The following is a 576,716-nucleotide window of genomic DNA, read 5'->3' as shown; positions in this document are numbered from 1 at the left end:
AAGATGCAAAAGTGCGTGAAACTGACCCGTAAACACCACTATAATGTACAGGAAATGATCCAAAATGTACAAGAAGTGACCCCAGAATGGCCCAAAATGTACAGGAAGTGACCCAAAATAAACAGGAAGTGACTAACGAACAGGACGGGACCCAAAATCAACAGGGAATGATCCAAAATGTACAGGAAGTAACCTCAGAATGACCCAAAATCAACAGGAAGAGACAAATGAACAGGAAGTAACCCAAAATCAATAGGAAATGACACAAAATATAGGGAATGTGACCCCGGAATGCCCCAATATGTACCAGAAGTGACCCAAAATCAACACAAAGTGACCAAAGAACAGGAAGTGATCCAAAATATATAAGAAGTGACCCCGGAATACCGCCAAAATGTACTGGAAGTGACCTATGTACAGGAAGCAGGGTACCCCCAGGATTGATAAATCTAAATTCAAGACTTTTAAGACCTTTTTTTAATACCATTTCAACTGAAAATTAATACTTTTCTCGCACCCATTATTTAGATCATATTGAATCATATTAAATAAATAAAGCACTGAACATCAAATTTAACCTCAATTACTAAGTGTGTTTGACAAAAGAATGCACATATATTGAAGATACAATTAAAACACATTTAAAGTAACATTACAAAGTCTGTCAGAATTTTTTTAAACACACACACGCACACAATAATTATGGACAAAAAGAGGAGGAGGACAGGACTCAGACCAGCCATCTTCTGTAACAGGCTAGCCGCTAGTGCACCTGCCAAGACCCCAGAGAACATGGCTAACTCTCGAGTTAAAACGGCGAAATTCACATTCATTCGAAAGGCAAACCGAAATGTTTAAGCAGGTCCACTGCCTTCGCATGACCCATAAACTGCAACCTAAAGTATCTGGATGTAACTTGAGCCCCTATCACATACTCCAAAACAACGGGAATATCGCGGGACTTAACCTCGCAGCAGTTGTGTGTGAAAACAATTTCCCGTGTCGACTGACATGGGAAGCAGTGTTTTTTAAAAATTTTTAAAATTAAATTTAAAGCAGGCGTCAAATTCCCGGGTCACAGCAGATGGCTGATGACTTAAATATCATAGCGGCGGCCGATGTAACTTCCTCCCTCTTCGCAGTAAGAGGAAAAGCGGTAAACAAACATCGCAATTATAAACATAGCAAGCTGGAAAGTGGAAACAGCTAAATTTAACTGAAAACATGACCAAAATAAAATGTCAATTATTACATCGGGCCGGGCCAGGGTTCTTTCTCGCTAACTTTTTAAAATAACTATATATTAACGATGTATGAATGATAAACCAAAGAATACTTGCTATAAAACAAATAATTTGGATAAAAAAAAGAGAAGGCACTGTATGGTCATTGCAGAGCCAGAGTGTGCCTTTACGCCCTTTTTAATCTTCCCCTCTGCGAGTTCGCAAAACCGCATCTCTTTATTGATATTTAACAAACTTTTCCAGCGTTATTTCGTTGTGTAAATAAATTTATAATTATCATAAAAATATGTAGTCTATTTAAACATTAAGAAAATGTGTGGGTTTTTTTTCTGCCAACTGAGAATTTATAAAAGACAGGCTTTTATGCAGACATCGTCACAAATGTTATTACACAAAACGCGGGTCGGGCTTTAATACCCGCGGACCAGTTCGGGTCGGGCTGGACTTTTTAGGCCCGATTTTACCTCTATTTTAAAGTCTTGATGAGCTTAAATTGGCTGCAGTTACGAAGTCGGGAATGCTCCCTCCGGGAAAAAAAACACGATTTCAGCAACATTATGTTTAACAAACTTTTCCAGCGTTATTTCATTGTGTAAATGCAGTTATAATGGTCATAAAAATATGTAGACTATTTAAACATTAAGAAAATGTGTGGGTTTTTTTTTCTGCCAACTGAAAATTCGTTACAAAAGACAGTTAAGACATCGGGAACGCTCCCTCTGGAACAAAACAACGCAATATGACCAACATTGTGACAGCCGATGCCGACCAAAAATGACGTAATATCCGAAACAGATCACCAATGGACTCATTTGAAGTATATGAATGGTGGTCTGTTTTGGTGTTCAGAATCCACAATACTTCTGCCTGCAGGGTTTTCGTTCCCCCGACAAACGGACGCATTCCCGATGCAGAGGTGGCTGGATTCTCCGTTTTGCCGGTTGTGGTGGTTTGGCACGCACGAGTTGCATTTCGATTTGTAGTGCAGTGCATCGTAAAAATTCTATGCATCATCTTCGTTACGGATTTACAAAAAAAAAAAAAAAAAAAAAACGTCACGGATATAATTTAGGTTGCATTGAGATGTTCTTGAAAATTAAGACCACGGTGAAAAAATTCCAGACTTACAACAGCTAATTTAATACTTTTAATACCTTTAATAATGGAAAACTAAATTCAATGCTTTTTTAAATACTTTTAATAACCTGCGGGTACCCTGAGGAAGTGACCTTGGAATGCGCCAAAAGTGTACAGGACGTGATCCAAAATAGACAGGAAGTGACCCAAAATGTACAGAAAGTGACCGCAGAATGCCCCAATATGTACCAGAAGTGATCCAAAATCAACACGAAGTGACCAAAGAACAGGAAGTGATTCAAAATGTACAGTAAGTGACCCTGGAATGCCCCAAACGTGTACAGGAAGTGACCTGTAAACACCCAATAATCTACAGGAAGTGACTATGGAATGCCCCAAAAGTTTACAGGAAGTGACCAATGAACAGGAAGTGACCCACAATTAACAGGAGCTGACCAAAATGTACAGAAAGTGACCCCGGAATGCCCCAAAATATACAGGAAATGACCCAAAATCAACAAACAGTGACCGAGAAATGCCACAAAAACAACAGGAATTGACCAATGAACAGGAAGTGACCCAAAATCAGCAAGAAATTACACCAAATGTATAGGAAGTGACCCCGGAATCCCCCCCAAAATATACCGGAAGTGACCAATGAACAGGAAGGGACCTGTAAACGCCCTATAATCGACAGGAAATAATCCAAAATGTACAGGAAGTGACCCAAAATGTGCAGGAAGTGGCCCTAGAATGCCCAAAAAATGGATAGGAAATGACCCAAAATCAACAGGAAGTGACCCAAAATGTACAGGAAGTGACCCCGGAATGTCCCAAAAATGTACAGGAAATGACCAAAAATCAACAGGAATTGACCAATGAACAGGAAGTGACCCAAAGTCAACAAAAAATGTAGAGGAAGTGATCCCGGAGTGCCCCTAAAATGTACTGGAAATGATCAATGAACAGGAATTGACCTGTAAAAGCCCTATAATCTACATGAAATGATCCAAAATGTATGGGAAGTGACCCCAGAATGCCCCAAAATGTACAGGAAGTGACCCAAAATCAACAGGAAGTGACCAATGACCATGGAGTTACCAGTAAATGGAAATGGTCCCAAAATGTACAGAAGGCCACCACAAAAAGTCCCAATATGTACCGTAAGTGACCCAAAATTAACAGGAAGCGACCCTAAAAATAATCACAGCATGACCACCACCTACTGTTCCGGAGTACGCGCAACAGAAACAAAGATAATTAGCGTTTTTTTTTTTTTTTTTTTTTTTAACCGCTGTCGTGTAAACGTGGCCTGAGTGGTGGAATGTAGAGAGCCAGAAAATGGGAGAACTAACAGGAACCATTACCAACCGCGTATTCTCTGTCCGTCCAATCACATAGAAGCAAGGCTCGCCTAATTTGGAGTTGGTCATGCAAAGAGACAAACTGGAGAGTTCCACTGACAGGAAAAAAAGACAAGAAGAAGAAGAAAGAAGAAAGGACAGCAAAGCACGTCAAGGCCAGAAACGAGAAGGAAAGCATCAAGGGAGGCAATCGGGCAGGCGTTCTTCTCACCGTAGTCGGGCACGTATCCGTTTCCCCTCTTGAGGACCAGGTGGACGCGCCGTCCCCCTCGGCGGATCTGCTCCACCGCTTGGGCGTGGCTCATCCCCGCTGTGCTGTCGCCGTTGATCTCCACCAGTTGGTCGCTCACCTGCACCGGATTAGCGGTCCGCCCATACGACATTTTCAAAGGCTAGCACCGATTCTTTTTATTGATTCATGTCTAAAGCCCCTTTTTTCAGATGATATTCGAGGACAGAGAACGTTAATTTTTAAAAGTAAATTAAAGTGCTTTTGTTTGATACCAAAATATTGGGCGGTATTCAAATATGACACACCTCTACAACACAGCGTGGATATCGGGACAGTGCCTCTGTATTGGCAAACCAGGGTGGTGGTCCCCCTAAGATTTGTTGATATTTCAGACTATTTATCTCTCAGGGTGCAGACAATTAAAAAACCGTGTGGCATTTGCCAAGGCCCACAGCCTGTCAAACGGATGGACGCTGGAAAAGTGGCAAAAGGTGGATTTTTCAAAAGAATCTTCCATTGAATTACACCACAGTCGCCACAAATATTGCAGGAGACCTAGTGGAGCCCACATGGATCCGAGATTCATTCAGAGAACAGTGAAGTTTGGTGGTTACATCATTACCAAAATCATGGTCTGGGCTTATATCCAGTATGGGGGTATGCGAGAGATCTGCAGGGTGGAACGCAACATAAATAGTCTGAAATATCAACAAATATTAGCTGCCTCTTACATTCCTAACCATAAAAAGGGACAAATTCTGCAGCAGGATGGGGCCTCCATTGCATACTTCAATCTCTACCTCAAAGTTCCTCAAGGCAAAGAAGCTCAAGATCCTCCAGGACTGGCCAGCCCAGTCACCAGACGTGAACAGAATGAAAGAGGAAGCATGGAAGACGAAACCCAAGAATGTTGATGAACTCTGGGAGGCATGCAAGACTGTTTTCTTTGATGTTCCTGATGACTTCATCAATAAATTGTATGAATCCTTGCCGAAGCCAATGGAAGTCATACAAAATATTCAAATTGGATCTCACAGCACCACTACTAAATTTGCTTATGTTATGTAACATATTTTTGTATTTGAAGTACATTTTTTGTTCAATTTTCACACTACTTTCTGTAGGCGTCATAATTTTTGTCTTGCCAAAATTTGACCTTTATGTCTTCATTAAATGATAAATCTTTTTTCAGATATTTTTGTACATTCAACATAATTTGGGAGGGTCTTAGCTTTCGTATGAGCCATTTCTGAAACCAATTGAATAATTAAAAGTCAGGTTATTAGCAATTGTTTCTACAAAATGGATAAGCGACAAGACTTTTGTCAGGGACTGTATTCAGGGGTGCTGGAGAGGAGGGTCCATCGGGAAGTCGAGTCTCGGATTCAGGAGGAGCAGTGTGGTTTTCGTCCTGGCCGAGGAACAGCGGACCAGCTCTACACCCTTGGGAGGGTCCACGACGGTGCATGGGAGTTCGGCCAACCAGTCTACATGTGTTTTGTTGATCTGGAGAAGGCGTTCGACCGTGTGCCTCAGGGAGTCTTGTGGGGGTGCTCCGGAAGTACTGGATAAGGGCTGTTTGGTCCCGATCGGTGTCATATTTTGTTTCGCACAGTAAGTCGAATTTGTTCCCAGTGACTGTTGGACTCCGCCAAGGCTGCCCTTTGTCACCGATTCCGTTCATATTATTATGGACAGAATTTCTAGGCGCAGCCGAAGCGTTGAGGGGGTCCGGTTTGGTGACCTCAGCATTGCATCTCTGCTTTTTGCAGATGATGTGGTGCTGTTGCCTTCATCAAGCCGTGACCTCCAACTCTCACTAGAGCGGTTCGCAGCCAAGTTCGGCATCTCCAAATCCGAGACCATGGTCCTCAGTCGGAAAAGGGTGGAGTGCTCTCTCCAGTTAGGGGATGAGATCCTGCCCCAAGTGGAGGAGTTCAAGTATCTTGGGGTCTTGCTCACCAGTGAGGGTAAGAAGGAGATTCACAGGCGAATCTTTGCAACGTCTGCAGTGATGCGAACTCGGTCCGTAGTGGTGAAGACGGAGCTGAGCTGAAAGGCGAAGCTGTCAATTTACCAGTCGGTTGACGTTCATAGTCTCACCTAAGGTCACGAGCTGTTGGTCGTGACCGAAAGAACAAGATCCTGCATGCAAGTGGGGGAAATGAGTTACTACCTCCGCAGGGCGTCCGGGCTCTCCCTTAGAGATAGGGTGAGAAGCTCAGTCATCCGGGGGGAACTCGGTGTTGAGCCGCTACTCCTCCGCGTTGAGAGGAGCCAGTTGAGGTGGCTCGGGCATCCAGTTCGAATGCTTCCAGGACGCCTCCCTACAGAAGTGTTCCGGGCATGTCACACCGGAGTGAGGCCCCGGGTACGACTCAGGACACGCTGGAGAGACCATGTCTCTTGGCTGGCCTGGGAATGCCTTGGGATGTCGCCAGAGGACCTGGTTGAAGTGCCTGGGGAGAAGGAAGTCTAGGCTTCCCTGCTAAAGCTGCTGCGCCCGTGACCCGACCTCGGATGATGAATGGATGGATATTCAAATAGTGTGACCGATATGGAATTTATCCAGCAAATATTCAAGGACGAAGAACGATATTGATTATAATAAAAAGTTTAAGTGCTTAATTTTTTTACACCAATATATTGGCCGATATTCAAATGGAGATCAACAGACATGGGATTTTCAAAAGCTATTACAGATTTTTTGTTGTTGTTGTCAAATTCAGCAAATTGCCGATTTCTCAAGTTGATTTTGTAATCCGATACACCAAAATATTGGGCGAAATTCAAATAGTAGAGCTCAACCAATATTAGCTAACCAATATTTTCAAAAGCCGTTACTGATTTTTTGGGTCAAATTCAGCAAATTGCCAATTTCTCAAGTTGATTTTGTAAGCCGATATTTGAGGCCGATACTTTTTTTTTTTTTTTTTTTTAAAGGATGTTGATTATGAAAAGCAAATTAAAGCTTTTGTTTGACAATATTGGGTGATATTCTAATAGTAGAGGTCAAACGACACGGGGTTTCAAAGGCTGTTGCCGATATGCATTGAGTCGATATTTGAGGCAAACATACTTTTTATAAAAGCAATTTATTATGAAAGGAAAGTGAAACACTCATTATAGTACCAAGGGCGTAGGTTTGCATAGGGACGGTAGGGACAAAACACTACCAACTTTACAGAATGCTCAAATTGTCCCCACCAACTTTTAAGCAACCTTATTTGCATTATATAATTTGTTCAGTTATGTTGGTCATTTATATTGTCTTCCCATATCTTGTAACAAATTGACCCTAGCATTATCAATGAATTATTTTCATTATGTTCAGACTTATATTTACCTCTTTTTCACTTGCTGAATGTGCCAGACCATCCCCCTCTCAAACGCACGCTCGATTGGCTGATGACTTCACCCACCCCCGACACACACATACGTTTACACTCACACAGCCCCGACAGAAATACATGTCAACAACATGCTGCCTCCTTCGAAGAGGAGGGATATTAGAAGTTTTTTTTCCGACCAGCAGCAGCCACTGTAAGTAATTTAAAAAGATGCCAATGTTGTGTTGGTGGGAAACACACCACAAATTTTTCTACTGAAAGTCCGACCTGCATTAGAGTTAACATAACATTAAACTGTGTGGACTTGCTAAAGTGCAAAACTTGGGTAGGAAGCCGCTATTTTTCCTCAAAGGCACGTTTGATTGGCTGACGACTTGACCACCATTTTTTTCTTGATTTAGGTGAAAAACGACCGACTTTTAGATGTATGGGCCTAATAAGAACAAATAGTAATATATACTAAAAGTAAGTGGAAGAATCTGATGCAATTATCTGTTAACTAGTGTTTAAAACTCAAAACAAAATGAAAAAAATATTCGACTAGATTTAAGACAAATGATCAGATTAAGACATTATACAGTAAAATTTGCAGTTTGAAAGTCAATACAGATTTATTTTGCATTAATCATTTAGCCTATCAATTAATTAGGTTCTTATTGGGGAGAAATGTAGCCCTGACCGCCGTTCATCCAATCTGTTTGGTCTTATTAATGTCCTGTCCCCAGCAAAAAGGGTACATTAAGCTTATGCTGTTGTATCGTCCATATCATTATTGAGACCAAACCTACGCCCTTGGAATGTACAGCAATATTTTTGATGTTTTTTCCCTTCTTCTTTGACTTCCTGGCCACTAGCTGGTGCGAAATCATAGTAGAAAAATTCCGCACCAAAACAGTGAACATAACAGTGATCCTATTTTATCGGCTATATATCGGACGATTTTGAACACCTCCGTATATCAGCCCGATATATCGGTCGACCTTTAACTGAGCCATAGACTTCATAATGTATTGACGGGACACGGGGCGCGGGGCTGTTTCATAGGGGGGCCTATCTCCATCAAAGCTGACCGAGTGGAAACACAGACAAAGAGCTTTTTCTGTTGAAAATTCTTGTGTATAAATGCTTTAATCCCTGAATTCTTTATAGATATAGACGTAAAACAGTCTCGATTATTGGTTAAAAGCAAAAAAACGAGCAGGTAGCATTTATTTTACGTAAATATTGCGAACTATGAGGCTAGTCAGTAAGGAAATTAGCAGCCGCCATATGTAAACAAAGAGCTTTTTCCGTTGAAAGTTCTTGTGAATAATGCTTAAATCCCTGAATTCTTTAGAGATATGGACGTAAAAGAGTCCCGATTCTTGGTTAAAAGCACAAAAAAAACGTGCAGGTAGCATTTATTTTACATAAATATTGCAAAATATAATGTCAATGCTGCGGCTACTATCTCCCATTGATTTTTTTCACGTTTCAAAATGCACGCATGGTACGAAAAATATAATAATAACCTTGAATCCTCGAACAAATCACTCCTGAGACAATCCTTCCTGTTTGTATGCGGTACAGCTTTCTTATTTTTTTAACCTAAATCCGGCGTTGGATCCCTGCATGTGTTGACTAACTGCTACCGACTGTGAATAACTGAAGCGGACTGTAGGACAGCCCCCTACTTGAAGGTGTTGCGCAGTGGCTGACGGATGTGACCCGTCAATACAATTATGAAGTCTATGACTGAGCCATATATTTTTCCCCCGACTCACCTGTATCTTTTGGCTTCGTGAAGCGGGTCCCCCCTCCATCAGGCCCAAGACGTAGAGTCCCATGTTGTACTCGCTGCCCCCTCGGAGGCTGAAGCCGAAGCCCGAGGGTCCGCGATCCAAGTTGATGCTGTAGTACCTGGAATCGCGCTTGGGACGCCAGCGCTGAGCCTTCCCGCTCCTCCGCCCGAGTTCGTTCTCGGCCGATTCCGTAAGGCCGCTTGAGTCTGGTGGCCCAAAATGACATGAATTTTTCAAGTGTGTATTGTCAGGAAAAAAATTTGCTTCCATCGCTCTTGGTTTTATTGGTTGGTAATTATTGGTATCGTATATACATACAGTGGGGCAAATAAGTATTTAGTCAATCACTAATTGTGCAAGGTCTCCCACTTGAAAATATCAGAGAGGCCTGTAATTGTCAACATAAGTAAACCTCAACCATGAGAGACAGAATGTGGAAAAAAAACAGAAAATCACATTGTTTGATTTGTAAAGAATTTATTTGCAAATCATGGTGGAAAATAGGTATTTGGTCAGTACCAAAAGTTCATCTCAATACTTTGTTATGTACTCTTCATTTTCTGTAATTCTTCACAAGCTTTTCACACACTGTTGCTGGTATTTTGGCCCATCCCTCCATGCAGATATCCTGTAGAGCAGTGATGTTTTGGGGCTGCCGTTGGGCAACACGGACTTTCAACTCCCTCCACAGATTTTCTATGGGGTTGAGATCCGGAGACTGGCTAGGCCACTCCAGGACCTTGAAATGCTTCTTACGAAGCCACTCCTCTGTTGCCCTGGCTGTGTGTTTGGGATCATTGTCGTGCTGAAAGACCCAGGCACGTCTCATCTTCAATGCCCTTGCTGATGGAAGGAAATTTTCATTCAAAATCTCTCGATCCATGGCCCCATTCATTCTTTCCTTTACACCAGGGGTACCCAAGTCCGATCCCAGAGAGCCCCTATCCAGTTTGTTTTCCATGTCTCCCTCCGCCAACACACCTGAATCAAATAATCAGGATCACTATCAGGCTCCTGCAGCACTTGCTGATGAGCTGATCATTTGATTCAGGTGTGTTAAAGGAGGGAGACATGGAAAACAAACTGGATAGGGGCTCTCGAGGACCGGACTTTGGCACCCCTGCTTTACACAGATCAGTCGTCCTGGTCCCTTTGCAGAAAAACAGCCCCAAAGCATGATGTTTCCACCACCATTCTTCACAGTGGGTATGGTGTTCTTCGGATGCAATTCAGTATTCTTTCTCCTCCAAACACGAGAACCTGTGTACCTGTGACCATAACACATTCTCCCAGTCCTCTTCTGGATCATCCAAATGCTCTCTGGCGAACCGCAGACGGGCCTGGACATGTACTTTCTTCAGCAGGGGGACACGTCTGGCAGTGCAGGATTTGAGTCCCTGGCGGCGTATTTTGTTACTGATAGTAGCCTTTCTTACTGTGGTCCCAGCTCTCTGTAGGTCATTCAGTAGATCCCCCCGTGTGGTTCTGGGATTTTTGCTCACCGTTCTTGTTATCATTTTGACGCCACGGGGTGAGATCTTGCATGGAGCCCCAGATTGAGGGAGATTATCAGAGTCTTGTATGTCTTCCATTTTCCAATAATTGCTCTCACAGTTGATTTCTTTACACTAAGCGTTTTACCTATTGCAGATTCAGTCTTCCCAGCCTGGTGCAGGTCTACAATTTTGTCTCTGGTGTCGTTCGACAGCTCTTTGGTCTTGGCCGTAGTGGAGTTCAGAGTGTGACTGACTGAGCTTGTGGACAGGTGTCTTTTATACCGATAATGAGTTTAAACAGGTGCCATTAATACAGGTAACGAGTGGAGCCTCGTTAGACCTCGTTAGACCTCGTTAGACCTCGTTAGAAGACGTTAGAACGCTTTGACAGCCAGAAATCTTGCTTGTTTGTAGGTGACCAAATGGTTATTTTCCACTCTTGTTTGGAAATAAATTCTTTAAATATGAAACAATTTGATTTTGTTTTTTTTTCCACATTCTGTCACTCATGGTTGAGGTTTACCCATGTTGACAATTACAGGCCTCTCTAATCTTTTCAAGTAGGAGAACTTGCTCAATTGGTGGTTGACTAAATACTTATTTGCCCCACTGCATATGTATATACACTGTATGTATATAGTGTATGTTAAGCTTACATGTGCTAGGCCGCGGGACGATGGTGAGGCGGAGAGTGTTCCCCGCACGGCGAAGGATCTGCGCCAGCTCGCGGTGAGGCAGGGTGACCACGGAGCGTCCTTCCACCGCCTCCAGTCGATCACCGGGCCGGATCTGACCGCTCTTTGCGGCCGGGCTGCCTCGCCGAACTGTCACGAAGCGATGCGGCAGGAGCGAGGCGGCTACATGGGGAACAAAGATCCTGGTTGGAATCCATCAAAGACCTCAGTCCAAGCCACATGCATGCATTTGATAACATAATTGAAGATTGGGCAAGCAGGTGAGGACTGAGAACCCATTACCTGGCACAGCCAGACTATTCTCCCTGTATTTTTCAAACACTGTGAGAAATAGTCTGGGACCCAGCCCATTAACGGCCTCTCGAGCAAGATACAAAATCAACTGTCCAATCAGATTCGTTTATTTGTGTGACGTATTCTTAACGAGTAACGTCACTCTTGCGCGCCGAAAATCGTCTCTACAACAACACAGATGGCGAACGGGAGAGCCAAGAATATGTTCCAATCCGTGGTAAAAACAGTTTTAAATTACCAAAAACACATCGAAACAAGTCATTGACAACAGTCAACATGGCTCGCGCTAGCCATGTTGAATAAACGTCTCCATTCTCTGCTCACGCTAATTACTTGTCGCTTTAACAACATCACGTCTGCCCGTCCCTGATTGGTTCAATCCGCTGTCTGTTTGCTGTGGCTTGCTCCGCCCTCGGAATTTGATCGCCAGACTCAATCGCTGGAACAGGGGTGAGTCTGGTATACCAGGCAAGAGAACCCACACATGCCAACTCAAAAAGGCTTATTGAATGCCTGGAGAAGTCGACACTCCAAAGGCTTTTTCACACACACCTGAACACCGTTTAAATCCTGGGATTTAAATTGGCAACCCTTATGTGTGAAAACAATTTCCCAGATCGACTGACATGGAGATGACGCAGACATTTACTGAGTTGCGTCTTAATATCCGGGACTTCCCCTGTAAGCGGTACATGTGAAAGCCGGCGTTACATTCCCGGGTCACAGCACGAAGGCTGATGACGTAAATATCATGGAGGGCCGATCGTCATTTTCCTCTTTCTTCGCAGTAAGACGAAAAGTGGTAAACAAACATCAGAATTATCAACATGGCAAACTGGAAATCGCAAAACTAAACAGAACACATTACGAAATTAAATTGCTACTGGATCGTAAAGCTGAGAAGAGAGTCCATCGTCCATCTTTGGAAATGCGTGGTTTATGTTGTTGCCGATGCTGACCAAAAATGACATAATGTCCGCGTTATAAAATCGCGCCAGCCACCCTCCCACACAGAGAGCGCCGTGTTGGCAACACGGGACAAGTCTGTGAACGTGTCCAACCTGGGTTATTCTCGGCATATCTCACCATGTCTGAAAGCCATGGCACGATCAAATCTCGTGTCACCCTACATCGTGAAGGAAATTGTATATTTTCTCGTATTTACTGTTTGACTGTTTGTATTACTCTAACACCCTCAATATAAAATAAATAGCATTTAAGTCATAGTTCAAGAAAAACAAGCAGAATATATTCGATATTATGAACAGTTGGACTTTAAATGATTGAATTTGCAGCGCCAAGACAATGGGCAGAACAGATACAGGACACGTACTGACCACGGAATCCCAACGCGCGCGTCATTCAGCTGACTGAGCAAGATTAACTGTGACAAGCAGGTGATAGGCAAAACATCTACAAGCCCACATCTGTACCACCAAATCCCGCGATCAGCTCTTCCGGACAGTCCAGAACAAATGGCCTGGACATCTTGTCTTGTCACAAGGAACATCTGAGAACGAGGAACCCGTGACACTCAGCAGTCACGTGGCGCTGAGGATTGGAAAATCCTTAAATCTCCTTGCCCTGACAACAGTAATGCCTGAATTCTCCTGTCCAACAGACAATAATCCTAAATAACACACAAACACACCCTTCTTCCGGACCACAGCCTGCCTCACCAGAGCCTTTAAAAGACTGAATGTTTAAATAATTGTTGTTATTTCTCCCAGGAATCTGTTGTTGACTAGTGATATGGTGACCCTGGATCCAGTTTGCCTCCTCGCCTGGGTCTCTCTGTGCTGTATGACTGCTGCTGACTTGGAACACATAGTCAACTTGTGTTTCGAAGCCTTTTTCCAGCTTTTAAAATGGAGTCAGTACAAGGGGTTAAAAAACTAAAGTGAACGCGCGGAGTTTGGCTTTTTGGCCTGGGTGTCGGCATTCCGCCGACCCAGGTTGTTGGTATAACGCTAGCGTGGTTCCTGCGGATCGGCTGGTGTGATTCCAGCAATCTGGCTAAAAAGTCAGATTCCTTCAACTGGAATTTACCGGGATATAGAGTATGTCTTAAAGGGGCTCAAGATGAGCATTCACAGCCAGGAAGTGACCTGGAATTCCAGTTAAACCACTGGAAGTGACGCGTGAAGGAGATAATACCTTTTCTCGAAGGCATCGTCTAACTGTCAATCAGGGAATCGTATCGTTTCTTGTATTTACTGTTTGACTGTTTGTACAACTCTAACACACCCAATATAAAATAAGTAGCACTTATACCATAGTCTAAGGCATGGGTGTCCAAACCTGTCCTCAAGGGCCGCTGTGGGTCCTGGTTTTTGTTCCTACCAATCGAGCACAGACAGTTTAACCAATGAAGTTTGTGCTAAAACAAGCAGCACCTGACTGCAATCAAATGATTACCCTTGTGAGACACCAGATTGGTGAAAGGTTGTCCTTAATGATGGGTTTGAACAAAAACCCGCACCCACTGTAGCCCTATGTGGAATAGTTTGGACACCACTGGTTTAAGGAAAACAAGCAGAATATAGGGCATAAGAAATAAACAACGCCTTCTTATCACGGGAGCCCAACGTGTGCATCATGCTACTGACTCAGCAATACTGACGCTAACCAGCCCACGTCTGCACCACCAACTCTCGCAATCAGTTTTCCCGGACAGTCCAGAACAAATGGCGGGACACCCAAGTAACACCGGAGAACACCCGATATCCAACTGATAACACGGCTGACCAGACTCCAAGAGCCCCTTTGACGCTGAGGTGGCAAAATCCATAAACCTTGTTACCCGGACAACAGTAACTCCTGAATCCTCCGATCCAATCCACAAACAGAATATAATGCTAAACACACCCTTCTTCCTGCCCACAGCCCGCCCCGCGACAGCCTTCAAAAGACTGAATGTTTAACTAATTGTGGTCATTTTTTTCTGGAACCTTTTGTTGATGTGTGATAGGGTGACCTTGCCTTCCCGCCTGAGTCTATTTTTTGCTTCACCTTGCAGTTTGATTGCTGTCAACCTGAATAAATTGTCAACTTGTTTTCGGCGAGCCTTCTTTAAACTTTTCAAAATAGAGTCAGAACAAAGGATTAAGACTTAGGTGAACGTGCGGAGTTTGGCCTTTTGGCCGGGATTTCAGTGTCCCGCCAGCCCGGGTCGTTGGAACTACGCCAGCACGGGTTCGGCGGTTCGGCTGGCGCGATTCTGGCACTCTGGCTGGTAGGTCAAATTCCTTCACGCAGAATGATCAGCAAGTAACCGAGAAATGTACATGAAAATATAAAGCGACAGGAGGTGACCTAAGAATGCCTCAACATCAACCCAAAATCAAGAGGAAATCCCGTAGAAAAGCCGCAAAGTCAATAGGAAGTGACCTAAAATCCATAGGAAGTGACCTGTATATTCTCCATAATTAACAGAGGGTGATCCAAGATCAATAGAAAATGACCCGTAAATGCCCCAAAATCAGCAGGAAGTGACATGCAATTAAAGATTGTGGCCTGGAATTGAAGCTAAATAAACAGGAAGCCACCCAAAATAACCAGAACCTAGGAATGCCGCAGAATCAACAGGAAGTGACCCAAAATACATGGAAAGTCACCTGTAAATGCACAAAATTAATAGGAAGTGACCCCAAATCAACAGGAAGTAATGCTGGAATGCCCCAAAATTAACCGGATGTGACCCACACGGAAAGTAACTAAGTAACTTTTACTCAAAATGTCCCCAGATTGACATGACAGTTTTCTCCAAAAGTAAATGTAACAGAGTAAATGTACAACATGACTACCCACCTCTGTAAACAGGATTATTTTTGCGCTGTTTCAAAATTCTTAGCCTCTAATCTGGACGAACCGTGCACAAATGGCGCTCAATCAGGTCAAAGCAAAAGCCCGGGCAGCTTTGCTTCTTAGCGTCCGTCTGTAATGCGAGAAGGGAACATCCAGCTCTGCCAAATAACGCATTCGTGTGCACGCGCAGATGTGCTGTGCTAACAAGCGCAAATTCCCCCCGTGGCTACATTTGGCGCGCTCGCGTCTAAATTAATCCCGGCACGGCCGGCAGAAGCTGCACCGAGCGCCGTCACGTTAAATGCTAATGTTGCGCACGACGCACGCGGTCTAATGCGCCGCGCTCCACTTAGCGTACGTCCTGCCGCTACGGTAATGGTGCAGCAGCAGCATCTGGCCCATCTATCAACTGTTTATAGGACATCCGTTCAACTTGTTGGCTGTCATTAATAATGTGAAAGATGAGCATTTGCAGTTAGGAAGTGAAACAAATCAACAGGAAGTGACCTGGAATTAAGGCTAAAGCAACAGGAATTGCCTGAAATGATGATGTGAAAGTGACCCAAGATCAACAGAAAGTAGGGTTGCCACCTGTCCCTTGAAATAAGGAACAATCCGAAATTGGAAATTAAATGTTGCATTCCGTATTGAAGTAATACGGAATACATATGAATAGATACATTTCTATGCATTTTAGGAGTTTTGGGGATGTTACTTTTTTTCTCTGCCTGTACAGCTTTGGGTGCAAGGGGGCGTCCCGTATTTCTTATTTCTGAAAGGCGGCAACCCTAACAGGAAGTGACCTGTCAATGCCTCAAAATAAACAGGAAGAGACCCAAAATCATCAGGAAGTGTCCTGTAAATGCCCCCAAATTCCTAGGAAGTGACCCCAAATCAACAGGAAGTGACTAATAAAAGCCCTAAAATAATAAAAAGGACCCAAACTCAAAAGGAAGTGTATTTTAAATGCCCCAAGATCAACAGGAAATGGCCCAAAATCAACAGGAAGTGACCTGAGTATGCCCCAAAATTATCAGGAAGTGGCCAAAAATCAACCAGAAGTCACCAGTAAATGCCCCAAAATTAAGAAGAAGTGACTCCAAATCAACATTGACCTGTAAATGTCCTAAAATCAACAGGAACCTGTGCATGCCCCAAAATGATCAGGAAGTGGCCCAAAACCAACATTGACCTGTAAATGCCCTAAAATTACCTAGAAGCTACCCAAAATCAACAGGAGGAGACCTGTAAAAAATCAGAAAGTAATCTAAAATAAACAGAAAGTTACCAGTAATTTTCCCCAAAATTAACAGGAAGTGACCCCAAATCAACATTGAACTGTAAATGCCCTAATATTAATATGAAGTAACCCAAAATCAACAGGAAGAGACCTGTAAATTCCCCAAATTGGGGAATTGGCATGGCTCAGTGGTAGAGTAGCCGTCCCCCAACCCAGAGGTTGTGGGTTCGATTCTTCGCCCTGATGAGCAAGATACTGAACCCCATGTTGCTCCTGGTGCTGCGTCACCAGTAGGTGAATGGCGAGATAGTGTAAAGCGCCTTGAAAGGTGGAAAAGCGCTATATAAGTGTAACACCATTTACCATAACACCATTTACCAAATTCAACAGGAAGTAACTTGTGTATGCCTAAAAAAAATCAGAAAATAATCTAAAATAAACAGGAAGTTACCAGTAAATGCCCCAGAATTAACAGAAGTGACCCAGAATCAACATTGACCTGAAAATGCCCCAAAATCAACAGGAAGTGACCTTTGTATGCCCCAAAATGGTCGGAAAGTGACCTAAAATCAACAGGAAGTTACCAGTAAAGGCCCCAAAATTAACAGGAAGTGACCCCAAATCAACAACGATTGAGCTGCAAATGCCCCAAAATTAACAAGAAGTGACCCGAAATCAACAGGACATGACCTGTAAATTCCCCAAAATCAACAGGAAGTGGACCAAAATCAAAGGGAAGTCACCAGTAAATGCCCCAAAATGAACAGGAAGTGACCCCTGATTAACACTGACCTGTGTAGGCCCCAGAATTATCAGGAAGTGGCCCAAAATCAACAGGAAGTCACCAGTAAATGCCCCAAAATTAACAAGAACTGACCCAAAATCAACAAGTGGTGACTTGTAAATCCCCCCAAATCAACAGGCAGTGACCTGTAAATGCCCCAAAATCAACAGGGAGTGACCCAAAATTAATAGGAAATGACCTGTAAATGCCCCAAAAATAACAAGAAGTGACTCGAAATAAACAGGAAGTGACCTGTAAAGGCCCCTAAATCAAAAGGAACTGACCCAAAATCGACAGAAAGTAAATTGTGTATGCCCTAAAATTATCAGGAAATTGCCCAAAATCAACAAGAGGTCACCAGTAAATGCCCCAAAAATAACAGGAAGTGACCCCAAATCAACATTGACCTGTAAATGCCCTAAAATTAAGAAGAAGTGACCAAAAATCAACAGGAAGTGACCTGTAAATACCCCAAAATCAACAGGAGGCGACCCAACATCAACAGGAAGTGACCCGTGTATACAATGGGGTATACAGGAAGCGAACCCTAATCAACATTAACAAAATTAACAAGAAGTGACCCAAAATGAACAGGAGGTGACTTGTAAATTCTCCAAAATAGACAGGAAGCGACCTTTGTATGCCTCAAAATGATCAGGAAGTGGCCCAAAATCAACAGGAAGTCACCAGTAAATGCTGCAAAATTAACAGGAAGTGACCTCAAATCAACAGGGAGTGACCTGGAATTGAAGATAAATTAACAGGAAGAGACCCAAAATTAACAGGAAGTGACCTAGAAATGCCCCAAAATCAACAGGCCTGACCTGTTAATGTTCATTCGCTGCCTGCCCTTCCAATTCAAATGGATTGGACGCCTACTATTGATAAACTCTTATCAAATCACAGCAGAATGATGACGATGCATTAAAAGCGCTCAGCAAAAATAATATTTCACTTTCGGCTCATGTTATTTCGGGGAGTTTGGCAGCCTACTTTCCGTAATCAGCTGGGATAGACTCCAGCACCCCCGCGACCCTCGTGAGGATAAGCTAGATAAGGTAGCTAAATGAATGAATGAATGCTGTCAAGTATGCTGACAACAGCAGTCAGACTCAAATAACCACGAGAGCGAGCGGCTCCAACTTTTTCCACGTCAATCCGAACGAACCTCCCACTCAAACCATCCTGCCAACGCGCGCGATCCGATCGGTCGCCACTGCAGCAGAGCAAAACGGCACCCGCGATGAAGGCACAAATGAGCGGCGAATCGTTACGTTTGGACTCCTTGACGCTCCTCAAAGCCGACTGTAGTCTGTCCAACATGGCTCTTGAAGAGGATGGGGTCAAAATTTGAAAAAAATTATAATAATAAGCCTCCTCAGTTTGACGCCATCATCACACGGCTGCTGTGTCCTTCCCCCTCGGCGCCGTTTCTCTTAATCATTCAGGCGGCGAGAACGGAGCGGGAGGGTGGGAGGGATGGAAGGCTGGCAAGGCTGAGTTTTAATCTTTTAAAAATGCAGACCGGACGTTTTTACTGCTCAGTAAAGTAAAGAGGAAAAAAAGCCCGCGTGACAGTCACTGATAACTGCCATGCCATCCAATTCAAATGGATTGGACGTCTAGAGCTGTCAATGGCAGCTAATGAGTTTATAAAAACTGAATTTCTGTTTTTGCTTTGATTCCAGGTCACTTCCTTTAGAGCTTGGGTCACTTCCTATTCATTTTGGGGCATTTACAGGTTACTTCCTGGAAATTTTAGGGCATTTTTGACTCACTTCCTGAGTCACTTTCTGTAGATTTTGAGTCACTTCCTGGTTATTTTGGGGTACTTCCTGGTAATTCTGTGGCATTTACAGGACACGTCCTTTTGATTTTGGGTCACTTCCTTGTAATTATGGGTCATTTATAGCTGACCTGTTGATTTTGTCTCACATCCATTTAATTTTGGTGCATTTACAGGTCACTTCCAGTTGATTTTGAGGCATTTAAGGTTCACTTCCTGTTGATTTTGGGTCACTTCCTGATCATTTTGGGTCACTTTCTATTCATTTTGGGCCACTTTCTGATTATTTTGGGTCACTTCCTAATAATTTTGGGCCACTTCTTGATCATTCTGGGTCACTTCCTATTGATTTTGGATCACTTCCTGATCATTTGGGGTGACCTTCTTTTGATTTTGGGTCACTTCCTGATCATTTTGGGTCACTTTCTATTCATTTTGGGCTACTTCCTGATCATTTTGAGTCACTTCCTATGATTTTGGGTCACTTCCTATTGATTGTGGGTCACTTCTTGGTCATTTTGAGTCACTTCCTGATAATTTTGGGCCACTTCCTGATAATTTAGGGTCACCTCGTCTTGATTTTGGGTCACATCCTGATTAATTTAGGTCACTTCCTATCAGGGGTCACGTTAACCGAATATTTTCCGTCGTTGACCGGTTTTTTGAAACGGTGACGGAAAAAACTGAAGTCCGTCCGTCATTTTGACAGGTTGCAATTCACACCCCAGACCACAGGGTGGCGAGTGAGCATATTAATTAGCTATTGTCTCTCTTAATGCATGACGTCGTAGGCTATTCTGTCAGAATATTGTGGCGTCACCGGGGTCTGGCGGCGGCACCGTGATTGACACATCAACGCGAGGTTCTTATTGGTGCACCCGGTGTGCCAGCGCATCATCCAATTGGTGGACTAGATTGCCGCCTGTCTATAGACCCCAATCACATGAGGTCACAACTCCGCCCCCCTGACTGGAGCCGCCATATTGTGTGTCAGCTCGTCGTGTACACATTACCCCCACGTACATGCCTCCTATTACGGCGTGTTTTTCTGCTCGTTAACATTAATAATCAAAATGGTGAAGGCGTGTGTGGCGGTTGGTTGCAGTAACAGAGAAGATAGACGGAGAGAATTGAAGTTCTACCGTATTCTGAGAGACCCGAAGAGGAGAGCGAGATGGACTGCTGTAATTCGACAAGAAATCTGGGCACCAAACGATCACCACAGACTATGTAGTAGTCATTTTATATCTGGTAAGATGCATATAATATATATTTTGAAGAATTTGGGCTGACAACCACAATTAAGATCATTGTGTGACGTTGGTGATTGGGGTCTATATAGTTGCCTCTTTTTCTTTGGGGGCGGAGTTGTTGTTTTGTTGGTGTTGTTGGCGGTAAGCAGAGTAAAAAGAGGGAGAAAAATACCACGACTTCCGTGTCTAATTTTTCGCCGCCAAGCAAGCGTTACAATATTAATTAAAAATGAATAAAAACTAAATACTATTGAATTTGTCATCATTATCATTTTTAAAATTTAAGTGACGGGTAAAAATAGATTATGACCGGATTTTTATGACCCTGTCAGTCAAAATGACAGACAACGAAAATGTCTAGCGCAACCTCTGCTTCCTATTGATCTTTGGGCATTTAAGGGTCACTTCCTGATCATTTTGGGCTACTTCCTGATAAATTTGGGCCACTTCATGATCATTCTGGGCCACTTATTGATCATTTTGGGTCACTTCCTGATCATTTGGGGTGACCTACTTTTGATTTTGGGTCACTTCATGATCATTTTGGGTCACTGTCTATTATTCATTTTGGGCCACATTCTGATCATTTTGGGTAACTTCATATTGATTTTGGGTCACTTCTTGGTCATTTTGAGTCACTTCCTGATCATTTGCGGTGACCTTCTGTTGATTTTGGCTCACTTCCTGATCCTTTTGGGTCACTTCCTGATTGTTTTTGGCCACTTCCTGATCATTTTGGGTCACTTCCAATTGATTTTGGGTCACTTCTTGATCATTTTGAGTCACTTCCTATTGATTTTGGGTCACTTCTTGGTCATTTTGGGTCACTTTCTGATCAGTTTGGGTCACTTCCTGTTGCTTTTGGGGCATTTACAGGTCACTTCTAGTTGATTTTTGGGCATTTAAGGGTCACCTTCTGTTCATTTTGCGTCACTTCCTGGTCATTTTGGGTCACTTCCTATTCATTTTGGGCCACTTCCTGATCATTGTGAGTCACTTTCGATTGATTTTTGGGTCACTTCCTGGTCATTTTGGGTCACTTCCTGATCATTTTGGGTCACTTCCTATTCCTTTTGGGCCACTTCCTGATCATTTTGGGTCAGTTCTTCCTCATTTTGGTTCCTTTCCTGTTGATTTTGGGTCACGTACTATTCATTTAGGCCACTTCCTGTTGATTTTGGGGCATTTACAGGTCACTTCTTGTTGATTTGGGGGCATTTAAGGGTCACTTCATGTTGGTTTTGGGCCACTTCCTGATAATTTTGGACCTATTGATTATTGGTCACTTCTTGGTCATTTTGAGTCACTTCTTGATCATTTTGGGTCACCCCCTGATATTTTTTGGCCACTTCCTGATCATTTTGGGTCACTTCCTATTCCTTTTGGGCCACTTCCTGATCATTTTGGGTCAGTTCTTCCTCATTTTGGTTCCTTTCCTGTTGATTTTGGGTCACGTACTATTCATTTAGGCCACTTCCTGTTGATTTTGGGGCATTTACAGGTCACTTCTTGTTGATTTGGGGGCATTTAAGGGTCACTTCGTGTTGGTTTTGGGCCACTTCCTGATAATTTTGGACCTATTGATTATTGGTCACTTCTTGGTCATTTTGAGTCACTTCTTGATCATTTTGGGTCACCTCCTGATATGTTTTGGCCACTTCCTGATCATTTTGGGTCACTTTCTATTGATTTTGGGTCACTTTTTGGTCATTTTGGGCCACTTCCTGATCATTTTGGGTCACTTCCAATTTATTTTGGGTCACTTCCTATTACTACAATGAATCGCATGGGGGCCATGGTTAACTCGCAATTTATCACTTTTTTAAAAATGCAAATATGATTATATATTTTAAGGTATATTTTACCAGGAGGCAACGGGGACGACCCGGAACACGCAGCGGAGACTGTCTCTCGGCTGGCCTGGGAACGCCTTGGGATCCCGCCGGAGGAGCTGGTTGAAGTGGCTGGGGAGAGGGAAGTCTGGGCTTCCCTGCTAAAGCTGCTTCTGACCCCGCAACCTGACCCCGGATTAAGCGGTAGATGATGGATGGATGGGGATATACAGTATTTGAAAGGATTATTCATTTTAATATTTCATATATTTTCTATTATGTTTACCTCATAAAAAACAAGAATTGGGAAACTTTACACTGGCAAAGATGACATCAATTTTCCCTGAATAATTACAGCTGCATGTCCGCCCCAAAGTTCTGGGTTCAAGGGTTCAAGCCCATGCTCTGGCCTTCCTGTGTAAAGTTCTCCCTGTGCCTTTGTGGGTTTTCTACAGATACTCAGATTTCTCCCCACATCCCCAAAACAATACCATTACTAACAAGAGTATTGGAAAGTCAAATTTACACTATTATAAGATATTTTGGTTACCAAAAATTTATAAGTATCAAAAGTTTTGCCAAACGTTTTTTTCCCCCCAATCCAATATTGATACAACACTTCAGTATCCATACTTTTCCCACCCTTTTAACATCTCTATAAAATAGCAATGATAAAAAACTGCCAACAGATGGCAGCAATGCACCATTACAAATTCAAGCTTGACCCTGTGTGTGTGTGTATGGGTAGTGGGCGCAATGGGGGCCCGCAAGCTGAAGTTGAGGGAGTAAAAACATACATGCCGATTTTTGCAGTTAAAAACAACATAAACTGACCACAAATCAAGAGGGAGAGTGACCTGTAAATGGCCCAAAGTTTTAGAAGTGACCTGTAAAGGCCCCAAAATTAAGACGAAGTGAGCAAAAATCAAAAGAAAGTGACCTGTAAATGCTCCAAAGTTAACAGCAAGCGGCCCAAAATCTGCAGAAAATGACGCCCATAAGATAACAGGAAGTGATGCAACATCAACAGGAAGTGATATCCTTAAGTTCACAGGAAGTGACCCAAAATTAACAGGATGTGATCTGTAATTGCCCCACAGATAACAGGAAATAACCCAATCTCAACAGAAACTGTGACCTGTAAAAGCACTCTAACAAAAAATGACCCAAAATCAACAGGAAGTGAGAAAATCAACAGGAAGTGATGTCCTAAAGTTAACAGGAAGTGACCCAAAATCAACAGGTCAAGACCTGAAAATGCCCCAAAGTTATTAAGACGTGACCTTTTAAGGCCCTAAAATTAAGAGGAAGTGAGCCAAAATCAACAGTAAGTAACCTGTAAAGGCCCTAAGGTTAACAGGATGTGACCCAAAATCAACAGGAAGTGATCTATAAATCCCCCAAGATTTACAGCAAGTGACCCAAAATCTACAGGATGTGACGCCCATAAGATAACAGGAAGTGACACAACATCAATAAGAAGTGATGTCCTAAAGTTAACAGGAAGTGACTCAAAATCAACAGAATGTGACCTGGAAATGCCCCACAGATAACAGGAAGTAAACCAACCTCAACAGAAATTGTGACCTGTAAAAGCTCTAAAGCTAACAGAAAATGACCCAAAATCAACAGGAAGTGACACACATGTGCCCCATAATCAACAGGAAGTGAAACAAAATCAACCGGAAGTGACCTGTAAATGCCCCAAAAATAACAGCAAGTGACCCAAAATCTACAGGAAGTGACGCCCCAAAGTTAACAGGAAGTGATGCAACATCAATAGGAAGTGATGTCCTAAAGTTAAGAGGAAGTGACTCAAAATCAAAAAGATGTGACCTGTAAATGCCCCACAGATATAAGGAAGTAACCAAAAATCAACAGAAATGATGACCTGTAAAAGCCCTAAAACTAAAATGGCATAAAATCAACAGGAAGTGACCCAAAATAAACAGGAAGCGACCCAAAATCAACAGGAAGTGAGTTGTGAATACCCTTGCAGAAATTGAGCATGAGTTTCTAAAATAAGTTTCAAGGTCAAAAACTGTCTTTAAACTAGTGGTGTCAAAGTGGCAGCCCGGGAACCAGATCTGGCCGCCTCATCATGTTGTGCAACCCGTAAAAGTCACGTGATATACTGTAACACTTCAGTATCAATTACTTTTCCACACTTTTGACAACTCTATAAACTAGAAACTGCAATTTCTGGAGAAATTACTATGGGGCTTTGCTGTGGGGAGATACAGATCTTCACCCCGCCCAGGTTGATTTGGGAACATTTCGGGGACAAAATCAATTCACTTCCTGTTGATTTGGGGACGTTTGGGGGACACGTACTGTTGATATCCAGCCACTTGTTGTTGATTTGGGGACATTTCGGGGGCATGATATCGCATCACTTCCTGTTGATTTGGGGACATTTTGGGGACATGTCCTATTTATATCAGGTCACTTCCTGTTGATTTGGGGACATTTTGGCGGACACGTACTGTTGATATCTGGCCACTTTCTGTTGATTTCGGAACATTTCGGGGGCACATCCAGTTAATATCGTCACTTCCTGTTGATTTGGGGACATTTTGGGGACATCTCCCATTGATATCAGGTCACTTCCTTTTGATTTGGGGACATTTTGGGGACATATCCTATTGATATCAGGTCACTTCCTGTTGATTTGCAGACATTTCTGGGACAAGTCCTGGTATATCAGGTAAATGCAATGAAAATGCAATTGGAAATGAATGGAAAATTTGGACGTTCATGGCCGTCAATGGCATGGATTTACGTATGCGTCAATGGAATCCAAGTACATTGGTTTCAATAGAATTGACATATATGACCGTCAGAGCAGACAAAACCCCCCCTAAATAGCAATGATGCCAAACTGCCAACAGATGGCAGCAATGCACCATTTTAGATTCGAGCTTGACCCTGTGTGTGCGTGTGGGGGTGTGAGTGTATCAGAAGTGGGCGAAATGGGGACCTGAAATGGGGACCCTCAGACATAAAATGAAGTTGAGGGAGTTTTGCTGTTAACAGGAAGTGAGCCTAAATCAACAGGAAGTGACCTATAAATAAACAGGAAGTGACTTTTTATGGAGCAATGAGTTCCTGAAATAGGTTTCAAGGTAAAAAAAAAATGTCTCTAAACTAGTGGTGTCGAAGTGGGGACCCGGGGACCAGATTTGGCCCACCTCATCATTTGACATCGACTTGATGTTCTCGCTCAAATGCAAGCGCAACTTACCTTTTGTGTTCTCCAGATCCTGCGAGGCGATCACAAATCCAAAACCCTCCCCTGGCTTTCGCGTCAGCTCCACGTGGAAGCCTCTCAGGGGCGGGCTCCTCTGCTCTTCCACCAATTCCGGGCGCCGACTGACGGCGTCTTCTGGACCCGTGCCCATCCAGTCTTTGGGCTCCATGGTCAGTGTGACGGGAACCGACTCCAAGAAGCTGGTACTCTGGATCAGCGAGGAACCCGGGGAGGAGGCCGTCCGGCCGTTGTCCAGGACCGCCCCGTCGTGCAGGGGAGGTGGTGGTCTCCGGAAGCCCGATTGATATATGCCTGATGAAAAAAAGACGGGGGGAGATCAGCAAACGGTGGTTCTTCGCTGACGCCGAAGCTAATTTTACCTCCCCTGTAGACCAAGAGGATGACTTCTCCAAGTTTGGTGTGTTCTTGAAGAACTGCTTGGACCTGTGAAAACAATACGTCAAAGTTAACACCAAATATTGCACGAAAAAATGTCCGTCTAGAAATTTTTGTCAACATAGTCGTGCCCTGGATGTGAAGGCAAGCATGAGTGTGCTAAAAGCACACTACAGGCTGTGAGGAAGAGCGCCCTCTACTGGCTAACTTATGACTGCAACAATACAGTAAGTTTGCAATTAAAAGGTGAGGTCACTTCCTGTTGATTTTGGGCATTTACTGCTCATTTCCTGTTGGCTTTTAGGCACTTACAAATGACTTTCTGTACATTTTGGGGTATTCTGGGTTCACTTCCTGTACATTTTGGATAATTTCCTGGTGATTTTAAGGCATTTCCGGGTCACTTCCTGTTTACTTAGAGGCATTTACAGCTCACTTCCTGTTGGCTTTTAGGCTCTTACAAGTTACTTCCTGTACATTTCTTGACCACATCCTGTTGGTTTTGGGTCACTTCCTGTACATTTTGATCAAGTTCCTGTTGATTTCAGGGCATTTCGGGGTTACTTCCTATCCCATGGCCACTTTCTGTTGGTTTTTAGGCACTTACAAGTTACTTTCTGTACATTTTGGGGCATTCTAGGGTCACTACCTATACATTTTGGATCATTTCTTGGTGATTTTAAGGCATTTCCTGGCCACATCCTGTTTAATGGTTACTTCTTGTTAATTGAGGGGTATTTATAGGTCACTTCCTGTTGGCTTTTGGACACTTGCAAGTTACTTCCTGTGCAATATGGGGCATTCTGGGATCTCTTCCTGTACATTTTGGGGCATTCTTTGGGAGCGACAGCGAGAACCAAAAGCGGTATTTGCCATGTGACAAAATGATTTTGCCATGTGGCATTATTTCACCATGTGGCATTTTTTTGTTGTCATTTGGCATTTTTTTTTGCAAAATCCAGTTTACCACATGGCAAAAGCCAGTTTACCACATAGCAAAAAAAAAAAAAATGCCACATGGCAAAATCCATTTTGCCACATGGCAACAACAAAGAAACAAACAAACAAACAAACAAAAAAAGCCACATGGCAAAAAAAAAAAAAAATGCCACATGGCAAAATCCACTTCGCCACATGGCAAAATCCAGTTTGCCACATGGCAAAAAATGCCACATAGCAAAATCCGTTTTGTCACATGGCAAAAAACGGCACATGAAAAAAATAAATCCATTTTGCCACATGGCAAAAAATGCCATATGGCAAAATCCATTTTGCCACATGGCAAAAAAAATGCCACATGGCAAAATCCATTTCGCTACATGGCAAAATCCATTTCGCCACATGGCAAAAAAATGCCACATGGCAAAATCCAGTTTGCCACATGGCAAAAAAAATGCCACATGGCAAAATCCATTTCGCTACATGGCAAAATCCATTTCGCCACATGGCAAAAAAATGCCACATGGCAAAATCCAGTTTGCCACATGGCAAAAAAGGCCACATGGCAAAATCCATTTTGCCACTTGGCAAAATCCATTATGCCACATGGCAAAATCCATTATGCCACGTGAGAAAAAAAGTGCCACAAGGTAAAAAAAAATGCCATATGGCAAAATCCATTTTGTCACATGGCAAAAAAAAGCCACATGGCAAAATCCATTTTGTCTTATGAGAAAAAAATGCCACATGGCAAAATCCATTTTGTCACGTGGCAAAAAATGCCACATGGCAAAATCCATTTCGCCACATGGCAAAAAAAAGCCACATGTCAAAATCCATTTTGTCACATGGCAAAAAAAGCCACATGGCAAAATCCATTTTGTCTTATGAGAAAAAAATGCCACATGGCAAAATCCATTTTGCCACATGGCAAAAAAAAGCCACATGGCAAAATCCATTTTGTCTTATGAGAAAAAAATGCCACATGGCAAAAAAAATTTTCACGTGGCAAATACCATTTTTGGTTATTGGCCCTGCTGTTCTGTGGTCACTTTTACATACATTTCTTGGTGATTTTAGGGCATTTCCGGGTCACTTCCTGTTTAATGGCCACTTCCTGTTCATTTAGGGGCATTTATAGGTCACTTCCTGTTGGCTTTTAGGCATTTACAAGTTACTTCCTGTACATTTTGGGGCATTCTAGGGTCACTAACTATACATTTTAGATCATTTTCTGGTGATTTTAGGGTATTTCCGGGTCACCTCCCGTTAGTTTAGGGGCATTTATAGGTCACCTCTTGTTGGCTTTTAGAAAATTACAGGTTACACTCTTTACATTTTGAATAATTTCCTGGTGATTTTAGGGCTTTTCTTCGATTCGATGACTTTTTTTTAGGTCACTTCCTGATTATTTTGGGTTACTTCCTGTACATTTTGGATCATTTTCTGTTGATTTTAGGGTATTTCTCAAATTTTTTTTTTTTTTACTTTTCCTGTGTCAACTTTCTGTTGATTTTAGGGTACATAAAAGGTCACGTTCTGCCTATTTTGGAGCATTTCCTGTTGATTTTAGTGCATCTCTGGGTCACTTCCTTTTAGTCACTTCCTGATGATTTTTGTCTCTTCCTGCACATGTTGGGGCATGAGCTGTTGATTTCAGGGTTTTTCCGGGACACTTCCTATTCATTGTTTACTTCCTGTTGATTTTGGGTGACTTCCTGCACATTTAGAGGCATTCTGGGATTACTTCCTGTAAATTTTGGGTAATTCCCTGTTGATTTTAGGGTTTTTCTTTTTTTTTTTCTTTTCATGGGTTACTTTCTGTTGATTTTAGAGTACTTAGAGGTCACTTCATGATGATTTTGGGTCACTTCCTGCATATTTTGGAGCATTTCCTGTTGATATCAGGACATCTCTGGGTCACTTCCTTATAATTAGTCACTTCCTGATGATTTTGGGTCACTTCTTGCAATTGTTGGGGGCATCTTGGGATTACTTCCTCTACGTTTTTGATCATTTCCTGTTAATTTAAGAGTTTTGCTGGTTTTTTTCCTTTTAATGGGTCACTTCCTGCATATTTTGGAGCATTTCCTGTTGATATCAGGAAATCGCTGGGTCACTGCTTTTTAATTAGTCAATTCCTCTTGATTTCGGGTCACATCCTGTTCATTTTGGGGGCATTCTGGGTTTACTTCCTGTACGTTTTGGATCATTTCCTCTTGATTTTAAGGTTTTTCTGTTTTGTTTTTCCTTTTCATGGGTTACTTCCTGTTGACTTTAGAGTAATTAGAGGTAATTTCCTGTATATTTTGTCGCAAACCCTGTTGATTCCAGGGTATCTGTGGGTGACTTCCTTTTAATTAGTCACTTTCTGATGATTTTGGGTCACTTCCTGCACATTTTGCAGCATATTGGGATTACTTCCTATACATTTTGGATCATTTCCTGTAGATATCAGGGTATTTCTGTTTTGTTTTCCCTTTTCATGGGTCACTTCCTGTTGATTTTAGTGTACTTAGAGGTCACTTCCTGATGATTTTGGGTTACTTCCTGCATATTTCGGAGCATTTTCTCTTGATTTCAGGGCATCTCTGGGTCACTTCCGTTTAATTAGCCAGTTTCCGATGATTTTGGGTTACTTCCTGCATATTTCGGAGCATTTTCTCTTGATTTCAGGGCATCTCTGGGTCACTTCCGTTTAATTAGCCAGTTTCCGATGATTATGGGTCACTTCCTGCTTATTTTGAATAAATTCCTATTGATTTCAGGGCATTTCCGGGTCACTTCCTATTCAATGGTCACTTCCTGTTAATTTAGGGGCATTTACATGTCATTCCTGTTGGCTTTTAGGCACTTACAAATTACTTCCTGTACATTTTGGGGCATTCTGGGGTCACTTCCGGTACATTTCAGGGTGTTTCTGGGTTACTTCCTTTTTATTGTTCACTTTCTGGACATTATGGGGCATTGTGGGCTCACTTCCAATACATTTTGGATAATTTCCTGTTCAATTTAGGGGCTTTTCTGGGTCACTTCCTTTCAGGATTTTTTCAGCCTTTCTATCGATATGCAGTATTTTTTTTTTTAAATTTTAAGATTGACAACTTCATTATTGTTTTTTTGCTACCGTTTACCTGAGCGAGGCTGAGACTCTTGACGTCAGCTCCGTTGATTTTGACAATCGCGTCCCCTGGCTGCAGAGCATTGCACCGCTTCCTGTCCCAGATCCTCCCCACTACGGCAGCGGCGCCCCCGGGACCGCCGCCCGTCACGCTGAATCCGAGGCCTCCGCCCGCCAGGGCCACCGGGACCAGTTCCCCGGGAGAGCTCGAGAGAGTCGCAAGGGGTCGGAAACGAGAAGGCCGCGGGCCCCAAAGGCGGGGGCGTGCGCCGCCCGGCGAGGATGAAGGCCGCTCGGGCGAGCGCGGCAGGGGAAGGTGGGAGACCGGCAGCGTGCAGGTGGAGAGGTCACTCTCCGACGACTTGAGGGATGCGCCAAAACGGAAGGGGTGCCGGGGCGTTGATATGGAGTTGTTGTTGTGGTTACGGATTAGCGATGCCCTGATTACCCAGATAAAAAATTGGACGTCGGAAGTTGGATGCCGCTGTATTGCATTCTTGGTATTGTGAGGAGTGGAGACATCTTACCTGTGCGAACCGATAGCTGAGACCACTTCGCTGTCACTCTGGCTGGCTGCCGCGTGGTCAAGCGACCGGAGCCGGGCCAATGAACGGAAGGAACGGGGCGGAGAGCAGCCGCTCAAGCTGGAGCGTCCCAATGAGGCGGCGTACCCGTCAGCTGTGACGCCGTCACCTGTCGGACGCCCCAGGGGCTCAGGTTGCGTGGTAGCGGGCGGCCCTCGGAGGCGGCCCTCAGGGTCGTAGAGCATGGGGTGACCTCTCCTAACGTGGATTTCCACAGCGTGGCCCACCGGGACCGACTTGAGCATCTCCACCACCTTTTTGTGGGACGCTCCAAGCACGCAGACGCCATCCACGTACACCAGAATGTCCGCTGCGGACGCGCAAAAACACGTTGTCAACCATTTTTGGATGCCTCATTCATGTGGCGTCCAAACATCCTTTTGCTGTGTCATGAAATGAGTTCGTCACGTGTAGACGTCCATTCCATTTGAAGTGGGAAGATGGCAGCACATGAACGAATGCCCCAAAATTAAGAGGAAGTGACCCAAAATCAACAGGAAGTAATCTGTAAATGCCCCAAAATAAACAGGTAGTGACCAAAAATCAAAAGAAAGTGACCATGGGCAGTTTTTCTAGACGTCCAATCCATTTGAAGTGGGAAATTATTGATCATTTCTGGTCACTTCCCATTGATTTAGCTTTAAAACCAGGTCACTGACTGTTAAATTTGGGTGGCTTCCTCTTAATTGATCAGATATGGCAATAACGAACAAAGAAAATATCGATAGAAATGTTATACTGTTTTGGCGATATACAGTGGTATGAAAAAGGATCTGAACCTTTTGGAATTCCTCACATTTCTGCATAAAATCACCATCGAATGTGATCGGATCTTTGTCAAAATCACACAGATGAAAATACAGTGTCTGCTATAACTAAAGCCACCCAAACATTTATAGGTTTTGAAGGAATCTGGCCTTTCAGCCAGATTGCGGGAATCAAGCCGGCCGAACCGCCGGACCCGCGCTGGTGCAGCTCCAACGAACCGGGCCGGCGAGATCCCAACAACCCAGCCAAAAGGCCAAACCCCGCGCGTTCACCTTAGTCTTAACCCCTAGACTGACTCCATTTTGAAAGCTGGAAAAAAGCTTTGAAACACAAGTTGGCAATTTATCGACAGCAATCATCAGAGTGACCCATGCAAGGATCCAACGTCACCATATCACAAGTCAACAAAAGGTTCCCAAGAAAAATGACAATGATTAGTTAACATTCAGTCTTTGAAGGCTCTCACGGGGCGGGCTGTGGTCAGAAGAAGGGTGTGTTTGGCCGTTGTTTCGGATTATTGTCTGTTTGTGGATTGGACAGGAGGATTCGGGAGTAACTGTTGTCAGGGCAATGAGGGTTGTGGATTTTGCCACCTCAGCGTCAAAGGGGCTGTTAGAGTCTTATCAGTCGAGTTATCAGTTGGATATCGGACGTTCTCCGGTGTTCCTTGTGTTGGGACAGGGTGTCCCGCAATTTGCTCTGGACTGTTTGCTAGAGTTGGTGGTGCAGACGTTGGCTTGTCAGCGTCAATCTTGCTCAGTCAGTTGAATGACGCACACGTTGGGCTTCCGTGATAAGAAGGCGTCATGTATCTCTTATGCCCTATTTTCTGCTTGTTTTCCTTAAACTATGGTATAAGTGCTATTTATTTTATATTGGGTGTGTTAGAGTAACAGAGTCAAACAGTAAATACGAGAAACAATACTATTCCCTGGTTGATTACATTAAGTGTGTTGGAATAATGCAAACAGTCAATCGGCAAATACGAGAAAAGATACCATTCCCTGATTGATTAAATTATTGTTAGTAACTTGCGTGTTAGAATAATGCAAACAGTTAGACGGTGCCTACGAGAAAAGGTACCGTCTCCTTCAGTTTTCATATTTCAATGAGGATAGCATGCAAACAATTACAGAAGGAGGAAAAATAAGTAATTGAACCCTCTCCCTAAGGAGACTTAAAGAGCAATTGAAACCAATGTTTACCAAACATTTTAAGTCAGGTGTGTGCCCAATCACTGATGAGTGGTTTAAAGCTGCCCTGCCCACTATAAAACACACACACCTGCTCAGAAATGTCTTAATGAGAAGCATTGTCTGATGTGCATCATGGCTCGGTCAAAAGGGCTGTCTGAAGACCTGCGATCAAGGATTGTTGATTTGTATAAAGCTGGGAAAGGATACAAAACCATCTCTAAAAGTCTGGATGCTCATCAATCGACAGTCAGAGAAGTTGTCCACAAATGGAGAGAGTTTGACACTGTTGCTTCTCTCCCAAGGAGTGGCCGTCCACCAAAGATGACGCTAAGAGTTCAGCGCAGAATAGTCAGAGAGGTAAAAAAAGAACCCTAGAGTGTCTGCTAAAGACTGGCACAGTCCAATATCTCTGTGCACACATCAACTATATGTGCAACTGTGGCCAAGAATGGTGTTCATGGGAGGACTCCACGGAGGAAGCCATTGCCGTCTAAAAAAACATTGTTGCTCGTTTAATGTTTGCAAAAAGGCACTTGGACACTCCACAGAAGTTTTTGCAAAATATTTTGTGGACTGATGAAACCGAAGTTGAATTGTTTGTGAGTAACACACAACGCCATGTGTGGAAGAAAAATCGAACAGCTCACCAACATCAACACCTCATCTCCACCGTGAAGCATGGTGGAGGGAGCATCATGATTTGGGGCTGTTTAACTGCTTCAAGGCCTGGACAACTTGCAATCATTAATGGAAGAATGAATTCAAAGGTTTATCGGGATGTTTTGCAGGAAAACCTGAGGCCGTCTGTCAGACAGTTAAAGCTAAAAAGAGGATGGATGCTGCAACAAGACAATGATCCAAAGCACAGAAGTAAATAAACTTCAGAATGGTTTAAGAAGAACAAAATACACATTATGGAGTGGCCAAGTCCAGGTCCAGACATGAACCCCATTGAGATGCTGTGGCATGGCCTAATCCCAGGAATCTGACTGAACTACAGAAGTTTTGTAGAGAAGAATGGGCCATTAGTCCTGATCGATGTGCCAGACTGATCTGCAGCTACAGGAAGTGTCTGGTTGAAGTTATTGCTGCCAAAGGGGACGCCCACAAAATATTAATATGAAAAACTAGAAATGTTTGGGTGGTTTTCGTAAAAGCAGAGTTTTTTTCATCTGTGTGATTCTGACTGAGATTAGATCACAATCGATGGTGGTTTTATGCAGAAATGTGAGAAATTCCAAAAGGTTCAGATATTTTTTTATACCACTGTATATCATCATATCGTCCAGCAATACATGGGAGTGTAGATGTTGCATCCACAAACGATTGTGTGATGAATCATTTTTGTCAGTGGCCGGAATGGAAAATTCGATTGAACACTTTGCGATCTTATCAGATTCAGAATTGATGTCACGGTCTCCTTTTTTTTCTAAATGACAATCTTATTCCATTTTCTCGCCCTGGCGCCAGAAGAAAGAAGACTTTTCCCTCCGTTTGATTGTATATCGTCGCAAAGTGGGCCGAAGAGTGTCTGCTAAATAGGGCGCCGCCGCCTTTTTTGTTTTTGCGTGGGTGTGGACAATCCAAGCGACTAATCCTCAAACGAAGCCTATTAACAGATATCAAGTCGATCGGTCCCTGCGGGCAGCCGCCGTCGCTGCCGCTGTACTCTTCCGAGGCCACGGCGTCGCGTCCTGCGTATGTGACTGATACGATGATGATGGTGGAGAGTGTGGAGGATTAACTGCTGATTATGATACAGTGGTATGAAAAAGTATCTGAATCTTTTGGAATTTCTCACATTCCTGCAGAAAATCACCATCAAATGTGATCGGATCTTTGTCAAAATCACACAAATGTAAATACAGTGTCTGCTTTAACTAAAACCACCCAAACATTTATAGGTTTTCATATTTTAATGAGGATAGTATGCAAACAATGAAGAAATGGGGAAAATAAGTAAGTGAACTATCACATTTAATATTTTGTGCCCCCCCCCAAGGCAGCAATAACTTCAACCAGACAATTCCTGTAGCTAAAGATCAGTCTGCCACATCGATCAGGAATAATCTTGGCCCATTCTTCTCTACAAAACTGTTGTAGTTCAGTCAGATTCCTAGGATGTATGGCCTAAATCTCTGTCTTTAGGTCATGCCACCCACAGCATCTCAATGGGTTTCAAGTCTGGACTTTGAATTGGCCAATCCAGAACATGTATTTTGTTCTTCTGAAACCATTTTGAAGTTGATTTACTTCTGTGTTTTAGATCATTGCATTGCAGCATCCATCCTCTTTTTAGCTTCAATTGTCTATTATACTATTGTATACTATTATCAATTGTGCGTTATACAAATCAACAATCCTTGATCGCAGGTCTTCAGACAGCTCCTTCGACCCAGCCATGATGCATATAAGACAATGCTTCTCATCAAGACATCTCTGACCAGGTGTGTGTTTTATAGTGGGCAGGGCAGCTTTAAACCACTCATCAGTGATCGGGCACACACTTGATTCAAAATGTTTGGTAAAAAATTGTTTCAATTGCTCTTTTAGTCACTTATTTTCCCCCCTTCTGTCATTGTTTGCATGCTATCCTCATTAAAATATGAAACCCTATAAATGTTTGGTGGTTTTAGTTAAACCAGACACTGTATTTTCATCTGTGTTGATTTTGACAAAGATCAGACCACATTTGATGTTGATTTTATGCACCGATATGGATTTGGATGGTATGGATTTTGTTAGGCCACTTCCTGTTAAATGCTTACCTGCTATCGAAGGTGATTTGATCAGTGCCAGCCCTCTCAGTCAATTGGTATCAATATTAGGGAATGAGCTAATTTTGGTGCATTTATGAGTCACTTCCCGTACAATTTGGGTCACTTTCTATTAAATTTGGAGGTTTATGAGTCACTTCCTGTTGATTCTGGGTGACTTCATGTTAATTTGGGTCACTTTCTATTCATTTTGGAGTATTCCCAGGTCACTTCCTGTTTATTTATGGGCCAATTCCAGTGAAATCATTTGCTGCCATTGAAGCTGATAAATAATTCGATCACTGCCAGCACTTTCAGTCTATCGGTGTTGATTGTTAATTTGGGGAATTTATGAGTCAATTCCTGTAATTTTGGGTCACTTCCTATTCATTTTGGGACTTTTACTTACTTGATTTTTTTGCAGCAAAGTGGCTCTACCAACCAGTTTCACCAATTAGATGACACAATAATAATCAGATGACTCCCTTATACCCATCAGATGTAAGAGTCACATGAGCACACTCAAGCTTGCAGTAAAGTCCTACAATCGTGCCTGCGTGATCAAATTATTTGACTAACGATTCGACATAGAGCGCTGCCGTCAAAACTAATAAAAGTGCAGATTTCAAACTCTATTTGGCACCGATAAACCTCGGGCAACTAGAAATATGCTCGTTTTAATTTGATGGTAGAAAATATGTATGTGTGTGCATGTGTGCGCAGTACAGGGGGCTCATGCTGTTGTAAAAGGTCACCAATGTTTCATTTCTGTGTATTTTGTTCTTTTTCTTTGGCCTAATATCAAATAGAATTAAATAGGTTATAGTGTAAAAATAATAGTTCATTTCGATTATGTTGTGCTGAGAAAAAAAACATCCCAGTTACTTATTATTACTTAAGTATTTTTGTTACCGAATACTTCTTTTTACTTGTACTTGAATTGTTTTGGGTTGACTATTTTGACTTGAGTAATACAGTTGTACCTGTACTTAAGAACATCTCTACATACAGAATTTTCAGGTTAAGACACGCCTCAACGGGAAAATATTGCCTCTTGTAAAGAAAGAAATTTCAGGATACCAAAGGCAAAAATACAGTATGGCTGGTACTCGCAGCTCCCAGAGTTTACTGAACGTAACATTATAGACCCTACCCACGTGACGTCACAACTCCGCTCTCCTGAATTGTACCGCCCAATTGTCCGTCAAAACATAGTGTTAACCTGTTACGGCTACGTACATTCCTCCTATTTACGGCGTGTTTTTCTGCTCCTTAACATTAATAATCAAAATGGTGAAGGCGTGTGTGGCTGTTGGTTGCACTAACAGAGAAGATGGAAGGAGAGACTTGAAGTTTTACCGTATTCCGAGGGATCCAAAGAGGAGAGCGAAATGGACGGCTGCAATTCGACGTGAAAACTGGGCACCAAAAAATCACCACAGACTATGTAGTAGTCATTTTATATCCGGTAAGATGCATTTAAGATATACTTAGAGGGTTTTGGGCTGACAAATAACCACAATTAAGATCATTGCTAGGCTAATCGCCGACAACATACACGTATGTATGTAGTGAGAGTGCTATCGCTAAACCATATAAACATTAAAAGCCTTAACTCCATTGACAAACGACATGAAATACATTAGACTTGACAGTGGATGTTAGCAATAACAAAAGATTTTGAATTGAAAATTTCGTAACTCACCTTTCCAAGCACAAGATAGATTCCTGCCGAATTTTCGTGGACGAGGACCTGTTTCACCCAACCAGCAACGAAGTATTTATAAGCCTCCAAGCTCTTGAAGTTTTTCAAATTTTCGTGAGAATAGGCTGATTTTGTGTGGACAAGATAATTGTAAATATCAGCGTAGCAGATGTCAGGCAGACAGGGCGAAGACAGTGGGTCGAAAAACATCGATTTGGGCATCAAATATGGATCTGGCGACTGTATAGAACGAAGCTTTTCCACATAACGCCTTTTATGCAACACATCCAGTGAGTTTACGGCATCAGAAAGCACTGGGTCTTCCATGAAATGCATTTTAAATTCCTCGATCAATTGAAACCAATGCTAATACAGAGACAAAATGACGGACAAGTGGGCGGAACCATACAGCGAGCACGTGGTTTTGTGACGTCGTTGGGTAGGGTCTATAGCTGTTCTGCCATTGGCTATTGCTTAGCATCGCTAGCATCCAATTGGCTAAGAGGGACCTCTACTGTATATGTATATGCATAGACTTCAGAATTCTATTGACCTGACACTTCGTCATTCTTTGCGTCACGCTTTACCATAGGGGGCTCAGCTTCATTTAGTAATAGTAATTCGAAGACAGCACATGCTCACGTCCAAGCCGGATTTAAGCTTGGATTTTTTGAAGAAGTACGAAAGCTGTACTGCATACAAACAGGAAGGATTGTCTCAGGAGTGATTTGTTCGAGGATACAAGGTAATTATGATATTTTTCGTACCATCAAGGGCGTAGGTTTGGTCCCAACTTTGGTAGGGGCGATATAACAGCATAACCTACATGTCCACTTTTTGCTAGGGACGGGACATTAATAATACCAAACAGATTGGGTGAACGGGGGTCAGGGCTACATTTCTCAAGAATATGAACCTAATTAATTGATAGGCTAAATTATTAATGCAAAATGGATTTTATTAGCAAATTTAAATTGCAATAGTTGAACATAAATATTAACATACGCGTGTTAATAATCCCTTAACTATCCAGGAATGCAAAAAATAAACATTTGTCTTAAGACCACTCAACATTGTGTGTTTAAATAAAGAAATTAAAATATAACTGAAAAAAATTTGTGGTCAGGGATCAACAAAAAAAAAAAGTTCAGTAAGTCTAATAAACGTTAACAGCTTCCTACTTGTATTTTGCAGGTTAGCAAATTCACACAGTTTAATGTTAACTCTGTGGTCGGACTTTAGTAGTAAAATTAGTAGTGTGTTCCCCAACTCCACAACATTGATTTCTTTTTACATTATTTACAGTGGCTGCTACTGGTAGTGGTAAAAAAAAAAAAATCAAAGGGGACGGAGGAGGTGGCATGTTGTCGACATGTTGCATTTTTGTGAGGGCTGTGAGTGCGTGTGTTGGGGGGTCAAGTCATCAGCCAATCAAACATGCGTTTTAGGGAAAAAAATGGACTGGCACATTCAGCAAGTCAAAAGATGTAAATGTAAGTCTGAACATAATGCAAATCACTTAATAATGGTAGGGTCAATTCTATCCTTACAACATTTGGGAAGACATTCTAAATTACCTATGTAACTAAAGTCGTTATATAATGCAAATAAGGTTGATTAAAAGTTGGTGGGGACAATTTGAGCATCCTGAAATATTGGTAGTGTTATGTCCCTACCGTCCCTATGCAAACCTACGCCCTTGCGTACCATGCATGCATTTTTAAACATTGTAAAAAGAAATAAAAAATAATGGGAAAAATCAGCCGCTGCTACATTGGCATCATAGTTCGCCATATTTACGTAAAATAAATGCGAAATGCATGTTTTTTTTGCTTTCAAACAAGAATCAAGACTGTTTCATGTCTATATCTATGAAGAATTCGGGGATTTAAGCATTTATTCACAAGAAAAGCTTTGTTTACATCAGGCGGCCGCTAGCCTCATTCACTACAACTATATAACTAACTATACAACTGTATAATGACAAAAAAAGGGCTATTCTTTTTCATTACTGTATAACTTGTGATTACATATAGAATTTATTAATAATCTATTTATAAATTATTTATAATTGAATCTGCATGTTTTCCCTCAAGTATTAAGTTTCTGATGTGAAAATTGATTTATTAGCTGTTGAAAAAAAGTTGTATTTTTGGCAAAAACTTATATGATATGTTAAATATTGCTATTGATCCTGAAAACGGAAAATTATCTCTGCATTTGGTGATTTTTGTGTATCTAGTGTAAAATCTTTTATAACTATTTTAAGTTTTGTTATACTTATATTAAAAATAATTACGTAATATGGATTTTATAAGGGAACGACTTTGAATTTTTTTATGCCGCTGCTCATGGAGACTCATATATGGCTAAGGTAGGTGCCTGTTTTGGTTTTAGGTCGGTAGCAGCTTTGGTTTTGAAAATATTTGAAGTTTTTGAAAATAGGCCCCCAATGGATCGGCCCTGTTTCCCATGTCATGTCAATCTTTTAGGAAGTCTATGGTATGTGTGTATCCCAGCATCCTCTTCATCCGACCCTGGTGTTCCGACAGCTTTGCATGAGTGTATTAACTTTTATTCTTCACTTTATTCTTGGTTTTGTACATTATGCACAACTCTGATTTTATGTTTGTTGTGCAATAATCGAATTGTAACATATATTTGTTTCATGTTTTGATGCATTTTTATGCATTCTAAAATATTTATGTCTGAATTTTGGGGGGCTTGGAACGGATGAGGGCATTTACATGGAAAACGCGTCTCTGCTTACAGAAATTTAAAGCTAAGAAATTAATTTCAGAACAAATTAATTTCATAAGTAGAGGTACCACTGTTTTATTAAGATGTAACAATACTCTTAATTGAGTCAAATTTTTGGCTACTCTCGCCACTTTTGGTGGCGCGAGAGTGGACATTCACCTGTCTTGAGGGCCGGGGGTCCGCTGGCAGTCACGCTGTAGACCTGAAGAAACTCGCCGGGCTTACTGCCTCCCACGATGTTGAAGCCGAAGCCCCCAGAGCCCTTGATCAAATGCGCGCGCACCAGAAAACCCCCGAGCTCGTCCGGGTATTGACTTAACCCTGCAGAGACACAAAACACTCAAGTTAAAATGGCGGCCCGAGGGTCAGATACGGCCTGCCGTGTCATTTTGTGTGGCCCGCAATAAGAAATCATGGGTATCTGCCTTAGTTTTTTTCCACTAAAAGGACATTTAAACAAAATTCTGGAGTCCTCAATGACAGATCAAGGACTACAGAATTGATTTTTTTTCTTTCTATTTTTCAAAAAGTTTAAATCAAATATTAGTGCTGCAACATTTAATCGATTAACTCGAGTAATTCGATTAGAAAGAAGCTTCGAATAAAATTTTGCTGCTTCGAGTATTCGTTTAATTAGAGCGGCGTTGTAATGGTTAGTTTTGCAAGTGTTTGCATTTAGTTTTATTGATTTGGGTGGATACACTGCCCTCTAGTGGCAACAGTGAATATTACACAATTCATTTAACATGGCTGAAGCCAGCTGCTTACTGTAAAGACCAACATATGCTAAGTTTTGTTTGAGCTAATGTTTCTTTTCAATACAGTGGGGCAAATAAGTATTTAGTCAACCACCAATTGTGCAAGTTCTCCTACTTGAAAAGATTAGAGAGGCCTGTAATTGTCAACATGGGTAAACCTCAACCATGATAGACAGAATGTGGAAAAAAAAACGAAAATCACATTGTTTGATTTTTATTAAGAATTTATTTCCAAATTAGAGTGGAAAATAAGTATTTGGTCACCTACAAACAAGCAAGATTTCTGGCTGTCAAAGAGGTCTAACTTCTTCTAACAAGGTCTAATGAGGCTCCACTTGTTACCTGTATTAATGGCACCTGTTTTAACTCATCAGTATAAAAGCCACCTGTCCACAAGCTCAGTCAGTCACACTCCAAACTCCACTATGGCCAAGACCAAAGAGCTGTCGAAGGACACCAGAGACAAAATTGTAGACCTGGACTAGGCTGGGAAGACTGAATCTGCATTAGGTAAAATGCTTGGTGTAAAGAAATCGACTGTGGGAGCAAGTATTAGAAAATGGAAGACATACAGGACCACTGACAATGTCCCTCCATCTGGGGCTCCATGCAAGATCTCACCCCATGGCGTCAAAATGATAACAAGAACGGTGAGCAAAAATCCCAGAACCACATTTGGGGATCTAGTAAATGACCTACAGACAGCTGGGACCACAGTAACAAAGGCTACTATCAGTAACACAATGCGCCGCCAGGGACTCAAATCCTGCACTGCCAGACGTGTCCCCCTTGCTAAAGCCACTACACGTCCAGGCCCGTCTGCGGTTCGCGAGAGAGCATTTGGATGATCCAGAAGAGGAATGGGAGAATGTGTTATGGTCAGATGAAACCAAAATAGAACTTTTTGGTAGAAACACAGGTTCTCGTGTTTGAAGGAGAAATATTACTGAATTGCACCATACCCACTGTGATGCATGGGGGTGGAAACATCATGCTTTGGGGCTGTTTTTCTGCAAAGGGACCAGGACGACTGATCTGTGTAAAGGAAAGAATGAATGGGGTCATGTATCGAGAGATTTTTAGTGAAAATCTCCTTCCATCAGCAAGGGCATTGAAGATGAGACGTGGCTGGGTCTTTCAGCATGACAATGATCCCAAACACACAGTCAGGGCAACAAAGGAGTGGCTTCGTAAGAAGCATTTCAAGGTCCTGGAGTGGCCTAACCAGTCTCCAGGTCTCAACCCCATGGAAAATCTGCAGAGGGAGTTGAGAGTCCGTGTTGCCCAATGACAGCCCCAAAACATCACTGCTCTAGAGGAGATATGCATGGAGGAATGGGCCAAAATACCAGCAACAGTGTGTGAAAAGCTTGTGAAGAGTTACAGAAAACGTTTGGCCTCCGTTATTGCCAACAAAGGGTACATAACAAAGTATTGAGATGAACTTTTGGTATTGACCAAATACTTATTTTCCGCCATGATTTGCAAATTAATTCTTTAAAAATCAAACAATGTGATTTTCTGTTTTTTTTTCTACATTCTGTCTCTCATGGTTGAGGTTTACCCATGTTGACAATTACAGGCCTCTCTAATATTTCCAAGTGGGAGACCTTGCACAATTAGAGGTTGACTAAATACTTTTTTGCCCCACTGTACATTTGTAATTTAGTTTATAGGTACATTTAGCTGTTTTTTGTGGGAATATGTGTTTGAACCATTTGTTGAGAGCATTGTTAAAAAAAACTTTAGCCTTTTGTAGCATTTAAGCTAGCGGACTGTTGCTATGCAAGTTAGCCAATTGTTCTTTTTTGTTGTACTTAGATCCTCATTTATTAATTTTTTTTGTACCATTTGAATCTAAGTTCAGGTATTTTAATTCATTTTTGAATGAAGGTGCAATCCTGCATAGTTTGAAGAAACACTCGAGAGTTTTATTTTAAAAGTGCAATCTTAGCAAGCCTTTGTTTTACAGCCCTAAAATTTATTCTGCATTGCATTAAGTGTTCCTAATCTGATGACTCCATTATTCGAACTAACTAGTTAGTGTAATTGACTCCTAAAATAACTGATAGCTGCAGCCCTTATAAATATTAAAAAAAAAAAAAAAAAAAAAAACATGTACAATATATGTTTTTTAAATTGAAAATAAAGGGAATACAGGTCGTCCTTGGGTTTTGACGTACCTGACTTACGTGATTTCGACTTTACGACGCTGTAGTCTTGTCCGCCATTTTGTCTCCAGTCGGTTTAAAAAAATAAATTAATCAAAAAATATAAATATATTTATAGACTTTAGTTTTGTGATGTATGCTTTTATTTTGGCATAAGAAGCGCAGGGCAGGTAGTACTTCCGCACATGAGTAAGAGTGCATGTACACACGAAGAAGAATGTATGCACACACGCGCACTTACGCCCACGAAGAAGTGAGCGAGAGACGAGAAAAAGAGAGGGGATGTTTTACAGCCGTAAGCCTACGCGCACATTTGTTGCTTGTGAAGCATCCACAGAGGCAACGCCTGTATATAACACCTTTTATACTGTTTATTGTGCGTTTTCAATTGTGGTCGAAAACCTGGGGCGAGTTTATGTGAGTGTTTTTGATGATGTGCGGACGCTAGCTGGTACATGCTAATCGTTTGTGTGGATTGTTATTGCTGTATCAGCAGCTGGTTATAAATTCAAATTTGAACTACTGTTATTGAAGATGAAACTAATCTAATTTCATTTTTATTTCGGTTTCATTCTACAAGTGTTGACGTCATGAGCAGCTGAATAAAGTCAGCAAACCACACAGATGTCTGACATCATCATTAGATGCTTAGCTCGCTGTCTAGGTAGGACTTACAGTGTATCACAAAAGTGAGAACACCCCTCGCATTTCTGCAGGTATTTAAGTATATCTTTTCATGGGACAACACTGACAAAATGACACTTTGACACAATGAAAAGTAGTCTGTGTGCAACTTATATAATAGAGTTCATTTATTTTCCCCTCAAAATAACTCAAAATATAGCCATTAATATCTAAACTCCTGGCAACAAAAGTGAGTACATCGCATGGGAACCACGTATATCCCTAAACGCCCAATTTGAGTAATGCTTCTCATTTTTCCTCCAAAATGTCATGTGACTCGTTACAGGAGTGCTGTCAGCATTGCTGCAGAGATTGAAGAGGTGGTGGTCAGCCTGTTAGTGCTCAGAACATACGCCGCACTCTATATCACATTGGTGTGCATGGCTCTCACCCCAGGAGGAAGCTTCTTCTGTAGACGGTAGACAAGAAAGCCCGCCCGTCTCGTCAGACCATAAGACATGGTTCCAGTAATCCATGTGCTTTGTTGATGTGTCTTCAGCAAACTGTTTGCGGGCTTTCTTGTGTACCGTCTTCAGAAGAGGCTTCCTAAATATTTGCAGAAATGCGAGGGGTGTACTCACTTTTGTGATATACTGTAGCTCCAACGTCTTGGCGAAGACAGTACAATGACGTATAATACATGTTTTTGGATGGTTATTTTGGGATTTAGGGGTACTTGAAGGGTAATTTTGATTTGCGTGGAAATTTGGGTTATGTCGCCAGCTTAGGAACAGAACTTGTTCGTAACCCGGGGACTACCTGTAATAACTGTCAGCTTTTTTTTTTTTAAATAGTTTTTAAATATTACTGAAATGCCAATGTTTTTTTTTAAACCAAAAAAAGAAATACAAATTTCAAAAATGAATAAACAAACAGTAGCCATATTTTCTATTCTAAATTAGAAAAAATATACAATAATTGAATACATTGAAAATTGTAAAAATAAAACAAAATACAATTTTTTTATTACAAAATGTAAATCTACTGAATATTTTTTAAAATTGAAAATAAAGCGAATGATAATTGTCATTTTTTCCCTTTTTTTTAAATGATTTTTTATATATACATATATATATATATATATATATATGCATTATATAGTATATGTATATATGTATGTATTATCTATTATATAAATATATTTTATATTTGATTTATATATTATTTATTATCGCTAAAGTGTCCAAAAAATTTCTTTCAATAAAAAAAAATTACAAACAAATAAAACAAATACAATTAAAAAAAATATATATATATAAAAATTACAACTGTTAAAATAAAAAAATAAACATTTTAAAACTCAAGCTAAAAAGGAAATATTTTGTTTTTTCTTTGTTGTTTTTAAGAAGAAAATGAAAATAAAACAATTTTTTTTCTAATTAAAACATGTATATGTAATATATATGTATTTTTCAATGAAAACAAATACAAGAATTTAAAGAATTTGCTTGTAATTACAGCCACGCCCATCTAAGAAAGCGCAATATTTTCTTACACCTAGGGAGGCGCTATATCTCATTTCCACACAGTACCAAAAGGATTTGAAAGAGCTCATATTTACCATAAACTTCAAGCTAATTAAGCAGTGTCCTTACTTTTTTATTTTATTATTATTCTATTTTTTTATTTTTTTATTTTTTTTTTCTCAGTAACGTTTAGCAACCTGTGCTTAACGAGTACGTGCCCCGATAATACCGTGCATGAGCGGAAAAGAAAGGAGAAAAGAAGTCTCACATTGATTTTTGAAGAGCGATTCTCTGCCAGGACTCTGCCAGCTGCTGCTCTTGTGCCTTTTGGGAACAAAACCAATGAAAAGAAGTACCAGCGCACACGGAAACACACGTGCATGGAAGAATAGACAGCAAAGACCATTTAGCTCTGTGCGTCATTCAAATTATGGTGTAATGCATACATTTGTGTGTGTGTGGGGGCGTGGGGGCACACCAGCTCTATAGGGCTTTTTGGAGCATTTTCTGTGCTAAAACATCATATTTTTCAGACAATAAGTCACTCTTGTCTGGAGTATAAATTGCACAACTGTAAAAATGCATAAAAATGAACACAGGTGGGGGTAGCGGACAAGAAATTCAGGCAGTTGCTTGGGGCCCTGGCCAATAAAGGGGCCCCCAAGGGCTGCCAAAATGTGATCTACAGAAACGACTGGAGCTGGCCATTTAAAATTAGTAGTAAACTCCCTTTGACACTTTACACTGTCACTGAACCCCACGTATTTTGTGACATAAACAAAAGCGTAAATTGCACTGGAATACCAGTCATATTTTTGTAGGGGAATTCATTTAATAAAAATGTGGTTCTTATATGATCATTTCCATTTTTTTATGACACCGTGACTGTGCATGACATTTGATTCAATGATGATTTAGCATAGTTTGTGGATGCAAATGTAACGGTGCGTTCAAGGCCACTCAGAGTTTCAAAATGATCCTTTCCATAAAAATTCTTCCTTCACTGACTGATTTGAATTTCGTTGTACGTGTTGCAATGACACATAAAGTGTAATCTATTATATTCTTAGCATTAGCATTATGAACATGCATCTTACCCTATAGACCCCAATCACCAACGTCACACGATCACGTGATCGCTGTATTGTGCCGCCATATTGTCCGTCATTGTGTGTCCGTATCGTCAATGATCGTAGTTTCTAAAGGTGGATTCACTTGCAAATTATAGAAGCCCCGGTGCTTTCAGACCCTGTAAACTCATTGGATGAGTTGCATAAAAGCCGTTATTTGGAAAAGCTACGGTCGATCCAGTCGCCAGATCCATATTTAGTGCCCAAACCGATGTTTCCTCCCGTCCGGTCCTGTCCCGTGCGTCAGAGCTCGTCCTGAGACCACAAAATTTCCAATCATACTCCAGTTTATGTCATGCCAAAAATCGGCAGCGGCCCGAATATAAACCGACATTTGGTCAGCTGAGCGTCACCGTTGTCACGATTGTAAAATGAAACTTGATTGACAACTGGCCGGTGTGTGCCGAAAAATAGCTGCCCCGCGTGAAATGCCACCCCCGACGGGAGCGCTTATTTATAACGCTTTATTGACGTGAAAACATCAAATGTTTTCAGGGACGCAATACAGTAATGGATTTACGACTGTAAGATCAGTTTTAAATAATTAAATTACACAAAATATTAGTATTGTATTTTAGTAACACATCGTAGACTGGGCCACATAACCATCTTTGAACAGAAATGTATTAGTCTACAGGTTTTCACGACCATATCCCAATGACAATCACACAGGTATGACATTTATTAGTTCAAGCAGAGTAAAATTACATATATACATATATAAATACATATTCACGGTACAAGAAAGTCATTTTGGTGTGGGCGCTCCCGTCATGGGGGACATTTCACGCAGGGCGGCTATTTTTCGGCACAACACCTGTTGTTGCGCTCACCTTCTTGCTGCGCGACCGTCGCGACGAGCTTCGTAGTCTCCGTCTGATGATGTTTGCGATCGTGTTGGCATCATATTGATGTTTTCGCCGCTGTCTAACGGTTGTCGACACAAACGCATCATGGACCGAGATAAACAAACCGTGCTGCTTCAGAGATTTGCCCATTTAACAATGGGCACAAAGCATCTACTAAAATGACCGTTTACCTTCTCTGTTACCGCAACCAACCGCCACACATGCCTTCATTATTTTGATTAATCAATGTTAACGATTGTCAGGAAGGTTTTTGGGTTCGTTTACTAGGCGGTGATTCTTTAGACAAGCAGAAAAACACGCAGTAATAGGAGGAATGTACGTAGCAGTAATACGTAAACACGATGAGCTAGCTGACGGACAATATGGCGGCACCAGTCAGGGGGGCGGAGTTCTGACGTCACGTGATTGGGGTCTATAGTGAGTTAAACATTTAATATTGTGTTCAATCTTATTTTAAGTTGTGTGCTGTTGAAATGTCAGTACCAAATAAATATTTGTGTCTTTATATACCTTGGCTTGATTGTGTTTTCTAATGTAATTTTTAAGCTCTTACTCTGGGAAGTATGTGGGCTCCACACCCGGGTCGCTAAAGGCCTGATCCCAGTCTTCAGCCATCAGCGATCCCCCGTTGGCGAGCGAGCCATTTTCTGGGACGCCACTCGATGCCTGCCGCCCCCTCGGTGAGCCTTGTCCCCCTGTAGCCAGTGGGTTAGAAGAGGGTGGAAAAGGTGAGATGGACAAGATGACCTGATAAGCTTTCCGCTATGATTTTTAAAAGACAAAAAAAAAAAAAAAAAAGCAAACAAACAAACAAAAAAAACCCTCTAAGAGTAATAGGAAAAAAATACAAAACTGGAAAAAGTGGAAAACTGCAAAATAGAACACAAAAAACAACCCCCTCCAAAAATTGACAAAACTGCAAATAAAAAAAAAATGAAGAAAAAAACCCCCCTCAAAAACAGAAAGAATGCAAACATGGATAAAACTGGAAAAAAAAAAAAAAAAAAAACTGCGAAACAGGAAAAAGTGGAAAACTGCAAAACAAAAAACAAACCCCTCCCAAAATTGACAAAAAACCCTCAAAAACAGAACATGGAAAAAATGAAAAAAAAAAAAAAAAAAACTGCGAAACCCCCCCTCCCCAAAAAACCCATGAAACTGGAAAAAGTGGAAAATTGAAAAACTGCAACAAAAAAAATACACACAAAAAAAAAAAACACCAAAATTGACCAAACTGCCAAAAATAAAGAAAATAAAAACCCACCAAAAAATCCAAAACAAAAAAGGAAAACCTGCAAAAAAATAGAACAATTCGTGAAACGGCCAAAATAAATCGTTTTGCATTACTGAAAAAAAAAAAAAAAAAACACAAGGCAAAATTGGCAAAACCTCAAAAGGCTGCAAAAAAACAGAACACTAAAAGTAATAGATAAAATGCAAAACTGTGTAAAAAGTGGAAAACTGCAAAATAGAAGACAAAAAACTAACCCCTTCAAAAATTGACAAAACCCCCCTCAAAAACAGAAAAATAAAATGCAAACATGGAAAAAGTGCAAAAAAAAAAAAACAACAACATGAAACTGGAAAAAGTGGAAAATTGAAAAACTGCAACAAAAAAATAAAAAAATAAAATAACTCCACCAAAATGCAAAAAAATGCAAACCTGCAAAAAACCCTGCAAAAATTGGCAAAACGGTTGGTAAAAATGTGGAAAAAAATTGAAAAGAAATAGCAAAACTAAAAAAACATTGCAAATAAATGAATAAATAATTAAATAAATAAACAAACAAACAAATAAATAAATTTATTAATTAATTAAAAAAAACAAAGGAAAACATTACAAACCAAAAAAATGGAAAAAAAATAACACAGAAAAATACTACAAAACACAAAACATGTCAGGCTCAAAAACAATAAAAAAATTCCAAACCTGCACATAACAGTGGAAAAATTGTTAAAACTGCAAAACAATGCTAAAAAACCCACGCAAATTGGAAAAAAAGCAAAAAAAAAAAAAAAAAAAAAAAAAAAAAAAATCATAAATACCCCCCGCTCCCTGGGAAAAAAAAACACAATATAGCTGGGATTTTAGTTTTGGTTGTAACTTTATTTTTAGTTGTTATAGGGGTGCCATTGATGCAGCTGATGAGTTAACCCTGCTCCAAAATGAATAGGAAGTAATCAAAAAATGTACAGGACGCCATTCCGCCATAATAATGTCATTCTGTAGTTGTTATTTGTACTTGCCATGAAGGTGTTCTTTTTCCAGGTTGCTGAGCGACTTGCTACGCGTGCGGAAGTTTCTGAGCAGATCACGGTGTTCCTCGTAGGTGACCGGGGGGCTCTCAGCGCTCACGTGGACGGGCCGAGGCGTGCCGTAGTAATTACCTGAATGGTGAGACTGGGTCAGTCAAACTGAAGCTCCCTTGACCAGTGGCGCCTCCAGAAATTTTTCATTGGGATGGGCAAATGGGGCCACTTAAAACCTTGGGGTAGGCACACCAAAACTAAAAGCCATAATTACAGGTTCTTTTTTTATGTTGTGGCAGTAAACAGGCCAGAGGAAAACTGTCAGAAAAACTTCAGGACATGCCTACTTTGGTTTATTGTGTTATATTTCAAGTTAGTAATTATTTTATGTGCATAGTCCATAGTAGTCCAGTCAACATTTTGAGTTCCACAGCAATCTGACATTATACTGGTGAGTGAGGTGACCAACAAATTTATAAGGGGGGCCGTGGCCACCCCTTGGTGGCACCATTGCCCGCGACACTTCATGTTTTTCACGAAAATAAAAAGACAAACTGTAGACTAAATATCAGAGAATATTTACACTTTTTTTTTTCCATTTAATGAAATGTACTTAAAAGAATATATATACGTATATTATTATTATATATATACGAGTATTTAGTTATTTTTCCTTTTTAAAATGAATCCAAAAATGAGTTTAGTTCTTTAAAAATTTTAACAACAAATAAAAGATAAAAATGAATAAATTGTTACATTGAATGTTTAATTTTTTAAATTTCTCAATTTAATTGTTTTAACACTTTAATTTAATTTAAACACTTTGAAATTGTATAGAAAGAGAACGTTTACTTTTTTCCCATCATTTAAATTCATCAATTATTTTTAACACTTAATTTAATTAATTCTATTTTTTAATTCACTATTTTAATCAATTAGTTTAATTTAAACACTTCAAAAGTACATTAAAAAATTCCACTGTAAATTTAAGTAAACTTATTTTTTAACACTTAATTTAATTCATTAATTTTTCAAATGTATATACATCATCAACTCAAATTAACGTTTTAAGATTACATAAATGTTTACATTTTTCCACTTTAAATTTAAATTTATGAATTTAATTATTCTGACATTTAATTCAATGATTATTTTTTTTAAATAATTTAAACATTTTCAAATTACACAAAAAGAATAATACTTTTCAACTTTAAAATGAATGAAACACTTTATTTAATTCAATAAATTATTTGAAATATTTTAATTAATGACTTTATTTGATTTAAACACTTTAAAATGACACAAACTGAACTTTTTTCCCCACGTTAAATTTAAATGTTAAATTCTTTTAACATTTGATTAATTCTATTTTTTTTTTTTTTTCATTTTAATCAGTTTATTTAATTTAAACACTTAACACTTAATTTAGTTCATTAATTAAAAAAAAAAAAAAATATATATATATATATAATTAATTGAAATAACTTTTTAAAATTACATAAATGGTTTCTTTTTTTCCACTTTAAATTTAAATTTATGAATTTAATTATTCTAACTTTTAATTCAATGATTATTTTTGGAAATAATTTAAACATTTTAAAATTATATAAAAATAATAATTATACTTTTCAACTTTAAAATGAATTATTTTAACACTTTATTTAATTCAATAAATTATTTGAAAATTTTTAATTAATGAATTTATTCAAACACTTTAAAATGACACAAACTAAACTTTTTTCCCACTTTAAATGTAAATTTATTAATTATTTTAACATTTAGTTAATTAAAAAAAAATTGTTTTAAACACTTCAAATGAAATATAAAAAGAATGTTTACTTTTCCTTATTTTTTATTTACTTATTTCTTTTAAGAAATAAGAAAAAAAAAAAAAAAAAAAAACATTTTAACATAATAAAAAATGTGGGATTTAAAACGTGTTACTTAGAGGCACAAAAAATGATTTGGACAATTTTATGGTCAATGATTGCCTCTAAACGGTTGATTGACATGACATTTCATTTGCTCATCCGATTCATCACATCTGGCGCCGTCCATGGCAGCCGATGAGTTGTATTTTTCTACAGATTGGGCCAAATAAGTTGACTACCTTGAAACTTTCCACTCTCCAGCAGCGCTCCCGACTCCTCCAGAGAAAAAAACTCCTCAACGGAGAGAAAGTTGTAATCGGTCCCGGATATCTCCCCTGCTCTCGGCGCCCTGGTCGTACCTGGGAAAGAAATAAGAAAGGAAGAGCACATCCATTACGAAGAACAGTGAGCCAAGAAAGCTCTTAAGTGGATGATGTGAACATTCCTCAGGCTTTTTTTGCCTTCATCGTCAATCAAAGTCAGCAGCTGTAAATAGTCCCAGAGTTGAAAGTATTTACCCCTTACTGTAACTAAGTAGTTTTGCGATGTAACTTGTCTTTTTCGAGTAGTACTGTGGAAAGTAAGCAAGTACATTTACTCTTGTGACTGTAACTAAGCAGTTTTGTTGTGTAACTTGTGTTTTTGTTTCGTATTTTCCCACCCCTTGAGGCCTGAATTTTAAAAAATGGTTTATTATATTTAATTAAAACATTGTATTGTAAAAATTTCATTTGATTTTTTTAAATTTCTAAAATGTAAAATTTATATTTATATTTAACATTTATAATATTTATATTTTTTATTTTCTAAAATTATTTATTTTTGTTAGTGTAATTTTTAAATTGAAAATGTATTGATTTAAAAAAATAAGGATTTTTAAAAAATTGTGATTTTGATAATAAAAATGAAATCAAAAACGGATTCATTTTTTCAAAAATTATTTACCACTTTTAGTGTCATTTTTTTAAAAAAATAATCAGGTTTAGATAATTTATATTCATTTTTTGTTTAGTTAAAAATTGATGAAAATTGAAAATTAATAAAAAATTCAAAAAATGATTTAAAAAAAAAAAAAAAAAAAAAACCTTGGAGAAATGTATTAACTTCCTATTGATATCAGGTCACTTCTTGAGCGATTGATTCTGACAAGCAGGTGATGGGCAAGGCTTTTACAAGTCCACATCTGCACCACCAAATCCTGTAATCAGCTCTTCTGGACCGTCCAGAACAAATGGCGGGACATCCTGTTTTGCCACAAGTAACGCCCTATAACTACAAAACTCCACGGCTGAGAATTTGAACACTCACCGCTTAGGCAGACAAAATCTCCAACTTTAGTTGCCTTGACAACAATGACACACAGACTCATCGGCCCAACCTGCAATGGAAAATTACCCTAAATAACACCCAAACACACATTTCACCCGGATCACAGCCCTGCCTCACAAGAGCCTTCAAAAGACTGAATTTTTTTAGGTAGCACGGCTTTTTTCGGGAATTATGTTGATGGCGACTCTGGATCTAGTCTTCGTCCTCGCCTGGGTCTCTTTGCTGTTTTGCCTTCCTGAATGATTGCTGTCGACTTGGAATAAATCGTCAACTTCGTGCTTTGAAGCCTTTATTCAGCTTTCAGAATGGAGTCAGTACAAGGGGCTAAAACTAAGGTGGACGCACAGAGTCTGGCCTTTTGGCCAGGTTGTCAGGGCCCTGTTGGGGTCCCGTCAGGGTCGAGGATTTTTAATTCATGACCCCTGCTTTACATAGATCAGTCGTCCTGGTCCCTTTGCAGAAAAACAGCCCCAAAGCATGAGGTTTCCATCTCCATGCTTCACAGTGGGTATGGTGTTCTTCGGATGCAATTCAGTATTCTTTCTCCTCCAAACACGAGAACCTGTGTTTCTTCCAAAAAGTTGTATTTTGGTTTCATCTGACCATAACACATTCTCCCAGTCCTCTTCTGGATCATCCAAATGCTCTCTAGCAAACCGCAGACAGGCCTGGACGTGTACCAGCTTCAGCAGGGGGGACATGTCTGGCAGTGCAGGATTTGAGTCCCTAGCGGCGCATTGTGTTACTGATAGTAGCCTTTGTTACTGTGGTCCCAGCTCTCTGTAGGTCATTCACTAGGTCCCCCTGTGTGGTTCTGGGATTTTGTCTCACCGTTCTTGTTATTATTTTGACGCCACAGGGTGAGATTTTGCATGGAGCCCCAGATCCAGGGAGATTATCAGTGGTCTTATATGTCTTCTATTTTCTAATAATTGCTCCCACAGTTGATTTCTTTACACCAAGCATTTTACCTATTGCAGATTCAGTCTTCCCAGCCTGGTGCAGGTCTACAATTTTGTCTCTGGTGTCCTTTGATAGATCTTTGGCCTTGGCCGTAGTGGAGTTAGGAGTGTGACTGACTGAGCTTGTGGACAGGTGTCTTTTATACCGATAGTGAGTTAAAACAGGTGCCATTAATACAGGTAATAAGTGGAGCCTCGTTAGACCTCGTTAGAAGTTAGACCTCTTTGACAGCCAGAAATATTGCTTGTTTGTAGGTGACCAAATGCTTATTTTCCACTCTAATTTCGAAATAAATTCTTTAAAAATCAAACAATGTGATTTTGTTTTTGTTTTTTTTCCACATTCTGTCTCTCATGGTTGAGGTTTACCCATGTTGACAATTACAGGCTTCTCTAATCTTTTCAAGTGGGAAAACTTGCACAATTGGTGGTAGACTAAATACTTATTTGCCCCACTGTACATGGCTGTCAATGGCATGGACGTACATTGGTTTCAATGGCATAGACGTACATGGCTGTCAATGGAATCCAAGTACATTGGCATCAATAGAATCGACATACATAGCTGTCTATGGCATGGACTTGCATGAATGTCAATGGCATGGACTTACTTGGGCGCAGTTGAATGTCAACGCGCTGCAACGGTAAGTTTTTGGTCAAAAATCACAACCACCAATGTTTTTCTGCCATTGAAAATAAAGGTGAAATTTGGCCATCAGAAATGAATAGAACGACAAAGTACATGCCAATGACACCCCATTGGAAAAGAATTGGAACGTTTTTGGTGAATTTTGGATGACCCATAGGTTTTTGGCAAATTCTGTACATGACTTTTATGCCCCATACATTACAGAATTTTTTAATGTTTGATTTATGTGAATAAGATAAAAAAATGTGGGGCTAGATATACAGTGAGGAGCATAAGTACAGGATGTCCATAAAGTCTCTTTGCCATTTGTTCTCTTGTATTCAGCGTTTATTGAAGTTTTTTTTAACCTCTTTTAATACACTTCTACTTGGGCACCATTAGTTGCACGAAGCACATCAAGACGGTACTTGATTTCTTGCCATGTTCACTGTAGCATAGCCTCATCAATTGTGGCAATGGTATCAGTAATCCTTCACTTAAGGTCAGTAATGTCCCTTATCTTTGTTTGATACACAATATCTTTAACATAACCCCATAGAAAGAAGTCCAGGGGAGTGATATCTGGTGAACGTGGCGGCCAAGGAATTTGCCCATCCCTTCCAATCCATCGGTCTGGAAATGTTTGATTGAGGAACCCACGAACATGCAGCCCCCAATGTGGTGGTGCACCATCTTGCTGAAAAATGATGGTTGGTTGAAGGTCATTCAGTTGTGGTGGCACATATTCAGTTAAAAGGTCAACGTAAACATTTGCAAAAATGGATGTCTCGATGAAGAAAAACACACAAATGCAGTGTAATAAAAAACTTTAATAAACACTGAATACAATGGAATAAATCTGGAAAAAAATAAATTTTTGAAATGGTAAAGAGACTTTATGGACACCCTGTATTTGAACCCCTTGTGATTTTGCGAGTTCACCCACTTAGAAAATAGGTAGAGGTCTAAAATTTCAATCATAGATGCCTTTCCACTTATAGAGACATAATCTTAAAAAAAAAAAAAATAAAATGAATAAATATCCGAAACTAAAATTGTATGATTTTTAAATCATTTATTTGTAATTTACTGGGGTTGATAAGTATTTGTACCTCTTAGAATGGGCAATAATTATGACACTAAAGAGTTGTCAGTCTACCTTAAAAAAAGTCCTTTACCCCATGAGTCACCAAACACCCACCCACCCACCACCCGTTTGAGCCCGTTATTGTACCTGTGCACCACACAGTCAGTCCTAATCCAACCGCTACCATGGGCAAGACCAGAGAGCTTTCCAAAGACACCAGAGAAAGGAGCTGGTCATGCACAGTTTGAAAGGCTACTGTCAGTGGAACACTACGGTGCAATGGTTTAAAATCATGCATTGCTCAGAAGGTTCCCCTGTTGAAGCAAGTACATGTGAAGTTTGCCAGGGACCATCTGAATGATGCAGATGGGCCATGGGAGAAAGTCATGTGGTCAAATGAGTAGAAAATTTTGGTGCAAACTTTACTCGTCGTGTGTGGAGGAAAAAGAAGGTTGAGTACGATCCCAAGAACACCATCCCCACTGTGAAGTATGGGGGTGGAAACCTCATGCTTTTTGGCAAAGGGGACAGGATGACTGTACTGTATAAAGCAGGGGATGAATGGTGAAATGTATGGGCAGATTTTGAGCCAGAACTTCCTTCCCTCAGTCAGAGACTTGAAGATGAGTCGTGGCTGGATCTTCCAACCTGACAACGATCCCAAGCCTATAGCCAAGCTGACCAAGGAATGGCTGTGTAAAAGGCATATCAAGGTTCTGGAGTGGCCTAGCCAGTCTCCAGACTTCAATCCAATTGAAAATCTTTGGATGGAGCTGAAACTTGGTGTTTCTCAACAACAGCCCAGAAACCTGACAGATGTATAGAAGATTTGTGTGGAGGAATGGGCCAGAATCCCTGTTTCCATACACTGCTGGCCAAAAGTATTGGCACCCCTACAATTCTGTCAGATAATGCTCAGTTTCTTCCAGAAAATGATTGCAATTACAAATGCTTTGATAGTAATATCTTCATTTATTTTGCTTTTAATGAAAAAACACACAAAAAAAGGGATCATCATTTTACACAAAACTCCAAAAATGGTCCGGATAAATGTCAAATGGGCAATCTCAAGGCTCCGAGTCTATCTCCAAAGACCTGAATGTTCCTGTGTCTACCGTGCACAGTGTCATCAATAAGTGTAAAACCCATGGCACTGTGGCTAACCTCCCGAGATGTGGCCGGAAAAGAAAAATTGACGAGAGATTTCAAGAAAAGATTGTGCGGATGGTGGATAAAGAACTTTGACTAACATCCAACCAAGTTCAAGCTGTCCCGCAGTTCGAGGGTACAACAGCGTCAACCCGTACTATTCGTCGGCGTCTGAATGAAAAGGGACTCTATGGTAGGAAGACCCCACTTCTGACCCAGACACATAAAAAAGCCAGGCTGGAGTTTGCCAAAACTTACCTGAGAAAGCCAAAAACGTTTTGGAAGAATGTTCTCTGGTCAGATGAGACAGAAGTACAGCTTTTTGGGAAAGGGCATCAACATAAAGTTTACAGAAAAAAAATGAGGCCTTCATAGAAAAGAACACGATCCCCACAGTCAAACATGGCGCAGGTTTCCTGATGTTTTGGGGTTGTTTTGCTACCTCTGGCACTGGACTGCCATGCCATGAGAACTAATGCACCCCCATACCATCAGAGTTGCTGGCTTTTGAACTTTGCGTTGATAACAGTCCGGATGGTCCGCTTCCTCTTTGGTCCGCAGGACACGATGTCCAGTGTTTCCAAAAACACTGTGCACATTGTGCATCAGTCCATTTTACATGAGGTCAGGCCCAGAGAACGTTTCTGGATGTTGTTCATAAACGGCTTTTGCTTTGCATGGTAGAGTTTTAACCCGCACTTACTGATGTAGTGATGAACTGTATTTACTGACAGTGGTTTTTTGAAGTTTTCCTGAGCCCATTTGGTGATATCCTTTACACACACGTCGGTTTTTAAGGCAGTGCCGTCTGAGGGATCGAAGGTCACGGTCATTCAGTCTTGGTTTCCGGCCGTGGCACTTACGTGCATTGATTTCATCAGATTCTCTGAACCTTTTGATGATACTATGGACCGTAGATGTTGAAATCCCTAAATTCCTTGCAATTTTGCTTTGAGAATTGTTCTTAAACTGTTCAACTATTTTCTCACGCAGTTGTGGACAAAGTGGTGAACCTCGCCCCATCCTTGCTTGTGAATGACTGAGCATGTTTGGGGAGGCTCCTTTTATGGTACCCACCTGTTCCCAATTAGCCTGATCACATGTGGGATTAGGAGTGGGAACCTCTTGGTACCTTACGATACGATACGATTTGCGATACAAAGCTCACGATAACGATGATCTGACGATATGGCGTTACGGTTTTTGATACATTGGTCAGGAAATCCTTCTAGGATATTTTACAAAAAACTAATAAACAGAAAAACAAGCTTCTGCTGTGATTTGGAATGAGTTTATCACTAGTAGACGTCCAATCCGTTTGAACTTGGAGGGTGGCAGCGAATGAACATTCGTTCATTCGCTGCCATACCTCCCACTTCAAACGGATTGAACGTCTATGGCCGTCAGTGGCAGCCAATGCCAGGCAGTAAGTAATTTTGGGCCATTTAAGGTCATTTACCTGTTGATTTTCAGTTACTTTCTGTTGATTTTGGGTTATTTTATTTTGCTGTTTAATTTTGTGTTACAGAACAGGAAGTGACCTGGGAATCACCCAAATGAATAGAGCCTACCCACGTACCACGTGCTCGCTGTATGGATCCGCCCACTTGTCCGTCATTTTGACTCTGTATTAGCACTGTTTTCAATTGATGGCGGAATTTAAAATGCATTTCATGGAAGACCCGGTGCTTTCTGATGCCGCAAACTCACTGGATCTGCTGCATAAAAGGCGTTATGAGGAAAAGCTTCGTTCTGTACAGTTGCCAGATCCATATTTGATGCCCAAATCGATGTTTTTCGACCCACTGTCTTCGCCCTGTCTGCCTGACATCTGCTACGCAGATATTTACAATTATCTTGTCCACACAAAATCAGCCTATTCTCACGAAAATTTGAAAAACTTCAAGAGCTTGGAGGCTTATAAATACTTCGTTGCTGGTTAAGTGAAACAGGTCCTCGTCCACGAAAATTCGGCAGGAATCTATCTTGTGCTTGGAAAGGTGAGTTACGAAATTTTCAATTCAAAATCTTTTGTTATTGCTAACATCCACTGTCAAGTCTAATGTATTTCATGTCGTTTGTCAATGGAGTTAAGGCTTTTAATGTTTATATGGTTTAGCGATAGCACTCTCACGACATACATACGTGTATGTTGTCGGCGATTAGCCTAGCAATGATCTTAATTGTGGTTATTTGTCAGCCCCGTAGGCGAGACCAGTTTCTTTCACTTGGTACCAGCTAAATATTATTCAAAAAATAACGATGGTGGAAGAAAGGGAAGTCACAAACATCTTGAATTTGAAACTATGTCGTACTACGTCGTATGTTGTCGGCGATTAGCCTCGCAATGATCTTAATTGTGGTTATTTGTCAGCCCCGTAGACGAGGCCAGTTTCTTTCACTTGGTACCAGCTAAATATTATTCAAAAAATAACGATGGTGGAAGAAAGGGAAGTCACAAACATCTTGAATTTGAAACTATGTCGTACTACGTCGTATGTTGTCGGCGACTAGCCTAGCAATGATCTTAATTGTGGTTGTCAGGCCAAAACCCTCTAAATATATATTAAATGCATCTTACCGGATATAAAATGACTACTACATAGTCCGTGGTGATTTTTTGGTGTCCAGTTTTCACGTCGAATTGCAGCCGTCCATTTCGCTCTCCTCTTTGGATCCCTCGGAATACGGTAAAACTTCAAGTCTCTCCTTCCATCTTCTCTGTTAGTGCAACCAACAGCCACACACGCCTTCACCATTTTGATTATTAATGTTAAGGAGCAGAAAAACACGCCGTAAATAGGAGAAATGTACGTAGCCGTAACAGGTTAACACTATGTTTTGACGGACAAGTGGGCGGAACCATACAGCGAGCACGTGGTACGTGGGTAGGCTCTATAGGCAATGACTCAAACTCAACAGGAAATGACCTGTAAATGCCCTAAAATGAAAAGCAAAATCGGACCGAATGACTGTGAATGCGCTGGTTTTGAAGGAACGAACGTTCCTAGTCTAAATGGATTGGGCGTCGAGCACAGTCAATGGCAGCCTTTAAAAAAAAAATAATAATAATTTTTTTTTTTTTGTTAATTGACACCATTTTAAAACGATATCTCGATTTTTGACAGGAGCATATCGATAACCTTTTGGGATACAAAGTATCACGATATATCACCATTTCGATATTTTGTCACACTCCTATGTGGGATGTTCCAAATAGGTGTTTGATGAGCTTTTCTCAGCTTTCTCAGTATTTTTTTTGTCACCTTTCCCAACTTCTACTGGACGTGTTGCAGCCATGAAATTCTAAGTTAATTATTATTTGGCAAAAAACAATTAAGTTTATCAGTTTGAACATGAAATTTGTTGTCTCTGTAGTGTATACTATTGAATATGGGTTGAGAAGGATTTTCAAATCGTTGTATTTCGTTTTTATTTACATTTTACACAATTTCCCAACTTCAACCGAATCCGGTTTGTACTACCAAATCATTTGTAATTGCAATAATTTTCTGGGTGAAATTGAACATTATCTGACAGAATTGCAGGGGTGCCAATACCTTTGGCCAGCACTGTATGTGAAAACCTAGTGAAGAACTACAGAATGCGCCTGACCTCTGTGACTCCAAAGAAAGGTTTTTGCACAAAATATTAGCACTGATTTTCTCAGGGGTACAATACTTCTGCTTCTCACAGTATATGAGAAATATATGAAAATGTTTTTTTTTTAAATTCTTTTTTAAAAACAAACACGCGTTTTGGCTCGAACTGTAATATTTTGGGGGTCATTGGAAAGATTCACTGCATCGCATGAGAATTCCGGTCATTTCGGTATTCGAGCGGTATCAATGGGCCAAAAGGTTTGGGTTGTCCGGCGCACTGAAGAAACCCCATTGAAAATAAAAAAGGAACAACATGAATGGTTGCTTTTGAATTGCATGCGAAACTACCATCAATTAATTAAAAACTGTGTTTAAAATTTTCTTTTTTGTCTAATGTTGATTCATTTATTTATTTTTGTTTCGCTCCAATGATAATCATCGATTGATCAGAAAAGGACAACTTTTGCACTTTTCCGACAGGCAATTCATTTAGCTTTTGATTCCGCCGATCGATGGGAAGTTAATGAAATATTAATGAGGCCCGGCGAAAGTCTCTCAGTTGCGCTCCGATGATCGACGATCCGTCGTCAGAAACGATTGCCATTGACCTCGGCGGGTTAGCGCGTTGACGGCTCTTTTCAAGTCCACAAAAATAAGAGATGCTTTTGAAGGGAATAGTATCCTTTCCTATGTTTGAATGTTTGTATTACTCTAAAACAACCCATATAAAATAAATAGCATTTAAATCATAGTTCAAGAAAACAAGTAGAACATATTTGAAGTATAAGTAGTTGGACTTGGAGTGATTGGAATTTGCAGCGCCAAGACAATGGGCACAAAAGGGCATAACAGATACGGAATGCCTGCTGACTATGGAAGCTCAACATACGCGTCATGCGGCTGACTGAGCGAGACAAGCAGGTGATGGCCAAGACATCTACAAGCCAATGCCTGAACCACCAAAACCCACCATCAGCTCTTCTGGTAACCAACAATGGACAGTCCAGAACAATAAAAGGACATCCTCTCCTCCCACAAGGAACATCCGATAACAGAGGAACCTGCATCTGAGAAGTTGACACTCAGAACTGACGCGGCGCTGAGGCCGGCAAAATCCTCAACTCTCGTTGCCCTGACAACAGTAATGCCCGAACTCTCCTGCCCAATCCACAACGGACAATAACCCTAAACAACGCCCGAACACACCCTTCTTCCGGCCAACAGCCCACCCCACAAAACCTTCAAAAGACAGAATTCTTTAGCTAGCGCTGTTTTTTCTTGGGAATCTTTTGTTGACCTGTGATATGGATCCATGGATCCAGCCTTGCTCTTCGTCTGGGTCTGTTTGCTGTTTTTGCCTTGCTTTTTGATTGCTGTCGACTTGGAATAAATTGTGAACTTTGTATTTCGAAGCCTTTTTTCAGCTTTTAGAATGGATTCAGTAGAAGGGGTTAAAACTAAGGCCTTTTGGCCAGGTTGTTGGATTCCCGCCGGCCCGGGTCGTTGGAATTTCCCTAGGGTCAACTCGTGTTTAGGTCTGTTCTTGTACATTTTGGATCATTTCATGTTGATTTGAACATTTCTGGGTCACTTTCTGTTGCTTTGGGTTACTTCCTGTTGATTTTGGGGCATGTCTAGGTCTCATCCTGGTCAGTTTGGGTCACTTCTATCTTAATTCTGCCTTTGGAAGCGTGAGACGTCCAATGCATTGGAATCGGGGGGGTCTGTAGCGATCGAAAAATGCAAAGCATCCCCACAAGAATTGTCATAAATTGAGAAGCCTGTAATTAGCTCCGGTATCAGCAGGTGGATCAGGGAAGAGTGTTAATTAGATGGAGGGGGAGGGAAAGATTTCATACGGCGCCATCCCTTCCCGTTTCACACTTCTCCTTGACAAGAACCTGCCAACACAATAGTAGAGGGTGCTGTGCTAAAATGTTCAATACTCAATGCCATTTGAAGTGAATGTTCGTTCATTCGCTGCCAACCCACCCACTTTAAATGGATTGGATATCTAGCATCGTGAATGGCAGAGAATGAGTTGATAAAAACAAAATACAGGTTATAAAAACATGACCAGGAAGGAATGCTCCCAAATCAAGAGGGAGTGACCCAAAGTAGACAGAAAGTTATAATCAACATGAAGTGACCTTGAATTAACGCTAAATAAACAGGAAGTACCTCAAAATGATCAGGAAGTGACCTAGAAATTCCTGACAATAAAGCTAATCTGATTCTGATTCAGGAAATAAATATGAAGTGACCCAAAATGAACAGGATATGATTCAGAAATGCCCTAAAATCAACAGAAAGTGACTCAAAATTAATGGGAAGTGACCCAAAATCAACATGAAGTGACACAGAAAAGCCCCCAAATCAACAGGAAGTGACCAAGAAATGCTCTAAAAATCAACAGGAAGTGACCCGAACTCAACAGTGACAAATGAGCAAGAAGTAAGCCGCAAATGCCCTAAAATCAACAAAAAATCCAAATCGAAAATGTATAGTAAGTGACCCCATAATGCCTCAAAATCTCCATGAAGTGACCAAGAAATCCCCCAAAAACCTCAGGAAATGAGCCAATATGTACAGGAAGTGACCCTAAATCAACAGGAAGTAACAAATCAACAAGAAGTGACCTGGAAAGGCCCTGAAATCAACAATGAAATTATCCTGAATGTACAGTTAATAACCCGGAATGTGTCCAAATCAACGGGAAGTGATCCAGAAATGCCCTGAAGTCAAAAGGAAATTGTACAATATGCATGAGAAGTGACCCAGAAATGCCCTAAAATCACCAGAAAATTATCCAACACGTACAGAAACTGACACTGCAATGCTCCAAAACAGGAAGTGACCGATGAACAGCAAGTGACCTGAAATGCCCTAAAATCAACAGGAAATTATCCAAAATCTACAGTCATGACCCCATAATGTCTCAAAATCTCCAGGAAGTGACCCAGAAATGCCATCAAATCAACAGGAAATGATCCAATATTTACAGGAAGTGACCTAAACTCAACAGGAAGTGACAAATGAGCAAGATGTGACCCGGAAATGCCCTGAAATCAACAAGGAAATTATCCCAAATGTATAGTTAATGACCCGGAATGTGTCAATATGTACAAGTGACCCCGACACTGGCACTGCAACGCTGCAAAACTAACAGGAAGTGACCGGCAAATGCCTTTCAATCAACAGGAAGTGATCAAAAATCAACAGGAAGTGACAAATGAACAAGAAGTGACCTGGAAATGCCCCAAAATCAACAGGAAATAATCCAAAATGTACAGTAATTACCCATTATTGCCTCAAAATCTACAGGAAGTGACCTTAAAATGCTCCAAAATCAACAGGAAGTGATGGAATATGTACAGGAAGTGACCCAAACTCAACAGGAAGTGACAAATGAGCAATAAGTGACCAGAAATGCCCTGAAATCAACAAGGAAATGATCCCAAATGTATAGTTAATGACCTGGAATGTGACAAAATGTACAAGTGACCCTGACACTGGCACTGCAACGCTCCAAAACTAATAGGAAGTGACCCATAAATGCCATAAAATCAACAGGAAATGATCCAATATGTACAGGAAGTGACCCAAACTCAACAGGAAGTGACAAATGAACAAGAAGTCACCCGGAAATCCCCTGAAATCAACAAGGAAATATCCCAAATGTATAGTTAATGACCCGGAACGTGACAAAATGTACGAGTGACCCCGACACTGGCACTGCAACGCTCCAAAACTAATAGGAAGTGACCCACAAATGCCCTTAAATCAACAGGAAATGACTCAAAATCTACAGGACATGACTCAAAATCAACAAGAAGTGACCCGGAAATGCCCCAAACGCAAAAGGAAATAACCCAAACTGTACAGTAATTACCCTGTAATGCCTCAAAATCTACAGGAAGTGATCTTGAAGTGCCTATGACCGCAAAAAGCAAGTTTTTTTTTTTTCATATTTCATGCAGTATTTTATGCTCCTGAATGAAATGGACTGCCTGGATGTGTGTGGAAGCGATCGTTTTATTAATTCAATTTTTTTAATCCCACGCCACGAAAATGGGTGACTTCCGGCTCCAGTCTCGGGTTGAAGACGAATGCGAATGTGACATCTGATTTTGCGGATTAATTCGTTTATTTTTCGCATCATGCCAGCCAAATGCGTTGCAGGGTTTTGTTGCTGCACCAGGGAGATGCATGTGAGCCTTTTTGGGTTTCAAAAAGTTCCTGTTCACCCCGAGACTGGCCAAAACAAGTCCGTCAACTGTGGGACCATTGGTCTTATGAGGAAGTGAGTAAAATTCGTGTTTTGTATTATGTCAAATACTGGGATCATGGCACACGTTTTAATAAGGATGTGGCTTGCATTTTGTGGCTGACAATGCTCCTTGTCCACAGAGAATGCTACTCGGCCGACAACCAGCGGCTTGTTGCACACCCCCCTCGGTCCTCGTGTGCCTGCCGGAAGAGCGCTATACTCGGCTTATGCTCGTGTGGTTCTCCATATCGTCCAGACTTCCAGCCCCCTCTGCCCTCTTCGTGTGCCCGGCAATAGACCACTATCCTCAGGTTGGGCTCGGGCAGCTACGCGCTCCTCCGATGTCTGCCGGTTTGTCCGGCGGTCATTCTCCAGCTGCCTCCCCGGCAAACGAGCTCTCCTGCCCGCAGCAGGGGAATGACGAGCTGTAACTTGCTCGCCACCGGCGGGATTGCCGATCCGTGATGACAATCGACTTCGTGTGACAGGATTCGGGGTAGTTTTGTGTGATTTTTCGCTTCGAAAGGCGAGAATAAGTCTTGGAAACGCCGCTCGGTTTGGGTTAGCATGTCGACTAGCTGTCACGCCTACTGGTTTGTTTCTTTCGAATCTCTCGAAGCCGGGGCAGGGAAATGACAAAAAACGGACTAACGCCGGTGGTATAAAATATTGTTCGGGAGGTGCAAGAAGTCGACAGTTTTGGCCATTATGGAGTAATTTGCCATATCGTACTGAATAAATACATCTTTATAATATTTCATATTCCATTTAGCACAAGACTTATTTGTCCTGACCATAACATTTATTTAGCAATTGGGGAAAAATACTTCGATGAAAAGAATATCCTGTAAAAATATTGGAGTAGAGAGATTGAAACAATGACATTTTGCTGCTCTCTTCGTGGCATTTTCCTCTTTCTGAATAATTCCCCCTCAATAGGCTGAATTCTAAATCAGATGAAATTGTCACCATGCCGACGTCATCCTCCAGCTTGGGGACGCTAGAGCGCTATAATGACAGGCAGGGGCTAAACGGCAAATTGAAAGACTAATTTCTCGTCATCTGCGCTTCGCCAAATTGTTGTACAGTGTATCACAAAAGTCAGTACACCCCTCGCATTTCTGCAGATATTTAAGTATATCTTTTCATGGAACAACACTGACAAAATGACACTTTGACACAATGAAAAGTAGTCCGTGTCAGCTTATATAATAGAGTTCATTTATTTTCCCCTCAAAATGTAACCATTAATATCTAAACTCCTGGCAACAAAAGTAAGTACACCCCTTTGAAAAAACGTACATCCCTACATGTCCAAATTGAGTACTGCTTGTCATTTTCCCTCCAAAATGTCATGTGACTCATTACAGAGTGGCAGTCAGCATTGCTGCAGAGATTGAAGAGGTGGGGGGGGGGGTCAGTCTGTTAGTGCTCAGACCATCCGCCACACTCTACATCAAATTGGTGTGCATGGCTGTCACCCCAGGAGGAAGCCTCTTCTGAAGACGGTTAGGGCTGTCAAACGATTAAAAATTTTAATTGAGTTAATTACAGCTTAAAAATTAATTAATCGTAATTAATCGCACTTCAAACCATCTATAAAATATGCCATATTTTTCTGTAAATTATTGTTGGGATGGAAAGATAAGACAATATACGGATATATACACTTAACATACGGTACATAAGTACTGTATTTGTTTGTTATTACAATAAATCAACAAGATGGCATTAACATTATTAACATTCTGTGACAGCGATCCATGGATAGAAAGACTTGTAGATCTTAAAAGATAAATGTTAGGACAAGTTATAGAAATTTTATATTAAAACCCCTCTTAATGTTTTCGTTTTAATAAAATTTGTGAAATTTTCAATCAAATAAACAAGTAGCTCGCCATTGTTGATGTCAATAATTACACAATGCTCATGTGGGGCTGAAACCCATAAAATCAGTCACACCCAAGCACAAGCAGAGGGCGACAAAACGCCAAAAAACAAGTAATGAGTGGACATTACACTGTGCTGTCATTTTAATCTGAGCGGGGCATGTGCGTTAAATGCGTCAAATATTTTAATGTGATTAATTAAAAAAATTAATTACCGCCCTTTAACGCGATAATTTTGACAGCCCTAATAATACATAAGAAAGCCCACAAACAGTTTGCTGAAGACATGTCAACAAAGCACATGGATTGCTGGAACCATGTCCTATGGTCTGATGAGACGAAGATTCATTTGTTTGGTTCCGATTGTCTCAAGCATGTGTGGCGGCGACCAGGTGAGGAATACAAAGATAAGTGTGTCATGCCTACAGTCAAGCATGGTGGTGGGAATGTTTTTTCATAGGGGTGTACTCACTTTTGTTGCCAGGGGTTTAGATATTAATGGCTATATTTTGAGTTATTTTGAGGGGAAAATAAATTAACTCTATCATATAAGCTGCACACAGACTACTTTTCATTGTGTCAAAGTGTCATTTTGTCAGTGTTGTCCTATGAAAAGATATACTTAAATATCTGCAGAAATCCAAGGGGTGTACTAACTTTTGTGATACACTGTATATAGTCGAATCGTCTCAAAATATGATTATAATTCACATAATAATGCTATTTAAGATTTTTTTATGCTGTCACAGGCACTTTAAAATGCTCCAAAACCAACAAGAAGTGACTATTGAACCAGAGGTAACCTAGAAATGCCGTAAAATTAACATGTATTTGAAAGTAGAAGAAGAGAAGTAGAAAAATGAAAGTGGCAATTGTTGCCATTGATGAAGCGAAACATCCAATCCATTTGGGCTGGGATGGTCAAATTAACTTTAGGGACATCAACGGCAGCCAATGAGTTAACAAGGAAGTGACCGGAAAATGCCCCAAAACGAATAGGAAGTGACAAAAAAAACCAAGAAGTGACACATCGAGAGCAATTTTTCCACAAATGGCATTTTCTATTTATACGAATGAATGTCAAGAGAGAGATAAGACGGCCTTTTGCAGCAGGGCGCTAGTCATTAGCGGTTTTTGATGGACAGCTTCTCATCCATCTCCGAGCTCGCAAAACGTGTCGATCATACGTGCGGAAATCCTTCCCCTGGGGCCGACGTGTCGCGCGTCTCTTTCTTAGGAGCTAATGAGTCAGCTGTGGACGCTCCATTTGTCCGCGGGGGAGGAGCGGCGTGTCTGATGTCGTCGTGTCAACTTTGCATCCTCTTGACGTTTGATAGCAATCAAAATACCCGACTTGTCATTTTTCATGCTCAAATACAACATACGGGGAAAGGGGAATAAAACTGGCAGCGCTGGGGCAAGATCAGACGATTTACTTTATTGAAACTTCTTTTCCTGTCGATATTGGAGCATTTTGAGGTCACTTCTAATTGACTTTGGGTGACTTCCTGTTGATATTAGGGCATTAGCGGGTCACTTCATTTTTATTTTGGTTCAGTTCTTATTGATTTAGTCACTTCCGCTTAATTTTGGTTCACTCCCTATGTATTTAGGGTCACTTCCTCTATATTTTAGGGCATTTCTGGGTCACTTCTTGTTAATTTTGGTATTTCCTATTGATTTTAAGTCACTTCCTCTTGATTTTAGGACATTTCTGGGTCACTTTGTGGTGATTTTAGTTCATTTCCTATTGATTTTGAGTCCCTTCCTGTTGATTTTAGGTAATTTCCAGGTCACTTCGTGGTGCTTTTGGTTCATTTCCTATTGATTTTGGGTCACTTCCAGTCTATTTTGGAACATTTCTGGGTCACTTGTTGATTCTAGGGTATTTCTGGGTCACTTTGTGTTAATTTTGGTATTGATTTTGAGTTACTTTCTGTTGGTTTTAGGACATTTCTGGGTCACTTGATGGTAATTTCAGTTCATTTTCCTATTGATTTTATGTCACCTCGGGTTGATTTTAGGGCATTTCTGGAGGACTTTCTATTGACTTTTAGGTCAGTGTTGACTTTAGGGTATTTCCTGGTCACCTCGTGGTGGTTTTTGGTTATTTTTTAAAAATTGATTTTGGGTCACTTTCTATTGATTTTTGGGCAATTCCTGTCGATTTGGTTGCACTTCGTATTGATTTTGAGTCACTTCTTTTTGATATTAGGACATTTAGTAGTCACTTTGTAGTGATTTTGGTTGGTTTCTTTTTTATTTTGGGTCACATGTTGGTGTTACAGATTTCTGATCACTTCATGGTGATTTTGGTTCGTTTCCTATTGATTTTACTTCACTTTCGGTTGAATTAAGGCATTTCTGAATCATTTTCTCTTGATTTTTGGGTCACTGTTGATTTAAGGTGATTTCCGGGTCACTTCGTGGTGATTTTTGGTCATTTCCTATTGTTTTTTTTGGGGCATTTTGAGTCACTTCCTGTTGGTTTTAGGGCATTTCTGGGTCACTTCATGTCAATTTTGGTTCCCTTCCTATTATTTTGAGTCACTTCATGTTGATTTTAGGACATTTCTTTGTGACTTTGCAGTGATTTTGGTTAATTCCTTATTGATCTTGGGTCACTTCTTGTTGATTTTGACATATTCCGGGTCGTTAACTTTACATTTGGGATAACTTGCTTATTAATACCAGGGTAAATTCAGGTCACTTCTTGTTCATTTGTCACCTCCTGTTGATTTAGGGTAACTTCCTGTTGATTTTGTGGCATTACGAAGTCACTTCCTGTTGTTTTGGATTTTTCCCCGTTGATTTCAGTCAGTTCCTGTTAGTTTTGGAGCATTGCAGGGTCACTTCCTTTACATTTTGGATCATTTCCCGGTAATTTTAGGGCATTTCCGTTCACTTCCTTTTGGTTTTGGAGCGTTGCAGGGTTACTTCCTGTACATTTTGTTGAATTTTCTGTTCATTTTAGGGCATTTCCAGGTCATTTCCTGTTCATCGGTTATTTTCTGTTAATTCTGGAGCGTGACATGGTCACTTCCTGTATATTTTAGATACTTTCCGGTTGATTTTAGGACATTTCCAGGTCATTTTCTGTTCAATGGTCACTTCCTGTATATTTTGAATATTTCTTGATGGTTTTAGGCCATTTCCAGGTATCTTCCTGTTCGCTGGCCACTTCCTGATAATTTTGGGGCATTTCCCCATCACTTCCTGTTCATTTGACGGCATTTGCAGCTCACTTCTTATTGATTTTGAGTCACTTCCTATTCATTTTGGGACACTCAGGGTCCCTTTCTGGTAAATTTGAGGCATTCCTAGGTCACTTCCTGTACATTATGAAGAATTTCTGGGACACTTCCCATTGTATCCAATGGGTTGGAAATGGAGCAATGTATTTATTTGAAATTACACATTCGTAGTATGTATGGAAACTAATTACTTTTACTTTGGCTCGATTTTTACACCAGTAGTTTTACTTTTCCCTAATTCTAATTCCCTTAATGTAATAGTACTTTTATTTGAGTGGATTTTGTTTGCTTTATTTCAATCCCTGAAAGTCACGATTGACATATTTATTCCCTCCAGCTATTTGTAGCGCATTTGCTAGATTGTGCCGGCTTTCCATTTTGATGCGCTTTGAAACACCATTTCCTGGATCAAACAAGATCATCTCCTGACAAGCCTTGAAGAAATCAGACGCCGGCTCTTTAAATAGCGCAAGAAGCTCACGTTCAGGAAAACTAACAGGGTGAAAAAAAATCTGTATTTGTCTTTTTTTACGCAGCAACTCGCTGACAGCTACTTTTCTCACCATTCTAACATTTTGTCCAGTCCGTTTGAAGCGGGAGGGACGGCACCGAATAAACTTTCTAGCTAGTCTAGTGTCGACAATGGCAGCCAATTCGGACATTTTGCGGAAGTTCGGGAGTTTTGGTCACTTCCTGTTGATTTTAGGGCATTCACGCGTCACTTCCTATTGATTTGGGGCAATTTCTAGGTCACTTTCTGTTGACTTTGGGTTACTGAACAGGAAGTGACCCTGAAACGTCCCAAAATGAATAAGAGGTGACTCAAAATCGATAGTACAGTGGTATGAAAGAGGGTCTGAACCTTTTGGAATTTCTCACATTTCTGCATAAAATCACCATCAAATGTGATCTGATCTTTGTCAAAATCATGCAGATGAAAAAACAGTGTCTGCTTCAACTAAAACCACCCAAACATTTACAGGTTTTCATATTTCAATGAGGACGGCATGCAATGACAGAAGGGGGAAAAATAAGTAAGTGAACCCTCTGCCCAAGTAGACTTAAAGAGCAATTGAAACCAATTTTTACCAAACATTTTAACACAGGTGTGTGCCCAATCACTGATGTATGGTTTAAAGCTGCCCTGCCCACTATAAAACACACACCTGGTAAGAAATGTCTTGATGAGAAACATTGTTTGATGTTCATCATGGCTCGGTCAAAAGAGCCGTCTGAAGACCTGTGATCAAGGATTGTTGATTTGTACAAAGCTGGGAAAGGATACAAAACCATCTCTAAAAGTCTGGATGTTCATCTATCAACAGTCAGAGAAGTTGTCTACAAATGAAGAGAGTTTGGCACTCCCAAGGAGTGGCCGTCCACCAAAGATGACGCCAATAGTTCAGCGCAGAATACTCAGAGAGGTATAAAGGAGAGTACCTTTTCTCTTAGGCACTGTCTAAATGTTTGTAGTACTCTATCACACCCGATATGAAATAAATAGCATTTATACCATAGTTTAAGGAAAACAATCAGAAGATAGGGCATAAAAGATACACGACGACATCTTATCTCGGAAAGTCCAACGTGTGCGTCATGAGCAAGATTGACGCCCCAAGTCTTGCAATGAGTTCTCCCGGACAGTCCACAACAAATGGCGGGACGGTCCGTCCTAACACAAGGAACACAGGAGAACTACCGATATCCAACTGATAACACGACTGACAAGACTCCAAGAGCCCCTTTGATGCTGAGGTGGCAAAATCCACGACCCTCGTTGCCCGGACAACAGTAACTCTCCAATCCACCCATTCAAAATGGATTTGATGTCATAACAATGGCCGTCAAGGGCATCTCGTGAGTTCATTTTGGGGCATTTCAGGTTATATCCTCTTGATTTTGAGGCATTCAAGGGTCACTTTCTGATAATTTTGAGGTATTTACAGGTCACTTCTAGTCATTTTGGGTTACTGGACAGGAAGTGACCCGGAAATGTCCCAAAATGAAGAGAAAGTGACTCAAACTCAACAGTTAGTTTGTTAATAAAAACAAAAATAAGGTCACTTCCTGTTCATTTGGGTCACTTCCTGTTGATTTTGACACATTCCGGGTCATTAACTGTACATTTGGGATACTTTCCTGATGATTTCAGGGCATTTCCGGTTCACTTTTCATTTGCTGTTGATTAAGCATCACTTCCTGTTGATTTGGGGGCATTACGAGGTCACTTCCTGTTGATATTGGGGCATTCTGAAGTCACACGCTGTACATTTTGTATCATTTCTTATTGATTTTAGGGCATTTCCTGTCATTTCATGTTTGTTTTTGAGCATTGCAAGGTGACTTCCTGTTTATTTTGTTAAATTTCCTGTTGATTTTAGGGAATTTCCATGTCATTTCCTGTCCACTTGTCATTTCCTTTTACTTTTGGAGACTTTCTAGGTCATTTCTAGTTCATTTGTCTCTTCCTGTTGATTTTAGGTTAGTTCTTGTTGATTTTTGGGCATTACTGGGTCACTTCCTGCACATTTTTTTTTTCTTTTAAACCTGTCCTGTTCAGCTGTTTGACACAGAGAATGGAAGTCTCAGTGCCCGGATTCTGAACAGTTTTAATGTTTCACATTGAGAGTCTGACATACTCCCATTGTGATCATTCAAAATACCTTTTTATTATGACAAAGCAGCGAACAGGAAGGGATTATGGGGGGACAGAAGAAAAGAAATACAAGAGAAGAAAGAAAAGAAACACATACACAAACAACAACAAGAAATACATTGAACATCTAAACTAGTTACTAATATGCTGGTGCTATAGTCAGCGAGATGTATTTCCGGTTTACACCATGTGGGGGCCTATTGGCCAGTGAAAGAGGAGAATGGGGGTGGGGGTGTCTATAAGACTATAAGCTAAGTGATTGAAAGGGGTAGAGTGTACACAAATCAGTTCTGTGATCTAGAACCCAGTAATCGTGTGAATCTCTTATGAGTGTAAGCCCGTTGGCGACCAACCCTACGCCGCCGCATCGCCAATCCCGGCATCGGAACCCCCAACCCGAGCATGCCCTACCACATCCAGCAGCACGCAAGCCCCACCGGGCGCGCGACAGCCACGCAGACGGGTGGAGAAACCGCGCGGGCGCCAACCCAGGGCCACGGCCCCACCCAGCCAGCCCGGGGAGGGAGGGCGGGCGGTGGGGCGGGGGGGCCATGCGCAGCCCATCCCTCCTCCCGCCGCCCAGCAAGGGAGCCATCGTCCCCCCCCCGGGACCCAGGGTGGTCCCCCGGGCCACCCGCGCGCCCATCAACCGACCTTCAGGGATGGCAGGAGGGGACGCATCACCAACCTCACGCCTACACCCACCCCCGCCCGCCCACCCGGGCCACGAGCCACAGCCACAGCCCCCCAACCGGCACGGCACGCCACGGGACCCCCAGCGGCCCACCAAGCCCCAGGCAAGGCAGGGTCCCCCGCCGGTGCAGGCGACACCCCGCTGATACACCGGCGCCCAGCCAGCGACCCGCGACGGAGCGCAGGGCGGATGCCCAGCCAGAGAAGAGAGGAAAAGGCGGAGGCAGGAGAACGCCCAGGAACTGCCACGGGGCAATGCAAGATCGGAGACCCGACCCCCCAACCCACTCCCGCGGCCGGCAGCCGAGGCAGAGGGGAGGCCACACCCCGGGAGCCACGCCATATAGAAAAAGTGTGGGACCCACCTACCACCCTATTACTGTGGCTGCCAGGTTCCCGACTGGCAGCCATCACCCAGCACCGTGATGGGGGTGTGAGGGGAGGGTAGTGCAATGTATGCATTAAAATAGGAGAGCTTGGCTTGGGGCAGTGGGACCGCAGCATGGAGTTTCTGCCCAGCCGCCCGTCCCACCGCCCTTTGCCGGAGCTCTCCTGTGGAGTATGTTGTGTGTGGTGCATTTAAAAAAGGTGCAGGGATGGCGGGGCCTGTGTAGAGGAGGCAGCCGTGAAGCCCCCCCCCCCCCCCCCAACAGGTCCCAACCATCCCACAACCTTGGTGTGTGGTGCATTAAAAACAGGGGGGAGTCGGGCTGGGACTGTAAAGCCCCGTCCCAACTCTCCCCGGAGAAATGTATGAGCATGTAAGTGCCAGGGTGAAAAATATTTACAGTGCCGAAGTGAGAAGTGCGTGAGTTAAGAGGCAGGCTCCCGTGGGCGTGGCCCCGTCCACCAGAACCACCGGCCCCAGGGCGGAAGAAGCGTCAAGGCCCCGATCAATCCCCGCCCCATACCACCCACGGCGCCTCCGCGACCGCCCACCCCCCTCCCACCCACCGAGCACCCACCCCGCACCCTGAGCAGGCGCCACACCAAGCGCCGGCGACCAGGGGGCGTCCACCCCACCGGCAAGGGACAGCAAGCCTCACCCTAGGCCCCGCAGGCCCCAAGAGGCCCAGCCAATGACCCCGCCGGCCGGGGGGCAGCGGCGGCCGCTGCGGCCCAGGGAGGCGGACAGGGCCCGAAACAGACCAAGGGGAGGGAAGCGCACCCCCCACAACCCACCCCCGGGCCAAGAGGGCCGCGCGGTATGGCACCAGAGGGCACCTCCCCAGCACCCGGTACAGGGAGACGCGGCTCCGGCCAGGCGGACCTGGGAGGGAACCATGGCTGCCACATACACCCCCCGGCACCCACCCCAACTCCACCCCACCCCGGCCGGCCGGGGAAGGGCTGCGGCCCCGGACCGGCACCCGCGCGGCCCCCCCACCCGCCCACGACACCAGCGCGCGCCCGACGGGACCCCCCGCACAGCCAGACGCAACCAGACAAGCCCCGGCCGAAAATCCCGGGGGCCAAGACCGGCGGCGGGACGGCCCAGGGCAGGACGCCAACAAACTCCACCTGTAAAGCTGACAGAAGAAGAGGTTTATCAAACACCATTAGATGTATGCCAAGGACCAGTGAAGTGTATTATTTACGCATAGTTCCTTAATTGTTCCAAGTCTGATAAGTAGTATATAGGGTGTTCCAAAAAAAGTTGCATATGTTCCCCAGTAGCTGGAAACCAAATTGTCTATGAGTATCCTTGTAAAATAAGCCCATTGACCGACTAAACTATGAAGGAAGAAAAATTATTTATTACATGCTGTTGGGAGTGTATAAAACAGTTCGGATTTAAACATGTCAAGTTTCCAGCTGCAGAAGGATCCATACAACTTCCCTGGACACCCCGCATACATCAATTTATGTATACATTTTTATTATTTTTGTGGCATTCCTTCGCAGGTGAGAGAGAATCCTTATTCTATGTTCATCATTCTTGCGACCGTTTCCCACTGTTGTTCGTATTTGTCCATTTTATTTGTCTGTTTGGCAGATATTTTCTCTAATGTTATATATTCAATGATTAGATTTAGCCATTGGTTAATGCTAATGTTTTGTTTGTTTTTCCAATTCAACAATATTGTTTTTTTGGCTATCGTTAGACTTGCTAGTAGTGGACGGGTTTGATGGATAGAGATATTCACTGTATTCAGATCGCCAAGCAGACAAAGAGTTGGAGACAATGGAATCCTGCAGTTCAATAGGAAAGAGAGTTTCTTCGTTACCTGTGCCCAGAAATCTTGTATTGGTTTACATTGCCAAAGAGCATGAAAGTATGTATCTGAAGTATCTTCATTGCAGCTTGTACATTTATCGGATTGGGAGAACCCCATGTTGTGCATTTTAGATTGAGTAATATGCCATCTGTGCAGTATTTTGAACTGTATAAGCTGAAGGTTCTTATTCTTTGTCATTATAAATGTATTTTTACAGATGTTGGACCAATAGTTATTATCTAATGTTACCGAAAGTTCGTTATTCCATTTTTCGATTGGTAGGCAAGTAGAGTTGTTACATGAGAGGGCTTTATATACTTTTGAAAGTATTTTTTTTTGTTGAGGATGTATATTTATTATTTTATTTACGAAAGGTGGTGGGTCTAACGTACCCGTTAGTGATGGAAATGTTGATTCCAAGATGCTTTATATTCCCTATTGGAATATTGTAATTTTGATTTGCAGGATTCCATGAGTTTGTTGATAAGGGCATTATAATTGATTTTGACCAATTTATAGCATAATCTGATATTTGTGAAAATTTGTGTTATTAGTTCAAAAGTCTCATGTAGGGAGGATTCTGGTTTTTGTAGATATAAATGCACATTATGCACATTTTGTTTAATTTCCTGTTGATTTCAAGGCATTTCTGGGTCACTTCCTGTTGGGTTTGACACATTATGGGTCGTTAACAGTACATTTGGGGTAATTTCCTGTTGATTTCAGGACATTTCTGGTTCACTTCTTGTTCACTTTTCACTTCCTGTTGATTTTGTGGCATTCTGGGTTTACTCGCTGTACATTTTGCATCATTTCTTGTTGAGTTTTGGGCATTTCTAGGATTTAGGTTCAAGTCCAGGCCACTTCCTGTCGATTTTTGGGCATTTATGGGTCACTTTCTGTTGATTTTGGGTAACTGGACAGGAAGTGACCCAGGTATGTCCCAAAATGAAGACAAAGTGACTCAAAATCAGCAGTTCGTTGATAATTTTTTTCTTTTTTTTAAGATGCTGCTGCAGGTTATTTCCTGTTCATTTTCAGGTCAGTTCCTGTTGATTTAGGTTCAAATCCAGGCCACTTCCTGTCGATTTTGGTTTACTGGACAGAAAGTGACCCAGGTATGTCCCAAAATTAAGACAAAAAGACTAAAACGCAACAACAAAAAACAATTACTGCTGCAGGTTCCTTCCTGTTCATTTTTGGGTCAGTTCCTTGTTTATTTAGGTTCAAGTTCAGGCCACTTTCTGTCGATTTTTGGGCATTTATGGGTCATTTCCTGTTGATTTTGGGTTACTGGACAGGAAGTGACCAGGGTATGTTCCAAAATAAAGAGGAAGTGACTCAAAATCAACAGATTGTTAATAAAAAAAAAAAAAATTAAATTAAAAAGAACTACAGGTTACTTCCTGTTCATTTTCGGGTCAGTTCCTGTTGATTTAGGTTCAAGTCCAGGCCACTTCCTGTCGATTTTGGTTTACTGAGCTGGAAGTGACCCGGGAATGTCCCAAAAAGGAAAGGAAGTGACTCAAAATCATCAGTTAGTTAGTTAAACACTCCTGCAGGTCACTTCCTGTTCATTTTGGGTCAGTTCCTGTTATTTAGGTTCAAATCCAGGTCACTTCCTGTTGATTTTGCGTCATTTCTGGGTGACGTTCATTTACCTGTCCCAGTCCAAATGGATTGGATGAGTAGTGTTGGAAGATGTGCATTCACAACCAGAAAGCGACCAAAAAAAAAATCAACAGGAAGTGACCTGTAAAAGCCCCAAAATAAACAGGAAGTGAACCAAATCAACAGGAGGTGACCTGGAATTGAAACTAAATCAAGAGCAAGTGACCCAAAATGACCAGGAAGTGCTCTAAAATAGTGCTGCAACGCTTAATCGATTAACTCGAGTAATTCCATTAGAAAAAAGATTTGAATTCAATTTTGCTGCTTCAAGTATTCGTTTAATAAAAGTGGCGTTGTCATGGTTTGTTTTGAAAGTCTTTGCATTTAGTTTTATCAATTTGGGTGGATACACTGCCGTCTAGTAGCAACAGCGAGTATGGTATAACTCATTTCATAAAGCTGAATCCAGCTGCTCCCTGTTAAGACCTACATAAGCTAAGTTTTTGTTTGAGCTAATGTTTTTAATGCATTTATAATTTAGTTTTGAGGTATATTTAGCTGTTTTTGTGGGAATATGTGTTTGAACCATTTGTGAAGAGCATTGTAATAAAAAAACAAAAAACGTAAGCATTTTATAGCATTTAAGCTAGCAGACTTTTGCTATGCAAGTTAGCCAATTCCTTTGTTGTACTTATATCCTCATTTATTTTTTACACCGTTTGAGGAATGGCTCAAGTATTTTAATTTTTTTATACTCCTTATCCGATTACCCGAGTATTCGAACTAACTAGTTCATCGATTAATCGACTACTAAAATTCATTCGCTGTCAGCCTTCCCACTTGAAATTAATTGGACACCTACTAATAGATACATCCATTTCAATTGACAGCGTAAGCATGAAAAGACCTTTCATTGCCCCTATAACCTAACCTCCGGGCAGCCATGTTGGCAGGGGCAGCATTCCCATTAATGTTAATGCATTTACATTCAAACAAAGTCATAACTATCTTATTTCTCAACCAATTTCAAAAATAGTTCAAGCATCTGCTATTTACTCATTGTCAGCCATTGACAGCGCTAATCCATTTAAAATGGGCGGGTCTGCATCGACGTCCAGCCCCCAAATCCCACTAAAGCGCACTTCGTTCGCGACGTTCCACAACGGCGACGTGACGCTCGCCAAGCTGTCTCGGGATCAAACGTGCACCCTACACGTGACAGCGACGACGCAATCTTCCAGTGTCATCTACACAGATGAGAGGATTAGGCAGCGCTCCAGCTAAAAAGAAAGCGGCAGAAGGCGGGGCCTTTCGTCGACAAAGATCAGAGAGGTCAAAATGGCGGTTCAGGCAGGGGCAGAGATCTGTTTTCAAAGTTGGTGGGGGGACAAAAAAAACTAACATTTTAGAGAATAATTATTGGGGGAGGGGGGACAATGATAAAAGTTAGTGAGGCAGCATCTTTTTCTGTAATTTTCTGCTCGCTTTAATCTTATAAGTGCGCATGACGGGATAAAAAAAAAGTCTTAAATAGCATTACTATATAATTTGGAATCATATTTTGAGACAATTCGGCTATATACAGTGGGGCAAATAAGTATTTAGTCAACCACCAATTGTGCAAGTTCTCCTACTTGAAAAGATTAGAGAGGCCTCTAATTGTCAACATGGGTAAAGCTCAACCATGAGAGACAGAATGTGGGAAAAAAAACAGAAAATCACATTGTTTGATGTCTAAAGAATTTATTTCCAAATTAGAGGGGAAAAGAAGTATTTAGTCACCCACAAACAAGCAAGATTTCTGGCTGTCAAAGAGGTCTAACTTCTTCTAACGAGATCTAACGAGGCTCCACTCGTTACCTGTATTAATGGCACCTGTTTTAACTCATTATCGGTATAAAAGACACCTGTCCAAAATCTCAGTCAGTCACACTCCAAACTCCATTATGGCCAAGACCAAAGAGCTGTCGAAGGACACCAGAGACAAAATTATAGACCTGCACCAGGCTGAGAAGACTGAATCTGCAATAGATAAAACGCTTGGTGTAAAGAAATCAACTGTGGGAGCAATTATTAGAAAATGGAAGACATACAAGACCACTGATAATCTCCTTCGATCTGGGGCTCCATGCAAGATTTCACCCCGTGCCCTCAAAATGATAACAACAACGGTGAGCATAAATTCCAGAACCACACGGGGGGACAGAGTGAATGACCTACAGAGAGCTGGGACCACAGTAACAAAGGCTACTATCAGTAACACAATGAGCCGCCAGGGACTCAAATCCTGCACTGCCAGACGTGTCCCCCTACCAAAGCCAGTACACGTCCAGAACCGTCTGTGGTTCGTTAGAGAGCATTTGGATGATCCAGAAGAGGACTGGGAGAATGTGTTATGGTCAGATTAAACCAAAATACAACTTTTTGGTAGAAACACAGGTTCTCGTGTTTGGAGGAGAAAGAATACTGAATTGCATTCGAAGAAGACAATACCCACTGTGAAGCATGTGGAAACATCATGCTTTGGGGCTTTTTTTCTGCAAAGGGACCAGGACGACTGATCTGTGTAAAGGAAAGAATGAATGGGGCCATGTATCGAGAGATTTTGAGTGAAAATCTCCTTCCATCAGCAAGGGCATTGAAGATGAGACGTGGCTGGGTCTTTCAGCATGACAATTATCCCAAACACACAGCCAGAGCAACAAAGGAGTGGCTTAGTAAGAAGCATTTCAAGGTCCTCGAGTGGCCTAGCCAGTCTCTAGATCTCAACCCCATAGAAAATCTGGGGAGGGAGTTGAAAGTCCATGTTGCCCAATGACAGCTCCAAAACGTCACTGCTCTAGAGGAGATCTGCATGGAGGAATGGGCCAAAATACCAGCAACAGTATGTGAAAAGCTTGTGAAGATTTACAGAAAACATTTGGCCTCCGTTATTGCCAACAAAGGGTACATAACAAAGTATTGAGAACTTTTGGTATTGAGCAAATACTTATTTTCCACCATGATTTGCAAATAAATTCTTTAAAAATCAAACAATGTGATTTTCAGTTTTTTTTTTTTTTTTTTTTCCACATTCTGTCTCTCATGGTTGAGGTTTACCCATGTTGACAATTACAGGCTTCTCTAATATTTGCAAGAGGGGGAACTTGCACAATTAGTGGTTGACTAAATACATATTTGCCCACTGTATAACAATTTGGCAAAGCGCAGATGACGAGAAATTAGTCTTTTAATCCGTCGTTTAGCCACGCCTACCATTATAGGGCTCTAGCAACCCCAACAGGAGGATGACGTCGGCAGGGTCATGGTTTCATCTGATTTAGAATTCAACCCTTTGAGGGGGAATTATTCGGAATGAGGAAAATGCTACAACGAGAGCCGCAAAATGTCAATGTTTCAGTCTCTCTACTCCAATATTTTCACAGGATATTCTTTTTATCAAAGTATTTTCCCCCAATTGCTAAATTATTGGTATGGTCTTGACAAATAACAGTCTTGTGCTAAATGGAATATGAAATAATAAAAATGCATTTATTCAGTACGACATGGCAAAATTACTCCATAATAGTCAAAACTGTCCACTTCACCTTTACTGTTGCAGCTCCCGAACGATATTTTATGCCACTGTAGTTAGTCAGGCTTTTATCATTTCCCTGCCACGGCTTCGGAGAATGTAAACAAACCAAGAGGCGTGAAAGCTAGCTGACATGCTAACCCGAATTGAGTGACGTCTCAAAGTCTTATTTTACGCTTTTTGAAGTGAAAAATCACACAAAACTAACCCGAAAGATGTCACACGGCGGAAGGGTTGTTGACTGTCTTCGCCGATCGGCGACCCGCCCGGCAACGAGCAAGTTACAGCTCGTTCCCCTTCTACGGACAGTAGAGCTCACCGGGGAAGCAGCTGGAGAGTACCGCTGGACAAACCAGCCGACGTCGGAGGAGTGCGTAGCTGCCACATGGCGTAAAATAATGCTTTACTACACGGTGAAGACGTAAACAGAAGAGAGCGGCGTGCAGTTGTTGTGTAGCTAACATGACAGGATGTGCCTGAGGAGAACTTTTCTACATGTCCGTCCATGATTAAATGTAAGTAATTAGTCCTTTATTTAAAGCAGTACTTCTCAAATAGTGGGGCGCGCCCCCCTGGGGGGGCGCAGAGCGATGCCAGGGGGGGGCACATGTGTCCTCGGGGAACATGCTTTTTTCTTTTTTTTTTTGCCGGACTGGAATAAAGTGTAGTTGCACATCCACTCAGTGGGTGGCAGTGGCGCTCTCATTTTCAGAGTGCGTGCAGTATTTTTGAACTAAGGAAGAGCACTCAGCACACAGAAAACAGATATGAAGAGCAGTGCGCCGCCGTCGTTGTCGAAAGCCGTTTTCCGACCGGACTCACTCACGCAGCGACCCACTGTCTTGTCCGGTTCTCACGTCGCCGCCCAAGAAGTGCCATTTTCGGCTTGGGATCGTCACGACGACCGCCCTCACCTACGGTTCTACCTCGGCCGCCGAGAATGCGCTTTTTTCGTGCTTTGACTTTTAATACAGTGTGTGATGAGGAAAGACTACTGTTTACTGTGTCTAAAAATAATTATAGCGGACTGCCAGAAGCCAAATCAATTAAGACGCCACTTAAAGACATTCGACCCCAATCTCATTGATAAGCCGCTTGATTGTTTTTCAGCAAAAACGTGCCGAATATTGCCAACAATAGTCCTGCTTTGTCAGTGTTATATCAGTAAACCAGTGAGCATTGTTAGCATGCTCATTGCAAAATGACTCCTCACCATTGCAAAGGAGGTAATACTGAGTGTGAGCAGCAAAAATAAAAAGTCCTTCTGTCCAAGGACACTCTTTTTTTCCTTTATTCATTTTTGTTTTTTCGGTCAAATTTTTTGGCATATTGTCCTCATGAGTAAATGTTTCTAATCAATTTGAATTTGTTATTATTTACGGATTTTATTACATTTTATTTTTCTGTATCAAATGGTCAAAAATGTACCTTGAGTTTATTTTTACAGTTTGAATGTGACTTTTTTTTTTTTTTTTTTTTTTAAATTCAGGCAAATTGATGCACGTCAAGTCTTGTCTGTTACAAACAAAACAATGTTAATAAAGTTATACTTTATTATAAGTTGATCTATGTTACTTTTTTTCTTTATTAGAAAAAAGGACACAATGTTAGGCAGATGCGTATTTATAATAGTAATTTTATAGGCAAATAATACTATTTACAGTGGCGGCAGAGAGTTTGGGGGGGGCGTGAAACATTTACGTCTTGCTTGGGGGGGCGTAACAGAAAATAATTGAGAAGCACTGATTTAAAGAAAGTTTGTAGTGTTTACTTTGTAATCGCTGTATTCGCGGCCATTTCTAACACAAAGTTGCCATTTCTGATGGGATTGAAAATTTGACAGAACACCAGGCACACGCAGAGGGCAATGAGATGAGTATAGAGGGGGTGTGCAAACAAACCGCCGGTCGTCGCCCACGTGGACAATCAGCCACAAAATGCAAGCCTCCTCCGAAAAATAAACAAATTAATCCGCAAAATCAGATGAATCCGCAGTCCATCTGCATGCTATTAAGCAATGCTGTATTGTCAGATGATGACCCGGGTGACGTCACATTAGCATTCATCTTAAACCCGATACTGAAGCCGGAAGTCACTCATTTTCATGGCGCGGGATTCAAAAATTGAATATATAAAACGATTGCTTGCACACACATCCAAGCGGTCCATTTTTTTCAGGAGCATAAAATACCGCGTGAAATATGAAATAAACATGGTGTCATACACATTTTAAAAATGGATACTGGCATCTTTCTAAGCACTTCTGTAATCCAGAATTACAACCAAATGACTGAAATCAAATGAAGATGTACACGCGTAATGAATAAACTAATTCCCACGGCTGTCAGTTAATCAATTTCTCATAATCAGATAACTCCCCTTTTCTTAAGAAATTGTATCATATTATGCCATTATGTCTCGCTCTCTCCAAACCTCTCTCACAGTGTTATGTTAAGAAGAAATTATACTTAGAGTCATGTGAAAAAATTAGGACACCCCATGAAATATTCAGTTCTTTATTAAGAAATGTTCACATATCAATGTCTGATCTTGTTTTTCTTTATCTTTGGAAAAGAAAGTGATTTAATAGCAGTTAAACAACAAAAATTAACATTGTTTTACTCATTAACCCAAATATATCAATGCATTAACCCAAATATATCAACGCATCAATGCATATTCTAACCAAGGAAAACTTTAGGACACCATACCACCATACCATACCACCTAAAAGCTAGTGTTACCCCCCCCCCCCTTACCCCCTTAACTTCAGTGAGACGCTTTTTGTAGCCATCTACCAGTCTTTGACATCTAAAGAAAGTTTGCCCCACTCCTCAATGCAGACTACTTTCAACAGTGGATGACTGTTGAAGTGAGAGAAAACACTGGCATAAACCCAATACAGCATTCCAGGAAATGAACCTCATACGTACCAACTGTGAAGCATGGAGGTGGAAGTGTCATGGTTTGGGGATGCTTTTCTACAGCAGGACCTGGCCTGCTCACCATCATAGACTCCACCATGAATTTTATCAGAGGGTGCTTGAGGAACATGTGAGATCATATGTGAAAAAAATTAAGGCTGAACCGAAACTGGACCCTGCAACATGACAATGACGCATAACACACCAGTAAATCCACCAAGGAGTGGCTGAAATGGAGAGTCCTTGAATGGCTGAGTCAAAGCCCAGATCTTAATCCCATTGAGATGCTGCGGGGGGGGGGGGGCATTAACCGCGAAAAATGAGGGATCACTGTACTTCATGTTTTTCACAAAAAAATAAATACATTTATGTCTAATTTCTTTCATGAAATATTTTTTCTAATTAAGAGGATATTTAGTTTTTTTCTGTTGTTTTTTAAAAAAAAATTATGTCTAAAAACCAAAAAAAGAGAAGGTAAATATTGTTAAACATCCTTTTTCATTACTTAAAAATTGCAAATAAATAATATTCTGATGGTGAATATTTGAGTCAATAAATGAATGTATTAAAAAAATACAATATTAACGTTTTTCTTTTTTAATTAAGAAAAACATTTTTTTTTCAAATTCAAAAATAGAGACTATTTACTGTTTCCAAACCATTAAAAAAAGAAAGAAAATGAAACTGAAAAAAGGAAAATGTGGTATTTTGAGGCACAAAAAAGTATTTGATTGTTCACTTCCACTTCATGTTTTTTGCAGGAAAAAAAAAGTAATTTATGTCAAAATTATGCAGTCAAAAAAGTTTGAGATTTTTCATAAGTTTTTTTCTTCAACAAAATTAACAAGATTAAAAATTGCAAATAAGTAAGATTAAAAGGGAAATAATTTGAGTAAGTAAATATATAAAGAGAATATTTATTTATTTTTAATGTTTAAAAAATGCATTAAAAAAATTGAAAATGGAGACTGTTTACTGTCTCCAAACCATTAACAAAAAGGAAATAAAAATGAAAAGAAAAATGTGTCATTTTGAGACACAAAAAAACAATTTTGATTTTTCACTTCCACTTCATGTATTTTACAAACACACACACAAATTTCATTCATTCATCAGTCTAAATCAGGGGTCCCTAACCTTTTTTGCACTACGGACCGGTGTTATTTGGGTCTTTTTTTCACGGACCGGTGTTCTGACAAATTTTGCAACCCATCAAAAATTGCAACGATGCGGTTCTGCGCATGCGCGTAACGTTAAACATAGCCGCAAAATGCGCAAATGCAGCGATTCCAAAGTAAACACTACAAACTTTCTTGAAAGAAAGGAATATTAATTTACGTTTGATCATGGAAGTTCTCCTCAGATTCATCCTGCATGTAAGCTTCACACAACAGCTGCACACCGCGCTCACCATTAACGAGTTCGCCTGGTCGTTAAACATTAATTAAGAAGCCCGCTTCACAAAGATACAATGTTGGAAATTGTAGCAAGGTTTTCAACGCTCTTGTCGCGATGTCAGGATATTCCAGAATGACTTTAATCCAGAACCTCGATAGAGTTGTTGTCTCAAATGTATGTTTAATAAGGTCGCCGTCATTTGCGATCTATCTGTTTATTCACAAACGGGTCACGAATGCACTCCTTTGCAGTTCGTGGGTCTTCGAGGTTGTAGGCTCGTCAGGTGCCCTTTTCGCCGTAAAAATATTCTTTTCGCCGTAAAAATATTTCCAAAGACGTCTGTTTTCCTGTTATCTTCGCTCGTGTGGGGGCTAATTATTTCCGGGAACAAATGTGCTGCGCCGCGGCCTAGTAATACGCTATTATCGAGGACAAGCGCACATAGATATATTATATAAACAAACAAGATGTACTGCTAGCAGTCCAATCAATGGACTTCTATGACAACATTGTATTCTATCCCATAGTATTATATCTAGAGTAGACAGGGATATTGGTGTGTTAAGCAGGGGTACAGGGTTAATTCGGCCAGAATGCGGTCGTTATTAAATTATTTTTTCTTTGCGGCCCGGTCGTAAATGCGCCACGGACTGGTACCGGTCCGCGGCCCGGCAGATGGGGACCCCTGGTCTAAATTACTGTATGTAGTGAAAAAAATTGGAGCTTTTATAAGTTTTTTTTTCTCAAAAAAAAAAAAAAGTTAAATTCAGGAATATTTTCAGTTGTTCCTTTCTTTTTAAATTAATTTTTAAAAATGGTTTATAATTTTTGCCTGCTTTTTTGTTGATTAAAAATTGCAAATAAGTAAGATTAAAATGAATAAAATTTGAGTCAGTAAATACATTAAAGGATTTAAAAAATTTACACTTTTCCTTTTGCAATTTAAAAAACCACAACAATTTAAGTAAAATTAAAAAACAAAAAAGAATATTCAGTTTCCCATCCATTTTTAAAAAGGAAATAATAATAATAATACATGATACATAATATTACTAATAAATAAAAAAGAAAGAAGCGTATTATTTATAGGCAAACAAAAAATAATTTTGACAATTTTGAGGCCAACTATGGTAGTCCAGGAGTGCCAAAACTGAAGAAAAAAAATGCACAATTAAATAAAGATGTCATTAAAATATCAATATTTCAATATTTATTTATGATTTTAAATCACTATTTCATTCTATTTCTTAATGATTTTCATATTTATTTATTTAGTTCATTTTATATGAATATTTTTCTGATTAGTTTATTTATTAATTTCAAAATGTATTTTTTTATTTCAGTATTTATTTATTTCAATTTTTGAAGACATTTCTTGGCCCTTTGCGACGTCAATAGCAGCCAAACGACATCAATGTTTTTACAGATTAGCCCTCCCTAACGACGATGCCGTAGCTTGTAAAACGTCAAGCTCACGCGAGTAACTTGTTTGTACGTGACGCCACGGGAGATGATCGTCACATGACCTACTTTCCGTCCTAACAGGGAGGATTACAAGACGCCGGAGCGCCAAGGTTAAGACTACTCTTGCATGAGGTGGCCCACCTAAATGGGAGAAAAATACAGGCTAGATAAAAGTAAAAAACACTGGGAACCATCCTTCCCACTTCAAATCAATTGGACATCTCGCGCTGTCAATGGCAGCCAATTAATAAATAGCAGATGCTTTGACATTGATAAAATGATCTGTTGAGAAATAGGTTAGTGAGGACTTGATTTTAATGTCAATGCATTGACTTTGATGGGAATGTCGCCCCTACCAATGTGGCCGCCGTGAGGGTATATTGGTCTGGCCCTCCCACTTGAAATGGATGGGACGTCTAGCGCTGACGATGGCAGCCAATGTGCTCATTTTGGGTATTTCAGGTAATCTATTGTTTATTTTCAGTCACTTCCTGTGGAATTTGGGAAGATTCTGGGCCATTTTCTGTTGACTTTGGGTAACGGAACAGGAAGTGACCCGGGAAAATGAGTAGGAAGTCACTTAAAATCAACCGATGTACTAAAGTAAACAAAGTTTTTCTTTATTTCTCCTATCTACATTAAATATGCCATGAAAAAGACTATCTGATCTTTTATCTTAGATGTGGCTGAGAACTATTAAAGCATGTCAATGTATTCCAAAGCTCAAATAAAAAGATTTATACAAAAAAAAAAATAATAATAATAAACAGAAAGTGACCCCATGTCCATTCACTCCCACCCAGTCAAATGCACTGGATGTCTATGGCCATTAATGGCAGCCAATGAGTTCATTTTGGGGAATTTCAGTTCATTTCCTGTTTATTATTGATTATGAGTCATTCCTGCTACTTTTGGAGCATTTAGAGGTCACTTCCTATTGATTTTGGGTAACGTCCTGCTAATTTTGGAGCATTTTCAGGTAACTTTGTGTTAAATGTGGTTCACTTCCTTGTTAATGCGAAAGTCCAAATCCTCCACCAGCCACCTGGACCCGATACCCACAGAACTTGTCAAAGACTGCTCCCCCTCCCTTCGTTCCACTCATTTCTGCTATCATCCACTCATCTCTCACCTCTGGAATGGTCCCCACTTCTTTTAAAACTACTGCCATCAGTCCAACTCCAAGAAACCTGGTGCCGACTGCTCAAATTTCAACAACTTCCGTCCCATATCCAACCTACCTTTCATCTCTAAAATCCTTGTAAGAACTGTTGCCTCTCAGCTCCATTCTCATTTATCCCACAATAACCTCTATGAGCAGTTCCAGTCTGGCTTTCGCCCACTCCACAGCACCGAAACAGCACTTGTTTAAAAAAACCAATGACCTCCTCATGGCAGCCGACTCTGGATATCTCACATCCTCATCCTCCTGGACCTATATTCAGTTTTTGACACCATCAGTCACGCCACCCTCCTCCACCGTCTATCCACTAGTGGCATCACCAACACCCCGTTGAACTGGTTCTCATCCTACCTTTCTGGTTGTTCTCATTACATACAACTCAAGTCCCTTAAATCCACTCCCGCACCCATTACCTCCGGAGTCCCTCAGGGCTCTGTCCTCGGGCCCCTACTGTTCATCGTCTACCTGTTTCCAATTGGCAATATTTTCCGTAAATTCAACATCAACTTTCACTGTTACGCCGATGACACCCAGCTCAACCTTACTTCCGAACCCTTGTCCTCTCTCCCGCCCACCTACCTGACTGACTGTATCACCCTTGATAAAAAACTGGCTCACCCAAAATTTCCTCAAACTCAACAGCAGTAAAACCAAGGTACTCCTCATCGGCTCCAAATCCACCATATCCAGATACCATAGCCATCCCCTCAACATCGACAACTCCACTGTTTCACCGTCCCCCAAAGTTAAGAACCTGGCTGTCATCCTGGACAATACACTCTCTTTTCATTCAAACATCAACAATATTACCCGGAATGCCCGCTACCACCTAAGCGCCATCAACCGCTAGAATTCAGCCGCTCGCATTATAATTAGGGCTGTCAAATGATTAAAATTTTTAATCGAGTTAATCACAGCTTAAAAATGAATTAATCGTAATTTATTGCAATTCAAACCATCTCTAAAATATGCCATATTTTTCTGTAAATTATTGTTGGAATGGAAAGATAAGACACAAGACGGACATAAACTTTCAACATACTATACATAAGTACAGTATTTGTTTATTGTAACAATAAATCCACAAGATGGCATTAACATTATTAACATTCTATCTGTTAAAGGGATCCACGGATAGAAAGACTTGTAGTTCTTAAAAGATAAATTTGAGTACAACTTATAGTAATTATATATTAAAACCATATTAAAACCCCTCTTAATATTTAAGTTTTCAGCCTTGTCGCTTTTCTTTTTGTCAACATTTCTTTTTTTTTTTGAGGGATAGGAATATTATTTTTGTTGTACTTTCACTAAATGATACTGTAGCGACTTAACTGTTCTGCCCAAATGCATGATGGAAAGTTGGGCAACCATGACTGTCATTGGTGGCTGCAAATCGTATACAGTATGTTCTGCGTTGTGTTCAAATAAGCGTGTTAAGAAAAAAATTGTTTCCTGCTCAGCCTAAATGCATGATAGGAAGTTGGGCAACGATGACTGTCAGTGGTGGATGCAAATGGTATACAGTGTGTTCTGCAATTTGTTCAGGTAGGCGTTTTAAGAAAAAGATCGTCTCTTGCTCCGACCAAATGCATGATGGGAAGTTGGGCAACCATGACTGTTAGTAGTGGCCAGTGTTGTTAATTTTACTTTTAAAAAAGTAATTAATTACAGTTACAAATTACTTCTCCCAAAAAGTAATTGCGTTAGTAACTCAGTTACCTGAATTTAAGAGTAATTAGTTACTTGGCAAAGTAACTAGTGATATTTTTTTTTTTTTTTTCTCAAAAAAAAAAAAAAGGTCACACAATGTGAAGTTTAAAGGGTTTTTGGGACAATTGGCCCTAGCCCAATTTTTTACCCTCCACTTAACTAGACACAAGGGTATTGCGATAACTAGATAGTAACCTTTGCTATGTGTGGAAGTCATTTAAAGTTGTGAATCAACCATTAAAGTTGTTAAAATTGCTCCCCCTATTGCATTAGTTCCCTTCTGTCTACTTTCAACATGTGTAAATTTTAAAACTGCTTCATCATTTAAAAATAGATTTAAGTCAAGATTTTGCTGATTTAGGACCATTTTAGATTAAAAAAAAAAAAAAAAAGTAGGTTCGCTAGGAAGGATCTCTTCAACAGAGCCTTCTTGAGAGGTCTACTGCTTTAAGATGGCGGCTGTTTACTAACGCATGTAGTCCTTGAAACATGTTGTCAATGCAGCCGTGTCTATCTTTAGCATCTAGTTCTATAATACGTGATATCTACCGTATCATGTGGGCGTAGTTTGTAGGCTACAGTCAGATATTATTTTGGGGCATTTATATGTCTCTCCTGTTAATTCAAAGTCACTTTCTGTTCATTTGGAGCCAATTACAGGTAACTTCCTGTTGATTTTATGTAACTTCCTGTTGATTCTGGTCAGTTCCTGTTGATTTAGGGATATTTACGGGTCACTTCTTGTCCAGTAACTGGAAATCCACAGAAAATGACCCGTAAACGTCCTAGGAACGTCCTAAAATGAATCGGAAGTGACTCAAAATCAACAGCAACTGGCTGGCTAAATACCCTCAAAATTTAGAGGAAGTCACCCATGTTCATTTATCACCTCCCAGTCAAAATGAATTGGACATCTGTGGCCGTCAATGACAGTTAATGAGTTAATTTTGGGCCATTTCAGGTCATTTCATGTTGATTTTTGGTCGCTTCCTGTTGATTTTGGGCCATTTATGGGTCAGTTCTTGTTGATTTTGGGCCATTTATGGGTCAGTTCTTGTTGATTTTGAGGCATTTACGGGTCACTTCCTGTTTATTTTGGGGTACTGGACAGATAATGACCCAGAATTGCTCTAAAATAAATAGCAAGTGAGTTAACAGGAAGTGTACTGTAAATTCTTTCAAAATGAAGAAGTGACCTACGTTCATTCATGCCCTTCAATGTCAGAATGAATTGGATGTCAATGGCCGTCAATGACAGTTAATGAGTTCAATTTGGGGTATTTCAGGTCATTTCCTGTTTATTTTCGGTCACTTTCTGTCAATTTTGGGGCATGTACAGGTCACTTCCTGTTGATTTTTTACATTTCTGGGTAATCTACTATTGATTTTTGGGAAATTATGGGTCACTTCCCGTTCATTTTGGGGCATTTATGGCTCACTTTCTGTGGATTTCTGGTTACTGGACAGGAAGTGACCCGTGAATGTCCCAAAATGAATAGAAAGTGACTCAAAATCAACAGGAAGTGACCTGTGAATGCCCTCAAAATCAACAGGAAGTGACCTGTAAATGCCCTAAAATGAAAAGGACGCAACTTCCGTCAATGGCAGTAAGCCAATTAACAGGAAAAAATATTCTTCATTAGCATGATTATCAAGAGTAGTGCAAAATGAAATGAATAACTGAGTATCGTTCTTTTGCCATCAAATATCTTTATACAACATTTCAGTCTGGATACTTTTGCATCACTTTAACAAGGCTACTCACAAGGTACAGCTCGGAGGTGGAGGTTCTGCCGGATGACTTGCTGAAGTTGACTGTCCACCGAGCCGGGCGTGAAGCACTTACTCAGATACAAGCCGAGGTCCTTGCACAAGGTGGCGCCTGCGGAAACAAACGTGGCGTCAAAGACCGGAGACGAGACAATACGCTTCGCGGATTGGCGCGCGGCGGTCCGACGTTCTTTATCCTCACGAAGTTAATTGCCACAGATTTAACAGCGGGCTCCCCCGGCCAATCGCCCGCTCTCGGATTTAATCTCGCTGATCTCTTGGTACGGTCTCGAGGGCTTTCCTCGCGCCGTCGACGGCTGTTATTGATGGAGCTAGCGCTCCGCCGACCCGTCCGTCACGCCGCCCTGTCCAATTTAAGGAACGGCAGATTGCGGATTCTAAAATAATCCAAAGTTTTGTGTCACGTCCTGTTGATTTTGGAGCATTTACAGGTCACTCCTGTTGATTTTGAGTCACTTCCTATTCATTCATCTTCAATTCCATGCCACATCCTGTTGATTTAGCATCAAATGTTGGACACTCCCTGTTTATTTAGCTAGAATTCCAGGTCACTTTTTGTTAGGGCCCGAGCATCAACTGTTACGAGAGCCCTATTGTAATGCAAAGGATTAATATTATTTTTTTCATGGAAAATGAAAATGGCCAATTTGGAGGCCTTAACATGCTCGAAAACTCAACAAAATTTGCATATACTAGTACATGCGACTTGGCATAAATTTGGATCATTTTGTAACCTTGCGAAAAAAACGTAACAAAATGGCTCAGTTGCGTCCCCTTGAAATTTTCAAAAAGGCCTCTCCTTTTAGGTTTTTTCAATGTAGAGCGATGGAATTTGGGGAGTCGATACCTGAGAGACTGCGAGAACCAAAAGTGGTATTTGCCATGTCGCAAAATGGATTTTGCCATGTGGCGTTTTTTTGCCATGTGGCAAAATTGATTTTGTCATGTGGCATTTTTGCCATATGACATTTTTCTGTCATGCGGCAAAATGCATTTTGCCATATGGCATTTTTTTTGCCAAGTGGCATTTTTTTTGCCATGTAGCAAAATGTATTTTGACATGTGCCAAAATGCAATTTGGTTTGTGGCATATATATACTTGTATATATTTTTTGGGAATATGGCTTTTTTTGGGGGGGGGGGGTATATGGCATTTTTGCAAGCCATGCACATCCATTCCATTGATGGCTATGCATGTCCAAATTTTCCATTCATTTTAAATGGTAGAAAAACTTGCGGCTATGATTTTTGACTATACACTTACTATTACAGCACATTGACATTCAACTGGCACTCAAGTAAAGCTATGCCAATGACAGCTATCAATGCCCAAATTTTCCATTCATTTTAAATGGCAAAAAACACATTGTTGGCACATGGCAAAAAAAATGCACATGGCAAAATCAATTTTGCCACATGGCAAAAAAAAATGCCACATGTCAAAATCCATTTTGCCACATGACAAAAAAATGCCACATGGCAAAATCAATTTTGCCACCTGGCAAAAAAAAATGCCACATGGCAAAATCCATTTTGCCACATGGCAAATACCACTTTTCGTTCTCGGCCCAGCTGTACCTTGTGCAAAACTGTTCCAAAAAGTCTCTTGCCAAATATTCCAAACCCAACAAGTAATCAGGGATTTTGGATTGAATTTGAAATTTATATCGAGTTACAGGTAGTTATCTGATAAATTGGCACTGAGACAGTTAGGTGGATCCTCCTCAAAATTGTGAGACTGTTCATGAGACAAATGTGATCTTAAGTTATCAAAATGGTGACTTTCAATCACAGGCCTGACCTGGGCGGGATGCCAAAGTCGGCCATTTTTTGGCAACGTGGCAAATTCAGTAAAGACTAATAACTCCCTGATACAAGGTTCACTCTTTTTCATATCTGGCATGTATGAGAAGTTTTTTTTTTTTTTTTTTACGAGACATGCTCCTCCTCCAGAGGAAAAAAAAAATCAATTCACCTCAAACTTGCATCAGGGGAGCCTTAAAAGATGTGTTCAGGTGCCTGATGAAAAAAATTGAGGTTTCGTTGAAGCAGAAGGGTTCAGACAGGAAAGTGAACGTGACCGTCACCATTTTGTCTCTCATCAAATTTTGAACAGTCATAACTTGGCAGACATACAACATATGTGCGCCAAACTTCCCGTGCTTGGTGAGATTCGTACACTGAAGGGTCCTATAGGGTTATCTGCATCAACCCTACAACGCCAACTGGTGGCAACAGAAAGTCAATCATTTTACTTATACATGTCCAGTTCTTTTCAGAATGGTTATTGTAGTTATACGACCTTTTTGTATACCCCATTTTAAGGCCCATGTCCACATGTCTCTGTCTGTTGCCGTGACAACTTTTGTTCGCCATTAGAAAGAAGTAGATTTCTTCAGGGACATAAGCAGCTTATAGAACTACAAAATTTGGCACATTTGGTCGAATTGGGCCAATTAGAAGATTCATTTTTGGTCTTGAATAAGGACGTAGCTGCACAGCTCAGTAGCGCCTCCTTTTCGTAGGACCCTGTTCAAATGGGTTTTTTTCTCCTATGTGTGTGAATGTATTTCTAATTCCAAAAAAAAAAGAGTGGAGTTTCAAGTATGTTTGGTTCTCATGAGATGATGAAAGGGGGACGATCCGCCACCACCCTGACCTGCGTGGCGTCCGAATGGCCCGTTTGGTCCTGCTTGCAGGCCTAGCTGATTATGGGTCCCTTCCTATTAATTTTGAGACATTGACAGTTCACTTCTTGGGTCACCTCCTGTTGATTTTGTGTCTTCTCTGGGTAACTTTCTCTTATTCGGGGCTTTTCCTGTTGCTTTAGCGTGTTTACAGATCACTTCCTGTTGATTTTGGGCCACTTCCTATTCATTCATTTTCAATTCCAGGTCATTCCTGTTGATTTAGCTTCAATTACAGGTCACGTCCTGTTGATTTCGGGGTCACTTCCTGTTATTTTTGGGGCGTTTACAGGTCACTTCCTGCTGATTTTGAGTCACTTCATATAAACTTATCTTCAATTCCATGCCAATTCCTGTTCATTTAGCTTCAATTACATGTCACTTCCTGTTCATTTAGCTTCAAATGTGGGACACTTCCTGTCGGGTATTTACTGATCACCTCCTGTTGATTATGGGTCCCTTCCTATTAATTCTTGGGCATTGACGGGTCACTTGTTGTTGATAATGGGTCACTTCCTATAGATTTTGTGTCTTCTCCAGGTAACATTCTCTTATTCGGGGTCTGTTCCTGTTGAATTTGGGGCATTTACAGATCACTTCCTGTTGATTTTGGGTTAATTCTGGTCACTTCTTGATCATTTGTCACTTCCTGTTGACGTTCCTGATCACTTCAGGCCATTTCCTGCTGATTTAGCTTCAATTCTGGGTCACTTCCCGTTGATTTAGTATCTATTCCATGTCACTTCCTGTTGATTTTGTGTCTTCTCTGGGTAACTTTCTCTTAAGTAGGGTCTTTTCCTGTTGATTTAGGGTATTTACAGATCACTTCCTGCTGATTTTGGGTCGATTACTATTCATTCAATTTTAATTCCCGGTCATTCCTGTTGATTTAGCATAAATTACAAATCACTTCCGTTTGATTTTGGGGTCACTTCCTGTTAAGGAAGTTCTTCCTGATCATTTGTAACTTCCTGTTGATGTTCCTGATCCTTCAGGTCACTTCCTACTGATTTAGCTTCAATTCTGGGTTACTTCTAGTTGATTTAGCTTCAATTCCAGGTCACATCCTGTTGATTTTAGGTCACTTCCTGTGGATTTAGGGGCATTTAGAGGTTTCTTCCCATTGATTTTGAGTCGCCTCATGTTCAATTCCGGGCCACTTGTTGTTTGATTTTGCTTCAATTCCAAGTCACTTCCTGTTGATTTTGGGTCACTTCCTGTTGATTTTGGGTCACCTCCTTTTGATTTTGGGTGATTCTTAAGTCTGAGTTATGACCACTATTACCTTTATTGCAAGGATATAATATGCAGTCAAATATTGTGAGCGCTAGTGAGATAATCCAAGGTTTCTTCGGAGTGGTCTGCTGTAAATCACTTCTTATCGCCCCCAAATAACCTTCAGCCTATTCAGCGCCGAATGAAGCGGAACATCATTTGCTCAACGTTCCTGCTACACTATTTTAATCACCGTGCCCCGTTTTATCGGCCTGCTAATACATTAGATTTACTTCAGCAAATAAATGAAGCTGTTTGGCCATTAAACGCTCTCCTTTATTACGTAAGTATTTATGAGGCAAACTGAGGACGTTAGCTCATTCACCCCTCCCAGTCTAAATGGATTGGACATCTAGCGCAGTCAACGGCATTGAAACATAACACTTAGTCCTCCCAGATTAACAAGACATTTTGGCTGTCTTCCTTGATAATTTGAAGGTACACACAGGTGATTTGGGGTTATTTTTTCAAAGGCCCAGATAGTGTTATTCTGTTTTTTTTTTTTTTTTGTACGGGATTTCTTTGGCGCGCCGCACAGCTCGAACCGATCGGCACCGTTCGGATATCAGAACGACCGGAATTTTCACGCGACGCAGGGCACTTTGCCAGAAAATTGCCGGAAATTTGCCAAAAACTTTCCCATTCATTTTAATGGGATGCAACGTACAAATTTCCCATTCACTTTCAATGTAATTTCCAATGGAATTTACATTGCATTGATGCCATTGACGGCTATGTATGTAGAATCTATTGATGCAAATGTACTTGGATTCCATTGATGTCTGTGTAAGTCGATGCCATTGACGGCCATCGACATCCAAATTTACCATTCATTTCCTATAACGTTAACTATGCATTGAGGCCATTTTAGACAGATGCCATTGACGACCATGTATGTCATTTCTATTGATGCCAATGTACTTGGATTCCATTTACGCGTATGGATGTCAATGCCATTGACGGCCAAGGAGGTCCAAATTTTTTCCCATTGATTTTCAAAGGCAAAAAAAAAAACAATGTCCCCAAATCAAAAGGAAATGACCAGATATCAATAGGATGTGTCACCCAAATGTCCCCGATTCCATTGACGCCTATGGAGGGTGCTGCCATTGACGGCCATGGACGTCCAAATTTCCCATTCATTTCTAATGGCATTTACGTTGTTTAATGCCATTGACCGGCATGTTTGTCTATTCTATTGATGCCAATGTACTTGGATGCCATTGACGGCCATGGACGTCCCAATTTTTTCCCATTCATTTTCAATGGCAAAAAAAAAAAAAAAAACAATGTCCCCAAATCAACAGGAAATGACCTGATATCAATAGGACACGCCCCCAAATGACCTGATATGACTAGGACACGCCCCCCAAATATCCCCAAATGGCCTGATATGACTAGGACACGTCCACCAAATGACTTGATACTACCAGGCCACGCCCCCCAAATGTCAACAGGAAGTGACCTGATATTGTCCCCGAAATTTCCCAAACCAACCTGAGCGGGGCTAAGATCTGTATCTCCACACAGCAAAGTCACAGAGTAATTTCTCCAGAAATAGCAGTTTTCTAGTTATTATTATAAAATTATATTATTTCCTGTTGATGTTAGGGTATTTCCTGGTTGCTTCCTAATCACTGGTCACTTCCTGTTGATATGGGTAATTTCTGGGTAACCTCCTGTACAATTTAGGTATAGCATGGGATAGCCTGACTTGGGTGCCAGTTGAATGTCAATGCGCTGTAATGGTAACTGCCATTTAAAATGAACGGAAAAGTTGGACATGCATCGCCGTCAATGGCATTGACGTTCATGGCCTGCAAAACTGCCATATACAAAAAAAAAAAAAAGCCACATACCAAATTCTATTTTACCACATACCCAAAAAAATGCCATATGCCAAAATCCATTTTGCTACATGGCCAAAAAATGCCACATGCCAAAATCCATTTTGCCACATACCAAAAAAATTCCACATGCCTAAATACATTTTGACATATAGCAAAAAAAAAACAAAAAAAACCGCCACATGGCAAAATCAATTTTGCCACATAACAAAAAAATGCCACATGGCAAAATCCATTTTACCACATGGCAAATACCACTTTTCATTCTCGGCCCAGCTGTACCTTGTGCAAAACTGCTCCGAAAAGTCTCTTGCCAAATATTCCAAACCCAACAGGAAATCGGGTATTTTGGATTGAATGTGAAATTTATATTGAGTTACAGGTAGCATATCTGCTAAATTGGCACTTAAGAGAGTTAGTTGGATCCTCCTCAAAATTGGTGAGACTGTTTATGAGACATACGTGATCTTAAGTTATCAAAATGGTGAGTTTTCATTCCCAGCCCTGACCTGGGTGGGATGCCAAAGTCGGCCATCTTTTTGGGCAACGCACCAAATTCAGTAAATGACTAATAACTCCCTGATACAAGGTTCAGCCTTTTTCATATCTGGCATGTATGAGAGGTGTCCCAGCCTGAACACGACTGCATTAAAATATTACCCATTAGGCCTGGCGCCCCCTGCTGGGAGCAGGAAACTGCTTGCTGGCCGAGTTGATTATGGGTCCCTTCCTATTAATTTTGGGGCATTGACGAGTCCTTTCTTGTCACTTCCTGTTGATTTTGTGTCTTCTCTGGGTAACTGTCCTATTCAGGGTCATTTCTTGTTGATTTTAGGGTATTTACAGATCAATTCCTGTTGATTTTGGGTCACCTCCTATTCATTCATTTTCAACTCCATGTATTCCTGTTGATTTAGCTTCAATTACAGGTCACTTCCTGTTGATTTCGGGGTCACTTCCTGTTAATTTTGGTTACTTCTTGTTCATTTGTTACTCCCTGTTAATGTTCCTGATAACATCAGTTCACTTCCTGCTGATTTTGGGACCTTTACTGGTAATCTTCTGTTCATTTTTCAGGTCACTTCTTGATTTTGCTGCATTTTCAGGTTAACTTCCTGGACAATTTTGGGTCAATATAGCTTGATTTTCAGTCACTTCCTGCTGATTTTGCTCTAAGTCCAACTTTTATTTTAGCGACCTGAGCAGGCAACACTGCGGAAAGAGTAGGGTGGAGGGTTGTCGTCCGTCGCGGTGTCAACAACTCGTCCGTCACTGTCAGTGCGGCACGCCGTCACCCTGACAAGCCGACTTGGCCGACGATCAAGGACTCGCCCGTGATCCCCGTCGGCCATCAATCCGGGCAGCGCGGCTGACGCGACATTACCGCCAAGAGTGACCTCGTACTCGCGGTTAGAGCAACATTATTGCGCCTTGACGGATTGGAAGCCAGATTGACGGAGCGTTTGAATGCCATCTGACTGCGGGCGACCTCGTCCCCAAGAAACATGACGATGCCATTCACGCCATTGACGGTGATAGATATCCAATTGCGTAACGTCCAATCCATTGACTTCATAATATATTGACATGACACATTCCCCATTTAATGTGTCACGCCTTCCCGAAAGGGCCATCCCACACTTTGCTTCATTTATTAGCAGTTGGTCACATGCAGCGATCCGCCGCCGGATTTAGGTTAAAAAAGTACGAAAGCTGTACTGCATACAAACAGAAAGGATCGTCTCAGAATTTATTTGCTCAAGGATTCAAGGTAATTATTATATTTTTCATACCATGCATGCATTTTGAAACGTTGTGAAAAAAATCAACGGGAGAAACTAGCAGCTACAGCATTGACATTATACTTCACAATATTTACGAGAAATAACTGCTAATTGCCTGGGTTTTTTGCTTTTAACCAAGATTCGAGACCTGTACGTCCATATCTATAAAGAATTCAGGATTTAAGCATCTATTCACAAGAATTTAATGGAAAAAGCTCTTTGTTTACATATGGCGGTCGCTAATTTGGCTACCGGCTAGCATCATAGTTCGCAATATTTACGTAAAATAAATGCGAACTGCACGTTTTTTTTTTTTTTTTTTGCTTATGACCAAAAATCAAGACTGTTGTACATCCATATCTAAAGAATTCAGGGAATTAAGCATTTATTCACAAGAATTTTCAACGGAAAAAGCTATTTGTCTGTGATATGGCAGCCGCTAATTTGCTTACTGACTAGCATCATAGTTTGCAATATTTACGTAAAATAAATGCTAACAGTCCAGTTCTTTTCTCTTTTAACAAAGAATCGAGACTGTTTTACACCCATATCTATAAAGAATTCAGGGAATTAAGCGTTTATTCACAAGAATTTTCAAAAGAAAAAGCTCTGTCTGTGATATGACGGCTGCTAATTTGCTTACCTACTAGCGTCATAGTTTGCAATATTTATGTAAAATAAATGCTAACAGTCCAGTTCTTTTTTCTTTTTACCAAGAATCGAGAATGTTTACATCCATATCTATAAAGAATTCAGGGAATTAAGCATTTATTCACAAGAATTTTCAGTGGAAAAAGCTATTTGTCTGTGATATAGCAGCCACTAATTTGCTTACTGACTAGCATCATAGTTCGCAATATTTATGTAAAATAAATGCTAACTGCACGTTTTTTTTTTTTTTTGTTTTTTTGGCTTTTAAACATAAATCGAGACTGATGTAAGTCTATATCTATAAAGAATACATGGATTTAAGCATATATTCTCAAGAATTTTCAACGGAAAAAGCTCTTTGTTTACATACGGCGGCCGCTAATTTGCTTACCGACCAGCATCATAGTTCGCAATATTTACGTTAAATAAATGCTAACTGCCTATTTTTTTATCTTATTTTTTTTGCTTTTAACCAAGATTCGAGATTGTTTTACGTCCATATCAATAAAGAATTCAGGGATTTAAGCATCTATTCACGAGAATTTAACGGAAAAAGTTCTTTGTTAACATATGGTGGCTGCTAATTTGCTTACCGATTAGCATCATAGTTCGCAATATTTACATAAAATAAATGCTAACTGCACGTTTTTTTTTTTTTTTGCTTTTAACCAAAAATCGAGACTGTTGTACGTCCATATCTAAATAATACAAGGATTAAGGCATTTATCCACAAGAATTTTCAAAAGAAAAAGCTCTGTCTGTGATATGGCGGCCGCTAATTTGCTTACCGACTAGCATCATAATTCGCAGTATTTAGGTAAAATAAATGCTAACAGACTGGTTCTTTTCTCTTTTAACCAAGAATCCAGACTGTTTTACGTCCATATCTATAAAGAATTCAGGGAATTAAGCATTTATTCACAAGAATTTTTCAACGGAAAAAACTATTTGTCTCTGATATGGCAGCCGCTAATTTGCTTACTGACAGGCATCATAGTTCGCAATATTTATGTAAAATAAATGCTAACTGTACTTTTTTTTTTTTTTTTAATGCTTTTAACCATAAATCGAGACTGATGGACGTCCATATCTATGAAGAATACAGGGATTTAAGCATTTATTCACAAGAATTTTCAACAGAAAAAGCTCTTTGGTTACATATGGCGGCCGCTAATTTGCTGACTAGCATTAGCGTTAACAATATTTACGTAAAATAAATGCTAACTGCCTGGTTGTTTTACTTTTAACCAAGAATCAAGACTGTTTTACATCCTTATCAATAAAGAATTCAGGGATTTAAGCATTTATTCACAGAATTTTCAACGAAAAAAGCTTTGAGTCTGTGTTTTCACTCAGTCAGCTTTGACACAGATAGGCCCCCTATTAATCGGCCCCGTGCCCCGTGTCCCGTCAATGCATTATGAAGTCTATGATCTAATCATTCTTCTGCTGATATTTGAAAGGAATATGTCAATTGTAGACGGCATTCATTCGCCGCCAGCCCTCCCACATCAAATGGATTGGACATTTATTAACATCAATGGCAGCCACTGAGTAAATAACAGATTCTTTGACATTGATAAAATTATCATAAAAATATGGCATTCAATAAAAAAAAAAAAAAAATCTTTTAAAAATTGGTTCCCTACCTGGCGCCACAGTTTTGATGCGGACAGGTCGGGGGCAGGAATTGAGGACACCGCGTACGTCTCCCAGAGTCATGCCCAGCACGGGCGTCCCGCCGATCTCCAGGATGACGTCGCCCACGGCAGGTCCGTCCGGCGGGGCGGCGGTGACGAAAGGGAACTCTCCGTAATCGGCCCCTCCGCCAATGGCCAGGCCCGCCTCCCCGACTGAGGGGAGCCAGGCGTCCTGTGTCCTGGATCGCCAGTGCTGCTTCCTCCCGACCGTCTTTGACATGGGCAATGAGCTGCGAGCGAGAGGAAATGCAACTTGATGCCATCAAATTTGGGAACTTTCTGGTCGCTGCTTACCAGATGGGGGTGAAAATGCCTCAAAATCAACAGGAAGTGACCCACATACGTCCAAAAATCAATTAAAAGTAACCTGGAAATTCTAGCCAAAAATCAAAAAGTCGTGACCAAAATCAACAGGAAGTGATCTAGAAATGGCCAAAGGTCTACAGGTGATCCAAAAATGCCCGCAGAACATCAGGAAGTGTCCAAAATACAACAGAGGTTACAAAAAAATGCCCAGGAATCAACGGGATATGACCCAGAAATGCCCCAAAATCCACTAGACGTAACCCAGATAATGCTCCAAAATAACACGAAATGACCCAATTGTACAATGGCAATAAAGGCATCATTCATTCATTCAAAAAGACAAAAAATCAATATGCCCAAAAACCAACAGCAAGTGACATGGAAATCCCCCATATTCAACATCAAGCAACTTGGAATTGTAACTAAATGAACAGGAAGTGACCCAGAAATGCCTTTATGCACAAAATCTACAGCAAATGACCAGAGAAATGGACCAAAATCAACTGAAAGTGACAGAAAATCAACAGGAAGTGACCCAAAATCAACAGACGTGACCCAGAAATGCCCCAAAATAAACTGGACGTGACCCAGAAATACACAAAAACGAACAGGAAGAGAAATGCCCAAGAATCAAATAGGAAGTGACCCTAAACCTAAAATCAACTGGAAGTGACCAAAATACAGCAGAAGTTACAAAGAAATTGAAAAATAAAATCAACAGGAAGTGCCCAATGAGCAAGTAGTGACCTGGAAATGCCCCAAAATTAACAGGAAGTGAACAGGAAGTGACCAGGAAATGCCCCAAAATCAATAGGAAGTGACCCAGAAATGACCAAAAATTAACAGAAAGTGAACAGTGAGCATGAAGTGACCCAGAAATGACCAAAAATCACTAGAAACCAACATGAAAATGCCCCAAAATCAATAGAAAGCGACACAAAACTCCCCAAATCCACCAGGAAGCAACTTAGAATTGAAACTAAATTAACAGTAAGTGACCCACATATGTCTAAAAATTAAAAGTAATCTGGATACCCCACAAAATCAACAAGTAGTGACCAAAACCAACAGGAAGTGACCCACATATGTCCAAAAATTAAAAGTAATCTGGAACCCCCCAAAATCAACAAGTAGTGACCAAAATCAATAGGAAGCGATCCAGAAATACCCAATAATCAACAGGAAGTGACCTACGAATGACCAAAGGTTTACAGGAAGTGACCTAGAAATGCCCCAAAATAAACAGGAAGTGACCCACATATGTCCAAAAATTAAAAGTAATCTGGAAACCCCAAAAAATCAACAAGTGGTGACCAAAATCAACTTGAAATGATCCAGAAATACACAATACTCAACAGGAAGTGGCCTACAAATGGCCAAAGGTCTAAAGGAAGTGACCCAAAGATGCCTTAAAATCAACAGGAAGTGACCAATGAACAAGTAGTGACCTGGAAATGCCCCAAAATTAACAGGAAGTGAACAGGGAACAGGAAGTGGCCAGGAAATGCCCTAAAATCAATAGGCAGTGACCCTAAACCTGAAATCAACAGGAAGATACCAAAATTAAGCAGACTTTAAAAAGAAATGTCCAGAAATCAACAGGAAGTGAACCAGAAATACCCCCAAACCAACTGGACATGACCCAGAAATGCCCAAAAATGAACAGGAAATGACCCTAAACCTAAAATCAACAGAATGTGACCAAAATACAACAGAAATTACAAAGACATTGAAAAAGAAAATCAACAGGACGTGCCCAGTGAACAAGTAGTGACCTGGAAATGCCCCAAAATTAACAGGAAGTGAACAGTGACAAGGAAGTGACCAGGAAATGCCCCAAAATCAATAGGAAGTGACCCAGAAATGACCAAGAATTAACAGAAAGTGAACAGTGAACATGACGTGACTCAGTTATGATCAAATCAATAGGAACCAAAATAAAAAATGCCCCCAAATCAATACAAAGTGACACAAAAACTCCCCAAATCCAACATGAAGCAACTTAAAATGGAAACTTAATTAACAGGAAGTGATCCACATACGCTTAACATCAAAAGTAATCTAGAAAACCCCCAAAATCAACAAGAAGTGACCCACATAAGTGGTGACCAAAATCAATAGGAAGTGATCCAGAAATACCCAATAATCAACAGGAAGTGACCTATGAATGACCAAAGGTTTACAGGAAGTGACCCAGAAATGCCCCAAAACCAACAGGAAGTGACCTACATATGTCCAAAAAAAAAGTAATCTGGAACCCCCCAAAATCAACAAGTGGTGGTGACCAAAATTAATAGGAAGTGATCCAGAAATACACAATAATTAACAGGAAGTGACCCAAATATGCACCAAAATCATCAGGAAGTGACCAATGAACAGGTAGTGACCTGGAAATGCCCCAAAATTAACAGGAAGTGAAAAGGGAACAGGAAGTGACCCAGAAATGCCCCAAAATCAATTGGAAGTGACCCAGAAATGACCAAAAATTAACAGAAAGTGAACAGTGAACATGAAGTGACCCAGAAATGACCAAAAATCAATAGAAACCAACATGAAAATGCCCCCCCCAAAAATAGAAAGTGACACAAAAACTCCCCAAATCCAAAATGAGGCAACTTAGAATTGAAACTAAATTAACAGGAAGTGACCCACATCCTAGTACAGCGGTCTCAAACCGACTCCACAAAGGGCCGCAGTGGGTCCTGGTTTTTGTTCCAACAGATCCAGCACAAACAGTTCAACCAATGAGGTTTCTACTAACATAAGCAGCACCTGATTGCAATCAACTGATTACACTTGTAAGAAACCAGATTGGTGAAAAGGTATTTGTCTCGTTTGGTTGGAATGAAATCCAGTACCCCCTGCGGCCCTTTGAGGACCGGTTTGAGACCACTGTCCTAGTATGTCTAAAAATTAAAAGTAATCTGGAAACTCCCCCCAAAACAACAAGAAGTGACCCAGAAATGCCCCCAAAATCAACTGGACGTGACCTGAAAATGCCCCAAAATAACAGTGACACACAAATTCCCGATATTCAACATGAAGCAAATTGGAATAGAAACTAAATGAACAGGAACTGACCCAAAATCAACAGGACGTGACCCAGAAATGCCTCCAAATCAAGATGAAGTGACCTGTAAATTCCCCAGAACCAACAGGAAACAACTTACGTTCGTTTGCAAAGATTTCCGTTGGCTTTTGCAAACTTGTGTCGTTTTAGCTCAAAAGATTTTGGAGCAGAGTGTGGGAACTGCGTCAGTTTGTTTGAACATAAACACACCGACAGCCAATGGCCGCCGAGCCACAAAACCATCCGTCACGTTGTTGTCATGTAAACACACGGCAGTTATGCGCACACGGACATGTGGGAAAAAGACACACTGTAAAAAAAATATAAAAGATTAAATTACAAGTCAAGATGAATGAACAAAGTCCATTCCCAATGGATTGGACGGTTAGTGCTGTCAATGGCAGCCAATGAGTTAATTGACTCCTTCTCTGACATTCATGAAACGGCAAGCCAGTTGAACGTTGAGAATTTACAGCAATGTCAAAATTAATGGTAGACACTTCCGATTGATTTTCAAGCATGTGTGGTTGTTGGTTTTGGGTCACTTCCTGTTAATTTTGGGGCATTTACAGGTCACTTCCTATTCATTTTGGGTCACTTCCTGCTAATTTGGGGGCATTTACAGGTCATTTCCTGTTGATTTGGGTGACTTCCTGTTAATTTTGGGGCATTTACCAGTCACTTCCTGTTGATTTTGAGTCACTTCCTGCTACTTTTGGTGCATTTATAGATCACTTCCTGTTGATTTTGAGTCACTTCCTGCTACTTTTGGAGCATTCATAGGTCGCTTCTTGTTGACTTTGATCACTCCCTGCTAATTTGGGGGCGTTTATAAGTTTGTTCCTGCCGATTTGGGTCACTTTCTGTCCATTTTAGGGCATTTACAGGTAACTTCCTGTTGATTTTGAGTCACTTCCTGTTAATTTTGGGGCATTTTCAGCACATGTCCTGCTGATTTTGGTCCCTTCTTATTGATTTTGGGGCATTTATAGGTCACTTCCTGTTGGTTTCGGGTCCCTTTCTGTTAATTCTGGGGCATTTACAGGTCACTTCCTATTAATTTTGGGTCACTTCATGTTCATGTGGATGCAGTTACATGTCATTTCCTGTCGATTTTAAGTCACTTCCTGTTAATTTTGGTGGATTTATAGGTCCCGTCCTGTTGATTTTGGTCTCTTCCTATTGATTTTGGGGTATTTACAGGTCATTTTCTGTTGATTTTGGGTCACTTTCTGTTCATTTTGGGGCATTTATAGGTCGCTTCTTGTTGACTTTGATCACTTCCTGCTAATTTGGGGGCGTTTATAAGTTTGTTCCCGTTAATTTGGGTCACTTTCTGTCCATTTTAGGGCATTTACAGGTAACTTCCTGTTGATTTTGAGTCACTTCCTGTTAATTTTGGTGCATTTATAGCACACGTCCTGCTGGTTTTGGTCACTTCCTATTGATTTTGGGGCATTTATAGGTCACTTCCTGTTGGTTTCGGGTCACTTCCTGTTCATTTTGGGGCATTTACAGGTCACTTCCTACTAATTTTGGGTCACTTCATGTTCATGTGGATGCAGTTACATGTCATTTCCTGTCGATTTTAAGTCACTTCCTGTTAATTTTGGTGGATTTATAGGTCCCGTCCTGTTGATTTTGGTCTCTTCCTATTGATTTTGGGGTATTTACAGGTCATTTCCTGTTGATTTTGGGTCACTTTCTGTTCATTTTGGGGCATTTATAGGTCGCTTCTTGTTGACTTTGATCACTTCCTGCTGATTTGGGGGCGTTTATAAGTTTGTTTCCGTCGATTTGGGTCACTTTCTGTCCATTTTAGGGCATTTACAGGTAACTTCCTGTTGATTTTGAGTCACTTCCTGTTAATTTTGGGGCATTTTCAGCACATGTCCTGCTGGTTTTGGTCACTTCCTATTGATTTTGGGGCATTTATAGGTCACTTCCTGTTGGTTTCGGGTCACTTCCTGTTAATTCTGGGGCATTTACAGGTCACTTCCTATTAATTTTAGGTCACTTCATGTTCATGTGGATGCAGTTACATGTCATTTCCTGTCGATTTTAAGTCACTTCCTGTTAATTTTGGTGCATTTATAGGTCCCGTCCTGTTGATTTTGGTCTCTTCCTATTGATTTTGGGGTATTTACAGGTCATTTCCTGTTGATTTTGGGTCACTTTCTGTTCATTTTGGGGCATTTATAGGTCACGTGCTGTTTATTTTAGTCACTTCCTATTGATTTTGGGGTATTTTAGGTCACTTTCAATTGATTTTGAGTCACTTCCTGCTACTTTTGGGGTATTTATAGGTCACTTCCTGTTAATTTGCCCACTACTGTTAATTTACACGAAACGTCTTGTTACATTTGGTTAATTTCCTGTTAATTTTTGCGCTTTTACTAGTGAGTCCCTCTCGGTTTTGAGTCACTTCCTGTTATTTTGGGGTATTTATAGGTCACTTCCTGTTGATTTTGCGTTACTTCCCATTAATTGTGAGGCATTTATAGGTAATTTCCTGTTGATTTTGGTCACTTCCTATTAGTTGTGAAGCATTTATACGTCACTTCCTGTTAATTTTGGAGAATTTACAGGTCACTTCCTATTGATTTTGGGTCACTTCCTATTAATTGTGAAGCATCTATAGGTTACTTCCTGTTGATTTTGGTCACTTCCTGTTAATTTCTGAGAATTTACAGTTCACTTCCTGTTGATTTGGGTCACTTCCTGATCATTTTTGGGCATGTATTGTGGTCACTTCCTATTGATTCTGGTGTCAATTTTGAGTAACTTCTTGTTAATTTTGGGCCATTTACAGGTCACTTCTTGTTGATTTTGTGTCACTTCCTATTAATCGTGAGGCATTTATAGGTAACTTCCTATTGATTTTGGTCACTTCCTATTATTGTCGGGGTATTTATAAGTAACTTCTTATTGATTTTTAGTCACTTCCTGCTACTTTTGGGGAATTTACAGGTCTATTCCTGTTGATTTTGGGTCACTTCCTGTTAATTTTGATGCATTTTCAGGTGACAATCTTGGTAAATTTGGTTCACTATCTGTTAATTTTGAGTCATTTTCTGTTAATCTTGGGCCATTTACAGGTCACTTCCTGTTGATTTTGGTCACTTCCTATTAATTTGGGGGTATTTATAAGTCACTTCCTGTTAATTTTGGAGTATTTACAGTTCACTTCCTGTTGATTTTGGGTCACTTCCTCTTAATTGTCAGGCATTTATAAGTCACTTCCTGCTAATTTTGGAGAATTTACAGTTCACTTCCTGTTGACTTTCAGTCACTTCCTATTAATTGACAGGCTTTTATGAGTCACTCTCTGTTAATTTGGGAGAATTTACAGTTCACTTCCTATTGATTTTGGTCACTTCCTATTAATTTCGAGGTATTTATAAGTCATTTCCTGTTGATTTTGGGTCACTTCCTATTAATTTTGGCGCATTTTCTGGTAACATCTTGTTAAATTTGGTTCACTTCCTGTTAATTTAGAGCAGGGGTGCCCAATCCTGGTCCTCGAGAGCCCCTATCCAGCTTGTTTTACGTGTCTCCCTCCTTTAACACACCTGAATCAACTATCAGCTCATCAGCAAGCTCTGCAGCAGCCTGATAATGATCCTGATTGGTTGATTCAGGTGTGTTAGAGGAGGGAGACATGGAAAACAAGCTGAATAGGGGCCCTCGAGGACCTTGATTTAGAGGCTTTAACTGGTGACTCCCTCTTGATTTTTGGTTACTTCCAATTAATTTTGGGGTATTTCTCTCCTATTAATTCAGAGTCACTTTCTGTTAATTTTGGGCCTTTTACAGGTCACTTCCTGTTGATTTTACACAACTTCCTACTGATAATTGGGGCACTTCAGGTCACTTCCTGTTGATTTTGGTCACTTCCTGTTAAATTGGGGGTATTTATAAGTCACTTTCTGTTAATTTTGGAGCATTTACAGTTCACTTCCTGTTTGTTTTGGGTCACTTCTTGATAATTTTGAGGCATTTACAGGTGACGTCCTATTAATTTTGGGCCACTTCCTGATAATTTTGGGATATTTACAGGTCACTTTCTGTTGTTTTTACGTTGCTTCCTATTAATTGTGGAGAATTTATACGTCACTTTATTTTGATTTTGAGTAATTTCTTGTAAATTCTGGGACGTTCACAGGTCACTTCCTGTTGGTTTGGGGTACTTTCCTATTAATTTTGGGGCATTTATAAGTACATCTTGTTGATTTTTGTTACATCCTGTTAATTTTGGGACATTTACAGGTCACTTACTGTCTATTTTTGAGTCACTACATCGCAAGCCTTTTGAAAATCTTGCAATCTGTCACTGTTATTTCAAAGTACACGCTGGCTCCATTGACTATAATGTGATTTTTTATATACAGGACTGACACAAAATGGCCGACAATTGATAGCGGTCCTCCCGATTGGCTCACAACGCGCATTATGCATCTAGCTTGATACGCATGTGATATCTACATTGTATCACGCCCAGTCCATCTCCATTGTTTCAAAGCGTGACAAAAATGAAGAAAGCGCATCGTCAGCGTATGCTGGATTTGCAACATTTGTGACCTTCAGGTCAGCAAAGCGCTGAGCGCGGCCGATTGGCGGACTTCCTCCCCGGCCGGCTGCACACGCTCACGTTTCAAGTGACTGTCAGAGGCCAAATGCGTTGAAATCTCGGGTTTATTCAGAGAAAAGAAGAAAAAAAAAGAAGCGCGTTGCTTGAGGCCATCAAAGCACAACAGCTGTGTCACCTTCTTGTCAAGAAGTCACTTGTTTTGCCCTGACTTGTCTCACGACAACATCCATTCCATCCGTTCTGCGTAGAACAAAATAACTCACTTGCCACCATTGATGGCGCTAGATGTCCGATCCATTTGGACTGAGAGGGTCAAGTGAGCAAGAAGGAAAAACGACCTCAATCGGTGACCCACAATTGCCAAAAAATCAATAGGAACTGAACTGATATTGTCCAAAATCAAAAGGAAGGGACCCAGAAATTTCCAAATATCAAGAAAAAGTGACCAATGAGTAAGTAATGGCCTGGAAATGCCTTAAAGAGCATACGACACCAGAAAAAAAGTCTTAAATGGCATTATTATGTGAATTAGAATAATATTTTGAGACGATTCGACTATATACAACAATTTAGCAAAGCGCAGATGACGAGAAATTAGTCTTTTAATCTGCCGGTTAGCCACGCCTACAATTATAGGGCTTTAGCGTCCCCAACAGGTGGATGACGTCAGCGGTAGACTAGGCTCATCGGTTTTACTATTCAGCCCATTGAGGGGGAATTGTTCAGAACGAGGAAAACGAGACGAAGAGAGCTGCAAAATGTCATTGTTTCAGTCTCTCTACTCCCAATATTTTTACAGGATATTCTTTTTATCCAATTATTTTCCCCAATAGCTATATAAATGGCTTGAGAAGGACCAGTCAGCCCGTCGAGGGGGAACTATTCACAGTGAGGAAAACGCGACGAAGAGAGTGGCAAAATGTCATTGTTTCTGTCTCTTTACTTCAATATTTTTACAGGATATTCTTTTTATACAAGTATTTTTCCCCAATAGCTATATAAATGGCTTGAGAAGGACCAGTCAGCCCGTCGAGGGGGAACTATTCACAATGAGGAAAACGCGACGAAGAGAGCGGCAAAATGTCATTGTTTCTGTCTCTTTACTTCAATATTTTTACAGGATATTCTTTTTACCCAAGTACTTTCCCCAATTGCTAAATAAATGGCATGGTCATGACAAATAACTTGTGCTAAATGGAATATAAAATAATAAAAATTCATTTATTCAAGACGACATGGCAAAATTACTCCATAATGGTCAAAACAGTCGACTTTACCTTTACTGTCACACCTGCCGAACGATATTTTATGACACCTAAATCGGACATATGTCATTTCCCTTCCCCGGCTTCGGAGAATGTAAACAGACCAGAAGGAGTGACAGCTAGCCGACATGCTAACCCGAACCGAGGGATGTTTCAAAGTCTTCGAAGTGGAAAATCACACATAACTAGCCTGGATTATTTGACATGACGACCCGGTTGTCGAGTTTCTTTGCGGATCGGCAAACCGCCCGGCGGAGAGCAATTTACAGTTCGTTCCCTGGAGGAGGGTGGCTGGAACTGTTGTGTAGCTAACGTGCTAACAGCTAACTGCTAATGAGCGTGAGGATAGCTTTTTACATGCCTATCAATGATCAAACGTAAGTAGTCCTTTATTTAAAGGAATTTTATAGTGTTTACTTTGTAATCACTGTATTCGTATTTGACATAATACAAAACAAGATGTTTACTCACTTCCTTTTAAGTCCAATGGTCCCACAGTAAATATCCACGGTGAATGGGAACCTTTTGAAACTCCAAAAAGGCGCATACGCCTCTCCCGCATACAGAATGATTTTTCTGCAGCCGTTTGGCTGGCGTGATGCAAAAAATAAAAGTATTAATCCGCAAAATCAGCTGAATCCTTCGTCCTCATACACAACAGTACACTGTGGCGTGAAGAGGACGTCTTCTACCGTACACGTCACAGCGCCCTCCTCCTCAATGCGAGACCGAAGCCGGAAGTCACTCATTTTCCTGGCGCGGGATTCAAAAAACTAAATAAATATAGCGATCGCTTCCACACACATCCAAGCGGTCCATATCATTCAGGAGCATAAAATACCGCGTGTATTACGAAATAAACATGCTTTTTCGTGTCACAAGCACTTTAAAATTAACACGACGTGACCAGGATATAATAGAAATGATAAAAAGAAATGTCCAAGAAGTGAACCTAGAATGGGCCAAAATCTACAGAAAGTGACCCCGAAATGTCCCAAAATCAACAGGAAGGGACCAAAATACACAGGAAGTGACGCAGATATGACCCAAAACAAACAGGAAGTGACCCAGAAATACCCCAAAATCAACACACGTTGCCCACTTTACAGAAGGTGCCCTGGGAATGCCACAAAATTACACCGAAGTAACCAGGAAATGCCCAAAAATAAATAGGAGGTGATCCTACATCTAAAATCAGCAGGAAGTGACCTGCAGTGCCCTAAAACCAACAGGAAGTGACCCAGAAATGACCAAAATCAACAGGAATGACCCTTGAATGCCCCACACTGTACAGGAAGTTACCCAAAACCAACATCAAATGACCTCGAAATCCTCCAAAATTAATAGGAAGTGACACAACCTCAAAATACCCACAATCAACAGGAAGTTACCAGAATACACAGGAGGTTACCCAGAAAAGACTCGAAACAAACCGGAAGTGACCCAAAATCAACATTAAAGGACACAGAAATTCTCCAAAATCAAAAAGAAGTGACCAATAAACAAGTAGTGACCTGGAAATGCCTTAAAATGAACAGGAAGTCACCCAAAATCAGCATGAGATAACCCAGAAATGCTCCAAATTTAACAGGAAGTAACCAGGAAATGCCCGAAAATCAACAGGAAGAAATCTTTAAATACCCAAAATCAAGAGGAAGTTACCAGAATAAACAGGAAGTTGCCCAGAAAAGACTCAAAACAACCAAGAACTGACTAAAAATCAAGAAGTGACAAAGAAACGCCCAGAAACCAACTAGAAGCACCCTCAAAATACCCCAAACCAACAGGAAGTTACCAAAATACACAGGGGGTTAGAGAGATATGACTCAAAAAGAACAGGAAGTGACCCAACTTCAACATGAAATGACCTGGAAATTCTCCAAAATAAACAAAAAGTGAACTGTGAACATGTGGTGACCTGGAAATGTCTTAAAATGAATAGCAGGTGACCTTACACCTAAAATTAACTGGAGGGGACCTGAAGTACCACAAAATCAACAGGAAGTGACCCAGAAAAGACCAAATTTAACAGTAGGTGACCCAAAATCAACAAGAAGTGACACGGAAATTCCCCAAATTCAACATGAAGCAACTTGGAATTGAAACTAAATGAATAGGACAGCGGTCTCAAACCGACTCCACAAAGGGCCGCAGTGGGTCCTGGTTTTTGTTCCAACAGATCCAGCACAAACAGTTCAACCAATGAGGTTTCTACTAAAATAAGCAGCACCTGATTGCAATCAACTGATTACACTTGTAAGAAACCAGATTGGTGAAAAGGTATTTGTCTCGTTTGGTTGGAATGAAATCCAGTACCCCCTGCGGCCCTTTGAGGACCGGTTTGAGACCACTGGAATAGGAAGTCACCCAGAAAAGCTTCAAAATCAACCGGAAGTAAATGCAAACAGGAAGTGACCCAAAATCAACATGAAACGAACAGGAATTGTTTCAAAACTAACAGGAAGTGACCAGGAAATGCCCTAATATCAACAGGAAGTGACCCAAGGATGCCCCAAACTGTACCGGATGTGACCCAAAATCAACATGAGATGAACCGGAAAACCTACAAAAACAACAGGAAGTAAACTCAAATCAACAGGAAGTTTCCAAAATACACAGACCTGGAAGGGCCTTGAAATTAAGATGAAGTGACTAGGAAATGACCTAAAATCAAGAGCAAGTTACGAAAAATACTCAGGAGGTTAGCCGAAACAAACAGGAAGTGACCCAAAATCAATATGAAATGACCCAGAAATGCTCCAAAATCAACAGGAAGTGACCAATGTACAAGTGGTGACCTGGAAATGCCTTAAAATGAATAGCTGGTGATCCTACACCTAAAATCAATAGGACGTAACCTGAAGCGCCCCAAAATCAAAAGGAAGTGACCCAGAAATGACCAAAATCAACAGTAGGTGACCCAAAGTCAACAGGAAGTAACACAGAAATTCCCCAAATTCAACATGGAGCAACTTGGAATTGAAACTTAAATCAACAGGAAGTAACCACAAACAGGAATTGACCCTAAATCAACATGAAATGACAGAGAAATGCTCCAAAATGAACAGGAAGTGACCAGGAAATGCCCTAAAATTAACAGGAAGTCATCTCAAAATACCCCAAATCAACAGGAAGTTACCAGAATACACAGGAGGTTACCCAAAAAAGACTCAAAACAAATCATAAGTCACCCAAAAATCAACATGAAATGACCTGGAAATGCTCCAAAATTAACAGGAAGTCATCAGGAAATGCCCAAAAATCAACAGGAAGTAGCCTCTAAATACCCAAAATCAACAGGAAGTTACCAGAATAAAGAGGAAGTTACCTAAAAAAAAAGACTCGAAACAAACGAAGTGACCCAAAGACAACATGTAATGAGCCAGAAATGCTCCAAAATCAACAAGAATTGACCAGGAAATGCCATAAAATCAAAAGGAAGCTACCAAAAATACTCAGGAGGTTAGCCAGATATGAATGAAAACAAACAGAAGGTGACCCAAAATCAACATGAACGGACCCATAAATGCTCCAAAATCAATATAAGACGTGACAAATGAACAAGCAGTGGCCGGGAAATGCCTCAAAATGAACAGGGAGTGACCCAGAAATCCTATAATGACCCCGAAATGCTCCAAAATAAATGGAGTGACAGAAAAATGCCCCAAAATCAACAGGAAGTAACCACAAAACACCCAAAACAAACAGAAAGTGACCCCAGAATGACCCAAACTGTACAGGAAGTTACCCAAAATCAACATAGAATTAACAAGTGGTGACCTGGAAATACCTTAAAATGAACAGGAAGTGACGCAGATATGACCCAAAACAAACTGGAAGTGACCCAGAAATACTCCAAAATTCCTTCTGATTTAGGTCACTTCCAGTACATTTTGAGGCATTTCTGGGTCACTTCCTATGGATTTCAGGTCAGTTCCAGTACATATTGGGGCATTACAGGGTCACTTCCTGTTCATTTTTGGATCATTTCCTGTTAATTTTAGGGCGTTTCAGGGTCACGTCCTGTTCATTGGTCACTTCCTGTTGATTTTTAGCATTTCTGGGTCACTTCCTGTGGGTTTAAGGTCACGTTCTATTGGTTTGGGGAATTTACGCGTCACTTCCTGTTGAGTTTAGGTCACTTCCAGTACATGTTGGGGCATTCTTGGGTGACTTTCTTTACATTTTCGATCATTTCCTGTTGACTTTAGGGCTCCTGGGTCACACCTGGGTAATTGGTCACTTCCTGTGGATTTTGTGGCATTTCTGGGTGACTACCTGTGGATTTCAGGTCAGTTTCTTTTGGTATGGGGAATTTACACGTCACTTCCTGTTGATTTTAGGTCACTTCCACTACATTTTGGGGCATTCCTAGGTCACTACCTGTTCATTTTTGGGTAATTTCCTTGAAATCACAGGAAGTTTCTGAGTCACGTCCTGTTCATTGGTCACTTCCTGCTGATTTTAGGTCACTTCCGGTACATTTTGGGGCATTCCAGGGTCACTTCCTGTTCATTTTTGGGTCATGTTCTATTTTCCAGTTCATTGGTCACTTCCTGTTAATTTTGAGGCATATCTGGGTCACTTCCTGTTGATTTAAAGTTGGTTTCTTTTGGTTTTGGCAAACTTCCGGGTCACTTACAGTACATTTTGGGGCATTCCACGGTCACTTCCTGTTCATTTTTGGGTCATTTTCTGTTAATTTTAGGGCATTTCAGAGTCCCATCCTGTTCATTGGTCACTTCCTGTTGATTTTGTAGTATTTCCAGGTAACTTCCTCAGGGTTTCAGGTCAATTTCTGTTGGTTTGGGGAATTTACGCGTCACTTCCTGTTGATTTTAGGTAACTTCCAGTACATTTTGGGGCATTCTTAGGTGATTTTCTTTACATTTTGAATCCTTTCCTGTTGACTTTAAGGCTTTTCTGGGTCACATACTGTTCATTTGTCACTTCCTGTTGATTTTGTGGCATTTCTGGGTCACTTCCTAATGAATATAGGTCACTTTGTGACATTCCTGAGTCACTGTCTTTTCGTTTTTATGTCATTCCCTATTAATCAGTCATTGATTTGGGCATTTGATCTGTTCATTAGTCACTTCCCGTTGAAATTGTAGCATTTCCAGGTCACTTCCTACGGGTATCAGGTCAATTTCCTTTGGTTTTGGGAATTTTCCATCCATCCATCCATTATCTTCCGCTTATTCCGGGGTCGGGCCGCGGGGGCAGCAGCTTCAGCAGGGAAGCCCAAACTTCCTTCTCCCCAGCCACTTCAGCCAGCTCCTCCGGTGGGATTCCAAGACGTTCCCAGGCCAGCCGAGTGACATAGTCTCTCCAGCGTGTCCTGGGTCGACCCCGGGGCCTCCCGCCGGTGGGACATGCCCGGAACACCTCTCCAGGGAGGCGTCCAGGAGGCATCCGAACCAGATGCCCGAGCCACCTCAACTGGCTCCTCTCAACGCGGAGGAGTAGCGGCTCGACACCAAGCCCCTCCCAGATGACCGAGCTTCTCACCCGATCTCTAAGGGAGAGCCCGGACACCCTGCAGAGGAAACTCATTTCGGCCGCTTGTATCCGGGATCTTGTTCTTTCGGTCACGACCCACAGCTCGTGACCATAGGTGAGGGTAGGAACGTAGATCGACCGGTAAATCGAGAGCTTCGCCTTTTGGCTCAGCTCCTTCTTCACCACAACGGACCGGTGCAGAGTCCGCATCACTGCAGACGCTGCACCGATCCGCCTGTCAATCTCCCGCTCCCTCCTACCCTCACTCGTGAACAAGACCCCAAGATACTTAAACTCCTCCACTTCGGGCAGGATCTCATCCCCGACCCGGAGAGGGCATGCCACCCTTTTCTGGCTGAGGACCATGGTCTCGGATTTGGAGGTGCTGATCTTCATCCCAACCGCTTCACACTTGGCTGCAAACCGCCCCAGTGAGAGTTGTAGGTCACGGCTTGATGAAGCCAACAGCACCACATCATCTGCAAAAAGCAGAGATGAGATGCTGAGGCCACCAAACCGGACCCCCTCAACGCTTCGGCTGCGCCTAGAAATTCTGTCCATAAAAATTATGAACAAAATCGGTGACAAAGGGCAGCCTTGGCGGAGTCCAACCCTCACTGGGAACGAATTCGACTTATTGCCGGCAATGCGGACCAGACTCTGACACCGGTCGTACAGGGACCGAACAGCCCTTACCAAGGGGCTCGGTACCCCGTACTCCCGGAGCACCCTCCACAGGACTCCCCTAGGCATGCGGTCGAACGCCTTCTCCAAATCCACAAAACACATGTAGACTGGTTGAGCGAACTCCCATGCACCCTCGAGGACCCTGCCGAGGGTGTAGAGCTGGTCCACTGTTCCACGGCCGGGACGAAAACCACACTGCTCCTCCTGAATCCGAGATTCAACTTCCCGACGGACCCTCCTCTCCAGCACCCCTGAATAGACTTTACCGGGGAGGCTGAGGAGTGTGATCCCTCTATAATTGGAACACACCCTCCGGTCCCCCTTTTTAAAAAGGGGGACCACCACCCCGGTCTGCCAATCCAGAGGCACTGTCCCCGATGTCCACGCAATGTTGTAGAGGCGTGTCAGCCATGACAGCCCGACAACATCCAGAGCCTTTAGGAACTCTGGGCGGATCTCATCTACCCCCGGGGCCTTGCCACCGAGGAGCTTACCAACCACCTCAGTGACTTCAACCCCAGAGATTGAAGAGCCCCCCTCAGAGTCCCCAGACTCTGCTTCCTCAAAGGAAGGCGTGTCGGTGGAATTGAGGAGGGCTTCGAAGTATTCTCCCCACCGACTCACGACGTCCCGAGTCGAGGTCAGCAGCACACCATCTTCACTATACACAGTGTTAATGGTGCACTGCTTTCCTCTCCTCAGACGCCGGATGGTGGACCAGAATTTCCTCGAAGCCGTCCGGAAGTCGTTTTCCATGGCCTCACCGAACTCCTCCCATGTCCGAGTTTTTGCCTCGGCGACCGCCGAAGCCGCAGTCCGCTTGGTCAGCCGGTACCTGTCAGCTGCCTCCAGAGTCCCACAGGCCAAAAAGGCCCGATAGGCCTCCTTCTTCAGCTTGACGGCATCCCTTACCCCAGGTGTCCACCAGCGGGTTCGGGGATTGCCGCCACGACAGGCACCAACCACCTTACGGCCACAGCTCCGATCGGCCGCCTCAACAATGGAGGTGCGGAACATGGTCCACTCGGACTCAATGTCCCCCACCTCCCCCGGGACAAGGGAGAAGTTCTGCCGGAGGTGGGTGTTGAAGCCCTTTCTGACAGGGGATTCTGCCAGACGTTCCCAGCAGACCCTCACAATACGTTTGGGCCTGCCAGGTCTGACCAGCATCTTCCCCCACCATCGGAGCCAACACACCACCAGGTGGTGATCAGTTGACAGCTCCGCCCCTCTCTTCACCCGAGTGTCCAAAACATGCGGCCGCAAGTCCGATGACACGATCACAAAGTCGATCATCGAACTGCGGCCTAGGGTGTCCTGGTGCCAAGTGCACATATGGACACCCTTATGTTTGAACATGGTGTTCGTTATGGACAATCCGTGACGAGCACAGAAGTCCAATAACAGAACACCGCTCGGGTTCTGATCGGGGGGGCCGTTCCTCCCAATCACGCCCCTCCAGGTCTCACTGTCATTGCCCACGTGAGCGTTGAAGTCCCCCAGCAGAACGAGGGAGTCCCCAGAGGGGGCACTCTCCAGCACACCCTCCAAGGACTCCAAAAAGGGTGGGTACTCTGAACTGCTGTTTGGTGCATAAGCACAAACAACAGTCAGGACCCGTCCCCCCACCCGAAGGCGGAGGGAGGCTACCCTCTCGTCTACTGGGGAAAACCCCGGCGTACAGGCACCAAGCCGGGGGGCAATAAGTATGCCCACACCTGCTCGGCGCCTCTCACCGTGGGCAACTCCAGAGTGGAAGAGGGTCCAACCCCTCTCGAGAGGACTGGTATCGGAACCCAAACTGTGTGTGGAGGAGAGTCCAACTATATCTAGTTGGAACTTCTCTGCCTCACACACCAGCTCGGGCTCCTTCCCCGCCAGAGAGGTGACATTCCATGTCCCAAGAGTTAGCTTCTGTAGCCGGGGGTCGGACCGCCAAGGCCCCCGCCTTTGGCTGCCGCCCAAATTGCTACGCACCCGACCCCTTTGGCCCTTCCCACAGGTGGTGAGCCCATGGGATGGCGGACCCACGTTGCCTTTTCGGGCTGTGCCCGGCCGGACCCCATGGGAAAAGGCCCGGCCACCAGACGCTCGCCTTCGAGCCCCACCCCCAGGCCTGGCTCCAGAGGAGGGCCCCGGTAACCCGCGTCCGGGCAAGGAAAACTTGGATCCTGTAATTTTCTCCATCATAAGGGGTCTTGTGAGCCATTCTTTGTCTGGCCCCTCACCTAGGACCTGTTTGCCATGGGTGACCCTGCCAGGGGCTTAAAGCCCCCAGACAACATAGCTCCTAGGATCATTGGGACACGCAAACCCCTCCACCACGATAAGGTGATGACTCAAGGAGGGGTTTGGGAATTTCACTTTGTGTTAATTTTTGGTCACTTCCTGTACATTTTGGATAATTTCCTGTTGATTGTACGATGTTTCGTACGTTCGATGGTCGTTTCCTGTTCATTGGTCAGCTCCTGTTGATTTGCTGGTATTTCCAAGCCACTTCCTATTGATTTTAGGTAACTTCCTGTTCATTTCTGGGTCATTTCCTGTTTATTGCAAGGCGTTTCTGGGTCATTTCCCTTGGATTTCAGGTCAATTTCTATTGGTTTGGGGGATTTAGATCACTTCCAGTACATTTTGGTGCATTCTTGGGTGACTTTCTTAACATTTTTGGAAATGTTCCTGTTGATTTTAGAGTATTCCTTCTGATTTAGGTCACTTCCAGTACATTCTGGCTCACTTCCTATGGATTTCAGGTCAGTTTATTTGCTTTTGGAACCTTACAGGACACTTCTAGTATATTTTGGGGCATTCCAGGGTCACTTTCAGTTCGTTTAGGTATGTTTCCTTGCATTCATAGGGCGTTACATTTTGGACTATTTCCTGTTGACTTTAGGGCCTTTTTGGATATCGTCCTGTTCGTTGGTCACTTCCTGTTGATTTTGTGGTATTTTCGAGCCGCTTCCTACTGATTTTAGGTCACTTCTGGTTAATTTTGAGGCATTTCTGGGTCACTTCCTTTGGATTTCAGGTCAGTATCTTTGGTTTTGGGAACTTCCAGGACACTTCCAGTACATATTGGGGCATTTCAGGGTCAGTCACTGTTTATTTTGAATAATTTCTTGTAAATTTTAGGGCTTTTTTGGGTCACGTCCTGTTCATTGGTCACTTCCTGTTGATTTTGTGGTATTTTCGGGCCACTTCCTGCTGAATTTAGGTCACTTCCGGAACATTTTGGAGCATTCGAGGGTCTCTGTTCATTTTTGGGTAGTTTTCTATTAGGGCGTTTTTCCTTTTCATTGGTCACTTCCTGTTAATTTTGAGGCATGTCTGGGTCACTTCCTGTGGATTTCAGATTCGTTTCTTTTGGTTCTGGCGAACTTAGAGGTCACTTCCAGTACATTTTTGGGCATTCCAGGGTCACTTCCTGTTCATTTTTGGGTCATTTGCTGTTATTCTTATGAAGTTTCTGGGTCACGTCCTGTTCATTGGTCACTTCCTGTTGAGTTTGTAGCATTTCTGAGTCACTTCCTGTGGATTTCAGGTCAATTTCTGTTGATTTAGGGAATTTTCGTGTCACTTCCTGTTGATTTTAGGTCACTTCCAGTACATTTCGAATCATTTCCTGCCTAATTAAGGGCTTTTCTGGGTTACATCCAGTTCACTGGTCACTTACTGTTGATTTTGCGGTATTTCCGGGCTACTTCCTGCTGATATTAGGACACTTCCGGTTAATTTTAAGGCCTTTTTGGGTCACTTCCTATGGATTTCAGGTCAGTTTCTTTGGTTTTGGTAACTTACAGGATACTTCCAGTACATTTTTGGGGCATTTCAGAGTCATTTCCTGTTTATTTTATGTTAATTTCTTGTTAATTTTAGGGCTTTTCTGGGTAACGTCCTGTTCATCGGTCACTTCCTGTTCAGTTTGTGGCATTCAGGGTCACTTCCTGTTGATTTTGGAGCATTTTGGGTCACTCTGTAAATGAATTAATATTTTTTGGGTGAAAAAAACCCCTGCTAAAAATCCAGTTAGCTGTGATCTGGTCAAGGTCAAACTGAAGCTTGTCTTTTCCTCTCTGCTCGTATTACTTCTGCCAGACAAGGCGTCCGTCCGTCTGTCTTTTCGTCTGTCCTCCAGGCGAGAAAAAGAGGATCAGTGTCACTCCTGCCAGTCAAGAAGAAAAGACTAGACGTGCGCCGTCCTCTGACTGGTTAGCGACGCCGTCCGTCGGCGCTTATCTGGCCAGAAAGCGCTGTCCGCCTGGCAATCCTTCCTTCGCGCGGTCATCGCCGTCTCACGTTCGCTTAAGAGGATTGCGGTGTGGTGATTAAGTGATGCGTAATTGCTAATCTCCTGCCTGAGACCATGAGGTCTTATCGTGAAGAATGTGCTTGCACTCTTAACTGATTGGCTGTCATCGACAGCGATTGGCGTCCAATTCATTTTAACTGGGACGGGCGAATGAATGAATGAATGTTTAGCTTCAATTAAAGGCCGCTTCCTGTTGATTTTTGGGCTTTTACACATCATTTCCTGTTGATTTTGGGACATTTACGGGTCACTTCCCGTTGTTTTATGGTCACTCTCTGTTGATTTATCTTCAATTCCAAGATACTTCCTCTTGATTTTAGGTCACTTCCTGTTAATTTGGACTGGAGGTACTTACAGTTCACTTTCTGTTGATTTTGGCTCACTTCCTGTTGAGTTTTGTGCATTCATAGGTCACTTCCTGAAGATTTAATTTCAATTTTGAGCCACTTCCTGTTGATTTAGCTTCAATTACAGGTCACTTCCTGTTGTTTGCTTCACTTACTATCGATTTTTGGGCATTCGTAGGTAACTTCCTGATCATTTTGGGTCACTTTCTATTCATTAAGCTTGAATTAAAGGCCACTTCCTGTTGATATAGATTCAATTCCAGGTCACATCTTGTTATTTTCTGGTCACTTCGTGTTGATTTTGCTTCATTTACTATTGATTTTTAGGCATTCTCGGGTAACTTCCTGATCATTTTCGGTCATTTTCTATTGATTTAGCTTGAATTAAAAGGTCACTTCCTGTTGATGTAGCTTGAATTCTTGGGCACTTCCTGTCGATTTTTGTCTCTTTGGTCGTTGATTTAGGTCACTTACCACTGAATTCTAGTGATTCTCAGCTCACTTCCTGGTCATTTTGGTTTACTTCCTATTGATATAGATTGAATTCCAAGTCACGCCTTGTTAATTTCTGGTAACTTCCTCTTGAATTAGCTTAAATTCCAGGTCACTTCCTGTTGATTGTGCATCACTTATTATTGATTTTTAAAACACTTCTTGATCATCTTGGGTCACTTTCTATTGATTTAGCTTGAATTAAAGACCACTTCCTGTGGATATAGATTCAATTCCAGGTCACTTCTTTTTAATGTCTGGCCACTTCCTGTTGATTTTGCAAAACTTACTATCGATTATGAGGCTTTCCTAGGTAACTTCATGATCATTTTGGGTCACTTTCTATTGATTTAGCTTAAATTAAAGGTCACTTCCTATTGATTTAGCTTCAATCTCAGGTCACTTCCTGTCGATTTTGTTCACTTTGGTCATTGATTCGGGTCACTTCCATTCGATGTTTTGGTATTCCCAGGTCACTTCCTGTTGGTTTTGGGTCACTTCTTGTTAATTTAGATTCAATTCCAGGTTACTTCCTGTTAATTTCTGGTCACTTCCTATTGATTTTGGGGCATTTCTTGGTCACCTTTCTGATCGTTCCGGGTCACTTACTGTTGATCTTGGGCATTCCTCTGTCACTTTCTGATCATTTTGGGTCATTTCCTGTTGACTTAGCTTCAATTCCATGTCACTTCCTGTTAAATTTGACCCACTTCCTAGTTTTCAATGCTGATGTTTCAGTTCTTTTGCACCCTCTCAGTCCAAATGTACATCCAGCGCCGTCAATGGCACCCAATGAGTTCAATAAAATAAATATTCTTCGTTAACGTGACAATCGAATCTGAATATTTACATTTACGTTTTAATACTTGGATACTCTTCCATACTTTTACCAACCCCAGCCTTCACATGATGTCGACTCACGTAATATTTCAAGCGTCCAAATGCGCTCCCGCTTTGTTTGTTTGGCAAGCGGTCTGCGATAATTGCGTTACGCAAGCGTGGCTCGCTCACGCTGACTTGTTCCTGCTTATTCAGACATATGAATCGCGCCAGCTCATTTGCCGCTAGTGCTTCTTCCTTCGGCCCGCTGAGACAAATAGCGCCGTTAGGCTCACATTCCGCCTGACAAAACTCATCAATATTCAGCCAAATTCACCCTCAGCCAAGACGACCGGTTAAGAAGACGTCAAATATCAAGTAGACTCACGTCAAGTTGGATTCCTCGTGCCGTCTCGCCCGGCTAATGGAAGCGACTAATTGGCTTAGTGAGAGAAACGCAATCCTCTCTTGTGTAAGAAATACATTTAACCCCTGAAACGCATGTGAAACTCATTGACATGAAACAGCTTTTGGTCACTTTTAATTTTTGCGGCATTTTCAGGTCATTTCCTGTTGATTTTGGGTAACTTGTTTTAATTTTGGGGCATTTACGAGACATTTCCTGTTGATTTGGGGTCACTTCCTGTTTTGGGGGCATTCCTAGGCCACTTCCTGTTGACTATGGGTCAGTTCCGGTCAATTTTGAAGCATTTACAGGTCACTTTCTGTTTATTTTGGGGAATTTACAGGCCATTTCTTGTTGATGTTCAGTCACTTTTGTTAATTTTGGAGAAACTGCGAGAACGAAAAGGGGCATTTGGTATGTGGCAAAATAGATTTTGCCATGTGGCTTTTTTTTTTGCTATGTGGCAATGTGTATTTTGGCATGTGGCATTTTTTTATATGTGGCAAAATGGATTTTGGTATGTGGCATTTTTTGTATGTGGCAAAATGGATTTTGCCATGTGGCTTTTTTTTTGCTATGTGGCAATGTGTATTTTGGCATGTGGCATTTTTTTATATGTGGCAAAATGGATTTTGGTATGTGGCATTTTTTGTATGTGGCAAAATGGATTTTGATATGTGGCATTTTTGGGGGGGAATTTTGCAAAATTGATTTTGATATGTGAAATTTTTTTGTAAATGGCAAAATGGATTTTGGTAAGTGGCATTTTTTTGCCATTTGGCAAAGCGTATTTTGACATGTGGCATTTTTTTAGTATGTGGCAAAATGGATTTTTTGGCATGTGGCATTTTTTTGGTATGTGGCAAAATGGATTTTGGTATGGGGCAAAAATAATTTTGGTATCTGGCATTTTGTTGCCATGTGGCAAAATGTATTTTGGCATGTGGCATTTTTTTTTGTATGTGGCAAAATGGATTTTAGTATGTGGCATTTTTTTTGCCATGTGGCAAAATGTATTTTGGCATGTGGCATTTTTTTTGCCATGTGGCATTTTATTTTTGTATGTGGCAAAATGGATTTTGGTATGTGGCATTTTTTGGGGGGGTTGTGGCAAAATTGATTTTGATATGTGAGATTTTTTTGTATGTGGCAAAATGGATTTTGATAAGTGGCATTTTTTTTGCCATATGGCATTTTTTTTGTATGTGGCAAAATGGATTTTGGTATGTGGCATTTTTTTGTATGTGGAAAAATGGATTTTGATATGTGGCATTTTTTGGGGGGGATGGCAAAATTGATTTTGATATGTGAGATTTTTTGTATGTGGCAAAATGGATTTTGGTAAGTGGCATTTGTTTGTACATGGCAAAATGGATTTTGGTAAGTGGCATTTTTTTGCCATTTGGCAAAATGGATTTTTTTGGCACGTGGCATTTTTTTTGTATGTGGCAAAATGGATTTTAGTATGTGGCATTTTTTTTGCCATGTGGCAAAATGTATTTTGGCATGTGGCATTTTTTTTGCCATGTGGCATTTTATTTTTGTATGTGGCAAAATGGATTTTGGTATGTGGCATTTTTTGGGGGGGTTGTGGCAAAATTGATTTTGATATGTGAGATTTTTTTGTATGTGGCAAAATGGATTTTGATAAGTGACATTTTTTTTGCCATATGGCATTTTTTTTGTATGTGGCAAAATGGATTTTGGTATGTGGCATTTTTTTGTATGTGGAAAAATGGATTTTGATATGTGGCATTTTTTGGGGGGGATGGCAAAATTGATTTTGATATGTGAGATTTTTTGTATGTGGCAAAATGGATTTTGGTAAGTGGCATTTGTTTGTACATGGCAAAATGGATTTTGGTAAGTGGCATTTTTTTGCCATTTGGCAAAATGGATTTTTTTGGCACGTGGCATTTTTTTTGGTATGTGGCAAAATGGATTTTGGAATGTGGCAAAATTGATTTTGGTATCTGGCATTTTGTTGCCATGTGGCAAAATGTATTTTGGCACGTGGCATTTTTTTGGTATGTAGCAAAATGGCTTTTGGTATGTGGCAAATTTTTTGCCATGTGGCAAAATGGATTTTGGCATGTGGCAGATTTGTGTGTGTGTGTGTGTGGGGGGGGGGGGTTACAGCATTTTTACAGGCCACGCACATCCATGCCATTGACGGCTATGCACGTCCAAATTTTCTATTGATTTCAAATGGTAGAAAAAGATGTGTGTCTTTGCTTTTTGACCATACACTCACCATTACAGCACATTGACATTCAACTGGCCCCCATTGACGGCTGTGAACATCCTAATTTTTTATTTATTCTAAGTGGCAGAAAAAATGTCACTTACCAAAACCCTTTTTGCTACATACCCCCAAAAATCCTACATGGCAAAAAAATGCCACATGCCAAAATACATTTTGCCAAATGACAAAAAAATGCCACATGCCAAAATCCATTTTGCCACATACGCAAAAAAATGCCACATGGCCAAAAAATGCCACTTGCCAAAATACATTTTGCCACTTGGCAAAAATAAATGCCACTTGCCAAAATGCAATTTGCCAAATGGGAAAAAAATGCCACATGCCAAAATCCATTTTACCACATACAAAAAGAAATGCAACATGGAAAAAAATACCACATTCCAAAATCCCATTTTAAAGCTGTAATTGAAGTAATTTCATAACATGGCAAATAGGGTCACAATTAAAGTAATTAAACATTGTCCAACAAATAAAGCATGAAAAAAATAATTTATATGTTGTATATTTGACAAAATAATCGCGTTTCCGAAGTTCGAGCCTGAAAGGGGACGAACCCGGAAGTGATACGTCACACCGGGAACGCGATGGCACCTCCATACATACGGCCGCCACACAAAGCCCTTCAAACAATGCTTCAAACAGCGATATAAGTGATAGATCAAGCGCAAGTGAGGAGACCCAAGTTTTTGAAGAGTTGGAGGAAGAGGAGGAGGTTGGAATTTTATGTTGGATCGTACATGTATTAGCCAGACGCTAATCAGGATGCAAACAATGTGCCCAGACTACCTGACATCGAATGGAGACAAGGCCCATCGAGATTACAAGATTGGTAAGATATAGGCTGTTATTATTTTCACGATTTGAAGATGCAGGCATTTGCACATAATTTTATGTTTTTGTCTATCTGATGCTGATGACATTGTTTAAAAAAGTAATAATCAGACTGCATGTTCATTTTGGCAGATCCGGCAGCGCTCATGCATATAAAATAATAATATAAAAACGTTGGGGGGGGGGGGGGGGGATGAGCCGTTGATGGCTTTCTCCACTTTATTGTGGCAACAATAAGAAAACAAAATAATAGCGGACTGCCGCCACATTCGACCGCGAAGTTTTGCTTGTCGCTCATCTCCGCCTCGCCTCGTACGACTACCAGCTACTACTACTTCCAGTCCCAGCGTCTCTTAAACAGATCATGCATAGTGTCTTGTTATGAGCGTTTTGTTGACAAAGGTATCGAACACACGACGTGCTTACAACTTTGTTTCTTTATTAACACATGAAGCTAACAGTAGCTGGGGCTTTCGGCAGTAAGTGGCGTCTAATGGCGTGGGGAAATGTAGTTTTTTTCACACAAGTGAACGGATTACATAGCACCACTTCAGTGTTGTCCCGAGACTACATCTCCCATGATTCACTGCGTGACTTGAGCCGGTCTCTGATTCGCTGCGAGATTGACTCAATGCCAACACGCTCGCTGTCACCTGTCAGCGGCTCTCGCGAAACATAAACTAGAAGCTCTGGGAGGTCGCATTTCACAGCATTCTGCCGTGGTCCTCCTCACCAGTTTTTTGCTCGCCATTCACTCTCGTTTGCATTTGATCGCTAGTCCATACACTCCCGCTTTTTCGGTGAGGTCTTTTGTGTTTATTCGTTATTGGATCGTTTTTGTTCACCACTGTAAATAAGAGCACTGAAGCAATAGGTGTAAGTCGCCAATTCTGTTCAACCCGTTTTCTCCTGTTTTGTTTAGCGTAAGAAGCTAGGTTAGTGGCAGTCTTTTCTTTGTTCTTTTTCATGATCAGGGTTTAGTTAGCGGGTGGGGTTCAAGTGTAGATTCCTTTTGTTTTGTTGTTTTGGCCTGGGCTTACCCTGAAGCCGCGCTTCATTCACATTTTGTACATATTCATTGCGAGTTTGTTGTGTAAATATATTTGTGCCACTTGTGAAAATGTGTGGCTCGTTTTATGTTACGCCCTTTGCGAGCCGTCCTTGGGACGTAACACTAGCGAACACAACAACAACTATGCCACGACTATTGCCACGAGTTGGCTTTCGGCTAACGTCGCTAGCTTCTTCTGTACATTCCACAACAGTTGGCAGCTCTGCTTTGACGAAGTCATCAGTCATCGATCCAAAAATCACACTTACTTTTTGGCAAATACTTGATCATAAGCAGACCAGTTAAGGAAGCAGGCATCTTCGAAGTGTTTGCAGTAGAGAAGGCTACTCGATGATGGCGTGAAATTCATTCGCTTCGTGCGAACGAAAGATGTCCATTTACGTGCCCTGCTATCCTTTGGCCACTCATACAACTTTTCGTTTGAGTGACAACAAAACATCGCCACACACCGCCGTGGCATCTTACTGAGAAGCAATGCAACAAACAATACTGTTCTATGGCGGACTTCCCTCGCACTTCCCGGTGTGACGTAATTTCCGAAGATTTCCGAAGATTGCCGAAGAAAAGCATTTTCGTTGTCAAGGGCGTTACTATGGGTTAAACAAAGAATCTGGAAGGGTTGCATTAAAAAAAATAATGAAAATATGCTTATAATTTTTCAGCCATTGATATTATTCAAAAACATGGTTGGCCAACCTTAGTTCACATTTCCCCTTTAAAGCATTTACAGGTCACTTCTTCTGATTTGGGTTCACTTCCTGTATTTTGGGGCATTTACAGGTCACTTTCTGTTGATTTTGGGCCACTTCTGTTTTTTGGGGGGGGGGCATTTACGGGTCACTTCCTGTTGATTTAAAAGATTTTACAGGTCAATTCTTGTTGATTTTGGGTCACTTTTGTTTATTTTGGGGTATTTACAGGTCATTGCCTGTTATTGTTGAGTCACCTCTGTTAATTTTGGGGCATTTACAGGTCATTTCCTGTTGAGCTTGTGTCACTTCCTGTTAATTTTGGGGCATTCGTAGGTCACTTCCTGTTGAATTTGGGTCACTTCCTGTTGATTTTAAAGCATTTACAGGATGCTTCTTGTTGATTTGTGGTCATTTACTGTTTTGGGGGGCATTTACAGGTCACTTTCTGTTGATTTTTGGCCACTTCTGTTAATTTGGGGGGGCGTTTACTGGTCACTTCCTGTTGATTTTGGGTCACTTTCTGTTGATTTTATAGCATTAACAGGTCAATTCTTGTTGATTTTGACTCATTCCTAGATCACTTCATGTTGAATTTGGGTCACTTCCTGTTGATTTTAAAGCATTTACAACTCACTTCTTGTTGATTTGGGTTCACTTTCTGCATTTTGGAGCATTTACATGTAACTTTTTGTTGATTTTGGGTCACTTCCTGTTGATTTTAAAGTGTTAACAGTTCAATTCTTGTTGATTTAGGGTCACTTCTGTTAAAATTGGTGCATTCCTAGGTCACTTCCTGTTGATTTTGGGTCACTTTCTGTTAATTTTGAAGCATCTACAGGTCACTTCCTGCATTTTGGAGCATTTACAGGTCACTTTCTGTTGATTTTGGGTCACTTTCTGTTGATTTTAAAGCATTTACAACTTACTTCTTGTTGATTTGGGTTCACTTCCTCCATTTTGGAGCATTTACATGTCACTTTTTGTTGATTTTGGGTCACTTCCTGTTGATTTTAAAGCATTACCAGGCAAATTCTTGTTAATTTAAGGTCACTTCTGTTAATTTTGGGGCATTCCTAGCTCACTTCCTGTTGATTTTAAAGCATTTACAGGTCTGTCCTTGATGTCATGTTGATGGTGAGTCAGTTCTGTTAATTTTGGGGCATTTACAGGTCATTTCCAGTTGATTTTGGGTCACTTCATGTTAATTTTGAGGCATTCGTAGCTCATTTCCTGCTGAATTTGGGTCGCTTCCTTTTGACTTTAAGGCATTTACAGGTCACTTCTTGTTGATTTGGGTTCACTTCCTGCATTTTGGAGCATTTACAGGTCACTTTCTGTTGATTTTGGGTCACTTCCTGTTGATTTTAAAGCATTAACAGGTCAATTCTTGTTGATTTTGGGTCACTTCTGTTAATTTTGGGGTATTTACAGGTCTGTCTTTGTTAATTTTGGGCCACTTTAGTTAATTTTGGGGCATTCCGAGGGTCATTTCCTGTGGATTTCGGGTCACTTCCTGTTGATTTTAAAGCATTTACAGGTCGATTCTTATTGGCCTTGGGTCACATTTTGTTAATTTTGGGGCATTCATAGGTTACTTCCTGTTGATTTTGAAGTATTTACACGTCACTTTGTGTTGATTTTGGGGCATTTACTGATCACTTCTTATTATTTAGGGGGCATTTACAGGTGATATCCTGTAGGAGGTGACCCTTAAATCATCAAAAATGGATCTAGGATAGCCCTGTATATGCCCCAAAATTTAGCAAGAGGCAGAGACCCAAACAAAAATCAACAGATGTGACAAAAATAGGGATAAATAGTAAGTGACCCACAAATGCCCCAAAATCAAGATGTTACCTCCAGGAGAATTCCTTTTTATTTACTCATTGTCTGCCATTGACAGCACCAGAAATGGCTGGTAGAGGCTGGCAGTGAATGAACATTGGACATCTCCTCGTGTTAAACCCATTTCAACAGATGACGACAGAAGCATGAAAAGACCTTTCGTCGCCCCTACCAACGTCACAGAAGGGAACCCCGAGATTGATCCACACGGGCCTGATTTTCCCGCCAAAATGTCACACTAAAGCCGCTCGCCTGCTTTAGAACGGAAAGTAGGCCACGTGCAAAGTGGACATCGCTGGCAGATTTAAAAATAAAAGATTAAATGCTCAAACATACACGACACACTCAGCCACGGGAGCGCGCTGACGCTCACTAGCCGGCCGCGGCATGGATAAACTGACGACCAGTAAAATGCAATGAAAAATCCATGTAAAAAAAAATCATAATAACAATTTTCTCGAATTGGCACAAACTTAACAGGAAGGGTCCCAAAATGTACAGAAAATTCTCCCAAAAAATTGCTGAGAAGCATGTTTGCCATGACAACTCCATCCCCATCTAAATAAAACAAAATTTTTCCTCGATTTGGCCCAAAATGAACACGAAGTGACCAAACATCAATAGGAAATTACTTGGAAATGCCCCACAATTAACAGAACTGACCCAAAACCAATGGGAAGTCACGTGTTCCGAAATCAGTAGGAAATTATCACGACTGGACTCAAGGCAGGAGTTTTCTTGGTTCTAGGGCTGCAGCCATCGATTATTTTAGTAGTCGATTAATCGATGAACTGAGTATCTTATTACTCGATTATTCCATCTAAGGAAAATAAAAAACAAAAATACCTGAGATGACCCTCAAATGGTATACATATATATATATATATGTATATGTATATATTTTTTTAATGCGGATCTAAGAACAACTGTCCGCTAGCTTATATGCTATAAAATGCCAACATTTTTCGTTTTGTTTTGTTTTTTTCAGCTAGATATACCTATAAACTAAATTATGAAGAAGAAAATGAACCAAACTGTATAGAAGTGCAACATTAATGGCTCAAATCATCATGAGGTGACACAAAAGCAACAGGAAGTGACCTGGAAATGCCCCAAAATCAACCGGAAGTGACCAAAACTAATAGAAAGTAACACGTAAGTGTTCCTGAATCTATACAAAGTGACCCAAAATGTAGAGGAAGTGAACTAAGAGTGCCCATGAAATAACGTAGAAGTGACCCAAAATCGACAGGAAGTGACGTGGAAATGCCCCCAAATCGACAGGAAGTGACGTGGAAATACCCCCAAATCTACAGGAAGTATCCACGGAAAAAGAAATGCCCTAAAATCAATAGGGAATGTGCCGAAATGTATAGAAGTAATCCAGTAATGCTCTAAATCAGTGACCTAGAAATGCCCTCAAATCAACAGGAAATGACCCAGAAAGTCCTATAATCACCAGGAAGTGACCCAAAATTAAGAGAAATTACATGTGTTCCGAAATCCATAGGAAGTTGTCATGACTGGACTCAAGGCAAGACTCAAACGCAGAGTTTTCTTGGTTCTAAGGCTGCAGGTATTGATTATTGTAGCAGTCAATTAATTAGTTAGTTCGAATAATTGAGTTCTCGGATAAGGAACACAAAAAATGAAAATACCTGAGCTGACACTCAATTGTTATGAAAATAAATAAATAAATAAATAAACAAATAAATAAATGAGGATCTAAGAACAACAAAAGAACAACTGGCTAACTTACATAGCAAAAGTCAGCTAGCTTAAATGCAATAAAATGAAAAGTTTTCTTTTTTTTCTCTTTTTTTTTGTTCTTTTTTTTTTTTTTTTACAATGCTCTTAAATGGTTCAAACACATAGTTCCACCAAAAAACGGCTAAATATACCAATAAACTAAATTACGATTGCATTAAAAAACATAAGCTCACACAAAAATTTAGCTTATCATACACTTCATAATCAGTGTTGGGCACATTACTTTAAAAAAGTAATTAGTTATATTTACTCACTACTTCTTCCAAAAAGTAACTGAGTTAGTAACTGAATTACTCTATAGTAAAAGTAACTAGTTACCAGGGAAAGTAATTATTTCCGTTACTTTAAAAAGAAGCTGTTGTATGTCAAAGAATTTGAAATTTTCTGAGCAGTATTCGAGTCAGTTGAATAGAGAAGAACAGACAGGTAGTTGTGTTATAGAACCTTGTAATATTTATTGCACCTCACCAGCAACAGATTTATCCTACACTGAAGTGCAACAAAAATAAACAGTAAACAATATAATAAAATAACAATCATCAGTAAACAATATAAAGTGAGTTTAATCAATTAAATCTAACTCTCACAACCCGAGACAACTGGTCAAGTAGACATAGCCTACTGTACTTCAAGTACTTTGACTTGAAATAGTGTTTATATCTCCACCTGGTAAAGGACAAATTTTCCTCTGAATGCTCTGCCATCATATCCCTCTGCATTTGTTTTGCTTGTGTGTGTTTGCCGCACGTGCTGTTTCGGTTTCTGTGTGAAAACACCGGCTCTGATTGGCTTACCATGACACATGACTCTAACCCTCAGCCATTCACAATCACTTCCATCGCATCTATCCAGGTCGTGCATTCAGGTAGCCTCGTCCCCCTACTCCTCCCGTCAGCCTCAAAGCGTCTGCCGTCCTCAAGATGGAAGCAGCATTCTTGCTGGCTGACAGTGGGGGATGGGAACAAGGCTAGCATTCAGGTGTAGCAAAAACAGAAACGTTAGCAAGCTTTGGAAAGCATTGTTTAATTGAATGAGCAGGGACAAACAGCCTGGAGTCATAAGAAGTACGTGCTGTAATATTCTGATACAGAATTATCCGAGGCACCCTAAACTGCACACGGCGCCAATATTGTTTTGCTTACATGATGCAGGAGTGAGTTAGAGACACGGCCTGCCAAGAGCCATACGTTTGTGTTAATGTTGAAGTTATATGTGCTACTAAAGAAACAGAGAGCCAGCACTTCCTGTGTGGTATATCTTTGCTAAGAAAAAGCACAAAACAAAACACGTGCACTATTCTCGAACCTGAACGCACCCAAAGTCTTGGATGACAAATTAACAGAGCAGAGTAGACTCGCTACGGCTGGTAGTTTCTTCAATTTCTTCAGAGTAAGTAAAGCACCGCTTTTGACCGTCAGTAACGGTAACGGCGTTGTAACGGCGTAAAAAATGATTACCCCGTTACTGAAAAAATAACGCCGTTATGTAACTGGGTTATTTATAACGGCGTAATTCCCAACACTGTTCATAATTGTATTGACAGGTCACAACCGTCAGCCACTGCGCAACGCCTTCAAGTAAGGGGCCGTCCTACAGTCCGCTTCTGTTATTCGCAGTCCGTCGGTCGCAGTTAGTAAACACATTCAGCGATCCAACGCCGGATTTAGGTTGAAAAAGTACGAAAGCTGTACCGCATACAAACAGGAAGGATTGTCTCAGGAGTGATTTGTTCAAGGATTCAAGGTAATTATTATATTTTTGGTACCATGCATGCATTTTGAAACGTTGTGAAAAAAATTAAAGGGAGAAATTAACCGCTACGGACTAGCATCATTCTTCAACATATTTACGTAAAATAAATGCTAGCTGCAGGTTTTTTTTTTTTGCTTTTAACCAATAATTGAGACTGTTTTACATCCATATCTATAAAGAATTCAGGGATTTAAGCATTTATTCACATTTCAACAAAAAAAGCTCTTTTTTCCGTGATTCCACTCGGTCAGCTTTGAAGGCCACGCCAACAATGCAGGCCCCCTATTAATCGGCCCGCGCCCCGTGTCCTGTCAATATCATTATGAAGTCTATGAGCTTATGTTGGTCTTAATAGGGAGCAGGTATAGTCAGCCATGTAAAATGAGTAATTTCATATTCACTGTTGCCACTAGATGGCAGTGTATCCACCCAAAGCAATAAAACTAAATGCAAATACTTTCAAAGCAAACCATTACAACGCCACTTTATTCAAACGAATACTCAAAGCAGAAAAATTTAAATCAAATATTTTTTTCTAATCAAATTACTTGAGTTAATTGATTAATCGTTGCAGCACTACTTGATTCACAAAAAATATAATTTATAGAAAAAAATTACAATATAATTTCTCAACGTAAAAACAAACTACCGTTATTTTCAGACTATAAGCCGCTATTTTTTACTTCATTTTGAATCCTGCGGCTTATAGACCCTACCCACGTGACGTCACAACTCCGCTCTCCTGAATGGTACCGCCCACTTGTCCGTCAAAACATAGTGTTAACCTGTTACGGCTACGTACATTCCTCCTATTTACGGCGTGTTTTTCTGCTCCTTAACATTAATAATCAAAATGGTGAAGGCGTGTGTGGCTGTTGGTTGCACTAACAGAGAAGATGGAAGGAGAGACTTGAAGTTTTACCGTATTCCGAGGGATCCAAAGAGGAGAGCGAAATGGACGGCTGCAATTCGACGTGAAAACTGGGCACCAAAAAATCACCACAGACTATGTAGTAGTCATTTTATATCCAGTAAGATGCATTTAAGATATACTTAGAGGGTTTTGGGCTGACAAATAACCACAATTAAGATCACTGCGAGGCTAATCGCCGACAACATACGACGTAGTACGACATAGTTTCAAATTCAAGATGTTTGTGACTTCCCTTTCTTCCACCATCGTTATTTTTTGAATAATATTTAGCTGGTACCAAGTGAAAGAAACTGGCCTCGTCTACGGGGCTGACAAATAACCACAATTAAGATCATTGCGAGGCTAATCGCCGACAACATACGACGTAGTACGAGATAGTTTCAAATTCAAGATGTTTGTGACTTCCCTTTCTTCCACCATCGTTATTTTTTGAATAATATTTAGCTGGTACCAAGTGAAAGAAACTGGCCTCGTCTACGGGGCTGACAAATAACCACAATTAAGATCATTGCTATGCTAATCGCCGACAACATACACGTATGTATGTAGTGAGAGTGCTATCGCTAAACCATATAAACATTAAAAGCCTTAACTCCATTGACAAACGACATGAAATACATTAGACTTGACAGTGGATGTTAGCAATAACAAAAGATTTTGAATTGAAAATTTCGTAACTCACCTTTCCAAGCACAAGATAGATTCCTGCCGAATTTTCGTGGACGAGGACCTGTTTCACCCAACCAGCAACGAAGTATTTATAAGCCTCCAAGCTCTTGAAGTTTTTCAAATTTTCGTGAGAATAGGCTGATTTTGTGTGGACAAGATCATTGTAAATATCAGCGTAGCAGATGTCAGGCAGACAGGGCGAAGACAGTGGGTCGAAAAACATCGATTTGGGCATCAAATATGGATCTGGCGACTGTATAGAATGAAGCTTTTCCACATAACGCCTTTTATGCAACACATCCAGTGAGTTTACGGCATCAGAAAGCACCGGGTCTTCCATGAAATGCATTTTAAATTCCTTGATCAATTGAAAACAATGCTAATACAGAGACAAAATGACGGACAAGTGGGCGGAACCACACAGCGAGCACGTGGTTTTGTGACGTCGGTGGGTAGGGTATATAGTCCAGTGTGGCTTATTTGTTGATTTATTTGTTAATAGGCAACACATGCCTCCTAGCATGCAATGCAGCGCTACAGATGTAAATAACAAAGAAAAATCATGTTCTGTGCTAATTATGTCTTCAGTTACTGTTCCAGTTATTTCGTTAATTGCATAACATAAGACTGTCATATGTATGACCTGCCACTTTCATGGGCATTACTGAATGCTTCTGACAGATGTCATTAAGTGTCATCCAGCAAATTATGTCATTAACTCCATTTATGTCGAGGTTGGATCTTTTACATACATTCAAAAGTAAGATCATTTGCCGGATGACACAAAATGGCATCAGTTATAAGCATTCATTAATGCTCATGACAGTGTCATGTCATAGTTATGATTGTCTAATGACAGTCTTATGGTACCACTGTCAAATAAAATGTTACCAAATACTATAAGTAGCAATTAATGAAACAACTGGAACAATAACTGAAGAAATAATTAGCACAGAACATGAATTTTGATTGTTATTTACATCTATAATGCTGCAATGCGTGCTAGGAGGCATGTTGGACGATAACAGTATTGACAGCTGGTGGCAGAAGAGGTTCACTGTCTCCCCCAAGGGAGCAGTGATGGCCCAAATGAAGCTTCTTGAAGCAATAAAGCTTTTCAGCCAATTGGTTCAAAGCTTCATGGTGGTTCATTTGATCTTATGACGGTCCAGTGATGCCGCTGTTAAATAAAGTGTTACAGGTTAAGATCTTTTGATGTAAATATCCAATAATACAGTGAGGACAGCTGCGGCTTATATTCCAGTGTGTCTTATCTATGAACAAATGCTGTTTTCGTGTCACATTTGATGGGTGGCAGCTTATAGTCAGGTGCGCCTTGCAGTCCTAAAATTACAGTAGACAGGTAGGCAGGAAGGCAAAAACGTTATCAAAAACAAAAAGTAGCAAACAACACAAAAAGGCTTACAGTACATACAGTTGTGGTCAAAAGTTTACATACACTTGTGAAGAACATAATGTCATGGCTCTCTTGAGTTTCCAATTATTTCTACAACTCTGATTTTTCTCTGATAGAGTGATTGGAACAGATACTTCTTTGTCACAAAAAACATTCATGAAGTTTGGTTCTTTTATGACTTTATTAAGGGTGAACAGAAAAAAGTGATCAAATCTGCTGGGTCAAAAATATACATACAGCAGCGCTAATATTTGGTAACATGTCCCTTGGCCATTTTCACTTCAATTAGGCGCTTTTGGTAGCCATCCACAAGCTTGTGGCAAGCTTCTGGTTGAATCTTTGACCACTCCTCTTGACAGAATTGGTGCAGTTCAGTTAAATTTGATGGCTTTCTGACATGGACTTGTTTCTTCAGCGTTGTCCACAAGTTCTCAATGGGGTTTAAGTCAGGACTTTGGGAAGGCCATTCGAAACCCTTAATTCTAGCCTGATTTAGCCATTCCATTACCACTTTTGATGTGTGTTTGGGGTCATTGTCCTGTTGGAACACCCAACTGCGCCCAAGACCCAATCTTCGGGCTGATGACGTTAGGTTATCTTGAAGAATTTGAAGGTAATCCTCCTTCTTCATTATCCCATTTACTCTCTGTAAATCACCAGTCCCATTGGCAGCAAAACAGCCCCACAGCATAATACTACCACCACCGTGCTTGACGGTAGGCATGGTGTACTTGGGGTTAAAGGCCTCACCTTTTCTCCTCCAAACATATTGCTGGGCATTGTGGCCAAACAGCTCGATTTTTGTTTCGTCTGACCACAGAACTTTCCTCCAGAAGGTCTTATCTTTGTCCATGTGATCAGCAGCAAACTTCAGTCGAGCCTTAAGGTGCCGCTTTTGGAGCAAGGGCTTCCTTCTTGCACGGCAGCCACTCAGTCCATGGAGATGCAAAACACGCTTGACCGTGAACACTGACACCTGTGTTCCAGCAGCTTCTAATTCTTGGCAGATCTGCTTTTTGGTGATTCTCGGTTGAATCTTCACCCTCCTGACCAATTTTCTCTCAGCAGCAGGTGATAGCTTGCGTTTTCTTCCTGATCGTGGCAGTGACAAAACAGTGCCATGCACTTTATACTTACAAACAATTGTTTGCACTGTTGCTCTTGGGACCTGCAGCTGCTTTGAAATGGCTCCAAGTGACTTTCCTGACTTGTTCAAGTCAATGATTGGTTTTTTAGATCCATGTATGTATATTTTTGACCCAGCAGATTTGATCACTTTTTCTGTTAACCCATAATAAAGTCATAAAAGAACCAAACTTCATGAATGTTTTTGTTACAAAGAAGTATCTGTTCCAATCACTCTATCGGAGAAATATCTGAGTTGTAGAAATAACTGGAAACTCAAGAGAGCCATGTCATTATGTTCTTCACAAGTGTATGTAAACTTTTGACCACAACTGTATGGGGTCAGATTATTTTCTTAGGCTGTGGACAAAAAGCCTGGCTTGGGTGACACATATGCAGACAGTAACATTCTGGCACAACACAAAGGGAACACTGACTATATATACACAGACGGTAATGGGGAACAGTTGGAACCAATTGGTGAATATGAAGGACACGAGGAAGGGCAAGGGCTCTGAAACAAGGAGGGAAAGACCTACAAAATAAAGCAGGAAATAACCATGACACACCAAACCTCACCACGGTGTGACAGAAGTGACCCAAAATGTAGAGGAAGAGAACTAGGAATTCCCCCCAAATAATCAGGGAGTGACCTAAAATCAACAGAAAGTGTACAAACAGGAAGGATTATCTCAGGAGTGATTTGTTCGAGGATTCAAGGTAATTATATTTTTCGTAACATGCATGCATTTTGAAACATTGTGAAAAAATAAAAAATAAATAAATGGGAGAAATTAGCGGCTACAGTATTGGCATTATACACGTAAAATAACTGCTAACTGCCAGTTTTTTTGCTTTTAACCAAGAATCGAGACCGTGTTATATCCATATCTGTAAAGAATTCAGGGATTTAAGCATTTATTCACAAGAATTTTCAGCGCAAAAAGCCCTGTGTTGTACTAAGGGGGCCACTAATTTGCTTACTGACTAGCATCATAGTTCACAATATTTGCGTGAAATAAATGCTAACTGCACTTTTTTTTTTTACTTTTAACCAAGAATCGAGACTGTTTTACACCCATATCAATAAAGAATTCAGGGATTTATGCATTTATTCACAAGAATTTTTAACAGAAAAAGATCCTTGTTTACATATGGCGGCCGCTAATTTGCTTACTGACTAGCATCATAGCTCGCAATACATACAGTGCTGCTCAAAAGTTTGTGAACCCCCTCAACATTTTGGAATTTTCTATTATTTCAACCTGATTTCCTAATCAATCAATTCAGTAGTTTTTTTTTGTTTTTTTAACAGTTGTGTTGTCGAGACTAAATTAAAAAGAGTTTTCATCAACTGATGTAGGTGCAAAATTGAACTGTTTGGTCACAACCAAAACCGCCATGTCTGGCGAAAAGTCAACACTGCATACCACCAAAAGAACCTTCTCCCAACAGTGAAGCATGGAGGTGGGAATGTCAAGATCTGGGCTTGCTTTTCATCCTCAGGACCTGGACAACTCCACATAGTCCAGGGAATCATGAATTCTGAGGAATATTGTCAAATCCTAGAACATAACCTGACGCCATCTGTTTTGAAGTTAAAGCTTGGCAGAAGGTGGATCATGCAACATGATAATGATCCAAAGCATTCCAGCAATACAACCAAGGAATGGCTGAAAAAGAAGAAGATCCGTGTTCTGGACTGGCCCAGTCAAAGTCCTGACCTAAATCCCATTGAAATGCTGTGGCGAGACCTGAAGCGAGCAGTTCATGCCAGACGCCCATCAAACCTCTCTCAACTGACTGCGTTCTGCAAGGAAGAATGGGCAAAAATCCCCCAAAGTAGATGTGAGAGGCTGATTAGTCACTACAGAAACCGTTTGGTTGAGGTAATCTCTGCAAAAGGAGGCGCAATATCCTATTAACTGAAGGGGTTCACATACTTTTGCACACATGATATCTGAGTTTTTCTTAAATCAACCACTTTTGTTAAATAAAGAATGACAATATAACTATTTCTTTTGTTTCAGTCCATTATTTGGAATGTCAGTATTGTGGATTTGGGTATAACTTAACATTTAATAAGGTTATTTTAGTTTTTTTTACAAAAAATCTGACCATCGCTGTGGGGTTCACAAACTTTTGAGCAGCACTGTACGTAAAACAAATGCTAACTGCACGTTTTTTTTGTTGCTTTTAACCACAAAACCAGACTGTTTTACACCCATATCTATAAAGAATACAGGGATGTAAGCATTTATTCACAAGATCTTTCAACGTAAAAAGCCTTTTGTCTGTGATATGGCGGCCACTAATTTGCTTACTGACTAGCATCATAGTTTGCAATATTTACGTAAAACAAATGCTAGCTGCACTTTTTTGCTTTTCCTACAAAACCAGACTTTAACAGAAAAAGCTCTTTGTCTGTGTTACCACTCGGTCAGCTTTGAGGGAGATAGGCCCCCTATGAATCAACCCTGCGTCCCGTGTCCCGTCAATACATTATGAAGTCTATGCAATAAGTTACCTGGCAATGCTCCACAATCACCAGTAATTGCCCCAATACCAATGGAAAGTGACCCATAACTGCCCCCAAATCAACAGGAAGTGACAGAAAAAACAGGAAATGCCCGAAAATCAACAGGAAAACAGCCAAAACGTACAGGAAGTAACTTCAGAATGCACCAAAATGTACAGGACTTTACCTGCGAATACCCACAATTAACTCATTACCTGCCATTGATAGCGATAACCATCCAATTCGTTTCAACTGTAAATGCTCATCTTCCAGTGCCATTGACATTGCTAGACATGCAATCCATTTGGACTGCGAGGGGCCTATGAACGAATGTTCATTCGCTGCCACCCTCCCACTTCAAATGGATGGGACGTCTACCTTCATAAACAAACGTTGGCGTCACCGCGTCGCAAGGTGCTCGCTAACCTTGTAGCGAGGCGGCTCATACGCTAACCAAATTAGCGATCGACGAGGAAGGTCACACCTAAGCAGGCGATCGCGATGGTGCTGATTCAGTATAGCTCCGGCTGAAGGTGACCCCTCCCTCCCGTGCCTCCCGTCTGTCCCTCCCTTCCTGTCTCACCACCTCGTATCGATCCCACTTGTCCAACTCGCATCTGACTCAAGGATACACGGATTCATGGCCTTCTTAACATTTCAGCCAGGCCCCTGTGCAAATTGTAAGAGCGCACGTGACGGAAAAAGGTGAGCGCCGGATTGTTGTGGATGTTTTGGACTAAGAATAGCAAAGAAGACAAGTGCGGAATCTAAATGCATCGCCGGGAGCAAAGGTTTGGACCACAGATGGGAGAATGTGCCCTGTCAAGGGTAAACTGCTAGCGTCATGAATATGCATGAATGAGGGGGGGAGCTACCCACCTAGCTAGCTTGATAGCTAATTAGACAATCAGCAACTCCCTGATGCCTTCCTAATAAAATAGCTAAGACGCGCCTCATCCTGCTCGCCTTTCCCGTACGGTTGCAAATTTGGGACAATTGTCGGCCAATGACACAAGCTCTTTGACGGAATGACCCGGAAATGCTCTGAAATCAAATGAGAGTGACCCAAAACCTACAGGAAGTGATGCATAAATGCCCTAAAGTCAACAGGAAATGACCTGGAAGTGCACAAAATTGACAGGTAGTGACCAGTGAACAGTAAATTATTTTGAAATGCCCTAAAGTCAACAGGAAACCATGCAAAATGAATGAATGAAGACCAGGATATGCCCCAAAATCAATAGGAAATTACCCAGAAATGACCCAAAATCGACAGAAAGTGACCAATTACGAGGAAATGAGCAACAATCATTGTACATTATCCAATATGTATAGGAAGTACACCAGAATTGCCCTAAAATCAACAGAAACTGACCAAAAATGTACAGGGAGTGACTCGAAAATGCCACAAACTCAACAGGAAATGATCCAGAAATGCCTTGAAATTAACAGATTATCCAAAATAAACAGCATGGCACCAAGAAATGACCCAAAATCAACAAGCAGTGACCTAAAATTGAACCTAAATCAACAGGAAGTGACCCAAAATCAACAGGAAGTGATCCAGGAATGCTCCAAACTCAACAGGAAGTGAGCAAAAATAACAGCAAGTCACTCAGAAATGACCCAAAATAAACAGGAAGTGATCCTAATTGAACAGGAAGTGATCCAAGAATGCCCCAAAATCAACAGGAAGTGACAAAAATAAACAGCAAATCACCCATAAATGCACCCAATATAAAAAAGAAAAGACCTGGAATTTAACCTAGCAGGAAATTACCAAAAATTAACAGGAAGTGATCCAGGAATGCATAAAAATCAACAGGAAGTGACCAAAATAAACAGCAAATCACCCGGAAATGGACCCGAAATCAACAAGAAATGACTCAAAACAAACAGGAAGTGACACAGGAATGCTTTGAAATCAACAGGACGTGACCAAAAATAACAGCAAGTCACCCAGAAATGACCCAAAATCAAGAGGAAATGACCCAGGAATGCCCTCAAATCAACAGGACATCAAATAAAATAAACAGCAAAACACCCAGAAATGACACAAAATAACAAAGCAGTGACCTACAATTGAACCTAAATGAACAGGAAGTGACCCAAAATGAACAGGAAGTGATCCTGAAATGCCCTAAAATCAACAGGAGATTAACTAAAACAAACAGCAAATCACCCAGAAATGGACCCAAAATAAACAAAAAATTACATGGATTTGCTAAATCAACAGGAAATGGCCCAAAATACACAGGAAGTGACACAGGAATGCTTCGAAACCAACAGGAAGTGACCAAAAATAACAGCAAATCACCGAGAAATGACCCAAAATTAATACGAAGTGACCTGGATTTGAACCTGCATCAACAGCAAGTCACCCAAAATGAACAGGAACTCACCTAGGAATGCTTCAAAATCAACAGCAAGTTACCCAGAAATGACCCAAAATCATCGGGAATTGACCATAAAATCTACAGAAAGTGACTTGAAATCGAGCCTAAATGAACAGGAAGTAACCCATAATGAACAGGAAGTGCCCCCAAAATCAACAGGAATTGACCAAAATACAGTACTGTATACAGCAAGTTACCCAGAAATGACTTGAAGGAATCTGACCTTCTAGCCAGACCGCCGGAATCGCGCCAGCCGAAACGCCAAATCCGTGCTGGCGCAGCTCCAACCCAGGCCGGCAAGACCCCGACAATCCAGCCAGAAGGGCGCGTTCACCTTAGTCTTAACCCTTTTTACTGACTCAATTTTGAAAGGTTTAAAGAAGGCTCACCGAGAACAAGTTGACAATTTATTCGGGTCGACATCGATCAAACAGAAAGGCGAAACAGACACAGACTCAGGTGAGGAGGCAAACTCGTTCCAACGTCACCATATCAGAAGTCAACGAAAGGTTCCAGAGAAAAAATGACAACGCTTAGTGAAACATTCAGTCTTTTGAAGGCTCTCGAGGGGTGGGCCGTGGGCAGGAAGAAGGGTGTGTTTGGGATTTATTGGCTGTTTGTGGATTGGACAGGAGGATTTGGTTAGTTACTGTTGTCAGGGCAATGAGGGTTGTGGATTTTGCCACCTCAGCGTCAAACGGGCTCTTGGAGTCTTATCAGTCGTGTTATCCATTGGATATCAGGCGTTCTCCAATGTTCCTTGTGTTGGGACACAGCGTCCTGCCATTTGTTCTGGACTATCCGTGAGAACTGATTGCAAGAGTTGGTGCGTCAGTCTTGCTGACGCACACGATGAATTTCCGTGATATGAAGGGTGTCGAGTATCTTTTATGCCATATATTCTGCTTGTTTTCCTTAAACTATGGTGGTATAAGTGCTATTCATTTTATATTGGGTGTGTTAGAGTAATACAAACAGTCAAACAGTAAATACGAGAAACGATACTATTCCCTGATTAATTAATATTAAGTGTGTTAGAATAATGCAAACTGTTAGAGAAAAGGTACTATCTTCTTCAGACTCAAAACAGGAGGTGACCCAAAATAAACAGCAAGTCACCCAGAAATTACCCCAAATCATCAGGAAAGTGAACTGAAATCGATGCCGTCACATAGAAATAGCATCTTGTTCGTCTTCCCCGTCGGTCTGCCGACTCGGGACAATTGTCAACCAATCACAAGCCGGCGACAAATTCATCACAAGATCCTTGACAGCAGAGAGCAAAAGAGCAGCCAATCAAGTCAGGGCCAGGCACGTTCATCCATCAGCCCAGTGACACAAACACGTCGGCGCAGGTTGCCTTGACATGAACAATAACTCTGAAGACGATTGAGACGTGCCATTAAATTACTTGTTTTCATTCTTCTTCTTTAGCCGGATTTGCAGTGTCAGAGTAATTTTGCAGTCATCATCTTGTGGGTGACAGTGGCAGCTGAGAGTGTCAGAAAAGGCCAGATGTGCCCTGCGAGCCCATTTAGATATCATATATATGAAGCTAGATGTCCTCAGGTGTTCATTCGCTGCCAATCCTTCCACGTCAAATGGATTGGACATCTAGCCACGGTGTAAATACCAGATGCTTTGACATTGTTCAAATAATATTTCTAAAAAGGGGTTTAAAAAATAGATACATTTGACTTATTTAAATGTCAAATCATTGACTGTAATGGCAATGTCGCCCCTACCAACATGGCCGCCCTGAGGTCATGCTGGTAGGGGCAATGAAACGTATTAACGTGCTTCTGCCATTAATTAAAAGAGGTTATCACACACAAATAACTTTAAGCTAGTTATGACTTCAGTTTAATGTTAAAGCATTGACTTTGATGAGAATGTCACGTCATGGCGGCCATGTTGGTAGGGGGGATGAAAGGTCTTTTCATGCTTCTGAAATGAACTTATCACAAGTAGACATCCAATCCATTTGAAGGGGGAGGCTGGCCACTTTGTTCATTCGCTGCCAACCTGCCAAGTAAATAGCAGATGCTTCGACATTGATCAAATAAAAACAATTGAAAATGGGTTGAAAAATAAGATAGGTTTGATTTAATTTAAATGTCAATGCATTGACTCTAATGGTAATGTCGCCCCTACCAACATGGCCGCACTGAGGCTATGTTGGTAGGGCCAATGAAAGGTCTTTTCGTCCTTGTGCCATCAATTGAAATGAGGTTATCACACACAAATAAGCTAGTTATGACTTCGTTTTAATGTTAATGCATTGACTTTGATGATAACATTGCCTCATGGTGGCCATGTTGGTAGGGGCGATGAAAGGTCTTTTCATGCTTCTGAAATGAATTTATCACTAGTAGACGTCCAATCCATTTGAAGCGGGAGGCTGGCAACTTGTTCATTCGCTGCCATCCCTCCTGTTTCAAATGGATTGGACGTCTAGTGGTGTCAATGGCAACATAAAATGCCCACAAATCAACAGGCGGTCACACACAAATTTTCAAAAATAAACAGCAAGTCGTCTGAAAATGCCCCAAAATCAACACAAAGTGACCTTGTTACCCAAAACGAACATTTTTTTCATTCGCTGCCACCCCTCCTGCTTCAAATGGTTTGGATGTCTGGCGCCGTCACTGGCATACAATGAGTTAAGCATGACTAAAATCCTGGTCCTCTGGCCAAGATGCACTCTCCCAACAATTAGTTTATTACTAGAAGACGTCCAATCCATTTAAAGCTGGAGTTTGGCAGCGAATGAGCAAACGCGTGTTCATTTGCTGCCAATCCTTCCATTTCAATTAAGTTGGACGTCTAATGCAGTCAATGACAGCTACTGAGTTAAAAAACAACAACATTTTTTTCTCTTGCCGATATGCACTCTATATGTGCGACACTATACTCGAAACTTAAATGAGATTTCCATTCATGTGAATGGAGAAGGATGATTTGAGATACGAATGTTTTGAAATTGAGGGTTAAATTACCCTCGCTAAAACAACCTCGAGACTTTTTTGGGGCAAAATGACGCAGTTGTGTCCAAAGTTGAGCCGCCCACGTGACTCGCCTCACGCCCGTCCGTACGTCCCGCGACGTGACGTGACACGAGGCTCCCTCCCTGCCCTGCCCTCTACGGAACTGACCTGCCGTGCCGCTGACACACGCACATTCTTTTCAAGCAGTTGAGGCGCTCAAAGAGGATCCGTTTGAAGGCGTCTATGTACATCCTGCGCGGCGGAAGGAAGCTTCGGATGTGCCGATGAGTGTCGCGGCCGCCGCGTCCCGCTGGAGGAGAGAAAAGTCGAACGGATGCGCGCGGACGAGAGGGAGAGAGAGAGATGGAGGGAGGGAGGGAGGGCGGGGGGCACGTTGACACGCTCAAGCACGCGCACACAATCTGGCAAGCAGCTTAGAAGCGTGTCGCTCTACGGATCAATGCCTGACATGCTCTCTTGACTTGCGAGCCAGCGACGTCATGTCACGGTCATCAAGCACACTTTCGTGCACGCGCGCGCGCTTTCTCCGCTTATAATGCAAATTCATCCCATTTCCATGCGCTGCACCTGCATGCATTTGGCTGGGGATGCTTTGCTTTAAATTAAATTATATTTCTAAATTTGGAATGTATTATTTATTTATTTATTTATTATTAATAATGTGTCTGTTTATTATTAATTGTTATAATTATTAAGTATATTTTGTATTAATTTTTATAAAATGTAAATAAAATAAATACTTAAAAATATATTTTAATAAGTTTATTAGTATTTATATTGATTTATTGTATACATATATTTTTAATGTATATATATATATATTTTTTTTAATATGCATGAAATAAAATAAAATAAAAGGAAATTTCCAAAAATACTACATGTGCACACAGGGGCGGAACCTAGGGGGGTGAGAATGCGACTGGCCTCTAAGGGCAGGGGCGCTGGAAGTCACTCACATCAGACTGTGCTGAGGATCTTATTTTGTTTTTCCCATCCAAAAACAACCATTTCGGTCCATATTTGTCATGCTCGTGCGTTTTCTCCATACAAGGCATGCACAATGGCAATACACACGCATGCTGGATAGTTTACGTAGAGTGGTATGACAAAGTATCTGAACCTTTTGGAATTTCTCACATTTCTGCATAAAACAACCACCAAATGTGATCTGATCTTTGTCAAAATCACACAGATGAAAAAATAGTGTCTGCTTTAACTAAAACCACCCAAACATGTATTGGTTTTTATATATTAATGAGGATAGTATGCAAACATTGACAGACGAGGGGGAATAAATAAATGAACCATCACATTTAATATTTTGTGCCCCCCCCCCCCCCTTTGGCAGCAAAAACTTCAACCAGACTCTTCCTGTAGCTGCAGATCAGTCTGGCACATTGCAGGACTCATCTTGGCCCATTCTTCTCTACAAAACTGCTGTAGTTCAATCAGATTCCTGGGATGTCTGGCATGAATCGCTGTCTTTAGGTTATGCCACAGCATCTCAGTGGGGTTCAAGTCTGGACTTTGACTTTGCCACTCCAAAATGTGTATTTTGTTTTTGTAAAACCATTCTGAAGTTGATTTTACTTCTGTGTTTTGGATCATTGTCTTGTTGCAGCATCCATCCTATTTTTTTAGTTCAACTGTCAGTCCACAAAACATTTTGCCAAAACGTCTGTGGAGTGTCCAATTGCCTTTTTGCGAACATTACACGAGCAACAATGTTTTTTTAGACAGCAGTGGCTTCCTACGTGGAGTCCTCCCATGAACACCATTCTTGGCCATTGGTTGATGAGTGCACATAGATATTGGACTGTGTCAGTGATTTATGTAAGTCTTTAGCAAACACTTTAGAGTTCTTTTTTTACTTCTCTGAGTATCCTGCGCTGAACTCTTGGCATCATCTTTGGTGGAGTGCCACTCCTTGGGAGAGAAGCAACAGTGCCAAACTCTCTCCATTTGTAGACAACTTCTCTGACTGTCGATTGATGAACATTGATAAACTAGAGATGGTTTTGTATCCTTTCCCAGCTTTATACAAATCAACAATCCTTGATCGCAGGTCCTCAGACTGCTTTTCTGACCGAATCATGATCCACATCAGACAATGCTTCTCATCAAGACAATTCTTACCAGGTGTGTGTTTCATTGTGGGCAGGGCAGCTTTAAACCATTCATCAGTGATTGGGCACACACCTGATTTAAAATATTTGGTAAAAATTGGTTTCAATTGCTATTTAAGTCTCCATTGATAGAGGTTTCACTTACTTATTTTTCCCCCTTCTGTCATTGTTTGCATGATATCCTCATTAAAATATGAAAACCTATAAATGTTTGGGTGGTTTTAGTTCAAGCAAAGACTGTATTTTCATTTGTGTGATTTTGACAACAAAGATCAGATCATATTTGATGGTGATTTTATGCAGAAATGTGAGAAATTCCAAAAGGTTTAGATCAGAGGTTGCGCGAGACTTTTTCGTTGTCTGTCATTTTGACTGACAGTGTCATAAAAATCCGGTCAAAATCTATTTTTACCCGTCACTTACATTTTTAAAATGATAATAATGACATATTCAATAGTATTTAGTTTTCATTCATTTTTAATTAATATTCTGTCGAACAAGCTTAACAAGAGGCAAACAGACAGCGGAGTGCACCAATCAGCGACGGGCAGACGTGCCGTTAGCAAAGCGACGAGGGCAGGACGGGGGACTTGTGCGCGGAAGTAAACATACGAGGAGAACGGAGTTTATTCAGCATGGCTAGCGCGAGACAAACTGTTGTCAATGACTCGATGTGTTTTAGCTCATTTAAAACTGAATTTACCGCGGATTGGAACATATTCTCGGCTCTCCCGTTCGCCATCCGTGTTGTTGCAGAGACGACTTTCGGCGCGCAAGAGTGACGTTGATCGTGAAGAACACGTCACACAAATAAACAAATCTGATTTGTCGATTGATTTTGTACCTACTCGACAGGCTGTGTCCCAGACTTTTCTCTCAGTGTTTGAAAAATACAGGGAGAACAGTCTGGCCGTGCCAAGCATACACTCAGTTGCCTTGACATTTTTCCGAGTAAGGCCAAAGATGTCATGCATCAAGAGAGACAATAGCTAATTAATATGCTCACTCGCCACCCCGTGGTCTGGGGTGTGAATTGCAACCTGTCAAAATGACAGATGGACTTCAGTTTTTTCCGTCACCGTTTTAAAAAACCGGTCAACAACGGAAAATATTCGGTTAACGCGACCCCTGGTTTAGATACTTTTTCATACTACTGTACTACTACTAGGCTACCACAAGGACAGCGTTCTATTTTATGTACAGTGTGTGTTAGGGTTTTGGTATTGGAAATAAAAGCGTCCGTGTATTATAATGCATATCCCGCAGCTAGAAGGCGCAATGACACACAAACACATTGGACAACTGAAAGGTCCAATAAGCCTCATTTTAACACCCGCTTTTCACAACACACAAATAAATTGCACATACGAATATCTAACAGCGCTTTCCACACCGGCAGCTCAACAGCAACAACAAACAATAATAGGGATACAATGCAAACTATTTGAAGTTCTCCACGGTCTAAATCTGTAGCTAATTTTCCTCGCTTAGCACTATTATAAACTATCGTAATCATCTTCATTTTCGACCTCGAATTGAATTCTAGAAAATTTTGTTTTTGTATAGAAAAAAATCGCTTTTTCAACATACATATGTTGATCCCCAAAGTTAAATACGCAATTGTGTCAATATGTTTTATTTATTGATTTTTTTTTTAACAACAAACAAATAGAATCTACCAAAACACTTTTCCCCCCAACACCAGGAGGGTGCTAAAGTACCCTCAGCACCCCACTTCCCGCACCTCCGTCAAAGGGGCCCGGTTTGCGGGCGTAAAGTGGGAGTGGTTGGGCGAGGAGAAGGTCAAAAAGAAAGGTAAGATGATCCGCGGAGCTGTAATATAGTGTTTAAGTGTTAAAATATCTCTGCAAGCCGCTTGGCCGATTGTCTGGAGAGGCCCGCAAAAAATAAAAAACTTCCACTTGCACCTCACACACACTAGTACATCGGGCAATCGTCTTGAGGGGCCTGCGAAAGTGTGGAGGGGCTCGCGAATACGGTAATTGTCCACTGGTGCCCGCACTCCGTTGGACATTCCACTCAGGGGGTCCCATTTATGCTCATCGCACCGGGGCCTTGTTCACATTTGATCTGCCATTGTGTGCATATATAATATTGGTATTTTTTTTTCTTGTCCACTTTTCCAAGTTTGAAATGTTCCAAAAATTACTGCATCGAGTTTGTCCACTTGCAGCGAAAAGGCAGATTTTTCGACAAAAAAGCTCCATGAGTTTCCGATGGTAAAAACAGTTAAAATTTCAAATTTCCAAAAGTATCTCGTCATACCTTTCATATCTGATTCTGTTAATTTACACACACACAAAAAATCAGTAAATCAAGGTATTTTCCAGAAAAATAAGGTTCCACCAAAATTTTACGAAACATCGCTATTTATTTCCAATGGCCTCGTTCATTTGCGATGGGAAAATTAACAGGAAGTGACCTATAAAAACCCCAAGGTCTAAGGGAAGTGACACAGAAATGCCTCAAAATCAACAGTAATTGACCCGAAATCAACAGGAAGTGACCTGTAAGCACCCGCATTTACTGACAGGTCACTTCCCATTAATTTTGGGGCATTTACAAGTTAGTTCCTATTGATTTTGGGTCACTTCTTGTTATTTTGGGGGCATTTACAGGTAATTTTTCATTGAATTTGGGTCACTTCCTTTTTGTCTTGGGTCATTTCCCTTAATTTTGGAGACTGGATATGCTGTCAACCGTCCCAGTTAAAATTGATTGCACGTCTAGCACCGTCAATGGCAGCCAATGAGTCAATGAATGTGCTTGGGGGATTTAGTGGTGTGCTTGTCAGCCCCTAATTCACTTTATGCAAACCGAGCCCAAAAACGACAACTCCCATAATGCCTTGGTTCCCAGTGACGTCACCGGAGCACAATGGCGTCGCGTGGAGACGCTTCGTGCTCCCCGCCGTCTTGCGAGGACTCGACCGAGAAGAAAAACAGCTCGGTTTCGTTCGGCTTCGCTAAAACTCTGAGCAAATTCAAAGTTACGCCCGGCGACGCCGTCACAAACAAAGACGACGTCGATTATTTAACCGGAATTGCCAGGAACCAACTGCAGAGGTGGGTTCGTGCTAACTAGCATTAGCCTCAAAACAAAAGCAATAAATCAGCTATTGCTTTGTTTTATTCTCCGCTTATGCTAGTTTTGAAGAAATCCAATGAACAGAACGTCAGCACGTTCGGTTCCAACTTGCTAAACGTCTCCTACTTATGTGTGTAGTACGAAACCGTCTGAAGGTCCTACGGAACGAGTCATACCTGTGATTCTGAAGAACCGCTGGCGCGTCCCGGAGCGTGAGGAGCCCAACTTGGGAAACGGAGAACAAGTCAATGGCGTCGACCACCAGGACTCCGTGGAAGCTCAGGCTGTCAAAGAGCTCATTGAAGGTGACTCCACTTTCTACTGTTGTCACAATACCAACATCACCTTGATGTATAATACTCAAAACACGAAATTAGAGATGGGTAGACGAGGCAATAGGGTTGTCAACTCCCTGACAGAAAAAATACTCTATTCATCAATAGGGGTGGGAACCTCTTGGTACCTCACGATACGATACAATTTGCGATATAAAGCTCACTATAACGATGATCTGACAATGTGGCGATACAACGATTATCGATACATTGGTCAGGAAATCATTGTAGGATATTTTACAAACGACTAATAAACAGAAAAACAAGCTTCTGCTGTGAATTGGAATGGGTTTATCACTAGTAGACGTCCAATCCATTTGAACTGGGAGGATGGCAGCGAACGAACATTTGCTGTTCATTCACTGCCATCTCTCCAACTTCAAACAGATTGAACGTCTATATCCGTCAGTGGCAGCCAATGCCAGGCAATGAGGTAATTTTGGGCCATTCAAGGTCATTTACCTGTTGATTTTCAGTTACTTCCTGTTGATTTTGGGGATATTTTATGGGTCACTTCCTGTTTTTTTTTTTTGTTACAGAACAGGAAGTGACCTGGGAATCACCCAAATGAATAGGCAGTGACTAACTCAACAGGAAATGACCTGTAAATACCCTACAATGAACGGCAAGTGACCTGTAAATGCCCTGAAAATCGGACAGAATGACTGCGAATGCTCTGGTTTGGAATGAACGAACTTTCCCAGTCTCAATGGATTGGGCGTCGTGCACCGTCAATGCAGCCTCAGAGTTAACTGAGACACTATTATAGTGGAAGATATTGGTAGCAACTTGTTGGTTCCTTTTTATTTATTTTTTTAGACATTGACACCTTTTTAAAACGATATCTCGATTCTTGGCAGGAGCATATCGATAACCTTTTGGGATACAAAGTATCATGATATATCACCATTTCGAGATTTTGTCACACCCTTATTCGTCAAGTAAGTCACCAGTCATTTGGATCATAGTTTGAATTATGTGCCTTACACTATTCAGGGATGTCCCGATGCTGATTTTTGACCTCCAATCCAAAATTTTCTTTACAAGATATGTTTTGCCAATACTGATCTGACACCTATATTTTTAGACCAGTAAATATAATGGGGGGGAAAAAATCATATTTTTATATTAAGCTGAGCTCTGCTGGTACCTCCTTAAGCTGTTTTTTAGTACTTTTTTTTACCTCTATATACCACGCAAATACATTGTTGACATGCCCTTGCTTGATATCGTTTTTTTCAGCACAACTTCATCTATTTGAAAAATCTTTTCACTAACCCTAACTTTTTTCATTCAACCTACTTCATGGGCTTGTTAAGCCCCCAAATTGACAAAAATAATCTAATTCGAAAAAATATGCTATTTATTTCAATAAAACCCCCAAACATTTTCAACGAAGGGTTTTGGAACAGTGTGTCATTGACGTGACATGCAGTAACGTCACGTGAAAAACGTCCAATTGATTTAAATTGGAAGGACTGGCTGCGAGTGCTCATGTTTGAGAGCCATTGACGGTCCGATCCATTTGAACTTGGAGTCCAAATGGATTGGACGTCTAACGCCGTCAACGGCTGCTAGGGAGTCGATAACGAAGTGAACCATATGTTGGCGCTAGAGTCCAGGAAGAAGCTGGAAGACTCGCAGGCCAACGCGGACCTCACTATCCCCCTGCTGGCGCAAAACAAGGTGCCCGACGGCTTCGAGGATGGAGAGCGGCTCAACGTGGAGCTGCGGCCTGAACCCGTGAGTAGACGCTGACCAGACGTCGAAAGACGTGGTGTGGGGAAACCCGAATGACGAGATGGCATTTTGCTGGCAGTCGACGGAAGACGATTACGAGCGAGTTCCCGTGGAAGGTTACGGATTGGCCATGCTGAAGGGGATGGGCTGGAAAAAAGGGGAAGGCATCGGGCGCACTTTTAAACAGTAAGCGCTTTTTTTCAACATTTTTATTCAACTTTATATGTTTCCCAGTCTAGGAAATTCAGGCACTTCTGGAGCTATTATTTTCTATTTGTTTGATTCATGTTTTAGGTATTTCAATGAAGTTCAGTGTTAGCATTATTCATTTTTTCACGCCAATTTTTACACTTTTACTGCAAATGAATATCGGCTCCAAAAATGTGTTATCTGCCCCTCTAACTACTAATAGTCGGTATCGGTCCTTAAAAATTTTTAATTTTCGATCACTTCCTGTTCCTTTTTGGGCTTTTGAATATCATTTCTTATTGATTTGTCATTCCTTGTTGAGTTTGGGAAACTGCTTAATCACTTCCAATTGTGTAAAAACTGTAAAAAAAAAAAACTATATATATTTTTTTTGTTTCGTGTTTTTTTTTTTGTTTTTGTTTTTTTGCTAACGAGCAAAAATGAAATTGCCATCATATGAACATTTATGTGCTTACTTCTTACTGATCTGAGAATATTTTGTATAAAAGTGCTGAGAACATTCTTTACTGTTTGTAAAGTGAGGCAGGGTACACTGTTGATTGCTACAGCTCTCTTAGCAGCTAGGTTTACTACATGAGCAAGACATCCTATTTGTGGTCCGAATCCATCTGTGTCACGTACTGAATTAACAATATTTGCAACATTATCTATAGTCACTGGTATGGATTAATTTGGCCTTCTTAACTTCCATTCAGTCATGACCGTTTAGAATTCATCGATGTAGTATATGGACTACGTGTCCCATAATCACTCTGGGCTCACGTAGCCAATGGCATGGAACGTAGCACATCTAGTTTGCCATTTCATGATATCTAGTAGAGGTGTGCAAAATTTCCGATTCTTAGATTATTCGCGATTCGGCCGTGAAAGATTCGAGAACGATTCACAAACATCCAAATTCCGATTATTGAAATATGCCAAGTAAAGTGGAAGTACAACACTCTCAGCGCGCGGCGCGGTCAATGAGGAACGAAGCGAGAGTAGCTAAACGTCATGCTTCTCATTACCCGGCCCCTCGGGTAATGCCACTGCTCAAATCACGGCTCTAGCTCAACTCATGCCACGAGATAAAAAAACACAACAACATACCTGACTGCTGCCGAAAAGCTGCTACAAAGTACATCCACATAATGTTACGGTAGATATCATTTATATAGGACTAGATGCAATATAGATTCGGTAGCGTTAGCAGCACACCTACAAGAAGCTAGATGCGGGCGTTAGTAAATGGCCGCCATCTTAAAGCAGTACACTTCCCTGCAAGGCTGTTGTAGCGAACCTTCCAATTAAACCTAATTAACTTTTTATCTAAAATACTCCTAAATCGGTAAAATATTACTTGAATCTATCTTTAAAATAGTTTTAAAACTTTCACATGTCGAAAGTAGACAAAAGGAAAATTATGGAATAACGGGAGCAATTTTAACGACTTTAACGGTTGATTCACAACATTAAATTAGTTGAATGTAGTTTAAGGCTGCTGATACAGAATGGGGACTGGAGTTTTTTATTTACTGTTATTTTTGTACATTTTATTTACTGCTATATGTTAAATTCATACTGAAATAGTATTTTTGAACAATTTTGGAACTAATGTACAAAACATTTATTTAAAAAAAAAAAAGGAGGGGGGTGCATCAGTAATCGTTTTATAATCGAATCGGAGCCTCTGAATCATAATCGTAATTGAATCGTTAGGTGCCCAAAGATTCCCAGCTCTAATATCTAGTGTGTGCGCGCATTAAAAAAGTTAGCACGCGCCGCTGAGCAGACGTGACAATGACGTGACAACATGACAATCGACTTTCATAAACAGGACGAATTTGAAGCACAGCGCTCTTAATTTCATTCAGCTGTTCGTTGTCAAAGCGAGGTTGTTTGTAGCAGCCAAATCGGTAACAATGTTTTGGCGGACTTCGTTCTAAATATCCGGCATTGTGCCGAAAAATAGCCGCCCCGCGTGAAATGTCACTCCTGACGGGAGCGCCCACACGTCAACAACACTGGCGCGCCAAAGATGGTCCACAGCCACTCCAGAGCACTGACGCGGCCGGTATACGTTCAACAATATGATATAATGGGAACGATTGGCTCCGGCGCTAGTTTTTGCCGTACCTGGAACGAAGATGCATTTTGCACAGTTGGTAACGAGGAATCCGAACTTTTAACAGCACGTCTGCCGCATGCGCGCACACGTGCACGCGAGGCGATAAATCGCAGCGGAAAAATTACCGCCTTCATTTTTATTTATCGCGCGATAAATGGAATTATTGCATATTGCGACAGGCTTACTTATAGGTTACTTCCTGATGATTTTGGGCGATCTAACAGACATCTTGTTAATTTTGGGGAAGTTATAGGTCACTTCTTGTTGGTATTGGGACATTACTAATATTGTTTTGGGGAACTGCTCGGTCACTTCCTATTGATTTTGGGCAGTTCTCGGTCACTTATTGTTGATTTTTGGTGTACATGTATGTCACTTATTTTTAATTTTGAGGCAGTTATAGGTCACGTCCTGTGTATTTTTAGGTCACTTCCAATTAATTTGAGGATTTTTACCTAGGAGGATGTGTTTGAAATAGAATCTTTGGTGTATATGCGGCAACCATGTCGGTGGGAACGACGTTTTCATCACAGGCTATGTACAGACGCGGTCATGGCATTTCCCTTCTTTGCGACAGAGACGTGAAGCCTTACGAATACAAGCCGCGCGTGATCGGCTTGGGCCTCGGCGCGGATCGCTCGGCCATCGCCGATCTGGAGCCAGGCAAACGTCGACGCCCCCCCAAGCCCGGCGAAGAACGGCGGGAGGAAGAGGAGGAGCAATCGCTAGTCTTGGCCCGCGGCGGCTGCGTCCTGCTAGAGTCGGGGGCGCATAAAGAGCGCTACGGAAAGGTGGCGTCTCTCTCTCTCTCTCTCTCCCTTCATTCTACCGGCAGCCGTTCGACATCTTGTGTCATCTGCAGATTGAAGCGCTGGACGCTGACAACGCTCGCGTTTTGGTCAAGTTGGCCATCGGCGGCGATGTGGTGTCTGTCCACCAGTATGCTGTTAAACTCGTCGGCCGCAAGGAATACGACAGATACGCCAAAGACCTCAGTGAGTACTGCCCTCCTTGTTTCTGAGCAAAATATTGCATTGAGAAAATCACCAAATTTTGGGATGACAACTTTAATTGAGGATCAAACCTGACAAAATAAAAATAATTATTATGATATTATTTTGAAATCACGGTACTCTTCCTTGAGTAAAATTTTTGCCTTTGTCCTCACTTGCAGGTCGTCTGAGCAAAGCGCATAAAAACAAGGCAAAAGAGGAGAAGAAACATGAGCAGCGTCGCCAACAGGACCACAGAGAAGATGACAAGAAAAGGAAACACACGGAAACCCATCACCGGCGGTGCGTTGCATTAGCCACCGCTGCCTCGTTTGCCATCCCTCGCTCACTGGTGCGTTGGCCGGTGTTTTTCCAGAGAGAAGACGCCGGAAAAAGAAGGCAAACGAGCAAAAGCACCGCCCTGCTGGCTCCAGAGGGATTTAAAAGTTCGTTTTGTGGACCAGACTTATAAGGGCGGCCGCTACTACAATGCAAAGGTACGCTGGCTACTAGGGATGCAATGATACAGTTAAGTCACAGTTCGGTACGATTTTCGGTACGAAGGACACGATTTTCGATTCGATTATACATTTAATGCTCTCAAACAAAAAATACAAGTGTTATTTATTTTTTTAATGTTTTTTTTTTTATTTTGCTAACAAGCAAAAATAACAATGCCATCATATAAACCTGCATTTTAGTGCATTATATTTATGTGCTTGCTTCTTACTGATCTGAAGAAATTTTGTATAAAAGTGCTAAGAACAATCTTTACTGTTTGTAAAGTGAGGCGGAGCACACTGTTTATTGCTACAGCTCTCTTAGCGGCTAGGTTTACCACAAGAGCAAAATATTCTATTTGTGGTCCAATTCCATCTGTGTCACGTAGTGAATTAACATTATTGGCAGCATTATCTATAGTCACAGGGTGGATTGATTTGGCCTGCTTAACTTCCATTTATTCACGGCGGTTTTTTAATTCATCAATGTAGTGTGTCGACTACGTGTCCTGACCCGACCCGAATTTTGGGCAGGGTCGGGCCTAAAATGTCAATTATTACGTTCGGTTCGGGCCAGGCTTCTCTCTAGCCAACTTTTTTCTTATAAATATATATTTATATATGTAAAATAAAACGATGTACTGTATGGATGTTAAACTAAGGAACACTATTTGTTATAAAATAAATAATTTGGATGAAAAACAAAGCGCTGGATGGGAATTGCGAACAGGCGCCGCGCGGAGCCTCTCCTTGTCAGAGAGGCGCGTCCATGTGCGCACAATATCGCTCACAGAAATATATTTAATAAACTTTTCCAGCGTTATTTTATCGTGTAAATGCATTTATAATGATTATAAAAATATGTAGACTATTTAAACATTTAAAAAACATTTTCTGCCAACTCGAGAAAATTAAAATACATGTCAAATGGGCTGCTGCATTTAATTGCTACGGAAATGAAACATGAACTATCCAGCTCATAGAACAGACACACAAATATAAAAGATATAAATGTTTATTGAAATTGCTATACAGTCTTATTTAACTGGGAGAATTCTTTACAAAAGACGAGCTTGAATTTGTTTTTCCAAGCAGTGCTCTGTCCAGGTCTGACTGACGCACCGCATCCCTGCATTTCCTCCTCCTCCTGAGTCCTCACAAATAAAACCTAAAATTTCTTGGGGGGAATCTTCGTGCTCCGGCCTACAAATAAAACATAAAATTTCGGGGGGGTTTTTTCGGGCTCGGTCCTGCAAATCAAGTTAATTGATAGGGTCGGGCTTTAATACCCGCGGGCCTGGGTCGAGTCGGGCTGAATTTTTTTAGACCCAATCTTACCTCTAGAGTGCGTGCGTGCGTTAGATTTGTAGGGGCGGGGGGTTGCATCCGCGGGTTATTGTGTGCTTTTTTGTGTGTTGAACTGAATTTAACTGTAGCTAAACTGTACTATTGGCCTTTGTGCATTTTTGGCGTGTTATTTCCCCCCCCTTAAAATACTGTCACAATAATAAACTCTTTGTTGATCGAATCACGTAGTCTCCTCCATCCGGTCAGTCCTCGGGTGTACGGACCGCATGAGAGTCGTATGCTGTCGGCATTGGGCATCGCAGGTGATCTGCATCGTATTTGCTGCGTCATTCGGAACGGAGCTGAGTGTAGCGCGGCGGACTCTTTGTGTTTCGGGGGTTAAGCTTTTTTCTTTCCTCGCGAGCAATGATCCTCGTGTACCATAAACAAATGCAGCCCCCGCCCAGTTTGGGGGAGGAGGGGAGGGGGGCTGTTAGCAGGGAGGAGCTCTTTCTTTCTTTTATTTCAAGGCAAGGATGACAGCTTAGCCTGTGTGCAAAAAAGTTCGGAAATACATTGTGGGAGCTTTTCATTTGGATCGAATGTTATTGAATCGAAGAGGGCGTATCGAACGGTTCAATATAAAACCGAGGATTGTTGCATCCTTAGCTACTACCCATTGTCCTTTTCTCGAGAAACCGAGAGCAGTGGTGTCAAAGTGGTGGCTCCTGGGCAAGATCACAGCCCACTGAGTCATTTTGCGCTAAAGAAAATCGATGTAGAATTTACCTAGTCCAAAAATTTGAGAAAAATAACCGTTTTTTTTCTTTCTTACAAATTACTAGGGCTGCAGCTACAGAATATTTTAGTAATCGAGTAATCGACTGAAAATTCTATCGATTAATCGAGTAATCGGATAAAACTTTGTTTTTTTTGGTGTAAAGAGCAATTATAAATACTGTATACATGAGGAAAAAAAGACATTTAATCCAATATTGAACCATTTTCAGTCAATCAATGTCTTTATTTTAATTTTATTGTTGAAAAAAGCCAACAATTGCATCTCAGATGTGACTAGAAAAAAATTCACTGCTTTCACTCAAAAAACTTGAATTTCCATTTGTGTCAAGCTAATTTAAGTTCTAGTTAAGTTTTAAGTTGGTCTAAACCAGGGTTCACTAAATCCGGACCTTGTGCCACTTTTCTTGTCGTGTTTTCCATGTCTCCCTCCTCCAACACACCTGAATCAAAATTATCTGGATCATTATCAGGCTTCTGGAGGGATTGCTGATGACATAATCGTTTGATTCAGGTGTGTTAGGGGAGAGAGACGTGGAAAACACGACAGGAAAAGTAGCACCATTTAGTGAACCCTGGTCTAAACTGTAAGTACTGATAGGATTTTGAGTTTTTGCAGTGTTCAAAATAAATGTATGATACCTGCTGTATTGGAGCACATTAGGAACCAGTGCCACTTGGTGTTTTATTCAGCAATGGCTACTGAGCTAAAACTGACAGTTAGTTTTATTATGTTTTAATTTTACACCGCCATCACTCTACAGCGCTGTGTTTTTACAGATTAAATAAAGCCTGTATGTAAGACAAGTTAGCCACGCATCGACAGTGGTCATAATCAATAGAAACCTAGCCCTCCGAAGGGCTAACGTTACGTGAGCGAGTGACAGTAACTTTATATTTATTAGCGCTGAGAAGTCAACTGCTGAAAGGTGGTGGCTGTTTACTAACGGTGCCCAGACACTGCGGAGTCTGTCATTTCGCATCTAGTTCTAAATGCATGCGATATCTCTGAGACGCATCGGACACTACCTGCTACCACACTAGCATCATGCAGGCGTAGTTTTTAGCAATGTCGGCGTAGTTTGTAGCGGCTGCAGTAAGGTTTTTTTTTTTTTTTTTTTTTTTTAAATTGCTTCTTTCTCTACGCACATGACGTCAGCGCGTTGTCCCGCGTTAAAAGTAGTCCGGGCAACCTGATGCTTAGAGCTGGCAAAATTAAACGATTCCTCGAGGTGAATAAAATTACTCGGATCAGTTTTTAAAGTCGAGTTGCTCGAGTATTCGTTTCAGCTACGGGTGCACGATATCCATTTTTTGAAACCGATAACGATATCGATAACTTCCTGCTCCTCAAGGCTGATACCGTTATGATAACCAATAATATATATATCTATATATATATATATATATATATATATATATATATACACATATAATTTTTCAATGTATATTCACCTGAGTTTTTGAACACCTGTAGGTCAAAAATACTAGTGGTTGATTCAGCATAGATTTGCCTTTGACTGAACCAGAATTTTCATGATGACATGAACATTATTATAATGAACAAAACAAAGACAAGAAAAGTTTTGACTTCAAATAAAGTGGCCATATTAATTTTTACAAATAAATATAATTTGAGTCAATCACAATCAATCAGTCAATATCATTGACGAGGTGTTCCCCTAAACAATGAGCACTGATCTAAAACAAACATAAACCAAACAGGTTTTGTGCTTTGTCAGCAGACAAAACTTGGAGACGTGAGGAGAGGAGACTTTTGTCGTGTTGGTCTATGAAACAACTTTCTTAATCTGGCAATTATAGAACAGCAAGCCTATCAATAACCAAAACATAACACTGTAAAATGCAAACATTTGCTAATTGCCATAGTAAGGTTTATAACTCCGTGAAGGAAAAATATGTCCTCTGGAACAGTAACAAAACTTTGCATACTGGCAAAAAAGGAGTGGAAACAAACGCACACATCCCAATCCGACACTGTGCCAAAAATATTAATAGGCCCCGATAACATATATTGTTACCGGATTTATTGGGATGACGTCATAATTCCTATTATCGGACCGATAATTATCGTGCACCTCTAGTTTCAGCTCTACAAATTACAAAAACTTAGAGAATGATTACTGATTCTTTCCCCCTTTTTGTTTTGAAAATTGTGAATAAAAAATGGTAGATGTACACTGCTGGCCAAAAGTATTGGCAGCCCTGCAATTCTGTCAGATAATGCTCAATTTCTCCCAGAAAATGATTGCAATTACAAATGATTTGGTAGTAATGTCTTCATTTATTCTACTTGCAATGAAAAAAACACAAAATAGAATGGGAGGGGAAAAAATGAAATCATTTTACACAAAACTCCATTTCTTACAATCCTCTGCTGGAGTTTAAAACCATTCTTCTTTGGCCAACTGCTTTGCCTTCTCCAAACTGTCGTTTTCAGATCTCTCTGGACTCATTACGTGTCACTTTAGACTGGTAAATGGTGTTATACTTTATAGTGCTTTTCCACCTATCAAGGCTCTGAAAGCACTTTACACTATCTCGCCATCCATCCACCTACTGGTGACGCAGCACCAGGACCGTGAACTGAACTAGATACAAGATACTGAACGTGGGGTTCAATATCTTGCCAAAGGACACTAAGACAAGTTCATTAGCACAGAGAATCGAACCCACAACCTCTGGGTTGGGGGACAACTACTCTACCACTGAGCCAAGCCACCCACAGAAGTCTCTAGTGCATTCTCTCAAACCATTTTCTAGTTCTTTTTGAAGAGTGTTTTTTTTTTTTTAGTCATTGTCCTGCTGGAAGACCCATGACCTCTGCGGGAGACCCTGCTTTCTCACACTGGGCCCTACATTATGCTGTTATTTGTTGGTAGTCTTCGGACTTCATAATGCCATGCACACGGTCAAGCAGTCCAGTACCAGAGGCAGCAAAGCAACCCCAAAACATCAGGGAACCTCCATCATGTTTGACTGTGAGGACCGTGTTCTTTTCTTTGAAGGCCTTGTTTTTTCCCCCTGTAAACTCTATGTTGATGCATTTTTCCAAAAAGCTCTACTTTTGTCTCATCTGACCAGAGAACATTCTTCCAAAACATTTTTGGCTTTCTCAGGTACATTTTGGCAAACTCCAGCCTGGCTTTTTTATGTCTCTGTGTCAGAAGTTGGGTCTTCCTGGGTAGCCTACCATAGAGTCCCTTTTCATTCAGACGCCGACGGATAATACGGGTTGACACTGTTGTACCCTCAGACTGCGGGACAGCTTGAACTTGTTTGGATGTTAGTCGAGGTTCTTTATCCACCATCGCCACCACGCACAATCGTTCGTTGAAATCTCTCATCACATCTAGGGAGGTTAGCCACAGTGCCATGGGATTTACATTTATTGATGACACTGCGCACGGTAGACACAGGAACATTCAGGTCTTTGGAGTTGGACTTGTAGCCTTGAGATTGCCCATGCTTACTCACAATTTTACTTCTCAAGTCCTCAGACAGTTCTTTGGTCTTCTTTTATCCATGCTCAATGTGACACACAAGGACAGGGGTTGGGTCCACCTGATATGTGCCACAGGTAAGTAACAGGTGCTGTTAATTACACAAATTAGAGAAGCATCACATGATTTTTCAAAGGGTGCCAATACTTTTGTCTGGCCCATTTTTAGAGTTTTTGTAAAATGCATTTCTCTTAATTTTAACAATAATAATAATAATAATAATAATTTATTTTATTTTTTTTATACTCTTTTGCATTTTTTTCATTGCAGACAAAATGAAGATATTACTGCCAAAGCATTTGTAATTGCAATCATTTTCTAGGAGAAATTGAGTATTATCTGACAGAATTGCAGGGGTGCCAATATTTTTGGCCAGCAGTGTTTGAGTAGAAGATTTTTTTTTTTTTTTTTTTTTTTTTAAGGGGAAACAAACTTTTAACAGAATGTAACATTTGTTATCATTCAAATTTAGAGTACTGCTTCCCAGCCTTTTTTAAATAAATGATTTTTTTTTTTTAATAAACAAAAAAAGATGGCAGTTTAGAGGTTAACTACAGAGGTTCAGGAGTTCTAAAATTAAACTAATAACGTGTTAATATTCCAATGCTTACTAATATACTTTGAGTTTTTTCATGTTTTAATTCTTTCAACATGCACATATTTCAACATTTCAGTGTTTATTTGAATTATTAGATGACAATTGCTAATCGATTTGTGATTTCATCATAGTGGAGTTAACAGTTAAATTAATATTTATTTATTTCAGCATGTTCAATAATTTCAACTTGTTCATTTACTCAATTGCTAATGGGTTGGTGATTTCACCTGCCATGGACAGCGCTTGACGTCCCATTCGTTTGGACTGAGGGGGGCCAATTCGTTCATTGGCTCCTCCCTATCCAAACGGATTGGACATTGAGTGTCCGTCAATGGGAGGTAGTGAGTTTAATATTTCTATGGGTCGGCTAACATAACAGCCCTCCAAAGGTCATCTATAACTGCAGTTTGTGTATTCCAACCATGATGATTAGAACGATGCGTCTTCCAGATGCGCGTGGAGGACGTGGTAACGCCGTCTACTTGCATTTGTCGAACCGAAGAGGGAAGACTGATCGATGGTAAGGATGTACACCCCCATAGATATCATATGTACTGTTTTTTTCAGACTTTAAAGTGCGTACGACAGGATAAAAAAAGTCTTGAATAGCATTATCTGAATAACAATATTTTGAGCCGATTTGACTATATACAACAATTTGGCAAAGCGCAGATGACGAGAAATTAGTCTTTTGATCCGCCGTTTAGCCATGCCTACCATTATAGGGCTCTAGCGTCCCCAACAGGAGGATGACATCGGCAGGGTCATGGTTTCATCTGATTTAGTATTTAGCCCATTGAGGGGGAATTATTCGGAACGAGGAAAATGCGACCAAGAGAGCTGCAAATTGTCTCTCTACGCCTATATTTTTACAGGATATTCTTTTTATCGAAGTATTTTTCCCCAATTGCTAAATAAATAGTATGGTCATGACAAATAAGTCTTGTGCTAAATGGAATATGAAATTTTAAAAATGCATTTATTCAGTACATGGCAAAATTACTCCATAATGGTCAAAACTGTCCACTTCTTGCATCTCTCAAACTATATTTTATGCCCCCAGAGTTGGTCTGGCTTTTGTCATTTCCCTGCCCCGGTTTCGGAGATCGTAAACAAACCAGGAAGCGTGACAGCTAGCCGACATGCTAACCCGAACAGAGTGATGTTTCGAAGTCTGTTCTCGGCTTTCCAAGCGAAAAATCACTCAAAACTACCGGGATCATATCACATGGCGGCGGGGTTGTCGATTGTCTTCACCGATTGGCAACCTGCCCGGCGGCGAGCAAGTTGCAGCTTGTCCCCGGCTCCGGGCAGGAGAGCATGTTTGCCGGGGAAGCAGCTGGAGAATTATCGCCGGACAAACTGGCTGATGTCGGAGGAGCGCGTAGTTGCTCCATGGTCAACATGAATATGGCGTAAACTAATGCTTAACACGGCAAAGGCACGGCGTGCAGTTGTTGTGCAGCTAACATGGCAGAATGTGTCTGAGAACTTTTCTACATGTTCGTCCATGATCAAATTTAAGTAAATAGTCCTTTAATTAAGGAAAGTTTGTTTGACTGGAGCCGTAAGTCACTCATTTTCATGGCGCGGGATTCAAAAATTGAATATATAAAACGATCGCTTCCACACACATCCAAACGATCCATTTCATTCAGGAGCATAAAACACTGCTTGAAATATGAAACATGCTTTTTGGTGTCATACGCACTTTAAGTCACTCTAGAATGTCATTGGACAGAATCGGTTTTGATGTCTAGAACTGTCAGTGGCCGGGAATTAAGCTATAAATAACCAAAAAATCGACAGCTAGAAGGATATTACAAAATACATTTATATATTCTGATATGATCATTCATTCATTCATTCATTTTCCATGCCGCTTTTCCTCGCAAGGGTCGCAGAGATGCTGGAGCCTATCCCAGCTAACTACGGGCACTAGGCAGGGTACACCCTGAACTGGTTGCCAGCTAATCGCAGGGCACAAGGAGACATACAACCATTCACGCACACACTCATACCTACGGAAAAGTGTTCAATCAGCCTACCACACATGTTGGGATGTGGGAGGAAACCAGAGTTCCCAGAGAAAACCCACACAGGCACGGGGAGAACATGCAAACTCCACACATGAAGGCCGAAGCCCAGGATTAAACCCTTGATGTCAGAACTGTGAGGCGGACTTGCTAACCACAGAGCCACCGTGCCGCTACTGATATGATAATCTTAAACCAAAATATCACTGTTTCACGGTATTGCAATTATAGCTCTAAAATGTGTTAAATGTGGGTCACTTCCTGTACATTTTTAATCACATCCAACAGGAAGTGACCTGTGAATGCCCCAAAATTAAGTGATTGGTTTTTGTGAGGGATTTTGCGTCAGTTTCTATTGGTTTTGGGTCATTTACTGTTAACCCAATTTTGAGGCATTTCTATGTCATTTGTCATTTTGGGGCCACTTTCAGGTTACTGTCTGTTGATTTTTGGGGCAGAACAGAAAACAACAGGGGGGAAAAAATCGACTTTAAATAATTATTCACTCGCATATTTCAAACTTTTAAACAATTACGTCACAATGAAATAGTTTTTGTGAATAGGTCACTGATATCTACGTCATTCGCTTAATTGTATTTTTTTGTTACTGTCGCATTTTCGCCAGTATTTTAGATAATCGATTCAAACAAAGTTTTAAAAAGTTTAAAAGGGTAAATATATGAACAAGAAAGTCTCGACCACTCCTTGATGTCTGCAATTTCTGCATCACGACCCTTGTTATATTACCATGTTTCACCCATAAAATCAGCCAAAAATCCGGCTGTGGCCATTCAGAGCTGTGTCTTGACACTCGGTGATACACGCTACACGGAGTTTTTGGATCAAAAAGAGTTAGTACGCGATAATATCTCGTTAAAATCATGGTGTCGTTAATTATGCTCTCATGCGCTCACCTCCAGTTTGGGTTTCAGGGTTTAAATTTTTTTTTTTTAATGCCCCCTTGTTAAACTTTTTTCTTCCCAATGATCACACATGCATATAGGACAGTTTTGAAATTTGACTAAATTGGGGGTCTCAAAGTGGAACTTCAAGTCACCTGAGTGTTTTCCGCCATATATATATATATATATATATATATATATATATATATATATATATATATATATATATATATATATATATATATATATATATTAGGGCTGTCAAACGATTAAAATTTTTAATCGAGTTAATTACAGCTTAAAAATTAATTAATTGTAATTAATCGCAATTCAAACCATCTATAAAATATGCCATATTTTTCTGTAAATTATGTATATATTCTGTAAAATAAATTGTTGGAATGGAAAGATAAGACACAAGATGGATATATACTAGGGCTGCAGCTATCGAATATTTTAGTAATCGAGTAATCGACTGAAAATTCTATCGATTAATCGAGTAATCGGATAAAACAAATATATTTTTAGGTGAAGAGCAATTATACATATACGTGAGAAAACAAGACATTTCATCTAATCTTGAACCATTTTCAGTCAATCAATGTCTTTATTTTCGTTGTATATTGTTGAAAACAGCCAACAATTGCATCTCAGGTGTAACTAGAATTAAAAAAAAAAGACTAATTCACTGCTTTCACTCAAAAAACTTTTAGATCTTATTAATATATATATATATATATATATATATATATATATATCTTACCTAAAAATGCCGTTACGCTTGATAACACACATCACTTAAAAGTTAGGATTTTTTCCCCACGTGTTTCAATTGAATTTCTCTTTGTGTCAAGCCATTTTTAAGTTCTAGTTAAGTTTTAAGTTAGTCTAAACTGTAAGTCCTGATAGGATTTTGAGTTTTTGCAGTGTTCAAAATAAATGTATGATACAGGCTGTATTGGAGCACATTAGGGACCAGTGCTACTTGGTGTTTTATCCAGCAATGACTACTGAGCTAAAATTGATAGTTAGCATGATTAAGTTTTTATTTTACACCCTCATCACTCCACAATGCTATGTTATGTTAAAGCCTGTATGTAAGACACGTTAGCCACGCATCGACAGTGGTCATAATTAATTGAAACCTAGCCCTCCGCAGGGCTAACGTTCCGTGAGCTAGTAGCGACAGTAACGTTAATCTTATTTATTAGCGCTTAGCGCTCTTTATTAGCGCTTAGCGCTGTACTGCTTTAAGATGGCGGCTGTTTACAAACGCTGCTCAGACGCGGCAGAGTCTGTCATTTCGCATCTAGTTCAACATACATGTGATCTCTATGAGACGCGCCAGACGCTGCCTGTTACCAATGTAGCATTGTGCGGGCTAGTATTTAGCAACGTCGGCGTCGTTTGTGGCGGCTGTCGGCTGCGGTAAGTTTTTTTTTTTTTCCCCTTCTTCCTCTCCGCACGTGACAGCGCGTTGTCCCGCATTAAAAGTAGTCCTAGCAAAACGTGATGCTTAGAGCTGTCAAAATAAACGATTACTCGAGGTGAATAAAATTACTCGGATCAGTTTTTAAACTCGAGTTACTCGAGTTGCTCGAGTACTCGTTTCAGCTCTAATATATACATTCAACATACGGTACATAAAGACTGTAGTGGGCATTTCACTCTACTGTCATTTAAATCTGTCTATGCTGTCCTCACTCCGAAGCGTCTACTTTTTCCTAAGCTAGACAGCTAGTGAACGACGCCTTAATAATTAGACTTCTTCCTTTTTCATCTGATTTATTAATAAAATGGCCTCAAACCATTGTCCTCTTTAGACCGTCGTAAAACTACAAAAAGTACACAAGCATTGCATTAGCAACAAGTTAGCTTAGCACGCTATACAGGTTCACTAAACATAAACAAAAAGCATCTCATACAAAAAATATAACATTTCGCTTACTAACATAATATGTACATTCTTTACAACAACCATACTTACGGACAAATCTTGTCCAAGGATCATATAAGCACAACATTATCAGCCCGAGACGTCGTGCAGCCATAATGAACTGGCAAAAAAACAATAAACCATGTCGCAAAGCGACCACAAGAGTTCGCTGTTGGACAGCACAAAAACCCTTGCTGTAAAACTTACCAAAAGGCAGAATACTTTCTGAGCGGGACATGTGCGTTAATTGCGTCAAATATTTTAACGTGATTAATTTAAAAATTTAATTAACGCCCGTTAACGCGATAATTTTGACAGCCCTAATATTAGGATACTAATATTAGGGCTGTCAAAATTAGGATACTAATATTAGGGCTGTCAAAATTATCGCGTTAACGGGCGTTAATTAATTTTTTTAAATTAATCACGTTAAAATATTTGCCGCAATTAACGCACTAGGCCCGCTCAGACAGATTTAAATGTCAGTACAGTGAAAGGCCAACTTGTTAATTGTGTTTTATGGAGTTTTTCCACCCTCTGCTGGCGCTTGGGTGTGACTTGCATATGTTATCTGGCGTAATGTCGCCCTCTGCTGGCGATTCAGTGCAGCTGATTATTTGGGTTTCGGCGCGCTTTTCTGACGTGATTATATGTCGACGCGAACTCACACTAATAGTGCTATTCAGACCAGTTAACGTCCGCATCCAGTATTCAGTGGCAGTTCTCATAGCCCCATGATCACACTGTTTGTGTCTAATACATGCATCGCTTGTGAGTTATATTCCTCCTTTGTTTATATTCATGAGCATTAGATAGTTATTGATGATGTGTATTTGAATTTGTTCACATATATGGTGAAATGCAGTTACATTGTTAGATGCTTGTGAGCTAATTGGCTAGTGTTACTGCTCAAATGGACACGTGTGTGTACATTTTGTTATTTTGTGATTTATGCAAGTTATTGACACATTGCCTTGTTATTTTCAGTTTTACAAAAATACAAGAAACGTGCTCCTGTCAAAAAGAGATGACTTCAGTAAAGCCCATGCAACTTTGCCACACCGTCTGATTTCTTTTTGAAACTTATGTTCGCTATCTGTCAATTTGTGTACTCACACACATTGAGGACAGAATAGGGCTACTAGTTTTTTTGATTGAAAATTTTACAAATTTTATTAAAACGAAAACATTAAGAGGCGTTTTAATATAACATTTCTATAACTTGTGCTAATATTCATCTTTTAAGAACTACAAGTCTTTCTATCCATGGATCACTTTACCAGAATGTTAATAATGTTAATGCCATCTTGTTGATTTATTGTTATAATAAACAAATACAGTCCTTATGTACCGTATGTTGAATGTATATATCCATCTTGTCTTATCTTTCCATTCCAACAATAATTTACAGAAAAATATGGCATATTTTATAGATGGTTTGAATTGCGATTAATTGCGATTAATTATGATTAATTTTTAAGCTGGAATTAACTCGATTAAAAAATTTAATCGTTTGACAGCCCTAATATATATATATATATATATATATATATATATATATATATATATATATATATATATTTATTTTTTTGAGCATCGAGTTGAAAATTTTAGTATCGCGACAACATTAGTCTTAATGTTTTTTTGTTTAAACAGATGTGAAGCAGGACATGCTGGAAACCATTGTGCCGAAAAGTGAAGGCGATGCTATCATGGTGGTGCTGGGCGAGCACCGAGGACAGGTAAGTCATGTACTCCCACCAGGGGTGGCGTCCATCCCGCGTCTCACTGCCAACTCTCCACGCAGGTGGGTCGGATACTACGGCGGGACAAGAACGCGTGCCAAGCCACAGTCCAGCTGGACAGACACGAAAAGAAACTCTTCACCTTGGATTACGACTTTATTTGTCACTATTTGGGAGCCGCTGACCACTTCTGAACTCCCGCAAACATTTCGCAGTCTTATATTTCTGGAATTAAAAAAAAAAAAAAAAAAAAAAAAAGACATTGTCCCAAATGACGAAGAAGGCGATTCGGCATCATCACTCCTTGACGAATTGGTTGGCAGCATTGGCGCGGAGCACGGCTCCCGGGCTCGGGTAGGGACGTTGCTGGAAGAGGGGCCCGGCGGCCGTGGTGTCGGCGCCAGTCTTGGCTTCGTTGCGTTTGGGAAGGCCGCTGGACCACGCGCCCCTGCCGACAAATGCGGAAATAGCGGTTACCGCGCTCGCCTGAAAAATACGGAACTCTGGCATCGTACCTGGGAGCATCCGAATACGAGCTGGGGTCCATGGGGTCCATTTCGTCATCTTTTCTATGAATGGCGACTGAAAAAAGAATAATCTTCACTTTGAGAAATTCTCATGGTAGTTGCGTGCATAGATTTCACATAAAACATGTAGAGCTAGACATGTGGAGTAAGCAGTGTTAGTAACTGGCAGCCATCTTAAAGCAGTGGACTTCTCTAAAGACTTGTGGAGTGAAGCAAAAGTGGGTGATTTTCTCCAATAAAACATTCTTAACTCAGTGAAATCTTGACACTTTCAAACAGTGTATCAACATGGCTAAGACTCAGGCTGGAAGTTTATATTTTAAAATATTTAATTTACTGCATTTGATGAAAAGTGCAATTTCTAGCTATTTTTATGTACTATACGCTGGCTCCATTAACTATTAGGTTTATGGAATTGTACTGTCACAGGATGGCTAACAAGTGATAACCACCATTCCCATTGGCTCACGGTACGCACTACACATCTAACTTACGTGTATGTAAAATACACAGAAATTGAGCCAGAAAAGCTCAAAACCAAAACGGACAGATACACATGAAGTTTCTGAGAAATAACCCCAAAATCAACAGGAAGAGACCCCTAAATGCCCTCAAAATTAAATTTATAGCTATTTTGAAGTACACACTTCATTATTCACCTATCAATTGGCACTGACACAAATTGGCCGACGGGACATGTATGTGTGTGTTGGAGATGCAACAATTAATCGATAACTCAACGTTTCCCCTACATAGGCAATATTGTGGCGCCCCATCACACCAAACTAAAAGCCGTCACGCCTCGCAGATGAGATGTCTAAAAAAAAACCTTTTTTTTTTTTTTAAAATTTAAGGCCGTTTCACACTAGTGGCAGCCTAGTGTTAATGGTTCAGTGGCAACCTATTCCTTGTGTATTGTAATGTCTAACTACGCGCGGCCCCTTAAGAGACAATCAGACTGGGGAGCTGATACGTAGGTGGGAAACGAGTAGGGAGAACGGGCGAGATAGCGAGAGATAGTGGACGTATGTCGCGGCAGCCAATGTTGTTTTGTTATTTTTCTTTTATTGTTGCCACAATATAGTGGGAAACCAATACAGACTCCGTTCCTTGCGGCGGCATTAAAATAAACATTTAATCAAGAAGGCTATTAATGAATTTGTAGCCAACTTAGTCATTTTGATAGTAGGCTAATATAGCTAATTTCGATACATACAGTCAGTGTTGCTTTCATTATAAGGCTTATACAAGACTTTTCATTTTTTTGCCGCTCCAGACATACTTTATCAGTTTGTTTTTTACGATCAAATATGGCTCTTTCAACATTTTGCGTTGCAGACCCCTGGATTAAGAGATGTAAGTCGGACCATTGCTACGAGAAAAAAAGTCGTATTATCAAGTAGGGTAATGTAGCTGAGAGCTACGACATCATTATTATTAGTCATCAGGCGAGAATGTGCGTGCCTTCAAATCGCTACCAAATTTCCACATCCAAAAAACACATCAAGCAAATTAATCCGTATTCTTTTTTTCCCCACAGTGTTTGACACACTGCTTGATTCGCTCTAATCAGACTCTAATTATATTCTGTAATACCTTTCATCTTTCAACTAAAACATTTTTGGAAATGGAAGTGGCAGCCCAAACATGGCTGCGTACTTCATACTTTTCAAATCAATATACTATTGTGTAGGAGGCCCAAGTACTCAAATAACCAAATGTTTTATTATATACAGTGAGGAGCAGAAATATTTGCACCCCTTGTGATTTTGCAAGTAGAAAATAGGTATCGGTCTGAAATTTCAATCATAGATGCATTTCCACTTATAGAGATATGATCTGAAAAAAAAAAAAAACAGAAATCACATTGCATGATTTTTCAATAATTTATTTGTAATTTACTGGGGTTCATAAGTATTTGTGATTGTACCCCTGAGAAAATTGGTGCTAATATTTAGTGCAGAAGCCTCTGTTTGCAATTACAGAGGTCAGACGCTTTCTGTAGTTTTTCAAGTTTTTACATATGGAAACAGGGATTTTGGCCCAGTCCTCCACACAAGTCAGGTTTCAGCTCCATCCAAAGATATTCTATTGGATGGAGGTCTGGACTCTGGCTAGGCCACTCCAAAACCTTGATATGGCTTTTACTCAACCACTCCTTGGTCAGCTTGGCGATAGGCTTGGGATCATTGTCAGGTTGGAAGATCCAGCCACGACTCATCTTCAAGTCTCTGACTGAGGGAAGGAAGTTCTGGCTCAAAATCTGCCCATACATTTCACCATTCATCCACTGCTTTATACAGTATAGTCGTCCTGTCCCCTTTGCCGAAAAGCAAGAGGTTTCCACCCCATACTTTACAGTGGGGATGGTGTTCTTGGGATTGTACTCATCCTTCTTCTTCCTCCACACACGACAAGTAAGGTTTGCACCAAAATGTTCTACTTTGGGCTCATCTGACCACATGACTTACTCCAATGGCCCATCTGCATCATTCAGATGGTCCCTGGCAAACTTCAGACGGGCTTTCACATGTACTGGCTTCAACAGGGGAACCTTCTGAGCGATGCATGATTTTAAACCATTACACCATACTGTAGTGTTGTTGTTGACAGTAGCCTTCGAAACTGTGCATCCAGCTCTCTTCAGGTGTATTTCTAGGCTGAGCCCTCACTTTTCTCATCATGAGTCATGCCCCACGAGGAGAGATTGTACATGGAGCCCCAGTCCGACATAGATTATCAGTATGTTTAGCCTTTTCTATTTTCTAACAATTGATGGAACTGTTGATTTATTCTCACCAAGCTGCTTTCCAATTGCCTTTTCCAGCTTTGTGGAGTTGCACAATTTTTTTTCTCTGGTGTATTTCGAAAGCTCTCCGGTCTTGCGCATGGTAGCAGTTGGATTGTTACTGACTGTAGGGTGCACGGGAGAAAATAATATGCTTAAACGGGTGGTGAGTGTGTGGTTATTCATGGGGTAAAGGTGGACTTTTTTAAGGTAGACTGATAAATCTTTGAGTGTCATAATTACGCTTATTCTCAGCGGTGCAAATACTTATGAACCACTGTAAAGTACAAATAAATTATTTTTAAAAAATCATACAATGTGATATCTGGATTTTTTTTTATGTCTCCATGAGTGGAAGTGCAACTATGATTGAAATTTCAGACCTCTACCTATTTTTTAAGTGGTAAACTTGCAAGGGGTGCAAATACTTCTGCTCCTCACTGTAAATATGTGAGACACGAGAAGTGACCAAAATACATAGAAATTTGCCCTGAAAAGCCCCAAATTCACAGAAATTAACAAGAAGTCATTTGTAGCCATTTCAAAACACAATCTCCATTTCCAACATTGTTCTAAGGAATGGAAGTGAAACAAAACTCATCCCCACTGGCTCACGGAGCTATCTATGATTTTGTGTGCGCACGCACCTCTTTTGCTCTTGTAGGGCGCGACGTCGTCCCTCCTCTGCTTTCTTCGTTCTCTATCGCGGTCTCGCTCTCTTTCGCGATCTCTGTGGCGCTCGCGGTCTCGGTCCCGCTCTCGCTCCGGCTTGTCGGAGTGACGCTCCGCTCGCTCTTCCGCCTCCGCTGAAACGTTAAGGGTGAGAAAGGTCAGGCTTCTCACCAAGTAAAAAAATGAATAAAATAAATAAAGTCAACCTTTTTGTTTCTTTGCAGCTTTTGTTATCTGAGCAGATGGGTCGTTGGGGGACAGCCAGGCCACCAGGTCTGTCTCTACATTCCAGTAGTATGGAAGACCACTAGAAAGAAAAGTAAAGGCTGAATTAAATGGTATTTAACTTCAACATTGTTTCTAAATATTAAACACTTCTTAAAACACAAAATGTGAATTTTTGGCCCAAAAATCAACTGGAAGTTCCCTGTAAATTCCCTAAAATCAACAGGAAGTGACCCAAAATCAACAGTGCCCACTGCACAGGAAGTGACCCCAGGATTCCCCAAAATGTACAGAAAGTGAACCAAAATGAACTCATTGCTTGCCATTGGCAAGGATAGATGTCATATTCATTCAAACTTGGAGGCCAAACTAGGGCTGCAACAATCGATTATTTTAGTAGTCGATTAATCGATGAACTAGTTAGTTCGAATAATCGAGTGATTGGATAAAGAACATAAAAAAATATAATACCTGAGCTGAGCCTAAGACGGTATAAAGATTAATAAATAAGGATTTAAGTACAACAAAAGAACAATTGGCTAACTTACAAAGCAAAAGTCCACTAGCTTAAATGCCATCAAATGCTAACTTTTTTTTAGTGCTCTTAACAAATGATTCAAACACATTCTTGCAAAAAAAAAAAAAAAAAACGGCTAAACATACCCATAAACTAAATTACGAATACATTTAGCTCATTACATTAGCTCAAACAAAACCTTAGTACAACGCCACTTTAATTAAACGAATACTCAAATGTGAATCTTTTTCTGATTGAATTACTCGAGTTAATCGTTGCAGCACTAGACCAAACCAAAATCAAAAGGACGTGACCCAGACGTGGCCCGAAATCAACAAAAAGTGATGAAAAATCAACAGGAAGTGACCTGGAAATGGCCTAAAATCAACAGGAAGTGACCACAGAATTCCCCGAAATTTACTGGAAGTGACTTAAAATTAACTCATTGCTTGCCACTGACAAGGATAGACGTCCAGATCACAACTGAAAGAACAAACCAACAGAAAGTGACCCGGAATGCCTCAAAATCAACAGGAAGTAACCACTGATCAGGAAACGTCTTAAAATCAACAGGAAATAATCCAAAATGTTCAGTAAGTGACTTAAAATCAACAGGAAGTGACCCGTCAACACTCTAAAATTACCAAGGAAGTGACCCCTGAAGGAGATAGTACCTTTTCTCGTAGGCACCGTTTAACTGTTTGCATTACTCTAACACACTTAATATAATTAATCAGGGATTAGTATCGTTTCTCGTATTTTACTGTTTGTATTACTTTAACACACCCAATATAAAATGAATTGCACTTATACCATAGTTTAAGGGAAACAAGCAGAATATAAGGCATAAAAGATACACGACGCCTTCTTATCACGGAAGCCAAACGTGTGCGTCATGAGCAAGATTGACGCACCAACTCTCGCAAGCAGTTCTCCCGAACAGTCCAGAACAAATGGCGGGACGCTATGTCTCAACATAAGGAGCACCGGAGAACGCCCGTTATCCAACTGATAACACAACTGACAAGACTCCAAGAGCCCTTTTGACGCTGAGGTGGCAAAATCTACAACCCTCGTTGCCTAGACAACAGTAACTCCCGAATCTTCCTGACCAATCCACAAACAGTCAATAATCCCAAACACACCCTTCTTCCTGCCCACCCTGTGAAAGCCTTCAAAAGACTGAATGTTTAACTAAGCGGTGTCATTTTTCTCAGGAACCTTTTGTTGACGTATGATGGGGTGACCTTGCCTCCCCACCTGAGTGTTTCTGTTTTGCCTCGCTGTTTTGATCTTTGTCGACTTGACTAAATTGTCAACTTGTTTTCGGTGAGCCTTCTTTAAACCTTTCAAAATTGAGTCAGTATAAAGGGTTAAGACTAGGGTGAACGCGCGGAGTTTGGCCTTCTGGCCGGACTCCCGCCGGCCCGTCTCGTTGGATCTGCGCCAGCGCAGGTCCGGCGGTTCGGCCGGTGTGATTCTGGCGGTCTGGCTGGAAGGTCAGACTCCTTCATCCCACAACACCAATAGATGGATGCGTCCCATTCCACTTAAGCAAGCTGTCAGGTGCCTCTTTTTATTGGCGAAAATGGCTGAAATCGAGTGTGCTTACGTACCAAGTGGGGTCGTACACTTTATACCAGTTTGGCGGCAGCGCCTCCACCCTGGTGGCTTCGTAATCCACGTTGTTGTCGTCGTAATCTTCCGCTATAATCTCTTCATCCGGCCCTGGAGGGTGAAAATGACATCCATCAAGTCAAGCGAGACGACAGGATGGGGTGAGGTGGCACTTTGCCGACCTTGCTCCGTTGGCTTGACGATCCCCCTCTTGGCCAGACGGGCCAGCAGCGCGGCAGGGAGAGGCATTCTGCAAAAGTCACATGGACCAAGTTACACATTAAATAATGAACTCATTTGGCTGCCATTGACGATGCAAGACGTCAATTCCATTTTGACTCAAGGGCGTAGGTTTGCATAGGGACAGTAGGGACAAAACACTACCAAATTTTTAGGAGGCTCAAATTGTCCCCACCAACTTTCAAGCAACCTTATTTGCGTTAGATAATGTGTTCAGTTATATAGGTCATTTAGACTGTCTTCCCATTTGTTGTAAGTGACAGAATTGACCCAATCATTATTAGGTGAATTATTTTAAGTATTTTCAGACTTACATTTACCCCTTTTTCACTTGCTGAATGTGCCATTCCGTGTTTTTTTTCCCACAAACACACATTTGATTGGCTGATTACTTGCCCCCCCCTCCCCCCACACATAAACACACAACTCTCAGTTCAGAATTACATTACATGGGAGGGATATTAGAAGTTTTTTTTTCAGCCAGCAGCCCGCTGTAATTAATTAAAATGTAATTGTTGTGAAACGCACCACTAATTTTGCTACTGAAAGTCCAACCTTCATCACAGTTTAGTATTACCATTACATTAAACTGTGAACTTGCTAACGGAGTGGGAAGCTGCTTAAGAGAAGTGTCCTTCTGTATGTGTTTTCTACTATGTTAATGTTAATTAAAACTGTAAGAAATATAGTAAACTCTGCTCAGCTGTAAGAAATTTAGTGTACCAAGGTTTACCCCCTTCTCCAAAGTTTTCATTTTTTATTTTGGTTATATAGTCTTAAAGCAGCCCAAAGGAGCTTTCATTTTTTGTTGAGTTTGGCTGTGCTTATGGACAAAATCAGTAGTGTAGTGCTCCATTTTCATTTATTTTTGTTATTCCCTGACTAAGTTGTTTTTTGTTGTTGTTGTTGTGTTTAATTTATTCAGACAGACAATTTTGAGTGGCATTAAGACAAATGTTTATTTTTAAAGAGAGGATTTTGGATGGAAAATGACAAGCAGTACTCATTTTGGACATTTAGGGATGTACGTAGTTTCTATTGTTGTCAGGGGTTTAGATATTAATGGCTATATTTTGAGTTATTTTGAGAGGAAAATAAATGAACTCTATTATATAAGCTGCACACAGACTACTTTTCATTGTGTCAAAGTGTCATTTTGTCAGTGTTGTCCCATGAAAAGATATACTTAAATATCTGCAGAAACGTGAGGGGTGTACTCACTTTTGTGATACACTGTATTAAAACTTCGACCAATCGGACACTCAGATCTCCATTTTCTGTGACAAGCAGCTGAACAGGAGAGGTTAAAGAAAAAAAAGATAAATGTTTATAATTCAGGAATAGATGTTGTTCAAAACATTATTTGAAAGCATTTGTTTCTTGATTTACTGGAAAAATGGCCAACTTTTAGATATATAGGCTTAAATGGTAATATTTACTAAAAGTAAGTAGAAGACTCTGACACATTAATATGTTAACTAGCCTTTAAAACTCAAAACAAGATGGAAATTATTCGACTAGATCCAAGAAAAATTAACAGATTAAGACGTTATACTGTAAATTTGCAGTGTGAAAGTTAGTATAGATCAATACAGATTTAGTTTGCATCAATCATCAAACCTATCAATTAATTAGGTTCCTATTGGAGAGAAATGTAGCCCTGATTGCCGTTCACCCTATCTGTTTAGTTTTATTAATGTCCCGTCCCCAGCAAAATGTGTACATTCAGGTTATGTTAAGGTTATATTGTCCCTACCAACAATGAGACCAAACCAACGCCCTTGTTTTGACTGGAATGATTTGGCTGCCATTGACGATGCAAGACGTCGTGACTCGTGAACCCATTATTGTTGGCGTTGAGTGGTCATGTTTCACTGCAATTCCGATTCCGATCATGTTTCACAAATGCGCGAGGAAATTTTCAATTTGGCACTCGCTTCGTTTGATTGCTCTCCTCGGAGAAAAAAAGGACCCTTCTGTTTATAGAAGAACATGATGTCACTTGCCTCGATATTCGACTAATTATGCTATTGCAACTTCCAACTGAAGGCTTTCATCATTCATTCATTCATTCATTCATTGTTGATGTTGAATTTATAAAAATAAGGGAGATAGCGCTTGCTCGCAAACAGGTTAGCTCTAATTTAGCATAGCAGCAATGCAACGTGTCGGTAAAGATGACTTGGGAAAAACCCCGTTCCTCTCGAACTCGCATTTGAAGACGTAATTGACATCATTTAAACATAAACTTAAGCAAAAAAAAAAACAAAAAAAAAAACAAAGGGTTGAATCGTTACCTTCTTTAAGACGATTGAAACAGTCGAGGCTAGCTTCAAAACAAACCCCACTTCCGCTATTGTCGTCGCATCCTTACGTCAGTTCCCTTTTTGGGATATGTATACAGCTTATTGGCGCATTACCGCCACCACTAGTGTGGAGTGTCTGTGCAGGACAGACATTATCACGTGTTGGCCATTTTGTGTCAGTGCCATTCGATAAATGGTAAATAGTAAAATGAATGTTATCTGTGAGCATTACATAGGATGCTGGGAATACTTATGTTCAATTGCTCAGAACTACATATGTGAATAATATATGAACTTATATACTAAAATACTAAAATTTTGCCTTGCTGAGAATTACAGTCAATGTAAACAAACACACAATTTAACCCCTTTTAAAGTAAGAAAGTAACAAATAATAAAAATAAGAAAAGTTCATAAAGTAAAAAATATCATAAAGTGCCCTAAAATCAACAGGAAGTGATCTTTAAATGCCCCAAAATTAACAGGAAATGACCCATAATTAGGGTTCCGCATCATTTGAATTTGACGGTTCCGGTTCCAATTCTGGTTCCATGTTTCGATTCCGGTTACGAACGATTCTCGATTCCGATTCTTTTAATAGGCAGAGTCAAAATAATTGCATAGTTTATATTAATTTCTTAACTTCTCGATTTTTAAAAAAATTTCATGAACTTTCAATTAACTTTGTAATGAATTTCTCACAGGGCTATTTTTATCTTGTATTTAAATATCAGTCTTTAAACTTAAACAAGATGGTTTCTTTCCACAGGAGTGCACTTGTACAAAGATGTTAATTTTTCAAAAGCTCACGGAGAAAACATTTACACATATTCTTTTGCCTATGCTTTAGAGCAGACATGTCCAAAGTCCGGCCCGGGGGCCAAATGCGGCCCGTGGTCAAATTTCATCCGGCCCCCAGCCTCTCTCATAAAATCAATGACGTCTGGCCCACACACAGACTTAATAAATTGGTCAGCGGTACTGCTACCAGCATATGGAATAGCTTACACACTAAATGCTGCTCATCATTTACCCACTAAAATGTAGCAGCACTCTAAGCAACATTACCCCGTGTGACCTTTTACCCCTAATTTTCTAAAATGGCGACAATCAACAAAAAAAGAAAGTTGACTGCGACGGCCGACGCTTCAAGAATAGGTGGAAATTGGACTACTTCTTCACTAAAATACGTAACAACTGTGTCTCCCTCATTAACAAAGAGACAGTCGCTGTTTTTAAAGAGTTCAATGTGAGGCGATATGACCAAACAAGACACACTGACATGTACGACAGGATTACAGGGAAGATACATAGCGAGAAATTGAAGCAACTTGAAGTTAGTTTAATTTTACAGCAGCAGTATTTCGCAAGAGCCCGAGAGTCGAAAGAGAACGCCACAAAGGCTAGCTGCGAGATTGTTGAAATTATTAATTAAAAATAATAATAAAGCAAACGTGACACGCATAATGGCTTGCTAAAATTTGCTTAAATATATTTTTCTATGTAAAGGATGTCAGCCAAGGTCGGCCCCCGACATTTTTACCACACTAAATCTGGCCCCATTTGCAAAAAGTTTGGACACCCCTGCTTTAGAGTGTCTTATTTTCCAGGCATTTCTTGTATAGAGCCTACCCACCAACGTCATAAAACCACGTGCTCGCTGTATGGTTCCGCCCACTTGTCCGTCATTTTGACTCTGTATTAGCATTGTTTTCAATTGATGGCGGAATTTAAAATGCATTTCATGGAAGACCCGGTGCTTTCTGATGCCGCAAACTCACTGGATCTGTTGCATAAAAGGCGTTATGAGGAAAAGCTTCGTTCTATACAGTCGCCAGATCCATATTTGATGCCTAAATCGATGTTTTTCGACCCACTGTCTTCGCCCTGTCAGCCTGACATCTGCTACGCAGATATTTACAATTATCTTGTCCACACAAAATCAGCCTATTCCCACGAAAATTTGAAAAACTTCAAGAGCTTGGAGGCTTATAAATACTTCGTTGCTGGTTGGGTGAAACAGGTCCTCGTTCGGCAGGAATCTATCTTGTGCTTGGAAAGGTGAGTTACGAAATTTTCAATTCAAAATCTTTTGTTATTGCTAACATCCACTGTCAAGTCTAATGTATTTCATGTCGTTTGTCAATGGAGTTAAGGCTTTTAATGTTTATATGGTTTAGCGATAGCACTCTCACGACATACATACGTGTATGTTGTCGGCGATTAGCCTAGCAATGATCTTAATTGTGGTTATTTGTCAGCCCCGTAGACGAGGCCAGTTTCTTTCACTTGGTACCAGCTAAATATTATTCAAAAAAATAACGATGGTGGAAGAAAGGGAAGTCACAAACATCTTGAATTTGAAACTATGTCGTACTACGTCGTATGTTGTCGGCGATTAGCCTCGCAATGATCTTAATTGTGGTTATTTGTCAGCCCCGTAGACGAGGCCAGTTTCTTTCACTTGGTACCAGCTAAATATTATTCAAAAAAATAACGATGGTGGAAGAAAGGGAAGTCACAAACATCTTGAATTTGAAAGTATGTTGTACTACGTCGTATGTTGTCGGCGATTAGCCTCGCAATGATCTTAATTGTGGTTATTTGTCAGCCCCGTAGACGAGGCCAGTTTCTTTCACTTGGTACCAGCTAAATATTATTCAAAAAAATAACGATGGTGGAAGAAAGGGAAGTCACAAACATCTTGAATTTGAAACTATGTCGTACTACGTCGTACTACGTCGTATGTTGTCGGCGATTAGCCTCGCAATGATCTTAATTGTGGTTATTTGTCAGCTCCGTAGACGAGGCCAGTTTCTTTCACTTGGTACCAGCTAAATATTATTCAAAAAATAACGATGGTGGAAGAAAGGGAAGTCACAAACATCTTGAATTTGAAACTATGTCGTACTACGTCGTATGTTGTCAGCGATTAGCCTCGCAATGATCTTAATTGTGGTTATTTGTCAGCCCAAAACCCCCTAAGTATATCTTAAATGCATCTTACCGGATATAAAATGACTACTACATAGTCTGTGGTGATTTTTTGGTGCCCAGTTTTCACGTCGAATTGCAGCCGCCCATTTCGCTCTCCTCTTTGGAGCCCTCAGAATACAGTAAAACTTCAAGTCTCTCCTTCCATCTTCTCTGTTAGTGCAACCAACAGCCACACACGCCTTCACCATTTTGATTATTAATGTTAAGGAACAGAAAAACACGCCGTAAATAGGAGGAATGTACGTAGCCGGAACAGGTTAACACTATGTTTTGACGGACAAGTGGGCGGTACCATTCAGGAGAGCGGAGCTGTGACGTCACTTGGGTAGGGTCTATTGCATCGTTTGTTTTTAGGTGGTATTTCTACAAGTTAGTTAAGGGCTGACATCTTGCAGATCTTGCAGATGTCAGGTGGGGACTGCTGTGTCCCTTGATCTTAAATTGACTAATTTTTAAATTTGATTTCTTTCTTTCTTTGTTCATCATCCACGCGATGTCACTATTGTAACTCCGGACTCTACAGTTTTTCTTTGGTTTTGCTATGTGCTCTTGACTTCTCTTAGTGGTGAATTGCTGGAAGCAGCAGGCAAAAAGAATTTACCGTATCTTTCATAATGCGCGATTTAGATGCCGTGGGTACGACTGAATGCGCCACCTAGAGCAGAACCGTGAATTTTTCCCTTTACACTGTGATTATAATTTGGTACACATTGCTCTCTAGCGGACAACGTGGAAATAGATATACACAACTTTTCAATTTTTGGATATAGTCTGATTTACATTTCTGGAATATCATATTTGAACTCAAACTTAATTCATTTTCCTACACAAAAATACCCAATATACGACCGGTCCGTTTGTGTAGTAAATAAAAACGTCTTTGAGAATAGAGTAAGAGACAGTCCCTGGTGGTCTAGTGGTTAGGATTCGGCGCTCTCACCGCCGCGGCCCGGGTTCGATTCCCGGTCAGGGAACTACGTTTTTGGCCGAATTACAGTTTATCATTGTCAATACAAGAATTACACTAAATAATACGTCAAATCAGTACATTAATTTTGTACTTGACAAACAACGTTTTGTATTGTTTGCTTTCCACAATAAAGAAAGAGGAGTAATGATAATAACAAATAGGTGTTTTCTTGGAAAGAAATATAAACTATAATTCATATTGATGTATTTTTTTAATTATATGAAATCTGGATAGGCAGAAGTGAATTGTACAGAACTGGAGACACAAGAGAAAAGCCATACCTCGAGTAACTACTAGGGGCCAGAAAATACCTAAGTGTTATGGCAATTTTAGCCCTGAAGAAAGAAGAAATTCAAAGCGGGTAAAAACCAACATGGCGAAGGAGCGCAACATATTTTCTTAACATGGATAAGAAAATTACTCTCTTGCTTCTATGCAAACTCATTTGATGGGAGTATTAAAGCCACAAATTAATATTTCACGCACGTGATACATCCACGTGACGTGGCCACAAATTAACATTACGAACCTCCAGAAGCTTTTTGGGTAATGGTGTCATTTATCACTGAATGTTGTCACATGATGGCGCTACAATCAAACGCTTCTGAAGGAGAAGAGTCGCGAAAACGCAGCAGGTGGCGCTATAGCACAAGGGAACATATTAGTTTCCTGTCACCTATTAGATATTTGCAGAAACAACGTAACAAACAAACCAACCAACCAAGCAAAAAGCCTTGTTTTGAATGTCCTTGTCATTTTTTTGTTTTTTCACAGAGAGAGCATGATTAAAAATGCACTTTATGTTTGAAGAAAAAGCGTGCAGCTGCATCTCATAGGATTATAATATCATGAAAAAGTGTAATATTTTTTCGTCAGCCATTTTATTGAATCATCAACATTTCAAGATTTTTCTCAAGAAATTGGAATTAAGGTGAAAAGTTCGAACTCTTTTGCACACCCTGGTGGTACATCGGTTAAGCTAAGAGGCTCAATTGCTGGGAATATGTTTTGGAGCAGTCGAGGCCAAGTAGATCCCAAAACAAATTTTTAGAGTAGTCGGTTGTGAAGTATAACTTATTACCTTAATAAATTTAAAAGCTCAAAACACTTTCAAAGTTTCTCTGAGTTCTCAGTCCGACACAGATTGCTGCACAATCATGGGGCGAATGCTGACTTGACAGATGTCTTGAAGATGGTCATCGACACTCTTCACAGAAGGTCTTTCTTCCAAAGAATCTGGTTCTTCACAGAGTGCCGTACGAAGCACAAGGAAGGAAAAAGTGAGGTACAAAAAGTTCAATCTTGATAGGATTGTCAGGCATTACATGGAGGCTATAGTCACCATGTCACACATTCTGGAGGCTGAATGTGTTTCCTGAGGTGTAAATTCAGTGCAGCCATGAATAGGACAGGGGTCGGCAACCCAAAATGTTGCAAGAGCCATATTGGACAAAAAAAAACAAACAAATATGTCTGGAGCTGCAAAAAAATTGTTAATAGTTAATAGTTTAAAATCCCCGACAAAATACAGGCAAACCGTATGTGTTGACTGGTATGATACCCCGCTATTATGGTGATTCTCATGAAGCTAAACTAAACTACAGTGGTACCTCGACATACGATCGCTTTGACGCACAATCTTTTCGACATCCGACGTAAAAATATGACTCACCATTTGTTTCTACATCCAACGACATGCTGGAAATATGACGATTTATGACAGCGCCACAGTTTCTTTGTTTTCCCGCAAGACGGACGCAGATTTTCTTGTGAGAGAACTCAACATGGGTTCCAACATTGTTAGTGCAGATTGTGAATAAAGGTGAAAGGTGAGGGTTCTAATTGAAATGAAGATAGATGATAGAAAAATACGAGCGTGGGTTGCGCATCCGTGAACTGGCTCAACATTACAGCCGTAGACCATCTATATGATCTCGGCGGTCCTCCTTCATTCGTCAATCTTTATAAGTTAAGGTGACAATTATTATTATTGTAACATCGTCAAAGAAATCGCCAGCTTCTTTAGGTTTTTGATCATTTATTTTAGAACTTGTACAACACAATATGCCTACTGTCCGTCGCAGCTGAACATGTTAAGTGAAAGTAAAACGTCCTCCCTCACGCTGACACGTCAACCACGGGGCGCATTCAGGTACACCAAGCAAAAATACATCTGCCACATTAGAACTCGATTTGTTACATTATTACAGGTATCATTATTATTATTATTACTATTATATTATTTATTATTGCGATTTTGATAATGTATTTGTTTTGCTCAGTGTAATTGCTATTTGCAATAGTACCAGCAGTATTTATTAAGGATTTAGTGCATATTTTTTGGGCTGTGGAACGAATTAATGGAATTATAATATATCCTTATGGGAAAATCCTGCTCAACATATGACCATTTCCACTTACGAACAAGGTCCTGGAACGAATTAACATTGTATGTAGAGGTACCACTGTATATGTCTTGCAAAGATTTCAGGGATATAGTCATGAAAACCTGAAATAGCTCATTTTAGTTGAAATATGGTTATATATTTTATGATTTGTTACCATTATAGAATTTTGTATGTGTTTTTAACTGATTTTAGAGTCATAAATTCATGACGGTAATACGACCGTAAAACCTTTGGTGTTTTCACCTATATACAGCTTCGTAAATATTTAAACAACTTGATGAAAAAATATGCATTTATTTAAAACTATATAATTTAGCATATTATGATAAACGATAATGGTTTCTTGCTTTGTATATATATTTTTAAAGGAAACTAGTGTCTAAGTGTGCAGCTTTCATTACTGTTGCACTGTGTTCATGGTCCCGTAGTGTTTTTTCCCCCTTTTAAATAAAGTTATTCTGACCCAAAATGCACCTTAAAGAAGTCAAGACAAAAGATGGCTACAAGGTAAGATTGTTTGGCTTTTTTGATATTTTTAGTAGTGGAGTTTATGTTTTTATATACAGTATACGCAAGGGCGTAGGTTTGCACAGGGGCGGTAGGGACATAATACTACCAACTTTTCAGGATACTCAAATTGTCCCCACCAACCTTTAAGCAACCTTATATGTATTATATAATGAGTTCAAGTTATACAGGTAATTTAGATTGTCTTCCCATATGTTGTAAAAATAGAATTGACCCTACCATTATTAAGTGAATTATTTAAATTTTGTTCAGACTTACATTTAACCCTTTTCACTTGCTGAATGCACTGGTCCACCCCCCCCCCCCAAAAAAAACGCACGTTTGATTGGCTGATTACTTGACCCATTCCCGACACACACACGTACGCTCACACTCACACAGCCCGACAGAAATACATGTCAACAACATGCCGCACCCTTCGAAGACGTGGGATATTAGTTTTTTTTTCAGCCAGCAGCAGCCACTGTAATTATTTAAAAAGACGCCAATGTGGTGTAGATGGGAAACACACCACTAATTTTGCTACTGAAAGTCCCACCTGCATCAGAGTTAGCATAACATTAAACTGTGTGAACTTAATAACCTGCATAACTAGAGTAGGAAGCTGCTTAGAAGTGTCCTTCTGTTTGTGTTTTCTACTGTTAACGTTAATTAAACTATGAGCAATGTAGTGAACTCTGCTGGAAACTATAGAACCAGAAAAACGTGAGCAAGAAGCTGCTTAAAGAGAGACGGGTGCTGCATGACCTCATATGTTGCTCACACAACACAACATACACACAACCTAATCATTATTAAATATGTATAATTAAAAAAAAGTTTTTGTTTTGATGCCGCGAGCTACCCACACTAGCAATGCGATCTACTGGTCGATCGTAATGAGCACCCCTGATTTATCATATCAATTAATTAGGTTCATATTTGCGAGAAATGTAGCCTTGACCCCCACCCCATCTGTTTGGTCCTATTAATGTCCCATCCTGAGCAAAAAGTGTACTGTACATGCAGGTTATGCTGTTATATCGTCTCTACCAATGTTGAGACCAAACCTACGCCATTAGCTGCTTTGAGAGAAATGTCCTGTATGTGTTTTCTTCTGTTAACGTTAATTAAACTATGAGAAATGTAGTGAACCGAGGTGTATCCCCTTCTCCACAATTTTAATTTTTATTATATCCATGTGGTCTTAAAGCAGCCCAAAGGAGCTTTCATTTTTTGTTGAGTTTGGCTGTGCTTGTGGACAAAGCAGTAGTGTTTCACCTGAAAGAAGGTTCCATTTTTATAATTATTTTTTTTTATACGCTAATAAGTTATAACAGTTACTGTATATGTAATTTATTTATTTAGACAGACAATGCTGAGTTGTCATAAGACACATGTTTATTTTTTGCATTCCTGGATAGTTGAGATTATTAACAAGCTTGTATTTATTGTGTATGTTAATATAAATTTAATGTATGTTAATAAATTGCAATTTCAATTTGCTAGTAAAATCCAGACATTTATTCTGGAAGTTTCCAAAAGGTGTCTTAAGTAGTTTTTCGAAACAAAGGTTTGAATCGAACAGTGTATGACTTGAACCAATACACATGAAAGTTAGTACAAGTCAATACAGATTTATTTTGCATTGATCATTTAGCCTATCAAATAATTAGGTTCATATTCGTGAGAAATGTAGTCCTGGCCCCCGTTCATCCAATCTGTTTGGTCTTATTAATGTCCCGTATTCAGCAAAAAGTGTACATGCAGGTTATGCTGTTATATCGTCCCTACCAATGTTGAGACCAAACCTACGCACTTGATTACTGTAATTCATAGCGTTCATGCAAATCACCCATTTGGGTGTATTAGCTTCTGCTACATGTTTTTTTTAGGCTTGTTTGTTCTTTCAAGAAGACAGTATACCTCCCTCCTTTCAATGTTTTATGCCAATCAGTTGTTGTCTGCTGAAATAGGTTTCATTCAAGTACTTATTTGGCTGCTTCTTGGTCCTCATTAATTGTTATCATATTAGATAGGTCTGTTTAAGGGGTTAAGGATCTTTAATTTGTTACTGACACACATTTATTCATGACACGAAAAAATTGCATGATTGCTGCGATACTAGTTGCAACGAAACGGCTATTGCTACATGTGCTAACAGTAGTGGTAGCCTGAGTGGATATTTTCACAGCAGGGCCGAAAACCAAAATTGTTTTTTGCCATGTGGCATTTTTTTTTGCCATGTGGCCAAATTTTTTTGCCATGTGGCAAATTTTTTTGCCATGTAGGCAAATTTTTTGCCATGTGGCATTTTTTTTGGGGTATGTGGCAAAATGCATTTTGCCATGTGGCAAATTTTTTTTTGCCGTGTGGCATTTTTTTTGCCATGTGGCAATTTTGCCATGAGGCAAAATTTCTTTTGCCATGTGGCTTTTTTTTTTTTTTTTTTTGCATTTTTTTCGCCATGTGGCATTTTTTTGGGGTATGTGGCAAAATGCATTTTGGTTTGTGGGGGGTCATATGGCATTTTTGGGGTATATGGCTCTTTTGCAGGCCATACAAGTCCATGCCATTGACGGCTCTGCCCGTCCAAATTTTACCTTCATTGTAAATGGCAGAAAAACATATGTGGCTGTGATTTTTGACAATACACTTTAAACTAGAGCGCATTGACTTTCAACTGGCATGCAAGTAAGGCTCTGCCACTCGCACAGTTTTGCCACATGGCCCAAAAAATTGCCACATGGCAAAAAAAAAAAAAAAGCCATTTTGCAAAAAAATTTTGCCACATGGCAAAAATTTTTTTGCCACATGGCCCAAAAAAATGCCAGATGGCCAAAAAATGCCATATGGCATAATCCATTTTGCCACATGGCAAATACCACTTTTAGTTCTCGCTGTCTCTCCATTTTCAAGCGTTCTTCATTATATGTTGGGCATAGTACCGTCATTTTTGCCATGAAGCTCTTTGGTTGTAAAAGCCATGAATAAGGCGCACTGGACTATAAATCAAATGGGTGTCAAAAGTAGCGGCTTTTAGTCTGAAATTTACAGTACGGATGAAACAGATTTGTTGTGTTGCCTGATTTTGAGGGCATATACTGTACCATCCACAGTGGCCTAAAGTGCGCTACGGTGCTTTGGTAAGAACACCGCACGACTGACGATGAGTGACTTCTCTTTTCAAGACAAAGGTCAACACAAGTCATGACTGTTTCGCTGCCCTCTTCTGTTGTTCAGCTCCACATATGGTCTAAGTCTACTTCTTATCCTAACGTTCTGTTGACTTTTACAACTCACTAACAGCAGTATCGTGGGAAAACTGCGACTGGCTCTTATCACACCCATTTTCATTGCGATTGATCACGGAAATATGCTCACAGCAGACCTGTGATCAACCTGACATTCACACTAATCATTGTCACATAATCACCCAGACCTTCTTCATCATGTTTAAATTTTCTTCTCCTCTAATCCACATTGTTGTTATTTAAAATAAACCCTGCATAAACTCACACCTAGGCATGTGCCGGTATGAGATTCTGACGGTATGATAACATTAAGCCAAAATATCACAGTTAATTTATATTATCAAGGTCAGTTTTGTTAATCTTACTATTAAAAAGTAATTAATTACAGTTACAAACTACTTCTCCCAAAAAGTAATTGAGTTAGTAACTCAGTTACCTCAATGTGAGAGTAATTAGTTGCTTGGCAAAGTAATTGGCGTTACTTTTCATGTTTTACACGTTATTACATGATCCATTCTATAACGTCTTTCACATCAAATATGTTTATATTAACTGATTGAATTGAACTTAACTAGACACAGGGGTATTGCGGATATTGCGTTAACTAGATTGTACAGTGTAACCTTTGCTATGTTTGGAAGTCATTTATTATTGTGAATCAACCGAGTTGTTAAAGTTGTTACAATTGCTCTCGTTGTTTTATTACTTCCCTTCTGTCTACTTTCAAAATATGAAAGTTTTAAAACTGTTTCATCATTTAAAGATAGATTTAAGTCTAAAGTTTGCCGATTTAGGAGTATTTTTGATAAAAAGGTTACTTAGGTTCGCTAGAAAGGTTCGCTACAACAGAGTCTTCCAGTGAAGTCTACTTCTTTAAGATGGCGGCTGTTTACGAACGACGGCAAGTCTGTCATTTTGCATCTACAGTGGTATGAATAAGTATCTGAACCTTTTGGAATTTTTCACATTTCTGCATAAAATCACCATCAAATATGATCTGATCTTTGTCAAAATCACACAGATGATAAAACAGTGTCTGCTTGAACTTAAACCACCCAAACATTTATAGGTTTTCATATTTTAATGAGGATAGCATGCAAACAATGACAGAAAGGGGAAAAATAAGTAAGTGAACCATCACAGTTAATATTTTGTGGTGGCCCTCTTTGGCAGATATAACTTCAACCAGACACTTTCTGTAGCTGCAGATCAGTACGGCACTAATCTTGTCCCATTCTTTTCTACAAAACTGCTGTAATTCAGTCAGATTCCTGGGATGTGTAGCATGGATCGCTGTCTTTAGGTCATGCCACAGCATCTCAATGGTGTTCAAGTCTGGACTTTGACTTGGCCACTTCAGAACATGTATTTTGTTCTTCTTAAACCATTCTGAAGTTGATTTACTTCTGTGTTTTGGATCATTGTCTTGTTGCAGCATCCATCCTCTTTTTAGCTTCAACTGTCTGACAGATGGCCTGAGGTTTTCCAGCAAAACATTCTGATAAACTTTTAAATTCATTCTTCCATTAATAATTGCAAGTTGTCCAGGCCCTGAGGCAGGAAAACAGCCCCAAATCATGATGGTCCTCTACCATGCTTCACGGTGAGGATGAGGAGTTGATGGTTGTGAGCAGTTCCATTTTTCCTCCACCAATGACGTTGTGTGTTACTCCCAAACAATTCATATTGGTTTCATCAGTCCACAAAATATTTTGCAAAGACTTCTGTGGAGTGTCCAAATGCCTTTTTGCAAACATTAAACAAGCAAGAAGATTTTTTTTTAGACAGGAGTAGCTTCCTCTGTGGAGTCCTCCCATGAACACCATTCTTGGCCATAGTTTCACATATGGTTGATGTGTGCACATAGATATTGGACTGTGCCTGTGATTTCTATAAGTCTTTTTATCAGTCACTCTATGGTTCTTTTTTACCTCACTGAGTATTCTGCGCTGAACTCTTGGCGTCATCTTTGGTGGACGGCCACTCCTTGGGAGAGAAGCAACAGTGCCAAACTCTCTCCATTTCTAGACAACTTCTCTGACTGTCGATTGATGAACATCCAGACTTTTAGAAATTGTTTTGTTTCCTTCCCTGCTTTATACATATCAACAATCCTTGATCGCAGGTGTTCAGACACCTCTTTTGACCGAGCCATGATGCACACAGTAGGGGTGTGCCATCTTAGGCACCCCAGGTTTCGATTTGATTATGATTCAGGGTGCTACGATTCGATTATTGAACGATGATCACGGTATTGACGATGATCACGGTTATCACGATGATCACAATTATCGGTGCATCGTACATTACTGATTAATAAAGTAGCCAAACAAATTTATGTCCATTAGTTATTTAAAATATCCTAATGATTCAACAGGAACGATGGAAACACGCCCATACAACGAAAAGCTGGCCTTAGGCTGCTTTTTAAATTTTTTATTTTTATTTATTTTAAGAAAGTACAAAAACATTAACCATTTTAAAGGCAGTACTTATTTCTCTCAACGATACAATAACATTTACACAGGTGGAATGAATTCCATATTTTCTGGAAACAAAGTGTCTTTAGAGATAAGACTTCTGTTAACCAATATACTTTGTTATCACAGATTTCTGTACTATTTCGCATGTTTGTAGTGTTACCGCTGTACTTAATCATGGTTTTACATGTTCTGCAAATGAGCTGATTAGCTTAGCGCTCGGCATTAACTGTTAACATCTCAAAAACAACAACAATAAAGGCTAAACAGTACAAGAGGGTTCGTGTACTCACCTCTTATAGATGCACACGGGTCTTAGCAGCACACTCACGAAATTTTTCAATTGGCATGACTTGAAACTACTGCTGGACATCTGAAAAACACGGAGCAACGAACTCTCTCTCTTCCCCTCTCGCTCTAAAACATAACTTGCACACAGAAGCGCGACCGTCGGGTTCCTACCTGTCTCATACACAAATTTATTTTCCAGTCTTTTGAAAAGGAGTAAATCTCTCGCTCAGTAACCGGGAGCATCCATCATAACGTTGTGCGTGCGCCCGTTAAAGGTGTCTGGGTGGCAGACGTGTCTTGAATTTCGTTCCGGTATGAGCGGCTGTCATAAATTTATGAGTGAAAATCATAATTTTTTAACCTTTATTTTATTAAATGTAATCAAATCGTCACGTGTTGAATCGCGATGTATCTAATAATCGATTTTTTGTAACTCCCTTCGTGGGCAGGGCAGCTTTAAACCACTCATCAGTGATTGGGCACACACCTGACTTCAATTGTTTGGTAAAATTGGTTTCAATTGCTCTTTAGGTCTCCTTAGGCGGAGGGTTCACTTACTTATTTTTACCTTTCTGTCATTGTTTGCATGCTATCCTCATTAAAATATGAAAACCTATAAATGTTTGGGGGGTTTTAGTTAAAGCACACACTGTATTTTCATCTGTGTGATTTTGATAAAGATCAGATCACATTTGATGGTGATTTTATGCAGAAATGTGAGAAATTCCAAAAGGTTCAGATACTTTTTCATACCACTATAGTTTTCTATTCATGTGCTAATGCTGATGAGTCTGTCATTTCGGATGTAGTTCTTTATACATGTGATATCTACCGTAGCATCAGGTGGGCATAGTTTGTAGGCTGTCGGCTGCAGTCAGGTATTATTGGAGCCACCAACGCCGTTATACTTTAACGCATATTATTAACAACACTGATCATGGTATTGCAATTGCAGCTCTATAATGTCTTACTTTGAGAAATCTTGATTTAAAAAAAAGACAAAAAAAAACTTTTTTCCATTGAACAGGATTTTTATTTTTCAAAGCATATTAGCAAATTGGAACGTAAGTATAATGTCAAGTGTTAATAGATAAAATCACAAAAAATAAGATTAAGATTCTAAATAAAATAAAAAAAATGCAGTCCTTTAGGTAACCCTAAAGCCACAGCTCAACATTATTACCATCAGAACAAAAATAATTGAATTATTTCCATAAAAAGCATGTGTGTTTGACTTTTATAATATAATCTTATAATTAACATTATACACACACTCTCTTTCTCAACACAGACAGTTGCCAGAGAAAAAAAAACACACCACGTTTTACCACCGCTGGACACACTAAACACGCAGGAGTTAACGCTTGTAGTTGGTGGGAAACATTCATGACTGTGTTTACTAACCTTTAATTTTGTATAATTGCGAAATCATATTGGAGGTATTGCCTCCTTGGCAGCCACCCTCCGCAAACATGTTTTATATGTTGGTTGGCCTTCCTCCTCTAGGCCAAGGCCGTCTGTAACTTTTCTGTAGCCGAAGTATTCCCATACCAGCAATTTTGTTTTCTTCGAAGGGGGAAAAAGTTCAAGAGTTTCACCTCCTCTATCCATCGTGTAGCACAGCTGACTCACTGACACTGAGCAACAACCGGTGGGGGAGGATTAAGCCTTGCAGCTGCAAGCGAGGGATTTCTCTATGCATTTTTGGGATATAAAAATAGCTCATACCTTAGGGACAGTATGATGGGAAACGTTTTGCGCTTTTGAAACCTTGAGTTTTTCATACCACGGTATAACTTGAAACCGATAATCGGCACATGTCTAGTTGTGGAGATACATCAAAAGAACAGTAATCACTCAAACCTGGCCATTTTGTTCTTGTTTATTGTCGAGCTGCCCACATATCAGTTAAGATGTTAAAAACTTATATGTATACCACGTTTTAGCGATAGCCTGCTATGCTACGCACTACTTTTTGATATTTATGCTCTTGTCTCACTAGTTGGTGTATGTTTGTGTTCGCGCGTGCATGTGTTGCGGATGACGGCGTCTTCCTGAGGCTGATCAGCACGCTCTTCCCCGCGTCCTGTTTTTGTCTGCGCCTCCGTCTGTGTGGAAGTTGTGTGGGCACCCTCTGGATTGCCTCACCGCTGAAGCATGCCGGACCCTGTTATCCGGCTATCCATCTGTCTTATTGATTTTCTCCCGCGTCCCCCATCAACACCCCTCCCCTCCTCCCGTAGAGTTTCATCTTTCCTCCACTTTTCTGTTGGGCGAAAGACAGCGAGGTGGGGAGAGATCACAGAGGAAGGGGGTGTGCTTTGTTGGCAGTGTGGCTTCTGTAAGACCAGTGGAAGAAGTTTGGGGAGGGGGTGCTTAGCTATAACTATGGATAGAGGGAGAGAAAGACAGAGGAAAAGAGTTGAAGCTTTTCTCTCTCTCTATTTCCCTCGATCTCCAGGGAGCATCATCCCTCCTCCTCTTCTTCCTCCATCCTGCTCTGAGGCGCCTCTGCAACACACGCTCCACTCGCCACCGCCGCCGCCATCCCCCCGTTCCTGCTCCTCCCCCACTTCCTCCCACTCTGCCTCCCGCTCCGTCCGTCAGTCCGCTCGCCCGCCTGCCTGCCGTCTCCACTTCCCGGGGGGCCTGGGCAGTGCTGGCGGCACAGTCGTGATTTGCAGGAGATTTGTCTAAGTGAGAAGCAATTAGTGCGCCTAAGCACTGCTAATGTATGCATGCTGGGGCCACCCCCGCGCACCCCCCATCCCTCTTCCCGTCTGTGCCAGGTCTGGGCTAGTTCTGCGTCCCGCTCTCCCTTTAGCACTATTTGTCTCACCGTCACATTGTCCCTGCTTTCTCCTTCTCGTGACCTTGTGACTTGGATTCTATTAGCATGCGACAATTAGTGCACCACTCTTGCAGAGATTAAATGCGGCATGGCATTTTGGGTTTTTGCCATTTTTGTGCCTTCATGCTCAGTTAAGGTGAAATAGCCAGAGGCGGAATTTGCTTGATTGGCCAGCAAATCTGCCTGACTTGAACCCCGTTGAAATTTTAGGTGGTTTTGTCAAATGCAGACAATCGGCGGGCCAATATCAAAGCACCAATAACATCTGAATTTTGCCAAAGGCTGACCACCTCCATGCCATGCCGCCTTGGTGCTGTAATGGTCGTAACTGGAGGGCCAAAAAGTACTGTTGTCATATTACTTCAATAAATTTATCAGAAAGCCAGCTTTTCTGTTTAACATCCTGTTTTGAAATATTCAAATTTCATGAAATTAAAAGTGTGCCATGATCCCAGTATTTGACATAATTCAAAACACGTAGTTTACTCAATTCCTCGTCGGTCCAATGGTCCCACAGTTGTCGGACTTGTTTTGGCCAATCTCCGCGGTGAACAGGAACTTTTTGAATCCCAAAAAGGCTCCGCGCCTCTCCCTGGTCCAGCAAGAAAAGCCTGCAGCACATTGGGCGAAAAACAAAAAAAAATTCATCAACAAAATCAGCTGAATCCGCAGTCCTTCTGCGTGCTATATAGTAATGGCTGTATTGAGAGATGGTGACCCGGACGTCACATTCGCATTCTTCCTCAATCCAGGATTTCACTCATTTTCATTGCGTGGGATAAAAAAAAAATTGAATAAATAAATCGATCACTTCCACACACTTCCAAGCGGTCCTTTTCATTGAGGAGCATAAAATACGTGAAATATGAAATAAACATGCTCTTTGCTGTCATAGGCACTTTATTAAAGCCTTTTTTTCCCAAGATCCAGACAGTGTTATTCTGTTTTTGTTTTTTTGGATGGGATTTCTTTGCCGAGCCGTTTGACCGATCGGCACTGTTCCAATATCGAAACAAGCGGAATTTTCACGCGACGCAGGGAATTTTTCGAACGACCCCGAAAAATGTTCTGTTCGCCCGTAAATGTCAAATTTTCAGATTTTTGGGGAAAAAAAAAAACAAAATTCAAAATGTATCTAGTCATACAATTTTTGACCAAATCACATAATTTGTGGGGCATAAAAGTGGTATACAGAATTTGGAAAAAAAATTAAAGTTCCCCAGAAATTTGCCAAAAACTTTCCCATTCATTTTTAATGGGGATGTAACGTTGGTTCAAATTTCCCTTTCACTTCCAATGGAATTTACATTGCATTGATGCCATTGACAGCCATGTATGTCGAATCTATTGATGCCAATTGTCAGGCCGAGATGACGAGGCGGACTCAGCTGCGGAGGTTCAGGCAAAAATTTATTTTGAAAACAGGTTCTTCCGCTGACTTGCGGGGATGAGAAAAAGCAAAAACAAAAAGCTCTCCAACGGAGGAATGAGTCAGGATGACTAGAAACAAAATAAGGTTTCAAACACAAAGCGCTCCAAACGGGAGGTAAGGCAAAAACATAAAGCGCTCCAAAAGGAGGAAAAATTCAAGCTGGCTAGGATCAAAAGTTACAAACACAAAGCACTCCAAATGGAGGATAATGTACAGAATAACTATGATGGCTATGGCGAGAGGCTGACGTGACTGACCTTACATGAAAGACTTCTGCACAAGACAAGGGGAACTAGGGCATTATATACACACACAGGGTAATGTGGAACAGGTGGAAACAATTGGTGATTTGCTGACAAGAGGAAGGGCAAGTACGCGACTATGAAGAGGGTGAAGCCTTCCAAATAAAACAGGAAGCGACGTGGCATGACAGAAGCCCCCCCTCTAGGACCGGCTGCCAGACGGTCCAGGCAGATCGGGGTGGTCCCTGTGAAAGTCCCTGATCAAGGAGGGGTCCAAGATGAACCGCAAGGGAACCCATTGTCTCTCCTCCGGGCCGTAGCCCTCCCAGTCCACCAGGTACTGGCGGCCACAACCTCGGGGTCGCACCGACAGCAACTTCTTGACCTGATAGGCAGGGCCGCCAACGATGTCCAGAGGAGGCGGGGGGCGTGGCATAGGCACCATGGAGCTCTCCACCACAGGTTTGACTTGGCTGACGTGGAAGGTGGGACGGACCCTTAGGGAGCGTGGGAGACGTAGACGTACCGCTGCTGGGCCTACGACCTTCGATACGGGGAATGGACCCACAAAGCGGGGGGGCAACTTCTGGCAGGTGGCCCGGAGGGGAAGGTTTCGGGCGCTTAGCAACACTCGCTGTCCCGCCTGGTAGGCGGGTGCTGGGCGTCGATGGCGGTCTGCGGCCTTCTTCACTAGATCCCCTTGGCGGACGAGGACTTGGCGAGCTGCTTCCCAGATGCGTCTGCTACAGCGGACCAAGGCATGGGCAGACGGGACAGAGACCTCCCGCTCCTGTGCGGCAAACAAAGGCGGATTGTAGCCATGGACGCATTTGAAGGGTGACATACCTGTAGCAGAGGTGGGAAGCGTGTTGTGGGCATATTCTACCCAGACCAGGTGGTTGCTCCATGTGGATGGGTTCTGGGATACCAGACACCGGAGGCTGGTCTCCAACTGTTGGTTGAGGCGCTCGGTCTGGCCGTTGGACTCCAGATGGTAACCCGACGTAAGACTGGCCTTGGCCCCGATGAGGCGGCAGAATTCCCTCCAAAAGAGTGACACGAACTGTGGCCCCCGGTCCGAGACAATGTCCTGGGGGAAGCCATGTATGCGGAATACCTCCCGCATCATGATCCCTGCAGTTTCTTTTGCAGAGGGCAAGGCAGGCAGGGGCTATGAAGCGGGCCATCTTGGAGAAGCGGTCGACTACAGTCAGGATTGTGGTTTTCCCCTGGGGTTCAGGAAGCCCCGTGACAAAGTCCAAGGAAATCTCAGCCCATTGTCTGGAGGGAATCGGGAGGGGTTGAAGAAGGCCCATGCGTGGTCTGGTGGACGTCTTGTTTCGGGCGCAGACTGAGCAAGCCTTGACGTACTCCCGGACCTCCGGCTCCATGCCTGGCGACCAGAACCTCCGGGAAATGGCGTGCATGGTGCGCCTGACTCCCGGATGACAGGAAAGCGGTGTGGAGTGGGCCCATTGGATCACCCGGGGGCGTAGGTTAGCCGGGACGAAAAGTAGGTTCTCAGGGCACCCCCGAGGTGTCCGGACCCCCCCTAATGCCTGCTTAACCTCTGTTTCTATTGCCAAGTTACCGCCCCTACCACACAATTCAGTGGCAGGATGGGTTCAGGGTCCTTGGCTACAGGCTCGGGGTCGTAAAGGCGAGAGAGGGCGTCTGCTTTGATGTTCTGGGACCCCGGCCTGTAAGAGAGAGAAGGAGAATCGGTCAAAAAAAGAGCGCCCACCTGGCCTGGCGAGAATTGAGTCTCTTAGCTGTCCTGAGATACTCTAGATTGCGATGATCTGTCCAAACTATGAAGGGTTGCTCCGCCCCCTCGAGCCAATGCCACCACTCCTCCAGAGCGGTCTTGATGGCGAGAAGTTCTCGGTCGCCCACGTTGTAGTTACGCTCTGCTGGAGAAAGGCAGCGGGAGTGGAAGGCGCAGGGATGCAACTTCCCATCATGCTCCGCTCGTTGGGACAGTGTAGCCCCGATGCCCTCACTGGAGGCGTCGACCTCCACAACGAACGGACGACAGGGATCAGGCATGGTCAGGATGGGGGCTGTGGTGAAGCGGATCTTCAAGGCCAGGAAAGCCGCTTCAGCTGCAGGGGTCCATTCGAAACGCACCTTGGTGGAAGTAAGAGCGTGGAGAGGGCCTGTAATCTTACTAAAACCGCAGATAAACTGCCTGTAAAAATTAGTGAACCCGAGGAACTGCTGAAGCTTCTTTCGACAGCCCGGTGTGGGCCAATAAACTATTGTTTCTACTTTAGCAGGGTCCATCTGAACACCCCCAGGAGTTACAATAAAGCCCAAAAAGGAAATCGTGTCAACATGAAATTCACTTTTTTCAGCTTTAACAAAAAGATCGTTGGCGAGAAGACGCTTTAAAAAAGATTCTACATGTTGCTTGTGGATGGTATATCCGGGGAGTAAATAAGGATGTCATCTAGATAAACAAAAACGAAACGGTCAAAAAAGTCACGAAGTACATCATTGATTAACGCCTGGAAGAATGCGGGTGCGTTCGTGAGACCGAAGGGCATGACCAGATATTCATAGTGGCCGTCTGGGGTGTTAAAAGCAGTCATCCACTCATCCACCTCCCTGGTGCGGACCAGATGGTAGGCGTTTCGCAGGTCTAACTTCGTGAAGACCCTGGCCTTCTGCAATTGGTCGAACACTGAAGACATGAGGGGGAGGGGCTAGCGGTTCTTTACGGTGATATTGTTGAGCCGGCGGTAGTCAATACAGGGGCGGAGCGATCCGTCCTTCTTTCCGACAAAAAAGAAACCTGCTCCAGCCGCGGACGAGGAAGGACGGATGAGCCCTGCTTTCAAGGAGGTCTGGATGTATTCGCACATGGCGGCTTTCTCAGGTCCAGAGATGGGATAGAGGCCCCCCCTAGGGATGGTGGAGCCTGGGACGAGATCAATGGCGCAGTCATAAGAGCGGTGGGGTGGCAGAGCCTGGGCCCGAGCATTGTCAAAAACCTGGCGCAAATGTTGATAGCACTCGGGGATGGTGCTCAAATCGATAACTGGTTCTGGAGTGACAGAGAGAGAAAACTTGGAAATTGCAGTCTCACCAATAACAGGACCTTTGACCCCAGGGTTCTTTTCTACAAGAACATCCCTTACAGTCCGCACCCCACCCCAGTACGGACCCAGAGTTCCAATCTATATGTGGTTGGTGCTTGTGGAACCATGAGAGACCTAAAACCAATGTCTGGGATGGGCAGAAAACAAATGGAAAGACATTGTCTCAGTGTGTCCTTGGACAGTGACTTCTGTAGGCTCGCAAGAGTGGGTGATAGAAAACAGTCTCTCACCATTGAGAGATCTGGCCACCAGGGGTCGTTCTAGAGGGATAGCATGAAGGCCCATGAGATGGCAAACCCCCCAAGGCATCAGACAGTCGGAGTCTATCAGGGCAGCGAGTGTACATGACAAAGCTCTGTGATTTACCTGGACGGTGGACGTAGAGCGGTGGGTGGGGTTCGCTGGTTGACTGGCATGGCTCGGTCTGGGCCTGCGGGCGGAGGAACCTGCCACACGGTGTCCCGAACTCCCGCAGTAGAAGCATAGCCCCACTAGTTGTCGGCGCTTGCGTTCCTCAGGGGAGGTGCGTGTGGGACCAGGCTGCATGGGTATGGCATCGTTAGGATCCCTAGGAGGTGAGGCCGGTAGGATGTGGGTGCGGCGAGGTCCTGACTGCTCCAGCGACTGGGGAGGTGGTCTCACAGCTTGGATTGGCCGGCTCCTGCTCAACTCCTCAAGGCGATGGTCGGTGCGTATGGCGAGGGCAATGAGGTCGTCCAACCCCACCGGGAGGTCGAGTGGTACAATGCAATCCCGGATAGTGGGGGAGAGCCCCTTAAAAAAGGTGTCATAGAGTGCGGTGTGGCACCAGCCCCAACCTGCGGCCAGGGTACGGAACTGAATGGCATAGTCATTGACCGAGGCTTTACCCTGACGCAGGCTGCTGAGCTCTCTTGCTCGGTCTCTTTCGGAGCACACTGGGTAGAAAGTGGTCTTTAGGGCATCAATGAATGAGGACAAGTTGTGGCACGAACACGAATCACGCTCCCACTCAGCCATGGCCCAGGCTCGGGCCCGTCCTGACATGTGGGACACCATGAAGGCAATACGAGAACGGTCAGTCGTGAACTCATGGGGGGAGCAGTCAAAGTGCATACTGCATTCCGTGACGAAAGCTTGGCTAGTACCTGGGTCCCCGCAGAATTGCTCTGGCGGCGCCAATCTTGGTCCTCTTCCAGGAACCAGGGCAGAAGAAGCAGGAGGGGGGCAGGCAGGGGTATTGGAAACTGAAGCCGGTTGTGCTGGGAGCAGCCGGGCTGTGAGCTCCATCAGCTGATTGTTCATTTGGACCAGCTGTGCAGCCATTGTGGCTTGAAAGTCCTCCTGGCGGGTGAGACGAGCCGATTGCTCTCGGATAGTGGCAAACAAGTCGGGAGACTCCGCTGGGTCCATTTCTGGCAGAAGTGTTCTGTCAGGCCGAGATGACGAGGCGGACTCAGCTGCGGAGGTTCAGGCAAAAATTTATTTTGAAAACACAGGTTCTTCTGCTGACTTGCGGGGATGAGAAAAAGCACAAACAAAAAGCGCTCCAATGGAGGAATGAGTCAGGATGACTAGAAACAAAATAAGGTTTCAAACACAAAGGGCTCCAAACGGGACGTAACGCAAAAACATAAAGCGCTCCAAAAGGAGGAAAAATTCAAGCTGGCTAGGATCAAAAGTTACAAACACAAAGCACTCCAAATGGAGGATAATGTACAGAATAACTATGGCGAGAGGCTGACGTGACTGACCTTACATGAAAGACACTTCTGCACAAGACAAGGGGAACTAGGGCCTTATATACACACAAGGTAATGTGGAACAGGTGGAAACAATAGGTGATTAGCTGACAAGAGGAAGGGCAAGTACGCGACTATGAAGAGGGTGAAGCCTTCAAAATAAAACAGGAAGCGACGTGGCATGACACCAATGTTTTGGATCCCATTGACGCATATGTAAGTCGATGCCATTGACGGCCATGGATGTCACAATTTCCCATTAATTTCCAATGTCATTCACATTGCATTGACACACAAGTACACAATTGCAAAGGAGGGCTATGCACGTCCTTGCCATTGGCGGCCATGTATGTCGATTCTATTGATGCCAATGTACTTGGACTCCAGTGACGCGTATGTAAGTCGATGCCATTGATGGCCATGGATGTCCTAATTTCCTATTCATTTTCAAAGGCATTCAAAGGCAAGGACCCCCCCCAAATGACATGCCCCCCACATATTTCCAAATAACCTGATATGACCTGGACGTGTCCCCCAAATGTCCCCAAATCAACAGGAAGTGAACCCCAAACCAACCTGGGTGGGGCTAAGATCTGTATCAGCAAAGACTCAGAGTAATTTCTCCAGAAATTGCAGTTTCTAGTTTGCTTGATAAGTTGCTTTTATTTGCCAGTTTACAAGGAGCAGTAGACCTCTGGTTACTCTTCCCAACCAGCAAGTACATACCTGTTAAGTTGTAGAAATTGCAAATAGGGAGATTTCTCTTTGCCAACCCCGATGATGCGCGCGCGCGTGACAATCGCTAAGACAAAATGCAACCATTTTTTTTCAAGTTCATTTTGGTCACAACACTTGTGTAAAAATTAACTACACTGTCAAAGAACCTCTTTTTGGTGGCATCAGAGATAGTCTTCAACTTGCTCCATGTATTGTCTGGCATCATGTGATACTGCTATGTTGCCTGTGTCATGCCAGTTCTCCTTGTTCCTGTAATCAACATCAATATCCTCAGCTTTCCTGATCACATCCATTTGCACAAATTTGGACATCAGCTTCCTCAGCAGCCTCTTCATCTCATCAACCATCACTCCAATTAGGGTTTCGTGAGACTAAATCAGCAAGATTAAAAACATTAATTACATCATTTAGAAAATTAATCATATTTGTTTTTAAAAGTATCTTTGTCATGGCAGTTTTTTAAAGGGGAACTGAAGAGGTTTTCAGATTTCGCTCTTAAGTGTTTTACTCAGTTGAATTGTATTAAATGCGTCATTCGCTCTCTCAAAAAGTCACTTAAAAAAAAAAAAATAATAATTGACCGCGTAGTTTTTGAGTTATGGCCATAGCAACACCATAGCAACGAGGGACGCGCCGTCCTGCCGACCCCTACCTCGTGACGTAACTTCCAGGAAGCCTCGCCACCACTCTGAACACGGAAATATAGCACCACGCTATCCTCGCCATATATTGCAAACATTTTCTGGGTTTTACTCGCGGGATTCGTCATGCCATCTCGATGTGTAGCGATATGAATTACTCACAGGAAGACTCGAGACTCTAGGAGTGGTCCAAAAAAAAAAACTTCTCCTGCAAAGGTTTGGACCGTTTTTGTTAGCATGCATACAGGTCCCCAATCGGCTCATTGTTTTCATCATTTCAGCCACGACAGCTTTGAAAACCTACAACAATGCAACCTTGGTTTTCCAAAGACGTAAGTAGAACATTAATGGCTTTTTTTTTTTTTTATATAAACGAGGGAGACTCCTACTGCCAGTTTGTTGAAGTGCGACATTTTTTATTTATTTTTTTGCTGTTGGCCTGTCGTAAGTAGATAGGTTGGCTGACATGTCGTCTACTCATGTGATTTTATTACTATATCAATAGGTGTTATGTAAATTCAAATGTCCCCAGCACCAAATAGGTCCTTGGCTCGTTTTTTTATATTTCAACATCAAGGTCTGCCTATTTGAAGAGGGAACAATAGCATCAAATAGTTGCTGGTATGACTGGGGCATTATTATTTGATCACCAAGAAATTATTATTAAATTAAAATTAGGATTCATCCAATATTTTCATGCTGCTGTGATTTTTTTTTCCCTCCAGGAAGCCAAACATAAAAAATTAAGTGGCGGAAACCCTCAACACGATGAAAAAAGCGTTGCAAGTCAGTTGCCACCCAGTTTCCCAAAATCAAGAGAGAGTGGGTCGAGTCATATGATGACCGAAGTGATGCGGTGTCCAGCGATGACGACTGAAGAGATCCTATGAGGCCTGCCAGATGCTGAATTTCTTCCGTCTGCGACATCAGATGACGATGATTTAGGAGAAATAAATGTAGCAAATTTTGATGACATGAAATCATAAACTAGTCATATATACAGTACACATTTTTTTAAAGAAAAATCAAGTTACCTTCATATTTTAATGATAATGCATTATCTTTGTATAGAGAACACTTCATGCTACAGAAAAGAGTAAATACATATTTCCCACTGCCGTTATCATTTTTCAATGTTCCGCTAGTCCGTTGCTATCCTAACTTTGTGTTGCTTACTGAAATTATGCTCTTTGATGTGTGCCGTTGTGTGCTTGGTATAACATGTTGTGTCACAATCTGACAACGAAAGCTAATGCTGATTCAACATAAACCTGGTATCATTATTGCGGCCTATTGAATATTTTTTCAGAATGTAATATAATTACAATATTTTATATAACAATAGAATACATTAAACAGTCAACAAAATGTGTCAATGTTGTTAACAATTTATGGTTTTATTTTTTTTAATGAAATTCATGCCCCTGTCAGTGCTTCAGCCTCTGCAAGTTTGGCTCTCACGTCTGGGATCTCCTGATGACACAGGCATACTCTTGGAAGGGTAATTACTTGATGGTTTACAGCAACACCTGGAAAATAAAATGGTTTTGTCATTTATTTTAAAATACCAATAACATTTCATTCATTTAGCCACATTTGGGCTAGCTTTACCATATTTAGATCGGTAGGAGCTGTCCCATTACCTAATATCCAGTTTTAGCTATGTGTAGAGCATGGAAAAATATACAACCATGTAATCGCATTCTAATAAAAAAAATCACGATGCTGGACTTACCACTCACTCTCCCGTTCGTGAAGTGTCGAGCTGTCAATTGGCATCATGACGCCATCTGCTGTGTCAAGTAAATCGCCGTCATCTGACGCCTCAGGTTCAAACATGTAGGGATTAATTGTAGTTCATCTTTCCTGGGAGCCTTTGCCATCGGTAGCGTCACGAAAGAGCGATCCTGAATGGTTACCTTTGGTGGAAATATCACTGACATCGTTGTTGCTGCTATGTTAGCTGTGGGTAGTCTTCTGTTGCCTACGTCACACTTCCGGGTTTGCGAAGGGACCATTAACGGAGTGCAAAAAAAATAAAAAAACGCAAATTATCCTTACAATTACGTGTTGATAATGTCATGGTTGTTTTGAGGAACTTGTCCCAAGTTTATATTCATAAAATTACACCAAAATCCGGAAAGGTCTTCAGTTCCTCTTTAATTGAATTGTAACCTAGAATTGAAACTTTATATTTTTTGTTTCAGCACAGTAATAATGATATAATGTAATAAAGTGTATAGTATACACTTTAGCTTTAGCATAATAGCGAATCTAAATGATTAAACTTCAAGTAAGTAACGATACGCTTTCTCACTTAAATTCATATATTGTGGGGGTAGGACCGCAGTGGTTTAATATTCCATGATGTTTGATCCACGAAAACACAGAGTAAAGCAGCGACTTCTTCCTCGTCATCGTTCTCCCATCATTAGCTCTAATGCTATTAGCATTAGGCTAGTTAGCTATCGCTGGCAGGTAAGACTTACGGCAATTACGTTGACGAACGTCGTTTTTCCCGAATACTGGAGGCCGACCAGGGTCAGCTCCATCTCTTCCTTCCAAAATAGACTTGAACCAGTCTAAAAGCCGGTTTATTAGTGCCAGCATCTTGGGAAGTCGGTGGTGCTTCGCCTCTTCCCTCCCTGTCAGATGTATGGGTTGGGCTTTTCCAGCTCTGAAGGGGAGGGAGGGGAGGGAAGTCGGAGACGGCCAGGCTATTCGTTGTTAGTCACTTTCCGAATCGGGCCGAATGGTATCGTTACAAAACGGTGACAAACAAAAACGTAAAAAAAAAAAAAAAATTACATTTTTGGAAAATCGGGAGATTTGGCTTTCTAATCGTGAGGCGTGAGCATTGGGGTCAAAATCGGGAGTCTCCCGACCAAATCGTGAAACTTAACAGGTCTGCAAGTATGAGAATTGAAGTTCTACATTAATGTTTTGTTATGTCTATTTCTGAACATGTGTGAGTGATCCATTCTGAATTTTGCCCTTCCTGAGTTAGCAATTAATATAATACATGCTCCCCTTAGAGAGTTCTTTTCTCCTTGACTTGGAAACGTGCTGGGTTAAAATCCTGCGTTGTAAGAATGCTTCCTTAAAATTGTGAATGCAGCAAGGCTATTAAAGGGAATATATGGCGTCTTGTAATTCATGAGCTATACAGTATTGACCATGGAATGTTAGAGAGTGTTTATTTAAAAAAACAAAATAGGATGCTTTTATGATGAAAAATACATTATGTCTCCTGTAACTTTGGGTTTGGGTTGGACAAAAATCAATATTTTGATTTCCACTAAACCATGTCACACACTGCATGATGGCTTTTGTCCTTCATTTTTTCATGGTTTCGTTGATTGACGGCCGCCCGTTGCATCGTTTCACCGCACCATTCCATCCAAATGCGGAAGTCCAACATGCTTCAAGCGCGTGCATAGCATCGAGGCCCATAAGAGGTATGTAGGTGATACTTTTAAAACATGGGGCAGTGTTGTTTTTGTCAGCCCTTTTAATTTTTGTCTGTCTTTTGGACGAAAATACTTATTAGTCTTAGTCATATTTAAGTAATTGCAAAATGTGTTTGTGTCCGTCTAGTTTTAGTCGGTGAAATCTCATACAAATTTTGTTTAGTTTTAGTTGACAGTTACCCAAAATATTTTCGTCTGTAAAATTCTAAACACAGGTGGAGTTTGACTTTTGGGGGGGGGGGTGGCAAAACATGTTGATGACCCCAAAACGCAGTGTCAGTAATAAAATTAACTTATACGATCAGTGCTTGGTTATTAGCTTAGCCCATGCTTGCTAATTCAGGCATCCCAGCTGTGTGAGTGTGTGGGGGTGTGCCTACGTGTGTGAGCATGGTACACCCGATGGTGGCTCTGTTGTACAATTAACGTATTTAGAGGGGCAAATTGAAACTCCGCTCACCATTTTGGCGGTGCTCTCTGGCATTTCATGGTCCCCATCTTCAATCCTTGGTTCTTGCTCAGTAGTTGTTGTCGCTTTTGAAAGCCTAGGTTTGAAAAAATTACGTATATCTATCTTGCGTCTCCTGTTCTTAGGTGGTTTTGGCTAAGCAGAGCAAATGACCATCTAAGGTGCTAGTCACATGATCTGTTCGAAAAATAATTTTGACCCATTATAGAAGTATTTTTTAAGAATTTTGTTAATTTCATTTTTTTGCTTTTTGTTTGTTTGATTGATTTAGAAATTTTATAGACATTTTACCGGCAAAGTCTTAATTTTAACTCATGCACTCCCAGCCATTTTCACCAGTGCAACCCCCTTTGCTCCCGGCCGTTTTACTGGATTTTGACTGATTTTGCTAGGCCCACAGACAATTATGTTCTTTTGCTAAATAAACATGGAACCCACCAAAAGACGCTCTTCTTTCAGCAGTAAAAAAAAGTTGGTTCATATCTTTTGCCATTCTTTAGAGATAAGCATTAGAAAATGTCAATTTCTCATGTAAAAAAACAGAGAAATTGAGCTTTTTGTGAAAGCATACATTTCAAACATAACTTTGACTATAACACAGCTATTTTTTTGCTTTAGTTACTGTACATCCCAAACATCTGAATAATGTTTTCATTTTACAAAATAACGAAACAACAAGACAAATAGAGCTTTGATAGCAAAGTAACAATTTATTTACACATAACTAACTGAGAGATGACGCTGTTGTGGCTGCGACAGCCAGGGTAAACTTTTCCGTCATCGCCGCCTGTCTCGTAAAGATGGATTTTTTTGAGTCTTTCTTTTGTGGTTAACACTGCCTCGTGGCAGAGTTCCCCTGGGGAACTTCTGTTCCTGGGGGGGAACTGGTTTGGTCGTGCGCGTTTCCGTGCGGGACACTGGAGGGTGTGGGGGATGCAAGCGTCCGAGCACGGCGGTGCGGGCTCTGCTCGGCGAGCAGCACGGACTCAACGGCATCGTCCGCTGCACTGGTGGTCCCGGTCGTTGTGCTCGGTCGTCCAGCGCCTGGCATCCCGGGCGTCCTCTCGGTTGTTCTGCTCGGTCGTCCGCCGCCTGGCATCCTGGACGTCCATTCGGTCATCTTCCACAGGCGCCCTGGCCATGCGGCTTGGCCGTTCGTTCTGTTGAATCGGGTTGTGAGTCTTACCAAATGCGCTCTTGCCCTCCAGTGGCCAGTGTTATTGCTTTAAAATGGATTTTCAGCGCTGTGCTTTGGAGCTAAGTTGAATCAGAACCCAGAGATGTCTCTTTTGAAAAAAAATTTAAAAAAATAAAAGACGTATAAATTAGGACAGACAAAATTATCGCATTAACGGGTGTTAATTTTTTTCATCAATCACGTTAAAATATTTGACACATTTAATGTACATGCCCCGCTCAAACAGATTAAAATGACAGCAAAGTGTCATTTCCACTTTTTACTTGTGTTTTTTGTTTTGTGGCCCTCTGCTGGCGCTTGGGTGTGACTGATTTTATGGGTTTCAGCACCATAATTATTATTGACATCAACAATGGCGAGCAACTAGTTTATTTTTTGATTGAAAATTTTACAAACTTTATATAACCGAAAACATTAAGAGGGGTTTTGATTAGTGTTGCACCGATACCATTTTTTGGCCCCGATACCGATACCTGGCTGTGCAGTATCGGCCGATACCGATACCATACCGATACCACCCCGATTATATATATATACATTTTTTTTCTTTCTTTTTTTTTTTTTTCCCCAAAGAGCTACATAATTGGATGTGAAATCATTGCTATCAAGGCTTTGTCAGGCTGTTGCTTACCTTTGCAAAATAGGAAAAAGTACACTAAACCCTAGTGGACAACAGTTGAATAAACCTTCCGCTCTCAAAGGCCAAAATAGTGCTAAATTTGTGAAATTAATAAAACATGTATAATACTAGCCCAACAGTAAGAAAGTAAAAATAAATTCATAATAATAAACTCTGAATGAACTGAATAAACTTTTTTAAACCTCTCAAAGTCCAAACAGTGCAACTTTCATGAAATTATTGACACATTCTGCTGCTGGTTAGATTGTGTTTTGTTGCTGGGCGTGGGGGCGTGGCACTTGAATCCAATGCAGGCTCGTCAACGCAGCATTTAAGCACGGGTGATCTCAGAGAAGGCTGCCGAGATATATGCCTTGCTGATCGCTGTTTGACATCTGGCACAATAATCTCGCTACATTTGCTTGTTATGCCCCTGCATTGGGTTTTTCTGTTATTGTGCTGCTCTCGTTTGTAACCGCTGCCTATCGTCTTAGTTTGTCCGTCGACCTGCTGTCATGGACTCCTTTTGTTATTTCTACTGTCCCGCGATCGCGTGTTATTTTTTGTTTGCAATCATTAAACCCTTTTATGCATCCCCCGCTTGTTGTCTTCTCCGAGGTTCAACCTTATTTCCGCATTTGCGGACGCTAACAATTATAAGTAATAATAATTGACCACAGCATCCCGTCTCTCCTTTTTTTCGGGAGGTGGGAGTCCCTTATTTCTATTTCTGAAAGGTTGCAACAATACTTTGGAAACACTTCCCAAATTACTGCGGCATTTCTTTCAGTAAAAGACAATAAAAGTAAAGTAGACGAAGTGAACTGACCAGAGATTGTTGCTCCGGTCCAGCGGCCTTTTTCCTCTGGATAGCAGTCCTGCTCTTGCAGGCTCAAACTCGTTGTGTTCGTTCACGTTTCGTCTTCAAATGTTTTATCAAGTTCGAGGTATTGAAACTGGCCGATTTAACTCCACATCTCCAAACTTTCAGGCCGCAAATCTTGCATGCAGCCATTGATTTTAATCGACGGGATTTCTATTTGGAAATATTTCCCGACCACCGCGGCGCCGCCATATTTCCTGGTTTGTTTTTCGTCCATATGAAAAAGCCCCCTTTTGATTGGTCAGGAGTGGCTATTGGCCCGCTCTCATTGGTCTGGAGCAGGCCAATAGCGATAGCTGCTTGGTGTTCACGTGTCATCACACAACACAGAGACAGAGTGTAGTGAGCGCCAGGAGGAGAAAAAGGCTGTGGTCAAATGTTATAATAATGGACCGGTAAATGGTATCGGCGCCGTCTTTGTTGGTACTCGCCGATACCGATACCACCATTTCGGGCCGGATCGGTGCCTCCTGCCGATACTAGTATCGGTATCGGTGCATCTTTAGTTTTAATATACAATTTCTATAACTTGTACCAACATTTATCTTGTAAGAACTACAAGTCTTTCTATCCATGGATCGCTTTAACAGAATGTTGATAATTTTAATGCCATCTTGTTGATTTATTGTTATAATAAACAAATACAGTACTTCAGTATGTTGAATTTATATATCCGTCTTGTGTCTTATCTTTCCATTCCAACAATAATTTACATTAAAATACGGCATATTTTATAGATGGTTTGAATTGGGATTAATTACGATTAATTAATTTTTAAGCTGTGATTAACTCGATTAAAAATTTTAATCGTTTGACAGCCCTAATATAAATACGTCTTTGGGACACTGAAACAATTAAAAATGTAACGTATTCATACGTTTTTGGGAGCAAATGAGTTAAATTCATATACAGTATACTGTGGGAACTCGTTTGTAACCCAGGGACAACCTGTACTTTTTTTACTAAATTATGAATGCATAAACAAACATATTAGCTCAAACAAAAACATCTCTGTTGGCAGCTGGATTCAGCCATGTTGGACGAGTTATGGCATATTCACTGTTGTCACTTGAGTGTTTCCACCCAATTCAATAAAACTAAACGCAACACTTTCCAAACAAACCATTACAACACCACTATAATTAAACGAATCCTCAAAGCAGCAAAATTTGTTTCAAATTACTTGAGTTAATCGACTAATCGTTGCAGCCCTAGTTTTAGTCTCCCGAGTGTGAGTGGAAACCTCTTGGTACCTCGGGATACGATACGATTTGCGATACAAAGCTCACGGTAACAATGATCTGACGATATAGCTATACAACGATTTTTGATACATTGGTCAGGATATCATTCTATGATATTCTACAAAAAACTAATAAACAGAAAAACAAACTTCTGCTGTGAATTGGAATGAGTTTATCACTAGTATACGTCCAATCCATTTGAACTGGGAGGGTGGCATCCCTCCCACTTCAAACGGATTGAACGTCTATGGCCGTCAGTGGCAGCCAATGCCAGGCAATGAGTAATTTTGGGCCACTTAAGGTCATTTACCTGTTGATTTTCAGTTAATTCCTGTTGATTTTGGGGTATTTTATGGGTCACTTGCTGTTTATTTTGCATTACAGAACAGGAAGTGACCTGGGCATCACCCAAATGGCAGTGACACAAACTCAACAGGAAATGACCTGGAAATGCCCTAATATAGGGTGACCATATTTTGATTTCCAAAAAAGAGGACACTCGGCCCGGCCTCGAGATACTTGAATTTTACTCGTAGATCACTCAAAGATGCGTATATCTCCCACTTTTTTTTTTACTCAACAGGCTTTATTCTTCCTAAAAAATAATCAAACAATAAAAAATAAATAAATAAATAAATAATAATAATAATTGTTATTAAAAAAAATAATATAATGCTGACTCATGGAAATGTAGTCCAGTAAATACACACACACAGTTGGCTATGTGCCAACTCAACATTTTTTAAAATTACGATCACGACAATTGTCGTTGACAAAATGTTATTCCCACTCAATTTTTATTCTCATACAATGTTCTAAATTGTACGCAAACAATAACTGAAATAAACTGACAAGCGATTCAACAGGCATGTTTCCAAACGCAGCAGTTCAAATTCAAAACTACATTGCCCATAATGCCTAGCGCAGCTGAGCTCCCTGATTGCTACCCTATTAGTGAATACGGGAGGCGAGGCAAAATCAGACTTTGCTATAAAAGTTTACTACCATCGGCAGCGCAAAGATGCGACAACAAACGGGATTTTACAGATTACACCAGTACAAATCTCCGACAGAAGTCAACAGTTGCCATTATATAAGTATTTATCGTAAAAAAAACTCATAAGCAACACAGCTATTTAGCTATACTAGCATTCAACCACTAACTAACGCAGAACAATTACAAGACTAATACAATATACTGCATCTCTGTGTACACATATAACCCTATGTACAACAGAAGACACGTGATCGACATTAACAGGAGAAACTTACAGAAAGGTGTATGGAGCCACGTCTTTTAGAACTTCTTATTGAACTCCTTACTGTAGTCTGAGCTCTCGGCAAACCGTCAGTAGATGGTGGTAATTCCCCATGAAACAAAGGGTGAACTGCCAACAAAAAAGAAGAAGAAGATCTACTCCTTCTCCAGCCCCTACCAGTAGGAGCAACGTCAACGCAGGCAAGCGCTGCCCCCTAGCGGCCGGAGGAATTCTCTTCAAGTTGGTCCCGTAAAATAAATCATAAAAACCGGACATTTTTATGAATATATAAAACCCGCCTGGACAACGAGGATACTGCGTGAAAGTAGGACTTGTCCGGGCAAAAGAGGACGTTTGGTCACCCTACCCTAATATGAAAAGCAAGTGACCTGTAAATGCCCCGAAAATCGGACCGAATGACTGTGAATGCTCTGGTTTTGAATGAACGAACGTTCCCAGTCTAAATGGATTGGGCGTCGAGCACCATCAATGGCAGCCTCTTTTTTTTTTTTTAAATTGACACCTTTTTAAAAACGATATCTCGATTCTTGACAGGAGCATATAGATAACCTTTTGGGATACAAAGTATCACAATATATCATCATTTCGATATTTTGTCACACCCAGAGGCGTAGCAAGGGATCCCGGGGGCCCCAGGCAACAAGCAACATGGGGCCCTTCGAGCGTGTGTAATCCGGTAAAAGCAACAAACAAAAACATCACTAACATAAATAATAACTAAAACATTTTCTCTCTATTTAGTGCAAAAGTGAAGCCCAACTTTTTTCTAAGGTGTCGACAAAAATGCAGTATAATGCTGTTAAAATTAAAATCCAATGTAAAAGCTAAATGACAAAAATATTAAATTAAAAAAAAGTGCATTACATTACATTCGTTACATTCTTTACATTCGTTCATGGACGCACACATTTCAACAGGTGGCCGTCCTCTGCTTGAAATGCGCACCTCACGCCTATTCTCACTCCCAGAATACGCAGCGCTTGTGACTTAGGACAATAACCGGACTGGTTCCTATGGGAACGTACGCATACCCAAGGAACCTTACTAAAAGGAGTATTAAAATTGCATATAAAATCGATTAGGATTATTTTAGATGCATATATGTTATATTTTTCTTATAGAGTATTCGACGAGGAATACGATAGACCCAGTAATAGACTTTTTTTTGGAAAAATCACCATTTCTTAGTCGCATGAATAATGAGGTGGCTTGTCAAAATCAACATAAAACAACTTGGCAAGGACTTTCCAGAGAGTACTTGGTAGGACATTCTCTAAACAATCATGTGATATTAATAGCTGATTGGACTTTTTTAAACATGTATAATCTACGTGACATGGTTAGTGCTGATTGGGATTGATAACAGAATCGTTAGATAATCTGCCGTGGTATTGAAACACTCCCTACACTTGTTGCTGCGACAGTGCAGTACAGCTGCGTGTGCTAAATCTGTTGGCCCTCCGAGGGCCCCTGCTTGCTGGGGGCCCTAGGCAATTGCCTGGTTTGCCTAATGGGACGCGACGCCTCTGGTCACACCCCTACTCCCAAACCACGTTTTTAGCTCGTCTTTGTCATGAAAAAACTGTTCGTCAACGAAATGTTTCCGTCTTTCACATTGTTGACGAAAACAACAATGATGCGGGGCCCGGGGAATCTGCACTTGGTGTGACCACTCCAAAATGAACTACGGCCTCTTTCTACGCTTTGACTTTTTAATATGCGGACAAAAAAAAAAAAAAAAAAAGACCAGATTAAGTCAGCTTGACGCCGGGCTGACTGCCTTCCAAACGGGAGTCGGCGCAGGCCGTGGGTGGCTTTGGAACGAGCCGCTCGTTAATTAAAGATGGGCTAATTACCACAGCTTCTTAGCCGGGCTTTTACGGTGCCGATAAGAGGATAATCCTGCAGTGAAAGGCAGTGATCGAAGTGGTCCCTTCTAGACTGGGCCTCCTGCTCAGCTGGGCCGAAAGAAAATGCTCACCAACAATACTCGCCCCCCTTTTTTTTTCCTCCCACCGCGACACTTCTTTAAAGCGGGGCGTATAGAATATTCAAGCAGGCTGCACTTCACTGGAGGAAGTCTGCATAAAAGACTCAAAGCTTTCCATCCATTGCTTGTTAGGCGTAGGGTTTGTGAGGTTCCTTTTAAGATGCACCAATTTACCAAATTCAATTTGGTTAAGAACAAAAAAAATATATATATATATATATGGAAAAACTGACATTAAATATTTAATATACCACAGCGTGGAAATTCTATGATGGTTTTTCATAAGGACGGTCAGCCAGGAGAGTTCCGCTATACATCCCTGACACACCAGAATCCCACGAGCTCATTTACCGGAGACTTGGAGCAGTGCCGACGCGCATACATATTACACGTGTCGGCTCACATGTAAATAATCACATTTACAGTCCATCGCGCAGTCACATGACTGAAAGGTTGCACGACCCGACGATCGTTCACGTGTCTCTAACCCATATTTTGTCACGGGGAGTTGGCCATTAGCGCTCGCTGGGCTTTTCCCATATGCTTGGACGGCACAGATCTATAATTCAGGGGTGGCAGATGTCTCCATGCATTATTCATGAGTGCCGTTCCATGCCACGCTAGCGAGCCAGCTCGTAGCACAACTATCGCAAGGTCTTTGCATATAGCAGGACTCCTCAATGTTGACCCTTTGAGTGCCCTTTCCTCGCAACTAGGTCACTTTGCGTGTCATGGGTAAATAGTCTACGTAGACTGCTGACAGTAAGATGCGATTCATAATAATAGCCGCTTCTTTTTATATCGGACGAATGTGAAAGTCGTGAAAGCATTTTTAGAAAATGATTGTGAACCTCAAAACATTTACATTATGCAAGCTGGCAAGTTCAAACAGTATTTCAACAGTATTTCAATCAATAGGGGGCAGTATGTAACCTAAAAGTTGAGGTTTCTAGCTCTCTTCTAAAAAGACGGAAATGCCAACTTCCCTGGCATGGGTTGAGGATGAAAATCTCTATTTACCAGAAAATTTATGTTCCACTCTGTCACGCTCGCAAGCTTTTTGTCGTGACTGAAAGAATGACATCACCGTGGCTTGAATGAGCTTCCTCTGGGTGGCACGTCTGGATGGCTGCTCTTTCATGCTGTCACAGGATGTAAAGCATGGATATTGTGTGTCGTCCCAGTTTCCCCGACTCGGCCGAGCCAAGAACTCCAAAAAGAGACTGTTAGGGCCTGAGTATAGACGCAATTCTCCGTCATGACTGCCACCCCTTCATTGCATTGCCCAGGCTGGATTTAGACTGCATTTGTTAGTGCCAATTTTCAATTTAGAGTATCTGATTTTCTATTTATATTTACATGTGTTTATAAGTGATCCAGAACTCATGTTTAAATTAACTGAACACCTGAAACTACCTGCATGAAACATACAGTGCTGGCCAAAAGTATTGGCACCCCTTCAATTCTGTCAGATAATGCTCAATTTCTCACAGGAAATGATTGCAATTACAAATGCTTTGATAGTAATATCTTCATTTATTTTGCTTGCAATGAAAAAACACGAAAGAGAATGGAGAAAAAAATCATTATCATTTTACACAAAACTCCAAAAATGGGCCGGACAAAAGTATTGGCACCCTTTGAAAAATCATGTGATGCATCTGTAATATGTGTGATTACAGATCCTGTTACTTACCTGTGACACATAACAGGTGGTGGCAATAACTAAATCACACTTGCAGCCCGTTACAATGGATTAAAGTTGACTCAACCTCTGTCCTGTGTCCTTGTGTGTAACACATTGAGCATGGAGAAAAGAAAGAAGACCAAAGAACTGTCTGAGGACTTGAGAAGCAACCTCCCTAGATGTGGACGGGAAAGAAAAATTGAGAGATTTCAACGAAAGATTGTGCGGATGGTGGATAAAGACCCTCGACTAACATCCAAACAAGTTCAAGCTGTCCTGCAGTCCGAGGGTACAACAGTGTCAACCCTACTATCCGTCGGCGTCTGAATGAAAAGGGACTCTATGGTTGGATACCCAGGAAGACCCCACTTCTGACCCAGAAACTTAAAAAAGCCCGGCTGGAGTTTGCCAAAACTTACCCAAGAAAGCCAAAAACTTTTTGGAGGAATGTTCTCTGGTTTGTTTTGACAAAAGTAGAGCTTTTTGGGAAAAGGCATCAACATAGAGGGAAAAAAAACACGGCCTTCAAAGTAAAGATCATGGTCTTCACAGTCAAACATGGCGGAGGTTCCCTGATGTTTTGGGTTGCTTTTCTGCCTCTGGCACTGGACTGATTGACGGTGTACATGGCATTATGAAGTATGAAGATTACCAACAAAATTTTGTAGCATAATATAGGGCCCAGTTTGAGAAAGCTGGGTCTCCCTCAGAGGTCATGGGTCAAGTTCTCCCACTTAGACATGATAGGCGGGTTTGAAATTTTCATGGTAGGTGCTTGTCCACTGTGAGAGTTACCGTAATTTTCTGACTATAAGCCGCTACTTTTCCCCCTCATTTTGAATCCTGCGGCTGATAGTCCAGTGCAGCTTATTTGTTTATTTGGGTTAATAGGTGACACTTTCTTAGACAATGGTGTCATAAGACTGCCATAGGACCATCATAATTATGACATGAAACTATCATGGGCATTAATGACATTTTGAATTATGTCACGAACTCCATTTATGTCCAGCTCGGATCTATACATCCATTCAAAAGTGAGATACTTTGCCGGATGACACAAATTGCCATCTGTCATAAGCATTCATTAACGCTCATGGCAGTGTCATGTCATAATTATAATAGTCTTATGACAGGTTTATGGCACCACTGTCAAATAAAGTGTTAACCAAATACCATAATTAGAAAATAATGAAACAACTGGAACAGTTACTGAAGAAAATAATTAGCACAGAGCATGAATTTAAAATGTTATTTACATCTGTAGCACTCAAAATGCATGTTAGGAGGCATGTTGGACGACAACAGTTTTGACACCAGCTGGCGGCAGAGGTTGAATGTCTCCCCCAAGGGAGCAGTGATGGCCAAATGAAGCTTCTTGAAGCAATGAAGTTTTGCAGCCAATTGGTTCAAAGCTTCATGGTGGTTTTGGTGTAAATATCCAGTAATACAGTGAGGACAGCTGCGGTTTATAGTCCAGTGCGGCTTATCTATGAAAATATGCCGTTTTCGTTTTTCGTCTCTTGGGGGCCTTAGCAAGAAAACCCACCTATGCACACCGCAAAAATGTGGTTTTTGAACCATTGTTGTATTTGTCAACAGTGACGACAACAAAAATATTTTGTCGACAAACAATTCTGTCATGACGATGACATGACAATTATGAGCTAAAAACGGAATCTACGGAGATTAAAACATAACGAGATGAATGCCAGTTTTTACAGTGGCCCTGAAGTGCAAAACACAACGGAAAAATCTAAAAACACTACAGCAAAAAAAAAAAAAAAAAAAAAAAAAAAAAACATAATGGCAAATCTAAATGACAGATCATGTAACAAAAAAAAAGAAAAAAAAAAGGATTTCAAATATCAATGGCGAATCAAAAAACACTGGCAAATTAAAAAACAACGGAAATTCACATAACAAACAAAAAATAAATATGGCAAATTACATAAAAAAATAAAAGATAAAAAAACACAATGACAAATCTCATAACAAAAAAAAAAAAAAACAAATGAAAAAAACGCAATGAAAAATAACGCAAAAAGATTCAGGGTGTACCCCGCCTACTGCCCATAGTTAGCTGGGTTTGGCTCCAGCACCCCCGTGACCCTCGTGAGGATAAGCAGCTTGGAAAATGAATAAATGAATAAAAAGTGTGACCTATGTACGTATATATCTATATATATTAGGGCTGTCAAAATTATCGCGTTTACGGGCGGTAAATAATTTTTTAAATTAATCACGTTAAAATATTTGATGCAATTAACACACATGCCCCGCTCAAACAGATTATAATGACAGCACAGTGTCATGTCCACTTTTTACTTGTGTTTTTTGGTGTTTTGTTGCCCTCTGCTGGCGCTTGGGTGCGACTGATTTGATGGGTTTCAACACCTGAGCATTGTGTAATTATTGACATCAACAATGGCGAACTACTAGTTTATTTTTTGATTGAAAATTTTACAAACTTTAAATAAACGAAAACATTAAGAGGGGTTTTAATGTAAAATTTCTATAACTTGTACTAACATTTATCTCTTAAGAACTACAAGTGTTTCTATCCATGGATCGCTTTAACAGAATGTGTATCCCATCTTGTTGATTTATTGTTATAATGAACGAATACAGTACTTATGTACAGTATGTTGAATGTATATATCCGTCTTGTGTCTTATCTCTCCATTCCAACAAGAATTTACAGAAAAATATGGCATATTTTATAGATGGTTTGAATTGCAATTAAGAACAATATGTCTATATGCTGCCATGGCAGATTCATGGCGCATTAAGCCCCGGAGCTATTTTTGATTTGTCCGTTTTACCCTGGAAACCCCCATTTACAGACGTCGCGCAACCGCTTTTGTTTCTACCCAGCATAAAACAAAGGTAATTAATTATATTTATTATTCAAAATGTCTGTCATTTTAGCTTAGAATAATTAATTGACGTCTAATATTTCGTTTTAAAAAAATAAAATAAAAAAACGACTAAAAATTTTTCATTCTCATATTTTAAACTTTTACACAAATGACGTCACAATGAAACAAATGGTGTCTGTAAAAAAGTCACGGATATCTACTTCATAACTATCGCTTAACTGTATTTTTTTTTTTGTTACTGTCTCATTTTCTCCGATATATTAGATAATGAATAATCGATCCAAACAAAAAAATCGGGAAAAAACGTTTAAAAAACAAAATATATATTATGAAAAAGAAAATCTCGACGACTCATTGATGTCTGCGATTTCTGCATCGCGACCCTTGTTATATGACCATGTTTCACCCATAAAATCTCCAAAAAGTCCAGCTGTGTACATGCTACATGGAGTTTTTCAATCGAAACAAAGGTAACACAGGTAAGTACGCGATAATATCTCGTTAAAGTCATGGCTTCCCGTTCAAATTTTTTTTCTTCCCCCAGAAAATTGAGATTTCCAATCATATGAATATCGGACAATTATGAAAGTTGGCCAAATTGGGGGTCTCAGAGCGGAACTTCAAGTCACCCGAGTGTATTTTTTTTTTTAATGAAAAAAATCATTTCAATTCAATCAGTTATACCAACACTTGGTAGCTTTTCAGTTTTGGTTGATTTTAGCGAAGCCGGTGGATAAAAGTGGTAGTGTTTTGCCTTAAGGAAGACTTCGTTTCCCATGCGGACCAGCGCACATCCGAACAGTGTCATAAAATCATCAATGAATCAATGAAGGACGAATAGTAATAAGGTAATTAATCCAGTTGTGGCTAAACAATAGCATATTGTTAGCAACTGTGGCTTAGTGTGGCTAAACCCCCCCACCCCACCCGAACTGACGAGGGTGGGGGCATCACGCCTGCGAGCAAAAGCCGGGCCAATTTTTATTCTGGCTATCCTGGTAGCCTCTCTTTTTTCCTTCTCAGACAAAACTTTTTGTCTCGTTTGTTGCTCTGCCATCTTTGCAGCATTCGCTCGAAAGCGTTCGCATTGACTTCAGTCTTTGTAATGAATGGGGAAAGGGGGACGTGACGTATGCAGTAAAGCAGTCAGCACATTTGTTGTTGGTTTTTTTTTGTGTGACAGGCAGGCCCGGATCTAGGTTTACCCACCAGAGTGGGCAATAAGAAATCTTGAGGGGGCACCCCCAATGCAGGCTTTTTTTTTTTTTTAACTCTCTGCATTTCTCCGGGCTTTGGACCGGCGCAAGTAGGCCACTGGCTTGTGTCCCGTTGGGGCTGCATTAATTTTCTGGGGGGTTTATTTGTTTGTTGTTGTTTTTTTTTCATTTTTTTTTTTCCATTCATCTATCTACTTATTCTCGCAGTAGGCGTGTTGTCACGATGACGTCATCTCGCATAGCAACGTGTCGCCATTTTGAGATGGTGGCACGCACTGGTAAACATCCATAGACAAACGTTGTCTGAAATTCATATGTTTCAGCTGTGTTTTGCGTCTTCACAAAAGCGTCTTAAACATGACTTATTATTATCATGAGTCACTGCCGACAGACGCGAGGAGGCGATACAACTTAAAATTAAAGTGTATTGGCCTGCAAATCTGCCCATACAAAGTTGCAGCTGATAGCTGGATAAACAATCCAAAGGAATTGCCTGCAGTGGACTCCGGAAACATCTACAACTACCTCATAAAGTCACCCAGTAAGTTGACCTTTATCAATTACGTGGAATATGTACTGTGTTGAATAAAGAAAACTGGTAATATATACGGAGTGATTATTTGTGCCGTAACCGGTAATTCGCCTCCAAGCGTTATTTAGCCGTGAACACGTCACGGCAAAATAAACAATTCCCAACAGGCCAATAATATACCGATTGACCGATCAGAGCAGTTCACGGCAAAAGAAAAATAACGCTCTGCGAGTTGTCGGTTACGGTAATAATAACCACTGCCTAGTCTATTGAATCCTAGCAGCAAATTGGGGGAAAAAAATCATTTAAAGTTTACTCACCAGCAGTGTTGCGCACGTTACTTTAAAAAAGTAATTAGTTACATTACTCACTACTTCTTCCAAAAAGTAACTAGGTTAGTAACTGAATTACTCTATAGTAAAAGTAACTAGTTACCAGGGAAAGTAACTATTTCCGTTACTTTAAAAAGAACTTGTATGTCAAAGAATTTGAAATTTTCTGAGCAGTATTCGAGTCAGTGGAATAGAGAAGAACAGACAGGTAGTTAACTTGTTAGGTGCTTCAGCAGATTTGAATAGCTTACCACAGATGTCGCCAAAAGCTTTGCCCCGGGACATAAATTACACATTACATGCAGGTTCTTTTCTTTAATTTCGACAAACTTGAAATAGTGTCTATATCTCCACCTCTTAAAGGACAATTTTTCTTCTGAATGCTCTGCCATCCCGATCCTGTGCACCTGTTTTGCGTGTGTGTGTTCGCCGCACGCTCTGTTCCGGTTTGCTTGTGAAATCACCGGCTCTGATTGGCTTACCACGACACATGACTCTACCCTCAGCCAATCACAATCACTTCCATCGCATCTCTCGAGGGGCTGCATTTAGGTAGGCTCGTTTCCCGACAATTCACGTCACCTTCAAAGCGTCTGCCGTCCTCAAGATGGAAGCAGAATTATTGCTGGCTGACAGTGGGAGATGGGAACAAGGCTAGCATCAGGTGTAGCAAACACAGAAATGTTACCAAACGTTGGAAAGCATTGTCTAATTGAATGAGCAGGGACAAACAGCTTGGAGTCAGAAGTACGTGCGCTGTTCTCGAACCTGAACGCACCCCAAGTCTTGGATGACAAATCAACAGAGCAGAGTCGACTCGACACGGCTGGTAGTTTCTTCAATTTATTCGGAGTAAGTAACGCATCACTTTTGACCGTCAGTAACGGTTACGGCGTTGTAACGGCGGAAAAAGTAATTAGTTAGATTACCCCGTTACTGAAAAAATAACACCGCTACTTAACGCCGTTATTTATAACGGCGTTACTCTCAACACTGCTTATCAGTAATAAAATGTCGGCTGAAAACGTAAATGTGCCTGGATTTAGGTTTCCACTGGCAAGAATGATCTACCGAACCGTCTTTTACTGTTCCTCGATTGATTGCTTTCAGCCATTTGCTTGTCCTTTTCTTCTCACGAGGAAGAATGAAGAACTTCAAATGCGGCTCCGAACTCTTCCTTGTGTTACAACACGCAACACGGCAACTTTTAGTCATTCCGACGGAAAAAAAGACCGCAACTAAGACAACGCGTTTGTACTACAATGCACGACAGAGCAACTGCTTGTGACTCGTGTTTCGCCCCCATTTCAATATGGCGACGCTTTGTTGTGGCTGGTGACGTCATTAATGCCCGGATTTCCGACTGCGAGAATATGTCTGGAGGAGAGAGAGGAAGCGCACGGATTATGGAAAACAGCTTGTTTTGGTGATTGCTTGTTCGGCGTGGTTGCGGCCAACAGTAATCGTTAATCCTGCCTTAAAAAAGTAGGTGAGACCAACTCTCCGTGCGTTCTCTATATCCAGTGAGACGCTACAATAGATATTCCCAGGGCCATTTGGCAAGCAAGCAAAATAATGCAAAGGGGCCCATATTTTTGGCCCACCATTTCGTCACAGTGTACTGTGAAACTCATACATGCAATCCAAGCCATACATCCATATTTTGTATATTAATCAGATTTTGTTGGACTGCATACTTCAAACTTCTCACCCCAAATGATTGTCAGTTCTTACAGTATAGTGCCAAACCTTTTTCTAAAAGAGGAAAGAAAGAAGTTAAGGAAGAACTTTTAATTTTGTAGGCTTGTAATCAAGTATCAAAACTCACAAAAGTCAAATAAAGCAAACTGTAGTAAACAAAATAGAATATAAATTAAACAATTGCCAGATTGGGGGCCCCCTAGTTGTCAGGGGCCCTAAGCAGCTGCATAGTCTGCGTATAGGCTGGATATTCCCGACATTTTGATTGGGTGGGCACAACTCACGTCTGGATGGGCCGTGCCCATCCCGGCCCCCCCTATACGTCCAGCCCCGGTGGCAGGGTTCCTGCCACCCTCCTTAAAGTTAATTAGTGCCAGTACAGAACCCCTCAAGATATAAAAGAGGTGTCATTCAACTAGTTGTCAGTCGACATATCACAAATGATATGAAAATATTTTATAAACCAGTTTCCAAGGTACTTACGTTTTACTTCCACAGTTCTGCTCGCGACTTCCGTTTTACACTTTCTCTAACCAAAACAACTGTAAAGCTGAAGTGGCATTACTCATCAAAATCAGTCAAAAATGACAATTTGGAAATACCACATCCACGTGCCATCATCGCGACGTGGGAGGACAACATGTTCATGAAGGCAAATGTGGAACCAAGCTTGCACCACCACAAAGACCAGGTGTTTTTGTAGCCATGTTGCCGCTGTGTTATGGAAGGTATGTTCTTCCTATCCCTGCATTTTCATTTGTCCAGTGCTCAAAAAATACTAAAGCTAAAATTTTGCTCATGAAACGACTTGTTGTCTTTGATATTGTTATTATGATGATGTTTAATACTATTTACTACAACTACTGTACTGCTGTGACTGCAGCACATGCTATCTGCTGCTAGCCTGTTGCTAATCAGTACTTGTAGGATGGCACAATTATGTAAACTGATAAATGCAAATGTTACAAGTTCTTTGTTCATTTGTTTACAGGTGGAAAACACTGTTAGGCAAGGGAAGACACTTGATGTGCCTCACAACAACACTTACAGTACGTTGATGGACATATATCGAGACTACGTGCGTTATTCTTTGATGATGGAAGGCTCAACTTGTGGTCCACCTTCGTTAATATTTTAAAAAATAATTTTATAACTTGTTATGTGTGTTTTGCACATGCACCAATCGTTTTAAATAAAACAAGAAATTGAATGGAATCTAATGTTGTGCAAAAGTTTTATCGCGATCAATATCTGCAATAAAAAGAATGACATACTATTAGACAGATGCCCTTAAGTGTCATCCTGCAAATTATGTCACTAACTCCATTTATGGCCAGCTTGGATCTTTGACATCAATTCAAAAGTGAGATAATTTGCTGGATAACACTAAATGACATCTGTTATAAGCATTCATTAATGCTCATGAGAGTGTCATGTCATAATTATGATTGTCTAATGACAGTCTTATGGTGCCACTGTCAAATAAAGTGTTACCAAATACCATAACTAGATTTAATGAAACAATTTGAACAGTAACTGAAGAAATAATTACCACAGAACATGAATTTTGATTGTTAGTTACATCTGTAGCACTGCAATGAATGCTAGAAGGCATGTTGGACAATTGCATTGTTGACAGCAGGTGGCAGCAGAGGTTGGCTGTCTCCCCCCAAGGGAGCAGTGATGGCCAAATAAAGCTTCTTGAAGCAATGAAGCTTTGCAGCTAATTGGTTCAAAGCGTCATGGTGGTTCGTTTGGTCTTATGATTAACGGTTAATATCTTTTGGTGTAAATATCCCATAATACAGTGAGGACAGCTGCAGCTTGTAGTCCAGTGCGCCTTATCTATGAACAAATTTGTTCGCCATTTTCGTGTCAAATTTGGTGTCGGCGGCTTATAGTCAAGTGCGCCTTATAGTGCGAAAATTACAGTAGAAGTGGCTGTTGTGCCAAATAGCCACTGATAGAATACTGCCTAAGCCCGACTCCATAAAATCCAGATCACTGCTAACTGTTCCGAAAATATTTTACATAATATAGGCGAATTAAGTATTGGTGCTGTGAGATCCAAATTTAATATTTTGTATGACTTCCATGGGATTGAAGGACTGCATCCATGCGGTTCGGCAAGGATTCATAAAATTTATTGATGAAGTCATCAGGAACATCAAAGAAAGTAATCTTGCATGCCTCCCAGCGTTCATCAACATTCTTGGGTTTCGTCTTCCATGCTTCCTCTTTCATCCTACCCCAGACATGCTCAGTGATGTTCATGTCTGGTGACTGGGCTGGCCAGTCCTGGAGGATCTTGATCTTCTTTGCCTTGAGGAACTTTGAGGTGGAGATTGAAGTATGCGATGGAGCACCATCCTGCTGCAGAATTTGTCCCTTTTTATGGTTAGGAACGTAAGAGACAGCTGAGATTTGTTGATATTTCAGACTATTTATGTTGCCTTCCACCCTGCAGATCTAACGAACACCCTCATACTGGATGTAACCCCAGACCATGATTTTGCCACCACCAAACTTCACTGATTTGTGAGTGAATCTTGGGTCCATGCGGGCTCCAGTAGGTTTCCTGCAATATTTGCGGCGACTGTGGTTTAATTCAATGGAAGATTCATCTGAAAAAATCCACCTTTTGTCACTTTTCCAGCGTCTATGCTTTTGACATGCTGTGGGCCTTGGCAAATGCCACACGGTTTTTTATTGTCTGCACCCTGAGAGATCTGCAGTTTTAAAATTTGTCAACACACTGCTTACTTCGACCGTAATTCATGTTGTTTTTTCTTAACCGGAAATTCAGACTAGACATTGTCCAAGATGGCGTTGCCCATGTTTCGCTCAAGAAACTTGACTATTGGAAAGTCAATTACATGCAATGATACTTTTTGCCCACCAGGGAGGGGGATCTCCACATATGAACGTATATTCACAAATCTTATGAAAATATTTTATAACAGTTGAAAAGTTACAAAGTGTTCCTTTTAATGAAAAAAAAAATCTTAAAAACACGATCTTTTTCATCTGATTTTGAATTTCAAAAATGATGCGATTGGGCCCATTTTCCGATCACTTGATCGGATCGGGGACGTCCCTAATCATAATAAAAGAACAATTGGATTACATGGAGTGGAATGGATGGTAGCACAACTGACCCCATGCATAGGGCAATTTGTTTCATACATTGGATTCACTCTGTTTTATTATCAAGAATAACGGTTGTGAAAAGTGTGTATGTTTGCAAATATGCAGAGCAACATGGGGATTAAAAAAAAAAGAGAGAATTTAAAAATGGCACTATTTACCCTGGCCTCATCAAAATCAAACAAAAACAAAACAATAAAACAGAACCTCCTTTCAAGCATAACTGCCCGTCGTAAAATACATTATGTTAAACTAATCTATTGTCGGCCTTTGCTTTTAGTTTGTCCAGATTTTAGCATTCATACATGTGTAGAAAGTTATGGAAGCATTAAAAACAACTCCTGCCTTCGTATTGGCGGAGCTTCTCATTTGTTATTCAGGCTCCTCATCACGCTTTATTAGCGGCAGGCCTAGAAGGCTGGAATATTCCTGCTGTGGAGAAGGAAGCCATTGCGTGTGTGAGGTGAGGCGTCTGCACTGTAAATCACACCTCCATACCTGGAGGAGACGGCAGCTTTGTGCGCCGCTACCCTCAAAGAGCGGGAGATAAAATACACACACGCAAGCACGCACACACAAGATCACAAGCTGCCGCCAGCGCAAAGCCTGTCCGGCGCTGAACTGGCAACCCGATACCTCCTCCGGAGCCTTGTGGACGGGTCGAGTGGGTGTGGGAGACAGGCTTCCATAAAGTCTGTCCCGCCGGTTGGCAGTAACCTGAGCTTCCAGGAGACAGCCGCGGTGCCTCGCAGTCAAGAACTTTGTGTGCGTGAGCGCGCATACACCAGAGACGTGTTGTCACACGCTGGGTTGAGGCATATGTGTGTGCCGTACACAGGCCAACATTGTAAAAACTCACTGTGACTTTCTGTCACCTAACTTACATCATTCCAAAATGTCTTCCTTTTTTGTCCTCTTTTGCTCCTTCACAATTTGAGGACACGAGCGTTCCTCTCCAACCCCCCTCCCCCCGCCCCCCTACGTTTTACCCTGAGCGAGCGTCGACGTGACCGCCATCCAAAACATCTAAGACGTCAGCAAGCAGAAAAACTGCCGTCAGCTGCCATATTGCTCGCTGCGGCTGCCAGGATGCTGGCCTTTATGGCCGCGCGAGCAGCGTGTTTACGGAGAGGAGGGGTTGGCGCGGCGGGCCGAGGGTGACGGCGTTCGCCTCTGGGCTGGCAGGGGGACAGGAACCTCTCTTCCGACCCCCATCTGCGTTTGCGGTGGGTGAGGAAGTTAACTGAGCCACGGCAGAGCCAAGATTCTTTGCTGAGATATTGACAGGTTGGAACCTGAGGGCTCCTGCAGGATAGGAACACATTGCTAGAGGCTTGGTTTGTGCACCGCCTGCCTCACAGAACGGGAGCAAGGGAAGAAGGGGCGAGTTGGAGGCGAAAGGCAAAGAATGGGTGAGCCAGGTGTGCCTGACATGTCGGATGGTTGCAATCCGGTGACTTTCGGGTGATGTTCATTACAGGCCATTGTGATGATTTACAACGGGTAATCCAATCAGAATTTATTGTAAACTGTATAAATGTGATCGACAAAGGTCATCACTAGGGATGGGAATCGAAATCCGATTCCAATTCCGAACCGGTTCCTAGTGTTTTGAGGCCTAGACATCACAATGAAAAAGTCTTAACGATCCCTTTAACGATTCCTAAAGACGCGTATTGCGTCGTGACGTGACGTGTCTTGTTGTCCAGACGCATAAAAACTAGCATGGCGCCAAGAACCACTCGCTCCAAAGTTTGGCTATACTTCACCAGGAAAGAGGGTGAAAATGAAAGATTACGATGGTTTAGCATCAAACGCTCGAAAGTGTGTCTTCACTTCACGAGGAAAAATGACAACAAAGCGACTTGCAGTCATTGCAAGGCGGAGATAACTGCATCGGGATCTGTCCTCACCGAGACACTAAGGCTCAGTCCTTGCTATAGACCCTACTCACATGACGTCACAACCACGCCTCCGCGCCATATTGTCCATCAGCTCGTCGGGTTTAAGCATTACCGCTACGTAAATTCCTCCTATTATGGCGTGTTTTCTGCTCGTTAACATTAATAATCAGAATGGTGAAGGCGTGTGTGGCGGTTGGTTGCAATAACAGAGAAGATAGACGGAGAGACTTGAAGTTCTACCGTATTCCGAGAGACCCGGAGAGGAGAGCGAGATGGACTGCTGCAATTCGACGAGAAAACTGGGCTCCAAACGATTACCACAGATTATGTAGTAGTCATTTTATATCTGGTAAGATGCATTTAATATATTTTTAGAGGGTTTTGGGCTGACAACCACAATTAAGATCATTGCGAGGCTAATGGCCGACAACATACAGTTTCAAATTCAAGATGCTTATTTCTTCTACCATCATTACATTTTGAAGAATATTTAGTTGGTACCAAGTAAAGGAAGCTGGCCTCGTCTACGGATCATCAGTTAAACAGGTGTGTCCAAACCTTTTGCAAATGGGGCCAGATTTGGTGTGGTAAAAATGCGGGGGGCTACCTTGGCTGATTTACATAGAACAATATATTTAAACAAATTTTAGCAAGCCCTTCTGTGTGTCACATTTGCTTTATAATTTTTTAAATTCATAATTTCAACAATCTCGTCTTTGTGGCGTTCTCTTTCGACACTCGGGGTTTGCGAAATACTGCTGCTGTGAAATTAAACTAGCTTCAAGTTGCTATAATTTCTCGCTGCGTATCTTCCCTCTAATGTTGTCGTACATGTCAGCGTGTCTTGTTGGGTAATATTGCGTCACATCGAACTCTTTGAAAACAGCGACTGTCTCTTTGCAAATGAGGCAGACACAGTTGTTGCGTGTTTTATTGAAGAAATAGTCCAATATCCACCTATCCTTGAAGCGTCGGCCATCGTAGTCAACTTTTTTTTTTAATTGATTGTCGCCATTTTAGAAAATTGGAAGTAAAGGGTCACACGGGATAATGTTGCTTAGAGTGCTGCTCTTAAAGTTTTTCAAACTTTCGTGAGAATAGGCTGATTTTGCGTGGACAAGATAGTTGTAGATATCAGGGTAGCAGATGTCAGGCAGAGAGGGCGAAGACAGCGGGTCAAAAAATATTGATTTAGGCATCAAATATGGATCTGGCGAATGGATAGACTGAAGCTTTTCCACATAACGCCTTTTATGCAACGCATCCAATGAGTTTACAGCGTCTGAAAGCACCGGGGCTTCCATGAATTGCACTATAAATTGCACGACAAATTGAAACCATTGAGAATACCAGGCATGAAAATCTCTCACCTTTCGGCGAAATTCGCCGTTTTGGATTTAAAAAGGATGACCTACGTGAATCGTGTAGATCCGAGGAGAAACTTTTAAGGGAGGGTGGGGGGGGGGTCAGGTGTAGCCATGTGCCAGTTACCTTCACGGTTTACCATGCTATGAAAACGTCGCGGTTACAAAACCACGGAAATTTTCTGTCATACTGTAGTATGTAATCGTTATTTTTCATTCATTTCATGGCTATTTTTGGCCATTTCAAAAATGGCGCAGCAGCGCTTACTCCTTCCCGTTTGATGCTGCGTGTGTCAGTGACGCTATTCCAGCAAACCCAATAACAAACACTCCAAACACAAGGCGTACTTTTCTTCAATTTATTGAGCTCTCAAATCGTGGTAACTGAAATATACCGAATGAATACATTTAAAACGTTGTACAATCGTATTTTCAACGTGTGAGTAGCTTCAACAGTTTAGCTTCATGAAAAAGTTCGCCAAAAACAAAACACACATTTTCCTTTCAAATTCAATACACAAAGTTACTAAAAACTTACAAAGACGAATGATAGGCAAGGCTTAGCTAGGAGAGCAACTTCATTGAGGTTAATCACAGCCGCTGAGAGAGAAACGAGTTTGAAATGAATGCAGGGGGGAAAAAAAGAGAGCGTCAAAGATCGCTAATTGCGACAGATGATCTTGTCCTAAGCACAAATTCACGTTCCCTGGACGAGGAGAGGTCTCACTCCCATTTTTTTTTTAGATGAATGCATTTGCCATCATATTGAATTTGGTGAGTGATGGTTTCAATCGTTTTCATATTTTGCGGTATGACAGCTAGCCAAATCTGACAAATAACCACAATTAAGATCATTGCTAGGCTAATCGCCGACAACATACACGTATGTATGTAGTGAGAGTGCTATCGCTAAACCATATAAACATTAAAAGCCTTAACTCCATTGACAAACGACATGAAATACATTAGACTTGACAGTGGATGTTAGCAATAACAAAAGATTTTGAATTGAAAATTTCGTAACTCACCTTTCCAAGCACAAGATAGATTCCTGCCGAATTTTCGTGGATGAGGACCTGTTTCACCCAACCAGCAACGAAGTATTTATAAGCCTCCAAGCTCTTGAAGTTTTTCAAATTTTCGTGAGAATAGACTGATTTTGTGTGGACAAGATAATATCAGCGTAGCAGATGTCAGGCAGACAGGGCGAAGACAGTGGGTCGAAAAACATCGATTTGGGCATCAAATATGGATCTGGCGACTGTATAGAACGAAGCTTTTCCACATAACGCCTTTTATGCAACACATCCAGTGAGTTTACGGCATCAGAAAGCACCGGGTCTTCCATGAAATGCATTTTAAATTCCTCGATCAATTGAAACCAATGCTAATACAGAGACAAAATGACGGACAAGTGGGCGGAACCATACAGCGAGCACGTGGTTTTGTGACGTCGGTGGGTAGGGTCTATAAAAGCAGTGTTGTCAGTAACGCGTTATGTGAGTAATGCGTAACTGTAATCTTATTACTTTCAGTAAAGAGCAATGTAACGCGTTCATTTTTCTAAATCAGTACTCTAATTAAAGTAACTTTCCTTGATGCCTGTGCGTTACTATTTTATTGCCCCATTATGTATGTAGAAAGAAGAATACTGTAGTCATGGGAGTGACAACACATGTCACATTTTCTAATCGGGGATGGAAAAAAAACGGGTCACGTGTATTACCATAATGCGTGCGTCGTGAGCGCTGGGAGTTTGCGGCCAAAGCAACATAGCCTTGCTACCTCGCCAGGATACAATGAAATAGGCAGAAGATATACTACAAACGGCTGCATTTGCACACTGGAAACACAGCCAGTACTTCACATTTTTGTCCAGTAAAGATGACATAAATATCTCTGGGCGCTGCAAACTTTGCGCTGGCTCAAAAAGACTGTCGACCGCTAAAAGCATCCAATTCAAGCACCACTTGGAATTACAGCACAACAAGTAACAAGACAGCCAGGACTTTTTGATAATGCTCGTGCTCAATCCTCGGTTCAAGCTCAGTGTTTGTTGAAGGTTTTGAAAGCTTAGGTTTAAAGAAATTCAAAATATCCATCTTGCCTCCTCAGCTGTAGTTTTGGCTAAGTAAAGCAAACAGCTGTCTCTAAGGTGCTATAGTCACATGATCTGTTTGAAAATAATTTGGACCCATTATTAAATACTTTGAACGATTCTTGTTCATTTCATTCATTTTTGTTGTTTGTTTTATTGCTCTAAAACTTTTATAGACAACATTTTAATGGCCATATTCAATGGTCTTTATTTTAAAGGGGAAGTTCAGAATTTTTTACATTAGGCTTAATCTTTGAGTTAGCCGGGGTTTAATTAGTCGTTGGAGTTGATTTGAACAAATTCTGTGCAGTTTGCATGTTATTTGTTAGTTTCAGGGCTCCGGAGTGGGTAAGCTAGCGTGAGTCAATAGTGGTTGAAATCAACTCCTTCAACTAATTAAACCCCCGCTAACTTGAATAATAAGCCTTATTTTAAAAAATTTAAATTTTCAAATTCGCCTCATGTAGGACGTTTTGCCGACGGAGGACATTTTGGGGAACGCCGGACCATATTTCCTCCACACCCTACTCCCCTTTTTAACCGCTGACCCATTTTCATGCCTGGAATATGGATAAACAATGACGGACAATATGGCGGCCGGATACAGCGACACGTCATTCTGTGACGTTGGTGAGTAGGGTCTATAATAGTGGAGCCTCATGATACGAGCACAATCCGTTCCACGACCAAGCTCGTAACCTGAATGTGCTCGTATCTTGAATCGATTTTCTCCATAAGAAATAATTGAATTCCAGTCAATGAGTGCTACACTTCCCATGACCCCCAATGTTACCTACAAAGCCCATAAACTAAAGGGACAACGACAGAAATAAAATTAAATTTAAGCAATCTGGTGCGCACCACATTGTTTCTAGTGCGCACCAGAAACTATCTGGTAATTATTTAGCACTATACAGTAGTGCTGCAACAATTAATCGATTAACTCGAGTATTCGATTAGAAAAAAATATTCGAATTAAATTTTGTTGCTTCGAATATTCGTTTAGTTCATGGTTTATTTTGAAAGTGTTTGCATTTTGTTTTATTGATTAGGGTGCATACACTGCCCTCTGGTCTGCCCTATTTCACATGGCTGAATCCAACTGCTCCCTGTTAAGACAAACGTAAGCTAAGTTTTTGTTTGAGCTAATGTTTTTTAATGCATTCCGAAATTAGTTTTTAGACATATTTAGCCGTTTTTTGTGGGAATATGTGTCTGTACCATGTGTTAAGAGCATTGTGTAGGGAAAAAAAAAAAAGCATTTTATAGCATTTAAGCTAACTGACTTTTGCTATGTACAGTGCCTTGCAAAAGTATTCGGCCCCCTTGAACCTTGCAACCTTTCGCCACATTTCAGGCTTCAAACATAAAGATATGAAATTTAATTTTTTTGTCAAGAATCAACAACAAGTGGGACACAATCGTGAAGTGGAACAACATTTATTGGATAATTTAAACTTTTTTAACAAATAAAAAACTGAAAAGTGGGGCGTGCAATATTATTCGGCCCCTTTACTTTCAGTGCAGCAAACTCACTCCAGAAGTTCAGTGAGGATCTCTGAATGATCCAATGTTGTCCTAAATGACCGATGATGATAAATAGAATCCACCTGTGTGTAAAAAAGTCTCCGTATAGATGCACCTGCTCTGTGATAGTCTCAGGGTTCTGTTTAAAGTGCAGAGAGCATTATGAAAACCAGGGAACACACCAGGCAGGTCCGAGATACTGTTGTGGAGAAGTTTAAAGCCGGATTTGGATACAAAAAGATTTCCCAAGCTTTAAACATCTCAAGGAGCACTGTGCAAGCCATCATATTGAAATGGAAGGAGCATCAGACCACTGCAAATCTACCAAGACCCGGCCGTCCTTCCAAACTTTCTTCTCAAACAAGAAGAAAACTGATCAGAGATGCAGCCAAGAGGCCCATGATCACTCTGGATGAACTGCAGAGATCTACAGCTGAGGTGGGAGAGTCTGTCCATAGGACAACAATCAGTCGTACACTGCACAAATCTGGCCTTTATGGAAGAGTGGCAAGAAGAAAGCCATTTCTCAAAGATATCCATATAAAGTCTCGTTTAAAGTTTGCCACAAGCCACCTGGGAGACACACCAAACATGTGGAAGAAGGTGCTCTGGTCAGATGAAACCAAAATTGAACTTTTTGGCCACAATGCAAAAGGATATGTTTGGCGTAAAAGCAGCACAGCTCATCACCCTGAACACACCATCCCCACTGTCAAACATGGTGGTGGCAGCATCATGGTTTGGGCCTGCTTTTCTTAAGCAGGGACAGGGAAGATGGTTAAAATTGACGGGAAGATGGATGCAGCAAAATACAGGAACATTCTGAAAAGAAAACCTGTTGGTATCTGCACAAGACCTGAGACTGGGACGGAGATTTATCTTCCAACAGGACAATGATCCAAAACATAAAGCCAAATCTACAATGGAATGGTTCAAAAATAAACGTATCCAGGTGTTAGAATGGCCAAGTCAAAGTCCAGACCTGAATCCAATCGAGAATCTGTGGAAAGAGCTGAAGACTGCTGTTCACAAACACTCTCCATCCAACCTCACTGAGCTCGAGCTGTTTTGCAAGGAAGAATGGGCAAGAATGTCAGTCTCTCGATGTGCAAAACTGATAGAAACATACCCCAAGCGACTTGCAGCTGTAATTGGAGCAAAAGGTGGCGCTACAAAGTATTAACGCAAGGGGGCCGAATAATATTGCACGCCCCACTTTTCAGTTTTTTATTTGTTAAAAAAGTTTAAATTATCCAATACATTTTGTTCCACTTCACGATTGTGTCCCACTTGTTGTTGATTCTTGACAAAAAATTAAAATTTTATATCTTTATGTTTGAAGCCTGAAATGTGGCGAAAGGTTGCAAGGTTCAAGGGGGCCGAATACTTTTGCAAGGCACTGTAAGTTAGCCAATTGTTCTTTTGTTGTACACAGATCCATTAATTTTTTATACCGTTTGAAGCTCAGCTCAGGTATTTTAATTTTTCATGTTCCTTATCCAATTACTCGATTATTCGAACTAACTAGTTCATCGATTAATCGACTACTAAAATAATCAATAGCTGCAGCTCTACTATACAGCATTTAAGCCAGAGGGCTTTCGCTATGCAAGTTAGGCAGTTGTTGTAAACATTAGCATTACGTAGCATTTAACTCATTTGCTCCCAAAAACGTATTTATAAATTCTATTTTTAATTGTTTCAGTGTCTCAAAGATGTATTTGTGCGTCTTTTACGTTTTATTTTATTTTTTTTCAAGAGAACTGGGTTCTTAAGCAATAAAACTGGCCACTGGATGGCAGTAGCGCTTTTGGTAAGACCCGCAACCCGATTCAACGGCAACGAACGGCCGGCATAGGCAGAGGTTGACTTTTGGGTTAGTGGGGGCACAACATGTTGATGACCCCGAAACGCAGTGTCAGCAATAAAATTTACTTACAAGAATATTTATAATAATAAGTTGAAAATGAGCATTTTTTTGTTTCCCATCATTCTTGAGGGGAATTCTAAATCAGGCTGCTTAGGACCGCTAAACCTTTTGCCAAGATCGTCATCCATTGAATATGGTACACCCGCCGGTGTCGTGCCAGTGTAGTTACCCCAGTCAAAAATTGTATCCCCTGGGCGGAGCCATATGGAGGTAGGTTTGTGTCTTCATTATTCAATCAAAAAAAAATTGCTCCAGTAAAAAAACAAAAGTTGCTTCAATCAAAATATATATTTTCAACCCCAAAAAATGTCGCTTCAATCAAAAAAAAAAAAAAAAGTGTTTGAAAGCAAAAATAAATGTGAAACTTAAAAAAAAGTGTGTAAAAGCTATTTTTCTTATTTCTTTCTTTCTATTTATTTCTTATTTATTTTTATTGAAGTCCAGTTTTTTTTTTTTTTTTAATTGAAGCAACTTTTTTGACCGAAATAATGATGCAATAACACTTTATGGCCATCGGGGGGGCCTGGCCCCTAAAATCCACTTATGACGGCCGGGCCGCGTGGCCGGGCCGTCATACGACCGAATGGAGAACAACCTAGAGGACGCCCGGGATGCCAGGCGCTGGACAACTGAGCAGAACGATCGGGACCACCAGTGCAGCGGACGATGCGGTTGAGTCCGTGCTGCTCGCCGAGCAGACCCCGCAGAGACAAAAAAAAAATCCATCTTTATGAGACAGGCGGTGATGAGAGAAAAGTTTACCCAGCCGTCGCGGCAACAACAGCGACATCTCTCAGTTAGTTGTGTGTAAATAGATTGTTACTTTGCTATCAAAAGCTCTGTTTGTCTTGTTGTTTATGTTATTTTGTAAAAGGAAAACATTATTCAGATGTTTGAGATCTAACTAAAGCAAAAAAATGCTGTGTTAAAGTCAAAGTTATGTTTGAAATGTATGCTTTCACAAAAAGCTCCATTTCCCTGTTTTTTCATCAGAAATTGGAAATTGCTCAAACTAAGCTATTTTCTAATGCTGATTTCTAAAGAATGGAAAATGATATGAACTCACTTTTTTCCTGCTGAAAGAAGAGCGTCTATTTTTTCTTTTGGTGGGTTCCATGTTTATATAGCAATTGAACAGAATTTTCTGTGGGCCTTGCAAAATCAGTCAAAATCCAGTAAAACGGCCGGGAGCGAAGGGCCTTGCTCCGGTGAAAATGGCTGGGAGTGAATAAGTTAAGCTAGCGGACTTTTGCTATGCAAGTTAGCGTAGGGTGACCATATTTTGATTTCTAAAAAAGAGGACATTCTGCTCGACCTCGAGATGCCTAAATTTTACTCGAAGTTCACTCAAAGATGCATTATCACTTTAATATATTTAAAAGTGTGCCTCCTACGTCTGGATAGGAAGATTCTGTTTTATATATACTTTTTTTCTTTGAATGAATGATAAAGACACAAATCTATCTACACTGCTGGCCAAAAGTATTGGCACCCCTGCAATTCTGTCTAATGCTCAATTTCTCCCAGAAAATGATTGCAATTACAAATGCTTTGGTAGTAATATCTTCATTTATTTTTACTTGCAATGAAAAAACACAAAAGCGAATGAAAAAAAAAAAGGAAATCATTATCATTTTACACAAAACTCCAAAAATGGGCTTGACAAAAATATTTGCACCCTCAGCCTAATACTTGGTAGCACAAAATAACTGCGAACAACCGTTTCTGGTATGCATCAATTAGTTTCTTAGAATGCTCTGCTGGAATTTGGCCAACTGCTCCAGGTCTCTGAGATTTGAAGGGTGCCATTTTCAGATCTCTCCACAGGTGTTCTATGGGATTCAGGTCTGGACTCATTGCTGCCCACTTTAGAAGTCTCCAGTGCTTTCTCTTAAACCATTTCCTAGTGCTTTTTGAAGTGTGTTTTGGGTCTGTCCTGCTGGAAGACCCATGACCACTGGGGGAGACCCAGCTTTCTTACACTGGGCCCTGCATTATGCTGCAAAATTAGTTGGTAGTCTTCAGACTTCATAATGCCAGGCACACGGTCAAGCACTCCAGTGCCAGAGGAAGCAAAGCAACCCAAAACATCAGGTAACCTCCGCCAAGTTTGACTGTGGGGACCATGTTCTTTTCTTTGAAGGCCTCGTTTTTTTCCCTGTAAACCTTTTCCCTAATGCCTTTTCCCAAAAAGCTCTACTTTTGTCTCATCTGACCAGAGAACATTCTTCCAAAACGTTTTTTTTGCTTTCTCAGGTAAGTTTTGGCAAACTCCGACTTGGCTTTTTTGTGTCTCTGGGTCAGAAGTGGGTTCTTCCTGGGTATCCTACCATAGAGTCCCTTTTCATTCAGATGTCTCCGGATAGTACGGGTTGACACTGTTGTACCCTTGGACTGCAGGACAGCTTGAACTTGGATGTTAGTCGAGGTTCTTTATCCACCATCCGCACAATCTTTTGTTGAAATCGCTCGCCAATTTTGCTTTTCCGTCCACATCTAGGGAGGTTAGCCACAGTGCCATGCGCTTTACACTTATTGATGACAGTGCGCACGGTAGACACAGGAACATTCATGTCTTTGAAGATGGACTTGTAGCCTTGAGATTGCCCATGCTTCCTCACAATTTTTCTTCTCAAGTCCTCAGACAGTTCTTTAGTCTTCTTTCTTTTCTCCATGCTCAATGTGCTACACACAAGGACATAGGACAGAGGTTGAGTCAGTCAACTTTAATCCATTTTAACTGGCTCCAAGTGTGATTTAGTTATTGCCACTACCAGTTATGTGCCACAGGTAAGTAACAGGTGTTGTTAATTACACAATTTAGAGAAGCATTACATGATTTTTCAAAAGGTACCAATACTTTTGTGTGAGTTTTGTGTAAAATGATAATGACTTAATTTTTTTCCCATTCTCTTTTGTGTTTTTTCATTGCAAGCCAAATACAGTAAATGAAGATATTTCTACCAAAGCATTTGTAATTGCAATCATTGTCTGGGAGAAATTGAGCATTATCTGACAGATTTGCAGGGGTGCCAATACTTTTTGCCAAAAGTGTATCTCCATATTATTAGTCAGCAATGTCATCATTACACAGAAGTTGTTCAAAAACAAGTAGTTAAATATTTTATGATTATATTGCGGACCCATGGAAGTGTAGTCAAGTCAACACACTATGTGCCTAAACATTTTTATAAATTACAATCACGACAGTTTTCATTGACAAATTGTTATACCCACTCAATTGTAATTCTCATTCAATGTTCTACGTTTCACGCAAACAATAACTGAAATATACTGTCAAACATGTTTCCAAACGCAGCAGTTTAAAATTACATTTCCAATAATTCCTAGCGCGGCTTAGCTCACTGACAGCTACCCTGTTAGCGAGCACAGGTAACCGAGGCAAAATCAAACATTGCTATAAAAGTTTACTATCATCGGCAGTGCAATGATGCGACACCAAAAGGGGGTTATACAGATCACACCCATACAAAGCTCCGACAGAAGTCAACAGTTGGCAAAAGTAAATTTAGCCAGTGTACATACCTGATAGCATGTGAGGTCCTGTCGTGACGAAGGTTTGCTTGTGAATGAAAATTGACAGTTGACGCCATGATAAAGAATGATAAACAAAAAATATTCAAAGTAGATTAAAGGTATTTTCGTCTTAATTAATCTTTTGGGTGCATGAGCATTTGATTGTATTGATCGTAATAAAAGTCTTAACAACTGGGCAGGCTCTCTGGGAACACGTCACAGGCAACACATAACTGTTATATTCTGTGCGAAGCGTCAGACAATTTCAGCACACGCTAAATGGTCCCATGATAAAATAATGAAAACCGAACATCTTAACAAATTTATAAAACCCGACCGGACGCCCCGGACAGGATGTGAAAAGTGGGCATGTCCAGGCAAAAGAGGACTTTTGGTCACCCTAGCTTTAATGCTATATGATGCTAATGTTTATCAGATGCGCATTAGAAACAATCTGGTGTGCACAAGAAGCTATCTGGTGGGCATGGATTTGCTTCATTTAATCACCTTTGACAGAGGCACACTGGATCTAACAACACAACAGACAATCTAACTCTCGACACTTCGTAGTACAGTATTATTGATCCAGCAACCCAACCCGAGTGTAGCAGTGAACTCTCTCTCTCTTGCTGTAATCATTGCCGCGTGTAAGGAGCCTCGCATCTCACAAAAACAAGGACCCAAACGGGACTGCTCAAAGCTGCAGGCAAAAATCGATCAACAAATTTATGGTAATTAATTAATTAATCGATTTAATTCATAAGGCTTAATGTATAGTATGAATGAGCTACAATGTGCCTGTCAGGCAGAACAATAGGACTCCGTGGTGGGCCGGTTCTGGCCCGGGGGCCCCACGTTTGACACCACCTAGATAGAGGACTAGCAGTCAAAGGAGAAGAAATAAAGCCTTTTGATTTGGGTCAAATACATGGTCTAAATTTAGTTTTTGAGTGAAAATAGGACCCTACTACGTGTCTTAACCTTTGCCGAACCCCTTAGACTTACTCACTGAACCCCTGGGGTTTGATCGACCTCCGGTTAAGAGACACTGGGTTTTGGAAATGTAGAGCCCACAATTCCAATTAAGTTGGAACATTGTTTGAAATATAGATAAAAACAGAATGCAATGGTTTTCAAGTCAACCTACAGTGGTATGAAAATGTAACTGAACCTTTTGGAATTTCTCACATTTCTGTATAAAATGACCATCAAATGTGAGCTGATCTCTGTCAAAATCACACAGATGAAAAAACAGTGTCTGCTTTAACTAAAACCACCCAAACATTTATAGGTTTTCATATTATAAAGATGATAGTTTGCAAACAATGACAGAAGGGGGAAAAATAAGAAAGTGAACCATCACATTTAATATTTTGTGCCCCCCCTCCCCCTTTGGCACCAATAACTTTAACCAGACGCTTCTTGTAACTACAGATCAGTCTGTCATCAATCAGGACTAATGGCCTGTTCTTCTCTACAAAACTGCTGTAGTTCAGTAGATTCCTGGGATGTGTCTGGCATGTCTTTAGGTCATGCCACAGCATCTCAGTGGTTCAAGTCTGGTCTTTGACTTGGCCACTCCAGAACGTGTATTTTTGTTCTTCTGAAACCATTCTGAAGTTGATTTAATTCTGTATTTTTGGATCATTTTCTTGTTGCAGCATCCATCTTTGTAGCTTCAACTGTCTGACATACGACCTCGGGTTATCCTGCAAAACATCCTGATAAACTTTTGAATTCATTCTTCCATTTATGACTGTGAGTTGTCCAGGCCCTGAGGAAGCAAAACAGCCCCAAATCATGATGCTCCCTCCACCATGCTTCACGGTGGGAATAAGGTGTTAATGTCGGTGAGCTGTTCTATTTTTCCTCCACACATGACGTTGTGTGTTACTCCCAAACAATTCAACTTTGGTTTCATCAATCCAAAAAATGTTGTGCTAAAACTTCTGTGGAGTGTCCAAATGCCTTTTTGCTAACATTAAAAAATGTTTTCTGCAATATCTTTTTAGACAGCAGTGGCTCCATCTGTGGAGTCCTCCCATGAACACCATTCTTGGCCATAGTTTTACGTATAGTTGATGTGTGCACAGAGATATTGTACGGTGTCCATGATTTTTATAAGTCTTAAGCAGACACTCTAGGGTTCTATTTTACCTTTCTGAGTATTTTGCGCCGAACTCTTGGCATCATCTTTGGTGGACAGCCACTCCTTGGGAGAGAAGCAACTGTGCCAATCTCTCTATTTGTAGAGAACTTCTCTGACTGTCGATTGATGAACATCCAAACTCTTAGAGATGGTTTTGTATCCTTTCCCAGCTTTATACAAATCAACAATCCTTGATCGCTGGTCTTCAGACAGCTCTTTTCACCGAGCCATGATGCACATCAGACAATGCTTCTCATCAAGACACTTCTTACCAGGTGTGTATTTTATAGTGAGCAGGGCAGCTTTAAAGCACTCGTCCGTGATTGGGCAAACACCCGACTCAAATTGTTTGGTAAAAATTGCTTTCAATTGCTCTTTAAGTCTCCTTAGGCAGAGGGTTCTCTTACATATTTCCCCCCCCTTCTGTCATTGTTTGCATGCTATCCTCATTAGAATACGAAAACCTATAAATGTTTGGGTGGTTTTAGTTAAAGCAGACACTTTTTTTCATCCGTGTGATTTTGACAAAGATCAGATCACATTTGATGGGGATTTTATGCAGAAATGTGAGAAATTCCAAAAGGTTCAGATACTTTTCCATACAACTGTACATTCATTGAATACACTGCAAAGACAAGACATGTTCAAACTGATTAACTTTATAGTTTTTTTGTTTTTTTTTGTGCCAATTATTCAAACGTGATACATTTTGGTTTCTTCGCTTGTGCTATTCTTGTAGTTTAAACTATTAGTGTTGGCAATTCAACACATTTTTAGGCTGGCATCACAAATTACTCTCGGTTTTCTGGCTATTCACAGCAGGGTTAGGACAATAACCTCTCGCCAGTAGCAGAGGTTTACTGTACAACTGTATGTTAAGATGTTAAGTGGTGGCTGTTCCACCATATTTGCGGTGCTCGACAGGGAGGCTACAATATAGGTCCTATGGTTCAGGGTCATTCGCCATGGTAACAGCCGACCAGGTCAAAAGGTGAGTGGCTTAGCTAAGGAGGGTGCTTGCGGCTGTTTGTTGATTTTCCAATAGCGATAACCCTGACCTTCAGACAAATCAATACTGCCTTCTTAAACTTTCGTTTGTCCTTGTTCACACTTTCGCTGAACAGATCGGAAAAATGAAGGTGGGCCACACTGAAAACGTTAACAGTAAGACAAAATAATGAGAAGTAATGAAAATAGTGATTGTGTTGTATGTGGATTGTACATACAGTACAGAATCTGCAGTGTGGCTAAATGTTCGAACTGAACTTTTGTCCTTAAAACCTAAACTTTTGTACACCTGCAGTTTATAGTCCTGCAGGAACACACATCAGAAAAATGACGGGTAACATAACACGCAGTCCATAGAGGATAGACCACAACTATAGTGGCACCGACATACAGTATACAGACAATTGAGCCAAATTTGGCAACTTTCCCTCCTGTCATCACAGTCACAAAAGTCTCAAAGGTCTCTAAAATATTATAACGAGGAATAATTTTGGTGATGTGGGCTGTGTTAAAAGCAAATTTTCTCCTCCCTAATCTGCTCTGAAAAACAGTCAGGCTAACAATCTGATGTTCAGTTTTTCTAACAGTGAATTATTACGTGTGATCCACACAGTTTGTCTGAGCGCAGACTCAGTTATTGTGACTTGAAATAGAATGATAGCCCAATTAGGAAGCAGCCTGAAGCTCATGCTGTTGCCAGGACAAATAGGGAAGCAACTGTGTTACTATGTGCGTCATTAGTCCCTGGTCATTCACCTGAATAAAATGTAAGGACTAATCGATGAAATTGAGTAATGTAATCGAATTGAAAAGAGCTTAGAATTCAATTTTGCTGCTTCGATGATTCGTTTAATTAGAATTTCATTGCAATGGTTTGTTTTGAAAGTGTTGAATTTAGTTTTATTGATTTGGATGGGTACACTGCCCTCTGGTGACAAGATTGAATATGACTTGTCTAACAGCTATATCCAGCTGCTCCCTATTAAGGCCAACATAAGGTTGTAATTGTGTTTGAACTAATGTGTTTGTTTATGCATTTGTAATTTAGCAGCTTTTTGTTGTGGTTCTAAATATGTATTTGAAATTTTTTTAAATAAAACGTTAGCATTTAATAGCATTTGAGTTTTGGTATACGAGTTTGGTTAATTCGATCTTCTAAATTTCGCAATTCAGAAGACCTTGCGTAAAGTCATACAAGCATGATTATTTCAAATTTCACATGGTGTTTTATGCTCCTGAATGAAATGGACTGCTTGGATGTGTGTGGAAGCGATCGTTTTATGTATTCAATTTTTGAATCCCACGCCATGAAAATGAGATACTTCCGGCTCCAGTCTAGGGTTTAGGACGAGTGCGAATGTGACGTCACCCGGGTCAGCATCTCACAATACAGCATTGCTTTATAGCATGCAGATGGACTGCGGAATCAGCTGATTTTGTGGACTAATTAGTTTATTTTCCGCATCACGCAAGCCAAACGGCTGCAGGTTTTGTAGCTGCATCAGGGAGAGGCGCGTGAGCCTTTTTGGATTTCAGAAAGTTCCCGTTCACCCCAAGATCGTCCAAAACAAGTGTGCGACAACTGTGGGACCATTGGACTTACAAGGAAGTGAGTGAACATTGTGTTTTGTATTATTTCATAAACTGGAATCATGGCACACGTTTTGATATGGAGGTGGCTTGCATTTTGTGGCTGACAGTGCTCCTTTTCCACTGAGAATGCCACTTGGCCGATGACCGGCATCTTGTCGCTTATTTTCAAAACCTTAAAATTCAAATATTTTCAAAACCAAAGTCACTAGCGACCTAAAACCAAAACAGGCACCTCTCTTACGCATAAATGAGTCTCCATAAGCAGCGGCATCAAAAAATTTAAAGTCATTCCATAATAAAATCCTGATTAATTATCTTAATATAAGTATTGCAAAACTTAAAAAGGCTTTAAAATTCTCAGATATTACGCTCGATGCACAAAAATCACCAAATGCAGAGATAATCACCGATATGATCAGGATCAATAGCAATATTTAACATATCATATATTTCAAGTTTTTGCCAGAAATGGCAACTTAAATGTCATGTGGAGTGATACAAAATCCAACATGGCGGTCGTCTCAAAACAAAGAGTTTTTTAAAGTTGAAAATTCTTGTAAATAAATGCTTCACTCGTGGAATTTCGATACATATGAACACAAAACAGTGTAGATTCTTGTTTAAAAGCAAAAAACGGACAGTTATTGTTCATTTTGCATGAATATTTCAAGCAAAAGTTACGGTATTGTGTCATCCAATATGGCGGCCGTCACGAAACAGAGAGCTTTTTAAGTTGAAAATTCTTTTAAATAAATGCTTAAAATGCAGAATTTCTATAGATATGAATGCAAAACAGTCTAGATTCTTGGTCAAAAGCATAAGACGGACAATTTTCGTTCATTTTGAGTAAATATTTCAAGCCAAAGTTACACAAATTTTATCCAGTTTTTGTTGTTGTTTTTTTAACAATGTTTTAAAGTGCACGCATGGTGCTATTTAATATAATACCTGCCTATAATACATGCCATGAATATAAGACGACCCCCTCTTTTTCAAGACTCAAGTTTGAAAAAAGACTTTTTAAACACCAAATTAAATTTTATACAGTACATCTGAAACAAATGATTATAACAATATATTTGAGAGAAAAACCATGTTATTTTGCCTCATTCAAATCTTAATATCTGAACATTTAAATATGTAAACTAAAGTGCTATCACATTCGTAAATGAATAGCTTTTGGTTTTTGAAATGTAAATAAAGCAATCTATTGTGATAAAACAATAAAATTGCAATAACTGCATTAACCATCAAAGTGAAGTCTAACTAACAGTAGTCTTGAAACAAATCTGAATAAGGGAAAACATTGCAATAAAATAATGCAAACTGTTTAAACTTGAGAGTAGCAGAGATCTGTCATGACAGAACATCGCTTCAATGATATCTGGCGCCATCAGGCGTCGTGAATGGGTATAATGTCTAGACTCCGAATATATGACGACCTCCACTTTTTCAGTCTTATTTCAATGCAAAAAACACTGTCTTATATCCGGGCCAATACGGTAATTACCTTGAATCCTCGACCAAATAACTCTTCAGACACTCCTGCCTGCTTGTATGCAGTAAAACCTTTGTCCTGTTTCCAGCTATATCCGGCGTTAGAACGCAGCGTGTTTGACTTTATCACAGTGAAAGCCAACTCACCGTTCTGCCTGGGTGGGCCCCCTACGGGAAGGCATGGCGCAATGTCTGTGGGAGCTGTCATGCCAACTGATGGTGAAGTCTATGATGCAGTATAACGTATAATATAATACAATTAGTTAAAAGCACACACTGTGAAACAACAAAACAAATTATCATCATTTTGAACATGCTTTTTACTCAAGCTTCACTCAAACCGCTTATCTCCCAGACTCTTATGTTGTCTTCCGTTATCATCATGGCAAGCGACAGTACCTCCACCAATGAGATGAATGGGATTCCGTATTATCATTGTTCCGTCAGCTTGTTAGTTAATAACATGCGAGGCGCGGGAATGTGTTTCCCTCCATATTCTCGTAAAGCACCATGCCATTCCAGTATTTGTTCGTTTTACAAATAAGACACTATTTTCGAGTTTCATGATAATACGGGACATAGCGTGTCCCTTGAAAGCTCAATATTGGACGTTTACTTTTGTTTCTAAAAATGGGACGGTTCCGTTTTTCAAGGGACGGTTGGAAACCTTAGTTGTACATGTGTTTGTGTTACACCTTTACAGAAAAAAATCAAACTGTGGATTAAGTGATGGAAGTTTCCAACAGCAAAGAGCAGCAACTTAAAAAAAAAAGTATGCATATTATCACACTTGCAAGTTTGGTCCCATCAAGTGAATTTGAATATCTCCGAGATGTTCTAATGAAGGAAATCCTTTTTGAAAGCCCCTTGCTGTCACCTCTCTTCCTCTTTGTTGCAGCGCTCCTGCGTCTTTCGATGCTTTCACACCCTCGTTATCGCTTTCATTACCCATAATCCTGTGTGTGACCTGCTAGGTTGTGCTGTGCTCTTCTGCAGAGCTGCAAGGCTTCACGGGCAGTTTTTTTAATTTATTTATTTTTTTTGTGGGGGCTTCATTTTTTTTCTTAATTTTAGGTCACCATCTTTCCATTCGCCCACAGAGGGTATAACCTCAGCGAAAAACTTTGTGGTTTTGCCGAAACCTTTTTTACATGACTTATTTCGGTGTTACATAAGAATTGAGTAAAATTTTGTTACCCTTACATATTTGTCCTAAATACTCAAAGTAATTTAGTTGTAATTGAGCATACCTGAACTGCACTTGAAAAATACTTTATTGTGGATCTAGGTTAGTAGTAACGTATTACATTTACTCTGTTACATTTACTTGAGTAACTATTGGAGAAAAATGTACCTCTGAAATTAGTTTTATGACAACATACTTTTCACTTGAGTACTGTAATTTTTGGACTATAAACCGCTACTTTTCCCCCTCATTTTGAATCCTGCGGATTATAGTCCCATGCGGTTTATTTGTTTATCATTGAGTTAATAGGTAACACTATATTTGACAACGGCGCCTTAAGACCGTCATAATTATGACATGAAACTATCATGGGCATTATTTAATGTTTATGACAGATGTCATTACTCATTAAGTGTCATCTGGCAAATTATGTCACTAACTCCATTTATGTCCCGCTAGGATCTTTTACATCCATTCAAAAGTGAGAGAATTTGCCGGATGACACAAAAGGACATCTGTAATAAGTATTCATGAATGCTTATAGCAGTGTCATGTCATGATTATGATCATCTTATGACAGTCTGATGGCGCCACTGTCAAATAAAGTGTTATCAAATACCATAACTAGCAATTAATGAAACAAATGGAACAGTAACTGAAGAAAGAATTGGCACAGAACATGAATTTTGATTGCTATTTACATCTGTAGCGCTGCAATACATGCTAGGAGGCATGTTGGACGACAACAGTGTTTACAGCAGGTGGCAGACTGTCTCCTCCATGGGAGCAGCGGTGGCCAAATGAAGCTTCTTGAAGCAATGAAACTTCACATCCAATTGGTTCAAAGCTTCATAGTGGTTCATTTGGTCTTACGAGATCTTATGATGCCACTGTCAAATAAAATGTTACCAAATACCATGACTAGCAATTAATGAAACAACTGGAACAGCAACTGAAGAAATAATTAGCACAGAATATGAATTTTAATTATTTACGTCTGTAGAGCTGCAATGCATGCTAGGAGGCATGTTGGACAACAAGTATTTACAGCAGATGGTAGCAGAGGTTGACTGTCTCTTCCGAGGGAGCAGTGATGGCCAAATGAACCTTCTTGAAGCAATGAAGCTTCGCAGCCAATTGATTCAAAGCTTCATGGTGGTTCATTTGGTCTTATGACAGTCTTATGATGCCGCTGTCAAATAGTGTTACCAAAATGCGGCTTATGGTCCAGCGCGGCTTATCTATGAACAAATTCTGTTTTCGTGTCAAATTCGGTGGGTGGCAGCTTATACTTAGGTGCGCCTTATAGTCAAAAAATTACGGTACTTGAGTAAATTTTTGGGATGATTACTTTTGCTTTAGTAATGTTATTTTGAAGTAAAGCTACTCGCGTAAAATTTTTTAGCTTCTCTACTGACCTGCGATAGTGGATTAAAAATGTTCGTTTGAATATTTTAATAAGGCAATCTTTCATGTACCACTGGAGGGAGCCCGTGTAGCACCAGCAGTACTTTTAGAACTAATTTGTAATCGCATTTTTGTAAAGGCCTCATAAAATATTAAAAGTATCAGTTCAACTTTTGCTGGAAATCTTTTTACCGCCAAGTATTCTAAATCTTACTGCTGCAGTTTGCTTCTAACCCCCCCCCGCCTATCTTTCGAGAAGATGTCAAAAGATCATGAATATTATGATATCACCACCTTGCGTGTTCATCTCAAGCTGTTCAGCCAAATTACGTGATTTTTAATTCCTCCTTCTTGTGGTTTGTTATGTGTTTGCATGTGGGTCTCTAAGTCATGCGGTGGATCGTCTCCAGGGTTTGTCTGTGATGGCGTTGAGGGAGCTGCGTCGTGGCCGGGCCTGCGTGAAGCAGCAGCAGCAGCACAGGAAACGCGTCAAAGCGCTCCGAGCTAAATGAAACCAGATGTCTTAAGTTAGCGGCCGGGGGATTCTCGCCGTGGAATTATAGTGTCAACCGGGGAACTTTGCTTTTTTCTAACACTTTTGCTGTTGCTCCGAGCTCTCATCGTTTGTCATCGGCTTGTTTTCATCTGACGAGCATGCTGAAAAACACAGCACAAAAGGAATAAACAGGCGTGGAAAAATAGGGAGGTAGTCATCCATTAGGTTTCGGTTGTGGATTTTGAGTAGCACAAAAGGTTTGGAGATGAAACATCTTCATGATGTTAGAGTTAAGCATATTGTGATAGAGCTGGGTAGAGTTGCTAAATATTTTACTCAAGTACGAGTAGCGTCACAAAATAATATTACTCAAGTAAAAGTAAAAAAGTTTGGTAAAAAGAATACTCAAGTAATGAGTAACAATGTGAGTAACTCCTTACAAGGTCTGATATTTTTTTCAAACAATGGTAGGTTGTATGTTTTTTCCTAGCACAACATAATTATAACCTGTTACATTACAATATTGGGCCAAAAAATACACACCAAATCAAATTCTGACTTGAAAATCTTTAAAAATGAAACATCACCTATCCAAATAGCACGAGTGCCTTCTTGTGGAGAAAACATACTTTTCACCATGAAATTAAAACGTTCATATCTCCGGTTTTCCGCAATCTATTGGTGCCAAATAAAAATTGGGAGAGAAGTTGAATGTTGTGAGTAATGCTGACTCTATGTCAAATTGTTTAATTTTTACGACGCTTTAAAGACGCCATGTGATTGAATAAGTCCTGCCTAATCATAGGACTTCCGACTGCAAGCTTGTGTGTGGTCATGTGACTGTATTGTTACGTCTAATTGGTATACTGGAGTCAGGTGATTATTGTTGCGCCATCTCAATGGTGAAACTGTGAAACCTTACAAAAGAACCAAAAATTGACTTCCCCCACAAGCAAGGGCGTAGGGTTGGTCTCAACATTGGTAGGGATGATATAACGGCATAACCTGCATGTACACTTTTTACCGTGGACGGGACATCAATAAGACCAAACAGATTGGGTGAACAGGGGTCAGGGCTTCATTTCTCAAGAAAATCAACCTAAATACCTTCATTTTTGGAGTATAAACCGCTACTTTTTTCCCTGATTTTGAATCCTGGGTTTTATGGTCCGGTGTGGCTTATTTGTTGATTTATTTGGGTTAATGGGTAATGCTTTATTTGACAGTGGCTTCTCAAGACTGTCATAAGACCGTCATAATTATGACATGACACTATCATGGGCATTACTGAATGCTTTTGACAGATGTCATTAAGTGTCATCCACTAACTCCATTTATATACAGCTCGGATCCTTTTTACATCCATTCAAAAGTGAGATGATTTGCTGGATGACCTACGTACACCATCATTTATTAATGCTCATGACAGTATCATGTCATAATTATGATGATCTTATGGCAGTCTTGTGGCGCCAATGTCAAATAAAGTGTTACCAAATACCATAATTAGCAATTAATGAAACAACTGGAAAAGTAACTAAAGAAATAATTAGCAGAGAACAAGAATTTTGACATCATTGTTATTGACATCTGTAGAGCTGCATTGCATGCTGGGAGGCATGTTGGACGACAAGAGTGTTGACAATAGGTGGCAGAAGAGGTTGATTGTCTCAGCAATGAAGCTTTGCAGCCAATTGGTCCAGAGCTTCTTGGTGGTTCATTTGGTCTTATGACAGTCTTATTATGCTGCTGTCAAATAAAGTGTTACTGGTTAATGTCTTTTGGTGTAAATATCCCATAATACAGTGAGGACAGCTACGGCTTATAGTCCAGTTCGGCTTATATATTAACAAATGTTGTTTTCGTGTTAAATTTGGTTAGCGGTTTATAGTCAGATGCGCCTTACAGTCCGAAAATTACGGTAATTGATAGGCTAATTGATCAATGCAAAATAAATCTGTATTGACTTATGTTATGTCCCTACCGTCCCTATGCAAACCTACGCCCTTGCCCACATGCATTTTTTTGCATATTTGGGCTGTGCAAGCTGTGTAAGGTCAGAGACTTATCCTTTTTTCAAAATTTCAAAAACGAACAAAAAACACGTTGGGGCCAGGGAGCGCCCAGAAACATTCCAAACACCTGCTAGGACGACTTTTAGCACAGCAAAAATATGCCCCAAAAGAGTGTACTTGTGGAGGAAGTATTTTTGGTTCTTTTGTAACTTTTTAAAAATATCAAAAATGTCTGTGTGTCTTGACATTCAGTTGTTTATGTGGTCGACGAAGGAGCCTTATCCATAGCTTGCATTTGGCGAGCTTTCTTTTACGTTTTGAAAAAGACACCAAAAAAATTCCTCCCCCCAAACTTTCAGGCATGGGCGTCGCAAGACATATTTCACTGGGGAATGTGCCCCAGCATTGATCTGCAGTGCCCCAGTATAAATTTCAGCGGTAAAAAAACAAATAAATAATCAAAAAAAAACACTTTGGAGTTTTAAAGCTTCTATAACAGCAAAAAGCGTGTTTATTTCATATTTCACGCGGTATTATATGCTCCTGAATGAAATGGACTGCTTGGATATATGTGGAAGCAATCGTATATATTCAATTTTTTGAATTCTGAAAAATGAATAACTTCCTGTTTTGAGGAGGAATGCAAATATGACGTTACCCTGGTCAGCATCTCACAATACAGCATTACTTTATAGCATGCAAATGGACTGCGGATTCAGCTGATTTTGCGGATTAATTTAAATTTTTTTTTTTTTTTTTTCATTTATCACGCCAGCCAAATGTGCTGCAGGGTTTTGTTGCTGCACCAGGGAGAAGCGTGTGAGCCTTGTTGGGTTTAAAAAAAAAAACACCCCGATATTGGCCAAAACAAGTCTGACAACTGTGGGACCATTGGACTTGCGAAGAAGTGAGCAAACATCGTGTCTTGTGTTATGTCAAATTCTGGGATCATGGCACACGTTTTTATACGGATGAGGCTTGAATTTTGTGGCTGACAAGTCTCCTTGTCCACTGAGAATGCCGCTCGGTTTACGACCGGTGGCTTGTCGTACACCCCCATCGGTCCACTTCGTGTGCCCGCCGGGATAGTGCTATACTAGGCTTATGCTCGTGCGGTTCTCCATATCATCCAGACTTCCAGCCCCCTTTGCCATCTTAGTGTGCGGCAATAGACCACTATCCTTGGGTTGGGCTCGGGCAGCTACGCGCTCCTCCGACGTCGGCCGGTTTGTCCAGCGGTCATTCTCTAGCTGCTACCCTGGCAAACGAGCTCTCCTGCCCGCAGCAGAGGAACGAGGAGCTGTAACTTGCTCGCCGCATGAGGAGTTGCCGATCAGTGAAGACAATCGACAACCCCGCCGTCGTGCGACGTGTTCCGGGGTAGTTTTGTGTGATTTTTCGCTTTGAAAGGCGAGAATAAGGCTTTGAAACGCCGCTCGGTTCAGGTTAGCATGTCGGCTAGCTGTCACGCCTCCTGGTTTGTTCACGTTCTCCAAAGCCGGCGCAGGGAAATGACAAAAGACAATGACAATAATTTGAGGGGCTTTTGCAAGCCCCTCAAGACGATCGTGCGGTGTGTGTGAGATGCAAGTGGGAATTTTTTTGCGAGGCCCTCAAGACAACCGACCAAGCTGGCAGAGATACTGTATTTTAACACTTAAAGCAACACAAGGTAACTTTTCAACCTTTGTAAAAGACTCACAACTAGTTAAACGACACCTCTTTTATACCTTGAGGGGGTCTGTATCGCTTTCAACGCCAGTAATTAACTTTGCAGAAGGTGGCATGAACCCTGCCACACAAAAAAAACCTACAAATGTGCTGACTGCTTTATGGCACACGTCACTTCCCCCTTTCCCCATTCATTATAAAGACGGAAGTTGATTCATATGCTTTCGTGGGAATTCTTCAAAAATGGCAGAGAAACAGAGACAAAAAGCTTTGTCTGTCTAAGAAGGAAAAACAGGCAGGTTATCAGGATATACAGAATAAACATTGACCCAGCTTTCACTATGTGGCGTGATGCCCCCTCTTCCCCGCCTGCGCTGACGAGTTTGGGTGGGTTGGGGGTGCCACACCGTCATATGGTGTTGTTTAGCAACAACTGGATTCATTACCTTATTACTCCTCATCCGTCACACAGCCGCTGGACACAGAAATATTGTTTAATTCATCTACAGGTTTTTTAAATTTTTGATTAATTAATGATTTTACGACACTGCAGGTGTATGCTGGTCCGCATGGGAAACAAAGTCTTCCTTAAGACACAACACTACCGCTTTTGTCCACCGGCGTCGCAAAAATCGACCAAAACTGAAAAGTTACATAGTGTTGCTTTAATCACTATATTACAGCTCTGCGTATCATCTTACCTTTTTGTTTGACCAACCGCCCCCACATTACGCCCTAGGTCTAGGTGCGGGCGCACCCGCAGCACCCCCCTTAGTTCCGCCCCTGGAATGAAATTCTATACAAATGAGAACACAAAAGGGATGAGCGTGAGAAGGGGTCATCAAAGGGTTTTTAAAAAATACATAAATTAACATGGGTTTCATCAAATAATGGGGGATTGTTTCCAAAAGAAAAGAAAATCCATGAGGAGACGAATGGTGAACCACAAATAAGACAGGGTCCACTTATACGGTGACGTTAGCGAAATCATATTTTAATCGCCGGTCCCAATGTTGTGAAATCAGAACAAATTGCGAATCGACTATTATGACCTTGGCTATTCCACTGCGTTCCAAAATAACCACTGTATGACTAGCTGTGATATGCACTTATTATTTGGTGTGACCAGAATAGAAAAGCTTATCTCATGCAAATTAACTCTTATAGGCTGGAATTCTCCACCGCTTTACTTCTTACGCCCCGAGCCGCCCCCCGTTTCTCTTTGAAAGCGTCCATAGTGCGAGATGGCCTGCTTTCTATGCCTGGAAGCGTCGCCTGCCCTCCTCCGCTTCACTGCCCTCTGACTTTCTTTCACATATACAGTATACGCACACACACACGGGCCTATAGAGATTCAGTCACGCACAGCAATCATACATGGCAAATGCACACACATGACGCCCTGTGCACCGGCTGAAGCTGTACGTTCAGGACTCCAGCTGAGTCTCTAGTCCTCCCGAGGCGCTCGCCTCCGTCTTATCCCGGCGTCACTGCAAAACCGTCACACACCCCTTCTGCAAAGAAAATAGATGTGTTATCGTGGCTTGCTACTAGAACTCATAGCAAAAAGTATGGAATCACCAGTCTCGGACGAGCACTCACTCAGACATTTTATTATGTAGAAAAAACTCAGATAAAAAGCTTGAAAAAACAATGAATTAGTTCAAAAGTGCAATCAGAAACGAAATGAATAAAAAAACATTGTTATGGTCAGTAAATGTGACTGTTATAGAAGCAAGTGCAGGGAAATAAATATAGAATCACTCCATTCTGAGAAAAAAAAATATGGAATCACTCCATTTTGAGTAGAAAAACACAGACACACCAAGTCAATTACCTTTTCTTAATTGGGCCCCTGCCTCAGATTAGATCTGCTCGTTAGTCAGCAGTTAAAAACAGTGCAGTTATCGCTTCATGGAGGGCTGCTAGACCAAGTGGAGCCACATGAATCATGGCTCCAACGAGAGAGATGTCTCTTCATTCATTTTCATTTCATTAATTTCATTTCATTTGTTTATTTTAGGCCATGATTTTCCTTGTCAAGACAGCAAATATATACAGCTCATATAATCATATAACAAAAAAGAGCAACAAAACTAAGTAACATTGCAACGTCACCTACATGCCTAAAAAGGATTAGGAGGAAGAAAACGTATTTTATCCCACCCCTATTCTCATCTAATTAAGAACAAAAAAATTCTTGCTACTTTCTTCCAAAAATGTAGGCAACCAAAAATCAGTTCAAACAGTTTTGTACGTATACATTTTTGTAAAAATTTTGTCTGTTGTGACGAAGTTATCACAGGTAACACCCAAACCCCAAAAAATTTCATGCCAACATGGTAAATGAAAGTAAAACCATACAAACTATGGTAAAGGCCACACATACAGGACAAACAAAGTATAAATGCCAACAATAACTATACCAGCAATCGTAAGAAACAACCAGCACTCATACCAAGACAACTTAATGATGTAATTAAGACCTTATATCAGTATACTGTGACCAGACCATAAATTTGTATAACCATTTAAATCTGTAGATAGTTTGGCATTGCTTGTGTGGCATTCCCAGATTATTCCAAAGTTTCACTCCACACACACTTAGGCAAAAACCTTTATGAGTTGTTCGAATTTTTGGTATTGTGAAGTCTCCATATCCTCTTAAGTTATGAGTTCTCTCTTTCATTTGAAAAAAAATGGCAATTTAATTGGTAATAATTTGTTGAATGCTTTACAGGTGATTATTGAGGTATTATACTTAACAAGATCGTTAAATTTTAGCAGCTTTGAGTATATAAACAAATTATGTGTGTGCTCCAGAAACCCGACCTCGTGAGACCAAGGAGAAGGTTATCAAGCTGCTTGAAGAAGGTAACGCTACACGTAAGGTTGCCAAAGATGTGGGCTGTTCACAGTCAGCTGCATCAAAAATCTGGACCAAGTACAAACAGCATGGCAAGGTTGTTAAAGCTAAGCGTACTGGTAGACCTAGGAAGACATCCAAACGTCATGACAAACAACTGAAGGCCATATGTCTTGAAAAGAGAAGATGTACAACAAGGCAAATGAAGAAAAAATGGGAGGAAGCTGGAGTCAAGGTATGTGACAGAACTGTGCAAAATCGCCTAAAGGAAATGGGATTTTCATACAGGAAAGCTAAACGGAAACCATCATTGACACTTTAAACAGATAAGAACAAGACTGCAATGGGCTAAGGAGATGCAATCATGGACTCTGAATGACTGGATGAAGGTTATTTCCAATGATGAGTCAAGAATCTGCATTAGACAAGGTGAAGATGCTGGAGCTTTTGTTTGGTGCCGTTCCAGTGAGATTTACAAAGATGACTGCCCGAAGAAAACATCAAAATTCCCTCAGTCCTTGATAATATGGGGCTGCACGTCACGCAAAGGCACTGGGGAGATGGGTGTGGTTAAGTCTTCAATAAATGCACAAGTTTACATTGAAATTTTAGACAGCTTTCTTATCCCTTCAATTAAAAATATGTTTGGGGATAATGAAATCATTTTCCAAGATGACAATGCATGATGCCACAGAGCTAAAACTGTTAAAGCATTCCTTGGAGAAAGACTCATCCAGTCAATGTCATGGCCTGCAAATAGCCCAGCTCTCAACCCTATTGAAAACCTGTAGTGGAAATTGAAAAAAATGGTCCACAGTAAGGGTCCGATCTGCAAGGATGATCTGGCAACTGCAATCAAAGAGAGTTGGGACCAAATTGATGAAGAATACTGTTTGTTACTCATCAAGTCCTGCAAGCTGTCATAAAAGCCAGAGGTGGTGCAACTAAATACTAGAGATGTGTTTTGATTAGGGCTGTCAAAAGATTAAAATTTTAACCGAGTTAATCACAGCTTAAAAATTAATCGTAATTAATCGCAATTCAAACCATCTCTAAAATATGCCATATTTTTCTGTACATTATTGTTGGAATGGAAAGATAAAACACGAGATGGATATATACATTCAACATACTGTACATAAGTACTGTATTTGTTTATTATAACAATAAATCCACAAGATGGCATTAACATTATTACCATTTTTTCTGTTAAAGGGATCCACGGAAAGAAGGACTTGTAGTTCTTAAAAGATAAATATTAGTACAAGTTATAGTAATTTTATATTAAAACCCCTATGAATGTTTTCATTTTAATAAAATTTTCAATCCAAAAATTAACTAGTAATTTGCAATTGTTGACGTCGCCGAGCGGTGACGTCACATGAGATCCCTGCCGTTCTTCCACAGTGTCTTTAACTACGTAACTACGTAAGGTCGTGATTGAAATACACCACAAGGTGTCTATGGCGAGCTTTAAATTACAGTACTTAGAAAACAAGCCTACGAGTGTGTTTCGTCCCTTGACTGACGGCGTAGCTCTCTGTTTTTTTTTTTTTTTTTTAAGACTGGGTCTATTGTGATTCACGTTCATTTGAGTGCTGGCTTCACAACGTACGAGACCACTGATAGATGGTATATTGTGACTAAATATTGCCATCCATTGTATTTGTTGAGCTAAACCAAATGTTTGAATAGAGTTTGACCAAAGTCTGAGTAAGTTTTATGCGTATTTTGCATAGCTATTTTGATCGGGACTGCCAGTTGTTTGCATTGTTGTATAACTGTGTGAGAATAGGGCCTCATTAATACAGATTGAAGCGCTTTTCTTTTTGTGAACATTTTTTTGGAGAGAAATGAATATTATTTTTGTTGTGCTTTCACTAAATTATACTTATATTTGTTGTGAAGGAGTTGCCAATAAACGGCGCAGTCCAATGAACGCTTGTGTCCACTCGCCTTTCTTTGCCTTTTAGCTCTCAATCTGCAAAAAATGGCGTCATTGTAATCTGTTTGAGGCAATGCATGAGCGGGTCATTTCGCGCATGCGTTAAATGCGTCAAATATTTTAACGAGATTAATTTAAAAAATTAAATACCGCCCGTTAACGCGATACATTTGACAGCACTAGTTTCGATAGTTATTTCATTGTTTGTTTCTCATGATCCATATATTTTTCCTTAGAATGGAGTGATTCTATATTTATTTCCTAGCACTTGCTCTACAAAAGTAACATTTACTGACCACCACAATATTTTTTTTTCATTTCTTTTAATATTTCTGAATGCTTAAGAGTTGCCCTTTTGAACTCATTACTTTTCAAGCTTTTTATCTGAGTTTGTTCTACATAATAAAATGTCTGAGTGAGTGCTCGTCCGAGACTGGTGATTCTATACTTTTTGCTAGGGGTTGTAGATGGATGCACTCGCGAGCAATGACTTGCATGGCTGTGGCCAACCCTAAATCCAAGTGATAGTGGCTGCCTTGTGTACAGAGATGTAAGACATGCAAGGGCAGTAAAATAGAAGCCATCAAGTGATCGGTCGGGGCGATTTTTCTCGGCTGATTTGGGGTGAATCGACAAAGCCAGAAGGTCCTGAAGAGAGCGGCTCTCAGCAGGCTGTTAGTCTTTTCATCGCACACGCAGCCACTCACGCACACACTGTCCCCTCTGACCTGGGCCATTTCCTGCCCCTGGCTGATCTATTGGCTGACGCCTGCCCTGTGACTGCAGAGGAAAAAGAGGAGGGGAAAGAAAGTGCGCGCTTGCGGCCCGTCCCCGTGAATCGATATCCGTCTCGTATCCGCGAGCTGCGCCTGACCCCTGTTTGACCTTGCTCAGCGGCGCCGGTCGCCGTTTGTTTTTCCGTGGGGCTCTGAAAACGTGAGAGGCACATTAAGTTTTACCCCTGGCTCGCATAGGATGAGATGACGCTTAGACACCACATGAGTGAATGAAGTCTTGCCGGGATTGCACGTTGCGTCTTTATGTTCTAAAATATCTACGTTTTGAACGACAGACGGGAAATTTTCGTGAAAAGTTGGTAATTGATGGTACAACGTGGCCTCGTTGTGCTCACTTGGGAGCTCTTGCAAGTCAGTTATGTGACGCAAGCGCAGTGGATGAAGTCAGCCTTGCGTGTTGTTGGTGTGCGCTGATAGACGCTTCAGCTCGCAGGCTTAGCGGGGCTGCGGGTGCTTGCCGCCGCCGGCACTAATTGAACCCTGCCGCTGATGGGGGGAGGGAATCGAGGTTGGCGGGGGGCGGCTGTCAATGAGCGAGAGGGGGGAAAAAAGAGAAGGAAGGGAAAAAATAGCGTGGCGAGGGCGACGTGCCCCTGGGGGGGTTGAGTCCCTGCCTGCCTGCCTGCCTGCCTTTTCGCTCTGCTGCCCCCCCCCCCTCCCAAACTCCCCAACCCCTCCCCCTCCCGCCGCCCGTCTAAATAGCCGTGCCGGCGCTCCAGGGCTTCCTGCGCCTTATCTGCTGATAATTGGGCGCTGGAGCTCCACAGCTCGCTTATGAAATATAGATTCCTGACGGAGGGGAAGGACGACGTGAGGGGTTGGGGAGGGGAGGTGTGCTTGTGGTTGCGGTGGAGGGAGTGTGCAATCAGAGAAAAGCCCCTGGTCCTAACAGAGTGTGTGGCGCAACGAGCAAACAATCCTGACAGCTAGGACAAAGGCCACATGACACATTTATAGAAAATCTAAAAAAAATATTTCACTATTATTTAACAAGGATCAGTGTTGTTTTTGGCAGCCCTTTTAATTTTCGAGATTTTTTCGACGAAAATACTTATTAGTCTTAAAGAGCATATGACACGAGAAAAAAAAGTCTTAAATGGCATTATTATGTGAATTAGAATCATATTTTGAGACGATTCGACTATATACAACAATTTAGAAAAGCACAGATGACGAGAAATTAGTCTTTTAATCTGCCGGTTAGCCACGCCTACCATTATAGGGCTTTAGCGTCCCCAACAGGTGGATGACGTCAGCGGTAGACTGGGCTCATCGGTTTTACTATTCAGCCCATTGAGGGGAATTATTCAGAACGAGGAAAACGCGACGAAGAGAGCCGCAAAATGTCATTGTTTCAGTCTCTCTACTCCAATATTTTTACAAGATATTCTTTTTATCCAAGTATTTTTCCCCAATAGCTATATAAATGGCTTGAGAAGGACCAGCCAGCCCGTCGAGGGGGAACTATTCACAACGAGGAAAACGCGACGAAGAGAGCGGCAAAATGTCATTGTTTCTGTCTCTTTACTTCAATATTTTTACAGGATATTCTTTTTATCCAAGTATTTTCCCCAATAGCTATATAAATGGCTTGAGAAGGACCAGTCAGCCCGTCGAGGGGGAACTATTCACAACGAGGAAAACGCGACGAAGAGAGCGGCAAAATGTCATTGTTTCTGTCTCTTTACTTCAATATTTTTACAGGATATTCTTTTTATCCAAGTATTTTCCCCAATAGCTAAATAAATGGCATGTTCATGACAAATAACAGTATTGTGCTGAATGGAATATGAAATAATAAAAATGCATTTATTCAGGACGACATGGCAAAATTACTCCATAATGGTCAAAAATGTCGACTTCACCTTTACTGTCGCACCTCCCGAACGATATTTTATGACACCTAAATCGGACATATGTCATTTCCCTTCCCCGGCTTCGGAGAATGTAAACAAACCAGAAGCCGTGACAGCTAGCCGACATGCTAACCCAAACCGAGTGATGTTTCAAAGTCTTCGAAGTGGAAAATCACACATAACTATCCTGGATTATTTGACATGACGACCCGGTTGTCAATTGTCTTAGTGGATCGGCAAACCGCCCGGGGGAGAGCAATTTACAGTTCGTTCCCCGGAGGAGGGTGGCTGGATTTGTTGTGCAGCTAACGTGGTGCTGCTAATGACCATTAGGAGAGCTTTTTACATGCCTATCAATGATCAAACGTAAGTAGTCCTTCATTTAAAGGAAGTTTGTAGTGTTTACTTTGTAATCGCTGTATTCGTTTTTGACATAATACAAAACAAGATGTTTACTCACTTCCTCGTAAGTCCAATGGTCCCACAGTAAATATCCACGGTGAATGGGAACCTTTTGAAACTCCAAAAAGGCGCATACGCCTCTCCCGCATACAGAATGATTTTTCTGCAGCCGTTTGGCTGGCGTGATGCGAAAAATAAACGTATTAATCCGCAAAATCAGCTGAATCCTTCGTCCTCATACACAACAGTACACTGTAGCGTGAAGAGGACGTCTTCTACCGTACACGTCACAGCGCCCTCCTCCTCAATGCAAGACCGAAGCCGGAAGTCACTCATTTTCATGGCGCGGGATTCAAAAAACTAAATAAAAATAGCGATCGCTTCCACACACATCCAAGCGGCCCATATCATTCAGGGGCATAAAATATTTATTATGAAATAAACATGCTTTTTCGTGTCACAGGCACTTTAAAGTGCGTACAACAGGATTAAAAAAAGTCTTAAACAGCATTATTATGTGAATTAGAATCATATTTTGAGACGATTCGAGCTCAGATGACGAGAAATTACCGTATTTTTCAGACTGTAAGTCGCAGTTTTTTTTCATAGTTTGGCTGGGGGTGCGACTTATACTCAGGAGCGATTTATGTATGAAATTATTAACACATTGTGATATAATTTCACATATTATTTTGGTGTTTTGGAGGGACACTGATGGTTTGGTAAACTTCTTAGCATGTTGTTTATGCTATTTTCGCAGTCGGACATCCGGGCATTAATGGCATCACCAGCCACAACAAAGCGTCGCCATATTGAAATGGGGGCAAAACACGGGTCACAAGCAGTTGCTCTGTCGTGCATTGTAGTATAAACGCGTTGAACTTTTGTCTTATTTGCAGTCTTTTTTTCCGTCGGAATGACTAAAAGTTGCCGTGTTGCGGGTTGTGGCACAAGGAAGAGTTCGGAGCCGCATTTGAAGTTCTTCATTCTTCCTCGTGAGAAGAAAAGGACAAGCAATTGGCTGAAAGCAATCAATCGAGGAACAGTAAAAGAAGATGGTTCCGTGGACCAGGCACATTTACTTTTGCAGCCGACATTTTATTCCTGGTGAGTAAACGTTAATCGATTCCCCCCCAATTAGCTTCTAGGATTCAATAGACTAGGCAGTGGTTATTATTACCGGAACCGACAACTCGCAAAGCGTTATTTTTCTTTTGACGTGAACTGCTTTGATCGGTCAATCGGTATATTATTGGCCTGGTGGGAATTGGTTATTTTGCCGTGACGTGTTCATGGCTAAATAACGCTTGGAGGCGATTTACCGGTTTCGGCAGAAATAATCACTCTTTATATACTAGCAGTTTTCTTAGTTCCACACAGTACATATTCCACGTAATTGATAAAGGTCAACTTACTGGGTGACTTTATGAGGTAGTTGTAGATGTTTCCGAACTCCACTGCTGGCAAAACCTTTGGATTGTTTATCCAGCTATCAGCTGTGACTTTGTATGGGCAGATTTGCAGGCCAATACACTTTAATTTTAAGTTGTATTGCCTCCTCGCGTCTGTCGGCAGTGACTCGTGATAATAATAAGTCATGTTTAAGACGTTTTTATGAAAAAAAAGGCGAAAAACACAGCTTAAATATATGAATTTCAGACGTTTGTCTACGGATGTTTACGTGTGAGTGCCCCCATCTCAAAATGGCGACACGTTGCTATGCGAGATGACGTCATCGTGACATCTCGCCGACTGCGAGAATAGTTATCTGAATAACTCATAATAGCTAAGGCCACGTTCGCGTCCTGCCTTTTGCAATGTGTGTTCAATTGTATTATTGACTTTTTTATATTTTAATGCATGCTTTTAGTTTGTGGCGCTTTCACACCCAAGTGGGGGCGCACTCGCACTTGTTCACGTGAAGAAGAGCGTTCACACGGGAGAAGAAGACGGACAGGTACACAGCGTCTGAGCGAGTGGGCGCGAGAGAGAGAACCACGGCTGCGAACTTACGTTCATTGTTTCTGCTTGTACAATATCTCTACAGAGGCAATGCCTGTGTGTATCATCTTTTCTGTTGTTGTTGTGTGTTTTCCATCCGCGATCGGACACTTAGAGCCAGTTGTGTGGTTGTTTGAACGATGTGTAAATGCTAGCGAACGCATGCTAACTGTTTGTGTCATTGCATTGCATGTCATAGCATCTAATTATCATTTATTTACATTGATGCGAACTTGTTTGGTATCGAGGACGAAATTGATTTATATTATTCCTATTTTTAGTTTCATTCTTCAAATGATGATGTCATAATGACGGCCAAAAGAAGTCAGCAAATTATACGGACGTTAAGCATCGTCATTTGGGGGCTTAGCTTGCTGTATAGCCAGGACCGAGCCGTAAAGTCCTGGTGAGGACAGTATATTCGCATTTCGTTGTTCATGCATCATGTAACATTATCATACTGTACACTTATTCAGCATGTTGTTCTCTATTGTATTTTTATATTAAATTGCCTTTCAAGATGACATATCTGTTCTATGTGTTGGATTTTATCAAGTAAATTTCCCCCAAAAATGCGACTTACACTCCGGTGCAACTTATATATGTTTTTTTCCTCTTTGTTGAGCATTTTATCTCGGGTGCGACTTATAGTCCGAAAAATACGGTAGTCTTTTAATCCGCCGTTTAGCCACGCCTACCATTATAGGGCTCTAGCGTCCCCAACAGGAGGATGACGTCGGCAGTGTCATGATTTCATCTGATTTAGAATTCAATCCATTGAGGGGGAATTATTCAGAACGAGGAAAATGCGACGAAGAGAGCTGCAAAATGTCATTGGGGAAGTATTTTTCCACAATTACTAAATAAATGGTATGGTCATGACAAATAACAGTCTTGTGCTAAATGGAATATGAAATAATAAAAATGTATTTATTCAGTACGTCATCGCAAAATTACCCCATATTGATCAAAACTGTCCACTTCACCTTTTCTGTCGCAACTCCTGAATGATATTTTATTCCACTGTAGTTAGTCCAGCTTTTGTAATTTCCCTGCCCCGGCTTCAGAGAATGTAAACAAACCAAGAGGCGTGGCATCTAGCCGACATGCTAAACCGAACCGAGTGAGGTCTCAAAGTCTTAATTTAGCCTTCCGAAGCGAAAAATCACAAAAAACTATAAGCCTGAGAATGCTCGGTTTTATCTCTGCTCCAAATGAGCAATATTTCAAGATTGCTTACACGGCCGAGAGGGGCAAACTGTCTGTATGTGTGAGTATCATGAACGGACAGTGCATGCATGCTATCGAGCCGTATAAACTTTGAATATAAGACTAAAGGAGGATTATTTATGTCCGATATTTGTGTCCTTTTTTTTGGAAATCAAAATATGATCACCTTTAAATGACGTTCAGCCAGCATGTGTGGTCATTTGTTTTGATTCTCCTGCGCATGCGGGTCGGTATGCTCAGCGCATCTCGGACAGCGAATTACAGTGCGTATGACACCAAAAAGCCTGTTTATTTCATATTTCACGTGGTATTTTATGCTCCTAAATAAATGGACCACTTGGATGTGTGTGGATGCGATCGTTTTATTTATTCAATCTTTGAATCCCGCACCATGAAAATGAGTGCCTTACGGCTCCAGTCTCGTGTTGAGGACGAATGCCAATGTGACGTTACCCGGGTCAGCATCTCACAATACAGCATTGCTTAATAGCAGGGGTCCCCAAACTTTTTCCTGTGAGGGCCACATAACTCTTCCCTTTTCTGATGAGGGGCCGGGGTCAGTTTGTAACAAAAAGTGTGAGGATTGCAGGAGTGCCTAAATGTAAAAATTTATTGTTTTTCAGAAAGCCACAATCAAATGACCCTTTCTGGATTCTTCACGGAACAAAAGTAAATAATATAATATAATATAATATAATATAATATAATATAATATAATATAATATAATATAATATAATATAATATAATATAATATAATATAGTAATAACACTATTAATTAAATAGATAATAACCAAATAACCCTCTCTGGGTTCTTCACAGAAGAATAAAAAAAAAAAAAAAATATATATATATATATATATATATATATATAATTGTTCAGGGGGCCAGACCAAATGTGGAGGCGGGCCGTATCCGGCCCACGGGCCGTAGTTTGGGGACCCCTGCTTTAAAGCATGCAGATGGACTGCGGATTCAGCTGATTTTGCGGATTAATTTGTTTATTTTTTGCATCGCGCCAGCCAAATGTGCTGCAGGATTTGGTTGCTGCACCAGGGAGAGGCTTGTGAGCCTTTTTGGGTCGTCGATAGCGCTATACTCTGCTTATTGCCCTGTTTGTGTGCCCAGTGTTTTGTCAATTTTCCACTCCATCAGAAATTGCAACTTTATGTTAAAAATGGCCGCGAATATAGTGATTACAAAGTAAACGCTACAAACTTTAGAAATATTTAGGAATGTTTGCTCACGTTTGATCATGGACGGACATGTAGAAAGGTTCTCCTCAGACACATCCAGCCTTGTTAGCTTCACACAACAACTGCACGCCGCTCTCTCACCGTTTACATCTTCGCCGTGTAGTTAAGCATCAATTTACGCCATTTTCGCGTTGACCAAGTTTCAGCTACACACTCCTCCGACGTCGGCCGGTTTGTCTAGCTGTCATTCGCCAGCTGCTTCAACTGCAAACTAGCTCTCCAGCCTGCAGCAGGGGAACGACGAGCTGTACCTTGTTCGCCGCTGAGTGGGTTGCCGATTGGGAAAAACAATCGACAACCCCTGCGACCGTGTGACATGTTCCAGGTAGTTTTGTGTGATTTTTCCCTTCAAAAATTGAAAATAAGACTCTGAAACATCACTCGGTTTGGGTAAGCATGTCGGCTAGCTGTCACTGCTCCTGGTTTGTTTAAGCTCTCCGAAGCTGGGGCAGGGAATTGACAAAAGTCGGACTAACTACAGTGGCATAAAACATCGTTCGGGAGTTGCAACAGTAAAGGTGAAGTGGACAGTTTTGACCATTATGGAGTAATTTTGCCATGTTGAACTGAAAAAATGCATTTTTATTATTTCATATTCCATTTAGGACAAAATTGTTATTTGTCATGACCATTCCATTTATTTAGCAATTGTGGAAAAATACTTCCCAATGACATTTTGTGGCTCTTTTATATGTACTGGACTGTCTCAGAAAATTAGAATACACAATATTCTAATTTTTTGAGACAGTCCTGTGTATATATACAGGACTGTCTCAGGAAATTAGAATACACAATATTCTAATTTCCTGACTGTCTCAGGAAATTAGAATACACAATATTCTAATTTCCTGACTGTCTCAGGAAATTAGAATATTGTGTATTCTAATTTCCTGAGACAGTCCTGTATATATACACAGGACTGTCTCAAAAAATTAGAATATTGTGTATTCTAATTTCCTGAGACAGTCCAGTATGTGTGTATATAACTTTTAAAAACATTTTACGATATACTTTCGTGACGTATCGTATCGTGACTGTGCCATATTGAAGTGCATCGTATCGTGAGTTTAAGTCTATCATCCCATCTCTAATTCAAATTGGTCATTGGGTGGTGGGACAAGAGAAAAATGTCATTTTAGGGTTAGTCCATAAGTATTTGGTATTATAAATAGTAGAGGTGGGAATCTTGGGGCACCTAACAATTCGATTATATTTATATATATATATATATATATACATATTAGGGCTTTCAAACGATAAATTTTTTTTAATCGAGTTAATTACAGCTTAAAAATTAATTAATCGCAATTAATCGCAATTCAAACCATCTATAAAATATGCCATATTTTTCTGTAAATTATATATACATTCTGTAAAATAATTTGTTGGAATGGAAAGATAAGACACAAGATGGATATATACATTCAACATACGGTACATAAGGACTGTAGTGGGCATTTCACTCTACTGTCATTTAAATCTGTCTATGCTGTCCTCACTCCGAAGCGTCTACTTTTTCCAAAGCTAGACAGCTAGTGAACGACGCCTTAATAATCAGACTTCTTCCTTTTCCATCTGATTTATTAATAAAATGGCCTCAAACCGCTGTCCTCTTTAGACCGTAGTGAAACTACAAAAAAAAAGTATACAAGCATTGCATTAGCAACAACGTTAGCTTAGCACGCTATACAGGTTCACTAAACATAAACAAAAAGCGTCTCATACAAAAAATATAACATTTCGCTTACTAACATAATATGTACATTCTTTACAACAACCATACTTACGGACAAATCTTGTCCAAGGATCATATAAGCACAACATTACAACGTAGGCGTCAGCCCGAGACGTCGTGGAGCCATATTGAACTGGCAAGAAAGCAATAAACCATGTCGCAAAGCGACCACAAGAGTTCGCTGTTAGACAGCACAAAAAACCTTGCTGTAAAATTTACCAAAAGGCATAATACTGTCTGAGCGGGACATGTGCGTTAATTGCGTCAAATATTTTAACGTGATTAATTTAAAAAATTAATTACAGCGTGTTAACGCAGTAATTTTGACAGCCCTAATATGTATATATATATATATATATATATATATATATATATATATATATATATATATATATATATATATATATATATATATATATATATATATATATATACATATATTGATTCGATTATAAATCGATTAGTGATAACCCCCCCCAAGCTATTAGCTGCTTTTAATGATTCATGCATTAGTTACAAAAAATGTACAAAAATCCTTTCAGCCTTAGATAAAGTACTACTTCAGTATCAAGTTAACAGTTCAAAACAGTAAATAAAATACTCAAGTCCCCATTCTGTAACAGCAGCTTTAAAGCTTTAAATTTGTTAAAATTGCTCACGTTATTCCATAATTTCCCTTCTGTCTACTTTCGACATGTGAAAGTTATTCCATAATTTCCCTTGTCTACTTTCGACATGTGAAATTTTTAAACCTGTTTCATCATTAAAGATTGATTCAAGTCAAGAGTTTGCCGATTAAGGAGTATTTTAGAAAAAAGTTAATTATGTTCACTCGGAAGGTTCGCTACCACAGCCTTCCAGAGAAGTCTACTGCTTTAAGATGGCAGCTGTTTACTAACGCTGGTGAGTCTGTCATTTTGCATCTAGTTTTCTATACATGTGCTAAAGCTGCCGAGTATGTCATTTCGCATCTCATTCTTAATCCATGTGATATTTACCGTAGCATTATGTGGGCGTAGTTTGTAGCGGCTGTCAGCTGCAGTCAGGTATTTTTTTTTTTCTTATGTAGTGGCATGAGTTGAGCCAGAGCCTTGAGTTCAGCATGATGTTTACTCTCGGTCCGTTCCTCATTGCATCCCGAAGACCACGCTGACTGTGTTTTAGTTCCGCTTTACTTGGCATATTTCAATAATCGGAATATGGATGTTTGTGAATCGTTCTCGAATCTTCAACGGCTGAATCAAATATAATCTAAGAATCGGAAATTTCGCACACCTCTAATATACTGTATATACAGTGTATCACAAAAGTGAGTACACCCCTCGCATTTCTGCAGATATTTAAGTATATTTTTTCATGGGAAAACACAGACAAAATGACACTGACACAATGAAAAGTAGTCTGTGTGCAGCTTATATAATAGAGTTCATTTATTTTCCCCTCAAAATATAGCCATTAATATCTGAACCCCTGGCAACAAAAGTGAGTACACCCCTTAGAAACTACTTACATCCCTAAATGCCCAAATTGAGTACTGCTTGTCATTTTCCCTCCAAAATGTCATGTGACTCGTTACAGGAGTGCGGTCAGCATTGCTGCAGAGATTGAAGAGGCGTTAGGGTCAGCCTGTTAGTGCTCAGACCATACGCCGTACTCTACATCAAATTGGTGTCCATGGCTGTCACCCCAGGAGGAAGCCTCTTCTGAAGACGGTACACAAGAAAGCCCGCAAACAGTTTGCTGAAGACATGTCAACTAAGCACATGGATTACTGGAACCATGACCTATGGTCTGATGAGACCTATTTTCCCTATGTTATATGATAAATAATCAATCCAAACAAGGAAAAAATAAAAAATAAAATAAAAGGGTGAATATATGAAAAAGAAAACTCACGACCACTACTTATACGTATACATATGGGTGGGCAGGGCTGTCAAACGATTAAAATTTTTAATCGAATTAATTACAGCTTAAAAATTAATTAATCGTAATTAATCGCAATTAATCGCAATTTAAACCATCTATAAAATATGCCATATTTTTCTGTAAATTATTGTTGGAATGGAAAGATAAGACACAAGATGGATATATACATTCAACATACGTTACATAGGGACTGTATTTGTTCATTATAACAATAAATCAACAAGATGGCATTAACATTATTAACATTCTGTTAAAGCGATCCATGGACAGAAAGACTTGTAGTTCTTAAAAGATAAATGTTAGTAGAAGTTATATAAATTTTATATTAAAACCCCTCTTAATGTTTTTGTTTTAATAAAATTTGTAAAAATTTCAATCAAAAAATAAACTAGTAGCCCCCCATTGTTGATGTCAATAATTACTTACACAATGCTCATGGGTGCTGAAGCCTATAAAATCAGTCGCACCCAAGCGCCAGCAGAGGGCGGCAAAACTCCATAAAACACAATAAACGTGGGCATTTTACTGTACTGTCATTTAAATCTGTCTGAGCGGGGCATGTGTGTTAATTGCGTCATATATTTTAACGTGATAAATTTAAAAAATCAATTACTGGCCGTTAACGCGATAATTTTGACAGCCCTAATATATATATAACACAATACTAACGCCCAATGGCTGGCAGACCTGCAGTCAAAACATCGCAACATCCCAGAACAAGACCCAGTACTCATTACAACACCAGACATCCAGACAAGACTGCCCAAGATGAAGAACTGGACAGCTCCAGGGCCCAACAAGATTAATGCCTACTGGCCTAAGAAGCTAACTGCACTCCATGAACGCCTAGCAGCACAAATGAACCAGCTGCTGTGGTCGGGGACCCACCCAGATTGGCTAACCCAAGGTCGGACAGTCCTCATCACGAAGGACCCCCAGAAAGGGACAGTACCATCCAACTACCGGCCTATCACCTCCCTCAGCACCACATGGAAGCTCCTATCAGGCATCATAGCGGCTAAAATGAGCAGGCACATGGAGCAATACATGCACAGGGCACAGAAAGGGATTGGCAATAACACCAGGGGAGCCAAGCACCAACTACTGGTGGACAGGGCAGTCACCAGGGACTGCAAAGCTAGGAGCACCAACCTGTGCACTGCCTGGATTGACGACAAGAAAGCCTATGACTCAATGCCACACACATGGATACTGGAATGCTTGAAGCTGTATAACATCAACAGGACACTAAGGACCTTCCTCCAGAACTCGATGGGGCTGTGGAAGACATCTCTAGAAGCCAACTCAAAGCCAGTTGCACATGTGAGCATCAAATGCGGTATCTACCAAGGAGATGCTCTGTCACCCCTGCTGTTCTGCATAGGCCTAAACCCCCTCAGCCAGATCATCACCAAGAGTGGTTTTGGGTACCGGTTCCAAAGTGAAACAACCATCAGTCACTTCCTCTACATGGATGACATCAAGCTGTATGCCAAGAACGAGCGTGACATCGACTCCCTGATCCACCTCACGAAAATATGCAGCAATGACTTCGGGATGTCATTCGGACTAGATAAGTGTGGGCGAATGGTATCCAGAAGAGGGAAGGTGATCTCAACTGAAGGGGCTAAACTACCTGAAGGCAACATAACAGATGTGCAGGACAGCTACAAGTACCTGGGTATCCCACAGGCAAATAGAAACCATGAGGAAGCAACTAGAAGGTCTGCCACAACCAAATACCTAAAGAGGGTGAGGCAGGTCCTCAGGAGTCAGCGGAATGGCAAGAATAAGATCCAGGCCATTAACAGCTATGCCCTACCAGTAATCAGATACCCTGCTGGCATCGTATCCTGGCCACTGGAAGAGATGCAGGCTACCGACATCAAGACAAGGAAGCTCCTTACAATGCACAGAGGGTTTCACTCTAAGTCCAGCATCCTGAGGCTCTACACAAAGCGGAAAGAGGGAGGCCGAGGACTAGTGAGCATCAGAGCCACGATTCAGGAGGAAACTACATCCCTCCAAGAGTACATCATGAAAATGGCCCCCAGTGATGACCTGCTCGGTGAATGCCTCAGGCAACAGAAGCCCAATAAGGAGGAGGACCCTGAGGAGCTATCATGGATGGACAAGCCCCTGCATGGTGTGTACCACCGACAAATTGAGGAGGTAGCTGACATGGGAAAAACATACCCAGTGGCTGGAAAAGGCCGGACTGAAAGACAACACGGAGGCACTGATCATGGCAGCACAAGAACAGGCCCTTAACACAAGAGCAATAGAGGCTGGGGTCTATCACACCAGACAGGACCCCAGGTGCAGGCTATGCAAAGAGGCCTCTGAGACAGTCCAGGACATCACAGCAGGGCGTAAGATGCTAGCAGGCAAGGCATACATGGAACGACATAAACAGGTAGCAGGCATAGTGTACTAGTGTATTTGATACACTGGCAATGGGAAAACCCATTGGCAGTGTATCAAATACTTGTTCTCCCCACTGTGTGTATATATATATATATGTACACTCACCGGCCACTTTATTAGGTACACCTGTCCAACTGCTCGTTAACACTTAATTTCTAATCAGCCAATCACATGGCGGCAACTCAGTGCATTTAGGCATGTAGACATGGTTTAAGACAATCTCCTGCAATTCAGACCGAGCATCAGTATGGGGAAGAAAGGTGATTTGAGTGACTTTGAACGTGGCATGGTTGTTGGTGCCAGAAGGGCTGGTCTGAGTATTTCAGAAACTGGGATTTTCACGCACAACCATCTCTAGGGTTTACAGAGAATGGTCCAAAAAAGAAAAAATATCCAGTGAGCGGCAGTTCTGTGGGCGGAAATGCCTTGTTGATGCCAGAGGTCAGAGGAGAATGGCCAGACTGGTTCGAGCTGATAGAAAGGCAACGGTGACTCAAATAACCACCCCTTGCAACCACGGTAGGCAGAAGAGCATCTCGGAACGCACAGTATGTCGAACTTTGAGGCAGATGGGCTACAGCAGCAGAAGACCACACCGGGTGCCACTCCTTTCAGCTAAGAACAGGAAACTTAGGCTACAATTTGCACAGGCTCATCGAAATTGGACAATAGAAGACTGAAAAACGTTGCCTGGTCTGATGAGTCTCGATTTCTGCTGCGACATTCGGATGGCATGGTCAGAATTTGGCGTCAACAACATGAAACCATGGATCCATCCTGCTTTGTATCAACGGTTCAGGCTGGTGGTGGTGGTGTAATGGTGTGGGGAATATTTTCTTGGCACTCTTTGGGCCCCTTGGTACCAATTGAGCATCGTTGGAACGCCACAGTCTACCTGAGTATTCTTGCTGACCATGTCCATCCCTTTATGACCACAATGTACCCAACTTCTGATGGCTACTTTCAGCAGGATAATGCGCCATGTCATAAAGCTGGGATCATCTCAGACTGGTTTCTTGAACATGACAATGAGTTCACTGTACTCAAATCTCAATCCAACAGAGCATCTTTGGGATGTGGTGGAACAGGAGATTCACATCATGGATGTGCAGCCGACAAATATGCACCAACTGTGTGATGCCATCATGTCAATATGGACCAAACTCTCCGAGGAATGCTTCCAGCACCTTGTTGAATCCATGCCACGAAGAATTGAGGCAGTTCTGAAGGCAAAAGGGGGTCCAACCCGAGATTCAAGATATGATTGTGGAAGCAGTGACAATCAGAGAAATTAGCATTAAAAGTTTTTGGAAACGTGACATATGATATTAGAAAACTATTTTTCTATATTTTCTCTGGCTACTCTTCACTTCAGGTAAACACGCGCGCACTCACGTATGCAGGCAGGTCTGTGCATGTGCCAATTAGCTGGCAAGCAGTTGGGTTAATGAATAGGCAGCTAGCTGCTTGCCTGTGAGGGATGGACAGGGAGTTAATGTCTGACTCTCTACAACTTAAACGTCTATGAAGGCATTGGCTTCTGACAGGTTGGACCACAACAGCACAGGAAGTTTTGCACGGTTTTTTTTCTTCTGCTCTTTCATACTCAAAACTGTCCTTAAAAGAGAAAGGAGTATTCTCTGAAATCTTCAAATCAACATTTTTTAAAATTGAATTTAAAGTGTTTTCGAAAGGAAATGTGGTGGAAAATGCAGCTAATTAGGTGTACTTCTTCAGCAAACATATACATATTGATTTGTTTTTTTTTTTTCTGTATGTTTGATGGCCCTGACCTCTCTGCTGGATGATGCATTGAACTTGACTAGGACATGCCATACTAACAGCTCCATGTCCCTTGGACCAGTTGCAGCTCCCTACACCATGCAGCAAACTAATTAATTTCAATTACAATTAGCATGCAAGCCTAACGGCTGATTTATTGCCTCGCTTTCATCCTGCATGTTCTCTTTGCATTAATCACCCTCACGCTGGCCCGTTTGATCTTCATCTCTTCATCTTCCTGCCAAATGCCTTCCTGGACCCTTCCTCCCCTCCGCCCCTCTAAACCCGTCTCCTCCCTCCGTCTGACCGCAGGGAAACAACCAAGTGTCCATAACTCGCACCTGAAAAGGCGGCACGCCTGACATGTCCTTATATAACCTTCTATATTTTGAAGAAAGAATTTCTGTGGAATGCTAAATCTGAGAACGGTTTGCGCTATGGGTGGGAAAATATATAAAAAATGTGATATATTGCGATACTTTGTAGCCCAAAATCCTCACACCAAGAATTGATATGAAGCGGTACCTCTACATCAGAGGTTGCGCTAGACTTTTTCGTTGTCTGTCATTTTGACTGACAGGGTCATAAAAATCCGCTCATAATATATTTTTACCCGTCACTTAAATTTTTAAACTGATGATAATGACATTGTGGTGACCCTTTGTTTGGCATAATTCACCTTCCGTACTTGTGTGTCCATTTGGCCGAGCGCGTTACCGGTTCAGGTTCAAGCGCCTACACCGGCTACGACAGTCACGTGACAGAGACACTTAAGAGCCGCGCGCGGTCCCCTCACTATCCACTCGCTCTCGCTATATGATTGGCCGAAGAGTCGAAATGCTCTCCCGTGAAATGCCTGTTTAAAAATGTCCCCGTTGTTACTTCTTGCGTTCGCTTAAAAGTGCCCATTTAAAAAGGAAAAGCGATGGATGATGCTACACACAGAGCGTATTATTAACAAATGTTAAAGTTGTATAATCATATAGCGAGAATAAGAAACGTCACTGAGGCCCCATTAAGTAGGTAGCCTACCATATGTAGCATATGGAACAATGAAATTAACAGTTCACCTGCTGTGGCCTGAACGTAGTCTCACACTTTCCTCCTGGTGCGCATGGACTTGAATTGCGTGCCCGCTTGTGCAGTCCCTGTTTTTTCACCTCTTTTATCAACACCATCGTCATTTTGGGGCTTTTTGAAGAAACTTCGGACACTCAGTTGCCTTGACATTTTTTCAGAGTAAGGCCAACGACGTCATGCATCAAGAGAGACAATAGCTAATTAATATGCTCACTCGCCACCCTGTGGTCTGGGGTGTGAATTGCAACCGGTCAAAATGACGGATGGACTTCAGTTTTTTCCGTCACCGTTTTAAAAAATCGGTCAACGACGGAAAACATTCGGTTAACGCGACCCCTGCTCTACATACAAATTTAATTAGTTCCAGGACTTTGTTAATCAACAGGAAACTACGTGAAATGCCCCAAAAGGACCTCATTGCCTGGCTTTGGTTGCCACTGATTGCCATAGATGTCCAATCCTTGTGAATTTGGAGGAATAAATAATTCGCTGCATCACTCCCATTTCAAATGGATTGGACGTCTACTACTGATAAAGCCACAGCAGGAGGATGAAAATAGCTTTTTTTTCTGTTTGCTATTTGCTATACTATAGAATATCCTATAACGATTTCCTGTTCCATGTATCGATAATTGTTGCATCACCATATCGTAGGATCGTTGTATGGAGCCTTGTATCGCAAATCGTGTCATTTTGTGAGGTACCCAGAGGTTCCCACTCATAGTTTGTACATAGAGGTCAGTATTCCAGAGCGTTGACAATCAAATCCCATGGTTAGGTTGTACCTCGGAGTTGCTAACCCTATATTGCCGTATGTATCACATTTGACACACCTAAAATTTCATGATTTTGAAACTAATTCAGAGTTTTGACATTTCTTTTTGAAAAAAAAAAAATGATGGATGCAAGTCAACACATGCATCTGCAGGTTCCATGAAAAAAACAAACAGGATATAGCAAGGGTTATAGATATCTGAGCGCTTATTACACATATTTATTTTGACTTTTCTTTTTACAAATTTGAAGAAAAGGTTTCATTAGGACCTTATTTTTCAAATTTTGGGATTCTCTGATAATTGCTTCATATTGCTGGCATTAAAGGGCTAATCAAACTTCTATTTGTGGACATTCGCGACATAATTCTCTATTCCGATTATTTACATTTGGAATGATTCTAAAACAGTGGCTCTACCAGTTTCACCAATGAAACAGTTTTTCCATCATTCCATCCCTAAGGTATTAGCTATTTTTATGTCCCAAAAATGCAGGGCTGACCCCTCCCCCTCAAATTATTGCTCAGTGTCAGCGAGTCAGTTGTGCTACAAGATGGCTGAAGGAAGTGAAACTCCTGAACTTTTTCCCCATTCGAAGAAATCAAAATCGCTGGTATGGGAATACTTTGGCTACAGAAAAAATACAGATGGCCATAGCTTGGAGAAGGAAGGCCAACCGACATGTAAAACATGTTTGCGGAGGGTGGCTGTCGAGGAGGCTATACCTCCAATATGATTTGCATTTATTCAAAATTAAAGGTTACTAAACACTGTCATGAACGTTTCCCATCAGCTACGAGAGTTAACTCCATTGTGTGTAGTGTGTCTAGTGGTGGTAAACATGTGTTTTTTTTTTCTCTGGCAACTGTCTGTGTTGAGAAATAAATTTGTATAATGTAAACATGATACAAGTCATACACATGTGCTTTTAATAGAAAATAATTAAATTATTTTTGTTCTGATGATAATAATTTTGAGCTGTGGCTGTGGGTTTAGGCTCACCTAAAGGACTGCGGACTGTAAATTGAGAATATTTTAGCTATTTGTTTGTTATTTTTTTATTTATTTTAACTTAATATTATACTTATGTTTCAATTTTGAAAAATAAAAATCCTGTTCGATTGATTTTTTTTAAACCCAGATATCTCAAAGTAAAACGTTTTGGGGCTGTAATTGCACTAATGTGATAAATTGAAACCATGATATTTTGGCTTAAGGTTATCATACCATCAGAATCTCATACTGGCACACACCTACATCCAAGTGGTCCATTTCATTTAGGAACATAAAATATCACGTGTATTATAAAATAAACATGCTTTCTGGTGCCATATGCACTTTTAAAAACGAATAGTAAAACGTAAAGTAGAGCTCGATACAGCAGTTGTTTACCATTGATCATGGTATAAGGATTCCAGTATCCCACAGTCATTTGATGGGAGCTCTAGTGTCCATCCACACCAAAGTCATCAAATACAGCAAGGGCGTAGGTTTGCATAGGGACGGTAGGGACTAAACACTATCAACTTTTTAGGATGCTCAAATTGTCCCCACCAATTTTTAAGCAACTTTATTTGCATTTTATAATGACTTCAGTCGTATACGTCATTTAGATTGTCTTACCCTATGTTAAAAGGATAGAACTGACCATTATTATGTGAATTATTTTCATTGTGTTCAGACTTACAGGTTTTTTTTTTCCGGCCAGAAGCACGAGCAGCCACTGCAATTAATATAAAAAGATGTTAATGTAGTGGAGGTGGGGAACATGCCACAAATTTTGCTACTGAAAATCCAACGTGCATCAGAGGTAGCAGAACTGCAAAACCTGCAAAACTCGAGTTGGAAGCTGCTTGGGGAGAAGTGTCCTCCTATATGTGTTTTCTACTTTTAACATTAATTAAACTGTGAGGAATGTAGAGAAACGAGGCTTACTTCCTTCTTCCCAATTGTCATTTTTATTTTACTTATGTGGTCTTAAAGCAGCCCAAAGGAGCTTTCATTCTTTGTTGAGTTTGGCTGGAATTGTGGAAAAAAAGCACAGTTGTTTTACCTGAAGGAAGGCTCTATTTTTATTTATTTTTGTTATTCCCTGACTAAGAGGTATTTAATTTCTTTATTTAGACAGACAATGTTAAGTCGTCCTAAGACCATTTTTTTTTCATTCCTTGATAGTTAATAGGTTATTAACAAATTTGTATTTATTGTGTATGTTCACAAAATCAAAGTTATGTGCAAATATTGCAATTTAAATTTGCTAATAAAATCCAGACATTTATTCTGGAAATTTTCAAAATGTTTCTTTCGTAGATTTTGAAAACAAAGAGTTTGAATCGAACGATGAGTCACTTGCACCAATACACAGGAAAGTTAGTATTCCAGTAATCCAGATTTATTTTGTATTGATCATTTGGGCTCTCAATTAGGTTCATATTCGTGAGAAATGTAGCCCAATCTGTTTGGTCTTATTAATGTCCCATCCCCAGCAAAAAGTGTTCATGCAAGTTATGCTGTTATATCATCCCTACCAATGTTGAGACCAAACCTACGCCCTTGAAATAAAGTAAGATTGTATGAACCATGTTTTGTGCACAGGACACCGAAATGTGCTTTCCACAATCTTTTCGCTCAAAGGTTGATAGCAGAAGGGGAAAAGGAAAGATTAGAATCCTACTAGTTCTAGACTTCTTGAGCAGTTTTGCATCTCTGTGCTCGTATAGTTCAGCATTGTCACTCACAAGAACAGGAACATAGAGAAAAGTACATGCACACACAAACACACTGGGAGGAGGTGCTATATTGGGTTTGCTCCAGGAAGTGCGGCTCCTCCAAAGCTCTGGTCAGATGAAAGGCGAAGAGAACCATATCGATCGAGAGGCGCGGTGTTTTGTGTGTGTGTTTGTGAGATGTCGGGAGGTGTGGGCGTTGTGGTGGTGGGGGGTGGAGCCTGTGGTGCGTCTGCGTGATGCAGGGCCGCCAGCCAGGCGAGGAGCAAAAGGCCAGAAGGCTTCTACAGGCCAGGGCGGGGGAGTGGATCGGTGGGGGCGAGGTGGTGTGTAGGTCGGTCAGTGTGGAGGGTTGTCGCTGCGGCCCCGTGGCTCTGACCGCAACGCCCCTGGCCTCTCGATGGGGAATCTACAGTACACGCATGCATGCATCCACACACCATGGCTGCACCAATCTGTTGTTGATGAAAGCTGTCAGATCATGAAACAACATGGCTGAGCCCATCACATGTTGATGCTTTTAGGGCTGGGTATCCATATGAATCCAGATTAGTTTTTAACCACGACTAAACCCAATAAATTGAAAAACCATTTAATAAGTAAATAAAAAAATCCATAATCACCGACTGGATTTTCGAGCCAATTTGGAAGCTACATTTCAAAAGACGATAGTGTCATAAAACACACATAAAGTAACACATTTATCCCCGTTTATGTTTATCTTTGGGTGAAAATTGATACAATAAATTTGGAGGTGAGTAGTAACCAGAGGTAGGTAATAACGCGTTACATTTATTTCGTTACGTTATTGTGCTTTTTGAGAAAAATGTACTTCTAAAGTAGTTTTGCGAAGCCATGCATTTTACTTTTACTTGACTAGATTTGTGAAGAAGAAACGCTACTCTTGCTCCACTACTTTGAAATACACTAGTCGTTACATTTTCCTTCTGTACTCTACGTATTAGATTTTACTTATTTTTAGCCAAAGATGCCATCAGTGGCTCTACCAGTTTCACCAATGAAAGGTCGCTATAATAATCTTGACTCCACATGACTCCATTATACCAATAAGGCTCAAGCTTGCCTTTGTATGATCGGCCTGTTTAGTCACGTGGCGTCTTTGAAGTACCGGTAAAAAGTAAGTATTTGACTTAGAGCGCTGCAGTTGACATGACTCAAATGTTTCACATGACACCTTCAGATGCATGGTTATATTATCATTGCAAAATAAAAGTGTAAGAGATTTTTATTTCAGTTTAAAACACAACCATTATACATCATATTTTGTATGCTTTTGTCATGCTTGCATGAGAACATTGTAGCATATAGCATCATTGTTATATTAACCTGTTTGAGTGTGCCTTCCCATAACCTTGACTATTGTAGACTGTATCAAAATATGCCGAAATATGGACTGTTATGTTCCTGTGTTTTCCAATATGCCCTGAATGAATACAATTGGCGACTGTGGCTTATCATCGTTCTAGCCAGAGCCGGTGTTGAAGGTCATAACTTGGTGTTTTTCCCCTACTAGAGATGTTTTTCTGTAACTTGAGATGTTTTTATCAGGATATGGTATAGTAAGTTTCGGTTTTGTTTCTATGATGTAAACCCATAAATAGAGGTATGCCCTCCATTTCTCTTTTGTCCACATGCGGAGAGGACGCTTTGTGCGTGGCTCCGCGTCTGTACCCAAGAGCTCTTGTTCATAAAGCCTTTGAAGCAAAGCAATCCATGGTTGGGGTCTGATTCATTTCTCATCGAGCTATCGAGTTGACACTTGCCTTGGAGTTCAAAATTGAATTTCCCTGACAAAAAGACAGTGTTACGTCCCACGGACGGCTCGCTAAGGGCGTAACATAAAACGAGCCACACAAGTTCACAATTGGCACAAATTTATTTACACAGTCAAACTCGCAATGAACAATATATACAAAATGTGGAAGAACCGCGGCTTCAAGGTAAGCCCAGGCCAAAACAACAAACAAAAGGAATCTACAGTTCAACCCGACCCGCTAACTAAACCCTGATCGTAAAAAGGAAAGAACAAAAAAACAGCCACTACCCTAGCTTCCTACTCTAAACAAAACAGGTGAAAACGAGTTGAACAGAAATGGTGGCTTACCCCTACTGCTTCAGTGCTCTTGTTTACAGTGGTGAACAAAAACGCTCCAATAATGGCAAAACACAAAAGACCTCACCGAAAAAGCGGGAGTGTATCAAACTAGCGATCAACACACACGAGAGTGAACGGCGAGCAAACAGCTGGTGAGGAGGACCGCGCACGAATGCTGTCAAATGCGACCTCAGCTGTCAGTTGACACCGTCTCGTTTTTGAAGCTTGGCGCCCTTTCTTCGTGGCCAATCAGCGGCGGCGACGTCGTCTGTCCGTCCGGCGCCGATCATCTTACGTCACAGTGGGAGGGGAAACAACCAGCTGGTGGGAGAGACGATCAGCTGACTGAAAGAGTCTCAAAAAATGACAATAAACGGCCAGGGCCGTCACAGACAGTAAAAAAAAAAAATACCATATTGGCCCGAATATAAGTGTTTTTTGCATTGAAATAAGACTGAAAAAAGTGGGGGTCGTCTGATATTCGCGGTCCAGACATTATACCCATTCACAACGCTATAGGCGCCAGATATCATTGAAGCGATGTTCTGTCATGACAGATCTCAGCTACTCTCAAGTTTAACCAGTTTGCATTATTTTATTGCAATGTTTTTCCTTATTCAGATTTGTTTCAAGACTACAGTTACAGTTAGACTTCACTTTGATGGTTAATGCCGTTATTGCAATTTTGTTGTTTTATCATAATAGATTGGTTTATTTACATTTCAAAAACCAGAAGCTATTCATTTACGAATGTGATTGCACGTTAGTTTACATATTTAAATGTTCAGATATTAAGATTTGAATGAGGCAAAATAACATGCTTTTTCTCTCAAATATATTGTTATAATCATTTGTTTCGGATGTACTGTAATTATTTTCTGTATAAAAATTAATTTGATGTTCAAAAAGTCTTTTTTCAAACTTTAATCTTGAAAAAGAGGGGGTCGTCTTATAATCAGGGCCGTCTTATATTCGGACCAATACAGTATATACAATTCAACATGTAAAAATAATGCTCTGGTACATTAAGTGCAGCACGCGCTGTGACACTTCATACTTCCTTCCCTCCCAGGAGGGAGGTATTTCCTCTTCTATTTGTCCAATGACTGCGCCTTTCGTCCCCGTGATACTCCTCGGAAAGTTGGGGCAGTGTGAATGCTGAACTTTTTCAACAACTCATTTGTAAGTGTTTCTGCGAGGTACAGTAGCTCTCCAACCGGACACTGGTCCTCTTAGTCTTGTTTGAAAGTGTCATATTATGACAGGAGGAGCTATACTGCAGATTGAACAACCCTTTAACACCTGAGACTATTTTGACCGAATTTGAAGGCCTTTGATGTTACCTTTATATTTCAAAGAAAAAAGTGTTCACAAGGGCCTGGCTGGGTCCTTTTTTCAGGACATCGAAACTTTCATGTCCAAACTTGTTTACTTCACTGACCAATCATAATCAACATTTTGGACCCCAAAAAAACAAAATCCCAAAATCTTTTGTCAAAATTTGTAATTTTGATGTCCCATTGACAACCAAACCTGCTCAACGAACCATTTTGAGGCTTGATAATATTTATTCAATATGTTAGGATAAACGTTGTGTACCGTCTTCAGAAGAGGCTTTCTCCTGGGGTGACAGCCATCCACACCAATTTGATGTAGAGTGTGGCGTATACTCTGAGCTCTAACAGGCTGACCCCCCACCTTTTCAATCACTGCAGCAATACTGACAGCAGTCCTGTAACGAGTCACATGACATTTTGGAGGGAAAATGACAAGCAGTACTCAATTTGGACATTTAGGGATGTACGTATTAACTAAGAGGTGTACTCACTTTTGTTGACAGGGGTTTCGTTTAGGGGTTTAGTTTAGTTTATGGCTATTGTAATATGGGTTAAGATTCCCTGATTTTAGCCAGTACTTGTTTTTCCCACACTCCCTGAATGCACCACAGCACATGACAAGTCACATTACACCAATTATCCAATCACCAGTCACCTAGGCACTATATAAGCTTCCTTGACTCCTCTCCCTTCAGTCGTGTGGGAGAGAAGCCAAGGAGCAACAGCTGCAGGTCAGTCTCAAACACTTTTTGATGTATCCAACCAATTGTTCCAAACTTGTTAAAGGCTGTTTTATAACTTATAGAACCAGACCTTTTAGTTGTGTTGGGGATCTGTTAGTGTGAGTGCTCAACTACATCCAAGTGAACTGGTGAGTCTGAATTTTTTCTATCTGTTTAGCGAATTAGCCACCATGCTAAATTAGGCTAGGTTATGTGATTTTCTGTGCCCGTTGGTTTTTGTATTTCTGTATGTTAGCATGCTAAAATGCTAATGCTAACATGCTAATGCTAACAAGCTAGCATGTGAATACTTTTGCATTTTCATGTTTGTTGGTGCTTTATGATTGTATTCTGTTGTGTTAGCATTCTGGGGCTAATGCGCTAATGCTAACATACTATTGCATTTTTTTCAATTGTTTAATTGGGTTGGTTGGTCCATACAGGCCAGGTGGTCCTGCCCTGCCTTGGGACCATTCCAACAAACGGATGGCGAGCTAGAACTTGAGCCAGGAGCCTGACGGTCCTCTCTTTTTCCTTGTCTTCAAAACAAGTCAGGGTCTGGTAGGAGGCTTAGCAGCCTGTTTTTCCTCTCCCCACTACTCGGGTCAAGCATTTCAAATACCCATTCAACTTGTGACCAATAAAGCAGCGCTAATGGACACTCACCTTGTATCACCATAAACTGAAGCCATTCATCTCTTGACTGTTCGTAACTTACGAACGGCGGGGTGGGGAAAGTTGGGGTTTTGTCTACCTGTTGATCAACTGTAAATTGTGTACACACTGGTATTTTGTAAATATTTATTTTTTGTGTCACTTTTTGTAAAATACATATTTCACTCAAACCAACTCTGTCTTTATTCATTGCCACTGCCCTCTAGTAGCCGAACTAGAACTTCCTGATTTGCCCACTATTTTGTCACCTCAGTGGGGCTGTTAACCTCACGGCTCACACTTGTTACATTTCTTGGCGAGCTAGCCAGGAGGGCAGTTGTGCAGTGAATATTGGCTGTATTCAGTCTCACCAGTTCATTTTGACACAATGGAATTGTTTGATAAATTTGAGGTCAAAATCCCAAATGCAGTTCTAATACATGGGGAAACAGATTCCTCTTCATGCGACGAGATCGTTGATTTCCTTTCGCAGTATGGCGAGGTCAGACAAAATGTCGTCATTGAAAATACTGCAACCGATTTCGATAATTGCATTGTAGTTGAATTCAAGTCCGGTTTAGCTTTGCAAAAGTTATCCCACTCACTGCCATACACATATACTTCAGAGTCTGGTGCAAAATTTTATATCGAGAGCTTATCAGACGTATACACATCCAAGATTTGTGGTTCAAAAACACGGTCACTAATGGCGGAATTCAGGAATGTTGCAAGGTTGTCTGGAAAGCATTACGTGGAGATTCTTCAGGAGATGATGGAGCAGATCAGTCAATCCGTACCAGAAATTCATCGTCCTGTTCCACCCAGCATTGCTTCAAGCACAGCACACCCCCCGGCGCTAGCATCTGACATGGCAGATAACAAACCTAATCCCTCTCCACCTTCGTCCACGGCTGGTGCAGGCATAAAGAGAGAAGAGAGGTCTACAATCCACATGGCGCAGAGTGACCTAAACCCTCCGGAAGTCCAGCGTTACGTTGTGGAACACGTGGTAAGAAGCGGAGACAGCTCGTCGCATCGACTGAGGACTTTCTCCGGGAAAGTGCCAAGGCCAGCGCATGAGATGGACTATGACACGTGGCAGTCTGGTGTCGAGTTGAGCTGCAAGGACCCTTCCATCTCTGACTTGCAGCGCACCCGGCTAATTTGTGACAGTCTGTTGCCACCTGCAGCCGATATCGTAAAACATCTGAGCCTTGACACTGCTCCTGAGGTTTATGTACAGCAACTCAACTCTGCATATGGTGTGGTGCACGACGGTGACGAACTGTACGCGAAGTTCCTCGATACCTACCAGGACGCTGGCGAAAAACCATCTACGTACCTGCAACGTCTTCAGGTCACATTGCAGCACGCCGTGAGGCGAGGAGGAGTTCCGGTGAGAGATGTGGACAAGTGCTTGTTTGACTCAATTCTGTCGGGGCTGTTGGGACAATAATCTCATCGTGGAACTACAGCTAAAACAGAACAAGAGTTGCCCACCTTCTTTTGCTGAGTTCCTTCTCCTGCTTCGTACAGAGGAGGACCAAGACGCAGCAAAGGCAGTTCGGATGCAGCAGCACCTGGGTGTTACGAAGCAGAAAGTTTCCAGCCACACCCAGCTTGTACGCACAGAGCCAGAAACCAGCATGTGCACTGCACTAATGACAATGACCAAGCAGCTGTCTGAACAAATGTCAGCTATTCAAAAGCAACTGGCGTTGTTAACAGCAAGTCAGACCCAGAACACTCCCTCTGCTGCAAAGGCTTTCAACCCACCAAAAGCTGGCAACTCGAAAGCTTCTTCAAAGCCCGGATTTTGTTTCCGCTGTGGAGAGGATGGCCACATGAAGCCACAATGTCAGAACGCCCCGAATTCATCACTGGTAAGCGCCAAAAGAAAACGATTCAACAGTCAACAAAAGTGGCAGAAACCAAGCGCTTCTGGACATTTAAACTAATCTCAGCTCCTGTTGAGGGACAATCAGGAGCTGTGCCGGACAAACTCTGTCCCGCTGAGAAACCTGTCCAGTGTGCGGAAATGCAGTCCAACCTGCGATCAAAGAAACGACCACCAAAGGGGTTGATTGGTTCCCGATGTACAGCGGAAGTCAACATTGCTGGCCAAGCTTCTTCGTGTCTTCTTGATACAGGATCACAAGTGACCACAATCCCAGTGTCGTTTTATAATAACTACCTGTCAGACAAACCCATTCATTCTCTGAACGAACTTCTTCATATTGAAGGTGCAGCAGGTCAAAGGGTTCCATATCTAGGTTATGTTGACACTACAGTAACATTCCCAGCAGACTTTCTTGGTACCACTTTTGAAATTCAAACTCTGGCACTAGTAGTTCCAGATGTCAAACTTGGTTCTCCCTCTTCCGTTCTGATTGGCATGAACACTCTTGAAGTGCTCTATGACATGTTCTGCAGCAGTGAGTCTTCAACCTTTCAGCCCAGCTCTCATGGCTACAAGGTTATCCTTCAAACCCTCCAGCTGAGACATCAGAACACTTCTCAGAACAATATTGGACTCGTCAAGCTCTGCAGCAACACCCCAGTGCTCGTTCCAGCAAGTCGCACTGTGGTGATTGAAGGCTCAGCGAAGGTGTCCGTTCCAACAACCAACCAGTCTGTAGTCATTCAGCACCCGGTTTCAGGCCTGCCGGGTGGCTTGTGTGTAAGCAGCAGCTTGGTTGCCCTACCACCTTACTCATCTAATAACATTCCAGTGGTGGTGACGAATGAATCCGAGCAGGATATTTACATCCCTCCATGCTCAGTGATTGCAGACATCGACAGCTATAACTGCATCGTCTCGGACCGCCATGTCGCTAGTAAACCTCCAAAGAGCTCGACTCCACTCTCCTTCAATTTTGGCGAGAGTCCAATTCCACCCGAATGGCAAGAGCGAATTACAGCCAAACTGAATGCCATGCCGGAAGTGTTCTCACACCATGACCTTGATTTTGGCTGCACCAATCAGGTTAAACATCACATCAACCTCCACGACAATACACCTTTCAAACATCGTGCACGGCCCATCCACCCAAACGACATTGAAGCGGTTCGGAAGCATCTCCATGAACTGCTTGATGCCGGTGCGATTAGAGAGTCGGAGTCCTCATTCTCTTCTCCCATCGTGGTGGTGAAAAAGAAAAATGGAGACATCCGGCTGTGTATTGACTACAGAAAACTGAATTTACAGACCATAAAAGATGCATACCCATTGCCAAACCTCGAAGAATCCTTTTCTGCACTTAGTGGCGCAAAGTGGTTCTCAGTTCTCGACCTGAAGTCTGGATACTACCAGATTGAGATGCATGAAGAGGATAAGGCCAAAACCGCCTTTGTCACACCCCTGGGCTTCTGGGAATTTAACAGAATGCCCCAGGGTGTTACGAATGCTCCCTCAACATTTCAACGGTTGATGGAAAAGTGCATGGGTAGTCTGCATCTGAAAGAGGTCCTGGTATTCATTGATGATCTTATCATATTTTCAAATACACTTGAGGAGCATGAACAACGTCTACTGAAAGTGCTGAACAAGCTCAAGCAGTATGGGCTTAAACTGTCCCCCGAAAAGTGCAAGTTCCTGCAAACATCTGTCCGTTACTTGGGACATGTGGTGTCGGAGAAAGGCGTTGAGACGGATCCTGACAAGGTCGCCGCTTTGAAATCCTGGCCAGTTCCGCACAACCTTAAGACCTTGCGGTTCTTCCTTGGTTTCGCCGGCTACTACCGACGGTTCATTGAGGGGTATGCCGGCATTGTGAAGCCACTCAACGACCTCACCCGTGGTTATCCATCTACACGGAAGGGAGCATCTAAGAACAAAGCCTCCGCTCCATCCTTCGATCCAAAGCAACCTTTTGATGCTCGATGGACTCCTTCATGCCAGCAAGCGTTCTCTACGCTCATTGAAAAACTTACCAGTGCTCCTGTGTTGGGATTTGCCAATCCATCACTACCATACATACTCCACACAGATGCCAGCACTACAGGGCTCGGAGCAGCCCTTTACCAGGAACAGGAGGGACAATTAAGGGTAATTGCCTTTGCAAGCAGAGGGTTGTCGCAAAGTGAATCCCGTTACCCAGCACATAAGTTGGAATTCTTAGCACTTAAGTGGAGTGTAACAGAAAAGTTCCAGGATTATCTCTACGGGGCTAATTTCACTGTAGTCACAGACAGCAACCCCCTTACATACCTCCTGACCACAGCAAAGCTGGATGCCACCAGCCATCGTTGGCTTGCAGCTCTTTCAACATTTTCCTTCAAGATTCAGTACAGAGCTGGCAAGCAGAACTTGGATGCCGATGCACTCTCCCGACGCCCACATGACAGTGTTACTTCGGAAACTGAACAAAAAGATCATGATCTCCTTAACCAGTTTGTTCAGCAACGTCTGGTCACCATCGGTGAAAATGACTTATCCTCTGAGGTGGTTGAAGCTGTATGTCTGAGTAGCCTTGTCCGTTCGTTGGCTGATACCACTCTCGTTGAGTCACTGTCATTAAACATCACTGCTGATGTTCTTCCTGAAATATTCACGGAAGGTTCAAATGGCCTGCCCATTATTCCTGTGTTGTCACAAACTGACCTCCACGATAAGCAAAGGGCAGATCCAGCACTTCGTGAAACCATCTACCAGCTGGAAACTGGCGAAAAGATACCACCTACAGCTCGGGAAGAGATTCCACACTTACCCCTTCTCCTGAGAGAGCTACCCAAGCTGGAGCTTCTTGATGGTATTCTGTACAGGAAGAGAAGGGAAAACGATCACCCATCTTATCAGTTGGTTTTACCAGAAGAACTTCGACCTACTGTTCTCCAGAGTCTGCATGACGATATGGGTCATATGGGAATTGAGCGAACCCTTGATCTCGTACGCTCAAGATTTTATTGGCCCCGAATGGCTGCTGATGTGGAGCATAAGATCAAAACTTGTGGCCGCTGTGTTAGACGCAAAGCATTGCCTGAGAAGGCTGCGCCTCTCGTCAACATCCGAACATCTCGACCATTAGAACTCCTCTGCATGGATTTCCTTTCCTTGGAGCCTGACACCAGCAACACCAAGGACATTCTGGTATTGACAGATCACTTTACCAAGTTTGCTGTGGCCATAGCAACGCCAAATCAGAAGGCACGAACTGTGGCAAAGAGTCTATGGGACAATGTCATTGTATATTATGGGATCCCTGAGAGGCTACACACAGACCAAGGCCCAGATTTCGAATCCAAACTGATCCGTGAACTGTGTACAGTGGCTGGCATACAGAAAGGTCACACAACACCTTATCATCCTCGAGGAAATCCAGTTGAGCGATTTCAATAGAACTTTACTCAACATGCTGGGAACTCTGGAGATAAAACAAAAGTCCAAATGGAGAGAGTATGTCAAGCCATTGGTCCATGCATACAATTGCACCAAAAACGAAGTAACAGGATTCACGCCTTATGAATTAATGTTTGGGCGATCTCCTCGGTTACCTGTGGATCTGGCTTTTGGGTTGCCATTGCTTGATGCGGAGCCTCAACCTCTCTCGCAATATGTCAATGATCTGAAGCAAAGGCTGGATGAAAGTTACAGAATTGCTTCAAGGCATGCAGCCAAAAATGCAGAAAGGAACAAGGTTCGCTTCGATAAACACATTACACCATCCAAGCTTGAGCTGGGGGATCGTGTTCTGGTGCGAAATGTACGACTCAGAGGCAAGCATAAGCTCACTGATAAGTGGGAACAAGAAATCTTTGAGGTGGTGAAGCAACCTGGAGACCTTCCAGTGTACGTCGTCAAACCTGTGAACAAAGATGGCCCCATTCGCACTTTACATCGGGACCTTCTCCTCCCTTGCGGGTTTCTCCCTGTGACAGTCCCATCAGAGGAGGTAGTTCCCATACCGGAACCTCGAATGACTCGTCAAAGGTCAAGAGCGCAACCTCAGTCCGACGACGAATCTGTACTTGAAGAGGAAGTGGTGGTGGACCCACCGACCAATTACAGTCTGGATCCAATTACATTTTCAGTGGAGAGAGTTCGTACTCCAACGGAGTTGCCATGCCGCAGCACACAGCCGTCTGTGCCAGAGCCCATGCATGCCACTGAACAAACTCCCTTACCTGATCCTGTGGAAGACTTACCTGGTCCTGGTTGTCCGCCGCTCCTTGATGTCCCTCTCGACGATGATGTTTCTGAAGAAGAGGATGAACATCCAGGATTGAATCTGCCTGAGCCGCAAAATCTTGGGTGTGTATCTGACTTACCTGACACTGAGCCCGTTCTTAGACGCTCAAGTCGTCATAGGTCACCTCCTAAGAGACTGGCATATGCTTCTTTAGGAAACCCATTAATTTCTGTTGTTCAGTCTTTGTTACATAGTCTGTCTGATTCTATGGGTGCTTTAACCGACACTAGTACTTCCGTTGTCCAGGTCGTTTAAGTACCTCTTGCAATGGGACTTGCAAGGTTTAGGGGGGGAGGGTGTAACATGGGTTAAGATTCCCTGATTTTAGCCAGTACTTGTTTTTCCCACACTCCCTGAATGCACCACAGCACATGACAAGTCACATTACACCAATTATCCAATCACCAGTCACCTAGGCACTATATAAGCTTTCTTGACTCCTCTCCCTTTAGTCGTGTGGGAGAGAAGCCAAGGAGCAACAGCTGCAGGTCAGTCTCAAACACATTTTGATGCATCCAACCAATTGTTTCAAACTTGTTAAAGGCTGTTTTATAACTTATAGAACCAGACCTTTTAGTTGTGTTGGGGATCTGTTGTGTGTGTGTGAGTGCTCAACTACATCCAAGTGAACTGGTGAGTCTGAATTTTTTCTATCTGTTTAGCGAATTAGCCACCATGCTAAATTAGGCTAGGTTATGTGATTTTCTGTGCCCGTTGGTTTTTGTATTTCTGTATGTTAGCATGCTAAAATGCTAATGCTAACATGCTAATGCTAACAAGCTAGCATGTGAATACTTTTGCATTTTCATGTTTGTTGGTGCTTTATGATTGTATTCTGTTGTGTTAGCATTCTGGGGCTAATGCGCTAATGCTAACATACTATTGCATTTTTTTCAATTGTTTAATTGGGTTGGTTGGTCCATACAGGCCAGGTGGTCCTGCCCTGCCTTGGGACCATTCCAACAAACGGATGGCGAGCTAGAACTTGAGCCAGGAGCCTGACGGTCCTCTCTCTTTTTCCTTGTCTTCAAAACAAGTCAGGGTCTGGTAGGAGGCTTAGCAGCCTGTTTTTCTCTCCCCACTACTCGGGTCAAGCATTTCAAATACCCATTCAACTTGTGACCAATAAAGCAGCGCTAATGGACACTCACCTTGTATCACCATAAACTGAAGCCATTCATCTCTTGACTGTTCGTAACTTACGAACGGCGGGGTGGGGAAAGTTGGGGTTTTGTCTACCTGTTGATCAACTGTAAATTGTGTACACACTGGTATTTTGTAAATATTTATTTTTTGTGTCACTTTTTGTAAAATGCATATTTCACTCAAACCAACTCTGTCTTTATTCATTGCCGCTGCCCTCTAGTAGCCGAACTAGAACTTCCTGATTTGCCCGCTATTTTGTCACCTCAGTGGGGCTGTTAACCTCACCGCTCACACTTGTTACACTATAGTTTGAGATATTTGGGGGGGGAATTAATCAACTCTATTATATAAGCTGCACACAGACTACTTTTCATTGTGTCAAAGTGTCATTTTGTCAGTGTTGTCCTATGAAAAGGTATACTTAAATATCTGCAGAAATGCGAGGGGTGTACTCACTTTTGTGATACACTGTATATATATTACATTTAACACAAGGGTTTGGAAGATATCTTGTTGTGAGTTCAGGTATTGCACCCATCACCTTATCAAAAATATATGCAATCAAGCTTCTCGAACACACACATCTATATACAAATTGAAAAGATTGATAGTGAGGAAAAAAATCAAATGTAACATTGAAAAAAGCATTTCAAAACATTTCAAAAATGTTGACAGTAAATTAGTTCAGTTCAATTTTTTCAGGCATGCCACTCGTTTCACCATGAACAGGACCCGGAGCTATGTAACACAGCCCACTTTTCTGCCATTTGCGCTGTCAGCCTGTCACTATTCCCAACTCTCATCCGAAGAAAACGACGAATCTGGTCCCTCTTCTTCCTTGAGTGGATGAAATAATGCATTAGCTTGCGCTAAATTTAGTTTTCGATTCATTCCGCACGTTTCAAAGTCGCTCGCTCAATCCAATCGGCCGTTGATGGCTACTTCGCCTCCCTCACCTTAATTTGCGCCTCGCTCGGCAATTTATGAAAAATGTTCACATTACGTCCGTCCTTCGTGACGTCACAATGGCTCCTGGGATATGTAGTCTTTCGTGGTGCTTTCGATTTTGAAAAAGGACAAGAAATTATGGAAATATGGACATAAACACATGGGCCATGCAGTAAAAAAAAATCTTAAATCGCATTATTATAAATTAGGGCTGTCAAAATTAACGTGTTAACGGGCAGTAATTATTTTTTAAAAATTAATCACGTTAAAATATTTAACGCAATTAAGTTAACGCATGCACGGAACGACCCACTCGAGCATTGCCGCGAACAGACTACAATGGCGCCATCTGAAGTAATATTGAGAGCTAAGGGCAGAGACAAGCAAGTGGAGTGGACGCAGGTGTTACTGGTACCCGCCAAAGGGGCCGCTGTTATTTTCAATGTGACCGGCTTTGTCAGATTGAGCAGTGAGGAAGAAAGTGGTCGAGCGAGAAAGGGAGCGAGTGTAGAGAAAATGCGCAGTTAGCGCAGACTCAAGTGCTGCACCCCCCCCATTCTTTTGTTTTGTTAATAAAAGTACCCACAAAAAGCTATTCAACGCCTCTCGGTGTTTATATGTACCCTGCCGTCTTCCTCAGGAGGATATTGGATGAACTGAGCCAACCGATGACAACGAGCCAACATGAATCACCAGTCTATAGTACCGCCGATTTCTAAGAAGGGCGAATTGGTAACGCAGACATTTATTGGAGCCATGGTATTAAATGGAACAAGCAGTGGCATCTCTTCCACAACTGTTATAACTATTGTGGCAAATGACATGGGGAAGAATAACTGGAGATGATTGTTTTCTTAACACCATATATTGTACTCAACGCAGAGAAGATATACCATTTGTGGCAACCACTGTGACTCATGGTTGCTCAAATTCCCATCATGCATTTGGGCAGTTAAGAACATTTAAGTCGCTTCAGTATCATTTAGTGAAAGCACAACAAAAATAATATTCCTATCTCTCAAAAATAAAATGTTCACAAAAAGAGAAGCACTCAATGCAAAGAGATCTAGCATTCCCAGTCAAAATAGCTATGCAAAATAATACTCTATTCAAACATTAAGTTTAGCTCAACAAATACACTAGATGGCAATATTTAGTCACAATATACAAACTATCAAAATTACTATAACTTGTACTCACATTTATCTTTTAAGAATTACAAGTCTTTCTATCCGTGGATCCCTTTCACAGAAAGAATGTTAATGTTAATGCCGTCTTGTGGATTTATTGTTATAATAAACAAATACAGTACTTATGTACAGTATGTTGAATGTATATATCCGTCTTGTCTATCTTTCCATTCCAACAATAATTTACAGAAGAATATGGCATATTTTAGAGATGGTTTGAATTGTGATTAATTACGATTAATTTTTAAGCTGTGATTAACTCGATTAAAAATTTTAATTGTTTGACAGCCCTATTATAAATAATAATAATAATAATAATAATAATACACTTTATTTGAAGGCGCCTTTCTGGCACTCAAGGTTGCTGTACAATCATTTCGAACTATTAGACAAATTAAAGACTTGAAAAAAATACTAATAGATGAATATAATTAGTCGGACAGTAAAACAAGAAATCAGGGGTTATTAGGGGTATGCGAGTCCGAACAGGTCAGTTTTGAGTTTGGATTGAAAAGCAGGGAGTGAGTCGGTGTTCCTGAGACAGGTGTATGGAGTTTGAGGACCTAAGGGCACGGGAGGGAGTCGTACTATGGAGGAGGTCAGACAGATATGGAGGGGCAAGGTTGTGGATGGCCTTGAAAGTGAGGAGAACACTGTACTGGATGCGAAAGTGGACCGAGAGCCAATGAAGCTGGCGGAGAACTGGAGTGATGTGGTGGGCGAATGGGGTACGTGTTATGATGCGAGCGGCTGATTTCTGGACCTGCTGCAGTTTATGGAGGGTCTTTTGAGGGAGGGCAAAGAGGAGGGAGTTGCAGTAATCCAGGCGGGAAGTGACAAGACTATGAAACAGGATGGCAGCAGAATGGGGGGCGAGGGACGGGCGTAGGCGGTTGATGGTGCTTAGGTGGTAGCGGGCATTCCGGGTAATATTATTGATGTGTGAATGAAAAGAGAGTGTACTGTCTAAGATGACACCCAGGCTCTTAACTTGGGGGAGGGTGAAACAGTCGAGTTGTCAATGGTGAGGGGATTGCTATGGTATTTGGATATAGTGGATTTGGAGCCGATGAGGAGCACCTCAGTTTTACTGCTGTTGAGTTTGAGGAAATTTTGGGTGAGCCAGATTTTTATTTCAGTGATACAGTCAGTCAGGAAGGTGGGCAGGAGAGAGGAGGATGGTTCGGAAGTCTGGTAGAGCTGGGTGTCATCGGCATGACAGTGAAAGTTGATGTTGACTTCACAGAAAATATTGCCAATGGGTAGGAGATAGATGACGAAGAGTAGGGGCCAAAAGACAGAGCCCTGAGGGACACCGGAGGTAACGGGTGAGGGAGTAGATTTATGGGACTTGAGTTGTATGTAGTGAAAACATCCAGAAAGGTAGGATCAGAACCAATTCAATGTGGTGTGGGTGATGTCAATAGTGGATAGACGGTGGAGGAGGGTGGTTTGACAGATGGTGTCAAAAGCAGAAGATAGGATAGTGAGAAATCCAAAGTCAGCAGCCATATGGAGGTCATCGGTGAGTTTTACAAGCTCTGTTTCAGTGCTGTGGAGTGGGCAGAAACCAGACTGGAACTGTTCATACAGGTTATTTTGGGATAGATGAGAGTGGAGTTGAGAGGCAACGGTTCTTTCAAGGATTTTAGAGATGAAAGGTAGGTTGGATATGGGACGGAAGTTTGAGCAGTCAGCACCGGGTTTCTTAAGAATTGGAAGAATTGAAAAGATTATGTGAATTAACCCACACCCCGACTCTTGTCACACACGGCGGCGGGGTTGTCTTCACCGATTGGCCAGCCCCCGGCGGAGAGCAAGTTTCGGCCCGTCGTTCTGCTGCGGCCCCGGCAGGCAGGCAGTGCTCGTCGCTGGGGACGCAGAGGGGAATGAACACCAAAAATGGCGCATTCTCAGTGGACAAACCGGCCGACGTCGAAGCTCATGGCTGCCAGAGTCCAAGCCAAGTATAGCACTCTCTAGGCGGGCCCGTGAAGAGGGCTGAGGGATGTCGAAGTCTCGACACAATCGAGAACCGGAGACGAGAGCGGGGGCTCCCCGGGTCCAAGCCGAGGACAGCGCTCTTTTAGGCGGGCACGCCTTTGTCGGCCGGCGACCATGGTGTCCTCCAGTCATCAGCTGAGTGGCCTTCACAGTGGACAGGGAATATTGTCACCCACAAAATGCAAGCCACCTCCTTATTAAAACGTTTTCCATGATCCCAGTATTTGGCATCACATAAAACACGTAGCTTACTCACTTAGTCATCCGTCCAATGGTCTCTTGATTGTCCGATGTGTAGCAACAAAAGCCTGCATCACATTGGGCTGGTGTGACGCAAAAAATAAACAAATTAATCCGCAAAATCAGCTGAATCCGCGGTACTTCTGCATGCGATAGCAATAGCTGTATTGTGAAAATGATTAGTCCCATGACGTCACATTCGCCTCCTTCCTCAATGCAAGACCGTGGCCGTAAATCTCTCATTTTCTTAGCGCGGGATTCAAAAAATCTAATAAATATATCGATCGCTTCCACACACATCCAAGTGGTCTATTTCATTCAGGAGCATAAAATACTGCATGTAAAATGAAATAAAGTGCCTGTGACACAAAAAATGTTTAATTCGTATTTATGAGGGCAATAAAAGTATAAGACTCAAATGACATGATCTCCCGTTTTACTTGGTCTATTGACTTCAAATAAAAACGGGCGTGGACCTCAAATTGCATACTTTCAAATGAGACCAAGCAGTGGCACGTGGGTGACCTAATTCCAGCGTGACGAGGCTTCAAGATGATATACCTAAACGTGTCGATGCCGACACGTCCGGTGTTAAAGGGTTAAAGACTGATTCATCCCTGCTATGCCCAATTGTTGTATATAGTTGGATCATCTCAATATATGATTTTAATTCCAATAATAATGTTATTTAAGATTTCATTTTAGGTTTCGTATACACTTTAAAGAGCCTATAGATTTCTGAGCTTTGGCAACGTGGATGTGGACACAAAACTCTCATCTCATAATTGGTTGATCAGTGGAGTGCGGGACATCCATCGTAAACACAGAATTAAAACAATAACATCTTTCAAGGGCTGACAATCAACTTCAAGAATGGAAGAATCAAGGCTTTACCATTGAGAGTGTTGAGAGTATTTGGAAAAAAAAAACGTTTCTTGAATATCTATTGAAATATTAGGGCCATTGAATGAATAATTGAAGTGTATTTCTTACATATGGCTCCTTTACAATGTAACCGTTCCTCGACTTGTGTCAGTCCACACATAAACTAGATTCTGGTTTTACCCTGTGACAGACACAAGCTACAACTAGATCAGTCAGTTGGCCGCCGCCTATATAAACTGCCCTTCAGTGCCTTATCTGATTGATTCGAACTAGCACAGAACCATATGTGGACCCGGGCTCGGCGCGCCCCGCCCTTCCTGCTTTTTCGCCCCAGGGGAAAAATCGTCCAGGGCGGCTGGCTAATTGAAATGTGTTGGCGACTCATCGACGTCTCCGCTGCCGTTTCAGGCTATTGCCGGCCTGAGTGCTGATTGCTGGTTTCACATCACACGGAGAAAAAAAATCAATAGTAGCCGGGAGAGCTCGGGTTTATTTTTCGCAAGGAAACGTTAATGCCTTGCAGCGGAGGGTTTGATATTTATCATTTGTCATTTTGTCTATGTAGATCAGTCTGGACTGTGCATTGTATCTAAATTGCTTCACGCGCTAGAGGACAACGCATGAACAATTTTCCTAGAGCAACCAGACCAAGCTATTATTTGACTTTTTCAAGCCTTTGTAAAAGTTTTTCTGTTCTTTCCACTGAGAGAGAACCTCTTGACCTCTGCAGAGCACCAAAGTGGCCTTGTTGTGGAAAAGTGGACTGTGATTCTACAAGGACTTCATCCAAAGGAATCAGTGCTCACCAACCGTTTTAGTTTTAGTTCGGCTTTTGCTGTGGAATTAAACTAGATTGATTAGTGGCAAGGTTTTGCTGTTGACAATAGTGACAAAGATTAATAGAGGATGAGAGATACTTTGTCTTTGTTACTGATCCATTCATAAATTATGTGATTGTAATGAATAGACGTTATCACTGTACCGTAATTTTTTTTTTTTTAACCATAAGCCGCTACTCTTTTCCTTCATTTTGAATCCTCCGGTTTATCGTCCAGTGCGGCTTATTTGTTGATTTATTTGGGTTAATAGGTAATACTTTGACAGCAGGGTGATAAGACTGGCATAAGAATTTCATAATTATGAAATAACATTATCATGAGCATTACTGAATGCTTATGACAGATGTCCTTAAGTGTCATCCAGCAAATTATGTCACTAACTCCATTTATGGCCAGCTTGGATCTTTTACATCAATTCAAAAGTGAGATAATTTGCTGGATAACATTAATGACTTCTGTTATAGGCATTCATTAATGCTCATGACAGTGTCATGTCATAATTATGGTTGTCTAATGACAGTGTTAAGGCACCACTGTCAAAGAAAGTGTTACCAAATACCATAACTAGCATTTAATGAAACAACTTGAACAGTAATTGAAGAAATAATTAGCACAGAACATGAATTTTGATTGTTATTTACATCTGTAGCGCTGCAATGCATGCTAGGAGGCATGTTGGACAACTACATTGTTGACAGCAGTGGTTGACTGTCTCCCCCAAGGGAGCAGTGATGGCCAAATAAAGCTTCTTGAAGCAATGAACTTTGCAGCTAATTGGTTCCAAGCTTCATGGTGGTTTGTTTGGCGTTATGACACTCGTATGATGCTGCAGTCAAATATAATGTTCCCGGTTAATATCTTTTGGTGTAAATATCCCATAATACAGTCAGGACAGCTGCAGCTTGTAGTCCAGTGCGGCGTATCTATGACCAAATTCGTTTGCCATTTTCCTGTCAAATTTGGTGGGTGGCGGCTTATGGTCAAGTGCGCCTTTTCGTGTAAAAATTACGGTAGAAGTGGCAGTTGTGCCAAATAGCCACTGATGGAATGCTGCCTAAGCCCCACCCCATAAAATCCAGGTAACTGCTAGCAATTCAGAACACAACGCCATACAGTGTTGTTTATGTGGTCAACCACACAGCCTTATCCATAGCTTGCATTTGGCGGGATTTCTTTTAGGCTTTGAAAAAGGCACAAAATAATTTCCTCCCCCAATCTTTCAGGGTACCTGTGTCAGAATTACAGTTACCCCATGCACAGTGTGTTTTCAAGCAACACTAAGTAAGTTTTTAACCCTCAAACTATTTTCATAACATTTTTGATGGTTTGTCAACTGACAATTAGTTGAATGACACCTCTTTTAATATTTTGAGGGGGTCTATATTAAGTGTGGGAACCTCTTGGTACCTCACGATACGATACAATTTGCGATATAAAGCTCCCGATAGCGATGATCTGATGATATGGCGATACAACGATTATCGATACATTGGTCAAGAAATCATTCTAGGATATTCTACAAACAACTAATAAAAGAAAAACAAGCTTCTGCTGTGAATTGGAATGAGTTTACCACTAGTAGACGTCCAATCCATTTGAACTGGCGGGGTGGCAGCGAATGAACGAATCGCTGCCATCCCTCCCACTTCAAACGGATTGAACGTCAATGGCCGTCAGTGGCAGCCAACGCCAGGCATTGAGGTAATTTTGTGCCATTTAAGGGTCATTTACCTGTTGATTTTCAGTTACTTCCTGTTGATCTGGGTGTATTTTATGGGTCACTCCCTGTTTATTTTGAGTTACAGAACAAGAAGTGACCTGGGAATCACCCAAATTAATAGGCAGTGACTCAAACTCAACAGGAAATGACATGTAAATGCCCTAAAACTGAACAGCAAGTGTACAGTGCCTTGCAAAAGTATTCGGCCCCCTTGAATCTTGCAACCTCTCGCCACATTTCAGGCTTCAAACATAAAGATATGAAATTTAATTTTTTTGTCAAGAATCAACAACAAGTGGGACACAATCGTGAAGTGGAACAACATTAATTGGATAATTTAAACTTTTTTAACAAATAAAAAACTGAAAAGTGGGGCGTGCAATATTATTCGGCCCCTTTACTTTCAGTGCAGCAAACTCACTCCAGAAGTTCAGTGAGGATCTCTGAATGATCCAATGTTGTCCTAAATGACCGATGATGATAAATAGAATCCACCTGTGTGTAATCAAGTCTCCGTATAAATGCACTTGCTCTGTGATAGTCTCAGGGTTCTGTTTAAAGTGCAGAGAGCATTATGAAAACCAAGGAACACACCAGGCAGGTCCGAGATACTGTTGTGGAGAAGTTTAAAGCCGGATTTGGATACAAAAAGATTTCCCAAGCTTTAAACATCTCAAGGAGCACTGTGCAAGCCATCATATTGAAATGGAAGGAGCATCAGACCACTGCAAATCTACCAAGACCCGGCCGTCCTTCCAAACTTTCTTCTCAAACAAGGAGAAAACTGATCAGAGATGCAGCCAAGAGGCCCATGATCACTCTGGATGAACTGCAGAGATCTACAGCTGAGGTGGGAGAGTCTGTCCATAGGACAACAATCAGTCGTACACTGCACAAATCTGGCCTTTATGGAAGAGTGGCAAGAAGAAAGCCATTTCTCAAAGATATCCATAAAAAGTCTCGTTTAAAGTTTGCCACAGGCCACCTGGGAGACACACCAAACATGTGGAAGAAGGTGCTCTGGTCAGATGAAACCAAAATTGAACTTTTTGGCCAAAATGCAAAATATGCATAAATAATGCAAGATATGTTTGGCGTAAAAGCAACACAGCTCATCACCCTGAACACACCATCCCCACTGTCAAACATGGTGGTGGCAGCATCATGGTTTGGGCCTGCTTTTCTTCAGCAGGGACATGGAAGATGCTTAAAATTGACGGGAAGATGGATGCAGCCAAATACAGGAACATTCTGGAAGAAAACCTGTTGGTATCTGCACAAGACCTGAGACTGGGACGGAGATTTATCTTCCAACAGGACAATGATCCAAAACATAAAGCCAAATCTACAATGGAATGGTTCAAAAATAAACGTATCCAGGTGTTAGAATGGCCAAGTCAAAGTCCAGACCTGAATCCAATCGAGAATCTGTGGAAAGAGCTAAAGACTGCTGTTCACAAACACTCTCCATCCAACCTCACTGAGCTCGAGCTGTTTTGCAAGGAAGAATGGGCAAGAATGTCAGTCTCTCGATGTGCAAAACTGATAGAAACATACCCCAAGCGACTTGCAGCTGTAATTGGAGCAAAAGGTGGCGCTACAAAGTATTAACACAAGAGGGCCGAATAATATTGCACGCCCCACTTTTCAGTTTTTTATTTGTTAAAAAAGTTTAAATTATCCAATAAATTTTGTTCCACTTCACGATTGTGTCCCACTTGTTGTTGATTCTTGACAAAAAATTAAAATTTTATATCTTTATGTTTGAAGCCTGAAATGTGGCGAAAGGTTGCAAGGTTCAAGGGGGCCGAATACTTTTGCAAGGCACTGTAAATGCCCTGAAAATCAGACAGAATGACTGTGAATGCTCTGGTTTCGAATGAACAAACATTCCCAGTCTAAATGGATTGGACGTTGAGCACCGTCAATGCAGCCTTAGAGTTAACTGAGACACTATTATGTTGGAAGATTTTCGTAGCAATTTGTTGGTTCCCTTTGATTTAATTTTTTAGACATTGGCACTTTTTTAAAACGATATCTCGATTCTTGGCAGGAGCATCACCATTTCGATATTTTGTCACACTCCTAGTCTATATCACTTCCACTGGCACTAATTAACTTTGAGGAGGGTGGACCACACAAAAAAACTACAAATGTGCTGACTGCCTTATGGCATACGTCACTTCCCCTTTTCCCCATTCGTGAAGTCGATGCGAACACTAGTTGAGCAACAAAAGCGACAAAAAGTTTTGTCTGAGGAGACATAAATAGAAAAAGGGAGGCTACCAGGATAAAAGGACAATCAAGAATAAACATTGGCCCACTTTTCGCCCGCTGGCGTGACCCAGCTCAAACGAACTCATCAGTGCTAACGAGTTCGGGTGTGGGGGGGTCGGAAAACAGAAACAGAAATCTCGTTTAATACATCTGCAGGAGACCAGTAGATCAGGATTTTACGATATGCGCTCATGCATCATGGGAAACGCAGTCTTCCTCAAGGCGAAACACTACCGCTTTTGTCCACCTGTGTCTCTAAAATTAACCAAAATTGAAAACTTACCTAAGCCCTTTTCACATACGCCTAAACACCGTTAAAATCACAGGATTTAAACAAGCAGCCCTTGTATGTGAAGGCAATTTCCTGGGTCGACTGACACGGCATAGTATAATGTCTGGGACTTTCCCGGGACAAGGCATATGTGAGAGCAAGCATTAAATTCCCGTGTCACAGCACGATGGCTGATGACGTAAATATCATGGCGGGCCGATCGTAACTTTCTCTTTCTTCACAGTGAAACGAAAAGCGGTAAACAAACATCACGATTATCAGCATAGTAAGCTGAAAATAGCTAAATTAAACTGAAAGCATAAGGAAATTAAATTGCTACTGGATCGTAGTGCCGAGGAAGAGAGTCCATCGACCATCTTTGGAAACATGTGGTTTATTTTGTTGCCAATGTTGGGGTCCACGACTGCGGAAACAAGGTTGTACCTCAAAGCAGAAAACACCGGAGGGACGCCTTCAAGGGTTTGTTAAAGACAAACAAAAACACACGCAATCGCGGAAAAGGGGGAATAACACAATGGGTCTGTGACAGTAGGTCAACGGGGATCAATAATACTAACCTAAGGAGTAGGCAGAGAGCCGATAAGACAACAAAACAAATACACTCGAATACCAGCGCAATTTAGGGGATTTCAAAACAAGGGCGGCAGAGGTGTCGAATGGCAAGTTAATATCTCGGCACCCTGGATCGCCTGGGTTTAAATACAGTCTTGATGAGCTTGAATTGGCTGCAGTTACGTCGTCGGGAACGCTCCCACAACCGACTCTGTAACAACACACGATATGACCAACATTGTGACCGCTGATGCTGACCAAAAAGGATGTAATGTCCGCGTTATAAAATGGCGCCAGTAGCCCTCCCCGCACATAGGCAACACAGGACAAATCTGTGAAAGTGTCTCACCCGCGTCACTCTCAGGATATCTCTACATGCGTGAAAGCAATGGCGCGTTTAAATCCCGTGTCATCTTACACAGGAATTTACGGGGATATGTTGTGAAAGGGGTTCTAGTATTCCTTTAAGTCACGACCACACAATACATTCCGATGCAACTGGCCGACTGGTATCCCACTTTTGTGAATTGGTGGCGTGGTTTTGCGTGAGGTCCATTGGGCAGCAAGTCTTATGACTCGTAAATGGCGTGACTTTGAAATATTGCATTACATATTATTTGCATAATTTTTCGCAACATGACGCTGAAAAAAATCTTTGTAAAATACATTTTTTGTTTACTGAAGCTTTTGTCTCTCAAGGAACAACTGTTAAAACTCTAGATTTAATATGATTTTAATATTTTTATTTATGTTTAAAACAACTTCCCCTGCAATTGGTTGGCAACTACTTGAGGGTGTATCATGCCTCCTGCTCATAGTTGGTTGCGATAAGCTCCAACACACCCACGAAGATGGGTGGACATCTTCTCAACTTCATATGAAATGGGGTTGTAAATGGTTTTTTTCTTCACCTCTGCACTAAGATTCGATGGGTATGTGTGCAGGACGAATGTTTCCCAAACTTTATCCAGCCAATTCGTCACCTCCAAAAATGTCCAAAAAACCGGACTAACAGGTTTATTTATTATTATTATTATTTGTACCTTCTTCCAACGAGGATAGGAGCACTTAATCATTCTGATTGTAATATTTTATTTGGCATCCTGCAGTAGGCACGTGCCGGTATGAGATTTTAACGGTATGATAACCTTAGGCAAAAACACAGCGTTTTAATGGTATTGCAATTCTAGCTCTAAAATGTGTTATTTTGGAAATGTATGGGTTAAAAAACAAATGAATCAAAATCAAATTGATTTTATGTAAAACACCAACCAAAACAATTACTAATATTAATTAGTAGAATATTAATGGAGAGCGAAAGTAAGCGACAGAGCGCGTGTGTATGACTTGTAACATTATTTACACATTATACACGTGCACACACCCTCTCTCAACACAGAAACTCGCCAGAGAGGATAAACACCACATTGTATTATGAAAATGTTATTTTGAACAGATGTTTACAATGGCGGAAGACTTCACAAAAGAAGGCTAATGGTAGAGAGGAAACTAATAAGCCATCTCGGTATGCTAACTAGCCACGCTATCTGCCTCGTTAACAAGCTAACATTAAAGTATTTGCTTTACCATCGCTAGACACACTAAACACGCTCTCGTAGCTGGTGAGAAACGTTCATGACAGCGTTTACTTAACTTAAATTTTGTGTAAACTGACAGATGATAGTCACGTATGAAAAAGTATCCGAACCTTTAGGAATTTCTCATATTTCTCCATAAAATCACCATCAAATGTGATCTGAGCTTTGTCAAAATCACACAGATGTAAAAACAGTGTCTGCTTTAACAAAATCACCCAAAAATATTTCTAGGTTTTCATATTTTAATGCTTGCAAACAATGACCGGGGGGGGGGGGGGGTGGGGGGTGGAATAAGTAAATGAACCCTCTGCCTAAGGAGACTTAAAGAGCAATTGAAACCATTTTTACCAAACAATTTAACTCAGTTGTGTGCCCAATCACTGATGATTTAAAGATGCCCTGCCCATCATAAAACACACACCTGGTAAGAATTGTCTTGATGAGAAGCATTGTCTGATGTGTATCATGGCTTGGTCAAAGAGCCATTTAAATACCTGCGATTAAGGATTGTTGATTTGTATAAAGCTGGGAAAGGACACAAAATCATCTCTAAAAGTCTGGATGTTCATAGATCGACAGTCAGAGAAGTTGTCTACAAATGGAGAGAGTTTTGCACTGTTGCTTCTCTCCCAAGGAGTGGCTGTTCACCAAAGATGACTCCAAGAGTTCATCGCAGAATGCTCAGAGAGGTAAAAAAGAATCCTAGAGTGTCTGCTAAAGACTTACAGAAATCACTGGCACAGTTCAAGATCTCTGTGCACTCATCAACTATATGTAAAACTATGGCCAAGAATGGTGTTCATGGGAGGACTCCACGGAGGAAGCCGCTGCTGTTTAAAAAAAGAAGAAAAAAAAAAATGTTGCTCGTTTATTGTTCGCAAAAAAGTATTTGGACACTCCACAGAAGTTTTGGCAAAATATTTTGTGAACTGATGAAGCCAAAGTTTAATTGTTTGGGAGTAACAAACAACGTCATGTGTGGAGGAAAAATGGAATGGCTCACCAACATCAACACCTCATCCCGACTGTGAAGCATGGTAGCGGGAGCATCATGATTTGGGGCTGTTTTGCTACCTCAGCGCCTGGACAACTTGCAATCATGAATGGAAGAATGAATTCAAACGTTTATCAGGATGTTTTGCAGGACAACCTGAGGCTGTCTGTCTGACAATTGAAGCTAAAAAGAAGATGGATGCTGCAACAATACAATATCCAAAATACAGAAGTATATCAACTTCAGAATGGTTTCAGAGAAACAAAATACACGTTCTGGAGTGGCCAAGTCAAAGTCCAGACTTGAAACCCATTGAGATGCTGTGGCATGACCTAAAGACAGCGATTCATGCCAGGCATCCCAGCAGTTTTGTCGAGAACAATGGACCAAGATTAGTTCTGATCGATGTGCCAGACTGATATGCAGCTACAGGAAGCGTATGGTTGAAGTTATTGCTGCCAAAGGTGGGTGATGAATATTAAATATGATGGTTCACTTACTTATTTTCCCCCCTTCGTTCATTGTTTTCATACTATCCTCATTAAAATATGAAAACCTATAAATGTGCGGGTGGTTTTAGTTAAAGCAGACATTGTTTTTCATCAGTGTGATTATGACTAAGATCAGATAACATTTGATGCTGATCTTATGCAGAAATGTGAGAGATTCCAAAAAGTTCTGATACTTTTTCAAACCACTGTGAAATCATTTTGGGGGTGTCGCTCCTCCTGGCAACCACCCTCCGGAAGCATGTTGGCTGTCCTTTCTCCTCTAAGCCGCGGCAGTCTGTTTCTTTTTGTTAGCCGAAGTACTCCCATACTAGCGACTTTGTCATTTTTGAGGGGAGGGAAAAAATCTCAGGTGTAGTGTCACCGACAGACACAGGATAGAGCAACAACCGGAGGGGTAGGGGTGGGCGCTGCCGCTCCTAGCCACGGATTTCTCACTGCATTTTTGGGACATAAAAAATACCTAATACCGTACGACGTATGACAGAAATTTTTATTGGTTTTGAAACTGTGACGTTTTCAAACCACGGTAAACCTTGAAAACGGTAACCGGCACATGCCTATCCTCCAGCATGCCAATGTGCCCCACGATACTGGTTGACAAAACCTATGCTTGGTAGCTTCAAGAAGGACCTAACACCAACATCTACCTTTCCTGTTGAAATGTAGTCATTCCGTCGCATTCAACTGGTTATTTTCCCCATCCTGGAGTTTGAAATCACCACCTCGGATCACTTGAAGTAGCCTACTATCTGGGCTCTGGCTCTTGCCTCTGCTACCCTTCAAACATAGAGTGAACCCTTTGAAAAATGGATTGTAGAAGAGATAAGGAATAATTTATGTTTCTATCACTGCCTCGCACAAATATGGTGGGGAATAGTGTGCCAATAACTCCCACAAACTCAGAGAGGCACGCTATCTTTTACAGCACAAATTATTAACAGTGCAGGGGAGGAGATGTGCAGCATTTTTTTTCGGTTTAGGGTTTTTTTTTTTTTTTTTTTTTTTGCTACAAAGACCTTACTGGACAGCTTTATTATGAACTATAGTGCAGTGGTATCAGTGTTTAGAAGTAAACATCCAATAAAACATCATGTAAGACAATTAAAGTGATGTGTTTGCGAGAATGTGTGTGTGTCCGATCGGGGAATAAAAGGAGGGTGTTGAGGGAGGATACCCGGGGTCGGGTGTCCGCTCGCCTCTGTCGACTGGCGTTGACAGCTACAGACTGCTGGTCTAAAATGAGAATCCTCATGGGCCGCCTGCCTGCCCATCCAGCAAGAAAATAAATCCCATGTGGAAAAGGACGCTGTGTGGGATCACAGACAGCCGCCTGACCCCTCAGATCCGCCGGCGGAGGCTCAGGGCGCCGGCACGACACCGAGACCCCCCCACACCCAACCCCCCCACCCCTCCACCCACACACACGCAACACCTCCTCTTACAGCCCCCCCACTGGTCTCGTGTTACCCTGTTCGCTGACTCTCAAATTCAAAACTTTGTTGATCCAACACTACGTAGCTTTTTATTGGTCAAAGTCTGCTCAAAGTGACTCAAAACGTGGTAATTAGCTTGCAATGCTGATAAAAAGTACAGTTAATTAATAAACAAGTTATCTTTCTAGCGCCACCCAAAATTTTCTAGTCAGTCAGACCTCCTCACTAGACCAAATTGTGTACAGTTCATGTCCTTTATCTTTTTGTGACACTATTTTGTAAATGATACCAAGTGAAGAAAGTGACCAATCAGAAAATATCCACCTGAATTTTACACTATGTAATCACTTTGACACAAAATCAACGCAGCGTGCTTTTCTCAAGCATTAATATAGGTTACCTTGTCATAATAGCAGCGTTGTTTTTGGCAGCCCTTTAAATTTTTGTCTCAGTCTTGGACCTTTGGCTGAAAATACTTGTGTCTTACCCAGATAGCAAAATATAACTGGAGCGGACATAGGCCAGATGTACTGCAAATTTCGGCCCAACTTCGTAAAACTGATTCGCCCCAGTGTCTTTGTGAACAGTGGCCCAAACTCAGTGAGGAGTCACTTGCCGCATCAGCAACCAGTTTTGGGCCAGAAGTGGTCCAAAGTGGCCGACACGACATTGATGTATGCCCAGGATATGGCACACATGTTACCCAATCTGGGCCAGATTTGTATCAAAACCCTTTTTAGTATTAAATTAAATCAAGCCAGTCTGTTCAATGTATCATGTATTCAATGTATTCAATGCATCATCATATCATGTGTTAAATTGCTAATTAAATTTATCTATTAAAAGCAATAATGACAACACTTCTTTTTCATGCCATTTATTAATGCTAACATATTATTGCAACATACAACAACAAACAATATAACATTGTTTTTTCACAAAATATTTTCATTGGAACAATCAAGTAAACATTAAAGATGACCCATTTTTAGACTGTAAACAGCATATTGTATTTGTTAAGGTTCTGGGGTAACGGGGACATAATTCATTGACGATTAGAGGGAATGTTGGATAGTGTCCGAAGAATCCAGTGGGCAGTTTGGTGATAGAACAGGTGAAAGGGCAGGCAGGCGTTATGCCAGGCAAGCAGTACAGGATCTAGGGGGGAAAAACACAAAAATGAGCTCAGTATCAAGATTACAAGATTCTTTGCTAGCTGAAAGTCACATACTTGTAGGTGAGTTGTTGATCTGGCGATGATGTGAGGCCAAGGACCGGTTTAAGTTAGCTGCTGACGATCATCAGCGGCACCTGTTCCCAGGCTCACTCATCTGTGCAATCAAGGCGACAATTAAGGCAAAAGAGTCATAGATCCGGCAAGCCGTTGTCTGCTATAGACCCCAATCACCAACATCACACAATGATGTGTCGCTGTATTGTGCCGCCATATTGTCCGTCATTGTGTGTCCGTATTCTCAATGGTCTCAATTTATCGTGCAATTTATAGTGCAATTCATGGAAGCCCCGGTGCCTTCAGACGCTGTAAACTCATTGGATGTGTTGCATAAAAGGGATTATGTGGAAAAGCTTCGGTCGATCCATTCGCCAGATCCATATTTGATGCCTAAATCCATATTTTTCGACCCACTGTCTTCGCCATCTCTGCCTGACATCTGCTACCCTGATATCTACAACTATCTTGTCCACAGAAACTCAGCCTATTCTCACGAAAGTTTGAAAAACTTTAAGAGCAGCACTCTAAGCAACATTACCCCGTGTGACCCTTTACTTCCAATTTTCTAAAATGGCGACAATCAATAAAAAAAAAAAAAAAAAAAAAGTTGACTGCGATGGCCGACGCTTCAAGGATAGGTGGATATTGGACTATTTCTTCAATAAAATACGCAACAACTGTGTCTGCCTCATTTGCAAAGAGACAGTCGCTTTTTTCAAAGAGTTCGATGTGAGGCGATATTACCAAACAAGACACGCTGACATGTACGACAAGATTACACGGAAAATACGCAGCGAGAAATTAAAGCAACTTGAAGCTAGTTTAATTTCACAGCAGCAGTATTTCGTAAGAGCCCGTGGGTCGAAAGAGAATGCCACAAAGGCGAGATTGTTGAATTTACGAATTAAAATAAATAAATAAATAAATAAATAAATAAAGCAAATGTGACACACAGAAGGGTTTGCTAAAATTTGTTTAAATATATTGTTCTACGTAAATTAGCCAAGGTAGCCCCCCCACATTTTTACCTCACCAAATCTGGCCCCCTTTGCAAAAAGTTTGGACACCCCTGTTTAGCTGATGATCCGTAGACGAGGCCAGATTTCTTTCACTTGGTACCAGCTAAATATTATTCAAAAAATAATGATGGTGGAAGAAATAAACATCTTGAATTTGAAACTGTATGTTGTCGGCGATTAGCCTCGCAATGATCTTAATTGTGGTTGTCAGCCCAAAACCCTCTAAATATATTTTAAATGCATCTTACCAGATATAAAATGACTACTATATAGTCTGTGGTGATCGTTTGGTGCCCAGTATTCTCGTCGAATTGCAGCAGTCCATCTCGCTCTCCTCTTTGGGTCTCTCGGAATGCGGTAGAACTTCAAGTCTCTCCGTCTATCTTCCCAGTTACAGCAACCAACTGCCACACACGCCTTCACCATTTTGATTATTAATGTTAACGAGCAGAAAAACACGCCGTAATAAGAGGAATGTGCGTAGCGGTAATGTGTAAACACGACGAGCTGACGGACAATATGGCGGATGAAGTCAGGGGGGCGGAGTTGTGACGTCATGTGATTGGGGTCTATTGGGGTAGTCATTTTATGGTCATTTCAAAATGTGTTCGCCTTCGTCTAATTTTAGTCGACGAAATCTCCTACAAATATCATTTAGTTTATTTTGACATTTAGTCAAAATGTTTTATTCTGTAAAATTCAAACGTTTTTGTCCAAAAATACATAAAGGTTTCCAACAATTTCAAATGAACATACTCAGACAAGCACATCTTGTAGCGTCTACAAGGACAAGGCCAACTTCATGGTGATAATGCATACTCTACAGGAAAAGCAGTTCATTATTTTCAATTAAATCCACCTAGAAGCTACGAACTGTATGTTAAAAAAAAGTTGTCCGAGCATTCACGAGGATGCTTGCCATGCTAAAGCTGAATGTTAATGCTAACGCGAATGCTATGCTAACACAACAAGTTACATTTAGTGTGCGATGATCACTCAGGACAGACCTTTAAAGGCTAAAGCAACATTGCATATTTTCTCTTGCTAAGATAAGAAAACAAATCTTACCATGTGTTTCCAAACAAGCAAGATGGAGGGCAGCCTAGCTTGAAACACATCCTAAAATCCGGTGAGGATTGGATGACACGACCCAAACACTGCTACGATTAAAGCTGACGTACTCCACGTATAAAAATTTCACATTGACTCACGCATTGTGAACATATGACAGAAACTATGTCGCATTTTCGTCTCGTCAGACAAAAACTCGCATTCATCTTGTTATGTTCTAGTTTCCCAAGACACATATTTAGCTGGTCAACATCATGAAAAAAATTGTTCGTCGACGAAATATTTTCGATGTTGTCAATGCAACAATGCATAATAGCTAGAGATGGTGACCAAGAGTCAAGGAGGACTGAGGAGACGTTCTGCCTCTGTCAATCCCAGTTTAAGGGTTATCTGTTTTATTTTGGTAGGTATGTAATTCCTGCTTTTGTTCCATTGCCGTTGGCTTGATTCTCAGGCTACATCCACACGATATGCACAGCTTTTTGTGTGCGGACGCGGTCGTGAATCCGGAAATGATGCACAGTCCACAAACCCGTAGGGAAACACGATATTATTTGCCTTGTTTTCATTTTCTTATGTACGAAGAAGTACACAAATATGTAGTACTATCAGTTGATTTTAAGTGGTGGGCTGTCTGTTTGAAGTTTACCGAAATTTTCGTTCAACAAAACCACCTTGTCAATATGTATAAAAAGTTAATACAGTCATGGAACCATTAACTCCACTTTCCTTCACTGCCATTCTTCATTTTGGTGAATTTTGTGGTAGTTTAAACGACACCCACATCAAATGTTGACGTCCAAGTCACTGACTTTGTTACGGTTACGTTTGTAGTGTGGGTGGGAACGCATAATCACCCAACAGTGTGCATGATCTAACCAATATTTTCTTGCAGAACAGTCATAATAATATTTATCAATGAATAAGTTAACCAATGATACCTTGTTTACTACAATATGTGAGAAAATAAGCTAGTATGAGGCATTACCTTGCACCATCGGAGTGGCAAAATGGGTCACAAAGTCAGATCCAGAAACCCATTGAATTTCAATTACAGTCGCTGATAGAGTTGTCCGATATTATCGGGTAGCTGATAATATCAGCCGATAAAAGCATTTTAGAATGATATCGGTTAATATCGACATCAGTTTTTCCTTATCCGTTTTGGGCTAATAGGCATGTTGCCTTGAGAGTAGGGATGTCCCGATCACATATTTTTGCACCTGAGTCTGACTCACCTGATTTTGAGAATCTGCTGATACAAAGTTCCGATCTAATACCAAAAAAAACCTGTATTTTTGAACAAAAGTTCCAAACATGTTGCAGTGCTGCGGTCTTGTTTTTGGAAGCCCGTTTAGATTTCATCGTAGTGTTAATCTTTTGGACGATAATACTCATTAGTTGTAGTGATATTTTAGTCATCACAAAATGCTTTTGTCTTCAGCTAGTTTTAGTCGGCATTTACTAAAAAGGTTTTCGTCAATAAAATTTTAAAAATTTACTACAAAAATAAATAAAGGTTTCCAACTATTTCAAATGAACATTGAACACATATTGTAGCGTCTACAAGGAGAACGCCAACTTGGTGATAATACACATTCAGCAGGAAAACAATACATTATTTTCAATTAAGTATACCCACCTGGACGCCACAACCTAAGTAAAAATAGTTGTCCGAGAGTTTAAGAGGTCACTCGCTGTTAGCATTAGGCTAATGCGAATGCTATGCTAACGCTATGAGTTACATTTAGTGTGTGATGATCACTTGGCACAGACCTTTAAAGGCTAAAGAAACATTGATCCTGAAAATACACATGATTATCTCTGCATTTGGTGATTTTTGGGCATCTAGCGTAAAATCTGAGAATTTTATAGCCACTTTAAGTTTTGTTATACTTATATAAAAAATTATAAAAATTTTAATTATATTAAAAAATTAATTAATCAGGATTTTATTGGGGAATGACTTTGAATTTTGATGCCGCTGCCCATGGAGACTCATATACGCCTAAGGGAGGTGCCTATTTTGGTTTTAGGTCGCTAGCGACTTTAGTTTTGAAAATATTTGAATTTTAAGTTTTTGAAAATAGGCCCCCTACGGAAAGGCCCTGCCCCCCATTTCCCGTCAACTGATAGTGAAATCTATGTCTAGGTTTCATTGGAATCGCGCTGTTATGAATATTTTAATTCTATTCTGGACATGTTTAACACAATCGGTAAAATTTCACCAAAAGTAATTTCCATATTTTTGACGATTTTTTTTTGCCAAACCATTTTTCATTTTATGTTTGATGAGAACTTTTTGCCAATACGGCATATTTTACGCTTTGATTCGATTTCAATTTGATTTAATCATAGTTTAACCAATCAATGTATTGATCCAAATCGATGTAACATTACAAATTATCCACTGATTTTTAAAATTAGTTTTGATGTGGCGTGGACTCTGGAACAAATCATTCCAAAATGTAATCAGTTGGAAATTTTGTTTGGAAAATCAACCAAATTAAAATATTGACCAGCATTATGGAAGAGATGAAGGTGGTCAAACTTCCACGACACAAATATGTTATTCTAAAACTGTCTTTTTTTTTTTTTTTTGTGGTTGTAAATGCTTGCGGAACACTTCCAAAATGTCCTCCATTTTTAGATGACTATTTTCAATGCACGTATGTGAGTAAACCTTGTTTTCCCTGGTAAAGTCCACTTTGAATCACATTTTAAAATATTTACAATGCTCAGAATGCTGCGTTTTGATTTTTTCCCCTTTAATTTAGGGGGGGGGGCACATTAACCTTATCCGCTGCACATTTAACTTGTCAGCTGCAAATTCATCTTGACATCTGCGACTACGGCGTGGAAACGTCACTTTCAGGTCACCGGCCTAAAGCAATCGAGCGAGAGCATCCAATGTTAGGCAATAATGTTAGGCTCTCTTAACAAGGTTCAGAATTTCATGATCACATTTCAGTGTCATTGACGGGGATAGATGTCCAATCTATTTTGACTGGGTCCGCGAATATTCATTCGGTGTTGTATTTGGCATCCCTTTAATTTTTGTCTGTCTTTTGGATGAGAATACTGTAGTCATATTGTAGTCATTTCAAAATGTGTTTGTCTTCGTCTTGTTTTAGTCGACGAAATCTCATACAAATTTTGTCTAGTTTTAGTCAACAGTTATTAATAATGTTTCGTCTAACAAATGTTTAGTCCAAAAAAAAACATATAATTCGTTCTAGGACCTGGTTTTTAAGTCAAAATAGTCATATGTCGACAGGGATTTTCCCATAAGATTACAATATACATGTAGTCTCCGGGTTACGACGGACTCGACTTGCACGATTTTGACTTTACGATGCTGGAGTCTCGTCCGCCATTGTCCCAAGTCGTTTTTTGTTGTTGTTTTTTTTAAAGCTGCGTAAACACTGCCTTATCGTACCACACAATATCTTATTTTTTGTTAATTAACTTGACGTGTTCTGTCCTCACTAAACATGATTTTTTTCCCGCTTGACAGACAGCAAACAAGGCAATTGTGGTTTTTGAAGCTTTTTCCTTCCTTCACTTTTGACCATTTGTAAAGCCGCAGCACACACATGTATACTTATGTTCAAAACAACACATATTTTAGCAATAAAACACCTGACACAAAAAAATTGTGTTCAAACGTCCATCTTGTCTGATTAAAATGTAAATTTAGTCAATTAAATTAGCCTAATTTGCTAAGCATACGTCTGCTAGCTTAAATGCTACAAATGTTAACGTATTTACAATTGTCATAGCAAATTGCTCACACATAACTCCAGAAACTGTTGCTCTAAACTTAATTACAAATGCATACACAAATATATATTAGCTTAAAAAACCTTACCGCCTTATGTGGGCCAAGTGAGAGGGCGCTGTCCTACAGTATATCCATGTCAGACATGTTTCCTACTCAGTCATAGAAGCCAAGGCGACACTCGATCCACACCCAACACTACCACCAGAGGGCAGTGTGTCCTCCATTATTAAACAAAATAACACTTTCTGTAAAAATCGGTCATTTTGGATACCGTAATATTCGCACTATAAGCCGCCACCCACCAAATTTTACAAGAAAACGACATTTGTTCAACGATACAGTGTATCACAAAAGTGAGTACACCCCTCACATTTCTGCAGATATTTATATCTTTTCATGGGACAACACTGACAAAATGACACTTTGACACAATGAAAAGTAGTCTGTGTGCAGCTTATATCATAGAGTTAATTTATTTCCCCCTCAAAATAACTCAAAATACAGCCATTAATGTCTAAACCACTAGCAACAAAAGTGAGTACACCGCATGTTGCCTGGTACACCAGACTCACCGCTGTTCCAGCTATTGAGTCTGGCCACCATTCAGCGGATACAATTTCCAGGGCGGAGCAAGCCACAGCAAACAGACAGCGGAGTGGACCAATCAGCGACGGGCAGACGTGACGTTAGTAAAACGACGAGGGCAGGACGAGGGACTTGCGCGCGGAAGTAAACATACGAGGAGAGCGGAGTTTATTCAACATGGCTAGCGCGAGACAGACTGTTGTCAATGACTCGTGTCGATGTGTTTTTGGTCATTTAAAACTGATTTTACCGTGGATTGGAACATATTCTCGACTCTCCTGTTCACCATCTGTGTTGTTGTGGAGACGACTTCCGACGCGCAAGAGTGATGTTGCTCGTTAAGAACACGTCACGCAAATAAACTAATCTGATTTGTCGATTGATTTTGTACCTGCTCGAGAGGCAGTTAATGGGCTGGTTCCCAGACTTTTCTCTCAATGTTTGAAAAATACAGGGAGAACAGTCATGCCGTGCCAGGCAACATCGCATGGGAACTACGTACACTGTACATCCCTAAATGTCCAAATTGAGTACTGCTTGTCACAATAATGCTATTTAACATTTTTTTAATCCTGTCATAGGCATTTTAAAGGCTAAAGAAACATTGCATATTCTCTCTTGCCAGGATAAGAAAACAAATCTTACCGTTTTTCCAAACAAGCAAGGTGGAGCGCAGCCTAGCTTGAAACATGCTAAACTCCGGAGAGGAGAGTGAGTGAGCGGGGCAGCACATCTCAGATGAGTGATAAGACATTAGCACTGCTACGATGCATAAGCGGAGTTTGGGGGGGCAAGCCTCCCCTGGTGGCCGAAGACTGTCGTTGCATGTAATTGACTTTCCTATATATAATAAAGTTGTAAAGCAATAAAGCAAACAACAAAAATGAATGGAATGAACAAAAAATATATTTTTTATAATGGTTTAAAATAATTTTTCGAAAAGATCTTGTGACTAGCACCTAAGACGGTCATTTGCTTTGCATATTATTTTAAAAAATAAAATAAAATTAGGGCGGGGCAATTTTACTTTTCAAATGATTTTATTTCTTCGGAAATATTTTTTTTTTTGATTGAAGCAACTTTTGGGGGGGATTGAATGATTTTGAGACAAATGTCCTACTCATAATATGGCCCAAACACAAAAAGGATAGCTAAAATCAAAGAAAACTTTTAAAGTAAAAAATTAAGTGTTCAAATGCAAATATTTGAGCCTCAAATATTTTTTCGCATTCAAACCTTTTTCAATGATTGAATTTTTTAATTTTATTTTATTTTTTTTTGACTGAAGTGATTTTTCGTTTGAACACTGCCAATGGGAAAACCCATTGGCAGTGTATCAAATACTTGTTCTCCCCACTGTATATATTTTTGATTGAATAATAAAGACACAAATGTCCTAGCCAAGATGTGGCCGAAAAGCAAATCAATCAAAAAAGTTGCTTCAATAAAAAAACAAATGGATTTCAATCAAAAAAAAAAAAAAAAAAAAAAAAATCAAAGAAAAAAAAGCTTTCAAATTCATTTTTGGGGAATTTCAATTTTATTTTTTTGCATTAAAACACATTTTTTGATCGAATAATGAAGACACAAATCTACCTCCATATGGCTCCACCCAGGGGATACAATATTTGACTGGGGTAACTACATTGGCACGACACCGGCCTGCGTACCATATTCAATGGATGACGATCTTGGCGAAAATTAGATGTCCTAAGCAGCCTGATATAGAATTTCCCTCAAGAATAGATGGGAAACAACCTACTATTATAAATATTTTTCAAAATCAATTTTATTGCTGCCTCTGCGTTTTGGGGTCATCAAAATGTTGTGCTGTTGATGAAAACAACACTGGGTCATTACGAGCCCTCAGAGTCAAAATGAATTTGACGTATATCCCCGTCAACGGTGGCCAATGGGTTAAACATAATGAAATTAGTGTTTGTGCACAAATTAAAGTGGAGAGAAAGTTTTCCTTATCAAGTGTTTTTGTCTACTTTTATTCAAACACATCAGCAGTTTTTTTTTTTTCCGTAGAGTTGAGAATTGATTCAGTGCTTTAAATAGTTAATTACTCTCGCCGTGTGTCTGGGTGGAGACTGGGGGGGTGGCGGCTATTGGGGGAGGGGGGCATGGCGACGCTTCTGTCTGTCTTTTTCCGGCCTAGCCAGCTATATATTTTGCAGCTCATGTCTGAAAGAGTGGCTCCAAGCGCCCGGGGTGGGCTCCAACCCTCTGATGGTTTTCCAGTGAGTATTTGTCAGGTCAGACTGTGCACCGCCCGCCGGTCTCCGCCGGTCTCCTCTCCTCTCCCCGGGTTATTTATTACCTCTCTCCCCCGCCGGCAGCGTTGCGGCTCCGCGCCGCTGCCAGTAACGGCGCAGAGGCGGGGGCCGTGGCAGGGGGGGACCCCGACGGACGAACACCGCACGCTATGGGCTTGTAAACGAGACACTTCTGACTTGCTGTTTGAATGTCACTTGCAGACTTTAGTCCTATAAAATGATTTGACTCAACTGAAGTAATCGTTTAAACAGTTAGTTTTGTATTTAAAAAGCACTCAGGTAGGCTCTGTAGTTGAGTGCAGCTATGCTTCTTGTTCCAATTTTTCTCCCAACAACAATGTTATAAATCCCATCCACACCTGAAATAATCCATAATTCATTACAGAATTTAACAACGAATGCAGACTCGGAAAAATAGATCAACAGCATTGCTTGGATTTTCCTGGTTTTGTCACATGATTGTACAGCAAAGAAATGATACTCTTTAAACACATTTTTATTGAAGGTTTATCTCTTTTTAATCTGAATGAAAAGTGTGAGATACATACCTGTCAAGTTGTACGGTTTCGGCGTAATTTGTACAAGTGAGCACTGATTTTTAAATATGTACGCCGTACGTTCAGAATCTGTACGTTTTTTGTGCATTACGTTTTTTTCTTTTTTTCTCCGTTCGGATTTTGTCACCGTTTCGACAACGAGACAATGTACGTTACTATGCGTTACTACAGTGGTTGAATGACGCGAGAAAGTCAGAGACATTGAGAATGAAGAGTGGGAGTGGGAAGGAAGAAAGAGTGTTGTGACGCTGTTGCAAACGCGATGCTAGGCTAGGTGGCTCCAATATTTCCTGACTGTAGCCGACAGCCTACAATCTACGCCCACTTGGTACTAAACTAGATATCATATGCATATAGAACTAGAATCGAAATGACAAACTCAGCGGCGTTAGTAAACAGCCGCCATTTTAAAACAGTAGACTTCTCAGAAAGGCTCTGTTGTAGTGAACCTTCCTTGTGAACCTAAGTATGTTTTTATCTTAAATAGTCCTAAATCGGCAAAACCTTGACTTGAATCTGTCTTTAAATAATGAAGCAGTTTTAAAACTTTCACATGTCGAAAGTAGACAGAAGGGAACTACTGCATAAACGGGAGCAATTTTAACAACTTTAACGGTTGATTCACAACATTAAATGACTTCCAAACATAGCAAAGGTGAAAAAAAACCTTTGCTATAAAAAAAAAACACATGAAAGGTAACACCAGTTACTCTGCCTAGTAACTAATTACTCTTACATTCAGCTAACTGTGTTACTAACTCAAGTACTTTTTGAGAGAAGTCATTTGTAACTGCAATTAATTACTTTTTTAAACTAAGATTAACAACACTGGTCATAACGATGCAGTCTGCAGAATGAAAAGTGACGAAAGCGGAGATTTTATTCTGCCAAATTGTTGCCGAACACAATTTGCCTATTCCTGATCACTTCTCAGAATTAGCAAAAGAAATGTTCCCTGACTCAAAGATTGCATCAGTAAATTAATTTTATCAATTGACCTCTTTCATTTATAATTGGACACACTAACGAACTACCTTCAAGTCAAACTGCATTGCGAGCTGAAGTGCCATGAAGTGCAGCCACCAAAAGACATGATAGAAATGGCCAAAACTGCTACATACAATTATAACAAAAGTCACTGTTAAATTTTAGTAATCATGATGTAGCTGAAGATATTGATTGTTCTTTGATTGCACCCGGTTATATGTTACACTATTTCCAATAAATTCACATGATTTAAAAAATTGGGTTTTATTTCTTTTTCATATTGGACGCTATACACAAAGTTGTAAGATCAGTCATCAATTTGTAAGTAATCTGCATACGTCAGTATTTGTAAGATTGCCAACGGCCTTGGGTTGACAGGTATGGAGATAGCATGATAGCAAGTTTTGCATAAAACGCAACAAGACTTTGAGATACGAGCGCATTGGTACGCCAGAACAGCTGTTCACTAAAAACAGGCTTCAAGTTGTTTATTACTCTTTTGTGAGGTTGGCCTCCCATTAGATGCAAATTTACCGGTAAATAAAAACTATGTCAATCGATTGTGCTACGTTTGTGCTTGTTTGTGCTGTAAAAAGGTTCATTTGTGCTGATATCGTTTTTGAGATATTTATTTATAGGTCAATCTGAGGTCAACTAGGATTGTATCTTATAATAAGTAACATTAAATACTGTAACAGAATTAAATAATTGAGTAACATTTTGATTAAAAGTGGTGGCAATCGTTTGTGCTGCGTTTGTTATGTAGAAATTTTTGTTTGTGCTGCAACGCTTTTGTTGATATTATGCTTTTAATTTGTAATTATGACATCACACAGCCCCCATTTTACTGAAAAATGGACCTGGAGTGGTGCCATTCGTTTGTGCTAGTTTGTGCTGTCAACATTTCAGTTTGTGCTATCGTTTTATAGATATTGAGACATTAATTTCTCGTGGAGACGTCACTCGCAGCCCGGACTGACGGAGGGTACCGACTCTCTGTCCCAACAACTAGGACAAATGAATGGCACTACTTTGGGTCCATTTTGCAGTAAATGGGGCTCTTGATATATTAATTTCAAGTGATGATGTCACTGATGTGGTGCCGTGCATTTGTGCTATGTTGTTGCAACTTTCAGGTGTTGCTTCAGGTTTACTGGTTCAGCTTAGTTTTTGCAGTTTTATTTTGGCAGAGGAGGGTGTGGCGAGTAAATAATATCACACTGGCACAGACTACAACTAGTATTGTCACTAACACGGTACTAAGTAACGCGTTATTGTAATCTGATTACCGTAATTTTCGAACTATAAAATGCTCCTTTTTTCCCTCATTTTGAATCCTACGGTTAATAGTCCAGTGCAGCTTATTTGTTGATTTATTAGGGTTAATAGGTAACACTTTATTTGACAGCAGCGTGAAAAGACTGTCATAAGGCCGTCAGAATTATGACATGACATTATCATGGGCATTACTGAATGCTTATGACAGATGTCATTAAGTGTCATCCGGCAAATTATGTCACTAACTCCATTTATTTCCAGTTTGGATCATTTACATCCATTCGAAAGTGAGATAATTACCCAGATGACACTAAATGACATCTGGTATAAACATGAACTAATCCTCATGACAGTGTCATAATTATGATTGTCTTACAAGAGTATTATGGCACCACTGTCAAATAAAGTGTTACCAAATACCTTACCTAGCAATTAACAAAACAACCAGAACAGTAATTGAAGAAATAATTAGTACAGACATGAATTTTGATTGCCATTTAAATCAGTAGCGCTGCAACGCATGCTAGGAGGCATGTTGGATGACAACAGTGTTGACAACAGGTGGCAGCAGAGGTTGACTATCTCCCCCAAGGGAGCAGTGATGGCCAAATGAAGCTTCTTGAAGCAATGAAGCTTTGCAGCCAATTGGTTCAAAGTTTCATGGTGTTTCATTTGGTCTTATAACAGCCTTATGATGCCGCTGTCAAATATAGTGTTACGGGTTAATACATTTTGGTGTTTTGCTCCCACCTTTGTGTTTATTGCACAATCTATTTGTGTCAATTTGCAATGTTTTACATTGGCACTGATATGCTGTTATCCCCTAAACCCCAAACCGAAGTCCATGCAGTTTGTCAGTTATCTGTTACTTTCAGGGCTCTGGAGTGGCTAAGCTAGCGCGAGTCAATGGTGGTTGGAATCAACCCCATTGACTAATTAAACCCCCGCTAACTCGAAGATTAAGCCTTAAGTGAAAAATTCCGATCTCCCCCTTTAAATTCAATTATTGGAAAGTCAATTACACGCGATGACATTTCCTATTATCATTCTTATGTTGAGGCAGCAAAGTGACAAAAAACGGTAAAAAGTAACTGATAAATTACTCACTAAGTTACCTACTACTTACTAAGTAACTTAGTTACTTTGATAATAGTAAGTGATCAGTAACATTAATAGATTACTTTTTTTTAGGCGAAATCCGTAATCAAATTACTTTTTCAAGTAATCTGTGACAACCATGACTACAACATCACAGCAGTTCATAACAGGTGCAGATCCCGTGTGCAAACACGACTGGCGAAGGATAGTTCCTATACACTGCTGGCCAAAAGTATTGGCACCCCTGCAATTCTGTAAGTTAATGCTCAATTTCTCTCAGAAAATGATTGCCATTACAAATGCTTTGGTAGTAATATCTTCATTTATTTTGCTTGCAATGAAAAAACACAAAAAAGAATGTTAAAAAAAAATTAAATCATTATCATTTTACACAAAACTCCAAAAATGGGCCGGACAAAAGTATTGCCACCCTTTGAAAAATCATGTGATGCTTCTCTAATGCTTGTGTAATTGACCAGCAACTGTTACTTACCTGTGGCACATACCAGGTTGTGGCAATAACTAAATCACACGTGCAGCCAGTTAAAATGGATTAAAGTTGACTCAACCTCTGTCCTGTGTCCTTGTGTGTATGACATTGAGCATGGAGAATAGAAAGAAGACCAAAGAACTGTCTGAGGACTTGAGAAGCAAAATTGCGAGAAAGCATGGGCAATCTCAAGGCCATCTCCAAAGACCTGAATGTTCCTGTGTCTACCGTGTGCAGTGTCATCAATAAGTGGCACTGTGGCTAACCTCCCTAGATGTTGACGGAAAAGAAAAATTGACCAGAGATTTCAACGAACGATTGTGCGGATGTTGGATAAAGAACCTCAACTAACATCCAAACAAGTTCCAGCTGTACTGCATTCCGAGGGTACAATAGTGTCAACCCGTACTATCTGTCGGCATCTGAATGAAAAGAGACTCTATGTAAGGATACCCAGGAAGGTCCCACTTCTGACTCAGAGACATAAAAATGCCAGACTGGAATTTGCCAAAACTTTCCTGAGAAACCCAAAAACTTTTTGGAAGAATGTTCTCTATCAGATGGGACAAAAGTAGAGCTTTTTGGGAAAAGGCATCAACATAGAGTTAACAGGGAAAAAAACTAGGCCTTCAAAGAAAACACGGTTCCCAAAGTCAAACTTGACGAAGGTTCCCTGATGTTTTGGGGTTTGCTTTGCTGCTTCTGGCACTGGACTGCTTGACCGTGTGCATGGCATTATGAAGTCTGAAGACTACCAACAAATTTCGCAGCATAATGTATTGCCCAGTGTGAGAAACCTGGTTCTCCCTCAGAGGTCATGGGTCTTCCAGCAGGACAATGACCCAAAACACATTTCAAAAAGCACTAGAAATGGTTTGAGAGAAAGCACTGTAGACTTCTAAAGTGGCCAGCAATGAGTCCAGACCTGAATCCCATAGAACACCTGTGGAGAGATCCGAAAATGGCAGTTTGGAGAGAAGGCACCCTTCGAATTTCAGAGACCTGGAGCAGTTGGCCAAAGAAGAATGGTCTAAAACTCCAGCAGAGCATTGTAAGACATTCATTGATGGATACCGGAAGTGTTTGCAGTTATTTTGTCTAAAGGTTGCGCCACTTAGTATTAGGCTGGGGTGCCAATATTTTTGTCCGGCCCATATGACTACCAAATCATTTTCTGGGAGAAATTGAGCATTATCTGACAGAATTGCAGTGGTGCCAATTCTTTTGGCCACCAGTTTAACTACTGTACAGGCATATCGTTACAGGACCAAAGTACTCAGGTTCCTACAGTCTGAAAGCAGCTAATAGTTTTGTTTATACCTTAGTTATAGCAGAAATGCAAAGAACTGGATAATACTTGTCCTTGGTTGAGTGTCTTCGCTCTGCTGAACACCATTTCACTCTAGTACATTCCTTCCTGGTTGTGGTAAAAGCAGAGATTTTCTTCTTTCATTTTCTTGTTTTCTAACAGAGGTAAAGGTTAACAAAGTTTCCGCTTATGTCAAACAGCAGAAAGAGTGATGGAAAAGTCTACAATGGGTGAAGATGTGAAAGTTGAAGTCTTGTAAAGGTTCGGGGAACCCCTCCAGGATGAGTCACAACTTAAGTTGGCGTGTGAGTGGGTACTGGGGCTCCCTTTTCCGACCGCTTTCAGCACGGCTCTCCTGACGGTGCCCCCGCCTGAAATAACTTTTCCGTGATGACACTTTGACATTTGAGTAAAGGTTGGTTTGATAACATGAGAATCTTAGCGCCTCTCATTTGTAAGTCTTCTTCTTCCTAGAAATGGCTGCTCAGAATCACACGCACACACCATAAATGTCAGCAAGTAGCGATTTATGTCGGTGCTACTGTTCAGTGCACTCATAAACGCGGGAAGTGACATTATTGTTTATTTCCAAATATATCTCCTTTCATTTTTCAAGCTGAACGCACTTTGATTTGTGTCTCTTTCTGATCTTTTCCCACCTTTGCCCGACACGTCACAGCCTTCCAAGTCCGAAAGGCGACTGGTCTGTCTTCATCTTTGCTGTGGTAGCAGGCATGTGTTTTTGTTAATGTCTGCAGTGGCTTCCCTTGCCTGCTTCTGGCTGCGGGCTTTCTACCAGATCTGGCCACGCTGTGGTCTCCGGCCCTCCCGAACAAGCCGTCCGCCTGCGGTGTAGCGTGCCTCCTTCCTGTGTGTGTCAGAGGCCGTTTGCCCTGATTTATGGGCCCCGGACACACAGTGCTTTGGACCCCACCTCTGCTGCTGGAATTGCTATTCCATGTGTCGGAGAGAAATCCACCTGGGTGGTTCTCCACCGATGGGGGTCAGATGTGGACCTGCTTACGAGCTCCTGGAGCTCAGGGCAATTTGCCTGCACACAATACGCAGAGAAGGTGCTTTTTACCAAATGTGCTTCCCAGGTTCAAGCAACATGCTTCCAACAGCGCGAGTACACATCTGAGCAGCCGTTTCTTCTGAACTGTTCTCCATTTCCACCTGCTTTTGGCCCGAGAGGACCTGAGGAACACACATGAAATGGAATGTCTGTATGCCTGGACGGTTTAGCCTGATCGTGCAACTCAATTAGTCAAACACATAGCTCAATCACAATCTTGCAGGACAAGGCAATTACCTGTCACTTACTGAAAATGTTCCACATAAGAATCCTAGTAATCGCCTCATCATATGCAATCAGATAAGTATTCTAGCCAAGCAAAGTTACATGTTTTGTAAATGTCAGTGGCGTCGTTAGGCCTATTTTGGGGGGGCTGAAAAATATTCTTAAGCCCCCCCCCCAAATAATATGGTGTTGTTTTGTTTGTTAAAAAAACAAAAAAAAAAAGTGTTTTCCCTGTGACCTTGCTCACACTCGGAACCACGTGTGTTTACCGCTGACGCACACAGAGCAGAGCTTGAATAAGTGGGTGAAGGATGGACACAAGAAGGTTTTTCAAGAAAGTGAGTTGTTATCATTGCTGGTAGTAGACGTTAGTTACCTCCAGCCCCAAGCTAACAGCAGAAAGTCCCATCTAATTAATAAACCAAATACTCCTTGCTTGACAAATAAAAACCTGGCTTGCACACTACAGACAGTCTCTGTGCACGTCTTACCTTTGTTGCTTGGCAGTCAAAAGTTACATGCCAGCTCTAAATTAATTCTGCTACTTAGCTGCTTCTAGTTATTGAGACTCAAATGCAGTATTTTTTTCGTGAACGATGACGATAACGAAAATATTTCATCAACGGACAATGTTTTCATGACAATGCCGTCACGATGACGCGCTGAAAATGTGTCTTTGGAGACTGAAATATGACAAGATGGACGCCAGTTGTCGTCTGAGGACACGAAAGTGAGATGAAAATTCGCCACAGTTTCCGTCATAAATTCACAATGTGTGATATTTTGTATTGTATGTGTAGTTAGCACGCATTTAGCAGCGTTTGGTCGTGTCGCTCATGTGACATGCAGCGCCCCCTCACCCCACACACAGGCATAAACGTGTGCTCATTCCAGGCTCCTTTTGTGGTGCCCATTTCAGGCTCCTTTTGTGAAACGTGTCAAGTGCTGCTTGGTAAGTTTTGTTTTTATATCTTGGCCATGCAATGTTGCTTTAGCCTTCAAAGGTCTGTGCTGAGTGATCATCACACACTAAACTAAGTTGTGGCGTTAGCATTGGGCTCACGTTAGCATAGCGTCTGCGGTGACTCGGTGTCTTCTTAACTCAATTGCTCCCAAAAACTTATAAATACGTTCTATTTTTGTTTCAGTGCCCCAAAGACGTATTTATACGAGTTTTACGTTGTTGTTGTTGTTTTGTTTTTTGTTTTTTTAACAAGAGACATCTCTAGGTTCTGATTCAACTTAGCTCCAAAGCACAAAGCTTAAAATTCATTTTAATAATAAATAAAACTGGCCACTGGAGGGCAGTAGCGCATTTGGTATGACCCCTAACCCAATTCAACGGAACGAACGGCCGGCCGCATGGCCGGGGCGCCGGCGCAAGACAACCGAATGGACGTCCAGGATGCCAGGCGGTGGATGACCAAGCAGAACAACCGGGAAGATGCCCGGGATGCCAGGCATTTGAAGACCGAACAGAACGACCGGGACCACCAGTGCAGCGGACGATGCCGTTGAGTCCGTGCTGGAAAGACAAAAAAACTCAAGCAAAAAATACCTGTGTTAAAATCTAAAAGTTATGTTTGAAATGTATGCGTTTCGCAAAAGCTCAATTTCTCTGTTTTTTCATCAGAAATTGGAAAATTGCTCAAACTAAGCTATTTTCTAATGCTGATTTCTAAAGAATGGAAAAGGATATGAACTTACTTTTTTTCCTGCTGAAAAAAGAGAATCTAATCTTTCTTTTGGTGGGTTCCATGTTTATATAGCAATAGAACAGAATTTTCTGTGGGCCTTGCAAAATCAGTCAAAATCCAGTAAAACGGCCGGGAGCGAAGGGGGTTGCACCGGTGAAAATGGCTGGGAGTGAATGAATTAAATTTTTGGAAACCACTTTACATACAGTTCATAGCATCCAGGTGTGTTTATTTAATTGCAAATAATGTGCTGTTTTCCTGCTGAGTGTGTATTATCATCATGAAAATGGTGATGTCCTTGTAGACTCTACAGTTATGTGCTCATCTTTAATGTTCATTCGAAATTGTTGGAAACATATTTATCTATTCATGCGCTAAAACTTTTGAAATTTATTGAAGTAAACATTTAGAGAATTGTCGACTAAAACTAGATGAAATTTGTCAGAGTTTTCGTTGACTAAACCTAGACAAAGACGAACACATTTTGAAATGACTAAAAATATGACTAAGACTAATAAGTATTTTCTGTCACGTATTAATGTTTCAGCCATTAATGTTTCATCATCTTGCATGTGTAATGTTTCAGCTAGTAATGTTTCATCATATTGCTTCACACTCATGCATCACAAAGCCCTTTATTATGTCATAAAGAATAACTGAGAACACTATATAAGCCTCGAGCAGACAACATCCAGTCAGGTCGTACTGTCATGTACGAGATGGAAGACCCAGTTGCGTATCGCAGACACAGGATTTTATTGATGTTGCCTGTTCGAGCAGACAACATCCAGTGTCAGGTCGTCAGCGATTCAACATATGTCTGCATGTCAACTTGCCATTATCGCTTGACCTGATAGTTTTCCCTTGCCTGTCAACATCAATAAAATCCTGTGTCTGTGATACGCAACTGGGTCCTCCATCTCGTACATGACAATTTTCATCCAAAAGACTAAGACGAAAATTAAAATGGCTGCCAAAAACAACACTGCTCAAAAGCATTGTGAAGGTCCTAGTAGAGTTAAGCGTGCACTCTTCTTCCCAGTATTTTTTGGGGTGACTTCCTTCTGAAGCATCAGCTGTGTTTCTCATTTCACGCATAGATGAGTACAGGAGCTGAGCTTATTCGCGTATGATTATCATCAGTTGATAGTCATAATAATACACTAATAATTTTCACTCCACCACCTTTATTGACCTGTAGGAGTCAGAGCAGAGGAGCAAAGGGTGACAGGGAAGAGACCTCTACTGGAAAGGTGAGTAGATGATTAGATATAGCATTCAACAGTCCAGGCCAAAAGTTTGGACACACCTTCTCATTCGTTCGCGATTTTCATGACCATTTACATTGTAAATTCTCACTGAAAGTAATAAAACTATGAGTGAACATGTATGGAATTATGCACTTAGCAAAAAAAGATGAAATAAATAAAAACATAATATTCTAGTACCTTCAAAGTACTTTGCTCTGATTACTTTTTTTGCACACTCTTACCATTCTCTTGATGAGCTTTAAGGAGTCAGCTAAAATGGTTTTTGACCTCGCAGGGTTTTTTTCAGGGTTAATTTGTGGAATTTATTGCTTTATCAATGGGTTGGGACCTTCATCTGAGTTGCACTGAATGAGGTATGTCGAAATGGTTGGCCTATACTGTATGTATGTATGTATAATGTTTGGATACTGTATATGCTTGCATACATGTGTGTGTAAGGCAAATTAGCCAGGCCCAGAAATATATATTTTTTTTAATACAAAACTGAGCCACATCAGGGGGATCAAAGAGCCGTGGGTTGCCCATGCATTTGTTCATTATTTCTATCATGCGTATCTAGTATCAAGTCAATGAGAAATTGCAATACTTTCGCAGGAAATGCATGATGACATGGAGGTTTAAATCTGGCCTGCGGGTGTTAGACAATCTTAACCTCACATAATGTATTTAACCGTCAACTGATTCCAATACAGTTGCACATGCACGTATGGCCACATTTTTTCCTGCTGAACAGCTAATTTTTCACTGTTTTCCTGAAGAGCAATACATTCTTTTGCGTGGCAACTTTTTCCCAAGTACAGTAATTTATGTTGACGTAACTTTAGACGGTTTGTTTACACAAAAACAATACATTGCTGACATCTCGTAGCAGTGTCAAAGAACTATGTTGAAGTTGGTTGAGAAGTTATATTTGCATATCCATTTTTATGTTGTGTTGTGGCAGTTCTAGGAAAAAATGATGGTCTTTTTAGTCATGTTCCTCAAGATTGTTACTAGAGTTTTACGATGTTATCGGCTACCCGATAATATCGGCCAATGAAAAATTGAGATAGGATTATATAGACATCGGTTTTGTGTCAATGTAAATGTAGATGCCTACTGCCTTTGTACAAGGGGTGGTCACTGCTTAGCACAAGAGTTATGCTTATTGACCATTAGATTTCTCCAAACTAAAATGCTTGGGATTTGATATGTGAGCAGGTCATTTGCATTCATGGTGCAAAGATTAAATGAAGAATAAATGATTGAAAAATTATAAATATGGCAGAAAACACTCAGGTGACTTGAAGTTCCACTCTGAGACCCTCAATTTGGCCAAATTTCAAAATTGTCCAATATGCATGTGTGATACATCACTGGAAAGTTTAAAATCTCAATTTTCTGGCGGAAGAAAAATTTTCAACAGGAGGGCATTTAAAAAAAAAAAAAAAAAAAAAAATCAACAGCAAAACCCGAACTGGAGGTGAGAGCACGCGAGAGTGGAATTAAAGACGGTGTGCTTTTAACGAGCTATCATCGTGTACTTACCTCTTTTCGTTCCAAGAACTCAATGTAGCATGTATCACAAGTGTCAAGATACAGCTGTGAATGCCCATAGCTGGATTTTTTAGGGATTTTATGGGTGAAATATGGTAATATAACAACGGTCGCGATGCAGAAATCACAGACATCAAGGAGTGGTCGAGATTTTCATTTTCATATAATTAGTTTTAAAAAAAAATTTCAATTTTTCTTTGTTTGGCTCTATTATTTATCATGTAAAATATTGGGAAAAATGCAACAGTAACGGAAAAAGAAAAAAATACAATTAAGCGATAGTTATGAGGTAGATATCCGTGACTTTTTTACACACGCAAATGTTTTCATTGGGACGTAATTTGTTTAAAAGTTTAAAATATGCGAGTGAAGAATTTTTTATAATCTTTTCTTTTTTTTTTAAACTAAATATTAGACATTAATTAATCATTCTAAGCTAAAAATGACAGACATTTTGAATAATAAATACGATTACTTACCCTCTTTTTATGGCTAGGTTGAAACAAAAGCGGTTTCGCGATGTCTGTAAACAGGGGTTTCCAGGGTAAAATGGACAAAATAAAAATAGTTCGGGGCTTATTGCACCATGAATCTGCTATGGCAGCATATAGACATATTGTTCTAACAACGGACATTGTTACTTTTTACTGCTTGCATCATACATGTTTTTGTCATTGTTCACTGCTTGTCAGTTTTGTTATGGATAGACTTGCTGTGAATCGGTGAACTTCAACACATACACATCTGTGTCTGATATCATTAACAGAAATTATAGCGTACCGCACGAATGCTACTTTTAGACCACAAGGCTGCGTGACGTCACCATCGTAAACCGGAAGGGGGTCAATATAAGAGCGCGCTCGCGTACAACCAATGCTAGTACTGCTTGTTTTCTGCCAGTAATCTTTCAAAAAAGAATATGAAGAGTAAACATTGCCGCTATGGAACTTGTAGAAACAACTAGATATTACGACCGTCCACATATAAAGATGTTTTCTTCACGTTTCCCGAAACCAAAACTCAGAGGGGAAAAAACGTGAACAATGGATCAACTTGTACGGACGTCCAAAAGACCAGTTTAACGCCATCAAGACGAAGCCGTTCACCTTCATATGTAGTTAACATTTTGTTGGTGGCCATGGTCCTACAGATCGACACTCCTGGTCCATTGTCTGCCTGAAGAAGTAAGCCATTTTGATATTTTTTACTTATTTTTTAGCGTGGTGTTTTGCCATGCTGCTTCTGTCCGAAAATGAATGGATATTTTTCTAAAATACGGATATTTAAATAAATTAGCCATGTTCACCCTTGATCTTTTTGTAGTAAGCCTGTTCATGCCTACAGGTAGCCTCTAGATTCAGCAGCTTTAAAAAATTTTTTTTTTTTTTTTTTTTTTACAGCTTTACCTTGTCTGAAAAGAAACGACCTTAATAAGGGGGATGTGAAAATAAATTAATAGAATTAAGATTTGCTATTAATCAGGCATGAAAATGGGTCAGGGGTTAAAAAGGTGAGAAGGGTGTGGAGGAAATATGTTCCAGTACACTGTACACCCCAACAAAATATTGAGCTCTGTCGACCCACAATGTGTTTCAGCAGGGCCATGCAGAGACCGGTGGAGGGGCGGGTGCTCGTAGATCAAAAGGGGCACATGAACAAGTATTTAATACACCTTAAAACAACATAACTTCAATTTTAACCAGCTTTTGATAATAATTGGCTGCGACTGTGACATACTTTAATTGGGAGGGGGCAACAGTGAATAGAAATCAAAACTGTCATCGACACTTTCTGGCTGTGACTCAGTCAGTCTGCCTCTTTTCTTCCTTCAACCTCTGCATCAAAACTTCCTTCCTCAACTTGTTCATCTGAGAACAAACCACATCAGATGGTCACTGAGCCACCAACAGCAGAGTTTTCTTAAAACTATTATTTCATTATTATCCATACTTAACAACTCTAGCACCTAATGGTTAATAAAGCAATGACATAAAAATCTTATAGAAAAATAACATTGTAATTGTTTATAATTGTATTTAATACCCGACTATCCTTGCAAACTTGTTCTTACCAGGTCTGCTATTCACCCAGCTGATGAGGTATCCACTGCCTTTAGCAGCCTCATCTAACTCCTTTTTTTATCCCTCAATCTCCCTTCCCTACGACGCATGTCTATGTAATGAAATATAAATAATTTAAAAAACAAAAAAACAGACTCCCCGGTGGCTTTTAGTTTTAAAGCTTTCTTAATTTCTTTCTCTCTCAATAACGATGGAGGCAGATTTGTGTTTTTATTATTCAATCAAAAAACAAAGTTACTTCTATCAAAAACAAAGTTGCTTCAATCAAAATACAGTATATACTTTTAATCCCCAAAAAGTCACTTCAATAAAAAAACATTGTTTTTGATTGCAAAAATAAATTTGAGACAAAAAAAAAAGCATTTGAAAACTATTTTTCTTGATTGAAACAAATTTTTCCATTGAAGTAATGTTGTTTTGCGTTTGGGGCCACATTTTGGCTAGGACATTTGTTTCTTTATTATTCAATCAAATAAGTTGCTTCAAACAAAAAAATATATATAAAAAGAAAAACTTTGCACATGTGTCAATCACCGTTTACCAAAGCCTGAGAGGGTTTGAGTAGACTCACTATGAAGCATTTTTTAAAGCCAAGCATTTTCTTACTACTTTATTCTTGTTTAAAAATAATTCGGTGGGGCAGTAACATGTTTAAAGCTTATCATAATTCTTACATTTTGAAGTGCTTGAAAACCATTTATAAATGATACTTTGGTGAAAAAACATGTCATATATATGTATCTTTTTTTCAATGTAAAATCTGAATAAATGCATTGAACACGCACAAAAAAATGGGGGGGGGGGGGGGCGCTACTTCGCGGTTTTCACTTATTGCGCCGGGTTCTGGTCCCCATTAACCGCGAAAAACGAGGGATCCCTGTATTTCTGAAAAGCTTTAAGAAGCAGGACTCATTCCCACCACTCGTCGGACCGGTGTTGTGCCGACACCGGCCGTCAGCTCAAATCCAAGCCGAAAATAACGCGTCTCCGGCGGAAGACGGGAGCGATGTGAGGCGCCCCCTCCATCCGAGAGCATGCCGCTTAATTTGACTCAACAGTGTGTTTCTTCGTTTATATTAACGCTAAATACACAAGCTTGACGCCAATTTAACGGGAGCTATTTTTTTTCATGGGAGATTTGGCTAGCTCTGGCAGTGTTCAACGCAAGCTGCAACGAATGGCAGTAACTTTTTTATATCGCAAAATGTGAAAACGATTGAAACCATTACTCACCAAATTCAATCTGCTGGCAAATACAGGCAAGTGTGTATGCTGCGCTCTGGTCTGCCCAGTGTGGATAAGGCCTGCTTTTGTTTTCGCAGCTTTGCAATGCAACCAAAGGCTCTCCGAGCACTCCATTTACAGTAAGGAGTGCGCGCGTTTGGAATAATGGAACGCAGCTTGGGCCGATGATTGGTTCTCGTCAGCGAAGCATCTAGAAGGATTTGCTGACTGTGTTCTTAAGTGCTCAGTTTACGTACTAAGTTAATCACATGATGATAACAATAATAATAATAATTAAATAAAACCTCCCGACCCCCCCCCCCTCCTCCCAAAAAGAATATCTCCTCGGATCTACGCAATTCACGTAGGTCGCCCTTTTTTTTACTTCAAAACGGCGAATATCGCCAAAAGGTGAGAAATTTTCATGCCTGTATTAATGACAAAATTAAAAGTGTTCGTTGGCTGTCACTGAGTACCATTTGCGATCGCTACACAAAAATAGCAATAAATTATCCCAAGAACAGTAAGACAACGTAAGACAACCAGAGAATATGATATCTAAGAAAGACAGGGCATATGGTGGTAAAGGATCACTTGTTGAAACAGGAGAATGTCATCGTGGCGTAGGCAATGCACACAAGAAAAAGGTATTAATACAAAAGCTACCTCCAGATCTGGTCGGCTCTTTTTCCCGTCTTTTTCAGCCCTCGACACTCAAGTCATCTCTTTAACTGAAAATTTGTGTGTTCTTCCATATCTTTACTAGTTAATTTGGCACCAGCGACATCAATTTCAGACAGAATTGGTAGGTTTAGCTCAGTAAACATCTCGTTCGTACACTATTTACATACATATAGCATGAGGGACAAACGCGAGTTTGACGCTCCTGGCAACAGTCGCTAACGTCTGACCCTGGTGCCTGACCCCTCCTGGTGGCCGAAAAGTGTCATTGCATGTAATTGACTTTGCTATATATGATTTTAAAATTAAGAAATTTACGGTAAAATATTGTCTGTAAAAGTTGTAAAGCAATAAAACAAACAACAAAAATGAATGAAATGAACAAAAAAAATGGGTCAAAATTGTTTTTCGAACAGATCATGTGACTTATAATGATATGAGCAAATCGTATCTGCATGTTCAATTAGTAATGTCTCCTCGTCACAGCACACGGAAGTCAAGGATACGCAGCGAGCTCGAGACATCTACGTAATATACGTAATTTTTTCAAACCTAAGCTTTCAAAAGCGACAACAACAACTGAGTAAGAACCAAGGATTGAAAATGTGGACCATTAAAAGCCGGCGAGCGCCGCCAAAATGGTGAGCGGAGTTTCAATTTGCCCCACTAAAGACGCTAATTGTACAACAAATTTTGCACCCTAAGCTGTTGGGGGGGTGAATAAGCCCTCTTTTACATTCAATTGGATCCTCAATGTTATCCACAGGTGTTAAATAAACAAGTAACATCGTAAATATACATGTTCCACACGAATACGATTTAAATGAATGCAAAAAAAAACCTAAGCTAACTAAAACTACATGACGAACATGTAAACAGTGAGAGAGCGGCGTGCAGTTGTTGTGTGCAGCTAACATGGCAGAATGTGTCTGAGGAGAACTTTTCTACATGTCCGTCCATGATCAAACATAAGTAAATATTCCTTTATTTAATGAAAGTTTGTAGTGTTTACTTTGTAACCGCTGTACTCGTGGCCATTTTTAACACAAACCTGCAATTCCTGATGGGGTGCAAAATTTGACAGAACACCTGTTAACACCGGCGGGCGTACCATATTCAATGGATGACGATCATGGTGAAAAGTATTGCTGTCCTAAGCAGCCTGATTTAGAATTCCCCTAAAAATTGATGGAAAAAAACGCTCATTTTCAACTCGTTATTATAAATATTATATTATTATAAGTTAATTTGGTTGTTGAAACTGTGTTTCGGGTTCATATATATGTTGTGCCCCCCCACCCCCACCCCACCCCAAAAGTCAAACTCCGCCTATTTTAACACAATATTAGACCAACATATTAGGTTTTATAAGGGGGGACAGCAATAAAAGAAAACAATTAAATACAATATTGCCAGATAGAAGTTTTTAAATGTGCGAGCGTACGTGCGGATACATTTTAGTTTTCAAGTTTACAAAACTTGTGTCAATCTCACTGCCAAGAGTAGGTCCTTCATTTGAGTCGACACAGCGTCGTCTGTCGCGGGTCCCCTTCGGTGCTGGCTGCCGCCGAGCCTCCGCGGTTTAAATGGGCCAAGTTGAGACGCGGCGGTGAGTGCAAATCTTGTTTGGTCTGCGTCTGTGAACTTCAGCCTGACTCCACTCAAACACACGCACACACACGCACTCTGGCGTGAAAAAAAAATCCCACCCCTAAAACTTTGTGCAGTACGGTTACGAAAATTCAACACAAATGTACCGAGACGGTTTAACTTGTTGACCGACTTTGACGGCGCTTGACGTCCAATCCATTTTGAATGGGGATCATTCGCTCCCTCGGTTAAAATGCATTGGACGTATAGCGCCGTCAATGGCGCTGAAAGATGTGTATTTACAGCCAGTGCTTTATGTGTTTATTTGAATTTGTCCATGGTTGTCAAAGAGTGTGTATGAGTTAAACGAGTGACACCGCAGAAATAATTTCAAGTAGACAGCAATAAATCATTTCAAAAAGGAGGAGGCGGGCGGTGGAGGGGGGGCAGGGGTAGGGGCAGGGCGAGGAAGTGCGCGCGTTAATGATCCCCGTATGCAGCATCATGTCCGCGCCCGGCGCGCGCAGCATGTCAGGTATTAGCAGAGTGTGTGTGGGTGCATGTGGGAGGTAGGACGCAGTAGGGAGCCGTAGGGAGCTGTGGGGCTGGCGGAGAGCGCTGCCGCCACTGCAAGCGTCACACCGCTGAATGGGAATCTATCCGGCAACTCCAGCAGACCGCTGTCTTCTCCGCGCGCCCTGCGTAAAAGCAAGCGGCGCGTCTCCAAGTGTGGCTCGGACCGACCCACAGGCGGCGAGCGCGCTCAGCAGCTCGGATCGGACGTCCACTTTTCCCGCACTTGTTCCCGAAGCGCGCCTCGTCACAACAGCAGAAGCGGCGGCATGCCGGCCATCAAGAAGGAGCGTCCGGACGGGGACGACATGGCTTTAGCCGCTTTCAACCAGTCCGAATACTTGGCCCCTTTAAATGCCGCCGCTATCCCCGTGGTCACTCCGCACCCGCCGCCTTACGAGCACATTTTAGCCCACCATCGCGCGTACTTGGGGCTCCATGACTCGACGCTGCATCACCAGCACCTCCAGCACGCCACGGACGACTTGATGCTGGAGAGGTTCTCCTCCATCCCGGACTTCCAGCCCTTCTTTGATAACGGCGAGCCTTGCATTGAAGTGGAGTGCGGGGAAAACAAAGCTTTGCTTTATATTAACAAACTATGTCAAGGCAGCAAAGGACCTTCCATTAAATACAGGGGCGAGTGGCTCACTCCTAACGAGTTCCAGTTTGTCAGTGGCCGGGAGACCGCTAAAGACTGGAAACGGAGTATTCGACACAAAGGTAAGATGTCACAGGATAATTACTTTTACCATTGTGGAGATGAGCAAAGGAAAAGTAACCTCTACTTTTCAAGAGGAAAAGTCGGGACACTCATCAAGTGCAAAACGGAACTTGCAAATGACTTTCGTTCTATTGGTTTGAGTCTAAGCCAAAGTTCTGAACTATGTAATGTTTTATTAATTACTTTTTTGTTGTTGTGAACTTTTGAATGTTCTATCCAAGAGATGATTAATTTCATCAATCGTTGGCCATGGATTCCAAACTATGGTGCGCTCACTCATGGGTGCACTCATCTGGTTTACTAATAATCACATTGTTTCTCCTCCGTTTGACCCATAACAGCGTTTAAACAAAGATATATCTCCAAGAAATAAGCATATTTACATAATTCCATGTTAAAACAACAACAACAACAAAAGCTTTTAGATTTTTAGGGGTTGTACAACTTTGATGTGATGTTGTGGGTTTTAAGGGAACAATGCAATCAAGTGAGATTCAAAGGTGTAATATTTCAAGTAGGACTGCAGCTATCAATTATTTTAGTAGTCGAATAATTATTGAGTAATTGGATAAGGAATGTGAAAAATTAAAATACCTGAGCTGAGCCTCAAAACGGTAGAGAAAAAAAAAAAGGATCTATATGTACAACAAAAGAGCAATTGGCTAACTTACATAGGAAAAGTCCGCTAGCTTAAATGCTATAAAACGCTAACTTTTTTTTCCCTCTACAATGCTCTTAACAAATGGTTCAGACACATATTCCCACAAAAAAATGGCTAAATATACCTATAAACTAAATTACAAATGCATCAAAACAAATATTAGCTCAAACAAAAACTTAGCTTATGTTGGTCTTAACATGAAGCAGCTGGATTCAGCCATGCGAAATGAGGCACAGACTAGAGGGCAGTGTATCCACCCAAATCAATTAAACTAAATGCAAACACTTTCAAAATAAACCATTACAACGGCACTTTAATCAAACGAATATTCGAAGCAGCAAAAATTTAATTCAAATCTTTTTTCTAATCGAATACTCAAGTTGAACAAATAATCATTGCAGCACTAATTTCAAGCACTAGGTTGAATTTGAATTATTTGCAGTAGATGAGATTTCCCCAACAGATATGTTTCTTTCTCGATTATGATTATTTTTGGAGTTGTCTGATAATGACATAATAACCAATATCCTGATATTGTCCAACTCCCAAAAATCCGATACCGATTTATCATAGGCGGAGTTTGCCTTTTCGGTTAGTGGGGGCAAAACAGTTGATGACCCCTAAACGCAGTGTCAGCAATAAAATTAACTTACAAAATATATGCTCGGATAGTAGCTTAGCCCATGCTCGTACATACTGGCATCCCAGCTGTGCATGTGTGTGTGAGCGTGTGCGATTTTCTCTCTTACCTAGTGGAAAAGTATACACCACATCCTTTTTGAAAGAATATTTCAGCCAGAATCTGTCCTCGGGTGGTTTTGGCTAAGCAAAGCAAATGGCCGTCTCTAAAGTGCTAGTCACATGATGTTTTCAAAAATTATTTTGACCCATTATAAAAAAAAAAATTTTTGTTCATTTCATTCATTTTTATTTTTTGTTTTGACTTTTATAGACAACATTTTACCAGCAGTCTGAATTTTAAATCCATATATAGGAAAGTCAAATACAAGCAATGACATTTTTGGCCAAAAGGGGGGCTATGCCCCCCCTTAATCTCCGCATATGCGATTTATGCGGTCGTAGACTTGAAATATTATAGGTAATTGGATTGTGTTCCCTTACTGGATGCTTTAATGATGATAATGCTAACATAACAAATCCCAAGCATCTTACTTTGGAGACATCTAATGGTCAATAAGCATAGCTGCTGTGCTAAGATGTGACCAACCCTTGTAAAAAGGCTTCTACAAAAGGCAACGTGCATATTGGCTCAAAACCAATAATGAAACACCGATGTTGATATTATCAGATATTTTAAAATTCTTTTATCGACAACTCATTTTAGTTGTTTCTTGGCAGTTCGGGGGTTTAGGTCAGGGGATGTTATAAATTAGCATTGATTTTTTTTTGGTAATATTTACTTAGTTATAAATAAATCATTTATTATGTTCTTTATAAAAACATATTTAAGATAAAATTATTTGATATGATAATACTAAACTTATTACCTGCCACTTACGTCAATAGATGTCTAATTAATTTGTAATGGGAGGAATGGCAATGAATGCTCATGTTTCAGTGCCATTGATGGCGTTAGATGTCCAATCCATTTGGGATGGAATCGGTGGCAGCCGTCTAAAAAGTTTTTTTTTTTTCATGTCATTTGTGTGTTTATGAAGCCCTTTAGAATATTTTGGTGATTTAGTGTTCTATAAATAAAGTTAACTTGACTTAACCTTGCTTAAGGTACCGAACCCCATGAGTCTCACACGTGCACTAACCCTTGGGAATTAGAAAAATCTTTTTTTTTTCTAATTCAAAATTAATACATCTAAGCTAGCAAGCTAAAACCCAAGTGAATTTCTATTCAAATTTCTTCTCATTTAGACAGTTTGATTTTAAACAGGCCAAAATATACAGTAATTTTTCATTCAAATTTGGAGGAAAATATCTCATATAGTTTATCAATAAAACTGCTTGATTGCATTAACCTTGACTGCAATTTCTGTCATGTTCAAATAACTTTGCCTCTATATTTGCTTTTCACATTGTAAAACATTGTTTCTATTTTTGTTTTCATGTCGACAGTCTCATTCTATCACATCCTTGCCTCACATACTATTTTCATTCCATGAAATGTGACGCAAAATGTGTTTTATTTTTTATGTAACCGCAGTGCATGTTACCCCGTAGGTCTGTTGTACTTCCTTATACCAAGTGAGAGTCAACCTTCCACTCAGCAAACCAGTTTCTCCTCCCATCAGATAGAGGACAAGCAGTTGAAAGAATTGGGAATGAAGCCTGTGAATTGGGGACTAACCAGCCCAAAACCTGGTCTAAAATGCCACTTTGCCTAGATATAGTCAGCGTCTAAAAATAGGGCCCTGCGTGTCTTAACCTTCACCGAACCCTTAACAGTTCGATCGAACCTAGGTTAAGAACCACTAGATTAGACACTGCGATGCTGTCCTGGATGGAGTTGTTGTGAAATAACAATTTATGTACAAGTCGCCTTTTTTTTTTGGGGGGGGGGGGGGGGGGTTATTTTGGTTGCTTTTTTTGTAGGCAATGTGATTTCATCTAAATGTATTTCTATGGACAAACTTCTATAAAAGGGGTACATTGACATATTTAGTGAAACAATAACAAAAGTGGAATCCTTCCTCTTGACCTAATTGAGGAGATATTGGGAAAAAAATTAATTATAATACTGTACTCTATTTAATGTTAATTGCATGTTGTGGCGGTGATGTTTTAGTAAGTTCTTTTCCAATCACTCAGTAGCGCCTCATTTGTTTGTTTTGCAGGGAAAAGCCTCAAGACACTTATGTCCAAAGGAATCTTACAGGTGCATCCTCCGATCTGTGATTGTCCAGGTTGTCGAATCTCATCCCCCGTGGTAAGAATATTTCATCTTCAGTCAATTTTTGTTTACGGGTGCGTGTATTTGCACTAGTTCCATTGAGAACATTTTGTCTACTTTTGTCCTGGCTCAGTCAAGATTAAGGGACAAATGCAAATCACTCAGTTTCCTCGGTTGTTGGAGTTGTAAACCTTGATGTTGTGTTCAATTCAGGAAATCTGAGAAACATGACGTAGCTAAGTGCCTATGTCATCAATAAACATGCTTCGGACAAATACCATAGTTTTTGGACTTGCTCCATTCACAGGAGGGCAAAAAAGTATGAATACACAACTTGTGACATTCAGCTGTTCCGAATAAATAGACTAAAGACCACTTGATATAGTTTATTGTTTGAGAAAGCAGCAAGAGATATTTCATTGCTCTGTTTGTGTTGTCGCACAGCTGCATGATAGGTAAGCGTGTTTAGGGAGCGCCGCCTTTGTTTATAACCTTTCCGCTGAAGACCCTACAGGCACACTGTGACAGGTTTGACAGTAATTTTCTCTCAGCGTGAATACCGAATGCACTTCCAGCCTTTCAAAGACGCCGAGCATCAAACGGCCATTTATCCAGAGAAAACGAGCTGTCTAGCTTTGTGCGTGTTTTGCGTTCACTGTCGGTCACTGTTCAGTCAGCCTCCTCACCTGGCTGACAAGCTCTTGTTTGCCCGGCCCGTCCCCCGGGGGTGGACCGGGGGGCCGACGCCAAACCTGCAGGCCCGCAGATGTGTCACGATTACGGCTTTGTGAGCGTGTGTCAGCTTTGCGCGAGATCACACACACCAACGCTGTCTGTTCACACAGGTGCGCCGAGTTGTGGGTCCGCATGTGTGTGTTTTCGTCGCCACAGAGCGCATCTGTTGTCGCTCCCGAACCCTAATCTTGAGGGAAGGGTGTAAGAGGCTTAGCGAGCTACTGAGTGTGGCTACCGCTGATTATTGTACGTGAGACACGCAAGGCCAAGGCGCGTTAGATAAGTCGGAGGTGTTTGAGTGATACAGGTAAACCTTCGACATATTCACAAGAGCGCCAACCCAAAACAGAATTCGGCTAAAGTCAATTGAACCTGAGGGAACTACAGAGTGGGAAAACACGTGCAACGTTGGACTTATTTTTCCCGAGGATTTGATCATCTCTGCGCGTTTGCATGTGTTTACGCTCAACCGTAGGGTTATCGTTGATTGACTTTTGGCCTGTCGCGGCACGTATTCTTCAACCTCGATTTGCAGAAGTGATGGAGTGAAACGTCGCTATTGACGTAAGCAGGGATCGGAGGGCCCGAAGGTTGTTGTTGTTATGGTCCCCATTTCCCGGTCTGGCGCTGGAGCCTGAAGTTTAACCCGGCGAGCGAATACCACCGTGACGCCTTAGGACACCCACGTGCACAGGGCGCACGCACACTCGCATGCACACGCGGGTTAAGAATGTCAGCAGTTTCACGCGAGGGCGGCGAGGGTGAGACGGCGGAGGGAAGGCGGCGGGGCTTGTATGGCCTCTGTGGCGTCGCTCCCCTCCCCTCTGACTCCCCTCAGGGCATGGCAGTCAGCACTCCTCCTCCCCTCGTCCGTACACCCCTCCCTGCCTCACACTATACGCCTGCCTACTGACACAAATTACCTCATGCAGACATTTATTTTGAAAGTTTGACAGCTGAACTTTAAGTGATCTTGCTACGCTATAGGCATGAGGCGAGCTTTTGTATATATATATATATATATATATATATATATATATATATATATATATATATATATATATATATATATATATATATATAAAACGCAGTTGGTGGGAAGACGTTACACCTGCCTGATCAGACCTCGCGCAAGATAATTGCGCCGTCAGGGCCGACTCGAGCTTTTTGTCATGTTGGCACACAAACGCTTGACAGTTAGTGATGAAATTATTATGTATGTAATGTCATGTGTCCAGACTTGATTGATTGATGGACTGTTGCTTATCACGCCTTGTCTTTTGTGTGAACGTCAGGCATTTTATTCTCTATAAGGGTGCCCTTATAACATAGAAACTTTCCCACTGAAGTTGAATCCAACGGTCTTCTCTCTAAATGTGGTGTTTGTTCAGTTTTCTGTGTGTGCGCTGGTGAGCCCAGGGTGGCCGGCTGATTAGCAAGCTGTGTGTGCACGTGTGTGTTTGCGTCTCCTCCAGGGAGAGCTCGGCTTCCTCTACTCTGTTATTTCAGCGGAACTGGCGGAGGATGGGAGGAAATTACAGTCGCCTCCTCTGGCTCATAAAGGCCCCCCTCCAATCATGGGCCCCCCTCCCACTGTTGCAAAACAAAATTAAAGCCACACGTTCGCAAACATAGCCACAAACAGTGTCGCACTTCAAAATAAAAGCCAATCCGTGAGTCGGGAGTCTCGTCGGGTTGCTGCGTTTGTGTTTTGCGTGTGTGTTGCTGAAGCTATGTTACTATGGTAACACTGGAATTGGCCATTGGCTGACAAGTGTGCAGAATTGTGGTCACGTGCAGTGTATTTGTGTACTTTCAGACCAAGTGTGAATCCAAGGATGTGCTTCTTTAAGCAGCCTAATGGAGATCAATAGCAATCGAGATGTGTCCGACAGGTTGACCGCATCCTCTTGTTGTTCTGCTTAAATTCTTTTATCAAACATTTGATGTCCAATTTCTTAAACATGCTGCATGTACTTAAAGAAACTATATGGAATTTTTAAAGTTAATGTAAAATACTTTTCTACTCAATGAATGTGCCACCAATGCCCTAATGAGTACAGAAAGCCCTGACATTTTAACCTAGACTACCCCCATTAAACAATTTCTTATCTTTGATAGAGAGGGAGCGGCAGCAGTGTTGTTTCACCAAGATTGTCTCCACTTGGCAAAAACACTTTTCTAACCAGTGTTGTTTTCAGCAACAATGACAATAACGAAAATATTTCGTCGATGAACACTCTCGTCACGATGACGAGACAATAACGAGCTAAATAGCATATTTTGTGAGACTTAAACACAGCAGGACGAATGCCAGTTTTTGTCTGACGAAAGAACGAGACAAAAATACGTAATAGGTTACGTCACATGTTCACAATGTGTGACATTTTAATGTGTAGTTAGCCTGCATCGTATCGATGTATGGTTGTGTCACTCGTGACGTGCTGCCCCCCCCCCCCTCCCACTCAGCAGTGTGTCATCTCCAGTCTCCATGCAGGCTTGCACACAAGGATTTAAGAATTTGTTTTCTTGGCCAGAGAGAATATGCAATGTTGCTTTAGCCTTTAAAGGTCTGTGCTGACTCTGCTGAGTGATCACCACACACTAAATGTAATTCGTAGCATTAGCATAGCGTTCGTGTTAGGCTAATGCTAATTCTCAGACAACTTTTTTTTTTTTTTTTACATAAGAGTTTTTGGCGTACAGGTGGCATCATTAATTGAAAGTAATGTACTGTTTTCCTGCTGAGTGTGTACAATCACCAAGTTGGCGACTAAAACTAGTATAATGTACAAGTATAATGTTAAGTTAAAATAAATAAAGAAAATAACTTTTTCCATTTTCCATGCCGCTTATTCCTCACGAGGGTCGCGGAGGTGCTGGAGCCTATCCCAGCTAACAACGGGCAGTAGGCAGGGGACACCCTGAACTGGTTGCCAGCCAATCGCAGGGCACAAGGAGACACACAACCATTCACGCACACACTCATACCTACGGACAATTTAGAGTGAAGAAAATAACTTAAATATTTTAAATAATATACAAAATTCAATTCAATTTTATTTGTATAGCCCTATATCACAACAAGTTTGTCTCAAAGGGCTAATTAAATGCAGTGCTTCAGGTGAGCGTAAAGCCACGGCTCACCATTATTACCATCAGAACAAAAGTAATTGAATTATTTTCCATAAAAAGCACCTGTGTATGACTCACATCATGTTTCCATTATACACACACGCTCTTTCTCAACACATACAGTTATGTGAGAGATAAAAACACCATGTTTTACCACCGCTAGACACACTAAACACACTGGAGTTAACTCTCGTAGCTGGTGGGGAAACGTTCATCATAGTGTTTCTTCATCTTTAATTTTATATAAATGTGTCATCCAATGCGTCCAGTCATATTGAAGGTATTGCCTCCCCGGCAGCCCCCATGTTTTATATGTTGGTTGGCCATCCTCCTCTAAGCCGCGGCTGTCTGTAACTTTTCTATAGCCGAAGTATTTCTATACCAGCTATTTTCTATGATGGGGGGAAAAGTTCAGGAGTTTCACCTCCTCCAGCCATCGTGTAGCACAGCTGACATACTGACATTGAGCAGAAAACGGTGGGGGAGGGCTGAGCCTTGACGCTGTGAGGGATTTCTCCTTGCATTTTTGGGACATAAAAAATAGCTAACACCTTAGGGACGGTATGACAGAAACTTTTTGCGGTTTTGAAACTGTGACATTGTCATACCACGGTACAGCTTGAAACCGGTAATCGGCACATGTGTTTTGGATGAAAATACTTATTTATATTTTAGTCATTTCAAAATGTGTCTGTCTTCGTCTAGTTTTCGTTGTCGAAAATTCAAACTGTTTCCATCTTTAAAATGTAAACATTTTCATCCAAAAATAAACAAATATAAACATTTCCAACAATTCTGAATCATTTACAGATGAGCACATATTGTAGCGTTGATGCCGACTTCATGGTGATAATACATTCAGCAGGAAAACATTACATTATTTTCAATTAATTATACTCCCCTGGATGCCACGAACTGTGCATAAAACAGAATAGAATAGAATAGAATAGAATAGAATAGAATAGAATAGAATAGAATAGAATAGCTTTATTGTCATTACACAATGTGTCATGAGATTCAAAGCTGCCCCATAGAGTGCGCACACACTTACACATAGAGTTGTCCGAGAGTTTTGGACGACACTCGCCATGCTAAAGGTGATGCTGATGCTAACTTGAATGCTATGCTAATGCTATGAGTTACATTTAGTGTGTGATAACCACTCATCATAGACCTTTGATGGCTAAAGCAACATTGCATATTCTCTCTTGCAAAGATAAGAAAGCTGGACACCAGTAAGTGGGGGTATGGAGCGAGGTGCAGCATGACACATTGGTGATGCAACCAAACACTGCTACAATACAGTCTGACTACACGCTCAATAGGAAAATGTCACGCATTGTGAACATATGACAGAAACTGTCGCATTTTTGTCGTGTTTTCGTCTTGTCGGACAAAAACTGGTATTAGTCTCCCAAGATACGTTTACAGCTTGTCACGTCACTGTCGAGAAACAATTGTTCATCGACGAAATATTTTCTTCATCGTTGACGAAAACAACACCTATACCTTTAAAGGCAAGTCCGTGTTTGCATGAATGAACAAACTGTTGATTTTGCTCTTGAATATTTGTGTCTGAGAAAGCTCATATTAGCTTAAACCTACGTTCCTGCTTTAATTCCATGCTTTAAATTTGTTTTAAGAAGAAGCCAACAGCGATTGTTGTGAAACCTCTTCCTTCCAACATTTTGTATACAATGTTGTGTGACTTCCACTAGTTGTTGGCTTGCGGCCGTCGTCCCGTTGGGACGTTGGCCCTCGCAGACAACCCTGTACCATTTACTACTATACATAATCAACAAGCGGATGTAAAGAACTGCAAGGAAGTGAAATTGCCTGTTAGTCAGCAAGGTAACTGTCATCACACATGATCTTGATAATTCCTGAAACGGCACGTTGTATGGACAACTTTTGATTTTTATTGATAAAAAAAAAAAAAGATGGCATCAAGTCAGATAAAGACTAGATGAATTAAATTAGTGGAAGATAAATGAGGGCAATCCGAGTTTATCTTGGTCGCCTTTGCACGACGTAACTGATGATTCCGAATGATTGCATTCCGAAGAGGTGGTGTGAGCATGTGCGTGACTAAACCTCATCAAAGCACTTGTTCAGACCTCGAGGAGGCGTCGTTTTAATTAATTGTGCCGTTGCGTGTCTTAGCTCAGGTGTGTTTGTGATACAACCTTTTCTTCGCCTCCACTTCCGCTGTTGCGAAGATCCAGTAGCAACCTGTCTGGAAAGCTCCCCCGCGGTGGTCTCGGCGGTCCAATCCAAACACGCGGGCGGCTGGAGAATAAGGGAGGAGGTGGAGGGAAACGAAGGGCGGAGGTGGGGGTGGGGGCGCTTGAGACAAGAGGGACAGGGGAGCGTGAGAGGCGCGTTGGCACGCTTGACTGCACCACCACTGACCTCCCAGCGCCGCTCCGGCACTACCCCCCTCCCCTTCCCTCTGCCTCGCCGCCCTCTCGCCCTCTGTGCTCCGCCGCCCCCTCCCGTCACCGCAAACCCCCCTGCAGCAACGCGCCCCCCACCCCCTCTTGCCCTGTGCCGCTCCATTGGGCTGAAACTGCCGCTCGGCTCAGCGCGTGGGGGCCAAGGGTGCAGATGAATGCGTGTGTGTGTGTGTGTGTGTGTGTGTGTGTGTGTGAGCCTTTGTGTTTGTGTGTGTGCATTTGGGAAGGAGGGGGGGACATGGTCGCATGCCTGCCTGCCCCACGATGCTTTCTTACTTTTTTCCTGTCATTTCTGAAAAAACCCTTTAAAACAGCAAAGTTTTGTCCGTTATAGTTGAAAATCACGCTTACAAAATATAAATATTTGATGACATGTCCCAAGTATTTTGGTATACAGTGCTAACTTCCATAGCGCAAAACTTCAATTTGCTTTTATGTCAAAAAAAAAAAAAAAAACATTTATATAAAACTTGATATTACGAATTGAAATGCCTTGATATTTTTTGTAACACGTTTATTTCAAGAAAAATGTATTGTTAATATAACTAGGCCTGCTAGCAGGACTGTACGGGCCCTCGCAGTTTGGCGCAACGCAAACGTCATGCAAACTCGGACGGCACGCAGGTCAGGTTGGTGGCCGGTCGTTCCCCTCTAATCACCTCATGAAAACCTAACATGCTCAAAACTCGCCTCTTTTTTGGGGATTAGAAATACATTCACACACCTACAGTGGGAAACACTCTATTGGAGAGAGTACTACAAAAAAGGAGGCGCTTCTGAGCTGTGCAGCCACGCCCTTATTCAAAACCAAAATGAATCTTCTAATTGGGCCAACTCAATTTGTATAAAAACTAGAAAATGCAATTTCTGGAGAAAATGCAATGGTAGCTTTGCTTTGACATGTAAACCTTGTGGGTTCACTTCCTGTTGATATCGGGTGACTTCCTGTTTATATTTTGTAGTACATGGGCGTCAATGGCATCGACTTACATATGCGTCAATGGAATCCAAGTACATTGGCATCAAAAGAATCAACATATATGGCCGTCATTGGCAAAGACGTACATGGCTGTCAATGGCATGCATGGACATAGATTGCCTTTACTGGCATGGACATACATTGGTGTCAATGGCATCGACTTACTTGGGCGCCATCTGAATGTCAATGGGCTGTAATAGTACGTTTTTGGTCAAAATTCACAACCACCCATGTTTTTCTGCCATTGAAAATGAAAGGGAGATTTTGGCCATTTGAAAATGAATGGAAGGACGTACATGACCGTCAGTGGCGTCCCTGTAGAAATGAGTGGGAAGGTTTTTGGCAGGATTTTCCCATAAGAATACATTGTAATTCCATTAATTCGTTCCACAGTCCGAAAATCTACACTAAATCCTTAATAAATGCTGCTGGTACTGTTGCAAATAGCAATTACCCAGAGCAAAACATAAATTATGGACATAAAACATAACAAAAAATTGCAATCACCCAAAACAAAACAAATTATGAAGAAAAATCGTAATAATAATATAATAATAGTAATAATAATAATGATACATGTAATAATGTAACGAGTCGGGTTCTAATGTTCTAAAAAATCGAATGTTGCTCAGTGTCAGTGAGTCAGCTGTGCTACACATTGGCTCGAGGAGGTGAAACTCCTGAACTTTTTACCCTCATTGTAGAAAAATCGCTGGTATGGAAATACTTCGGCTACAGAAAAGTTACAGACGGCTTAGAGGAGGAGGGCCAACCAACATGTAAAACATGTTTGCGGAGGGTGGCTGCCGAGGAGGCAATACCTCCAATATGATTTCGCATTTATACAAAATGAAAAGTTAGTAAACACTGTCATTAAAGTTTCCCACCAGCTACGAGAGTTAACTCCAGCGTGTTTAGTGTGTCTGTTGGTGGCAAAACATAGTGTTTTTTTCTCTCTGGCAACTGTCTGTGATGAGGAAGAGTGTATAATGTAAACATGATACAAGTCATACACATGTGCTTTTTATGGAAAATAATTCAATTATTTTTGTTCTGATGGTAATAATTATAAGCTGTGGCTGTGGGTTTAGGCTCACCTAAAGGGCTGCATTCATTTTAATTTTATTTAGAATATTTCAGTTATTTATTTTTTTTTAATTTTTTTAATTTTAACTTAACATTTTGCTTGTGTTCCAATTTGCTCATATGTTTTAGAAAATAAAAATCCTGTTCAATGGATTTTTTTGTCTTTTTTTTCAAAGATCTCAAAGTAACACATTTTACAGCTTTAATTGTAATACCGTGGTACCGTGAAACCGTGATATCTTGGCTTAAGGTTATCATACCGTCAGAATCTCATACCGGCACGTGCCTAATCGATACAGTTGAAGGAAATAGTCATCCATTTTGTCTTCATTGCTACTTACAACATGCTGAAAACAACTTCAAGGTAAATTGTAGAGGTAATTGAAAGACATGACATTTATCTGATTAATCGATTAATCGTTTAATTAATAGTCCGATTAATAGATTATGAAAATAATCGTTAATTGCAGCCTTAGAACGAATGTTCATTTGCTGCCACCCTCCCAATTCACATCAGAAGGATGAAATATTTTTTCTGTTTATTTGTTGTTTTGCAGCATAATGGCTTCCTGACCCGTGTATCAATAATTGTTGTATCGCCATATCGTGAGATCGTCGTTATCGTGAGGTACCCAGAAGTTCCCACCCTGACCTCAGAGTAACAAACCTAAATGAATAATGTTTTGTATAATATTGGGAAATATTTCTAAATAACCATTTCGTTGATAACTATACACTGATTTATAGGTTTTCTTTAAGAAATTATAATACCGTATTTTTTGGTCTATAAGTCGCTGTTTTTTTTCATAGTTTGGCTGGGGGTGCGACTTATACTGTGGAGCGACTTATATGTGAAATTTTTAACACATTATTATATAATTTCACATGTTATTTTGGTGTTTTGGAGTGACACTGATGGTTTAGTAAACTTGTTAGCATGTTTTTTTAATGCTATAGTTATCTGAATAACTCCTAATAGCTATGTTACTTTAACATACCGGCCACGTTCGCATTTCGTTGTTCATTCATCATGTAACATTGTCATACTTTACACTTATTCAGCATGTTGTTCTCTATCGTATTTTTATTTTAAATTCCCTTCAAGATGACATACTGTATCTGTTCTATGTGTTGGATTTTATCAAGTAAATTTCCCCCCAAAATGCGACTTATACTACGTTTTTTTCCCGTCTTCCTTGTGCATTTTTGGGCTGGTGCGACTTATACTCTGGTGCGACTTATAGTCCGAAAAATACGGTATGTGTGACTACATGGCTTAGTGTTTTTTTGTTGTTGTTGCTCATGATGCAAATTCAAACACCACCCAGGATCCATCTCACTCACAATTAGAGTTGTGAAATTGAAACGTGGTTAGGGGATTCAATTATTTGCTGCCCGACTGTTCTGGAAGTTGAAACCACACCAGGGTGACGTGTAAAAGTGTCCGAGACAGATGGAGCCTCCCTGGGCGTCCATTTCCAGATCCCCACTGTCCAGGAAGTGGAAGTCAAAACCAGGGGGACATAAAAGTGGCAGAGGCAGGTGGCTCCTCCCTGGGCAATCATTTCCAGTGCCCCAATGTCCGAGAAGTGCTATCGGCGAAGGGCTGATTTGACTTTAATCAAGCACATGGTAAAAAGTCCAGTGTTAAACTGACTCCCAGAGTAGATATTAATACTTTCTCATATAAACATGACCAATGACAGAGGATATATCGTAGAAGTTACTGTTGAAACCTATTTTTAAGATGGGTTTACCCTTCATTATTCACCACTAATTTTAAAAATATTTATAAACTTCTTAGCCAAGTAATTAGTGTAATAAAAATTTAATAGCCCGAGTGAAAATCTTATTTTATGGAATATTACCAGTCCTTCAGCTGCATCAGACACTTTTATTTTTGGAGTCTTCGGTCTGCCTTGAGGTGGTGGAAGAGGATGCGCTAACTAGCAGCAACACAGATGCCATTTCATGATAATAAGCTGAGGGGGGATTAGTCGCATGTATTAACAGAAAACTCAACATGTTTAGTGCTTTTCATACAGTATTTGTCATAAATGTCCCGTAAAATAAGGTAAAAAAAGGTGCTTCTGATTCATCTGTTATTCATACAAGAAAGAGAGAAAAAAAATGAATGAAGTTAATGTAGCGCAAGTTTAGCAACTGCTTTAAAACAAGCAATATAACTCACTCGTATTGTCATAAAGATCACCACTGGGGGAAGATTAGGCTGACTGCAAAAAGCAACACAATTCTGAATTTATTCAGAAAATGGATGGAAAATTACACTTCAGGATTTCAAATTAACTCCTTCAAATTCTAACCCTTAACATTAAACTGATCATCTGGAATGTGCATGAATTGGGTTACCACACAGTTCATTTAGTTTTTCCTCCTCCTCGTAAAATGCTTAAATTAGGCACCGAGTTGGTGGTTGGTGTCGGTGTGTGGTACACGAATTTTTTTTTCTTAGCCGAGTCTGGTTGACCATACACAGGAGGCTCACAAAGCCAAATTGAAACATATTACTTCATTGTAAGATTGAAATGTCGACAATCAATGTGTCCTGCAATTCAGAGTAATTGCTCATCAATACGCGGTAACCGCTAATTACAGTTTGTTCACGGCGTTGGCAATGACTCATCACAAGACTCTTGCTAGTTACCAAGGGGATCACTGTTATGGGTTACTCCACAATACACATTATTTCAAGAATATTAGTTTTAAGGTCAATTTTCACACCCTAAAAAATCCTGGATGATAAAATTGTTATTTTTTAATTATTAAATATACATGAGAGTTTATAATGTAACCCAATTTGGTCTGGTTCAGTTAGATGCATTTCTAGTTTTAACTGTGATGAATAGAAGAGAAAAAGAAATATAGTCAGACTCGACAGTGATCTCATGCAGTTGAAGTACTGTAATATGCAATTTACACGTCTCTTTTTCCAGCAGATGGCTTAACTCATGTTTACCAAGGGAGTTGCGGATTTAGATGTGCATTAGGTTCTTTAACTTTTTGGCAAAAGTGAAGCTACACGTAGTTAAAGCAACATTTGGTAACAGTATTGGATGATTTTAGCGACGCCGGTGGACAAAAGCGGTAGTGTTTTGCCTTAAGGAAGACTGTTTCCTATGAGGACCAGCGCACCACCGCATAGTGTCATAAAATCATGTTGGTTGCCTGCAGATGGATTAAACAACATTTCTGTTTCGAGCGGCTGTGTAAGGGATGAAAACTAATAAGGTAATGAATCCACTTGTGGCTAAACAATAGCATATGACGGTTAGCAACCGTGTGGCTTGGGAGTGGGTGGGGGCGTCACGCCAACGAGTTTATTCTGTGTATATCCTGGTAGCCCCCCTTTCTTTTTCCTCCGCAGACAAACCTTTTTGTCTCTTTTATTGCTCTGCCATCTTTGCAGAATTTGCGCGAAAGCGTTAGCATCGACTTCCGTCTTTATAACGAATGGGGAAAGGGGAACCTGACGTGTGCTGTGAAGCAGTCAGCACATTTGTAGTTTTTTTTTGTGTGTGGCAGGATACCTGCCACCCTCCTCAAAGATAATTAGTGCCGGTAAAAGCGATACAGACCCCCTGAATATATAAAAGAGGTGTCATTCAACTAGTTGTTGACATATCATCACAAATGTTATGAAAATATTTTATAAAAGTTAAAAAGTTACCTAGTGTTGCTTTAAAGGAAGCAAGTTGATTTGTTGTAAGCATGGTTTTTATCATTAGAGCTTAGTCCATATATGATTTCTTCTTGATTTGTTTTGTTGGTTGGCAACAATCTTTAAGCATGCGACTGGCTCCTAAAGGACAGACGTGGAACAGCAAAGACTCATACTGTACAGTTTGTAGTCTTGTCATCATCTGAAATGCATTAGAAGGAAATTTTTAGGTAAATAAGTAAAACTTTATTTGACAGCGCCGTCATAAGACTGTCATAAGACGGTCATAACTATGACATGACACTATCATAGGCATTACTGAATGGTTATGTCACTTACTCCATTTATGTCCAGCTTGGGTCTTTTACATCCATTCAAAAGTGAGATAATTTGCCAGATAACACTAAATGACATCTGTTATAAGCAAATAACATCTGTTATAAGCATTCATAAATGCTCATGACAGTGTCATGTCATAATTATGATTGTCCAATGGCAAACATATGGAGCCACTGTCAAATAAAGTGTTACCAAATACCATAACTCGCAATTAATGAAACAACTGGAACAGTAACTGAAGAAATCTGTACATCTGTAGCGCTGCAATGCATGCAAGGAGGCATGTTGGACAACAACAGTGTTTACAGCAGATGGCAGCAGAGGTTGACTGTCTCCCCCAAGGGAGCAGTAAAGGCCAAATGAAGTTTCTTGTAGCAATAAAGCTTTGCGGCCTATTGGTTCAAAGCTTCATGGTGGTTCATATGGTCTTATGATAGTCGTATGATGCCGCTGTCAAATAAACTGTTACCGGTTAATATCTTGTGGTGTAAATATCACATAATACAGTGAGGACAGCTCCGGCTAATAGTCCAGTGTGGCTTATCTATGAACAAATGTCTTTTTCGTGTTAAATTTGGTGGGTAGTGGCTTATAGTCAGATGCGCCTAAAATTACTGTACCTCAACTGAATTTTGTTCACTTTTTAAATCAAGCTCTACCACTAATTAAAATACAACATAAGACAGACTAAACTTTGATGTGTTTCTTGTCTTAAAGGCTGCTGTTGTGGACTAGATGCATTTGTCGCTCATGTGTCTAAAAATCACAAGTTTGATGCGATGCTTAAGTGTGTGCTTTTGTAAACAAACAGCTATGCTGGGATGAAAGCAAAAGCATTATCAGTGGTATTTTTACTCTTTTGTGAATTGGCACAAGACCTCATCTTTTCATATTCTTGTCACGTACTTCTGGCACTAATATCCTATTTCATACAGACGTTATGTGGAATATCAAGCAAATTATACCCAGCGTATTAAAGGGTTAGCTTGGGGGAAATGTGGCTACCGCAAACCTTGTAAACACTTTAATCAAACTACTACTTTAATCCGGTTATTGGCTCTAATCAGGTTACGCCGGTCATGTTTGCATACTGAGCGATCTCAATCTAACTGGCGAGCAGCTAATCACCATCCAGGCACCAACTTGTGAAAATGTCACCACGGTTTCCAGGCGCCATGGCCAGACAAGAGGCGGCGAGACTAAACAAAATAAGAATTTGTACATGGTGATGAAGTGGACCTCGAGCTCGTACACAGAGGACATGCTGTTTGTTTTGGCCTTTTTTCAGAGCTCTTATTTGAGCGTGGTAATGACCGCTTCACCCCACCCTTATGCCTTGTGCACACTCCCCCTTCTTCTCTCCTTCCCTGTCATCTCCTCACCCACTCCCCCATCCTCTTCCCCTTACCCGAAGCGCTCACGCCAAGTCGGCCCGCCATCCCGCCTCCATACACATACACACACACGCACACACACACACGCACACGGCGAGGTAACGGCAGACAGGCGCGTGACTCATTAGGCATTCGTCCCCTAGGGAGTTTGCTGGGGGGGCGCGTGCGAGGGGGAGCTAGCGCCGCAGCTGCAGGAATGTCACGGGCGGCTACCACAGTGTGTGGGTGTGTGTGTGTGTGTGTGTGTGTGTGTGTGTGTGTGTGGGAGGGTGTGAGCTTGCTAATGCTGCTTGGAGCCAGAGGTAGGCCACCTTTCAGGAAATAACGCAAGGGAAGTGAAGAAGGGGGGAAAAAGAATGAAGAAAAAAAAAAAACACCCTTAATTGTTTTTTCAACCAAGAGCGCGGTCTTCTCAAATATCAAAAATAAATTTAGAGAGAGTGATTGCTCTATAATTACTGTTTGAATTTAATTGACTTTTCAGTTGGGCATTTGGTTGTTGGTTTTGTTATATTCCAAATATCTTTGGCTACAATGTCATCAAATCCATGATAGCACTAGTAATACTATATATATATATGATAAGACTAATGTATGGATGTTCTTTTACCTTGCTTAACCACCGAATTAATAGGTTCGTTTATAGTATGTTACGCATCATGCATGATTCCTGATATACAGAATGCAATTGATACACCATACCTAAAACTCTGTAAAAATAATCGCAACACTTGTGTATGTATTGATTGATCTTAACCCTGTACACCCCACGCTGTACAAAAGGGGACGCTGGCGTCGCCTTGATTTCTCTGGGCCATAATGTAAATTGTACTGAAGTATCTTTTCTCGTATTAACTGTTTGACTGTATGTATTACTTTAACACACTTAATATAATCTATCAGGGAATAATATCTATTCTCATATAACACACACAATATAACCTAAATAGCATTTATATCTTAGTTTAAGAAAAACAAGCAAAATATATTTGATATTATGAACAGTTGGACTTCAAATGCTTAGAATTTGCAGTGCCAAGACAATGGGCATATAAGGGTAGAACAAATACAGGACGCTTTCTGACCATGGAAGCCCAATGCGCGCATCATCCAGCTGACTGACTAACATTGATGCTGACAAACAGTTGATAGGCTAGACATCTACTAGCCCAGGTCTGCACCACCAAATCCCGCAATCAGCTCTTCTGGACAGTCCAGAACAAATGGCGGGGCATCTTGTCTTGCCACAAGGAACATCTGATACAGAGCAACCCGTGACCGAGAAGTGAACACTCAACACTCACGTGGCGCTGAGGATGGCAAAATCCTTAACTCTCGTTGCCCTGACAACAGTAACGCCCGAATCCTCCTGTCCAATTGACAACAGAAAATAGTCCTAAACAACACCCAAACACACCCGTGTTCCGTTTCACAGCCCACCTCACCTTTAAAAGACTGAATGTTTAACGAATAGTTGTCATTTTTTTTAGGAATCTTTTCTTGGTGACCCTGGATCCAGTTTGCCTCCTCGCCTGGGTCTCTGCACTGTATGATTGCTGATGACTTAGAAAAAAATTTTTACTTCTATTTCAAAGCCATTTTCCAGCTTTTAAAATGGAGTCAGTACAAGTGGTAAAGACTAAGGTGAACGCTTGGAGTTTGGCCTTTTGGCCGGGTTGTCGGATTTTCCGCCGGCCCGGGTAGTTGGAATTGCGCTAGCGTGGTTCTGGCAGTTCGGCTGGCGTGATTCCGGCAATCTGGCTAAAAGGCCAGATTCCTTTAGTTCTCATCATAAAGAAGTCATTTTTGACCAGTTTATAAACCAATAGTAGCTCTTTTATTCAGCACCAGATGGCAGCACTGTCGCATCGTAACTAAACGAGTTTTGCTGAGCCGACTGGAAAAATCCATTCGAAGTTCACGCCAGTGGCCGCCATCTTGTATACACGAAGTTTTATATCCTCTTTCTGCTGGAATAATCAATTTTGATCACAATTATATTGGAAATGTGGCATCACAACGACAAGACAGGGGTAGAAGAAGGTGTAGAACACCTGGAGAAGGCCATCCAGTTCATAGCTGGCGGGTACAAGCAGTAAAAAAATGCCAAGTCTGATGAGGAGTGTCCAGACAGAGGGGACATGAATTCAGAGGAAGAGGAGTTGATAAGCAATGGCATTTATCAATGTGTAATATGTCAAATTAAAGCCAAGATGTTACGTTTTTGGATTGTCCAAGACACCCGTTGGGTTGGTTTAGCACTTGCGTTGATTCGAACCAATGGTTGTATGCACTACTTGTGGTCAATGTGAAGACTTAAGGCCCTATTTTCATAGACTGGCACAAAATGCAACGCCAGTGTATTTTTGTCCCTGATCACGCACACGCATGTCATGGACATGTTCTAGGATTTGGTATACTGGTTTCTGTAAAGATAGGTGTACGGGCGTAGTGAAGGTGTCATCTTGCAAAGTTTGTGGTAGAATGGTGCACTTTTACCACACTGCTGAAGATTTGTCGAGGTTTTGGGCTGATTTTATAGTAGGTTTTGGACTGATTTGCCCCTAATATACAGACTTTATTCTATTTCTTTTAGGGATGTTACCATCATGTGATCTGAAATCAGGCTGATAGTGACATGTTTAAGAGGATCAGAATTGGGTGAAAAGGATCGTGTTTTTAATTTAAAAAAAAAAAAAAAAAAAAAAAAAAAAAGGATTTCCTTATTCTTAAGGCCTAAAAAGGAACAAAATGATCCAGAAAGACAATGGCATTGTATTCTTTTCGGTATCAGATCAAGACTCAAAATCAGGTGACTCTGGTGCATAAATATGTGATCGGGACATCTCCAATTTCTTTCAACTGCTATTGCTGAAAAGGAGGAGAAACTGGTTTGACTCACACTAGGTATGAGGAAGTATCCCGTTAGATTTAGCGACATGAAAATTGTATGTGGTGCAGGCTTAATGTTTAACAATACAATTATTAATATTGTAATCATCGCCGAAGAAATCGCCAGCTTCGTCAGGTTTTTAACCATTTATTTCTGAACTTGTGCAGCACAATACGCCTACTGTCCGCCGTAGCTGACGCCAGCAACAAAACATGAAAAGTGAAAGTAAAAATGCACCTCTCTCACTCTGTCACTTCAGCAGTGTGTTCAGGTACACCACGCAAAACACTTTCGCCACATTAGAACCCGATTCGTTAAATTATTACAGGTGTTATTATTATTATTATTTGTTTTGCTCTGTGTAATTGCTATTTGCAATAGTACCAGTAGCATTTATTAAAGCTTTAGTGTAGTTTTTCGGGCTGTCAAGGGAATTCATGGATTTATAATGTATTCTTATGGGAAAATCCTGCTCGACATACGACCATTTCGACTTACAAACAAGGTCCTGGAACGAATTAACTTCGTATGTAGAGGTACCACTGTATAATATTTTTTCCTTCCAAATTTGAATAAAAAATTCAAAGATATGGCCATAGGGGCCAGTCTTAGCCACTTGTGGTGATGGAATTGCTGCAAGCCAACTACAAGTCAAATATATCTGTAAAATTTTCATTAAAAATCAAATTTTGACCAACATTCAAAAGGAGAAGAAATTTGAACAGAAATTTGATTAGATATTAGCTTGCTAGCATAGCTATATTGGTTTTGAATTTGAAAAAAAAAAAAAACTTTATTACCTAACTCTGAAGAGTTCGGTGATTACACATGTGAAACTTGTTGGGTTTGGTACCTTTAGGAAGGTTAAGAAGCACTGGTCTATGATTTGGACACATTGCTGATCTTGTCCAGATTTTAAAGTAGGTTTTAGACCACTTCTGGCTACAGCAAACTTAAAGTATTACTCTTTCAACTTGGCGTTACATCCCTTTGTCTTAAACGTCAATTAACCTTTAGATTTGTAGTGGCAGTACAGTCATTGCTTACGGTCCCCTTTAATAAACGCATGTCATACAGCCTGACGTGTTAAATACTCCGTCTATCAAACTCTTCAATTTGAATCACTTTCAGGTCGCGTTCTGCTGTTGGTGTTGTTCTCGGATTATAGTGGCTCTGCTAGATAGTTAACAGCATACACACTTGTGATTTTTTTAATGTCTGAATGTGAAGCCCAGATATTTTTCTTGGCTGCTCGACTGTCAGAAAGAACGCGTGGGAGGCGATATTCATAGTGGTGCTTTTAGTGGGACTTTTATGAGAGACTTTTTTCCACGTCTGAAAGGCGGCTGACCACACACACTAAGGTTGCCTCAGCACACAAGCACAAGCAATTGGTGTGAGTGTGTTTGCGTCCTTCTTTTGAGGACTCCTACGTCGGCTGCCATGGGTGTGTTTTGCTTGGTGTTTTTGCTTTGGCAAGCCCTCCCCCGTGTTGCGGAAGTGTTGCCGGAAGCAGTGGGAGCTCAACCCAAGTTCTGCGTCAGTGCCACTAAAGAAAGGATTGGGGCTTTCCGGGAGAGGCAAGGGCGTGTGTGTATGTGTGAGTGAGGGGGTACGGGGAACTGTCAGCCTGGCTATGTCACAGCCAATGTGGGTGACTGTCTACACACTCGCATTCGCAGTCTTAGTCACAAGTGTGCTCAGACAAGCTATTCTTGTATATGCTCTATCGCTGGCATGCTCCGAGTGAAATCCCCCGCTTTGGACGGGAAACGCAATGTGTGAAGGCCAGGGACAGGTGTGCATTTGTGTGCGTGTACATATGTGTTTCCCTTTTAATTCATTGGCTGCCATTGACGGTGTCAGACGTCCAATCCATTTTGACTGAAAGAGTCTGTCAAAATGAATTGGACGTCCATGGCACTGTAACATCACCATTATCATAGCCAGTCCTCCCAGTTAAAATGAATTGGAGGCTTGTTGTGAATGGCAATTAACAAGTAGAGGTGGGAACTTCTGTGTACCTCACGATATGATACGATTTGCGATACAAGGCTTACGATAACGATGATCTCACGATATGACGATACAACAATTACCGATACGTCAGTTCGGAAATCAATCTACAACTAATTAACAGAAAAACAAGCTACAGTGATCCCTCACTACTTCGCGTTTCAAACTTCGCGCTCTCAGTCCATCACAGATTTTTTTTTTTTAATTAAAAAAAAAAAAAATTAATGCTGTATTTTATAGAGCTGTCCTGATCCGATCACGTCAGGTAGTGCAATGGAATTGCTTATTAAAGAAGTTAACGATGATTGACAGACTTGAAGGTTTCAACTTGCCAGAGATGCTTGTAAGTCGAAACTTCAAAGCGCCGCATACATCATTCATCGTTTAACTCGTTAAACAGTTGCTGTGGCAACTCATTGTGTGTAAGTGAGCAGCTTGAGTGGATTTATATATATATATATATTTATACTTAAAAAATTTTTTTAATTATTCTTTCGGAAAAAAAGTGATAAAAAACATGTCTTATATGTATATCTTTCCATGATAAATCTGAATAAAAAAATGAACACACACACACACATTTTTTTGGGGGGGGGGGCGGATGGTGCCGACTTCCCGGTTTTTCACTTATCATGCCGGGTTCTGGTCCCTATTAATCGCGAAAAACAAGGGATCGCTGTGTTTTCCTCCTTCTGCTCTGAATTGGAATGAGATTATCACTATTCGACGTCCAATCCGTCGTCAGTGGCAGCCAATGCTAGGCATTGAGTTGATTTTGGGGCATTTCACGTCACTTCCTGTTGATTTTCGGTCACTTCCTTTTCCTTTTGAGGAATTCACGGGTCACTCCCTATTGATTTTGAAGCATTTACTTAGCATATACTAAATAGCACCATGCATGCACTTTGAAACATTGTGAAAAAAAAATCAATAGATAAAATTAGTTTAACTTTACTAAATATTTACGTAAAATGAACGCTAACTGCCCATTTTTTTGCTTTTAACCAAGAATCTAAACTGTTTTACGTTCATATCTTTACAAATTGCGCGATTTAAGCATTTGTTTACAAGAATTTTCAACTTAAAAAGCTCTTTGTTTCGTGACGACTGCCATGTTGGATTACACAATAACGTAACTTTGGCTTGAAATATTTGCGTAAAGTGAAGGATAACTGCCCGTTTTTTGCTTTTAACCAAGACTCTAGACTGTTTTACCTTCATATCTATAGAAAGTGTGCGATTTAAGCATTTATTTACAAGAATTTTCAACTTAAAAAGCTCTTTGTATCGTGACGACCGCCATGTTGGATTACACAATGCTGTAACTTTTGCTTGAAATATTTATGTTAAATGAGCCATAACTGCCCGTTTTTTTGCTTTTAACCAAGAATCTAGACTGTTTTACATTCATATCTCTAGAAATTGTGCGATTTAAGCATTTATTTACATGAATTTTCAACTTATAAAGCTCTTTGTTCATGACGACCGCCATGTTGGATTACACAATACTGTAACTTTGGTTTGAAAAGTTGCATGAAGTGAATGATAACTGCCTGTTTTTTGCTTTTAACCAAGCATCTAGACTGTTTTACATTCATATCTATAGAAATTGCGCAATTTAAGCATTATTTACAAGAATTTTCAACTTAAAAAGCTCTTTGTTTAGGGACGACCACCATGTTGGTTTACACAATACCGTAATTTTGGCTTGAAATATTTACGTAAACTGAATGATAGCTGCCCGCTTTTTGCTCATAACCAAAAATCTAGACTGTTTTACGTTCATATCTATAGAAATTGCGCGATTTAAGCATTATTTACAAGAATCTTCAACTTAAAAAGCTCTTTGTGACGGCCGCCATTTTGGATTTTGTAAAACAATTTAAGTTGCTATTTCTGGCAAAACCTATATGATATGTTAAATTTTGCGATTAATCCTGAAAATATAATGGTAATTATATCTGCATTTGGTGATTTTTGTGCATGTAGCATAACATTTGAGAATTTTAAGGCCATTTTAAGTTTAGTTATGCTGATATAAAAAATAATTAATCAGGATTTTATTATAGAACGAGTTTGAATTTCTTGATGCCGCTGCTCATGGAGACTCATATATGCCTAAGGGAGGTGCCTGTTTTGGTTTTAGGTCGCCAATGACTTTGGTTTTGAAAATAATTGGATTTTAAAGTTTTTTAAAATGGGCCCCTATGGATCGGTCCCGAGCCCAGTGTGCCGTCAACTGATAGTGAAGTCTATGATTTTGGGTTACTGAAAAGGAAGTTACTCAAGAAGTGAATAGGAAGTGGCTCAAAATCAACAGGAAGTAACTCGTAAACACCCTAAAACGAAAAGGAAGTGACCTATAAATGCCAACATAAAAACTAAAACAAGAGCCTTCACAGCCAGTGCTATTGACGGTGCTAGACGTCCAATCCAGTCAAAATGAATTGGACATCTATCGCTGTCAATAGCAGCCATTGAGCTAACGTAGACACTATTCTAATGGAAGATTTAGGTAGCAACCTGTTCCTTTTTCTTTTTTAACTGATACCTTTCTATTTAAAACGATATATCAATTCTTTGTGGGAGTATATCAATAACCTTTTGGGCTACAAAGTATCGCGAAATATCACCCTTTCGATATATTGTCACACTCGTATTAACAATGGCAATGAAGAGACTTGGATTCCAAAAATTTGCATTTAATAGATCCAAGTGTTGTGGTCCGCTGTGCTTGACGTGATGTTGAGTTTACAAACTGTCCCACCCTTCCCAGAACAAACCACCAACTCAAACTGCGAAGCAGCCCACACGCAGTCTTCAGCATTAGAGCAAAACTTGTGGAAAGTAGTGACAGGAAAGATATACGGGGGCAAAGTGCTTTTCCGTTGCGGTCAATGAAGGAATAGTATCGGGAGAAATATGGCAGAAGTTTGTGGCCTGCTCATCCTGAAGGATGTTTTCACCCACGCCTCTCTCTCTCCCTCCCCTTCCCAACTCTGTTTAATGTCTGCCATTTGAGAGACTCCGGAGGGGCTGCACCTGTTTGCCTCTTGGCTAGGAGCCCCCAAATCCCTCCTCCCGCCGCCTGCCTGGCTGCCACTCACGCTGCAGCGCCTCCTGGGAGGCACGGAGCAAGACGAGGAGGGGGAGGAAAGGAAAAGGGAAGGGAGTGAGGGAGAAGAGAGGGATTGCGTGTGGTGGAAGGGATAGCTGGAGGGCTGAAAAGCGTCCGGGAGTAGGAGAGGCGATGTTGGCGTACAGGGAAAAGCGAGGGACGAGAGAGGAATTTAACTTCCATGTCCACTCTCTCACACTCACCTTCATTTTTTTCCTCACAAGTTTTACTCCCTGCATTCTCTTTTCTCCTTCTTCTCTTTCTTTTTGATCCATAGCCTCTCTTTCACAAAGTCCATGCTCTATTCCTTCTACATATGTCTGTTTCCTTGCTCTCATCCAATTTTCTCCTCCTTTTAAGCCCTTGATTTTTGCTGGTCTCTCTTTCATTTGCTTGTGATAGGACACTATACAACATTTTCATATTGTGCAGTGGTGGGTAGAGTAGCCAAAAATTTTACTCGAGTAGCGTTACTTCAAAATAATATTACTAAAGTGAAAGTACTCGTCCAAAAAATTGACTCAAGTACTAGCAAAAAAAGTATTTGGTGAAAAAAATACTCAAGTCATGCGTAACATTGTGAGTTTCTGTTGGATTTTTTTTAACAATGGTATTTTTTTCTGAGTACCAAGTTATCTATATGGACTATTGTTATAATGATACTGTACAATAACCCATTACACAACCACATTAAGCCAAAGAAATACAAAAAAAAAAAAAAAAAAAAAATCATTGAATTCCGATGAGAGAAAAAAAATTACATAAATGAAGCATTATTCTTCCAAAGAGCATGAGTGCCCTCTAGTGGAGAAAATAGTTCCAAATAAAATTGGGAGAGAGGTTAAAATCTGCGCTTTCAGTCATGTTGAGGGCAGCGCTCGATATATAATACAGTGATACCTCAGCTCACGAACATAATTGGTTCCCAGAAAGTGTGTGTAAGGCGAAAAGTTCGCTTCCGAACATTTATTTCCCATAAGAAACCATTAAAATGAGAATAATCCGTTCCCAGGTCCCCATAAAACATAATTTTCTAATAAATAAGCCTTAAAACTACACAAAAATATACCTTATTTTATGTATAATAAATGTGCTATTGTGTTATAATTAAAGAAATAAACTGTACTGTATAATAAAGTCGTTTTATTTACCTTTGTGATGGTAGTTGATGGCTTGATGGAATGGAGTGGGAGGAGGAGGGAGGGAGGGAGTTACTGTTTGGAAGGAGAGTGTTACCGGCAAAGTGCGCAGTTAGCGTAGACTCCACTGCTGTGCCCACCACATGCTTTTGGTTGTTAATAAAAGCCATCCGACGCCTCTGGGTGTTTGTATGCACGCCGCCACCTTTCTGGAGAGGAAATCGGGCGAACCGAAGACAACCGACGACAACGAGCCAACGTGACTCGCCGGTCCACTTCTCACTACGGTGGGAAGCTGAAAGCACCGCCAATTACCAGTCGAGGGCGAATTGGTAACACGAGTCACCTTCAATAAGGACTGTAGGTAACTCTTTTTCGGTCCCATAATAGCAAAAGTACACTCAATATGGTCCAAAATCTCTATCAAACACAAACCACGTCCGCACTCAACGAAAGTGAGGGGACGAACTGGGACGCCGTGAGCGTGCGTCAGCTTCTCGTGGCGCTTTTCGACCGCGTGAATTGGTTCGTCCGCCGAAAACTAGTTCGTCAGCAGAGACTATATGCTTGCGAATTTAATGTTCTTGAGGCGAAAAGTTTGTGAGCTTAAGCGTTCATGAGCCGAGGTATCACTGTACTTCATTTTTTTACAGTGCTGTAAAGACTCCACATGATTGAACAGGGTGGCGTGAAGATACAACAGCAAGCTTGCGTTTGATTGGTATAATGGAGTCATGTGGTCATTGTAGCAACATTTCATTGGTGAAATCGGTAGAGCTACCCCAGTAATACACCAGGCGCATCTCTACTCTTGGCATCACTGGCAAAAATAAATAAATAAATAAATCGAACATGTAAAATAACAAGGAAAAATGTAACGACTTGTGCAGCCCAAAGTAGCGGAGCAAGAATAGCATTTTTTTTTCTTCACAAATCTACTCGAGTAAAAGTAAAAAGTATACAGTGTATCACAAAAGTGAGTACACCCCTCGCATTTCTGCAGATAATTAAGTATATCTTTTCATGGGACAACACTGACAAAATGACACTTTGACACAATGAAAAGTAGTCTGTGTGCAGCTTATATAATAGAGTTAATTTATCTTAGTAGATATAAATATAAATAAATATAGCCATTAATATCTAAACCCCTGGCAACAAAAGTGAGTACACCTCTTTGAAAAAAATGTACATCCCTAAATGTCCAAATTGAGTACTGCTTGTCATTTTCCCTACAAAATGTCATGTGACTCGTTACAGGAGTGCTGTCAGCATTGCTGCAGAGATTGAAGAGGTGGGGGGTCAGCCTGTTAGTGCTCAGACTGCTTCCCCCTGGGGTAACAGCCATGCTCACCAATTAGATGTAGAGTGTGGCGTATGCTCAGACTGCTTCCTCCTGGGGTAACAGCCATGCTCACCAATTAGATGTAGAGTGTGGCGTATGGTCTGAGCACTAACAGGCTGACCCCCCACCTCTTCAATCTCTGCAGCAATGCTGACAGCACTCCTGTAACTCGTCACATGACATTTTGTAGGGAAAATGACAAGCAGTACTCAATTTGGACATTTAGGGATGTACGTTTTTAAACAAATAAGCCGCACTGGACCATAGACCGCAGAATTCAAAATGAGGGGAAAAAGTAATGGTTTATAGTCCGAAAATTACTGTACTTGTAGTTGTTTTTTTATGTTGCTTTAAAGACGTCACATGAATAAACAGGCCGGCGTGATCATAGGACTTCCAACTGCTAGCTTGTGTAAGATCATGTGACTGCTTTGTTGCTTGTGCTTGGTATAATGGAGTCATGGGATTATTGTTTCGATGTCTCATTGGTGAAACTTTTTTTTTTTTTTAAACCTGTTCTGTTCAGTTGCCTGACATGGAGAATGGGAATCTGAGTGTCCTATTGGTTTGAACAGTTTTAAAGTAGAGACTATAATATGAATATGGTAGTGCTACTGTTAGCTAATTGTATTTCTGGTCTCATTGGTGAAACTAGTAGAGCCACTGTGGACATCTACGGCAAAGATAAAGTAAAATCTCATATGCAGAATTAAGGGGAAAAATGTAACGACAGTAGTCTGCTTGTGACTACTATCAAACAATGTTGTAAGCAGGTTAAGAATAAAAAGCACTACAGTTGTATTCATTTGAATTCAAATGACCAACCACCATGTAAAGTATTGCACTTGGTGTGTTGCAAGCTATCCATAAATACATAAAGTGCTCAATTTTCTCGTGTGCTCTGTTGTACAGAATCGTGGCCGTCTGGCTGAGAAGCGCACCATTCCGCTGCCGCCCAACCGGGTGCCCAAGAAGGAGCTGGCCTCCATCTTCAGCAGTGACGACAGTGAAGGAAGCGAGCGGGCCAGTGGGGATCATGGCCACATCAAACAAGAGGACGAGCTACATTACAGTATAGTGCGCAAGAGGTAAGTTGGCTGAAAAACAGCACTGCCGTGTTTGATTCGGGACTGATTAGGCATGTAGGGCTCTTTGGGTAACACTTAATTTGAGGATTTCGTTGAAAGGGCTGGTTTTTCCATGTTATTGCGTGTTATATGATCAAACTGTACAGTAGTAGTAATGATCTCTTGCCATGTTATATTGCAATCAAATGCCGCATCGTAAAATGACCATTGAAGCTTATGCTGATCGTGATGGACATCCTTTCTTGCAGCCCATTTAACAAGATTGAGGATCTAAGCACATGAAGTGATTAGTTAATACAAACAGAATAAATTAGACTAGGATTAATGAGAGGAAGAAGTGGTGCTGCCTCAAAGCAACCTCGCTCAAATTAAAAAACGGCGCTGTCTGGCATCAGCAAACACGTTCGGCCCACAGTCTAGTCCTAGCCATCAAATTGGGAGAAAGACTGCTTAAAACTTTCAAACATCTCTGATTAAACCTGGATGCCTCAAAGCAAGAAGATACTTGTGCCCAATTCCAGCATGGGCTGTTCTGTCCTCCACCTGGAGTTGATACATTGTCTCCGTGCCTCCAAGTTTTTTTTTTGTGTACTCCGGTTTCATCACAGAAGGCACTAGCTTGCTATTAAAGGCTAACTCCTAACCTACAGTACATACTGTAAGTCTGCAATTAATTAATCAGCCCTGATACAAAAAAGTAAAAAACTGGGCCCCAAGGATCGCTGCGTATGCATTCATACAATATACATATCAAAATTCATTGAGATGCAGGATAAATCAGAAATGATTGTGTACATACCCTCAACAACAACATGAGCAATGACTTTAAAGGCATTCAGCAATTAATTCCAAGATTCTGATACAAGATCTAGATTTTCCATTCGATTGCTGCCCTCAATTCCTCACTAATATACCCCTTTCCCACTGGCCCAAAAACCCGTGTCAACCCACTAACAATCGGCTTTTGGTGGCAGTGGGAAAGGTGCAGCGACCCGCCTCGACCCGTGTCAATCAACCCGCCTAGCGACCCGCAATAAAATCACCTCGGCTCTGATCGTCATGCAGTGTGAAAGCAAAACCCCGCGTCAACAGTCAACACCCTAATCTACGTGGTGACGTAGGCTCTTACGTGATGCGTCATAACAACGTGCCAGTCGCCTCCCATTTAACACGCCCCACAACCGTAGTTACGTCGATGCTCATAACAAAGCTAGTAGAAGAAGAAGAATTCACGTCGCCTACGTTGCCTCAGCTCAAGCAGAGTGTTGATCCTTTGTTGCATTTCGATCATTTTGAGGGCAGTAAAAAGCATGAAAACGGAGAACACAAACAAAAGGAAGCTTCCATGTTGCTCTGCATCGTTTACTTCCTTGATCTGAATGAATTGTCGACGCGCATTTTAGCGTGGTGACGTTACGTAACCTTACGCATGGCTGAGGAGGGGTGGGGGGGTTAGATGGGTGAAAGAAAAAAAAAAAGACACAGCTTTTTTTTGTCAGTGGGAAAGGTGCCAAATGCCGATTGCTAGTGGGTTGCATCGGCTTGGAAAAAACTCGCGTTGACCCACTAGTTATAGTGGGAAAGGGGCAATAGGTTAAAGGCCAGGTATAAATGTTTGTACGGGGCAAGTAGTGCTGGGCGATATGATAATATTCAGTATAATGCTTCTTTATGTCTTCAGTATCCTCAATTTTAACCACATATGTTATCAAAATTCAGTGTATTCAACTCTACAGTCTTAAATCAATGAAGTTGAATGAACCGACAAACCAACAGTGTGATAAATCACCACACAACACAAACATGTGGTGGACAAATAAAACAAACTGTTAACTAATTGGCTGCCATTGAGGGGCATGGACGTCCAATCCATTTGAACTGTGAGGGGATACCAAATAGAAAGAGCAGAAACCCAACTTTTTTCATAACTGTACATTTTTCATAAAGTAATTGAAAATACAGTAATATCTGGCAAATTGTTATCATGACATAAAATGAACCATTTTGTGACAGATTTTTTTCATGTAACAAACGATGTACTTAAATATACTGTATATATAATGTTCTTCATAATTGATGACAGCATGCATCATCAACCGGTCATAAAAGATGACATTACACAAGCTAAAATCGACCAAAACTTAAAAGTTACCAAGTATTGCTTTATCTAATTGACGAACGCTGCTAGCCCAGTCAAATGTGATTGGACATCTATTGTTGTCAATAGCAGTGAAACATGTTCACACAATGCCAATCTTCCTGGTTGACATTTTCGCTGACTTTTTTTTTTCTTTTTTTTCTTTTTTTTTTTTATGTGTTTAACTGTCTATGGCAGTAAATGAATTAAGGGCTACAAGCAACTAAATAATAATAGAAATAAAAAAATAAATAATAATAAATACATTTGAATAATAATTTAAAAAATAATAATAATTAGGACTGTCGCCGTTCACGTCATCACGTTGGAATCAGGTGAAAAAAATCATGTTTTTAAGATTTATTTTTATTGCTACAAACCAACAAAATAAGATGTACAACCAAGAAACAAATAAAAGTATGTTTTGAACTATGCATCCCTTTTAGAAGATCAGAATCGCACGAAAAAGAAAGGGGGTTTAATTAGGGCTGTCTAACGATTAAAGTTTTTAATTGAGTTAATCACAGCTTAAAAATTAAATAATCGTAATTAATTGCAATTCAAACCATCTATAAAATATGCCATATTTTTCTGTAAATTATTGTTGGAATGGAAAGAAGGATATATACATTCAACATACTATACATAAGTACTGTATTTGTTTATTATAACAATAAATCCACAAGATGGCATTAACATTATTAACATTCTTTCTGTTAAAAGGATCCATGAATAGAAATACTTATAGTTCTTAAAAGATAAATGTTAGTACAAGTTATAGTAATTTTATATTAATATGCCTCTTAATGTTTTCGTTTTAATAAAATTTGTAAAATTTTCAATCAAAAAATAAACTAGTAGCTCACCATTGTTGACGTCGCCAAGCGGTGACGTCACATGGGCTCCCTGCCGTTCTTCCACAGTGTCTTTAACTACGTAAGGTAGTGATTGAAATACGCCACAAGGTGTCAATGGCGAGTTTTAAACTACTTAGAAATCAAGCCAATGAGTGTGTTTGGTCCCTCGACTGACACCGTAGTTCCCTGTTTACTGGTCCATACATTGTACACTGTCATTTGAGTGCTGGCTTCACAACGCACGAGACCTCTGATAGTTTGTATATTGTGACTAAATATTGCCATCCAGTGTATTTGTTGAGCTAAACGAAATGTTTGAATAGAGTTTGACCATAGTTTGAGTAAGTTTTATGTGTACGTATTTTAAACATTATTTGTACTTTTTTTTTTGAGAGAGAGATAGGAATATTATTTTTGTTGTGCTTTTACTACAGTAAATAATACTTATGTTTGTTGTGAAGGAGTTGCCGAATTTTATGTCAATAAACGGCGCGGTCCAATGAACGCTTGTGTCCACCCGCCTTTCTCTGCCTCTTAGCTCTCAATGTGCAAAAAACGGCGTCATTGTAATCTGTTTGAGGCAATGCAAAAGCAGGTCATTCCGCACATGCGTTAAATGCGTCAAATATTTTAACGTGATTAATTTTAAAAATTAATTACCGTCTGTTAACTCGATAAATTTGACAGCACTAGTTTTAATATTTTGGGGGCGGGAGGTGGGCTACAAAGCAACAACAATATTTTCCAAAGATAAAAAGAAATGTATGTTTTGTGATAAATTCACTCATAAATCTTCCAAGCTGATTATCCTCAAGAGTAGAGGTCGACCGATATATGAACTTTTTTCCAACATCAGTCATCAGCCGATTAGCAAAAAAATAAAAGCCGATAAAAAGAATTTTGATCAGGTATCTGTGTGGGCAACTGTGGACACCGCTGACTGATGTTACGACCCCGGAAGGACCCGGCAGCAGTTTGAAGGAAGGCTGCTACAAGAAGCTTCAGGCTTGCCTGCTTTGTAGATAGTGTAAGATTTTGTTTATCTTGCATGAGAGAATATGCAATGTTGTTTTAACCTTTTAAGGTGTTTACTGAGTGATCCTTGCACTCTAAATGTAACTTGTAGCGTTAGCATTAGCTTTAGCATCCTCCATCTTTACCATCCTCCAAACTCTCTCTTGTATATATCTAGTGGTGACTCTGCTGGTTTTAAATATTTGAAAATAATTTACTGCTGTGTATGCATAATCATAAAAAGTGCTGTATTGTTTGGTTTGGTAGCACTAGACTGAATTAATATCCTTTAATTCTAAGGTAATCATTGTCAAGTTTGAAGCTTTTAAAGCATTTTTTAAAAAATTGCCTTTCATAACCTATGTGCTTTCATTTTTAAAAAGTATATCAGCCTCAAATTTCGACTTAAAAAATCGGCTGAAAAATTTTTTTTTTTTTTCAAAATGAGTTGACCCGGACTCGAACTCTTATCGGGACAACCCTATTTTACAATTAGTCCTTCATGTGACTTTTTGGAAGAGGTGTCACATGAATTTGCCGTCACTTGATGCCGGAATAAACAGATTTTCTCCATTTTTAAAAATTTAACAATGCATAAATATAATGCAGCGGCGTTCATTGATTAACCTTTGAAAGTCCTCAGCTTCATTATTTGCAGCTTGTGCAAGCTCATTAGTGGAGGGGATGTTTTTCATGTCTTGAGACTTGCGTGTGACACAGTGGACAGCACACCAACTGTGACGCCTTAAATGGATCCACTAACCTCATTTAAGAGGGCTTCCCCTCCTCCTGACACTTGCGCCGCTGGCGTGTTAAGATGATAATGAATTTAAAGAACACTTATGACTAATATGTCAGGCTTTTACCCTTTTGAAAGGCGACGGACTCGCTGGAGCCGCAGCTCCGGTCTGTCCCGGGCATCCGTCTCGACCCCGCTTTATCCGCCGATGCAGGTCTGGACGAAAGGGATAATGGGATGTCCAATCACAGAAATGTGATTTCCATTGACCGCAGCGTCGTAAGTGAGTCGCAGAAGGGTCTTAACAAATTGGATTTGGCCAATGGATGTGAAAAATACAGGGCGCCTGCATGCGTCTGAGAGAGTGCGTGCGTATCATCGCGCCTACAACGTGTCACTCGATCAACCTTCTTCTAAACTGAGGCTGAATGTGCCTATACAAAATATGGTATTTTGAAATAACCTTGTATGGCTTAAAAGGCTGAATTCCAAGCAGTATTGTTATTTATTTATTTATTTATTTGTTATATTTATTCGTCAGAGTCATATTTTAGTCATTTCAAAATGTGTTCGCCTTCATCTAGTTTTAGTCAACGATTAATCAAAATGTGTTTGTAAAGTCAAATGTTTTAGTCCAAAAATAATGAATAAATGTTTTCAACAATTTGGAATGAGCAGACAAGCACATCTTGTAGCGTCTACAAGAACAACATTTAGGTAACTTGGTGATGATAATACACACTCAGGGAGAAACAGCACATTATTTTTAATCAATTATACCCACCTGGACACCATGAACTGTATGTAAATAAAAGTTGTTTGAGGGTTTAAGACGACGCTTGCCATGCTAAATACTAATGCTAACGCAAATGCTATGCTAACGCTAAGAGTTACGTTTAGTGTGTGATGATCACTCAGCACAGACCTTCAAAGGCTAAAGAAACATTGCATATTCTCTCTTGCCAAGATAAGAAATACAAATCTTACCGTGTGTTTCAAACAAGCAAGCCTGGAGCCTGGAGAAGACACCTGTGAATGTGTGTGTGTTTGGAGGGGGGAGTGGGGCATTTCAAATGAGTGACACAACCAAACACTGCTACGATGTAGGCTAACTACTAAACATGTGCCGGTATGAGATTCTGACAGTATGATAAATTTAAGCAAAAATATCACTGTTTCACGGTATTGCGGTCACAGCTCTAAAATGTGTTACTTTGAGATCTGGGTTAAAAAAAATAAAATAAAATAAGTTTTTTCCATTGAGCATGATTTTTATTTTACCAAAAGATATGAGCAAATTGGAACATAAATGTCAAGTTAAATAAATAAATAAATAAATAAATAAGTAAATAAATAAATAACTGAAATATTTTATTTAAAAATTACAATAGATGCAGTCATTTAAGTGAGCCAAAACCCACAGCCACAGCTGAACATTATTACCATCAGAACAAAGTAATATAATAATAAACACGTGTGTATGACTCGTATCATGTTTACATTATACACACACACACACACACACACACTCTCTCTTTCTTAACACAGACGATTGCCAGAGAGAAAAAAAAACATGTTTTACAACTGCTAGACACACTAAACAGAGTTAACTCTTGCAGCTGGTGGGAAATGTTCATGACGGTGTTTACTAACCTTTAATTTTGTATAAATGCAAAATCATATTGGAGTTATTGCCTCCTCGGCAGCCACCCTCCGCAAACCTGTTTTGCTTGTCGGTTGGCCCTCCTCCTCTAAGCCGCGGCTGTCTATAAGTGTTATGTAGCCGAAGTTTTCCCATACCAGCGATTTCTCTTTCTTCGATGGAGGAAATTGTTCAGGAGTTTCACCTCCTCCAGCCGTCGTGTACCGCAGCTGACTCACTGACACTGAGTAACAACTGGTCCTATGGTTATGACAAAAAATTTTTGCGGTTTTGAAACCGTGGTGTTTTCATACCATGATATACCTTGAAACCGGTAATCGGCACATGCTTACTAACTACACATACAATAAGAAAATGTCACACATTGTTAAGATACATCGTCAGACAAAATTTGGCATTCGTCTCATTATGTTTTAGTCCCCCAAGACCATTTTTAGCTCGTTATCGTCTCGTCATCAACATGACAAAATGTGTGTTGACGTAATATTTTAGTCATCGTTAACGAAGACAACAAAGATTCCAACCACACTTTGCCTTTGTTTTTTCTTTTTTTTTTTTTTTTTTTTTTTTTTTTAAACTTCATGTTTAGTCATATAAGGAGGACAGCAGGAACGAGGATTACCGTAATTTTCGGACTATAAGCCGCTACTTTTTTCCTTTATTTTGAATCCTGCGGCTTATAGTCCAGTGTGGCTTATTTGTGGATTTATTTGGGTTAATAGGTAACACTTTATTTGACAGCAGCGTCATAAGACTGTCATAAGGCTGTCATAATTATGACATGACACTATGTTGGGTATTACTGAATGCTTATAACAGAGGTCATTAAGTGTCATCCGGCAAATTATGTCTCTAACTCCATTCATGTTCAGTTCAGATCTTTTACATCCATTCAAAAGTGAGATAATATGCCGGATGACACTAAGTGACATCAGTTATAAGCATTCATTAATGCTCATGACAGTGTCATATCATAATTATGATTGTCTAATGACAGTCTTTTGGCACCACTGTCAAATAAACTTTTATCAAATACCATACCTAGCAATTAATGATACAACTGGAACAGTAACTGAAGAAATAATTAGCAGCGGCCTATAGTCCAGTGCGGCTTATCTATAAACAAATGCCGTTTTCGTGTCAAATTTGGTGGGTAGTGGCTATAGTCAAGTGCGCCTTATAGTCCGAAAATTACGGTAGGTACATACAGTATCTGGTTAATACTGCATAACAGAGCATATCATAGCAATCTTCAGGATCTTGGCTAGTCATGGTCAACTCATGATACGTTTCATTTTAAAGAAAAAACTGCTTTCTATTAACCAAAGAAAAAAAAACCCACAGATTTTGTCTTTTTTTTCCAGCTCATTTAGAGATGAATTAAAAAGTGCTGACAGAGTTTGGGTAATTAACCAGCAACCATCTCTGGAGCCCGCTGATGTCTTCTGTACAGCCTCCTTGGGGTAAAAAACACATATGCATACCCCTGACCACATCATTTGATACTTAATCACCGTCATTTATAATCAATGTCCTTTTAATATTATTGTATACGGAAATCAAAAACTGTGAGAAAGAGCACCACAAGAACTACACAACTTTACTTCAGAGTTCAGGCAGACTAATAATCATCTAAATGTGGCAAATCAAATCAGATATTAAAGAGACAAGGGAATACTTCAATGGGTAAATTGAGTTCATGGCGCAAAGTACACGGCACAAGTTCCAACCCATTTACTTCAAATGATGTATAATTTCCAATTAATTCAAGGGCAAATTTATGTACAATTGTCCAAATGACAGTTTAATTTAACCTAATACAAAAATAAATGAGTTATAAGATGCTTTGTACTTGTATATATTTACAGTAATTGTATATTAAGTTATGTTGCAGTGAGAAAATAACTTGTTTAATGTGCATGGGTTGAAGGCTTGGACCTAAATGATGTTACAGTAATTTTCGGACTATAAGGCACACCTGACTATAAGCCGCCACCCACCAAATTTGACACGAAAACAACATTTGTTCATAGATACGCCACACTGGACTATAAGCCACAGCTGTCCTCATTGTATTATGGGATATTTACAACAGTAAAACTTTATTTGACAGAGGCGTCAGAAGACTGTCATAAGACCAAATGAACCACCACTAAGACTGGAACCAATTGGCTGCAAAGCTTCATTGCTTCAGAAAGCTTCATTTGGGCACCACTGCTCCCTTGGGGGAGGCAGTCAACCTCTGCTGCCACCTGCTCTCAACACTGTTGTCGTCCAACATGCCTCCTAGCATGCGTTGCAGCACTACTGATTTAAATAACATTCAGAAATCATGTCTGTGCTAATTATTTCTTCAGTTACTGTTCTAGTTGTTTCGTTAATTGCTAGGTATGGCATTTGGTAACACTTTATTTGACAGTGGAACCATACGACTGTCATAAGACAATCATAAGTATGACATGACACTGTCATGAGCATTAACGAATGCATATAACGTGTAATTTTGTGTCATTCGGCAAATTATCTCACTTTTGAATAAATGTATAAAATACAGTTAGTGACATAATTTGCCGGATGACACCTCATGACATCCGTCATAAGCATTCAGTAATGCAAATAATAGTGTCATGTCATAATGATGACGGTCTTATGACGCCACTGTCAATAAATGGTTACTAATTAACCCAAATAAATCAACAAATAAGCTGCACTGGACTATAGGCCGCAGGATTCAAAATAAGGGATAAAAGTAGCAGCTTATTGTCCGAAAATTACGGTAAATATTTTGTCTCTTTTAAAGTGCTTCGTTATGGTTTTGTCAATCTGAGAAATGATCAAGTGTTATTTGTACAGCATTTTTGTCTCGTGGCTGTGTCAAACCAATGTGCCATTACCTTGTTCCAGGAAGGGGTCATGGACAGTGTGAATTTACTGGAAATGTCTCTTTCAAGTGTTAATTAGTGAGCTTCAGGGTATGATTTTATGGCTTCCTGGAGAGGTTTTTTGTGGTATTGTTTCCCAGAGAAAAATATTACAAAAGTTATTGATAGTGATGCACGATAATACATTTTTCAACCGATACCGATAACCGATAATTTCCTCCTCATTCCTACCGATAACCGATAATGTCAAGCCGATAATTCTATTGAAAGATTTATGTAAAATTTTAAACAAAAGAAAATATTACTGTGCAAAAATATAATTTATTGCTTTTTTTTTCAACATAAAATATGAACAAGTCGTCAATTCCAACATCTAAATAATGACATTGTCTGACATTGTGTAATGGTAAACTTTTGGCAACAATTACTTACAGAGTACCTAAGTTGCACAAAAATGCCTTTAAAAGTAAGCCATTCCTAACATAACATTAATACACTGCAAAACACACTTCCTTAAAACTAGTCAGTTTTAAGTGTAAATCTATTGGAAATAAGTGAAATTATCTGCCAGCGCTTCAGGTGTATTTCTCTGATTTCTTGGAGGAAAAATAGCTAGCTGAAAATAATCTTAACAGCCTTATTTTAAGCAATACATTATTATACTTAATCCTAAAAAAAACTTGGAAGAAGAAAAGATTTTGAATATTTGTGGCTACAGAATATTGTTGTTATTTCATTACAACAGGAATGTGCATATTTAAATTTATAAGTGTTAATAAGTGCCAATACGTTTAGATTATCTACTGTGACTGTAATTGAGCAAATAAGTTAAATTAATTTGAAAAGTGATTGCCAATGTTATATGCTTTGTTGCACACTGTGAAAATGATTAACTCAAAAGAGCGAGATGTCATGTACCCATTCTGCAGCGCTTTGTTTACATTTGCGGCACTCACGAGTCGCGACATTCGCTTTACAGCAGCTAAACTGATAAACGGCAGTACTATTTGGATGCAGTTGGAGCTCGCATCTCCGTGCGTGTTGTTTTGTGCCTGAGTTTTGTTAAGCCGAAAATAAAGGCAGCATTACAAAGTCATCTGACCGCTCGTCATTTTACATACTGAATGCATTATTGCAGGCTGACTTCGTTTTCTCCATGTTTAAATTATCATGTAACCACTGTGCCATCATGATAAGCTTGCTTACTGGACATCACTTTTCCAAATGTAGTGGTGAAAATGTGATTGGCATGTTTTTCATGAAGAATGGTGGTCGTATAAACTGCATTATTTTTTTTATCCAGGGCTTTGGCTCTCGGGTCATTTCGGTTAAAAAAAAAAAATCGTGTCTCGTCTCGGCGGCGGCTACGTTCGTACCAGATAATCCGCCCGCACCGGCTGGTTTGCCGCGGCGTATTCGGGGCCTGGCTCTGCTCACACTCCGTGAGGGAACGCTCAAGAAACCGGGGTGTTCGCCGGAGGTACTGAAGCCGGGGAACCGGGCTCTGCCCGCCCCGCCGATGGCGAGGCGGCGGCGGCGCCCTGCCGGATCGGCCAGAGCGGCGGGCTCCGTCGGAAGACGGCTACTTGCCGACTATTGGTCTCCAGTCGTGCCGGTGTTTAGCCTTAGATGCGAGTTTACCACCCGCCTTGGGCTGCTTTCCCAAACAACCCGACTCTGCATCGTCACAAGCCCCTAGTTTAACTTAGTGTTTACAATAGCTTTAGCATTTCCGCTAGCAGCAGCAGCAGCCTGGTATTCGTTCCAAAAATCTTTGTGATGCAGTTTTAAATGGATGCTGGGTTAGTGGTTTTGAATGAGGATGCTTTCTTTCGACCTCGTGGAACTTCTGTGGTACATGTTTCGCAAATGGCGAGAGCGTCGTATTTTTTAGTAACAGCCGCCATAATATTCAACTATTTCTTGTCGTGTAACTCCGCCTCCTCAACCCCTCCTCCCTCAGGGGCTTCAGAGAGGGGAGGGGTTGAGGAGGCGGCGTGCTGAATTCTTCGGTTGTGCACATTTAGAGGCTAAATCAAGTATATAATTATCGGATTGCATTATCGGTTGAATTTTTTATTATCTGGATTATCTGTGTGATGTCATAATTGCCATTATCGGCCGATAATTATCGGCGACCGATATTATCGTGTATCTTTAGTTATTGAGTTGGTGTTTTGAATCACATTTGTCGCATCAACACCTCATAAGTCTCTCAGAAAGTTCACATTTGAAGGCAACATTGTTTTTCCGAAAAAAATGAAATGAGCCCCCAGTGGCAACCTGCAATGTACTGCAGGGTTTTAAGACACGGGGGATTCATTTTACCAACCCCGCAGGTTGCTCCTTGGTCATTAGTCCTTTTTTTGTGCGGCAGATTTTTTTCCCATATGACGAAATGTTTTTCTGTACTTTAGACTGAAAAAAATCTCTCAGGCCTGTTTAGCACTGTTACTGGTTTTATTTTGTAAGATATCTTCGTCCTGTTCTTGATAGACTGCTTTTGACTCGATAGAACAGAGGCATCAATCATCTTTGTATGAAATTCTGTTGCGTGGCGACTGAAGTGTCGTTTAGTGGGCTGCTTTGGAGGGTGCAGAGCTACAATCACGCTCTTGACCTCTTTCTCCCTTGTCGAGCTCGCTCACGCGCTTCTCCCCCATCTATGGGACATCTATGTAGCCCGTCTGTCAGCACTTTGCCAGTGGCGGTGTGAGACATGGCGTCAGGGTGTCACCGCCGCCAGTTCTCGCCAGGGCATTCTGTGACCCACAGCATGACCACCTCAGACTCGGCATGCCAAGGTTTAGCAGGATACTTGGTGTTCATGTTGAGTCTTTTCCTGTTTCAGTCTCAGTTGGAGTTTCCTGTTGTAAGGAAGAGTCCACGCAAGCGTCTTGTTAAGGATTGTGTACTGTATTTGGAAGGTCTAGGATAAAATAACATGCCTGTTTTGTGGACATACACACATTAGATGGGGCTTGTAAAATTCCTTTGTTTTTTTTGAGTGGTGTCTACTTGTCCTATAATTTTTGACCAAATCACATAATTTACACATAAAAAAATCCAAGACAGTAAGATGCATAAAAGTTGTATACAGAATATGCCAAAAACTAGCCCATTCATTTCTTATGGGATGCCACAGACGGCCATGTAAGTCATTCCATTCATTTCTAATTGCAAACATTTCCCTTTCATTTTCAATGGCAGGAAAATATGTGGTTTGATTTTTGACTGCTTACCATTACAGCCAATTGATGTTCAACTGGGGCCCATGTAATTCAATTTCATTGACAGCCATGTAAATCCAAATTACCCATTCATTTTCAATGGCAGAAAAACCTGTGTGGTTGTGATTTTTGACCAAAAACTCACCATTACAGCCCATTGCAACAGGATGTGTCCCTGAAATGTTCCCAAATCAACAGGAAGTGACCTGTTATCAACTGGACATGTCCCCGAAATGTCCCCAAATCAACAGGAAGTGACCGGATATCAACTGGACGTGTCCCTGAAATGTCCCCAAATCAACAGGAAGTGACCCGATATCAACAGGACGTGTCCCCGAAATGTCTCAAAATCAACAGGAAGTGACCCGATACCAGCTGGACATGTCGCTGAAATGACCCAAAATCAACAAGATGTGTCCCCGAAATGTCCCCAAATCAACAGGAAGTGACCTGATATCAACTGGACGTGTCCCCGAAATATCCCGATATCAATAGGACGTATCCCCGAAATGTCCCCAAATCAACAGGAAGTTACCCGATATCAATAGGATGTGTTCCCAAAATGTCCCCAAATCAAATGGAAGTAACCTGATATCAACAGGACGTGTTCCCGAAATGTCCTGATATAAATAGGACGTGTCCCTGAAATGTCCCCAAATCAACAGGAAGTGACCCGATATCAACTGGATGTGTCCCCGAAATGTCCCCAAATCAACATGAAGTGACCTTATAATAATAGAACGTGTCCCCCAAATGTCCTGATATAAATAGGACGTGTCCCTGAAATGTCCCCAAATCAACAGGAAGTGACCCGATATCAACTTGATGTGTCCCCGAAATGTCCCCAAATCAACAGGAAGTGACCGGATATCAACAGGACATGTCCCCGAAATGTCCCCAAATCAACAGAAAGTGACCTGATATCAACAGGACATGTCTCCGAAATGTCCCCAAATCAACAGGAAGTTACCCGATATCAATAGGATGTGTTCCCAAAATGTCCCCAAATCAAATGGAAGTAACCTGATATCAACAGGACGTGTTCCCGAAATGTCCTGATATAAATAGGACGTGTCCCTGAAATGTCCCCAAATCAACAGGAAGTGACCCGATATCAACTGGATGTGTCCCCGAAATGTCCCCAAATCAACATGAAGTGACCTTATAATAACAGAACGTGTCCCCCAAATGTCCTGATATAAATAGGACGTGTCCCTGAAATGTCCCCAAATCAACAGGAAGTGACCCGATATCAACTTGATGTGTCCCCGAAATGTCCCCAAATCAACAGGAAGTGACCGGATATCAACAGGACATGTCCCCGAAATGTCCCCAAATCAACAGAAAGTGACCTGATATCAACAGGACATGTCTCCGAAATGTCCCCAAATCAACAGGAAGTTACCCGATATCAATAGGATGTGTTCCCAAAATGTCCCCAAATCAAATGGAAGTAACCTGATATCAACAGGACGTGTTCCCGAAATGTCCTGATATAAATAGGACGTGTCCCTGAAATGTCCCCAAATCAACAGGAAGTGACCCGATATCAACTGGATGTGTCCCCGAAATGTCCCCAAATCAACATGAAGTGACCTTATAATAACAGAACGTGTCCCCCAAATGTCCTGATATAAATAGGACGTGTCCCTGAAATGTCCCCAAATCAACAGGAAGTGACCCGATATCAACTTGATGTGTCCCCGAAATGTCCCCAAATCAACAGGAAGTGACCGGATATCAACAGGACATGTCCCCGAAATGTCCCCAAATCAACAGAAAGTGACCTGATATCAACAGGACATGTCTCCGAAATGTCCCCAAATCAACAGGAAGTTACCCGATATCAATAGGATGTGTTCCCAAAATGTCCCCAAATCAAATGGAAGTAACCTGATATCAACAGGACGTGTTCCCGAAATGTCCTGATATAAATAGGACGTGTCCCTGAAATGTCCCCAAATCAACAGGAAGTGACCCGATATCAACTGGATGTGTCCCCGAAATGTCCCCAAATCAACATGAAGTGACCTTATAATAACAGAACGTGTCCCCCAAATGTCCTGATATAAATAGGACGTGTCCCTGAAATGTCCCCAAATCAACAGGAAGTGACCCGATATCAACTTGATGTGTCCCCGAAATGTCCCCAAATCAACAGGAAGTGACCGGATATCAACAGGACATGTCCCCGAAATGTCCCCAAATCAACAGAAAGTGACCTGATATCAACAGGACATGTCTCCGAAATGTCCCCAAATCAACAGGAAGTTACCCGATATCAATAGGATGTGTTCCCAAAATGTCCCCAAATCAAATGGAAGTAACCTGATATCAACAGGACGTGTTCCCGAAATGTCCTGATATAAATAGGACGTGTCCCTGAAATGTCCCCAAATCAACAGGAAGTGACCCGATATCAACTGGATGTGTCCCCGAAATGTCCCCAAATCAACATGAAGTGACCTTATAATAACAGAACGTGTCCCCCAAATGTCCTGATATAAATAGGACGTGTCCCTGAAATGTCCCCAAATCAACAGGAAGTGACCCGATATCAACTTGATGTGTCCCCGAAATGTCCCCAAATCAACAGGAAGTGACCGGATATCAACAGGACATGTCCCCGAAATGTCCCCAAATCAACAGAAAGTGACCTGATATCAACAGGACATGTCCCCGAAATGTCCCCAAATCAACAGAAAGTGACCTGATATCAACTGGACGTGTCCCTGAAATGTCCCCAAAGCAACAGGTCGTGTCCACGAAACATCCCCAAATCAACAGGAAGTGACCCAATATCAACAGGACGTGTCCCTGAAATGTCACCAAATCAACAGGAACTGACCTGATATCAAGAGAACGTGTCCCTCAAATGTACCCAAATTAACAGGAAGTGACCTGATATCAACAGGAAGTGTCCCCCAAATGGCCCCAAACCAACAGGAAGTGACATGATATCCAAAGGACGTGTCCTTGAAATGTCCCCAAATCAACAGGAATTGACCTGATATCAACAGGAGGTGTCCCCCAAATGTCCCCAAATCAACTTGAAGTGACCTGATATCAAGAGAATTTGTCCCCCAAATCAACAGGAAGTGTCCCCGAAATGTCCCCAAATCAACAAGAAGTGACCTGATAGATCTGTATCTACCGCAGCAAAGCCCTATCGTCATTTCTCCAGAAATTGAAGTTTCTAATTTATTGAACAAAATCTTGTTCGGTCCAGTGTATTGCCGTGTTTTAATACTATTATTAGTACTTGTCTGGGTCATTAAGTTCTATGAGTGGGGTAGACCAGTTCAGGGATGAGCTTATGAGAAAATGGCAGATCATGTCCTTATTAGCGAGCAGGCCCAACATTAGTATAATACCCTCCTCCTCACACCCTATCCTCAACAGGCTCCCATCCTGAGAGCTCCTGTGGGAGTGCTGACTCAGGTGACAGGGTCTTAAACTCCAACCGCTCCTCCATCCTCCAGGGCAGGGGTGCGACCTTGCCGATGAAAAGAGAGAGGGAGGGTGGAGGGCGGCCAGACTTGGGTGAGGATCGGCTTCAGCCGCTCATTAGTCCAGGCGGGACAGCTCAGGAAAAGTGCGCTAATTACTCTGCTAACAATGCCCTTGCCATTCATGGCTTAGAGCGGCCGACTTGCCGCGGGATAATAACCCTGTAACCTCCTTGAGAAGTTCACGATAGTATTATCATGATTACTTTGAGTGACGGAGTCAGGGTGGCGATATGTTTTGCTGTTTTTTTTTATCATTGACATAAATCACAAACTTTTCCAAACCTCCTGTGATAGAAAATCTTTGTTCTTCCACACACGGCTTCTAATTTTAAAATTAACAGCACAAATAGACGCCTGTCATTACTGTAAAACATTTGCAGTACACAGGCCAATCAAGTCTGCGTAGGTGACTGTCTGACTGTTTTCTGAGTCATTGCTTCTGTTTGACGGAGAAATGACCGGCGAGGCCCTTGACGCTCTCCTTCATCTTTCCTGTTAGCGTGTGGAAAACAGCCTGGCGGCCCGCAGCCTGCCATTACGGCGGCAGTCTGTAATCATGAGGCTGTAAAAAAACCCCAAATCCAATGGCCGCAAACAGTGTGGCATCGTCATAGCGGTGGCAGCTAAGAACCATTCACCAGTTCTGTCCCATAAACGCTGCTTTGCCGAGTCATAGCGGACCCCCTTCGGAGACTGTTCTACTTTTAATCCATTTGGGAGTTGACGTGACATACTTTGTGACATATGAAGATGCTTATAAATGAAAAACAAAAAAACAGTAAAACAAAATTGCCTCTTTAAGGTTTATTTAAGTGACAAAATGAGAGAATAATGAATACATAGCTTTTAGGAATGTCAGCTAAAAAGTGCAGCCTTCCGCAAGCTGTTTGCTATTAAGTGTGACGACACTTCCACTACACGGCTGCTACACTCCCCCTGAATGCTAAGCGGCTATTTCCCATCATTATGGCATTTAATGCGATCAGGATGGTAATCAGATTGCAAATGAAATACCCCCCTGACACACTTGTGTGGGTCTGCTGGCGAGGAAAGAGGTAATTGATGGGGAATTGGGCAGCTTCAGCCAACTTGGGGAGGTAAACCCATTTCTTGCTGTTTTTTTGGCTTTAAAGTACCGCTAAGGAAGAAAGGACTTTTTGTCTACCAGGGCTCCCCCTACAGTCAAGTGGAATTTGCTATGCCAATTAATGGAGATATTTTATACTAACAGCACAATTTGGTGTTATATAATATATCAAATTTATAAGAACATGTTCTCAGTGCACTCAGACAGTTCTCTATAAGACAAAGCAAGCAAATCCAGCTGTTTTGGTCACAGTTGATAAAACAAAATGCAATTAAACTGGTGTATGCAATGATCGCTCATTATATCGCGCTTCAAACTTCGCGCCCACAGTCTATCGCGGATTTGTTTCCCCCAAAAATTACATAATTATATTCAAAAATCTTAACATGTATGCATATATACATGTACAAATCGTTTTCTTTTATATATATATATATATATATATATATATATATATATATATATATATATATATATATATATATATATATATATATATATATATATATATATATATATATATACTGGACTGTCTCAGAAAATTAGAATACACAATATTCTAATTTTCTGAGACAGTCCTGTACATTAATCCACCATTTAAAGCAGGGGTGTCCAAACTTTTTGCAAAGGGGACCAGATTTGGCGTGGTAAAAATGTGGGGGGCCGACCTTGGCTGACGTCCTTTACATAGAACAATATACAGGACTGTCTCAGAAAATTAGAATATTGTGTATTCTAATTTTCTGAGACAGTCCAGTATGTATATATATATATATATATATATATATACGTGATAACGTGATTAATTTAAAAAATTAATTACCGCGCGTTGACGCGATAATTTTGACAGCCCTAATATATATGTATGTATGTATGTCTGTCAAACAATTAAAATTTTTAATCGAGTTAATTACAGCTTAAAAATTAATTAATCATAATTAATCGCAATTAATCGCAATTCAAACCATCTATAAAATATGCCATATTTTTCTGTAAATTATATACATATTCTGTAAAATAAATTGTTGGAATGGAAAGATAAGACATAAGATGGATATATACATTCAACATACGGTACATAAGGACTGTAGTAGGCATTTCACTCTACTGTCATTTAAATCTGTCTATGCTGTCCTCACACCGAAGCGTCTACTTTTTCCAAAGCGAGACAGCTACTGAACGACGCCATAATAATAAGACTTCTTCCTTTTTCATCTGATTTATTAATAAAATGGCCTCAAACCATTGTCCTCTTTAGACCGTCGTAAAACTACAAAAAAAGAAGTACACAAGCATTGCATTAGCAACAACGTTAGCTTAGCACGCTATATAGGTTCATTAAACATAAACAAAAAGCGTCTCATACAAAAAATATAACATTTCGCTTACTAACATAATATGTGCATTATTTACAACAGCCATACTTACGGACAAATCTTGTCCAAGGATCATATAAGCACAACATTACAACGTAGGCGTCAGCCCAAGATGTCGTGCAGCCATATTGAACTGGCAAGACAACAATAAACCATGTCGCAAAGCGACCACAAGAGTTCGCTGTTAGACAGTACAAAAAGCCTTGCTGTAAAACTTACCAAAAGGCAGAATACTGTCTGAGCGGGACATGTGCGTTAATTGCGTCAAATATTTTAACGTGATTAATTTAAAAAATTAATTACCGCGCGTTAACGCGATAATTTTGACAGCCCTAATATATATATACATTTATACACATTGGTACTTTTCGACATCCGACGTAAAATTTTGACTCATTTGTTTCTACATATGACGACATGCTCGAAATACGACGACATGACAGCACTGCAGATGGACGAACGGCTGATTTTCTGGTGAGACACACAGGTCTCAAAAAGGTTGGTACAGGTGGTGAAACAAAGAAAAAGGGGACGCTTACCATTGAAATGAAGATGCAAATTATAGAAAAATATGAGCGTGGGATGCGCATTCGTGAACTGGCTCAACAGTACATCTCCACCGTCCTCCTCCGACCACCGTTCACCAGTCTTTATAAGTTAAGTTGACAATTATTATTGTGGTAACATCGCCAAAGAAATCACCAGCTTCGTCAGGTTTTTATCTTTTACTCAGAACTTATCCAACACAAAACGGCCATTGTCCACCGCAGTTGACGGTGCTCTCAAGAAACATTGAAAGCGAAAGTAAACTCTTAACCGCACTGCTCCCTCTCCCTGTCACATCAGTCACGTGGTGCGTTCAGGTACAGAAAAAAACGTCCGCCACATTAACACATTAACACATTTAACCCGATTCGTTAAATTATTACAGGAATTATTATTATTATATAATTATTCCGATTTTCATTTATAATTCATTTGTTTTACAATGTGTAATTGCCTTTTGTAATAGTACCAGCAGTATTTATTAAGGATTTAGTGTAGGTTTTTGGGCTGTGGAACGAATTAATGGAATCATAATGTATTCTTATGGGAAAATCCTGCCCGACATACGACCATTTCGACTTACAAACAAGGTCCTGGAATGAAATAACTTCGTATGTATAGGTACCACTGTATATACAGTATATATATCTAATCTATATAATAATTATTAGATTTGCAGTGCATAAAAACCATTTATTAAAATATACATATACATAAAGTTTTTTTTTTCCCTCATTTTGAATCCTGCGGCTTATAGTCCAGTGCGGTTTATTTGTGGATTTATTTGGGTTAATAGGTAACACTTTGTTTGACAGCAGTGTCATAAGACCTTCATAATTATGACATGACACTATCATGGGCATTAATGACATTATAAAATATGTCACTAACTCCATTTATGTCCAGCTCGGATCTTTACATCCATTCCAAAGTGTGATAATTTGCTGGATGACACAAAATGACATCTGTCATTGCATAACTAGCAATTAATGAAACAACCGGAACAGTACCTGAAGATATAATTAGCACAGAACATGAATTTTAATTGTTATTTACGTCTGTAACGCTGCATGTTAGGAGGCATGTCGGACGATAACAGTGTTGACAGCAGAGGTTGACTGTCTCCCCCAAAGGAGCAGTGATAGCCAAATGAAGCATCTTGAAGCAATGAAGCTTTGCAGCCAATTGGTTCAAAGCAATTTTGGTTCATTTGATCTTACGACAGTCTTATGATGCCGCTGTCAAATATAGTGTTACTTGTTAATATATTTTGGTGTAAATATGCCTTAATACAATGAGAACAGCTGCGGCTTGTAGTCCATTGCGGCTTATCCATGAACAAATGCCATTTTCATGTCAAATTTGGTGGGTGGCGGCAAACAGAAACGTAAATATCGTTTAATCCATCTGCAGGTGACAGGGACATCATGATTTTACGACACTATGCGGGTGTGCGCTGGTCCTCATTGGAAACGCAGTCTTCCTTAAGGCAAAACTCTACCGCTTTCCACCGGCGTCGCTAAAATCAACCAAAACTGACACTTACCTAGTGTCACTTTAAAGGCTAAAGCAACATTGCATAATCTCTCTTAGTAAACAATGGTCAATGAAACCATATAATGTCATGTAACAAAAGCCAGTTAGCATCGTGCTAACATTGAATGAGAAGCGTTGGTTTTATAATAAACCTTCAAAACACTTCATATTCACACAGAGCAGCATTGCATACAAAGAGAGGATAACAATAGGCAAATAATGTTATTTCTGTGAGACGAACAACTAATACGGGAGGTTAGTTGGGGACAATCTCTACCCTTTTTTTCTGGTTGCTAATTCTGCTTCTCTCCTAGTAGACCTCAGTGCTGCTTGTTACATTGGCTGCTACAAAAATTATTCAAAAATAATTGCTTAACATCTTTGAAATAGCTTCCGTGTGATCGATAAACCGACTGTACATATTTACAATTGACCATATTACATTTTATTCTGTTTAAATTTTCTGTGGTGTACATTGTAAATGCGAATCACTAAACTGATTATTTTGCCATCGTTTTGAGTTGTACTTGAACCCATTCATATTTACGCAATCTTCACTATTCTATTCAAATGGCATCTATCTCAGAAGCGGTAAAATCAGGTTTTAAGCTGTTAAACTACTTAAAGGTTGTGAATTATGTTGGGTAATAGATCTTAGTATGGAAGATGAGTGGGGATGAGAGCCAAAAGTGCTGGATGCAGTAGTCTGTCAGACTGTATGACACACATCAGAGCCAACAGCCAGTCCACAACACAGCTACCGTTAGTTGCCGAGTCTGTACATAGTATCGAGCCGTTTTGTTGTAAGTAGAGTGTGAAAAAGTTTATGTCATACTGGTTTGGAATTGGATCTTTCTGTTTGGAAGTGCTTAACAGCTTGTTTCTCTTCTCCTCCTCTCATGTGTGCGTACTTCAGTCGAGACAGTGACCTCTCTACAATCATCTCCAACCTGCACCACAGCAGACAGCATGGTATGCCTGAGGGACAGTCAGTGTCTGACCACAATGCCAGTACAGGACACACAGGTAGGACCTACAGTGACGTTGCGTGTGGTTAAATCTGGCAGAGTCCTTTAACGTGTAAGCGTTCCTTTGACTCTAATTTGTGCGATTGAGGATTTTGCCATAATCTTATTACTTCTTCCCGAAGGTCGCTCCCCTGTCACTTAAAGTTTCATAGCACTCCAGGATTGATTTAGGGGTTACCTAAAACTCCCGTTTTAAATTGCCTTATAATAAATAGCGTTGTTTGCTATTAATCCAAACAGTCATGTGAGCAGAGGAACCATGGTGTGCTAAGCTAAGAGTTTACAGACAGAACACAGCATTTAATCGCAGCTATTTGTCAAGTAGCCCGAGCCTGTTTTGCTGCCATCAAAGACATATGGTTGGAAAACAACCTCACTAATCAACTATTAACACGGTACGTTTGGATGTTTTATGCCACTCGGGGTTAACAGTGACATGTGTATTTAGTTTTTAAATAAAAGTACACCAATTTCATTCACTATTAGATGCGCAGCACTTAGTAAACACATTAGCCATTTCACTTGTGATTGCTCGGTTCACTAATGTTAGCGGCTGGTCTTTTATCATGCAATCCACAGTTAATTGTTAGTTTGAATGCTGAAGTATTAAATGGATGGTAACGTAACAAATACCGTAAAACTTCCAATATAGATATTCAGTACAGTTTAGTTTTACAACGGATCACACGCTGGAGTATCTGTATCGAGTAAACAAGGAAACATGATTGAATTCTAATAATATTGCCATTAAATGCATTGGTTTATATGCTTTATTATGATTTTATCATTTAATGTGGTCTTTCAATAGTTTATGTATTAAATTTATGAATGTTGATGATTCCAATACCCACAGATTTTTTTCATGTTAAAAAAAAATATATTTTAATATTGTTTTAAATATTGAAAACTAATATCTGATGCCAGTGGAAGTCAACAACCTTTGGCATGTCTTGTAGATGGCCGCCATTGACGGCGCTAGACGTCCATTTGAATGGTCAGTGAATTACCTCTACCCCTCTAAATGGCATCAAATGTGTTAAAAATAAAATGCAAAAAAATATTATTGCTGGAATGATTAATCGATTACCTTGTGTAATTTGATTATAAAAAATATTCAAATTAAATGTTGCTGCTTTGAGTATTTATCTAATTAAAGTGGTGTTGTAATGATTTGTTTTGAAAGTGTTTGCATTGAATTTTATTGATTTGGGTGGATACACTGCCCTCTAGTGACAACAGTGAATATGACATAACTCATTCACATGGCTGTTAAGACCCTGTTAAGATCAACATAAACTAAATTTTTGTTTGAGCTAATGTTTTTTTAATGCATTCATAATTTAGTTTATTGGTATATTTAGCTGTTTATTAATGAAATAAAGTAAAAAATATGACATATAATACATGTTTTTGGATAGTTATTTTGAGATTTTGGGAGTATTTAGGGATACTTAAAGGGTTAATTTACGTGGAAATTCAGGTTACGTCGCTAGCGTAGGAGCGGAACTTGTTCATAACCCGGGGACTACCTGCATATAATGCCGAAATACAAGGACATTGCCAAAAGAAACAAAAATATATGCGTTTTATACCCTGCAAAACTCCTGCAAAAAGCGGGTGGAAGTACTGTAAACAGTACAGTACTGTAACATGTTTGGAACTTTTGTTCAAATTAAAGAAAAATAAAAAGATTTTTTCCCCCGATAGTATGTGCATATAAATAGTTCCAGAGTAAACGAAACAGTTTTTATCTATTCAAGCTCAAATTCTGATCCAGTTAAAGTTTGGTTGTGTATAAAGTTTTAGGGTTTTGGATTTCATGACTTGAATGAGATGGAGAAACTATACTAGTATTATATAATGCACGTATCTTTTAAGGCAGTAAATATTTCTTTACTCATTATCCGTACCGCTTATCCTCACGAGGGTCTTGGGACACGCATGCAAAATGCAGATTTGGCCAACTCCCTAAATTTGCCCCCGGAGTGACCCTGCTTTTCTCATCCTATTAGCCTTTAGCACAGCAAGTGGCAAATAAGCTCAGACCCAACACCTGCATACCCTCTCTCCCTGTTTGCTCATCTCTTTTGTCTGCAGGATTAATTGGCCATACGGTACCTGTGAGAACAAGGAATTGTGGGTAGAAGGTCACTGCTTTTAGTCAGGTAGATTCCTACACCCCAGTTTGGGTTAATCACGCTCAACGTGATGAACAAATTAGAATGCTGAATGAAAGAGGACACAGAGGGGCCATTTAAGGTGCATTTACTGACGGCACCGCAGCTGACCACATTTTGCCTTCTCCAGAGGGGGTCCGGGCCCCGAAAATCTGTCCGTTTGAGCACTAAAGCGCGATTTAACAAGGCTGCTTGCGCGCCTCGCTCCATGTCTGTAAACAAGTCCAATCCGATCAGTGCCTCTAATTCTGTCTGCCAGTGAAATTAGATGCACAAGCATTCACAAGCACACTATTACTCACAAAAAGCAGATAGCTGCATGGCTGCGTGCCCACGTAAAATCAACACAGGTTAAGAGTGACGTCCAAATACGCACGTGGGTGTCTATGTAAGCTTTAGAGCTGGGGATTATTTGACTCGTCTGTCCTGCAGTGTTTTTCTCCTCTTATGTCAACTTTGTAACTTTACCGTGAAATGTGAAAAGGGAGCATTAAAGTGTGCACAAACAAAAACAGGAAGTAGACGAGGCTAAAGAAAAAGGTAGGGAAGAGCAGACACAGGAGCGAGAGACGCTGTGATGGAAGAAACATTTGGAATTAAGTGAAACGGGAAAGGGAGATGAATGAGTGTGGTGGCGGCACCGAGGGAGAGCTGGCGGCAGCTATGGTGGCGGACAGCGCCGCCTGTGTGTGTGTGTATGTGTGTGTGTGTGTGTGTGTGAAGGGAGGAAAGGAGGTCGTCTCCGTGCCGGAGTAGGCCGTTAATTAAATCTGAGGGACAGACAGGAAGGCTGCCTCCCGCCTTCTCTTCTCTTTTCTATCCCTCCCTCCCTTGTTCGCGCTCTCGCTCCCCAGCCGGCGGCTATTCAGAGGGTCTGTGAGCGGCGATGGGGGGATGCGGGGATGAGGCGATGGAGGGAGGGGGGCCGTGGGGGGGAGCATGGGCGCCGATGTTGAGAGTCTGGCGGCCTGTGGAGACTGTAAACTGTGGCGCTGTGGTCAGGCCGGAGACTCAAACAGGCAGATAAGGTGTTTTTTGGACTTCCTCCTCCTCTCCCTCCACACAGACGCACTCCCACAGGCAGTTACAACTTGTTGGTGTGTGTTTGTGTGTGTGCGTTCAACGTGTGCATCTTCCCAGTGCGGTTTTAAGTGCCTGTTTTGTTTTTTTGTTTGCTTCTGAATATAGAACGTAGCATGTTTTGCTTTTAAACTAGTAGCATCTTTACTCATTATGTGATACAGTATAAAGGTAATTTAAAAAAAAAGAAAAAGAAAACCCGTAGATTTCGTGTGCTGTAGAATAGACAAAAGGTGTGGGTGGTAAATAAGCATGCATCACAGAGAAGGTTCAAACATTCACAAGTAATTCACTCTTAATAGTTATTTGCTTTGTCTATTTTTGGTAAGTGTGAAAAAATAAAACCTTAACCGGATAAAGATCTGGCATCCACATACAGTGGGGCAAACAAGTATTTAGTGAACCACTCATTGTGCAAGTTCTCCCACTTGAAAATATTAGAGAAGCCTGTAACTGTCAACATGGGTAAACCTCAACCATGAGAGACAAAATGTGGGAAACCCCCCCCAGAAAATCACATTGTTTGATTTTTAAAGAATGTATTTGCAAATCATTGTGGAAAGTAAGCAATTGGTCAATACCAAAAGTTCATTTCAATACTTTGTTATGTACCCAGTTTGTTGGCAATAACGGAGGCCAAACGTTTTCTGTAACTCTTCACAAGCTTTTCACACACTGTTGCTGGTATTTTGGCCCATTCCTCCATGCAGATCTCCTCTAGAGCAGTGATGTTTTGGGGCTGTCGTTGGGCAACACGGACTTTCAACTCCCTCCACAGATTTTCTATGGGTTTGACATCTGGAGACTGGCTAGGCCACTCCAGGACCTTGAAATGCTTCTTATGAAGCCATTCCTTGGTTGCCATGGCTGTGTGTTTGGGATCATCGTCATGCTGAAAGACCCAGCCACGCCTCATCTTCAATGCCCTTGCTGATGGAAGGAGATTTTCACTCAAAATCTCTCGATACATGGCCCCATTCATTCTTTCCTATACAGAGATCAGGCGTCCTGGTACTTTTGCAAAAAAAACAGCCCCAAAGCATGATGTTTCCACCCCCATGCTTCACAGTGGGTATGGTGTTCGTCGGATACAATTCAGTATTCTTTCTCCTTCAAACACGAGAACCTGTGTTTCTACCTAAACGTTTTATTTTGGTTTCATCTGACCATAAGACATTCTCCCAGTCCTTTTCTGGATCATCCAAATGCTCTCTAGCGAACCGCAGACGGACCTGGACGTGTACTGGCTTCAGCAGGGGGACACGTCTGGCAGTGCAGGATTTGAGTCCCTGGCAGCGCATTGTGTTACTGATAGCAGCCTTTGTCACTGTGGTCCCAGCTCTTTGTAGGTCATTCACTAGGTCCCCATGTGTGATTCTGGGATTTTTGCTCACCGTTCTTGTTATCATTTTGACACAACGGGGTGAGATCTTGCATGGAGCCCCAGATCGAGGGAGGTTATCAGTGGTCTTGTATATCTTCCATTTTCTAATAATTGCTCCCACAGTTGATTTCTTTACACCAAGCGTTTTACCTATTGCAGATTCAGTCTTCCCAGCCTGGTGCAGGTCTACAATTTTGTCTCTGGTGTCCTTCGACAGCTCTTTGGTCTTGGCCATAGTGGAGTTTGGAGTGTGACTGACTGAGGTTGTGGACAGGTGTCTTTTATACCGATAATGAGTTGAAACAGGTGCCATTAATACAGGTAACAAGTGGAGCCTCGTTAGACCTCGTTAGAAGAAGTTAGACCTCTTTGACAGCCAGAAATCTTGCTTGTATGTAGGTGATATACTTATTTTCCACTCTAATTTGGAAATAAATTCTTTAAAACTCAAACAATGTTATTTTCTGTTTTTTTTTTTTCCACATTCTGTCTCTCATGGTTGAGGTATACCCATGTTGACAATTACAGGCCTCTCTAATCTTTTCAAGTAGGAGAACTTGCACAATTGGTGGTTGACTAAATACTTATTTGCCCCACTGTATGTTGTTATTGACTAAATACTTATTTGCCCCACTATATGTGGATATCACGTTTTGAGTCATATTAAAATTTGGTATCCAAGTGTGGCCTCAAAATGTGATATCCACTAACAATATGTGGATGCCAGGTCTGTCATATATTGTTATTAGGGCTGCAGCTATTGATTATTTTGGTAATCGATTAAGCTATCAACTAGTTAGTTCAAATAATCGGATTAGGAACATTTAATGCGTTGCATAATCAATTTTAGGAGATGTAAAACCAAAGCTTGCTAAGATTGCACTTTCAAAAGAGCATTAAATGTGAGTACAAAATAAAATTCCCGAGTGTTTCTTCAAACTATGCAGAAATGAACTTTCTTTAAAAAAAAAAAAAATACCTGAGCTTAAAATGAATAAATAAGGATCTAAGTACAACAAATGAACAATTGGCTAACTTGCATAGCAAAGGTCCGCTAGCTTAAATGCTATAAAATGCAAATTTTTTTTTACAATACTCGTTACAAATCCTTCAAACACATAATCCCCCCCAAAATGGCTAAATATACCTGTGCGCTTAATTATGAATGCATAAAAAACATATTAGCTCAAACAAAAAGCTTACCTTACATTGGTCTTAACAGGGAGCAGCTGGATTCACCCATGTTAAATAAGTCATATCATATTCACTGTTCCTACTAGAGGGCAGTGTATCCACCCAAATCAATAAAACTAAATGCAAACACTTAAAAAACAAACCATTACAACGTCACTCTAATTAAACGAATGCCGTACTCAAAGCGGCAAAATTTGATCCGAAGCTGTTTTTCTAATCGAATTACTCGAGTTAACCAATTAATGGTTGCAGGACTAACTGTTATTAATCAAAATTTTTAATGCACTTCTTCTGAATGAATAAAATTATAAATCAAATAATGAATGAAAACACTCTGGTTATATAACACTCCGATTTTTCCCCTTTAAATTTCATTGTATTTGACTCATTGCTCATTGTCATTGTCATTGATAACAATAGACGTCCAGTTCATTTAAACTGGGAGGCTGGCTGTGAATGCTCATATTTTAGTGCCATTGACGGCATTAAACATCCAATTGATTTTGACTGGGATGGCTTGAAGCAGTCAAAATGGATTGGATGTCTAGCGCTGTCAATGGGCAGGCAATGAGTACAAGCTCATTGCTCAAACCTTGGAGTGGCTGCACGTCAATTACATGAGTTAAAGATAACAACTACTTAAAGTTGTATCTTCATCTATTTACTATTTAGAGACTTCAGTGACCCTAACATGCATGATTTTGGAGGAAGCCGGAAAGTCCCCACAGGAAGGCTGGGACAGGATTCCAACCCATGACCTCAAAGCTGTGAGGCAGACATGCTAGCCACGTGATCGCCACGCTGCCTGAGGGAATGATTGGTCACATTTTATTTGAATGCAAAATCAAAGTAAAAAAGTATTAGAGATCATTTGAAACATACCCATTACATTAGCCCATGCCACTAAATTGATGAAAACACACATTCTGGTGGGAATTCCCATCAAATTCACATGATGGCACTTTTAAAAACTGCAATACCCTTGAGCGTAACCATTGTTTTGGTATGATTATTAATATGCAGGAGCAGACCAACAGGTGTTGTACGTCACACATTTATGGGTGGTGAACAGTCAGATTTAATAAAGAACACAGATGTATGATTATTGTTTTTTTTAAGTGTATTTGCTTTTATTTACAGATAAAAAAAAAAAAAAAGTTGTACAATGGAGTATTAGGGCCCAAAAAAGAAACAAAACAAAAAAACTACGAGATTAAAGTCGTACTGTAACTACAAGAAAAAAAAGCCATATTATCACGTAGTGGTAATGTAGCTGAATAAGCCGCTATGCACGTTACGTACATGTACCATTGCTGGGAGTTACTACGAAGCATTAATATAAATCCTTCTAGTGATTATAATTGGATGTAGATGAACCAAAAGTTAAAGGATTTCCTTATTTCCATAGCACAGTCTAAAACAAGGATCATCATTGTTTTTTGCTCCAAGATCTACTTTTCAAGAAGACAACCAGCGATGTACCTTAACTGCGGGGGGGCTTGCATAATGCACTTATGTTGGTATGTTGCTCACACAACATAATTAACTATGTACATTAAAAAAAAAAAAAACATTTAATTGTATTCGTTTTTTTTTTTTTGTTTGTTTTTTTTTTGATGCCACGATCTATCCACATTAGCGTTGTGATCGACTGGTAGATTGCAATCGACGTAATGAGCACCCCGTTCTAAAATATAGACGCAGGAGATGCACAATATTATTCCAATTCCTATTACATCATTTACGTAAAACTACGTAAAGCTACGCCTAGTAATTCACTAATACGTCTCTTAAAACTACATAAAGCTAAGACGAAGTATTAGTATAAATCATTCTATTGATAGTAATGTAATGTAGATCATTGGTCTCCAAGCCGGTCCTCAAAGGCCCGCTGTGGTTGCAGGATTTCATTCCAACCAGACAAATGACTTTTTCACCAATCTGGGTTTTACAAGTGCAATCAATTGATTGCTGTCAGGTGCTGCTTGTTTTAGCAGAAACCTCTTTGGTTCAACTATCTGTGCTGGATCGGCAGGAACAAAAACCACGACCCACAGTGGGCCTTTGAGGACCGGGTTGGAGACCACTGATGTAGATGAGTCAAAATATGCCCATGACAGGATCATGTCATAATTATGACAGTCTGATGACGAGGCTGTCATAACTAACTGTCATTAACTAAAGGTGTGTGAAATTTCCGATTCTTAAAATTATTTGCGATTCGTCCGCTGAAGATTCGAGAACGATTCACAAACATCCATATTCTGATTATTTAAATATGCTAAGTAAAGCAGAACTAAAACACAGCGCGGTCTTCAGGACGCAATGAGTAATGGACCGAGAGTAAAAAACTAATGCCGCTAGATTAAAAACTGCCGACAGCAGCTACAAACTTCGCAGTCGTTGCTACTATGCCCACATAATGCTACGGTAGATATCACATGTATATAGAACTAGATGAGAAATGACAGATTCAGTGGCGTTAGCACGTGTATTGAGAACTACATGCCAAATGACAGACTCACCGGAGTTAGTAAACAGCCGCCATCTTAAAGCAGTAGACTTCTCGGGAAGGCTCTTTTGTAGCGAACCTTCCAAGTGAACCTAATTAACTTTTTATCTAAAATACTCCTAAATCGGCAAAAATTTGACTTGAATTTTGAAACAGTTTTTAAAATTTCACATGTCGAAAGTAGACAGAAGGGAAATTATGGAATAACGGGAGCAATTTTAACAACTTTTACGGTTTATTCACAACATTAAAATTAATTGAATGTAGTTTAAAGCTGCTGATACAGAATGAGGACTTGAGTATTTCATTTACTGTTTTGAACTGTTAACTTGATACTGAAATAGTTTACTTAAGCCTGAGAGGATTTTTTGTACTACTGTATTGGCCCAAATACAAGACGCCCCCTATTATAAGATGACCCCTTCTTTTTCCAGACTCAAGTTTGATAAAAGACTTTTTGAACACCAAATTATTATTTATACAGAAAATAATTACAGTACATCTGAAACAAATGATTATAATAATATATTTGAGAGAAAAAGCATGTTATTTTGCCTCACTCAGATGTTAATATCTGAACATTTAAATATGATACTTAAGTGCAATCACATTCGTAAATGAATGGCTTCTGGTTTTTGAAATGTAAATAAACCAATCTATTGTGATAAAACAACAAAATTGCAATAGCTGCATTAACCATCAGAGTGAGGTCTAACTGTAACTGTAGTCTTGAAACAAATCTGAATAAGGAAAACATTGCAATAAAATAATGCAAACTGGTTAAACTTGAGAGTAGCTGAGCTCTGTCATGACAGAACATTATTCCTCAAGTTCAGCATTTGCTTCAATGATATCTGGCGCCATCTAGCGTCGTGAATGGGTATAATGTCTAGACCCCGTATAAAAGACGACTCCCACTTTTTCAGTCTTATTTCAATGCAAAAAACACAGTCTTATATTCGGGCCAATACGATATTTTTGTAACTAATGTATGAACCATTAAAACCAGCTAATAGCTGTGGGGGGGTTGTGCATCAACAATCGATTTATAATCGAGTCGTAACCTCTGAATCGTAATCGAATCGTAAGGTGCCCCAAGAGTCCCGCCTCTAAATCCAGTGCAGGATTCAAAATGAGGGAAAAAATAGCAGTCTATAGTCTGAAAATTACGAGGTATGTACAGTAGATGTTTAGTCTGCTACATTAGCCCTGCGAAATAATACGATTTCTATTCTCATTGTAATAGTACGAGGGAAAAAAGACGTGTTATTGGTATGAGAAAAAAAGTCGAACTGTTAGTACAAGAAAAAAAAAAATCGTACTATTTCTACAAGGATAAAAGTCGTACTATTACCTAATGTATTTGAGAATAAGCAGCTACTCACATTTTTTTCTCGTAGTTACAGTACAAGGTTAATCTCGTAGTCCATTTTCCCCCTCCTTTATTTGGCCCTAATACTCCGTCATAAATTTAGGCATGATAATCAGTTTAGAAAAAAAATGGCATCCCTTATACTTGTTTGTATCCTTCTATTATGGGTGCACCTACAGTACTTAATCTAATTATGTGGGAACACTAAAAAAATCCACGAAGAATTGAACGTAGCTCACAACCGAGATCAAATGATTAGTTATTTGACAGCTTCTTAGGTTTTTTTTTTTGTTTTTGTGTGTGTGTGTGTGTTTCGCTAATCTAAATGCGCTAAGTTACGGCTTCTGCAAACTTCTTTAACACATGCAGCCACCTGTGCACCAGATGACTTAGCAGTTAGCGACACATTTTGTCCTCACGCGGCCCATAATTCTTCTTGAGCTCCACTTCTCTTAATTTCCTCCGTTCCCCCCCTGAAAAAAAAGATCAGGACAAACACTATATTGCTGTGTGTACTTTGTGCGTGTTGGCCGTGATGCATCCTCCCTCGGCACGAGCCCAAGCGCCCCCATGTCGCCCCCGTCCGTCTCCATCATCATACAGCGGCCCCCCGTCCCCTCCCTCTCCCAGCGGCATCGGCCTGTAAGCCAATCAATGACGGGGCTTTCAGGGCCGGCGGAGGCCCCGGCGCACGGAAGGAGGGATCAATAAGTTATTAGCACCATTCTGTCAGCTGTAATGTGGAGATTGATTGGGGGGCTGGGGCTGGCGGCCCACCCCACGTCCCCGCCTGTCACCCAGCCTTTCCTCACACAGCCCCCACCGCCCACCGCCCCCTTGCTGGCCTGATAAAGATGACAGATTAACGGAGTAAGAGAGGAATTAAGGAGTCTGGCTGTCTGAGCTGTCACCACGCTCCGTGCGATGGAGGGAGGAGAGGAAATCGGACTAGAGAGAGACAGGGAGCGAGCAAGGAATGCTGCCTTGCTTGATGGTTCGTCCTGATGGTGTCACATGAAAGACTGGTTTAGATCCCGTTGTTTCCTCTCTGTCTTTATCGGCTCTTTCCCTCTCATCTGTTTTTTCTCTCAGTAGGATGAATTGCTGGTATAAAACAGGTTAACTTGCAAGGTTGACATCTAATGCCACTTCGACATATTTTCGACGTCTGTACATAGCGGGGGATTCAATACAAAGTTAAGAAGCGGACCATTCTCTTTTTGCATTCAGCTTGTCGTAGTGCACCTCGCAATGATAAACTCTGATCTGATGGCTTGCATTTCCAGCGCAGGGTGTCTTGGCAGAATGGCTGCATCAGCATAAATAGTGGCCCATCCTAGAAGATTGACACCGCGTAACCTGCCAATATTTTCAAGACAGTAAACAAAGGACACTCATGGAGGACATCCAGTGTATTGTGTTCCTTCATTTTGACGAGCAAGCTTTGTTTTAGAACAATTGTGTTTTGGATTATTCTTGTTACTGCCAAAATCACATATGAGTGAGCATTATTTGTGCACTAGTAACAATTTACAATAAGGGTCCCCTAATTAACATGAGTTAAGGCATTTTTAGACAATAACTAATGTTTAAGTAACATTACAATAATTGATATAATTGCTTATCTAATATTTATTAATATATTAATTAATATGAGTTAAAGCATTAGTAAATGCATTAGTTAATGCATAACCAGACATGATAAGCACACCCAAAGAGCTCACTCGGAAAATACAGGCAACAATAAGCCTTGTACTTGTATATTGTGATATTAAAACTAGAATTTTCACCAGACTTGAAAAACACTGTTTGGGAAGACTGCGGTTGACTCACTATGACCATAGTGTATTTATTGGAGATGTCCCGATCCGATCACATTATTGGAAATTGGGCTGATCGCGCCATTTTTCAGAGGATCAGAATCAGTTGAAAATGACTGGATTTTTAATTAAAAAATAATATTTATGTTTTTCTGCTTCATGCTCATATAGCCTCTCACCCTCCCTCCTGAAAAGCAGTGCGACTAAACTGTTTTTCTTGGTCACCAGTGCATCTGGCATTTGGTACTTTAAGTTAATGATGACTGACAGGTTTGTTGCTTTGATCTGGCCAGAGACGCCTTGGTAGCTCTTCGATCACAAGCACAAATGTGTTGAACATCATTATGTTTGGTACACAGTCTGCAGTGTACTGTGGCAAACTTATTTATTGTGTAAGGGAGAGGTTGTTCTCGGCAACGTGAGCGCCAAAGCAAAAAAAAAAAAAAAAAAAATCCTGGTATCGAATCGGGACTTGGTATTGGCAGATTGTGAATCAGGTCACTTGGACTCAGGTGCAAAACTATGCCATCGGGACGTCTCTAGGATTCATATAGCGCTGTTTAATCTAGGCAAAGGTGATTTATCTGTGAATGATGAAGATTGGTGTATAGAGATGAAGATTGGTGTATATAAAAGAGATCCAGAAAGCCATGTCTCTGCACGGTTGCTGCTTTTATGAAGAAAAAAAGTTTACAATAAAACAAAACAATCGCATGTCCTGCGATAGGACTATTGCGCAAGCGCACATTGTGATGGCGATGTTCAAACGATGTATTGTGCAGGCCTACAATTAACCCTGAAGTTGTTTTAGGCATGTTGTAATGAAGACAAAATGGATGACTATTTACTTCAAAAATAATATTTTATTACAGCTTATTGATTTAACTGTAGTCAACAACTGTATCAATTCTTAAATATTTTTATCAATTGATTTAATCGATCATTTGTTACAGCCTAATTAAGAAGCTACTTTCGACAGCAAGATATCCGAAAATGGGCAAAAATGTGAATAGTTTTCCAAAGTAAATGCAGATTTTTGTTAATGTCCTACTTTGACTTAACAAAAATTTAATGAAGAAATCTGATTAGATTTACAACTGAGAAGTCATATATATATGTTATAATTTCAAGAATTTAGACAAGTTTAAGGTGACGAAGATCCTAAACGATTAATTGGTTATCTAATAGCTATCGATTAATTTGCTAATCGATTAGTTGTCGATTAATCAATTAATTGTTGCACCTCTACTCCAAGTATTTATCTGTAGCTTTGCCTACCATATTTCATTCTGATATGTCCACAAATGACGTAAGAGTAGCCTTTTTTTTTTTTTTTTTTTAAAACCTGTCCTGTTAAACTGCTTCGCCACTGAGAACGGGAATTCGACTGTTGTTCTGGATTGAACAGTTTAATGTGCCATACTCCTATGTTGGTTGTTCATATTGTTTTATTTATTGGGAGATAGCAGTGAAAAAGAACTAGTTTTAGGGGGACTAAAACTAACAACTAAAGCACCTTTCAAACATACCTAAACACCGTTAAAATCCCTGGGTTTAATCGGGTAGCCCTTACAGTATGTGTGAAAGCAATTTCCTGGATCGACTGACACAGAGGTGATATTTACCGGGTCGCGTCTTGGTATAATGTTTCCGGTATGTGTGGCAGCAGGCGTTAATTTCCCGTGTCACAGCGCGATGGCTTATGACGTAAATATCATGGCGGGCCGATTGTCATTTCCTCTTTCTTCGCATTAAGACGAAAAGCGGTAAACAAACATCGCAATTATCAACATGGCAAACTGGAATTAGCAAAATTAAACTGAAAACATAACAAAATTAAATTGTTACTAGATCGTAGAGCAGAGGAAAAGTGTCCACCATCTATCTTTGGAAATATTTGGTTTATTTTGTTGTTGATGCTGACCAAAAATGACGTAATGTCTGAGCGCTGAGTCGGCAACATGGGACAAGTCTGTGAAAGTGTCCTACCCGCGTTATTCCCGGGATGGCTCTGAATGTGTGAAGGCAATGTCGCGGGTAAATCCTGCGTCACCTTACACAGGAATTTACCTGATATGTCCGAAAGGGGCTTAATTAACACCTATGCTACCTAAGAACATAGTGGTGCTATCGTAATCTAATTATATTTACCTGTGGACACCATGTGAGAGGTAGTGGCTGATAACTGAGGGAAAAGAGGAGGGAAGGTAAGTTGGAAAGAAACGTGATTAGGGAGGTCGGGGCGTACACAATTCCAGCATGTGGGATGATGCGGGTAACCCAGTATTATGAAAATATTCGGTAAGTGATGATAAGTACACATCTTACTCGATGCTACCTGATCGCGAATCCTGGCACCGACAGTCTCATTTACCTAAATGTTGTTAGTTGCACCCAGTCATGCGTGAACCCACCTAGACGTGTGCTAGTCATGCAGTAAAAAATGGACTGGGGGGGCGCAAGTGTGTCCGTACACAGATACAGGTCTGGCAAATGGGCTGTCGCCATCTCCCCATGACCCAGGGTAGGTCCATAGAACATCCATGCCCTCATCAACCAGCCATCAGGGAAAGGATGAGGAGATGGCATTTTAGTGTCCTCATCAAGAAGAAGAGGAAGAACGAAGCAAGTGAGATCTTGAGCCCTCCCTCCAGGTGGTCTAAAAAGTAATGAGCAAACCCGAGGTGACGCCACCCATTGCTTTAACCTCCCTCCATTTGCTCCCCACTTCTCACCTGACAGGCATAATGTTTGTGTCTGCATTGGTGAAGGCCAAATATGGGGTATTTAGCCAGCGATTATTCAGTGCCATTTCGAACGGATTGGATGTTCATCCCTGTCAATAGCACTGAAATGTGATCATTGAATGCCAGAGATGTAAGTGCTTTGACTACCCCAAAGGTAGAAAATCACTGTACGTATAAGTGGGAGCTTTTAAAAAATTCAAATCACTGCACTGATGATCAAAATAATAACCACCCCCACTGCAGCGCATAACATAGCATAACAAGCACGTGATCGGGAAGAGCCCCGGGTTGCAAACTTGACTGTAAGCATCCTTAGTTAGTAAACGGCTTGCGCAGACGCTAGCACAGCTCAGGGCTGGGCATTAAAAGGGAGCATCAGTCCTCTAAGAAGCCCCATTTAATTGGCTTTAAAAGCTTGCCGCCCTCAAATCTCTGGCCCTCGGGCACCAGCTCTGGAGACGGCATGTCTTTAGTGAGGTCAGCTCGAGAGACGACTCAAGTATGTGTGTTTGATCATGAGCGTCTCCGGGCGTGGGTGGAAACATGCATTGTGCTTTTTTCGCTAGGTAGGACAGAGCCTTGAGTTAATCGGAATTGCTGATACCTCTGGAATTAGGTTAGGTTTTTCGAAGAGGCAAATCGAACATTAGGATTGTAAATGGTTAAAAAAAAAAAAACTATGTAATGATATCATTGTTTTCCAAAGTAAAATGCAGATGTTGGTATCTCTTTCGACTTAATGACAAAGATAATCCATCTGCTTTCATTTGGGACCAGAGAAATCAGAGGATATTTAAAGTATTTCCTCTGTTGTATTTTTCTTTATTGAAAAAAAATCTTAATCAAAAATATTGAGAATATTCATCATATATTCATCAAAAAGTTTTTTTTTGTCAAAATGAAATCACAAAAATTCAGAACATGATTAAAACAATATCAACTTTTAGTAGGATATGGACAATCTTTAGGTCAACCATAGACTTCACTCTCAGTTGATGGGAAACTGGGCGTGGGGCTGCTCCATAGGGGGCCTATTTTCACAAACTTAAAATTAAAATATTTTCAAATCCAAAGTCGCTAGCGACCTAAAACCCAAACAGGCATTACCCATGAGCAGTGGCATTAAAATAGTCAAAGTTCTTCCCTAATAAAATGCCGATTAAATTTTTTTTTATATAAGAATAACAAAACCTAAAATGGCTATAACATTCGCAGATTTTACGCTAGATGCGCAAAATTCACCAATCAATAGCAATATTTAACATATCACATAAGTTTTTGCCCGATACAGACTTACATTTTTTTTTTTAATTTAGTGCAATTTTTACTTGTTTTCAACAGCTAATAAATCACTCAACTTTTTTTAACATCAGAAACTTAATACTTGAGGAAAACAGGCAGAATCTTAATTCTACTCAAAGAATGCAAAATTTACATTTTTCTAAAGACAACCACAACTTATTAGGTTGAATTCCGATGTCACTACTGTATTGCCTCAGCACGTTTTGCTGGCTATCTGGCCCTCATCGTCTTTTGATTGAAATGTTACATAAAATAAAACACATAAAAGCCCATTTTTTTTTGTGGTACGGACGCAGAATTGTCTAAATTACTAGTTTTTTGCCCCAAAAACGGGCAGTTGGCCGAAAATTACTTGATTTGTATTTAAAGTTACGCTATTGTGCATGGATAACAAAATCCATCATCGGGGCCATCACAAAAGAAAGAGCTCATTAAGTTGAAAAATCCTTTTAAATATATATACACTCAAGAAACTCTGTTGAACACGCGGGAAACTTTTTACATACAGTTCATGGCGTTCGGGTGGGTACAATTAATTGAAAATAATGCACTGTTTTCCTATTCAGTATGCATTATCATCACCAAGTGGCCGTTGCCCTTGTAGATGCTACAATGTAATAATAATTTGTACATACACACACACACACATATATATATATATATTTATATATATATATATATATATATATATATATATATATATATATATATATATATATATATATATTAGGGGTGTGACGTACACACAAGTCACGGTTCAGTACAACAGGAAAAAGGCTTTTTTTCTTACAGCATTTGAAAGTTAGTTTGCATACCATTACACTCATATACAGTAGGTGAAATTTTCAAAAATGTAAAAAGGGTGACCTAGGTTTTTGTTTTGTTTTTTGGAATGACAAAAAAAAATCTGTTAATATAAATATATTTGATTTGAAAAACGTTACAGAATGGATCATGGTGCTTTTCAGCATACGCATCTTTCGTGGCACGCCAGGCCCACTTAGAGTGTTTGCTGCCAAAAAGCTCAATCTTGGTCTCACACAAAAATACACACGGTCCCAGGCTTCAACTGGGACCATGTGCTTTGGTCAGATGAGACCAAGATTGAGCTTTTTGGCAACAAACACTCTAAGTGGGTCTGGCGTGCCACGAAAGATCCGCATGCTGAAAAGCACTTCATACCCACTGTGAAGTATCGGGGTGGGTCAGTGATGCTGTGGGGCTGTTTTGCTTCCAAAGGCCCTGGGAACCTTGTTAGGGTGCATGGCATCATGAATGCTTTAAAATACCAGGACATTTTAAATAAAAATCTGTTGCCCTCTGCCCGAAAGCTGAAGATGGGTCGTCACTGGGTCTTTCAGCAAGACAGTGACCCTAAATATATGGCCAAATCTACACAGAAATGTTTCACCAGACACAAAATCAAGCTTTTCCCATGGCCATCTCAGTCCCCAGACCTTGTTTTGTTGGCAAAAGGGGGTTGTACAAAGTATTAACACCAGGGGTGCTAATAATCGTGACACACATTATTTGATGTCATAATTTTTTCTTTATGTGGGATTTTTTAGCCACTGAATGAATGCACTTGTATTGAAGGTTGGATTTTTCTCTTTTTTTCCATTAAGGTCCCATATTATTTGAATTTTAAAAAATATATATATTAGAAGCTAAAAAACACATCTTTTTCAGGGGTGCCAATAATTATGGAGGGCACTGTACTAGTATTTGTTCGACTCTAGTGTTTACAATACTTATTGCGTTTAAAAAAAAACAAAAAAAACAGCAACTATTGTGTTTTGCTCTGTAATATTATACCCTGTACAATACTTTTAACCTTTCGATGACACGACCACATCTTTTCTCTTGACAGGTCCACTTATTTGACATGTAAAATGTTTCCCGCGGGCATTTTTAAAATCATCCACGATTCCACTCAACCTCCGTGCGGTTTGGAATTCTAATTAAATTGCGAAACTCCATGGACTAAACCGTACAATCATTGGAACTATGACCCCCAACTAACTTTTTTTTTTTTTTAAACCAGTAAGAACCCTGAAAAGGTCATTTCTGTGAATAAAAATGCTTGTGGCCTGAAAGTGAAGTATTGAAAAACCATAAAGTTAATGCATGGAGGAAATAATGTTTTCTGTCAACATGCAAAAAAAAAAAAAAAATGCTGTTGCAACAGTTTACTAAAAACTAGGGCTGTCAAATGATTAAAATTTTTAATCGAATTAATCACTGCTTAAAAATTAATTAATTGTAATTAATTACAATTCAAACCATCTCTAAAATATGCCATATTTTTCTGTAAATTATTGTTGGAATGGAAAGATAAGACACAAAACGGATATATACATTCAACATACTGTACATAAGTACTGTATTTGTTTATTATAACAATAAATCCACAAGATGGCATTGACATTATTAACATTCTTTCTGTTAAAGGGCTCCACGGATAGAAAGACTTGTAGTTCTTAAAAGATAAATGTTAGTACAAGTTAAAGTAATTTTATATTAAAAACCCTCTTAATGTTTTCGATTTAATAAAATTTGTAAAATTTTCAATCAAAAAATCCATGCCGTTCTTCCACAGTGTTTTTAACTACGTAAGGTAATGATTGAAATACACCACAAGGTGTCAATGGCGAGTTTTAAATTACTTAGTAATCGAGCCAATGAGTGTGTTTTGTCCCTCGACTGATGCTGTAGTTCCCTGTTTACTGGTCCATACATTGTACACGGTCATTTGAGTGCTGGCTTCACAACGTACGAGACCTCTGATAGTTTGTATATTGTCACTAAATATTGCCATCCAGTGTATTTGTTGAGCTAAACAAAATTTTTGAATAGAGTTTGACCAGAGTCTGAGTAAGTTTTATGTGTATTTTGCATAGCTATTTTGATTGTAAATGATCATTATTTTTTTGAGCGATAGGAATATTATTTTTGATGTGCTTTCACTAAATGATACTTATGTTTCTTGTGAAGGAGTTGCCAAAGCCAACTAAATAGCCAATAAATGGCGCGTTCCACTGAACGCCTGTGTCCACCCGCCTTTCTCTGCCTCTTAGCTGTCAATGTGCAAAAACACGGCGTCATTGTAATCTGTTTGTGGCAATGCATGAGCGGGTCATTCCGCGCATGCGTTAAATGCCTCAAATATTTCATCGTGATTAATTTAAAAAATTAATTACCGCCCGTTAATGCGATAAACTTGACAGCACTGCTAAAAACCCTTTGATATCAAGCCAAGAAAGGTTTTGGACAAGACCTCAGCTAGTGACTAAAGTCTGTTAACTCAAATTATCTTTGTTTTTGTTATGCCTTGTTTTTCATGCACAAAAAAAGGTGATTCTGTGTGTTGAGGAGACAGAGCCGCTCCTCTCTTCGCAGAAAAAAAAAAAAAATGTTCCTCTCCACCCCTAAAAATACCCTCTGAGCAGCGAAGAGAAGGCAGGAAAAGGGCGAAACAGAGGAAGCAGTTGCTGCTGTGGTTTGTCTGACAGACTCTGCGAGAAAGCTGAGGTGTGCCAGTTAAAAACAGACAGAGAGATGACAAACGTCTTTTCCGTTCCCGCGACGCGGTCTGCATCTCCTACCTCCCTGATTAGGCCTGTATTGATTTGAGGTGTGTTTGTGGGGGTGGAGGTGGGACGACAGGTCTGGAAGGAAGGGAGGACCGGAGGAGACGGCAAGGAGGAGGCAGCAGTAGGGGGTGCTGTAATTGTACACAAGATGTGGAAGTGGGAGGAAATGTGTTTATTCATGGAAGGAACTCAGGTATAGAAGGAGAACAAATGAGAGGTGTTTTTTAATGAGGGATTTTAAAAGATTGGCATCGTGAACCTCAAAATACACACCACAACACTATTCTTGAGAAATTTAGTAAAGTTTGTACATAACCAAGGGAAGGAGGCACGCATGAAAATACAAAGCTATAGGGAAAAAAAACACAAATGACAAAAAGCCATCGCATAGAGAGAAACTAATGTGATGCAAATGTACTAAAACAAACTAAAGGAGGTGGATGGAGCCACAGAGAACGAAAGGTAAAACACGATCTAACCACCTACACTGTGAGGAAAAAAACAAATACTGTATACTCTACTAACACAAGGGAGCAACACAAAAACTGAAAACTGGTTCTAAAAAAAAAATGAAAAACTGGCTCTAAACAAGGCAGAGAAATACAAAGACAGGAAGCACAGCTGGATTGACCGGTACAGGAAGTTGCAGCCCGAAAGACAGCCCGCTTGCAAGAAAAGGACAGATTAAACAAACTCGTGGAGACAATAGTGAAGAGCGATTTGACCTTCCAGTGTGACTAAATTTAAAGGTGCGCTTGACTTTAATTTTTTAGTACCGTTTTTGATAACCTTGGATGCCATGTTACCAGGTTGGCACAGCAAATTGTATTGAAAGTAGGAGTGTGACAATATATCGAAATGGTGATGTATTGCGATTGTATCCCAAAAAGTTATCGATATACTCATGCCAAAAATCACTATATCAATTTAAAAAGGTTTCACTGTATGAAAAAAAAAGGAAGAAACAAGTTAGACCCTAACCCAAACCCTAACCTTAAACCTTAATCCTAACCCTTTCACTAGAATAGTGTCTGTGTAAGCTCAATGACTTCCATTGACGGTGCTAGACGTCCAATCCATTTTGACTGGGATGGTCAAAGATAGATTGGACGCCGTCAATTGCACTGAAACAGAGAATTTGCAGCCTGTCTTCCCGGTTTGGGGGGCATTTAGAGGTCACTTCATGGTCATTTTAGGGCATTTACAGGTCACTTCCTGTTGATTTTGAGTCACTTCCTATTCTTTTGGGGACATTTCCAGGTCACTTCTTGTGTAGTAACCCAAAATCAACAGGAAGTGATCTATAAATGCCCCAAAAATAAACAGGAAATGACCCAGAAATGGACCAAACTGAACAGGAAGTAACCCAAAATCAATATTACAGTATGTGCAGTGGTACCTCGAAATACGATCACTTTCGAAAACACACGATCTTTTCGACATCCGACGTCAAATTTTGAATCACCATTTGTTTTCTGGCAAGATGGACGCACGGCAGATTTTCTTGTGAGAGAAATCAACACGGGATCCAAGAAGGTTAGTGCAGGTGGTGAAAAAAAGGAAAAAGGTGACACCATGGCTCGCCAATACGGTCGTAGAATGTTTGCGATCTCAACGGTCCTCCTCCGACCTTTGTTCGCCAGTCTTTATAAGTTCAGTTGACAATTATTGAGGTAACCTCGCCAAAAAAATCCCCAGCTTCGTCAGGTTTTTAATTTTTTATTTCAGAACTTGTGCAACACAACACACCTACTGTCTGCCGCAGTTGACGCCAACAACAAATCATTAATCAGATGATTCAGATAATGACTGCACTCCCACGCGTCATTTTGGGCGTGTGCAGTCGCTGCTAGTAAACATTCAAAACAGCAAACATGGTGGAGCGCTGGCGTTATTTTACTGTATTTATAATATTTTTGTTTTAAATATATTTTATGGTTGCGTTTTTGTGCCTTTTGAAGCAAAAGAAAAAAACGTATGGACGCCATTGCTTCAAGTGAGCGGATACGTTGTCGTCCGGGCTGAGAAGTTTGTTGTCAAGGAAGTGCATTATTGGGGGTCGCCTTGCAAAACTGCGCTGCTCCTAGGGCCTGGCATTAATACTACATCATTTTCACACGCAATTGCGACATCGTTCGAATGGAGACGGAACCATGTAAATGCAAACATGAAATTTGTCGTATTCTTGGAGCGTCACCAAGTAAACGGCCCTTAGTACTTGGATAACACACTTCAATCAAAGGCACACTTGCCTTTATGCATGAAACAGTTGAAAAATATTGCCAACTGAGTAAAGTGCCTCTTTAAATACTATAATGCAAGAATGGCCAAAGCACTGTCCACCAGCACTTACAAAGGTGACGTTGAAACAATAAAAATAACAGGAGCAATTGTGCATTATTTTTATTTTGTATGTTTTGCCCGGTGGGCTTAAAATGCCCCCCAGGTTGTAGTTTGGACACCCTACCTTTAATGCTATCCTATCATCGTTTTTTTTGCCGACATCTGGAAAAAGAGGAGAAAAACAGAGAAAGTGGAAGACGTGAGATAAGACCTCAGGACAGCCTGTTTGAAGACGTTGGCAAGATTCCGAGACAGAACCCCTTGTCCTGTTGTCATACATGCGCACAAGCAAACACACAGCATGAGTGAGTGAGACTGAGCTGTCATCCAAGGTGTTTCAGGCCCCCTCTTAGCTCCGACAGAAAAGGCAGATCTCCATATGCCTGTGGCTTGCTTCAAATGGCTCTTTCTCTCTAGTCATTACTTTTTGGCTGGTGGTGTTTAACTCTTTTAACTCACACAAACTCATTTCCCAGCAATCATCCCATTCAGGTGGACAAACAGTAGTAGGGTAATATAAATGTTTTCTATACATTCTTTCCATCCATTTAAGCACTTCCTTTTTGTTTGTGTGTGTGTACAGATGACCTTCTAGGCAAAGGGAGAAGCTTCTCTCCCAACAGCAGTAGCAACTCTCCCTCAGACAGTAAGAAGTCACGCAGCGTATCCCCTAAAGGTAAGACCAAGGATTGCATTTTCAGTCTGAGTCAAATATCTAGAGTCATAGTTTTAGGGCTTGCTTGCTTGCTTGGCCAAAATTTATAAAAGCCTTGATATTGGAAATTCAAGGGACTGACTTGAGCTGCATAGCTAATTCTCTAAAGTCATTCTGATTTCAATCATCCCTTGCTACTTTGCGCTTCAAACTTCGCGCTCTCAGTCCATCGCAGATTTTTTTTCCAATGAAAAATAAATAAATAAATAGAGATGAGCTGTCCCGAGCCGATCGCTTAGTTTCACACTCCATTCCTCTCTCTGCTCCTTTTTGGTCAGGCAGTGCACTGGAGTTACTTGTGAAAGTTAACAATGATTGACAGATGTCTGGGTTTGATCTTGCCAGAGATGTGAACTTCAAAGCACCACATGGGTCAATCATAGTTTAACTTGGTAAACAGTTGCTGTGGCAACTCATTGTGTGTTAGTGAGCAGCTTGAGCGGATTTGAGTGGACGCACTCAATGAAAAATTTTATTAAGGCGAGCATTTTTCTACTTAATTCTTGTTTAAAAATAATTCGGTGGGACCGTCACATGTTTAAAAGGTACCATAATTATAACATTTGAATTGCTTAAAAACCATTTATTAAAATATATATAACATAATCTTTGGACTATACGGTGCACCTGGCTATAAGCCGCCACCCACCAAATTTTACACGAAAACGGCATTTGTTCATAGATTAGCAGCACAAGACCATAACCCGCAACTGTCTTCACTGTATTATGGGATATTTACACCAAAAGATATTACCCGTTAACACTTTATTTGACACAGCACCATAAGAATGTCATAAGACCAAATGAACCACCATACACAGCCATGAACCACCATTCATTACTTCAAGAAGTTTCATTTGCCTATCACTGCTCCATTGGGGGGGGACAATAAACCTCTGCTGCCAACATTGTTGGTGTCCAACATGCCTTCTAGCATGCATTGTAGCGCTACTGATGTGAATAACAATCAAAATTCATGTTCTGTTCTAATCCTTTCTTCAGTTTCTGTACTATTTGTTTCATTAATTGCTAGTTATGGTATTTGGTAACACTTAATTTGACAGTGGCACCATAAGACTGTCGTAGGAGAATCATAATTATGACATTAATGAATGCTAAAAACAGATGTCTTTTAGTGTCATCCGGCAAATTATCTCATTTTTGAATGGATGTAAAAGATCTGAACTCGACATAAAGGGGGTTAGTGACATAATTTGTTGGATGACACTGAATAACATCTGTCATAAGCATTCAGTACTGCCCATGATAGTATGACCGTCACAGTGTGACTGTATGACAGTCTTATGACAGTCTTATGACGCCGTTATCATATAAAGTGTTACCTATTAACCCAAATAACTCAACAAATAAGCCGCACTGGACTATAAATCACAGGATTCAAAATGAAGGAAAAAAGTAGCAGTTTATAGTCCGAAAATTATGGTATACATAAAGTTTTTGTTTTTTTTAAATTATTAGGGCTGTCAAAATTATCGCGTTAACGGGCGGTAATTAATTTTTTTAATTAATCACGTTAAAATATTTGACGCAATTAACGCACATGCCCCGCTCAAACAGATTAAAATGACAGCAGTGTAATGTCCGCTTGTTACTTGTTTTTTGGTGTTTGGCTCCCTCTGCTGGCGCTTGGGCCCAAATGATTTTATGCATTCAGCACAATGAGTGAGCATGGTGTAATTATTAACCTCAACAATGGCGAGCTACTAGTTTATTTTTTTGATTGAAAATTTTACAAATTTTAATAAAACGAAAACATTAAGAGGGGTTTTAATACAAAATTTCTATAACTTCTACTAACATTTATCTTTTAAGATCTACAAGTCTTTCTATCCATGGATCGCTTTAAGAGAATGTTAATAATGTTAATGCCATCTTGTTGATTTATTGTTATAATAAACAAATACAGTACTTATGTACTGTATGTTGAATGCATATATCCGTCTTGTGTCTTATCTTTCCATTCCAACAATAATTTACAAAACAATATGGCATATTTTATAGATGGTTTGAATTGCGATTAATTACGATTAATTTATTTTTAAGCTGTAATTAACTCGATTACAAATTGTAATCGTTTGACAGCCCTATTAATTATACCTTTGGGAAAAAAGTGAAAAACGTCATATATATACAGTATATCCCATGTTGAATCCAAATAAATACATTGAACACACACACAATCAAGACTAAAAACTTTTTTTTGTGTGTGTGTGTGTGGGAGTGCGCTACTTCATGGTTTTTCACTCATCGCAGCGGGTTCTGGTACCCATTAACCGCGAAAAACGAGGTATCAGGTACTGTATAGTTGAAAAGCTAAAATTTACACATAGTGTTGTTTTTCTAAAGAAAAGTATTTTTTGGGGGCACTGGTACAAACTAATGATCAAACTTCTAACTCGATCCATCACGCAAAACCCACAACGTTAGGTAAGCTAACTTCAATTTTTGCTAACCATTACCTGGTCGAACATTAACAAATTTTCATGCCTGTAGTGCATGTAAATTAAAACAGTAAAACGAATAGTATGCTATAGAAATGAATTTTTAAAACCTACAGTAAAAATGCTAGCTTAGCTAAACTAGCATATTGTTGATGCTGCATACTAAATAGTGAGCACAAAGTTAGAATTATCTAAAATTTGCTAATGTGCAAATATATTTATCTTACTTCATGTTTATCTACTGGTCAGTCCTGGGTGGATTCATTTGATAAGTTTGCATACTAGATAGAACTCCTCATAGTACACTTTTTTGTTTGCGCAAAATATGATGGGAGTCCGAGTGCATGATAAATCATGGATTGACAGGAATACCTTTGGCGATAGTGCAGCAATCCGGTCACCATCGTCTATTATTCATATTTCTCTTATGTGGCGTGAAACTGGGCGCCCGGCGCAGCCAACAGGCTTTTCCCTTTAGGCTCTTGAAGACGACTTCCTGACTGATGCATTATAGAGCAGGCAAAACCAAGGGCGCCTTACCGTACATCCAAATGTATCCCTGGAAATACTCTACTTCTTCAAAAAACTTAAACTACCGAAACATATGCTATGAAACTTTTTTAATGACGTTTTGATTAGCAAAACCATGCTAAATATTTAGAGCAATAATTGACCTTAACAGGAGCCTTGCATGGTGGTGCTTTTTGACTGATCAGTGCTCCTACCTAGCACTTACAGTCTTACTTTTAGGGTCCATCTCAGCCTCTGAAAGATGCATGTATATGTGTGCGTGTGGGTCTGAGAGACCGAAAGTACATGTTGGTTTTAAAGCAATAGTTTCCCTAGGTGCTGGTGTGTGTATTCAAAGATTCTGTCTATTGTTTTTTTTTTTTTTTTTTTTAACGCAATATTGGTACCACCTCCAAAAGAAATTTGCTAAAATGACTCAAATGCCCCAACTGCTTATGTTTGTGAGATTAAACCATTTATGCTAGTTCTTCCATGGGGATCTAAAAAATAGAATTCATCATTTCAAAGTTTATGAATTAACTTCTTTTAAAAAATACACTCTATGATAAACAACCAATAGTGTCGACTCAACAAAATCGAGATAACAAATTGCACTCAGTTCGATTGTGTTAATTGTACCTTTATTTTTCTTGGGTAAATACTAAATTAATTGTGTCAACAAAAATATGATCAAATAGGTAATTTGGTAATATCTTAATACCTATTACTAATATGTCATATTTACTCGTGATTTGTAGTGTATTTGTATACGAATTTCTGCAAAAGTCGGATATCACTGTTAAAGTATAAATCTAAGTCAAAATACTTTGTATAAAAAAGTAAACAACAATAGTTTATCAAGCATTAAGAGTCAAAAACTTAAAAAGCCACCAAACAGGTCTTGAGGAGATTAATATGGTGCCAACAATGTAAACAGATGGCTAACTGAGGCTAATATACTACTAAAAGATGCTAACATATGGCTAATGGAACCGTAAACGGGCGCAACACTGTTAACAAGGCTAATGGAAGGTCCCATTCACGCTACTGTTTTAGTTGTTAGGGTTTGCCGGTAACACTCAACAGAAGTTATCACTTCCTAAATGGTTAGCATTCACCCTTGTGCAGAGGAAACATTGTGTTGCTGTAACAAAAAAAAATATTATTCACTTAAGGATGTTACTTGTGTTCAGCCAACACAGCAAAATGTTATATACTGTATTTTTGTTTTTATCTATGCTGTCGTTCTTCAGTGGTTAAGGGAAACTGTTGTACTTTTGCTCCATCTTTGAGCCTCAACACTGAGTTACGTCCACATTAAAAGCTCAAAACTTCACCTGCATATCTGTGTGTGTGTGGCGTCTCCTCCAAGTGTGGCGGCGACATAGAATAACCATTAATGAGTAATGAATGTGGAGAAATGGACTGAGAGGAGAGCAGATGGAGTTAGTCGCTGAGATTGGATGCCGCTGTGTAAATGATGTCTCTTGTTCCTTCTTCACCAAAGTCGTCACCCCCCTGCTGTTTACAGACTGGGAAAACTTTTGACAAGCTCAGGCTAGTTGCATGCACCTACTACATTATAGCCTTGAATACCTTGGGTGAATTAGCGGAAGCCTGGTGGTGAAGACAGGATGCTCATTTTGCTCTCTCAAATGCTACCGCTGCTCCTTCGCACCAATCCTGCTCACTTGCCCAGGGCCAGATTCAGGTTTCATTAGCAATGAGGACGGTAAAAATAACCCTAACCACCTCCACATACCCCTCCACTCTTACCTTAGATCACGTTACTATTGACACAAAGAGAGTTGAAGGAGGTCAAATGGAGCAATGAAATGCAGGGACTGAAAGCTAGAGAGATATCATGCAATGCTTAACCATAAACACATTTCATGCGTATTCTTTGTTCTGTCTGTATTTGAATTATTCAGTTGCCGTCAATAAATGTGTACAGTCGGCTACAGTTTGCTAGGAAAGCTAGCGGGCCATTGGCAGTATTGTAATGTATGTACAGTATCTACCGCGGCCAAAAGAAGGACCTGCCGGAAACACACATAAAACACATATGAACTGGACGGAAGATGTATTTTGGTGACTGTAGTTGTAATTTTTTCACCGCTCCCCCCGGAAGCAAAGCTAGAAATTGGACCCCTAGCAAAACTGGGGCCACAATGCATCCAATTTCGGCTGCTGCTGCACAAGATGCCATTGCGTGTGGGGTTTGTTTGACTCCCCTAGACAAAACCCAAATAATTTTAAGTTTAAAATAAAATGTATAAGACTATAATATAAACCTTTCCTCATTGCCATTATTCATTATGGTGAATTGTGAGGCAGTTAAAACTAGGGCTGCAGCTATCGATTATTTTATTCATCGATTAATCTATAAACTACTTAGTTTGAATTTTCGAGTAATCGTTCATTCATTAAATGCGAATACAGAAGAAAATTCCAGAAAGTTTCTTCAAACAATGTAGAATTTCATTTAAAAATCAAATAGCTCAGCTTAAAATGAATAAATGAGGATCTAAGTACAACAAAAGAAGAATTGGCTAACTTGCATAGCAAAAGTCCGCTAGCTATAAAATGGTAACATTTTTTACAATGCTCCTAACAAAACATTCAAACACATAACCTCCCATCCCCCCAAAAAATGGCTAATTATACCTATAAACTAAATTAAGAATGCATAAAAAAACACATTAGCTCAAACAAAAACTTACCTTGTCTTAACAAGGAGCAGCTGGATTCAGCCATGTTAAATGTAGTATGTCATATTCACTGTTGCCACTAGAGGGCAGTGTATCCACCCAAATGAAAAACACTAAATGCAAACACTTATCTTATGTTGGTCTTAACAGGAAACAGCTGGGTTCAGTCATGTTAAATCAGTTAAGTCATACTCACTGTTGCCACTAGAGGGCAGTGAATCCACCCAAATCAATAAAACTAAGTCAAGCACGTTCAAAACAAACCATTACAATGACACTCCAATTAAACGAATACTTGAAGCAGCAAAATTCGATTTGAAGCTTTTTTCTGATCCAATTACTCGAGTTAATCGATTATTGTTGCAGCGCTAGTTTAAACGACGCCCACTTTGATGCCCAAGTCTTTGTTATGATGGGTGTGCCGATAAGCCAGATGTGGAGTAGGGGAAAACCTGACAATCAACTTAACTGTGTGTATGAACTAACCAATATTATCTTGCTAGTCGTAGTTTTATTTGTCATTGACTAAGCTTTCCGATTACACTTTGCTCTTTACAATCGGTGAGAAAATACAGTATGTATGTATGTACGTAAATACATTACGGGCCATACAGTAGAATAATGATCTTGGTATCATTGGAATGGTGCTTTTATGTGGATTCTCATTTTACCTATCTTTGTTTGCATTCGATCATTTTTTCAGGGGTCGCGTATGTGAGGGTTTTACTCAAATATATACTATAACATATGATAAGGGTAGTTTGATATTGATCGAATTGGTGCTTTGATCCCTTCCCCAGAGTCCGCACAGAACCCAGAAGGGGAGGCAGGTGGCAGCCACAGTCACATGAGCCCTGAGGAGCACTATAGGCGCATGATGTCAGCACTCAGCGACAACGGATCCTACGAGGAGCAGCAGCAACGCCTCTTCCAGCTGGCCAGCAGCATGGGATTACCTGGACATGGTCAGTGTGATTTCTGCATATCTACTGTCAACTGTCGTGGGAGGTGAAATAAAGAAGTTCACAAAACCTAATTATCCATCATAGCGATAGCCTGCTGCCATTGAAAAATCCAAATGGCATTTCTAATTGTGGCATTGACCACCCTATGTCAAGGTGGGACTCACATTGATTTCTGACCACCCTGCTGCTGCGTCATTAACAACACCTGCAAGCAGCATGCATCAACACCGTCATTGATCCAGTAACTCTTATTGGCTGACTGCCAAGTCCCTAAATCTCTCAATACCCTTGTATTTTCCACTTCGTCCCATTTGTTTCTAGAGAGAAACCATCTAGTTATTTAAAGCTTAATAGAACTGTATTTCAAAAAATGAAATTAAAGTAGTTCACATGGCTGTTCAACCAGGCATCCATTTTTGTATGACATGAACCATTAAGTCCTTCCTGTTCTTTACAAGCTCCTGCGAATTGGCATAAATCCGTTCAATGTCCTGCTCAAATTGACGTTTGAGCTACTTTTATTTTTATTTGATTAGCAATGATGTTGAATTGCTGGCTGCAAATCTAAAGGGCGAAACCTATAAACGTTTAATGACTTCTCCTCGGTGTCTTTGAGGCGGCAAAAACTGCTGTCCTTTTTCCCAACCAGTGTTGCCGGCATCAGGGCTCAACACTCCCTTGATTGTTATCCATTCTATTTTGTGTTTTCACTTCGAATCCATTTTTTACATATTTAGTCCCGGTGACTGTTCTTGTGTTGATGGTCACGAAAAGTTTGAACCATACCAGCAGAGTGAACTGGAGTGTACCTCAGCACACTTCCAGCTAAAGCTGTAACCAAATGCTTCACCACATAAATAAATGTATAATTATTCATCTGGATTTATGTTTTAACCACTAGACCAGGGTGTCTGCAACTTGCGACTCCTGGCCAAACGCAGTTCTTTGAACCGTCTGATGTGGCTCAGTTTTTTATTAAATAAATTAATATTTAATTAAAATTCATTCTGGCGCTAGCATGATTTAGCAAAGGAGTTTAACTTTCCTTGCAGATCAAGTTAGGCTCATTGTGTTGTGTGTTTGGTAACAACACTCACAAAGGTCATGAATTCCTTAACTATAAAAAGTCAGGGTTGCCGCTTGTAAGGTGTAAAAACAAGTCTTCGTGCCGATCACATGACCAAAGACTTGTTGGTACACCTTCAAGTAGCAACCTTGATTTTCTATGGTTCACTCACGCAGGTCATGAATTTACCAACTATGTAAACTCAAGGTTGCCGCTTGGAAGGAGCGAGTGACATTCATCCACAGTGCCGCCTAAAAATGGATTAATAAGAGAATATTCAAAAAGCTAAAAATAAAAGGTCATAAATGTCGTGAAAGCAGTGTAGTTTTTGGCTGCCCTTATAGTTTTTGTCTTAAGCCATGTCTACACATAGCAGGGTATTTGGCCCAAAAAAAATGTCTACGGTTTGGCCTATCATCCACACGCACACGCACATTTAAACAAGGGTTTTTAAAAACTAAGTCCAAAGTGAAGATGTGCGAATTCTGCGTTTGTGTCACCATCAATTGGACATTGATAACCAAAGATTTAACTGTGGAAACGATCATGACTGCAATAAACCTTGTCCCTATGTCACACATGAGGCCAATGTTTACATTTAGACTAAATTAGACAGGTGCTATTGAAGAACACATGTGAAGGATGGGGGTATTATGGACAATTATTTTCCGCGCATTGTTATGGATGTAAAAAAATGAATGAATGCGGTTGGCTGTGGAAGCTTTTTTTTTTCTACAAACGTGCTGGTGTGGTGTGTAATTATTTTTTCCCGACGTATTAGGGCAGGATCCTCGGTTTTAAAAAAAAAAAAACCTGTTAGGTGTAGACATGGCCTTTGTCTTAGTCTTTTGGACGAAAATACTCATTAATCTTAGTCATATTCATTAGTCATTTCAAAATGTGTTTGTCGTCTAAGTTAAGACGCCCATGCATACTAATTCGCAGTCCGAGATGCGCTATTCAAACTACCCGCATGCACAGGAGCTTCAAAACAAATGCTGGCTCAACGTCATTCTAGGGTGATCATATTTTGATATCCAAAACAGAGAACACAAATAACAGACATAAATAATCCCTATTTAGTCTTATATTCATAGTTAACATGGATGGATAGCATGCATGCACACATATACGGACAGTTTGCCCCGACTCTCGGCCATCTAAGCAATCTTGAAGTATTGCTCATTTGGAGCACAGAAAGAATTCTCAGCATTCTCAGGCTTAACCCCCCAATTTTATGACTGTTGTCAAGCTTGGCTTATTATTTTCCCTAAAAAGCAGCGTTCAAGCTAGGCGCGAACGCTAATACACAGCTCAATCGCTCGTGTAGCGCTCTGTCTCTCTCACTCTTTGCTGACGTAATTGCTGCATGAATTCCAATTTAGGGGACTTGAAAGTTCAGACCGCACCCACATTGTGGAACAATGAGGCCCAGATCAGATTTTAACCACATACGAAAGTGACTTAGATCGGATTTGAAATAGTCCACTTTATACGACCTGTCCAGTTCAGATCATCAAATTTATGCCTGACTGGAGTCGGAAAAACACGAAAAAAATCGGATTTGTGCATCAAGACCTGCAGTATGAACCTAGTGTAATAGTTTCCTCTAGACTTATACTGACCAGAATAGCCAAGTGGCTCTGCTTTAGACTGCCCAATGTTTTCAGAGGACGCTCACCATTCTGAAGCTAATGCTAACGCGAATGCTACGCCAACGCATAGAGTTACATTTAGTCTGATGATCACTCAGCACAGACCTTTAAAGGCTAAAGCAGCATTGCATATTCTCTCTTGCCAAGATAAGAAAAATCTTACAGTTTCCAAACAAGCAAGATGGAGCGCAGTCTAGCTTGAGACACATCCTAAACTCCTGTGAAGAAAGTGAGGGAGCGGCACATCTCACATGAGTGACACGACCCCAAACGCTGCTCCGATGCAAGCTGACATACTCCACGGACAATATGAAAATGTCACGCATTGTGAACATATGACAGAAACTATGTTGCCTTTTCGTCTCATTGTCGTCTCGTCAGACGAAAACTGGCATTCGTCTCATTTTGTTCTAGACTTCCAAGCCATTGTCGTGAAAAAATTGTTTGTCGACGAAATATTTTCATCATTGTCATTGTTGACGAAAATTATGGACTATCAAATAATTGTCCATTTATTTGTAACTAGATTATTTTTTAATTAAAAATTTGCCCGCCTTAGTAATCATGTGCACTTAAACCACTTGGCTTGTCATTTCTCTGGAAAGTCGGAACTTTTTGAGAACAGAGACCCCTCAATGGTGGGACAGAGACTGTTTTTTGTCACAAAAGCCAAGCATGAATCTGTTCAGCGAGAGCTTCTTGACACCGACCTGGTCTCAAGTGAAGCACCTTTCTTTCCAACCAAGGTCTCTTCAATACAACCCTCTCAAACCCTGCCTCCCGTTCCCCCACCCCACCTCCAACTCCCCCTTTAGCCTTCATCCCCACAGAGCATCCTTTTATGTGTTTGAAGTGTCGGCCGCAGAAAATGAAAGTGTGCGTGAAATGGGGGGGTGGTCTGTTCCTGTGTATGGATTTGTAGGTGCAAGGTGTAGTTGTTGTTGTGAGATGCAGGATCTCTCTGGGCAAATTTTGGAGAGGATAGAGGCGGGGCATCAGCTCCTTGAAAACAGCCAACAGGGCTTTCCTTCACTCCATCAAATGATGAAAGGAGAGTATGAGAAAGAAAGAACGAGTGTTAGGAGTGGTGAAGCAAATGAAAGCAAAGGAATGGTTGGACTAGTCTTTTTTTCTAGTCTGAATTTATTCATATTCAAACAATATATGCCTTATTTTATATCATTCTGCCAGATAAATTGACCACTCAAACTTCATGTGCAATCAGCCAAAATTAAAAAGTGTGACCAACTCTGCATATTTACTTTTCCCTAAGCTTGTCGCATTGTGAAAGATTCTCTATTTGCTGCCGGATTCCGCGCTGAGCGGACGGATATCGTCTTTTCAGAACCTGCCAGTCCACCAAACCCATCACAAGGCTGGCCAAGCTGCATCAGCGCAGCGGCACTCCTCTGCGTTCTCACGAGCTGAACTAAAACGATTTAGGCTCAACTCCAGGAATGACGGCGAGGAGAAAAATAGGAATGACACAAAGGAAGGATAAGCGATACGGACCGAGTATAGCGAACCAGGACCTCCCGAAATAACTCATGCAGAGGAAGAAACGTTTGTGATTTCCAGCGTTTGTGTTGTTTCCTTTTTATCGTGCAGGGAAAACGGTAGGCATTACATCTAGTGGTTCATAGATGTTTGTCCACAATCCATTTAAAGAAACAAGTTAAACATTGATTGATCAACATTCAAAACTTACAAAATTTTCCTAATTTGGTTTGTTATATTTTGAATAATTGTCACCATCGTAAAAATGAGTTGCTTTACGTGTATACAATACTACTAATAATAATGCAAATCATCTTAAATTCTTTTAGGCTTTGTCCACACTGCAGGTCAAGTGACATGTTTCAGATTTTTATCATGCAGTAAAAATGGTCCAAATTCAGTTTTTACATCTCTGACCTGGGCTCATTCATATATGGATAAAAGTCAGATGTCTGTCCAACACCAATAAAGTACGAATCCATATCCGCACGTCATCAAGGAGAGAAATTCGTTGTCACTTTTGGACAGTGTTGTTTTTGGCATTGATTTTAATTTTCATCTTAGTCTTAGTCTTTTGGACGATAATACTTATTAGTCATAGTTATATTTTAGTCATCACAGATTGTGTTTGTCTCCATGTAATTTTTTGTTGACGTTCTCGTTTTCTAAAAATGTTTTTCGTCTGTAAAATTAAAAACTTTTATTCCAAAAATGAATAAAGGTTTCCAACTATTTCGAATGCACATTGAGAGACGAGCACATCTCATTGCCCCTACAAGGACAATGCCAACACACTCAGCAGCAAAACAGCACATTATTTTCAATAAATTATACCCACCTGGACGCCATAAACAAAAAGTCAGAGAGTTTAAGAGGACGTTCCCTAACACAAACACGAATGCTGAGCTAACGCTACGAGTTACATTTAGTGTGTGATGATGACTCAGCACAGACCTTTAAAGGCTTAAGCAAAATTGGATTAATCATTTAACTCAAGAAAACAAATCTTGCTGTGTGTCCAGGCCAGCATGGAGACTGGAGATGGCACACTGGTGAGTCGGGAAGGGGGTGGGGTGGGATGGAGGCAACACATCAACAGTGACACAACCAGACACTGCCTCCAGGCTAACTACATACATAATTTTATACATTGTAAACATGTGACCAAAACGCATTTTTGTCTCGTTTTCGTCTCGTCAGATGAAAACTGACATTCGGCTCATTATGTTTTAGCCTCCCAAAACATATTTTTAGCTCATTATTGTCTCATTGTCATCATAAAAAAGCGTTCGTTGACGAAATATTTTTGTTATCATCATCTTTGACGAAAACAACACTTTTGGACGAAACAAACAACAGGTGCGAAGGAGCATTGGCAGACGAAGATGCAGAAAAATACTTTATACTTCTTAATAAACCATGTAAAGCTATTAGGGTTAAAAAATGCCTTAGGCAGCATAAAATTCTTAAAGGTTGCCATAAAAGCGAGATGGTGAGACCCCACCGTATTTCTGCAAACAATGCGAAATTTGACAACGTATTACTGTGCGCATGCGTGTGATGTTACAAATGCATTCACTTCACACTAGGAGTTGCTTATTCAGTGGTATGAAAAACTATCTGAATCTTTTAGAATTTCTCACATTTCTGCATAAAATCACCATCAAATGTGATCTGATCTTTGTCAAAACCACACAGATGAAAAAACTGTCTGCTTTAACTAAAACCACCCAAACATTTATCGGTTTTCATATTTTAATGAGAATGTAGTATGCAAAAATGACAGAAGGGAGGGAAAATAAGTAAGTAAACCATCACATTCAATATTTTGTGCCCCCCGTTTGGCAGCAATAACTTCAACCAAATGCTTCCTGTAGCTGCAGATTAGTCAGATTTGATTCTCGATCAGGACTAATCTTGGCCCATTCTTCTCTACAAAACTGCTGTAGTTCAGTCAGATTCCTGGGATGTCTGGCATGAATCACCGTCTTTAGGTCATACTACAACATCTCAATGGGGTTCAAGTCTGGACTCTGAATAGGCCACTCCAGAACGTGTATTTTGTTGTTCTGAAACCATTCTGAAGTTGATTTACTTCTGTGTTTTGACCATTGTCTTGTTGCAGCATCCATCCTCTTTTTAGCTTCAACTGTGTGACAGACAGCCTCAGGTTTTCCTGCAAAACATCCTGATAAACTTTTGAATTCATTCTTCCATTAATGATTGCAACTTGTCCAAATGTGATTGTTTACTTACGCTTTTTTCCCCTTCTGTCATTGTTTGCATGCTATCCTCATTAAAATATGAAAACCTATAAATGTTTGGGTGGCTTTAGTTAAAGCAGACACTGTATTTTCATCTGTGTGATTTTGACAAAGATCCGATCACATTCGATGGTGATTTTATGCAGAAATGTGAGAAATTCGAAAAGGTTCAGATACTATTTCATACCACTGTATGTCTTTGAAATATAAACGGCTACACCAGGAGTGGGCAAACTATTCCACAAAGGGCCCTTAGCGAGTGCGTGTTTCCGTTCCAACCCATCAGGTGGAAACCTTTTCACCAATCTGGTGTCTTGTAAGCAGTTGATCGCGGTCAGGAGCTTCTTGTTTCAGCAAGAACCTAATTGGTTAAACTGTTTGTGCTGGATTAGGTGGAACAAAGACTAGGACCCACGACGCCCCTTGAGGACCGGTGTTCTGCCAAAATCTGCTATATCGGCGAAACGTCCCACATTAGTCAAATTTGACACCCAAAGTACTACCGTGCGCTCTAAACTTGTTTTGGTTAGATGCATACAGGAATAACATACTAAAAAAATGCCTGCAGAAAATACTTAAATGTAGTTATATCAAATAAGGACGGTTTAAATACGCTACGTGACTAATGTGGTCAACTGCTTCAAAGCTAACACAAAAAAAAACACAATGGTTAAAAGTATGAGAGGCTAATACATGCACAAAGTATCTTTGAGGCAGTGAAAAGGTTCTAAATAACTAAATAAAAACAAAAATAGTGAGTACTCGCCGCTTCTAACCGATGTGCGCATGCGTGTGGATGGACGTTTTGCCGTGTAGTAAGGAATGGCCGAACACCGGTTTGCCACCCCTTGGCTACACCAAAAAATGTTAATTATACACCCCCCCCCCCAAAAAAAAAAAAAAAAAAAAATCCAAATTGGGCATCATGCCCTGTAGTATAACCATAGCCTTACTCACAACAAGTCAACAGCATTGGCACAAAAACAGGAACTCAAATCTTTCCAAAATAAAACACTTCTGCTCAGTTGACCACATGATCACATGGCTACTTGCAATTACATATGACAATCTCTGCATTGAATTGTAGGACAAAAATAAAATACATGGACACCTCCAGTCTGTTAAATATTTTTATTTTTTGCTGAGCGAGTTTGGAGATTTCTAAACATTCTTTGACTGTCCCCATTCTGCCCACTCCCCCAATTCTAAACTTCCAATTGCTGCAATATTAAATCACAATAATATCCCTTTAGCTGAGCCACTCATCCAAAATAGCCAGTGTGGTGAGCAGCGTTACCACAGGAAACTCATAGAGGTCAACGCTTCCACAGTGTCACCCCTGTGTCGTGCACAACAGACTGTGTGTGTGTGCGCTCTGGGGCTCCGGTTCCCTCTGATCCCTCTCTTATCTCCCCACCCACCACCCACACACACCCGCACGCGCGTACACGCATACACACAACCTTGTCTGCCGCCAGCCGAGTCCCCTGTGGCCTGGCGCAGCAAACAGATCGATACACCGGAGCTAGGCCGCATTAATATCTGTCGCTTCACCCCCACCCCACCTCCAACCCCGGCGCCCGCTCAGCACGCACCCACACAGACACGCACACACACATATACACAAACAAGGCGGCACCTAAATCACCCAGATACACACATAACGCCCATACAGGCGGCGGAAATGGCCCGCTGGCACCTGAGGGATCTGTCTAATTAAAAATGAGGGGGGGTAGATAGATTGAGGAGCAGAGAGAGAGAGAGAGAAAGAGTGTTCGAGCGAGAACAGGATGGATTTTTCTCTCATTAGACGCCGTGTCTCCTGGTGCGGCCTGGCCTAGCCAATAATGATGAGGTCTCGTCTGAGCGAGAGGCCGGCAAGTTGGGGCGGGAAAGGCGAGGAAGGAGATTGAACGAAGCTGGCGGCAGAGGTCAGGGTTCGGCGTGAGACGCGAGGCAGGAGGCACAAGCATAGTTGGTTGTGGAGCTGAGTTGGAGAGCCACACCAGAGCTCCTTCATCAGCACTGTACAAAATCATCCCATCCATCCGTCCAATTTCTTGTTCAGGATCAAGGCAGGGGGCTGAAATCACCAGTACGCATACAAAAATCACCAGTGCGCACGTACTGAGTTTGTAACCACTGCTTTGAATTAGAATCAGCCCCGCAACAGGCACCCAGAAGTCAGCTATGTGAATCACTACGCAGCCAATGAATAAGTATCACATTTGTTGATAGGAATGCACAGTCATTAAGTAATTGTATAGTGGATCCCTTTTCCTTTTTCGTTTGTTTGCTGTTTGTAGAGCTCCCACGATTAATCTAATCGACAACTAATTGTTTATCGGCAACAATTTTGATAGTTGATTATCGTAATTTTTAGACTATAAGCTGCTACTTTTTTCCACTCATTTTGAATCCTGCGGCTTATAGTCCAGTGCAGCTTATTTGTTGATTTATTGAGGTTAATAGGTAACATTTTATTTGACAGCGGCATCATAAGAAGTCATAATTTAGACATGACGCTATCATGGGCATTACTGAATGCTTAAGACATATGTCATTAAGTGTCATCCGGCAAATTATGTCACTAACTCCATTTATGTCCAGCTGAGATCTTTTACATCCATTCAAAATTGAGATAATTTTCCAGGAACACTAATTGACATGTTATAAGCATTCATTAATGCCCATAACATTGTCATGTCATAGTTATGATTGTCTAATTACAGTCTTATGGCGCTACTGTCAAATAGTGTTACGAAATACCATAACTAGCAATTAATGATGCAACTTCAACAGTAACTGAAGAAATAATTGGCACGGAACCTAAATTTTGATAGTTGTTTACATCTGTAGTGCCGCAATGCATGCTAGAAGGCATCTTGGACAACAACAGTGTTGTCAGCAAAATTTGATTTGAAGCTTTTTTTCTTATCGAGTTACTCGAGTTAATTGATTAGTTATTGTGGCACTAATACTAAAATGTTTTATTTATGTATCTGTTACAAAAAAGAACAAATGGTAACAAAACAATAAATATTTTGATCGATCATCTTTGTAATAAATCCAAATGTAATATTTACAAACATTGGCATTTTAGTTTGGAAAACAATCATTACATCATTAGTACATAGTTACATAATATTCACAGTCTAATTATTCCCAACAAATCGTTGTTTACAGCTAAAATGTTAATCCCAAAGTATTTAAACATGTCATTTATACATAAACCAATTAGCCGACTCAGTGGAAAACTAATCGGTGATTAATCGACTATCAAAATAATCTTTTGTGGCAGCCATGGTCAACATAATGAAAGAGAAACAACTAAACTGAGCCCCACAAATCTTTCTTGTATAGTGGGGCTTCATTAAGAAAATACCTATTAAGGTTTTGGCACATATCCGTTTGTAGTTACAAATGAAGAAATGAGTTCAACTTTCGTTCTCATTGAAAGGTCAATTTTGGATCCAAATTGCTGAGTAAATAATGTATGACTTTTAAAGGGTTGTCAATGAAGGTTTAAATTTTGGTGCTGATTAGTGCTGCAACGATTAATAGATTAACTCGAGTACTTCGATTAGAAAAAAACTTCAAATTTTGCTTCTACAAATATTTGTTTATTAGAGTGACGTTGTAATGGTTTGTTTTGAATGTGTTTGCATTTAGTTTTATTCATTTGGGTGGGTGCACTGCCCTCTAGTGGGAACAGTGAATATGACATGACTTATTTAACATGGCTGAATCCAGCTGCTCACCGTTAAGACCAACATAACGTAGGTTTTTGTTTGAGCTAATATGTTTTTTGTGCATTTGTAATTTGGTTTATAAGTGTATTTAGCTGTTTTGGAGGGGTTATGTGTTTTAATGATGTTTTAAGCACATTGTCAGAAAATTTTTAGCATTTAAACTAGCAGACTTTTGCTATGCAAGATAGCCAATTGTTCTTTTGTTGTACTTAGATGCTCGTTTATTTATTTTAAGTTCAGGTATTTTAATTTATTGTTAAATGAAAGTGCAATTCTGCATAATTTTGAAGAAATACTTGGGATTTTTTTTAGTATTTGCATTAAATGCTGTTTTGAAAGTGCAATCTTAGCAAGCCTTGGTTTTACATCTCCTAAAATTCATTCTGCAACGCAATAAAGACTCCTAATCCGATGACTTAATTATTTGAACTAAATAGTACATAGATTAATCGACTACTAAAATAATCGATAGCGTCACCCCTAGCGCTGATGTTAGCCTTGGTTCGTGTTACTATGCCTATTGCCCCTTTCCAAATAAGCCCTTTCCTCTGCACACCTTCTAAAAAGTATAAACAAAGCCTGTTTGTATCGATGTTTAATCATGTTAATATGCTCATTAAAACAAATGACTAATCATGACAGAAATTAAATCAGGCACATGCATAGCTATGTTGATTTTGGATTAGAAGGCAGACAGTAGCTAAAAACTGAAAAGCAATTCGTGTTTTTATATAGGAAATGCAAATGTTCATTGCATATTTATGAATCATAGTTATCACATACTTGTGAATCTTTGGGCCAAAACTTAAAATAATGTAATTATTTTATGAGACTACCATTTTAATCATTCAGCCTCAAGTGTGTGTGTGCATCCAACACTGTTTGGGAATTCCTGCCCAAAAGCCGAACTTTTGTGTGATGTACTCTTCTAAAATGTTTCATATAGTTGCTGTGCGTCCGTGCCTTGCACATAAATGATGGAGATTAGCCTGAAATGAGAGCAGCCCACTCAACATGCGTGTTAAATGGATGTTTACGAGGATTTTCTGCCTGCGTGCATGGAAATTAGCCACTGGATGCTAAATTTGTATCTCCCCCTCTCTCTTTCCCCCACTTCCTGTCTTTGCTCCAACTATCAATCTTCCTACATCCTTCCATCTCCCTGTTCCGCTTCCCCTGTTTTCCATCTTTGTTCTTTATTCAGACGTACTGCGCGCTCAGCAGGAAGCGTTGGCTGCGGCGGTGAGGAATCCGGCGGCCTTAGAAGCGCACCTGCCCACGGGAGGCAGCTCCTCCTCATCCAGCCAGAGACGGAAGCAGGGCCTACCGCAGCACCGGGATGCACATTACACTGACAGGTGAGGAATCTCTTGCAAATACTTGTTGTCCCCGAGTTAGTTTGTAGTTCTAGCATGACTCGTTAATAAAGCCTGACACTGACATCCTTCAAACAAGAGGCCCATGCATTGTGATGCATCAAAGTAGGTCGCTCGGTAACCAGATTTGATCAAATATTTGGATGTGTTTGTGCGCATGTGTGTAACCTCTTGCCAACCACTGCGGAGACGCACGGCTGCGTACCGGGCTCGACGGCCCTCCTTCTCAACCCCCAGCGCTGGCCCCTGTGCCTCCAAACAAAGCCGGGGGCAGCGGGAGTGGGCGGATAATTGCTTGTCGATTATTTATGTGGCGCGGGGAGAGGCGGGGGATCGATAATGGGCCGGCGGTGCGGCAGCGGGGAGGGAGGGAGGTATGAAGCAAGAGGAGGGGGGTGTTTGTGCGAGAGGGGGTTGTGAGGGGTAGGGGAGGGGATATAAGCAGGAAGCGGAGCAGCCTCCTGGTGCTGAGTTGGGGGTTGTGCATCGTGCACGTGTGTGCACTCCATTTTTCAAGCCGCATTTTTGCCTGCACATACAGTATGTGGATTGAATTTGGCTTTGTTTGAGTGAGTTTAACTCAACCGATTTCAGTCAGGGTGCTGGAGCCTATGCCGGCTAACTATGGGCAATACGCGAAGTACTGAACCAGTCGCAGGGCACAACCAATCACCTAGGGACAATTTTGAGTGTTTAATCAGCCTACCATGCATGTTTTGGTGATGTGGAAGGATACCAGAGTACTGGGAGAAAACTGCACACAGGAAAGCCGGTGCCTGGGACTGAACTCTTGATCTCAGAACTACTGTATGAGGTGGATGTGCTAGCCACTCACCCAGTGTGTCAAGTTACTGTCTCAATAAATTAAAAAAAAAAAAATTTTTTTAATCATGTTATCATTTTTTACAGCCACCCCCCCCCCCCCCCCCACCTCGTTGTTATTTTTGACAATTAATAAGAAAATATAAAGACCCGGCGTCCACCTATGTGAACATCACATTACGGGTCATGTATACCACAATATTAACGTTGGGGATACAAGATTGGCCTACATCACCCAAAATTATATTATACTGTATGTAGAATTTTAGTTTTTTTTTTCTTCCCATTTTTAATCAGTCTTTTTTTGGACATATTTTTAAAGTGAATAATAATACAGGTAGTCCCTGGATTACGACACACTCGATTCATGTGATTTCGACTTTGTCTCGTCTGTGATTTTGTCTCCAGCCATTTTTTAGTCACATAAAAAGTACATTATGGTACCTCACATTATCTTTTTTTTTTTTTTTTTTTTCCCTTTACATCATTAATGTGACATGTTCTGTCCTCACTAAACGTGAGATTGTTCAGCTTTACAGACAGCAAATAAAGTAATTGTGCTTTTTGAAGCTTTTGACTTCCTTGACTTTTGACAATTTGTAAAGCTGTAACACATATGTGTACACTTATTTTCAGAATGACAAGCATTTTAAAAATAAAACACTTGACACAAAACAATTGGTGATAAAAAGTACATCTAGTCTGATCAGTATGGAAATTTAGTAGAATGAGTTAGCCTAATTTGCCTAACATAGATCCGCACCCTTAAATCCTACGAATGCTAGCGTATTTACAATTCTCATAGTAAACTCACTCACATGTATTTCCACAAACTGTAGCTGTAAACCTAATTACAAATGCATACACAAACATATATTACATACATATTAGCTGAAACAACTTACAGCCTTATGTGGGCCAAACCACAACGCAGCTATCCTTTAGCTATGTCAGACGTGTCTGCGTCTGTCATACCCAACACTGCCACCAAAGGGCAGTATATCGTCCATCATTAAACAAAATACAATACCGGTACTTTTGGACTTTTTGGATGGGTATTCTGGGATACTTAAAGGGTTAATTTCGATTTACGTGGAAGTTCAGGTTACGTCGTTCGTTCGTAACCCGGGGTTTACCTGTAATATATGTTTTTATGATTTTTATTTATTTATTTGGTTTTTAATTTTGTAGTATTTAACTCATTGCCTGCCATTGACAATGACAGACATCCATTTCATTTGAACTGCATGGACTGGCAGTGAATGCTCATCTTATAGCGCACATGACGAGTGATCGCCGCCAACCATGCTAGTAAAAATGTATTGGACATGTAACGCTGTCTTAGTTTAGCGCCATATACTAGTAATGGGTTAAGTTGTGCGCTACAAAGGGTTAAGTTGCGGGTGGGTGCGTGCAAGACTGTGTTTGTGTGAAGTGCAATTGTGGTCACTGAGCCGCTGCTGTGTGTCGCCAGCGTAATTAGCACACAGGGAAGGGTTAAATGGGCCTCATCTCACACCCCTAAAAAACTCTCACCTGCCTCCTCCTTTACCTCTTCATGAGCTGCACACTAAAAGGGAATATAATGGAGAGGGTTGAGCGAGAAAATATGCTCAAGGGTACTTGGTATTAATTGTATCTTTTAGCAAAATGAGAGAATCAAGCAAGAAAGCGAAAAATAAACTGCATCAGTAAGTGCACAATGCGACCATTTATTTACTCGGGATAAGAATTTCACCTGTACTCAAAAATTGCATCCAGTGAAAAAAATGTCTGTAGAAAATACATTTGTAGAATTTTTTGTACAATAAAACTCCTTAAAATATGGGCTCTCCTGTAGTTAATGTAATAAAAATCCATGGCTACTAGGGGTGCACCGATCACAATTTTCTGGCTGATTGTCGAATTTTGAAAAGTCTGACCTTGGATCTCGATTTTGCCGATCCCAATTTTTCTTTAATAGGCTGCACGTTTAAAAATTTGGTTAATCCTGTGGAAAAAGTAGTTTTTTAAACTCCACATGCAACAATAGTAGTAATTTATAATTAAAATGTTTTGCTTTACAAAAGAAAATCATAAGGTTTAAGGAAATTGATAAATTCATTTTCTACAAAACTACTAAATTAAGGTGTCTATGTCTTTCTTTTTTTGCATCTGCATTCCTTTCAATGCTGAAACAGTTTGTTTATAAGCCAAATGCGAGCTTTCACTAAAGAGGTATTATCTGACTGAATTCCCTCATAAAGGAAAGACAAGAGTAATGAGGCCACGAAAGTATGAAAATACCAAACAAGTGGACTTCTTAATGACCCCTAATGCCCACAGCCAAATGCTAGCATGCAAATGAGGCTAACTGACTCTAGACTAGAGCTGGGCGGTTGACCGAAAATGTACCGTTATCGAGATGGTTTACGATGACCGAGGTAATTTTGACCATGTCTGTAAATTCGGTATTTTAATGAAACGGAAAAATGAAGTCTGTTCAGCCCGCTTTGACTCTGTGTTGTTTGGATATATTCATTCCCCTTTAAGAAAACAGTCAGCGTGCTTACGTGTGAAGTCATGTGGTTACCAGGAAATCAAACAAACAGAAGCCTGGTATGCTAACACTAGTGGCTAACGCTACAAGTGAGCGTGATGGATTCGGATGATAGTGAAACTACTGGTAGCCATGCCACAGGCATTTCGAGTATAAACGCTCACGGTGTTGTGCTATCTCCACCTGGGACAGCATCTCTAACCTTGTCTTAACGGCTAAACTCAATGAGTGGATTGTGCGCGGACTGCAGCTAGCAATCGGTATGTCGCGTTGTTTTGTATCTATGTATGTGTGTGATTTCTCTGATAGCTTTTATGATAGTAAAACATTCAGCATAAAGTATAATCCAACAGTAACCTATAATATGACTGTTTAATGGCCACAGCTATTTTTCTGTATGTGCTTGCTTTATTCTGTGTCATTACTGCCATCATAAAATCTTAAATGTTTAAAAAAAAATAATATGAAGAAAAAAAAAAAAATTACCGTGATACGTACTTAAGGCCATATCGACCAGCCCTACTCTAGACACAATCGCTGTATAAGATCAGTTATATTTTTAGTGATGGACCGATCGCTGATACCCCAAAATATATGAAATCGACCAACCGATCCATCGGTGCGCCTTTCGTTTCCACTATATGAGAAAGTATGCTATTTCTTTTCTATCGTATAGAATTGAGTTTCCCGTGGGAACTACCGGTGTACAGCTTTGAGTTCCAACCATTAGGATAAGCCTTTAACTCTTTCAGTGTCATTGATGATGATAGACATCCAACCATGTGGCTTTTTTCATCCTTCTGCTCTGTAAATTTAGAAGTTGCAGAAGTTTGTTATTAGCATACGTCTAATCCATTCGAACTGGAAGTGGATGTCTATCACCGTCAAAGGCCAATGAGTTAAGAATGAATTTATGAAACCTTTCGCAGAATCCCATCTAGCATACACGGGAGTCATAACTGGCTGGACTGTATTAAACCAGCACAAAGGAAGAACGGGAATCCATTTTTAGAGCGATCCCAAAGTGGAATAAGTGAAGAGAGAATTAAAATAGAGATAATTGGTGGAATGAAAAGCCGTGGCTAAGGAAGCGAGTCCAGGCGGCTCGCTCCCTCCCTAACTCTCTGTATGGCTCACCTTTCCTTCGACCCCTCATCATTGATTATCTTGGGCCCATTAGGGCCCATTGTTAAAAACAAATCATTAGGGCCGCTCAATGGGCTTAGAGCCTGGCGCTCCATTTGTCTGGCCTTAAATGGCGCTAAGCTCACCGAGCATCTGCCAGGCAAATAGGGAGGGATGGAGAAAAATAAAGAGAGGAAGGACGTCGAAAACATAGGGGCTTAAAATGGGGATGAAGAGCGGCAAGCAAGAACGAAAAAAGCGAAAAGGCGGCGAAGGCGAGAGGACGATGTGACGGAGAGAGAGAGATGAAGCAAGATAGGGAGTGAGGCGATGGAGAGAATGTGAGATAAGGGAAGGGAGGGAGGGCGAGCGAGCGAGCGAGGAGGGAGCCTCATCCATTTTAATGAGCTTCCTGTGTAAATGTGTTCCTGCGGAGAAGGAGCCGAAGGCGGCCGCGCGGCGCTCCTAATCCCCCCACGCTCCCGTCATTAAGGGCAGTCCTGTCACACACACACACCCTCACAAAACACACTTACGCACACACCTCGCCTGGGCTGCTTCAGGACAGGAACGCTGTCGCCACTCTGACAGGTCGTCACACACGAGTGAATTTCCCAGAAGCCTTTGGCCTCACTGGCGGCACAGCGAGACGAACACACGCACACACCCGCACACACACGGAGGCTAGCCGTGGAGCTATGCGTTATGATGAGTCCACCTTACACTTCTGCAATAAGAATACATAGAAAGGCCACAGTTTCTAAAAAAAAAAAAAAAAAAAAAAGAGGGAGCGAAAATATGAGAGATGGAGGGGAGTGTCAGGAGCACTCCTTTATTTCCCGCCTTCTCTCCCTCGCTCTCCGTGATTAGGCCTAATTATGGTGGCGCAGACGCCTGGCAGCCCCAGTCATGCAGCTTTAATTGACCGTTATTCATCTGTGGCCTAACGCTAGGCAACGGTGGGCGGCGCGAAGAGACGCAAGAAAGAAAAGGGGAACATCTGAGAGGCGGCGGTTGAGGCAGTTTGGGCGTGCGGGGGAGAGTCGGGCGGGAGGGGGTCGATGGCGGTTTTTGCGTGAGGCGCGGCGTGGCCTCGCCGAGCGGCGCGTCGCGAGGCTAATTGCTTGCCCCGAGGGATTAAACCAGGTGATTACACACTGGGCGGTGTAATTACATAAGAAGCGGCTAGCGGGGCCCCCGGCTCGCCGCCCTGGGGTCACGCGCCACAGCCCTCACCCGAGATTAATTGGAGCTGCCACAGGAGTGCAAGGCGCCGCCGGAGAGAGCGGTTATACGATTAGCATTAACATTTCAGCGGCAAAGGCGATCGATGAATGCTTTTCACCCCCTCCCCTACCACACACACACACACACACACACACACACACACACACACACACACACAGAGCTCCCAACCCAACTATCACATCCCCTTGTCCCTTCATGCGAGCGTTCCCTCCAAGCTGTTCCGCTCCCTCGCCGCTTAGCCAAGCGAGAGACAAGCAGGCGCTAGCTAATTTGAACATGGTTACAAAACAATATTTGCGGTTGCACGCGTCCCGCCGTTGGTTTCCACTTTGTTTTCCGTTCCCATGTGTGCCTGTGTGTGGCGACGGCCTCACTCACGGCTGAGTGGCGGGAGGACAGAAAGGCAGCAGAGACGAAGCCTCCTATGGAAACAGTAGTCATTTTTGCCTTCGCAGGCGGGAAGTTCCAGAATTGGACAACATTTTACGTCGCACCCTTCACATTTTTAAATAATCCGCATACAAAACACTAACACATGCCGTTTTTCATAAATTGACTCGTCCTGAGACCAAATCTAATGAAACAGAGAAAAGAATGCTAGGAGATCTATATACAGTACATTTTTTATTATTTATTTTTTTTAAATTAAAACAAATCTGGAGTACCCTCTAAATGCTATGAGTTCGTCAAATGAAAACAACAACAACAACGAAAGACAATTCCTTATTTACATACTCTAAGTAAGTTTGCCCTCTTGGTCAGCAGTAACAGCTGGCTAAACAGTGTGGCACTTCTAACTAACCAGTGTGGATTCGGATGCCGATTCTCAAGGGCGTAGGTTTGGTCTCAACATTGGTAGGGACGATATTACCGACATGCACATAACGCAAACAATGATCCAAATAGGGGACGACTAGCTTGACTTCGTTGTTCCTTGTGGAGGCTGGCCTGACCGTAGTAGTTTTGACGGTTAGCAAGTTTAATGTTATGCTAACTCTGATGCAGGTCGGACTTTCAGTAACAAAATTAGTGGTGTTTCCCCCACCTCCACAACATTGACGTCATTTTACATGACCTACAGTGGCTGCTGCTGGACGAAAAAAAAACTTCGAATATGCCTCTTCTCTGAAGGGGGCGGAGGAGGCGGCATGTTGTCACCATGTAGCTGTTGGGGTTTTGGAGTATGTCTGTGTGTGTCTTTGTCGCGGGACGGGGTGCTTCAAGTCATCAGCCAACCAAACGTTTGTTTGAGGGGGGAAAAAATGGACCGGCACATTCAGCAAGTGAAAAGGGATAGATGTCAGTCTGAACATAATGAAAATAATTCACTTAACAATGGTAGGGTCTGTTCTATCTGTACAACATTTTGTAAGACAATCTAAATGGCCTATATACAGTGCCCTCCATAATTATTGGCACCCCTGAAAAAGATGTGTTTTTTAGCTTATAATATATTTTTTAAATTCAAATAATATGGGGCCTTAATGGAAAAAAAGAGAAAAATCCAACCTTCAATACAAGTGCATTCATTCAGTGGCTAAAAAAATCCCACATAAAGAAAAAATTATTTCACATCAAATAATGTGTGTCACGATTATTAGCACCCCTGGTGTTAATACTTTGTACAACCCCCTTTTGCCAACAAAACAAGGTCTGGGAACTGAGATGGCCATTGGAAAAGCTTGATTTTATGTCTGGTGAACCATTTCTGTGTAGATTTGGCCATATGTTTAGGGTCATTGTCTTGCTGAAAGACCCAGTGACGACCCATCTTCAGCTTTCGGGGAGAGGGCAACAGATTTTGATTTAAAATGTCCTGGTATTTCAAAGCATTCATGATGCCATGCACCCTAACAAGTTTCCCAGGGCCTTTGGAAGCAAAACAGCCCCACAGCATCACTGACCAACCCCTATACTTCACAGTAGGTATGAGGTGCTTTTCAGTATGCGCATCTTTCGTGGCACGCCAGACCAACTTAGAGTGTTTGTTACCAAAAAGCTCAATCTTGGTCTCATCTGACCAAAGCACACAGTCCCAGTTGAAGCCTGGAACCGTGTGTATTTTTGTGTGAGACACAAAAACCAGACACAAAATCAAGCTCCTCCCATGGCCATCTCAGTCAGTCCCCAGACCTTGTTTGTTGGCAAAAGGGGGTTGTACAAAGTATTAACACCAGGGGTGCTAATAATTGTGACACATATTATTTGATGTCAATTTTTTTTTTCTTTATGTGGGATTTTTTCCCCACTGAATGAATGCACTTGTATTGAAGGTTGGATTTTTCTTATTTTATATATATATACATAAATACATATATACATATATACAGTGCCTTGCAAAAGTATTCGGCCCCCTTGAATCTTGCAACCTTTCACCACATTTCAGGCTTCAAACATAAAGATATGAAATTTAATTTTTTTGAACTGAATTGAACTTTTTGGCCAAAATGCAAAACGATATGTTTGGCGTAAAAGCAACACAGCTCATCACCCTGAACACACCATCCCCACTGTCAAACATGGTGGTGGCAGCATCATGGTTTGGGCCTGCTTTTCTTCAGCAGGGACATGGAAGATGGTTAAAATTGACGGGAAGATGGATGCAGCCAAATACAGGAACATTCTGGAAGAAAACCTGTTGGTATCTGCACAAGACCTGAGACTGGGACGGAGATTTATCTTCCAACAGGACAATGATCCAAAACATAAAGCCAAATCTACAATGGAATGGTTCAAAAATAAACGTATCCAGGTGTTAGAATGGCCAAGTCAAAGTCCAGACCTGAATCCAATCGAGAATCTGTGGAAAGAGCTGAAGACTGCTGTTCACAAACACTCTCCATCCAACCTCACTGAGCTCGAGCTGTTTTGCAAGGAAGAATGGGCAAGAATGTCAGTCTCTCGATGTGCAAAACTGATACAAACATACCCCAAGCGACTTGCAGCTGTAATTGGAGCAAAAGGTGGCACTACAAAGTATTAACACAAGGGGGCCGAATAATATTGCACGCCCCACTTTTCAGTTTTTTATTTGTTAAAAAAGTTTAAATTATCCAATAAATGTTGTTCCACTTCACGATACTGTATATTCTTTTCTTATTATTTGAATAATAAAAAAAATATTAGAAGCTAAAAAACACATCTTTTTCAGGGGTGCCAATAATTATGGAGGGCACTGTATCTGAATTCTTTATATAATGAAATGAGGTTTCTTAAAACTTGGTGGGGACAATTTTAGCATCCTGAAAAGTTGGTTATGTCCCTACCGTCCCTATGCAAACCTACGTCCTTGCCGATTCTGATACTGTGTGGTATCGGCCGGTGCCGATACTACACACAAAAAAAATATATATACATTTTTTTCTTTTAGTATTAAATTACTGCACACCAGTGACGTGCGGTCAGGGGAGGCAGGTGAGGCAGAGCCTCACCTGTCATCATGACAAAAAAATAGTTATAGCATCAAATTTATATTAATATTTGTCCATTGCTCTTAATGTATGACTCATTTCAAACATTTTTTATAGACAAAATCGCTGAATTTGCCCATTTCCTGTTCAAATAACGAAATGAAACGAGAGGTGCGGCAGCAACGAGTAAAGCCTCACCTCTGATTGCGCAATCCATAACACACTGGGTTGATACATGGAATTGGAGCATGCTGGTTGCCGTACATCTGCATGTCGCCATTATAATGTTTCCAGATACGTTTATTTGACCTGATTTTCCACAGTCTGGCTAATGTCTTTAACCCTTAAAGTTTAATGTTTGTTAGCGACATATTTAGTTTTGCTGATGGGAAATAAAACCGCAGTGAAAAGGCACAGGTTGCGGCAGATAGTACGCTGCCGCACAGAAAGGGGGCGAACGTGAGCCAACAGGTAATGGCGCCAGGCGAATCAAGTGCACTGCGGCGAGCCGTTTTGTATTGTTTACTACGTCGACATCGGACTCCCAAAATGGAAGAGGATTATATATCCAAACTTAAAAAATTCTCAAAACTGGACTTTCAGTCAAAAGTGGACCTGATTAACAGAGGAAGACCAACGCCGGAGCTAAAAGGTTTGCTTCAAACTACGGGACAGTCTAAGATAACTTGCTCTTTTCAAACGGAGTGGTACACCCGAAGAAAAACTACTGGCTGTGTGGCTGTCCTTCGAAAAACTGCCTTTACTGCTTCCCATGCCTTTTGTTCTCAACTTGTGCCAATGTCTGGACTAACACGGGATATTGTGACATGAAAAATTTACCACGAAGTCTCAGCAAACATGAGAGATCGTACACTCACATTCAAAGCCAGACTGCTTTAAAATTTTTTGGAACTCAAGGATCGATTTGGCTTTGAACGAACAGCGGCGGCTCAACGTTAGCACCCACAACGCTAAGGTAAAGGAGAACCGCGAGATTTTGAAAGACCTCATTAATGCAACCTGCTTCTTAGCTAAGCAGGAGTTAGCATTTCGTGGTAACGATGAGAGGGCAAGCTCTACTAATCGTGGCAATTATGTCGAACTTTTATACGCTTTTGCTGAGAAAGATGAGAGGTTAGCTAGACATTTGGACACATCCACTGTGTTTTCTGGCTTGTCAAATAGAATACAGAACGATCTAATTGTAGCAATCGGTGATGTGATACAGTCAGAATAGGACCGATTCAGGACAACTTTCCTCCCTGGCGATCATCTCCATTGAGGCGGAGAGACTTTTAAAACTAAAGGAAAATAAGGAGGACTTTTACAACAAAGTAACTGAGGTTTTTGTGGCGAAGGGCAGGCGCATGGACTTCATCTACAAATAAAGGTAAGACCACAGTTTTCATTTTAATCTTAATATTTTAAAACTAAATTTTGGCCTTAAATAAAATATACTTTTTCTTTTCATGCTTTTTGTTGAGCAATCTGTATTAAATTGATTTACGTATCAGATTCAAGTTTTAAAAACAACTGAATATTTCACAAAAGGTCAAAATTGAAATCTGTGGTTTTGTACACCACTCTGTACTCATTTATGTTGTATGAACTAAAGACTTGCGATGGAAATTCCAACACATGGAGAGTGTAGCGCAAATGCACGTTATTTTCTACCTTTACGTATCTGTAATATGTACCGTGTGTGTGTGTTTTGTGAAGAATGCTGATGAGATATGAAATAACCAGTAGTTAACTGAATAAGCTACCCTTTTTGGTTATATATTTGTAAATCTGACACTTAAGGAGTCAGTGCCTCACCAACCACGAACCTCACCGCACGTCACTGCTGCACACTCACCAATGTTGTTTTTTGGCAGCTCTTTTATTTTCGTCTTCGTCTTTTTTGGACGAAAATACATTTTATTCTTAGTCATATTTTACTTTTAATTCAAAATATGTTTGTTTTCGTCTAGTTTAAGTTGACAAATCTAAAATGTTTTCGTCTAGAAACTTCAAAAGTTTTAGTCCGTGGGTAAATAAATACATACAATAATATGTTTCCAAGAATTTCGGATGAACAGTGACAGATGAGAACATTATTGTAGAGTCTACAATGACGTCAACATTTTTATGATAATACACACTCAGCAGAAAAACAGCACATTATTTGTAAATAATTGAACTCACCTGGATGCCACGAACTGTATTTAAAGTTTTGCAAGAGTTTAAAAAGACACTCACCAAATCATCGCGCTAAATGCTAATGCCAGAACAAACGCTATGCTACCGCTACAAGCTAGTTTAGTGTGTGATGATCTCTCAGCACAGACCTTTAAAGGCTAAAGCAACATGGCATAGCCAAGATAAGAAAACAAAATTTACCAAGTACCACAGAAGGAGCCTGGAATGGGCACACGCTTAGGCCTGCGTGTGGGCCAGGGGTTCGGGGGGAGGCGCAGCATGTCAGATGAGTGACACGACCAAACACTGCTAAAAGGCATGCTTACTACTAGAGGATCGGGATGCCGATCGATCGGGTCCGATCACGTCATTTTCAAAGTGTCGGAATCGGCAAAAAAATATCGGCCATGCTTTTTTAAAATATATATATTTTAATTAAATCATTTTCTACTTGTATTTAACGTTACAGACATAATATGTTACACTCATCCAGAGTCTTTAGTTTAGGCTTAATGTAGGGTTGTCAAATATATCCCGATAACGGCGGCAATTAATTTATCAATAAATGTGTCACATTATAATATTTAACGCTATTACAGTGCCTTGCAAAAGTATTCGGCCCCCTTGAATCTTGCAACCTTTCGCCACATTTCAGGCTTTAAACATAAAGATATGAAATTTAATTTTTTTGTCACGAATCAACAACAAGTGGGACACAATCGTGAAGTGGAACAACATTTATTGGATAATTTAAACTTTTTTAACAAATAAAAACTGAAAAGTGGGGCGTGCAATATTATTCGGCCACCTTATTTTCAGTGCAGCAAACTCACTCCAGAAGTTCAGTGAGGATCTCTGAATGATCCAATGTTGTCCTAAATGACCGATGATGATAAATAGAATCCACCTGTGTGTAATCAAGTCTCCGTATAAATGCACCTGCTCTGTGATAGTCTCAGGGTTCTGTTTAAAGTGCAGAGAGCATTATGAAAACCAAGGAACACACCAGGCAGGTCCGAGATACTGTTGTGGAGACGTTTAAAGCCTGATTTGGATACAAAAAGATTTCCCAAGCTTTAAACATCTCAAGGAGCACTGTGCAAGCCATCGTATTGAAATGGAAGGAGCATCAGACCACTGCAAATCTACCAAGACCCGGCCGTCCTTCCAAACTTTCTTCTCAAACAAGGAGAAAACTGATCAGAGATGCAGCCAAGAGGCCCATGATCACTCTGGATGAACTGCAGAGATCTACAGCTGAGGTGGGAGAGTCTGTCCATAGGACAACAATCAGTCGTACACTGCACAAATCTGGCCTTTATGGAAGAGTGGCAAGAAGAAAGCCATTTCTCAAAGATATCCATAAAAAGTCTCGTTTAAAGTTTGCCACAAGCCACCTGGGAGACACACCAAACATGTGGAAGAAGGTGCTCTGGTCAGATGAAACCAAAATTGAACTTTTTGGCCACAATGCAAAACGATATGTTTGGCGTAAAAGCAACACAGCTCATCACCCTGAACACACCATCCCCACTGTCAAACATGGTGGTGGCAGCATCATGGTTTGGGCCTGCTTTTCTTCAGCAGGGACAGGGAAGATGGTTGAAATTGACGGGAAGATGGATGCAGCCAAATACAGGAACATTCTGGAAGAAAACCTGTTGGTATCTGCACAAGACCCGAGACTGGGACGGAGATTTATCTTCCAACAGGACAATGATCAAAAACATAAAGCCAAAATCTACAATGAAATGCAGGGATTCCCCTACATTTAACAGATTGTGGCGCACCGCCACACCAAAATAAAAGCCGCCACGCCTTGCAAATGAGATGCATTTTATTTATTCATTTAATTTTTTTAAGGCTGTTTCAAACTAGCAGCAGCCGAGTGTGAAGAGTTCAGCGGAAACCTATTCATTGTGTATTGTAATGTTCGTAACTATGCGGGGCCACCTTAACTCATTTGACAATCGGCCTGGGGAGCTGTGACGCAAGGGGAACGAGTAGGAAGATTGGGAGAACGAGTGAGATAGCGAGAGATAGAGGTCGCATGTCGTGGCAGCCCGCTGGTATTTTGTTATCGTTTTTCTTTATTATTGTTACCACAATAAAGTGGGTAAGCCAATACAGACTTCTCTCCTTCTTCCCCATATCCGGGGCATTACAATAGTTTGGATCAGACTTTTCGGCGAAAGTGGGCAGTGGATGGCCGTCTTGGACAGAAAGCAAAGTTTGACTGAATTTGCGCGGAGAGGCGGGGCCCAAAATGAAGCCTTGCTCTATTTTCAGAGCACCGGTCACAGTACAAGATTTATTAGTTCAAGCAGAGTAAAATGATACATATTCACGGTACAAGAAAGTCGTTTCCCTGTCCACCGATTGGTAAGAAAAAGCTGTGTGTACGAGTGACGTGCAGGCGTTTTTCGACACAACACCGGCGCGCCAACTTCGACAACGAGGGGCAGGTGTACTTTATCTGTGCTGTTTCGGCTGACGGATATACGCAATTATGGTTGACGAAACTTTGATAAATGCGCTTTTTTTTCAAGTCTGGGCTCTGGGACACTCGAAAAATGACTCTCATACCTCTCCTTGCTAAGTTAATGGTAACTCGATGTGCGTTTGTGTGGAAATTTAGTTCACGAACATTGAAAAAAAACTATTCACCTTCTCACCGAATCTAGTAAAACTCTTTGCACGGCTGTTAGAATCCCCCACCCCTTGAAATGGGTCCGTTGGCAGAAGGACTGTTATTGTTGTGGTAATGTAGTACTTATAAGGGCCAAATAAAAGGAAAAAGAAGGACTAAGACGGTGGTCTGCAACCCGTGGCTCTAGGGCCGCTTGCGGCTCTTAAGCGCTGCTCCAGAGGTTGTTTTTTTTTGAAAATGGAAAAAGATGGGAGAGGGAAATATATTTTTTGTTTTAATAGGATTTCTAGGAGGACAAACATGACACAAACATTCTTTCAGTTCATTAATATTGTAATGAAGTTAAACTTGTAGTGGCATCGTACAACAGAGTATTCACGTAGTGCATCATTCTCTATAGCACAGGTGTCAAACCAATTCCAGAAAGGGCCTAGTGGATGCAGGTTTGCTTTCCAACCAATGAAGATGACACCTTTTCACCAATTAGATCTTTTACATGTGTAATCAGTTAAACTTTGTCAGGTGCTGCTTGTTTCAGCAGGAAGTTCATTGGTTAAACTCTCTGCACGTTATCGGTTGGAACAAAATCCAGCACCCACTAGGCCCTTTCTAGAATTGGTTTGACACCTGTGCTCTATAGGATCCACTGCAGGGAAAATAAACATTTAATCATGAAGGCTAATTTTGTATTTCTAGCCAACTTAGTCATTGCGATAGTAAGCTAATAAAGCTAGTATCAATGCATACAGCCAGTGTTGCTATCATTATAAGGCTTATACAAGGCTTTTAATTTTTTGCGGCTCCCGACATACTGTATCAGTTTTTTATCTTTTATTTTTTGGTCAAATATGGCTCTTTCAACATTTTGGGTTGCCAACCCCTGAGTCACTACGAGATGCAAGTCGTACTATTGCTACGAGAAAAAAAGTCGTATTATTACGTAGGGTAAAGTAGCTGTAATCAGCTATGCATTTTACGTACATGTACCGTAGCTGAGAGCTACGACATTAGCCTAGCTAATGAAATATTTCAAATATATCTTCGTTATGGTTCTTATTAAGGGAAAAAAATAATGGAGAAAAAAAAAATTCGCCGTGGCACGACATGGTAAGGCTGTCCGACTCCGATGCAGCCCACCACCACAGCTTCAAAAAATTCTAGGGGAAACACTGAAATGGTTCAAAAATAAACGTATCCAGGTGTTAGAATGGCCAAGTCAAAGTCCAGACCTGAATCCAATCGAGAATCTGTGGAAAAAGCTGAAGACTGCTGTTCACAAACACTCTCCATCCAACCTCACTGAGCTCGAGCTGTTTTGCAAGGAAGAATGGGCAAGAATGTCAGTCTCTCGATGTGCAAAACTGATACAAACATACCCCAAGCGACTTGCAGCTGTAATTGGAGCAAAAGGTGGCGCTACAAAGTATTAACGCAAGGGGGCCGAATAATATTGCACGCCCCACTTTTCAGTTTTTTATTTGTTAAAAAAGTTTAAATTATCCAATAAATTTTGTTCCACTTCACGATTGTGTCCCACTTGTTGTTGATTCTTGACAAAAAATTAAAATTTTATGTCTTTATGTTTGATGCCTGAAATGTGGCGAAAGGTTGCAAGGTTCAAGGGGGCCGAATACTTTGCAAGGCACTGTAATTTATACGCTGCACGACTCTCTCACTCATTGTCATGCTCAATCTGTTATGACGCTACTTTACCTATATAGTGAATTAAAAGGCAGTGCAAAATGCGTAGAGCGAATTTTGGCAGCCTTTGAAATCGTTCATCAATTGGCTAAAACCTTGCAAACCCTCTCCCTATAATTAGTAATAGCATAGGAAGCAATGTGGGGAAGCAAGGTGGCAATAGATCATTGTCTTAACACCTTAACTTATTTCCCAAAGCAGAGAAGATATATCCATTGGTAGCATGACGAACAGTCATGGTTTTACTTCCCATCATGGTTTCACTTCCCATCATGCATTGGGGCATGCTGCAGTATCATTTACTGAAAGCTAAACAAATACACTAGATGGCAATATTCACACAATACACAAAGTCACAAGTCTTTCTATCCGTGGATCCCTCTCACAGAAAGAATGTTAAAAATGTAAATGCCATCTTGAGGATTTATTGTCATAATAAACAAATACAGTACTTGTGTACTGTATGTTGAATGTATATATTAGTCCGAGTTATATTCATTTTTTTCTTAATGCATTGCCAAAATGTATATGATCGGGAAAAATTATCGGGAATGATTGAAATTGAATCGGGAGCAAAAAAAAAGCAATCGGATCGGGAAATATCGGGATCGGCAAATACTCAAACTAAAATGATCGGGATCGGATCAGGAGCAAAAAAACATAATCGGAACAACCCTACTTACTACACATACGATAAGAAAATATCACATGTTGTGAACTTATGATGGATGAATTTTCGTCTCGTTCTTGTCTCGTCAGACGACAACTGGCATCTGTATCATTATGTTTTAGTCTTCGAAGACACGTTTGTCTTCGGCATGAAAAAACTGCTCGCTGACGAAATATTTTCGTTATCGTCATCGTTGACAAAAACACCCTCCGACTATAAAATGGATTACACATTTAGTGATAAACTCATTTCAATTCACAGCAAAAGCATAACACTCTTTCACTGCGTCAGGGCGGCCATGTTGGTAGGGTCTAGTCAATATATTGACATTAAAATTAAGTCATAACTAGCTTATATCTCAACCGATTTGATCAATGTGAAAGCATCTGCTGTATACTCGGTTGTTACCATTGACAGCGCTAGCCGGTGAATGATTACTCGTTCACTCGCTGCCACGCTGCCGCTTAAAATGGATTGGACATCTGCTAGTCATTAAAATTCACAGCAGAAGCGCTTATATCTTGTGGAATTCTTGGGTAGATCGACCAGCAGTTGGAAGTTGTAAGTGTTACGCAGCATTAGTACAAATTTGCCACTCTGTTAACACCAACCCTGGTGCTTGATTATATTTTTTATATTGTAAATATCAAATAAATCATGTAATAAGAAAATACCATTGATATGTAAGGCGAGCAAGCCAAGCCTTTGATGGACTATTACCCTATTTTGATTGATATATAGAAGAAAACCAGAGAAGTAAAGGCCTAACTCTCAAGAATTTTCAATCCAAAATGTCCTCCAATACTAGAATGACCCAGGCAATGAGCATCCTCCTCTTTGTCCCCTCTCCAAGCGCCAAGTCACACATTTTGACAGAGTGTGAAGGTCAAGGTGCAGAAGCCTCATTATACCGGGAGTTTAAAAAAATCTCCTACCTGTTGGGATGTACAAATAAATGCGAGGAAATGAACAAGGCTAGTGGAACTTGACGAAACAGGGAGTGACGTAGCGGGGGTGTAAAAAAAAAAGGGCACAAACAACACCCATTTTTCATAGAGGACACAGAGAACAAAAAAAGATGGTTTGGTCGGGAGGGGAAAAAAAAGACACTGAGTAGGAGAAAGGTGAGAGGCGCCCCTCCTCTCCTCAATGAGGACAAAGGACGAAGAAGATAATGGAGAGGCCTTTTCAAAAGTTGAGGTTGCAGGACGCGCCGTCTTTTTAGCAGCATCAATGCTGGCCCGGAAAGTAGGAGGGAGGGAATGGGGGTATAAAAAAAGGAGGGGAGGGCGGCTGACGGGGCGAATAGAGGCGGGATGAGTGTTAATTAGAAGGTCCTTCAGCCCGTGGTCCCGGTCAAGATGCAGGGGCCGCCCCAGCTGTCAGAGCGTGACACACTGGCATTGTGCATTCAGCCCTCATTATGTGTGTGCGTGCGTGTGTGAATTTGTGGCGGCAGCGGAGGGTACAGCGATGGCCAGCGGTGCTCGCTGCAGCCTGACAAGACTGATGAGGCACCGGGGCGACGTCGGGGCCTCTGGAACACGGCTGATAAAAATACGCCGTACACATCGATGTGGCAGCACGCACACGCGCGAGAAGGGCCAAGGCGCACGGGCGGAGAGAAAAATAAAATGCTTGTCAGGATGAACGCGGAGCGCTTTAAATTAAAATGTATTTTCGTTTCGTATTTGCTTCTACAGGGAACTGTCCCAGCCTCCACCTCTCCTATCGCCTGCGACGGCACCTCACATCACCTTAGCGCCTCACTTGCGGGCTCCTTTCCTGGGCTTGCCCTCAGCTCTCTGCCAGGCCCCTGGTGAGTCATCATTTGACAGTTTAACACATTTTTCATCGTGCTAATAAGCACGTTTGTCAGCAGTGTGTCCTAAGTGATACACAGTAGAACCTCCGACCTCACGCAAAATCCATTCCGAGACGCTTGTTCAAACTTCAGTGAAGTTTGTACAGGCTGCCGCTATTACAAAGACATAAATTTAAGTTGTTGTCGACAGAAGAGGAGACTTCAAAGCGAGTCACTCACATGATTTGTGTGACACAGTTTGGTCCTTCCTGGTACAACCCCAAATAGTGCAAGGGTAGTAAAAGAATTACCGTATTTTTGCGGACTATAAGTCGCACCAGCCCAAAAAATGCGCAATGAAGAGGAAAAAAAAACAACATATAATTCGAATTTTTGGGGAAAATTTACTTAATAAAATCCAACACATTGAACAGATATGTCATCTTGAAAGGCAATTTAAAATAAAAATACAATTGAGAACAACATGCTGAATAAATGGACAGTATGACAATGTTACACGATGCATGAACAAACATGAAAAATGGTAACATAGCTATTAAGAGTTATTCAGATAACTGTATAATAAAGAACATGCTAACAAGTTTACCAAGCCATCACTCCAAAACACCAAAATAACGTGTGAAATGATATAATAATGTGTTAATAATTTCACTCATAAGTCACTCCAGAGTATTAGTTGAACCACCAGCCAAACTATGAAAAAAACTGCGACTTATAGTCTGAAAATACGGTAATAGTAAAAAATCGACAAATAATTGATTATAAAATTAAACATCAACTATTTGGAGAGACTGCTACCCCCCAAAAATTGTTTGATTTAAATGGTAAACGGAGTTACACTTGTATAGCGCCTTGCCACCTTTCAACACACTTATAGCGCTTTGACACTACAGTGGTACCTCTACTTATTAAATTAATTGGTTCTGGAAGTACTTTTTTAACCTTAAAATTCAGTAAGTAGAGGTGCGTTTTCCATGTAAATGCCCTAATCCGCTCCAAGCCCCCCCAAATTCAGACACAAATCTTTTATAAAGCATAAAAAGGCAACAAAACATGTAATGGTGGTGGTGGTGTTATACTTATATAGCAAATATATGTCACGACTATATTATTGTACAATAAACAAAATGAGGGTTGTGCATCATGTAAAAAATACAGAATAAAAATGATGGTCAGTTACCTTTTAACTACGGTCCTCATCTACTTTTACCCTCATCTTTTGCACAAATTTGTCAGCCGCTTTGTGGTTGGCGCTACTTGCCTCACCATGCCAAACAATAGAGTGAATTCCAGTCCTCTTTTTAAACTTCTCGAACCATTGATGTTTTAATAACGTGCCGATTGTTGATGTATTACAGGCATATTCTTTCGCGAGATCAATCGAACGCACCCCTATTTCACACTTTTTTCACACATCTCTTGCTTTGTTTGTAGTGACAAAATTACTCTTTTCTTATTTTTTGTTCCTCTATTCATCATCACTTTCTTGGGGGCCATAGTGAATAAAAGTAAGCTAACGAAAAGCCGTCAAAACACCTCTCAGCCGGAAGTGCTAATGAAGAGGACACCACATACACATACATTGTACAGTGTTAGCCAATCAGATGCCAGGAAGATGCTCGGCAATAGCCAATGGCAGCGCAGCTATGAGTATGTTACTTTCAGTAAACTATGGGAGCTGGAAGTAGCTGTTCATAAACGCAGCTCCCCATACTGTGCTGTATTTTTTTGCCTTTCGTAACCTGAATTTTCACTAGCAACAAGAGGCATTTCCTCCTTTTAGGCGTTTCGTAACCTGAAAATATCGTTTTTAGAGACGTTCTTAAGTAGAGGTAACACTGTATATCCTTATTTACCTACGGATGGCCCAGCAACAGGAGAGACGTGGGGTTTTATATACTTTTTTTAAATAAGTAATTTTCTATAAGGAAGAAATCCCTTATTTATTTTAAAATCAAAAGAAATCATTAATTTATATTTTTATTTAAAAAAAAATGTAAATATTCTGATTTCTGCCATCATCAATGATGATTGATTACCAAGTTATTTGCAATATCTGCTTTTGCTCAATGTAACATCGTTAAAATCATATTCAGTGCTCAGTTTTTCTCAGCGCAGTTTTTCATTCCAATGCTAATTTTCAGCTAAAATGTAAACAATGCTATGCTTTACAGTATATATTGTTATATCGTATGATGAGGCAATTTTTTCAACATGCTCGACTTTGGAGATGGGCGATAAAAATAAAATATATAAATCACATCAAATAAAATAAATGTATTGATTTGAAGTATCAATTTTTGATCTTTTAAATAGTAGTTAATAAAAAAAGAAAAAAGTCAAAGCTCCAAGTAATAAGAAAAAAATCATAATTAAATTAAAATGAAATATAACAACAACAAAAAAAATATATATATATATTTTTCAATTAAAACTTACAAAAAAATATCAATTGGAAAAAAGAATAAAGACATAAATTCAAATAAGTGTTGCCTGTGTGTATTTTGTTTTGGGAATTATCTATTTTGTTTTAAATCTCTTGTCACCTCACATAGCTTGACTCCTTGGCTGCCATTGAAAGTAATAGACGTCTAATTCATTTTAACTGGTAGGGGCATTAAGCGATTATTCGGTCAATTGACTACCACAACATGTACTTGAGCTGGCAGTGAATGAGATATGCTAATGATAACTTTTAAATAGATGTCCAACGTAGTGACCACTGTCCCTGAAAGCGCTAATGCTATTTTAACGTTTGTCTACACCAGGCTATGGTTTCCTGCAACCGGCTCAAGCTGAAATTTTTGTGCGGCAACAGGAAATGCTGAGGAAGCAAAATCTAGCAAGGTGTGTACTCGCGTGTGTGCAAGGAACTTAGCTTAAACTTGTGTTGTATTTTGGATTTGTCATGAAAATGTCATATCTTCTGGTCAGACTTGAGATGTCAGCTGAGCTACTGAGACAAAAGGAGTTGGAGAGTCTCCACCAGCAGCAGCAACTGCTGGGCTCCGACCCGCTCGCCGCCGGTCTGCCCTCGGACCACCCGGCCCTGAGGAGCCTTCAAGACATCCCTGAAGGTCATCCGCTCCGAGAGGAACTGGCCCGTCGCTCGAATGCCATGCTGGGGCTTCGACACGCGGCCACGGCACCCTTCCTGAGCACCGACCAGCAGCAGCCCAAGACGTCATCCACCCATAAAGAAGGACAGAATTCCACGACTGGCTCGGACGCCGAGTCCAGGAAGGCCCTTCGCCGGGGCCCTCAGACTGAGCTTCGCGCTGGCCATCACAAAAGAAGAAGAGAGGACAGAGGAAGCGAGGGGGACGAGGAGGACTTGAAGGACTCGGACAGCGAAACGGAAACATGCGAGGAGAGGCGGGAAGGCCTAAAGTCTCGGAGTAAACACAAGGAGAGGCGGAGTCGAGAAAGAGACGGCAAGGGCCTCGGCGATGGCGCAAAGGAGAATCGCGAAAGCTCGGGCCGGATCAGTGCACCGTGTAGTTCCGTGGGCAACGACTCACCCGCGCTCCACCTGCTCAACTCGGCGCTGGGAAAGTCGGAAGTCAAACTCCAGCTCCCGCCTGGATTTTTGCCCCCTCTGCCTGCTCTTCAAGGACAGTCATTGCCCTTCGGATTTCCCTACATCAACCCATACTTTCACATGGGTGAGCAGACTCACACACTCGCACACACAAAAGGCTAAACATGTGAAACCCATTAGCGTCACTTTGTGTGCATCTCTGGCGCTCTGTTTGGGGCCCTGCCTTTGACCCTGACACAGTACAGCCATGTGGGAATTAATCCACAAACACTATATAGACAAAAGTGTTGAAACATACTTCTTTACCAATAAAATTTTCATCTTACCTAGACAGGTCGGAACTTTCTGGGAACAGTTGAGGAACAATAGCACTTTTCTGTTTTCAGTATTATTTTACGTTGATTATGTGCTATAACATTGCTCGGTCACGGTGCATTACGGCTTCTGTCAATGAGTTATATACGGAACAACAATCAAGCACATCAAATGTTATGAGTACAACTCCAATAGCTTATTTAAAAGCCTGAACTAAAGTTAACTTTTTTGCTCCATGATTCTAAAAAGCATGAGACAAATCAACTGAATACCACAATGTTGTTGAGTAGTCAGACCAAGCCTGGGTAAAAAGTCCATAAAATGAATTCATTTTGAGTTTTTTTTTATGGAAGAAAGCAGTGTTGTTTTTGGCAGCCCTTTTAATTTTAGTCTTAGTCTTTTGGATAAAAATACTTATTAGTTTTTTCAAAAGGTGTTCATCTTCGTTTAGTTTTAGTTGAAGATTACTAAAAATGCTTTCGTCTGGAAAATTCAGGTTTTAGTCCCAAAATAAATCATGAAAGGTTTCCAACAATTTCAAATGAACCATAACAGGCGAGCATATAATATAGCGTGTACAAGGACAATGCCAACTTCCTGATGATAATACACACTTAGCTGTAAAACAGTACATTATTTTCAATGAATTAAACCCACCTGGACGCAATAAACAGGGTGTGTACACGAAAAATATGAAAAAAAGTGTGAAATAAGAAAAAGTTGTCCAAGATTTAATTTCATTTGGGGACATTCATAGACTTCACTATCAGTTGACAGGACACCGGGCTCGGGGCCGATCCGTAGGGGGCCTATTTTAAAAAACTTAAAATTCAAATATTTTCAAAACCAAAACAACTAGTGACCTTAAACGAAAACAGGCACCTCCCTAAGGCATATAAGAGTCTCCATGAGCAGCGGCATAAAAAAATTCAAAGTCGTTCTATAATAAAATCTTGATTAATTATTTTAGATATAATAAAAATTAAAATGGCTATATAGTTCTCAGATTTTATGCTAGATGCACAAAAACCACCAAATGCAGAGATAATCACCTACATTTTCAGGATCAATAACAATATTTAACATATCAAAAAAGTTTTTGCCAGAAATAGCAACTTAATTTTTTAAAAACTAAATCCAACATGGCCTCCGTCACAAAACAAAAATCTTTTTCAGGTAATAATTCTTGTAAATAAATGCTTAAATCGCACAGTTTCTATAGATATCTTGGTTAAAAGCAAAACACGGGACGTTATCGTTCATTTTACGTAAATATTTCAAGCAAAAGTTGCAGTATTGTGTAATCCAACATGGCAGCTATCACAAAACAAATAGCTTTTTAAGTTGAAAATTCTTGTAAATAAATGCTTAAATCGCGCAGTTTCTATAGATATGAACGTAAAACAGTCTCGATTCTTGGTTAAAAGCAAAATCGGGCAGTTATCGTTCCTTTTACGTAAATACTTCAAGCCAAAGTTACACTAGTTTTATCCATTGATTTTTGCTTGTATGCAGTAAAACCTTTGTCCTGTGTCCACCTAAATCTGGTGTTAGAACGCGCATATGTTTTGAGTTTATCACAGTTAAAGCCAACTCAACGTTCTGCCTGGGTCACCCCATTACAGTAAGGCTTGGCACAATGTCTGTGGGAGCTGTCTTGTCAACTGATGGTGGAGTCTATGGGACAGTCTTGTGCCAATCCCTTTTCAGTAACCCCAAATAAGCAGGAAGTGACCTGTAAATGAACCAAATCAACAGGAAGTGACCCGCAAATGCCTCATCAGGAAAAGGAAAATACCGAAAATCAACAGGAAATGACGTCAAATGCCCCAAAATGAACTCGTTGCCTGGCATTGGCTGCCACTGACCACCATAGTCTACTAGTGATAAACTCTTCCCAATTCACAACAGAAGGATGAAAAGAGCTTGTTTTTCTGTTTTGTGGAATGATTTCTTGACCTATGTATCGATAATTGTTGAATCGCCGTATCGTGATGTATCCAGAGGTTCCCACCCCTAGTGCAAAGTCTGCGAAAACACTTTTTCGTTAGAGACAAAGCCATTAAGTTAAGCAAATGAGAGGAGAAAAATACCAGTTGGAGTGAAATAACATTTTTTTTTCAGAAACTGTTGCGAAATGGTCTTAAATTTTTAAATCTTAAAAATTAAAAATTTTAAAGGGTACCACGAATGGAAAGACATGTAATTCTTAAAAGATAAATGTTGGAATGAGTTATAATACTTCACTTCAGACAGCAAGCAGACAACAATAGCATAAGGGATTGTGTGAAAGGGGTTCATTGAACACACACACACATACACACACACACACACACAAAAAACACGCGATCGTGAAAAGGGATACACAAAAAGGGTCTGTGACAGTAGGTCTGATCAATAAAAAGGCAGACAACCAGAAAAAAAAAACAAGGCAATGATGCAACTAGCAAGGAAGGGATATACAAGCCGCCTAGGATCGGTTTAAAGACACTGCTGAAAAGCTGGAATTGGATGCAGGTACGATGTTGGGAACTCATCCCATAGCTCTGTAATAGAACAATCTGACCAGCAGCAGAATGCGACAAAATCATGCCAGTCGTCATACTAGCTTCGCTTGCTAGCTAGCACAGATTTCTCCCAGTCCAGCCCAACCGCGTCATCACCCCCAGCGTGCATTGCGCGTGTAAAACATGGAGCCCTCCGTAGGTAGAAAACATATACTAAATACTAGTCTTTAAGTCCGAGGTTCCCTTTAATGTCTTCAAAATTTCTTTAAAAGCATTAAATTGGAGTTTTAAAGCGGTTCAAGAACCTTGTAATGTCAAGGCACCATTGTGTGTGACTATTTCAAATTGTCCGATTTTGTAACCATTTTTTTTTTTTTTGCAACAGAATGGTCCTCAGCCTCCAGTATTTGTATTGATTTGTCTTTTTTTCCCCTTCACTACTGCTGCTCTCAGGCTCTGTTGGAGGTCTTTTCATGGATGGGGAGGACTCGGCCCCAGCAAACCCCATGGAGGACATAAGCAAGTGGAGTGTGGAGGATGTGTGTGGCTTCATAAGCAGCCTGGCCGGATGTGCTGAATACGCTCAGGTGAGACCGCTGAAGCAACAAGAGATAGGAGGGAAGAGAAATGGAGGCCAGGGGCAGGCTGACCAATAACAATACAAGTGTGCAGTCATCATCATAGTGTCTCCTTATGGGCCTTTTCCACAATGGCTCAGGTTTATTGAGAACTGTGCTTGAAGCGTGTGCATGAGCTTTTGTGTGTGGCCTTGCGTACATATTCATTATGTTTTGGGTATTTTTTCTTCTGAATTCATCACAGAAAATAATCAAATAACTATTTTTACCATTAAAAACTAAAAAAATGGTTGATACTGTATTATTTGTTTGGAAATGTTCTTTCAATGATAGAGAATAATTAGTGACTGTGTCTGCAAGTGTCTGCAAACATCTGCTTGAGTTATGTCAGTTTAGGAGTAATGGCTCAATATAATCAGTTGGTTTGCTCTTTTATGTTAAATTGTTTAAAAATGACTTGATATTCTAATTGTTCAGGTAGTACTGTATATAAAAACCGTGTACAGTATACAGTGGTATGAGAAAGTATCTGAACCTTTTGGAATTTTCTTACATTTCTGCATAAAATCACCATCAAATGTGATTTGATCTATGTCAAAATCACACAGATGAAAAACAGGTTCTGCTTTAAATAAAATCACCCAAACATTTATAGGTTTTCATATTTTAATGAGGATAGCATGCAAACAATGACAGAAGAGGGAAAATAAGTAAGTAAACCCTCTGCCTAAGGAGACTTAAAGAGCAATTGAAACCATTTTTTTACCAAACATTTTAAGTCAGGTGTGTGCCCAATCCCTGATGAGTCGTTTAAAGCTGTCCTGCCCACTATAAAACACACGCTTGCTCAGAATTGGCTTGATGAGAAGCATTGTCTGATGTGCATCATGGTTCGGTCAAGAGAGCTGTTTGAAGACCTGCGATCAAGGATTGTTGATTTGTATAAAGCTGGGATACACAACCATCTTTAAAAGTCTGGATGTTCATCAGTCGACTGTCGGAGAATTTGTCTACAAATGGAGAGAGTTTGGCACTGTTGCTTCACTCCCAAGGAGTGGCCATCCACCAGAGATGACGGCAAGAGTATTGCACAGAATACTCAGAGAGGTTAAGAAGAACCAAAGAGTGCCTGCTACAGACCTACAGAAATCACTGGCACAGTCCAATATATTGGTGCAGATATCAACTATATGTAAAACTATGGCCAAGAATGGTGTTAATGGGAGGACTCCACGAGGAAGCCACTGCTGTCTAAAAAAACCCCAAAACATTGTTGCTCGTTTAATGTTCGCAAAACGGCACTTGGACATTCCACAGAAGTGTTGGCAAAATATTTTTAGGATTGATAAAACCAAAGTTGAATTGTTTGGGAGCAACACACAATGTCATGTGTGGAGGAAAAAATGGAAGAGCTCAACAACATCAACACCTTATCCCCACCATGAAGCATGGTGGAGGGAACATCATGATTTGGGGCTGTTTTCCTACCTCAGGGCTTGGACAACTTGCAATCATTAATGGAAGAATGTATTCAAAAGTTTATCAGGATGTTTTGTAGGAAAACCTGAAGCCGTCTGTCAGACAGTTGAAGCTAAAAAGAGGATGGATGCTGCAAAAAGACTGATCCAGACATCCCAGGAATCTGACTGAACTACAGCAGTTTTGTCGAGAAAAATGGTCAAGGATTAGTCCTGATCAATGTGCCAGACTAATCTGCAGCTACAGGAAACATCTGGTTGAATTTTTTTCTGCCAAAGGGGGAAGTGGGTGGGGGCAACAAAATATTAAATGTGAGGGTTCACTTACTTATTTTTCCACCTTCTGTCATTGACATTTACATACTATCCTCATTAAAATATGAAAACCTATAAATATTTGGGTGGTTGTAGTTAAAGCTGACAGTTATTTCATCTGTGTGATCTTGACAAAGATCAGATCACATTTGATAGTGATTTTATGCAGAAATGTAAGAAATATCAAAAGGTTCAGATACTTTTTCATACTACTGTATGTGAATAAATGTTTTTTTTAATTTTTAAATGTACATTTACTTAAATATAAACAAAAAACATTTTGTCATTAATAAAGCAGTAAATGATCTTTTTTTTCAAATTGATTTAAAAATATATACATTTTAAATGAAAAGTAGATATTTTCTTTAAATTGAAAAAAATATTTTTTTAATAAGAAAAAAATGAAAACTGTAAATATCATTGGATTTCTGTGGTCTTCGATTTTAAGCAAATTAACATTTTTGTTAAGAATCAAAATGAGGTATTTGCAAACACCTGCTTTTGCTTCGGAAAACAATGTTACTTCATATCCATCGTCCAACTTTTTTCAGTGCATAGATTTGGCTTCCAATGCACATCTCTAGCTAAAATGTAATGTGTATTATACGAGTAGATAACATGATTTATGAGCTCATCATTCGACTCATTGCAAAAATAATCCGTGATTTAAGGACTATAAAAAAATCCAGCCTAATCTCAATTTCCCCTTTCAAAACATATATATATATATGCTCAAAGATAATATAAAAGAGTGATAGGGACTGAATCTTGCTGTCGAACATCAAGCATTAGTGTGGTGCCAACTAACATATTCTTCATAACAAGAATAATGTGGAGGATAATGAATAGTAGGCCCTTTAAAACTTGTTAAGATTAGCCCTGTGGTGTTAGGCGTGAGCGCGTGGCTGAAGTGGCTGTGTCTCTGCCAGGTTTTCCGGGAGCAGGTCATTGATGGGGAGACATTAGCTCTGCTCACTGAGGAGCACCTGCTCGGCATCATGGCACTAAAGTTGGGCCCTGCCCTCAGGATTCGTTTGCAGGTACACACGCTGCTGTCTGCGCAGCGTTAGACCTGAGAAAAGCCAGCGTAGTGTAGCGTAGCTTCCCATACAAATAGCCTGCCCTGAAAAACAGCCTTCTTTCTCTTTCCCTACCCTCTCAGGCCACGTTTACACGACAACGATCTTATGCGATAACATAAAAGTGGCGTTTTGCTGAGGGATGTCCCGATCGCATATTTTTGCACCCAAGTCACCTGATTTTGAGAATCTGCCGATACCAAGTCCCGAACAATAGTTTCAAACATGTTACTGTCCCACCGTGCTTCCTTCATAATGTGAATTATTTAAAAAAAAAAAAAAAAAAAAAGAATAACGTAGAAAAATGTTTGTCTTTATTAAATGCTTCATTGAGTGAGCTGACTCAAATCCACTCACGCTTTGACGCTCACGCTCCGGAGAACAGCCTCTCGCTTACAGAATCAGTTGCAACAGCAAACTTATGATTGGGCTGCAAGTTTAACAATAATTAACACATTTGTGCCTTTGATTGTAGCGCTATCAAGCTTCTCTGGCAAGATCAAAGCTAAAAAAACCTGTCAATCATCATTAACTTCAAGTAACAAACGCAAGCTGGACAGTTTGTACGAGCATGAAGGAGAAAAATATAAATATTTTTTAAATTAAATTCCCGATTCTTTTGACCCGATTCCGATCCTCTGAAAAATGGTGCAATCGGCCCGATTTCCTATCACGTGATTAGATCGGGACATCCCTAGTTCTCCTAGTATTGTAATTCCGCATTTACACGACCATTGGTGACGGGAAAACTGCATGCACACGGAAGCGCAAAAAGTGCATATAACCTCCAATTTGCCGATGTAGTATGCATTCCCAATGTGTAGGTGGCAGCAAAGAAGTAAAGCATGAGAATGCATTATTTCTGTGTCTTAAATACCGTGGCTGACGGAGTGTACCAACTCTTTCAATAACAGAGGGGTGTCCTAACGCCTTCCCTTCTGCCGTTTCCTCTTTTGTCCAGGTCAAATAACAACATGGCAAAGCGCATCAGGCTGTAATTAGAGTAGTAAAAAATGGGAATCCCCGGGTCCGTACTCGACTTACGCGATTTCGACATTACAACGCCGGAGTCTCGTCCGCCATTTTGTCGCCATTCTTTTTTTTTTTTTTTTTTTTTTAAGTCAAACAGTACCTAATTTTACCTCAGAGTATCATGACTTGTTCAGTCTAAAAACTAAAACTAAACTAAACATGAAGTTGTTCAGCTTGACAGACAGCAAATAAAGCAGTTGTGCTTTTTGAAGCGTTTTACTTCCTTAACTTTTGACAGTTTGTAAAGCTGTAACACACATATGTACACGTCTGTTCAAAACCACACGCAGTTTAACAATAAAACACTCGTCACAAAACAATTGGTGTTCAAACGTCCATCTAGTCTGATCAATATGTACATTTAGTAGATTAAATTAGCCTAATTTGCAAGACCAAAGTCCGCTACCTTAAATGCTGCGAATGCTAACATATTGACAGTCCACACAGACTCAACGCTGCCACCACTATTAAACAAAATAAAATACTTTTGGATACTTTTAAGATAGTTATTTTTAATTTTTAAAGGGTTAACTCTGACTTATGCGGAAATTCGGGACACATCGCCAGCGTAGGAACGGAACTCGTTCATAACCCTGTGACTATCTGTAGTGGTCCGTGTACCTTTTGCCGATTTGTTTTTCTTTCTAATTTTGGAGAGAGAAAAAAAAAAAAAAAAAACGAGCCCAATTCTGTTTCTCGTTTTCATTCATGTCAACAAAAATCGGGAAATGAATTGTCTCCTGTTTCCCGATTAAAACTGCAAATTCAATAACGGAAAACGAGCCTTAATATTTTTTTTTAACTGAAGTCCGAAAAACAAAATTTTTGTTTTCCACCAAGTTCGCTTTTACTATGACTTTCGCTATGACCCGGAAGACGATGTTCTTCTTCTTATAAAGTAATATTATGCGGTTGCAGCAGGGTCTTTTCCCCCTCTGGTGCTAATACTGGCTAATATGAGGATTTTAAGGCCCAGAACATGGCTGCAATAACACCCCCATTCATCAACAAGCAGGATGGAGTTGTACATTTTGTTTCGTGATGGCAAACATGTAAACCCGCGAGAAGATGTAGAGCCAAATTGGCTAGGCAAGTGTGCCGCTATTTCATTCGATGTCAAGCTATCTGTTTTCACTTTCACTATTAAATCGGCATAGCCGTCCAAAGCCATTGTTGAAAGACGAGGTGTAACCATTCTAATAATTAGAACCAGGGGGCGACAAGACCCTGCTGCAGCCGCATAGTATTAATTTACAAGAAGAGGAAGAAAATATTCTTGCTGGACATGGCTCATTTAAAAGCGAATTTGGTGGAAAACAAATATTAGGCATATTTTGTTTTTCAACTTCAGTTCAATAAACTGATACTGGAAACACGGATTAAGGCTCGTTTTCCGTTATTGAATAACCAGTTTTTAATCGGGAAATGGGAAACGATTCATTTTTCGTTTTTTGTAACAGGGATAACAAAAAAAAACGGAATTGGGCTTGTTTTCCGTTTTGTATTTTCCAAAATTAGAAGGATAAACAAATGTCCGAAAGGTACAAGGACCAACAGTTGACTAGATTCTTGAATAATGTTGAACGCAGTTAGGCCGTGTACAAGGTTGCTACTTGAAGATATGTTTTCATACACTGTTCTGCATCCGCGTGCATTGATGTCATCAGTATCTTCACCCCTTCACTGTCAGTTATATTGGACCATTATCGCCACCTTCTGTTCTGGAGTTCTTACCCAAAACTCACTTTTGCATCGTCACGTCAACTATTCAGACAGCGACGACAGGAGGGGAGCGTTTTCAAATTTTTTTGTGTTCAGCCCCTCAAAACGCAGTCGGCGTGTAAACGATAGGGCTCTCTGGAAAAGTTTTTGGGTTGTCACCCCAGTTGCCGTTGTCGTGTAAACGGCCCCTCACTTTTCTCCGGCGCGTTTCAATCAAAGTACTGACTCCAGTTTTCTCCGACTCAGGTTGCGAGACGCATCGGAAGGCTTTTCTACATGACCGGATTCCCGTTGGCCTTCCCGTTCCCGCCGTCGGCCGCCGTGCGACCCTCGGAGCGAGACGGGGAGCCCGCGGCCGTGCCCGCCGACGCCGCCTCGTTGCCCCTCTCCCTGCTGCAGAGACCCACCTCCGCCAGCGGAAGCTCTTCACCGTACAGCGGGCCCGCTCCGGGCTGCTCCTCACCCAAGCGGGAAAAAGGGAACGGCTCGGCGGTGGTGGGGAGATAAAGGCTCCCTCGTCGCGGGGTTAGCTTGAACTTCCAGGCCTTAAAGCTCAAATTCATAGGACAGGAATGAAAGGCGACACCGAGGACAACGTGGACTATATCCGGCAGACCAATCAGCCGGGGAGTTCCTTCCCAGTGGCTGTATCCGAGCAGAATCCAAAGAAAGCAGCTTGGGAGACGCGCGAGGCGTAAAAAGAGACAGCTGGTCACAGACGGCGTGCCAAAAAAAAGGCCACAAACGCCACATTCTTGCAAGTCAGACAGACCAACGCCAGCGGAAAGTCCTTCGTCCTTCCTTCCCGTGCTGGCTTTTTTTCCCCTCCACCTTCTTTTCTTTACTTCTACACTGCAAAGCCCTGCACAATCCAGGAATAAGACTCGCCTCTCTCCTCGTCTGGCCTTGGGGAAACTGTTGTCTTCGAGGCTGGAGCGGCGCCACGCTAAAACGAGCTCCGTCTTTATCACGACAACTATGCATTCCACCGTCCCGATACCAAAGATGACCGGATGAGTGGAATTGAAACCATCTTTTCTGCTTCAGTTTTGCGTGAGGCAGTAAGAGAGAGGGGGAATAACGTTAGTGCCTCAACACGAAGCACTCGTTGGTAATGAGTATTAGGGCCACACTGACAAGAGAAACAAAAAAGTAGTCAACAAATATTGGTTTGAAGAGACATGGCTTGTAATTTTATGGGAAATTTTTTAGATTTTACAAGGAAAAAACAGACCAATTCAAGAAATAGTGTGAATTTTACAAGAATACAAAGTCCACAGTTTAAAAGGTGCTATGAAATAATGACTAGAGCTGGGAATCTTTGGGTACCTAACGATTCGATTACGATTCAGAGACGATTATTGATGCACCCCCCTCCTTTTTTTTTATTTTATTTTTTTTTTAATGTTTTGCACATTAGTTCCAAAATTGTTCAAAAATCCTCTCAGGCTAAACCAAACTACTATTTCAGTATCAAGTTAACATATAATAGTAAACAAATATACAAAAATAACAGTAAATAAAAAACTCTAGTCCCCATTCTGTATTAGCAGCTTTAAACAACATTCAATTAATTTAATGTTATGAATCAACTGTTACAGTTGTTAAAATTACTCCCGTTATTCCATAATTTCCCTTCTCTCTACTTTTGTAAAAGCATTAAAACTATTTCATCATTTAAAGATAGATTCAAGACAAGAATCTGCCGATTTAGGAGTATTTTAGATAAAAAGTTAATTAGGTCCGCTACAACAGAGCCTTCTAGAGAGGTCTACTGCTTTAAGATGGCGGCTGTTTACTTACGCCGGAAAGTGTCATTTCGCATCTCTGTTCAATAATACATGTTTTAACATCGACTAGTTCTACATATATATGATATCTACTGTAGCCGTATGTTTGTAGCAACTAGCAACTGTGCGTTGTTTGTAGCGGCTGTCTGCCACAGTCAGGTATGATTGTTTTTTTTCTTTAGTGGCATGAGTTGAACATATTTACTCTCGGTCCATTCCTCATTGCGTCCCAAAGACCGCGCTGTGTTTTACTTCCGCTTTACCTGGTATAATTCAATAATCGGAATTTGGATATTTGTGAATCGTTCTCGAATCTTCTACGGCCGAATTGCGAATAATCTAAGAATCGGAAATTTCGCACGCCTCTAATAATGACCATGTCAAAAAATGACTGCGCCAATGTAATTTTACATATCGAAAATAAATTTGACACTCAAATCTTTTACCATTTCAGACTTACTCCACTCAAAACAATGAATCAGGGATGCCCACTTTTTTCAGCAAATCAGCTGTGACATCACAACCAGAATTTACCATCAGGTCTAGCTTTCTAGTGCTGCACTAGCTAGTTAGCACATGTTAACAGCTAATTCTTGGTGTGACATTATTTGCTGTTTGGAGAGTGTTGTAGTGGGCGGGGCCAAGACAGCCGAGAAAAGAAGACTACTTGGCATCTAATTTTATTATTAAGCCTTTTCTGCCACTTGGATTTATGTCCAAAATATCAGGAGCGCTGGAAGTCACTCACAGCAGGGGGTGCTGAGGATCTTTTTTCGTTTTTCCAATTCAAAAACAGCCGTTTCGGTCCAAATTTGTCACACTCGCACGTTTTCTTTATACAATGGCAGCACACACGCATGCTGGATAGTTGACGTACTACTACTAGGCTAATATAAAGACAGCGTTGTAGTTCTTCTACAGTGTGTGTTGGAGTTTTTGTATTGGAAATAAAAACATCCGTGTACTATAATGCAAATGCCCGCAGCTAGACAGCACAATGACACATGGAACACATTTGAAAACTAAAAAAATCCAATAATCGTTGCTTTAACAACCCCCTTTTACAAAACTAAAATAAATTACACGCGAAGATCCAACAGCGCGCCGCACAGCGGCAGCTCAACAGCAGTAACGAAAAACAATACCGCTACAATGCAAGCATATCTTACCTATTTACAACACCAAAGGTAGATTTCTTTTGTGGATTCCATGGTCTAAATCTACAGCAATCTTTTGCTCACTGGGAAGTATTGTAGAACCATCATAATCATTTCATGTTTTACCTCAGATTGAAGTTAAGAAAATTTAGCTGTTTTTGTTAAGCAGTGTTGTTTTTGGCAGCCCTTTTAATATTCGTCTTAGTCTTTTGCATGACAATACTTGATACAATGAATCTTAGTCCTATCTTAGTGATCTCAAAATGTGTTTGTTGTTGTAACCTGATGTAAACAGAGCTTTTCCGGTGAAAATTCTTGTGAATAAATGCTTAAATCCCCGAATTCTTTATAGATATGGACGTAAAACACTCTCGATTCTTGGTTAAAAGCAAAAAAAACGTGCAGTTAGCATTTATTTTACGTAAATATTGTGAACTATGATGCAAATGCAGTAGCGGCTAATTTGTCCCATTGATTTTTTTCACAATGTTTCAAAATTCATGCATGGTACAAAAAAATATAATAATTACCTTGAATCCTCGAACAAATTACTCTTGAGAAAATCCTTACTGTTTGTATGTGGTACAGCTTTCGTATTTTTTCAACAGAAATCCGGCGTTAGATAACTGTGTGCGTTTGTGAATAGCTCCTCTTCATGTGGGCGGCCCCCTACTTGAATGCGAGGCGCAGTACATGACCGATCCGACCCGTCAATACATTATGAAGTCTATGTCTATGCTAATGCTACGAGTTACATTTAGTATGTGATGATCACACAGCACAGACCTTTAAAGGTTAAAGCAACATTGCACATTCTCTCTGGCAAAGAAAACAAATCTTATCGTGTGTGCAAGCCTTGAGACAGGAGAGGACACTGCCCTGTTTAGTGTGGGGGGTTCAGCACGTCACATGAGTGGCACAACATTACGCTGCTATGATGCAGGCTACCTACACGTACAACGTCACACATTGTGAACATGCGACGAAAACTATTGCGCATTTTTCGCTCGTTCTTGTCTCGTGAGCCGAAAACTGGCATTAGGCTCGTTATGTTTTAGCTCATTATTTGTCTCATCATCGTCATGAAAAAGTGTTCGTTGACGTGATATTTTTTTTATCGTCATCGTTGCTGAAAACAACACTACTGTAAAGAAAAAATTGCTAATTCGTTTTTGTGCCATGTTAACGCCTCCTCTGTCAAAAACAAAACTTTTCCAACATATATATTCAATCCTGAAAGTTAAATACACTATTGTTTCATTATGTTTTATTATTTTTAACAACTACAATAAAAGAATCTATCAACCCCCCCAACACCAGGGGGTGCTGCAGCATCCTTAGCACCCCACTACCCGCGCCACTTCAAAATAGTCTTAGTATTTCATAGCACCTTTAAATCACACGTGTCAAAATCTGACTCGCCACATCATTTTGTATGCCCAGCTAAAGGAAGTCGTCTGCATCGACTTAAAGTTGAAATTTTATTCACTTTTAAACACGTTAAATTGTTGCTGGAAGTTTTACTTACGGGTCGTCCTTACAAAATATATCACATACAAGTTCAAATACAAAGACATTTTTTTCCAGTCTTCTGATTTTAAAAGGTATCATTCAATTTGTTGCCTATGTAATATAAGACAATCATATCGGTTGGCATTCATATTAGACCTTGGAAGGAATCCATAGCTATGAAGCGTCTCGCAAAAAAAAAAAAAAAAAGATTTTGACACACCTTTAAATGAAAGAAATGGATAGTAGAAAAATATTACAAAGATCAAAACTAACAAAAATAACAAACATGAAGCCGTATTTGTACAAGAGAAATAAATGTCAAAATTTTCAAAGAAAGCCATAATCTTACAAGTCATAATTGAAAAAAAAAAAAAAAGAACTGAAATAGTTCAAAAATATAAATTAACATTTAAAAAAAATAATATATCAATTTTTTTTAGCACTACATTGTCAAATTTTACATGGCATGCTGTATAGCCAAATTAAAGACGATTTTTAAAAAAAAATTAAAAATATGACTTGAAAAATATAAGCTAGTTGCATTTTTTCTTCTGAGTGTGGCCCTATTCGTCCTTTGTACAATAGGACGTGTGTGTTGCTGGAAACAAAAGCTCACATCTTTGTACACTTGTGTTGACTACTGTGGGAGGTTTTGAAATAATAATAATAAGAGGAATGATGAATCATGCAAAATTGTACAGTCATGCTTGAGATGAAAATACACCGAAGGTTACATACGTGGTACTTTAATTTTTTTTGCTAAATGTAGATGCACGAAAAAAGGTTTTCTTTACTATTAAAAAAAAAAAAAAAAATGAAAAAAAAAAAAAAAACTAATGTGACTCGCTCTACTTTTGTGGTACTTTTGTTCATATATTTTTCTCTCCTTTTTGGGGATTTTTTTTTTTTTTTAAACTAATATTAAAAGGCGCTCCAATCCTGAATGCTACTTCAGCATATAAACGAGGACAAAGTATTTATAGGACTTAGTAAATAAGAAAATTATATGTATTATAAGTAACCCCTGAGACGGATTCCAAAGATACTTTGACTTTTTTTTTGGTTGCAGGGAAAAGAAAGGCACAGAGCTCTTAATGCATTTTTGTTTAATCTACGCAAGCAATTGTTTCAAATGGTCCCTTTAAAGGTTTTGTCTTCATCCTATTTTTCTATTCACCGCACGGGTGAAATAAATCAGAAAGAAATGATAACTTGCTTCTCTTGTTTTTGCTTGTTTCACTGTTGATGTCGTCAAACTGGATTGGTACCAGGGTTGGGGTAGCTAATAGCCCTAATTTCCTCTGAGAAACTTCAAATGAGACATAAATTACCGTCATTTTCGGACTGTAAGGCACACGTGACTAAGCCGCCACCCACCAAATTTGACATGAAAACGTTATTTGCTCATCAATAAGCCGCAGCTGTTTTCACGGTATTATGGGATATTTACACCAAAAGAAATGATCCAATAGCACTTTATTTGACAGTGGCATCATAAGACTGTCATAAGACTAAATGAACCACCACGAAGCTGTGAACCAATTGGCTGCAAAGCTTCATGACTTCAAGAAGCTTCGTTTGGCCATCACTGCTCCCATGGTGGAGACAGTCAACCTCTGATGCCACCTGCTGTCAACACTTGTCGTCCAACATGCCTCCTAGCATGCATTGCAGTGCTACAGATGTAAATAACAATCAAATTAATGTTATATGCTTATTATTCAGTTACTGTTCCAGTTGTTTCATTAATTGCTAGTTATGGAATTTAGTAACACTTTATTTGACAGCGGTATCATAAAACTGTCATAAGACCATTATAATGATGACATAACACTACTATGAGAATGAATGAATGCTTATAACAGATGTCATTTTGTGTCATCCGGCAAAGTATCTCACTTTTAAATGGATGTAAAAGATCCGAGCTGGACATAAATGGAGTTAGTGAGATAATTTCCTGGATGACACTGACATGACATCTGTCTTAAGCATTCATTAGTGCCCATGACAGTGTCATGTCATAATTATTACGGTCTTATGATCATTTTATGACGCCGCTGTCAAATAAAGTGTTGCTTATGGACCCAAATAAATCAACAAAAAAGCCGCACTGCACTATAAGAAAAGAAAAAGAAAAAAAGTAGCGTCTTATGGTCTGAAAATTATGGAAAATTACTCTTATTACTAGAGTTGTCCAATATTATCAGGTAGTTAAAATGATATCAGATATCAGCATCTGTTTTGGGCCAACGTAAAATTAATGTAGAAGCCTTCTGCCTTTGTCCAAAGGCTGGTCACAGCTTAGCACAGCAGGATGCTTATTGATCATTACATTTCTCCAAACTAAGATGCTTGGGATTTGTTATGTGGGCATTATCATTATTAAAGCATCTAGTGGGGTATCACAAAACAATTAGCCATAATATGTGAAGTCCACAACCAGTATTGGTATCGGTTTGGTATAGGTATCGGATTTTTGGAGTTGGACAATATCGGGATATCGGTTATCAGTTTAAAAGTCATAACTCTATTACTCTAACTCTATATATAACTCTGTCTAGTTATTACAATGTGATATCGGAGAACAGAGATGCAACAATTAATCAATTAATCGACAACTAATTGATTAGCAAATTGCAAGGTGACAGGCCAGCCAGACTTAACGCTGCCACCAGAGGGCAGTGTATCCTCCATCATTAAACAAAATACTTTTAGCCTTTTTGGATAGTTATTTTGAGATTTAGGGGCACTGAAAGGATTATTACCGATTTACGTGGAGATTCGGTTTACATTGAACGGACCTCGTTCGTAACCCAGGGACTACCAATCTCATATTAAATATTTTTTTTCAATTTTTGAAAATATTGGGGAATTAGTGAATCGTCAGGTCCCCAAGCCACAAAAATATGTCCACTGTACTTATAGAAATGACATCTCCCACACACAATTACACCATCATCAAATAAAAAAAAAAAGTAAATAACAAAAATTGAAAAAACAATTATGCCTGTGTAATTCAGGAAAAAGCCAAATATTAAGAAAAAAAAACACATTATATGACAGGAACTAAATCAAAAAGCTTTGTGGTGAACACGCAGGCGGGAAAGTCAGCGGTGCGAGTGAGGACTTGGCAGAAAAACACAGAGGCCTGTGTTGCCGCTCTACCACCTGGGCCCAGCATCTTGGCACAGCATCAGATGCCGCCCCGCCAGGCTGGCATGCCTCCGCCGCCTCGGGCCTCGACGCCCGCCTCCTGCCCAGCCTGACTCGGCCCGCGGCCCCCTTCCCCCGCTTTCACTCAACCCAGCCTGCACGCTGGCCTGAGGGAGCCTGGAGGTGTGCAACATTGACATGCAAGTGCACACTACAATTTGCATATTTGAAAAAAAAGCAAGTGGACAAACGACATGTTGCCAAACACAGTTTGAGATTCAAATAATGAACAAGATTGCTGTTTCAAACTTCGGTTTTAAACCAAAGTTAGGGATTCAAACAAGATTTAGGGTATTAAGAAGAAATGCATTTAGCTTTTTATCTATCTATAGATACAGTGTATCACAAAAGTGAGTACATCCCTCGCATTTCTGCAGATATTTAAGTATATCTTTTAATGGGACAACACTGACAAAATAAAACTTTGACACAATGACAAGTAGTCTGTTGCAGCTCATACAATAGTTAACCTATTTTCCCGTCAAAATAACTCAAAATATAGCCATTAATATCTAAACCCCTGGCAACAAAAGTGAGAACACCCCTATGAAAAAACGTGTATCCCTAAATGTCCAAATTGAATACTGCTTGTCATTTTCCCTCCAAAATGTCATGTGACTCGTTACAGGAGTGCTGTCGGCATTGCTGCAGAGATTGAAGAGGTGGGCTATCAGAATATTAGTGCTCAGACCATACGCCGCACTCAACATCAAATTGGTGTGCATGGCTGTCACCCCAGGAGGAAGCCTTTTCTAAAGACGGTACACAAGAAAGCCCGCAAACAGTTTGCTGAAGACATGTCAACAAAGCACATGGATTACTGGAACCATGTCCTATGGTCTGATGATACGGGCAGGCTTTCTTGTGTACCGTCTTCAGAAGAGGCTTCCTCCTGGGGGGACAGCCATGCACACCAATTTGAAGTAGAGTGCGGCGTATGGTCTGAGCACTAACGGGCTGACCCCCAACCTCTTCAATCTCTGCAGCAATGCTGACAGCACTCCTGTAACGAGTCACATGACATTTTGGAGGGAAAATGACAAGCAGTATTCAATTTGAACATTTAGGGATGTATGTATTTGCTAAAGGGTGTACTCAGTTTTGTTGCCAAGGGTTCAAATATTAATGGCTATATTTTGAGTTATTTTGAGGGGAAAATAAATTAACTCTTATTATATAAGCTGCACACGGATTACTTTTCATTGTGTCAAAGTGTCATTTTGTCAGTGTTGTCCCACGAAAATATATACTTAAATATTTGCAGAAATGCGAGGGGTGCACTCATTTTTGTGATACACTGTAGAATAATACAATACTGATAGAATCATCCAAAGTAACAATAACAAAGGATTTCTTGTGTTATCATTTTGGCTTAAATGTGTGACTGCACGTCACGCGTTGAACCTTTTTTCATATTAAGATCCATTATATATTTGAAATTTGATTAGATGCATGGTGATTGATCGTACATTGATATTAAAAGGAAATACATAACGAAGTGAGGCTTTACTCATAGCACCTAATCTAGAAATGTTCACTATAGCTAAATTAGAGATATGTATACATAAGCAAGACAACATACTACCTTGTCGTAATATTAATCTTCATTATACCTTTCAAAATTGAACGTTTTCTTTTCTTGTAGATCCTGGTGGTCCATATAAACTCAGTGGAATTTCACCGAGAGATAAAAGTTTATGACGTCATGCGAATTACCCTCATTTTTTGTCTCACTGCCTTAATTCAAATCAGACTAAACCTGTTTCAGGTCAGCCAGGATTGCTGAACTCATGTAATTTGGTTAATGCCACAATAATGAGAGAATTTCTTATCGATTTTTTGTTATTTCCTAAAAGGTCAAAAGTTTACATACACTTCCTTAGTATGAAGTAGCATTTTTGAAGTGCATGACTTGGGTCAAACGTTTTAGGTAACCTTCCACAAGCTTCTGGCAGTACTCTGTTGGAATCCTGGCTCATTCCTCCCAACAAAACTGGTGTAACGGAGTCAGGTTTGTTGGTCGCCTTGCTCGCAGATTTGCCCAAAAATTATAGATGGATTAAGATCAGGTCTTCGTGACGGCCACTCCACTTTTAAACCATTTTGGCAGGGGTCATTGTCCATTTGAAGACCTATTTGCACCCAAGTTTTAACTCCCTGGCTGATGTCTTGAGATGTTGCGTTAAAGGTGCTACATGGAGTTTGTCACTTTTTTACTCGCGACTGCCACCTCCAGCCTAAAGTGTAACTCATAGACTTCACTATCATCTGACAGTACTCGGGGCTGATCGGTAGGGGGCCTGTTTTCAAAAACTTAAAATTCAAATATTTTCAAAACCAAAGCTGCTAGCGACCTAAAACCAAAACGGGCACCTCTCTTAGGCATACGTGTCTCCATGAGTAGAGACATAAAAAAATTTTTTAAGTCGTTCCCTTATAAAATCCCGATTAATTATTTTTTTGTACAAGTATAACAAAACTTAAAATGACTATAAAAGTCTCAAATTTTACACTAGATACACAAAATCACCAAATGCAGAGATTGTCACCTATATTTTTAGGCTCAATAGCAATATTTAACATATCATGTAAGTTTTTGCCCAAAATAGCAACTTAAATTTTTTTTTTTTAATTAAGGGCACTATTTCAACAGCTAATAAATCACGCCATTTTCACATCAGAAACTCAATATTTGAGGAAAACATGCATAATCATCTTAATTTTACTCAACAAAAGCAAAATGTTCTTTTAAAAAAATATATATAACAGGGCTGTCAAAATTATTACGTTAATGGGTGGTAATTAATTTTTCTAATTAATCACGTTAAAATATTTGACGCATTTAACGCATATGCCCCGCTCAAACAGATTAAAATGACAGCACAGTGTAATGTCCACTTGTTACTTGTGGTTTTTGGCGTTATGTCGCCCTCTGCTGGCGCTTGGGTACGACTGATTTTATGGGTTTCAGCACCATCAACAATGGTGAGCTACTAGTTTATTTTTTGATTGAAAATTTTACAAATTTTATTAAAACGAAAACATTAAGAGGGGTTTTAATAAAACATTTCTAACTATTATTATTTCTAACTAATAACTTGTACTAACATTTATCTTTTAAGAACTACAAGTCTTTCTATCCATGGATCGCTTTAACAGAATATTGATAATGTTAATGCCATCTTGTTGATTTTTTGTTATAATAAACAAATACAGTACTTATGTACCGTATGTTGAATGTATATATATCAGTTTTGTGTCTTATCTTTCCATTCCAACAATTATTTACAGAAAAATATGGCATATTTTATAGATGGTTTGAATTGCGATTAATTACGATTAATAAATTTTTAAGCCGTAACTCGATGACAAATTTTAATCGTTTGACAGCCCTAATTATATGTACAATCACAACTTATTTAGGTTGAATTTGATGTTGCTAGTGCTTCAGCGCGGAGACATGTCTTGCTGGCTATCTGGCCCTTAGGGTGACCAAACGTCCTCTTTTACCCGGACAAGTGCACTTTTCACGTACTCTCCGTCGCGTCCGCCCGTGTTTATAAATCCATGAAAATGTCCGGTTTTCATGATTTTTCATGGGACCAATTTGAAGAGATTCCCTCCGGCCGCTCGGGGGCAGTGCCTACTAGTAGGGGGAGAAGGAGTAGTTCTTTGTTTTTTTATTGGCAATTTACCCATTGTATCATGGGGCATTGCATCCATCTACTGGGTTGACAATTTGGCAAGAAATCAGGGAGTTCCAGACTACAATAAGGAGTAGTTCTAAGAGACGTTTATGCTGTTATAGTTTATAAAAATGTTCAGTTGGCACGTAGCCTACTGTGTGTCTGTATTGACTGGATTACATTTCCATTGGTCTGCATTATATAATTTTTTTTTCTTTTTGCGTTTTTATTGTTTAATTATTATTTTTAGGAAGAATAAGGCCTGTGGAGTAACCTGTAAAGTAAAAAAATTATCTTCGTATAATATATTATATACACTATATGGCAATATATGGCGGAAAACACTCAGGTGACTTGAAGTTCCGCTCTGAGACCCCCAATTTAGCCAACTTTCAAAATTGTCCGATATGCATGTGTGATACATCATTGGAAACCTTAAAATCTCAATTTTCTGGGGAAGAAAAATTTTGAGCAGGTGGGCATTTTTTAAAAAAAAATATTTTTTAAACAGCAAAACCCTATCTGGAGGTGAGAGCACGCGAGAACAGAATGACTTTAACAAGATATTATCGCGTACTTACTTTGTTTCGATCCAAAAACTCAATGTAGCATGTATCACTGAGTGTCAACATGGTAATATAACAATGGTCGCGATGCAGAAATCGCAGACATCAAGGAGTGGTTGAGATTTTCTTTTTCATATATTTACCCTTTTAAACATTTTTTTTCAAGTTTTTTTTTGTTTGGATCAATTATTTATCATCTAACATCGGAGAAAATTCCACAGTAACAAAAAATACAATTAAGCGATAGTTATGAGGTAGATATCCGTGACTTTTTTACGGACGCAATTTTTTTCATTGTGACATAATTTGTTTAAACGTTCAAAATATGTGAGCGAATAATTTTTTAAAGTGTTTAAAAAAAAATTTTTTTTTTAAAACAAAATATGAGACATCAATGAATGATTCTAAGCTAAAAATGATAGACATTTTGAATAATAAATATATTTAATTACCTTCGTTTTATGGCTGGGTTGAAACAAAAGCGGTTGCGCTACGTCTGTAAACGGGGGTTTTCAGGGTAAAACGGACAAATCAAAAATAGTTCGGGGGCTTCATGCGCCATGAATCTGCTATGGCAGCATATAGACATATTGTTCTATCAAACACAACAGTTGTTTTAGCTTAAAATACAGCAGTTTCTTTTAAAGAGGAGTGCAAGAGCAGAAACTCCTTTTTAAGTCTTGTCTGTTTTCCGCCATATATATATTATTTATATTGTATTATATATTTTTTTCTATAAAACTGATTTTTTTTCTATCCAGATGGAGGAGGCACGCTTTAAATATATTAAAGTGATGAAGTTAACTCAAAGATGCCTATGAGTAAAATTCAAGTATCTCGAGGCAGGGCCGAGTGGCCTCTTTTTTGGAAATCAAAATATGGTCACCCTACTTAAATGTTACATAAAACACATAAAAGGCAAAAAACAAACAAAAAAAATTGTATGGACACAGAAGTGTCGAAATTACTACTTTTTTGGCCAAAAAACAGGCAGTTGGTTGAAAATTACCTGATCATTTGAATGTAAACTTACACCAATGTGTATGGATACAATATAGCGGCTATCACAAAAACAGAGCTAGGACATTCTTGTAAATAAATTCATACATCACCGGAATTTCTAATGATATGAACACAGAAAGGTCTAGATTCTTGCCTAAAAGCAAAGAAAATGGGCCAGTTATTCATTTTCCGTAAAAATTTCGAGCTAAAATTACACTATTGTGTAATCAAATGTAGCGGCCGTCACAAAACAAGAGCTTTTTAAGTTGAAAATGCATGCATGGGGCTCTTTTATACAATAATTACCTGGAATCCTCGACCAAATCCCTCTTGAGACAATCCTGCCTGCTTGTATCGAGTAAAAGATTCCACCTAAATCCGGCATTTGAATGCAGCGCGTGTAATCACAGTGAAAGCTAACTCAGCTCTGCCTGTGTCAGCGTCCAATGGGAAGGCGTGGCGCAATGTTTGTGGGAGGTGTCTTGTTAACTGATAGTGAAGTCTATGGTGTAACTATAGCCCGTGTTAAGCTTGTGCATGGTGCGCATGCTTGTACATGTACAAACATAAAGCAAATCGCATTTGGCACATCAAATCAGCACCAGAAATGAAAAAAGTAGCAAACGTAATTGTTTACTGTTAGTAGCAAGTCTTAAGTGGGTTAGAAAGGTGTTTTTGCTAAGCGGAGACAAGGCAGAAGCTTGGTGAAACAGTGCTGGACGTGCACAGGTGCGTGTTAGCCCAGAGTGTTCGACACAAACACCATCTAATGAAGGAAAGAAAAGGGCTTTTTCAGCCAGTCGCAGTAAAAATGTCAGGGCTGTGTGTATTCATCAGGGCGTTGGTGGAGCATGCATTGAGTAGAAAAGTATTTTAAATTGACATAAAAAATTCCATAGATGACTTTTAATATGTGTTATTTCTTTATGATGCCAGCTATTTTATGAACGCTCCAGTTCCTGCTCTGGAAAACAACCCCACAACATGATGCAGCCACCCCCATGCTTCATAGTTGGTATGGTGTTCTCAGGTTCTTCCACTTTTCCCCTCCAGGTGTAATGTTGGTCATTATGGCCAAACAGCTCCACTTTAGGTTTCATCAGACCATAAGACGTCTCCAGAAGTAAAGATCTTTGTCATGTCTTTTTGCAAAATGCCATCTGGCGTTTTTTTTGTTTCTTTGGGAGTAATAGCGTCATTCTAAGCGGGTGGCCTTTTAGCCCATCTTGGCAGAGGATTCGTTTCACTGAGGATTGGAACAGTTATCTTACCAGCTTCATCCAGCATGTTCACAAGGTCTTTAGCTTTTTTTCCCCAGGGGTTTATCCGCACATTTCAGACCAAGACACGTTCATCTCTGGGACACTCAGCCAGTCTCCTTCCCGAGTGGTGTGATATCTGGACATCCCTATGATGTTTACACTTGCATATAATTGTTTGAACAGACGAATGTGGTACTTTCAAGCATCTGGAAATTACACCCAAGGATGAGCCAGACTTGTGGAGCTCCACGATCTTTGATTTCATTTTTTCCCAAGTTTCAAACAAGGAAGGGGAGTTTTTGATGTGTGACTTTAAATGCATTCCAAGCTGTATTGTCAATTAACTGACATGCATTCATTTAACCTGGTGGTTAGTAACCTCTAGAGCCGCATGTGACTCTAGCACTACCCTAGTGGCTCCCTGGAGCTTTGTAAAAAAAAAAAAAAAAAAAAAAAAAAAGTTTGAAAATGGGGATGGAAGATGGAAATACATTTTTGTTTTAATTCGGTTTATGTAGGAGGACAAACATTCTTTTAATTCATTAATATTGTAATGAAATTAAACTTGTGGCGGCATCGTACAACAGAGTAGTCACATGGTGAGTCATTCTCTATAGGATTGCTGGGAAAATAAACAGTTTTTCATGAAGGCTCATTAGGTATTTGTGGCCAACTTAGTCATTTCAACAGTAGGCTAAGATAGCTACATATGGCATGTTTTGCCTTCATTATATAGCTTAGATAAGATTTAAAAAAAAATTTTTTTTTAAGCTTAGGACGTTTTATTTTTTGGTCCAATATGACTCTTACAACATTTTGGGTAGAATGATGACCGCATCATACGGACTTTCCCATGTTCTTTAAAGATAATAACATAATTTTCGCAGGATAAGTCGCACCTGACTATAAGCCTCCACCCACCAAGACACGAAAACAACAGTTCACAGATAAACCGCAGCTGTCCTTACTGTATTATGGGATATTTACACCAAAATAAATAAACCGGTAACACTTTGACAGCGGTATCATACGACTGTCATAAGACTAAATGAACCACCATGAAGCTTTGAACCAATTAGCTGCAAAACTTAATTGCTTCAAGAAGCTGCATTTGGCCATCACTGCTCCCTTGGGGGATACAGTCAACCTGTGCTGCCACCTGCTGTCAACACTGTTGTTGTCGTCCAATATGCCTCCTAGCATGCATTGCAGCGCTACAGATGTAAATAACAATCAAAATTCATGTTCTGTGCTAATTATTTCTTCAGTTATTGTTCCAGTTGTTTCATTAATTGCTACTTATGGTATTTGGTAACATTTTATTTGACAGTGGCACCATAAGACTGTCATTAGACAATCATAATTATGACACTGTAGTGAGCATTAATGAATGCTTATAACAGATGTAAATTAGTGTTATCCGGCAAATTAACTCACTTTTGAATGGATGTAAAAGATCCGAGCTGGACATAAATGGAGGTCATGACATAATTTGCCGGATGACACTCGATGACATCTGTCATAAGCATTCAGTAATGCCCATGACAGTGCCATGTCATAATTATGACAGTCTTATGACACCGCTGTCAGATAAAGTGTTACCTATTAGCCTATTAGTCAAAATGAAGGGAAAAAGTAGCTGCTTCTGTTCTGAAAATTACCATACTTTTTGCGTATGTAACTTTTAACTTAAAGGAATATATAAAATTCTCTAATAAATTCTGTCATTATTGTGGCATTCAAAAAAATAAGTAATCCTGACTGACCTGAGACAGGAGAGATTTAGTCTGATATGCACCTGACAGAGAGACATTTTTTTTTTTTTTTCTCAAAGTATATCTAAACATCTGGCTTCAACTGCATGTTGGATGGACGATGACACTTAAACCCTACCACTGAATACACGTTTCAAATGCAGCACCAGTCACTGTTTGTTTAATATGCAATTCAAACAAAAAATACTATAGACAAGTAAAATATTTTATGCTTTATAAAAGGACATTAGAATGTGTTTGTAATGTACTCTCAGTCGTCGTCGGACAGCTCCAGGTCCTCCACCACATCTTCGTCTCCTTCGGCCAGCTTAATTAGAGCGGAGGGTAACAGCGGCTGAGGGGCTGTTGATGCCTTCTCGTTCTCTTCGCCCTCATCTAGAATTCAGAATGAAAATTGACAAGATTAAAGAAAATAGAAAACCATGCAAGCTACCAGCTTCAATTGAGAGGTTTTACTACTAAAAATAAGACATTAACCCTTTCATGCACTAATTATGATTATTACATTTTTTTATGCTTACAGTGCACTCAGTGGCTGACATTGACGGCATTTGATGTCCAATCTATTTTGACTAGGAGGGGCGAATGAGCTTTCCTCCCAGTTCAAATGAATTGGACATCTAATGCCGTCAATGTCAGCCAATCAGTTAAATACAAAATAAAAAAAAAAAAACAAGACTGGTAGTTGTGGCTGTAACCACAGTGTATATATTTTTTAAAATAATTTGAGCTTTTATTAAGATTGCATTTGTTTATCTAGTTTTTTTATGATAAAAAAAAAAAAAAACACATGGATGAATTATAATAATAATAAAAAAGTGTTTTAATTACTAAAAATAGTCACTTGCCTAATAAAGGGTTAAAGCTCATTTAATTGTCAACTTTGGAATAGCAGTTCACTGTAGTGACCACTGTCATTTTACATTTTCATTTTACACGCACCCGAGTCTTCGTCGCTCATGTCCGATAGCCCTGTAACATCTTCGTCGTTGTCATCATCCTCATCTTCTGACCCCTGGCTGGCCTTTTTATCTAGACAGAGAAACAGAGAGCATTAGAAGAAAATATAAAGCCGTTTTTCCCCCCCCGTTAACTTTCCCCAAGTTCATGTTGCTCCACAGCTGACGTTCTTTGGAGACACCTCGATGTGGGTCAAGCATCAGAGGCAGCAGCAAAGTGTGGGTGTGTATGCGCGCCTCTCTCCCTCCTCCCAGAGATGGGACCTAAAGTCTATTACAGCCGTCACCGACTGCGGCGCACAAACACCCGTGACAGTTTACTACTGGCAATTTCAGACGTCGTCGGCTCATGGCCTAAATATGGCAAATGGAGATTGCAGGCAGGTTTCATAGCAACACTTGTGATGGAGGTTCAGTGTGTGTGCGGGCGTGCGCGTGGAATAGCCAAAGGGACAATGGGGGTTCACATGCTTTGAAGTTGGGGTGTGATGAGAAGCTGGGGAAATAGACACACACACAGAATGGTTTCCTCCTGTCTGCTACCACAGCACGCGCACACCTTAAACGCAGACACAAACACAGCTAAAAATATCAGGCACTTCCTTCACTGTCTAAATTCAATGGTTTATGTGCAACTTCCTCACTCGTCCACTATTAACAGCACTACTTTTAAGAAGCGTTGCACCGATACTAATATCGGAAGGGGTCCTGCACTAAAATGCAGGCATCGGGAGTACTAAGAAAATGCAGTGATTTAGTTTCCAACCGCCGGTTGTCATTCCCAAGATGGCCGCCAAAGAAGAAAACGAAGAATTGAACAGGGGTCGACAATATAAATGGCCTGGACGTACTTTTAAAACCGTCAGGGCTATCAGATTGTTCCCACCACTTGTCCGGTGGGGCCAGCAAAAATAATGCGTCGATTTACAAAAAAAAAAAAAAAAAAAAAACCCTTACTTCACATTAATTCCCAGTGGTTTCGTGTTTTAATGACATTACACTATTCCAATCAAAGACAACCTTTACAGTCTGTGCAGCAGCCGTTGCCCTCCGTGGGGCGTAAACACACCTCGTTCGCTCACTCCCACGTGAACGCGCACAATCTGATTCATGCTGCTGATTGATTGTCAGTATCTCAGAGATGTCCCGATCCGATATTTGGATTGGATCGGACGCCGATATGGGCAAAAAAATGTGCATCGGTATCGGATCGGAACACGGAAAAATTCCGATCCAAAATTCTGATCCAGTTTTTGGTTCTTTTAAGTCCAGTCCGGGTTTTCCAGTGCACCGATTTACATAATCCTTTCAAGTTTTTGCTTCGGTTTCCCTAAAATCCGGTCGCATTTTACGGCACACCTTCAACACACTACATTTACATTACCGTCTCCCAATTTACCGAGAGACTTTATCGGTAAAAATGTCAGCTGTGTGGGATCATTTCACCTTAAAGGACGACAAATACGAAGAGGCAGAGTGCAACATATGCCACAATAAAGTCAAGCGTAGTGGTAAAGCTGTAAGTAGTTTTAATACAACCAACCTAATCAAGCATTTAGCGAAATACCACCACAAACAATATGAGGAGTATGTTAAGAAAACCGAAGACAAAAAGAAAGGTCCTACGCAACTAACACTGGCAGAAACTTTTGTTATGCGTGACAAACTGGCACTCGACAGTCCCAAAGCCCAGGGACTAACAAGAGTCATTGCCGAATAATTCATTCTGGATGACGAGCCATTATCTCACATGAGTAAAGACGCACCATCCAACACTTAGAACCACGGTACAACATGCCCAGCCGTCATTACATCCTTGAGCGTTTCGGCCGTGGAAGATTCGAGAACGATTCACAAACATCCAAATTCCGATTATTGAAATATGTCAAGTAAAGCGGAACTAATACACAGCGCGGTCTTCGGGACGCAATGAGAAACTGACCGCATTGCGTCCCGAAAGTAAACAGAATGCTTGTCATAGACCCGGGTAATGCCAATGCTCAACTCACGGGTTTAGCTCAACTCATGCCGCTGGATAAAAAACACAAGAATACCTGACTACTGCTGATAGACGCTACAAACTACTTCCACGTCGTTTTACTGGAGATAATAGATATTATATGTATATATAGAACTAGATGCTAAACGACAGACTCGACTGCGTTAGCAACATTCAAGTATTGAAAACCAGATGCGTTAGTAAACAGCCGCCATCTTAAAGCAGAAGACTTCCCTAGTAGGCTGTTGTGAACCTTCCAAGCGAACCCAATTAACTTTTTATCTAAAATACTCCTTGAAAAAGGTTTTAGTACTCTTGATAACAACTAGCCAGCTGAATTAGGTGAGTTTGAATAACACACAACGGTTGGTAACAAGAAACTGACCTGTTTATTCAGTAAAAAACACAAAACATAATAAATAACAAACAGAAATGGCATAGTCAGTCAGTAAAACGTGCAAATAATATTGTAAACCGTCTTAAAAAAGCAAAACACACCAACAACCTCAGTGGAAAATCCCCCAAATCCCCCAAGCTATTAGATGCTTTTAATGTTTCGTGCATTAGTTACAAAAATTGTATAAAAAGCCTCTCGGGTTTAAATAAACGACTATTTCAGTATCAAGTTAACATTTTAAAACAGTAAATAAAATATTCAAGTACCCATTCTGCATCAGCAGCTTTAAACTACATTCAATTCATTTAATTTTGCGAATCAACTGTTGTTAAAATTGCTCCCGTTATTCCATAATTTCCCTTCTGTCTACTTTCCACAAGTGAAAGTTTTAAAACTGTTTTGAAGATAGATTCAAGTCAAGATTTTGCCGATTTAGGAGTATTTTAGATAAAAAGTTAATTAGGTTCGCTTGGAAGGTTCACAACAGCCTACTAGGGAAGTCTTCTGCTTTAAATTGGCGGCTGTTTATTAACGCATCTAGTTTTCAATACTTCAATGTTGCTAACGCAGTCGAGTGTCGTTTTGCATCTAGTTCTACAGTATATACATATGATATATATTATCTCCAGTAAAACGACGTTCACGTAGTTTGTAGCGGCTGTCAGCAGCAGTCAGGCATTCTTGTATTTTTTTATCCAGCGGCATGAGTTGAGCTAAAGCTGTGAGTTGAGCATTGGCATTACCCGGGTCTATGACAGCATGATGTTTACTCTCGGGACGCAATGCGATCCGTTTCTCATTGCGTCCCGAAGACCGCGCTGTGTATTAGTTCCGCTTTACTCGACATATTTCAATAATAGGAATTTGGATGTCCATGAATCGTTCTCGAATTTTCCACGGCCGAATCCCTCAAGGATGTAATGACGGCTGGGCATGTTGTACCGTGGTTCTAAGTGTTGGATGGTGCGTCTTTACTCACGAGAGATAATGGCTCGTCATCCAGAATGAATTCTTCGACAATGACTCTTGTTATTCCCTGGGCTTTGGGACTGTCGAGTGCTAGTTTGTCACGCATAGCAAAAGTTTCTGCCGGTGCCAGGACCTTTCTTTTTTTGTCTTCGGTTTTCTTAACATACTCCTTATATTGTTTGTGGTGGTATTTCACTAAATGCTTGATTAGGTTGGTTGCATTAAAACTTCTTACAGCTTTACCACCACGCTTGACTTTACTGTAGCATATGTTACACTCTGCCTCTTCGTCTTTGTCGCCGTTTAAGGTGAAATGATCCACACAGCTGACATTTTTACCGATAAAGTCTCTCGGTAAATTGGGAGACGGTAATGTAGTTTTTTGAAGGTGTGCCGTAAAATGCGGACCAGATTTTAGGGAAACTTGAAGCAAAAACTGGATTGGATTATGTAAATCGATGCGCTGGAAAACCCGGACCGGACTTTCAAAAAAACTGGATCGGAAGTCTGGATCGAAATTTTTCCGTGTCGGCCGATCTGATGCGCATTTTTTTTGCCCATATTGGCGTTCGATCCGATCCAAATATCGGATCGGGACATCTCTATCGGTTATCGATATCGGCTTTGAGGAGCAGGAAGTTATCAATATCGGTATCGGTTTCAAAAAATGGATATCTTGCACCCCTAATTTTAAACTTTAAAAGAAATGACTTCACAATGAAAAAAATTGTGTCTGTAAATAGGTTACGGATATCTACCTCATAACTATCGCTTAGTTGTAATTTTGTTACCGTCCCCCGATATTTTAGATGATAAATAATCGATCCAAACAAAGAAAAATTGACAAAAAACAAAACAAAACAAAAAAACGTTTAAATGGGTAAATATGAAAAATCTCAACCACTCCTTGATGTCTGCGATTTCTCCATTGCAACCCTTGTCCGGGCTGTGGCCATTCACAACTGTGTCTCGACACTATCACACATGCATATAGGACAATTTTAAAATTTGGCCAAATTGGGGTTCGAAGAGGGGAACTTCAAGTCACCTGAGTGTTTTCTGCAATATAGATATATACAGTGGGGCAAATAAGTATTTAGTCAACCACCAATTGTGCAAGTTCTCCTACCTGAAAAGATTAGAGAGGCCTGTAATTGTCAACATGGATAAACCTCAACCATGAGAGACAGAATGTGGAAAAAAAACAGAAAATCACATTGTTTGATTTTTAAAGAATTTATTTGCAAATCATGGTGGAAAATAAGTATTTGGTCAATACCAAAAGTTCATCTCAATTCTTTGTTATGTACCCTTTGTTGGCAATAACGGAGGCCAAATGTTTTCTGTATATTAACTACTTTATTAATGACATTTTTGTTGAAGCTTATTAATTCACAAAAAACATTTTGGAACACCTAAATTCTTTATTAACGTATAAATAAATAACATAAATATCAAATATAAATCACAAACAATGATGTCAAATGCTGCTGGCATTAACTATTGCAGAAAAAAAATGTAAACGGAAACACTGTGACTTCACCTCCTGAACAGGAGTCAAAACAATTCTTACTCTTTTTGTGGTATGTCATTGTCTATATTGTTCTAAATGGTAAAATGAATTCCACTGTCCCGGACAATCATTTTCAGAATACTTTGTGTGTGTGTTCAGACGCTTTTTCTGGTGTGCATTCCACAATTTTGGGGGAGGAGAAAAACTGTTCAATTTTTGTGTGTTTTAACCTGAAAATAGATAAAGTAGAGGGCACACTGAAATATTACCACAATTATTTTGAATGAGAGGCACACATACTCACAGTAACAAAAATTAAATATATAGTATTAATTTTATAGCATACTACTATGTGTATATACACAATGATACTTTAAAATATAAAGTAACTAACATTATTGCAGTCATGGATTACAGTAAGGAAGCCAGTGCTGTTTCCATATATATTTTTATTATATTATGTATATAGGGTAATCTGATAATCTGACAATGCCGGTCACATTGAAATATCAGCGGCCCCCTTGGGGGTGCCAGTGACTACCGCTTGCATCGCGAGCGCCCGCCATTCTAAACTTTATCCACATGTAGCTTTTTTTTTTTAACCCGTCATTACCCGTCGACGGTATGTTTCACCCATCGACGCATTTACGTCATCGATGACGTCGACAACTCTACATACAAGACCACTGATAATCTGCCTCGATCTGGGGATTCATGCAAGATCTCACCCCGTGGCGTCAAAATGATTACAAGAACGGTGAGCAAAAATCCCAGAACCACACAGGGGTACCTAGTGAATGACCTACAGAGAGCTGGGACCACAATAACAAAGGCTACTATCAGTAACACAATGCGCCGCTCAGGACTCAAATCCTGCACTGCCAGACGTGTCCCCCTGCTGATGAAAGTACATGTCCAGGCCCGTCTGTGGTTCGCTAGAGTATATTTGGATGATCCAGAAGAGGACTCGGAGAATGTGTTATGTCAGATGAAACCAAAATAGAACTTTTTGGTAGAAACACAGGTTCTCGTGTTTGGAGGACAAAGAATACTGATTTGCATCCAAAGAACACCATACCCACTGTGGAGCATGGGGGTGGAAACATCATGCTTTGGGGCTGTTTTTCTGCAAAGGGACCAGGACGACTAACCTGTGATAAGGAAAGAATGAATGAGGCCATGTATCGAGAGATTTTGAGTGAAAATCTCCTTCCATCAGCAAGGGCATTGAAGATGAGACGTGGCTGGGTCTTTCAGCATGACAATGATCCCAAACACTCAGCCAGGGCAACAAAGGAGTGGCTTCGAAAGAAGCATTTCAAGGTCCTGGAGTGGCCTAGCCAGTCTCCAGATCTCAACCCCATAGAAAATCTGTGGAGGAAGTTGTAAGTCCGTGTTGGCCAACGACAGCCCCAAAACATCACTGCTCTAGAGGAGCTCTGCATGGAGGAATGGGCCAAAATACCAGCAACAGTGTGTGAAAAGCTTGTGAAGAGTTACAGAAAACATTTGGCCTCCGGTATTGCCAACAAAGGGTACATAACAAAGTATTGAGATGAAATTTTGGTATTGACCAAATACTTATTTTCCACCATGATTTGCAAATAAATTCTTTAAAAAACAAAGAATGTGATTTTCTGTCCCCCCCCGCCCCACACATTCTGTCTCTCATGGTTGAGGTTCACCCATGTTGACAATTACAGGCCTCTCTAATATTTTCAAGTGGGAGAACTTGCACAATTAGTGGTTGACTAAATACTTATTTGCCCCACTGTATATAGTATTGTTGAGCTATTGTGTTCCCATCTTTCTTGTGAAGCATCTTTGCTTGTCATGAAAAGCATCCTGAAATAAAATGCATTATTATTATTAAAAAAAAATAGTTTGTCTATTTTTTTTAAAAACGTGGTAGGCTATTGATACAGTATCACAACAGTCAATATCACATAGCCAGGTATCGGATTCAAAATTTTAAAAAAGGGCATCGGTGCAACACTACTTTTAAGGTTGCCCCAAACTGACCTGGAGGACTTCTAATCCCCTCCATACACACATACAAAAACATTATTAGCTGCTCCTGTGCGTTCCAGTGCCGTGCACGTCAACAAAGAAGCTTCTGAGGGCTAAAAAGTGGACAACGAGCTTTGTATTCATGTGCCGTCATCTGTGCTTGTGTGGGTGTACGAGCGCGCCAAGGAAAGCAAGAGAGGAAGCCGCCACCTCTGGCTGTTCCACTGGTCTGGTTTGAATTAGGAACTCCCGCAGGGAGCCCAGCCCGTACTTCCTGTCGACGGAGGTCAGTTTGTGTTTGTACTGGGCGGAGGAAAGAGCAACCAAAGGGAGGGAGCGAAGCACAGAGGGGGACGGCTGCACGTGCGTTTGTGGGGACTCTCCCAACAATCAAATCCAGATGCATTAAAGAGCCAAAAAATAAAAAAGCCCTGCCGCCTAGTTCTTTTCCTCTGCGACCAAACATTCGTGGACGTGTCTCTGTGTTAAGGTGAACGACTGTGCCTAAAGGATAAGGTGCAAAATAGCAGAGGGACCCAGTGCCACTAAAGACATTCAATCACGCCTCCCATGTACAGTCACTATTCAAAGGTTAATTCACATTAGAAAAAAAGCTTAGCGTAAAACAAAAAATAGGTTAAAAAAGTGACTGCATGAAAAAAAAAAACATGATGAGCTGACATCACCTTTTGCAACTCTTTGAGAATCAAGACGTAGCCAAACACCGCCCCTCAGAGGCTACCATGGGTAATACATTTCTTATTGTCTCAGTATTTAGTTGGACTTCTAAAGTTGACTGCGAAGACTTTTTGAGCCCATATTGAATACCGTTTAAGACCCATTTCACATCAATACTGGCAACAAAAAAAAAAGTAAAAATTCACATCAATACTGGCAAAAAAATTGTAAAAAATAAATAAAAAAGAAAATGAGCGGGCAGCACACATCCGCTTTGTAGTTAGGTTTTGGCGTCCTTAAAAATCAAAACATTTAAATGCGAGACTAACGCATGTTCTAAATAAAGGTAATGCCACTCGATTTTTAAGACTTTTCAAAATTGACCTTTGTGAGATTTTAGGAGAATTTGAGACATTTAAGGCTCTCAATTCAAATTATTGGATCTAAGACATCTTTAGACTTTTTAAGACCCCGAGGATATCCTGTGCAATTAATGTTGGGACCCGGCTCGAGTCAATTATCATTGCGACATGTATGACTATGTTTGCATTTTCAACCTCTTTTGATATAAACTATACGTCTAATTATATTAAATTTTCTAAAATTTGCCAAAGTAAACAAGTCAATGCAGTTTTCATGTTTTTCTGCTCCAGTCAACCTTCCAAAATATGGTTGGTTGCCAGGTTAACTGAAGACTAAATTGTCCATTGGTGTGAAGGTGAGTGTGAAGGCTGTTTATCTATGTGCCTGTCACTGACTAAATTAACATGCAAAATTTTTATGTCTGGACAGTTCCCGCTGCAATTTCTAAACTGTAAATGTGGATTTCTTGTTGCTCGCAGACCTCACAAATCACATCTTTTATGAACTATTAACATCTTACAGTGGGGTGGCATGGCTCAGTGTTTGGAGTAGTTGTCCCACAACCCAGAGGTTGTTGGTTCGATTCTCTGCCTTGATGAACTTGCCTTAGTATCCTTGAGCAAGATACTGAACCCCACGTTGCTCCTGGTGCTGCGTCACCAGTAAGTGGATGGCGATGTAGTGTAAAGCGCTTTGAGGGCCTTGAAAGGTGGAAAAGCGCTATACAAGTATTACACCATTTATTATTTACAGTGTAAAAATGTTAACCACTTTAGCCCATGTAAAATACTGAATCAAAAAAACCCTGCATTTGATAAAAAGTGAAAATATGTACAGTTGTTAGACAACTCATTTTAGAAAAGAACACCTCAAAAAGGAAAACAAATGCAGTGTTTGAGGTGGCAGGCTTCGCAACTATAAGACGGTTTTGAGGTATGTTTGTATTTCTCAATAGGTACGTGAAAGGCTTACGGTACCTTTGATTTTGAGTCCCGTGTCGTCGTCATCGTCGTCATCCTCAGAATCGCTTTCAAACAAACCCATGAACTCCTTTTTGTCTTTGGCTTTCTCCTCCTGAATCTTTTTACGTTTAATCTCTGGCAAATCCAGATCCTCCATCTTTACAAAGCAGAAAACAGTATTGTTAGTTTCTACATTTTAGTCCTCAATAGTGTTTCTTCATTTACATGACTACACTGCGCAATGCCGCCTGTCATAAAGTACAGTAAAAGCAAGAATTTGTCTTTGCTTGTCTTTTTACCCTTTCTTTGCCAGAGATCTCCAACTGAATCTCCTTTTCTCTCAACTTCTTCCATTGGGTGTAATATTTGCTGAGAGGAGTTCCCTCTTTCTGAATCCCCTTCTCCCATGCCACCTGAAAAGAAATAAAAATCAAAAAGTCAACAAAAAGTAGTGATGCATTAGAGAGTCAGTTGAGTGGAAAATTTCAACTACAACCCTAAACCAAACTTCCCCATTGAGATATAAAAAAATTCATCCAATACAAACAGTCATGTCACAAATCCTTAAATATTCAGCTAACATGTATTAAGCATATAAATCGTTCTCTGTATCACACTCAAACAAAACAAATATATTAAAAAACGGAACGCAAACTAGGGGTCACGATACTTCAATCTGGATCAATCCTGCAACGATTCAAAGTGCAAAACATTGAACACTGACTTTTAGATAAGCTGTTTTGTCAACAGTAATGGCTTTTATTCAATTGTCTAGAATGTTTCAAGGACAAAAATGGTCAAAAATGTAAACATTGTTTTGTATCGTCTTTTATTTATTTATTTATTTTTTTACTTTTTTTATTTTTAGGTATAATCTAACTGACTGTGAATATAGTCTCAGCGGACAGATTCAAAAGTTATCATTTTGCTTACGGTAACTCATTCACGGCCAGGCGACAGATTATGTCTTGTGGTAGTTAGCAAAAGATGGTCATTGATATTTGAAACACCTGGAGCGGCTGGAATATGGCGTTATATTTGTGCCACTATTCTAGCGAGCAATGATTGGTTTTGAGCACAGAAAATAGTACTGAGCAACAAAAACAAAAACAAAAAAAAAACAAAAAAAAAAACAAAAAAATTACTCTGGGTTCCATAATTGTGGCTTTATCTGCTCAATTCCTCCCTTCTGCTCTTGCTCAATCTCTCAACCCTTGCGCTTGCCGGTTTTGTTTTCTCTGCGCACTCAATGGGCACAGACGTTACAAATGTGCCACGAAGCCAACCAATCAGAGAGTTGGCAGAAGCGTGTCTTGGGAGACTAAAATAACGAGATGGATGCCAGTTGTCGTCTGAGGACACGAGAATGAGGTGAAGATTCGCCATGGTTTCCATCATAAATTCACAATGTGTGATATTTTCTTATTGTATGTGGCGGAAAAAACGGGCAAGACTGAAAAAGCAGTTTCTGCTCTTGCACCCCTCTTTAAAATAAACTGCTGTATTCAAAGCCAAAAGAAGTGTTGTGTTTGATAGAACAATACAGTGGGGAGAACAAGTATTTGATACACTGCCGATTTTGCTGGTTTTCCGACTTGCAAGTTATGTAGAGGTCTGTAATTTGTATCATAAATTCTCTTCAACTGTGAGGGACGGAATCTAATACAAAAATCCAGAAAATCACATTGCATTATTTTTAAATAATAAATTTGTATTTAACTGCATGAAATAAGTATTTGATACATTACCAACTAGTAAATATTTCGGCTCTCAGTTCTTTTTTAAGAACCCCTCCTGTTCTCCATACATTACCGGAAGTAACTGCACCTGTTTGAACTTGTTACCTGTATAAAAGACACCTGTTCACATGCTCAAACAAACAAACTCCAACCTCTCCACAATGGCAAGACCAAAGAGCTGTCTATGGACATCAGGGATAAAATAATAGACCTGCACAAGGCTGGGATGGGCTACAGGAAAATAAGCAAGCAGCTTGGTGAGAAGGTAACAACTGTTGGAGCGATTATTAGAAAATGGAAGAAGTTCAAGTTGACAGTCAATCTGCCTCGTTCTGGGGCACCATGCAAGATCTCACCTCGTGGGGCATCACTGATCATGAGGAAGGTGAGGGATCAGTCCAGAACTACACGGCAGGACCTGGTCAATGACCTGAAGAGAGCTGGAACCACAGTCTCCAAGAAAACCATCGGAAACACATTACGCCGTCATAGATTAAAATCCTACAGCGCACGCAAAGTCCCGCTGCTGAAGCCAGTGCATGTCCAGACACGTCTGAAGTTTGCCACTGACCATCTGGACGAGAAGAGCAATGGGAGAAGGTCATGTGGTCGGATGAGACCATAATTGAACTTTTTGGTCTAAACTTGGCTCGTCGTGTTTGGAGGAAAAAGAAGGATGAGTACAACCCCAAAAACACCATCCCAACCGTGAAACATGCAGGAGGAAACATTTTTTGGGGCTGCTTCTCTGCCACGGGTACAGGACGACTGCACCGTATTGAGGGGAGTATGGATGGGGCTATGTATCGCCACATCTTGGCTGACAACCTCCTTCCTTCAGTGAGAGCCCTGAAGATGGGTCGTGGCTGGGTCTTCCAGCATGACAACGACCTAAAGCACACAGCCAAGGCAACTAAAGAGTGGCTCCGTAAGAAGCATCTTAAGGTCCTGGAGTGGCCTATCCAGTCACCAGATCTGAACCCGATAGAAAATCTATGGAGTGAGCTGAAAGTCCGTGTTGCCCGGCAGCAGCCCCGAAACCTGAAGGCTCTGGAGAAGATCTGCATGGAGGAGTGGGCCAAAATCCCTGCTGCAGTGTGTGCAAACCTTGTCAAGCAAACAAAGGTTTCTGTACCAAATATTAAGTTCGATTTTTTTGATGTATCAAATACTTATTTCATGCAATTAAATGCAAATGCATTATTTAAAAATCATACAACGTGATTTTCTGTTTTTTTGTATTAGATTCCATCCCTCACAATTGAAGAGAACTTATGATACAAATTACAGACCTCTACATGCTTTGCAAGTGGGAAAACCAGCAAAATCGGCAGTGTATCAAATACTTGTTCTCCCCACTGTATGTCTATATGCTGCAATAGCAGATTCATGGTGCACTAAGCCTCCGAACTATTTTTAATTTTTCCGTTTTACCCTGAAAACCCCCGTTTACAGACGTAGCGCAACCGCTTTTGTTTCAACCTAGCCAGAAAAAGAAGTAATTATATTTACTATTCAAAATGCCTGTCATTTTTAGCTTACAATCATTAATTGATGTCTAAATTTTAGTTTAAGAAAAAAAAAAAAACGACTTAAAAAAATTATTCACTCGCAGATTTCAAACTTTGAAACGAATGACGTCACAATGAAAAATTTAGCGTCTGTAAAAAAGTTTCGGATATCTACCTCATGACTATCGCTTAATTGTATTTTTTTTTGTTACTGTCGCGTTTTCCCAGATATGTTAGATGATAAATAATCGATCCAAAGAAAAAAATGGGAAAATAACGTTTAAAAGGGTAACTATATGAAAAAGAAAATCTCAACCACTCCTTGTTGTCTGTGATTTCTGCATCACGACCCTTGTTATATCACCATGTTTCACCCATGAAATAAAAAAAGAATCCGGCTGTGGCCATTCACAGCTGTGTCATGACACTCGGTGATACATGCTACATGGAGTTTTTGGATCGAAACAAGGTAATTACGTGATAATATCTCGTTAAAATCGTGGCGACTTTAATTCTGGTCTCGCCTCCAATTAGGGTTTTGCTGTTTAAAATTTCTTTTTTTTTTTTTTATTTTTTAAATGCATTCCTGTTCAAAATTTTTGTTCCCCCTGAAAATTGAGATTTTAAGCTTTCCAATGATGTATCACACATTCATTTCGGACAATTTTGAAAGTTGGCCAAATTGAGGGTCTCAGAGTGGAACTTTAAGTCACCTGAGTGTTTTCCGCCATGTGTAGTTAGCACGCATTTAGCAGTGTTTGGTCGTGTCACTCATGTGACGTGTTGCGCTGTTAATACCACACATACGCTTACTCACAGCCCGGTGAGTGTTTCCACTCCAGGCTCCTTTTGTGAAATATGTCAGGTGAAGCTTGGTTAGCTTTGCTTTCTTACCCTGGCTAGATATGCCATGTTGCTTTAGCCTTTAAAGGTCTGTGCTGAGTGATCATCACACACTAAACCAACTTGTAGTGTTTGCATAGCGTTTGCGCTAGCATTTAGCGCAGTGACTCAGTGTCTTTTTAAACTCTTGGAAAACATTTTACATACAATTCGTGGCGTCCAGGGAATTTTAATTTTATTGCAAATAATGTGCCGTTTTCCTGCTGAGTGTGTATTACCTTCATGAAAATGGTGATGTCCTTGTAGACGCAACAATTATATGCTCGTCTGTTATGTTCATCCGAAATAGTTGGAAAGCTTTTATTTATTTATCTATTCATGGACTAAAACTTTTGAAGTTTACAGATGAAAACATTTTGAGAATTGTTGACTAAAACCAGACGAAATTTGTATGAGTCTTCAGATTCAGATTCAGAGTTTATTTGTCATTGTCACGATAACAACGAAATTCAGATTGGAGTTCCAACAATACTATGGGTTAGTTTCCATTAAAGTGCTTGGTGCAGAGCAATATAAAGGTAAAGTGTTCCCAGTGCCCCCACAATCCCACCATAAATAATAATAAATATTGATAAATTTACAGAACCATTTATGCCCCCCCACACCCCACAGTGTCAAGTGCGTACTAATGACAGCATAACCATAACAGCAATTTCAGTGTACTTGTGAATTCAGCAGTCTTATCGCCTGAGGGTACAGACTGTTTGCAAATCTGTTTCGTTGAATAAAACTAGACCAAGACCAACACATTTTGAAATAACAAAAATATGACTAAGATTAATAAGTATTTTCGTCCAAAAGATGAAGACGAAAATTAAAATGGCTGCCAAAAAGAACACTGTTGCTCAAAATGTATTATTGCTTGCTCAATTTATTTTTATGCGCTCAAAATCTATTTTCCTGTGCTCAAAATCTAAATTTGTTCGCTCAGAAAAGCGGCACAAATATAACACCATACTGAAAGCGAACATTCGATCACTTCAGGCCCCTCCTCGTTTGGATTGGACGTCTATTGCGGTCAATGGCAGCTAAACAGTTCAGCTATGTGAGGTCACAAGTTGTAAAAAATTAAATTCTCAGAGGAAAATACACATGTATTTGAATATTTCTTTAATCTTTTCCCCCCAGTTTATTATTTTAATCATTATTAGTTTTTTTTTGAAAAAACAGTTTTAGATTTACATATTTTTTATTACTCATGGCTATGTAAAAAAAGGCTCTTTTTTTTTTTTTTTTTTAAATTCTCTTTATTACTATATTAAAAAAATACCCCCCTTCAATTAATTATATCCTTCAATTAATTCATTCATTTAATTTAAAATTAGTTTATATCTTTATTTGTTTTATTGCTCATCGGAAAATACGTGGGGCAACACTAATACTACAATTAGATATAAAAGACTCCTGTCCTATACAAATGTAATAAAACAATTTACGGGGGAAAAAAATCCATTTGTGCATGAAAGGGTTAAATAGATCGAAGGCTCTTAAATCAAATCGATAATTGATGGGAGTATTGGTATCAGTATTTTAAATATAACAATGTTGTTGACAAAACACCTACTGAATTTGTGTATTTGCCTTTGTTGCTAAAAATTAGATAAAGAGATTAGCCATCATTAAATGATTAGGCTGGCTGTAAGCCAGGTGGGGTGCTCATGGCCAGAAGGGGTCCGTGGCCTTTTGCACAGCAGCAGCAGGGTGATGTCCCCTTTCCTCTTGCCTGCAGGGACACCTCTACCGCTGCTCTGCTGCCAGGAAGTGGATGCCATGGTGACAACATCCATTGAGACAGCAGTGGCGGCGGCGGCAATGAGACCACGGCAGGAGCCAAGCTGTCTGTTTGTTTAGTGCACTCATGTTTGCACATCTTATTGCCTCAACTACCTATGAACACTAAAACCATTTTTCATGACTTTGACCCAAACGATGACACCTGGCATGCAAAAAAAAAAAAAAAAGGTTGTAATGGTGGAGCTTGAATGGAAGTCATAAATGTAGCGATTACTGATGAACTGAGCAGTGATATCTGAATTATGTCACCTCCCATCCTTTCTAGTTATACATAGTAGAGCCATCCCGACTAGTCGATATAGTCGACGTCGTCAAAGACGTAAATCAGTCGACGAGCACAACATCCCGTCGACGGTTAATGAAGGGTTAAAAAAATATATGCGTGGAAAGTTCAGAATGTCAGACGCTTGGTATGCCAGCGGGGAAAGCGGCACAAAGCCAAAAAAGCGCACCAGAGGGTCCAAAACATTGACTTATTTCAAAGAAACAAAGGAGGGTACACTCTTGTGTCCTGTCTCTTCAATGCCAAGCTTGACTGCACGTCGGCCATGAATAAACACCTACGTTGTCATCCAGTTGTCATTATCGAAGACGACAGGAGTAAGTCCATCTAACTGACCAACGACATGTTTTATTGAAGTTGCAAAGCCTGTGCAATATGCAATGAGTCCATTTATCGCACGGTAAATAAAGATGAGGGCAGTCATTTTCACGGCTGCTTTTTATCGCTGCGCGCGCGTGCTGATGGCATATGAGACTCCAGTTCCTTTCTCTTATCAACACGCTGTAGAATTAAAGTTCAGACATACAAAATAAGAAAACACATCTATATAAACACTGTAAACATTAGCATTGCTACATTGAGGTGAATGGGGAAAAAAAAGAGTACCTACTTTAGCCTGCTATAAAACATTAGCAGTTTTCTCCAAAACGCCACTACGACCACACGACACTAGCGGTTTTTCACTTTACGCGGTCGGTTCTGGTTCCCATTAACAGCAATAATTGAGGGATCACTGTAAATAGAAGTGACATTTTTGTTCAGCCATGTTACTTTTTCCCTCTGACTAAGATAAATACGGAGAATAACTGTGATGAGCATATGCTGTATATGTAAATATGGTATTCTAGGGAATTGGGTAAAAAAGATTGGGGTTTTTAATTTATTTATTTCTATTTTTAAATATTAACTCATTGGCTGTGATAGATGTCCAATCCATTTGGACTAGGAGGTATGGCAGCGATTTCTTGATCACTAGCAGCCCCCCCAGTCAAATCTGATTGGACGTCTGTCACCGTCAGCGAAAAATTATAGCTAAATGTTCCCAGTTAAAATGCATTCAATGTCTACTACCGTCATGTACGTTTTATTCTATTCACGTGATTTACAGGACTGAATTAAACTTTGCAGAACAGAGAAATGTTAATTATCAAAACAAACAGCACATTTTTAGCGTCCTCTGGTCTCCACTCACCACAGCGTTGGTGTCAGCCACTCCGAAAGTGACATTTTGTCGTTTTGCCGTGATGTAGTTGCTGTTCTCCTGCACCTTCTCAAGCAGCTGGCGTACAGCCTTGCAATAATTGGCCACTTTGCATTCTTTCAGGAACGTTTTCAGCTAAACAAGGAACAGAGTTGGAGTTGAAGAACACACTAAATTTGATAGCTTCAGTCTAGGACCATTACAAATGATAGGCAGCACCAAACTGCAATTATAAAAGTACGTTACCTGAAGGACAGTAGGCAGGGAAAGCTCGGGGAAGCCAATGGAGCTGGCCTGAGTATGGAAATATTCCAGCATCAGGTCATAGAGCTGGTCGATTAGTCCATCCTAAAGGGAGTGGAGGACGAGGGGGACAAAGTTGAATGCAATATGGATTTTTTTCCTCCAAACCAAACTGCAATCCCTATGAATCGGTTTTGTCAGGTTTTATGAGTAAACGTTCAGGAAAAGACTAGGGTTGTCACAATCACATATTTTTGCACCAGAGTTTGAGTCACCTGATTTTTAGGATCAGCCAATACCGATTGCCAAACTGATACCTCTGCAATTTAGTTAAACAGCATATGACACCAGAAAAAAAGTCTTAAATGGCATTATTATGTGAATTAGAATCATATTTTGAGACGATTCGACTATATACAACAATTTAGCAAAGCGCCGATGACGAGAAATTAGTCTTTTAATCTGCCGGTTAGCCACGCCTACCATTATAGGGCTTTAGCGTCCCCAACAGGTGGATGACGTCAGCGGTAGACTGGGCTCATCGGTTTTACAATTCAGCCCATTGAGGGGGAATTGTTCAGAACGAGGAAAACGCGACGAAGAGAGCCGCAAAATGTCATTGTTTCAGTCTCTCTACTCCAATATTTTTACAGGATATTCTTTTTATCCAAGTATTTTTCCCCAATAGCTATATAAATGGCTTGAGAATTCAATTCAATTCAATTCAATTTTATTTGTATAGCCCTCAATCACAACAGAAGTCTCAAAGGGCTTTACAGAGGCAATATGATACACAATTAGAAATGAAGCAACAAAGAAGGACCAGTCAGCCCGTCGAGGGGGAACTATTCACAACGAGGAAAACGCGACAAAGAGAGCGGCAAAATGTCATTGCTTCTGTCCCTTTACTTCCATATTTTTACAGGATATTCTTTTTATCCAAGTATTTTCCCCAATTGCTAAATAAATGGCATGGTCATGACAAATAACAATCTTGTGCTAAATGGATATGAAATAATAAAAATCCATTTATGCAAGACAACATGGCAAAATTACTCCATATTGGTCAAAACTGTCGACTTCACCTTTACTGTCGCACCTCCCGAACGATATGACACCTAAATCGGACATATGTTATTTCCCTTCCCCGGCTTCGGAGAATGTAAACAAACCAGAAGGAGTGACAGCTAGCCGACATGCTAACCCGAACCGAGGGATGTTTCAAAGTCTTCGAAGTGGAAAATCACATGTAACTAGCCTGGATTATTTGACATGACGACCCGGTTGTCGAATGTCTTCGCGGATCGGCAAACCGCCCGGCGGAGAGCAATTTACAGTTCGTTCCCGGGAGGAGGGTGGCTGGAGTTGTTGTGCAGCTAACGTGCTAACAGCTAACTGCTAATGAGCATGAGGAGAGCTTTTTACATGCCTATCAATGATCAAACCAAAGTAGTCCTTTATTTAAAGGAATTTTGTAGTGTTTACTTTGTAATCACTGTATTCGTCATAATACAAAACAAGATGTTTACTCACTTCCTCGTAAGTCCAATGGTCCCACAGTAAATATCCACGGTGAATGGGAACGTTTTGAAACTCCAAAAAGGCGCATACGCCTCTCCCGCACACAGAATGATTTTTCTGCAGCAGTTTGGCTGGCGTGATGCGAAAAATAAACGTATTAATCCGCAAAATCAGCTGAATCCTTCGTCCTCATACACAACAGTACACTGTATAGTGAAGAGGACGTCTTCTACCGTACACATCACAGCGCCCTCCTCCTCAATGCAAGACCGAAGCCGGAAGTCACTCATTTTCATGGCGCGGGATTCAAAAAACTAAATAAATATAGCGATCGCTTCCACACACATCCAAGCGGTCCATATCATTCAGGGGCATAAAATACCACGTGTATTATGAAATAAACATGCTTTTTCGTGTCACAGGCACTTTAATGAGTACGTTTTGTTTCTCTTGACAATATTCTTCTTCATCTTGATTATTAAGTTGTTTCATAGCCTTTAAATAAATTAATAAAATCTTCCTAAAAACTCCCAATCGTCTTAAACGACATGCTCAGGCTCGATTTCCGACCACGTGATCGGATCAGGGTGAGCGCTGCTCATTATCCCTCTGAAGTATTTTGTTGCTTGTAACCCTCAACTCATTCACTGTCATTGACAGTGATGTCAGCGATAGACGTTAAATTCATTTAAACTGGGAAGGCTGGCATTGAGTGATCATGTTGCATTGCCATTGATGGTGATAGATGATCAAACGATTGCTGCAAGCCCTCCCAGGGAAAATGGATTGGACGTCTATCGCCGTCAGTGACAGTCAATGAGTTCATACTTAAAAATAAAAACATTTTAAAATCTTTTTCACCCAATTACAATCTTCTAAACAATTATACGATCTTCCCATCACATGTTCGGATTGAGGAAATCCCTAAAAGGGATGCTAGATTTTTTATTTAGTGTTTCGAGTACGACGGAAAAGGGACCATTACAAGCAATGCGGGGAATAATCCCAGGGGGCTATGCTGCAATCCTCTTGGCTGCACCACAGAGCGTGGTGACTTCGGGACAGTTTTAAAGGCCTGAAAGGAGGGCTTTGAGTACTCAATCCCCTTATGAGTGTCAGACACACAGGCTTGGCACATAGTGTCAGGTGTGTAACGTGAAAACAACATTAGTCGACGCCTGAATTGCTCATCAGATCAGCTGCAGTTCCGCAACACAACAAAGATCAGATGCGCATGTTCAACTGTGGTCATCTGAGCCTTTTAATTTACGGATGTCCCAATCCGCCTTTGACTGGCAACATTCATCATTTGAGATCAGTTAAAACTTTTAGACATTCCACAACTTTTTATATTCCTCAACCAATCAACCAAAAAAAGCCTTAATCAAGGAATTCCTCCTATTCTCTTGTGGATTTCATAAAAGAGGCAAAAAGAAAAAAACAGTTATTGTTATTGACACCTTGTATGCTTTCTCCATCAGGTTGATTTTGTTCAGCTTCAAGATGACTGCGAAGTTGATTGGCTTGTTACTTATTCGGCCCGGTTTCTTGTTGAAGTCCACTTGTTGGAAAATCTGAGAAAGAAATTATAAACATGAACATGGGGCTTGCAGTTTCTGGGGAGTCATGTGTGACACCTGTTTCTTTGTCAGGTTGCACTTTAATATGATTGGGAATTGGATTTCTGATTAACCCTTTAGAGAGCAAGAGATTATTTTTGCAATTTAAAATCATCTTAACTCCATAAAGACCTGGTGTTCACAAACATGGACATCGCATTCGCCAGGTAGGGCACATTTGTATAACAAATGTTAATATGACCCTTTTTTAATTGTTTGAATTACCAAAAATATGTGGCCGTTAGGTCTCAATTATATATGGCGGAAAACACAGACAAGGCTGAAAAAAACCGTTTCTGCTCTTGCACCCCTCTTTAAAATATACTGCTGTATTTTGAGCCAAAATAACTGTTGTGTTTGATAGAATATGGCTATATGCTGCCATAGCAGTTTCATGGCGCATTAAGCCTCGAACCATTTTTAATTTGTGTGTTTTACCCTGTAGACCCCCGTTTACAGACACCGCGCGTTTTGTTTTAACCCAGCCATAAAAAGGTAATTATATTATTTGAAATGTCAATCATTTTTAGCTTAGAATCATTAATTGATGTCTAATATTTAGCTTAAAAATGACTTTATAAAACTTTTAAACCAATTAAGTCACAATGAAAATAATAGTGTCTAGAAATAGGTCATGGATGTCTACCTCATAACTATTGCTTAATTATATTTTTGTTACTGTCGCATTTCCCCCGATATTTTAGATGATAAATAATCGATCCAAACAAAGAAAAATTGAAGAAAAAAAAGTTTAAAAGGGTAAATATTTGAAAAAGAAAATCTCGACCACTCCTGGTGTCTGCGATTTCTGCATTGTGTCCCTGGTTAAATTACTCGGTTTCACCCATAAAATCCCCCAAAAGTCCAGCTGTGGACATTCACAGCTGTGTCTTGACACTCCGTGAGACATGGTACACTGAGTTTTTGGATCGAAACAAGGTACGCCATCATATCTCATTAAAATCATGGTGTCTTTAATTATGCTCTCTCATGCTCTCACCTCGAGTTATTAGGGTTCAGTTTTTTTTTTTTGTTTTTTTTTTTTGTTTTAATTTTGAAATGCCCTCATGTTCAAAATTTTTCTTCCCACAGAAAATTGAGATTTTAAGCTTTCCAATGATGTATCACACATGCATATATGACAACTTCAAAATTTGGCCAAATTTGGGGTCTCAGAGCGGAACTTCAAGTTACCTGAGTGTTCTCCGCCATATACATATACAGTGGGGCAAATAAGTATTGAGTCAACCACTAATTGTGCAAGTTTTCCCACTTGAAAATATTAGAGAGGCCTCTAATTGTCAACATGGGTAAACCTCAACCATGAGACAAAATGTGGAAAAAAAAACAGAAAATCACATTGTTTGATTTTTAAATAATTTATTTGCAAATCATGGTGGAAAATAAGTATTTGGTCTATACCAAAAGTTCATCTCAATACTTTGTTATGTACCCTTTGTTGGCAATAACTGAGGCCAAACGTTTTCTGTAACTCTTCACAAACTTTTCACACACTGTTGCTGGTATTTTGGCCCATTCCTCCATGCAGATCTCCTCGAGAGCAGTGATGTTTTGGGGCTGTCGTAGAGCAACAACTCCCTCCTCACGCCGTGGCGTCAAAATGATAACAAGAACGGGGCGCAAAAAATCAGTAACACAATGCGCCGCTAGGGACTCAAATACTGCACTGCCAGACGTGTCCCCCTGCTGAAGAAAGTACACGTCCAGGCCCGTCTGTGGTTCGCTAGAGAGCATTTGGATGATCCAGAAGAGGACTGGGAGAATGTGTTATGGTCAGATGAAACCAAAATAGAACTTTTTGGTAGAAACACAGGTTCCCTTGTTGTTGGAGGAAAAGGAATACTGAATTGCACCATACCCACTGTGAAGCATGGGGGTGGAAACATCATGCTTTGGGGCTGTTTTTCTGCAAAGGGACCAGGACGACTGATCTGTGTAAAGGAAAGAATGAATGGGGCCATGTATTGAGAGATTTTGAGTGAAAATCTCCTTCTATCAGCAAGGGCATTGAAGATGAGATGTGGCTGGGTCTTTCAGCATGGCAATGATCCCAAACACACTGCCAGGGCAACAAAGGAGTGGCTTCGTAAGAAGCATTTCAATGTCCTGGAGTGGCCTAGCCAGTCTCCAGGTCTCAACCCCATAGAAAATCTGCGGAGGGAGTTGAAAGTCTGTGTTGCCCAACGACAGCCCCAAAACATCACTGCTCTAGAGGAGATCTGCATGGAGGAATGGGCCAAAACACCAGCAAGTGTGTGAAAAGCTTGTGAAGAGTTACATAAAACGTTCGGCCTCCGTTATTGCCAACAAAAGGTACATAAGAAAGTATTGAGATGAACTTTTGGTATCAACCAAATACTAATTTTCCACCATGATTTGCTAATAAATTATTTAAAAATCAAACAATGTGATTTACTGTTTTTTTTTTTTTCCCACATTCTCTCATGGTTGAGGTTTACCTATGTTGACAATTACAGGCCTTGTTAATATTTTCAAGTGGTAGAACTTGCACAATTAGTGGTTGACTAAATACTTATTTGCCCCACTGTATTTCTCTATGATGAATCATTTTAAACATTTTGTATGAATGAATACAATTATAAATGAGTAAAATGTTGATAAAAGCAATATTAATTCAATTTAAACATATAAAAATATAAATGCATTCTGTTTATGGCCATGTTTTTTTTATTTTTTAAATTCCACTCATTGCCTGCTATTAACAACAATAGACGTTTAATTCATTTAAACTAGGAGGACTGGCTGTAAATGCTCAAGTCTCAGAGCCATTTATGGCGATAAACATCCAATTAATTTTGAATGGGGAGGCTGGCAGCGATCATTCCCCTGTTCTTGTCAAAATGGATTGCACATCTAGCACCGTCAAAAGGCAGCCAATGAGTTAAAGGAGTGCCCTGTAAAGGGTGAAGCTATTGGTCTATAAGCCCTGTTCACAGTGATGTCACTCAACTTTCGGATTCTTCCGGGTTAGCGATAGGAGTGTATCGTCAGTATTTCTTCAATGGTGATTTTGTGCAGAGCTCCATAAAGTCATAAAATTCGAAAGGTACAAGTTACATGAGACTTTTTCTGTTTGTCTTGATAATGTTGTTCATGCTTTACCATTCGGAAAGGATCTTAAATTCGCCTTGGAATGTATGCTATATACCATGATAGAATGGTAGAATAGTGATCGACTCATCCAAAGTAACCGTAACAAAGGATTTGTTGTGTTCTCATTTCAGCTTAAATGTGTGACTGTTCGTCATGCTGTATACATTTCTGTCGGTGGCTTTAAACGTTTTTCATATTGTCTCCCATTAATTATTTGACATTTCATTAGATGCATGGTGATTGATCATACATTTGTATTAAAAGGAAAGACAGGAAGTGAGGCTTTACAAACAGGTAGGTTACTACCATTATTTACGTTACTCAAATTCCATTTCCACCTAATCTAGAAATGTTCATGATAGTTGAATTCAAAATATGTATACATTTAGCAAAACAACATATTTCCTTGTCGTAAGTAATACAGTGGTATGAAAAAGTATCTGAACCTTTTAGAATTTCGGTGGGGATGATGTGTTGCTGTTGGTGAGCTGTTCCTTTTTACCTCCACACATGTTGTTGTGTGTTACTCCCAAACAATTCAACTTTGGTTTAATCAGTCCACAAAATGTTTTGCCAAAACTTCAGTGGAGTGTCCTAGTGCCTTTTTGCGAACATTAAACGAGCAACAATGTTTTTTTTTTTTTTTTTTTTTTTAGACAGCAGTGGCTTACTCCGTGGAGTCTTCCCATGAACACCATTCTTGGTTATAGTTTTATACTAGTGTAGGCTAGTGATTTAAATACGCCACCAGATGTCATTGGCGAGTTTTTGATTAACTGGGAGATAAAGACAATTTGTGCACTTTGACCCTTCACTGACGCCGTAGCTTCCTCTGCCTTCCAGTGCTGGCGTCATTGGGCCTTATGCCCCATTGTATTTCATGAAGGTAAGACGTGTGTTAATGGCTCCCAGCATCGAAGTTGGTATAAGGTGGCTAAATATTGCCATCCAGTCTATTTGTTAAGCTAAACGGGCTGCTAACATGTTTACAAAGAGTTTGAGCAAAGTTTAATTGAGTTTAGTGTGCATTTTGCATATTTATTTTGACTGTGAATCTGTGAATGCCAGTAGTTTTCTTTTCATTGTTCTTTAGCTCTGAGTACATTGCCTTCTATTATGCAGATTGAAGCACTTTTGTTTTTGTGAACTTTATTTTTTGGGATATACGAATATTATTTTTGTTTTATTTGTAATACTGTATATGACAATGATGCCCCATTGTATTTCATGAAGGTTGGTGAAGAATAAGTTGCCGAGTTTCTTGTGCCAATAAACGGCGTGGTCCAATCTGCAAATCAGAACGCCCGTGCCCACTCATCCTTTCTGCCATACACCCCGTCATCACTGAACCAACAAAAATACACAACGCAGAGCATCGTGGTGTACAGAGAGGGGTCGCACGGGTCGGGTTACATCTTTGGTGCCGTGACCCGGATTTGTGGCGCTCCAGGACGGAAGAGGACAAGATCAACTTTTTCATCAACGTTGCAGCAATAGACTTGCACCTTGTGTGTGTGCGGTGTGTCAGCAGAATTATTGAGGTACCCATTTTCCCATTGTGTCTATTTGAAACAAGGTAAATTTAGTTTTTCTCATTGGGTGGAGACCATTCCTTAAAAAAAAAAAAAAAACTAACTTGGGAATGGTAAACGTTTTGTGGAAAAAAAAAAATATGAAAGTGATGCTGGTTTAATATCACAAGCGTTGATAGTGTATTTAATTCATATCTGTGATTTTGAAATTGAACTTTATTGTGATATTGGTGATATATCGGTGTATTGAGCACATTTTAGTGATACGCACACACATTTATTTAGCTGTTGAAATAATTACATAGCTAAATAGATAGCAGTTGAAAATGATGAGTAACAGTGCAGACACCCAATTAAAGCAACAAGGCTCCTCCATGGCCACAACAAGCCACCAGCCCACCCTTGGGCCTGGTACAAGCCTCCACCATGACTCCACAAATCAAACCCAGCGTTGGAAAGAGGGGGAAATGGCTCGTCCCAGCACAGCTCATCAGCAGCCAGCAGTGAGGCCTGGGCCAACAAGTCAATTTCCCAGATTCAACGCCCCCCAGCAGCTGGGCTATAACATTATTCGTCCACCTCCTCGTCACCCCACGGACACCAGTTTAGCCCCACCGCTTACCCCACCACCCTCTATGTTGTCGCCGTATGTTGATCCTCGTGTTTCATTGACTCATGTGTCCACAGTAACAGCCTCTGGGACCCCAGCGCAGACGCCCATGAGACCGATCTTCACATCTCAGGCTACTGGACCTGGGCCTACACCCACTTCTCCGCCACAGTGCCCATCACAACTCGGCGTGTCACCGGAGAAAGTTGTGCAGCAGTCCCCTGTGAGCCACATGGGTTTCCCTCCTTACCCCATGCAAACTGCTATCTCTAGCCTCCATCCTCACACCAGCTATGCGTATTCCACATCCATGCCCCAAGCTTCCACACCACGGCTGCAAACAACACAAAACATGGACAATATGCATAGACCTCCCGCAGCAGAGCAGGCTTTACAAATCACAGAAGATGAACATGTTCCCCAGTTGCAAATGTCGAATGCTTTCGTCCACCACCCTCAGCCTCCACTGCACCCATCTTCTACAGGTGCATGCAACCCAAACCCCCCACCAACTACTTATGGCGGCTTCATGCAGACACATCAGGTGAAAAATGTCCAAGTTTTCACTGGTAATGCTGATAGTAAGATGCTTGTGGAGGACTGGATTCGTGACATGCAATATCTCCTTGAGGCCATAGAACTACCTGCACACCTCCGTTTCTCCACAGTGGTGCGTCACTTGGGCGGTGAGGCCAGAAAATTAGTACTGAACCTGCCCACCTGTGACCAAACTCCAGCGAAGGCATTTGAAGAATTGAGAGCAGAGTATGGTGACGCACAGGGCTCTTTAGACCCACTGGCTGACTTCTACGAGCGTAGCCAGAAGCCGGGGGAGTCTGCATGTTCTTACGCCATAGCTCTGGAAGCCACGTTGCGAGCTGTGGAAGAAAACCAAAGAGGTGGCGAGTCCTTCCCTGACCGTGACAGTAAACTCACCCGTCAGTTCTTGAGAGGCCTCATCGATGAGTGGGTGTACGCGAGAATTGCACCAATGAAGCCGCGGCTGCTCAGCTTTCGAGAGCTTCAGGCTGAACTCAGGAACCTGGCAAGAGAATCAAAAACTTTCCAGTCCCAAAGCAAAGCAAAGAAGACGTTCACACAGGTTCATGTCGCTTCAGAGTCTAATTCAAATGCAAGGACAGAGAAGATGAAGCAGGCTTCGGAGTGGGTGGAGCTAACAGAGTTGGTCAAGAAATTAGCCCTTAACCAAGAGGAGCAGATGACCAAGTTGACTCAGCTGGAATCTAGGATTGCTACGCCTCCTGTAGCTCCACAGCAGAGACTCCGCCCACCTCCTGGTCCCACACCCCCGATTTCAAGTGTCACATGTTATCGGTGTGGGAAGCAAGGACACATAGCTCGAGTCTGCAGAGCTGCGTTCCTGGAATCTGACGCAGCGTGGGCACGCCAACCTCGGCCATTAGTTCCGGCGGAGGGAAGCATGCCACAGCCAGCCCAGCCTTTAAACGAATAGAGCCCATGGTAATTGGGGCTACTATGGGCGAGCAGCAAAACCCCCCACAGCAAGAGAACAATTCTGTAAATGAAGAAGAGGACACTCCCCTAGTGGGCCCTAGGAATGAGGGTGAGGTGGAGGTCGACGGAACAAAGTGCATGGCGCTCCTCGACTCTGGCTCTCAGATCACCAGTATTACACACAGTTTCTGGTGCAACCACCCCGTCCTTAAAAGTCAAAAGCTACAACCCTCTAAAATACCCACTGAAGGTGCAGCTGGCCAGAGTGTGACTTACCATGGTGTCCTACAGATTAGCTCGAAAGTTCTGGGTAAAGAATTCAAAAGTGTGCCAGCTTTTGTTGTTGCTGACTCGTCATATCGGTCTTCTGTCCCTATGCTGGTGGGGACAAATGTCATTCGCGCCGCTAGAACCCACCTAAAAGTGACATATGGCCAACACTTCTTGCACCAGATTAAAGAGAGCCACCCAGAGTGGTACACTGCTCTATTGGATGTTGGAAACACTGAACATTGCAGTATGGATGGCATGGTGGGCCCTGCGGTGTACACTGGTCCCAGAACACATATTCCAGGGGGAAAAGAGATGGATTTGATGTGTAGGATAAAAGCTGGTCCTCAAAGGAAAACTTACACAGCCCTGATTGAAGGCCATTCTGCAAGACCACACCCACAAAATGTCCTGGTGGCCAAAGTTTTTGCTGATGTAAAGAAAGGAAGTGTCCCCGTTCGAGTAATGAACCTGTCTCAGCATGATGTAATCATAAAGCCTCATACACATCTTGCTAATGCCTTCTTGGTGGAAAACGTGGTGGACTTTTCTGACAAGAACCAGAGTGGCATTGATAATGGTGGAGCCAAAGAGGTATGCCAGAGTCTGCATCAAGTGGTGGCAAGCAGTGGGGTGGATTTGAGCGAAGCAGCGGTGGAGAACGAAAACCAGCGTACTCTCCTTAAAGAACTGCTGGAGAGGAATGCAAGTGTATTTTCCCAGCACCCCATGGATTATGGACACACAAAGACGGTGCAGCATGAGATCCCTCTGGTCGACTCTAAGCCATTTCGACTTCCCTATCGCAAAATCCCCCCATCACAGTGGCAAGATGTGAGAAAGTTGTTAATGGAAATGGAAGCATCAGGAGTCATCAGACCCAGCAAGAGTCCATATGCTTCTCCGGTGGTGATTGTAACCAAGAAAGATGGTTCATTGAGGTTATGTATCGACTACCGAAAGTTGAACTCCTGCAGCACAAGAGACGCATTCCCCCTTCCCAGGATTAAGGAAGCCTTGGAGGCTCTGGGACAAGCAAAGTACTTCTCGACACTCGACCTCACATCTGGTTATTGGCAAGTGGAGGTGGCCGAGCAAGACAAGTACAAGACAGCATTCAGCACCCCCATGGGCCTATTTGAGGCCAACCAAATGCCCTTTGGACTGCAAAATGCCCCTTCCACGTTCCAGAGACTTATGACATGCTGTTTTGGTGATCTGAACTTCACTCACCTCTTAATCTACCTGGATGACCTGATCATTTTCTCTAAAACCTTCGATGAGCATCTAGAGAGATTACAGCTTGTGTTCGACCGGCTACGGCAGCATGGCTTGAAGCTGAAACCCTCCAAATGCCAGCTGGTGAGGAAAGAGGTGCAGTATTTGGGTCACTTGGTGTCTGCTCAGGGTATCCGGACGGACCCGGAAAAGATCAGTCGAGTGAAAGACTGGCCGAGACCAACAAACCGGAAGGAAGTGCTCCAATTTCTGGGATTCGCTGGCTATTACAGGAGGTTTGTGTGCGGATACTCAACGTTAGCCGCCCCATTGTATCGCCTCACTGCTGGGGACCCCAGAAGGAAGAAAAGAGGAGTAAAGAAAAGTGGGGAGCCTGACCCTCCTTTCCTGTGGACTGATGAATGTGAGGAGGCTTTCCAGTCCCTGAAAGAAAAGCTGACAACTGCACCCGTGCTGGGATATCCAGATTTCAGTCTGCCTTTTGTCCTCCAAACTGACGCCTCAGGAGAGGGGCTTGGCGCGGTGTTGGTCCAGGTCCAGGATGGAACTGAAAGAGTTATCGCCTTCGCCAGCAGAGGTTTGAGTCCACCTGAGACGAGATACCCGGCATACAAGCTCGAGTTCCTTGCGCTGAAATGGGCAGTGACCGACAGGTTCTACGATCACCTCTATGGGCGAAAGTTTTCAGTCTTGACAGACAACAACCCTCTCAAGTATGTGATGTCTTCAGCAAAGCTGGACGCCATCGGTCAAAGGTGGGTGTCTCGACTGGCAGCTTTTGATTTCGACGTCCAGTATCGGCGGGGACAATGCAACACAAATGCCGATGCCCTCTCTCGTATGTCTAACCAAGACGTCACTCAAGCTCTGCAAACATGCCCTCAGCAGGTGAAGTCCAGTCAGGACATGGGACCGCCAGCCCAAGAGCCTGACTGTCCCAAAGACCTGAACACATCTACCCCACAAAAGCCTCATTCTGACACCCTCAGAATTAAGGAGCCATATCAAGACGTGGGAATGGAGTCACTGCCGGCCATGACAAAACAGGAGATCCGTGCGAGTCAGAAAGAAGATCCCGTCATTGGGCCTGTCTTGCACTACAAAAGTCTGAACCATAAACCAAATCGCAACGAGAGAATCAGCAATGGTGGCCTAGTGGGCCTTCTTTTAAAAGAGTGGAAGAGGTTAGTGGTCAAAGATGGTATCATATACCGCCGCAGTCAAGACCGCCAAAGGGGAGTAGTGGAGCAGTTGGTACTTCCAGAGAAACTACGAGCGTCAGTCAAAACCTCGCTCCATGATGATTCAGGGCATCTGGGTTTTGAGAGGACAGTGCACATGATAAGGGAGAGGTTTCATTGGCCACGAATGTTCCAAGAAATAAAGGCATGGTGCGAAAAATGTGAAAGGTGTTGCCTCCGAAAGACCCCAAGTGCAGGTGTCAAAGCTCCCATGGTCAGTATTCACAGAAGTGCTCCCATGGAACTCGTATGTGTGGACTTTTTGACTCTGGAGAAGTCAAAGGGTGGCCTAGAGAATGTCCTCGTCGTCACTGACCACTTCTCACGCTATGCACAGGCATACCCCACCAGAGACCAAAAGGCCAGCACTGTGGCGAAGGTGCTGTGGAAGAACTTTTTCTGCCGGTTTGGTTTCCCAGCGAAATTGCATGCAGATCAAGGGCGCAATTTTGAAAGTGCAATTGTGAAGCAGTTGTGTAAGTGTACTGGCATCCTCAAGACCCACACAACCCCCTACCACCTTCAGGGGAACGGGACCACTGAGAGGTTCAACCGCACTCTCATGAACATGCTGGGGACACTTGAGCCTTCACTGAAACCTCGGTGGCATGAGTATGTGGATGCGATGACACACGCCTACAACTGCACACGCCACGATTCAACAGGGTACACACCGTACTACCTGATGTTTGGGAGGCATCCCAGGCTCCCTGTTGACTTGATGTTTGGTCTCCCAGCCACCCATGAGCCATGTGGGTATAGTGAATATGTTCAGACGCTGCATGATTCCCTGTCCAAAGCCTATGCTCAGGCTAATGCAACTTCTCGTCAGGCTAAAGGGCAACAGAAGAAGTATTATGACCAAAGAGTACAGAGCCATGCTTTCAACCCAGGTGACAGAGTCCTGGTCAAGGTTTGCCAAGTAGAAGGTCGACAGAAACTGGGTGACAGGTGGGAGTCATGTCCATACATCGTGGTGAAGAAACAACCAAACTTGCCTGTGTATGTGGTCCGATCAGAGGATGGCGAAAAAGAGAGAGTGCTCCACCGCAACCTCCTCACCCAGTGCATGTTCTTCCCAGTGGAAAGGTCTGATGGAGTGACAAGTGAGGAAGTGGATGCAGACACGTCAAATGGTTTTGAGATGGAGGACACTGATATGATGGAAGAGCAAACTAGTCAAATGACAGCAGAAGAGGATGCTCCACTTGCAGCAGAGAGTGTGGAAGTGGAGGATGCAGCAGAAACTGTGGAGAGCTCTATTCCTGACACAAATGGACAAATTGATCACACAGATGGAGAGGAAACAGTCGTGGAAACGGAGCAAATGGATGATGGAAGGATGAAAAAGAGGACTGTCAAAGGGACCCACTCCCCTGATGGAACCGTTGTTCCAAGGAGGAACCAGCCAAGGAACCGACGTCCCCCCAAGAGACTATCATATGACACAAGAGTGGTGGAGTTAGATGAAGACCAGCAGAAAATACAAAGAGGAAGAGAATTGTGGGAGAAGGCCAAAGCAAGAAGAGCTATAATTCACACATAGTACAGATAAGCTAGCACACTCACATAGATAGGGCAACCATGCACAAATTTTGGTCTTGCCACAATAGTTACCTATGCCTTATCTGAGACTGTCTACTGTGAATCTGCAAAGTGTGTTGTGTTTTTGTTGTGATGACTGGGACGCCATCATTTAAACAAGGGGTGGATGTAGGCTAGTGATTTAAATACGCCACCAGATGTCATTGGCGAGTTTTTGATTAACTGGGAGATAAAGACAATTTGTGCATTTTGACCCTTCACTGACGCCGTAGCTTCCTCTGCCTTCCAGTGCTGGCGTCATTGGGCCTTATGCCCCATTGTATTTCATGAAGGTAAGACGTGTGTTAATGGCTCCCAGCATCGAAGTTGGTATAAGGTGGCTAAATATTGCCATCCAGTCTATTTGTTAAGCTAAACGGGCTGCTAACATGTTTACAAAGAGTTTGAGCAAAGTTTAATTGAGTTTAGTGTGCATTTTGCATATTTATTTTGACTGTGAATCTGTGAATGCCAGTAGTTTTCTTTTCATTGTTCTTTAGCTCTGAGTATATTGCCTTCTATTATGCAGATTGAAGCACTTTTGTTTTTGTGAACTTTATTTTTTGGGATATAGGAATATTATTTTTGTTTTATTTGTAATACTGTATATGACAATGATGCCCCATTGTATTTCATGAAGGTTGGTGAAGAAGAAGTTGCCGAGTTTCTTGTGCCAATAAACGGCGTGGTCCAATCTGCAAATCAGAACGCCCGTGCCCACTCGTCCTTTCTGCCATACACCCCGTCATCACTGAACCAACAAAAATACACAACGCAGAGCATCGTGGTGTACAGAGAGGGGTCGCACGGGTCGGGTTACACTAGTATATAGTTGACGAGTGCACAGCGATATCGGACTGTGCAAGTGATTTCTTTAAGTCTTTAGCAGACACTCTAGGATTCTTTTTGACCTCTCTGAGTATTCTGCGATGAACTCTTCCCGTCATCTTTGGTGGATGCCACTTCTTGGGAGAGAAGCAACAGTACCAAAGTCTCTCCATTTTTTAGACAACTTCTCTTGACTGTCGATTGATGAACATCGACTTTTAGAGATGATTTTGTATCCTTTCCCAGCTTTAAACAAATCAACAAGCCTTGATCGCAGGTCTTCAAACAGCTCTTTTGACCGAGCCATGATGCACATCAGACAATGCTTCTCACTAAGCATGTGCCGGTATGAGATTTTGACGGTACAATAACCGTGACCAAAAATACCGCGGTTTCACGGTATCACAGTATTGCAATTATAGCTCCAAAATATGTTATTTTGAGATGGGTTAAAAAAAATAAACAGGATTTTTTTTCCCAGAACGTATTTGCAAATTTACATGAATATGTTAAAATAAACACAAAATAACAAATATTTTCAATACAATTAAAATAAATGCATAATTAGTTTGTCAAAAATGTTTAAGTTAGTTAAAATGTAAATATTGTTGTGGAAAGGTTTCATCTAAAAAAAACATTGGGAGTTAGACTTCTCGTACAGCGAACGTGGATTTGTGCTTAGGGGAAATCATCTTTCGCAATTAGAGATCTTTGGCGCCATCCGTTTTTCCGCTTCATTCAAAGCTTGTTTCTCACTCAGCGGCTGTGAGACTTAAAACCTCGACGAAGTTGCTTTCCCAGCTAAGCCTAGGCTAACATTCGTCTTTGTAAGTTTTTAGTTTGTGTATTGAATTTGAAAGGAAAATATGTGTTTTGTTTTTGGTGAACTTTTTCATGGTGCTAACCTGTTGAAGCTAGTCACACGTGGAAAAATACAATAGTACAACGTTTTAAATGTATTCATTTTATATATTTGATTTACCACAATTTGAGAGCTCAATAAATTGAAAAAAGTACGCATTGTGTTTGGAGTGTTTGTTTTTGGGTTCGATGGCAGTTTAGCAGAATAGCGTCACTGACACACACAGCAACAAACAGGGGAAGGGGTGAGCGCTGCCGCGCCAAGCCACTTCTGGCTGCATTTTCGGGACATGAAAAATAGTGAATACCATACTACGGTATGACGGAAAATTTTAGTGGTTTTGAAACAGCAACGTTTTCATACCACGGTAAACCGGTAACCGGCACATGCCTACTTCTCATCAAGACATTTCTTACCAGGTGTGTGTTTTATAGTGGGCAGGGCAGCTTTAAACCACTCATTGGTGATTGGGCACACACCTGAATTCAGTTGCATGGTAAAAATTGGTTTCAATTGCCCTTTTAGTCTCCTTAGGCAGAGGGTTCACTTATTTCCCCTCTTCTGTCATTGTTTGGATGCTACCCTCATTAAAGTATGAAAACCTATAAATGTTTGGGTGGTTTTAGTTAAAGCAGAAACTGTATTTTTATCTGTGTGATTTTACAAAGATCAAATCACATTTGGTGGCGATTTTATGCAGAAATGTAAGAAAATTCCAAAAGGTTCCGATACTTTCTCATACCACTGTATTAATCTTTATTGTACCTTTCGAAATTGAATGTTTTTTCCTTGTACTGGTAGATACTGGTGGTTATGGAATCACAGGAGTGTCAAAATTTAAAAAACAAATGAATGAATATATAACTAATAAATATAAAGAAAATTAAATGAAGGAAAAAATAAATAGAGTATATTTCAGGCATGAAAATGGGTCAGGGGTTAAAAAGGTGAAAAGGGTGTGGAGGAAATATGTTCCAGTACACTCTACACCCCAACAAAATATTGAGCTCTGTCGACCCACACTGTGTTTCAGCAGGGCCGTGCAGAGACCGGTGGAGGGGCGGGTGCTCGTAGATCAAAAGGGGCACATGAACAAGTATTTAATACACCTTAAAACAACATAAGTTCAATTTTAACCAGCTTTAGATAATAATTGGCTGCGACTGTGACATACTTTAATTGGGAGGGGGCAACAGTGAATAGAAATCAAAACTGTCATCAACACTTTCTGGTTGTGACTCAGTCAGTCTGCCTCTTTTCTTCCTTCAACCTCTGCATCAAAACTTCCTTCCTCAACTTGTTCATCTGAGAACAAACCACATCAGATGGTCACTGAGCCACCAACAGCACAGTTTTCTCAAAACTATTATTTCATTATTATCCATACTTAACCCTTTAAGGTCTGGGCCTATTTTGTTTGATTTTGCATGCCTTTGAAGTTGCCTTTATATTTCAAAGAAAGAATTGTTTACGATGGCCTGGTTTGGTCCCTTTTTTTTGTGACACCTTGAACTTCATGTCCAAACTGTTGTTTCCTTCACTGACCAATTATAAATCATCATTTTGGGCCCAAAAAGACCAAAAATTCCAAAATCGTTTTGTCAAAATTCTTATTATTGATGTCCAATTGACAACCAAACATGCGTAACGAACCGTTTTGAAACTTTGTAATATTTATTCAATATGTTAGGATGAACATTCAACCAAAAAAATTTAGAATACATAGTCTTATATTTGACAATTCAACATAAACAACAGGTATAGCCATAGGCGTTTTTTGCCTTTATACATGCTCTAGTCAAAACAGGTTATATACAGCAGACCAAACAGTGAAGAAAAGTGAAAAAATATACCATCAAACACAAAAGGTGTTTAGAGGCCATCTCTTTATGAGTTTAGGTATTGCGGCCCATCACCTGATGAAAACTATGTACACACAATCAAGCTTCTTGAACACACATTTATATACACAAATTGAGAAGACTGATTGTGGGAAAAAATATATATATAACATTGTGGGGGGGGGGGGGGGGGGGGGGGAGTATTTTCATTTACAATAAACAAGTTAAAATGTTTTCAGGCATGCCACTCCGAAAAGCAGTTTCGTCCTGGAATTTGACACAGGGCTACATCACACAGCCCACACTTCCATGGGGTGTCGGTCCTCTTTCCACCCTTCCATTTTCATTTCACTTTACTTTCATTGTCACTATAAATGTACATGAAAAAAAAGTCAGTATTTATGAAAATAATAAAGTATAAAATAAAAATATGTAGAGAAATAAATAATAATGGAAATCTATATGTATGACAATAGAAAGAATACCATAGCTGAATATGTGTTACATCCCTAATCTTCATATAGAAAGAAGACCTGCACATTTATTATTATATACACAAACACACACTTATATTGCATCAAAATTAACTTTGTCTTGCAATATCAAAAGAAACTTTCAAAAGAAACTTTTTCAGCATAAAAAAAAAAAAAGAGTTGGCTTACCTCTGCTCGTCAATGGCGTCACCCACGTGTTCAAATCCGTCACTATCTCCGTCACACTCGAGGACTCTTCCGAAGAAGACGATGATGACGAATTTGGACCATCCTCTTCCTCAAGTTGATCAAAAAGCACAATTGCTTGCGCTAAATTTAGTTATCTGTTCATTCTCAAAGTCACACAAAGTTGCTCGCTCGCTCGATTCAAACGGCCGTCGGTCGCCACCTCGCTGCTTCAGAACACTCCTCCCTCTCGTTCGGTGGAACCTCGCATGGCAGTTATATATATATATATATATATATATATATATATATATATATATATTTTTTTTTAAAAAAACGCATTTTGTGCTTCCACTGTGACTTCGAAAGGGTTCGTTTGATTTGTGTTTTTTCATGGAGCTTCCGTTTTGAAAAAGGACAAGAAATGATGGAAATGTAGACATAAACAAATGATCCATGCAGCGTTTTAATGTTTTTTTGAGAGGACAATAAAACTATAAAACTTAAATGACAATATCTCACGTTTTAGTTGGTCGATTGACTTCAAATAACAACGAGAGTAAACCGCAACTTCCGCACTTTAAAACAAGACCAACCAACGGCATGTGGGTGACGTAATTAAAACGCGAGGGCGCTTCAAAGACGACGTGCGCGTCCTTCGACTCTCAAGGGTTAACAACTCTAGCACCTAATGATTAATAAAGCAATGACATAAAATCTTATAGAAAAATAACATTGTAATTGTGTTTATAATTGTATTTAATACCCGACTATCCTTGCAAACTTGTTCTTACCAGGTCTGCTATTCACCCAGCTGATGAGGTATCCACTGCCTTTAGCAGCCTCATCCAACTCCTTTTTTTAACCCTCAATCTCCTTTCCCTACGAGGCATGTCTATGTAATGAAATATAAATATATACATATATAAAAAAAATAAAATAAATTTAAAAAAAAAAAAAAAAAAAAAAAAAACGACTCCCCGGTGGCTTTTAGTTTTAAAGCTTTCTTAATTTCTTTCTCTCTCAATAACGATGGAGGTAGATTTGTGTTTTTATTATTCAATCAAAAAACAAAGTTACTTCTATCAAAAACAAAGTTGCTTCAATCAAAATACAGTATATACTTTTAATCCCAAAGAAGTCACTTCAATAAAAAAAATTGTTTTTGATTGCAAAAATAAATTTGAGACAAAAAAAGCATTTGAAAACTATTTTTCTTGATTGAAACAAATTTTTCCATTGAAGTAATGTTGTTTTGCGTTTGGGCCACATTTTGGCTAGGACATTTGTGTCTTTATTATTCAATCAAATAAGTTGCTTCAAACAAAAATATATATATAAAAAGAAAAACTTTGCATATGTGTCAATCACCGTTTAACAAAGCCTGAGAGGGTTTGAGTAGACTCACTATGAAGCATTTAATAAAGCCAAGCATTTTCTTACTACTTTATTCTTGTTTAAAAATAATTCGGTGGGGCAGTAACATGTTTAAAACTTATCATAATTCTTACATTTTGAAGTGCTTGAAAACCATTTATAAATGATACTTTAGTGAAAAAAGTGAAAAAACATGTCATATATATTTATTTTTTTTCCTACGTAAAATCTGAATAAATACATTGAACACGCACAAAAAAATGGGGGGGGGGGGGGGGGGGCTACTTTGCGGTTTTCACTTATAGCGGCGGGTTCTGGTCCCTATTAACCGCGAAAAATGAGGGATCCCTGTATTTCTGAAAAGCTTAGCAAGAGTCATTCCCACCACTCGTCGGGCCGGTGTTGTGCCGACACCGGCCGTCAGCTCAAGTCACAGCCGAAAATAACCTGTCTCAGGCGGACGACGGGAGCGATACGAGGCGCCCCCCTCCATCCGAGAGCATGGCGCTTAATTTGACTCAACAGTATATTTCTTCGTCTATATTACCGCTAAATACACAAGCTTGACGCCAATTTAACGGGAGCTATTTTTTTTTCATGGGAGATTTGGCTAGCTCTGGCAGTGTTCAACGCAAGCTGCAACGAATGGCAGTAACTTTTTTATATCGCAAAATGTGAAAACGATTGAAACCATTACTCATCAAATTCAATCTGCTGGCAAATACAGGCAAGTGTGTATGCTGCGCTCTGGTCTCCCCCGGTGTGGATAAGGCCTGCTTTTTGTTTTCGCAGCTTTGCAAGGCAACCAAAGGCTCTCCGAGCACTCTATGTACACGTAAGGAGTGCGCGGCACTGCGCGCGTTTGGAATAATGAAACGCAGCTTGGGCCGATGATTGGTTCTCGTCAGAGAAGCATCTAGAAGGATTTGCTGACTGTCCAAGTGTCACTTATAAAAAGAACCAATTTCTTAAGTGCTCAGTTTACATACTAAGTTAATCACATGATGATAATAATAATAATAATTAAATAAAACCTCCCGACCCCCCCCCCCCCCCCAAAAAAAAGAATTTCTCCTCGGATCTACGCAATTCACGTAGGTCGCCCTTTTTGACTTCAAAACGGCGAATTTCGCCGAAAGGTGAGAGATTTTCATGCCTGATATTTTGCCATTGCCTTTTTGTCAACAAAAATCACAAACTGAAATCACAATGACAATTTAATTAATTTAATTTAGGCCCTTCTGTAATTCCATAGGTGGTCCATATGAACTCAATGGAGTTTCACAGAGGGCTACAATCCTATCAGCAAATCTGGAAGACGATATGACGTCATGTGCATTACCCCCCATTGCTGACAAAAGAACAACACTTGGCTGAACATGAACTCTTTCATGCACGAATTATGATTTTTTTTTAATATATTATTCTTGCAAGGCACTCATTGACTGACATTGATGGCGTTAGATGGCCAATTCGTTTGATTGGAAGTCTAGCGCCGTCAATGGCATACAACGAGTTAAATACAATGAACAAAAAAAATCTCATAACCTGTGTGTATCTTTTTATTCATTTTATTTTTTTAAAATGTAGTATTTATTAATATTGTACTACAATTAACTATTACTATTAACTACATATTGTCTATATGTTTGTTATGTTTATGTTTTTGATGATTAAAACGAATATATTAAAAATTATTATTACTTCAAACATATATATCCATACACTATTAATAGCTAATAATATTTGTTTTTTGAAACGACCAAACTAGTGACTTGCTCTATAAAGAGTTAAAGGTCACCAAAGTTGCAAAATTGGCAGATATCTGCCATCTTTTGGTGCAAAATAGTAACTACAAGTGTCACCATCTCTGCAGTTGTATCTTGTTAAAATAAAGTCAGCAATGTTCTTGTTCCAATTTTGCGTCTTTGGCGCTTAAAGGCTTAAGTGTCAACTTTTGAATGGCTGTCCACTGTAATGACCACTGTCCCTGAAAAGGTTAATGCTCCGTCTTTATACTACGGTCATGGGACACATTCTTAGGCCGTGAGAGAACATTCCATCCAGCGTGTCGACTATTGGTCGACATACTCTGGCTTCCTGCTCAAGGCGCTCATAGTGAAAATGTGCTGTGTGTTTGAAGCTATTTTCTGACACCCGCTTATCGTTGTGTGGTTCTGTGCGCCTGTGTGGTCGTTAATGCGCTCAGTGTGTGTGAAGCAGAGTGGCGTCGCTGGCCGCTGCTGTCTCTATAAACAGAGGATGTGGTGGCGGTCTGAGGGGGGAACCATGGGGAAGTGGGACAGCACACACGCAAGCACGCACGCACATTGCTGAAAAGCTCCAACTTATACCCCCTCCTAATGGAGCGGCGAGAACGCACACAGACACACCAGAGGAGGGGGCTTCTACTGCTGCTGCTCTAATTAATTCAGAAGCGGCCTACCTTTGCTTACCTTTTAAAAGAAGTAGAGTGAGGGGAAAAAAACGGAGGGGGTAAAACTACTTGAATATTGGGGTGGTACTGAGGGATGAGTTATCTAATGGGGCACGGCATGGGGGGCTATAGAGTAGGGCATAGGCAGACAGGATGTGGCCTGCACAGCGTGTTTAGACCAGAGTGCGAACCACAACCATGACTTTATCGCTTTTGTCAAACCGCTACATGTACAAACCCACAGACAAAGACCACTCCCATAGGGGAATGCTAGTTGTTGCTGGCAGTCAAAAACACTCTTCTCCCTCATGTAGCAACCCCCCCAACCCCTACACAAACACACAAAACACCCGATTCTGTGAAGAGGTTGTCCGGTGGTGACATAACATTTGTAAGGTAACACAGCTCTCTGTTGCTCATAAACACACAAACTCAGGACAGAAATTCACAAGGGCTATCACGATGAATTGATTAGTCGACACCATCCAATTATCAAATTGACAACTATTGCACTTTTATAGTCAATATTTGAGACATTGTTGTCCTGAATAATTGTGCAAATCCTCTTTTTTTGAATTTCTTTTTCACTTTGTATAATACTAGTAGTCCAACTTTTCTTAGAAAACAAAATGTAAAGTATTGAAGTAAAATATTAGTAAAACAGAGTAAATAATGTGGTTTAGGCCACATTTGCACCACAACGATCTTACGCAATGAAGCAAAAGTGGTGTTTTGCCGTTATGTCACTTGCGAGTTTACATGACCACGTGTGGGGGAAATTGTGAGCACACGGAGACACAAAAGTGCAAGAAACCTTCAATTTGCCTATGAAGTATGCATTCCCAATGTGTAGGTGGCAGCAACCCCAAAACTTGATTCCTCCGTGTAAGGCTTGCCACCACCCGTCCCTTGAAATAAGGAATCGTTCTGAATTAAAATTTGCGTTGCATATTGAACCAATACGGAATATATATAAATACATTTCTATGCATTTTAGAAGTTTTGGGGATGTCCCTTTGTTTCCCGTCTGTAGGGCTTTGGGTACGAGGGGGGGCGTCCCTTATTTCCGTTTCTGAAAGGTGGCAAGCCTACCGGACTTCCCTTCTGCCGTTTCCTCCTTCGTCCTGGTCAAATAATGTTCTTCTCTGCTCTAAATGACTTTCTGTAATTAGAGTAATAAATACTTGACTAGATCCTTCAATAATGTTAGTAATGTAATGCAGTTAGGACGTGTACAAGGTTGATACTTGAAGGCAAGTTTTCATACTCTGTGTTGCGAGTGCTGCCTTGGATCCGGCAGGCTCTGTATGCGCATGTGCAGAGTGGAGATCGTGAAGCGCATGCTAGAATGTATGTGTGCGTGTGGCGACTTTTCAAGCAGCTGGAGTGTTGTTTTCGCGGCAATAAACGCTGCATGTTAACCCTTTAACACCTAAGCCTATTTTGGCCGAATTGCATTTGCATTATGCATTTGATGTTGCCTTTATATTTCAAAGAAAAAATCGTTTATAATGGCCAAGTTGGGTCCCTTTTTTCAGGACATCTTGAACTCCATGTCCAAACTGTTGTTTTCTTCACTGACCAATTATAATCCACATTTTGGACCCAAAAAGACAAAAAAATCCAAAAATCTTTTTTCAAAATTTGTAATGTTGATGTCCCATTGACAACCAAACATGCTAGACCAACCGTTTTGAAGCTTGATAATATTTATTCAACTTGTTAAGATAAACATTCAATTGAAAAAAATAGGATTGAATTGTTTTATGCTTGACAATTCAACTCAAACAGCAGGTATGGTCATAGGCGTTTTTGGCCTTTACACATACAATGGTCAAAACAGGTTATATACAGTGCAAAATAGTGAGAAATATATATATATATATATAAAACACAAAAAGAGTTTGGAGGATATCTCTTTGTGAAGTTTGGTGTTGTACCCATCACCTTATCAAAAGTATATACGCACATGCAATCAAGCTTCTCGAACACACATCTACATTAAATTTGAAAAGATTATAGTAAAGAAAAAATATATATAACATTGAAAAAAAGTACTATAAAAAATATTGACAAGTAGTTCAGTTCAATTCAAAATTTTCAGGCATGCGGCCCAATAAAGTATTTTTTTTTTTTTTTTTTTGCGCACTCACTAAAGCTTCTTCTTGAACAGGTCACGGAGCTGCGTCACACACAACGTCACACAGCCTACTCTTTCGCCGTTTGCGCGCTGCTGTCACTTCTACTCGCCGAGACGCCGACTGATCCAAAGAAAACAACGACAAATACGGCTCATCTTCTTCCTTGAGTTAATGAAATAATGCATTAGCTTGCGCTAAATGTAGTTTTAGATTCATTCTGCACGTTTCAAAGTCGCTCGCTCAAACCAACTGGCCGTTGCTTGCTTCGCATGCCTCCCTTTCATTAGTTGGCGCCTCGATCGGAAATGTATTAAAAATGATCACATTCGGTTCGTCCTTCGTTTTCATCAGAACGGCTCTTGGGATATGTAGTCTTTTGTGCTGCTTTCGGTTTTGAAAAAGGACAAGAAATGATGGATATATGAAGATAGATACATGGTCCATGCAGCGTTTTAATGCATATTTATGAGTGCAATAAAACTATAAAACTCAAATGACATTTTCTCCCACTTTTCTTGGTCGATTGACTTCAAATAAAAACTGGTGTGGACATCAACTTCCGCACTTTCAAATGAGAACAACCAGCGGCACGTGGGTGACGTAATTACAGCGTGACGAAGCTTCAAAGATGATATGCATAAACGCTTCGCTGCCGACACGTTCGGTGTTAAAGGGTTAAAATTGATCCTGAACAGTCTGTCGTCCACATGTCATTCCAAGAGGTACATCCAGGGAAGGTAACAACTGCCAGAGTGACAGCGTGGACTGACGTCATCAGTATCGTCACCCCCTTTATTGACAAATATATTGGAGCATTATCGCCACCTACTGTTCCTAAGTACGGAAGTCCGTTGTGACCCAAAACTCAGTTTTGCGTTGTGACGGCACTGGCCGTTTAATTATTTTTTTTGAGACATCAACAGTCAGCTGATCCTCGCCTCCGCCAGTTGGCTGCTTCCCCTACCACTTTGACGTAAGCTGATTGACGCCGAACGAGCAGGTGATGTCGCCGCCACTGATTGGCCACAAAGGAAGGGCATCAAGGTTCAAAAGTTAGCCGCTGTCAACGGACAGACGAGGTTGCATTGACAGCACTCATTTCGCGTACCTCCTCGCTAGCTGTTTGCTCGCTATACATTCACCTTCGCACTCAAACGCTTGTTTGTGACACTCCCTCTTTTTTGTTGAGGTCTTTTGTGTTTGTTCGTTATTGGATCGTTTTAGTGCTATAAATAAGAGCACCGAAGCAGTAGGGGTAAAGTTGCCATTTTTGATCAACCAGTTTTTCCTGTTTCGTTTAGTGTAGGAAGCCAGGGTAGTGGCTGTCTTTTTGTCATTTTTTTTTCTTTCTTTTTTTTACAATCAGGGTTTAGTTAGCAGGTGGGGGTTTGAGAGTAGATTGCTTTTGTTTGCTGTTTTGGCCTGGGCTTACACTGAAAGCAAGCTTCCATATTTTGTATTCATTGTGAATTGGAGTTATGTAAATAAATTGTTGAATTGTATCCACTTGGAAACGTGTGGCTCGTTTTATGTCGCGTCCTTAGCGAGCCTTCGATTTGGGACGTAACATGCGCTGTCAAATAGACGGCGATGACAGTGGCAGAGCGTTTTCAGGATTTCCACTGTGGAAGTTGTTTTTAAATTTTCGCGTTTTCAGCCCCCCAAACTACCGTGTAAACGTTGGGTCTCTCTGAAAACGTTTTGGCGTTGGCGTTGTATTCCATTACACGCTGCATAATATAAGCAATTTGCACTTATTTTTCTGAATGTATGTTACTTATATCTTTATAATTAAAAGAAAATGTAAATGTTTATATTAACTTCAATTTTAACCCTTGAGAGTCGAAGGACGCGCCGGCGCGTCCCCAGCGCATGTCGTCTTTGAAGCGCCCTCACGTTTTAATTACGTCACCCACATACCGTTGGTTGGTCTTGTTTTAAAGTGCGGAAGTTGCGGTTTACTCTCGTTATTATTTGAAGTCAATCGACCAACTAAAACGTGAGATATTGTCATTTAAGTTTTATAGTTTTGTTGTCCTCTCAAAAAAACATTAAAACGCTGCATGGATCATTTGTTTATGTCTATATTTCCATCATTTCCTGTCCTTTTTCAAAACGGAAGCTCCATGAAAAAAAACACAAATCAAACGAACCCTTTCGAAGTTACAGTGGAAGCACAAAATGCGCCTTTTTTTTTTTTTTTTTTAATAAATATAACTGCCGTGCGAGGTTCCACCGAACGAGAGGGAGGAGTGTTCTGAAGCAGCGAGGTGGCGAGCGACGGCCGTTTGGATCAGCGACTTTGTGTGACTTTGAGAACGAACGGAAAACTAAATTTAGCGCAAGCAATTGTGCTTTTTGATCAACTTGAGGAAGAGGATGGTCCAAATTCGTCATCATCATCTTCTTCGGGAGAGTCCTCGAGTGAAGATAGTGACGGATTTGAACACGTGGGTGACGCCATCGACGAGCAGAGGTAAGCCAACTCACTTTTTTTTTTTATGCTGAAAAAGTTTCTTTTGAAAGTTTCTTTTGATATTGCAAGACAAAGTTAATTTTGATGCAATATAAGTGTGTGTTTGTGTATATAATAATGTGCATATCAGATCAAAGGCGTACGTGCACTGTGTGTATCCCAGGCAGGAATTTATAATTTGTGGTGTTCTTCTTTCTATATGAAGATTAGGGATGCAGCACATATTCAGCTATGGTATTCTTTCTATTGTCATATATATAGATTTCCATTATTATTTATTGCTGTATATATTTTTATTTTATACTTTATTATTTTCATAAATACTAACTTTTTTTCATGTACATTTATAGTGACAATGAAAGTAAAGTGAAATGAAAATGGAAGGGTGGAAAGAGGACCGACACCCCATGGAAGTGTGGTCTGTGTGATGTAGCCCTGTGTCTAATTCCAGGACAAAACTGCTTTTCGGAGTGGCATGCCTGAAAAAAATTTAACTTGTTTATTGTAAATATTTTTGAAAATACTTTTTTCCCCAATGTTATATATATATATTTTTCCCACAATCAGTCTTCTCAATTTGTGTATATAAATGTGTGTTCAAGAAGCTTGATTGTGTGCACATAGTTTTCATCAGGTGATGGGCCGCAATACCTAAACTCATAAAGAGATGGCCTCTAAACACTTTTTGTGTTAGATGGTATATATTTTTTCACTGTTCTTCACTGTTTGGTCTGCTGTATATAACCTGTTTTGACTAGAGCATATATAAAGGCAAAAAACGCCTATGGCTATACCTGTTGTTTATGTTGAATTGTCAAATATAAGACTATTTATTCTAAATTTTTTTGGTTGAATGTTCATCCTAACATGTTGAATAAATATTACAAAGTTTCAAAACGGTTCGTTACGCATGTTTGGTTGTCAATTGGACATCAATATTAAAAATTTTGACAAAACGATTTTGGAATTTTTGGTCTTTTTGGGCCCAAAATGATGATTTATAATTGGTCAGTGAAGGAAACAACAGTTTGGACATGAAGTTCAAGGTGTCACAAAAAAAGGGACCAAACCAGGCCATCGTAAACAATTCCTTGAAATATAAAGGCAACTTCAAAGGCATGCAAAATCAGACAAAATAGGCCCAGACCTTAAAGGGTTAAAATACATCCTATGTTCTTAAGTAGTTAAAATTGAGATTTGGCATTAAGTATGTCAGGAAATGAGGGAAAATAAAAAGTAGGAAATGAAGGTTGGGGTTATTGCTGTTTTTGTTGACTTTTATTTTGCAAATCATTGAAAAAAATACAATTTTGAATGAAAATCAGTTTTTGTATGTCTAATTATAGAAATAACTGTGCTAAAACAGTTTTCTTTGCATTTCAGTAGTTTAACACTAGAAGTCCCAGAGAATTCTTGTACTCCAAATAGTCCCAAGCAATGGCCGATTTGGCCTCTACACCGGAAAAACCCAGAGAGATACCCAGGTGGCCAAAATGACCCAAGTGCTTTTGAATTGGGACGAATATTAGGAATATTTGTCTTGGGGAAAGGCCAATTCGGCCTTTGCTGAGTTTTCTAGTGTTAAGAGGTTTGAAAAAAATTAAAGGGGAAAATAAATAAATAAATAAATAAATGAAATTTCAGGCTCCGTGGCGACCTTTACATCGGGGAGTTCCGGCAAGAAATTCAAGCCACTTTCCCTCCTGTCTATACGGCCCCTTACGTATGATCCGACGAGTCGACTCATCAGAAAACTAATTGGTGATGAGTCGACTATAAAAACAATCATTTATGCCTGCCCAATTTTTTTCATACAGCTTCAGCGCTCAAACTGTTACCTCCTTTAAATCAGGGCTAAAAATGTTTTGTTTTTTTTTACCATACCATATGCATAACTGCCCATATAGTTCAAATTCCAAGTTAGATGACGTCTGCTTTTTATGTGTGTGCTTTTATCCTGAAATTTAAAAAAAAAAAAAAAAAAAAAGGTGGGGGGGGGGGGCTTTAGCGTCTTATTTTGCAGCATTAAAGGAAGACAGGAGAGAAAAAAGTGGATACTGCAGCAGTTTTGGTCATATTAACATGGTTGAAAAGAAAAAAGTGAGAACTATAATGGCATAGTCTTACCTCTACAAGGAAAGGGAGAACTGGGACAAATGTATTGGTACTGCTTGATAGCAAAGTGAGGGCTCTGCAACAATGCATCCTCAGAGGATAATATCTTGCTGTGGGTACCAACCTGTTGGGAGACAACAGAGAACAGTTTCGCCACCTGCTGTTGGCAAAACAAATAGCAGCAAGAAACCGCTGCACAATCGAATCTTAACGCCGCATCAACAAACAGTACTTACTTGATAGTACCAATGATGACTTGGCACAGTGGATAGATGAGAGGGTGGAGAACTTCACTGGGGTACAGGGTGCTGAGGACACGACACCACAGGCCTAGACAGTGGATGTACTGCCAGTTGTACACTGACTGGTATGTTTCCTAAGAAACACACACAGGGACAATGTCATGATGGTTTATTTCCCATGCTTTAACAACATCATTTCTGAAAATGAGCATGACCCAAAACAATACTGATAGTACCTCTGCACTGTATATACTAAGGATTACATTCAAAATACTCCTTTGGTTTAGAAGTCTATTTCAGCTCATTAAGATGATGGGAACCAAACCTTTTTTTTCATGGTCATGGCATTCCTGAGATGGATGGCGAGCTGTCGAATGTAGATAAAAGCATGCTGGTAAGTGGCCTGCGTGTCCACAGAGTACATCTCTGTTAGGGTGCGCTGCATGAAGTTGATCATGGGTAGCGCATTAGGAGACGTAAACTTGCAGTTTTGCACATAGGCGATGTACATTTGCTGCGGAGAGAGAAAGTTACATGTATCTCTTTAGGACAATCCATGCAGAAATAAGTTTATGGTGTTTTTTTTCACTCACCTTAAGAATGGGAGCAAGATAAGTTTCTTGCTTGTGTCTGCAGATTTTGTTGAGGATCAGAAAGGCAAGGACTCGACTTGTCTCCTCCCCTGTGCTCCACTGCTTCATTAGTTGCTGAACACAGACATTTAAAGGGATGGCATGGCAATGATCTCAATTCATGCAGTAATGATAACGACTTAATGTAATTTCTCAATAACAATATGGCTAGGTTCAGACCGCAGATCGTATTTTTCTGACTCCAGTGAGGCATTAACTTGCCGGTCTGAACGGGACAAGTCGTGTAGAAGTGGACCATTTCAAATCCGATCTCACTTACGGTACTTTCGTATGTGGATAAAATCTGATCTGGGCCACATTTTTCAAAATGTGGTGGCAGTCTGAACTCTCAATTCTCCCAAGTCAGAATTCATGCAGGGCAAACTGAACGTATGTGTGTATGTGTGTCATGCATGCGCGCGTTCAATCAATACATAAAAACTTAAAATGTATGAGTAAACGCAAGGGTTTGCATAGGGACAGTAGGGACATAACACTAGCAACTTTTCAGGATGCTCAAATTATCCCCACTAACTTTTAAGCAACCTTATTTGCGTTATTTGACCGTCATTATTAAAGGTTATGTAGCGGCAAAGGGGGTGTGAGACATCAATAGAACCATTATGTGCCAAGATAACAAATATTGATAAAGTTAACAAAAAAATCAATCACATTAATGAGCAATTATCGAAAATAGATCGAAAATGACGAACATTCCCGAAAGTGTTCCGGAAACAGCCGAATGGGGCGGCGACGTCAAGACAAGTGATTGACAGTCGAGGCGGAGCCAGGTGCCATTGTTTTTTAACGACGAGAGAGTAGCGTTGGGGTTTGTTTGACGAAAACATCTCAAAAATGGTTCAAAACTGCTGTGCTATGTGGTGTACAAATAGTTATTTATCGGAATATAGTATCCATGAGTTCCGGAACGCGCAAAAAAAAGCTGGACTACGCAGACGATGGGTAAAGTTCGTCCGTGCAAAGAGGGCTAATTTTCTAGATACAGCCTCCGGCACGCTTTTCTGTGGTGCGCATTTTCCACCTGAAAGCTTCTCGAACTATGGACAAGTGAAATCGGATTTTGCTAAAAGATTGCTGCTCAAAGGAGATGCGGTGCCGACCATACACGCGCAGCGACCTAAATGTCCCGAGATATCAAGAAAGAGGATGATGACTAGCAAAGGAGGCTAAGGTTAAGCAAAGGAGGGGAGCAGCCAAGCTCGAAATGGCCAGAGTGAGTACTCTTTTATAATAAAAAAATGTCACGCATTGGATACAGGACTGGACACATGTATACATTATCGTTCGTAAAATATATAGAACAAATCCTCTGATCCCATTCATATTTGTGTCTGTTGGCAGAGCGAAAAGCTATGATAGCGCAATAAATGATAAGTGTTTCTTCATGAGGGAACTTGGAATATGTGCAGGACGAACACAATGCATCAGCATAAACAGCTCAAAACACCCCTAATTCTCCCCTCACTAGAAGGAATTCTATTGATGCAGACAGGCGCTGCTCCCCTAGTGGCCGCTGGCACTCTCTTCACTTGTCGTGACGTCACGCACACAATCTGCCAGATCTCGGGCGCCGGTCGTTTTAGCTTGACAATCGAGCCAAATTTCTCTCATTTTCTTGTGTGTAATTACACGAAGTGGCATGATATGAATACAAAAGGCATGTGTTTATGGATAAATGATGGAATATTAAAATTTTCCCAGGGCACTACATACCCTTTAAGTGAATTATTTTCATTCTGTACAGACTTGCATATACCCCTTTTCACTTGCTGATTGTGCCCGTCCATTTTTTCCCCCTTAAATGCACGTTTGATTGGCTGATGATTAAGCCCCCCCCAAACACACACACTCACACAGCCCCGACAGAAATGCCACATGTCCACAACATGCCAAATCCTCCGCCCCCCCATTGAAGAGGAGGGATATTAGTTTGTTTTTTTTCGGCCAGCAGCAGCAGTCACTCCAAGTAATAACTATTTTAACTTTTTTCATATTTACGTAGGGGAAACATCAGCATATTTGTGAAAAATGTACCCCCTGACCCATGTTTACTTTACTTGTCCCGTCCCCAGCAAAACGTGTACGTGCAGGTTATGCTATTATAGCATCCCTACCATGTTGAGACGAAACCTACGTCCTTGAGTAAACGGGGATTATTCATGCCTGCTGTTTGTTTCCTCCTTTTCAAAATCAAAATATGGTCCCCCTAGAATCAAATAGGGCCAACATGTGTAGAAATTTGTTTTGATGCTTCTGCACATGTGGGTTGCTTTGCCCAGCGCATGTTGCACTGTGAGTTAGTACACATGCGTAATACTTGAACGAGCTCAATGTAAAAGGGCAGTCTGAACGGGCACGCTAAAAAAACAAAACAAAACAAAGAAAAATCAGAATTGTGCATCAAGACCTGTGGTCTGTAGTTAGCCTGTTTTTTTTTTCAGCACTCAATTATTTGAGAGCGCGGTGACAAGCGTTATTTTATTTTATTTTTTTAATTTTTTGAAAGGACAGGCATTAATCTGGCAAAAATGACATACTTCAATTTTGGAGCACAGATAAAAGGCAATTTGGTGTAATAAATTAGCTCATAGGAAAAAAATGCTTTTGAAAGGTAACTTTGGCGTGTATTCTATGAAGACCATATTATGCTCAAGAAATTGCAATATTCTTCCTTGCCTTCAAGAGACAAAGCATCTCTATTAAAGTTCGACCAATATATCCGCATGCTAATATATCATGACAATATATGAAGTTTTTTACAAGATCAGCCGATATAATAGAATAAGTGTTATATTCAATGTTTGGGTGATGACCTTTTTATTTTAAAGGGCGACCGATATATTGGTCTTTTTATGAGATTGGCCGATATAATAGGATAACTGATGTTCGCTGCTTAGGTGATCTTTGTTAAATGTGATTTTTTTTTAACATTTAGTGGCCAGTGTTAGAAAATGAAGTAGCAGAGGATACATGTTACTTCAGATATAGACATTTATATAATGAGCATTATATCTGAATTGCCTTGCATAATCAGCGTGCTTTAAAAAATAAAGTTTATCGGCCTTAAATATCGGCTTACAAAATCAGCTGTTGACATCAGCCTACTTTATATTTTTTAAAACCGTAGCGGCATCGGCCTTTGAAAATCACATATCTGTCGATCACTAAAAATACCTTGACCAAGTGCCGACACTGTTTGGGAAGACAGAGAAAATACGGTGCAAGCTGATTAGCATGCCGCAGGACAGCGCTGATCACTGTAGCCTCTGTTAGACAGGATAACAACTGTGGAAAGAGAGCATTGATGAAACCTGTGTTTTTTTTAACACAATAAACATTGAAGAGGCACAATTTAACAACGGATCTGACATTTCCAACACACAAACCTGAACGACACCGCTGAGATACATCTTGATGTTGATTTGAGTCTTCTGCCATTTTTTACTACTTTGGGGAAGAACAAGCCTAAAAATAACAGCAAGAGAAGGAAATCAATGAGTTATTTATATTGACATTTAAATAGAGAGCGGTAAAATTAGGCAAATATGAGAATATCAGCATACTTTTTCTGGTCTGTAGCAGTCTTTAAGTTGAGGATCTGCTGAAAGGCACCGTGGATGTTTCGAATGCAGAAGAGCACCAGGGAATTAAACACTGTAGATAGAGTTACCTTTGTGAATGTACATAGTTACTTATATTTTGGGAACGTATCCTTTGTTTTTTGCTGATTAACTGAACTCTGTGTCATATTTTAGAATTCAAGTATTTCATTGGCGCCCTCTGTTGGCTTCAGTTTCTCTCCCGATTCATCTACTAATTAGGGCTGTCAAAATTATCGTGTTAACAGGCGGTAATTATCTTTTTTAATTAATCACGTTAAAATATTTGACGCAATTAACGCATAAGCCCCGCTCAAACATTAAAATAACAGCACAGTGAAATGTGTACTTGTTGTGTTTTTCGGAGTTTTGTCGCCCTCTGCTGGTGCTTGGGTGCGACTGATTTTATAGGCTTCAGCACCCACGAGCATTGTGTAAGTAATTATTGGCATCAACAATGGCGGGCAACTAGTTTATTTTTTGATTGAAAATTTTACAAATTTTATTAAAACGAAAACATTAAGAGGGGTTTTAATATAACATTTCTTTAACTTGTACTAACATTTATCTTTTAAGAACTACAAGTATCCATGGATCGCTTTAACAGAATGTTAATAATGGTAATGCCATCTTGTTGATTTATTGTTATAATAAACAAATACATAACTTATGTACCGTATGTTGAATGTATATATCAATCTTGTGTCTCATCTCTCCATTCCAACAATAATTTACAGAAAAATATGGCATATTTTATAGATGGTTTGAATTGCGATTAATTGCGATTAATTCATTTTTAAGCAGTAATTAACTCGATTAAAATTGTTAATCGTTTGACACTCCTACTAGTAATACAATAGTGGGGCATGTTGAAGACAATATTTTAAATATGACGCCATTTCTACCATTCTTATGCTAGATTCCGGGAAGGTAGGATTTATCTCTCTTGGATGGTACCAGTGGCGACCTCAAAGCGTTCCAAGCGAATGTAAACAGAAGAGATGGCTGACGCGACAAGTTGTTTTTTATTTTGGCCATCAAAAGACATTTCACCTACTTCAAAGCTGCCTTCTCATAAGCAATCAAATAGTAGAGGAAAAACGACGGCTGAGGGATAGCACACACTATAAACTGCCTTCTTTAGTTACATCATTGCTGAAAGTCAATATAAAAATTCCATCTATAAATTCTTTAAGATAATTCACTGTACGAGATAAAAGACATGGCATCTCAAAGAAACTTAATTCAACTACATTATTGTGAAATCAATACATTGTTTTGAGCGCCATTTTGTCAAGTGACGTCAGATTGAAGTAACACACAAAGTCGCGGTACTCCCCCCCCCCGACTTTTCGACTAGGATCTCCCAGTATTATTTTTCCTGGTCGGAGGTTGGAAAACTCCCGACTTCCCACCTTTCTCGAATGCAGCATTAGAACAGAATTCAGGGCTTCAAGCAAATATATCAGCTTTGTGTTGAACTACGCAGGCCCAGATTTCACACTGAATAAGTACAATAATTTCCGGACTATAAATCGCTTTTACCCCTCATTTTGAATCCTGCGGCTTATAGTCCAGTGCGGCTTATTTGTTGATTTATTTGGGTTAATAGGTAAAACTTTATTTGATAGCGGCATCATAAGACTGCCATAAGACAGTCATAATTATGACATTATTATGGGCATTAATGAATGCTTATGACATGTCATTATGTGTCATCCGGAAAATTATGTCACTAACTCCATTTATGTCCAGCTCATATCTTTTACATCTGTTCAAAATGGAGATTATTTGCCAGATAACACAAAATGTCAAAAAAAATCTGTCATAAGCATTCATTAATGCTCATGGCAGTGTCATGTCAGAATTATGATGGTCTTATGACAGACCTATGGCACAACTGTCAAATAAAGTGTTAACAAATTCTATAACTAGCAATGAACTAAAAATCTAGAACAGACTGAAGTAATAATTAGCACAGAACATGAATTTTGTTATTTACATCTGTAGCGCCGCAGTGCATGCTAAGGAGGCATGTTGGATGACAACAGTGTTGAGGGCAGCTGGCAGCAGAGGTTGACTGTCTCCTCCAAGAGAACAAGGATGCCAAATTGAAGCTTTTTGAAGGAAAAAAACTTTGCAGCCAATTGGTTCAAAGCTTCATGGTGGTTCATTTGGTCTTATGATGCCGCTGTCAAATTAAGGTTGATATCCTTTGGTATAAATATCTCATAATACAGTGAGGACAGCTGTGGCTCATAGTCCAGTGCGGCTTATCTATGAACGATCTATGAGGTTTTCGTGTCAAATTTGGTGGGTGGCGGCTTATAGTTAGGTGCGCGTTATAGTGCTAAAAATACAGTACATTTGTGACTAAATACAGAGATTGTCATTATTTCAATATACATAGTTTTTACGACATTGTTTTTGATAGAGTAGGAGCTTATATACTGTGAAATATTTGAAGATATTAACCAGTGATCGGTAATGCATGCATTCAAATAATTTAAAAATAAATGTATACTCTGGTTGGGAGGAATTACAATGCTAGTAAAAAAGTACCTGCGTGAAATTAGGTGCGTTACCTGAACTGTCAGCCACAACGTATCGGCACTCGGCATTTCCTTCACCCTTAGTTGTGGCAACAGCAGCTTTGAAGGCCTGGGTGATGTCTCTGATGAGACTCATTGAACATTCCTTTTTGAGAGACGCTTTCCAGTCTTCGATCATTTTTTCAGTGACTTTAATGAGATTATCTGTCGCCTTTGATTTCTCGGACTCTTTTGGAGACTCCTCATCCTGCTTCTCTTCATCGCTGGCCTCCTACAGAATAGATAATTTTGTCGACAGGGATTCGGAATTGTTCATGAATGCATGGTCAAGTCACAAACTAGTGTCAGTCCTACCTCCAGTGTGGTTGGAGGTCTATGGTATTTTTCTTCATCCTCATCATCAGAGCTGTCAGTGTCATCAAAATTCAGGAGGGTCTGGTCATTTTCCTGCAGGAATTTATAAAACTCTGGATCTTTGTCTTTTAATCGAGACAGCTGCTCCTTGTGCTGGGACGCTTTACCCGGCTTTACTTCAGGCCTAAAGAAGGTAAAGCATTATAAACTTGTAAACTAAGGATTAGTACAGTGAAATCAATGACAATTACGATATCTCACTTTGAAACATACTGACAATGTAGGAAAACCCCCTCGAATTTACACTAAAACATATCAAGCGCCTAATAAATAAGTCAGGTCCATAAATACTTTAAAATTGAGCCAGTTTTTGGGATCTACGTGCATTCTTTGACCTTTACTGTAAGGGTATTTAAATCCAAATAAGTTAAACAGATAAGATACAACATATGTAAATGTGCTTTTAGTATTAAGGGAATAAAATAATTTGACAAACTTCCATAACCATAAATGAAATTGAAATTGCAATATGAACTGCTAAAAATGCGCTTAATACTTCAGTCTTATCCAGCTGATTTTGTTAGCGGTCATTGTAACAATAAAACCAAGGAATCCAGTTGCATAGATAGTAATAAATGCATACCCATGCCAAGAAACAACAATTCCATAGCGACAGAAACCCAATATTAATTTGGTACTGCAAGCGGAGGTAACCAAACCGAATGAAAACGAAAAATTCTATGCTTCATTTCGGTGCACGTTTTTTTTTTTTTTTTCCGACCCCAACCCACGAGCTTCTCCATAAACATCTGTGACTTCAGTGGAGCGCTTCACAAGCTACAGCCAGGCAGCACAAGAAGGGTTTTTTTGTGTTGTTTTTGGAAGTATTGGTTCAAAAACTGTTTAAGCACCAGAATCATTTTAAAAAGTAACAAGTAGTACCCGGTATTGGATAAAACCCAAATGATATCCAACCCTACAGATGGAGGGCTGAAAAACGTTTGTGGGCCTAGAGTCGTGCGCTCAAATTTCTGGATAAAACAGAAGTAAAACATAGATCCTTCCATCATTGCGGTTTTAGAAAAAACAACTTTTGGTTGGTCAGTTTTTAACTTTTACATGCCACTTAAGTAATGAATGGAATACAATCCAACTCAAAAAAATAGTCTATCTCATGTCGCTCACTTCAAAGATAAAAAATGCTAATTGACAAGGACATTGCTCAGCGTTAATGCATATAGTGCAGGGTTTAAATATTTGGTAGGAAATCTGCTCTTATACTTGTCAATTGCTAGTTCTGTGCCTAGATAAATATTCAGTATATGCCATACTATTATTAGTTTCTATAAATTATGATACCGTTTTTAAAAAAAAATATTTTGACCTGTGGGTTTTGTCGTATTTAGATATTTCTAGGACAGATCGAATTGCCTTGTTGATTCTGACAGGGATGCAAGGCCAATGGAAATTAGACTTTTGTTTAGAAATAGATGGATGCACATTTTATTGTTGGCATTTTCATTACATATACTCTGATCCTCTACAACAACAAAGGGAAAACGAAACAAATGATGCGAATTACTCATTGAGCTGTTTCTTGTTCTTTAGCTTCAGTCCATTTTGCTTGGGGGGTTCGTCTTCAGTCTCCTCTTCATCATCTGAATCTAAGCCTGACCGCATGAACTCGTCCAGACTTAGGTCCTCTAGTTTTCTGGGACAAAGACAACATTTCTATTAATTATTAGGTTGACGAGGATGTTTCAAATTACGTAATCAAAAGTTTGCGGGCTCTGTACACCTATACAGTGTATGTGTTCATTTCATATGACGCTTTATTAGCAACAGCTAGCAAGGACTAGCTTAGATAGATAATTACAGATGCGTTTGGTTGACTTAGGCAAATTAACATTAGCATACTACCGTACTGAGTGTTAAAGAAAAGGTGGCGCGCCCATTTGGGCGAATATATACAATTATAGACAATCTAGAAAAGAAGATAAGAAACATCACAAACCGTTTCCCTGCCATGCTGTATCCAACATGTGATGTGACGCCGAAACTCAGTTACCCACAATTCCCAGCGATATTGCTTTTGCTGCGCTTGACAGTGACGTACAGTTATTCTCGCTATATCATTGGCCGGAGTCGAAATCCTCTCCTATAAAATGCCTGTTTAAAAAAGTGTGCCAGAAAGTTAGGCAACGTCTTCACTAGGACGGATAATTTTCTCCGGAGTATACTGCCGACTATTTTTACCTGTCCGCACGACTTTTAAGGGCCTTCTGCAAGGTACGGCTGCATTTGCTAAAAATACGCATGCGTACAAAGGACCAGCCTCGTGTGTTACGTCATGGTTTACCTCTGAACCGGAAACTCATTACTCTCGGTGCCGGCGGGAAATTTCGAGATTACCTCTCGACTAATGGCTCAGGGTTAGGGTTGCCACCTTTCAGAAATAGAAATAAGGGAGACCCCCTCGCGCCCAAAGCCTTACGGGCGAAAAAAAGCGGCATCTTCAAAACCTCTAAAATGCATAGAAATGTATCTGTTTTAGATTAGAAAAGTTTTCTCAGAAAACTGTATTGTGCACGATTTGGGCATGGCGGTTTCCTTGCAGCAGATTGTTTCGTTTTTTTCTGCAGGTCAGTGAAAACGAAATTGTGAATATCGTAATTAACATTTGTGTACTTGTCGGCACTGAATCCGGTCACGTGATCCACTGACAAGGCAATTTCTTAAGGGAATGTTCCAGGAGAGCTACAACTCCAGCAGCTGACTCGTCTGCATTCTCTATGAAGTCCAGCATTTTGTCGATGGGCCCAGACTCTGGACTGAAATACTGGACAGCAAGGGGAAACATCTTCCTGTTCTATTTATTCGAGGCATCAGTCTGTATGGAGAATGGGATGGGTGACGTTAAGATATTGAGCACATCACCCACTGCCTTTGGACCCAGGACTTGTTTCAACAGTGCCTCTTGATTTGTTCTCTCCAAAGTCATTTTCTTCATCATTTTGGAATCACATAAAAATCTTCTGATTGAACCTGTGTCCACAGTCAGCACTATTGTAGCACTGGCTGGCTACGTTTTACTGTGTGGTATTCCTGTGTCACCTCAGCTGCAGTAATTTAGAGGGTAGGAGTGGGATGATGTCAAATTCACTGGTAGCAATAGGACTATTTATTCAGTGTTAGTTGTTAATCTATTAGGAATAATTCCAAATGAGGAGCATTAGTTGGCGTAGCAAAATAAGATGTTCTTTATGAGTACATAAATTCAGTCCATATTGATTGATAATAAATGCATGTTTCAAAACAATATATAAAAAAAAATCAACATTCCTAAAAATAATCAACCATAGTAGCAACTGAAATAGTCTAACTATGCTCCTATCAATGCAAGATGTATTAAGGTAAATATAAATATAGTCTATATGTTGTCCATATACAAGAGCATAATAACATACCAAATCAAGCTCAGGGGATGTTTCAGGTACAAAGAATTATGACGAAGGCTCTTCTGGCATCTTATATTCCGTTTGTGGAGGTCCCCTGCAGCATGCTGTTTTACACCTCTGTGAGACACAGCAAAAACTTTCCTGCTTGCCTTGCAGTTCACTTTATAATCATCATCAGTGACTCTATCGAGCCACGGGTTACCCTCTTCCCACTCCAGTCTATTTTTTGGAGATGTTCCCCCTTTTGAGGATGAGGTGGGGTGTCCTGAGCTTCTGCTGTTGAAGAAGACATCTTTGTTTTAAAATCGCGCTGGCGGTGCACTGAGCAGAGCGAGCAAGATAACTTGGCAACGAACCCGGAAGTGGAGCGCAGTGCAGGGCAGACAGCAGCGGGCAGGCAGATAACTATCTTGCTGTCTTTAATATCTCCTGCCCTTTTTGTTCATTATTGTTGGCTCAGTAGTCACTCATGTGCGCAGGTGTGTGTGTTTGTGTGTGACAGGAGTGCATGGGCTGGGCGCACCGCCGCCCACTACTCCCCGCCGCCAGAACCGCGGGTCGCGCGGGTTCGCCCCATGGAACAGTTGTGAAATTCAGAATACACAGCGTTCCTTATTGGTTCAATACGGAACGCAACTTTTAATTCCCAATTACGGAACGATTCCGTATTTCAAGGGAAGGGTGGCAAGCCTACTCTGGGTGTAACATTTAATTTGCAGAAGTTTAAAAAAAAAAAAAAAAAAAGTTGCTCATTTAATGTTCGGAAAAAAGCCCTTGGACACTTTACAGAAGTTTTGGAAAAATAATTTGTGGACTGATGAAACCAGTTGAATAGTTTGGGAGTAACAACGTCATGTGTGGACGAAAAATGGAACCACTCACCAACATCAACACCTCATTCCCACCGTTAAGCATGGTGAAAGGAGCGTCATGATTTGGGGCTGTTTTGCTTACTCAGGGCCTGGACAACTTGCAATCATTCATTGAAAGATGAATTCAAAATATTAAATGTGATGGTTCACTTACTTATTTTCCCCCCTTCTGTCACTGTTTGCATACAGTGCTCAATAATAAATGAAAATCTGTAAATGTTTGGGTGGGGTTAGTTAAAGCAGACTTTTTCATCTGTGTGATTTTGACAAAGATCAGTTCACATTTAATAGTGATTTTATGCAGAAATGTCAGAAATTCCTAAAGGTCCAGATACTTTTTCGTACCACTGTATGAGCAATTAAACATTATGTTGTTTCATCTTTTTGATAGTGAATCTTTTAAACACATGAAGCACACAAAACAAAGTTACTTGATTCTGGGATTGGGAGAAACGTTACACAGAATATAGTGCTGGTGTTGGTTTTATTTTCGCTTTTATTTATTAATTAATGATCACTTCCACCCCCTCCCAGTCAAAATGTTTTTGACATCTATTGCTGTTTATTGGAGTTTTCAGAATCAATTTCCTTTTTTACCACATCAAATACTGTACACTGCCAGTTATGATGGTTGCCACTTAACCCAAACTTACTATTTCCTGTCCTGTCTTTGTCTCAACAGGAATCATTACTGCAAAACTGAAAAACATTAGGATCTGCTCCAGGAAAGCATTCGACTCCGGTCATAGAAGTGGGCATGGACGTGTCGTGTTATTATATTTCGACGCGTGTGAGGCTATTTGGGGAGGAAGTCGAGGCACCGCTTTACTCGATGAAGATGTGGGCACAAATGACATTAACAGTGGATACCATGACTCAGAAGTGCCACCGTCATTACCATCCAGCCCAATGTCAAACAGTTCATCGATGGAGAGTCGGAAGCGGCTTCTTGATCATGGGCTAAGGGACCACAGGCACATAAAACTTCGCAAGAAGCTAACCACAACGTCCATTGCTCAACAGGATCTGGAGCTTAAACGGAACTTTTTTCAGCAGTAGGACGCAATGGACAGAGCTTTTCTTCAAAGGATGGATCGTATAATTATAAATATTGAAAGGCTTGTAGACCATCTCACACAACCTCGGCATCTAGGTGTGCGCCCAATCACAGATGAGTGGTTTAAGCTGCCCCGCCCACTATAAAAGACAACTTGCAATCATTAATGGAAGAATGAATTCAAAGTTTATCAGGATGTTTTGAAGGAAAACATGAGGCCGTCTGTCAGACAGTTGAAGCTAAAAAGCGGATGGATGCTGCAACAAGACATTGATCCAAAACACAGAAGTAAATCAACTTCAGAATGGTTGCAGAAGAACAAAACACATGTTCTGGAGCGGCCAAATCAAAGTCCAGACTTGAACCCCATTGAGATGCTGTGGCATGACCTAAAGACAGCGATTCATGCCAGACATTCCAGGAATCTGACTGAACTACAGCAGTTTTTTAGAAAACAATGGGACAAGATTAGTCCTGATCGATGTACCGGACTGATCTGCAGCTACAGGAAGCGTCTGGTTGAAGTAATTGCTGCCAAAGGGAGGGCCACAAAATATTAAATGTGATGATTTACCAATTTATTTTTCCCCCTTCTGTTATTGTTTGCATACTATCCTCATTAAAATAAGAAAACCTATGAATGTTTGGTTGGTTTTAGAGCAGACTGTTTTTTCATCTGTGTGATTTTAGCAAAGATCAGATCACATTTGATGGAGATTTTATGCAGAAATGTGAGAAATTCCAAAAGGTTCAGTTTCTTTTTCATACCACTGTACTAAGAGTTAGAGGGTATTCTAACTAAAGAGTATGGCTTAAAATTCGCTTGGAAACAATTCACAAGTTGCATGAATCAATACCTCGGACAATTGAGGCTACAATTGGTGCAAAAGGCGGACCTACACCATATTAGTGTTTGTTGATTATTTAACGTCTTTCCATTATTTTGACCAACCCCTGTAAAAAAATAAAATTGTACAATATTCCCTGGTTTTTAACCCTGCGTAAGACTCAACCCTTTTATTGTTTAATGGTGTGTTATTTCATGTTTGTTTTGTTGCCTGTTGATCAATTATATTTTAGTTTTTGTACATGCACATTATGTGCATGCCTCTTCCTAGTGAAAGTACCCAGAACACCTCACCAGGGAGGTGACCTTATTGGATATTGAAATATTAATATCTAATGTAATTGATAATTAATCGTTGTTAGATTAATGCTTTATGGTTGTCCTTTCATTCGTTTGATGAGTAGACAGACAAGGATAAGTCCAGTACTTTACCATTTATTCATTAAAATATTCTGGGAGAATAACAGCATTGTTGGGTTCAGATTAACTCACCCAAACAGAAATGCAGAAGAGAGTTGAACCAGTCAGTACTCACACTAGTCCCCTGAACCCGCATGTGGTATCAAAACCTACACAATACAGAGTAAATTTGCAATTCTTTAACGCAAGCTGTCCTCTGATTGGCTATGACTAGGTACATTCTTATGATGATTCATCGGCTTCCTCTTTCGCCCCAGGACAAAAAGTAAAACAGGCGCTTAAAGGAGAGGAAAACACCTATAACACATGCATCCTGTTGGAAAAAAATCAAATTCAATAAATTGAAAAAACAAAACAAGATTTTTCTTTTCGAATCCGCTATCGTGTAAAGACAAATGTAAATGAAAACAATTTTCCCTGGGAAGGCCGCCTGAAGAGGGGGCAAACATTTTAAAATGCGCAGATCGTTCTCCCTACTCATGGTGTCATGTAATCCTTTTTCCAGTCGTTTGATGCAGGAGTTTTGCTGGAAAAGCACAACGAGAAAAAAAAGCAATGCCAGTTTTAACAGTTACAGTAACTAGAAAAAATGTGTGCCTACATTTAGATATAGAGAGATATAATCTCTCGGCTGCTGTGTTTGAGTCTACCAATGTTTATGTGCGTGGGTATAACTGACGCTGCAGTCGTCACACCATTAGCTGCGCTCCTAAGAGGTCCTGCTTGGGTTTAACAATTGTTTTCTCTGTTACCAGAGGTAAAAGAAATTTACCATTTGCATAGTTGAACACTGAGCAACAGTCTTTCAAGGTAATATGTATTACATGTTGACTTTTCCTTTAACCTGGCCTTTAGCTCAGTCGGAACGTCTGACAGTCACACTCACCCAATTGTCACTCCCACACCAAGACTCCACTTAGCAGTTGATGTCACAGATCACAGATATTCTTTATATATCCTGGGGCAGGCAAATAATCATGGTCTTCTAATGACCTATGTGATGAGTCTACAAGTAACAGCAACAGTTCCAATTTATATCATGTTTTTATAATATACAAATGCAGTGGTACCTCTACATACGAAGTTAATTCGTTCCAAGACCTTGTTTGGAAGTCAAAATGGTCATATGTCGAGCAGGATTTTCCCCATAAGAATACATTATAATTCCATTAATTCGTTCCACAGCCAGAAAACCTACACTATATCCTTAATAAATACTGCTGGTACCATTACAAATTGCAATTACGCATAGCAAAACAAATACATTATTAATAAAACCGTAATAATAAAATAATAATAATTCCTGCAATAATGTAACAAATCGGGTTCTAATGTGGCGGACATGTTTTGCGTGCTGTACCTGAACGCACCGCGTCGCTGATGTGACAGAGAGAGGGAGCGGTGCGATTGAGAGTACTTTAACTTTTAATGTTTTGTTGAGAACACTCTCAACTGCGGCGGACAGTAGGCGTGTTCAAGTTCTGAAACAAACGATAAAAACATGACAAAGCTGGCGATTTCTTTGGCTATGTTACGACAATAATACCTTTCACCTTAACTTATGGAGACTGGCGAACGGAGGTCGGAGGACCGTGGAGATCGTAGACGTGCTATACAATACAGTTCACGGATACGTAGCCCACACTCATAATTTTCTGTCATTTCCATCTTCTTTTTAATGGTAACCGTCACCATTTTACTTGTTTCACCACCATTTTGAAACCTGTGTTGATTTCTCTCACAAGAAAATCCGCCGTCTGTCCGTCTGCATGGCTGTCATTGTGGTCGTATTTCAAGAATATCGTCAGATGTAGAAACAAATGGTGAGTCAAATTTTAAGTTGGATGTCGAAAAGATCGTGTATTGAAGAGATCGAATGTCGAGATACCACTGTACAAATAAAAAAACTGATATTTGGCATCAAAGTTACGTCTGTTTTCGTGCTAGCATCACTAAAATGCATATAAATAGTACCTTGGAAGTTGTCACCTTGGGGAATCAGGATTTCTGCATTTGTGCGCTCTGAAGAGAAAACATTGTTATGCCGATACCAAAGAACAAGTACAACTTTGGTAAAGATAATACCACTACCTTTCAACTCAGGGATGACGAAAGGTTTCAACTGTGAAACATTTACAGTTTGTTTCAGCAGAGTACCAGATTTGGTGGATAGTGTTGCCACACCCTTTCCAGAAATTAATGCTACGATGTAGGGACCAGACCATTTAGCCTCCAGTCGGCCTCCTTTTCTTTTGTTCGCTTTAAGGACCTCATCACCAACGTTGAAGGGGAAGGATTCAATGGTCGAACATTGAGCAATTTTTACATTTTGATATACCTAAGAAAACAATAAATGTTTTTAAGTCATGGTTAGCTAAAATAACAATATGCCATTACTTTGGCATGCAGATCGGCAATTTCTGCAGTCTTGGCCTCTCGGTGTTGTTTTGCGTCTTCAACACATTGGACCTCAACTTTTGGCGCGATGTTTATTACATCTGGTAAGCGGGGGTATCTTCCAAACATCCCACAGTATGGCATGTACTCAGTAGAGCTCTGTTTGGAGAAAAGAAAAACGTTTTTAAGGTTTTTCTATTTTGGTGTACATTGCTCTATCAGCAGTTCTCACAAAATATTACCTGCTTGGATGTGTTTATGGCTGCCACAATGCCTTTTAAATACATGTCCCAATCATTTTGCTCTATTCCGCAGTATTTAGAAAGTTCAGTCTTTATATTCTTGTCAGTGCGTTCATCCAGTCCATTCGCTTCCGGAAGGTAGGCAGATGTAACGCAGGGCTTGATGCCCAATGTCTCCGAAATACCTTGGTTGACCTGCAGGCACATAGGTGAATGCCTTGAAATTTGCGGTAGGATTAAGTAAAAAAAATTGCATAACCCACTGCTTTTAAATACATAATTTTACCTCGTTTGCAAATTCCTGCCCTTGGTCAGTGATAATTTTCTCGACAAGTCCAAAGTCAAGGAGAATGTTGGTGATTTTTTTTGAGACCTCATTGGCGGTTTTAGTGTAAAGCGATTTTGCCACAACCCACTTTGTAAAAAGGTCTGTAGCTGTAAGAATATACCTGCAACATGCACAATTTTTTAAAATGCGTTGCATGACAATCATGTTCCCTAAAATTGAATTTAAAAGCTACACACACTCCCACAAATGAAATCGAATATTACTTTTTGCCCTTTGCTGTGGTGGGAAGAGGACCAATCAAATCTATCCCAAGGACAGCCCATGCTTCTTGAACTTGTTTTGGGTCAAGGACAGGTGCAACAGTTTTCGCTGTTTCATGACGCTGACAATCTTGACACTCATCAACCTTTGAAATGGCAATAAATGGATTTCAGTTTACTTAACATTTACATCTGACTTATCAGATCTTTAATAAGCAGTTACAATTAGCGTAGCTTAGGTTTCCTTCAGAGTAGTGAAAATTTTAAGAAACACATGAATACCCATTTTCTGACATCTGCTTGCAGTGTTCTCCAATGGTAAGATGCTATGACCTTCTCCATTGTTCGACGCCTTCCAGAATGACGCCCACTGTCCAGGTTGTTGTGGCAGCGCCTCAATATATCACAAATTTGAGACTTAAACACCACCAAGCGTTGTCTGCCTTGATAGTTGTAATACAACTTCCCATCTATGTAGCACAAAAACACAACATTAACTTATAATGCACTTGTTGATATATACATCTTAAAAATATGAGTGCCTCATGTCTTTAAAGAAAAAAAAAAAAAAACAAAAAAAAAAAAAACAACAACTTCAAAATCTTACAGGAGGTTCAACTTACTTTTGATTGAGTATTTTTTGGCTGCCCCACGAATGTGGGCCTTTCGACCCCCGGGACATTTTGAGGAGACCGCCTTGATGTCGTATGTTCCTTTCTTTAAATAATGAAAAATTTCCTCATGTAAATCATCCATTATTGACTCAATAGATAAACCAACCCGAACAGTTCGTGCAACCCGAGCGTTGATGTGACGTCCCTACACGAACAGTTTGTTCAACCCGAGATTTACTGTGACGTCATCAGCATGCGCAGGCTCTCGAACAGTTTGTGCAACTCGAACTGATTGTGTTGCTGTAAAGCGGATTTTAAAACAGACAAAACAACGCACTTTTAATAAATTAAGGTGTCATCCCCTCACAATCTAAGGTTGATGAAAGTTATGTAAACGAAATTTATCTGGAGAGCACGAAAACCTGAAAATGTGTTGGTGTTAAACATCCACTGTCGGCTTTAAATAATCCATGGACAGGTAGCACGCCCAAATGTATTGTTTTTTGGGAAAAAAATATGTTTTGGAAGCAAATTTTCCACAAACTTGCCAGAAAAAAAAAGCGGGGTAAAAGAAAAACTGATCACAGAAGCTGCAGGTGAGCATACATACGCAAGGATTGGCTAAACGATAGATATTTCAAATATATGACTCTAGTTGCTTAATGCGCTCACAGCCAATGGGTGCTGCCGTCATTACTTGTCAACCATTTTGTGTCAGTAACATTTGGATAAACATAACATTGTAGCTAATGAAGCGTGCAACTTGGAAATAGCTATAAATTACTCAAATTTCAACCGATTTTCAAACAGATTTCTTTTTCATAAACGCCAGATATGCAGTAAATTAACTGCATACCTAGATTTATGATAATATTTTTTTCAACATCCAGCTTGAATCATAGTTATGGTCAATCAGTTTGTTATTAACCAAATCGTTTGTAAATCCATCAAGACATCAGTGGATTAATTTAGTGGGTTATGTGTATTTTAGTGGATAAAGTCACTCACTTTACGTCCGCTGGTGGAGGTTTCCCGACGCAAAATGGCAGCCACTTGCTTACAGCCATCAAGTCCGCCTTTAGCCATCTACCATTATATGTATGATATCTATGGTAGAGTCAATCAAAACCACTTCCGGAGTCGGAGGCGGGCTCATTTTAAGGTCGTATTTTCCATATCGTTGCTCGAGTTTGGTATACTCAAGTTGAATATTCAATGTATATTTATGTATATATGTTTAAAAAAATAAGTGCTAACCGGTGTGCAGTATTAACCCAAGCTTCCAATGCAATACGTTGGCGCCGTAGTCCAGGTTTTATTGGGAAGTTCTTGTTGTACCTTAACAAGAACATTGTCAGCGTCCATACCTTTTTTTTTTTTTTTTTTTTTTTAATACAGTGACGTCAATCGTATACAACACGAAAGAGTCTTTTGCTGAATGTTTCCTATGGTTGGGAGGATCATGGCTAGATAGCCCATCACTGAAGCTGCTTTCCAAACCATCCTGACTGCGATAGCTGGAGGCTCATCTTCCATCATTTCGGGAAAGACACGAGTTGCAAATATAACCGCAACCAAGCTACCGGTAAAGAAAGAATAAACCTACTGTATCTTTTCTGCTGGTGATGTTATCGATAGACATTGGGAGAGCAGGTTGAAAGAATCATGCATTAATACAATTATCAATTTGTATTGCATATTACCTTAGTTCTGTGGTAATGCTAGGTAATATTCGGAGACAAGCTTCATGGGCATGGAATAAAACTGTCTTCATCAGCAGAGCATGATTAGTGAGTGGTGGGTTTTTGCGTTGTGCGTCGTATTATGTTTAATAAATGAACTCAAAGCTTGGATGCCAGACAACTACTGGCGTCACTTGATATTGTATTGTGCAGAATGATAAAGCGACGTGACAACACAGTGTTGTGTTCAGGGAAAACACAAGAAACCAAATATGCCTTAACCAAATTAATATACAGTAGGGGAGAACAAGTATTTGATACAGTGTATCAAATACTTGTTCTCCCCACTGTATTGTTTGATATGTTCAGCTTTGAGCATTTTGCTTGTTTTTCTTTGGACCATTTGACCTCCGTACCCGCATCCATGGTGTAGGTAATTTTCCCCAGCTAAGTGGGTAAACCTGAATTAATGAGATACAAGCACCAACCACAATTAGTATAATGATAAAACGGCCCGATAGTGTTTAGTTTTCAAATGTAAGCATTATGAAATATGCATGAGAGACCCTTTTCCCTTAAAATAGCCCTCAGTCAGAGGATCTTCATAGGTTTTCCAGATGTATCTAATAGTAAAGTGTCATATAGTTTAGTCACTTATTGCTCCTCAAATTCTTCATTACTTTACTGTTCATGTTCTTTCCTGTCTACTAGATTAATCGCTTCGAATTGATATGTCGTTTCTTTAAACCTGCCTCAAAACCCACTTTTATTGTTTGGACCCTTCCCCCCAAATATATCAATTATTTTTTCTTGAACTTTCCATGAAAATGCAAACGCACATACTTATTAGCATACTGTATATTTAACCATTTAATGTTTAAGATTGTTCAATCTTGTGAAGTTTGTCTACATGATGTAGGATTTACTGTATTTAAGACATACCTAAGGAATCAGCTCCATGATTATCTTATACCAACCATTAATACAAGGGCTTTAACTTTTGATCCACTGTAAAACTGTGTTCTTCCTTGCAGCGAAGGTATAAAAAATACTTTATCACCAGTTGTCGTAGTATTGCTTAACACAGGTGAAGTGTATGACCGGATTCAGTATTTATTAATATATTCATTCATTTTTTTCATTACATTTTCAAACTAGACGCTACTGTTGTCCAATTACAATACACGTTATAATGAAAATAAGTACTGCATTTTAGACCTAATGTTTTTTTAACTTTGGTCTTTAATCAGCATTGACGCCGAGTGCCCAGCCAGCATGCAATTAATGACTGGACTTCTTGGATTTCTGTTGTGCTGACAGGCGTCCTTTCATAGCTGTCATCTTGAGACATGCAGCAGTAACAAAAAGAGCCATGATTGCTCAGGACACCTGTCATATCACCTGCTGATGAACTAAGCTCATTGAGGTGGAAGACTGATGACAAAGGATGTTTTACACTGTAGTGTTATAAGTAATGACACTCAATCTTTCAGTTGCCCAGAGTGCGGCACAGGCACGAGCCGGCGACCGCCATGATGGAAGGAGGCATGCAGCTGCTGAACCGCGATGGCCACAGCATCTCGCACAACTCCAAGCGCCACTACCACGACTCCTTCGTGTCCATGAACAGGATGCGACAGCGTGGGTTGCTCTGCGATATTGTGCTCCACGTCTCTAACAAAGAGATCAAGGCGCACAAGGTGGTGCTGGCTTCTTGCAGCCCTTACTTCCACGCCATGTTTACCAGTAAGTTCAGCACACATAGCATCCTGCACTTCTTTTTCTTTGTGTTTTCAATCATATAGCATACATTTCAGTGACAGGATATTTAAAGTAGCGATAGACCGGCTGTTATATCAGGAAATTCGCCGTATATCGGTATCACCCTTTTTATAAATCCGACCGGCCAATATAAAAAGTCCATTTAAAACTAGGGATAGGGACTAGGGATTGCACCATTTGTCAGAAGATCGGAATGGGGTGAAAATGATCAGGTTATTAATTAAAAATATATATATATTTATGTTTTTCTGCTTTATGGTTGTACAGCCTCACTCTCCCTCCTGCTGCTCTTCTTGTTCAGCAGTGCACTGCAAGTTTTTCCTGTTAAGATTAACGATGATTGACAGGTGTTAAAGCTTTACGTAACCCTGTAAGCTTGGCAGCGCTACCTTCAAAGGCCCCGAATGTGTCAATCGCCGTTTAGCTTGTTAAACACTTGTGTGCTGTGGCAACTCATTGTGTGTATGCGTATGTGATGGCTGTTCTGAGCAGTTAGCGGATTTGAGTGGACTCACTCAATGAAGCATTTCACAAAGACAAGCATTTTTCCATGTTATTCTTGTTTAAAAATAATTTGCATTATGAAGGTGACACGGTGGGACAGTATCATGTTTAAAAAAAAAAAAATTTTTAATGTTTTGGGGAACAACACTTTTTTTCTGGAGAGCTATTTTACCTTTTATTCAACTTTACAAGAGATGTTTCTGAGTCTAGGAAATTCAGGCACTTCTGGAGCTATTTTTTTTATTTATGGGATTCAGTAAACATGCTTTAGCATTTCGATAAAGTTCAGTTATTAATTTTTTTTTTTTTTTTTGCGCCAATTTTTACACTTTTAGTGCAAATGAATATTGGCTCCAAAAATAAAAAACAATGCAATCGGTGCTGAAAAACTAATATCGGACGATCTCTAATTTAAAACTCTGACATTTAATATTAAAAACAACATACGACTACATTAAGCACCATCTTCTTTTTCAGCATCATTGTTCCCCTGGCTCCTTTTCCTGCAAGGAGCACAGGTGGTCAAAGGTGTTATGCCACTCACATTTCCTTTCCATACAAGACCATTGTGCTGCGAAAGTGCATTCAGACGCCTTGACATCAGCCTCATCTGGTCCCACTCCCAGTCACTAATTAATCCACTCTTGAGATTTGTGCCTTATTATTGCCAGTGCAGCTGTTGTTTGAGTAGAAGTGGGCCTTTAGCAACCTGACATGTTTCTTGAATAATAACCAGAAATGGGTAAAGTAGCCAAATTTTTTACTCAAGTTTAAGAGTAATGTTACTTCAAAAATAATTTCACTCAAGAAAAAGTAAAGGTAGTCATCCCAAAAAATGTACTCAAGTACAAGTAAAAAGTATTTGGGTGAAAAGAATGCTCAAATAATGAGTACCATTTTGAGTAACTGCTTACGAATTGTTACTTTTGCTTATGAATTGCTTACTTTTTTTAAACAATGGTATTTTTTTCTCAGCACAAAGCTATCTATATGGACTGTTAATGTTATACCTATTACATCAGATTAAGCCAAAAAAAAAAAAAAAAAAAAAACTCTGGGGAGAGAAAAAAAAAACTAGGGCTGTCAAAATTATCGCGTTAACGGGCGTTTTTAAAATTAATCACGTTAAAATATTTGACGCAATTAATGCATGCACTGAATGAGCCGCTCTTGCATTGCCTCAAACAGATTTCAATGAGGCCGTTTATGGACATTAAAGGGGAAGTTCAGATTTTTTGACAGGCTTAATCTTCGAGTTGGGGGGGGGGTTAATTAGTCAGTGGAGTAAATTTCAAAATATTACGTAGCGTTTGTTAGTCTTTTATTATTTTTCAGGGCTCCGGAGTGGCTATGCTAATGCAAGTCAATATGCCTAATTAGCATACCAATTTAAAAAAACAGGCACGCAGGAGAATCACCGATGACGCATGCAATCAGTAGTGTTGGCTATGTTTTCAGGATAAAGTTATTGCATGTCTATAACTGCAATATGAAGAGTAAAATTAGTAATTCAGTTGCTTTGCAGAGAACAAGTGCCGGGCACTCAGGGCGGAGGGATATCACGTTGGTCTGTTCACCGCTGTTTTTTTTTTTTTTTTTTTTTGTGGCAGCGACGCAACTTCCCGACACGAGTTTTCATGAACTCAATATATCGCTGCATAGTGACGATGAAAAAGCATTTCGATGCATAAGTGAACACGAAGCCTTTTTACCACTTATCAACAAAGGTGTTCTAGAAACTTTTTTTCTTCGTTGACAAGATCAACTGGAAGAAAAAACCAAGGCCAGCAGGCCCAAATGGTCAGCTATCAATGAGGTAAGTGAATTCCTGCATGCCTTATTTTGCCGCTGGGCGAATATTCGTAATGGTCTCATAATAAAACTACCTATGGTATACTCTAAGCTTCATTCTACTTCAGGTAAGCAGCTATATCATCTCAACTGTAATGCATTGTGAGCATAAAAGTATGATGTCATTACCAAAAGCAGTAGCTGTATGGCAATTATTTACGAGAATGTGCCTAAATCATCACGGGATATGTCAAAAATGAAAAACATTACAAAACCCTGACATAAGCAAATGTGTTGAACATAACTTCAAGTATCATTTCATGTATTACAAGTGCCGGTGATGGGCACCTTTGAGCACTTGAAGTTACGTAACTTGCAGACTATAAGTCGCTTCTTTTTCCCCTCATTTTGAATCCTGCTGCTTGTAGTCAAGTGCTGCTTATTTGTTGGGTATATTTAAAATGTATATTGCTAAATAATCTAGAGTTCTGTAACTTTTTATTATATACTGTTGATCTATAACATGATGATTTTGGAACTTTCTTGTTGAATCACCCTCTATTATGGTTTTGTTTTAGGCAACTCTAATTGGTGGCATATAGGGTTGTTCTTGAGTGGGCGTTGAAAGGCGAACATCTGGGAAGAGGCCAGCGACGTGTTCTTCCATCGTGTGTCGTCTCCTGCAACCGTGAGAAGTACCCTTCTGTCAGTGAGAACTACAATGCTTTTAGGGAAGCTGAAGATGCTATGCAATTTTTCTAAGTACAACTTACCTACATACCTTTTCATACCATTTCCTCCATACCCAGAAACGTTTTATCTTTTAAACCTTCACATTTCACAAATTATACAATATGTGTGTGTGTTTTTTTATTTTATTTTATTGTCGTACATTCAAAAATATCTACATTATAAAATATCTATTAAAAAAAAAAAAGGAAAATGTCTGCCTGCTTATTTTTTAAAGCGACTGACATGTTGTAAAATAACTTTTTCTTTGTCAGGCCTTTCGATGTTTACAATGTTCGGTGGAATACAGTAGTAGTTGGAGGCTTGAAATAGAAGTCTGGCTCAGCAAACTTTAATGATGAATCCTGCCGTCTTTCCAGGACACGCTCCACCAAATTCTCTCTGAATGTCTGCGTTGTTGGCTCGTAACAGCTCCGGGCAACCCATCTTTTTGTTTGCTTTGGAAACTCCAAGCTGTATTTCAAAGTGCCTAATAGAGTAAATTTGATAGAGATATGTACACGATAAGAAAGGTAGAGTGCAATTGTAATGGGACAAATGTTGACAGATTTCAATTTGGTCCATGACGTATGAGTAAGCGCTCCTCTGTTGCTGGCGCCTGACATTTTCATTGTGGTCCATAACAGACATCAGTGTCCTTGCCTTCATGGAGTTATAGACAAAGTGGAGCCTCTTTTGGGTGTACTTCAGCATCGCACTGTGGTATACCTCCAGGTCACCTACAGATCACAATAAAAAGTAGCTTGTTAGATATGTCATGATAATACGCCAGTGTTATAGACACAACCGCACCACGGAATAAGGCAAACCCTAGTATCAGAAAGAAAAAAAAAAAAATGCAGTATTTTCATGTTCAGCCAAAAAATACAGGAGACCAAAAAGATTTAATCTATCTGGTGTCCTGGTGAGGCAACAACTTAGTCAAAAATTTGCTCCTGTCGATCATCATTGTGTACTTTTGTTTTAAACAAAACTAAAATTGCATTTATATTATGTATGTGTAATGGACTAGGGATGTCAATGGCAGAGGATAACATTTTCTACTGCATTAAAATAAATGTTTGGAAAATTGCTTCTAATTCAATCAGAAATCAAGTGAGCTATTAGTGTTGTAAATAGTATAGTAGTGTGTAAAAGGTCTAGTCCTTCAGTGTTTCGGAATGTCAATCTATCTCTCTTAGTTGAAGAGGCTAAACAAACATGATGCATGTCTAGAGGTGTGACAATATATAGAAGATATATAGCGATAGTCTGTAGCCCAAAAGGTTATCGATATACTCCCACCAAAAAGTGATATATATTTAAAACACTAGAAGTGCAGGGGGATTGTGTTTTTGGCTATAAAGAAAGACCAGAAAGTCATTAGATGACCCCTATACCAAACTCAGGTGGATAGGTATAATTAGCATCTGAATGTTTGCAAATGCAGGACTACCTTTGGCTTTGTCAAACAATAGACCACTCAAACAAGCAATCAAGCAGAGGGGTCGCTGCCTGAGTGTGAAGGGGGGCACTCTTTATAGTTGTAAATAGCATTTGAATATTTGCAAATGCAGGACTCCCTTAGCTGCAGTTTCCTACTTACGTATGTCAGTGCCCTGAGGAATTCTGTGGCCAAGAGCTGGTGGAAATGATCCTGATTGAAGTCCACCCATGTGACTGAGATGGAGAGGAGATCAACCTTCAGCTGTGTTGGGACTCTGAGCTGTTTTTTTCTATCTTCCTAATTTTGTCAAAACGCGCACAATTCGATCACATTAGACAACCATACTGAGCAGTTAACAAAAACTAAAACATAATTATCAGGACATAAAGCTATTATGCTCGAGCGTTTACGTCACAGCAGCACGGGATCATGCGAGATTTGCGACAACGCAGCCATTTCGGAAGCACGTCTGCATCACGGGACATTTAAACTTAACAGCAAATACAATTCAAATACGAGTGCCAAAGATGGAAAAAAGTAAGGAAAACTTGCCAGTTCGATACAGAGACAAACTTGTTACCACGGCGAAGGACAGATATGTGAGCAATTTTAAGGATGTGAACAATGTTGACCCTTACGAGCAAGCCGAACACAAATGGAATAAAGATGTCGACAAGCTTCCACCACTACGCGAAATGGACATCATGCTTTATTTAGTGTTTGGTGTAAGTTACTACACTCATCAGCAATTCCGAAACTACAAATCGCTACAAAGCTACGAACAGTTTTGCTGCAGATGGGTGCAGGATCTGCACATTATGACCATAGCAAACGGCAACATCATCTTTCTAGCAAAGGTAGGCAATGTGTGTTTACATTAGTCTGTGACCACGGATGTACACATTTTTTGTTGCAGAAAATGTAGCCTGTGTACAAATTCTTTGCCACTCTCTCACGTCAAAATATTACAGCTTTTTCATTTAGCAACGACAGGAATTATGTCTTATGAAGACAATGCACATGTATGCATGCTAGTTGTTTAGCTGTAGCTATAGCTAACAACAGGCCGACTTAGGGGATAAAGTTACCGAAATTTGCGTAAACAAACGAAATTAACTTACCGGAGTGGAAGTGCATAGAGCAAACTCTGTGTGTAACTGGAGAATCAAACGTTATGCCCTTCCTTCTGATCGAGGCCACCCATGCCATTCTTCGACGTTTGGTAAGTTCAGATATGACCTTTCCCTCGCCTTTTCTCCATGTAGGGATCCGGAAGAAACTCAATGGTGTTCCGTCGAGCTGTACATTCTCCTTTCTATTCGATCGGTTGTTGCAATTCTTTACCGCACAATAATTTCCAACCATTTTTAAAGAGCGACCTGTGTTGAAACGCCTCACTGTTTATGTTTCCCGCTTCCAAAATGACGATAGCGGCGGAAACCTTGCGAGTGCCACGTCATACGCTCGAGCCTAATAGAGATTTATAGCGTAAAATAGAGGAAGGAAGTAAGTAGAGAGTAAATGAGAGGTGGTGTCGTAACTTTGCACCTCAATTCACATACAGGAATATGTAAAAGTGTCATCTGCTTGATTTTCTGACAAAGCCAAGGTAGCCCTGCATTTGCAAATATTTAAGATGCTTGCTAGTGTGAATGCGAATGCCAAATGAGGACCTCAATGCTAAAAAAAAATTCTGATTAGAGATAGATGACCCTTCTCTGGAAACAAGTGATTTGTATCAACTGATCCACCCTTGCCCTGGCCAGTGTTCAAAAGGTGTCACTGTTTAAAAATATAAAATAAAGAAAATCTTTGATTAGATGAGTGTCTATGTTCACTCAATGGCTGCCATTGACGGCGCTAGACATGCAATTCATTTTGAGTGGACTGGACATCGAGCACCGTCAATGGCACTGAAACCATAGCATGTCATTTACAGGTCATTTCTTGTTCATTTTAGGGCATTTTACAGGTAACTTCCTGTTGCATTGGAGTTGCTTCCTAACTGTTTGGGGATATTTTTGAGTGGTCAGTAAGCCTAAATCATCAGGAAGTGACCCGTTAAAAGGAAGTGATCGAAAATAAACTGGGAATGATGTGCAATGCCCCAAATCGAGCTCATTGACAGCCATATAAGTCCAATCCATTTGAAGTGGAAAGCTGGCTGGCAGCGAATAACTATCCACTGCCATCCCTCCCTCTTCAAACTGATTGGATCTCTAGTAGAGGTCCAATCAGTTTCTCTGTTTATTTATTTTTTTGTCGAATATCCTAGAAGCATTTCCTGACCGATTTATCGATAATTGTTGTATCACCGTTTTGTGAGATTATCTTTATCATAAGTCTTGTATCGCAAATCGTATCGTATCGTGAGGCACCCAGAGGTTCCCAACCCTAATATCGTGTGGCAATTATTACTAGATGATCACTTACTCGTGATGATTGTTGAATTGTCCTCGGCTGGCCTGATGTTGATGTGGTATCCTTCACTGGCGTGGACTGTGGTACAGCAGATCTTACCTATATTTCATTATCACAGAAGACAAAGTATGAACAAATGCTTGGCTTAGTAAGGCCTATCATACAAAAGAGAGCTGATCGCTTTGGGTTTTTTTTCATGTCATTTCAGGCATTCACATTAATATTTACAAATACAGTTCTGCTTTTACGCAAACGACAAAATTTTAAATAAATGCCTGAATGGGAGTGGGACGAAGATAACTACTTACTATAGGTAGAGTGACAATATTTAGATTTCCAAAAAAAAGGGGAAACTCGACCCGGCCTCGAGTTACTTAAATAATATTTATACAGTAATTATACTATAATATAAGATGATTAAAAAAGAAAGTGCCAAAATCATTATGTAATAGAGCGCAAGTATATAAGTTACAGAACTCTAGCTTGGATATATTTTCAATTCACCCAACAAATAAGCAACACTGAACTATAAGCAGCGGGATTTAAAATGAGGGAAAAACAGAGCGGATTATAGTCCGCAAATTAAGCAACTTCAAGTTTTTAAATCAAGTGTTCAAGGGGGCCACTTGTAATTCAAGAAATAATACTTGAAGTTATGTTCAACACATTTGCGTATGTCAGAGTTTTATAAAGAGAAAGTAGAACGCAGACAGAAAAAGCAGCAGCATCTACATGAATTTAGAAAACCACTCGGGACGCGCGAGGACATGACAGGGCAAAAGATCACCCTACGAATTTACCAACGGCACAACATAAACCAATTACGAACCATTTTTAAACCGAACCCAACCCAAATTGGAATAATTTACTGCATTTGGGATGGTTATATGAAAGTTGATCGTTGTTTCCTATTTAAAAACACGAACCATAAATATGCCCGATGTTTGTTACAAGTAGCTCGCTTTTGGTGTGCATGTACACCAGTGCTTCTCAATTATTTTCTGTTACGCCCCCCCAAGGAAGACGTAAATGTTTCGCGCCCCCCCATACTCTGCCGCCACTGGCCGCGTTTACATGCTGACTTTTATTCATACGGATTCAAATCATTCCGAATGGAAATTTCAGATCAGCTGTTTACATGTCACGTCATCTATTCCGATCCAGCGTTTACATGTGACTGCCTTTATTCCGAAAGGACGTTTGGCAACTGCCGTCTGACATGAGCAGATTAATCAAAACAAAGCGTCACGTTGCAAAACATGGAGATCGATCGTCGGAGTGCTGCTGTTTTAACTTTAACCCACTTGCTGTGTTTGTGGGGTCGTATCCGCTTCTGCTGTTTTGCTCTTTTGCCTTGTAGTAGCCGGTTTCCACTGGTTTCTAATCTGGTCAACGCTCCAGTCTATTCCGGCTTCGTGTAACCTCTCGTGAACTTTTTTAAATAGTTCACTGTTCCTCGTTTTACGCCCGTCTAAGCGAGCAATTATATTCAATTCTTTTAAAGTTTGAATTAAATACAATCTTTCCGCCGGACTCCAATTAGGTGCGCTGTGCTTGGAAGCCATGTTGCAAGTACTAAATAAAAAATAAAATCACTAAATAATAACACATTCAAATTGATTAGAAACGTTAACTCATGAGCACAATATAGTGTCTTTGGACAGAAGGACAGTTTTTATTTTCGCTGCTCACAATATCACCTCCAGTTTTAAATGGTGTGGGGTTATTTTGCACTGAGCATTCTAACAGTGTTCACTGTTTACTGATATAACACTGACAAAGCGGGACGATTGTTGGCAATATTTGGCACGTTTTCGCTGAAAAACAACCAAGCGGCTTATCAATGAGATTGGGGTCTAATGTCTTTAAGTGGCGTCTTAATTGATTTGGCTTCCGGCTGTCCGCTATAATCATTTTTAGACACAGTAAACAGTGGCATTTCCTCATCTACCACTGTATTAAATTTCAAAGCCAGAAGGCAAACGGCCCGAAAAAAGCGCATTCTCGGCGGCCGAGGGAGAACCGTAAGTGAGGGCGGTCGTCGTGACGATTCCAAGCCGAAAATGGCACTTCTCGGGCAGACAAGTGAGAACCAGAGAAGACGGTGGGTCGCTGCGTGAGTCCCTACAAGTGTAGGCGCAAACGGCTTTCAGAAACGGTGTAGGCGCACTATCCTATTCTATTCCCCGCACTATCCACTCGCGGGGGCCTGCGCTTGTCAGTGACGTTCCTTATTCTCGCTATATGAATATACAACTTAAGCATTTGTTAATAATACGCTCTGCGTGTAGTATCATCCATCGATTTTCCTTTTTAAATGAGCACTTTTAAGCGAACGCAAGAAGTAACAACGGGAACATTTTTAAACAGGCATTTCACGGGAGAGTATTTCGACTCTTCGGCCAATCACGGGAGAGCATTTCGACTCTTCGGCCAATCATATAGCGAGAGCGAGTGGATAGTGAGGGGAAGAGAATAGTGAACCTACACCGGCGCACAGCTCTCCAGCTCTTCTCTTCCGTGTGCTCTTGCTTACTTCAAAAATACTGCGCGCACTTTGAAAACGACTGCGCCACTGCCACCCACTGAGTGGATGTGCAAGTACACTTTATTCTAGTACGGCCAAAAAAACAAAACAAAACAAAAAAAGCATGTTCCCCGAGGTCACACGCGCCACCCCTGGCATCGCTCTGCGCCCGCCCCACTATTTGAGAAGTACTGATGTACACCAACACCTAGCAGAAGTGTATATGCGATATATTTCCATACATTATTTTTTTTACCTGTTTATCAGAAGATTTTGAAGCTGTTTGGGCAGTCGAAGGCACAGCATTAGGTTTCAGGAGAGAATAGCCACAAAATGTTTTCCTGATATCGGTTGTTGCGAAATGCTTGCTGCAAATTCGCCATTTTAGTCCTTTTTCCACCGGTGTGTGAATGACATATCCAGCAGAGAGTAACCAAAGTTTATATAGTTCCTCGTTCTTCACAGGGAAGCGGTGGACACTTTCTTTTGTCAATTTCTTCTGTATGTTTCCACAAGTTCTAAAAGCACATTTCACCATGCTGACGTCCTTTCGTGAACCTTTAGAAGAGCAGACTGACGTGAAGACAAGTGGCCGTAGCACTGCACTCTAGTGGAGTGTCAGTACGCATATGAAACAATAGTCCCGCAGAATTAAATTAATTACGGCAGTTTGGTGCGACATTTTTTTGGCTGCAGGGGATTTTTGTACATTGAGCTGCGTTTTCATTTTATTTGATTGTGTTAGATCTGTGAATATCGCTTTTTATTAGCATGCTAATTGGGCACATTGACTTGCATTAGCATAGCCACTCCGGAGCCCTGAAAAATAATAAAAGACTAACAAACGCTACGTAATATTTTGAAATCTACTCCACTGACTAATTAAGCCCCCCCTTAACTCGAAGATTAAGTCTGATGTCAAAAAAATCTGAACTTCCCCTAAGAGAATGCCACCGGCCGCTTGGGGGCAGCGCAGCGCCGTTCCATACTAATGTTATTCATTCTAATAGTGGGAGAATTAGTACCGTAGTTGAGAGACGTTTATGCTGTTGGTTTGTGCTCCACACATATTTCGGTAAGTTTGCTTTCTTTTAGTGGCAATTATGTGTCTCTTGTTGTATTTTGGGTAAGATATGCTCAGAGATATATCTGTTAAAAAGGCGAGTGGACACAGGCGTTCTTTGGGCTGCGCCGTTTATTGGCATACGCTTCTGCAACTCCTTCACAACAAACAGAAGTATTATTTAGTGAAAGCACAACAAAAATAATATTGCTATCTCTAAAAAAAAAATAATGTTCACAAAAAGAAAAGCACTTCAGTCTGTAGTAATGAGGCCCTATTCTCACACAGCTAAACAACAATGCAAAGTGGCATTACTCAAGAGTTTGGTCACTCAATTCTTATTATTGTTATTTTTATTCTTCTTATAATTATATTAACTCTACTTTAGATTGAAAAATTGTACAAATTTTATTAAAACGAAAATATGAAGAGAGGTTTTAATATAAAATGACTATAACTTGTAACTATAACATTTATCTTTTATGAACTACAAGTCTTACTATCCATGGATCACTTAAACAGAAAGAATGTTAATAATGCCATTTGTGGATTTATTGTTATAATAAACAAATACAGCACTTATGTACAGTATGTTGTATGTATATATCCGTCTTGTGTCTTATCTTTCCATTCCAACAATAATTTACAGAAAAATATGGCATACTTTAGAGATGGTTTGAATTGCGATTAATTACGATTAATTAATTTTTAAGCTGTAATTAACTCGATTAAAAATTTTAATCGTTTGACACCCCTAAAAATAAACAAATGAAGCATCATTCGTCCAAAGAGCATGCATACCCTCTAGTGGAGAAAATATATTTGCTATTATGAAATTAAAAGGATCATATACACGGTTTTCCAAGGTCAAACAGTGCCAAATAAAAACAGGGAAAGAGGTTAAACTCCGTGCTTTCCTGTCATGTTGACAGCAGCGTTCTATGTCAAATACTTAATTTTTTACGGTGCTTTATAGGCCACGTTATTGAACAGGCTGGCGTGATCATAGAACTTCAAGCTTGAGTCTTATTTTTTATAATGGAGTCATGTGATTATTGGTCAAATGTCTCATTGGTGACACTGGTAGAGCCACTGCTGACATTGCTGTTTAAAAATAGTAAAATCTGATAGGTAGAATAAAAAGAGGAAAAATTTAACTATTAGTGTAGGCCAAAGTAGCAGAGTAAGAGTAAGCTTCCTCTTCACAAATCTTTTCAAGTAAAAGTTAAAAGTATGGCTTTGTAAAACTACTCTTAGAAGTACATTTTTCTCAAAAAGTTACTCAAGTAAATGTAACGGAGTAAATGTAACGCATTACTATCCACCTCTGAAAGTAACATAATAAAAGTGATAAGGTAAATGGGTTGATTACACTAATTCATCGTATTATATGCCATATTGTAGATGAGATGTCAGAAAGTCGTCAGACCCATGTGACACTCCATGACATCGACCCCCAGGCACTGGAGCAGCTCATTCAGTACGCCTACACAGCTGAAATCGTGGTTGGTGAGGGTAACGTTCAGGTAACCCACAGATGAGCTCATCAATCATCTGCCAAGTGTCTATTTTTGGTAATTAAAAAAATAATAACCTCATAAAGACTTGGCGTCCACATTCGTGGACATCATGCTATGGGTCATGTAGGCCTCAATATTATTATTTGGTATACATTTGTGGCCTACATGACCCAAAATTTGATGTCCATATATGTGGATGCCAGGTTTAATTTAAAACTAGAAAATGCAATTTACGGAGAAATTGTTTTAGAAAAATTATAAGAATTATTTTTTTACTCAATCATTCATTCTTCTTCTCATTTTTTTTCACAATATTTTTATTGATTACACACACTTTACAACAATGTTACAACACTCACTCACACACAAACGCACACACACACGCACACACAAAAACAAGTCAAATATTTTCACACATCAGGATACCACAGAAGGTGTTTCTTTGGGTCGTGGGGGTGCTGAAGCCTGTCTCAGCTAACAATGACAGGGGACACCCTGAACTGGTTGCCAGCCAGTCGCTGGGGACATACAGATAAACAACCATTCACGCACACACTCACACCTACGGACAATTTGGAGTGTTCAGTCAGCCTGCCATGCATGTTTTTCTTTGGATGTGGGAGGAAGCCGGAGAACCTGTAGAAGACCCACGCAGAAACAGAGAGAACATGCAAACTCCACAAAGGGAGGCCGAAGGGGATTCAACAAACAATCTCAGAACTGTGAGGCAGGCGTGCAAACCACTCTGCTCCCGTGCCGCTTATATTATGTTTTATTAATCAATATTTATGTGTAAGTATATTTTATAAAAAATAAAATTATTAATTAATAACATCTTAATGAAAACAAAATTAATACATTAAAAATGATGAAAACAATGGTTATGGCCCCCAACACCAACATTTTAAAAAATGTTTTAATATAAGTTTTTAACTCATTGCCTGTCATTGACAGGAATAAACATTAAATTAAGTTAAACTGCGAGGATTACTTGTGAATGCTCATCTTTCAGTGCCATTGACGTCGCTAGACATCCATTCCATTTGGACATTTGCTGCCAGCCTCTCCCAGTCCAAATGGATTAGATGTATAGCGCCGTCAATGAGTTAAATGAGTGCACTATAAATGGTTAATGCATTGAAAACACTTGAGGTATATCTACCTGCAATCCCTTTTTAGACGTTGCTTCCGGCTGCTAGCCTGCTGCAACTCAACGGAGTGCGAGATGCCTGCTGCAAGTTCCTCCTCAGCCAGCTGGACCCCTCCAATTGCCTAGGCATCCGAGGGTTTGCCGACACGCACTCCTGCAGTGACCTTCTCAAGTCGGCGCACAAGTATGTCCTGCAGCATTTTGTAGAGGTGTCCAAGACAGAGGAGTTCATGCTGCTGCCATTGAAACAGGTGGGTGCAGGTTCAGTAATGCATCCAAATGAGACTGGCGGAAAACTCGTGCGCAAGGAGCAGAGAATAATGTCACTATAAGAGTGCTACAGCTCTCCCTCAGCTGAGTGCATCAATCACAGTCCTTAATAATTTTATCACCCTGCTGAGCTCCTGTAGACCATTTCATCTGGCACATCAACGCAGCAAAGCCATAGCTTGTTCAGCAATTTTATCCCAATAAGTCGTCATTTCCACTTGTTTTTCAATGTGAATCCTATAATGTCATCCTTATTCAAGCAAAATGTCAGGAAGTAATACAATTTAGCAGTTAATTGTGATCACCTAAATGCAAGACTTTTATTAAGTTCACCTAGCTATAACTCAGTAGAACTGTGTGTTTATTTCCTAGCCTGTCGACAAACAGGGCTAATGAATACGATGAAATAAGGTACACACAAATTTAATGGCTATGCAAGTGTATTATACTGTAATCCGTGTGACCTTCAACTTTAACAAGATTGCCAGTACCTGCACTGGCGACAGATCCACAACCAGTTTTGTTAATCTTACTTAAAAAAAAGTAATTAGGTACAGTTACAAATTACTTCTCCCAAAAAGTAATTGAGTTAGTAACTCAGTTACCTAAATGGAAGAGTTATTAGTTACTCGGTAAAGTAACTGACGTTACATTTCATATTCTACACCAGGGGTGCCCAAGTCCGGTCCTCGAGAGCCCCTATCCAGTTTGTATTCCATGTCTCCCTCCTCCAATACACCTGAATCAAATAATCAGGTTCGTTATCAGGCTCCTGCAGAGCTTGCTGATGAGCTGATCATTTGATTCAGGTGTGTTAAAGGAGGAGACATGGAAAACAAGCTGGATAGGGGCTCTCAAGGACCGGAATTGGGCACCCGTGTTCGACACATGATCCATTCTATAATGTCTTTAACATCAAATATGTTTATGTTAAATGATTGAATTGAATAGTCTTTTTCAACACCCAAAAAAAACATAAGTCACACTTTTTACATTAAAAAAAAAAAAAAAAAAAAAAATCACCTATATGGGAGTGTAATGGTATACAAAACTATGTATACCGTGGTATACCGAACTGTGACCCCTGAACCAAGGTACGTACTGAACCGTGACTTGTGTGTACCATCACACCCCTTATATATATAGATATATTTTTCAATATGCAGGTGAGGCTCTGAATCACTTCTATCTTTGCTCAAGTTGTTTTGATTTAAAAAAAAAAAAAAAAAAGAAAATGTCACACAACGTTTATGGATATGTCAGTCAAAAGTTTAGGGCAAGTGACTATTTTTGGTAATAAAAAACAAATTATTATATTGTAGCATCTACAAGGACAACACCCACTTGGTGATTACAATGCATACTCAACAGGAAAACAGTCCATTAATTTCAATTAATTGTACCCACCTGAATGCCACGAAATGTGTGTTAAAAAAAAAAAAGTTGCCGAGAGCTTAAGATGACGCTCGCCACGCTAAATGCTAATGCTAGCGAGAACGCGATTGCTACGCTCGGAGCCACCTAGTAGAGGTGTGCATCGACACCGCCCTCACGATTCGATTCGATTACGATTCGGAAGGCCACGATTCGATTCGATTCGATTCGATTCAGAGGGTCACGATTCGATTCGGTTCGATTCGGCAATGCATTGCGATGCATTAAAGCCTGGGATAAATTAAAATTCTAAAGCAAAGCATATTTTTTGTGAATCATGAGCCAACACAAGCGGACAGACATTAAACAACTTTTTATTGGCTCTGGTGTCACTCCTGGTCGAAGTCAAATGAAAATAGTATACTTTCATATATATCTTTAAAAAAAAAAAATCAGATCACAGCATTTAATTAGTGCTTATAATGAGACCAGGGCTTTCTCTCTCTTTTTTTTTTTTACACACAGTAGCAGCCTTTCACACAGTGCAACATCTGAACTCCTGTGCAAAATCAGTAATAACAGTCACTGTATTTTAGTCACAACGACCCATCAATAAAAATATTCAAGTAAATATTAAAGAAAACGACAAAGAAAATATTGTAGTGCAGCAGCATCTTTATCGCAATATCAATCCAGGGATCAGTTCAGTTGCAAACAAAACATCAACTAAATTGCAATGTAGAACAAAAGTAAAATGTAGGCCTAGCCTATCTTATATCTATAATATTTCTCGCTCCCTCTTTCTCCGTTTCAGCCATTGTTATGTTATGTCCTATCTCTCTGCTCTCTCGATTACAACTGCGCTTGTCTGTGACGTTACTCCGATATGGAAGCGGATTTGGGTTCCTCGTACCCTCTGCATAGAGGTTAGATCTTGTGCCCGAACCCGACCCGACCCGAAATGTTAAGCATTCACGTTTTGGTGGGTCGGGTCGGGCCGCCGCGCTGGACTAATAAAGTATTTAAAAAAAAAAAAAAAAAAAGCGCAGAGGGCTGTGGCGCAGCCCTCTTTTTCTTCTTCTCCTCCCGTTATTTCGTTGTGTGAATGCTTTTATAATTCTCATAAATATATGTAGACTATTTAAATATTGAGTAAACTTGCGTTTTTTTCCTGCCAACTGAGAATTCGTTACGAAAGACACTTTTATTTACACACACAAAGGCAAATGTGATCCTTTTGAATCTTCTCCTCTGTGTGTCTGTAAAACCGTTTTTTTTTTTTTTTTTTTAAATCAAACTTTCCCAGCGTTATTTCGTTGTGTAAATGCTTCTATAAATTTCATAAAAATATGTAGACTATTTAAATATTGAGTAAACTTGCGTTTTTTTCCTGCCAACTGAGAATTCGTTACGAGACACTTTTATTTACGCACACAAAGGCAAATGTGATCCTTTTGAATCTTCTCCTCTGTGTGTCTGTAAAACCGTTTTTTTTAAAATCAAACTTTCCCAGCGTTATTCCGTTGTGTAAATGCTTCTATAAATTTCATAAAAATATGTAGACTATTTAAATATTGAGTAAACTTGCGTTTTTTTGTCTGCCAACTGAGAATTTGTTAGGAAAGACACTTTTATTTATGCACACAAAGGCAAATGTGATCCTTTCGAATCTTCTCTTCTGTGTGTCTGCAAAACCGTGTTTTTTTTTTATATTAAACTTTCCCAGCGTTATTTCGTTGTGTGAAGGCTTTTATAACTCTTATAAAAATATGTAGACTATTTAAACAGTAAGAAAACTTGAAGAAATGAAAATAAATTGCTGCTGCTGCTACGTTTTTTTTCCGCTTCACTCGGCTAGGGCATGCAAATCTATAGTTAATTGATCTGGCCGGTCGGGCTTCAATACCAACGGGCCGTGTCGGGTTGGGCTGGAATTTTTTAGGCCCGATCTAACCTCTACGGGCTTGCTTTGAATGTAAAGTAGCTCTCTCTACAGGTAAACATGAGAATAACAATACAAATGGGGAAACCAAATCCATTGCATCACCGGAATTGCGCAGGGAAGATTTTTGAACGTACTTATATATTTTAAAATGCGCTGAATCGATTCAGCGTGTTGCCCGCATCGAATCGAATCGTCCCTGCCCCGCATCGGGATGCATCGCCGCATCAATTATTGTTGACACCCTTACCACCTAGCATCGCATTTGCATCGGCGTCACAACCGCCTTCCCTCCGCTCCCGCTCTGCTCTCTCCGTATCTCTCAAACATCTCGCGTGACATTCCACCAAATTGTTGTAACGCATGCCTTCACATCCTTAGTAACGGTGATGGCATTGAAAAGATGGAAAAATGAGTTCGATTCCACACTACTGACAAAAATAACGCCATTATACTCTACTGCCGTTATTAACAACATTACCAACACTAGACATGTGCCGGTTACCGGTTTCACGGTTTACCGTGGTGTGAAAACGTCGCGGTTTCAAAACCACTAAATTTTTCCGTCAGACCGTAGTACGGTATTCGCCATTTTTCATGTGTCAAAAACGCAGCCAGAAGTGGCGTGGCAGCACTCACCCCCTCCCGTTTGTTGTTGTGTGTGAAAGTGACTATCGGCTAAACAGCCAACGAACCCTAAACAAATACTCCAAACATAAGGCTTCTTTTCTTCAATTTATTGAGCTCTCAAATCGTGGTGAGTGGAATATACAAAATTAATACATTTAAAACGTTGTACAATTGTATTTTTCCAAGAACAGTGTGAGTAGCTTCAACAAATTAGCACTGTGAAAAAGTTTGCCAAAAACAAAACACATATTTTCCTTTGAAATTCGATATACAAACTAACTAAAAGCTTACAAAGACGAGTGTTAGCCTAGGCTTAGCTGGGAGAGCAACTTCGTCGAGTGTTAGAGCCGCAGAGTGAGAAAACAAGCTTGATTCACTTGAATAAAGGGGAAAAAAGGCATAGCATCAAAGATCGTTAACTGAGGAAAGATGATTTTGCCCTAAGGACAAATCCATGTTCGTTGGATCAAGGAGAGGTCTCACTCCCAATGATTTTTTTTTTTTTTTTTTTTTTTTTTTTTAGATGAAACCTTTCCACAACAATATTTACATTTTAACTAACTTATACATTTTTAACTAACTTATTAACTTTTGAATTCTTTGTTCTTTATAACTCAAAGGCATGACATCATGTAGACTAGAGTTGACACAGTAGCAGAAAATGGCGAAACTTCACTTGAGCTTTTCAATCCTCAAAAAAAATTATGCAGTATAAATTTTTTAAAAAATTATTCAGAAGAGTTTTTACTTTTTTATAGAAATTATTTTTTTCTTGCTCTAAAGTTGAGCAATTTGAGCTGTGGCTGTGGGTATAGTCTATGTTATATTTTAATTTTATTTAAAATATATATATATTTTTTTAATTGATAATTTATTTATTTTAACAATACATTCATATTCCAATTTGCAACTATGTTCTAAAAAAAAAATCCTGTTCAATGGGGGAAAAAAAGTTTTTTTAACCCATACATCTCAAAATAACACATTTTGGAGCTATAATATACCGTGAAACCGCGGTATTTTTGCTCATAGTTATCGTACCGTCAAAATCTCATACCGGCACATGCCTAACCAACACCAAATTCTACTGTGGGTAGCAAGTGTTTGACTTGGAAGGATGTGTTCTTCATCCTTTCTGCACGCCACTCCTTGTTATGTCCAAATAACTCAATTTTACTTTCATCAGTCCAGAGTACCTTATTTCAAAATGAAGCTGGCTTGTCTATATGTGTTTTAGCGTACCTCAAGTGACCCTGTTTAGGGCATGTGCGCAGAAAAGGCTTCTTCTGCATTACCCTCCTGAACCTCATCTCGGAATACTGGTGAATGGAATACTTTAAAAATGAACAATGACACCATCTGCAGCAACGTCATGTTTTAGGTCTTTGGAGCTGGTCTGTGGGTTAGGTTTGACTGTTCTCACTATCCTTCACTTCTGCTTATCTGTGATTTTTCTAGGCCGTGAACTGTGACTCAAATCAAGAAACAACAAGGGTGCCCACATTTATGCATTTGGCATCTTTTGTTTAAATAATTATTGTACACTTTCCTTAAATCCTATAAACGTTTTTACTTCTCAAATATTACTGTATTTGTCTGTCACATAATATATTGAATTGGAAATTCCGGAGCCATACAACTAATAATTTTTAAATGAATTTTTTGACAATTATCAGGGAAGCCCAATCTTTTTCATACAACTTTGTAAGACCGGCCAGGGATGAAAAAAAAAGTACTCAAAATGGTAAACTGCATTATTCTAAAAGATTCCTTTCAGTTTGCCATCCTCCAGGCCATGCTAATACAGTGTTTACTGTAGGCTACTAGCTGCTGCCCTCATCTGACCATGCAGCAGCTGTCTGTTCTGGCTCAACAAACCCACCAAAGCTCAGTTTAATCTGGGAACTGTGCCAGCCAGCCACTCAGTCTGCGTCACTCCAAGTTGCACAAAGCCACGTTATATGCCTAATGATGTCTTTTAGCACGGCTTAGAAAGCCTTACATTGACACGTTATTATGTGTTGGTGTATGTTTTGGTCCTGATGCTGGAAGGGTATTGTGGCATCCATGCTTCATTTGTGTTGACACAACATAAAACATTTTAAAGAAAATACTTTGGGAAGGGAAGGAACATTGAAACTGAATGTGAATACAGATGTATAAATTTAAACTAGTAGCATATACTGTAATTTCATTTTATTGCATTTGTTTGGATTTCTTTTCATCTGAAAATATTTTTTCACCAACACTACTAGTATATTTCTAAAAGTATTTGCTTACCAGCCAGCATTGTATGGATTGACATGCCTTTCATAATTCTTAGGGTTCAATACATTTATCCACCTCACCTATAAAAGCTTCAACTCTTTCGAGAAGGCTTTTCACATGGATTAGCAGTGTGTTCGTAGGAACATTTGACCATAGAAGAAGCACATCCCAAAGGTGTTCTATTGGGGTGTGGTCAGAACTTTGTAAGGTGCTCAGTGGCCTGCGATTGACTGGCAACTACCAGGGTGTAACAGGCTTCCTGCCAATAGTAAACTGGGATAGGTTCCAGTAAGCGAACAACCCTACGGAGGATAAGCGGTTCAGAAATTGGATAATATTTTGAGTACATATTATCATCACGAAGCCAGTACTATATTTTGAATCCTGCTTTTTATGTTGCACAGACTACGTTGCACTCCTTTCCAATCTACGGAAAATGGCACCAAAATAGAGGGGTTTTGTTTAGTCATAAAAGACAGGATAGCTGGGATTAAAAAAAAAACATCATCCACAATACTCTAACATAGATCAAACTAAAACTAATTTCTATTATTTTAGTAGAGAATTCATGATAAAATGTAGTTGTTTTTTTTAAACTTGCTTTCAATAAGTTGTGTTGTTGAAGGGCAAGACAACACCTAGTATAAATGACATTACAGTGATCCCTCGCTACTTAGCGCTTCAAACTCCGTTGCTTCAGTCCATCGCTGATTATTTTCAATTAAATAAAAATTACAGTATTTAAAAAAAGTTAAACTGTATGCATGTATATATGTACAAATTATTGTTTTCTCTGATATGTATCTCATTTATATCATAATTATTACATTTGCAGTGCTTAAAAAACACGTATAAAAATATACATGTAGTTTTTTTTTTCTTTTTCTAAATTATACTTTGGGGAAAAAACATATCTCATATATGTCTCCTTCTAATGATGTTAAATCTGAATCAATACATTGAACACACCCCAAAGAAAACAATTCATTATTATTTTTTTAATGTGAAAAAACTCTGCCTCTACATTGTGGATTTTCGATTGTTGTATTGTTGTCACCCCATTAACCGCGAAAAACGAGGGATCACTGTAATATTCAGTACAGTTGCTTAAGGTATTTAAAATGCGAATTTCTAATTTCTTATACCTCTGATAATTGCGAATACAAGACAAGACAAAAAGACAAATAATGGAGCTTATAGGCCCAACAATTTTGTGATGTCAGATATTTTGTTCCAGTGTTGCTTTTGGCACTATCCTGTTCTTGCAGGTCCTGGATCTGATTTCAAGTGACAACCTAAATGTACCATCAGAAGAAGAAGTGTACCGGTCTGTGCTGAGTTGGGTGAAACATGACATAGATGGCCGCCGGCCACATGTTCCTTGGGTAGGACTCATTTTGCCTGAACTGAAATGGTTTCTCACTGTACTTCTCCAAACAATGATGCTGTTCTGTCAGTTGATGAAGTGCGTGCGGCTGCCACTGCTGAGGCGTGACTTCCTAATGAGCAACGTAGACACAGAGTTGCTGGTACGTCACCACTCCGAGTGCAAGGACCTACTGATAGAGGCTCTCAAGTATCACCTGATGCCCGAGCAGAGAGGCGTCCTCAGCAACAGTAGGACGCGACCCCGCCGTTGCGAGGGGGCCAGCCCCGTGCTATTTGCTGTTGGTCAGTGACACGCTCAAGTCTTAATTTATAACTGACAGGACGGTCCTGTTTGAACATCGAATATGCATGTGGTGGGTGTGTTTCTGTTTCAGGTGGGGGCAGCCTGTTTGCCATTCACGGAGACTGTGAAGCATACGATACCAGGACGGACCGCTGGCACATGGTGGCGTCCATGTCTACTCGGCGGGCCAGGGTGGGTGTGGCAGCCATTGGGAACAGACTGTATGCTGTTGGTGGGTGAGTGATGACAGTTCGCATTTTCTGTCACATCCATTCATCCACTTTCTACTGATAATCTGGTTCATTACATGGTTGTGTTTTAGCATACAGTGGTATGAAAAAGTATCTGAACCTTATGGAATTTCTCACATTTCTGCATAAAATGACCATCAAATGTGATCTGATCTTTGTCAAAAAAAACAGTGTCTGCTTTACTAAAATCACCCAAACATTTATAGATTTTCATATTTTAATGAGGATAATATGCAAACAATGACAGAAGGGAGGAAAATAAGTAAGTAAACCATCACATTTATTTTGCCCCGAACAATTCAACTTTGGTTTCGTCAGTCCACAAGATATTCTGTGGAGTGTCCAAGAGCCTTTTTGCTAACATGAAAGTGCGTATGACAGGAGAAGAAAAGTCTTAAATAGGATTATTTTGTGAATTAGATTAATATTTTTAGACGATTCGACTATATACAAAAATTTAGCAAAGCGCAGATGACGAGAAATTAGTCTTTTAATTTGCCGGTTAGCCACGCCTACCGTTATAGGGCTCTAGCGTCCTCAACAGGTGGATGGCGTCAGCGGAGTCACAATTTCATCTGATTTAGTATGCAGCCCATTGAGGGGGAATTATTCAGAACGAGGAAAACGCGACGAAGAGAGCCGCAAAATGTCATTGTTTCAGTCTATCTACTCGAATATTTTTACAGGATATTCTTTTTATCCAAGTATTTTCCCCCAATAGCTAAACAAATGGCATGGTCATGACAAATAACAGTCTTGTGCTAAATGGAATATGAAATAATAAAAATGCATTTATTCGGGACGACATGGCAAAATTACTCCATGTCAAACCTGTAAACTTCACCTTTACTGTCGCACCTCCCGAACGATATTTTATGCCACCTAAATCAGGCTTATGTCATTTAAAATAATTTAAAGGTTTTGTAGCCTTTCCCAGCTTTGTACAAATCAACACTCCTTGATCGCAGGTCTTCAGACAGCTCTTTTGACCGAGCCATGATACACATCAGACAATGCTTCTCATCAAGACAATTCTTATCGGGTGTGTGTTTCCTTAGCAGCTCTAAACCACTCATCAGTGGGTTCACTTACTATTTTTTCCCCCTTGTGTCATTGTTTGCATGCCAACCTCATTAAAATATGAAAACCTATTAGTGTTTGGGTGGTTTTAGTTAAAGCAGACACTGTTTTTACATCTGTGTGATTTTGACAAAGATCAAATCACATTTGATGGTGATTTTATGCAGAAATGTGAGAAATTCCCAAATGTTTAGATATGTTTTTATACCACTGTACTTAAAACAAGAAACATAATTTTCAAGTCTTTCTCCACACTTATAAATGAGTTGCATTCTCACTCCAAAAGCATTTAATTTGTTTTTTTGATTTTTTCGCCACATACCAGACTACAACTACATGTACTTGAAAGACTTAAATCCCTTGCCATTTGAGCATGCGTAAAAGCTCCTTTGCCGATTGGAGTTTCCATGGCCAGATACTAGATCAGAAGAATATTAACCTAGGAGAGGTTATCTTGTTTTAAAAGCGTGGAATATGAGCATATTCAGGTTTTTGAACAGATTGACATGACCTTGCATAGCCAGGTTACTGCCCAAAAATGGATTTTGAAAGGGTTTTTGGCTGCAATTAAACCTGGCCTGTGAGGCAGAAATGCTCTCCAAAAAATGCGTCACCACAACGACATCACATTCCATTTTAAATGTGGCTCATTTTACAAGTGCCGAACTAATCTGTCATGATTGTGAAACCAGCAATTTGATCTGAATCATGCAAACCTTCTTCATTGCTGTAGTCTAATCATTGTATGTGTGGATACTCTGACATTTAGGTCTTAGTTATACGCAAAGGTTCAACCAAGGCAACTAGAATTTCCTGTTTGTTGACTACTTTTGACCTTTGATCCAAGAGGCTTATTTGGCTCTTTTTTTTTTTTTTTGTGATGTACCTCAATTTATTCCTACCGGTTGTGTTCTGGGCGGAGTTCAACAATAGGGTGTTGTCAAATGATGTTTGTTTATTTGGCCTTAAATAACTAAACTATGCCTAAGGGCTTAACAGACAAGCAATTGACATTAAAATTAAATAAACAATCATGCTGCATACCAGTCAGACAACTTTTACGACTTTTTCCAGCTGTCCAAAACACAGAGACATGGCTTTCATAAAAATTCCTCTTGATAATGCCCAGTGAATCAAGATAAATCTGTTTCAGAAGCAAAAAATTGTTTGCTGTCCTTTCTACTCCAAGCAAAGGTCTGTTTTTGTACATATTATGTATCACGTAATGATAATCCACACAAAATCACAGATTTCCAAATGGCAATTTCAACTACAGATTGTACTTGTTGGGGTTCTGAATGTGGAAATTTGCTCAATAGCTGGTATGTTCCGGTATAAAAACAATTTATGTACAGTATGTTTGTCTGTGATATATGACAACTGGTTTAGGATGTCCCCACCTCTTGTTTATAGTCAGCTAGGATAGGCTCCAGCACCTCATTGACCCTTATAAGGTGAAACAGTACAGGTAATGGAAGGCAGGCATATTTGTTTAAAGTGCCTGTGACACGAAAAAGCATGTTTATTTCATAATACGCGCGGTATTTTATGCCCCTGAATGATATGGACCGCTTGGATGTGTGTGGAAGCGATCGCTATTTTTATTTAGTTTTTTGAATCTCGCGCCATGAAAATGAGTGACTTCCGGCTTCGGTCTTGCATTGAGGAGGAGGGCGCTGTGACGTGTACGGTAGAAGACGTCCTCTTCACGCTACAGTGTACTGTTGTGTATGAGGACGAAGGATTCAGCTGATTTTGCGGATTAATACATTTATTTTTCGCATCACGCCAGCCAAACAGCTGCAGAAAAATCATTCTGTATGAGGGAGAGGCGTATGCGCCTTTTTGGAGTTTCAAAAGGTTCCTATTCACCGTGGATATTTACTGTGGGACCATTGGACTTACGAGGAAGTGAGTAAACATCTTGTTTTGTATTATGTCAAATACGAATACAGCGATTACAAAGTAAACACTACAAACTTCCTTTAAATAAAGGACTACTTACGTTTGATCATTGATAGGCATGTAAAAAGCTCTCCTAATGCTCATTAGCAGCAGCACGTTAGCTGCACAACAACACCAGCCACCCTCCTCCGGGGAACGAACTGTAAATTCCTCTCCGCTGGGCGGTTTGCCGATCCGCAAAGACAATCGACAACCGGGTCGTCGTGTCAAATAATCCAGGCTAGTTATGTGTGATTTTCCGCTTCGAAGACTTTGAAACATCACTCGGTTCGGGTTAGCATGTCGGCTAGCTGTCACGCCTTCTGGTTTGTTTACATTCTCCGAAGCCGGGGAAGGGAAATGACATATGTCCGATTTAGGGGTCATAAAATATCGTTCGGGAGGTGCGACAGTAAAGGTGAAGTCCACAGTTTTGACCATTATGGAATAATTTTGCCATGTCGTCCTGAATAAATGCATTTTTATTATTTCATATTCCATTCAGCACAAGACTGTTGTTTGTCATGACCATGCCATTTATTTAGCAATTGGGGAAAATACTTGGATAAAAAGAATATCCTGTAAAAATACTGTATTGAAGTAAAGAGACAGAAACAATGATATTTTGCCGCTCTCTTCGTCGTGTTTTCCTCGTTGTGAATAGTTCCCCCTTGACGGGCTGACTGGTCCTTCTCAAGCCATTTATATAGCTATTGGGGAAAAATACTTGGATAAAAAGAATATCCTGTAAAAATATTGGAGTAGAGAGACTGAAACAATGACATTTTGCGGCTCTATTCGTCGCGTTTTCCTCGTTCTGAATAATTCCCCCCTCAACGGGCTGAAAAGTAAAACCGATGAGCCCAGTCTACCGTTGACGTCATCCACCTGTTGGGGACGCTAAAGCCCTATAATGGTAGGCGTGGCTAACCGGCAGATTAAAAGACTAATTTCTCGTCATCTGTGCTTTGCTAAATTGTTGTATATAGTCGAATCGTCTCAAAATATGATTCAAATTCACATAATAATGCCATTTAAGACTTTTTTTTCTCGTGTCGTATGCTCTTTAACTGATTGATTGCAATGTTTGATTAATTCAAGGTCAAGAATGTCAAAATGGCCTCTTAATTGTTTCCACACTTCACAGTATGGAAAAACAACAACCTCTCTGTTCATTTGTCGGCTGTCATTCAGGTATGATGGCACCTCAGATCTAGCAACTGTGGAGTCATATGACCCCATTACTAACTCTTGGCAGCCTGAGGTTTCCATGGGAACACGCCGGAGCTGCTTGGGTGTAGCGGTCTTGCATGGTTTGTTGTATGCTGCTGGGGGCTATGATGGTGCTTCTTGTCTCAATAGGTACACACACACAAGTGCATAGTATTTTGTTCATCTTTGTTTGACAAATTCAAAGATGATGTCCCTCTTTCTACAGTGCAGAGCGATTTGACCCTCTTACCAGCTCATGGACCTCAATTGCAGCCATGAGCACACGCAGGAGATACGTTCGAGTCGCAACTTTAGGTAGTAACTTGCTTTTGCTCCAACTGTGTCATTTTAGAACAGCAAAATGATAGTAATCTGCTTAAATTCACATTGTAATTGTTTTTCCTCTTTTCCCCTTTAGATGGAAACTTGTATGCGGTGGGTGGTTACGACAGCTCCTCTCATCTTGCAACAGTAGAGAAGTATGATCCTCAGGTATACAGGAGGGCTTTTTTTCTCTTATATGATAAGACTACTTTGTTAGATGAATGTTAATTGTTCATTACTAAACAGAGCAACACATGGACACCTATTGCCAACATGCTAAGTCGACGTAGCAGTGCTGGTGTGGCTGTGCTGGATGGCATGCTGTATGTAGCAGGGGGTAATGATGGCACCAGCTGCCTCAACTCTGTGGAAAGGTTCAACCCTAAGACCAACACTTGGGAGGGAGTGTCTGCTATGAACATCCGCAGGTTAGTCTACTGGCACAATTTGATGATGATAATGCTGATGTGCCATTGTTTGTAAAACTCAAGTAATCCCCATCGAACTTTTTCTTGCAATATGCTGTACATTTACACAGTATTGTGATTTTTTTTTTCCCCAAATTTCGACGTTTGCCATGAAATCGTAGTTGTCTTTCAAATCCGTTTTGTCATAAAATTACTTTTTTTCCCTTCCCACAAAATGCAGCAGCTATAGTGTCTAATAAGCTGTTTTGCTCATACGATTAGTCATTACAAGGTTATAAGGTATTTTAAGATTACTACCCTTTTGTGTTATGAATTACAAACTTTATTTTCCTACAGTATATTACAGATATACCCTATTTTTCGGACTATAAGTCGCAGTTTTTTCATAGTTTGGCAGAGGGAGCGTCTTATACTCTGGAGCGACTTATGTGTGATTATTTACGGTCAGGCCGACTTCTGTCTGACTTTTTAAAAATAAATATATATTCATATATTTTTACTAAAACGATGTATGGATGTTAAATAAAATAAATAATTTGCACGTGAACGCAGTGGCTCTCTTTTCAATCTTCCCCTCCTACGCCTTGCGGCGCCCTCCGCGAGCATCCTGGTATTTCCTTTTCGATATGGAGCAGCTATAGGAGTGAAAAACAAACTGAAGACGGGAATTGAAAAGCAAACAACTGGTGTAGGAGTGGGATATGGAAAGGATTCAAATTGATTGTTGAACGTAAGCCTGTCGCAATATGCAATAATTCCATTTATCGCGCAATATATAAAAATGGAGGCAATAACTTTTCCGCTGCGATTTATCGCCTCGCGTGCAGGTGTGTGTGCGCGTGCGGCAGACGTGCTGTTAAAAGTTCGTTACCAACTGCGCAAAATGCATCTTCGTTCCAGGTCCGCCGAAAACTAGCGCCAGAGCCAATTGTTCCCATTATATCCTATTGTTCAACGTATACCGGCCGCGTCAGTGCTCCGGAGTGACTGTGGACCATCTATGGCGCGCCGGTGTTCGGCCATTCCTTACTACGCGGCGAAACGTGCTACACAATGCTCAGGGCGCTTGCGCATGCATTCACACGCATGCGCACATCTGTTAGAGGCGGCGATTACTCACTATTTTTGTTTTTATTTAGTTATTTAGAACCTTTTCACAGCCTCAAAGATACTTTTTGCATGTATTACCCTATCATACTTTTAACCATTGTGTTTTTTTGTGTTAGCTTTGAAGCAGTTGACCACATTAGTCACGTAGCGTGTTTAAACCGTCCTTATTTGATATAACTACATTTAAGTATTTTCTGCAGGCATTTTTTTAGTACCTTATTCCTGTATGCATCTAAACAAAACAAGTTTAGAGCGCACGGTAGTACTTTAGGTCTCAAATTCGACTAATGTAGGACGTTTCGCCGATGTAGCATATTTTGGCAGAACACCGGTGTTGTTGACGTGCGGGCGCTCCCGTCAGGAGTGACATTTCACGCGGGGCGGCTATTTTTCGGCACAACGCTGGATATTTACAATTAAGTCCGCCAAAACATTGTTACCGACTTGGCTGCTACGAATAACCTCACTTTGACAAAGAACAGCTGAATGAAATTACCGGTAAGAGCGCTGTGCTTCAAACTCCTCCTGTATATGAAAGCCCTCATATGCTGGTGTTGTGTAGTAATGAGCAGACGTGACTTCAGCGGCGCTTGCTAACTTTTTTAATGCGCGCACACACTAGATATCATGAAATGGCAAACTAGATGTGCTACTTCCCATGCCATTGGCTACGTGAGCCCAGAGTGATTATGGGACATGTAGTCCATATACTACATCGATGAATTCTAAACTGTCATTTGTCACATGAGATTAAGAAGGCCAAATCAATCCATACCAGTACCTATAGATAATGTTGCAAGTATTGTTAATTCAGTACGTGACACAAATGGATTCGGACCATAAATAGGATGTCTTGCTCATGTAGTAAACCTAGCTACTAAGAGAGCTGTAGCAATCAACGGTGTGCCCTGCCTCACTTTACAAACAGTAAAGATTGTTCTCAGCACTTTTATGCAATTTTTTTTCATATCAGTAAGAAGTAAGCACATAAATATTATGCACTAAAATGCATGTTTATATGATGGCAATTTAATTTTTGCTCGTTAGCAAAAAAAAAAAATAAAAATAAAAAAAAAATACAATTGTTTTTTGTTTTTTTACAGAGCATTAAATGTATTGAATCGGATCGAAAATCATGTCCCTCGTATCAAAATTCGTACCGAACCATGACTTAACTGTATCATTGCATCCCTATGGAACACTATTGCAGAAGCTATGACGGGAAAATTTTTTCTAAATGCTGAAGTTGTTAAGTGCATTTTTTTTTTTTTTAAACACATTTTATTTATTCTGTGTTTCTGTGCGGTATCAATATTGTTGTTTTTTACTTAAGAGGTATGGTCTATTGTTTTTAGTTGTGATTTCTTAAAAAGTAGATTTGAATTTAAGAGTAAATATCGCGTTTAAATGGGTGTACTTCATCTATTAATATATACTTTATTCGCACTGTGTTATTGTAAATTGGTTTAAAAAATTGGGGGGGGGGCGCAATAATATCGCATATCGCAATAATTTATGAGAATAATTATCGCACACTAAAATTTGTTATCGCGACAGGCCTAGTTGAACGTGCTATACGGAAACCTGCGTCGGCTTCGCTGCATGTAAACGAATGTGGCGCTTTAGTCTCATTCGAGAAACATTTCCAGCATTATTTCGTTGTGTAAATGCATTTATAATGATCATAAAAATATGTAGACTACTTAAACATTGAGAAAACCTGCGTTTTTTTTCTGCCAACTCAAGGAGATTAAAATAAATGTCAAATCCACAATCCGCCTGTTAGAACAGACACAAAAATATAAAATATATAAATGTTTATTGAATATCCATCTTACAGTCTTGTTTAACTGGGAGAATTCGTTACAAAAGACAGGCTTTAATTTGTTATCATTATGCCTACTGTATATGCACAGGCATCGTCACAAACGTGATCACACAAAACGCAACCACACATCGCATCCCCGCATTTCCTCCTCCTCCTGAGTCCTCACAAATAAAACATAACATTTCGGGGGGGGTTCGGACTCGTACCTGCAAATAAAACATACAATTTCGGGTTTTTTCGGCCTCGGGCAAGCAAATAAAGTTAATTGATCGGGCTCGGGCCACGTCGGGCTTTAATACCCGCGGGCCAATCGGGTCGGGCTGGATTTTTTAGGCCCGATTTGACTTCTAGCGTCATGTAATGTTAGCATACCGTACACCTATTCAGCCTGTTGTTCTCTGTTGTATTTTAAATTGCCTTTCAAGATGACATGTCTGTTCTTGGTGCTGGATTCTATCAAATAAATGTCCCCCCAAAAAATGCGACTTTTACGACGGTGCGACTTACATATGTTTTTTTCCTTTTCATTGCGCATTTTTTGGATAGTGCGACTTATACCCAGGTGCGACGTATAGTCTGAAAAATATGTAGTTGTACCTCTTTTGTGACTATTAACGATCAATTAGAATTTATACTAAAAAAAATACATCATATTATGACAAATACAAGTATTGGCATTATTTAGACATTTCATTTGGTTATGGTCCATACATTTGCATGTGCGCATACTTTCCAACAAATACACAGTGGCATGAGAAAGTATCTGAAGTTTTTGGAATTTGTCACATTTCTGCAAAAATCACAATCACATTTGATCTGATCTTGTTCAAAATCAGATGAAGATGACTGCTTTGCTTCACCTCCACCTTAACATTTATAGGTTTTCATAATTTTAATGAGGATAGCATGTGCACAATGACAGAATAGGGAATAATAAGTAACTTAACCTTCTACGTAAGGAGACTTTGAGAGCATTTAATACCATTTTATTTAAATTATTTAAATAATTTGGGTGTCAAATCACTGAAGAATGGCTTAAAGCTGCCCTGCCCACAATAATACACACACCAGGTGAGAATTGTGTCTTGATGAAAAACCATTGTCTAATATGCACAATCCCTCGCTCAAAATAGCACTCAAGACCTGCGATCAAGAAGTGTTGATTTGTATATAGCTGGGAAAGGTCACCAAACCATCTTTTTGTCGGGATATCCATCAATCCAGTTTTTTTTTTTGGATCACCCTGTACAATAAGTGTCTGGTTTGGCCTGGATGGCAACCAGATGTTAAATGTGATAGTTCAGTTACTTATTCTTTCCCCTTCTGTCATTGTTTGCACTAGGGCTGGAACTAACGATAATTAGTAATAATATAATTATAATATAATCGATTAATTGGACAATAAATTAAACAATTAATCGATTAATCAGATCAATGACACATTTTTCAATTACCGTCACAATTTAACTTGACATTGTTTTAGGCCTGTTGTAAGTAACAATTAAGGCAAAATGGATAAATTTCCTTCAAAGATATTTTATTACAGCTTTCTGACTTAACTGTAGTCTACAACTGTACTGTTTTAAGTACATAAAACTTGTTAAAATTTTTAAACTAAACAAACAAACCTTTACCAAACAGTTGTACATAAATACTAGTGCTGTCAAATGATTAAAAAAATTAATCTAGTTAATCATATGTCAACTGTGTGATTAATCATGATTAATCACATTTCCCTCGGGATGAATGAAACTTGCTCTTCAGGGAAAAAAAAATCTAGGAAAATACTATAATTGACTTAAAATTTGTTTTAAGATTAAATGTATGATGTGTGAATGAATTAATACTTAACCAAATAGAGTTTTAAAATTTTATTTAACAACTCAGCACGTATAAAATAAAATGTCTGTATTATACAGCAAAGAGCTTTAACAGATTGAAATGCCTCAGAGTAACAATGTAGTGTGGTGACCTTTCATTATATGACATAATTCACCCACGGAACTTGTGTGTATAGTTGGCCGAGCGCGTTACCGGCTACATCACAGTCACGTGACAGACACTTAAGAGCCGTGCACGTTACGGCTGAATTCAGAGTTCACATAGAGTCCCAAGCGGCCAACAGGTGTTGTGCCGAAAAATAGCCGCCCCGCGTGAAATGTTCCCCCTGACGGGAACGCTTATTTATAACGCTTTATTGAGGTGAAAACATCAAATGTTTTCATGGACGCATTACAGTAATGGATCTACGACTGTAAAATCAGTTTTAAATAAATATATTACACAAAATACTTTAACTGTATTTTAGTAACAAATCATGGACTGGGCCACATAACCATCTTTGAACAGAAATGTATTAGTCTACAGGTTTTCACGACCATATCCCAATGACAATCACACAGGTATGACATTTATTAGTTTAAGCAGAGTAAAATATTTGCGGTACAAGAAAATCGTTTGCATTTCCATCGAGTGGTAAGAAAAAGCTGTTTGTACGAGTGACGTGTGGGCGCTCAATGATAAATAAACAAATAAATAAAAATAAATAAATAAAATAAACGCTCAATAAAGCGTTATAAATAAGCGTTCCCGTCAGGGGGGACATTTCACGCGGGGCGGCTATTTTTCGCCACAACACCGGACACAGCAACTCGTCTGCTCAATGGGCCACCAAGACTCCCGCATCGCATCCGCCACAGTAGCTCAATTACCGTTTGGCATATTACCCAAAATCAACTGCCAACTTAAAGAGCAGACAAGCACAATACAGTAACAATAGCTAGTGTTTCAAAAAAATGTGTAAACAACTTGTCTGTTAAATTGAACATTTCACACAAATAAATTCACCTGTATCATGTGCGCAGCACAAGGCAAATGCTCGAATGGCAGACTCCTGCCTGCTTCCATCATATTTCAAACCCTATCTGTTCCAATAGTAGTAACTTTGTCTGTTATCCCCCCCCCCCTCTTTAGCAACATCCAGAAACTAACAAGCACATGCTTCAGTGAAATGTTTTTCTTCTGTTTTCACAACACATAACGGCAACTAATGCAGCCGCCAGCTATCATCGATCAAGTGTGCCGTTACTCCGAGATAATTATGGTTGCTTTACCAATGTCCAGTGGTCTCCTGTCAATGCAACAAACGTAGCTCTGGCTAGTTGCTCCCCCTTCGTTGCATTCTCATTTTCAAAAAGTTAATGAATTTTTGTGCTTCGATGGAAGGACAGTTCATCACAGCAGTATGTGCACACAACTCTGGTTTTATCCAGATTTCCATTAGGCAGCTTTTTAAAACGGAATTTTACCATGAAGCAGTCCTGGATCATCATCCTCACTCATAGTGGCTGGCTGCATTTTGTCCTGCATTGCCGCGCGGACAATGTAAACATCAGCGTGTGGGACTACGGGGGGCAGTTGTGGCCAAACTTAGTGTGAGCGGTAAATTGCGTTATTTTTTTTTTTAATGCGTTAATATTTCCAGATTAATCATGGTCGTTAACGCGTCATTTTTGACAGGCCTAATAAATACTATCCAAATCCAATTTCAAAGCACACACTCTTGTATGACAATTTGCAGTTTGGAGTTTGTGTTGACAGGAGACCCTAAGCTGTAACATGCTTCTCCAAAACACAACACAAATGGACACTTACAGTAAGACACTGATTACCATAGTTGCTAACTAGCTTAGTGCTCTGTGCTAAGTAGTACCGTCTCATCAACAAATACTACAAACAATACAATTGGATTCATTTACTCACCTCTGACGGAGGCACACTTGATCTAACAACACAAAAGACAATCTAACTCTAGACACTGTAGTATTATTGATTCAGCAACCCAACCTGAGTGTAGCAGTGAACTCTCTAGCGCCAATCAATGGCCCGCGCGTGCGCAGCCTCACATTGCACACAGACAAGGACCCAAACAGGACTGCAAAACAGGACTGCAAAAATCGATTATCAGAATAGTTGGCAACTAATTTATTGATCGATTTTAATCAATTTAGTCGATTAGTTGTTGTAGCCTTAGTTTGCGCATTAATAATATGAAAACTTGTAAATATTTGAGTGGTTTTAGTTAAAGCAGACAATTTGTTTTTGTTAAGGATGAGATCACATTTGATTGTGAGTTTATGCAAAAATGTGAGACATTACAAAAGTTTGATACTTTTTCATGCTACTGTACTACATAGATGCATCAGATAAGCATGGAGTAGCAGGCTTTTGAGGTACTGCCATCGTGGATTTGTATATGTATCAATTGATCAACGCAAGTCCCTTACACACGCAAATACACACACGCAGGCATGCTCAGACATGCACTTGACTTTGCATGAGTCAGAATGTGGTGGTGGGAGCAAGTGAAGTGCCATGAATAAACCATGGTGTGGAGCGCTTTTATTATCCAGTTGCCAAGAGGCTCAATTTACAGATATCACCTTGTGCTGGTGTCTCTTCACCTAAACATGTGTCAGTGTGGTGAAAAAAATTCTTCATGCCTAAAACAGGACTGTTAATCCCCCCCCCCGTCTTTTAGTGACGTTAGCGGTGTGTTTCCACCCACATTTTTGGTTATTAGTGACCTTACCACTCCCACACGGACATGAATGATATTAGTGGAAGGCAGTATCCAGGGTGTGTTTTCTAATTATGTACTGTATGTCTTACAAACATAACACCACATAGTGTAACTGGCTTTCTCTGATGCCTACTTTGGGGAAACGTAAAAAACGTGACACCATAAAAGAAATACCTGTCGGAAAAATAGTGAACTTTGGGTTAAAAATGAGTTTGAAAACTAACAATGTGTTTGAACGGCAGGAAAGAAACTGCTAATACAGACAAGGAAAATGGACTGTACCAAGATTAGGACACGGAAAGACTAAAAATTAGTCAAATTATTATTATTTTTTTTTAAGTTGCAGTGTAAAAAGTTGCATCTTTTTCTTTTTTTTTTTTTTTTAATTCTAAATTTTTATTGAATTACAGTCAGTGCGATGGTTCGTATTGTTGGCGGAGTTCACATAATTAGATCCTTGATTCCGCTATCCACCTTTTAATGGGTTAACAGACAGAGCTACTGATCGTTTTCTGTACGTATTGTATTCCATGGTCATGGAATGGGCTCTTAACATGAAATCTGCTGTCTGAATGTTGGTTGGTCATCAAAGCCACTCTGTACTAATAGACAATTAATCAATAGTCAAATTAATCAACTACTGTTTTGACAATCCATACATCTTCTGGATACATTCTTTCCCTAAAGTTTGTCCAAATCCTGTTCTTTGAACATATTTACAGTAAATATTCTGATTTCTGTTTTCCTTAATGAAAGCAGACTGAATATATTAATTAATCAAAATTAAATGTAAGAAGATCGAAGGGTGGATGGAGTTTGTCGTATACTGTATTTATGGATAAACCATTAAATTGGTCAGTATCCGAGAAAGGTCCAGCTGTGGCCCGCAGTACAAGCCAACATCACTCCCTGCTTTCAATTTGCCTGGTACACCAGACTCAACGCTGTTTCAGCTATTGAGTCTGGTCACCATTCAGCGGATACAGTTTCCAGGGCGGAGCAAGCCTCAGCAAACAGACAGCGGAGTGGACCAATCAGCGACGGGCAGACGTGACGTTAGTAAAACGACGAGAGCAGGACGAGGGACTTGCGCGCGGAAGTAAACATACGAGGAGAGCGGAGTTTATTCAACATGGTTAGCGTGAGACAGACTGTTGTCAATGACTCGTGTCGATGTGTTTTTGGTAATTTAAAACTGATTTTACCGCGGATTGGAACATATTCTCGGCTCTCCTGTTCACCTTCTGTGTTGTTGTGGAGACGACTTTCGACGCGCAAGAGTGACGTTGCTCATTAAGAACACGTCACGCAAATAAACAAATCTGATTTATCGATTGATTTTGTACCTGCTCGAGAGGCCTTTAATGGGCTGGGTCCCAGACTTTTCTCTCAGTGTTTGAAAAATACAGGGCGAACAGTCTGGCCGTGCCAGGCAAGCTTTCAATGACCATTCAGATCAAATGTTCTTCATCCACAAACTGCGCCCCCTGCTTTCAACGACCCTAACTGAAATTTATAGGAATTAATAGAATGTTGATTATGGGGGACTTGCCCATATTCAGTGGTAACTCTACATACGAATTTAATTCGTTCCAGGACGTGTGTCGAAATGGTCATATGTCGAGCGGTATTTTCCCCATAAAAATTCATTATATTTTGATTCATTCATTCCAAAAACCTACGTCATATCCCTAATAAATACTGCAGGTACAATTACAAATATCAGTTACACATAGCAAAACAAATTAATTATAAATACAAATCGGAATAATAACACAACGAATTGGGTTCTAATGTGGCGGTTGTGTTTTGCATGCTGTTCCTGAATGCACCGTGTGACTGTCGAGAGAGTGAGAGAGGTGTGGCACAGATTTTGCTCTCTTTCCATGTTCTGTTGTTGTTGACGTCCGCTACGGCGAACAGTATCCGTGTTATGTTGCACAAGTTCTGAAATAAATGATTTAAAAACCTGATGAAGCTGGAGACTTCCTTGTAGATATTGCAATAATAATAATAATAATGATGAGAGTGGTCCTTGAGATCGTAGACATATTGCGGCCAGATTGTCAAGCCAGTTCACTGACATGCACACCGTCATTTCCTTCTTAATTTTAATAGTAAGCGTCACTGAATAATAGAAAAATATGAGCGTGGGGTGCGCATCCGTGAACTGTTTGACAATACTCCTCCGACCTCTGTTCGCCAGTCTTTATAAGTTAAGGTGACAATTATTATTCTGGTACCATCGCCAAAAAGATGGCCGGCTTCGTATGGTTTTTAATCATTTTTTTTCCCGATATTGTGCAACACAACACGCCAATTGAACTGATAGCAACAACAGGACGTGAAATGAGTCAACTGTAATCTCTCACTATGCCGTCAGCTCCACGGTGCGTTCAGGTACACCACGCAAAATACACCTGCCACATTAGAACCTGCTTTTTTACATTATTACAGGTATTACTAATATTATTATTATCTTATCATTCCGATTTTTATTCATAATGTATTTGCTTTGCTCTTTGTAATTGCTTTTTGCAATAGTAACAGCAGTATTTACTAAGGATTTTGTAAAATAGTGCTGGGCTGGTGTGACCAGAAAAATGGATACCACTACAGATAGTCCAGTTAGAACAATAATGATGCCCGTCCCGAATTAATCAGACCAAAACTTTCTTTTCATCAACGTGTTGCCTTTTTATTTTCTTTCTATGAGAACGTAGGTTTTAGCTCTTTGGTGGCCAAAATATGCCTGATCAGAAAAACAACAAATTGCAACTCGCCACCAGGGGGATCCAAAACGTAACGCAATGTAACATGCAAACAACCTGGCATTTATAACAGATTTAGTGCAGGTTTTTTGGCTGTGGAACGAATTTATGGAATTATAATGTATCCTTATGGGAAAATCCTGCTCGACATACAACCATTTCGACTTACTAACAAGGTCTTGGAACGAATTAACTTCGTATGTAGAGGTAGCACTGTATAGGAATGTCAATTACATGCAATGACACTTTTCGACCACGCCTACCCTTAAACTTCGAGTATGTGCTGGAGGAATGGTTTTGGGTCTTCCCTGAAGAGCGACCTCTTCTGACCACCTTGAGCTCTTGTCCCTTGCTTTCAACAACCAATCAGATTAAGCCTTCGTCATCCGCAAACCGCACTCCCTGCATTCAACGACCAATTAGATCGAGCGTTCGCCATCCGCCAACCACGCCCACCGCTTTCAACGACCAATCAGATAAAATGTTTGTCATCAGATAACCGTGACCCCTGCAAGTACTGCGGGCCCCAGCTGGACCGACTTGCCGTCGCCCTCGTGATTAGTGTGTGTCTCCAATGTTTAATTAGTTTTTGTTTTGTCATTTGTCCTTACAGGAGCACTCATGATTTAGTGGCTATGGATGGATGGCTATACGCTGTGGGAGGTAACGACGGCAGCTCTAGTCTCAACTCAATTGAGAAGTACAACCCACGCAGCAACAAGTGGGTGGCGGCCTCCTGCATGTTCACGCGCCGCAGCAGCGTGGGCGTGGCCGTGCTGGAGCTGCTCAACTTTCCGCCGCCGTCCTCGCCTACCCTGTCTGTTTCCTCCACTAGCCTTTGACACGGGGTCATCGGTTGGCTGGCCTCGGCCTCCCCTGCCACACCCCAGACCGGTTCTGGGAAGAGACGTAACTGCTCAGTTTGAGGAGTAGTGATGTGAATAAGGCGTCGAGATGTTAAAAGTCTCTTGGTACAGATTGCCAGGCATAAAGAAAATCAAAATATGAAATTGGACAGATTTACACTTAATCAGACAGAACAGCAACAGCTGACCCGGAGGTCAATTTTGTAGGATGAACGAAGTCAAACATCTTATCTTTTTGTCTGGCTGGCCTTTTCACATCCAAGGTCACTCTTCTCAAAAATACTGTACGTATTCCTCATGAAGATGAACAGCCTTACTTTAAACCTAACTTTGTTTGCCACCAACACTAAAATTAGTCTCACAAGAGATGCTGAAAGAATTATAATGGTGGATTATTTAAAAAAAAAAAAAAAAAAATAGCATGCTTATTCGACAATAGCTAGTATTGACTCCTAAACGGAAAGGCTATAATGACGTAGTGCTGCTAATGTCACGCTAGGTGGCAATAACATGCAATGTCAGCCCCTTCACACCCTCAATGCACACTGAGACAGCATGGACACAAGACCAGCAAGACCTCACATCTAAATAATCTTAAGATTTACATAAGAAACAAAAGTTGCATTCTAATGTATTTATCAAGTTGTATAAATGTTGATATGTTTAGTTGTAAGTTGTAAAGAGAAGGAAACAGGAAATGCCTATTTAAGAAGTGTTTTCTTATATTTGTGTGACGTGTGTACTATCAGTGGACATAATGATGTGTGAGAGGGGTAATGTAGTTGGATTAAGTTATGCAGAATTCCATTAGTTTACATTAGGAATGGAAATTTGTCAGATTTGCTTGAATGGATAATGGATAAAATTAGCAATAATGTTCTTACTTGTTAGTTTTCTTTTATATTTGCAAGGGATGGTGGGATCCCCATTTCCATGGAGGTGTCATGAGCAGAATATTTAAAATAGGTTGAGTTGTCATTGTATGGATATAGTTCAGTTTTCCCAGAGTTAAAAGTCTAAGGTGTCGTTCCATTAATTTATTTGTTTATTATTATTTTTTGATCATTCAATCATTAAAACTTCTTGCTAAGTTCATCTTTTGCACAAATTGTGGCATCTGTGACCGCAAGCATTATTTAATCCACAGTTGCATTTGGCATTATTTTATAATTAGGTATTGTTGTATACTACAATACAAGTATACATGTATATAATGCATTTGCATGGCAGCGGCAGTTACTGCACAGCTGGCTACTTGTTAAAAACCCAGAAATAACGCCAAGCAGTGTGTAAAAGCTTCTGTTTACTAAGTCGCAAATGAGCACAATTCTGGTTTTACAATACTTGGGAATTTGTTCAAAAATAAATTGAAGCCGTTTATTCAAACTGCCAACTCGCCTCGAGTTGGCAGGTGATGCAAAGCTTTGCACATGATGCCACGTTGTCACTCTCTCAGCTCCTGAGAAGAGTGGACGTGTTGCAAGTATGAAGTGGGTAGCTACTTGAGTAATTTGATGACCTAACGTCACATACAGTATATGCTAAATTCAAATCCACTTGTTTGCAGGGAATTTGGAGTTCTACAAACTATTATAATCAGACTGTTAACCACATAGATATCAGACTTAAACCAGGTCACAAACCCATTTTTACAAAAAAAGGATGTTGATGGAAAGGTACTTTTAAGTCCGCAAACTAGTTTAGACCTACTAAACAGTACCCTGCAACAAAGTATTGCACTTACTTGCTTTAAGACATAACTGATAGCATATTGAAAACAATTGACAAGAAATTTATAGATTACATTGCCTACGCTGCGTTTCCTTGAGTTTCTCGACACCTGTGTGTGTTTTGATCAAATGACTAAAATATCTCACTGGCACAAGGAGGCCTTCATAAATAAAATAGCACCAATGATGCATATATAGTAGTTATTCTGCTCTCTCCTTATTTTCTGTCCTGTATTTTACATTCCCTCTTGGTTGAATGAACCCAACTACTATTACTAAGTGATGCTGAGTATTAGTATTGAATGACCCTAACATTTCTTTTTAGAGTTTCTTTTATTGCTGGTATTGAACATGGTTAAGAAACTGTAAAATACCAACCATATTATTACAAACTACTAGTATAATGACACCCATTTTTTGTTCAAGAATTTAGTTTCTACCTCATTTTTTAATTTAATTTATTTGTCTGAGAGGATCCAGCCAAATCAACCTGCACACGACTAATGGAGATGCTGTTAGTCACGTATGAATCCACCAGAAAAAGATTGAAGGCCTCATAAGGCATGTAGATCAAGATGTAAATAGGAAGAGACGGTTCACCGAATCAATGTTGTTCAATGTGAATGTTACCGTAGCTCCTTTTTTAAGTTTGTGCTTCGCTTGTATTTGGTGAATGTTTATTTATTTGAACTATAAAATATTGAATTTTGCACTATTGCCGATGGAGCAGTTTTAAAAAATGAAATAAAGATGTCCCAAATCTAATAAATCTTTGAGAATAAATATAAGTCAGCCTTCTGTATCCACATATTTTCAAGTATTTTGCTTCTCATTTAGACATGAACTGTGATAACACACACTGAACCCAGTGTTGCCAGGCTCACTGTACACCAGTGCTATCTTCCCAACACTGTGAGCTATGCAGACCGCCAAATACTCCCACTTTACCTATGCCCAAAACATCACTATGCCTGTGCGCTCCCCTACACACACACCAGATGAAGATCATTAAATTTAATCAGCCATAAACACAGGCACAACATGCCCTTGCCTTAGGTTTGGTGAAGGTGACAATGCACACAGACATGCCGCAAATGTCACCACTTGCAGTTAGTTAGCTTGTGCTAAATTTTCCAATTCTTCATGAAATTAATGTTTTTGGATGATATTTTTTGTCTAAGATGAGAATCCAGTACTATTGAAGGTAATTTTACACTGAAAACTATCAGGGGTGTGATTAAACCTGGGCAATATGACAAAAGTTGTTATCATGATTATTTTTTCTTTCAAATTTAAAGTCTGATTTTTGCCCCTGAATGAAAGTTGACAAAACCAGATGCTGCTTTAGCCAATCATTAGTGCCAGAACCAGGCATGCGGCGGTTACCGGTTTCAAGGTTTACCGTGGTATGAAAACGTCGCTGTTTCTAAATGGATACTTACTAAAATTTTCCGTCTTACTTTAGTTACGATATAAGCTATGTTTGTGGTCCCAAAAATATAGCGAGAAATCTGCGGCTTGGAACGGCAGTGCTCACCCATCCCCTTCCAGTTGTTGCTCTGTCCTGTGTCTGTCAGTGACACCTCACCTGGGCTTTTTTTCCCCCCGCAAAAATAGACAAAAGTCGCTAGTATGGGAGTACTTCGGCTACTGAAAAGAAACAGACAGCCGCAGCTCAGAGGCAACACCTCCAACATGAATTCACATTTACATGACATCATCCGTCACTTTACACAAAATTTAAGGTAAGTAAACGCTGTCATGAACGTTTCCAATCAGCTACGAGACTTCACTCAAGCTGGTTTAGTGTGTCTAGGGATGCAAAAACAAATCCAATGTAAGCTTGTTAAGAGGCAGCTAATGTGGCTAGTTACCATGCCAAGATTGCTAACTAATTTCCTCTTTACCATTAGCAGTAAAGTCTTCTGCCATTGTAAACATCTGCCAATTTGCAAATATGTTATGAAAAAAAAAATCCTTATTAGTATTTTTTAACCAATACATCTCAAATAACACATTTTAGAGCTATAACTGCAATTCTGTGAAACCATGGTATTTTTGCTTAAGGTTATCATACCG

The 576,716-nt window shown here is 40.4% G+C and overlaps 6 protein-coding genes, 2 long non-coding RNA genes and 1 other non-coding gene across 18 annotated transcripts in view; 5 read left to right on the top strand and 4 right to left on the bottom strand.

Annotated features, from left to right (window-relative positions):
* The window catches only part of LOC130907147 (membrane-associated guanylate kinase, WW and PDZ domain-containing protein 3), a 148,605-nt gene extending 3,968 nt beyond the window's left edge, over positions 1 to 144,637 (bottom strand). Inside the window, exons 1-16 of one of the 3 annotated variants that reach the window (XM_057821983.1) lie at positions 144,486 to 144,544; positions 136,996 to 137,069; positions 100,199 to 100,479; positions 90,280 to 90,396; positions 51,149 to 51,268; positions 49,036 to 49,176; positions 47,342 to 47,483; positions 45,058 to 45,113; positions 39,870 to 40,031; positions 30,469 to 30,835; positions 29,955 to 30,381; positions 25,866 to 25,929; positions 25,480 to 25,797; positions 11,201 to 11,401; positions 9,031 to 9,254; positions 3,897 to 4,035 (exon numbers count right to left, since the gene is read on the bottom strand). In XM_057821983.1, coding sequence (XP_057677966.1) covers positions 3,897 to 4,035; positions 9,031 to 9,254; positions 11,201 to 11,401; positions 25,480 to 25,797; positions 25,866 to 25,929; positions 29,955 to 30,381; positions 30,469 to 30,835; positions 39,870 to 40,031; positions 45,058 to 45,113; positions 47,342 to 47,483; positions 49,036 to 49,176; positions 51,149 to 51,268; positions 90,280 to 90,396; positions 100,199 to 100,469 — 2,749 coding nt within the window. In that variant the 5' untranslated portion in view covers positions 100,470 to 100,479; positions 136,996 to 137,069; positions 144,486 to 144,544. Of the gene's footprint in view, positions 1 to 3,896; positions 4,036 to 9,030; positions 9,255 to 11,200; positions 11,402 to 25,479; positions 25,798 to 25,865; positions 25,930 to 29,954; positions 30,382 to 30,468; positions 30,836 to 39,869; positions 40,032 to 45,057; positions 45,114 to 47,341; positions 47,484 to 49,035; positions 49,177 to 51,148; positions 51,269 to 90,279; positions 90,397 to 100,198; positions 100,480 to 103,725; positions 104,150 to 136,995; positions 137,070 to 144,485 lie in introns of those variants that run through there. The other 2 variants (XM_057821982.1, XM_057821981.1) reach the window with 2 other exon arrangements.
* Positions 144,638 to 149,327: 4,690 nt separating this feature from the next.
* On the top strand, positions 149,328 to 175,963 carry gpkow (G patch domain and KOW motifs). Its single transcript, XM_057825562.1, has 11 exons — positions 149,328 to 149,550; positions 149,711 to 149,877; positions 151,523 to 151,650; positions 151,727 to 151,833; positions 154,542 to 154,755; positions 154,827 to 154,959; positions 155,139 to 155,259; positions 155,333 to 155,453; positions 162,114 to 162,183; positions 168,194 to 168,279; positions 168,345 to 175,963. Exons 1-11 carry the CDS (start codon positions 149,363 to 149,365, stop codon positions 168,474 to 168,476), a joined length of 1,467 nt encoding a protein of 488 aa, XP_057681545.1. The 5' UTR covers positions 149,328 to 149,362; the 3' UTR covers positions 168,477 to 175,963.
* Positions 168,408 to 177,262, bottom strand: pqbp1 (polyglutamine binding protein 1). Of its 3 annotated transcripts, XM_057825594.1 has the most exons (8): positions 177,166 to 177,253; positions 176,090 to 176,158; positions 174,811 to 174,878; positions 174,628 to 174,739; positions 172,476 to 172,576; positions 172,245 to 172,403; positions 168,798 to 168,864; positions 168,521 to 168,730 (listed from the first exon to the last, which is right to left on the bottom strand). In XM_057825594.1, the coding sequence occupies exons 3-8, from the start codon at positions 174,875 to 174,877 to the stop codon at positions 168,580 to 168,582; spliced, it is 657 nt and encodes a 218-aa protein (XP_057681577.1). In that variant the 5' UTR covers position 174,878; positions 176,090 to 176,158; positions 177,166 to 177,253; the 3' UTR covers positions 168,521 to 168,579. The 3 variants fall into 3 exon arrangements, with proteins under 3 accessions (XP_057681567.1, XP_057681556.1, XP_057681577.1); XM_057825573.1 differs by having other exon boundaries at positions 168,409 to 168,864; XM_057825584.1 differs by lacking the exon at positions 176,090 to 176,158 and having other exon boundaries at positions 168,408 to 168,864; positions 177,166 to 177,262.
* A 3,811-nt stretch (positions 177,263 to 181,073) lies between these two features.
* Positions 181,074 to 181,145, top strand: trnae-cuc (transfer RNA glutamic acid (anticodon CUC)). The gene has a single exon. It is a non-coding gene; the product is annotated as a tRNA-Glu (tRNA).
* Positions 181,146 to 200,634: 19,489 nt separating this feature from the next.
* On the top strand, positions 200,635 to 202,964 carry LOC130909311 (uncharacterized). Its single transcript, XR_009061730.1, has 3 exons — positions 200,635 to 201,026; positions 201,092 to 201,142; positions 201,536 to 202,964. It is a non-coding gene; the product is annotated as an uncharacterized LOC130909311 (long non-coding RNA).
* Positions 202,965 to 328,904: 125,940 nt separating this feature from the next.
* samd11 (sterile alpha motif domain containing 11) lies at positions 328,905 to 459,521 on the top strand. Of its 2 annotated transcripts, XM_057826808.1 has the most exons (13): positions 328,905 to 329,664; positions 333,134 to 333,225; positions 358,416 to 358,591; positions 380,087 to 380,196; positions 402,306 to 402,398; positions 408,921 to 409,085; positions 420,524 to 420,677; positions 438,745 to 438,860; positions 441,635 to 441,713; positions 441,801 to 442,531; positions 445,683 to 445,816; positions 448,530 to 448,640; positions 451,680 to 459,521. In XM_057826808.1, the coding sequence occupies exons 1-13, from the start codon at positions 329,211 to 329,213 to the stop codon at positions 451,938 to 451,940; spliced, it is 2,676 nt and encodes an 891-aa protein (XP_057682791.1). In that variant the 5' UTR covers positions 328,905 to 329,210; the 3' UTR covers positions 451,941 to 459,521. The 2 variants fall into 2 exon arrangements, with proteins under 2 accessions (XP_057682791.1, XP_057682801.1); XM_057826818.1 differs by lacking the exon at positions 448,530 to 448,640.
* Positions 459,522 to 467,519: 7,998 nt separating this feature from the next.
* Positions 467,520 to 523,465, bottom strand: noc2l (NOC2-like nucleolar associated transcriptional repressor). Its single transcript, XM_057826841.1, has 18 exons — positions 523,298 to 523,465; positions 522,866 to 522,994; positions 521,284 to 521,467; positions 520,963 to 521,200; positions 518,342 to 518,432; positions 518,165 to 518,243; positions 517,953 to 518,063; positions 514,719 to 514,832; positions 514,451 to 514,639; positions 514,120 to 514,259; positions 513,896 to 514,007; positions 487,902 to 488,015; positions 484,924 to 485,025; positions 484,669 to 484,812; positions 477,546 to 477,659; positions 477,262 to 477,403; positions 468,339 to 468,428; positions 467,520 to 467,771 (listed from the first exon to the last, which is right to left on the bottom strand). Exons 1-18 carry the CDS (start codon positions 523,309 to 523,311, stop codon positions 467,647 to 467,649), a joined length of 2,232 nt encoding a protein of 743 aa, XP_057682824.1. The 5' UTR covers positions 523,312 to 523,465; the 3' UTR covers positions 467,520 to 467,646.
* Positions 523,466 to 532,878: 9,413 nt separating this feature from the next.
* Positions 532,879 to 576,228, top strand: klhl17 (kelch-like family member 17). 5 transcript variants are annotated; one of them, XM_057826860.1, is made up of 12 exons: positions 532,879 to 532,901; positions 533,138 to 533,324; positions 534,915 to 535,167; positions 547,090 to 547,211; positions 548,385 to 548,606; positions 556,108 to 556,510; positions 556,603 to 556,747; positions 560,981 to 561,148; positions 561,225 to 561,313; positions 561,417 to 561,490; positions 561,569 to 561,750; positions 572,655 to 576,227. In XM_057826860.1, exons 3-12 carry the CDS (start codon positions 534,954 to 534,956, stop codon positions 572,881 to 572,883), a joined length of 1,848 nt encoding a protein of 615 aa, XP_057682843.1. In that variant the 5' UTR covers positions 532,879 to 532,901; positions 533,138 to 533,324; positions 534,915 to 534,953; the 3' UTR covers positions 572,884 to 576,227. The 5 variants fall into 5 exon arrangements, with proteins under 5 accessions (XP_057682843.1, XP_057682848.1, XP_057682836.1 ...); XM_057826865.1 differs by adding an exon at positions 534,742 to 534,847 and having other exon boundaries at positions 532,894 to 533,324; positions 572,655 to 576,228; XM_057826873.1 differs by having other exon boundaries at positions 532,898 to 533,324; positions 556,108 to 556,224; positions 556,297 to 556,510; positions 572,655 to 576,224.
* On the bottom strand, positions 538,307 to 545,257 carry LOC130909952 (uncharacterized). Its single transcript, XR_009061812.1, has 3 exons — positions 544,879 to 545,257; positions 542,108 to 542,194; positions 538,307 to 538,967 (listed from the first exon to the last, which is right to left on the bottom strand). It is a non-coding gene; the product is annotated as an uncharacterized LOC130909952 (long non-coding RNA).
* Positions 576,229 to 576,716: the final 488 nt, after the last annotated feature.

Source organism: Corythoichthys intestinalis, chromosome 2, assembly GCF_030265065.1.
Source record: "Corythoichthys intestinalis isolate RoL2023-P3 chromosome 2, ASM3026506v1, whole genome shotgun sequence".
Classification (NCBI taxonomy): domain Eukaryota; kingdom Metazoa; phylum Chordata; class Actinopteri; order Syngnathiformes; family Syngnathidae; genus Corythoichthys; species Corythoichthys intestinalis.
The sequence above is the reverse complement of the archived record's forward strand: the minus strand, read 5'-3'. Positions and strand labels throughout refer to the sequence as shown.

Bases quoted from the DNA above. Each gene is read 5' to 3' on its own strand.
- gpkow (XM_057825562.1), top strand. From the start codon at position 149,363: ATGGCGTCGCGTGGAGACGCTTCGTGCTCCCCGCCGTCTTGCGAGGAC. The intron at 149,551-149,710 runs GTGGGTTCGTGC...TTATGTGTGTAG, and splicing joins GCCAGGAACCAACTGCAGAG to TACGAAACCGTCTGAAGGTC. The intron at 154,756-154,826 runs GTGGCGTCTCTC...TGTCATCTGCAG, and splicing joins ATAAAGAGCGCTACGGAAAG to ATTGAAGCGCTGGACGCTGA.
- pqbp1 (XM_057825584.1), bottom strand. From the start codon at position 174,877: ATGCCTCTCCCTGCCGCGCTGCTGGCCCGTCTGGCCAAGAGGGGGATC. The intron at 172,404-172,475 runs GTTGACTTTATT...TTAACGTTTCAG, and splicing joins AGCTGCAAAGAAACAAAAAG to CGGAGGCGGAAGAGCGAGCG. The intron at 168,865-172,244 runs GTGCGTGCGCAC...TTCTTTTTTCAG, and splicing joins GCCCTACAAGAGCAAAAGAG to TCGCCATTCATAGAAAAGAT.
- samd11 (XM_057826808.1), top strand. From the start codon at position 329,211: ATGCCGGCCATCAAGAAGGAGCGTCCGGACGGGGACGACATGGCTTTA. The intron at 380,197-402,305 runs GTAGGACCTACA...GTGTGTGTACAG, and splicing joins TGCCAGTACAGGACACACAG to ATGACCTTCTAGGCAAAGGG. The intron at 445,817-448,529 runs GTGAGACCGCTG...TGTCTCTGCCAG, and splicing joins GATGTGCTGAATACGCTCAG to GTTTTCCGGGAGCAGGTCAT.
- noc2l (XM_057826841.1), bottom strand. The intron at 485,026-487,901 runs GTGTCAATAACA...CACTCCCTTTAG, and splicing joins TGATGGAGAAAGCATACAAG to GATGGACTAATCGACCAGCT. The intron at 484,813-484,923 runs GTAACGTACTTT...TTCCTTGTTTAG, and splicing joins CCCTGCCTACTGTCCTTCAG to CTGAAAACGTTCCTGAAAGA.
- klhl17 (XM_057826865.1), top strand. From the start codon at position 534,954: ATGATGGAAGGAGGCATGCAGCTGCTGAACCGCGATGGCCACAGCATC. The intron at 561,491-561,568 runs GTATACAGGAGG...ATTACTAAACAG, and splicing joins TAGAGAAGTATGATCCTCAG to AGCAACACATGGACACCTAT. The intron at 561,751-572,654 runs GTTAGTCTACTG...TTGTCCTTACAG, and splicing joins TCTGCTATGAACATCCGCAG to GAGCACTCATGATTTAGTGG.